We start from the raw sequence: 521,168 nt of genomic DNA on the forward strand, positions 1-521,168 counted from the left end.
CTTTCTTGGTTTTGTTTGGTTTTCCCCCTGAAAATTTCATTTAACTTAAAACGAAAAATAGCCCTGATGATAAAATTAGTGACATCTGAATTTTAAACTCAAAACTCTGGATTGTACTGTCAATTCCCTGTTTTTGATATTGTACTACAGTTATGCAAGCGCACATTTTGGGCAACTTCCTGTGAATCTGTAATTATTTTAAAGTAAAAAAAAAAATTCCTTAAAAAGTAATCCTTATGGTTTTCCAAAACCCAGTCAATACACCCTGTCTTTGAAAAGCCACGAGCATCCTTACGAGCTGAGAGCGCAGGATTTTGGCCAGACAGATTTCAGTTCAAACGCAGCTTGCACGCCTACAAGCTGTGTGATTTTGGGCAAGTTACTTAATCCTTCTGAGCTTGTTTCCTTATCTAGAAGATAAATCTGAGCGCTTCCCTGACGGGGTGAGGGTGGGGACTGAATGAGGTAACTCATGGAAAACACCTAATGGGGTGAGTGGTAAAACTCAATAAATGTCCCTTTTAAAACAGTAATCTGTTGAATGCAGGAGCCATGCATGTGTTTTTAGCAAGACCAGAAAGTCATGTGTGTGGTTCAAAGAATTTTTCTAGAGGCCTCAATGGGGAGTCAAGAGGGTCCACACCTGGACATGATTCAAGCACGAGTCAAATGCCTATGGAAGAATTATTTGAATTCTGTCCTAATTTTTTTTTCCCTATAATTCGTCCAGAGTTCCAAGTTTCCTAATGTGGAACTAGATGAAACAATTAACATCATAGAATAAGCACATTCCATTTCCACTGCAAATAGGGGTTGGCCACAACCTACCAGCCAGGTGCCTAAGGCTGGGTGGGGCAGGGAGCAGCGGGGGCTAGAAGGTGTTAGGCCCTGTTGGTGCCTAACTCCTGTGTGAGAGCTAATGAAGGGACACACATGTTTGTGAAATATGCCAGGTACCAGCCCTCCAGGAAAAGAAGGGCTGTCTGGTCCAGGAGAAGCCTCTTGGCCACCTATCAGTACCTCCCAGAGATTTAAGAATAGGTCCTAAAGCCAGCTCTTGGCACACCTTTTCTATTCCACCTCCCTGTCCCAAACCCTATGCTTCAGAGATCCTGGTTACCCATCATTTCTCAGATCCACTGGGGTTTCTCCAGCCTGGTGGTCTATCCACTCTGGAAGTCCCTCCCTCCACCTGCTCCTTTATTCTCCTTCACCTTGGATGGTTCCACCCACCCATTTGTCAAAGCCCCCATCAAATGCTTTATCTTCCTGGAAGCCTTCTCTGCACCACCATTCAGAGGTCCTCCCTCCTCCATGAAATAATGCTGGCCCCTTGTTTGTCTGCTTCTCACAGGCTTGACCACATTCATTCAACAAAAATCTACTGTGTTCAGCACACCAAGTCCTTTGCTGGTATCCAGAGAAGTGGCAGTGGGAAACGGAAGTGTGTGTGTGTATCCTGGGGGCTGGGGGGTGCAGGGTGGGATGGTGTTGAACACACGGTCACACAAATAAATGTATTTGCAAATTGTGTTAAGTTCTCTAGGGAATACGGGGATTATGAAAAAACTGCGATGTGTGTTTGAAGGGCAAAGGCCTTTCTGAGAAATGAACATTTAAACTGAGGCCTGATGGATCCGTTGGAGTTGTCCATGACCTCAGTGAAGAGGGCAGGTAGGAGCCTTTCATGAAGGACAGTAGATAAGTAGCCCAGCTAGAGAAGGATGAGGTGTTTGAAGAACTGAAAGGATGCCAGTGAGGAAGACGAGGGAGTGAGGGGTAGGATGTCCAATCATGGAGGATTATGAGGTCATGCATGGTAAGCATTTTGAAAAATGTTCCAAGTATTATAGAAGCTATTTTATTTTATTTTATTTTTTATTTTTTTAAAAGATTTTATTTATTTATTTGACAGATAGAGATCTCAAGAAGGCTGAGAGGCAGGCAGAGAGAGAGAGAGAGGAGGAGGAAGCAGGCCCCCTGCTGAGGAGAGAGCCCGATTTAGGGCTCGATCCCAGGACCCTGGGATCATGACCCAAGCCAAAGGCAGAGGCTTTAACCCACTGAGCCACCCAGGCACCCCAGATAGAAGCTATTTTAAAGACTTTGACACAAATAAGTCATGTGGTCCGATATGTAATTTTATTTATTTTTAAAGATTTTATTTATCTGATAGAGAGAGCACAAGCAGGGGGAGCAGTAGAGAGAGAGGGAGAAGCAGAAGCCAGAACACAAGAGTGGCTGACAAGAAGAGATTGTACCCTTTCTGTATGAATGATGGTGTTGAATGTAGGGACTGTGAACAGAGGAGAGATCCTAGATCTGTTGGGAGGTCTGGCGTTTTATTAGTTGTGGAGACTGAGGGAGAGGGGGGAGGTATTGCAGGTTACTCCCAGAACGGACATCTGAGTGGATAATGTGGCCACCCAATGAGAAGAGCCATGCTGGAAGAACAGATTTAGGTGAACATGTCTGAGGTTCAGCTTTAGACATAACATTGCCTATAGAGATATCAAGTAGACAGCTGGAGAGATTAATCTTGACTTCAGAAGACAGGTCGGGCTGGAAACATACATTTGGAAAGCCATCAACATACAGATTTAAGCCATGTGAGTGAAGGAGATTGCTTTGGACCAAGGTGTAGAAAGGAATAAGAAGAGACAGGAAGAGGAGAGGAGGGAAAGCAAGGAAGAACATATAGGATCAAGCTTCCGAGAACCGAAGGATCTACTTTGTATTAGAATCATCTGCTCCTTTGATCTTACCTCTACCTCCTTCTCACAGGGAGAACAGAGCCTTTGGCTTGTTGCAAGAGCTGATGATTAAAATGACTCTAGCCTGCCCTCAAGGAGCCTGCAGTCTAGGAGAAGAGATATGACACACCCAAATGGCCGGGTCATGAGAGTGATGAATCTATGGCCTGTTTTAGGTTTTTAAGACTGTCAGCAGGACAGCAGACAGTTGTCTCACAGACATTTTTTCCATCTCCATAATGGAGTTCCTACCTCACATTGTGTTTATATTGTACACTTGCTATTGTGAAGCCCTTCACAACACTGACTTCGATATGATTACACATCTTGTATGTTCCTCAAATCTAGTGCGCTCATTCCTGGGAGAGATATCATTGCCTTCTTATTTCGGACCTTGGGTTCCTGCCATCACCTCCTTAGAGCTTCCTGCCTCAAGTCTCTCCCCAGTTGAGCCATTCTTCACATTGTAACCAGAGGGATGCCGAACTGCAAATCTGGGGTTGATCCTGTGTTTAAAACCCTCAATAGCATACCACGACCCCCAGGATAAATCTAACTTCTAAGCCCAGTTTTCCAGATTCTCACTTTATATCTTGTACATTCCATGCTTTAGCAACATTTTCTGTCCCGGCAAGAGAGGGCTGCTTACGACGATCTCCTTCCATACACTCAGCCATTCCCCAGCTCCAGGCCCCTGTTCTGCCCTTGAAAACATGCTTTCTTCCCACCTTCGGGTGACCAACTTCTACTCACCCATCAAGATTGAACCAGGACAGAGATCACATAGGAAACCTCTTGGACCTGCACTTACCCTACTGTATGACCACTATCTCCTCAGGAGCCGGTTTCTACCAGTAGAACTGAATCTCTTGAAGGCTACCCAGGTGTCTTCTTCATTCCTGTACCTCCAGCACCTACCACGGTTTCAGGAAAATAACACTCAGTAGATACTTGTTGAAATAAAATAAATGAGTGGATAAAGTACTGGGATATAGTAAGTGCCAAATGAGTAGTTCAGAAAATAAGCATCAGAGAAAGGAGGAAGTGGTCACTTCTGGTGGAGAGAGTCCCAGAAAGCTTCACAGATAAGAATTTCTGCTGGAGCTTGCAGGATGAGATAACACATGTATTGAAGAAGGGTGAAATCAGTCTGATTTGGCTAGGTGGAAAGAAGTGGGGAGGACATTCTATGGAGGCAGGTGGTGGGGGCAAAGGTTTCTAGGTGGCAAAACACCAGGCAAGTTTAGGGAACAATCAAGCGACCAGTTTGACTGGAATAAAAGATTTGCAGCTGGGAAGACAAGTAGGTTTGAAACACAGGGGCAGGCAAGGGATAGTGCAGAGTGGTCTCATACTTTTGTCTAGAGCAGTCCACATACAAGAGCCATGACGCTGTCTCCCCTTGTCCTTCCCATCAAGAAGGTATAAATTTGAACTTGATTAAGGGGTCTTTGGACAACGCAAGCAAAACAAACATTCAGGGCTATGAGATAGGGTCAGAGTGGGTGAGGTGTGGGATTAGGTAATTATTGGTGCCTCTATAGTGTGAACAATAGGCCAACATACCTGACTGGCTTTTATTTTCCTTCATCTCTTCGGTTTTGCCTGAACCAGAGAGCAGCTGAACTGACCTAGGAAAATAGTTATTTTAAGCAGGAAATGCGGCAGGGAGGAGAATGGGAAATCCTAAAATCATGCCAGGAGAGGAAGCAGTCAATTCTGGTCAGGCTGAGAAGAAGAGGCCTGCTTGGCCCACTGGGCTCCTGGCCTGGTCTTGGGAACTGCCTGCTTGTGAGGCATTCGACAGGGCAGGACAGCGATAGCTGGGCACGTGCTGTGGGGGCCAACACCAGTGGTATGCTGTGTTTGGAGAAGAAAAGCAGAGAATGTATTTGGGCAGCACACAGGAGAGCTCTGTCCCCTCACCAACTCCACCTGCATCCTGTGTGTGAGTCAAAGGGGAGAGCACAAAAGAGTTTGGAAAGGGAGTCCCCGGCCAGCAGCTAGTCCACTTCCCTGCTATTTACTGGCTATATGGTCTTCACAAGCCCCTGAAAGTCTCTAAGATGTGTCTTCTTTCCCTTCTATCGTTCTCATGAGGGTGGTGGGTTAAGGCTTTTCTCCAGATATCAAGTTCTATGACTCTCCCGTGATTTGGCTCTAAAACACAGAACCAGTAGGATGTATCAAGAGAGAAACAGATCTGCTATAAGGTAATGGCAATAGTGAAAGCTGGCGAGTCCAATACCGCAGGGCAGGTCAACAGGCTAGAGAGGCAGGGGAGTTGATGTTGCAGTCTGAAGGCTGTCCCCTGTAGAACCAGGAAGAGATGGTGTTGTTGCCGCTGAAGTCTGAAGCAGACTGCTGGAGCCTTCTGTCTGGCTTGGGGGAGGCCGATCTTTTGTTGTATTCAGGCCTTCAACTGGTTAAACAAGATCCAACCCCACGAGGGAAGCAATTTGCTTTACTCAAGATCCACTGATTTAAATATTAATCTCATCTCAAAGCACTCTCATAGAAACACCCAGAATAGGCTTTGACCAAGTATCTGGGCATCCATGGCTCAGCTGAGTTGACACATGAAATTAAACCATTATACCAAATTATCCAGCTTTAGAGTCCTATACCAGATCTCACTCATCCTTCTGACAAGGAGAACAAAGGCAAAAGAAATGTAGGTAAAATGAAATATCCTTACAGTTTGCAGCCTTTTGACAAATACTTGAGACAGGCAGAGTATGACGTTCCTCAAGGAGCTCACAACTGTCTTCATTTTAATGTCTTGCTAGAGGCAAAAAGCAACACTAGCTTGACAATAGCCAGACCTCTAAGTCCTCTTTAACGTATGGACATCCTTTTGGAAACCCCATATATTAAAGAAGACTTAGGGGTCTTCTCTAAGACTTCTATACCCCACCCAACTTAATTGTATATAATCAAATGCTTCTCACAATCCCAGTGCAACTCTTTCCACCCATGGGTCCTGGCCCAGAGCTTCAATAAAAACACCTTTCCGAACCAAAAATGTCTCAAAAATACTTTCTTGATCCTTCGCTTGGGCCCACATCACCTCACTTTGACCCAGCCACAAAAGCGCCATCCCCCATACATGCCCTATATTTTCCATCTCTCTTCCTTGGCTCACATGTTGCCTCTCACCCCAAATATTCTTCTCCATCTATCTTAGTCCCAGTTCTTGAAATCCTACATTTCCTTCACAAGTAGCTCAATTACCACGTCCTCTTGGGAGTGCTATCCCATTCTAATACGAAACCTTGGATAATTCCACAACCTCCATGTATACCTCAGTTTCCTCTTCTGTGAAATAGGGATGATTGCTAGTGCAGTAAGGACTGCATAAGCGAATACACATCAACTAGTTAGTACGGTGCCTCACTGTCTTTCAGTGTTGACTTTACCTTACTTATTATTCTTCTACCTGTCCCTTATTTCCTGCTAAAGATGTGGAAAGAACGGTAATGTGGCTGGGAATTTAGCAGTTATCGTAAAGGTAAATTGCTTTGAAAGTGAACATTTATACATAGATGTTTCTTTTCTCCTTCCTTTTGTTTTTAACTCAGCGGTCTCGAACTTTCAATGGTTATAAGAATGACTGCCCAGGGTTGTAAACACACAACAATGTCTGCTCTATTTACAGGCTTTGAAGAATAATTGTGACCATATATGATTTCTGTTTTATGCACTGACTCTATGTCAGATTTAAATAGTGACGCTGCTTTTGTGGATTTGGATCTAACTACGAAATCCTTTCTCCATGTGTTATTGACGAAGCCCTGGGTGGGAAGTGGTCGGCAACATGGCCGCCCTTGGCAAGGCTGAGCTGCTCTTAGTTTGCTCACACTGCCTTTCCTTTCAAAGCTGGTCCTCAGCTCTGAAATGCTCCAAGTGCAAACCTCAAAGGGTAGCTTTCTGGCACAATTACTAGTTTTTTAGCAACTGTATTTCAACAGCCTGTAAGCCATTCACTATTGTGGGGAAATGTAAATGAGGGTCTCTGAGCCTACAAGAGACAAATGCCTAATCAAGTGGGTGTCACCCAGGCTGGAAAGCCAGAGATGCAAATGGCCAAGTTGAAACAAAGGAGCACCTATAGTTGTGCCTAGATGTCCCCTGTGGACCATATGGGGAAAAAAAATGGCCTGGAAGGACCCTAGATATACACAGAGTCAGAAGCGGGGGAGGGGAGGGGAGCCCCATCCTTGGAGGTTAAAATTCCCACATGCTTTTATTTGCTACATTTAGGGAGATAGTGGAGACTGTGGCCCATTGGAGAACAAAAACTTGTTAATAGTCAGTATCTGTGTTATTTCCCTATGTTTGCAACTTGTTTTCCCTCCGGCTGAGCTCCTGCTAGGCTTGTGGACCTGTCTTTAAGGGGCTCCAGGAGAGAGCACTGGGGTGTCTGCCTCTCTCCTCATCAGGCTCAGGTGGGGAAGAACAGGGCCTTATGGTACCCAGCAGGTAGAGGCAGCAACTCAAAGGCCTAGTCTGAAATCCTGTGAGCTGCTGTAAACTAACAGGGAAAGTTTAACTAGCCCGCCTGGGGCTGAAAAGGCCCCAGTTCCAAGTGGTATGAATGAAGTCCTCTGCGAGGCTCCCCAAAGCCACTGCAAGTTTAACATTGAACTTGAAATATGTGTCCTTTGGGCTCCCATATCCCCTCCTGAACTTCTTCTTCTTTTTTTTTTTTTTTTAAGATTTTATTTATTTATTTGAGACAGAGAGAGAGAGAGAGCATGAGGGGGAAGGGCAAAGGGAGAGGGAGTAGCAGACTCCCTACTGAGTGGGAAGTCTGAAGCAGGGCTGGACCCCAGGACCCTGAGATCATGATCTGAGCTGAAGGCAGATGCTTAACAGACTGAGCCACCCAGGTGCCCTTAAACTTATTTTTGTACACACGTGTTTGATGTCCCCCTTTTTCTAAGCTCATGGAGGGCAGGAAACATCCTTGGTTATGTTGTTCCTTGCAGGATCTGTCTTTCATATGGTGTTGCCCACAGAAGGCACACTTTATTGTCTACTGCTGTGTAACAAACTACCTCCAAACTTAGCAGCTTGAAACAACAGCACTTTATTCGTTCTCTTGGTTCTGCCATTAGGGCTGTGTTTGGCTGAGTAATTTGCTCCACATGGCATTAGCTCAGACACTAGTTAGGCTGCATTCAGCTGGCCACTTTGGTTCTGCTGGAAGGTCTTAGAAGGCTTTGTTCAAATGTCTGGCACTTAGGGGCTCCTCCACATGACCACATGCTCTCTCTCTCTCTCTGTTCATTTGGTAGTCAAGCTGCAGTTTCTTTACAGTCTAGTGGTGGCTTCCAAGAGCAAAGTAAAAATAGCTATATTAGATACGTATGTTTAGATACATCACATGTGTCGTTTCAACATGTTATCAGCCAAAAACGGTCAATGAGATATTTTACACTCTCTTTTAAATTTTTGTGCTAAATTTCAAAACTTTGGTGTGGCTTTTATACCTACAACACATCTCAGTTTAGACTTAGCCACATTTTGGAAGCTTAAGACAGACATGTGACTACCATACAGGACATGTGACAACTGTACGGGAGAGTGAAGAGCTAGACAATTCCTTAGCTCTAAAGCAAAGATGATAAAGTAGAACAGGCAAGCACTTGTATGAGGTATATATTTTAGTGCTACTGTGAGTATAAATGGAGCAGAATACACTAAACACTCAGCAAGTACCTTGCCTGCAATAAGAGCTTATTTAATGTTTGTCTTAGTCCCTTTGGGTTGTTATTACAAAGGACCATAGATTGGGTGGCTTATAAACAGAAGTTTATTTCGTATCATCTGGAGGCAGGAAGTCCAAGGTCAAGGTGCTGGCAGATTCAGTGTCTGATGAAGGCCCACTTTCTCGTTCACTGACAACAGTCTTTTGCTGCATATTCCCAAGGTAGAAGGGGATGAGGTTGTTTTCTAGGGCTTTTCATGTGGGCACTAGTCTCATTTACAAGTCCCCACCACCATGACCTAATCGTTTCCCAAAGGCCCCAACTCCTAATACTTTGGAGATTAGGTTCAATGTATAAACCCCAGAGAGCATGAACATCCAGGCTGATATTAGTCCCATTTCATTGTTTATGAGTATTTCATTGCCAGCCATGGAGAGTCTCTCAAGTTTGCTCAATCAAGGTTTCACGTTACTTGAGTTGGAGAGTTGGAGAGCATTTATGATTTGCTTTTTACCTGGTGCTCTTAACCAGGTTTTCCCATTCTTCTCATTTCTCAGATTTTCTCAAAATTTCTGAATCTCTCTGCTTATCTGCTCTGCTTTCTTCTCCCCACTCACTAGCATCCTTTGCCTGCTCGTGGTTCATCATAGCTTCCCTAGCCTTTCTTGCCAAGACATGACCTTTTGATCAACTATGACTGACTGATAACTGGTTTGGGTTCTCCATATTTCCCAATTCAAATTCCCAGGAGAGGTAATCTGATTGGCTTTGTTCATCTATACATGCCAATTCATGTCCCATATCACCTAAAAATTGGCTGCCTGGAGTTCAGGTGCCCATCCTTATTCTAATCAGCTGTGGCCAAGGATGCGTCTTCTTGTGGCACTTCATATGGTCACCTGGAAATCAGGCATGGTGGGCGGGGTAGTTTTCCTTAGTGGGGGTGTGGGCAGACAGGCACTGATTGATATCACGACACACTGTTTCTCTCTGTCGCTGGGATTTCCCAGTTGAACTCATCAGTCTGATGTCACCTGACAGAAGGAAGGTTTCTTCCCTTTCCTTGCTACTGACCTTGACCTTTGGGAGAGTGTCGCCTGAAAGCAATGCATATTACTGGAGTTTGTAGGATCCCTGCTTGCTGAGGAAGTCTGGTTAGGTGCAAAGCCGTTCTTACCTTCCTTCCAGTGGGAGGGTGACACATGGAGTCTTCCTTTTGTAGTTCCTAAGGAACCCATTCTTGGTCCATACACAGCATAACTGATTGCTTCTAGTGTTTACTTTGCCTACATCCCCGTAAATCAGTGTTTTTCTAGGTGGAATTTGTCATGTGACCCTCTTGCTTTAGAATCAGTTGAGAATGCTCGTCTCAACCACCGACCTATGGATGAGAAGCCTGGGGAACGTGGCTTAGGAATCTGCATGTTTATTAGCTCCGTAGGTAAGTTCAATGACCATGAGTTTGAGAAACATTGCATTGAGCCACCCTATGCACCTCATCTATCTCTAATTATCCTGCTCCATTCCCTAGATTTCAAGAAAACCCCTTAGGATGCTTGATTCGTGGAATCAAGAATTTTTCTAGAACTTTCCAGATAGTCTAAGGCCCATCCAAGTATCCTCAGAAGCGGATATGATCAAACATGAAGGTCCTGGCCACCATCCATTCTGACCCAAACCCCCAGATCCAATCAGACAGCATGTAAACTTTGCCCCTGACTTGACATTTCCCATGGGACAGCAAAGGGATTTACCTGGGAGCTCTTGTGTAATAAATCAGCAGAAATCTCGAGACACCACCCTGGATAGAGGCCCTCCTGGCTGGCTGCCGGAGTCATAGCTCCATGGGATAAGCCCAAAGAAGCCCCAGGCGGGTAGAAAGCAGTGCGTGTGGGGCTGCCTCTCTGCAGAATCACAATGAAGCCAGTGTTTGCATTAGAGCCAGACAATGACTCTGATTCAAAGGACAGGATGCCAAGGCTGAAGGGCGCTCTGGGTAAGGGGGGGGGGACCTGGGCCCCTTTCTTGGCTCTGTCTCTGCCTGGAAATGATTCCACTTTTGTTTTTAATCCTATGTCTTTTTTTGTTTGTTTGTTTCCCATATCTTTAGGAGCTCAAATAAATGGCCATCCATTTCTTCCGGGGTGATCGTGTATTTTTCATATTTGACCCAAGCATTTAGACACTGTGTACCCCAGCCAGTCATTGCTGTATAGAAGCAAGAGATATGCGTTCTCCAGATTCTGGAGAAAGTGAAATAATCTCCTTAACAATGGCTCGGAATTGACTTTCAGCTTCTCTCTGCAGCCAAAGCTGAGCTCTTTTGCAATCAATGTACCACTGCAGGCAGGGTATCGTATTCCAGCTCTGGCCACTCCAGATAGTTTAATTTCTACTCTAGGACAGAAATCACCATTTGATTCATGGGCATTTAATGGATTCTGTGCTTCAGAGAGAGCTTGTCCCCTAAGCATCCAATTTAACGGTGTCCAGAAAGTCTTCAAAGTAGGTCAAATGCACAGATATGGTTTCCTGCATGGTGCCTTGCTTATTCATTGAACAGAAAAACTACTATCCTCTCCCTTTCCAGCCTGGAAGTGGGTGAGTTATATTTAAGTCTCCAGCCTCATCCTGAATATATCTCACTCTAAAGGTTAACCAAAGAGGGAAAAATTAACACAGACCAATGAAAATCAATTTAACTGAAGAGGAGAAAAATGGCCCGATATTCTGGAGTAAAATATAGAATTTTCTCCTTCTGATGTTGATTTTTTTGGTAGGGAAAAAAATATTTTTAGAAACTACTTACCTTGTGTTTTCAGTAACTGTTGCTGAAATTCTCCTACTAAATAGGAACAAGACTTATTGAGAATACAGTGGGCCAAATTAGAAATGACTCCATGGAATTGAAAATGTAGTACAGACCAGCATCCATTTTGGGTGCTGAAAAGTAATAAATATGGTGCTGCAAAAAAAAGTGTATTAATGAGAGGAGACACTGAAAAACTTATACTGGAAGACAGAAGAAATGTAAATACAAAAAATCGAAATGGATAATTATATTTTAAATTGTTTAGTTAAAATTACTGGAAATGGGGAAACATGGATCAAGGAACACTTGATTTCTCATTCCATATAAAGAGGAGTCAACTGTGAATGTTCACTTTTTAGTAAAACAATAAAAATTCTCTTCTGGTGTCTGTTATCAACTTGCTCTCATTCTGCAAGGCTGCAAAGAAGCCGGAAATGACAGTTCCTAGCACCACCTCTCCATACGGCTTAGGGCTAGATTTGGTCCAGGAGAGACACTCTCCTGAAGACTGGTTCATTGTTCTCCTGAGATGGCTGTGACAACAAACTAAAGATTTCACAGTAGCTTCAGACCTTCTAGCTCAGATCAGTTTGGGGGATTCTCTGACCAATATAGTCCTGTCCTTCCAAAGTTTTGTGGGCCCCTGGAGTAAACTTCCATTCCTGGAATACCTAGACATTTGTTTTTCCTGCCCGAGGCCTGCCTATACATTTGAATTTAAGAATTACTTCCTAATTTAGCCACCCCTCATAGAATTTAAAGCAGGACATCTAACTTCCAAATTATTGCAGAAGATAAAAGCAAACAAAATACTACCCATTTAGTAAAGGACAAAATAGAGAGGAGACATAATGTAAGGCATGAGGCAAGAGGACAGGAGTAATACCCTGAAGAACCATTGTGTCAACAAATGTCAACACTTTTAAACCCCTTTAAAAATAGGCAAAGGCTTAGGTTAGAGTAAGGCAACAAAGCAATCCAGTAACTGCTCACCAAAGAGGTCTAAAATGACACTGAAAGGTTGAAAAGGATGGGGTGGGGCTTTGTCAGGCCAATGCAAACAAAAAGAAAACAAGAAAGGATTTAAGGTAGTCAAGATTAAACAGAATAATTTGAATTTTAAAAACATTTACACAACTCATTCACAAATACATTCTCATAAAAAGTTCAAACAATACAGAAGTCAGCAGAGATAAAGGGAAGCACACAGAACATTTGGTGCTTATCCTTATAGTCTTCTATCACCTCTCTATTGATCATCTATTATCTACGCATCTGTCTGTGCATAGTAGTAACGTCTTTGTTTTATTTTTTTAAAGATTTTATTTTTTTAATTTTAATTTTTTAAAATTTTTTATTTTTTTTAAATTTTTTAAAATTAACATATAATGTATTATTTGTTTCAGGGGTATAGGTCTGTGATTCATCAGTCTTACACAATTCACAGTGCTCACCATAGCACATATTCTCCCAATGTCCATCACCCAGCCACCCTATCCCTCCCAACCCTCTCCACTCCAGCAACCCTCAGTTTGTTTCCTGAGACCAAGAGTCTTTTAAGGTCTGTCTCCCTCTCTGGTTTCATCTTGTTTCATTTTTCCCTTCCTTCCCCTATGATCCCCTGTCTTGTTTCTCAAATTTCTCAAATCAGTGAGATCATATGATAATCGTGCCTCTCTGACTGACTTATTTTGCTCAACATAATACCCTCTAGTTCCATCCACATTGTTGCAAATGGCAAGATTTCAGGGTTTTTTGATGGCTGCATAATATTCCATTGTATGTATGTATGTATGTGTATATATATATATATATATATATATATATACACACACACACACATACCACATCTTCTTTATCCATTCATCTGTTGATGGACATCTAGGCTCTTTCCATAGTTTGGCTATTGTGGACATTGCTGCTATAAACATTTGGGTGCACGTGCCCCTTCGGATCACTACCTTCATATCTTCAGTGTAAATAACCAGGAGTGCGATTGCTGAGTTGTAGGGAAGCTCTATTTACAACTTTCTGAGGAACCTCCATACTGTTTTCTAGAGTGGCTGCACCAGCTTGCATTCCCACCAATGGTGTAGGAGGGTTCCCCTTTCTCTGCATCCTCGCCAACATCTGTCATTTCCTGACTTGTTAATTTCAGCCATTCTGACTGGTGTGAGGTGGTATCCTACTGTGATTTTGATTTGTATTTCCCTGATGTTGAGTGATGTTGACCACTTTTTCATCTCTGTTGGCCATTTGGATATCTAAAAATATTATATTTAAGTAATCTCTACACCCAATGTGGGGCTCAAACTCACAACTCTGAGATCAAGAGTTGAATGCTCCACCCATGGAACCAGCCAGGTGCCCCAGATGCATCTATTTTTTGGAAGTACCATTTTTGGGGCACCTGAAAGGCTTAGTTGGTTAAGTGTCTGACTCTTGATTTCAGCTCAGGTCAGATCTCAGGGTTGTGAGATTGGCCTGTATCAGGTTCTGTGCTGGGCATGGAGCCTGCTTAAGACTCTCTCTCCTTCCCTCTCCCTCTGTCCCTCCCCATCCCAAAAATAAATAAATAAATAATAAAAGTAACCATCATTTTCTGTATATCAAAGGAAAAAAAAGTCCTTTAAATTATGACATGCTAGAAGTTGTGAGATGCATTCTAATTTCACATAGTAAAAAATATCTAATTCTTACAATAGATTTATTCTAATATATTCATTTTTTATAAGAATGGACTTATTTTACATAATTTCTCTCTCTGCATGTATATATAACTTCTGTGATTTTTAAAAAGATTTTATTTATTTATTTGACAGGGAGATCACAAGTAGGCAGAGAGGCAGGCAGAGAGAGAGGGGGAAGCAGGATCCCCACTGAGCAGAGAGCTTGATGTGGGGCTCAATCTCAGGACCCTGAGATCATGACCTGAGCCAAAGGCAGAGGCTTAACACACTGAGCCACCCAGGTGCCCCAACTTCTGTGATTTTTTCTTCTTCTCCTAATGATATAGCTTGGGAGATTTTTCTACTTCAGATCACAATTACCCAATTAAAAATGCCACAGAATATTTCACAATTGCAATGTACCATCATTTATTAACTTTTCTTCTAAATGTTAATATTAATATTTAGCTTATTTCCCCTTTTTTCCCAATGACAATTCTACAATGACCACCTTCATACACTCCTGTGGAGCCTTTGTGTGCACATTTTTCTAGAATAGGTAAGTTGCACTCTTCTGAGCACAAGCACCTTTAAAACTTTGGTAGATGTTAGCAGATTGTCCTCAACAAGACCTATACCAATTTACATTACCATCAATACTTGCTTCCTCATCAAAATGGACATTATTGTCATCATTTAAAGTTTTGTCAGCTCGGTAAGCTGTTTTCCTGTTGACTCTCTTGATTACCAGAGAGGTCAGCCACCTTATCATGTGTATCATCTCTCACATTCCTTCTTCCGTGAAGCAACTTTTTAGTATCGTTTGCTCATTTTTCTATAGGAGTTTTTCCTTAACTTTTCCTATGATTTGTGGATCTTCTTAGGGCTATGGATAACGGTCCATTGATCTGTTATGAATCTTGCAAATATTTTCTCCCCTTCTGCTGCTTCTATTTTCATTTTGTTATGATGAAGTTAGGTGGATTTTTAATCAATTACGTTGATCTTTCTTTCACAGATTTTAGGGTTTGTGTTCTGATGAAAAATTACTTCTTAATTCTAAGTTACTTAAATTGTTCTCCTATGTGCTCTCTCAATAAGGAACTGTATTATTTCACTTAAGATGTCCAGAAGGAAGGTGGATTTTAGCATGGTATGAACAGTGATCCATGAGGTTTTCCTGAGCTTGACTTCATTGCATCCCATCTTTGGTTCTGTCTTTATCTTTGGCTGCTAGCAAGATGGTGAGAGCAGGCACAGATTTCATACAGAAAGTTCACAGAAAATCCAGAGGAACGAAAGGGGCTGTATTTTCCTGTTTCTCTTCCTTAGAAACATGAAAAAATTTTCCCAAAGCTCCAACATACTTCCCTTCGTGTCTTGGCTCCATTACTGCCCAAGGAAATGTGATTACCATGATTGCCTTAAACCAATCCTTTGGGGTAAATAGATTGGAAGGCGGGGGTTCAAATATGACCATCGCCACAACTACTTTATTAAAATATTAATGCCAAACCTTTACCTGAAATTAATTTGCATATGGTGCTAGGTAAGGACCTAACCTAATCTTAGCTGCTTAATTAAGATTTAATTCTTTTAGTACCATTTATTGATAATGCCATTGTTTTGTTGTTGATTTAAAATACCACTTTTAATACACATGGACACACAGGCACATATAAACATGGGCACAGAGGTATGGGGATCTCTGGAGTCTCTTCTCTTCTGGGTCATTATATGTCTATTTCTACACCAAAGTCACCAAATCCATTGTGTTTTGCTATGTGGGAAAATAGCCTCACTCACATTCTTGTGTTTGTTTTTCAAAAAAATTGTCTTTTTCACATCATTTCTCGAGGCATTATTAAATCAGCTTCAGGGTAAAAGAATAATCTTCTGTAATTTTAAATAAGATTCCATAAAGTATCTATCATTTTGGGAGAGGATCACTACCTTCACAACATGGAGCCTCTCAATCCAAGGATACGTGGGTCATTTTTTAATATCTCAGAACAATTGTCTCTTTATATTAGGTTATAACAGTTGGTTCCAGGGGTATTAGTCTGTGTAGGCTGCCATAACAAAATACTATAGACTAGGTGGCTTAAATGAAAAAAATGTATTTCTCATAGTTCTGGAGGCTACTAAAGTCTGTAATCAAGGTGCCAACCCATTCAGTTCCTGGTAAGGACTGTCTTCCTGGTTTGCCGTTGGCTGCCTTTCCACTGTGTCCTCATTTGGCAGAGAGAGAGAGAGATATCTTTCTCTTTTTATAATGCCACAGTCTCACTGGATTAGGGCCACACCCTTATGACGCATTTAACCTTAATTACCTCCCAAAGAACCTATGTCAGATACAGTCACAGTGGGATTTAGAGCTTCCACGTATGAATTGGGGGGAGGGGTGACTAGGGGGAGACACAATTTAGTCCATAGCGTCTGAAGCTATTGTGAACAGAGTAGATACTGGCAGAGTAGATTTAAGAGGAGGCATGGCAGAGAATAAAGCTGATCTCTGCCCCTACCCTATTACTCAATAAAGATTTCAAAGTTTTACATTTTAATGTAGCCAGATTTATCAGTCTTTTCCTCATGGTAAGTCTTGTCAAGAAATTCTTCCCCACCCCAAGGACATGAAGGGATTCTCACATGTTTTAATGTGTTTTACCTTGGGTCTTTAGTCCTTCTAGAAATTACTTTGGTAGTCTAATTTCTTTTTTTACATTTAGAAATCCAGTGGCCCCGACCCCATTGACTACTCTGCTACATCCCCTCCGTTGTGTTACGCTAGACTCTTCCCACTTGTAGTTTAGTGTCCAGGCTCTATACTCTTCCTCCAATCGGTTGGTCTCTTCCTGGATCTAGAGGCAACTTGCCCCTTAACAAGGAAGGTTGTCTGCTTATGCGTATGTTTGACAGAGAACGGTGGGGCTCCATCCTGAGAAAGAGTTTCAGGTCTGAAAGGTTTACTTGGCTAACAAAAGGCTAACCTTTTTCAAGTTCATAAGGGCCACAAGTGCCAAGAACTGTCACTCCAATGCCATAAAAACCTTGGTTTAACAACATCCTGATCTCTTGCAAGGGAATGATGTGAGCAAACAAATCAAACTCATTCTTTTGGGGCTTTGTATCCAGAAGTATAATCACAGTTGTCTTGCAATCGTCCAAGCGAGGTGAGTTTGAGGGCAACGGAGAGGGTCCTTTTCATTCCAAGGCACATGTTTACGGGTGGTCAGACTGTGTCTGATTTCCCTTCACCTTTCAGCTTTTCTGTATTTTCTAAATTCTATGTAGTGTGCATGGGATATTTTTACTTGTGTACCTGTAAGAAGTGCATTCAGCTACAAGAAGGGAAAACCTGACTAACAGTGGCTTGAGCAAGTCAGGAAGTCATTGGGTAGAGAGCCTGGGGCTGGGCCAGGGCCCCATGCTGCCAGAGACTCACCCCTGCTGTCTTAGACATCGGCCTTCATCTTCACCTGTGTATCCTCACTGTCACTGGGCGGCCACTGCTCCTCCACGCTTCTTGCTCCTGTTGATAGGAAGAAAAAAGGAAAGGGAAAGTAGGACAACTTTCTTAGGAAAACAGAAGCTTTTTCAGAAATCTATTGTGGTAGTCTGCTAATGTCTCATTGGCCACGACTGCCCCTAAATTCAAGGGAGTCTGGGAAGGTGAAAACTTTTATAAGGACACATTGTTGCATGAAATATTCTAAAGCAGGGGCTGGCAAAGGATGGCCATTGGGCCAAATCTGGCCTGATGTGGTTTTTTTCTGTAAATAAAACTCCCCTTTTTTTTTTTTTTTTGGTAAATAAAATCTTATTAGAACACAGCCACACCCATTCATTTATATAATGTCTGTGGCTGGTTTTGCTACAACAGCAGAATTGAACAGGGGCAACAGATCATATGGCCAAAAAGTGGGAAGTGTTTGCCAACTGGCCCTCTCCGGAGGAAGTTTGTGGACCCCTAATCTGAGAGAGAAGGGAAAGCAGGCAGATGTTGGAAGGCAGCTGGTAAGTAAGAAAAAAAGAATCCAACATGTTGTTGGCAGCCAGTAACCCATGAAGAGTGACTCATGCCCTGAGGAGGGCAAGTTGTTTTAATGAACACATACCACCAAGGAAAGGACGGATGTTCAAAAACCAAAAACCAAAGTTAGAAAAGAACTTACTGGAACAAATACATTTCTGTACAGTGTCAAGGCCCTCCCCAGCACCAGCCCTGATGTCTGAGGGCAATGGTTTCGTCTCCAACCCTGCTATTTTTTCATCATTTTTTTCTCATTAGGACAGAAGAGAAATCTCCTCAGGTTTCAGAAGTCCCTCCTTGGGTTCATGTGGAGGAAAGCAGTAAGGTGAGAAGGCTGTGTGAGGTGATCTCCCCTTCTCTGTCCTCACCCTGCAATGAGAGGGAAGCGTGACTGCCCTGGGAGTCACACTGAGAGGAAATAGCTCTCATCATATCTGAAAGAGCGTGGTGCCGAAGAGGAGATCACAGGAGCCTGAAGAATGGGCGCCCTGAGGTTCACACAAGCTGCCGTGGCCACTGGTGTCTTTGTTGAGGTTTCCTTATAACTGTTGCACAAACCAACAGATGGCGTGACACTCTAGACTTGCCTGACTGGGAAGGGTCAGCCTGAGTCATCCGGCAAATGAATGCTGCTGATCTTCCTTGATCCCAAATGAGAAAAGTAAGTCCATCTTGAGATAACGAGGACACAAAATTCTCATGACAGCCCCCAGGTAAGCTTGACTTGGTGATGAGAATGGAGTAGCCCATTTCCAGGCCACAGTGGCTTGGTTCTTTCCGTAGTGACCATGCATCTGCAGTGACTATCAGGGCAGCTCTTCACAGTTCACAATCCCAATTTCTGATGTAGTGTTTTAAGACCGCAGCCAACCACAGGCCCATGGCTTATGAGGAATCCTCCTTCCTCATGGTTGTCAGAGGAATCCACTCCCAAATGCCAATCTGAGGAGGCCTCACAGACAAGGTGCTGTTCCAGCTGAGGTGTTGTTGTTGTTGTTGTTGTTGTCTTTAAATATTTCACTTATTTATTTGAGACAGAGAAAGAAAGAGAGAGAGAGAGATCACAGAGGGAGAGGGAGAAGCAGACTCCCTGCTGAGCATAGAGCTTGATGTGGGCTCGATCCCAGGACCCCAAGATCATGACCCGAGCCAAAGGCCTATGCTTAACCTCCTGAACCTCTCAGGCGGCCCTCCAGCTGAGTTTTTGAAGGGCCAGGAATGCACAGAGAGAGGAAATGAGTTTACACTGAAAGAAGTGACACTTGAACCCCCCCCCCACACCCCCAGGCATGAAACAGCAAGGAGCTCCATCAGGGAGGAGCAGAAAGGGCTGGAGAGGCTGGTCTGGGCCACATCAAGCAGAGTCCTGTGAGTTTCCCCAAGACTCCAAACCTTGTCTTAAAGCTGAAGAGAACCACTGAAAGTTTGTGAGCAGTGCAGCCATATGGGACTATTGGAATTTAAGAACGGTCCTGCTGGTTGCAGAAGAGACAGCGGCAGGTTGGAGGGGATACTGGAGGCCAAAACCTTTAATGACAATAATCCGGAGGAGAAATCTGAGTGAGGGATGGTGAGGAGCGTCTGACTGGAGAGATTTGGAGGAGGTAGAAGCTACAGGAATTGCTGTCTTTTTTGGATCGTAGAGTTGAGGAAGGTGCTCCGAAGGAGTCTGGCTTGGGTCACTAGGTAGACAGTGTTGCCCTTCATCAGGACAGGCCTTGGGGAAAGCAGCAGGTGTGGGCAGAAAGATGGAGGGTTGGTTTTTGGTATCCTTTTGCCATCAACCTTCTCAAGCTGTTGGAATGGGGTGGGACTTGTTCTATCCCCTGCTTTTTACCAAATGCCAAATTCTTTATCTTCTAGTATCCATCGTTGCTTTGAGAAGTTTTACGCTCCTCTCATTTTTATCCCTTTGTCTAGGACTGTTTAATTTCTTCAGAAGTTTTTCACAATGTCTTAGGTGTGGGGTTCTGGTTTTCATCTTGTTCGGAACTCACAGTTCTAAGACTCAGGACTACCTTTAACTGTAGGAAATATTCTTGTACTGTTTCTGTGAATTAATATTTATTCTCTGGAGTTTTGAAGACTTAGAATATTTAAAAAAAGAATTTAAAATTTCCCCTTGGGAATTTGTTATATTGACTACATGTTTGAGATGGTAATATTTTAGGTATGTCAGATGAAATAACATATATTATTAAAATTAGTTTGACCTGATTTCTTTTTTGATGTAGCTATCAGAAAAGGTAAAATTAATATGTGACTTACAGTATATACCTATTGCACAACATTCTTCTTGATAAAAATTACAAGATGGGGAAAAGTCTGTTTTCTTTTTTTTAAGATTTTATTTATTTATTTGACAGAGAGAGATCACAAGTAGGCAGAGAGGCAGGCAGAGAGAGAGGAAGGGAAGCAGGCTCCCTGCTGAGCAGAGAGCCCGATGCGGGACTCGATCCCAGGACCCCGAGATCACGACCTGAGCCGAAGGCAGTGGCTTAACCCACTGAGCCACCCAGGCGCCCCGAAAAGTCTGTTTTCTAACAGTATTAGGAAATGGGATATGTTTATGGTTTAATATTACTTGCAGGTCAGCATGCAAACTTGAAAGGGGCAAACCAGCCTCATGAGCTTCCTGATGAGATACATGATGTCTCCCAGGAAGTACTGGTGCCCAACATAATGTGGCCAGACTCTGATCAGGGGGAAAATCAGATAACACTAAACTGAGGGACAGTCTAGCCTGTACTTCCAAATATATTGATGCCATAAAAGACAAAGAAAGGTTGAGAAATCAGAAAGTATACACACATTGAAGTATTTAGAGACTGAGAATCACAGGGTCTGTAACTTACTCTCAACTAGCTCAGCACGAGTTTTTGTAGCTATGGAGAGAAAGAACAAGGGGGAATTCACTGAATTCTTTTAACATCTTTTCCATAAATTTGAGAAATTTTGGAGTAGAATATTAAATTATTTTTTTAAAAGATTGTATTTATTTATTTGAGAGAGAGAGGGGGAGAGCATGAGTGGAGGGGAGGGGCAGAGGGAAAGGGAGAAGTAATCTCCCCGATGAGCAAGGAAACTGGCATGCAACTGGATCCCAGGACCCTGGGATCATGACCTGAGCTGAAGGCAGACGGTTAACTGACTGAGCCACCCAGGAGCCCCAATATTAAATGATTTGTAATGATAAAATTTTTTTAAAAGCTTATGAGAGGCAGCACTGTGGAAAGTGCCAGAAAGTTCTTGTTCTTACAGAGGGCCCCATCCTACCCTCTTCTGGCTGTACCCCTCTCCACAGGGCTGGGAAACTACGGGGCCAGTGGGATGCATCTGCCCAGAGCCCACCAAGCCCATTCTAGAGCCTCCAAGAACCCAGACCCTTGCAATTCCCTGCCATGTGACCCCGAACCACTTGTGGACTCGTGTCACTATTGCCTGGACCCATTTTCCTGAGAGTGGACCACACGGAAGGAGCGCACAACCCAAGCCTCGAGGGATAAATGTTCTCAGGGAGTGTCGTGTGAAGCTTGGACAAGTAGGCCAGGGTGTCTACACCCACTCAAGGGAAGCTCCTGGCTGTTCAGGATGCGGTGGGGGGGCGGGGGAGGGCTAGGGGTAGGGTGGGAGGTGGAGTTGGGGAGAGAAGGCAGTCATCTGCAACTGCTGTTCAGTGTAGAACTCCAAGGGGTCTGAAAAGTCTAAATTCAGGCCTGGCCTTGTAAGTCATTGTGAAGGTCTGCTTGTTTAAGTCAGATAAGAAACCCATTTTTGTATAGTTGGCCAGCTCGATGTGATGTATCACTTTAAAGCATTTAACCGTATGGTATATGGGGCTGCGTTCGTGCTCTTGCCCCAGGCCCTGCCATGCTGGGGACGTGACCGGCGCCGAGAAGCCTAGAGAAGCCTATGGCACAGGCTCACCATTGCTGCCACCTCTTGGTTTTCATTAAAGGGGGTGGGGGTGGAGAGACATCTCCTGACCCGATGGGAAGACCAGACCCTACACCAATATGGGAAGATGGGCAGGAACCTGGAGTGAACACATGGGGAGACTGAGAGAACTCAAGAAGACCCTTGAGCGATAGCACCTGAGGGAAAACACACACACTGTGTACGAAAATCTCTCACAGGTATGGGCGGGTCACACTGAGAAGGAAGCACTGTTTACTGTGGCAAGGATCAGATGGCCAGGCCCCACAGGGTATGGATTATCTGGAAAACTCTTGAGGGGGACCTCCAGTCCTTTAAGTCTCATATCCCAAAGGGGGTTGTAGGTGGGATTAGTATCCTTGATCCCAGGAGTGGGACCAGGAACCCCAGCCTGGGCTCTACCAAGCAGTCTCCTTGGACACTTAGCAGTGCTGGCCGCCAGGAAGGCCTCAATGGGCAACCCTGGGGTGCTGGAAAGGCTCCAGCCTGGAGGTTCTGACCAGGTTAACACCCTCAGGAAGGCCCACACATCCAAGAGCTGACATTTCTCACTCCTCACTTGGCCGGCTGCTTCTCATTACGTGGGTCTGAGCTCCAATGACATCCTCTCAGAGGCTGCCCCGACCACCCCGTTACGCACCCCTCCCCCCGGGGATGTTTTCATTCATCCTCTTCCATGATCTTCATGGTACTTCAGACTCCCAGGGGCGTCTTGTGTATTTCTTTGTTCTCTTGCTTCTTATCAGGCTTCCTCTGAAACTAGAACTTTTTGGGAACAAGGAGTTTTACCTGTTTCACTTATCACTGTAGCTTAGTCTAATTCTTGAGAAAGTGCAGACATTCACAATAAACATTTGTTTTAAAACGCAAAAAAAAGAAAAAAAGAAAAAGTTTCTCTAAAGTTTCTCTAAGTAGAAAGTATAAATAGCAAACGTCATAGGGTCATAGAACATAATAGCTCAAAGAGAGGACAGCAAGCCAGAAATTAATATGCATATTTTTATGCTAAAAAGTCAATGTATTCACTTTCTACTGCTGTATAACAAATTACCAGAAACTTGATGGCTTCAAGCAACCCAAATTTATTACCTCAGTTTCCATGGAGTCTGGCGTGTTTTGGCTAAGTCCCCTGCCCAGAGTCTCATAATGGAATGAATCAGCCTTATCTGGAAGCTTGACTGGGGAAAGATGTATTTTCACGCTCTCCTTGGTTGTTGATAGAGTTCAGTTCCTTGTGATTGTAGGACTGAGGTCCCTGGTGTCTCACTAATTGTGAAACAGCAGTGCTGTTAGCCGCTAGAAGCTACTCTCAGCTTCTGGTCACGTGCCCCCCTCCACCACAGCTATGGAGAACACACACACAATCCTTTCCATGCTTTGAATCTCTCACATTTCCCTCTGCTACCAGCCAGAGCAAATGCTTTATTTTCAAGGGACTCAGCTGGTGACATCAGGCCCACCTGGATAATCTCCTTATCTTAAGGTTAATTAAGTAACAAGCTAAACCCAGGAATAAAATCTATCACCTTCACATTCCTGGGAATTATTTAGAACACATGCACTAGGGCCAGGAAACCTCTGGGGACATCCCAGAAATCTATCATGGGCAAGTTCATTTTCCTGTCTACTTTATTGCATATTAATTTGTTTTGATAAATGTTTATGTATATTTGTATTTAAGTACAAATATATATGTTATATGTTTATATATTTTATTTATAAATTATATATAATATCAAATTATAGTTAATATGTTATATCAAAAATTATATATTACAATATATTATAAATATATTTACATATGCAACTATTACATATACAAATACATAAATATGTATATATCAGAAAAATAAATATCCAAATACATATTTACATATCATTTGTATAAAATAATATTTAACTAGAATTTACTGTGCTGGGAAAATGTAGGATGGCTCCTGTGGTGTGACCTACTGTCTGTCCCCCACTGCATAGCCACTCTGAAAAGTTTAGATAGAATGGGTCCATCACAGGGGTACTTTGAGCATCCCATGAGACAAAGAGTGAGAGATAAAGGAGAGCAGCCTGTAGCAGGTGTTCTATCTATTTTTACTGAAGCTGAATCAATAGACTTAGCCTCCATCACTGCAGAGTGCCCTAGACTGGGGCGGCTGGTGGCAGGATGCTGGGCCACGGCACAGGCTGAAGGAGGGAGTTTCTGCCACTATATAGGGTAGGGAAAGCCATCTGAACTTCTGACCTGGAGTCAGACAGACATGAACTTTAATCCCATCTCTCCCACTTGTCAGCTCTGCAACCTTGGGTAATTCATTTAATTTGAGTTTTGGCTTCCCCATCCTAAAACGGGAACAATTAGACTTACCTGTTAAGTTTGCTATATCAAATAAAATAATGACTGAGGAAGTTTTCAGGGCTCAGATTAAAGTTGGTTCTCTGTAAATGCTTGTGGATTCCAAATCTGGCATTTTCCCCACTGAGCTTAGCTTCTGGGTTAGGCCATTACGCCTCCATGGGACTTCTGTTACAAGGCCAGTATGTTCCCAGAAGGGTAAGACCTTACTTTGGCTCTGTGTTTGGCACCTGCTGGACAAAGAGAAACTCTTTTGTCCTGAGCAGTCAGCCCTAGTGAGAGGAAGGAGGTACTGGCAGAGAGCTGGTAGCAGAGGAGATGGCCCCCAGGGCAGAGAAGGCTCAGGGGTGAGGAGCAGGGACATGCAAGGAAATCTCGATCAAGCGTGGCCATTCTTGGGACTCAGGTCTTAGTAAGCAAATTCAGCAGTCCCTGGGAGCCCTGGAGGCTGTGGGAATCTCTACACACACCCTTCCTAAGAGAGTGTGGGGTCAATGCCCCGTAGGCCAGAAGCACATTCTGGCATCCCAAATGTCCAGTCATTCCACTCAGCAGTCCCCCTTCCCTCGCCCTAATTCCCTCCCCATCCACTCACTGTCTGCCATCCTAGCAGATTCACTATGACCTACAAATCCAGCTGCCTGCCTTTGGGGAGCTCTCACAATACTTATAAATAATTGTAAACTAAAGTGACCCATTTTTCCAGAGGTACCTGTGCAAAGTGCTCACCCCCAGCCTGGGGTGGGGGTGAATTTGGGAGGGGACTTCCAGGGCCTCTTGAAGGCTGAGGGGTTTGGATAGCTATGGAGTTGGGGGAGTACTTCTAGAGGGAGTATGGGTTGTCTACAAACATCCTGGCCCTCCTTCTGGGCCCATGGTCCAATTGCATCTCCCCGCTATTGCTACAGAACCAGGGCGAGAAAGATGGGACAAAGAGATAGGAGGGAAGAGGATATGTGAGAAGAAGGAAATATCTAGAAGCTTCTTCTCAGTCTTCTTATATAGACTATGCTGTGAAGGATGAAAATGTCTGTGAGTATCGTGCTGGTGATGTGCGGAGGTAGCCTGGTGTCATTGTGTGTGCACGCATGCGTGCGTGTGCACACACTAGAGAGGGGGAAAGGATGAGAGAAATTGGTTAGAGAGTCATCAAAAGTGGGTCAAGCAAGAACCAGGCTGACTAGCAGGCAGGCAACCAGGAATTTCTTCGTGCTGAGATAAGTCAAGACATCTGTCCTGTTCAGGCCACTGTGGGTGCCAGTACAAGGTCTGGGTCTAGGTGTTTTTGCTCAAGCTTTTATGTTTTTTAACCACCTCCTGCCTGATGAAAGTCCAAACTCCAACTAGGGAAGATTGACAAGGTGCCTACACTCCCCTACAGAGGCATTTTTGCTAGAATCAGGGCTGGTTGAGTTATGGAGCCAAAGGGGTTTAAGACTCCCCAGACTGGTAGGTTGTAATAGACTTTCTTCTAAGTACCTTTGATTCCACCAATGCGACCAAACACCTCTCTTGTTGGTAACAGACTCTCAGAAAGAAGAAGAGACAACCCTCACCCCGTTACACAAGACTCACAGAGAATTAGTAGCCTGATAGGAATCCTCAGGGACCAACCCTAAGGTTGTTTGGAATAGGAAACAGGTCCCACGTAGAGCAATTGTCCCAACACCTTGCTCACCTGCATGTGTTCTGACCTGAATAGCACAGTCTATAATTAACCATGCTGAATGTATTGGCATTAGCAAATCAGCTAATCAAGTCATAGGGTGATTAGTTATAAAACAAAAAAAATCCCAGGCTTGCAAATTCTTTAGCTTCTTATTGTAGCTTTCACTCCTACAGTTGCCCGATCTAGGTGTTTTAACTTGCCCTCCAACCGACCTAGAGAGGAGACTTGTGTGGGTGATCCAACAAGGAGGAGGAAGGGGAAAGGAAAGTGGAAGAGAGGGTAGGAGGAAAAGGTATGACCAGAGGTTAGTTGTGTTTATGAGCAATCAGGATGTTGCATAAGTTGTGAGGAATTGTGGGATGGGAAACCTAGTCTCCAATCAGCATAAAAGAGTGAAGGAGGGGAAGGAAAGAGGATCCCAAAGGATCTGGCACTGGGACACCTGAAAGGTCTTGTGTTTTCCTCTAATTCTTACCATCCTGCTCTGAATTTGAAGCTTTCTTGTGACCTTGACAATAAGGAGAAGAGGGGGGGCGCCTGGGTGGTTCAGTGGGTTAAGCCGCTGCCTTCGGCTCAGGTCATGATCTCAGGGTCCTGGGATCGAGCCCCGCATCGGGCTCTCTGCTCGGCAAGGAGCCTGCTTCCTCCTCTCTCTCTGCCTGCCTCTCTGCCTGCTTGTGATCTCTGTCTGTCAAATAAATAAATTAAAAAAAAATTATAAAAAAAAAAAATAAGGAGAAGAGGGGAGGGAAGGAGCCCAGACTGGGCAAAGAATGTAAAGAGAACAACCTGGAAAGTGACCTGCCCTCTGAAGCAGCCCAGAAGAAAGCAGCTGAGCAATGCAGGTGTGCCCCCCACCCCCCCGCCCGGCATCCTGGATGGAAGCTTATTAAAAAGGGAAGAACTGGGCTGCCAGCCCTGGGCATGGAGGAGCTATTTGGAGCCCCAGAGGAAGTGTTAGGGTCTATGTTTTATATGATGAAGGAAGATATCTTCAACTCCAGCTCTAAGAAGGAAGTGACCCTTCACAATTAAAGAGGGGCAAACCAGCACATCTGGGTGGCTCAGTCAGTTAAGTGTCCACCTCTTGGTTTCAGCTCAGTTCATGATCTCAGGGTCATGAGATTGAGCTCTGTGTCAGGCTCCATGCTCAGTATGGAGCCTGCTTGAGTTTCTTTCCCCTCCTCTCTCCCTCCCCCTCAACTCCCCCTACCTCACGCTTTCCCTAAAATAAAGAAAGTTAATCTTAAAAAAGAGAGTAAACCTCCTACTCATTGCCATTTTGTATCCCACAACACAGTGCACAGAGAAAATGGGAGACTCAAAGCCAGCATAGAGCTAGCAAGAGGCAGCAACACACAGCCGTCTTGAGCATAACAAGCAATCATCAAGAGTACTCTTCCAGTCAGACTAAGTTTCTGAAGCATCAACTGATCATGCACATGCTTCAGACTAAGTGGGTCAAGAGAGGTGGAAGGCATATAGGAGAGGGTGAACGCCTCCTTCTCCCATGGAGCCTCAGGATACTCCAGCAATGGGCAGCTGGGTCCTCTCATCTCCCTCTTGCAGGTCCAGACCATGTAGTAATCCTAACCCAGACAAGACAAGACAGAGGTCATTGTCCTTGGCCCCCTTATCCATGATCTTGTGACTTGGTGACAGTTGGACCCCATCTACAGTACCACTCTTCTCCTCCTGACATCATACATTCCTGCCTTCAGGCAATTCCATACCTTTGGGCTGCCATGTTGAAGCAGTCCACAAGACTGACTTCATCTTCTTCCCTCCCAAAGTCCTGGATCAATTACACTGCCTGCTACTCCATTTCCTACCCTGAACCCCAGACTCTGCATATGCTCTCCCATCTCCTTCTCAGGGCTGGGTTCTGATTTTTTTGCCTCCCTAGGGTTCAACCACTACCTGGGTCCCCACTGTTCTTCATCTCCTCTGCTCTGGGTGCTCACCATTCCTCAATGCTATGTCTGTGAAAGAGAAGAGCACCCTCAGACCCAAGTTTGTCCAGGGGATTTTTTCCCTCATTTAACCATTCTGGAACCAAAAACTTGCTTCTTAAATTCAGGTAAGGAATCCATTTTGGCACTCACATTTAACAATATAGAATGTTGGAAACAAGACTTGAAATGTCAGGAAGAGAACACTGACATTTCTGAGAATGACTGCATTCCTGGTCTCTAAGGAGAATCACAGCTAAGAATATAAAGGACACAGAGTAGCCTGGGTTTCTCATTTCATTGGCAGTTGATAGACTTTTGGCCTTTGGCCTTATATTGGGACGTCCTCCCAGTGAATTCTGATGTGATGAAGGTGCCCTACCTGGTTTTCATTTTAACTCCATCCCCTTCTGGACCTGCCTGGGCCTTGGGGTTTGGATAATATATTTTGAGGATACATTCAACCATGTATTCATTGATCCATTCACTCAATATATAATCCCAACCACCTGAGATGTATGAGAGCCCAGCCTGGGGCTTGTCTCAATGGCAGCAGTACATGGTGGCCACAGTGCAAGCTTATGCTTGGGTTCAAATTCTGAAATTTGTACTCATGAGTTGTGTAATATTGAACCATTAACTTTCTGAGCCTCAGTTTCCTCATGAGTAAAAAGGACACATGACAATAGTACTTGATTCAGTGGGTTTTGTTAGGCTTGGTGTATAGTGATGGCTCAGTATTTTTTGGTTATTATTTTGTTTTATGCTGATTCCACTTGGGTTACCAGCCACTCCCCATCACAAAGCAGTCCTGTAAGTCTCAGGCAACAAGGCAAGAAGAATGAAAAGTCTGGCTTCTCTGTGTCAACTGAAACAGCCTGGGCTGTGTTCTATCAGAAACAGAGGGACATGGGTGCCTAGGTGGCTCAGTGGGTTGGGCAGCTGCCTTTGGCTCAGGTCATGATCCCAGGGGCCTGGGATCGAGTCCTGCTTTGGGCTCCCTGCTCAGCGGGAAGCCTGCTTCTCCCTCTCCAGCTTCCCTCTGCTTGTGTTCCCTCTCTTGCTGTCTCTCTCTGCCAAATAATAAATAAGATCTTTTAAAAATTAAAAAAAAAAAAAAAGAAGCAGAGAGACTTCATCATTTAGGTAGGGATGAAGTAGGATTTCAGAGGAACTTCCTTTGGAAAGCAGACAAAAGCCTGCTCATTATCTAATATCCTTCTCCCCAGCTTCTCAAGTTGGGCATCCCCATGCTCCCTTAGTTCAGGAACTCATTCAAAATGAATCAGGACATCTACCAGTGGCATCTAGCCCTATGACTTGCAGGGCTTGAGGATGTAGTTTTTTTTTGTTTGTTTGTTTTGTTTTGTTTTGAAGTAGGCCACGCCCAGTGTGGAGCCCAAGTTGGGGCCTAAACTCAAGACCCCAAGATCAAGATTGAGCTGAGATCAAGAATCAGACACTTAACCAACTTAACCAGGTGCCCCAGGATGTATTTGTTAACTCAGCTTTGTAGAAGGATCTCTCATGTCCCCTGCTCCAGGTATCCTTTAGTGCCAATAGACCCAACAACCACTGGATTGGAGATTGTACTGGGCATCTGCGTATCCTCCCTACCCTATCACATCACAGCCACCCATTCGTCTTCCTGTGTTGGCCCATTCCAAAGACAGGGCCTTTGCCTGTTTCTTCTCCTTCATGCAGGGCCATACCTCCTTCCTGGGCCAGCTCCCTGCTCCACATCTCAGCCAGTGGCCAACTCTGTAGTTCCTGACCTAGATTTGGAGTCTTCCTTCTCAAGGCTGTAGTCTCTTTCCCACCCTTCCCACTGCTTCATTTGCATATCCTCGGCTCCTCTGGTTAGATCTGCCCCTGCTCCCAGGCTGAATTTGGAAATTGTCTCTTTACCACCTTATTCCTTCCATTACTCTTAGGGCTAATTAAACCTCTTGGGTTTAGATTCCTGTGTCTCTCTATCAGGCCAGTTCCTCTAACCCTTAGGCCACCCTGTCCAGACAACAGGGGCTTTGGAGAATTCAGAACCGGCTAGTGGTGTGACCTTGGGAAATTTCAAATGTCTATGCTCCAGTTTTCTCAAGTGTAAAGTGGGAAAAGGAGATGTCCCTCATGGGTCTATTGGGAGGTAATACAAGTAGAACTCAGTACAATGCCTCCAACAGGCTAAGCCAACCACAAAAGACACCACGAAAGTATTTGAAGCAATGGGATGAAAAGGCATCTGTCCATTTCAGAAGATGTAGTTTTGCCCTCACATATTCCTCGTTGCTCCCTTCTCTATGCAGTGCACACAGTCCGCGACTAGTATTCCGGACCCAAGGGGGAGTCTGTAGGGCTCCATGGTGAGCAGAACAGAATCTGTTGTGCTTTCAGGTACTGGGCAGGGTGGTCTGGTGGTCCAGCCACCTCTTGGTCCCCGAAGATGCAGAGGCTGCTCAGGACTCCAGCAAAGGTGCTGGGCATGAGCACAACCCAGGGAAGAGGACAAGAGAAGGACAGAGGATGGAAGGGGAAAGAGGACTCAAGAAACGAGAATGGGGACACACAGGGACGGGCCTCCTTGCAAATAGGGCAGAGACAAACCTCAAGGCTCTTTTGTGTTAGGCTAAGGGGACGTGGCAGCACAGAAACACCAAGCTGCTTCTCCATCCATTCTGTTGTACAGGTTCAAGCCCTGTGGGTGGGACAGGGCTGGGCAGATGGCCCTATTACTGCTACCCGCTCAGCACTTGGCCAAGCTCTCATCAGCCCCTCCAGGCTTCACAAGGCTCTCATTACTTCCCACCAGAAACACATTTCACAGATGGGGATCGTGATAAGAGCAATTAGCTTTGGCCTGTGTTAAAACTGCCTCTGTCCCAGCCTCTCAAATCACAATGCTCCCCCTCGTTCTGAGGAAGATGAGCAGAAGGGATCTGTCTGGTCACGAAGGTCAGGACAAAAAGGGGCACAAAAGAGGTGCCCAATATGTCTTTTCTCTTGTCTTGAGGTAGCCTAAGCATGGCCATAAAGACAGGCAGGAGAGGGCCCAGCCCTGTTTCGGCTAGAAACTGGAAGATTCCAGTTCATGGGCTGGCTCTGCCTCTAGTTCCTCATGTGAGACATTAAACTCAAGGAGACATGAACACACCCATCATCACCATCAGCAACACCATGCAACAGCATTGGGATTGTCCCCACATCTCACCTGCCACTCTGAGCCTTTGGGCCTGCGTCAGCCTGGACACGAGATGACCAGCAGCCTCATGTGGGGTAGCTGCGCAAGGGTGCCGGCAGCTGTGAATGTGGAAGCCTTGGACACACGCTCGCCCGCCTCGCCCACCGGAGGGCCGGAGCAGCTTCTGTGGGCCTCACCTGTGTTTCCCCAGGAACACCCCCTCTCCAGGAACATAAGCTCCCCCAGGGTGCAGAGTTTTGTTTTGTTCCCTGCTTTTGCACAGTATGGGCCATAGAGGCGACCATCAATGAATGAGTATCTGATGAATGAATGAATTCACCTATTTCACGTGGCCAGGCCCCGTAAGTGTCAGCCTGGAGCCATGCTCTTCACAGAACTTGGCCTCCCGTCTACTCCAACTGGACATACTCAGTGTCTGCTTAATATCCTCCTCAATCTTCAAGATTAATTAAGTAAACAGAGAAGTCACCATAAGAGTTTCTTAAAAAAAAAAAAAAAATTGTGCCCAGATCCCACTTCCAGAAATTTGGTTGAGTGTAAGACCTTAGCATGGGTCCATTTTTGAAATAACAATGAAACATCGGTGATTCTAATATACGTGTGAGGCTAAAAACCACTGCTCTAGACAGAGGGGAAAGATCATTCCCCAAGGGCAAGAGGAGAATGGGGTAGGGACACTGGACAAGGCAGGGTTGGGGAAGCGGGGCGAGGGCGAGCTTAACTGGATTCCCGCAGAGTGGTAGTTCTTTAAGTTAATCAAAAGTCAAAGTCAAAATAGGGGCTTTTTCTTCCCAAGCAGGAACCTGAGCCACCTAAACCTGCTGCACGAGGGCCCATTGCCTTTCCTCCCGAAGATACCAAAAAGACACCAACGTTCTCAGACCCTACTTAGTTGTTCACTCAGGACTGCTTGTAATCCACCCTGCCCACCTGTGGCCCCCAAACAGGGACCATAAAACTGATTGAGTTCATCTGGCTGAGGTCCTCCTCGTTAGCAACACCTAGAGGGATTCTTTACCAAGGACCATGAATGAGAGACAACAAAATTATCTGTTGCTAAGGAAAAAACCCACACTGTGGTATAAGCTATGTATGCTCTATACAGTGTTTATAAACACTGGACACCTCCAGACACACCCCCCCTCCAACGATAAGATATAACTATGGTGTGGATCTGGTGTTCACGCCTGTAAACCAGTTCATTGAATGGGCTGAATTCCATGATTGTATTAACAGGAAAGAGTATTGTTTTTTTGTTTTTCTCTTACCACTGTCTTCAGCCGCACTGCCTCCCTTCAGGGCTTTCTGGTCACTTCTGCGAATGTAAAGGATCTACTCCGATTTCAAACATAAAACAATCATACACCGACTTCAAGGCAACTCCCTTCTACTTTTCTGTCTCTAAAATGTGGGCTTGGGATGCCTGGGGGGCTCAGTCAGTTAAACTTCAGACTGTTGGTTTCAGCAGGGTCGTGAGATCTTGGGTCCTGCGATCGAGCCTTGCATTGGGCTCTGTGCTGAGTTCAGAGTCTGCTGGAGATTGTTTCCTTCTCCCTCTCCATCTGGCCCTCCCCCTGCTTGAACATGCATGTGCTTGCACTCAAGTATATAAATAAAATCTTTAAAAAATAAAATATGACCTGGGCTCGGGGATGAGCAGTTGGGGAGGAGAGATGCTGTGTTTTTTTTCACTCTCTCTACTTCCTTCCCACTTCCTGCTGCACATTCCTCTGGGGTTGGGCAGGGGAAGACAGTGTCTTTATGCTTACCTGTCCTGCAGGTGCTTCCTCTCTCTTGAGTGTCCGCACCCTCTGGGAGCTGTAGGCACTCGGGGCTGGTCCCACTGCAGGTTCTCCTGTGGGGGATGCACTCCTTCTGCAGCATCTTGCAACCTCCTTAGCAACATTCTGCGACAACCTGCTCTGCAGCCTTTTCCTATCACCTGTACGCTGGCAGGTGACCCTCTTCTGGGACAGTCCCAACCCCATGTTTCCAGCCTAATCTTTCCCAGTGTCTGTTTATCCCAAAGGAAAATCATACTTCCTTTTCACACCCTTAGCTGGTGTTTTTCTGCTCACTCTCTTTACCCTGTCTCAGTGCGTGACTTCAGCCCCCCCTTACCTTCCAGATCTAGCTGGGGGCAAGGCTGAGAGGAGGCACCCATCTCTATGATCAAATATACCTCTAGACTCCAAGGAAACAAACATGACTTTCATGTCTTTCTCACGATAGGACCGCACTTTCTGCAGCTCATCAGGACCGTGAATTATGAGCCTTCTTTTTTCTTTTCTTTTTTTTTTTTTTTTTTCCAATCTGTTTCATCAGTGCCCTGTCACTTGGTTTGGGGTAATGGGAACAAGAAGAGAAACAGGATAGCATTCCCACCTCAACTGGCAACTCCTTACCTCGGTGACTTTCCTCAAGAGCCCCCCTCAAATTTCTTGCTTTCCTATAAACCCAGCTAGGTTAATAGCCGCTAAAGCTTTCTGTTCACCCTTGAGAAGTCCCGCATGGGTATGTCCAGCACGTCTCTCCAGAGAACGCGGTACTTCTCACCTCTGTCAACACGTTAGGATTTCCTTGCCAACATTGTGGGTCAATAGGAAGAGTTCCATTTAATATCATTTTATGTAACCAAATCCAGCTCCCTGAGGCCCTAACAGGGGAAAGCTGGCGGTGGTATCAGCGCTGCCCCACCCAGGCCTTCCTCCATGATTATACGCTGCTTGTGCTGCGTCTGAGGACACGCATCAGAAACCCAGCGATCTGCGTCCCTGACAGCCACTGCTGGTCTCCTCCACGCTGGGCACCATGCTGACCTGAGAGCTGCTTTCCAGACTTCTCAACCACATAGAGTGGTGTGATTCTATTGCTCTTGTTCAAACATTGCTTGTCTGATTGCTTATTGGCCCTTCATAGATATGTTAGATTTGCAGCTTTCTCTTTATAATAGGCCTTAATAGATCCTCTTGGATTTAGCCAAAAGAAAAAAAAGAGAGAGAGAGAGAAAGAAAAGAAAGAGAGATGTCTTGAACTGAATGCTGCCTAGAATCCTTTCGCCAACTACTCCGAAACCTGTGTCTCTGTCACCTACCCAAGCGTCGACCAGCCGCAGCACCTATGTGGCCCACTTCCTGTCTCATTGGAGTTCTGATGATTGTATTTCATGCTTCCTTTTGGGCGGGTTACATACGTTTTGTTTTTCTGTCTCTTTTTGTCCTCCCCATACTCTTCAAGGGTGACTATCTCTGTTTTTCCTTCCTTTTTCCCATCTAGGCTGGTGTCCTTTGCAACCAAAGATGTTTCTGAGCCTTGGCTATAAGCTCAAAGTGGTTACAGCAGTAGGTCCCAATTCCTCTATGGTTTGGCTCCCTCTGGCTGGATTGGGTGCCCTCTGCCCAGCTTTGGGCCACTCATTTGCTGTAATCACTTTGGCAAAGGTTGCTGATGTCCTCTACTCTCCTCTACATGTCTCCTCTACCCTTCCCATCCCTACGGGTGCCAGCCAAATTCCATCTGCAGTACCTGGCCCTTGCACCTGGAGGCTTGCTCCAGTGGCTGAGCATACCTGGAGCAGGTCAGGTGCTGGGGATGAACACCCTCCCTCTCCCCCGGGACCGGCTCTCGCCTGTCACGGATGGGAACCCATTTCCCTTGCTCCCTTCTATAGCTGACGCCCAGATGCCTAGTCTACACTAGATCTCAAGAGTTGCTCAGCGGGAGGAAGCTTCAGCTGCCCTACCTTGACTGGCTGCCATCCCTTCCCTGTCCAACTTTTCTTACCACCTCCCTCCACCCCCGCCCCCCGACCAGCTCTCACAGTAGTATCTCAGGAGGGGATTCCTGGGCAATCCAGACTAAGAAAGTGTCCGAGCCAAGAGTGAAAATATGGTGAGCAGATTGAAGGACCACCAGACTCTGACAAGACCAAGGAGACCTTAAGGTGTAGGTCAAGTCTGGACCGCATCAATCAGTAGAAGACTGTGTGTCAACGGGACATCTTTAACAGAGCAAACCTAGAAGCAGGCACCCAGGAAAGGGTCCTCTTCCTCCTCTTCCTTTGTTCACTCTCTCACCTCCTGCCCTTCTTTGTCTACCTGCCTTCAGAGCACGACCCCAGACTCTGTAACTCAGCCCATTCCCCTTCCCTTCACAGCTCCCACCGCCAGCTGTCCTGGAAGCAGGTGTCTGTCTCCTTTCTCTGCCCTGCAGACGGCCCTCAGGAGCAGCCGACGTGCCATCGTCAGAGAGCATGCCCCAAAGTGCCAGCCATTGTCTCAGGTCTGCTGGAAGGAAGTCAGGTAAATGATTCACTGATGAAAGAATCTGGTCTTAGGAAATAAATCCAAAATCAAACTTGGCATTTTTTTTTCTTTTAGATGATGGGAAATCTCTTATCTCTCCATCAGCTGTGTCGAGAAAGTGGCTAGCTCATTACTTAAAATTGGCAAAAGTGAGTTAAGGGCTTTAGCTGGAAGCCAGCAAAAGTGCATCCTACAGCAGAGATGGGGCGGGAGAAGGGACGCGGTCCTCCCTCCAAGCCTGTCGGCATCCCATGGGCTACTCTTTACCTCACTGTATGAGTTTGTGCAGAAACCTTAGGCATTCTAAGAGGCCCTCTGATAGGGGTAGAGGTGGCCTGATCAAATCACAGCCATTGAGAGCCACTACTACTGACTGCGTGACATTGCAGCCCTTGGGGGATGGGACGAAGGAAAGGTGGAAGTCTTCCTGTGACACCTCAGCCACAGATAGCTCCCCATGGAGCAGCTGGTGTGGGACATCCACCCACTGTGTGTTGCTTTCCGGGAAGGGGGGCTGAACTGTGGCTTCCACTTCTGCTCCCAGAATGAGCCTGGGGTTTGGGGGCTGTCATGAGGGGGTCCCTGCCCAGCATGCCTCCGGGCCCCATCCTCATGGGGTGGGTCTGTCCTCCGAGCCCAGGAGCTGGAGGGATGCATTGCCTGCGTGTTTTGTTGACACACTCAAATCTCCGCTGGGCAGAATGATTTATATGTACATCTTCATTGAGGGTAATTATTTTTTAGCACCTTGCTGAGCATGCTGGGTGATCTCATCATGAGGAAGAGCCCAGGAGTGCCTGTCTCACTTGGAACAAAAGTGTGAAAGAGCCTCCCTTCTCCCATCTCATTCAGAAATTGTCTTTCTCTGGCACCTTCATGCAGAGATGAGGAGCCTGTTTTCCGTTCTCCTGAGAGACACTGGTTTGCCCAAAAAAGTGATCAAGGATGATATTTAAAAAGTACCTCCCCGGGGTACCTGCGTGGCTCAGTCGGTTGAGGGTCTGACTCTTGGTTTAGGCTCAGGTCATGGTTTCAGGGTCTTGGGATTGAGCCCTGTGTGGGGCTCTGTGCTCAGCGTGGAGTCTGTTTCTCTCCTTCTCCTTCTCCTTCTGCCCCTCCCCCACCAAGATAAATAAATAAATAGATCTTTAAAAAAAAGAGACCTCTTTTTTGGAAACGGGTTCTCTTTTTTAAAGAAAAAGGGAAAAAAAATTCAGCTCTCCTGTTTTTAAAATCAAAGCAAGTAGCATAAAACTTTATTCAGTACGTAAGCCTAATGGTAGATATGTTTTAGATTTCCAGAGATATAGTTGAGTTGGGGAGGAGGAAAAAGGAAAAATGGAGACATAAGAACAGAATAGGTCCTGACAACGAAGAATCCACGAGAAAAGGGAAACAGAGAGACAGAGGGAAGGAGAAGAAAGAGGCAGCAGGCAGGGAAATGGTGATGGGCAGATGGAAAGTAAGTGCCGGTGGGGGGCGGGGAGAGGGCACCTCCCCCTCCCAAAGCTCCCTGGCTCTCCTTTCCCCAACATCAGTTTCTCCAACTAGGGCCTCTTCTGGCTCCTTCCACCTCCTTGACAGCACCCATCATTCCTCACTCAACCCATACCTCAGTTTGGATCCCCTCCCCCTGAGCCTGCTCCTTCCACGGGCCACAGGGGCTTCCTCCTTGAATCCAGGCTGGATCTGCCAGGCTGGCCCCCTTCCAAGTCCTGACTCCGAGACTTTGTGCCATGCAGACTTCGTGCTGTGCAGCCTGCTGATGGGATACAGACGTCCAGCCGGGGCTGGGTGCGCTGGTGGCTCCATGGCCGGCGGACCCCTCTCCCTCTTGCAGTTTCCAAGTCTAGAAACTGGCAGTAATAATCCTACCTAGCCTGCTCCCAGCCCTAGATATGGAGTTTTGGGGGATGTGTATAGGTCTGCACGCACACGTCTATGTGTGATAAGAGATCAGGAACGCGAAGGCTCACAGTGAACTCGAAAATGATACCCAAATCAGAGTTCTTGCTTTCTTGTGGTCCTCCTGTCACTTCTCTCGATCCCCACTGCTCCCCCTTCTTTATCCCTCCCCTAGGAACAGACCTTGCCCAAAGCTTATTGTTGCTCTTTCCAATTCCTACCTTCTCCTCACTTCCTGGTCTCCCATGGACTCAAGCGCTGCCCCCTGGACAGCTGCCAGGATGCCCTCTGTCTGCGCGGAGCTGCAGGCCCAGCATGCCCACCAAGGCCGGCAGAGCCCCTTCTCCTGGGGGAGCGGGAGAGGTGCTGTCCCTGTGGCTAGACAGACTTGGGTACGTTCCTCGCAGAGCTGTGCCCTGTGGCCCTACAGGAATCTTCCTTCATGTTGCTCCACCATGAAATCGGAATCAAAAAACCCAGCAGAGAAATAGGATGAGGCACCCGGGGATGAAATATTAAATGACTGAACCGTGAGGTGAGGCCGCGAGGGCTCGTTGGGGCTACAGATTCTGCACTCTCTCAAGCACTGGTGACTGTGGAGCAGCAGGAGGACGAGGCTGCCAGGGGCAGGGAACCAGCAGGCAAAAGGTCATAGAGCCCAAGAGCGCAGACCCAAGAGCCAAGTCGTGGCCTTACCGCTTACTCGCTGTGCTGCTTTGGGAAAGTTACTTAATTTCTCTGTGCCAAAGGTTTTTTGGGCTTTTGTGGCTTTTTTTGTTTTGTTTTGTTTTGTTTTGTGTTTTGTCTGTAACATGAGATATCGTGAGGCTAAATCATCAGATAAATCAGATAAATTCATGCAGGCTGCTCACAGCAGTGTCTGGCCTGAAGAAAGCACCAGGTCAGTTTATTTTATTTAACAAGCGCTATGTCAGCGAAGAGTGTCATGGTCCATCCAAGTCTGCATGTTCATTTCTTACTCCGGAGGCTCTGGGGACTCTGCGGCAGCTCAAAAACAAGGGGCCTGAGGATAGTCCCTGCTGTGCCTCGTGCCAAGTCTTGCTTCACCTTTCTCCACGCTGGAATCATCTCTCTGAAGTGAAACCAGGTGTCTGGTACTCTTCACCCCACCCCCTGCCTTGGAGCCCTGGTGGGAGCCGCCCAGGCTGGTGACATCACCAGGAGGGACAGACATGCTGGTACGGGCAAGGCAATGATGTCAACGGAGGGATGAAATGTGCCTTCAGGTCCTTGTTTCCCCTGCCAGGTAATTTGGGCACGTGGCGTTGCAGGTCACTCCTGGCCAGGCAGGAGCGGGGAGGGGAAGTGGGACTGGGGAAATATAGGTGGTGTTGTGGGGGCTAAGGCCCGGTGTAGGCGCAGACTTTATCCTCAGGGCAGGGAGGAGAGAGACAAGCTGAGTTCTATTGAAGAGAAATCTCTCTGGTTCTTGGCTGGAAATGGGGCTTAAGGCAGGGCAAGAAGGGAAGTGAGGAGAGCAGGTCCACAGTTGTCATGGACAGAAGGGACAGAGAACTGAGTCTAGACGGTGGCCGTGGGGAAGGAGCGGAAGGAGCAGGGAAGTCCAACAGTAAAGGAAGAAGTGGTCGGACTAGGTGACCACTTAGGGTGCCATCAGTGGGGAGGAGCAGAGAATCCTGGGTGGCAGGTGGTCTCCAGATAATAGATGAGGAAAGCTTTATTGACTGTGACAAGCTCTGCGCCATCAAAGGTGTCATTTCACATAGGAAGGCCCCATGAAGAAAAGGGAAAAATTGTAGTGTTTGTTGCTTCCTTTAAACATAGACTGTACCCCACACTGGGAGCTGGCAGATCCAGAGAGCAGGGAAATAGGGCTCTGATTTGGAGGTGCTCACATTCGAGCTGGGGAGACAGGCTCTCTGGGCATGCTTCTTGCCTCAGCCAGGCTGGGTCACAAACCAGGAAGGACCCTGAGCTGCCCCCAGGGCAGGAACCTCCAGGCCAGCCTCAGTCACCACCTGCTGTATATCCCCCCCCACTTCCCCAGAGCATCGGGGTGACACGTAGCTTCAAATCTCAGTTACTGACTTATCAAGACATTCGTTAGCTGGTTGCTTCATCTGTCAAATGGAGATGATGATAAGAGGAGGAATCAGTTAAGAAATACATGTACATTTCCAAGAACAATGTTGGCACATAGTAAGTGTTCAATTAAATGAGGCACTCTATCATTATAACTGCTTATTATGATCCTTATCACATCCCCATCTGGTCTTTTCTCCCCTTGCCTTCAATACCTCCAACATTTCCCCATCCCTCACCTCCCCCAAAGAGTCATCTAAGAGAGTTAATCCTCTTCCACAAACACCTGAGGACTCAGAGGAGGTCTGAACAAACCGCCCAGGTTCAAGGTGAATCTACTTCCTTCTTTGAGTGGATCTGTCAAGAAAGGAGGCAGAATCAGGCAGGAGAGAGAAGCTCCCGGGTACTGGGGCCTCTACTCGACACAAGAACATCACCCCACCAGCTGGTGGAGTCCTCACAGCCCCAGGAGGAGGTATTGTTGCCACATTTTATAGAAAATGTGAAATGAGGTAGAAAGGGGTCAAGTGGTATGACTGAAGGTCACAGAAACAACCACGGAAATTAGGATCAAATAGGGGGCTGATCCAAAAATCTGGGTCCTTACTTCTAACCCCACGACCTCATAAAACCTCCCATCCCTGGCTGATAGGAGCTGCCATCCCTTTGATTAATAGCTCAGAGAAGAGAAGTAAGTCATTCAGTTCCATATGGCCTTCCAGATGGAGTCACCGAGGAACAAAGTGTGTTTTAGATCTAGAGAACCCAGACTGGCTGGGTGCATACCCCATTCCTTCTGGGTAGGGCCTGGACACAACGACGCAAGGCTGCGAAAGGAGTCAGGCTGGGGGTGTGGGTGAGCAGCCACTTGTTGGGCTGGATCTCCAGTACATCTGGGGCTTCAGCCCAGGCCAGGCCATAGGCAGGCCATGAAGCAGAGGCCATTGCAAGCCATAAGCCGTCATAAGGGCACAGAGAGCACACACACTGTCCTGACTGGTGGGAGACATGACCTCATCTCCTCCTGCAATCCTTCTTAGTTCCCAGCCGTGGGGGGAGGCCTCCCCCATTACCAGAGCCTGCACTCCTGCCTGCAGCTTTGACATCCTGTCCTGTCTATGATCTCATTCAACCACAGGTGGAGGAGGAGCCAAGGGTCCTGGGTTCAAATCCAAGCTCTGCCACCTATTAGCTGTGGGCAGTGAGTCATTTACTCCTCCCACTACAGCCTTGTAAGATTTTCGCCAAGTAGGTGAGGAAACTGGGCTCACAGAGGGCACCAGGGTAGATGCCGGCAAAGGTTGAACATCCAGGTTTGTGTGATTGCACGTCCAAGGCTCTTTCTAGAAGAAAGAACCTCTGCTCCATGGAGAAATGGAACTCAATAAGCAGAGCATCTTGGCTTCTTCTCCTACAACCTGGAACAAAACCAAGCAACTGAACTCAACCACCAGACCCTTTAACTTGTTCGGCAGAAGGACAAATTCCTGTCTATCCCATTCAGGTGCCATCAGAGAAGACTCCTCTGCCTGTATGAGATTGTACCTCCAGTGTGAGACCCCATGCCAGCCTCTGGACAGCACAGATTAGCTATGGGAAGGCCTCAGCTTTGGGACATGCAGCCTCTTTCTGGGGTGCCAGTGCTGATCAGGAATTCAAGATGGCGGCACGTGAACAGTGGGACTGAGGCAATCCATGTGCCACTGAGGATGATCCCAGTAGGGCACTTCATGGCTGAGGACCACATGCAAGGCCCATAGAAATGGGAAGGCTTCACCTCTGAGAAATTCCTGCCTTGTTTTCTGTACTCATAAAAGAATCAAGTCAGGGTGACTTCTGGAGACCAGGCTACTGACCAGTACTTTGTGAAGTTGTGTTCCTAGGATGGACCCTCTGGCTTATCTTTTTAGGTCTTCTTTTTCTAGGAGGGGATGGAGCCATATTTTGTATTACCTGGTCACAGAGCCCAAAGAGAAGTAGCTTCTTATTCATTCATTCGTTCATTCATTCATTCATTCCCCCTGCCAGGGACTGGGGATACTATGTAACAGGACAGAACATGGCCTCTGTCCTTCCAGGCTTCGTGAAGTGACTGAGATTTGGGTCAGGTGGACCAGGACTCTGCTCCCAGCCCCAGCATTTACTCCCTGGATGATTTTACCTGTCCTTAAACCCTCTGAACCTCAGTTCCCTTAGGTGTCAAATCAATGTAAGGATGCCTCCCTCCTGTGATTCAAGTGAGTGAAAGGATTTAATCAAGCAAATGCAAAAACCATATAGATCATATCAATTTTGGTTATGACTGTGAATAGTGTCACTCTTATTATTATAGCTGCACTTTTCCATTCAGGGGGTTTTCTCTGCCTGACCTGTTGATTATGCCAGGATCTGGGTAAAATTTACTCTGACAGCAGGCTCTGACGATATTGATTGATCTACTCCAGATCACTAGCTGGCTTTTTTTTTTTTAAGTATTAAAATTCATGTACTATAAAATTTGCCCACTGAGAGTATACACTTCAATGGTTTTTAGTCTATTCACAGGGCTGTAGAACCATCACCAAAATCTAATTTTAGAACGTTTTCATTCCTCCTAAAAGAAACCTCACAAAAGCCATTAGCAGTCACTTCCATTCCCTCCCATCAACCCACCATAAGCAATCAGGAATCTTCCTGTCTCCATAGATTTGTCTATTCTGGACAAATATATATGGAATTGCCATGTAAATGGAATCATATAAATGGAATTGTCTTTCGTGGCTGGCTTCTTTTACTTAGGAAGTAAAGACGAGGAAGCTTTTCAAGATGGCTGACAGAACACCAGGGCCTTTGAACATTCTCTTCCCTCTGCCTGGAAGTTTCCTTGCCCCCAGTCCCTCCCCCAGTCAACTCCTATACCTTTTTTCACTCCTATTTTATTTGTTGGTTCCTCAGGAAAACCTTCCCTTACCCCATCCACCCTTCCCCCTCTAAGATCAGGTGCCCCCTGAATACATTTCATAGCTACTCATACTTCTCCTTTGTGATACCTTTCATGATTTTTAATTATGTATTCATTCTAAATACATATTTCATCACCTGTCTCTTTAATAGGCTGCAAACTCCATTAGCACTGGGCTAGTATTTGTTTTGCTCACATTTATAAGCTTATCACAAAGTGTAACACCTAGTAGATTCTTATTAAATATTTGTAGAATGAATGAATGAATGAATGATTATAGAAACTGGAACTCCCTCCCAAATGGCCCATTTTTTTCCAATGGGGTTGTTTTCAGGGTAATCTCAGAAGGTCAGTCCCCTCTTGTAGACAGGGCAGGAAAAAAGCCTCCTTTCTGTCTGGGAGGTGGTTTCAGTAGTACAGGACCCACTCCACTGCGAGACTGACAGGATCCTCGGGATGGGCAGGGAGAACATGGAAGCATGGCCGATCTCTCCTTGTCTTCACTCTGCTGCCCCTCGTGCTGGTTTCACTCTCCAGGTGGTCATCTCCCTCAGGTGGTCCCCCAGCGACAGGTTAGCAGGTGGAAGGAGGACTTCTTCCTAACAGAGCCAATCAGAGTCCCAGAACTGGGTCTCACCAGACCACCACGAGTGTAGGCCCATCTCTAAATCAATCCCTTGGAATAAAAGAATGAACGACGCAGGTTGGCCCGGCCTGAGTCCTAGGCCTGTTTGGGAACCAGGAGGAAGACCGTGCACTGACAGTGGGAGCAGGGGGCACTGCCCCAGAGGAAAAGAGAGGTATTATAATCAACTGCAGGGGGAGTGAAGGTGGGAGACACAGCGGGTGGTTGTTCCCTGCAGTGATTACCTGAAGCACACACCTGCCCAGGCCCTCACATGTGGCTGCCGCACACATCTCTAAAATGATTCCCTGCCATCCTCACGCCCGCACAGTTCCTGCCTTCCACCCTCCATGGGGAGCAAAGGGGCGTCCCTCCATCTTCCGTGAGGGGCAATGCAGAACTCCCTCCTGTGTGGGGGCTGCAGGCTGGCATTCCTCCCGGTCCTCACAGAGCTGGGCACCCCTTCCTCCAGGCTCCCTGTTCCCCCTGAGAACACTGAGAGCCGTCTCCTGCACCTGTGCCCTTACCCCTTCCTGGTCCTGACCCCGCAGAAGACCTCCTGGCATGTACCAGTTGCTTGGGGAATGCTGGTTGGATTAATTAACTTGCCAGGCAAAGGGAGGCATTGAAGAATGTCCTGAGGCCGGGCTCCTCTGGCTATAATTTTAGTGCAGACTGGCTTAATCCAGGGCATTGTCATTGGGTTGGGGGGGAGAAAACAGGCTCTACTTGTTTTCCTCTGATTCACTGAAGAGAAAAGCGATTTCATTTTTCTTTTCAGTTACTGTGTACTCTCCCCTCTCACTCCAAGATCCTATATGTTCCCCCGAGAGACCCCCACATCTGTCAGCAGGCAGTTCCCAGGCCCAGCTGGCTCACCACTCCAGGGGCTTGCTCCCGGCCTCAGGCACCAGCGCAGGGCTTAAAGCCCATGCTGTGGGCCCGCTGGGGAGCTGGAGATGCTGTCCCCTGCTTCCAGGGCGGCCCGGATGTCTGTCTGCCACATTTCTGTTCACCCAGCATCTGTCAGTCTGTCTGTCAGTCTGTCTCCAGGTCTGAAGCTGCCTGCTGCCAGGAGCGGCCCCTATACCTACCCCCTCCCCCCACCCGTCCTGACCCTTCCCACCAGGTATTACAGAGGGAGGTGAGAACACTTGTAGCTCTCACCCAGGCCGCATGGAAGTAGCTATTACTATTTTACCAGAGATGGAAACGGAGTCTCAAGATGGCAAAACAACTTGCCTGGTGTTGCTTTTGTCTACATAGCTAGACATTACACTTCACATTACCTAACCGCACATTAACTAGACTTTGGAGAAATGGTGGGTGGGGGTAGCCGTGTCTGGTGGGCTCGTGGATCTCTGCCTGAGACAGCACAGACCACCCACCACCAGCAGCAATAATGACACCCCACTCCTCTGACTTCTCTGCCTCATCCTCATTGTTCATTCTCGAATATTTATTTTCTAGGCACTGTTCTAAGCTCCAGGATACAGCCATCAACAAGGCAGGCATCAGACCTTACCTTCCAGGAGGTATGACAGACGATAAATACAGAAATAAGTACATAATATAGTTTTAGATACTTGACAAGTGCTAGGGAAAAAATAATCAGGGTTTGTGACGATTCCAGATCTTAAATTGGTTGGTGGGTTCATAAGTGTTTATTATGTTATGCTTCATAACTTACCTGTTCTTTCCATATATTCTTTGCACCTTCTTTGCATTTGAAATGATATCATTTAAAAGTTCTGCTTATAAAAAGATTGGGGTTAAGGGCACAGAGAGTGATCGTGATGGGGGGTGGAGGGGTTTCATATGAAGTCACTGGGGAAGGCCTCTCTTCTGACATTTATTTCAGCTGAAATCAGGAGGAGAGGGAGCCTGAAGAGCGAAGGTCCCAGGGAGGAACCCTGAGGCATCAGGTGCGGAGGGCGAAGCCCCTACCAGAATGACCAGGGGAGTTCTAGAAACACAGAGGCTGGTGAGCCTGGAGCCCAGGAACTGAGAGCTCTGGACAAAAGGAAGAAAGGAGGTGAGCTATGTAGAAAGGACGGACCGTGGGCATAGGGCATATGGACGTTATTCTGAATGTAATGGGAAGCGGGTTTCATTTTTAAAAGATTAGTCTCTCCGGAGCACCAAGGGAAATCACAGAGGCTCCCCTTAACCCTCCGCTCTTCCCCTCTCTCCTCAAGAGGTCGGGACTTACGTGGCAATGCCAGAGTCCAGCCCTGCCCCTCTTTCCAGACTCATCAACTCCCAGAGTGTGAGCTCTGTTTTTATAGTGCAAGGAAGCAGAACAAGGAAAGGTTTAACTTTATGCTGCATTTACAGGTGACAATTAAATCCATGTTGCTAATAAGTTCCAAGTTCAAGTATGTCTGTGAAATGAGGCTCTAGTCATTTGAGTTATATTGACTGTCAGTGTCTTTGCCAAACCATTTTGCCCCGTTGGTTAGGCTAATAACCTCACTCCTGCCATCTTTGACCCAGCAATTCTTCAGACATGTCTGCTTGGCCCCAGCATTTGGGGAAGAGAAGAGAATGGTGGGTAGTGAATAGAGTCTGGGTATATAATCTGGAGAACTGGCTTTAGCATATACTGTGCCTCTTATTAGCTGAGTGACTTTGGACAAGCCACTTAGTCTACTCTGAACTCATTCTCTCATCTATAAAACCAGAATAAATCCTTTCTCATGGAAATAAAGCATGGGGAAAACGCTTAGCACAGTGACTGGGATGAAAGAGGAGATCTGTAAAAATGAGTTGAGTTCAATTTTCATTACATTCATAAATTAAATATTTTAAATCTATTAAATAAATGTGACCCACATTAATGTTGCCTCATTGATCACTCAGTATTCTGCTTTGCTTTGTTTTTTTCAATGACTGCACATACTCATTACAGAGTATTTGTAAAATACTAAAGATCATAAAGAAGGAAATTCAAACCATAATTCTACCACTCAGAGCTAATTACACTAAAAATACCCATGTGTTTTCTTCTAGGCATTTTTCTCTATACATATTTTCATATTTGGATAGTACTGTTTATTCTATTTTATATCTGGCTCTTTTCATCAAGTACTTCATTTTATCCATTTCCTAAGTCACTAAAATATTCTTTGAAAACCTGAGAAGTAGGCAAACAGAAAGATCTCTGCTCTGTGGGAATGAATGGCAGGGGTTAAGGGCGGCCCTATCAGCAGCAGATCTCAGCCACTTGGGGGAGGCACAGGGGTAGCTCCCCCCAGCGGGACTGGGTGGAGACAGTGGAGAAGATTCTGATTCAGAGTGGTTTTGGAGATGGATCTGATATGAGCGGTCAGAGAGACATTACAGGTAATTCTTAGTGTTTGGACTAAGCCCTTGGGTGAAGAGTGAGGCCGTTTCCTGAGATGGGGAACAGCAGGAGCCATAGATCTGGGAGAATGTCCTCTGCTGTTTGGGACCGCCCAGCTTTTTGGGTCTTCCAGAAGACTTGGATGGTGGGAGCACTTCTGGCTAAGTGCTCAGAAGCATCTGACACATGATCCTTGAGATGTTGTAAGATGTTAGACCAAAAAGCACCTGTGGACAATTCAAAGACAGCTCCACTGACTGCCAGGTTATATTCAGAAACTCAGGTCCACCTTTTCTGAAGAAGCAACACACAGACACATTTCTCAGCAGTTAAAGGCTGACACAGCGTGTGCTCCTCATTCCTCAAATAATCGTCAACTGCTTCCTAAGTGCCCGACGCTGTTCTGAACACTGGGCACACAGCAGTGATCAGTTAGAATTCCCTGCCCTTATGGAGCTTATAGTCTAGCAGGCAAATCAATAAGTAATACATAATATGTTCAACTGTGGGAAGCGCTATGGGAAAGATTAAAATAGAGAAAGGGGCTCGGGTGTGGAGGGGGTGAGATCGCAATTTTAATTAGCATGGTGAAGAAGGACAATAAAGTGATGTCTGAGCCACATGGGGATGAGAGTCAAAGGCATGATCAATTACCAGGGCTCCTTGGACCTTCTGCAGTGACTGATATAGAAGATAAGTTCTGATGGTCTCAAGGCAGACTATGGAGGTAAAGCTGCAATGTTGGAACCAGGCAAGCTGTATGAACCAGGGTTTTTCAAGAGAAACAGAACCAATAGGCTATAGCCTATTTTATATTTTTATCTGTCTCTCCATACAGACACGTGTACACACACACATGAAGAGATTTATTATAAGGTATCGACTCATTTGATTATGGAAGCCGAGAAGGCCCATAATCTGCTGTCTGCAGACTGGAGACTCAAGAAAGCCAGAAAGCCAATGGTAGAGCTCCCAGTCTAAGTCGGCAGGCCTGAAAACCAGGAGTGTTGAAGGCAGATCTCTGGTACAGCTCAAGCAGTGAGGCAGAGAGCAATGTCAACTTTTCTCCACCTTTTTTTTCTATTCGAGATTCTCAAGGTATTGGATAAAGCCAAGACACGGTGGGGAGGGCTATCTGCTCTACTCAGTCTACAAAAGCAAATGCTAATTTCTTCCAAAAACACCCTCACAGATACGCCCAGAAGTAATGTTTGACAAGCTGTCTGGGCATCTCGTGATCTCGTCAAGTTGACATATAAAATTAATTATCACACCAGAGTAGGGAAGAGGGGGTGTTGGGAGCACGCAGATCTCCTGACTGCTCTCTGGACTCCTGAGGATGGTGGTACAGAGTGCTGAAGGAAGGCCTCTGAGAACAAGTGTTCCTATAGGGTGCTCTCTTGATTTCTGCTGATGGCAGCCTCAGAGGCTGGGGGAGAGCATCTTTCTTGTGCAGAGGTCTGCAGAGAGAACTCAGGGTGGGAATCTGAGTGAGAATGCTATTGTATTGGATGTTGTGAATTTTATCGTGTTGGGTGCAGAATATTTTTATATTCCTGTGAATATTTTTGAGCTTTGTTTTAGGATTCAGTTAAGTTACTTGGAAACAGGTTGATCCTTTCAGGTCTTGCTTTTTTGATTCATTAGAGGGGTTCAGAGCAATATCCAGTCTAGGGATAATCTCCATAACAGAGGCAAGACCTTCTGGAATATTCTACTCAATGCCCCATGAATTTCGAGTTTTCCCTGTGTGGCTTATGGAAGCAGGACAATTTCTGTCCCTAGATGTATACTAGGAACTATTCTTTTAATCTTTTTGAATGCTTCTCTGACCTTTGATGTTTCTCTCACACATATGTGCTCATCATACCCTGCTAAAAACTCGAGAGACTCTCTATGTGGATCCCCAAGGTCTTTCTCTCTATGCAGCATTCTCCTGTTTGGTACTTTCCTTGATGCCTATCCTACCTATCTTCATCTCCCAACTCAGGGAGTCAGCTTAGCTGGGCTTAGCTTGGGATCCCCCTGCTTGAGCTATGGCCTAGAAACTCTCAAGTAAACATGGGCAACTGTAGGGCTCACCGTTTGTTCCTTGTATCTCTGGGACCACTGTCTTTCTTTGTCTGCTATCCATATCTCGACAATTTTTGTTTTCTGTATTTCATCTTTTCTTAGGTGTTTCAGGCTGGAGGGTATATCCAGTCCCCATTATTAGCCATTTGGGTCTAAAGTGGAGTCTCTCTCCATTTTATTTCCCTTTCTCTACAATGAGATTTGTGTTGGAAGATTCCTTAGAAATTACCCATATGGTATCAAAAGGCTCATGTCATTCTCCATTGACACAGATCGCTTTAATAATATGGCAGCATTTGATTTAAGAAACAAAATAAACAAATGAAAAAACTCTCTTGACTCTTCTGGGAGCCTGAGGAATTTTTAAAAAGGTCCAACACTTGGCTATGGACCTCCAGAAACGCACACTCTCACGGAGCCATGGGTATACTAATAAATGGCCCTAGCAAGACTAACTACTCAGTCATCAAAGTGTTGGGAAGTTAATGTAGCACCTCTCCCTGCAGCCTGTGGGCTGAGAGAAGGGTAGGGTGGGGACAGAAAGGGGCACACAACCCAGCATATTCTTCCCGAAATTGGAGATTTCGAAAGACTGATAAATGGAGAAGCATAAATTTATCTGTAATGCTTATCTTCAAAGATTTAGAGCTGTGGCTTGAAAGACACTAATATAGATGTAATCTTAGTTTCAAATGGTCCAAGGTGGCAGCCGGGTTTGGAGAACATGAGATTAAAGTCTTCCCGGGGCCCATGACAGTGCCATCAACATTCTTGCCTACGGGCAGCTAGAGAGCTAGTGGTTAGGGTGGTTCATGGAGTGGCAGGTGGCAACTTGGAACATGTGTGGGCGTTTGGCTTTTAGGGAAGGCAGCCTTGGGGTGAAATCCCAACATTGCCATTTACTGTTTCTGTGAGCAGGGGCCCATCAGTAGTTCTCAAGCTCAGTTCCCCCAGGCTGTAGTTCTCTATGACGGCTGAAATCACTACATCTCAAGTAATACAGGTACATCAGTAATCTCTCCCTTTTAGAAATCCCAATCAAACCATCTACCTTCTGTTAGCAGCCCTGTCCCATACTGTAGTATAGCATTGTTTAGCTTTCAGTGTTCTTATTTGAAAAAAAAAAAAAAAAATTCATGGGCTTGGCAGGCTCAGGCATCTTAGATAAATTTGTGTGTTCTGCAATCTCTGCAAACTTTTCTTTGCAGACTTGGTTTGGGTTATTTCTTGTGATGGTGACTCTCATGTGAGCCATTTCCATCTTCCTAATTACACTTTGGGAGATGCCTGTTTCCAAAGGGCAGGTCTTCATTAGAGTGCTGTGTCACATTGCTTTGGGAATTATTTGCTATTTTTAGTGAGTGCTCCAGTAGAAGACAAAACCCTTAAAAGCTAGGACTAAATAGTATCCACCTTGATACTACCAACACCTGCTATATCGAAGAAAGGGTAGTAAGACCCCTTTGAATGAATGGACTAATGGAAGAGCAAATGGACGTATCTGGTAAGGATATACCTGAAATGGATCAGAGGTTGAAGACTAGCTAACTAAGAACCCTACTGAGAAGAATAATTTAAAGTGAGGCTAGTCAGAACCCAAAGGACACATAAGGCATCCTTTCTGGAAAGCAGCTCTGAAAGAAACAGATGGTAGCACGAAAGGAGCATAGATTTCACTATCAGATTGACTTCGGTTCAAATCCTAGCTCATATGTGGTTAAATGTGGGACCCTGGACATGTTGTTAAACCATCTGAGCTTTCTTTGTATTTAAAAACTAAAAAGGGAGAAAAAAATAACAATAGTAATAGTAAAAATAACATAGTAATTATCAATGCTCTTCACCATATATTTTTGGTTCACAGTACATGGTTCTCTTCACCATATATTTTGGTACTGGGTGAGGCGACATTTCCCTTCTCCCTTGATTTCAGGCATGGTCATACAGCTGACTTGGGCCAATGAAATATGGAATCTTTTAAGCTAGTATAAGATTTGCCACTGTTTCTTCCTCTTACCCTAAAGACTGGGAACTTTTCGGAGGTGACCTCTTCATTACCTAGGTCTCTGAGTGGATATGAAGTGTAACAGATCCCTCCACTGACCTAAAAAAAAAAACCTTTTGTTGTTTTGAGCAACTACGATTGGGGGGTTGTTTGCTACTACAGCTTAACCAAACTCAGTCTTACTGATAGAACTATTCATAGGTTGTTGAGATAAGTGAGAGATCTCTAAAATGTCCATGTCAGGGGTGCCTGGGTGTCTCAGTTAAGCATTTGCCTTCAGCTCAGGTCATGATCCCAGAATCCTGGGATCAAACCCCAAGTCCGTCTTCCTGCTCAGCAGGGAGTCTGCTTCTCTCTCTCCCTCTACTCCTCCTCCTGCTTGTGCTCGCTCTCTCAAACAAATAAACAAAATCTTTAAAAAAAAATACAATGTGTCCATTTTTAAGTCTTTGTGGGCTTGACCTGGCTGAGTTAAAAAATGTAAAAAAGTCACAAATTATTTAGTTTGGATATGGGAATCGTTTTTGCTGAGGCAATAGCACCGTGAACCCTATCGATAAGAGAACTCCCAATCTAAACAATTCTCAATTAACTGAGCTGCTTACAGCCTTATTGGCAAGAACACACACACGCGCGCGCACACACACACACACACACACACACACACGTATATATTAAGTAAAGTGCAAGCCAGTATGTATCAAAGAGTAGATACCTAGTGCCAGCAATCAGCTTCCAGCAAGATCTAATTAAGTGTGAACTGTGTGGCCAAGGGACCTAGTGCAGCGAGAGGCCAGTTGTAGCTGGAGGAAATGGGAAGGGAGGTGGAGCAAAGTTTTGAAGGCAGGTAGGCTACAAACAGATGGAGGATAGAAAAGACTCTGAGTTTCTAAAAACCATAAGACGTAAGACACGTTTTAGATGTAAGACATGTCTAAAACATCAAAGCCTTCCTCTTCTCACTGCAATCTTTTGATTAGAAGTTGTATCTGCATAGGAAAGCTGCATTTTTACTATTCTTTCCAGGGAATATGATATCACCAAAACAGTTCCTAGCACATATCAGAGACTCAACAAATATTTGTTCGTTAAATGTATGAATTACTGGGCTTTACAGAAAGACCAGACCTGGGTTCAGATCTCAGCAGTCTTTCTTACTCTATGAACTTGTAAAGGCTGTGTGTCATCACTGTGGTTTACTTTCCATACCAGAGCATACGTTTATGTTTGAATATATCACGGCTTTCATGGTGGGGGCTCAGTAAGGAGACCCGGGGCAAGCATCTTCTGTTGCAACACAGCTCTCTTGACGATCACAGTTGACACCTTTCATAAAGTGAATGTGCGTTCTTGGCACAAAGGGAGTTTTGATATATAACTATCATAAAATATGCTGATAACATCATCATGCCTACAGCATCTTCCTTTTATTGGACATTTTCTTTAGGATCAGTTTCAAAATCTGGACTCACTGAGTCAAAGATAATGAACATATCCACGGAAAACTCAGCATCTCAGAGGGGTGGTCTGGGAGGCAATCTCAGCCAGCGGCAGGACAGAGCGTAATTAGAAGAGCCCAACTCAGCTGACGAACTTTGATGGGACGGAAAGTTCTGCTGGGGCTTGTTCGCCGATTCTGCTTTGCAAAGTGGTTTTCTGGTAAAAACTCTTTCCCAGTCCTAAATTAATCTCCATTCTTTCATCCCGCCGCTTTCTCTCACCTCCCAAACCTACCCCCATCACCTCTGGAGCTGCTTCAGTCCCGGATTAGTGAGCGATACCATCTGAGGTTGGTACGGCTGGCTGGGGTGTTGACTAATTATTTCCTGGGCGGTGTGTGGGCCCGTCCTCACTCCTCAGAGGCCTGAGTTCCTTTTGATATCGTTCTGCTCTAAAACTTTCCAGTGTGCTTATCAGGTAAATTATGGATACTGACTCAAGTTCCAGCAAAAAAGGGTAAAATCCATAGTGCTGCACCAAGGGATGGCATTTCCAAGAGTTAGACATAAGCGCACAGGACTCTTCTTGAAACCAAATCACGTGTGCATGCGTGTGTGTACATGTGTATTTCTCTCAGGGTTTTTACTTCCCAGAGTATTCAGGTCATTTACCAGTATTTCACGTCCAAAAGCATGATCTTCTCCTCCCTCATATTTGATCTCTCCCAGAGCTCCCTCATTGGTGAGCGGTACCAACCATCCCTCTACTTGGGCAGAGGTAGACAGCTGGGAGCTGTTCTTCATGCCTCCCTCCCCCTCAACGCTTCCATCCTCTCCTCATTCGATCTCTCAAATCCGTAGCATTTCATCTACTAACCCATCCCTGAACCAGGCCATGTTCTCTCTCTCCATTGCCGCCACACAGGTTCAAGCCACCATCACCTCTCCCCTGGAACCTGTGATCACTGGGGTCCCTGTAATGTCTTGTGATAGAAGAGAAGACGCACAGCTCAGATCCCCTTCAAGGGAAGACTTACTGACCAGCTGTGGGGCGTGTAGAGAGCAGGCGGCTCCTCACGGTTCCTGCAAAGTCTGCCTCAGCTGCAGACAGCCACCTTGCCTGGGGCCATCCTGTCCCAGAGCATCCCATACAGGTGACTGGCCACGGTGGGAAGTATGAATGCCTGGCCCTTTCAGCCAGTGGTGGCACAGCTGTTGTTAACAACACTGCAGAGCCCTCCAGTAGTTTGGCTGAGCCCTAGTCAGCCGAGGGTCTGTCACGCTGTCTCCTCCTGGAGAACTCAGCCTGTCTCTAATCTTTTACACGGCAGCCACGGGGATGTGTGGGCGGTGTGAGTTGAATGACAGCAGGTAACCTCCTCAGTACTGCCCCATTGCCTTAAGGCTAAAGCTCTGAATCCTGAACATGGGTATGGGACCCTTCCTACTCTCTCTCATCTCACATTCCTCCCTTGCTCACTTAACAGCTCAGCCACACGGGCTCTGAAAGTTCCCTGGGGCTGTTGTAACCGTGTACCACAGAGCTGGGGCCTTACCCAACAGAACCTCATTGTCTCACAGTCCTGGGGGCTGGACGTCCACAAACATGGCCAGCCTTCTCTCCCAGCCTGTGAGAGAACCCTTCCTTGCCCTCTGCCGAGCTTTTGGTGGTTTGCTGGCAGCTTGGCCCTCCTTGGCTTCCAGAGGCTTCCATCAGCACGTGGTGCTCTTGCTGGGTCTCTGTCTTCGCACGACCACCTTCTTCTAAAGCCAGAAGTCCCCTTGCATTCAGGGCTTTCCTGTACTTCAGGATAATCGCTTCTTAACTAACTCTCTCTGCAACAATGCTATTTCTAAATAAGGTCATATTCTGAGGTACCTGGCATTAGAACCTCAACATAGCTTTATTTTTTTTCCAATATACCTTTTTTGAGGGGACACGGTTTAGTCCATAACAGTGGTGTTCATTCGGTCCCTGAAAGAAGCCACACTGATCCTGTTTCAGGCCTTTTGTATGTCCTGTCCACAGCTACTGGTCTGCTACCCAAGCCTGTCGTCCTCCTTTTATTATTATTATTATTATTATTATTATTACTGCGTTATGTTAGTCACCATACAATACATCATTAGTTTCTGATGTAGTGTTCCATGATTCATTTTTTATGTATAACAGTGCTCCATGCAGTACGTGCCCTCCTAAATACCCACCACCAGGCTCACCCATTCCCCCATCCCCTTCCTCTCTAAAACCTCAGTTTGTTTCTCAGAGTCCACAGACTCTCATGGTTTGTCTCCCCCTCTGATTTCCCCCAATTCACTTTTCCCTTTCTTCTCCTAATGTCCTCCATGCTATTCCTTATGCTCCACAAGTAAGTGAAACCACATGATAATTGACTTTCTCTGCTTGACTTATTTCACTCAGCATAATCTCCTCCAGTCCTGTCCATTTTGATACAAAAGTTGGGTATTCATCCTTTCTGACGGAGGCATAATACTCCATAGTATATATGGACCACATCTTCCTTATCTTTTTGTCTGTTGATGGGCATCTTGGCTCTTCCCACAGTTTGGCTATTGTGGACATTTCTGCTATGAACATTGGGGTGCATATGGCCCTTCTTTTCACTACCCAGTAGTGCAATTGCAGGGTCATAGGGTAGCTCTATTTTTAATTTCTTAAGGAATCTCCACACTGTTTTCCAAAGTGGCCACACCAACTTGCATTCCCGCCAACAGTGTAAGAGGGTCCCCTTTCTCCACATCCTCTCCAATACTTGTTGTTTCCTGCCTTGTTAATTTTTGCCATCCTAACTGGCATCCTCTTGATCCCAGCTGAAAACTTACTCTCCTTAGGCAGACTTTTGTATTTCACCTCCCCCTGCAAGCTAGGTCAGCTCTTTCCACTTAAAGCACTTTGTATTTTTTTTTCCACAGTGTTTATGACATCACACATTTGTTTGAGTAAATATCTTGACAATGGCTGTCTGCTCCACTCAGCCCATGAGAAGGGAGACTGTGTTTGTCTTGCCCATTATGTATTTCCAATGCTGAGCATTGTGTCTACACATAGTAGACACACCACACACATGTATGAACTCAGTGATTAGATTTTCTCTTTCCTTATAGTTTTAAGTCTCAAGTGTCCTTATTTCCTGGAGATATGGTACTGCATGCATCCAGTCAAGACAACATCTTGCGAGGAAATGGGGAAGATGAAGAGAGTAAGTCCCAGCTAATGGTGCTTAAAGTTGACCCCTACAGATACTGCCATGAATGAGAACATAGTCCTAGCAGACAAAGCCCTCTTCCAGGGGCCCGTTGCAAATCTGCTACCCAACATGGAAAATGGGCAAGAACTACACGACCCTGCTGAGCTGTGAACTTTCCTGAAACCAGGACCCTGCAGAAACCCAGGCTCCTGCCAGGAAGCTTAATGAGTGACAAGGGACAATATACTGTTCCCTAAGTTTTCCACCTAGGGGAGAGAGGGTGCCTCATTCGTGCAGGTGACATTTGGAAAGTTAGAGCAGTGGAAATGGTCCAAGTACATGAAAATGACTATTTAGAGAAGGTCAAGGTTGGGGGAGGTGGAGAAGAGAGTTCCAGGTAAGATGTTATTAAAATATATCTATTAAATAAAGGATGATGGCTGGTCAGCTGGTTATTTATTGAGTAGAGGAGCAAGTAATTCTTACTTGATGGACCATTTTAGCTCTTTTGTGCTATGCCTTCTGCAGCTTCTTTTTTTTCCCCTTGAAGATCCCTTTTGGGTGAAGTACCATTCCCTCTTGTCTTTTCACTCAGTGGTTCTTATCTCCTTTTGTGGTCAGCTACAACTGCTGTCATCCCATCCTTTGTGGGCACCAAATTTCTCAGGCTGACTGGGACAAAGACATTTTCTAGTTGGAGATATTCCCATCAGACAGTCTGCAGGGTGCCCTAGTGGAAGGACCTTTCCAGAGAAGCAGGTCTAAGAAGAGTTAATCATATTTTGAATTCTTTAAAATTGTTCTTTCTTACCTTCCCAAGTACGTGACCTTTATCATAAAATGCTTCCAGAAGACTAGATACCGAAACAGAGAGAATGTAAAAAGAATTACCAAGGTAGTAATCAGTTCCAGCAATCACAATTTAGGTAGCAGGATAATAGCTTTACAACTAAGGCTACTGTCTTATTTGGTTTTCCAAATTGTTTTGTCTCTCTCCCTAGATATCAGCATCTCAGAGAGATGGAGAAGAGATGGAAGCCGGCTGCACTCCATGCTGGAAGAAATGGAGCAGAAGCAAAAGACAAGCCCTCCACTTTCTAGTCCAGGAAATAGCAGGAGAGAGAAGGAGCATATGGAGGTAGCAGAACCAAATCTGTTTGTCTAGCCTGTTACCTCCTGGGGGACTTAGGAGAGCCATGTATTAGCTAAGTCTAAGAGAGCCGAAAAGACTAGAAGCTCTGTTCTGCAACCCACTGAAGAATGGAAGGAAGAGGCTAATTCCCAGGCTGTCCACACTGAGCCAGGGGACCGACCTCTCACCCCGATGGCCCAGCACAGTCAGGGAGAGGCAGACCCTATGGTTCAATTTGCCCAAGTCATTGCTGTCCCCATTGTGGTATTCAGGTTTCAGAAATACCTGAAAGTCCAGTGGAGGATTTTTCCAGAAGGATCACCATGGCAAGGATGAGGGATCCCGGTACTCAGGCTACCAAGGGAAACACTCAAGCCAAAGCCAAATGGGAATCTCATCAGAGGACTTTGCAATGCTCGTGAGAGCCAAGGCAAGGAGGAGTCAGCCAGAGGGTGCTAGAAGGCCCTGACTAAGCTGAGCCCAAGGGAGGTGAGGGGGATGTGACCCTGAATCTTCCCTATGGCCATGAGGTTGCATAAACCATCACTACCTCTCACAGATACAACTGGACACATCTTTGGGTACAAAAGACACAGAGGAAGAATTTCATCTGAGGATAAAATTTCATCAATTTTATCCCAAAGAGGTTAATCTAAATAAACTTTAATTTTAAGTTTAATATTGAGTTATGCTTAAATTTGAACACTTACATTTTCTTATTGCTCCCCAGTTGGCTGTGGGCTTGAAGCAGGAAAGTCCATTGTAGATATAAGAAAAATAAAGGATATTTTTTCTGTGCATCCAAATTAGAGTGCAGAGTTAACATTCTGCCTCTAACACACAGGAATAAAAGAGCCATGAAATCACTTGTCAAAAATTTCAGTAATGTTTAAAAAACCAAGCAACCAGTTGCTGCAGGGTTGGATGGGTCACATTCCGAAAGCCCCCACAAATAGGGTTGACTGTAGTTTTCACAACAGCAGAGAATATAGGAGAAAATTCAAGGAGTGACCTAGATGGTAGGTTCCTCCAACAATTGTTCCATTCTCCACTTTAGAGAGAGGAACCCATACTCCACCTTCAGTCAGAAACACCGTCTAAGCTATAGCTCAACTGTCCACCTACAATAGGAACCAGGTCACTTCCATGGACATAGGACCTGCTCATTCACTCCCCCTCCTTGGCAATATCTGTAGGGGTTATGCCAGCAAAATAGTTTGTTTAAAATGACTGAGCCCACTTTGTGTGATAAACTATACACACATTACATTACAAAACTGTTAACTTAAGCATATATTTATAGTAGGAAAACATAGTATACAATTAACTCAACCACATGGGTCACTGTGTTTGCTACCTCTTCCCCACCCCCACATAAGGACAAGCCATGGTGACTTTGGCAGTCTTCCCTGTTTCTGTTCTATATACCTTTCTTGGAATCCTTGTGATTCCTCCATGGATTTCTTGCATGTTATGCTGGGCCGCGTTCCACCATGATCTTGTCTGGGTCCCGAAGACCTGGCCTTTCATCGTATGAACACCAAGACAATCATAATCAGTGAACTCTGTGTCCTTCCACCTGCAAAGTCTTCAACTTCCATAACTCTGGCCACCCCTGGTTTTATTTCTATTTGTACAACACACTGATGTGTAAGCTGTGGTACTTACCTGGTCAGGTGCCTATTGCTAAAGGTCAGTGAAGGTCCTCTTGTCATCGGTGCTGAATACAACCTTCTTTCAAACTCCTGAAAGAGGGGTGCCTGGGTGGCTCAGTGGGTTAAAGCCTCTGCCTTTGGCCCAGGTCATGATCCCAGGGTCCTGGGATTGAGCCCCGCATCGGGCTCTCTGCTCAGCGGGGAGCCTGCTTCCTCCTCTCTCTGCCTGCCTCTCCGCCTACTTGTGATTTCTGTCTGTCAAATAAATAAATAAAATCTTTAAAACAAAACAAAACAAAACAAAAAACAAACTCCTGAAAGAAAGAGGAGAACTCCCAGGTGAGATGCCTCCACTCCCCCATCCCATTACTCCGAAATTTTTACTCTGAAGAGTGTCTCTGTCCCACCAATAAGTGTCCTGCTAGATACAGCACGGGGACTTAAAGTTGCCCACTTGCTCCTTCAGTGTGTTTTCCTGCTTAGTCTGTAATTCTCCCTGCATATGTAGACGAAGCCCCCATTCTTACACTTGCATACTTACCCCATGCTTATTATTTGCATTGTTGAGTGCCTGATAGACTCATTAGAAAGCTCTACAAGAGTACAACCCAACTAGAGGGAAAATTCCTCGGGGACAGGAATGTTGCTTTATACTTTCTTCAGTTCCCTCAGCGCCAAGCAAAAAAGTCATTACTTTGATCTAAGATCACTTCACATTCAGCTAATATTTGATAGCTAACCAGTGTTTACCAAATGTTCCAACAGGCCTGAGTCTTTCTAACATGTTATCTTATTTAGCCTTCACCATAACCTTGTGAATTATGGACTTATCGCATATCCCAAAACACTGATTGAGAGACATCAAGCAATGTGCCCAATGACTCAGCTAGAAATCCCAGAATTGGAACACACTCTCCTCCCGCTTCCGACTAGGGTGCTCTTTCCTATACTGCACCTGTTTCTCCAACGTTAGTTCTTGCCTTAAAGAAGAGATACTCCAAGTTCAGCAGACTTGCCCATTCAAGAGAAAGCCCTTGATGAGGAGAAGTAAGAACTTGGTTTCATGGAGCAGGGCCCAAAGGTGTGGGCTCATGAGAGGCACGATCCCAGCAGGTTCCAAGGTGTTACAGAATTAGCCACAGAGTAATGTCTGATGCATGTGTAAGAGCCATCTGGTCTCATCTCACTGCTCCTGCCAGAGGTGGGATGGAGAGAGATGGGAACTAGTCTGGTGGGGTCCTCTTACCCACAGGCAGAGGCCAAGGCTTTGGCATTAGCCCTTTCCATTAAGAGAATGATATGGAATTCAGTCTCCTACCATAAGGAGGGAGGTTGTAGTGGGGGTGAACAAGCAACACTTCTGCATCCTACCTGTCCCTGACCATGATCATGCAGAACCCTACCATCCCTTGAGCAATCAATGGGGCCAACCAGGCTGAGCAGGAGTTGACAGGGCCAAAGATTGCTAGGACCCAAGTAGGTCTATCCTCTCCCACTAGCCTATGAGCTCCACAAGAGGTAGGACTTTGAATGTATTGTTCACTGGTATACCTGAGTGCCTTGAACTATGCCTGGCATATAGTAGGCAGCCAATAGATATTATTAAATGCATGACTGGATGGTTGAGCATAGCACACCAAGAGACATGGTGTGTCTTGTGTTTACAGAATCCTGTCTGCATGGGAAACCTACACACAGGCCTTCTTTTTAAAAAGGCTTCCCCTTATGCCTTGCCAGTCCCAATTCCTTCTTTAACACATACCGTTTCCTGAAAAAACATCTCTGAATGATTGCTACGCATTGGCCTTATGCTGGCACGTTCTTTCCCAAAGGCAAGAAAAACTGGTCTATCGAGTTTCTTAGCGTGAATAGAAGCAACTGTCGATAGCCTCAGAACCACGGCTCTCTCCCCAGCTCTGAGGCCTTTCTGCCTCGCCCCCCCCCCCCCGACCCCCCTCCCCCTGTCCCCACCCCTGCACTGGAGCTGGAGACACAGAAGCCACACCAAGGTCAGGCATCCCAGACTCAAGCTGCCTGAGGCAAGTCCCTCCATGGGGCTGGGCCTGGCCCCCAAGCACATCTAAGAGAAGTCACAACCTGCTCTGGATTCTGCCACTCTCATATATGCTCCTTTCTTCATGGTTCTTTATCTGAGGGAGTCTGTGGTAGGTGGCCAAGGGTCTCCCTGGATATTTGAGCACAGAAAAGTCTCTTTACTTGGCTAAGCCTGTTTTCTTATTTATAAAATTGTAATAACAATAGTATTTGCCTTAGAGGATCTTAGGAGAACTAAATAAGAGAATACACATAAAGTGTTTAGTACAGTGAGTGCTTGGCACATAGTAAGAGCTCAATAAATGATAGCCATTATTATTCCTGTTTGTAATGGTTTGTCTCAGTGCTTTCATTGTAACAAATAAACAAGCACAATTCACGATCTGAGATAAAAGGAAAAAGCTCACTCATCCTTACTAAAGCACACAACAAAACTGTGTCAGGCTCTAGATGGGTCTAGATGGGACAGGGAAGGAAGATGGGACTCAGGACACCTGAGCTAAGTCTTTAAGTCTCTGGTCTTCACTTATGTTGATTCCTGGAATGAACCACACATACTTTTGGTTTGCCTGTCTCACTTTTTGTCTCTAAAACTCCGACAAATGTAACCTCCAGGATGCTTTTCCTGTCTGCATGCATCCAAGGCTAGATTCCTCAGGAGACAAATTTTGAGATTAGCCTGTAGGAAATTCATAATGCAGTGCTCTTGGGATTGACACCAGTGGAAGCAAGGAGTAGAAAGCAAATTGGGTAGAGGGACAGGTTGGGCAGCAATGCAGTTCCAGCAGAAGCCTCAGCAACCCCACAGAGCTGTTCCAAATTGCAGTGAGGGGGCCAAGACTTTGTGTTCCCAAGTTGGATTAGCCATTGGGTGCAGGCTGCCTCTGGAAGGTGAAACCCTGGGCAAGATAGTTTCCTTCAGCCAAGATAATTCCCAAAGAGGGCTGTCAGCTAAAGGTGATCTTCTAGAAGACGGTGCAACTGGGGGAATGCATCCTTCCACCTGAAAGGGGTTTTTGATTGTTCAACATAGCATCCACCAACATCCTCTAACCTAGATCTATCAGTAATAAAGAGATACCAGTTTCCAGCTGTTTGACTCCTATCTCTCAACTAGTATATGACGTAGGTGAGAAAAGAGGAAATGAATTTTTAGGCTCCTGAACTGTCAACCCCATTACAATCTGTACTATCCAGAATGGGAGGGTCTCCTCTTCTAGTACACAGCTCTGAGTCCTTTCTTAATTGCTAAGCATTTCTGCCATCAAGGCTAGAAGTCAACAAATGTAGAGGGATTTATGATAAATGAAGTGAGTCAAAAAAGGCAAACTAGTAATTATGGAACAATGGAGGAGGGAGGAGGCAGGGATTGAGTTTATCTCCAGATTGGCCTGGGTCTAGTTTAAGACAATTTTTGATGTTTCTGTGGCTTTTTTGAAGAGAGAAGGGTGTAGGCAGATTTCAGCTTCACCTGAAAGAGCAGGGAGTTGTTTCTTGGGGCAGTCAAGGGTATCCACCTCCGTGATCAGTTGGCACCATCTCTCTGAACAAAATGTAGCTGGTGGTTCTGCTGTCTGTTGGCGTGCTCCAACAAAGCCAAACCTGAGACATATTGAGCATAAATGCCTATTTGAATGAGTTCTGGTATCACATGGAGGATTTGCAAACATGTCTTCAATTAAAGGCTACTCTCAGAAAATTACATTCGCCTTTCCACCCTAGAAAGAAAATTCCCCCAGATCCAACTCAAAGCCGAGAACTGAACTTGTACTTCAGGCTTATAAGAGATTTTGATCAAAGGTTTCAGAGTCTCCAGGATATTTTTCAGATTTCTCCTTATGCCCATTAAAAACTTCTATGAATTTTAAGAATTATAAATAAATCCTAAACGTTTTCATAGGTTTGTTTATTGTAATGGCACAGGTGAAGTAATTCTGCTGCTATTGTATATGCATCATAAAGTTGAGAAGTGAGGGAACAGATTGGTGTTTTCACTACAGAAGAAAGAACATACAAATATGGATGGATACACATGTGAGGTGATAGATGCCGGAAATCCTTTCCTGATGTGTATACATATGTCAAATCAGCAGGTTGTACATTTTAAATATCTTAAAATTTAGTCAATTAAGCCTTGATAAAGCCAAGAAAGAGAGAAGGCTTGGGGTGTATCATAAGGACACAAGAGCCAGAGTAGAGAAACTCCCACTCCTGCTAAATAAGTGAAGTACAGGAAGGAATAACAAAGCATTGGAAAACACAGGATTTCATATGTTCTGACCTTTAGTGGACAGATACATAAATAAATGGAGAAGGCAGAGCTCTTACTGGAGAACCAGGTGGTAAATATGGAGGGAGGGCTGTAGTTGGAAAATGCTCACTTTGCAACTGCCCATGATAAAGAAAGGATTAGGCAAGAGCCATCAATGGGAGCAAAATCTTGGGGAAATTTTGACCAATAGCAGAATATCTGTGCTATCTGAAAGCATTTTCCCCAGAGATGTTCCTTAGTTGCAAAGAAGAAAAAAATAGTAATTGTAGAGTGGAGACTTGAACAACACTTCCACCAGATGATCAAAGTTAATATCACCAAGAGGGACAGATGGACATCATGAGAAGGACATGGTACCATCTAGGCAGTGTCTTGTCCAACCATGGGCAACTGCAGTCTCGTCATGAGGAAACATCAGATAAAGCTAACGTGAGGGCTGTCCGATTAATACCAAGGGGAGAAGCTTTTCTTCAAAAATTCCAATATCATTAACGACGAAGAAAAGCTATGGATAAAGACCAAAGACCAAAGACAGACGATAACAAACATGAGGGACAATGCGCAGACAATGGAACTCTCCTTCATGGTAGGTAAAATATAAAATGGAGCAGTTGCTTCGGAAAACAGACTGGCAGTCCCTCAGATTGTAAATGTTGATTTACCATGTCACAAAGTTCCCCTTCTACACGTATAACCGAAAGTAATGAAAACATGTGTCCATATAAAAACTTGCACATGAACATCAATAGCAGCATTATTCATAATAGCCAAAAAGTGAATAACGGGCAAACGACCGTGAACTAGTGAGCAGATACACAAAAAGGGGTATATCCATACGATGAGAGAGAACAAAGACACATGGGGTGCCTTGGATGACCTCTGAGAACATTATGCCAAGGGAAAGAAACAGGTCATAAAAGTCCACGTACTATATGATTCCCTTTACACGACAACTCCAGAACAGGCAAATCTCTAGGGACAGAAGGTACGTTGGTGATTGCCTAGGACTAGGGGAGAAGTGGGGGTGATGGCTAACAGGTGAAGGGTTTATCTGGGGGGGAATAAAAATGTCTTAACTTAGGTGGTGGTGATGGTTGCCCAATTCTGGGAATATACTAAAAACAACTGAACTGTATGCTTTAAGTCGATGAATTTTATAGTATGTGGATTGTACCTCAATAAAAATGGTTTTTTAAAAGTTTGGTGGGTTTTTTTTTTTTAAGGTAAAATTACCTGGGTAGCAACAAACTTTAGCAGGATGATTTAGCTCTATAAAGAGCAATTTTTTAAAATAAAGAAATAACACACACATAAGAATGGATTGGGAAGCATGGAGGCCATTTGTGAACTTGGGAGGGGCAGTTCTGGCAGAGAAACAGAGGCAGAAAGCAGAAGGGACTGGGTCAGGAGAACGGGAAGTGAGGAAGCAGGCAGAGTACACTGTGGTGCAGATAATTCTTTCAAGAAGCTTCCATGTGGAGGGAAGTTGAGGGATGGCATGAGAGCTACAAAGGCTTGTGGGGCTGGAGTGTTAAGTGCTGATGGGAAGGGTCTGGTGGAAAAGCCCCAGTGGGAGTAGCAGGAACTGAGAGAAGATGATCCATACAGCATACACACAGATCCAAGAGAAGTTATAGGACCCAGAATCCACATGATACCGAGAAGTGCACTTTCTCCATTGAAGAGGAAAAAGAACAGGCTAGAAGCTGGTGTAAACAGGGCCATGGCTTGGCCATGGTAAGATGAGGAAGTTCCCAATGGCTGGCTTCTAACTGTGGAGAAGGAGGGAAGATGAGAGGTCTGAGAAGATTTCATATCCAAGTCAGTTCCATAGGAGCTGTGTGATCTTGGCAAATGTAGTGAGCGTCTCTGAGACACCTTCCTCCTTTGTAAAGTGACTAACACCTTAGAGTGTCCGTGTAAGGATAAAAATGAGATAACTGATAAAACATAGAACCAAGTGACTTTCACACACTGTATCCTTGGTTACAGCTATGCCTGGGATACTGAGTAGATGCTCAGTAAATATTTGCTTTCTACCTTCAGATCGAATTCCTCTCTACCGAGGAGCTATCAGGCTAGGGATTTTCACCAGTGTCCCTTCCCTATTCCTCGAAGCCACAATGGAAGGGGGTGGAAAATTTCTTGAAGCTGGAAGAGGTCAAGTCATCCAGCTGCCAGTGAAAAATGTGAACCTCCAAGCCAACCCTTCATTCCAATGTCAGTGTCTTTCCACTACCTCCCAGCCACCTTGTTTGGCTTTTGTCTTTTGTGTGGTTCCCCCACTCCACAGGCTGGTTTCTAAGCCAGTTCTGAGATCCTGCCGAAGGACCGGGGCGGGGGTGGGTAAGCATGAAGCTTGGTGGTCTGTTTGCCCCTCCTAATTGCTCCCCCAACCAGCATTGCTCTCCTTCTTCCCCCCTGCCCACTCCCTTACTGATGAAAGCATCTAGTATTCTGAGAAAAAGGTTTCAAGGCTTCGTGCTAGTTATTTTCAGACCCCAATGTATAAAGAGAATAAATGATCAACTAAAGGCTAGTAAAGGATCACTGAGCAAGCCAAGTTCACCATCCAGTTTTGGCGTGATTGAAAAGCCCCAGAGGGCTGAGTTGCCCAAATTGACAAAGAAGTAGCCAGAGAAGGAAGAGTAGCAAGATCAAGGGAAAAACTGAATCTTCTGCTTTATAAGTTCTGCCTTTTTTAATTTCTTAACATTTTAATGAAAAATTTGGAACATACAATTACAGTGGTATAATTGTGTAATGACCTAGTAGAAAAACCAGTATAATGAACCCGTGTACCCAGCAATTAGCAAGATTTTGCTGCATTGGCTACATCTATCTTTTTTTAAAGCAATTCTTGACTTCCTGTTATTTCACTCCCCACCCCAGTATGCATTTTTTAAATGGGTTTTTTGTTTCATTTTGTTTTGTTTTTACCTAAACACAGGACCATTTTTACACCAGCAAGCTTGACAGCAATCTCTTGATATTACCTAACACCAAATCTATATTCAAATTTCTCTGTCTTGGTTTTTTTCCTTCTTGGTATTGTTTTTTTTTTTTTTAAACAATCAGTATGTTTGAATTACAATTCCAAACCCACACTGTACATTTGGTTATTAGAGCTCTTAAACGTTTTCAAGCTGGGGAGTTTCTCTTTCCCAAGGGTCTCCTTGATTTTTGATGTCCACACTTTGAGAGAACTGGAGCCACTGCCCACTAGGTCCATCTAGAGCCACGGCTGACATAGAGCTTTAAAACGTGATAAGAGCACTCTTTATTGCAAAAACTCCCACTGTTTGCATCTCTAGCAATGGTTCCTAGCCAGCTCTGGAGCTGGAATAAATTCTTTCCCTCACCTGCCCCTCCTTCTCCATTTCTCCTCCATTCTCCTCCTGAGAACGTCCCCCTATTCTTAATTAGTCTATTTGTTTCCTTGTGGTGAAAATTAACTTGCTCGTTCCCGGCACCTAACCTGCTCACCCCACCCCCTACATGAACTAGAAGTTGGCTTTCAACATTTGACTCCTAGGGTTTTGAGCGATGATTCTTTGAGTTGGTGCTGTGTGTGTCACAAAGGACCGTATCAGGGGCAACAGTGCTGACGGTCCCACTCTTGCCCACGCTGAAGTTGATCAGCGTGGTTGGGCTAGGTGGTTGGCCTTGTCCTTTCTTGGAGAATAGCAACCATGAAACTTATTACCTAAAGTCTAATCAGGAGTATCCTTTAGGAGTGGTGCCGTGGGTTGGGCATCTGATTCTTGGTTTCTGCTCAGGTCATGATCTCAGGGTTGTGGGATTGAGCCCCACCTTCAGTTCTGCACTCAGCATGGAATCTGCTTGAGATTCTCTCTCCTCCTCTCCTTCTGCCCCTCCTGCTGGTTCTCTCTCTCTCTCTCTCAAAATAAATAAATAAATCATAAGGGGGAAAAAAAGAGTATTCTTTGATTCATTTAGGAACCATTACCTGAGTCCCAACTGTGTACCAAGCCACTCCATTGAGGAGATACAGAAATAAATTAGAAAATACTCCCCCTCCCCACCACTCACCCCCCACCAAGAAAACTCACTGGGATGAGGGAGGAAAACGCCAATTGCTTTGGCCTCACCCCATGAGTGGCTTCCTCTTCTTAAACCTATAAATACTTGCAAAACACAGCCCAGGGGGCCAGCAAGCACTAACATTATCTTCCAAGACATCACCTTGCTTGGAGCCTGCCCGCTTCCCAGACTCCTGGTCATGATGAACTTCCCCCTATGGGAACTGGGAGATTTCTCTAAGAGCCACAAGGTGCCCAAGCCACCCTAGCTGAATGCTGAAAAGTTTGACTTCATATCTCAATAGGCGATTGGGGTTTTGGCTTTGTATGTCATGTTTTTAAAAGCGAAACATCTCACCTCCCATGGTGTGAAAAGGTCTTGAATGAAGTTGCTTTAAAATGTCTATGTCTTAAGTGCCACAAAGCTGCTCGGGAATAGGGAGACTTAAGTCTGTACTTGGCAAAAGGAGAATTCTAGAATTGGGTCAACTCAGCTTTTATGTGCTGTCCAAATGCCTCGCTTTTCCACGGCTCTCACTCTGCTCAAAGCCTTCCACAAGACTTCCCTGCTGGATTCAAGAGTAGTTCGTATTCGGCTCTTGTGTGGGGGAAAAAACGAAAACTGGGAGTCTAACTCACTGCTAGGGCCCAGAGCTCAGAGAAGGTCTGTCAAGGGTATTCTGGGGCTCTGCATCTGTGAAAAGAGGCTCCGCTGAGTCACCTGGGGCCTGGTACACTTCCTGAGTGAAAGGAGTAGGAGCAGCTGAAAGCTTCCTTGTTTCCACAGCATCATGAACACTCTACTCGGGGTCACTTTTTTCTCTGAGTATTTTTATTGTGGACACATAGAGCTTTAAAACGTGATGAGAGCACTCTTTATTGCAAAACCCCCCTCTGTTTGCATTTCTAGCAACGGTTCCTAGCCAGCTCTGGAGCTGGAACAAATTCTTTCCCTCACCTGCCCCTCCTTCTCTATTTCTCCTCCTGAATGCCGTGCCAGCCCTGGAGACTGAAGCAACATATGACACATCCTCCCCACATGTTGACAGAGGAGGCTGCAGTCTCTCTCTCTCTGGCGGCCCCACCCACCGCCTTGGGGACCTTCTCCAAGGAGAGTTCACCTGGACCTTGCCAGGGGTCAGAGCCTCCCCTACAGGTCAGCCTGATCAGCGTTCCCTTGAACAAGTTCCCTTGACAACTGCCCTGGAGCCTGAAGAAAACAAAGGTGGGGATTTGCCTTCCTCACCTACGCTGGAGCCCAACCAGCCACCAAAGGCCGGTGGCTCCCATATTGGTTGCGTCACCCTGTCACCTCGTTTCACACAGTCTCTTTCTTCTGTTTTGTTGGCTTACATAACTTTGGCTCATGTACCACATAACTCACTGGGAGGACTCTGAACTTGTGTGTTTGGGGATTTATGAGAAGATTCTGAAGAACATCCAAAGGAAGGGAAAGGAAAAGTCCCAATTGTTGGGGGCACAGGGTTAAGGTGAGAGCCCGATGGTTTAGCATATGCGTGGGTATCTGCCTTACGCTGTAGAAGCAAATGGCATGTATCCCTCCAAATTCACTGAAGGAATGGACAGTTGAAGGGGGGAAATCATCAGAGTCATGGAAAGTCTTGTCCACCTGCTGATCTCTTTTTTAGTATCTCTTATAATAAGACATTTTGAGTTATTTGCAGGTTCTTACAACAAGGCCATAAACTAATACTTTATTTAAACAAATTTTTAAACTCTTACAAGTCAAACATTCTCCCACTGAATCATATGTATATCTTTGCATTAGGAACAAGAAGCAAAAGAGGGAAAGGACCTATAAATCTAAGGCATTACTGAGGACCTTCTGTGTAGTCAATCCTTTTCTAGAGAGGCAAGATGGTCTAGCTCTCTCTACTGAACCTGGATTCAGATCCTAAGCCAGACACATGTCCATCCTCTACAGGTGAGCCTTGGAGATGCCATCTCCTCATGCATAAATTAAGGAAGATGACAGAACTCATAAAGATATGAAGAGACTTTGAAAAGAGAGCATGGGGGCACCTGGGTGGCTCAGTTGGTTAAGTGTCTGACTCTTGATTTCAGCTGGTGTCACGATCTCAGGGTCATGGGTTTGAGACCCACCTCAGTCTTGCTTGAGATTCTCTTCCACTCCCTCTATCCATACCCCCTCCCTACCCCACTCCCACTCATGAGGTAGAGAGAGAACATGGGTGTAATATTAGCCCATAGTGGGTGCTCATTATACATTAGTCTTCTTTTCTATCTCACTGAAAATTTGGAAGCTTTTTTAGAACTCATTACATCAGTACAACTTGAGAACATGAGCTTTGAAGTCCACTCCGTGAGCTTTGGTCTTGCTTCCCTCTCTTCTAAGCCCTGTGACCTTGAACATGTTAATGAACATGTTCCCAGTTCCCCATCTGGAAAGCAGGGACAGTGGCAATACCTATTTCACAGGGCTGTTGTGAAGCTTGAGACTGCAGTCCATGGTACATAGTAAGTGTCCCATAAATATTAGCTGAGACTTTGCAGAGGCAGAGAAGTGGGAGTTGGAGCAAAATTACACTTTCTATTTGACTTTTTCATTAGGAAAAAACTTTCTCAACTGGGAAAAAGAAAAGTGGTGTCGCTTTGCCCTAAGAGGACAAAAGTCACCCATGAAGGAGCTACTTGAGTTGAAATGTGCTATCAGGAAGCCTTACTTTTGATGGAGTGTGGAAAGTTCTGTACAGCAGGCAACCTGTGAAATGAAATAGGTTATGTTTCTGTGAACTCTTCTACTCCAAGCAGGTTAGTGCCACTGGGGGTTCTCCAGGGACAATGCATGCTTTTGTTGGGGACTGACATTTAAAAGTGTTTGATTATTCAGTACATGTTGTTTGAAGAGTTGCTTTACTAAAATTTAATGGCAAATTCCACACTGGATTTCCTGCCAAGAAATCTATCAAGCTTTGTTTGAGACTGAAAGCACTCAGAAGTTGTTGTTTTTTTTTTTTTTTTTTCCTTAAAGCTGGGAGGTGCTGGGTGTACATTAAAAAGGAAAAGAAGAAAAAAAGGAGGAGGAGGAGAGAAGTCCTGTGAATGCAGGATGAGTGTTTGATGTAAGAGCTGGCTGGTCGGCTCCAGAGTCAAGCAATTAAGAAAGGTTTAAAAGGGCCAAGATGAAGAGGGCCAAGGCGAGCAAACAGCTCCATCAACGCCCAACCCAGAAAACAGCCCCGGCTGTGCTCTGAGCTTCTCATTCAACAGCTTTGTTCCTGTTCTGAGCTGACGTGATGAGACAGCAGCATCGCGTGCATTCTTACTAGAACATAACATTGCATAACTCCTGCTCCACATGGCCAGCTGTGGGCATTGCGGGTTAATATCCAAGACTGGCATTCCAGAGTTAGGCTTGGGAAGTAAACGTCTAGTGGTTCTCATACCAGTGCTCACAGATGGCCCCTGATCAAAGAGCTTCAGGCTTAACGTCCCTCAGGTTGTAGAAATCACCCTATATTCATGTTGGAATAATGCAGGTTAAAAATAAAATTGTCCGCTAATAGAGGACTTTTTAAAGATGGTAAGTATCATACATATAATATGAAGTGACAGTGGCAAAAGGGCATATGTAACTCCAGGAAGCAGTTTAGGTGAATTTTTAAATAAGACTGTATTACATATTATTTACCGAAGCAAACATGTGTCAGCAAGTCCAAAAATGTGCTCGGAAATGCGGGCATACCAACCTCAAGACAGTTCATTAGCTCTGGAGAAGGATGAAGGGATGAAGTAGGGGGGGCAGAGGGTCTTAGTTGTATCTGAACTAGTTTCTTTTCTTCAAGTCCAAAATAAAGGGATCTGAGTCTAATATGTCAAAATATGAATGTCTATTAAACCTAGATGATGGGTGCATGGATATCTGTTATATATTTTGTACTTTTCCATTTTCCATAATTAAAAAGTTTAAGTTAGAAAACAGTGGTCTATCCCTATGGGTATACCCATGGAGAAATATCATGTAGCCATTAAAAAGAATTTACAAATTGTATAGGTTGTCAGAGAAATATGTGCAGGTGGTGTTTTAGATCAAAATAACAGGTTGTTGTACATTATGACTGCCTAATCTACTTTTGCTTAATAAAATCTACATACACACAGTCAAGTTTAAACCTTTTCCCTGGGCTATACTCATACTCAGCGCCTGCAGTCTCCATTTGGATGTCACTCAAGCAATCAAAAAAATGAGTGGGTCTATAACCAACCTCTTGATCTTTCCCTCCAGACATTGTCATCTCCTTCTCTTCCCCATCTCAGTACGTGACACCATCAGCCATTGGTTGCTCTGGTGGAAATCCCAGGAGTCAACGACAAGTTCTCACTGGCCCTCAAGTCCTATGGGTCCCACCTGCCCACTCTCTAATTCTCAGCTCTCCCCTACACCCCCAGTCCCTTGTCCCTCGGTCCCTGGTGGGAGCCCACGGGGCTCTCCCAATCAGCTCTCCAGGCCTCGATGGCCACTCTCTATAATCCATTCTCCATCTAACAGCCAGTGGTCCCATAAATCACCCCCTATCTAAAACCCAGGGGTGCTTCCATTGCTCTCAACTCCTTCATTACATGCTGGGATCTCCCACCTTCTCCTGCCTCATTGGGTTCCATCTCCCCTCCACCCCTGCAGTCCAGCTGTTTGGGAGTACGTCCATGCTCCCTTAATTCCTTCTCCTTTTGTAATCAGAAACAACCCACTAATGAAATTAAAATGTCCACATTGAAAGAAGATCAGATCAACTTAGTTAACTTATTTGTTTTATCTGTTTAATATGCTATTTATTTCCTTCATTCAACAAGCACTTATTGAATACCAACTGTGTTCCTGGACCTGCAGTCGATGTTATATTGTCTTTGTTCAATTTCCACATCTCGAGCCAATTGCCTTCAAGTTTTATGTAAGAACTTTCATTTTGATTATGATGTTCCTTGGTATAGGAACACCTGTACGGAGCCTAGCTCTGCTCTGCGATGCTCTGCGATGATCAGGCAAATAAATGCAAACACACAACTGAGAAACCCAATTACAATAAGTTACCCCCTTGGGGGGACAAGAGTTAAGTGGTTCCCATTGCCATCCTTTTCTTCTCACTAGAGACAAGTGCAAGTCAAGAACACAAGTGATTTTCACTATGTTCCCACTGACCACTGTTTCTGAGATTTCTGCATCAACCCTGATGCAAACTCTGCCCTGCTGCTAACTTCTTTTGTCTGGAGGGTTTGCTGGGCGCCTCACTGAGGAGCTTTGGGTTTGGAGCCCAGCGTGAGAAACACAGTTTCTGGGACACACAGATAGTGCCCAGCGCAATGTGCACCTTGCCTGTGAGAGCTTTCTTGTCTCCTTGTGCACAGTTCAGATAAATGACTCATTCCAAAATCCTCAGGGCAGAATCTGCAAGGAAAACATGTGTTTATAAGACCTGAATTCTCTAGGTTGGTTACTGATAATGAACTCAAGCCAGTTTCCATTTTGTTACCCAAAAAGACCTGAGTGTACAAGAAAAATACTCAGTGGACATCTAATTATGACATGAGTGGAGGTAGCTAGTCTAGCACAGTGTTTAAAGCATGGGTGTAGAGTCAGAGAATGCTTGCTCAATATGCTCTTTCCTTCATGCCCTGCCCTTGGTTTCCAGACAAACTCCTACTCATCCATCAACACCCACCTTAAAGATCACTTCTGGAAAATCTCCCCACTGCAATCCATCTGAGTAGGCAGTTCTTTTTTTCTAGGTTCCCAGAGCGTGTCTATCATGTCTAGGTTACATGTTGCCTTACAATTATTTGTTTGCTTATATATGTCTCTCCCATTGAATAACAAGGTCCTCCAAGGCCAGAATTTAAACCTTACTTGGTTTAGCATTGAGGTCTGTCCTTCATAAGAGTGGTCAAATACAAGTACTCTGTAGTCACTCAGACCCAGGTTCAAATCCTGGTCCACTTCTTACTAGCTATGTGAAGTTACATAATGTCCATACATCTCAGTTTCCTCATCGAAAAGACATTTACCCATACGTTGTTGAGAACGTTAGATTAGGCACTGCTCATCAATGTTTGACAGGATAACTGAGCCTGCTGAACAATTTTTAACCCTCATATTTATGATTAACTGCACCATGTTTGCCAGCCAAACTAAGAAATGAACGACCCAAACTTCTGATCATGGCCCCTTTATGCCAACCAAAGGAGGCATCATGGAGGAAGCGTGGGAAGAGATGTCCTTGACATAGTGTTCACTTTTCCATAAAAATAGAACTAAAAACACATGGGTATTTCACATGGTCACTTGTGAAGGATGCCTGCTGGGAAGAAAATGGTCTAACCTTTCCAAAAATGGCTCCTTGAGTTATGGTAAAAAATGAAACTCAATTTAAATGCTGAAGGTCTTATAATGTGCATTTCATAGTCTACCTGTTTGGGCAAGCGATTTGCTCTGGGAGCCTGCAAGAGACAGCTTAATTAGCGGTCATTAGAATAGATGCAGCTGATTACACATCACTTGAAAGCATTTCAGGTCTTTTTTTTTTTTTTTTCACTTTGTAATCTACTCTTATCCTTCCCTAGCAACTTTTCCTCTTACTTCTGATTGAAGTTTAAGAGATAGACACGTTTTCATAAAAATTTATAGCCTGTTATTCTGCCTCAGGCCCTTCATCTTTTCCTAATTATGATACTAGCAGCATCGATGCCTGGAGGACCTACTGTATGCTGCCCACAGTAGGTCTGAGTGTCAGACATAATCTTACCTCTCGTTTCCTAGCAGCTTATCACTGTCTAACAGCAGATAACTTGTACCTTCTCTATGTCACTATTGATCATCTATCTCTCCTCCCTTCCCACCCCTCACCTCCTAGGACAGTAAAAGGCCAAGGTCAGGGAGCTTTGTTTTGTTTCCTGACATAACTTAAGAAATTAGAACAATGCCTGGCATATAGCAGCTGCTCAATAAACATTAGGTGAATGAACACATCTTCCCACAACCCTGAGGTGCCTAGTATCACCTTCATTTGGAGGCTAGGAAATCAGAGGCCCAAAAACCGAAAATGAAGAGCCCAGCATTACACAGCTCATAAGTAGCAGCTTATATGTGAGCCCGAGATTCCAGTATGTCTGACTCTAAATTCTATACTTTGTCCAGTAGGGAATGTTTTGTTGGAATGGGCTGTCTTCTGGAACACAGGCATCCCCTGGGTCTGGGCTGGCTTGAGACGGGATTTAAGACCAGGAGGGCAAGCGATGGTGTTGTCAGGTCTAGGCAGGGAGACAGGGTCAGAGTGCTGGCCACAAGGAGGGGGCTTGGAGCCAGGGTGGCAGACCACAACACCGAGAGAACTTTCTAGTCTTCCCAGAAGCCCATTGTTACTGGGTGTCAAAAGTTCATACAATCTCCTCTGCCCCTTACAGACCTCCTAAACTTTCTCTGAAGGTTCATGACGTGTGAGCAGAGATTCTGGTTCTTTGGAGAAAGGTGCTCTTAAATGCCAGTGTTATTAAGTATTATTATAATGATCATTTACTGCTGTTCATTCCCTTTGAGATTCTGCACAAGGCCCCTTGGTTCTTGGACCTCTCTAGTCAAAAACAAAACCTATTTCACCCCCAGTTCCTTTCCTTTTGTATATGGAGAGTTAAGAAAATATTGGGCAAGTTCCATATTGCCATTCTGGATGTGGATTTTGATAAACGAGCCAAATAAGAGACCAGGACCTATTATGGGAGGTTTGATACCCTCTCCTCTTCACATGTTGCGTGCTTGTTGGGCAAGACCTCTTAATTCCATAGCTTCAGCTGCTGGTCACATGTAGATGGCTGGCCAATCAGTATCATCCTCCCCCTGTTCGCCTTCCAAACTCCAAACCAGTTTTTGCACCTGCCTTCCACACACCTCCACCGGGATGCCTGAAAAACATCTCATACCCAGCATGTCCAAAGAGCAACTCATCATCTCAGCCCCAGTCTATACACACCTCTCCACACTTTGTCCATATGAATGGTATCTGTCATCTTTTACTCCTGTTCGATTCTCTTATCCTCACTGTCTACTTCCAGGCATCCAACTCTGGATTTCTGATCTGGAAATGCCCCACATCTGTTTCCTCTTCTTCGTGTCTACAAATACTGTGCTAGTTCTGACCCCAAGCCATCGCTTACCTCCTCCCTGGTCTTTCTGTGCATGGTTTCCTCCCTTCACATGGGGCCACCACAGCTGACTTTTGACATGACAAATCTGATGATGGTAAACGTTCCAATTCTAGGATCTTCAGAGCTGGCCCCAGGTTCATGCTAATATCATGTGCTCCGTCATGTCTTATGGTGCTCTCCCCACCAACTTCATGCTTACCCTACACTGCACACTGTGGTGGGCTTATTTCTCCATGCCTTCGTACTCTCTCTTCTCCCTGTCTAAAATGCCTTTCCCCCTCTTTGCCGCCCATCCTATTCATATACAGCTTTTAGGTGTCTGCTCCTCTGCTTTTCCAAATCCCTCTGCTAACATTCTTCTCTTCTGTAGCCCTCTGTAAATGCCCTCCTAAATTAGTAAGTGTTATCCAGAAAAATAGAACCAATGGGAGATCTATCTGGGAAGAGATTTATTAGAAGGAATTGGCTCACATTATATGGAGGCTGAGAGATCCCACAGTCTGCTGTCTGCTTGCTGAGGATTTAAAAACCCAACTAGTGTGACTCACTCTGAGTCTGAAAGCCTGAGAATAAGGAACAACGAGGACAGAATGAGAGAGATGTCCCAGGTTAAGCAATCACGCAGGAAGGGATAAATTCTTTCTTCCTCCAACTTGTTGTTTTATTCAGGCACTCAAAAGACTGAATGATGCCCACCCACACTGGGAAGGGCAGTCTGCTTTACTGAGTGCACCAACTGAATGCTAATTTCATCTGGAAATATCCTCCTCACAGACACACCCAGAAATAACATTTAGCCAAATACCTGGGCAGCTTGCGTTCCAGTCAAGTTGACACATAAAATTAACCATCACACCTCTCAAAAACAATTCTAGTAATAGCAGTCCTATAGCACAAGCTTTACAACAGGCACTTTTCTGGCCTCTTTATATACTCATCTAATCTTTGCAACAACCAGAGGGCAATTATTATCTTAATCCTCATTTTATAGATCAAGAGCCTGAGATCAGAGTTAAGTCACTCATCCAAGGTCAGCCAGCTAGGGAACAGAATTGCCCATTCTGATAGTCTGTGCAGAAGGGAGTGGACCACTCCCCTTTCTGTCCCCCACTGAGAGGTTTATGTCCCTGTCTAGACTATAAGTTTCTTGGTCTCCCTAACACAAAACCTGGATAATTATCATTAACACCTATTCCTCAGGTTTTGGGGAAGCAGTACCAAGCTTAGAAAGTGGATATAGATGTAGATGACAAAATGTTAATTGAACAGGAAGCTATTAGGATTATCACCCTCAACCACTACAGCAAGTCTCCTGACCATCATTGATCCTTCCAACCCATCCTCCTCTTTGCCATGAGGTTAGTCTTCTAGAACAGAGCATTTATTTATTTATTTATTTATTTATTTATTTGAGAGAGAGAACACAAGCGGCGGGGGTGAGGGGTGGGGGGGAAAGGGCGGGGGGGGGGGAGAGGGATGGGGAAAGAATCTCTAGCAGACTCTCCACTGAGCAAGGAGCTGGACATGGGGCTCGATCTCAGGACCTTGGGATCATGATGTGAACGGAAATCAAGAGTCCATCACTTAACCAACTCAGCCACCCAGGTGTCCCATTCAAGCTCTTTATCTAGAAATATCGGCCTTTCCTTACCTGGCCCTGCAGTATTTTCTCTACTATTCCCCTGCAGGCAACTTACACTCTGCATTTAAAATCAGTAGTCATTTTCTGAACACACCCATGACCCAGTTCCTCCCATGTTTTTGCCCACTCTGTTCCTATAGCCTGAAACTCCCTCTCTCTTTACCTACTGAACGAACAGCTACTCATCCTGTAAGACTCTACTCTATGGTACCACTCTGTGAAGCCATCCCTGACATCCTCGGACAGGATTAGGCCCATTTCCTTTATGCTGCCACAGCCCCTGGGACACAGTGTGTCACCTATCACCCCACCAAAAAGGAAGTATCACAATTCAATGCCATTCAACTAATTTCTACAGCCAGGTGTCAGCTGGGTCTCCCTCTTTCACAGATCCACAAGTCCCTGAGGGCTGCCATAACAAAGCTGGACCAAAGGCGTGGCTTAAAACAACAAAAACGACACCATGATTTCAGACGTCTGGCCTCCAGAACTTTGAGATGGTAGTGTTTGTTGGATTAGTTGTTGAAAATATTGAAGGCATGCAGTTATGGGGACCAGGCACTGGAACTGACATAGTTTAAACACAGGAGAGGAGATAGGGAGAAACAGCAGGAAGTAAGCCACAAGGGTCACAGAGCTGGAAGAGGAAGGAAGGACCCTCCCCTAGACCTATCAGAGGGATACCAGTTCTGGTGTCCACTGGCACTCCCTGATGTTCTGTGGCTTGTGGATGCATTGCTCTGATCACATGGCCAGCCTCCATGGTCCTGACAGCAGCTCCCTTCTGCGTACGCCTGTCTCCATCCAACTTTCTCCTTCTTATAGGAACACCTTTTTATAGGGTGGGTTAGTGCCCAGCCTAATGATATCATTTTAACTTCATTACATCTGCAAAGACTGTATTTTCAAATAAGGTTACATTCTGAGGTACTAGGGGTTGGGACTTCAACCTATATTTTTTGAGGGGACATAATTCACCTCATAATAATGGGAAATTGTGCTCCATCCAGAAACTTGGATTTTCGACCCTCAGGCAGTCTGAAGTCTTCCACCGAAGCTCTGTGATCCTTGTGGCTTACTTCCTGCTGTTTCTCCCTATCTCCTCTCCTGTGTTTAAACTATGTCAGTTCCAGTGCATGGCCCCCATAAATGCATGCCTTCAATATTTTCAACAACTAATGCAACAAGATCAGGAATTCCAAGCATTTAGCAACTTCCCTTCAGATGAGGAGCTGGGTACAAGGAAAGATCTCATCAAGCACCTGTCATGTTTTCCACTCCAGCTCTTTCCAGAACCTTGGCCAACTGCCAACCCAGGATCTTTCCAAGAGACCTTCTTCATTGCCTCCAGCTCTCTGGGAGACACTGTCCAGTTCTCGCTCCCACTCCTGTGTGGACTGCTTCGCTCACTGGAACCAGCCCTGGCAAACCAGCCTGGCTTCCCCGATTACCCCACTCCAGGATTCTAGCAAAGGAAAATTGTCTCCACTTGTTGCATTTTTATTGATCACTGATATGCTGGCATTAAGTTAGATGCTGGCAGTACAACAGACCGCAAATAGATGTATCTTCCGTCTACATGGGGGTAGAGTCTGGTGGAGAAGACAGATATTAAGAGAATGGTTACAAATGCAATGAGTATGAAGACAGAAGGGCATGTAGAACAACAATAACAGTGCTACAGCTTTCTAATGAGGATACACTGTGTGCCTGGCACTGTTCTAGACCCTGAGACATTCTCATGGAGCTTACATTCTAATGGGAGACACAGATAAGAATGTCAGGTAGTAGTAAATGCTAACATGGAAAATAAATCAGGATAAGGGGATAAAGCAGTCTAGGGTTGTGTTGGTTAGGATGAGGTTCAACTGCACAGAACAGGCAAAATAAATAAGGATGACTTAATACGAGGTTGGTTGGTTTCTCTGAAATGAAGAAATACAGAGGTAGGCAGTCCAGCGCTTTTAGGATAGTTGCCAGCCTCCCTTGTTCTTTTTTGTCATTTTTAACTGTCTTCTATCTTCAGGATTCACTCTTCAGTCAAAATGGCCACGTGAGCTCCATCCATCACATCTGAGGCCCAGAAATGAAGCTGGTGAGCAAGAGGGAGGGCAAATAGAAGGGCTAACCCTAACTATCAGCTAAGTCACCTCTTTTAAGGCAATTTGCCAGAAACCTCACCCAACCTGTTCCTCTTACATTTTAATAGCCACCCCTAAATGTAAGGGAGCCTGCAAATGCAACCCATCAGCTGTGTACGATGCTTTCCGGAATACAACGAGAGTTGATTCATAAGGAAGAAGGAGAAATGGTTTTGGATAGACAACTCACCATATCTACTGGGGTCTATCAAAGACTTTCCAGAAAAAGGAAGTAAAAGCCAAAAATGAGTAAGAGTGCCCAGGCCAGGAGGACATCAAGGGGAAGAACACTGCTGCAGGGAGAGGAACAGCAGCCCTGATGCTTGGGCTGGGTCCAAGTTTATCTTTGTTCTGCAGTGTCCAGCTCAGAACTGGGCACAGTGCTCATGTCAAGAAATATTTTTTGACTAAGTACTGCCCTCTGATTGAGTGCTTATGTCCCCCAATATGTAATTTCTGCTACAAGGGGAATGCCCCACCCAAGAGACCCTCAATTATTTCCATTTTGCCTCCAGCAAAGCAGATGACCTTGGTCTAGCTACTGACAGGGCTGTGCACACAAGTACCCAGAAATCAAAATAGGAAGCACGTATTGCAGTAAAACCTGACCATAACTTCCTAATGAACCAGGAACAGTGCTTCACAGACCAACGCACCTCACATATTAAGTACCCTTTGTTGTTTATAGCTATAGAATCTGCTGAGGTTGGGTTTAAGGTAAGGGAATAAGAAGAAACCTGCCCAGCCCTTCCTGTTGATGAAATTCCAATGGAGCCTGGTTCTCAGGTTCAGTGATTCTTGAGCCAAGTCTGGAAACACTAACACTGGGCCGATCTCTATTTTGCTGGCAGACCTGGAAAGCTTGGATGAAGCAGCACAGAGGGCAGACCTAATGAATATGCCTTGCTCAGAGCCTGGCACGTGGTAGATCTTCAATAAATATCAGCTCCCTGAATGGCTATGGCATTTGAGAAAAGGTGTGTAGAAGTATGACATTTGATTAAGTCAAAAAGGGTAAACAGAGGTTCTTGCAAGGGTAGGAAGAAGGGATAGACATGTGGGATGAAAGGAACAGTGTCTGCAAAGGGAGACAGATGTGAACAGCAAAACTCAAGCAGTTCGATGAGTCCCAGGGAGGGAGGAAGTAAGAGAGGAGGCTAGTAAGGTGCCTTGTGTAGGGCAGGGCTAAGATGTTTGCACTTTCTCCAGTGGGTAAAAGAGAACTTTGGGAAGAATTCTGAGCAGGGAAGGGACATGATCAGAGTCACAAGGTCACTCACCCCTCTCTTCCCCAATCACTGCTCCAATGCAAGCCTTCTCTATAATCACAATATTGCTTCCATTGATTTACCTTTCTCTGTTCCTTCACCCCAAGACATTTCCTCTCACTAACCCAACTCCTGACCCTGTAATGGATATATCAACATCCACACAGGCATATCTCCCAACACTTTTGGCCTCCCAGCTTTGATGACCTTGGCCTTGGGCCATTCTCTTTAGCTATCTACTCCCAGATCCACATCATGGACCTTCTCCACCTTGAGAAGATCAAAGGCCAGTTTTTCCCTTCCTTGACATCCTTTGAGCAGCTAGAGGAATCTAATCACACCATTCTCCTGCTTAATACTCCCAAGGCATTGCTTCCCAAGGCATTGATTCCCAAGGCATTGCTAATAAGAATCCAAACTCCTTCCTGTGGCTTTCTGGACTCCGCATGTTCCAGCCCCTGCCTACTTCCCCAATCACATCTTGGGCCACTCTCCTCCTCACCTTCCATTCTTCCTTCCTTAGACTACACTCACACCTCTACCCTCATCATACCTGACTTCTCAAATGAATTCTCATCCCTTACTGTCCCCACTTTCCATTTCCCACTCATACCTCAAGCCACAAAATGTGGCTTCATCTCCCATCAATCCACTGCTGCTCCTCTCCCCAAGGTTATATTTATAAAATGCCAAATCACATGGGTTCATGTGGCCACACTTGTCTTGAAACTCACTTTTGCCAAACATGGTCTCCACAAGGTTACTTTCTTTTCTCAATTCTGTGTTATTTCTTAATCTTTGTGAATTTCTCTTCCTCTGTCTACTATTTCAATATTGGTCTTGTCCAGAGCTCTGTCTTCAGTCCCCTTATATTCCCACTCTGCACTCTTCCTTAAGCATCTAATCCCTGTCTATGGCTTCCGTTTCCCCCCATCAGATGAACCCACAGTCACCTCAACTCAACTGAGTGCAAACTGAGTTCACTACTTCCCATTCCCACCTCTTGTCAAGATCCATTTCACACCATTCAAGGAAATCACCCACCCTTATCCTTCCATTTGCCCAAGCTGGAAACCTGGGAGTCATTTTAGGTTACTCTTACTCCCTCATCCTCTACCAGTGAAATCATCACATGTGAATGAGTTGAGCTTCTTCTTTTTTTCTTTTTTTCCCAAATTTTATTTAAATTCAATTAATTAACATAGCATATTATTAGTTTTAGAGGTAGAGTTCAGTTATGTGTCAGTTCCATAAAACACCCAGTGCTCATCACATCACATGCTCTCCTTAATACCCATCACCCAGTTACCCCGTCCCCCCAACACATCTCCCCTCCAGCAACCCTCAGTTTGTTTTCTATAGTTAAGAGTATCTTATGGTTTGTCTTCCTCTCTGATTTTGTCTTATTTTATTTTTTCCTCCCTTCCCCTAGTGAGTCTAGTTTCTAAATGTGTCAGATCTCTGCTTTTTCCCCCATCACTAATTCAGTTTCTCCTCATTTTTCTTTCAAACTGTTAACCTGCCTGATTGCTGTGTTCCCTGCTTTTGTTTTAAATTTCTCATCTTCACTGGACTGTGAGGGACCATATCTTAATAAATTTCTTATCCTCTGGGTCTGCCATAGTGCTGGCACATAGTATGTACTTGTAGGAGTTGTTTCTGACTGTATGAATGGAGTGCATGAATGTGTGACTACAAAAGGAACAAATGGGACGAGGCACTTGACACTGTCCAGCTCAAAATAGTATGTTTACAATATTAAAATTCACAGGTCACTGGGGTGCATGGGTGGCTCAGTTGGTTGAGCAGCCAATTCTTGATTTGGCTCAGGTCCTGATCTCAGGGTTATGAGATAGAGCCCATGTCAGGCTCCATGCTCAGCAGGGAGTCAGCCTGAGACTCTCTCTCCCTCTGCCCTTCCCCCAAAATCTTTAAAATTCACAGATCACTTGAACAACAACCCTGTGAAGTGCTTATTATTATTCCTTAACCTCTCTGGTTAAATGATTTGACCAAAACCATAGAATTAGTGAGTCACAAACTTAGAGGAAAAGTCTAGATTTGAACCTGTGGGTCCAAATCTTAAACTTTCCACCAAATTATAGAGCTTTGCTCAGTGATTGCATTCTTTTTAGGTCCTTCCCTAAAGCTGATATTAGCCAAATTGATTATCTACTCAACTTGGCAGCACTGTTTCTAAATGACATGTTTTTGCCCTCAGAAAATGAAATGTGCTCATTTTTTCAAAGCACAACAGTTTGTCTTCATTGTTGCTGTTCCCGAGAATGTGTGATCATGTATAATTTCCGGCAGAGATGTTAGGCTTGGTATATATACTCAAAATTGAGTACCACTCACCAAAGGCAGGAAGATTTACACATTCTCCTGTGGCTTGAGACCTTCACTTCCTTGGTGGTCCTGGCATCACGTAGAAAAGCTGAAATAGATAAAACATGACCCAAATAGAGTTAATATCCTGCACCATGTTTCCCCAAGCCTCCCTGTCCTCCCATATTCACTATCTCAGTGAATAGCCATCCATTTCTCAGGCCAGAAACCTGGTCAACATCTGAGTCCTCCTAAGTCCTCCCTTTGTGCATTTAACCAAGCACCAAACCAATCCATTCCACCTCCTTGGTGTCCTGTGAGTCTGTTATGTCTCCATCCCAATAATGACAGCCCTCACTTGGGCATCTACCTGGATGTTACCTGCATGAGGAATTAGTCCCCTGACACCTCTGCCCACTTCCAGTTTTGCACACACCAAGCCACCATCCGCACACTAGCCCAACTCATGATTCAGGCAGGCAAATCTGGATGGTCAGGTTTCTGCCTTTAAACTTCCAGTGTCTTCCCATTTGCCTCCAGATTAAATCTGAAGTCTTCATCATGGCACACAAGGCCCACATGACTGCCACCAATCTCCCCACTTTCTACCTCTCAATTCTGAGCTTGTTTTCTCTTCCTCTGCATGTTGCACTTACTGGTCCTTCCCTCCCCCACTTCAACTTGGCCACCTCCAACCAGCCCTTCAAATCACAGCTTAGGCTTCAACTTCTCCCAGTATCAGTGGCTCCCACAATCTGGGTTAGATACCTTCTTCTCCCACGGAAGCCATAACACCTTCCCACACACTATTGTGGTATCTATTTGCTTGTCTAACCTTCAACACCACACTTCTTACTCGGTGAGCTCTGTGACAGCCTGGGGTGTATCTTGTTCATCTCTCTGCCTCTAGTTCCTAAGCCAGTGGAGGCCCATAAGCGTGTTGAATAAATGAGTTTCTGTCCTCACCTCTCCCAACTCCTCCTTTCCTAGCACAACAATGGAGGAGACACAAGTAAAATACCCAATATGGTCAGTGTTATAAGAACCACGACAAGTTGTGTAATAAAGTACCCTGGGAGCAAGGAGAAGGGAGCCACAGCAGCTTCGGATGTCTCAGTGGAAGGCATGGCAGACAAAGGTCTGAAATGTTAACTTTCTGAAAAGCAGCAAATGGAAAGAATATCCAAACTTCCAGCCCTGAAGATCAGTTCAAGAATAATTCATAACTCCAGACCAGTGGTCCCTATTCTTTTTCCATATAAGAATCCCTTCTAATATTAAAAAGCTTAGATGTAACAACATGTAACAGCAGTTGATGTAAAAAATCCTAAAACTCCTCTAAGTTTGGTAAGGATTTAAGACTCTGACTGCATGCATTACAATGGCATTTACAAAAATTCCCAAACTAGCAGTACCTTCATGTGAAAGGTACCCACAGACTGTGCCTACCATGCGAATTTGTGGACGTCCTGTAAAAACTTCACAGCCTCCCAGGAGCCCACAATTTCAACCCAAATGATGCTAATGCCAGCCCTTTTTGCCCCCAGCTACCACTTCCCCCTGGATTTGGACCGACTCAAGAAACTCACTGACATGGAAGTTTCTTGAGTGGTTCGAAAATGGAGACTTAACTGACAACACCTTTATAACTAAGTATTTCTATTCAGGCATTAACAGGCTAATTCAAACTATAAGAATTTGTATTTTAACCCAGAATGAGCAGATTAAATACTTTCCTTTAAGCAACTAATCATGGGGTCATGCAACTGGAAAGCCTGCTTTGCTGCCACACGATGAGATGAGAAGACCATCTTTTCCAGAGACTGTGGATCACCTTGCTAAGCCCTCAAGGCATGGGCCTTTGGTTGGCTGGGGCTCACACTGAGCTAACTTCACTTACTCAAATCCACCCTTTGCTCGCACATTTCTAGGTCCGGTTTTCAGCAGCCATGTTCAACCAGGACACAGTAAATAATCCCCCCACAGTGCTTTGCTCACACCTTAATTATGACATCTTATTCATTGTTTTTTTTTTTTAAAGGATTTTATTTTATTCATTTATTGTTAGAGAGAGAGAGAGAGACAGTGTGAGCAATGTGAGTGGCAGAAGGAGAGGGAGAGAAGCGTCTCCCCACTGAGTGTGTAGCCTGCCATGGGGCTCAAACTCACAAGCCTGATATCATGACCTGAGCTGAAACCAAGAATCTGACGCTTCACGGACTGACCCATGCACGTGCCCCTCATTCCTTTTTTTTTTTTTAGAGTAACTTAAGTTATATTTCCTTATTTAAAATTCAAATGATCCACAAGTTTATATTTAAAAAAAAAAATAGTTTCCCCCATCACTGCTTGTTTTCTTTCCCCAAATACAACCACAGATAATAGTATAACACTGTCTTTTGTTCTGTTTGCTTTATTAAAAAGAAAAATACATAAACCATACCATACATATTGCTCTATAACCCGATTTTTCCCTTTTTTACTTAAAAAAAAAAAAGAAAAGATTTTATTTATTTATTTTGAGAGAGAATGAGAACATAAGCTGGGGAGGAGCAGAAGGAGAGAGAGACTCTCAAGCAAGCTCCCCACTGAGTACAGAGCCCAACTTGGGGCTTGATCTCATGACCATGAGATCATGACCCAAGCCTAAATCAAGAGTCTGATGCTCAAACTGACTGAGCCACCCTGGTGCCCCTTTTGGTACTTTTTATTATGGAAATCTTCAAATCAATACATAAATACAGAGAGCAGCATAATGAACTCCATGTACCTATCACCAAGCTTCAACAAACATCCACAATTTGTTAATTTTGTGTTATTTAACTCTTCTCCACATCAAAAGGTTTTTTTTGTTTGTTTGTTTTCTGGAATATCTTAGCAATTCCCAGACATCATATTACTTCACCATAGTATTCTGTTATGTATTTCTAACACATAAATTCTTTTAAAAACATAACCATTATGCCATTATCTCAAAACAATAATCTCTTATAATTGCCTTTTATATTTTCCTTGATTGTCATTAAATTTTTTTTAACCTTTGGTTTATTTGAATTAACATCCAAATAAAGTCCATAACTAGTTGATAGGTCTCAGTTCCCTTTAATTCATAAAAGTTACAATAATTATATCTCCACTCCCTCTTTTAGGCTATTTAAACATGGGCTTTTGTCCTGTAGAATTTCCCACAATCTGGATTTGGCTGATTACACACTCAGAATATCATTCCACGTTTTGTTCTCCCTGTTTCCTGTAACCTCCTCAATAGAACTAAACTCTGGTTAGATTCAGATGCCATGATTTGGAATACTTGATAGGTGGGGCTGAGTGCTTCCTATTTTATCAGATGGGGAAGCATATTGTAACTGAATGTTCCATAGATGTGAGTATCACCAGCTCATCATCCAATACAACTTCCCATTAACCTGACACCTGCTCATTTTAGTATCTATCAGTGACCACTATCTAGATACATTCATTCTTTAGGGCTTGGGTACATACAGGCAATCATTCCTTCGCATCTGTCAGTTAAAATTCTTCTGTAAAGAACAAGTTCCCCTCCTCGATCGACTCGATGACTTAGAAACATGGTGTGTGCAAACAAGAATAAATTTTCTCTCTATTCCCAGTTTCCAGAATGACGACTTGGCATCATAGCAATTTCCAAAGGCGATTAAGGGGTTAATTTCTTTTTTTGCAGTATCATGGTGAACCCCTAGATTTCTATATTCTTCAATCCATTGCAGTTGTTATTCTCATTGAAACTCATTTTTCTCATCTTTAGTCATTGGAGCCCCTCCAGATTGCCCCTGAATTTAAGATAAAACAACTAAGTCTTTACAGTTCCTTACTTTCCGCTGCACAAGAGGTGGCAAGCCCATCTTACCTATTTCTTCCTGTGGATTTAGACTCAGTGACTACTTCAAGGAGCCCTTATCTTCTTAATAGAAAATTGTATTTAGACACCATGATATAGGTGCTAGTAGGTATTCAGTGCTACCAGGCGGTAATTGATTCGAGAACTTTTCAGTGGACAAAGCTAGGAAATGTGTAATTTTTACAGTAATAAAAATAAGTAAGGAGCTTATACTATTTCCACTGATTTGCTTCTTTAACAATATATTAGATATCTTATCATGTCAGTGATGCAGATCCACATTATTTTAGTTACTGTTTATTATCAATAATATGATTATAATGTAGTATAATCAGTTTCCTATTTAGGACGGTTTCTAATTTTTCACTATTACAAATGTTGCTGTAATTAACATCATGAACTTGCATCCTTGCCCACTTGTGCAAATATTCTGTAGATACCTAAAAGTGGAATGACTGTCTGGAAAGTATGAATCCAAAGGGCTTCATCAATTTAAAATCCCAATATTAGCATCATAGAGAGTATTTTTAGTGACTTAACACTACTTGCTTTACCGATCCCTGCTTTTGAAGGCCTAAATCCTAGGCCTGGTACATAGTAGGTACTTAATAGTTAGGTACTGACCCAGACTGAGAGAGTCAAGACCCACAGAAGAATATGTAAAACAGAAAAAGTCTAGGCTAATGCCTCTGTAACAACTCCAAGGGACACCTGGGAAAGTTCTATGCCTCTTGTCCAAGAAGAATGACATGAAGCAGGCATAAGCCCAACCCACAGACTGGAGCCAAGTTTGGCTGAGTCTAGCCTGGATCAACTAACCCCCATCTGACTCACAGAAGCATGAGAAAGAATAAATTATTATCTTAAGCCACATGAACTTAGGGGTGATTTGCTGTACTTTATTACTACCTTATTCTTGGGTAGAATGACTCAACATCATAAAGATGTCAATTCTACTAAAAAAAAGTATGCCCATTTAATACAATCCCAACAAAATATATTGAGAACGGTTATTGTTAGCTAAATGAGATTTTGTATAATTGAAATTGTAGATGACACCAAAATGAAAAGGGAGAGAGACCAGAGAAGTGAGAGTAGTGTGTTAAAGCTCTTGTCTTGCTCAGGAAAAAGAAGCATAAGTATGGCTCCTAGTAAGTTTGGAGAAACAGAAAAACTAAATTAAATGTACAATTCTCAAACCAGCCAGAGAAAATTCTATCCATTCAATAAAAGAAGGGGGGGGAAATCCTGATAAGTGACATAGTGGGAACTGCGGGGTAAGGACCAATGACCTCCAAAAAGTCACTCATCAATAAAAACAAGAATAATACTGGCAAAAAATTGTCAAACAGTTAAATATAAGAGTTCAAACTCTAAAACTCTTCAAAGAAAACACAGATGAAAAGCTTCATGACCTTGGATTTGTAAGGATTTTTCAGATATAACACTAAAAGTACAGGCAACTAAAGAAAAAAAATAGATAGGCTGGGAGTTCAGGAACAAAAAACTTTTGTGCATCATAGACACTATGAACAAAGGCAACCAGTGGAATGAAAAAAAAGTATTTGCAAATCATGTATCTGATAAGGGATTAATAGTCAGAATACATAAAGAACTCTAACAACTCAACAACAAGAACAAGAACAACAAAAAATTTAATCCAATTGGGCAAAGGGCTTGAAAAGACATTTTTCTCCAAAGAAGATAACAGAAGTTGCCACGAGCTTGAGGGAGGAGAGAATAGGGAGTTATTCTTGAATAGATACAGAGTTTCTGTTTGGGATGATCAAAAAGTTCTGGAAACGGATAGCAGTGATGTCTGTACAACACTGTGAATGTAATTCATGCCAATGAATTGTATACTTAACAAGTGTTAAATGATAAATTTCATGTTGTCTATATTTTACCATAGTAAAAAAAATTAAAAGGAACAAAATGTATTATTTACTCTTCTACTTCTACTAGAAAAGCTTAAAAGCAATCACCAACCCAGTGGCAACGAACATCCTTAGTACCCAGACTGTGGTTTCTAAATATCGCTTGCCATTGAAAAAAATCAAGACTCTGCGTAGTGATGGCTGATTTCAGGTCTGGGACGGTAAAGGTATAGTACGAGCCTGGAACATCTTGACACATGAGAGCAAAGGAAGCTCTCAAAGACTATGAAAAATATCTAGGAAAAGGATCCAAAAGCCAACCTGAAGAAGTTCCCCCTGGCCAAAGATGGGACAATATTTACAGTGGTTTGAGACACATAAAATATTTTAAATTTCATTATGATCCCCCAAAAGATGAACAAAGAAGAATAAAACCCACTAGTCACCTTGGAGAGTGCTAGTGATCAACTACATTATTTTGAACACTAGTTAAGAATGTTGCTTTTATTCTATATTCAGGATTATCAGGATTTAAACTGCCCTTTGGAGTGACACTTGATAAAGGGAAGAGTATATAGAAGTACTCCAGTTAATCGATGATGAAGAAATGAGAGAAGGAGGAGGAAGGGAGGGGAGGAAAAAGTAAGAGAGAAAGAAAGAAAGAAAATTTATGAGGTTAATCGAAGAAAATATAGAAGCCTATCTTTGTGACTTTATTTCTTAAATAAGAACTGTAAACCAGGGACGCCTGGGTGGCTCAGTCAGTTAAGCGGCTGACTTCGCCTCTGGTCATGATCTCAGGGTCCTGGGATTGAGCCCCACATTGGGCTCCTTGCTCAGTGGGAAGCCTGGTTCTCCCTCTCCCTCTGCCTGCTACTCCCACTGCTTGTGCTCTCTCTCTGTCAAATAAATACATAAAATCTTTTTAAAAACTTAAAAACTAATTCTCTTAGAAAAAAAAAAAAGTACCTTAAACCACAAACCATAGGGGGATGTGGGAGTACTACATTTAACTATATTATAATTAGACATTTTCATCAATTGTTACCATAGACACAGTCAAGATAGAGTCAAATTAGAATAAGATATTTATAGCTGCTTTATAGTTAACAAGATATTAATATTCAGAACATGTAGGAATTTCTGCAAATTCCTCCCAGAAAAGGTAGACCCTAAGGAAAAATGGTAGATAACAACAGGCAATAAACAGAAGGAGAACCCAAAGGATAATAAGCATATGAAAGTTAATTTCACTAGAATTCAAAGAAATGCAAATTAAAGCAAATTTTTAAAAAGTAAAAAGCTGGCCAATATCAAGTACTGGAGAGGCTGTGGGGGAAATGTGGAATCTTCACAGCCAGGAAGAGCCTAACTTGGCACAGCCATTGGGAGAGCTCAAAATTCTGGGTTTTAAACCTCAAAGTCTCACACAGGGCCCCTGAGGTCTGCTTGTGTTCATTGTAACACTGTTTGAGAAAGTAAGGATTTGGTAACAACCTAGGTTTCCTTTGCAAAGAAATGTAGACATTAGCTATGGAATACCATGCAGATCAGAAAATAATGAACCAGATTTATGAAACAGATTTATGAACCAGAGTGCAGCGTGCTCCCACAGACATCGTGTTGTGGAAAAAAAAAAAAAGAAATATAGTGAGCTTTATGGTCCAATAAAGGTCATGTATATTAGATATAAGCACACAATCATTTCATTGTACTTTTCTTTAAAAGATTTTGTTTGAGAGATAGTGTACATGCATGAGTAGGGTGGGGGCAGCACAGAGGGAGAAGCAGACTTCCCACTGAGCAGGGAGCCCGATGCAGGGCTTGATTCCAGGACGCTGGGATCATGACCTGAGCCAAAGGCAGATGCTTAACCAACTGAGCCACCCAGGAGCCCTTCATTCTACTTTCGAAGTTACATATACACACATGAGCAAAGGTATTGTGCTAGCACACTGCTCAACTTCAGGGTTACCATTTACACAGTTTCCCATGGGGATGGTGCCCTCTGGAGCATGATTGCAGACCACAACATGAATAGCGCCCCCTGGAGGTGTGCAACAGGACAGCCCTGAATATGTAAGGTGGTTCGGAAGGTCATGGATTAAATACACTAGAATAACAGTTGCTGGTGGGAGGAAGAAGCGAAATCGGGGTGGAACTGGGGGACGAAGGGAATCATGAAGTTGAAGAGGAAAAGGGCTTTGCACAACCAGAGGGTGGCGGTGTGACCTGAAGGAAGAGATGGGATCCGTTTGCTTCAGTGGTTTGACGGCAGGGGAGGGTCTTGAGCTAGATAAGCAACAACCTGATAAATTCCGCTAAGAAAGGTGGATTTCATCCTGAAAGCTATGGGGAATCCTGGAGGGGTCTGAGACAGAAAAAAATTGTTAAGGGAATGGGGGAGAGGGGCAGAGGCTGGGGCAGTGGTCCTTCAAAGCCATCCACATGTTCAGGGGGAGTGAGTGTGGCCACAGAGGCCCCAAATCAAGTGTGCGTGCCTATGTCCACAGGACGGGAGTCCTCAGAATGCCCAACATTCTCTCCCTTGACACCCCCTCCCTAGTCCTCAGGTGTCCAGAGGTTCAACCAGAAATGAGGTATGGTTAAAAATGCCCGGGGGGACTGAGTGGGGGGGAACTGGGTGGGGAGGAGAGTTTCAGCACAGCCATGGTACCACCTTCCAGATGTGATTGTGAACAGCACACTGCCCCGATGGCTGAGGAGTCCCCATTTCTGACTAGTCACCTGTGCCCTTACGGCATTCAGTAGAAAATTCCATGCCAATACATAGGGTGTTCATTTGGGGGGAGAATTTTTTTTCCACTGGCAAGGACTTCACCTCTGACAGAAATATGCCCAGATATTTACACAGGAATTTCTCCTCCTTTATCTTTTCCTAAATCCCCACCTAGTAGATGTTTACTGGTTCCATGATTTTGAGAAAGTCACTCCACTATCCTGGTGGAAATACTTGGACAAGACTTGGTCAACTCTGAGGTCCTTCTGGGGCCAACACTCTAGCACGTGTGAGGAATCTCTTCTCCTGACATGCTGAACCCTTCATGGGTATGACCTGCCCGGTGTACAGAGCAAAATTGGCACAGGTCTTCTAGTCAGGCTAGGGGGCTTTAAAGCAGGCTTTAAGTCCTGCTTCTGCTACTTACCAGCTAGATGGTCTTAGTGTCTTTGTAAAAACTGGAGGTTAGAGAATTCTCTCTCACAAGACAAATGCAGAGGAAATTCATGGGACGATACTCAGCACAAGGATCTGGCATTTGGAAAGTACTCAGCAAAAAGAGTTTTTCCTCGTCCTCCTTTCTTTCTGTGTAGGACAATCCATTTCCCAAACATTTCCACATGGGAAATTTTACAAATTTTCATGGCCAAATTTTCCCTTTCCAAGAATTTAAAGATAAGCTCAGGTGTCATGTCATAGGTAGAAAGAAATTCCCAGAAAAAAGCAAAACTGTTCTTTAGAGGCTGTTAATAGTGGGCTGATGTATTTATTTTATTTTGGTATAATTTTTAATAGGAGTGGGTAGGGAGAAGCACAAAATCAAATACATGTTAAAACATCACCTTCTAAGAATAACCTTTTCTCATGGACTCAAGATGAAAAAAAAGTTAATGAATATTTGCTTTCTGTAAATCTGTTTCTCTTACATGTTAATTCTCCTACTCTTGCTCGTGGGGAGTTTTTGGCCCTCCTGTCCAGACCGATTGTTGGCCAGCTCTGATATGAGACAAGATCGCTGTTACAAAGCAGGTGCTCAGGGAAGACAAGGAAAACAGGAAGGAGAGAAAGCATCATATCCTCTTCCCACTTCTGGTCAGACGATGCACATTTCTGTTGTAAGGGTATTTTAAGCCAGCAGTTGCCAGCCCTGCATTCCTGGAACCCCAAAGTACTAATTAATTAATTCTAGTTAAAATGTTTTCTTAACAAAATGTACCATCTAATGAAAGCCAAGGTGTGGGGAAATAGGTCCCATCACCCACAGCAGGTTGTTATTAGAACAAATCTTTCCAAAAGCAATTTGGCGATTAAGTATCAAGTCCTTAAATGTTTGTGCTCTTTGACCTGGAAAGTCTCTTTCTGTTTTAACCAGTGAAAAGGGACACATGCCCAAAGCAGCCTGTCACAATGTTGTGCTATAATAGTAATATATATATATATATATATATATATTTTTTTTTTTTTTTTTTTTTTCAGGAACAACCTACTGACATGAGAACAGTTATATGCACAATGGAACACCCAACAGAAGGATGGAGCCTTTACATGGTCAGAACCTGAGCCTAAAAGCATCCATACAACCTCATTTCAATTATTTTCTTAAAATAAGAAGTGAAATACGAAATCTTCATAATTCAAAAGGTCAGGAAGGAAAATATGCCAAATTTTGACAGTGATAGTAAGCTTTTGGTGATGGGATTTTGAGGGACTTTTCTTTCTTTTCTTTTTTACTTCTGCTATTCTCAGGTTCGTCCCAAGGACCACAGTATGTAACTTCTCTAATCAGCCAATCATCGTCCTCACGTTTTATAAGCGAACACAAAGATACCAGATGAAACCGCTCTGGTTTGGGAGATGACTGAGAAGGGGCTACTCAAGATCAAAGCCAAGATACAGGCTATCAGTTCCCAGCATGATGGGGCCTCGTCCCGTCCTCCACGAGTTGGCTGGTTCTTCCCCAGGATCTCTGTTCTACTCAGACACCAGAACAGGGGGCACTTCTCCCAGGGGCTCTGACATCCTTAGTGCTGACGCTTTCACCTCAATGTGGTCATTCTCATTCTTAGTGCCAGGATGATTATGTTTTAAGGGAAATAACTTTTTTTCAGCAAAATAACTTTTTTTCAGCATCTAGCACCTATGAGGCACTTTCTAGGCACAGGCGCTGTGTCGGTCCTTTTTATGTCCATACTCCACCTCTCTCAGACTTGCGAAAGCTCTTAGTAAAAGGAGCTATTGTCTCTTTTCTATTTTGGCACCCCCCCTCCTTTCTCCTACCCACACAGAGAGTGCCTTCTGGGGACATAATTGATTTGGATGAAAGGTGAAATGGGCCGACTGGGCTGCCCTCTGCTACAAACAGAGCCTCCACACTGCCTGAAGAGTTGACTGGAGAAGTATCTTCAGGTGGACAGGACAGGAAGGTTCTAGAAGGAGGGCACTAGAGAATCCCACAGGCCTTCTCCCTGTGATGTGGCTTAATTTGCTTTACAGGCTTCAGGCGTATTTGCTGATGTCAGCGGCCTGTCAGAGTTTAAAATAATAATAGTGAATAAGAAAACAGCCCTTTTCTGCCAGGCAGTCCTGTTCTGCCAACTTCTGTGTTCCCTTTTGAGTTAATAAACATCTAAGAACCACCTCCCTACCACTCTAGGGGACTGGGGGGAAAAAGGGCACAATAATTTTAAAAACCACCAGGTCAGCCCATTGCCAGCATAAACCATTCAGACAAGTAGCGTTTGTCACACTCTAATGAGGATTTTACCTCTGCCTCAAAAGGGAAGCTATCATTAGGTTTTGTGTTTACCAAATCAAATGATCGTCTAGGGACAGTGGCTTTCTTTTGGTCCCCTTCTCATTTTAATCATGCTCAAGACCAAACGCATAGACATTTTCTGCATCCGACGAGACTAAAAAACCATAATTATGCCAGCTAATGTCTTTTGAAAACATCAATTAAGAAAACGGCCATTTCATTCTCATTTTACTTGAAAATCTGAAATATCCACGTGTGTTGCAATAGTGCGGGGATGGGAGGGCTGTGTCCAAAAAGGAGACGGTTTAATTGGTTTAAGGGGGTGAGGTGGGCAGGTCCCCGCTGGCAACAAGTAGACAGAGAAGCTCTCCAAGGAAAAGAAACTTCTCGATAAAGCAAGACCTTTTAAGTTATCTTCACTTGTGTTGAAACTGGAGCCTGCCTCTCCATCGTTAGGTGGATACTGGGCTTCTGGAGCAGGCTGGCCCCACACACACACCCCATTGTTAGGACCTCCTCAGGAGAGATTAGATCCCACATTCCTCAGAAGTACAGAGCTCCAGAGGGAACGCTGCCAACAGGCTCCTTCCACCGGGCAACAGCCAGCTACAACTTATCACTTCTGTTGAAATAACTGGAACAATTACACTGCGTCCCCACAGGGGCTCGGTCACCAGCTAGCAAGAGAGAGGTGTCACACTTGTATCTCTGGGCGTGTTCAAAGGCATGAACCAGGCAAGAGTAATTCAAGTCGTCCCTAAGCCCACTTTCCTATGTATTTATCTACGGCTGCGTGCCCCGGTTAATCAAATTACTCACCCAAGGTGTACTATTAGACTGTTCTATTTTATGTTTTCTTTCGGGAGCCTTATCTGGTAAACCTTGATGTTTGCACTTTCCACTTAGGCTTGGACAAGTAACTACTGAATCTTTGACCAAAGCTACTAAAGTTGGACTTGGGTTGGAGTAAAATACCTTGAGGTCATGGTTGGTTTTAATCATATAGCTTGGTTCAGAAGCCTAACACTAACAAAGATCTTTGCTTTCAAGTCTCAGTTTCAACCAGAGTGCTCATTAAATAGTAACTTCAGTCGCACTTCGCTTTAATTCTGCAAACCTCCCCCCTCCCTTTTTTTTCTTCTTGGCGTAACAGTGATTTCGTACATGAAGGGACAGCAGAGGTGTTAAGAAAGGACAGAGCAGGTCCCTTTGCAGCAGCAAATCCCAAGGAGGCTTGATTAAACTGTAACCAGGGATTGTGTCTGCCAGGCTTCTCTTTCTCAAAAGCGTTATGTTTGGCTTTTGTAATAATAAGAGGTTATTTTAGGGAAGGGATTCTATCTGAACTCACACTGTACTTGCAGAGAGGAAATGCAGCATTAGGCGGCCACACAGCTCAGCCTCTGAAAGAAAGTAAGACAAGCAGTTTAGCAGATGGGCAATTCCCCAATCTGCAGAAATGTAAAGAGCCAGGATTTGGGTGCCTGTGGGTTTTATCAGAGATGTAAGTAAGGCTGAGACCAACACCAGTGCTCCTCTTTGGCTAGTTTTAACATGTTCACAGTCACAATTAACATTCAAGGAATTTCCTTTTCATCCAAGAGTTTCTTTTAAAAGCACTTTGCACCACAAACTGAAGTTCTAGCTGCCATCAGTCCTTCCCATACAGAAGATTGCTGAAATCTTCATAATACTTTTTTTTTCTTTTTTCTTTTTTTGAAAATGGGTTCGGACCACATCAGTTTCCCTGGGGCTTTTGTTTTCCAGTACGGGAGGTTCTCACCACCTTCCTCCCTCCTTCCCCTGAAAGAGCTTGGAACGGAGACCTGGCCTCCCTTTTCCCGCACCCCTCACTACTGGGAGCGCAGGACAGGCGTCCCCAGCCCTCCCCCTGCTCCCACCTCCCTGGGCCAGTGGGAGCGCTGCTCCCCGGCAGGGGTCCCCGGCCCACCCCCAACCTAGTTTCAAGTCCCTGAGCGGGCCATGCCAGTGCTTTCTGCGAGGAAGTGGAGAGGGTCGTCCCCCTCTCCCACCCTGCTCCCCTTACACAAGAGATTCGCACACTGGCACCGAGTCCGAGTCCTGGCTGTGCATAGAGCTCAGCCCGGTATCCGAGTCCTCGTCGTTGCCGGGACAGCTCTTGGCCAGCCCGCGGGCCTGATCCACCCACACCTCGGCGCGGCCCTGAGGCCTGGATTCCCGGGAGGGATCGCCAGAGCCGAGAGTCCCGTCGGGCTCTACCGTCAGCTCCAACGTGTGCAAAGTCTGGAGAAGGCCCTGCAGCTCGCGCTCCTTGGTGTCCCACTGCTGCTGGCTGTAATCCAAATCCGACTTGACAGCCTCCAGGTCCGTGTTGAGCCGGAGCCCGATGTAGAGGCTGGTGCTGAGCTGCGTCCTGACCCGCTCCTGCTCCAGCAGCAGCTCACCGTCGTGGCTGCCGTCAAACTCCAGGGGTTCCTCCCGCGCCGCGAGCTCCTCCTGGCGCCTCCGCATCCACCTCTGGTTCAGCTCCTCTTGAATCTCGGCCGAGAGGCGCTCGAGCAACTCCTCCTGCTGGGCTCGCTGCTCCTGCAGGCGCAGCAGGTCGTCGCACCGCCGGGCCAGCTCCTCCAGCGCGGCCGCCTGCGCCTCGCCGTCCAGGGGAGCCGCGGCCGCCTCCGGCTTCTCTCCCAGGCTGGGCCCGTCCACCTCGATGCCTGCGCCCACCAAGTAAGTGTCCTGCACGTAGTTGACTCCATGTCGCCGCATGCGGTCCAGGTGCACCTTGGCCTCATAGCGATCGATCTCGCGATCCAGTTCCCGGAGCCGCTGCACCTGCTGGCGGATGGTGTGGTCCTGGGAGAGCACCAAATGCACCAGCGTCTCCATGCGCTCCACGGATGTGCTCTCGGCGGCCCGCGGCGAAGACGAACAGGATGAGGCGGTGGACGACGACGTGGACGAACAGGGTGACGACGGCTGCTGCTGGCGCCGCCGGTTGAGCTTGGCCAGCTTGCGGAAGGCCTTTCGCACCACCCGCCGCTGTTTCTCCTGGGTCATGGCCAGGCTGGGCCGCGCCGGGACCCCCCGGGCCGAGCAGGGGCGCTCCCTACTGAGCACGACGCGCGCCTCGGCGCTGCGGGGGCCCGCGTTGGGTAGTGACGCCTCGCTGCGCACCAGCACGAAGCGCACGTTCTCTTGCTCGTCGCCCCAGGCGGCCCAGAGACGCAAGATGCGCGTCTTGTTGGGCAGGATACGCTCAAAGCCCCTCCACTTCTCCACGATGCAATAGCACTGCGGGGGTCCGCACAGCATGCCTTGCGGCAGCGCCTCATCGTCATCCTCGTCGTCCTCGTCCAGGAGTTCCCGCAGCTCCTCCCGGCCTGGCGAGTCGCTGGCCGCCCCCCGCCGCCGGCCCCGCCGCTGCTTCCGCGGCCGCCGGCAAACGTCCTCCAACAGCACCCGCACCACGTCCGAGCAGGTGGTGCGGCGAGAGAGACCAGACACCAGCTTCTCCTCCTGGCAGATCCACACCGATATCTTCTTCTCCGAAGGATCCATGGCGCAACCGGGACGCAGGTGGCGGGTCGGTCTGGGCCCCGGCGGGGCGGCAGAGGGGGAAGGTGGGGGACGGGCAGCCAAGCAGCTCTGCGACGGTTTAGGAGCCTAGGAGCCTCGAACCGTCGGCACAGGCCCTTCTCGCCGATTGCGCACGGACTCCGTGGCGGCGCTCGGCCCGGACGGCTGGCTTTTCTCCCTGGGCTGGGCGCCCGGGATCCGGCTCTTGCGGCTCTGGCTCTGCCCAAGATTCCCGGGGCCTCCAGGTTTTGCTCCTCCCCACGTGGCTCCTCCCCTGCCCGCCCCCAGCGCCCAGAACCCAGGCCGGAGCGCGGGAGGGGCAGCCCCCAGACCCGCCCCTCGCAGCCTCGCCGCGCCTTGAGCGCTCAGTGCAACCCCTTTCTCCCGCTGCCGGAGGCGGGGATCTCGGCCCCTTCAGGGGACGCGCCGCCCTGTTTCGCGTCCGCACGACGGCGGACTCGTAGACCCTTCTGCTCAAGAGTTGGAGCCCGTGCCTGAGGGCGGGGGAAATCAGCGCTGCGTCTCCCTCTGCCCACTGGCTTCCCTCCTTTGCGTGTAGAGCTAGCTGTACGCACCTTGACTTTCTCGCCTTTCCCGGCCCTCGGTCCTTCAAAGCCTGTCCGGCAGGCTGTCCGCGCTGTCCGGCAAGTGCCTTTTGCGCGGACCAGAAAACCAAGATGCACAGCGTCTCTGAGCCTCTCCCACCGCAGCGCGTGACCTCCAGCTGGGAGCTGTAAGCGCCGCGTCTAACGCGAAAGGCCTCCAGCCCTCCTCATCAGGAAGCAATATTTACATATTTAAGGAGAAGTAGATAGCCCTGTGTTCCATGAGCTAGTGTAGAGGTGGAGAGGTCTACGCGTTGAGTGGGATCTTCAGAGGCCGCTCCACGTTCCCTGCAGGGTCAATGTCGGTAGCTCCCTATATAGCGGTGGCTTCGCACACCCTTCTTGGCCAGAGGCACCTAATTCTAGCAGGATTTCGGGGCCTAAACCCCAGTAACAAGCTCTTTTCCGCCTTCCACCTTCATAGGAGAACACTGCTAGTCAGGACTGTGACAGTTTCTGCCATATCCAGTATTCATATGTGGTCCAGAAAAGAAACAAGTTTCACAGCCCCAGAAATCCAAGACCACGGCATAAATGAACTTTTTTTCATCCTCACGTGTTGGTAAGGATCTTCTTTTGTGTGCAAGACTTGCCCTCTGCCCATGTAAGCACAGGTCTGATAAGGTCACTCCCTTACTTTAAGACCTTGGATGGCTGCCATTGCCCCCGGAATAAAGCACTTTTCTTCATTCACTCATTCACTCAGTAAATACTCACTGAGTAAGAACCAGCTCCAGATACAATGCTAGGCATTTGGAGCTGAACCTATCATCGTCTTGGCCAGCAAGGAGCTCACAATCTACTGAAGACCCCAGCCGAGTCAACGTGTCCAACACAGGGTCTTCTGTGCTGTGATAAGGGAGGTATGAGTTGCTGGGAGAATGCTGGAGTAGTATCCACTGAGCCTGGGAAAGGCAAGGAAGACTTCCCAGGGGAGGTGGCATCTTACCCAAGGCCAAAAGCCCCATTTGGGTCAGCCAAAGGAAAAACAGAAGGAAGAGGCAGGCAGCATTCCAGGCAGAAGGAGCTGTAGTGTGCAAAGTCAAGAAATCGAGAGCATTACAGTTACTCAAGCTACAGGGAGCTGAAGTGAGAGGAGTGTGGAAGAATGAGGTCAGATGAGTGAGCAGGAGCCGGGTCTGGAAGGGTCTTTAATACCTCGCTTGGGTATTTGAACCTACTCTAAGGGCAGTGAGAAGTGACAGAGTGTGGATTCTGAGTTCAGACTGTCTGAACTCTGCCCCCTGAAAATCTGCCCCCTGTCACTTACTAGCTTGGTAACCTTAGGAAAAGTATTTTTGCCTTTCTGAGCCTCAGTTTCTTCACCTGTGAAATGGTGATAATAAAAGACCCATCTAATAGGACTCTTACAAGGATCAAATGCTGAGACCTGGCAAGTCTGCCAAGGAAGTTTTGTTGGACGGTTAGAAACAAGGGGGTGTGTTGGTTTTCTAGGGCTGTGGAACAAATCACCATAAATTCAGTGGCCTGAACTAACACGTGCTTATGAGTTCGTAGTTCTGGAAGTCCGGAGGTCCACTGTGGCATGGCTGGCTTCTCTGCTCAGGGTGTCCCAAGGCTATAGGCAGGCTGTTGGCTGGGTTGTGTTCTCTTGTGGGGGATTTGGGAGGGAACCCACTTGCAAGTTCACTTAGGTTGTTGGTAGAATGCAGTTCCTTGCAGTTGGAGGAGGGAGGTCCCTGTTTCCTTGCTGGCTGGCTGCTGGAGCTCACTGTCCACTCCCAGAAGCTTTTCTTAGGTCCTTTCCACATGACCCACTTCATTTCCAAGCTGGCAACAGCATGTTGAATCCTTCGAAACCTCCCAGGCTTTGAGTATCTGTGACTTGCCCTTTACTCGCTGGAGAAACTCCCTGCTTTTAAAGGGCTCACTTCATTAGGTGGATTCACTGGGCTTATTTCTGTTTTAAGGTCAACTGATTAGTTAGCCTTAACTCTATCCGCAGAATTCCTTGTCCTATGTAACATAACGTAATCCCCGGAGTAACATCAGAGGGGTGGAGATCATAGGGCCATCTTAGACTTCTGCCTACCGCAGAATGTAACACCATCATCTCATTTTGAAAACTCACTCTGTTTGCATTGGAGGTGATAGTGGGGGTAGGGGAGATGAGAGGCAAGTAGGCCCTTTAGAGAACCTGTCCCCTCCCTTCCAGGAGGGGATGGTAGCCTGCACTGAGTGAAGGGTCAGTGAGAGGACTGGACAAAATTGAGCACTGTCAGGGAGGCGGGGCTTGGTAACAGATCAAGGTAGATTTCCCTCTTCCTCGCATGGTCTCGAAGGTCTCTGATAGTCTGGCCCAGCCCACTCCCCCATTCCTCCCTCACAGGTTTGGATATCCCCTCCTCCTTACCCCTTCCCATGTGATGGTTAGAGCTTTGTTACCAGCTGTGATCCTGATTGGATTTGAAGCTCTACAAAGGTAGGGATCATATCTGTTTCGCTCATTTTTGAATCCTCTGCAATTAGTACAATGCATGGCACATTCTAGGTTTACCCAGTAGCTGTCAAATAAATACATGCATGAGCAAATGAGTAGATCCTACATTCTAACAAGTCAGCACCTTCCAGATCACCTGACTCCAAATATGTCCATGCAGCTGCTTGCCACACAGCTCTACTGAAGTGTCCCCCAAACACCCCAAACATTTGTCAAAAAAGATAAGCTGAACCCGAACCTTTCTTCCCAAACCTGCTCTGCCTCCTGAACCTCCGTCTCAGAGAATGAATAGCCCCACCATTCAGCACAGTGAGATCTGAAACTGAGGAACACCCTCCATCACCCACCATTTACCTCCTATCCTACAAGATATTGAAGTTCTATGAGGGCACGGATTTTGTCTGCTTTGTTTTCTGCACGCAGTAGGCACTTGGCAAATGTTTGTGGAATGGATGGATGAATGAATGATTGCCTTAGATCAGACCCTCTGTACTTCTTCTCTGGAACCTGCATTTTCTTCACTAGTTTCCTTGTCTCTAGTCTTGCCTTTCTCCCATACCCCCTACTGACGAATGTTGGATGGCCCCCACTAACCCCAGCAGAGCCTTGGGATCTGATGTCTGCTCTACCCCCAGCCCATCCATTCTGCACAACCCCTTGTTCAGGCCGTCCTCTCTGACCCCGCTGGCTAATTCCTTCCTACCCTCCAAGTTTCAGCTGAATGATCACCTCCTCCCAAAAGTCAACAACATCCTCTCCAAGAAATAATCCAAGCAAAACTGTGCTTTGGGATGATTAATTCACATCAGTAGGTGGGAATAATTGAAGTTATGATACACTTTTGTAGGAAGAAGCCTGGGCTGCAAAGGAGGGTGAAGAGTGGACTTAACACTCAGACTGTGGTCCCCTAAACACCTTCATAATCACAGAGAAGATGCCTCCCCGCATATCTTGGACCTTCTGTCTTAATCCTCAGGGTTGAACTTTCCAGCACGGAAGCCGCCAGACGTAGGTGGCTGCCCAGCCCTTAGAATGTGGTTATCTGAACCGAGATGGACTGTGAGTGTAAAATACACACTAGATGTCAAAGACTCAGTCCAAAAAAGTGTTAATATCTCATTAAAAATATGCTATATTGACTACCTGTTAAAATGACACTGTCTCAGAAACGTTAGGTTAAATCCTTAAGATTAGTTTCCTTGTTTCTTTTTACTGACTCTTCAGTGTAGCTTCCAGAAATTTAAAAGTGCCCAGGTAGCTCACGTTGTGTTTCCATTGGGCAAAGGCCCCGAAACTTGGAGCAGAATGCGTGAGCCTCTCCAGGTGGCGTTACCCTAAGTGTCCTAAACAAATGAGTATATGTCGTGGGTTATGGCCATCTCCAGAGAAGGCCATTGCATACCTTCTCTGGATTGGTAGTTGGAATATTTTTTTTTTTTTGCTTTATGATGGCCCCTAGGAAAGCTTCTTGCTGCCGCAGAAGCCAGTCCCCTTAGGCAGCCAAAGAAGCCCATTCTTGAGTCTGCCCTGCAGCTGGACCCCATTGAAAGCACACACTGTTGCTTTCTGGACAGCTGCTCAGCATCCCGGCTCATCGACCAGCCCTAACGGAAGATGTGGCGATTCAGGCAGTGCTCTGAGCCAGAAAAGACATAGGCTTCATAACAGAAGAAAACGTACAAAAAGATATTTATGACCTGGGGGAGGCATTCCTAAAAAGGATACTAAAAAAGCAAAATTCATAAAAGAAGGGGTCTATAAATATGACCACATCCAAATCTGAAACTTCTGCCTGAAAAAAATACACGAGGACATCATAAAGAACCGAGTAAGTGGCCAAAGAAACATGAAATAATGGCCAAGCAGACCAGAAATCGGAAAGATGCAAATTTCAGTAAAATGAGATGCCCTTTCTTTGTTGGCAGATCAGCAAAATTTTTTAAATTGGCAATAACACTATTGGCAAAGACAAGAGGTACATTCTCTCATACACCACTGGTGTATATCAGTACACCTATTTTTGAGACAATGTGGTCATATCGATTAAAAAGAAAAAATAGGCATACCCTGTGTCCCAGCGATTCCGCTTTATATTATCTAAGAGAAACGTATGTACATTCAGGAGGCAGGCACGGGGGTGGGCACTATACCATTTTTGTTTCAGCAAAACCATGAAGACAATTCAAGTGTCCACCAATAACGGATTGGCTGAAGGGACTGGGAGACACCCATAGTTCGGAAGGCTTGGCAACAGCTAGCACCAGTAAAATAGAAATTTATGCACAGACAATAACAGATCTCCAGGATGCATTGTTCTGTGCAAAAGGGAAGTTTCAGAGTGATGTATGTGCTGGATCCCATTTCTATTTGAAGACCATGCACACGAAGCACATAGACACATACATAAAACCACCCTGTATGTTTCCCAAGGGTGCAGGTATCTGTACGTGCAGCGTAGAGCTAGGTGTCAAAGGGTACTTACTCACCACCTGCAAGTGGTGGTTCTGTCCTGGAAGAATCAGATATTTGCAGAGGAAGAGGATCAAAGAGGGATTTAGCTTCATCCGTAATGATTCTACAAGAATAATTCAGTCACACATCACCTAATTATGTGATTACAGTGTATGAATTTTAAAAAGTGAAAGGCTCAGGTTGGATCAGGGAGTTCTGGTTCCCTCTGTAGACCTTTTCTTCACCTGCCAGTGTCTCCTTGCTGTGGATGCAGCCCCGGAAAAGGGGGCTTCTCTGTTCCCTGTAATCTGAAGGAAGTTATATAACCCACTCCTTTATCTCAAGAGTTGTGAAGATCAAATGTACTTCTGGGGGCGCCTGGGTGGCTCAGTCAGTTAAGTGTCTGCCTGATTCAGCTCAGGTCACCATCCCAGGGTGATGGGATTGAGCCCCGTGTCCTTGGGCTCCCTGCTCAGTGGGGAGTTGCTTCTCCCTCTCCCCCTATTCAGGCACCCTCTCTCTGTTTCAAATAAATAAATAAAATCTTAAAAAAAAAAAAAAGATTAAGTGTACTGTTGGCTGAGGAGGAGTCCAGGCGAGCACCTGGTTTAAAAAATGTGCTTCACCCTTGGTCTTTTTTTTGTCTTCTATGCAAGCTGCTGCTGCTGCTTCTTCTTCTTCTTGAAGATTTTATTTATTTGACAGAGAAAGAGAGAGAGACAGCCTAGAGAGGGAACACAAGCAGGGGGAATGGGAGAGGGAGAAGCAGGCTCCCTGCCCAACGTGAGGCTCGATCCCAGGATCCAGGATCCCAGGACCCCAGGACCACATCCTGAGCTGAAGTTAGATGCTTAATAACTGAGCCACCCATGGGCCCTTCTAGGCAAGCTTCTAAGAAGGCAACACAGTAGAACTTCTTGCAGTTCTCGCAGTGGTGGCAGAGGCCTTTGCTAAGTGTCCTCATGTTGGATCTCAGGGGTGGCGTGTCATTTGACTCTGGTTTTTAATCATTTATCTTCCTTACACCTAAGAGAGGTGAGACATGGCTCACTCGCCCATGAGAAACTGAGACCAAGGGGGCAGGGACTGGCCAGTTCCCCAGCTCACAAAGCTTTGTAGGAGCTGGAATTTCGTCTGGAATTTCTACCTGCCCAATCTGTCAGTCACGGTTCATGGCAGCCAGGGAGCACCCCAAACAGGAACTTCCGCCCGTAATTACACTGAGCCGTGCAGAAGCGCAACCGGACCTTACCGCCTGAATCAGTTCCTCTTAATGATTAACCACAGAAAAGAATCTGGCAGATTGTGTTTACAGAAATGTGTGGTCACTCTCAAATGCATTGAGGGGAGTCTGGGAACTGCTACGCTCCACCAAGGGAACCCATTCCTCACCAGACTGAGCTGGAGCAGAGAAGTCGGGTGTCATCCTCAGGGACATGAGGTCAACCAGCCACCTGCTCAGAATTGCCTATGGTGTTTACTAAAATGCAGATTCCTGGGCCTCCCTCTACGCCTATTGAATTGGCCTCTCTGGAGGTAGGCCCGGGAATTTGCATTTAAAGCTATTCCTCCAGGGCATCTGGGTAGCACAATGGTTAAGCATCTGCCTTCAGCTCAGGTCATGGGATCAAGCCCCAGGTCATGGGATCAAGCCCCCTGCTTCTTCCTCTGCCTGCCAGTCCCCCTGCTTGTGGTCTCTCTTGCTCTTTCTCTCATAAATAAGTAAGATCTTAAAAACAACAACAACAAAACTATCCTCCCTGGGGATTCTTTTTTTTTTTTTTTTTTGAGATTTTACTTATTTATTTGACAGAGAGAAGACACAGCGAGAGAGGAGGGAACATAAGCACGGGGAGCGGGAGAGGAAGAAGCAGACTTCCTGCTGAGCAGGGAACCGATGTGGGGCTTGATCCCAGGACCCTGGGATCAAGACCCAAACTGAAGGCAGGCACTTAACGACTGAGCCACCCAGGTGCGCCATCCCTGCGGATTCTTATACACACTAAAAGTTGACCTCGACTGCACTAGGAGGAAAAACACAGAGACAAGAATGTGCTTAGCAAGAATGCTCTTTAGCCATCTTGGCTCCATAGATAGTAACGATATATAAAGGACATACATACACAATAGCATGTTGGCAACATATGACAGGTGAGAAAGAGATGCCCCTGGGAAGAGGGAGAAAGGAAGAAACAGGACAGGGTGGGGGAGGAACCACTCATTCCCCGTACCCTGCAGTCTTGTATCTTTGGTGAAAGCCATGTTATCTGCAGTTGGAAGCCTAGGTTACAAGGTGATAACATAGAAATGTTTAGGTTAGAGAGTCTAAAGTAGCAATGACTTCAGTCATCTGAAAGACATTCTGGTAGATATTTAGCAGTCTCAGTTTTTGTTCCAACAAAACCCACCTAGTTCCTAATTCACAAATCATCCTGGAAATATATGACTTACAGTCAGAATAGAAGTCTCTGGAACAAAACAAGCATGGTTCGCTCAATGGTCTATGACATCACCTTTGAAGACTATGTCAAAAGGGGTTTTGTTTGATTACTTTTCATTATCTGTTGTTACCCAATTAATGAAAGATGATACTATTAATGAGTGTGTGAATGAGACAGTGTCTTCGTTGCCACATCGGAAACATTCCCCAGCCTTTTCATGGTAGAATCGCCCTGACCCAAAGTGTGGCCTTTCTTCATTGTAGAGAGAGACACACTCTTTCTCTCCAACCATCCCTACACCAATTATTATGTGTCAGCCGCTCACCACCCAGGACACAATATGAAGCCTGTGCTTGAGTTACTGCCATTTTATGTGAGCAAAATGCTGGCTTTCTTTTTTCAGTGAAGTCGATTGAGTTGGGAGAAGTTTCAATACCACAGTTCTTGGTTTGAAAGCATGATTGTTTTAGTAGCTGACATCAATGGCGAGGAACTCGCCAGCTCCCTTTAAGAAATAATGTTTAGAAGAAGTTACAATTTGATTAAATGGACACTTGGATACAAATAACTTTCAGACAATGAAACTGTCTTCACAAGGAGATGTTCTTTTCCCCACTGTGGAAGAAATAGAGACATGTTTCCATTGTCACTGTGGCCCTGCCGGGATTGAAAAGGAAGGCTGAGGGACAGATAAGCAAAAATAGGTTACATCTCAGTAACCCAGCAGTCTCTCCCTGCTGGCTGAAGAAGTTCCTCTTTGTCTCACTCCTGAAGCACAGCGTTGTTTTCTCGGATCTGTGCTCCGGGTTAAACCTGGATTAAACTATGGATCCCTTACCCTTGATTCTGTGATTGCAAGACCTACACAGATGCAGACCTAGAACACAATTGAACTGTTAATAGCTTAAATCTCTGTGAACAGGACAGAAGCCACTTGATCTTCCGAAAGATTGCCTGGTTGCTTTCTCTTTTCTATCTTTTGTTAAGCTATAAAATGAAATCCCTGAATCCCCAGTGAGTATTTACTACCTTCGAGGATACACTAAAGAATTTCACAAAACTGTGTCATGAAAAGTATTTTATCCATATGATTCAGAAATTTCATTTCTCAGAATGTGTAGATCCAAAAGGATTGAAGACAGGTCTTGAAAAGATCTATATACACCCATGTTCATAGCAGCTTTATTTACAATAACCAAAACGTGGAAGTAACCCAAATGTCCACTGGCAGATAACAGATAAACCAAATGTAATATATACCTACAGTTCAGCCTTTTTAAGGAAATGCTGACATGCTACAGCATGGATGGATTTTGTGAATACTAAGTGAAATAAGCCAGCCATAAAAAAGAAATACTGTAAATGATTCCACTTATACAAGGAACCTAGAGTAGTCAGATTCATAGAAAGTAGAAGGGTGCTTACCAAGGGGCTGTGTGGGGGGTATGGGGATGGAGTTTCATTTTGCAAGATGTAAAGAGTTCTGGAGATGAACAGTGGTGAGAATTGCCACACAGTGTAAATGCATCCCATACCACTGGGATGTACTCTTAAAAATAGTGAAAATAATGAGGAGTGCCTGTCTGTTGAGCATCTGACTCTTGATTTTGGCTCAGGTCATGGTCAGTGTGGTGAGATCAAGCCCCTCGTCAGGCTCCAGTCTCGGTGTGGAGTCTGCTTGAGATTCTTTCTCTCTCTCTCCCTGTGCCTCGACCCCTCCCCTGCTCTCAATCTCTCTCTCTCTCTCTCTAGAAATAAATAAAATCTTTTAAAAATTAGCTAAGAATGTAAATTTTATGTTAGGTACATGTTACCAGAACTTAAAAGAATCATTTTCCTAATCAATTTCAGATTTTTATGTCAAAGCTCTTAAGAGAAACTTCCACTTTTTCAAAATATAAAATGCTTTCCACACGACTTTCAAAATAAATGCAATATTTTGTTAATTCCCTAGGTGTTTCAGGAAACGAAATTTCTCATCACCCTTTATTTGAAAAAAAGCCTTTATCTTCCTATTGCTGTCATGCCCTTTCCCCTGGCTTGTATAGTCAGATTTTTTAGCCATTTGTGGTCATCTGTGGCTTCATTGGTCTGGTCTTTATCAGAAACTGGGGTAATGGTTGTAAGCTCTGGAGAGCTTGAAAAATAACAGCTGGGTGCCGATCAATCCTTATGCTGAGAAGCCTGTAACAGTAAAGCATATTCTTAATAAAAATTAATGTTCTATCTAGTGCACAGAGCTGTGCACAAAATAAATAGCACAAGGCCTGCAGAAGTGCCTGGAAATGGTTGACATGTTATCCTGTAGATATCTGCTTATTAAGCAGTAGCAAGAAACAGAGCTGGATGGATGGACCCAGAGCCATTATTTTTATCCCTGCTTCCTGAAGCACTAGGTTGCTAAGCAGGTGTCTTAGAGCAACAGAAGACAAGGCTCTAAACTCCCACTCCTAGGTCACCGAGTGAAGCTCCATTTGTGTATATGTTGTGTATACATTGTATACACAAATGTTTGAAATCCACCGACCATGAAAGTGTGTTTCTTGACTGTGCACTTTCCTCTCCTTCCTGCTTCCCCACCGTTCCGGTTCCACGTGGGAACGCACGCAGTTGTCTACAGGCTGAATCCACCCTCAGCCGTGGGAATGGACCTGGTACCACATGATCTAGGCTTGCCCAATCAGCACATTCCATCGCCTGTGGCAGTGATTGGTTCAGGGTAGGGCATGTGACCTCAGGAGGCGTGGTTAGAGGACATCTCGGGACCTCTGCTCATAATGCTCATTAGCACAAAGAGCTTCTCTTTGCGCTGTCCCTGAGTGAGGGCTTGTAGCCCCGGGGAACAGCTGGAAACCGTTTTACCACCAGCGAGATTGCCGAGGGGCTCACCAAGAAAGGAGAGCCAAGAAATGGCGGCTGGGGTTGGGGGGAGGGGGGATATTAGTAGTCCATTAAGGTGTTTGAGCTAGACCCGAAGCTCTTCAGATCTTTTGGGGCTTTTTCAATGACATGAGCCAGTAATTTCCCTTTATAATTTAAGCCAGTATGAGGCACCTCTTCTGCTACTTAGAACCCAAAATATCCCGATACGTCATCCACCCATGTGAGCTGGCCCCTTCATTTTGCAGAGCGGGAAATGAAGTCCTTCCGATGCTACGTGGTTAGTTAGGAGGCATGACCGTCCCAGTCCCAGGCCTTTTCCTTTCTGCTCCTCTAATCCTTGAGAGCAGGTTTGTGATGAGTTTGGCAGCAGTGAATACAATGTTAGTTTTCCTTACTAATAAGCACTATTTGGATGTGCTCCGAAGTGCTGAAACGGATTTTCCTCACCTTGGACTTTTGGCAATCAGGCTCATTGCTTTATGGCCACCCCGTGTCTTTGGGTCCTGATGATTCATTAGAAAGAAGAAAGGATCAAACAGTTGGAGCAAGGTGTGGGAACCTCACTGAAGAATTTTATTCAATTTATAGCTAGTTTACCAGCAACTTAGGCTATGCTGCTTTGCCATTTTCTTCTGAACTTGTTATGTACTTTCTTTCACTTCTTGCTCATCATCCCTATTAGGATTTCTTAGCTTTCAAACACACAACCTCACTGCCCTGTCTTCTCACCTTTTAGACCTCTATAGCTACAAATTCCAGAATTTCCAGGCTGTTCCTCTGAAAACTCTCAAAATTGTGTCATTTTAATCCATACATAGCCATCCCTCTCACCCAAACATTGATCTTATTTTTCCTTGGGACTGTGTTATTTGTCTCTAACCCTAAAATTACTTAAGAAAATGCTCATTAACTCTTCAAAGAGATGTCCTGCAGTGAGGAGAAAAGAGAGAGGAATCCACATTTATTGTGCTAGGAGAGGTCCTTGATGCCAATGGGAATGCCAATTGCCAATTCCCACCCAATGGAAAGTAGGGGGTAGTGTCTCAGTTTGAAATGAAGAAAATAAGGGGTGAGTTGAAGGGTTAAGATTCAAACCTAGGTGGGGTTGTTCCAAAGATATTTCCTTCCACTGCTATATTGGGCTGTAAGCTTTGCCCTCTTTTTTGCCAGCTCCAAATGACAATAGCCACTAGGATCTAGTGTTGAGAAGACTGAGGCCTTACCCAGGTCTAGAGGGAAAGACAAGAGAGATGTCTGTCAAGCTTGTTGAAGGGGAGAGTGACTGCCCACACACCATGTATTTCACATCTCTGCATGTCTACATCACAGACAGTTCTAGAAGTTTCCCTAGAAGGACAAGTGCACCAGGGAACCAAGCTATAAAGTTTGTAAACTATAATGCATTAGAGGGAAGTTAATTAGGGAAAATTATAGGGAAAATGATTTTACATAAAGATAAGTTTGCACTTGAAGTCTGTATCTGAGAAAACGAGAAGTCAGGGAGTTCATCATTGTTGCCTGGAGGTGTATCATGAGTCTGAGCAGAGGAGAAATTCGGGCCCTGGAATGACCGGTGCACTTCCGTATGGGACGTACTGAGGCAGCACACGAGCCTCCTCTTACAGACCAACACTGACACACTGAACTATGTAAATGTCACCCTCTGGAATGACTCATTTAGGAAGAACCGGTTCACATACCACTGCACAGGTTGATTCAAGGGTCCTTCTGTCAGAGCATACAGTGTGGCACAGAAACGGCAGTGACAAATGGTCAACTTCTCTTTCTGAGGAGATAGGGATACCAGGAAAGAAGAGAAGTTCTCAAACTGCAGAAACAGAAGCCACGTTCTAGCGGCTGCTTTGAAGACACGCTCATTGTGCATATACCTTAGCGGTGTGGTAGCCAAAGCCCCCAGAAGTGATGTGCCAGATGATGGCCAAGATGGTGGCCCTCATGTGGGGTTATTCAAGATATTCAAAAGGCAAGAGGCTGAATCTGGTGACAAATCATTCCATGGGAAAACAAAGGAAAATGAGGAAGTGATGTAGTGGAAATTAGTGCAAATTAGGGATTTAGAAGAGCTGAGCCATATTTGTCTCATTTCCTTATCTGAGGAATATCTATGATTTTCAGTTGTCTAGGAATGAATCTTTGTTTATAAAAGGCAAGGAGGCAGATTTAGGGTTCAGTGAGAGGTGGGGGTATTTGGGGGCTGAAGAAAGCCAGTGTACGAATGACAGGATTCACCAGAGGAGACAAGAGGCATTGTCCGAGGAACGGCACTGTGGGTGACCTGGGAGGCTGAGACGTTAGAACTTCTCCATTGGAGCAGACTGTGGGTTTATCTGAACATGAGGGAAGGGGGCCATATTCAAGAATGCACACCAGTGGGTTTGAAGACACACTTTAGACAAATTAAAGACCAGATATTTGCAGAGAGTTTAGTATGATCTCTGGATCCCGGAGCTCTGATTCCCAGCCCTGGTTGCATCCAGAAGCACCTGGGAGTTTTCAGACCTAACAATGCACAGACCCCTCTCCTAAAGGTTTGGTTCAATTGTCAATTCAGGTGTCAGTATTTTCAAAAAGACCTCCCAGTGGCTCTAAGGTGTCACCAACATTAAAAATCTGACTCTATGGGGGTGCCTGGGTGGCTCAGTGGTTTAGCCTCTGCCTTCAGCTCAGGTCATGATCCCAGGGTCCTGGGATCAAACCCCACATCGGGCTCTCTGCTCAGCAGGGAGCCTGCTTCCCCCTGCCGCTCTACTTGTGATCTCCGTCTGTCAAATAAATAAATAAAATCTTTAAAAAAAAAAATCTGACTCTATGAATAAGTCAACATAGATAAATCTTCAGGTTCCCATGGTTGAACTATGATATTTTGAAGGAACTCAAGAGAGGTATTTGGAGATTATTCACGCATACCATGTGCGTCTCGGATTTCTGACCCAGCCCTAGTCTCAGGGCCTGGCAGATTGCCGGGGTGACTTCCATCCATGAATGGGTCCCTCGAGGGGCTGGGAAGTGTATCCAGGAAGCTGTACTGGGTCAGCCCTGAATAAGGATGAAATCTCGGCACCTGAGTGGCCTGATACTGTGGGGCAGGAGAAACCACACAGGGGGCGGGGGGGCTGGGGCCGTGTGAAGAGCAAAGGTTAGTTGTCCAAGTCCTGCCTTTCACTCTTCACTCTGAGACTCCCCCAGCCTGTAATCCTGGACAGTGGCTTCACCTCTCTGGGTCAGAGCTCTGTCACCTGCCTACTTTAGTCTTAAAGTTGCCGCTACACTCTCTGATTCTAACTCCATTTCTGAGGCCCCTGCCAATTTGAGGTCTCGGGGGTCACTTGAGTTTCTGGCTTTGGGGGCAAAAGGGTGAGGGAAGAGGAAAGTGTAATATGGAAGAAGGCAGAAAAGGGGACAAAGGTTATTTGAGCTTTTAAGAGACTTCAACAAAGTTCTATACCCATGGTATTAAAACGATTCTAAATTGTATTTGGTTCTGGATAGAGAATGGAATTAAACTGAAGGAGAAAGAGTGAAACTGAATGAGCACTTCTCTGGTTTAAAAAAAAAAACAATGTAATAATGATAATAGTAATAATGGATATTTATTTAGCACGTGGCAGTTTACAAAGTACTTTCACATATTAATAACTAATATGTAGTACTTTACAGTAAAAGATACTTTTCAGGGTTTTTAACCCATTGTTGTAGGAGCTGGTACTGGCCTGAAGGGTAAACAGTAATACAGTTTTATGCATCTGCCTAACAAAATGCAACTATCCTTTGTACAAAGACGCACTTACCTCTCCCAGAGGATAAAGACACAAAACTCTAAAAGTAAAGGTGCCCACCCCTGGATGACAGGCACAGTATGTATCCTGGGTGACGTGAATATCAGTCCCATCCGAATGTTCTGCAGCCAAAGACTAAACTTTAAAGTTCACTACTGCCACCAATACATAGTAAGGATTTTGTTTATTTTATTTGAGAGAGAGTGAGAGAGTGAGAGAGCGCGCGCATAAGCAGGGAGAGGGGCCGAGGGAGAGGGAGAGAATCCTAAGCAGAGTCCACGCCCAGCTCAGGGCCTGATGCAGGGCTCGATCTCATGAACCCCAAATCATGACCTGAGTGAAACCAGGAGTCAAACGCTCAAAGAATTGAGCCACCCAGTGCCCCCTACATTATAAATATAAGGGAAGGAAGAGAGAGAGAGAGAGAGAGGAAAGAAATAAGGGTGTGTATGTATAGATGTGTACCTAGCATGTAAGGAAGAAATCGTGCATAGTGGTGACAGTCCTTGTTTCTGTAGCTGGTAACTAGGCAGAATTGATATTTATAACTTCCTTCCTTTGCTGTGCATTCCATGTTTCCTTCCTGTGCCCCCAGGCGGGATATTAGCTGGTGTGGGTTCTTTACGTGGTAGAGTGGTCTCAACTTTCATTTCTACAGGGTCTGAATCTTCAGTGGTTCTGCCTGTTTTTCCACCAAGTATTGCTTTTGGACGTGGAGGTACTAAGAGGTGCCCCAAGAATCCCAGGGTTTCAGACATGGTTCTCTCTGCCTCCCTGTTATAACAGCCAACCAACTTCTCCTTAGTTCCTAGAACCCACCACCCCAGCAGGGAGAGTTACTCCTTTCTTTGCCTTTCAGTTTAGTGACCCGATGAGCCCATGATGGTTGACTTCAATGGAACCTGTTGTATCTCTTGGTGGAAGCATTCTTTCCTGGGGTACTCAGACCTCCAAAACAGCAGAATAAAGTTCTGTAAGTGCTCCTACCCCTGGATACTTGGACCTGTGTATTTTATCTGTGGGGAGAACAAAAAGATATATTGGTTGCTGATTCAGTGTATGTCACACCCTGTAAAATGGAACCCTAAACTTTCAGGATGGTGTCTCCCATTTGTTGCCAGAGATAGGTTTTCAGTAAGCTGTTCCACCATCTAACTGGCCTGCTGCTCCTTATGAGGTAAGAACAATAGACCCCATGAGCACAGGTCACTTCTTTTGCTGTGAAATGTGTTCCTTGATCAGAAGGAATGCTGTGGGGAAAACCATGACAGTGAATAATGTATTCTGCAAGTCTATGGAGTCAAGATTTATAGCTTAGTATTGGCTATAATTTTTAACAGCTGGAAGGCATTACCACCACTGGACCTGAAAGGGCAAGGGGAAGAAACAGTGTTTCTGGGTGTGGTGAGAGCTAGAGACAGGGAGGAGACAAGCCCCACCTACCCCAGTAGGAGCTGTGGCCTTGGAGGGACCCAGCTATTGCCAGAGGTACAGCACCTAAACAGAGAGGAAGCAGGAAAAAAAAATACTCCAACCTCATCTTCTCCTGCCCCTTGATCTCTAGCCAGTGCTTCCCTTTGTCTAAACCCAAAGGAAACCAGAAAGCAAAGGGCTGCAGTGATGCCTTCCAAAGGAGTTAGGCATCCAGGGCCCAGAGCAGAGCAAAGAAAGGCAGATAGTGGACTTTGAGTGATGGGAGTAGGGGTGTGTGTAACCAACACATAGAAAGAATTATTCAGGCAAAAGAAATCTGGAAGGGATCTCTTGCAGTGTTGAAGTCCTACATAGAAAATGGAAGGCTTTAGGATCCTAGTTAGTATGCTCATTTCTTCTTTTGGTGGTAATAAATTATCAGAGAGATGGCATGGTATAGAGTCTGGCATGAAAATAGAGCTCAATCATTGGTCATTAATGATAAGACTGTAATTTAAGTAAGGAAGAGGAAACATGCATATCCAAAAAATAGGATAATAATGATATGAAATGACACTGCGGTTCTAAGGGGGCAGGTTCTCCCTGTCTTCTCAATATGAGTGTCCTATGCACCCAAGATAGTTTATCTTGAGCAGTGGGCAATCACTCAAGGCTGATACATGAATAATAAAAGTGGCATGAAAACAATTCTAAAGTGAGAGGGAAGAGGTCTGGAGCAGCTGACCACTCATGGGCTGGAGTTAACAAACATGCCAAACCTGGAATTTCAATCTAAGGAGGCACATATCATGTCCCTCACATCCTTGGGATGTGGGGGAATGGAATTACAGCTTAATATTATTAGAGAAGTCTGAGCCTGTTCAAGGTGAAAGAGTGAAGGAAGGGGACAGACAGAGAGCCCCTGCAAGTGAAAATCTGAACACACCTGTTTCTGAGAGTGAGTACCCAGATGGAGGAGCCAGGTAAGAGCATGGGAAGGCTATGTGGGGGTACCTTGGGACCACCGGCTTGAGGAGGCTGTGAAATGAGATTGCCTTAATGATAGCTAATATCTATTAAATGTTTACTATAAACCAGCTGGTTTCTGCAAACCATCTTTTTTAGATCCAACCTCAACCTCATAAGACTAATACTATCATGCATATTTTAGAGATGTGGAAATCAGGGCTTAGAGAGGTTGAGTAACTTACTTGTGACAACACAGCTAATATATGGTGGAAGCAGGATTTGAACCTGGCTCTTTTTAAGTCTATGCTCTTAATTACTTCTTGCGATAACCAGAGTGCAAGATGTTCCCCAATGATCCTGGCCTCCTGGTACTCATACTCTGTGTTTTTCCCCTCACCACTGTTTGTGTGACCAAGAGAACACAATAAAAGTAGAGGCATCTGGCTGACTCGGTTGGTGGAGCATGTGACTCCTGATCTTGGGATTGTGAGTTCAAGCCCCATGTTGGGCATAAAGATTACATTAAAAAATTTTTTTAAAAATTATATGATAAAAGTAATGGTATGGCACCTCCAAGTCTAGATCATAAAATGCATTGCAGTTTCTGCCTCTTTCCCTTGAATCACTCACTCTGGGGAAGGCAGCTGCCATGTTGTGACAAAAGGCCCAGCTGATGAGGAACTGAGACTTCCAACCAACACTGAGCAAGGAGGTAAGGCTTTGTGCTAAGCCACACGGGTGAGCTTGGAAGTCGATCTTCCAGCCCCAGTCAAGCCTTCAGATGATGGTATCTGTGATGTCATGCAACCTTATGAAATACTGTAAGCCAGAGCCACCCAGCCAAATCACTCCCAAATTTCTGCCCCATAGAAACTGTGAGCTAATAAATGCTTGTTGTTTTAAGCCACTACATTTTTAGGCAATTCATTACACAGAAATAGGTGATTCATATAAGATTACAGTAGCAACACTAGCTCAGAAGCCACCTATCTTTCTCAAAATTCTGAAGTTTCTCATCTGGGCCTTGAGAGACAAATAGGAATTCATCTGGAAAGAAGGGCCTCCAACACAGTGTGTGCAAAAATTAGAGAGGACAATGCAGCACCTGAGAACTTGTGAATAGTGTGGCTCCACCCATGAAAAGAATATGTCTAGAGTCAGAAAGCCATGGGTGGGTAGGCTGTCAGGGGCTAGATTATAAGGGTGTTGTTTATGTCATCATAAGATGTCTGGACTCTATCCTATAGGTAACAAGGAGCTGCTGACCAATAACATTAATGGGCAAGGCATTGAGAAGGATAGATTTTTTTTTTTTAATGATGTAAGGAAAATATATGACCCAATTTTTAAAAGAGCAAAAGATCTAAAGTTATTTCACTAAAGAATACACAGGGATGACAGGCAAATAGGCATATGAAAAAAATAAGCTGCATTAGCCACTAGGGAAATGCAAATTAAAATCACAGTTAGGTGCCAATACACACCTATTAGATGACCGAAGTTTTTAGAAAGTGTTTTAAAGTCTGAAATGCAAGTGCTGGCAATGATGTGGAGAAATTGGCAGTCTCCTACAGCAACTGCACTCACAGGTATTTACCCAAGGTAAATGAGAAGTTATGCTCATGCAAAACCCTGCACATAATGTATATAATGGCTTTATTCATAATCACCAAAAACAGGAAGCAGCCCCAGTGTCCTTCATCTGACACACAGATAAAGCAACAGCAGCAGTTCTGTGCACACAGAGACAAAGAAGAGGAATGTACGGATTCCCACAACAATAGGGTCAAGAACCAAATGAAGTCCAACTAATATGGTTTATAGATCTGAAGTTGCCAAATGATCCTGTCTTTTTTGAAAAATACGTATTTAACTCCTTAATAGACATGATGACTATGTATTTATTTTCGCACGGTTGTCCTACGACTGGTAGACACAATCCATGTTTGATGAGTGTGGCACAAGTTCTAGAGCTGCTCTTCCCCATTTCTGACATACAGCATAAAATGCAATACAAATGCTTAGGATTTTCTGTCATTCCAGTATGTATCTATATAATCAATATGCGGTTTGCCGGGTGTGTACATGTGAGTGTGCACTGAAATGATTTCTGGAAGCATTCCTTTATCACTGTAGGTGAACAACCACAAATGCAAAGGATTTGTATTCAATCAGACCTAATGGCTTATGTGTTTTCCTTAGTTTTTGAATATTGACTACTCTCAGTTGTTAAAATTTCTTTATCATATATCCCAAGTTCTGCTCATGATGCTACACATAAGAAAAACCAGAAGTCATTTGAAATCTAATATTTAGTCCACAATTCCCTCCCTCTCCGTCCCCCTTACAAAATGATAGGAGACCAGAGGGATACTTATTAGGAGGCTTACTACACTCTCTTGGTGGGAGATGGGGGCAGCCTGGGCTGGGCAGGGATGTGGGGGGTGGGGAGAGGAGGTACCAATACGGAATGAAATCTGCAGAAAAACTGGGGGGTCTACGGAAGGCTTGTGTGGAACAGAGATAGAGGGTAGTCCTGGCACCACAGACACCAATTCATTGATCCTTTTATTCTCGAGATAGAAGAAAAGACCTGGAATGAATACACCAGAAGAATCTATAAAGAAAATCCATAAAGAAAATAGATTTTTTTTTCCTTTTCTGCACAGGGGGGATGTTCAAGCTCTCCTCACTATGGGTTTTCAAGTATGAAAGACTTCTTGCACGCTGTCGAGGTCAGTGGATGGCAGAGACCAGGATAAGAGGGAAGGGGCTCAGGCTACAACAAGAGCTCGGGCTTCACCTGAGGTTTCTGTACCCTGAGGGCTGCCAGGCACCTGGAGAGGAGAAGGAGTTTCTGGAAAGCTACAGCAACACAGACACAATGGCCTCTTGGGGAGAACAACTGTCCGAAGGAGGCTCCCTTTGGGTCCCTCCACCACTCTGGTGTCTGGGGTCTGTGGGTAGACAGAGCTCTCCCCAATCTTGGACTTGGACTTGGAGGGGAGCGATCCTCTGGCCACCGCCAGCAGAAGGCTGTTCCCACACCAGGGCTGCCTCCTGTGATTCCCAGCGCTCTTTTGCCTTCTCAAGTTCCTTTGTCAACAGTCTCCAGGAAGCGTTCCAGGCTGCTGCGGGGCGGAGATGAATGCAAGCTCCCTCTTTATTTGTGCCTGCTTAACCATTGCCTTGATCACCACTCCAGCGCTGTCTTTGTTTTGAAAGGTTACCTGTGGGAAAATTGCCCTTTCTGTGTTGAAATTCACAGCGAGGCAGAGGGAGTCCATTGATAAGCGGAACCTTAAAACTCACATTGAGCAAGAACTTTGCCCCAGCCTGTGTGAGTGAGCCATGGGGGAGTCAGATGGAGTGATAGCAGCTATCATCACAGGGTAAGACATTTCTAAAAACATTCTGACACCTCTGTATGCTCACTCCCCTCCCCCTGGGCCTGTAAGACAGACTCCGCTGCCAAAATAGGCAGCTCAAAAGAAACTGAAGCTTAAAAAGAAAAGAAAACCTTTTGGATTCAGCAGAGGTGGTGCGGCAGGGGTAAAACACAGGGGAAAGGTAGGATGGGCCCCCTCGCCTCTCCCTCTAGATCTTTTTCCATAGCGTTGATCACTTGACATTTATTGTATCTATGTATGTGTCTCTATCGTTGTCTGTCTCCTCTCCTAAAATGAGAACTCCTTGGGAGCAGAGCTACATTCAGTCCTGTTCATCACTGCATCTCTGGAGCCTTGACCAGAAGCAAGCATTCAGTAACTATCCGTTGACTGCATGGGCGAATGAATGAAGGTGACCCCAAAGGTGGACTTGGGAAAGTGAGCCTGGACAGAGGTTTTCTGCCTCGGCTCCATCCGGCCCATGTCGCTGGGATGCATTCACCTCACTTTGTCATCGCAGGTGAAGACGCATCTGGGAAACAAACATCCCTGAGAATCGTAGCCATCTGGAGCCGCTGGCTGGGGGTTAACAGCTGTTCCTATCTGACCCAGATACCAGCCCTAGGGCTTCCCAAGGACAGGGCACTATGATCCCCAGCACTGAAGACAAGGGCATTCAAAGCAAGGGGATATTTGAAAGTAGGATGGCCTTGATGAGTCCACGCGGGCCTAGGCTGAGGACCAGAGGGGAAAGCGCCAGCCGTCAGAGCAGGCTGGTGGAGGAGTGCCCAGTGGGAACTGTACCTACTTATTCATGAGTGCTTCCGACCATTGGGCTCGAGCCTGGGAAAGAAAATACAATTTGTTTCTCCTTCTCCGTCTTCTACATCAAGGGATGTAGAAGTCCCAGGCTCTGCAGTCCTGGAACTTGGGTCAGATGGAGCTTCTTCATTCATTTCCTTACGAACTCATTTAGCCAATGGTTACTGAGCACAAATGAGTGCTGGAAAATGTGACTTTGTGTCCTCAAGAGGTTTAACTTGTGAATTCCAAAAGCTTTTGTGATCTACTGGGTAAAACATGGCCTTCTAAGAAGATGACATTCTGACAGTTGAATCTCTCATTCAAGTTCCTGTGTGGAACACTTGCCATCGTAAGACTGGGATTTGCCTGCCTTACCTTACACTGTTAACAACTCCTTTCCCAGGCTGGTTGCATGCTCCTTGTGGAGAGGCTGCAGGCTAAGCACCCCAGGACACATCCTCACCACTTGGGGGTCTCATTTTGCTGCCTTTGTAGTTGCTTTGTTTGTTCGTCTCTGCCATTTCCTGTGTGATTGTTTCCTTGGCTGTTCTAGCATTTTGACTGTGGGCTGACATTGAGGGAAGTTTATGGGATTTCCATGTAGCCTGGGTTGTAAGTGTGTCTTCAGAGTGGCTTTTGCACTTGCACTTGCTTTTGGCATCCTTATACCAGCTCAGGATGCTCCTTGTGTTGGATTACTAGGGACTCTCTGGCACTCAGGTGATATAAATTTGAGCCTCAAACCCTGGTGCGTATAACCCTTTAGTACAATTGGCTCCGGTTACAATTTCTCAGAAGGCTTTTTTTTTTTTTTTCTCCTTACCCAAAGCCCATTACAGGGAGGCTGAATTTTCCAGAATGTGCCCTTAAAAGATATTGGATCTCTGTGGGATCCTCATCCAGAGCCTTGTCTTGGTCCCTGAATGGGCAGTGGAACCCAAACTTGACAACTCTACCTCCAAGGATTGCTAAAGTATCAGATACCACTTGAAACTCCTTTTTTTAATTTTTTGGCTTTCACTCCATTTCTGGTCCTTCGTTTTTCCTTTGCAAAAGTATATTGCAGAAATGGGTATCTATATCCACCCCATGACAGTGCTCTAATCATTCATAATTCTCAATAGACGTACTGTTTCAAAACTCAATCAACAGATTCTCAAAATGTACCATGTATAAGGGTTCCTATGGGACACAGAGAGGGAAAAGATACTGAGCCACACACTCTCAGGAAATTGCATGTAGGTTGTCTTATCTGATTGTCACAGCAATCTTATGAGATCATTGTTATCCCCATTTCACAGATGAGGAAACAGAGGCAGATCCAGTGCCTTGCTCAGAGTCACATACCTAGTCAATAGGAGAATCAGCATTAAACTCATATCTGTCTGACTGCAAAGTCTATGCTCTCCCATTATGTCAGGCTGAGGGCTCATAAGAGAGAAAATAGGCCCAGAAAATGGCTAAATATGATATAAAACTAGAAAAATAAAACACTAAAAACCACATTGCAAGAGTTGTTCCAAGGAGGTTAGGACATAATTGCTGGTGGTATGGGGGTGGAGGGCTATGCCTTCAGAGAGGCCCTAGCAGGCTGGCAGGGGAAGATACTGTCTCAATGGAGAAATGGAAAAGCATGTTCCTGACAAAGGGGAGAGCAAAGAAGAGGCCCGGAGGTGAAAAAGCACATGCCTGTTGTGGTCTCCCTGAGCAGACAGTGCATAGTTGTGCAGAAGGATGGCTGGGTTGTAAGACAGCAGACATTTGAGGCCAAGTATGGAGGGTCTTGATTGCTAACAGATTTGGACCATATTGGGTAGGTAATAAAGAGCCTTTGAAGGCTTTTAGCTGGAGAAGAGGTAGCCAAGGCAGTGGTTGAGGACCATGTAAGGGGAAGTCATGTACAAGACTGGCTGGGAAGGAATGGAGAAAGGAGAGAAACTAGTGGGTCTGGATTAATAGGGAACAGTGAAAAGCAAATGGAAAGGATGGATAAATGGGCATTTCTCCCACTAAGGGTGCCAAGGCCAGTTGTTCTCAATTAAGCACCAATTCAATGGGAATTTGAGCTATTATCAGGGTATATAGCACTGCCACGTTCTGTGGGTTCAGCCCCAGCCAGACCACTGCAGCGGAGTCCCTGGGGTCAGAGCTGGTCCAGTGAGCAATTAGCTAAAGTTACCGGGAGAAATGTCAGTGTAGGCTACATCCTGGGAATCACACACTGAATGTCAATGCTGGGAACTTCTGAATTCGACCTCTAAGTTTATGGGTGAGTATGACCCAGGGATAGAAGGCAAAGAAAAAAAGTACAAAAAGAGGTACTGACATAAACAAATCGGTCTAGAAGCCATAAGTGGAAACTGAGGCTTGTTTTAATTGGTCTTAGGTTGCCTAGGACATTGGGTGTCTGTTTAGTTGAAAGATATAAGGCCAGAGTGAGCCGCTCTAACACATGAACTAGACGGGAATATAGAGAACGCATCCCCTTCTCTAAACTTCCATGTCTCTGTCATGGCCGTTGCTGCAACACATTGTGGTTGCCCAGCTCCATATCTGCCTTCCTCACTAGACTATGTGCTCTCTGCGGCAGGGCCTGGGTCTTATTTATCTATATTCCTGGCACCTGGCACAAAGGCTAGCACAGAGTAGATGCCCAAGTAAAAGTTAACGATGGTTTGGACCAGGATAAGAGCAGAGGTTCTGGGGAGGACTGGTCAGTTTTTAAATACATTTTGAAGGTAAAACCAAATGCAGTTTCCTCGTTGTGTAGATGTGGAATATGCAAGCAAGAGTGGAGTAAAGAATGAAACACGGTTTTTGGCTTAGGAAACAGGAAGGATAAAGTTAGAATCATCTAAGATGGAGAAAGCCACAAGTAGAACAGGTTTGGGTGAAAAAATCAGGGGGCAAGTTTGCGCATGCTGATTTCGCGTGTCCATCAGACATCCAAGTAGAGATGTCAAGTGATGGCTGGTTATTCTAGTTTGAAGTCTGAGAGAGGTTTGGACCAAAATATAAATTTGGGAGTCATCTGCATCAAGATGATATGAAAAACCTTGAACATGGGCATTATCACCAGAGGAGTGTGGACAGAGAAAGAAGAGGTCCAAGGTCTGAGCTCTGGAATATAGCCACACTGAAAATCCAGGGAGAAGAGAACACACTAGCAAGTAAGACTGATACAGAGCAACCCAGGAGATTGAGGAACATAAGACAATCCCATTAAACAAACTAACAACAACAACAACAATGAAAACCAATGAGAGGAAGGGGAGTCCTGAGTCTAGTTGAGAAAGCACATCAAGGAGAAGGGAGACATCAAGTGTGTCAAATGCTGCTACTGAGTCAAGTAAGATGAAGAGTGAGAGCTGGCCGTTGAGTTTGTTTTGTTTTTGTTTGTTTTTTTTTAAAAAGATCTTACCTATTAGAGAGAGAGAGAACAAGAGAGCGAGAGTGAGAGAGTATAAGCAGAGAGTGGCAGAGGGAGAGGGAGAAGCATACTCCATGCTGAGCAGGGCTCAACGCCAGGACCCTGGGATCATGACCCAAGCCAAAGGCAGACACTTAACCAACTGAATCACCCAGGTACCCCTGCCCACTGGGTTTGGCCCATGGAGGAACACGTGGTCTTGTGTGGAAGAGAGATGTGGAACAAAGCCCCTGTCACGTGGAGAATGCTTGTCACCATGAGGAGACTCAGGTGGTTTGGGGGGGCCCAGCACCTGGGTGGGGAGAGTGAGAGAGAACAGGAGGAGTGGCGTTAGAGGACAAGTATGGACATCTCATTACAGTAGCGCTGGAAGGAGAAGCAAAAAGATGGGGCCGTAGCTGGTGGGGGAAATGGGGTCAAGAGGTGGCATCTGTTTGTTCATTTGTTCATCTGTTTGTTAAGAGGAAAAAAATCCCATGCTGTTTTCATACCGATCCAGTACAACTGAAAAAGGCTATGATCTTAGACCTGAGGTCAGATCTCCAGTCCCCCTTTTTCTAGTAATGACTCTGTTATGAACTGAATATTGTGTACCTCCCAGACTGGCATGTAGAAACTCTGTCCCCACTGTGATGGAACTAGGAGGTGGGGCCTTTGGGAAGTGATTCGCATTAGATGAGGTCCTGAGGGTAGAGTCCCCCATGATCGGGATCTGTGTTCTTACAAGAGTCCTTAGAGAGCTTGCTTACTCTCTCTGCTCTCTGGAAGGGAAGACATGGTGAGAAGTCAGAAGTCCGCAACCCAGTTGAGGGCTCTCACTGGAACCAGTTCACAGAGACCCCCAGCCTCCCAAACCGCGAGGAAGAAGTTTCTGTTGTTTCAGGCACCCAGTCTGTGGCATTTTGTTACAGCAGCACGAACAGACTAAGACGGACTCTCCTGAGACTTTTCCACTTTCCGAGCTCCTGGAGGGTGAAGACTAAACGTCTTTCCCCAGTTCCTGACAACAGATAAATAGTAGACACGCCTCACTGTTTATCGAGTAAATGCCTGTGCCTAAAATACTCTAACTTTCTTAGGCCACAGGTCCATCTGTTAAATGAAGGTAATAGCACCAGCATCAGAGGGCTGAATAAAAGAAGGCATATGCCTCGCACAGAAATGGACCTGGTACTTAGTAGATGCTTAGTGAATGTGACTTATATTATTAGTTCAGTGCCTTCATTTCACAGAGCAGGCATCTGAGGCCCAGAAAATAGTTGGCTCAAGATGGCACAGCGAGTGGCAGAGCTAACAGTCTTCAGATTCACAGTCCTTAACTCTTCCCGCATTAACCAGAGGAATCCCCCACAATGCCCAAAGAAATGGATGTGACTGTGTTCGGGTTGGACCGATGAGAAACCCAGATCCTAGGACTTTGTGGCAGCTCTGCAATCCCCCTATGCCTGCATGAACCAACAAAGGCCTCCCTGCCTAATTTTTCAGCATTTTCAGCCAAGGCTAGCCTCACACAATGCTCTGTATTTTTCTCATAGCTTTTTCTTGTTTTATCAGAATTCTGGTTTAAACGTGTTGGGTGGCAATTCTTGTTCTTCTCTTCAGGCCCAAGTCAAGGGACAAAGCTATGCTACATACCTGCTTTGCTCATTAGTAGTCATGATGTAATTATCAACCCAGATAGCTGTTACCATTCGTTACCAGAAAATAATATAGATGTAGACCCAAAATATGTTTCTAGGCAATATTAATATAAAATTTAATGACCTTGGAAACAGCCTCTCTCACCATACTTGCAAGAGATGAATAGCATGTCCTTGCCAGGATGAATGAAGAATGTTTACTTTCGTCAACCTTTATTAGCGGAGTACTATATGTTGCTACGCCTTTAACAAGACAGTAAATCTCCAGCCCAGTTTATAGTCTGTCTTTCATCCAAAGACCTCAAAGTAACTTTGCTAACACTGTGTCATTATTATTCATCCAACTTGCCCGGAGAGGCAAGAGGTAGTTGTTTCAGAGGGAGAAACTGAGGATTCGAGAAGGTTCTATGATTTGACTACTTAGGGTCATGAGCAGGGTCAGAGGAAAGAGCTGGGCACAGAGCCCAGATTCCTTTCTCTCAGACCGAGGACACAGCCTTCCCCCAGAGCTCTCTAAAGTTTTTTTTTTTTTTTTTAAATAGAAAATACAATTTTCTACCTTGATCTATTAAGCAGAAATGAACTGTAAACTCTTCTTCAATCACTTCGGGGGAGGGGAAACAAAGCTTATTTTTGAAGTTACTTCAAGTCATAAAATGCTTGATTCACTATGCTAAATAATCACATTGAAATAAGTAAATAGCTTTGTAATCATAATGATAGCTTGGCTTTAAATGGTGCCTGCACTCTGCAAAGCACCACAGTCCACAGGCTTCTGAAACCCTTCAGTCGCTGGGGCAGCCCCTCTTAGGGACTTCAGGCATCCCACCCACCTCTCCTCCCCTTCCCTGCTTCCTCCGCTCACACTCCCTTCCCTCAAACTCTTTCTTCCTAGGCACCCAGAGCTCTCAAGGTAAGAGGAGCTCCTTGCTTTTGCTGGATATGAAAAAGAGACTTCCAGGCCCTCAGGAATAGGCTTGGAATTCTGGAATAGAATGGGATTCTCCAAGAGTTTCTTAGTAGGAGTGAGTCTAGAGCCGGTCTTGCTTGGAGGTAAAGGATCAACGTTACAAAGACTGACAGGAGTTAGCAGTCCTCTAAAGATCCCTTCACCTGCCCCCCCACCTTATATTTACACTGGGATTTTATAACTTGTCTGGCCAAGAGAAGGAAAGGCGGTTGAGAACTCTATTCTTCCTCCACCTCTCTCTTAACGTGCTGAGGGACTTTGAAGGTCATACATTCCAGGTTGCCATGACAGAAATCTAAGTGTGTGGCACTGGCTTAGCAGCCAGTCTGGCAATCCATGACACACAGTGGCAGAAACTGAGGGAAGCTGGGCCTGCAGACTTGAAAAACAGACCACAAGCCAGCCGAATTTAGAAGTGGGAGGCAGGGGCTGGCCAACTTTTGATAAAGACCCAGCTGATGAATATGTTCAACTTTACAGGCCTTGTGGTTTCTTTTGTAACTACTCAGCTCTACCAGTGTAGCATGAAACCAGTCATAGAGAATATGTAAACAAGTGAGCACAGCTATGTTCCAATAAACTTTATTTACAAAAACAGAAAGTGTGTTAAATACGGCCTATTTGCCAACTCCTGGTCTAAGGAAAAAGTATGGATAAGAGAATGTTAAGTTTGCATTGTCTTTGTAACTGAAGTTATAGAAAGAGGTCAAAATTTGGGAACTCAACTTGCCATAACATTTAAGTGGGCTAGGAATGCTGTCTGGCCCCCAAAGCCCATCAGGAGGAGGAAGATAAATGATCAGGGAGGAAGCTTCTGGAGAGCAGGGCAGGGGCAGGGATGAGAGAGTTAACAACTGAATAAAACCCTGAAAAGAATGAAGCACAAGCTAGGTGGATCCATGCAGGAGGAACAGAACAGGCAGGAGTGTGCCTCAGACCTTCAAGAAACCACACAGATGTCAGTGCAGCTGAAGCAGAGGAAATGAGGGGTACAGGGGTGGTAAGAGATGCCATCAGAGAGGGAGAGCAGATGGGCATGGGGATCCTAGAGGATAAATCACAGAGGAACTTGCAGGTAATTTTGAAGATGGTGACTCTTCTCAATGAGTTAGGAAGCCATAGAGGGTGTTGAGAGTGTGAATAGGAACTCTCTGACTTATGTTTTTAAGTGGATTGTTCTGGTTGCTGGGTTATAAAAAAAAAAAAAAAAGTGTGCGGGGGGTGGGGGGCAGGAATGGGACGGGTGTAAACAAGAAAACAGCCAGGAGTCTACTACAGTTCTCCCAGCAAGGGATCATTCACTCGTTCCCTCCCTCATTCCTTCCTTCATTCATGGGACAAGCATTTCTTGGCGACCTCTTGAGAAGACATCACTACAGATAATGTTTCCTGTGTCACACAGATATGGTGGGAGATTTCCCTTAAACAACAATATTGTATTCACGCTATGAGGAAAAAAGGTTAAAAGTGATAATATGCTGTGAGTTCTTTGAGATGTAAAGGTTTGAAAGATTATGAGAAAGTTTTTCATTCTTAACCTTTGAGGAAATTTGTTTTAAAGATTTACTTATTTAGGGGCGCCTGGGTGGCTCAGTGGGTAAAGCCTCTGCCTTTGGCTCAGGTCATGATCTCAGGGTCCTGGGATCAAGCCCCGCATTGGGCTCTCTGCTCGGTGGGGGGCCTGCTTCCCCCTCTCTCTCTGCCTGCCTCTCTGCCTACTTGTGATCTCTCTCTCTGTCAAATAAATAAATAGAATTTTTTTTTAAATTTACTTATTTATTTTAGAGGGAGAGAGAGTAGGGGGAGGGGTAGAGGGAGAGGGAGAAAGAGAATCCCAAGCAGATTCCACACCGAATGTGGAGCCTGCTGCAGGGTTCAATCCCATGACCCCAAACCAAGAGTTGGACACTTAACTGACCTTGCCACTCAGGTGCCCCACTTTTGAGGAGACTTTTAATAAAACTTTTAGTTTATGAATTTGGGGGATGAAAAATAATTTGTGTAAGATCAGATGACATCTTTCTTATGTTACTTGTTATATTATACAGTAAGAAATTTTTTTTAAAGATCTTATTTATTTATTTGTCAGAGAGAAAGCAAGCGCACAAGCAGGCAGAGCAGCAGGCAGAGGCAGAGAGAGAAGCAGGCTCCCTGCTGAGAAGGGAGCCAGATTCGGGACTCAATCCCAGGACCCTGGGATCATGACCTGAGCCGAAGGCATCAGCTTAACCAACTGAGCCACCCAGGTGTCCCTACAGTAAGAAATTTTTAATGTAAATCTCTCTCTCCCCTACCAGGAAGTCAAAGCTGTAAACAAATGTAATGTGTGATTTTAGATTGGACCCTGAATGGGAAAAAAAAAATCTATAAAAGCCATTATTAAAACAACTGACAATATTGCAACATGGATTATATATTATAGTAATGTAGTGATATCACATTTCCTGATTTTTATCATTATGCCGTGTTTATATAAGATAATAATATCCATGTTCTTGGGAAAGATACACTGCAGTATTAAGTCTAAAGGTGCACAGTGCGTAGAGAAGGGGTATAATGTATGCAACTAATTCTCAAATGGTTCAGAAAAAATATGTACAATGTACATATTTGTGTGTATGCACATAGGGATTGTATATGTGTGCGTGTGTATATGTAGGGATGTGTATTATGTACGTATATACATATATATGTGTGTGTGTATATATATATATATATATATATATGAATGAATATAACAAAATATTAACAATTAATGCTTCTAGATAAAAGCATACAAGGGCTGGGGTGCCTGGGTGGCATAGTCGGTTAAGCATCTGTCTCTTGGTTTTGGCTCAGGTCGTGATCTCAGGGTTGTGAAATTGAGCCCCACGTCAGGTTCGGCTCCCAGCATGGAGTCTGCCTCAGACTCTCTCTCTCTCTCCCTCTGCACCCCCCTCCACCTCTCTCTTTCTCTCTCTCTCTAATAAATAAATCTTTAAAAACAAGTATACAACAAGGGCTTTATATATTATTCTTGAAATTCCTATGCAAAATGTGAAAATATCCCCCAATTTTTAAAAACATGTTATAATCACTACAAAGTCAAGTTTATCCCCCAAAAGTTAAGCTAGTTAAGCTGTAGAGTCCCCCTTCCAAAGGAAGAAGTAGAAATATTTCTACCCCCACAGGACATCACAATGTTCATACGAAAGGAAGGATTATGAGTCTTTTCTGCTTGAATGATTCTTTTTCCAACTGATAAAACTTTTTCTCTCCCCACTGGGTCCCAGCATCTCCTAATCATCTCATCTCAGCCACATGACATCGCTCAAATTTGGCTGCACCTTAGAATCACCTGAAAAGCTTGAAAAATGATTGTTGCTGGGGGTCCTACCTCCAGAGAGTCTGAATCATTGAGTACTGGGTGTAGGTGGCCTGGGCATCAGGATTTAAAAACAAAACAAAACAAAAAAAACACCCCCCCGACCCCCCCCAAAAACCTAACTCCTTCATGTGATTATTTTCATGCAGCCAGTTTGGAGAACCCACTAAGCTATACCATGTTACTGCCTGCTCTGAGCTGAGCTCGAAGCCTGGTGGGATCCCAGATGTGCTATCATCTCCCTGGTCTCTGGCTCAGTTCTATGGCTGCGGTGAGTACCTTTCTTTGACTATGGCTTTGCAGTCCCATCTGGGACACAGGACTGCAAGGGGCTTGGAGGTGTCCATCCTGGAGGGCCTCCGGCACCACCAAGATGCTCATCTTTTCCAGGGTTTCTTTTGCCTTTTTTAAAAAATGTTTTATTTATTTATTAAATAAAAGGAGAGAGCACACCCGCTGGGGGAGGGGTAGAAGCAGAGGCAGAGGGAGGAGCAGACTCCAACCCTGAGTGGGGAGCTGGACATGGGCTCAATCCCAGGACCCTGAGATCACAACCTGAGCCAAAGTCAGACGCTTTAAGCAACTGAGCCACCCAGGAGCCCCTGTTTCAGGGTTTCTACAGTCACGCTGAGCACTTGGGGAGTAGGTGATGGTTTGGGGGCGTTACTATGGGAAGGTGATGGGTGGCAAGAGCCACCAGGGGAGGGGGAGTCCGGAGGATGCTTTCAAGACCTTTTCTTTCTGTTGGCATCTCTATTCCATCCTGAAAGCCTAGGTCTGTTTCTCTAACAGACACTCGCCAACCACGGAGGATCACAGGACAGGTCCCTGACCAACACACCAAGTGGGCAAGTGAGTGATTCCCAAAGAGGAGGTATGTTCTTTGTTCCCTCTACCCAGTAAGCCACCCTCGTTCTGCATCCTAGTAAAGAAAGTTCTCTTTGTGCTCAGAACAGCCTCTGGTATCACCCTGCACAGGTACTTTTCATCTCTAATCGCCCCTGCTCCCCTATTAAAATATACATTTTCAAAGCCATGGGAGCCAGTTACTCATTCAAATGCTGTTCACAAATAACAGGACTCGCGTGTGTAATAGAGAGTTACTCAGCTTGGAAAATTTGCCTGGAAGAGTTAAAATTTCTGCTTCATTGGAAAGGGGGGTGGGGAATGTCCTGGCGGGAGGAATTTTCAGCCCCCAGAATTTTACGTCTGATCTCCCTCCCCTGCATCTGAGCTGGAAGGCGAGATGCAGCGTGAGATTGCAGGAGAGGGCGGGCTGGGGACAGTTTGGGGGCCTGCAGGTGTGCGGCGGCTGCACTAGGGCTGGTCCCCCACCCAAGCGGGTAGACACCGGCCAGGACTTGCCGGAGCCCCTGGCAGGGGAGTCGCCTTGTAAATTATTCTCTGGAGGATCCTTCCGTGTTGGATGGGATCACCAAGGGCAGAGCGAGGAGCTGCTGCAGCCACGGTTTCAGGTGGGAGGCTTCTTGGAGAAAGTCCATCGAGGAAAGGCTGAGCCTGGGCAGTGATGACTGGCCATGACCTCCCAGCAAACTGGGAGGGTCTACACCTACACTTTCTCACTGTTCGAATTGTCTCCAAAGCAGCCAAGAGCCAGGACACTGCACCCCTCCCCACCTCTATTTTAATGATTGCTTTTCTTTTAATAAAGATTTCCTGGAGTTCTATAGTATGAGGACACGACACTGAAGCCAATGACCGACCAAGGCGGGGGGGGGTCTCCTGAGTCCAGAGACAGAGAGCTGGGAAGGCAGACCTGTGCGGGAGTGCTGCTCAGACCTCAGTGGGAGCCTCAAAGAGGGTTGTGGGTAATGTAAGGGGGAAGGGAAAGCAGCCTAATGAGAAAGAGCAGGAAGAGAAGAGTCAAGGGTCAAGCTCTCAAATTCTTCTTTAGTAAGGGTGAAAACAGCAGGATCTCCTCCCAGGAAATTCAGTCCCCCTTAATGTCCCATCATGGATTTGACCTCATCAGCATCCCCCCACCACAAGCCCTCCGGGGCCACCCATCAACAGAGACTCACAGATGATAGCTTGAGAGCTAATGCATTCAAGACCCAGCCCGGTCCTTTACATATCTCACCTCCCCATCTAGACTATCTACACCCTCACTCCCTCTGGTCCCAACAACCCGCCTTGCTCTGCATAAATCCCCTGTCAATGTTTTTGTCTTGGATCCAGTTGATGCTGATCTACATTTTCGTGATAATATTTTAATAACATTTGTATTTGCCTGTTGATTTGCATACCGAGCGTCACCCTGACATGGGCTGGAGGCAGCTTCTAAAGTTTCAATGTGGTAATGACTTTTAACAAATCTGGCTTTCCTCCCTGCTTCAGAACAGCTATGCTAGGATCCACGAAACGTAGATTTTTTTTTTTTTTTTTTAGTTTAATTGTGAAAACGCATACATAGTGCCTTTGAAATCTGGCTCCCAGTTTTAAAATACGCACATTTACTTACCATCCCAAGATGCATCAGATGGTATGGGCATGCTGGCCATCTACCCGTCAGAGCTCTGAGACATCCCGGGCTCTCCCCAAGTATGCCCTGGAGTTTGGATCTGGAGTTTGGGATGTCCAGAGGTGTGACCTCCTTGATTTTCTTCCTTTGGTTGAATGAAGAGGAAAGAAGAGGTGCAAAGATAGTATTGGAGAGAGAGGTTTGGTTCAACTCGGTGGGGTACCTGAGCAGGAGGGATCTTCCTGGTATCCTGCCAGCCCAGAACCTTCCTCAGCCGCACATGCCCATGAGGGACCTGCAGTCCTTTGCTGAAAGGCCTCTTGGCCACAGCCCAGCTCAACAGGTGAGGGTCCAACTTTGCCCTTGGAGGGTAGGCTGTGTAGGGTACCCCCCTTCTATGCCCTTGTGCTGTGGGGACCTGGAAGGCCCCCCTTTCCACATCACACAGGTGGCTTTTGGGCTTACAACAGCTCTGGCTTCTCTGGTGTTGCCTCAGGGGCCACTTCATCCTGGGGGTGGGGGTGGGGAGCCAAGAGTGGGACTTCTCTTTCTGTGGGGGACTCAGGGCCAGAGCGGCTCCCTCCTCACTCAAAGGGCCACAGAGAGTGCAATGGGCACCAAAAGAGGTGTTTTCTTATTTTATTGTTGTTGTTTGTAAATTTAAAATGTATACCTTTCTTCTGGAAACTTCTGAGAGGCCTTACAGAAAGCAGAACTCAGGACAAAGTACGTAAACGTCATAGGAAGAGGCTTCCTCGGTTGGAGCAGAGAATTTGCTATGGGCACAGAGGGCCAGAAGGACATAGGAGCTCTCATTTGTGGGTCCCACCAACACTGGGGATCTGTTGCCCTCGTTCCTTTTCACTGCACTGTAACGGTCAATGTCATCACCTCTGTCTCACAGAGACCATACGGTTCAGAGAAATGCAAGGAATTGTCCAAAGACCCATAGCTAGTCAGGGGTAAAAGCAGGTTCGGAATCCAGACGCCGCAGGTCTAGAGAAGGCTGCAGAGTCCTCAGAGGAAGCTACTCACGGCGATCCAGTTCTACGGAGCTGCTAGAAATTGTTCGAGAATGTGGAAGAGCGCCCAGGCTTTTCTTAGGCCTGAATCAGGGCCGGGCGCCTCCTTGGACCAACAGGGCTCCACCAGAGGGCAGGGAGGGCTGGCGGCTTACTGTGCAAAAAAAAGGGTGGGTGGGGGAGAGGTTTAAAAAGTCCTTTCTTGGCTTGGTGGGAGACAGTCCAGGTCACAGTCCTCAGGCGGATGTGAGTTTTCCTGTTTGCTGGCCTCCAAGCGGGAGCGAGCACTGGGGCTCAGCAGCAGGGAACTTCTTTCCACCTGACAAAGCAAAAGCCAAAAGAAAGGTTCTTTCCTTTTTTTTTTTTTTTTTTTTTCTTTTCTTCTTTTGTAGAGGCAGAAAGAACTTGGAAAAGAGTTTGCCTTTTTGAAACCAGGTAGATGAGGGTTCACACCTACATCTCCCCACTTCCCAGCTGTGTCCCTGAGGACAGGTGACCTCAGGTTAACATTTTCGAACTGTTTCCCATAGGCGACCGCTGATGAAAGGTCAGCCCTTGCTGGCGCGCTCTGAGGATTCGAGGCAGCCCGGGGGAGAGCCCTGGGCTGACCCCACAGCGTGGCTGTGAGCAGGAGCCCCATGGTGGGGGGCTTGGACTCCCCAGGAAAAGGAGCGGCTCTGATTCACATGCCCCACACCGCCTTGCCGGGGGTGGAGCTCGGGAGCATAGAGTTTCTGGTTTTCAATGAAAAAAAAAAACGAAATAAAACAAAACAAAACAGATAACCAACCAACAGCACCCCGCACCCCTGTCGCGTCGCCTGCCCACCTGCCCCACGAACCTCCGGAGGCGTGGACTTCAATCCCCGTCCTTCCGGGCACGAAGGCCTGGAAGCGGCACTTTACTGCCCTCTGCTGTCCATCTGGAAAACTCCCAGCGTGCGACCCGCCGCTTGGCGCGCGGGAAAAATCCCCAAGGAGCTTGGCCCCCAGCACTCGCCTCACCCTTCTGAAAGGTGCACCCCAAAATGAGGGTAGCACCAGGACCAGCTCTATCATCTGAGGGGGCCAGTGGAAATGCAGGGCGCCATGTTAGAAAGTGTATTAGGGATTTCAAGACGGCGACAACAGAGCATTACACCAAATGACCTTAACGTTTGAGGGCGGTGCCCTGTCCCACGGCACCGGTCCCCTGCCCCAGGAGGTGGCTTCCCCTCATTACTCCCTGCTCCCTGCTCCTGACATTGAACTTCTGGCCCTATGGCATAGTGTCAATAGGTCTCTGAGGACCGGAAACTTAGTAGAACATGTCCGGGGGAAAGAGGTGGGAAGAGCCTCCCCCGCCCCACTCCGCCGCAAGCCAGACTGGTGTTTCTCTTGGCTCTCAGGAAGCCACACATCTCTTCTCTCCCCTGCGCGCTGCTGGAGTGTGAGGAAGCCAGGAAACTAGAGCACACCTTGTCCTGACCTTGGGGAGCCATTAAGATTCAGGAACTGGACAGATGGAGAGTCACGTATCAACTCATTATAGAACAGGCTATACTGTAGGACAGAGCTTACCTGTAACTGAAGTGTGTGTCCAAATCCACCCTCAAACTCCACCAGCAGAGACCCACCCAAATGAGACCAAGAAGCTATTGCTGTCACCCATTCACCAGGGAATTCACTATACCTCCATGGGCACAAGTAAGGAGTAGAGCAAGGTGCCACGAGTGATTAGAAAAAGCCCTCTCTATGGAAACCAGAGCAGTGGAGGGGAAGTGTGTCTCCCGTATTAGTTAGGGAATGGCTAGGAAAATAGAAACCACTTCGAGTATTTACAACGAAGGGAATTGGAGGCCGGGAACTGATTTCACGGGTGGTAGAGGTGCTGAGAAGTTAAAGCACAAGATCAACAGGAAGAGGAAGTGACTCCCCCTTTTCGGATGGAGGGATGAAGGGATAAGCTGGTGTTGGCTGGTGGGAGGGGACAGAACATTGGGTCCCTTAGAGCTGGAGCCATGGAGGAACTATGGCCGAGGCTCTTCCTGAAATGGAAAAGTGGGGAGTGATGGCCTGGCTTCCCCTCTGTCTAGAACCTTCCATTGGCCACATTGGGGTGAGAGGCATCCTGCGTCAGGTGCCTGATGCAGGAGCCTGGAGAAGAGGGCCCACAGGGATCCATTCCCCTGCATTTCCCCTGCCATTCTAGAGCACAGGCAGGCCCTGGACAGAATGCTGTCTTGACAGTCATAAATTGAAATGAGTACCCATTACCTGTTGGATAAGAGGTAAATTCTGCCCCATGCCACAAAAGGTCTCTCACAGGTCAGACCACTTTACAAACCACATGTCCTCCTGCCCCCTTTTCCTTGTTCTGTCAGCTTACTTCATAATTCTAGGCTCTTAGTCTTGCTCCTCTCCTGGTATGTCCTTTGCCCACACCATTCCCTTCTCTCTACTCCTCCTTCCCCCTACTCCGCCCACAGCCCTGCCTTCTCCTCCCTCCATGCTTCTCCTACTTTCCCTTCCCCTTTTCCCTGTTTCCATCCTTTCCTTTTGCATACTTTCCCCTTCCTTCTGTCTTTCTTTCCTGCCTATTAATGAGCAGATTGAAGTCAAGGTCTTTGCATTTATTAGTTATTGTTTTCTAATAGATAGTTCTTAAACATCAAATATTAAAGCATACTGTAACCATTAACCTCCACCCCCCACCACTGCCACTCCTAGGAGACCCCAAATCCAGAGGCAGCGGATGGAAACCGGGGCAGACATTGTTTACCAAGCCACAGGATGGCATCTTGATTTTTCAGCAGGACTGGGAAACCCATGCAAAAGCTCAAAACCTACTCACCAAAAAAAAAAAAAAAGCCTCTTGATATTTGCCCTTAGGACATCAGTCAGCCTTCTGTTTGCAGTAATGATTTCCCCAAATCTTACTGGATGGACATCACACAAAATGGAAGTCCTGAAAGCACTGGAGAGTGAAGGGAAGCAGGTAGATTTTGGTGGGAAGTCCATGGCTGGAGAGAGAAGTTAGAGGAAATGAGCTCACTGTTTCTTCCGGTTCTAGCCAGGGCCGGGTGCAGGTTGTGTCCTGCAGGCCAGTGTGTGGAAAAGCAACTATCTTTTTGGCCTATGAGAATAGAAGCAGCTACAGCTGCCAAAGGGAGGAGAGGGAGTCCTGGAGGGGAAAGAGCGGGAGAGGGGATCCCCCCTTTCTATCTGGTTCCATGTCTGGCCCACCCCTGGACCACACTTACAGAGCATCTCAGCTAAAGGCAAAAGAGGGGCTGGGGGTTGCTGTCTAAGATGAAGCTTTAAGTTAGAGTCCAATCAAGGAAAGCACTTATTAAAACAAAATGAAATGGTGCCTGTTAGAAAAAAAAAAAAAAAACAGAACTTAGAGCTTCCACGATTTACATTAATAATATATACAATCCAAGTTACCCAATATAGGAAATGCCAGAACAATGGGATATACTCTCGAGTGAAAAGATATTATGTGAAAGGAATCAGACATGAAGAACTATATGCAGGATGATTCTTTAAATTTTAGAAAAGGCAATGGTACAGGGAGAGAAAGCAAATCTGTGTCGGTCAGAGGCTGAGTCAGGGAGGGTATTGGTTGCAGAGGGATATGGGAAACTTTTGGGGAGTGAGGGATATGTTCTATATCTTGATTGGGATGATGGTTATACAACTATATATTGTTGTCCTAATGCGCCACATTCTACACCTAAAATGAGTCGATTTTACTGTATTGTAAGTTGTATCTCAATAAAATTGGGGAAAAAGTAAACAAACAAATCACAGCCAGTGGGCTCTATATCCGGGCTGTAAGATATTGGTCCATATCTTCAAGTGTCCTTTCTATTCATATCATGGTCCATTGTATCAATGAACCATAATTCATTTTTAATTCTACCGTTGCTGGGTATTTGCATATTTCTTCCTCTTCCTCCTCCTCCCTCCTTCTTCACTTTTCTGATTGTACTCATGGGGCTACATGCAACACTTTTGAAAGTATTTGTTATAAACCAAGGTATCAGTTTTGTTGGGTTGTAGATGATACATGCTAACCTTTCTTAAGTAATGCTGGGTTGTTTTCTAAAATGTTTGTACCAATTTATACTTTTATGAGCATGTCTGAAAGCTTCATTGCTCTATATTTTGCCCACACTTGGTATTATCAGATTTGAAAATTTTAAATCTGCTGGGTAAATCTTATTTTAACTTGCATTTTCTTATTAGTAATGGAGTTGAATATCTTTCCAGATGTTTATTAGCCACGCAGATTTCTTTGGGGAGGAAGAGACCAAGTCTTTCCCCATTTTTGACTGGGTTATTTTACATACTGATTCATGATGTCCTTTGTATACTATTTGTATGTTAGTATCCCTTGTTGTCATACATATTACAAATATCTTATAGTTTATGACAGCTATTTTCATTATATAATTAACAGAGTTTATGAATTATAGTCTATCAATTTTTCCCCTTTAGGTCTTTTTAAAAAATCTCTTTTAAAAAGTTCTTGCCTAATCAAAAGTTTTGAAAATATTCTATGTGTGCTTCTAAAAACTTTATAGTTTTGCCTTTCTCATGTACATCTTTAACTTACCTTTAATTGATTTCAGGGCATGCAGTGAAGTCATGATACATTTTCACTTTTCCCGATGGTTAAGTAATTTTTCTATCAGCATTTATTGAATAGTCTCTTCTTAACCCCACTGATCCGTAGTGCCATTTCTGTCACATATCTAGGCTTTATAGATGCTCAGATCTTTTTCTGATCTCCCAATTCTATTGCATTAGTGAGTGTATCTAATCCTGCATTATTAGCACACAGTTTTATTTAGGGCTTTATGATGTATGCCAATGTCCTGGTAGGGTTAGTTTCCTACATCAGTCGCAGAATCAGGACACAGAAATCACAGCAGCTAGTTTAACAGGGGAAAATGTAATATAAAGAACTGTTAACTAGGAGAAAGTGCTTAACCCCTACAAGGGGTAAAGGAAAACTCAAAGTTTTCGAGTCAGATGTAGCAGGCAGCTACTACCTCCATGATGAGGAAGAGGGAAAAAAGAAGGAACTAGACCTTTGGAGAACCACACGCCTTTCCAACCAAAGGCTGGGGTGTATGCAGCCTGCTTGTTGCAAAGAAACTTGACCAGGTGTATGGCCCAGAGTGATATGTAGAAATGGTTCACCGTTGCCCTTGGGTATGGAGCTAGTCTGTAGAAACTGCCTACTTAGCAGATACAGTTGCCAGAGGGCACAGTCAGAGCCATTGTAGACATGGCCTCTTGGAGCCCCACAGAAGTGCCCGCAGTGGGGGAAAGGGTGGACCAAGGGCCCAGCTGGGTCTGTTTCACCAGGGCTGCTAGGGTTCTGTGCTGAATAATAATGGTGGAGGACTGAGCGCAGAAAGGGACCGCCTTCCTGCCGCTGCTGCGTAACTCCAGCGCCCTCTATTGGCAAAGCAAAACACTGCTATCTGGCAAGGATGAAGTGTTAGCGTCCAGTGGCACACTCACAAAGGCTGAGAAGGTCGATTTGGAGATAAGAGAAAATTAATTGATTAGTGGCACAGTCTTCTAACTCGTTCTTATCTTCGAAAGTTTCCTAACGATTTTTTGCCCCTTGCATTGCCATTCGCCTAAGTGGGGGAGTGGAGGGAGTTGAATTTTTACTTGGACTTCAATCTATAGATTTACTTGTTGGAACCGACAGCTTTACACAATTGATTCTTCCAGTTCGTGAACATTTGGATCTCTTCATTTATTTAGGTCTTCCTTAAAGCTTTCCAATAGCATTTTTATCATTTTCTCTATAAAGAGCTCCTACGGCTTCTGTTAGGTTCATACTTTAGTACTTCATGTTTTTAAAGCAATTGGTATATTTAAATTTTTCTATTTCTTACTATTATACAAAAAAACGCAATTTATTTTTGGTATGTTGTTTTGTACCCTGCAACATGTTAAACTTATTCCTAAATTCTAGTCATATATCTATATATTCTCTTGGATTTTCTGCATGTACAAGTTTATTTACTAAGAATAATGGCAGAGTAGATTCCCTTTCTTATGTATTTCTTATTCTTGCCTTATTATACTGTCTAGAACCTCATATGTCGAGTGAAAGTGGTAGATACAGGCATCTTTGCCTCATTCCCAACATCAAAAAAAATGCTAGTGCCGTTAGCTCATTACCTTATAGGTCCCTTTCATCAGTTCAGAAAGGTTTCTTCTAGTCCTAATTTGCTAAAATACTTTTAAAAAATTATGAATGGACACTGAACTCTACCAGACACATCTATCTTCATCTATTGAGATGATCTGTTGATGTGAATCACATGGGTTATTTTCTAAGGTAAACCAACCTTGCATTCCTGGGATGAATGAATCCCATCTTGTCATCATGCATTATGCTTTAGGTACATTGTTAAACTCAAAATTGGTAATAGTTTGTCAAATTTATGCTCCCAAGTGAGATTAACCTAAAATTTTCCTTCTTCATATTGTTCTTGTTGGTATTCTAGGCTTATAACATCAGTTGGGGAGTATATGTAGAATCAAGCTTTATATACCTTCTCAGATATACCCTTGACTGCCTCCTTTCCCTGTCTTGACTGGCATCCCACACATGCCAGTTTTCCCCTCTACTTTTGGACTTTAATGAAACATGACCATGAGATATGGGATCTGAATTCCTGAATAGCTCCTAAGAGGTAGATGATGCCACCCACAGGGCCATGCAATTATATCCCTGATGACCAGTGAGAATTGGGAGATGGAAGTTACCTGATAGCCAAATTACTTCCTTTTCCCTCTCTCACTGACTAGTTCAAGATATTGCTTTTTCCAGAAACCTTTCCAGTAAAATTCACACAATAGTCTCACATGTTGAATGATCTAGTATGTCTGTTTCAACTCATTGTGAAGTGACAGTAATACATTAATGCATCACATTGCACTTATAAGATTTCCCTTGCTTTATCTCCTCTCATCTACTCTGCTGAGATTGCATTTCCCAAATAAAGTTTTAGTATCTTAATCCTTGCCTCAGGCTCTGCTTTCTAGAAGACCTAAGCTAAGACCAGAGAGTATCCTTTGTTCTATGCACTGGAATATTTTGTATAAGACTGCAGGATTTTGTTTCTTTGAAGTTTGATAATGCTCCTAAACTATTTAGGTGTGGGTTTTCTGTTGGGAACCAGTATTTCATTTTAACGGTTGTAAGACTACTCTCTTCAGAATTTCTTCTTCTTGTGAGGCACTTTGCATAAGTTCTAGTTTTCTAAGAACTCATCATTTTCATCTATCCTTACACATTTATTGGCATAGACTTTATATTTTTATCTATTTCATTGCACTTTTATTGGTATCTATAAGATCTGTAGTGATGTTCCTATTTTCATGGTTGTTACTGTTTTTTGTTAGGTTGGTTCTCTCTCCCTCTCCTTTCCTTATTGACCATGCTAAGGGCTTAGAGACTTTATTAGTATTTTTTTAAAGATTTTATTTATTTATTTGACAGAGAGAGGTCACAAGTAGGCAGAGAGGCAGGCAGAGAGAGGGAACCAGGCTCCCTGCTGAGCAGAGACCCCCCCACCCCCACCATGAGGGGCTTGATCCCAAGACCCTGAGATCATGACCTGAGCCGATGGCAGAGGCTTAACCCACTGAGCACCCAGGCGCCCCTTTATTAGTATTTTTGAAGAACCAACTTTTGATGTTGTTGATCTCTATCATGTTTGTTTTCTAATTTGTTTGCCCTTAAATTTATTAGTTCCTTCCATTTTTTTAACTTCATGAATGCCTAGCTCATTAGTTTTTAGTCTTTCTTCTTTTTAAAAATATTTTATTTATTTATTTGACAGAGAGAGAGCATAAGCAGGGGGAGTGGCAGGCAGAGAGAGAGGGACGGAGCAGTCTCCCCACTAAGCAGAGCCTGACATGGGACTTCATCTCAGGACCCTGGGATCACAACCTGAGCCAAAGGCAAACGCTTAACCAACTGAGCCACCCAGGCGCCCCATCTTCCTTCTTCTCTAATATGCATGTTCCTAAGCATGTGGGTCACATGCCCCCCATATACTGCTCTGCTTTCTACATTATTTAGGTGGTACTTTATTACATAGTTTCAAGTATTTCTTAATTTCCATGACTTAAATTTTCTCATGTGTTAATTAGAAATGTTTAATAATTCCCAAATATGTGGGGCTTTTCCAAAGATCCTTTTTATATTGATTTCTAACTTAATTGCCTGTGGCCAGAGAATATTGTATACTGCAGAAACCCTTTGAAATGTATTGACACTTGCTTCACTTGCCAAGAACATGGTTTTACATACCGTTCTCTATGTGACTGAAAAATTATGAATGACAGTGTTGTGATGATGGAGTGTATATGCACACCCACGTAATCAAGACTTCAATTTCCCACCTGTTCCCTGATATTTGTCTTCTTGTTCCATCAATTACCGAAAGATGACTCTGGATATTTTTTTCCTTTGTGGTTCTCTCGTTTTATTTTAAGACTGTTTCATGCAGCACATACCAAAGTACAATATTTCATCTTCATAGCGAACATAACATTGTATCTTATTTAGTGAAATCTTTAAGATTTAATCTTAATGTCTACCAAGGCTCCTAAATAAACTGCACTTAAGAATTTTTTCAAGATCCACTTGTGGGGCAACCTAAATGAAGACATTTGGTCCCCTGGAATTTCGCAGCTCCACAATAACTATGACTGCACCTCTGATAAACTGGCACTGGACCTACAAGGAAGGGGAAGCACTAACTCATGCAAGCCCTGGCATGGGAGGGTGGTATTAACTTGTAATTGTGGAATAGGCTGATTGCTGCTAAGTGCCATCAGCGCACAGAAAGAAGAAAATGTCGCGCTCAACTCAGGGCATCATGTAAAAGCTCTTCCTGGCAGCGTTTGAAAAAATCCTTAGCTCATGCAGCTGGACGACAGACTGCCGGAAACCAAGCCAGAAATTACAAATAAAGCTGAATTCACAGCCTTCACTAGTCTGTGTTACAGTCAAGCCCTCAAAGTAAGTAGCAGCACCCTGAAACATGGGGTGGGGACATCAGGTTGGAAACAATGAGAGCTTTGAACCCAATTCCTCCGAACCTCTGGGCTACTAAGTCCCTCGCTCTTGCTGGGACAGCAATCTACCCTGCGTGGAGACCATGTTAAGGGCTCAACTGAAATGGATGCCTCAAAAGATAAAGTATTTGCCGTCTCAAGATCTGCCCCACCTCATCAATCACTAGAGTAAAGCTTCAGCATGTTCAGTGGGGGAAGTTTGGTCTGTAATGTGGGAGGAAATGGCTTACCACCAAGAGCGCAGGATTTGGCTAGTCTGTGCTTTTCCTCCCTGCAGAAACTGGCAGAACATGCCTGGAAATGAATCTTGAGGACATGAGACTGGGCTAGGTTAAGGGGTTTATTGGTAGAGGCCACACTCTTCTACCATTCAGAATTTAATATCCTGGCAAGAACATCTAGAGATGATCCTGGTTCAGCTGGGCGGTTCCTTGAAGGTTGGAGGGAACAATGGTGTAGAGAAAATGCAGAGGTGCTAGAACTGCCTTGGTACTGAGGCAGAGCTCAGAAAGTTAAAAGAGGCAACAACTGGGAGTGGGGGACACGGGATGGTAGTTATAATTTAAGATCAGAATATCTGCCACTTGTCTATGTGCCCCAGAAGGCCAAGAAAACAGTCCTTTCACTGAAATAGTAAATGCTCTAGAGAATAGGGCATAAGCATTGCTAAGAAACTCAGTGGCAGCCTGCAGGCCAAGGCTGATAGCAGGAGATACTGACAAAGAATTGGCTTCCCTTGTTTGAATGGAGAGATGATTCTGGGACAGCAGAGACCAAGTGGTAGTGATTAGCTGTCAGAAGCAAAGCAGTAGTTACTATAATAGGCAGCAACGGATGGAAACCAAGAAGCCTGGTCCCAAAGGGGATCTGTGAAGATGGCTAGTGGACCATGGCAAGATAGGGACAAGACAGGTGGGCAGCCATCAAAGTGTTGCTTGACTGTATTGCTCATAAGATAGCAAGATTAGGTGAGATGTCAGGTGCTGCAATGAAAAATCACTATCCATATCCTTTCCAGATCTAAGCCTGTTCTTAGACCCATTGATAAAGGGAAGGCTGGGATATTTGAGGAAGAATGCTATGATGCCACAAAGGAGCATCCCATAAAGGGCATCAAAGGAATAGACAGCCATTTGCCAGAAAACCTACACACTGGGGAATAGGAAACAAAGACATCTTTTTAGGACCTTGGTTTTTTGGCTTAGAATGGGAGTTGGCAAAACATTTTTACTATGAAGAGCCAGGCAGCCATTATTTCAGGCTTTGTGAGCTTTGTCAGGGTGTTACAACTAATCAACTACGTCACTGCAGCATGAAAGCAGCTATGACACCAAGTAAACAGCAGGGGCTAGAAGTGGTTTTAATAAAACTTTATATGCAAAAAGAAACAGCAGGCCAGATTTGGCCCACAGACTATAATTTCAAAACCCCTGGCCTTGAATGCAGTTTTCATAAAAATTCAATGCGTGCTTGGAAATAATGTATAGGCTCCCGATTGCTGTGTTCATTACTCTGTAGTTTATAAACTAGAACAGCACATTAAATTATGCTGTTCAAATCCCCTATGTCTGACCTGTTTGTGTGTGTGTGTGTTTGGTCTGCTTTATCTATAAATAACCCAATGAGTTTAGTTGTTCAAAAACTTCCTACTATGGAATTTCAAATTTCACTTTATAAGTTTGAACCTATGTTATTAGGTGCATACAAGTTTAGAGTCTCTATTTTTCCTGGGTGATTAAAACTTGTATCACCTTGAAATAATCCCCATGAACTCTAGTAATAATTTTCTCCTCAAGCTATACTGGTGTGAAAAGAATATAGCTACATCAGCTTTTGTTTTACAGTATATTTTTCATCCTTTATTTTCAACCTTTCTATGCCTTTACATTCTAGTTGGTTCCTTATCAGCACAGAACACAACTTAAAAGTCTGAGCATCTTGGGAGCCAAAGCAAATAGGAGAATGTTTACTTTAAATTAAAAAGGGGGGGGGCAGTCAGGTTGCGGGCAGCCAATTTGCTAGTTAAAACAACCTAGCTACCTCTGACATATAGGATATTAAACAGAACAAAAGTGTCTTTAAAGGTAGTTTCAATACCCCTAAGGCTTCACAGGCTTACACATTGTTTTGTTTTGTTTTGTTTTAATTGGAATTTTATCAGTTGCTCACTGATGACTTAACAACACAGCTAATTTGGCTTTCCATAAGTAGTAGCTATGTTGATTAGTCTACTGCCAACAGCAAGGCAAACAGAAATGATCAGGGGTTCACAGCAAAGTTGCCTGACCCCTCAACTTACTAGAGGCTTTTATTTATCCTGCCCGTTGCTCTTTAAATCCCTTTACTCAGTGGTATTTACCAAATGTGTCTCCATCTTTGCTGAACTTAAGTTAACTGGAACCACAAGGCGCGAACAAAAGATGTTTTTAATGTATCAGAGCACCTTGTTTTGGAGGAGGAGGGGCAGGGCAAGAGGTGGCACAGAGCCCGTGGTCGAGCTAGAACCGCAGGGCAGGAGGCGTTTCTAGTTCTGGATTCCTGTCACTAGCTTTCATGACTTTAACAAGGGCTCAGCTTCTCGGGCCTCAATTTCTTTATTGAAAAACAGGAAATGACTCCTTAATTCAAGAGAACGTGGTTTGGGGAAAATAGTGACTCTAACAGTGCTTGGCACACATTAGGGCCTCAACAGGGTGTTCCATAGTTCCCTTCCCTCTACTCTGAGCAGCTCAGTGGATAACAGCATTCCTCTTGACTTGCAGTATGCTGAAAATGGCTCTTTTCAAAGGAGATGGGATACTATTTCTTCTCTGTTCCCACTCCCACCAGTGAGGGACTCTTGGGATTTGAAGCATGCTTTACCTCAGATTTCAAATAAACCCATGGGGCAGGGGAGCACTTACGTGGGTGGTGGTGGTGGTATGCAAGGCCGGGGAGGGAGGTTAGGGGGGGAGGGGTGAGTCCAGGCCTGAGCATCAGGGTGACCTATTTAAGGCTCCACCACTCACCAGTCATGACTGCGGATGGATCCATCTTTTCTGAGCCTGGGGTGGGGATAATAACCTCACTGACTTTGGAACTAAGGCAAGAATGGAAGGAAACAATATATCCACATTGTATCAACACACCTGCCCAGTGCCCACCACACGGTACACACCTAATGTATCAAAGGCTTTCTTACAGAGGGCTGTGCCGCACCCACCCAAATCATGAACCCCACAGTTCCCCCACAACGCACAATCACGTCATTTTCAACAACAGACACTTCTGCAGATAAAAAAGGTAACCCACACTTTCATTTTCTTTATTTTTCATTGATACCGTATGAATACAAAGTTTCTAGAAAGCTACAAAATGTCTACCACTTTATCAAGAAGGCATCAAAATGTGTCACTTTGCAAAGACATGAAAACACCTGCAGGAACTGACACAAAAATAGCATTTTTAGAGTGATGAAATAATTGCACTTAACTGTCATGGATATTAAAGTTATCACACATATGTACCGCGAAAGCTAGAATACATTTTTTTTTTTTTACAAAGCACTTTATAAAAAAATTCTCTGCACACAAACCCTATAATTTTCATATAACTATCATACTAAAGATAAATTCACTTTAAAGCCAACACTTAGAACATTTTTAAACAAAATGGTACCAGTACCTAAACACAGACATTAATACAAGAATACTGTACTGCCAAGAGGTTTAACCAAATGCCTTTTTGAAAGTTTCTGCAAATAGTTTAAGAAAACATGTGTGAGAATTTGCCCCCCACCCCCATCTCTCCAATCTATCGAGAGGAACCTTATCACCCAGGGGCACATTCCAGAGCCCCCTCCCAGCTGCAGTACAATATCAAAGCGACCACTGACCAGATGAAGCGCTTACGTCACAAGCCCATAGTATACACGGGACACAAAGACACCGACTGTGAGAATCCCATTAAAGTCATTTAGAACGTGAACAAACACATGTGGCAAAACCAATTTACATAAAATTTAAGCATATTAAAGAATTAAAGGCTATTCGGGTTTCTTTTTTTAAACGTTACAAAATTGTTTTTGTTGTTTTTCAGGCACGTACTGTTTTTGTTTTCTTTCTTTCTTTTCTTTTCTTTTTTTTTTTCCTTATCTGCAGGCTAGAGCCTATAGACAAAGGCCTACAGAAGTGAATCTTTCAAGGAGGTAACAGGGAGATGTATTTTTTTTTTTTTTAAAGAAGTGCAGTTAATATCTAATTTACATAGTCAAACTAATCACAGAAAATGACTGATCCAAAATAATAATAATAATAGTAGTAGTAATAAAATAAGAGACTGGTTTCCAATTGATTTACACCTAGATTTTGTCAGCCTCTCTGAGAGACAGGGGAAGGGAAAACCATCTCATAATGGAAGGCAGACAAAAGAGCCTACCTGAGAGAGGTTGGCATCGCCTGGAATCTGACCCCATTTAATGAGGAACAGAGGGAACGTAACTGCCATTTCAAACAAACTAAAATGATGTAGTGTGGTGTATGACCGACTCACTGCAAATTCACAAAGAATAAAACAAGCTACAGCCTTAGGAAGTAGGACAATAAATACCGATATTTCATCTTAGTTAATGGTGCATGACTTCAGCGAAACTATCCTTGCAAATGCAGTAAATTTTAAACACAAGACTTTCACTCTTCACAACAGAAGCAATGAGTTTATGAGAGAAAACTATCGCCAAACCAACAAAGCGCAGTAACAGTTGAAAAGAGAAGCAGGAAAACAAGCATTTGATGAGTTCCTTTCCAGGGGTGACACAAGTACGGACAGGGAGGGCCGAACTCAAGCAGCTGACTAGCGCTCATGTTAGCTCATTTTACTTTTCATCATTTGACGGGTTTTGTTTTGTTTTGTTTTGTTTTTCTTGTAGAAATTTCTATAAATACTCACAACATGGTGTGGATAGAAATCACTCCTGAAATTTCAGAGCCCAGACAGGGTAATCTTAAAGACACCAGGGAGAGACAAAAGAACATACGCATTAAGAGTTCAGAGGCTAACTTTCAAAGATGTCTGGTGTCATTTGGAAGTCTATATGGGTAAAGACCATTTTTTTTTTTTCTCCTCCTGGCTTTTGTTTGGCTGGTGTTTTTGCCTTCTGGTCCTTTCCACGCCTCTTCCTTACCTCTATCAGTTTTCCCGATCTATACAAGGTTTTGATAAAAGCCGACACGGACTCTAAAGGGTTGCCCTTTGAGGGCTGGAACATTCTTTGAAAATGCCAAATTGTGAATGGTGCTCTTTGGAAGTTTCTCATCGCACATTCGTACACAACACTCAGAGTCAACATTTTCGCCATAAGAAGAACACTTCAATTGTAATGACCCTAACTCATTTTTGTTCTGCACTCGCATCTCGGTTCGAGGCTTCCAACTTCCAGAGTGGTGTCACTGCGTAGACCAGAGAAGTGCGCGCTGTCATCGGAATGGAAAAGAAAGCCTCCACAGAGACTGCACACGCACACGAGGGGAAGGACAGATCTGTCCACCGGCCGCAAGTCTGTCGTCTGTGTGGCAGTCCCCTGGCGCGGACACAGGGCCGGGTGATGGGCGGAGAGGACGCCCGGGGTCGCGGACACACACACACACACACACAACAGTTCCTGGGGTCCCTCCTGCTGCTGCTACTGTGGGACGATGGTGGCGGCAGGCAGGGTCCGCGTCGCGCCCTTGTGGACAGAGGCCTGTGGTTGGTTACTCATCCTGGTAAACCAAAGGCATTACGGTGATCTCAGAATATTTTTGGTCTCTCTACAAATTATCGTTATATGGCAGCACTTTTCTAAGCTGGAATCTCAAACCAAAGGCACTTCCATGCTAGAGCGCAGAAGATTCATAAATAGCTAAGTATTTGGTCGTGAATTTAAAAGGCAACTTTAAAAGTACAATTTGCTTCTCAGAGTAAACTACGAAGTTGGAAAACCTTCCGTTTTGGTATATACATTTGAGAATGAGGTCGAAGAACCGCCTCGTGTTCAGTTTCCGATTTTAGACCGAGTGGTCAGTGTCCTCTAGAACTGGAGAAAAAAATGGGCTTACGAAAGAGAAATGCGAACAATTTTTGCCTGTGTGGTTTCAAATATGGGGCCAATTTGTGAATGGATGCGGAGGGCCGGGGACGACTAGGTATCACTAAGGCACTGCTTACTGGAACGCTTTGGCAGCTTTGAATTTAAAACTCCCTAAAAAAAGGAACAGTAGTAAGAGAAATGCTTCCAGCTTACAAAAGGGCTCACAGTTCCGAGGCAGCCTTCGGCACTGCACACCCTACACACAATGTCTCAAAGATTTAAGGCTTTTCAGAAATGACACGTGCAGGGCTTTGCCACAGAAACGTCAACAGAAAGAAAGAAGCGATGCAGACATATGCTCTCGCTGTCACGGGTGTGAACGCCAACGCACGGGATCGGTTCTACCCTTCGTGAGGACAGGTGTAGTGTACCAGACAGAGCATACATGAACTTAGATCCTATGTACCTGGTTTGTAAGACTGACTGTCATCTCAGCCGGTTTAAATAATTTAAGGTTGTACAAAAAACAGACTGCTAAAGCCACTACAGTATCGAGACCTAGAGAAGACTTGGGTTAAATTCACTTGCGGACTTTTAACACCAAGTGCTGGGAACAGGGGCTGCTTTTTGGCTGGTCTGAGCGTGGGACATGGCGGCTGGGTTGCGTAGCAGGTAAAAAATGGACTCGAGATTCTGTGGCAGGTGAATTGTCCTCAGGGTAAGTGAAAAGGCTCATCAGCTTTTGTATCTGCTTGTGGCTGCCTCGTGTAGCTCCAATCAGACCAGAGGCTCCATGGGGGAAGCGGCGTCAGCATCGGGTCGATGCCATGCTCTGGCTGAGGGGGAGGTTCTTAGTCCCCCCCGTCCTCCGCACTGAGCCTGTGCACATCTTTGTAGGGATCACTGAGGCATGAGCACCGAAGAGGAACCACCTTCACTGTAAGAGGCCAAGGATTAAGTGGCAAGGTCCCAGAGCCGCACCCTGATTCCGTCACTAACCAGCTGGGTGACTCTGGGCAAGTCACCTCCCCTCTGGATCTCAACTTTCTCATCTGCTAAATGAAGGAGAGAGTAGGTTGTGCTCTCTTTTAGCTCAGTAAGGAAAAAAATCTATCACCCCCTGCTTCCAGAACTGGTCCCTCTCTCCTCCAACCTTAAAGATGCAGTGTTCCAAAGGCTTCCATAAATTCTAAAAACAGCACTGAGTGTAGGGCAGAAAGCAGAAGACCAGAGGAAGCTTACCGAAATGAGGAACGCTTCAATCGTGAGACCCAGATGCTTACGAGAATAATGAACACAGCTGGGATGTCTTTTAAAGCTGGTAAACTGAGGAATGAAGATCAGATCACAGATGCACCTTACAGAGGTTCGAGATGATCATGGGGATGGGGGTGACCTGCTATTCCCAACATCCCCAGTGATGAATGAAGGAAGCCTCTGTAGCAAGACAGACTCTGCTGTGGGAGATGCCCTGAAGGGGAAGAGACCTGGACGTAATGTCATTTGAGGAACCTTCCTACCTGCCTCTTCATGACCTGAAACAAAGCTCCTGGGACAGCAGCAGCTTTCTCGGGGTGAGATTGGAAGGGAAAAAGAAGATCTCCAATATGGTATTTGTGACCTGTAGGATCTAGGGCAGGGGTTCTCCACTGGGGGTCATATTGGGCTCCACAGAACATGTGGCAATGTCTGGAGATACTCTGGGTCGTGGCGATAGCAGGGAGAGCATGGGGAAGGCCCGGGACATGGTGCAGGACAAAGAACTGCTCTCAACTTGCCAACAGTATCAAGGCTGAGAGCCCCTGACTGAAGAGTAACACAGACCTTCTGGGATTCTGGAACCTGTTCTGGAGAAGTCCTGACAGTCATTTTAAGGCTCTTGCTAAGATGGAAACGAATGCCCACAGACCAGAGTCCAGTTTTTCAGCTCCCTCCTGGGTTGGCTGTGAGAGATGGGCCTCCATGCTCCCCAGGAAAGTATGAGATGCCCCTGACTCAAGGCTGGTGATGCAGGGTCGCCAGGAGACCTGGTACCCAAAAGCTGTAAGGACAGGGGCCTGGAAAGGCTTTTTTATAGTTGGGGAAGCTTGCCAGCTCAAGGGAGAAGACTACGACAAAGGATGAAAGACTACAGACAGACTTGCATTAGGCACCGCCACAGAAACCCCACCCCAGCACCTAACTTGGCAGAGACAGAGATGGCCAAGGGTTTGGGTAACTGGATCCGTGGTTAAGATAGGGAAAATATCTGCCCTAGAGAAAGTTTTAGGAGAACAAGATGAGAAGAAAAATTTTAAGGCTCCTAGAAATGTTTTTAAGAGCAAAAAGCTATCCTCCAGCGTGTTCATGCAAATGCCCCAAACTCAGCTCCAAAGGCATCTGGGGGAGGAGGGCACAGCCTGCCTCCATGAGCTCAGCAGGCCGGGGTGTGCCCTTCCCTCAGCCAGCAGAACCACCCTCCAGCTGCTCTTCTGGGGTCTATTTGTGCTTTGAAAAGTAAATCCCAAGAGGCCTCCTGGCAGACAGAAGAGCCCCATTCCTGTGTGGGAATGGGAATCAGATACTCCTCTCGCTGAAGTTCTGGGCTGGCTCTGGACATAGAAGATCCTTTACCTCCCCCTTCATAGGGTCCTGGCCCTGGAAGAGTGGGGTTTCCACTGAGGAAAGATGTGGGAGACAGAAGCAAAAGGAACATTCCTAGGAGGGCTGCCCAAGAGAAGTCATTAAGTATGATGACTACGGCAGAAGATTCGGTGCCTGCATGGAAGGCCAGATGAAAGGGCAGACCACTAGGGCAATCCTTCAAACCCTTTAGAATCAGAGAATAAATGGTAGTTTTTTCACGGAGGGAAGACAGACATCAGCCTACTGGTTTATATGAGAGGTGTGCGTTCCAAATGGGAGAAGTTTTGCACTTTTTTCACTGGTCTTCCCAGGAACCGGTGGCATGAGTCTTAGAGAGGTCAGGCTTGGTCCGGTGGCTTGTTGGCCACAAGCCAGCCACACCAGACCCTCTAACCAATATCCAAGCAGGATCAGAGCAGGTGGTGGGACAGGGAAACGGATAAGTTACTAGGATGTGAAAGAACAAGGTATTTCTTTTCTGGCTTGATAAAAAAGCCACGACAGGTTTCACAACTTAAAAAACTTACTTCACGTTCTATTGTGTGAAATCTATTCCTGGCGATTGTAAGAATGTCATTTTCCTCTGGGAAGCTGGGGAGTGTAACCCTGTCTCCTTCCCAGTGAAGCACTTACAGAAATAACCCAAGACACACGGCCACTTCGAACCAACTCTGCCTGGGCAATGCTTTGGAATATCTGGGTTGGAAAGTTGAATTTCTCCTGGGAGGAGAACCTCCCAGATGAGTCTGTTGGAAAAAAAAAAAAAAGTCAGAGAGAACGCTGGGCCTCTCCAAACTCAGTCAAACAAGCACTGTGACTATCGAGAGATGCTGAGGAAACAGATGTCCTTTGAGAAGGTATCTAGATCTAGGGACACAGACTGAAATATACGTGTACACGTACGTATCAGCACCTAGCAAACTGGTGACATTAAAGAGATGTTCATTAAATATGTCTGATAACTGTATGTGTATATGTGTGGATGTGTACACAAACACACATGGACACACACATTATGGCAGGTTACTATGCACACTGGTTCACCAGAAAGAATTTATCCACAGGCTGGAAAGGATGCTTGCAATTTTCTGGGGAGCAGAGATGCTAAAACTGATGAGCCTTTTTCTTGTTTGGTTGGTGAAATTTCTCCCAGCCACAGGATTTTTCTCTACTTTGCAGCTCACAGTGCAGTATTCATGCCAATTTTCAATTTTTGTTATTAAATTTCAGTGATTCAAACATTTACTCATCTTGGTAAAAAATTTGGTTGTCCATATAAAATATAACTGCACACACAAGACTATAAACATTTGTACGTTTAGGTTTTCAGTATTTATCTACTTATTGCAAAAAGAGCCATCCTTTTTTTTTTCTTCATTAAATAATCATCACATTAGTACAATACAATTTTATATTTTTTAAATATACTATATATGTTAAGGATAAGGGGTGAAGTTTTCTTCCTTTGTAATACCTGTTCAAGAGTTTAATGGATTAAGAGATTAGTTTTCACCTTGAGAAAAAAAAAAAAAGTACAAATTTGTCTCATTAGAATATTTCTACCAAGCATTTAAGGCTATATTTTAACATTTGGCTTCAAAAAGAAAGAAAAGTTTCATTTAAAAAATAATTTAGTGAATTACATTCTTTCAAAACTTCCACCCTAATTAGTTACAAAGATAAGTCTAAAGATTCTTAGTTTTGTGTACTAATTTACATTTATATTTAAAGATTAATTTTACTTGTATCTTAAAACAAGAATTTTATGTTGGAAAAAAAACAAAATAAAACCAGAACTAAATACATTTGTATAAAGGCTATAAAAGCCCCATGGCAAATGTTCTGTCTCAATTTTTTTTTCCCTACCACAATTAGAGACAGGTCTCTGCAGACAGAGACCCGGGTTCTTAAGGTTCACCTTTCCCGAGGAATTGTGGGCTGCGGATGTGAAGAACACATAGAAACCACTCAGATTTCTCTTTTTACAACTGTACCAGAACTTCACAGCTACAATGATAGTATGAACACATGAAAAAAAAAAATAATGACTTCACTCAAACAGGATTTAGAAAAGTCAGGGTGACCTCAGGGCCAGGGCACCCCCCTGTGTGGTGAGGTTTACAGTCAGTCATTCAATAATGGAGTGTGTGTGTGTGTGTGCACATATGTGTGTGTGTGTATATACAGATATCTATATATATAAATAACCATGTTCAGTCCTTTACAAGCCTGTAAATATGATGTTGTGCTCCATGTTCACTATTTGAAACTTCAAATACACAGGCCATGCACAGGAGAGTTTCTTGTGTATCCCTGTTTGTTACCACCTGTTAAAAAAAAGAAAAAGTATATACTTATATATACACAGACACATAGAGGGAGAGAAAAACCCCCACATAGCAAACATGGTCCATCTGTGCCATGGCAACTAGGGTTTGCTTGGAGAGGGACGGTCTCAAGTTCAGCAGGGAGACTACTGCACACGTCCCAGCCTCACGCTGCCCCCTCCAGTATCAACTCAGGATAATTAGGGATCTGACTTGAATCCTAGCTGAATCCTAGCTGAACTTAGTTACCATGTATTTACCATGTATAAGACATACCTTACGGACAAGGTCTCACCCCTAATTTGAGCCCACAAGAATTAGTTCGGGTTTTTTAGGAGGGTTGATTTCTTTACAACAAAGACCATTTTCTAGAATCCTGTCCCACAAGACAGTCGTTTACCTTAGGAATTGCTTCCTATCTTATTCTTAAACTTTTACTAGATTTGTTTCACAACAGCTCACGAGAGACGCGAGCTCCACGAATACTAGCTCAGCACTTTAACCGGCTGTGCTGGGACTCAGTACCCTAGACGCTGAGTGAGTAAGGCACAGTGGTAGAATCACATTAAATGATCCCTCTTTCCATGCACACAGGCTTTACCTTTCAAAACGTACTCTGAAACATTCATCTGCTTCCCCTCTTGGTTCAAGTCACTGGACTCCAGCTCTCTCCTCCTCGCGCCCGTGGCCTTAGCCTGCGTTCTTCCCTTGAGTGACCAGATCTGACCCAGGTCCCTGTGGCCCCTCCCCACTGGACCCTGCCTGCTTCCCAGAGCCGTTCTCAGAAGTAACTTTCCAAAAAAAGCAAATCTAGCTCACTTCCCCACAGTTTCAGTGATGCTGTTGTGTGTGTGTTTTGCCTGAAGACAGCTTAGTGTCTTCAAACACTGTGAATCTGAGGGCCTAGGCCAGCATGTCACTCCCCCCCGCCCCAGCACTGTGGGCCGCTTCACCCATTCCAATTCCCTTACTCTCAAGGCATCCGAGTGTATGGCCCTTGACTGAAGAATACAAACTCACACACTTTTAACTGTCCCATCAGGGCACATAGTACAGTCTGTAAGTACACACAGATTTGTGGTTTTTTTTTTTTTTTTTTAAACATCCATGTCATTCAGTGGGCTCTAAGTTCCTGAAGAACGGGGGCCGTGTTTCCTAGTAACTAGCTTGGCACAAAACAGTTGTTTAATAAAAATGTGTGTGGAGCGGGGAGCCTGGGTGGCTCAGTGGGTTAAAGCCTCTGCCTTTGGCTCAGGTCATGATCCCAGGGTCCTGCTCAGCAGGGGGCCTGCTTCTTCGTCTCTCTCTGCCTGCCTCTCTGCCTACCTGTGATCTCTGTCAAATAAATTAAAAAAAAAAAAAAAAATCTTAAAAAAAACCGTGTGGAAGGAATGAAGAGCGACATAATAGTCAACATACATTAACTACGTAGCGTACACCCGCTCGGTACGAACTGCTTCACACACACTGTCTGGTATAATAGCACAACTTCATGAATGGGTGCCCGGTCACCTCCCTCTGACAGCAAGTGAGGCCAGGGAGTGGACCAAAGGGTACACAACTGTCACCGAAGAAACGTATCTCTGACTTCGAAGACCTTTTTCCCTAACCATGAAGCCATGCTGCTCTAGACAAGGAATGGATAAAGTAATAGATTATTGACCTTTTTTTTTCCCTGGGTAGTAAAGATTTGACTAAATACTGGTTCCCACTTCCTTCCTTCCTAGTCTTACTTCCTGCCCCTTCCCTCACAAATAGAAGACTCTAAGCATGCAGGCCTTCTGTCCTGGAAATCTCTCTGTCCCTATATGCAAAGAAATGCCATGCCCTGGGGTGCCTGGGTGGCTCAGTCAGTTAAGCGTCTGCCTTCAGCTCAGGTCATGATCCCGGGGTCCTGGGATCGAGTCCTGCATCGGGTTCCCTGCTTAGCAGAAAGCCTGCTTCTCCCTCTCCCACTCCCCCTGCTTGTGTTTTCTCTCTCGCTGTGTCCCTAACAAATAAATAAATAAAATCCTTAAAAAGATAAAATAAAAAAGAAATGCCACATCCTGCTATTCTTACCTCCGGAACAGTCCTTGATCCCATGCCTTCTACCACTGCCATGGCCCAGGGTACCAGCAAAGCACCTGGCCTCCCCCACCGGAGCCACCCTGCCCCTTCCTACTCCCAGTACACAGCAGCCACAATGACCCTGTGAACAATACAACTCTGACAAGAATGCCCTCTTGCTTAACAACCCCCATGGCCTGTATTCAACTTCCAAACTCTCCAGCCAGTAAGGCCCAGGAGCTCCAGCCTCATCTGGCTGTTCCTACCCAGCCAGCTACCTGCTCCTTGCTTTCCTCTATCTTTTTCCACACCAGCCACACCAGCCTATTTCTAGTCCTCCCACCTGCCCGCCCACCTGTGGTACTTTTCTCTACCCTCTTACCCAGTCATCTGGCAGGGATGCCTCCTCTATCTCTGCCTGAGGGAAGCCTTCTCTGACCTCCCTCCTCAGGTCAAATACTCCTGGCATCCGCTCTCTGGGCACCATGTACCGCCCTCTGTCAGCCACCAGCCTCCGTGTGGTTTACATCCATTTTGCGATTGCTTGAGGAGCACCTGCCTCCCTCAGGGGCTTCCAAGATGGCTGCCCCCCACCCCCATCTAGTTTACATCTCAGCCCCTGACATGTAAGTACACACCCATGAGACAGCGCTTTTCTTGGTAAATCTGAAACATGTCTGTTTACCCATCAAGGTAACTTAAGCACCAGCTGTTTACATGCCTTGAGGATGCCCCATTCAATACTCTGTACGCCCAGGTGTCTGTTTCCCAAGAATACCACAGGCAAGCATTGTATGAATGTACTGTAACCACTTCTTCACCTGCCTCTTTCCCTGGAGCAGGCCAAGATTTGCTCTGGAATAGGCACTGTTTTGCCTGCACTGCACCCTGACAGCGATTATAATCTCTCCACAGTTTAGCTGAATGAAAGCAAATATTCTCAACAACCTCTGAGGTGGGGCATCTAGAGAGCATTTTGTTTATAAGTGGAGGAGGGAACTGAGTTTAGAGACGTTCAGCGACTTATCCAAACCAATGTCATTAAGTAGAGCTGCATCTTAAACCCCAGTCTTCTGACTGCGTGATCATGAAATAGCCGCAAAGTAGCTTTCCTATCCTTCTAAGTCTTCGTTTATATCTGTCACCAGCTCTGTGACCTCAGGGAGGCCTAACACTCCTTACCCATAAAATGGGAATAAATACGACCTCATAGTCTGCAGTGAGAATTTCATAATATCACATTTACAAAGGATTTAGCACCGTGCCTGGAGCCTCCATGATCTGCCTTACTGTCTTGCAAACTCTCTAGGAAAGACTATGTTCTATTTATCTTTTTCTTTTTTAGCCTCCAGGCCCAGCACGGGGCTTGAACTCGTAACCCTGAGACCAAGAGTTCCCTGCTCTACCGACTGAGTCAGCCAGGTGCCCTGAATATGTCCTAGACTTCATGATTAAGATTCAAAAAAAGTAAAGAAAAAAATGTTTCTAGCAACCTGTATGTATGTATGTCTGAATGCAATTCCAAAGACAACGGGAACACTTGGCCTGTAATTCAGTGACAGTCTTCCTCAGTCTGTCTGGATATTGTCACTCAGGCCCTGCATTTACAGGTTCACCTCAATTTCTGTATCATCCTGTTGAAATCAAAGACTTTAGCTCACTGGCCAGCAGGGTCTGGAACTGGTCTTGCTGACACAGGCTTTGTAATCCAATACCTAGTAAAATGCCTGCAACTACGTCCAGCAGCTGCCATCCTGGCTGTGTTCCTACATCTCCCCCTGCCGCCCCCAAGGAAGAGCTGAAAAGTACTCTCTTTCCTTTCTCAACGAGTTGATTTCATTCCATAATCCAGGAGTTCTGGTATAATTTCAGCTTTTCTAAATGCTAAATTTCTAGCAAATATTTACTGAGAGCTACTAATTCATCACAGCAAAGGAATTTTTCTAGTTGCTTAATGATAAATTCTGGAATTAAAGTAATGCTCTCTCTGGATAGCCAGGCTGCTTGAAGTCACATGTTCAAGGAGAACTACTGATTTGGTCTCATGGATTTTGTGGCTAAATAGATGCTTTGAGTTTCTTCCCGGCCTTCTTTTCCTCAGCTGTGCTCTGTGAGGCAGGGGTAGGGATGGAGGGCATAGTCCTTAAAATGCTGACACAGACTCAGAACTGGTTTGTAAGGACAGCTAAGACTGCTTCCAAGAGAGATGGGCTGGCCATTCACTCAGAGAGTTTGGGTGAATTCCTAAGGCTATTAACTGTCCACACCAAGGTACGACACACTCACCTTCTGCCCATCTGAGCACAAAGTCCCCTGTTCCTAACTAGCAACAGAAACCAGCCGTAGGTCAGGGACCCGCCAGCACCCCAAACCAGGATCTGCTCCGTTTTCACTAACAACCATTACAGAACAGGATACTAATCAATAATATTCTCGGTAAACAATACTAATTAAACAATAACCTGTTCTTGGTAAAGAACAGGTTTTCCAAAGTTTCCCCCAGATTGCTAGTCTCCTATGGACATGCCAGAGAATCCACTGGGATTCTCTCTCAGGAATAAATGAAAATTACACGCACAATTATCTGTCAGCCAACTGTATGCCCATCACGTGTCTGTGGACTTGAGACTCCCCGCAGCTCACTGCCATCCCCCTGAGCTGCAGGTCTCAACTACCCGGGGAGCCATTAAAATAAAACAAGAATGGCGATGCTGGGTGGGCCCTGTGGGCCCTACCCCCCCCCCCCCCCGAATTTTTAAAAGCTTCCTGTGTGGGGATGCCTGGGTGGCTCAGTCGGTTCAGCCACTGCCTTCGGCTCAGGTCATGATCCCAGGGTCCTGGGATCGAGTCCCACATCAGGCTCTCTGCTCAGTGGGGAACCTGCTTCTCTCTCTGCCTCTGCCTGCCACTTTGCCTGCTTGTGCTCTCTCTGACAAATAAATAAAATATTAAAAAAAAAATTCCTGTGTGAATCTGATATGCATTAGGATTTTAATTTTTTTAAGTTTTGTTTATTCAGTTTTTATACTGTTGTGAGGAAACTGGGTCCCTCTGGCTCTGGCAAGTTAAATACGAAGGAATTTTATGAGCCGGACAGCCCACTGGTACCTTGAAATTGACCATGGAGGATATATTTATACCATGGAAATGGGGAAATGCTAATAAATCAGGGTTTGGGGGGGAGGGTGGGGATAGTTGGGGGTTTTTTTGCTTGTTTTTTTTTTAAAGTAGCACACCACAGATGGTGAACTCTAGTCGCCATGAGTCCAAAACCTCTGGGTCAAGAACTTCTGCTCTAAGTATTCTAGTTCTCAATCCTAGTAACAGCGTAACAAAGCAGGGCTTCAGAGGGCTGAGTATGTGACCGTGATACTGTCTTGTGCCCTTTGAGCAATCCTGTTTCTAAGTTTTGTTTTGGCATTTTTCCTTCGCTTAAGTCAAGGAATATTAAATTTTTTTTTCAAAAATGAGCCTAATAAAACCCCTTGCTACGTATTTTGTAGGCAGATTTTTGAGGACATTGCTGTTCTTATAACCTTCTTCCCAAGTATCCAAACGGAGCCCCGATGAGAAATTTGTTTTAAAGTTAAACATGAGGGGATCCGCCCCTACTCTCCAACACTGACCAGGGGCACAGGAAACTTCTCCCATCATGGACTCTGGGCACCAACCACTGCTTTTACTTTCCCTTTAGCTGTCCAAGCTTTGACCATACTCTTCAGCCTATGGGGACTATTTTCAGGTCATGACATTCTAATTTCCATTTCTTGTGGTGCCGAGGGTTTGTATTTTGCGATCTTAGTGCGCATGACTTCTTATAGGGCCTTGCAATCCTTCGTGAAATGAGTCAAGGTGTATTTGAAGTACGAACCCACTGACTCAGTTTTTGTCTCATCTGCTATCTGCCTACTCGGTGGCTGGGACTCACGCGGGGCTGACACTGGAATGACCTAGAGAACGATAAGTATTCACGCCTGGCTTCTCTCCTCAAAGGTCCTGATTTCGTCGATCTAGGATGCCGCCTTGGTGTCAGGCTTTTAAAAGTTTTAAAGTATTTTAAGAAGTTCCTCACGCCTTTCTAACGTGCAGCTGAACTGACCCACCTGAATTCCAGTTTTCCTGAGCTTCAAAGAGCTAATGAGCCTCACCAGATGAGACCCTGTCTCTTCTAGAGACTTGAGCCCAAGCAGAGCCCTAGCTTTTGCCCTGGGTGCTGTGGATTCAAATGGTGATCTTCCCACAGCCTGCTCAGCACCCCTACACCCCGTCACCTTCCTGCCCCCTTCCCCTCCAGCGTCGGACTGTGTCAGCCACAAGAAGAAAGAGGCAAAACAGTTACCAATAAGATTGTGAAGTTTTCCAAAACACTGTTCATCATGTATTTCTCCGGTAAGTGTTTGAGCTTGTGGATGAAGTTTATCATATATTCACACATTGGGGAGCGGTTTATTCGGTACACAAATCGGCCGTTCTCAAACCTTGCATACTCCGTCTGTGAGGGGAGAAAGGAGTTGAGCACGTTTACACTTTGGACTTCAAGATACATGAAAACGCTGTTACTGCCTTCAAAAGCATTTTTCTTTTCCTTTTTCAACAGAAGTCATCTGCTAGATGCTGTTGTACTAGTTACACAGTGTACTTATTTTAAAAGAAATCCTATCTCCAAACTTAATGCCATACTCAGAAATCCATTACTTTTCTGGGAACTTTAAAAAAAAACAAAAAACAGTGGAAACAAGAGAGCTTTAGAGAAGGGTTGTCTAGGTCAGAAAGAAAAGAAAGCAAAGGTCAGAAAGAAATATAATCACCTACTTAGTGATTTTCTGCCTGGAGATGTGGGGGAGCAAGGCCCAGCCAATTACAACTCTTCAAAGAGTCCAGAGAAAATCCTCCCCCACTGTTATAAGGCCTCACAGACCAACGACTTTGGCAGCTAATTTCTCTACCTCAGGAAAAACTACTTCACACTGATCACGAACTCCTGACTGTGAGTGATTTATGTCTTTAATAAACATGGAAAAGAAAGAAAATACGGGTATGGAAGATCCCACGGAAAGACTGAGAAATAAGAGACACATCCCTAGACAGTCTTGGATCAAAGAAGAATTAAAAAGGAAATTACAAACTATCTCAAAAGTAATGAAAAGGGAAACACTTGACATCAAAACTTAGGGGACCTGATGAAGCTCTACTTGGAGGAAACTTAACAAAGCAGCTTCATGAGTTCACAATTAAAGGTAAAAAATTATAGAACTAAACCATGTCTGAAATTAAAAAAAAAAATGAAACAACAACAAAAAACCCACAAAATAAACCCAAGCCACAAAGAAACCAAAGGAAACCAGGAATAGGAAATTAATAAAGATAAAAGCTCAAATAGATGTTAACAGAGATAAAAAATGTGGGCAGAATAAATTAAAAAACTGGTTTCTTTAAAAAGTCAAAAGAAAATCAAGCCTTCACAAGCTTAACAGAGAAAAGAGACAAAACCACAATTACGGGAGAGATCGGAAGATCTGTAAAAGGTTACCTCGTGTAACTGTAAGGCAAAAAAGCCTAGAGGAGAGGATGACTTCCCAGCAAAGTATGAATTACTAATATTGAACCACAAAGGAGAAAACTCCAGTAGGTCCCTTACGGTGGAGGTGACCAAAAAATTGTTCAGAGACTCACCACGGAGAAAGGTACAAAGACCAAATTGTTTCACTGCTGAGTTTTATGCAAATCTAAAAGAATAATTACTCTTATTGTTATGCAAACAATGCCAGGCCACAGAAATAGGCAGGTGTCCCAATTCTTTTTGTGAAACTAATGGACATAAAGAGATTAGAAAGAGGAGTGTCCTAGTATCACTTAGGAGATGCTAAAATCTTATGTAGAACAGCCAAGAGAAGAGTCACTGTGTCCAAAGCAGGACTTTCTTCAGGAATGTTGTGGTGGCTCCTACATGGGATGGGTACAAACTCGTGATGCCCACAACTTGGAGAAAAGTCATATAAGAGATGCTGAAAAGGCATTTGATAAAATATTGCAGCTGTTACTAATAAGAACCCTCGTACAACGGGAAGAGAAAGAAAGCACCTAAATACAAAATAAAGACCGCTTATACAATCCAACAGTGAACGTATATAACCCGAAATGGTAAAACACCAAAAACTCTATGGGCAGCAGTCACCACTCACCGGTCTACTTCTTTTTATGACAATGTTGGAGGTTTTAGCAAATGGAAAGAAGGTGAGAAAATAACCAAAACAGAAAAGGTGGCAAAAACATTGGAAAAGAGGAGATGAAATAAAGCCTTCTGTTTTTGCTGCTGCTATGAACATACACATAGAAAATCCAAGAATCTAGGGGGAGAAAAAACTACTGGAGATAAAGAAGAGAATATGGCAAGATGGCCAGGTAAAACATAGATAAGCAAAAACCAAGAGCTTTCCTCTCTTCTTGTAATTAAAACCCAGAAATAAGAAATTGTATTAACAAATTATATACTATTTAGGAATACATTTAACAAAAAAGGGATAAACCTATACGTGAAAACTATAAAATCTTATTAAGATAAATGAGATAGAAATGCAAATAGGTTCTCAACTGGAAACATTTAGTATTGGTATCAATTTATCCCAAAATAATGTCTAAATCTAGTACAATTACAATTAGATTGATCAAGCGAGGATTTTGGTTTTCTTTACTGGGTTTTTTTTTTTTTTAAGTGATCTCATTTTTTTGAAGAATAAATGCTGTTTACTAGCCTAGAAAATATATGGAAAACAACAGCCAGATTGACTTGTGCCTGCAGAGGAATGTGCTATAAAGCCACTGTAATCAAATCAACATGGCACTGGGACGCTGTTGAGATAAACAGAGGGGGAATCAGGGAGACTTCAGGAATGGCTCCAGGGATATGCGGTGACTTAAAGGACACAGATCTCAGATCTACTCAGTGGGAAAAGAATGAATCACTTAATAAATGGTTTTGACACAAACGCTTGTGTACTTGGAAGAAAACGGTAGCAGATGCCCATCTCACACCAAACGGGGAAGTACATTCTAAGTGAATTAAAAGCTAAACTCCACCTGCCACACTCATACCACCTTCTCCATGAAAATTCCTGGGCCTTCATCAGCCAAAGGCAATCTTTTCCTGCTCCCTGAACTACAGAAGACTTTGGGTCTGTTACTGGAGGACACGACGCGGGGGAGAAAAAAAAAAGAGTTTAGAATCTGGGACACTGAGTAACTTGTCCGGTTTGTCTTGTCCAGGCAGGAGGTCCAGCTCAGGTGAGGCCTGACAATGGGGCTACCCGGCAGCCATGCCGACCTGGAAAATTCTACATTCCCAACCACTGAGTGGTAACTGTGCTCCCTCCTCCTCCAAGGATCTGGGAGGTCATCTGGGCTGCAGGCCTACCGAGCCTGTCAATGATTACATGGCCACCTTCTTGCCTACCCTCTCCTTGGGCTTCCCAGACATGCACTGAGCTGGCTCCCCTCCTCTCACATCCATTTTTGTCCTCTGCCGCTATCTCCCTTTTTGCTCACTCCAGGGCCGGCTACTGCTCCCCAAATTTAAACCCTTATTCTCTGCTGCTATTCGCTCTCTGCACCTAGTTCTCCATTTCCAAAGTCTCAGTGATCCTGAATGCTCAGGATTTCCCATCAGTATTTTCAGGCTTCACCTGTCTTCCAAATTCTCATCTTGCATCTGGAATCATCCCGACTGTGTGCTCCTGAGCACCCTCCTTTTTTATCTCTGTTGGTGGCAGCACTGTCCTTGCAAACACAAAACGTGGGACCTCTGACTCTTCCTCCTTGTGGATCTTTAATATCCACTGAGTTTCTAAGTTCTATTCAGAATATCTTACTGGATTCCCCCTGCTACCATTTCAGTGGAAGCCCAGGATGCCTCGGGTACCGTCAACCATCTAGTCAACTCTCTTCTACCCTCTCTGGCTCACTGTCACCCCCTCAACACCATTCTAGGGAGGCCCAGTCTGTGCTCAGGAAGCTACAAGGGCCACGACATCCCAGGTCCTCACTGTTCTGCCCCAAGTCTTAATGCCCTCATGCTTGCTCCCGCTCTCCTGCCCATCGCCTCTGCTCTCTCCCATGCCCTGGCATGAAGTCTGCCGCACTGAGCCTAGAATCTGGGACCTGCGAGCTCCAGGACCACCGTGAACCAAAGCTGCTTGCTGCACATGGATTGACTAGAGGATGGGCAGAAGACACTGAAAAATTCAACTTTACGTGGAATGTCAACTGTAAGACATCAGTCACACAAAGCAACCCGCCCTGGTTAAAAAAAAAAAAACCACACTTTTTTGACAGGGAGGGAGGCCATGAAATATAAAAAGCTGTAAACAGGTATTTGACCCCAGTATGTGCTGTCATCTGTTTAAAAGGATTAAAGAAGTGGAAAGGGCAAAAGCACCACCACCATGTGAGATGTCTGAGCTTTACAGCAGGCAGGTGGCTGATCAGCTGAATTCCACCCCGGTTGTAACATACAATATCTAGAAGTGCCCTTGGACCTGGGGGTGGGAAGGACACCATCCGATGGATGGCAGGGACTGTCTGCCCCCACTTCCACACTGCTCCCACACCCCACGACACCTCGGGCGGGACCGAATGCTGCTGGCCACACACGGCGGGCAACCGCGGTCAGGGAGGGCTGGCGTGGACCTTCCTCTCCCTATCTTCTTCCAGGTGCTTTCAGATCGTTCTGTCTTTTTAGAGGTAACAGGGGAAAGAGGTGGGAGAAAGGGAGAGGAGCAGATGCCAGAGGAAGTAAAACTCTCCGCCCCAATGTCAAGCCGACAGGAAGGCAACAGTCTGCCCTTGAGTGAAGATTCCGCTGGACAGATGCCTACTTACCTCTACTTTTTCTACTACTTGCTTCCCAAAGGAGCACACTTTGGTGGAACAGGTGACTGTCATATTTTCAGAACTCTCATACTGACTGGTTACACCGTAAAAAGCCCCGGCATCGTCCTGAATACTGCAGTTTAGGTCGGCCTGTTGGGAAGGAAACGGAGGTTATCCTCTCACAGCCAGAGGCATGGCGATAAGCAGGACCAGGGACTGGAAGGCTGGGAGACCTCCAACCACGCGGGCTGAGTGGAGGGCGGGTGTGGCTCGAGGAGGTAGGGAGGTGACGCTCATCCAGAAACAAGTTCCGTGGCCCGCTGGGTCAGTGTTTGAAGAGCTTGCTAACTCCAGCAGTCACCCTGGCACAAAGGCCAAGCGACACACATCTATTTCAATTTGCTTTCTTGTGTTCAGTGTAGACTAGTACTGTACCCTTGTTATAAAGATCCGTGAGGCCTCTGAGATGTGTGCAGAAAGGAGTGCAGAATGGACTTCGCAGTCACTAATCTGCAGATATACTTAAAGATTTTGCTTATTTATTGATTTATTTATTTGAGAGGGTGGGGGAGAAGAGTGGAGGGACGGGGAGAGAATCTCAAGCAGACTCCAAGATGAGCACAGAGCCTGACACTAGGCTCAATCCCAGGACCCTGAGATCACGACCTGAGCAGAAATCAAGAGTCGGACGCTTACCTGACTGGGCCCCCCAGGCACCCTAATCTGTACATATATTTAAAAGAACAGATCTATAGCTGACTGGCCACTTATTAATAGATGCGAAAACAAACTTTATTACAAATTATAGCATCCAGAAGGGAAATGGCTCCTAGAAAAAAACTGGTTTATAAAGATGCTAAATAATTACTATTTCCCACTCATTTAAGGTATTTGATGATTACCTACTATGTGAGGTTCATGCTAGACACTATACAGAACTACAGACGGGAGCTGTGCACATAAAACAGCTGTAAGAGACAGAAACAGTACCGCGTCAAAGTTGCTCAGAGTCCAGACAATGGAAGGCATGACTTTTAGCCAGGGGTATCGCTTATGGAATGGTTATGATGTGCAGAGATGGGTTGAGGAGACACTGGGGGCAGAAGGGACCTCGGGTGCCTCCTTCTGCAAGGACTAAGGCCACTGGGAAAAGTGAGTTTGGAAATGCAGCCAGGACTCGAGTTATGAAGGGCTGAAAAAGGGGTGTGGATCGCATGCTGCAGGAAGTAGGGACCCTTAGAAAGTTCTGGCACAAGGAGGTGATGTGATCGGAGCTGTGTTTCAGGGGCAGACGTCTCAATGTGGTGTAGTGTCCACTGCAGAGGGAGGCTGGGAGGCCTCCTTTTTTTTTTTTTTTTTTTTAATTTTGAAGTTTTTTAATGCATGAAAAGAACATCTTAGAAACAGAACAGGTATTGACTTATTAACGATGAAGCACTATATAAAGAAGCCCCCTCCCCACTTAGTAAATAGGAATATAGTGTAAATAGACGTGAAAGGAGGTGAACACTTTAGGATTAAATGCAAACCCTAAAGTTGTATACAACATTCATATATGGCTTATTATTTCATGGCAATAATATTCTCATAACGATGTATATGACATTTATACGTACTGGTAGGATGCTTTTGACTCAAAAGTTTAAACAAAAATACTGGAGAGGTAGTTTTGCCAATGCAAGGTGATTAAAAATAAAGGCTTTACCTTGCTTTTTTTCCTTAAACATCTGTAACCATTTCCCTTTGTTCTAATTTTCTTCTGGATTAGCCAGGAAGATAATGATGCTTTTAGAAGAAGCCAATTCAAAACCCTCTAAGAATGGATTCCCACAACTACAGTGGCCAGACCACTGATGGATGGTTCCCTCCTCTCCAATACCCCCTGACCTGCTCTTCCCCACGAGGCACTGGTGTGGGGCCGGGGGTCCCAGACTGAGCAAGACCTGGGCCGGTCCTTACTGCCGAGGGCTTGCAATTGAGTGGGGAAGACATCACCATTTGGACGAGCACTCCTGAAAGAGGCACAGAGGGCCACGAGAACCAACCTCAGGGTTCAGGTAGTTTCCAAGGATGAGGCAGCTCAGATCCAAATGAAGAAGCACCGAGCGGGGCAGGTGGACGTGCCCTGAGTGTGCACAAAGGGCACATAACTAGAAACCAGGCCAAGAAAAGGCTGGGATCGAGGGAGCAGGGGAGAGAGGGTGGTAGGAGGGTTTGGGTCTTAGATCCTGAAACCAAGGAGCTTTAAGTGCACAGGAGGGGCCCAGTGACAGGTTATGGCTGGATCTGCGTTCCTAAGAGGAACCGTGGGCACGGCACGGAGACGACCTGAAAGAGTGAAACCACAGGCAAGGGACAGATCAGAAGGTTGACGGCGCAGTCTGGACAAGGGCTGTGGGGACTGGGGAGGGACGGGGGACCCGCCGCACGACTGACTGGAACATTCGACCAGCTGATCTTAAAACCTTGCCGTGCACTAGCCACTAGGTAGGTCTGAGTCATCCTAGATGTATCTGTAATAAGGGTCTACATCTGAATTTCCTTCTTGAATTGAGTATCAAGAAAATGTCCCTTTTCCAAGGCAAAACTTCCTATTTTCTGGCTTCAAATAAAAAGAACCATAGGCTTTATATTCCCCCTTTTTCCCTTCATGCCAAGAAATTCAAAGCTAAATTCAGTGCCCAACTACAGTAATTACCCATCCCAAGGTATTTCTAATAGCGACTAACAACCAGTGTAGGGCTCCTTTTACTGGATTACGATCTGCTTTTACTTGTCCTTGTCCACTTTTCTATTGCCCGTCAAGGTAGTAACACTCCCTGACATTCTGCCTTTGGGAATTATATGGAGCACAAATTCTAAATGAATAAAAATACCCAGGTGGACATGTTTCTCACATTCCAGGGTTTGAGGTCGGCTCCGTGAAGAGCAGAGTAGCAAGCAGTGGTGAGTCCGAGCCTGACTGCGGTCTGCACCTGTGCTCCCTGGGGTCTGCTGAGCCCCAGCCACCTGGGGAGAAAGTCACCATGGGTCCTCAGCGCCCAGGAGCTCTGACCCGGCATCACACCCAACGTTCCAGGGCAGCCGCCACCGGGCGTGTACTAGGGGTGGACCTTCAATGGGCGTCCAGGTGGTGGAGTCAGCGAAGCGTCTGACTCTTGGTTTCAGCTCAGCTGGCGAGCTCAGGGTCATGGCCCTGCGCCCTGTGTTAGGCTCTGTGCTCAGCGCTGAGTCTGCTTAAGAGTCTCTCTCTTGTCTCTCTCTGAGCTCCGCCCCACCCTCAGCTCCTCTCTAAGAAATAAATCTTAGAAAAAAAAAGAAGAAGAACCACTGTTTTGGGGGCGCCTGGGTGGCTCAGTGGGTTAAGCCTCTGCCTTCGGCTCAGGTCATGATCTTCAGGGTCCTGGGATCGAGCCCCGCATCGGGCTCTCTGCTCAGGGGGGAAGTCTGCTTCCCTCTCTCTGCCTGCCTCTCTGCCAACTTGTGATCTCTGTCTGCCCAATAAATAAATAAAATCTTTAAAAAAAGAACCACTTTTTCTGCTTCATTCCACCACCAGCTGGCAACACAGGCTCTGAGAAACAGCTCAGGTACTTTTCAGGAGTGAGATTTACGCTCTTATAATTCCGGTATAGCTTGTGCCAATAAGTTTTTTTTTTTTTTTTTTTTTTTTTTTTTAAAAAAAAAAGAAAAAAAAAAAAAAAAAAAAAAAAAAAAAAAAAAAAAAAAAAAAAAGGCAAACTGGAAAAAGAGTGTACATTTTATTTCTACTCCCAAACTTGCTAACCTCCCTACTGGTGGGTGACCAGTGTTAACTGTCTCCCAAGTGCCCTTTTGGAGTTTGTTAGCATTTATACATATAAGCATAACAGATCCCCTCTTTTTTTGCACAAAAAGCACTCTTTGAAACCTTGCTTTAAAATATCATATATAAATATATAAATATAAATAAATCTCTCTCTCTCTCTCTATATATATATAGCTACATCCTAGAACTCATACAGAACTGATATGGAATATCAATTTTAAAAAGAAAAGCCATTTAAAAATGTAGGCAGCCCCACATTTTAGTGGCTAGATATCCTCCCATGACACAGATGCATCCTCAAATAATTCCTACATGTTCTACTGATGAACATTTTGGTGCTTCTCAACACGGATGCAATAGTGAGTTTAGGTGCAGCAGGAAAGGTACACTAGGAATTCCTTTCCCTTCCTTTCAAACTTAAAAAGTTGCCAGCATTGAAAGGGCTTTAGAAGGCCATAAACAAACAGTGACTATTTAAACAAACTCATTATTTATTTTTATTTTTTTAATTTTATTTACTTATTCAAAGATTTTATTTATTTATTTGACAGAGAGAGTGAGAGAGCCTAAGTAGGCAGAGAGGCAGATGGAGGCAGAAGCAGGCTCCCTGCTGAGCAGAGAGCCCGATTTGGGGCTTGATCCCAGGACCCTGAGATCATGACCCGAGCCGAAGTCAGAGGCTTAACCCACTGAGCCACCCGGGTGCCTCTCATTTTTTTTTTTTTAAGATTTTTATTCATTCATTTGTCAGAGAGAGCGCACGCACACAAGTGGGGGAATGGCAGGCAGAGGGAGAAGCAGGCTCCCCGCTGAGCAAGAAGCCTGATGCAGGACTCGATCCCAAGACCCCAGGATCATGACCTGAGCCAAAGGCAGATGCTTAGCTGACTGAGCCACCCAGGTGTCCCTAACAAACTTACTATTTTTGACACAACCAAGTTGTTTTGCAAGCCTGGTGACCAGTCAAAAGCAGTCTGGTGTTTTTGGTGTGAGGGGGGCGGGAAGGAGCACGGGGTGAGGGGTCAGCAGGGGAGGCCACAGAACAGGTTATTTCTTTTCAACTAATCCAGCCCCACTTGCATCAGTAATAGAACCATGAGGGAGGTTTCTTCAGAACGGAGCCTCAGGTCCCTAGGCACAGCGCTTTCTTTTCCACCCTTTGTTCAAATGCTCCATTTTTTACTTTCTTCACTTCGGTGTTACGACTAACGATAACTAACTCAGACACTTAAAATCTGAACCAAGCATGGAAGTAAACAGACAAAATCATCCAATCCTCTACACAACTGGAAAACGTGAATGAAGTTTAGGAATGGCATTTGCCGTAAAGTGATGTTAGCGCAATTGCTGGAAATGTCCAGCCTCCACGCTCCCATCCCTCTGGGTTTCCAGGCCTCAGTGATGCGGCCAAAGCAGCTGTCCCATGGCAGTGGCACAGTGCGTAGACACCATGAGACTGGATTGATTTTTAAGACCCTCTTTTCTCTATTCGACAAAATTATCTACAGTAATAACCAGCGCTCTATTTCATGGTTTTGAACTTTAAACACAAAAACTCCCAAAGTAGTAATAGAATGACAGGACTGCAGTAACCTGAGCTCTGTTTTCCCATCTTCCTAATGACAGGGCCTCCACGGCGCATCCCCCCATGTACTGTTTAACCGTGGGAAGTTCAGGGGCTGCAGCTCCCGGGACTCCAGGAACAGACCCAAGGCCAAGCCCACGTGTGTTCTTGAAGAGTAACACACATAGTGGCTAAGGAACGGAAGTGTGCTAATCTGAAGCAGATATATGTGCATATATGAAATAAAAATGTTAACTTCACCAACTGTTCAGGACTCGGGTCAACAAGATCTTTTCTTTTCAGGAGGATTTTGTCAATGGCATTGTCTAGAACTGTGGGCCTATGGGGATAATAAAAATGAGAACGATTTTTAGATGGCTTTGCCGTCTAAACTTCTCTAAGAACCATGGTCGTCCTTACTGCCTGCACCGGGCAGACCATCGCCACCGTCTTACCTTCAGTTCACCACTGTCCCTTAGAATTCCCCAAATCATTTTCATTAGTCTTAAATGGGAATGGATGACCTGTGGTTTTAATGACAGGAAGTATCAAAAATGAAGCGATGAGGGGTGCCTGGGTGGCTCAGTGGGTTAAGCCTCTGCTTTCAGCTCAGGTCATGGTCTCAGGTCCTGGGACTGAGCCACGCACCAGGCTCTCTGCTCAGCAGGGAGCCTGCTCCCCCCCACCCCCGCCCTCCTGCCTACTTGTGATCTCTGTCAAATAAATAAATAAATCTTTAAAAAAAAATGAAGCAATTAAAATGTACACATTATGAGCACCTGCTCAGAAATTAGCGCAACAAATGATGAGTTCTGAAGTTATGGAAGTTAATTTTCTTTTATGTTAAATTATATGACATGCATTCAGAGAAATGCACAGCCCACAAGTTTGCAATTCGATTAATATTCATAAAGTGAACACACCCATGTAACCAGCGCCCAGATGACGAAACAGAACAGAAGCCCTCCCACCTAGGCTCTCTTCCGGTTTGGTCACCCGCATACCTCCCTGGGGTGATCCTGAGGCCAAACACTGTACGTTAGTTCTGTCCAGTGTTTTGAACGTAAAATCAATGGAATCACGGAGTACGGACTCCTTCGTCTTTGGTTTCACATGCTCAGCGTTGCAGCGTGAAGATTTGCCTACGCTGCTGTGAGTAGGTCCTTCACCCCTGTTACGGAAGAGTGTTCCACTGACTGAAAAATACCAGGATCTATGCATTCTACTACTGATGGGCACTAGTGATGTATCCAAATCAGACCAATCATGAAGAATGCTACTCTGTAGGGGCTCCTGAGTGGCTCAGTCGGTTGAGCGTCTGACTCTTGGTTTGGCTCAGGTCATGATCTCAAGGTCGTGAGATCAAGCCCTGTATTAGGCTCCACGCTGGGGGCAGAGGTTGCTTCCGATTTCCCCCCTCCCTTTGCCCCCACCCCCAAAAGAGTGCCACTCCGTATATCCTTGCGTTGACTTCTGATAAACATGTGTATGCATTTCTGCTGGGTGTTCCCCGGAGTGGAAGGGCTGGCTCATGAAGACCATGCACATTTTAGCTCCCATTTCGATAAGACGAACAGATAGTTTTTGCATTATCTTACTTTTCTTAATAGTTGAGAAACTTTTATTAGTAGTATAAATTTAACAGGTTAGTTTTTAAAAAGGCTTCTCAACGGACAGTAAATAACCAATTTGCTACTACAACTGCTCGGCAATTACTCTTGAACAGGGAAAAAAATCATGTGGCCATCCAACCATATCACAGCTGTTCTCCGGGAATTTTCTAGGAGGAGGTATTGATGGGAAAGATAATCATCTGTCAGCTGAGGATGTTACGATCATCCCAGAAAGAAATGCATTCTCTGAGCTCCCATGGAGCAAAGGTAATATGAAAGGAAGAATTGCCAGCGCTGACTCAACAACAAAGGAGGCAAACTCTGTGATGAGCCTGAGATTTGCACCGAGTTCATTACCCCCACTCTGGACTCATTTCCCCCCACTGAAAACTCAGGACAAACCTATTTCATACAGTTCTGAAGGCAAGAAAGTAAGAAGGAATGCACTGGTATCAGAGATACAAACTATTTTTTCCTCATCAGCTTTTATCTGACCACAGGCTAGTTTCTAAAAGTAAATTAATATAAAAATCCAAGAGACAGCGAAACCCAGCAAACTTATCTTCCCAACAAATCCCAAATTCAAACCGTATCCTATCCTTTCCTTTGGGGACCAGATAGCCTAAAATGGTAATGGGCCAGGCTCTGAAGTGTTACACACACACACACACACACACACACACACACACGCAAACGTGGCTGGGGACGGGGAGTCCAAACAGTCCCCTCAGAGCAGTCTTGGCCCATTCTGCCTTAGAACAAAGACCCTATATATGGACTGGGTTTAGAAGCCAGCTCGTTCTACTACCTACTACCAGATGCAGGAATCCTTTCTATACAGCATACTGACTTGTGCTGCCTTCGGGCTAAGTATCTTCAGATACAGGAAAACCACGGCTTTAAGAAACTACTATGTGCCGGGCAGACTTGTTAAGCTCCTTCTCCTGTCGCATTAGTTTTCTACTGGCTGCTTTAATGAAGGACCACAAATTAAGGTTAAATTAAAAACAACACAAACCGATGATCTTACACCTGGTGCGGGAGAGGCTTTGACACTGGTCTGCCCAGGTTGAGGTCAGGGTCCTGGGAGTGCTGTGAGACCCTCTGGAAGCTTGGTGGGGTGGGGGGTCTGGAGGTCACACACATTCCTTCTCTCTGGGCCCCTTCCCCCATTTTCAAAGCCTGTAACAAAAGTCTGGGTCCTTCTCTGGCTGTCCATTGTCTTCTCTCCCGGGCCCCTATGCAACGTGGCATAGTCAGAGATCTGGCGGCCAAGGTCGTGGTTGGGACTCTGTCGCCACACCCCTCAAGTTGCAACTGGCTTCCCCTGTAATTTGCACCTAGAGCTCTGCCTTCTGGAATCACACAGACCCCAGTATACCTCTGTTGGACAATTTGCAATTTTCATTCATTTCCCCCTTACTCTTACCTGTCCTCTTCCCTTTCTCACCAACAAGGATTCAAGTTCTACATTTCTCTTGATTAAACCCCATCCTGATTTCAGACCTCCCTTCTAGCTAGGCCGGGTATTTGTGTATTCTGACTTTTCGTCCATCCTTATTGTCTCCCAGTCCTCTGACCGACCACACGGACAGGAGTGAGTTCCTAGAATCTCTCTTTCTCTTTATGTACAGATGAGACCTGTTTCGAGAAGCCACCAGGATGATGGGAAGAGATCACACACAGGAGACACAGTGCTAGCTGGGAACAATGCTGACGGCTGCTCCTAGTAACGGGGTGATTTAAAACGCACCCCAGGATACGAAAAGAGCCCCGAGTCACATGGACAGAGGTGTGACCCCATAAGATTGGTGGTTCATAATCAACAAAAACAGTGTCTGCAGAGCCCATCCGAGCCTCAGTCCACAAGGATCAAGGTGTGCAAACAGCTACAACAATGGCTTATTCCAAAGAACAAAATCAGCACTTTTCCTGATCTGTGAGTTTATTATGATCAGTCTTAAGTTTTGTGTATAACTGCTCAAACAAGCAAAAATTACCATCTTTCCCACAAAGAGATGATTAGAGAGGTTACAGAATTCTTTCTGGAAATTAAAAAAAGGCAATCATTAATACATGTGTGTTGAATCAATTAAAGGCATCAGGGTCTACTTGTGGGCAAGTCCTGGAAAGCAATACAAGGTCAAAGTAGAAGCTGTCCCAGTGCCAGGCAGAGAAAGAGGACTGCATCAGACAGCGAAGAACCAAGAACAACAACAAGAAAAAGAAACATCAGTTCTTCCCAAAACTTTCCCTCAATCTTCCTTGTCTCACACTCATTAAACGCAGCGAAAACATGTAAGTGACCAGGAAACACTCTGGATCCATTTTTCCTCTATTACCTCTCATTCCATTGGCCCATTTATTCCTGTGTCTGTTCCACTGCTTAATTTTGCGTTTCTGGAATTTGAAATAAAAAAGCAATATACTTTAAGGAAATGATCCTTCCCATTTCATGGGTGAGGAAAAATGAGGCCGAGCCCTGTTAAGCAGGATGCAGAGTCCTCAGAGGGGAGGACTGGGCCAGGGGGGTCGTTCCTGCAGAGGCCCAGAGCTCTGGAAACCGGGCTCCAGGAGGCTGAAGGACCCCACCGGGAGCGCTCCAGCTGCCAAGCCAAGAACTCAAGTGCGCGGCTCACGCAGAATCAGTGCTGGGCTGTTGACAGACACTCTGCCACAGGCTTCAGAGGGAGAAAGCCTGCTGGCCTGGAGAGTCAGCAGATAACCCCACAGGGAGAGGAGAAGGCAGGCAGGGGCACCGAGTAGGGGAAAGAGGAGGCAGCTGGACACTCCCTTCCCACTCAGGCCTCCCTCCACCCTGAGGGCTTGGAGGAGCTGGGTGGGAATGGCTTGGTTGCAGAAATGAAAACATCAAGAGGACTGTCCCTGACAAAAGACAGTCTAATAGGCACTGATGGATGCAAGGAGACGCTGGCATTTTCAAACCACCACTTTGAACCTCTCCTCTTCATCCTCTCTGAGCTATGATCAAAGGACCAAGATTTCAAATTGTGAAGCAATTTTTTCCAATGGCAGCATCTGGCTCCTTGGCAGGCGGCACTGGGAGCTGGGCCCTATTGTGGGCGGCCGTCCAGGCCTGCCACATGGCTAGGCTCGGCCAGGCAGGGCACCACGTGGGCCTGCAGCTGCTCCCGCAGGCGCCAAAGGACAATCGCTCCGCACTGGGCAGTAAGCTGGCGGGCAGACGTAGCCCGGGAGGCAGTGCTTGGGGGTGGGGGTGGGGGGCTGGAGGACTCTGGCTGTCCCCCACCCCCCCCCCCCCCCCCCCTTGCCTTCCTCCCCCCCCCCCCCCCCCCCCCCCCCCCGGGCCCAGACACCTGAAGCCAGCCCCCCTGGCATCAGACGACTGGGGTGAGGGGTTTCGCTGGATGACCATGGGACAACTCAACAAGGCAATCTGCACTGGGGGAGAGTGAGGAAGCAAGTCCTTGAATGCGTTCACTTCGGACCATTGTGCCCTTGCCCAGCACAACGGGACAGCAGCTGGAGGGCTCTTGCCACAGCTGTTTTAAATAAGAATAATGGGAATAAACTCAGCCTCGCTCTTCAAGTTACTTTCCACTAATTATGGCATATATTTACATCTGCAAAACAGAAGATTAAAAAAAAAAAAAACCAAGAGCCCCTTTATTGTGCAGATTGGCACCCCTATTTATTTGAATTTCATAAACATTTAGTACTTCAAAGAATCTTAAAAGCTTGCTTTAATTACAATATGCACTGCCTGAAAGGCGGGCTGTTTGCATTGCAAATTCCTATGAATACCGGCATTCGTTTAAAAAAAAAATTCAATTAATATCACCCACACAACTTCAGGTAACTGCCACTGGTGACGTCACATGGTAGCTGGGAAGAAAGAGCCAAGGTCTCAGCCCCCAAGTACAAAGCAGCTGCTGCACAGGGCAGTTCTTGCCAATGGAGGCAGTTAATGAGCCCTGGGCTCCCAGCTGAGCTGGCCCTGCACACATCACGTTCATCAGGTGTTCCCACCCCGGCCAGACCCCACCCTTTCCGAATCGGAAACAGGACCTTTCTCTGGTCTGGAGTTTTTGTGCAAGAAAAGTCCTATGTAGAATGACAACAGATCAGTTAACAGGTGTAGAGTTACCAGATAAAATTCCGGCCACCCAGCGACATTTGATTTTTAGATAAACAACAAACTTTTTTTTATTATCTGTGTATCCCAAAGACAGCATGGGACATGTGTGCACTAAAAAAGTGTATGTTGTTTACCTGAAATTCAAATGGAACTGGGTGGCCTGTATTTTCATTTGCTAAATCTGGCACCTCTACCAACAAATCATGTTTACTAAAAAGAGTAACAAAACTTGGGACCTACTCTCAAATCTCTATAAGAGATTTGTGCAAAAACTTGAAGAAGACATTTTCTGTGCGGGATAGTTGAAGAAAAAATGAAGTTGCCAAATAATACCCAGAGCATGGTGCGCAGAACAAAGGCAAAAGAAAAAAAATCAAATTTCCCTATAACTTACAGCCCATTGACAAGTCCTTGAGACAAGGAGAGTGATCTTCCTCTAGAAACTTAACTGCCTCAATGTTAATACTTTGCTAAGAGCAAAAGGCATCATAACTTTCTCCCGACCTCCAGGATCCTGTAAATCTACTTCATAACATGTAAAAATTCCTTTGGGAACTTCCCCCTCCCCCCACCCCAAGATACATGTTAGCAATCATCCTCCAAGCATTATGGCCCACGGATATACATCTGGAGGGTCTGGTGACTAAGGTTTTATTAGACAGTAAGAAATGACCTTTTCCTAACAACAGCTAGCCCCTCTAGGACCTGGAAACCTTCTAAAATTCCTTAGAGACTTTCCCTATCCCTAACCCCTCCCAAGTTGAAAGTATTTAATAGGCCACCCCTCATAACCCCAATGCAACCTTTTGTGATCATGGGTCCTGTCCCCATGCTTTAACAAAACCACCCTACTTGGGGCTCCTGGGTGGCTCAGCTGATGTCCGACTCTTTGATTTTAGGTCAGGTCAGGATTGCAGGGCTGTGGGATCAAGCCCCGCATCAGCTTTATGCTCAGCAAGGGGTCTGTTTGAGATTCTCTCTCCCTCTGCCTGTGCACCTGCGCACCCAGACACGTGCTCTCTCAAATAAATAAATAAAATATTTTTTAAAAACCCACTCTGTTTGCACCCAAGACGTCTCAAGAATTCTTTCTTGGCTATTCCCTCCAAACCCCAACATTTTCACATCAGAGCTTAACTCTTTTTAGTGAAATCAAATGATGTACCATGTTTGCAGATGCATGTAAGACGTCCAGAAGGATACGTGGCTGTAGGAAAATCTCCCTTTTTCTCCTATGGTCTTTTGATCTCCTTGGACTATTTGTAATAAACTTACATTGCTTTTGTAATGTAAAAAGAAAATTAAAATGGGGTGGGTGGGGAGGATGTACTTTTGGCTCTCCACCTGCAAAGGGAGGAGGGATTTCATATATCACCAAGGGCCTAGGTCTACTTTTAGACAATTGACCAAGACCCCCGAGAGGTTTATGACTATGTCCAGATAATCCACTTACTCCCTGCAAAACTGGGTCTGGACATAAGAACCACCCAAATAGTGCTACCTTGGTTCTTTCCTTCTACGGCTTTCTTGAGGTATGGTTACAGAGGAGCTAATCATGCCGCCATCAAAGGGCAAATACTGGGGAGTACAAATGTCTCATCATGTGTTTACTTGCCCCTGGACCTCTGGTTAGCAAGGACAGTGGATTAGCATCTCAGCCTGTAACCACGGCAGGGAGCAAAGTTAAACAGCTCCAGGCGGGAAAAGACAGACCCCTGACCTGGGCTTTGTTAGCAACCACTGAGCCAAATGACCCAGGACAGAAAGCATTAGAGGAACAGCTGTCAGATGGAGTCTCCCAAGAGGTTCAGGGAACTTCCAATTTACATTCCGCCTAGATATATGTAAGCGTTCAAGTTAAAAAAACTCCCACTTACTAGGCTGTCCTGTTCTGCCTTTTGTCTTCAGGTGGATTCAGAAAGTCTTTTAAATAAACTGATGGCCATGGAGATCAATGTTTCTACCTCAACCGGTATCATTCTCCAAGTTCTGTAAGGCCCAGTGTCCACGGGGACCTTCCAATGCCTCCCAGTATCATTCCTTGTCTCTGGACAAACGTCTACTTCCCTTGAACTCCTTCCTGCTCCCCTTCCACTGACCAAATTCTTTCAAGAGTCTGCTCAAATGCAGGTCTTTGTAAGGCCTTCTGGAATGTTCTCAAGCCAAAAGGGTTCCTTCTACTTCTGGGATCCCCACCTTTCCGTCAGCGCTCCTATTCCATGGTGCTGTCACTTACCTGACTGTGCGTCTGCCATCCCATACCAGACCCTAAGGTGTGCCTTTTACTTGGGTCTATTTTCCCAGCTCTGGCTCTCTAGGATCAAAGCAGAGTTCACTGAATGTTGACTGAATGACTCACTAACGACGTGTATGCTTCTCACCAACTCAAATGACGAACTATTTCTATAAGAACCTAATGAACTCCAGAGATAGCCCGGAAAAGCTTGGGTGTGAATCAAGGGGTCCCCTGGCTTCAGTACATCCCTTCAGAAGCATCACTCAATCAGCTACCAGACGCTTCCTCTATCAGCATGCACTGTCCAAGCCGGCTCCCTGGCAGGTATGTCCCGGCACCTGACGTACAGCAATTTCTCCAGGTGAACTGAATAAAACAAAATGACTTTTCAGCCAACAGACTTTTTTGAAAAGACCTGTGAAAAAAATCTGCTATGTACGCCGCACTGCCGGATACACAAAAGCTACAGACGGGATCCCTGCTCCCTGGGGGAGGCCGACAAAGAAGTTTAGGAGGCAGGGCTGGGAAAACAGGAAGGAAGCAATAATAGCAGTCAAAGCAGAAAATGCTAACAAGCTTCAGATTATTTTTCTTATGAATCAAACCAAAATGGATGCATGTGCAGGTTTACTGACTCTCCCCACCCATAACCCCCCCCCCCACCCAATGTATCAGAACCTGCCTGTAAGCGATGGTTTTTAAAAAGCAGACCCTGGGTGAAGATGCTCATACAACCACAGTCTACCCAGAATACTTACTATGTATTAGCCTCAGAAATACCTCTGAGCACAGTGGTTTGACTGGCTAATTTTCCTTCCACCTGTCTCATGCCACCGCTCATTACCGGTCTTGGAATTTCAGGACTTAACGCTATTTTGAGATGAGACCAAAATACAGAGACAAGGAAGGTTTGTTGAACTGAAAGGCCCTTTCCCTGCTGATAGCAGTTGAAGACATGCGGAGCCAATCGTTCCATTTTGCTGACTTCCTTTTCCATGAATAGCAATAGGTGGGTTTAGTTCCAAATGACAGACTCAAGTCTACAAGTCCAATTAAAATCATGCAAATCCAATTAGACACAGGATGCCACTCTGGAGGGGGCCATTCCGGCGGCTTCCATGTGCACCTGGTGTCTCCTTACATAATGCCCAGTTGTTTTATTTATAGTGCCTGTCATTTTGTCCAACAAATGTGATTTTATCAAGATAAAACCATCTTCTAAAGGCTGCCTTGTGTCCAGATAACTCCCCTTCCCTCTCTCTGTTTTATTATTTCTTCTCATACCTACTGTGGTTAGTAAAACTAACCTTTCTTTTTCTTCCCCCAGCAAAACAGATTAAGAAAGTTGAACAATATAAATATATTTACCATTAATTATTTAGGCTGAATGATCATTAATTCAAAGAATTTTAAACTATTTTTTTAAAGATTTTATTTATTTATTTGACAGAGAGATCACAAGTAGGCAGAGAAGCAGGCAGAGAGAGAGGAAGGGAAGCAGGCTCCCCGCTGAGCAGAGAGCCTGATGCGGGACTCGATCCCAGGACCCTGGGACCATGACCTGAGCCGAAGGCAGAGGCTTTAACCCACTGAGCCACCCAGGCACCCCTAATTCGAAGAAACTGTATGAATGACCACAGGGTAACATCAAAAACCCTGTTTTCTAAAAATATCACTACTGTAATAACTTGAGAAAAAAAAGGAAACATTATATAAATGTGTTTAAAACTTTTCTTTAACCACAGGAGCCATATCCATGCAATTTCATTTTCATATTACTTACTATTCCAATCAAGGTTTAAGACTAAATCTTCATCCTACTAATTATTCTTCTAAATCGCTTTTGGCTATGAGGTTATAAGTAACACGTGGCTTCCTTTGAAGCAGCATCCCCAAGCTCGACACTTTTGAACACCCTGGTAGGACAGAGAGTAGAATTTTGAGGCCCCTTCAAAAATATTAGCTTCACTGTGTTTCTTATTTGGTTAAACCCATAATTCTGTTCATTTCCTCCAGTAAACCATACGTAGCTGGAAATGAGCTTCTTTTAAAGGCAGCTGCAGTGGGACTTGGGTTTCTGTGCTTCAGGATTCATGAAGGAATCACACTCACACCTGTCTAGCTTTGGGAATTCTGTGGCCAATTTCAAGACAGTTGGCATTTTATCTTAAATTAGCTGCTTCGTCCACCATACCACTAGCAACCCATCTGCAGGAGTCTCAGTGCTGAAATGGAGCACGAGTCTGCCCATGTGCAGGTGGACCTCTTCTGTTCCTAAGGCCTCCAGAGCACCTGACTGATCACTGTTTCATAAGGGAAGAAAGGAAGTCTGGTTTTCTGCCAGTGCAAGGGTCTGCCTCATTTATCACAAATCTGGTTCCACACTCCTCCTCGATCATAACTTCAATGCTAGGGGCCAGGTGGCTCAGTCGGTTAAGCATCTGTCTGCCTTCATCTCAAGTCAGGATCTCAGGGTCCTGGGATCCAGACCCATATCAGGCTGACTGCTCAGTGGGGAGTCTGCTTCTCCCTCTGCCATTCCCCCTGCTTGTGCTCTCTCTGTTAAATAAATAAATAAAATTTTAAATAAAAATAACTTCAATGCTAGCATCAAACCATGATTTTTCTGAGATGTTTTAGGTAGGGATTCAAATTTAAACTAAAACGCGCACTTGTCCTCTATAGTACTAGGAGTGTACTATAGAGGATGAGTGTGCGTTTTAGCTTAAATAAATTTTAGCTTAAATTAAATAAAATGACTCAACTACGGCGATGGGGGTGCTGGTGAAGATGCCTTCAATGCTGGCTCAGGTCCCCAAGGGCAGGAGATGAAAACCCCATCTCTGGAGGGGCAGGTAAGGCACTTAGGGTGTCATCTCTAAGAAGCATCCTCATTTTAGAACTGATGAGATGGGAACCCATATAGGTCTTAGAATTGAGGGAGAACAGCACGTTCATTCTTGTTAATAGTTTCTGTAAAGAATGAGGAAGGATTAAAGCCTCTGAGTAGAAAGACAGACAAAGAGGCAAAGTGACAAGAGGAAGTTGTTTTATTTTAAACTGTGCCAGGCCAGCAGAGCAGGCATCCGCGTCAGGCTGGCCTGGCACAGTTTAAAATGGTCTCAGGATCCCACCTGAGTTTGCTGGAAAGAGCCGTCTCTTCACCACAGCCCCCACACAAATGCGCACCAGAGCATCCCAAGAGGACCGGACTTCAGCAAGAAACTGGTCTGCTTCCCCTTGGTTACCATCACTGGTTTCCAGCCAGATCAGGTCAGGGGAGGGGGCTGTGCTCCCTGCAGAGGCCACAAGCACATTTCATGGAGAGGGCATGGATTCCCAAGTCCGCCCCGCACTGACGGGCTGTGTGACTTTGTGGAAGTCACTCTTCCCCTCTGTGAGGCTGTTTCTTCCTGCACAAAGTGGGAATAATCACACGTGCCTCACAAGGATTCAGTAATATCAAGGACGTGCTTATGTCTGGCTCAGAAAAGACTCATTAAGCCACGTTCAACTACTTTTCAAGAGAGAAGCGCCTTCCCTCCCATTCCCTCAAAATCTTTTCCTCTCTTTGTAATTAAATATGGTATAGGATTAAAATGCACAAGAGTGAATGAAAAGTAGGCAGGAAGGAGGATGGTCATGAAAAGGAAAAGAAAAAGAATAAAAATAGAGAAGGCAAAATGCAAATGAAGTCATGGTACAGTAAGAAGAATCCAGATCCTCCCTTAAAACCACTGACTGCTGCCTACTGCTGACACGACCAAACCCGGATCCTTTGGCTTTCCTAATTTTCCCACCCATACACGTGAAGACCCTGCAAGGTGCTGCAAATCACCTCAAGGTCTTGAAGGCTCCCAAACTCCCCCGAATGGGCCTCACCTGCCCCCTGTGTCTCGGTGCTCGCGCTGGCCAGCCCCTTATCTACCATGCTCGCTCCTATCTCTCCCTACCCGAACACTGGCAGCCATATGGCCAAAGAAGGTGATTGGTAAGTGACCGTTAACATCTCACTGGTGGCAAGGTAAAATGGTAGAAACCGCTTAAGGAAACAGCTTGGCAGTTTCTTAAGTTAAATGGGGAATTACCACGTGACCCAGCAATTCTACTCATGTGGGACAAATGCCAAGAAAAATGCTGCAAACGAAACCATAGGTCCACACACAGACTTGTACACAGACTTCAGAGCAGCATTACTCGATCAAAGCCTCAAGTGGAGAAACTAGTATCAACTACTAGTTACTCGATCAAAGCCTCAAGTGTATCAACTAGTGAATGGATGAGCAAAACTGTGGTATGTCCGTATGACGGGCTGGTCCTAGGCGACAGTGAAGAGCTAACCAGTGACACGCTGTGACATAAATGCCCCTCAAAAGGAATGCAAGGGAAGAAGCCAGGTACAAATAACTACACCCTAAAGAAGTCTACTCACATGAAATATCCAGAAAAGGCCAATCTGTACAGACAGAAAGTAGATTAGTAGTTGTCTGGGGCTGGGAGTGGGAACAGGGATTGCTTGCAAACAGGCACAACGGATCTTTTTTGGAATGACACAAATATTCTAAATTTGATTACAGTGATGGTTATACAACTCTATAAATTTTTCTAGAAAAAAAAATCACTGAATTTTTTTTTTTTTTTAAGATTTTATTTATCTATTTGACAGAGAGACAGCAAGAGAAGGAACACAAGCAAGGGGAATGGGAAAGGGAGAAGCAGGCTTCCTGACACGGGGCTCAATCCTAGGACCCCAGGATCATGGCTGGGCTACCCAGGTGCCCCTAAAATTACTGAATTTTAAGGTGCAAATTTTAATGGTTTGCAAATTATACCTCAGTAAGGCTCTTACTAAAAAAAAAAAAAAGTATCTCACCAGATACATAGCCATCCACAGGGGCCTTTGTGTGTCCCCCATCATTAAGGTATGAGAGACGACAAGGCTAACAGGGTAGGGGGCACCAACTGGCATCCTTGCCTCTGCATGTCATTTCCGTCTTGGGGCCTGAGTCCCTGGAGGCCAGCTGGGATCCCCCACCCTGAGAACAGCGGAGTGACTGCTACCTGGTGCCGGCATGCCGTTTACCTCGAGGTACAGACACTCACTCGGGGTTGCACTTAGTACTTCCTCCACAGCAAACTCCTGACTTGTCTACCCCGACTGAGCCCAGGCTGCACGTGGCTGCTGTTCTGAAAACAGTTTTTGGGAGCAATCCTATGGGCAAAGCAAGAGTCAGCCCGATTTTGACAACCTAGAGACTCCAGGCACTTTGAGACAGAGGGCAAAAGGGGGGAGGATAAAGATCGGGTGTAGGATCTCTGTTGAAATTTACTGAATTCACACAAAACCAAGAAAATCTGCTAAGCAAATTGCTGATACACAAAATATTTCAAAGGAAGTGTTGGACCTGCTTAAGAAACATCCGTTCCTGATATCCAAGGATAGATATTCTAAGTATAATTTATTCTCACTGAGGCATTAGAGGAAGCCAATGAGACTTCAAATTGCCGCAAATTATAAACCTAATTCAAATGGCCTTTCCTGGGGCGCCTGGGTGGCTCAGTGGGTTAAGCCGCTGCCTTCGGCTCAGGTCATGATCTCAGGGTCCTGGGATTGAGCCCCGCCATCGGGCTCTCTGCTCAGCAGGGAGCCTGCTTCCTCCTCTCTCTCTACCTGCCTCTCTGCCTGCTTGTGATCTCTCTCTGTCAAATAAATAAATAAAATCTTTAAAAAACAACAACAACAAAAAAAAAACAAATGGCCTTTCCTCATCTAACATTATTGAGACTGAATGTCTTTATAAGGTTAAGTACTGCTTATAATTATACAGAAGGTGTGAAGTCTTCCAACATAATTCATAGAAGTGCTCAATTTTAATCCTGCAAATGTTAATTTAATAAATTTATATCTAATCTCAGAGCAACTGTTTCCAAATGTGGCCCTTTCACACCAGGCACCACACTCTACACATCCTCAATCTAGACTTCATTACTTGGGGACCCATGACCAAAGCCCCCATCCCTGAAAACATTTATTAAAATCATCCCAAGCCAAATGGGAAATTTTGGCAGCAAAAACAAGACCAACTTGCTAAAGACTTTCCATTCCACTTTATATCCAAATAACATGCCCATTATAAGAAATCTTATTATTAAAAACAATACCGTTTCATTTGAAAATACTGAAAATAGTTTCTTTTCATCATATCCAACCATTTCTGATTAATTACAATTAACCTGAGTAGAACGGCTTCTTTTTCTATCCTTCACAACAGTGGCTTTCAAACTTTTTCATCTCAGGACCCCTTTCTGCTCTTAAAAATCCACTGAGCACCTCAAAGAGCTTTTGTTTCTGCAGGTTATATCTATCTAGACTTTCTGTATTGGAAATTTAAACGGAGAGCATTTTAAACATATTTATTTCCTACTTAAAAAAATAAACTACATCTTTTCTTAAAATTAGACATACCTAGGCTGTCAAAAAACAAAAGAAAAATTGGAAGAGTAGTACTGTTCTACCCTTGGGAGATATATTTAATGTGTGCCTTTCAGGAAAACACTTGGATTCTCACACATGCTTCTGTCATGATGCACTGTTTTGGTTGAAGTACACGAAGAAAATTCAGCCTGACATAAATCAGGAGCTAGAAAAGGCAAGAGTATTTTCATAGCCTCTTTAGATAACTGTGGTCATTTTTCTTTGATACTACACTAAAACAAATCGGCTGAGTGTTGGGGCACCTGCATAGCTCAGTCCGTCAAGCATCTGCCTTCGGCTCAGGTCATGATCCTGGGGTCCTGGGATGGAGTCCCCCATCGGGCTCCCTGCTCAGTGGGCGTCTGCTTCTCTCTCTTCTCTCTCTCTTCTCTCTCGCCCTCTGCCTTTCCCCTTGCTCCTGCTCTCTCTCAAATAAATAAATAAAAATCTTTCTAAAAAGTTAGCTGCAGTGTGGAATCTGAAACTGTATCAATGAACTTTACAAATGCTATTACATGAAAAACCACAGGTTTATCTTACATAATACCAAAATAATAATAATAATAATAATAATAATAATAATAATAACTTTTGTTAATATGGCTGTGGATGCCACTAGAAAAGGCTGTTAAGTATTGAGAAGCTGTCAAGTTCATGGAGGTGGACAGGAGCTTTCCAAAAATTCTTATTTTTACTAGAAAGCTGGAATCTTCTCTTTGGCCATAAATAGAGTCAGTTCCTTTTCGAGAAGGGGCAGGCCGGCAGGCTCAAGGCATTCATTTGCAATGTGGCCTCTAGGTCCAAGACAAAGGATGTTCTTGGTGTAACTAGTTCTCTCTCTCTCTTTCTTTAAATCGTGTGTGTGCACCCACTGATTAAGCCAAAGTCTCAGGGGTTTCACCCTCAAGCATGCGTATCGGCAGTTGGCACGGGCCAAATAATGTCTCAGTGTCGTAGTGAAAATCGCTCCGGCCTTCTCAGCCCCTTGCAAGGCTACTGGTGAACTTCCTAGGGGTCCCCAGGCCATACTTTGAAAACTGCCGTGTTACCACATAATAACTGACCTCCAACCACCGTTCAAATCATGAGGGTCAGCACCCAATTTAGAAAGGTATTACTGCTTGTTCAGGTTATCCACATGTATGATGCATCCCAAGAACCTTAATGTAAGTAGAAGGCTAGTTCCACAACCCAAATTCAATACAGAACCATGAAAAATGGAATCTAGTTACCACATAAGGATACAAGACACTAAACATACTAGATTTCCTAGGGAAGTTCTCCAAGAAATTTAAAACATGTATTTTTCCTTAATTTATCCACTTGTTTCCCCATTTGTTGGGTTTTCTTATACAAGGCGTTGGCTCATTATTGGAGAAGTGAAGTTTCTTCTGTGGACAGATCCTCCCCACCCTTCCCAGTAGCTGGGGTTCACAGGGTGTAAAGCAGCCAGGAAAGACAGCAGAGGCACTACCACCAAACCTAATCTAATTACAAGGCCCAGGGCCCATTTCGGAGTCTCTGTTTTCTTAGCTGGACCTGAGGTCAATTCCACTTACCACTGTGAGGACCGGAGAAGTGCGTGGAAGTGGAAAGCCTGAGCACGGCCCCCAACCCCCAGCAGGCATTCAGTAAGTGGGAGCCACTCTTAGGAGTAGGGTACCCTGGAGGCAGGATGGGTCCAGAGGAGAGCGGGAAACACATCCAAGTGATCGTGACCCAGCATGGGAACTGATTAATTATAAAATACACTGGGAGTAAGATGAAAATTGATGGTCTGTGTAAGGGGGGGAAGGTGCCATGATATGGGAGCCACCATCCCAAAGGAGGGAGGAGCTGGCCCCAAGGGAGAGAAAAAACAGTAAGAGGTCCATCAGACACACAGAGCAGCTGGGCACAGGGCAGCTGGTGAGGAAAACACCCTGCCACCTGCTCGCTTGGGGTCCTGAATGCCATGCTCAGGCGCATAAACATTGGAAGAGCTTTTCATTTTTCTAGAGACTGAAGCCTTATGAAGGGTCGTTGCTAAAAGGTCCTCTGGTGTCTGGCTGCCTTGGTGTCTTCACCTCCCATACACACAAATCACACTCACGCCTGTGACCTGTTGGCTCTCCCCTGGTCTGACGGTGACTAGTGGAGAAAGAGAAAAGCTCCTCTCAGAGGCCGTGGGACAGCAGCAAGCCCCCGCAGCTGGGGAAATCCGCCCTTGCTGTTTTAAAGCCCAAATAAAGCACATACTGGGTGAAGCCATTTTGTATTCTCTCTACCACTTACAAAATCTGGAAGCGTGAAACCTTATTTCCATCGCAGCCCCAGTCCACCTCAGGTCCTGGGCTCCAGTGGAATTTCTAGGTGGCTTTGCTTAATGGAGTGAGAACAGAAGGAGGGTCTGCCCTGTTTTCCATCACAACCGCAGCCATCTGTGAAGTCTCCAGCCATTGCCTGAGTGAGCCCAGAAGCCCAGAGAGGCCTCTCGTCTCTCCTGCTCTCGGGCAGGGACACCACATTCTGCCTGGGTGTGTCTGGACCCAAGAGGGGACCACAAGGCCAGCCTGGGGACAGCCCCCCAGGTGCAGTCAGCAAACACCCCACAACCAGCCGCGCTGCTCCGCACTCATCTATGGGAGGCGCCCATCTGGACGAAACCCACCGCCACCACAGCAATGTCTTACTCACCCAGAATTTTACGAGGAAGAAGGCATTTTGGGGGCCTTTTCCAAACAGTTCCTTTAAGCCACCCTTCTTTTCAGGAAATTTGTCATAGATCTGACGAATGTCCACTGATTCGAGCAATGGGTCACTGTAAGAGTGGTTGGCATGCCCAATGTGCACGAAGAGGTGTTTGTTGTACTGTAAGAAACCAACAGAAACATTCCCATTACAAACCCTCTGGTCAACCTGGGGCACATCCGTCTTGAGGTGGAGGCGGGGCAGCGATCTCGAAATCCCGGACTTACACCTTAAATGCCTACAATCTGTGCCTTTGAAAAGATGAAGATGTTAAGAAAAACCATTATAGAGTTAAAAGCATCATTGTCTTTTATTGACAGGGGTATCTACTTTGGCTCAAAAAGGATTTTCATAGAGTAGTAAATACAACTGAAGTTACCTGACTACCAAACCAAGAAACTCTTCTATTCACCCAGTTTCGCCTGACTCAACTGAAAATGACAGCAAAAACCTTTGGAGCCCAATATTCACAGCTCAGCCCAACGAGGAGTATGTGTGTGGTCAGTCAACGAACATCGTCATCCAGAATGTACTTCTTGCTCCGGCTCGCCCAGCAACAGCACGGACGCAGTGCTCTGGGCAATGGTAGCCACCTACTTCCTTCAACAGGAGTCAGAGTGCTGATCCTCTCTCTCACCAGTCCCCTTAGTAACCAGTGTAGAGCTCCTGCATAGGGGCTGGTCAGTACGTGGCTGTCAGTGCCAAGGTAGGGTCAGGAGAAGAGATCATGGAGAGGATTCAAGGTCACATGGGGCTGTTAATCAGAGAACACAGGTCACTCATTCGCAAACCAACCAACCAACCAACCAACCAACCAGCCAATCAACCAAAACCCGGTTAAGTCATATAACTTATGAAAGAGACCCTTTTTTCTCCTTGCTTTGGTATAAAACATGGTTAACTAGACCACAAAGCAGTTATCCAAACCAATGGTTCTCAAGGAACATTTAAAAAGTCACGAATCCCTGGGGCCATCCAGACTACAGGGGAATCCTAGAAAATGAGGCCAGGCATCAGTAATTTTTAATGGGCATAAAAGGAATTCTAGTATGCAGCCAAGTTTGAGAACTGCTGGCCTAAACTTTCTACTCCAGACCCTCCATGCCTGCCTGTCAGGCTAAGAAGATTATAACACCAACCTAATGAGACACAAGGACATCTGAGAGTTGTGGGAAGCTCAGAACCCAATAGGGCTCATGTGAGACATTCCATGTCCCTACTTACCTGGCAGTCCCTATTTGCTTTTCAAGTTTAAGTGGCTATTTCTGCAACTAGAGTCCTTCAGAGTACTAATGTCATTAGAAATGAGAAGTCCCAAGTAAAAGGCGGCTTGCTCAAAGCCGCCTACCAGGAGCGTACTGTGTCCTGGGTAAGAGTTTGGGGTTTGGACACAGCCTGTTCGAGCACAAAACTTTGTACCCACTGAAAATTAGCTAAGACACTGGGCAAGTGCCACCGCCGCCCCCTACCCCCACCGTCTGTAAAATGGGGAACGTGCTGGCCTCTGCCTCCTAGGGATGGTACGGGGTTTACATGAATAACTTCATATAAAGAGCTAACGAGAGTTCACAGGTTCAACGAACAGCAAATCATAAACGTTGGCTATTATTATTGCTTTGTAAAACCCCCCTTCTTTCAGCATAGTTAAAAAACATTTCTTGGGCTCCTGGGTGCCTCAGTCAGTTGTTAAGTGTCTGCCTTCAGCTCAGGTCATGATCCCAGGGTCCTCGGACTGAGCCCCGCATCAGGCTCCCTGCTCAGTGGGGAACCTGTTTCTGCTGCTCTCCTGCTCCTGCTCTTTCTCTCTCTCTGGCAAATAAATAAATGAAATCTCTTTTTAAAAAAAGTTCTTAACTTGGTATAACCTGAAGTTTCCACTCGTTGTGGTCACAAAAGCCTCTAGATGTATCCTGAAGAAATGCTGGTTTAAATCTATGACTTGCTACATAGACACGAGATCTCTGGCCACAGGGCCAATGGGCAGGAGGCTCAAAATCCCATCCAATGTCAGTTGTCCATGGTACCGGACACCCGGGGATGGTGGCCAGAGCCTGGCATCTTCTGGGAGAGGGCTGAACCCCTCTCCTGCTCAACCATCAGAGTGGTATTTCTATCAGAGCTTCAAAATCTCTAAGAGGTATCAGGTGAAATGGAAAAGGGGAACCTGTGAAGCTCTGGCACGGATCCAGCCCCTGCCCAGCTAGCTGCTAGCTTCCAGGGGAGATGAAGGGCTGGGAACCACTCTGCAGGGACAGAGTCTGCCTGTAAGGGAAGATAATTTTTAAAATAAAGTCAAAGCCATTGCCAGGTTGGGGAGCTAAGATTATGGGGTACAATGGAAGGCCCCTGATCTTTTTATAAATGTTTCCAAATGTTGCTGTCACATCATCTTTTCAATTACAAGCCAACGAAAGCCCACAGAAATGCACGAGGCACTCCTGCTAACGAGCTTCCATTCTCATTAGTGGGTAGGAGAAAAAACAACACCGGCCAAGTTAGGGACACAGACGCTGGTGTAAAGGCAGCCAGAGAGGCAAAGATGAACGAGTAGTGTGTGTCCGTGTCTAGCTCCCTTGCCCCTTCTCCGCTTCCCCACCATTCTGGGAACTGCGGGCAGAGGGCGTTGTTCTTTCATCATCCAGATGACGGGCCTTCTGCATGTCCATCCACCCAACACTTATTACCAACCTCTGCCGGCAGCAAGCTCCCAGCACCACCCAACCCCGTCTGGGAGGTTCCATTTCCGTCCTGTGCCACCTGCAGGCAGGGAGTTTATGGCCTGGGAGTCAACATGAGCAGAGCTATGGGGCCACCTGTGGCCCGTCTGTCTGTTGACTATCATGCTCTCAGCTCCTCCTCCTTGGCAGCTGCCGACAGGCAGGCAGAGCTGGGGATGGAGGGGAGAAGCCGAGCCTTGTGGTCTTTTTTGCTCCCGACATCCAAAGGCCCCTGCAGTGTCCTGCTGGAATGCAGGACCTCTATGTGTCAAGAGGACAGAAAGGCAAAGGGCGGGCAGTATTTACCCCACCTTACCTGGGGCCTGAAGATATGGCTGAAAACCAAAGTGCCGAGTGCCAGGCACAAATGCGCTGGAGCCCGAGGGGAACTTGCAATCTCAGTTTTGCTCATATGAGCAATGGGGACACAGAATGTACAATTCACAACAGGACTTGGGGGGGAGGGAATAAGGCGTGGAGGGTGCTCGGCGGAGGGCCTGGCATCTAAGAAGTGTTGGATGAATCGTAGCTGCTAAGGTTACTACTGTCGTGGTTTATTATTACGTGAGATTACTAGATCCTGGGGGAGAAGAGAAGAACTTCCTGCGTTAGCTACCCCTCCCGCCTAGCAAAGAAAACACAAACACAAGTAAGCCAGGAGCTAGAAGCAAGTTGTGAAGCCACGTGACTGTTCAAAGCCTTGGTCCTGACCCTCTCCTAACAAGCTTCTCGGGCTGTGGGCCTCTCCTGGGCCCAAAGGAAGGAGAAGAGCCGTGCCCACTCACGGCTCTGTGTAATGTGCTTTCTATCTACGTGACCTCGGGTAATCCTGGCCTCGCAATGACACCGTAGGGACATTTTACTGAAGTCATTACACATGGGGAAATGGAAGTTCAGAAATGTACAGAGTTGCCTGAGGTCACACTTCCGGGAATAGTCCTGGAGTTAAGAATAAAACTTGGACCTGTCAGCAACCCAGCCTGTGCATCTGCCGCAAATGTCAACCACACTGTCTCTGGCAGAAAGTGCCTTGACCCTTCTCACTCAGATCCACGTTTTCTGAAAGCTGATTTGAGAAAAAAAAAGGGGGGGAGGGAGGAATTAACTAGCATTTCCAAAATTCTAAGAAGTTAGATTAGAATTCAGGATAAACATAAGGATTCAGAGATGCAGCCGACAGGAGTCTTCAAAGGTTTCTATTTTGAGGACGTTACCTTTGTGCCCGAGTGGCTGAAATGAACTGAGAAGGGCAGGCTGTCTTTGCCAAAGGAAACCGGGCACTGCCTCCCCGAGGCTGGTGACGTGAAACCAAACCCTGACTGCTGGCATCTGGGTGCCTTTATTCCTGCCAAGAGGTGACTTTGTTTCTAAGAATACAAAGGACTAAAAAAGGTATCCTGGAGACCACAGCAGTGAGACAAACAGCCCTCCCTCTCCCCTTAATTCAACCTGGGTAGGTCAGGAATCCCTCTGTCCCCAAATCCAGAAGACCGAGAAGAAGAAATTCACCCGATATGTTTGGGTTTAAGTTTTGGTAAAATCAAAACTCGGAAGAAACCATCTGGTAAGGCTTTAACTACTTTCCATCCTGTCAGTCCTCCTTATAAGGGAAGAAGGCTAGGGTACGTACCTTATTTCCCTCTCTCCTTCCCAAATACATCCCATTTTCTTTTCAGCAATGCTGATTTCCCCAAAACTAAAGGTGAAGCACAAAACCAAAGAAGGGTAATTCTATTTTACAGGGCAGGAAACAAATGTTTGCAAAACAACACCAACAGCAACAACTAAAATCCCAAGTGTTGGGGGCAATATATAGGCAGAAACAGAGTGAATGTCAAGAAGTCCTGCATACGAAAGCCCAAGACTACATTTCTTGTTTTGATTTCCAAAACAGAGCTTAACATTGGTTTGCTCAATTACAAAAAGAAGTCTCTTTAGGCACTAAGGAGATATCATATATCATATGATATCATATCAATGATATGATATCATATGATATATATGATATATATGATAACATATCAATGACAACAACAAAAAAGGTACTCACTGTGCTTGTTTCTTTTATGGATTTCAGTAGAACAAACCAGCATTCCTGACACATTCTATGCTAGGAACAGGGACTCCATGACCTAATAGTACAAAATCCCTCTCTTCAAAGAACCTACAGAGTTGAATGTATGGAGCTAGCTTACTGCCTCTACAGTCAGAATCACATATTTGCCCATGTAAATATAATGTTCTAAATGATTCCCACAAAGAAGATTGGGAATAAGGACAGTCAACAGCCCTTCTCCTACACATCACGTGACTTAAGGCAGCATTCGCCTGCTCTTTTCATAAGAATGGCTGTATTCTCCACACTAAACATACAGTGGTACCCGTGAGCAAGGAGCACCCGTGTGGAACCCATCTGAAAATGTCCCTCAAGTTTCACAAGTCTAAGGTGGAAATCATGATGAGAACCAAGTTCCCCACTGCATCTGAGAGCAGAACACAGACTTCTAAGTTTCAGAAAATTTTCCTTCTTGCAACTCTTAAAAGCTAGGCACAGCAGGGTGTTTTCACAAAATGAGGGACTATGTGGCAAGAGGGAGATGGGGCCCTAATCCAGAAGAGGGAGTGAAGAATGCACCAGCCCAGTAGCTGGGTGGCTGACCTGGGCCGCAGCCAGTCCAGGGTGCACGAGAAGCTGGGGGCTGCTGGAGGGGTGTCACCAAAGGGACAATAACCTGAAAGATTCTGAGTTGTCCGACCATCTGGAGAAGGGTATGAGAACTCTGTTAGAAACGTTGGAGATGAATTTGTATAGGTACGTAAAAACCAGACAAAAAAAGAGGCAATAACCAACCCTAGGAAAAAAAGTTTTACAATCCAGGAAATGGTTCTAATACATCACACATGAACCATGCTGTATGTGACATTTACAGGCTTGTAATACAAACACTGAGTGTTAATTAAACAAAAAATTGTGATATAACCAGACTGGGGAATAGGAAGGGAAGAGAACAAGTTCTCAATTTATTTAGAGAGCTAAGTCCTGGTCTTCCACAGTAAGAAGTCAACAGAAGCTGTCTGAAATTAATGGGCTGAAATACACAGCATGAACATGTTTTTTTGGAAATATGGAGATAATATAGGAAGAAATGGCTGAAAAAACTGTTAAGTAGCTGTCCCTAAGGAGTAGGATCGGGACGTGAGGAGACATGGGGCAGAGGACTGCTGCTTTTCTTTACCGGCCATGAGTCTGGTTCAATTTGGTTTATATACTAAAGCACATGTATGACTTTATTAAATTAAATAAACAGCCAACTGAAAACGACGCTGGAACATCACGGAGTTTTCTGAGGAAGAGAAACAACTATAAAGGGAAACAAAAATATTGAGAGTTGTGCTTCAGGATGTTTATTCTAGCTGGTCACAAGTTCCCTTGGCTGGAGAGGAACTTGGTCAGATCACAGCGTCTTGCTATGGCTCAAATACTCAGGACGGCTGAGCAGAAGCCGGGGTTCTTGTCTGTCTGCAGGGTTCACCAAAACACCAACACCCCCCAGCGAAACCCCACCGGGATGAAGACTGTCCCGCAGCTCAATCTTAATACTCAGATTTCTCTGCTGACTTGGGAAAATGCTCATTTGCTTTTTTCATGGTTATAATCCCTGCAGTCATTCCTCACAGCAGTTGTAAACAGCGACAAAGGTGAATGTAATCCTTAAAACTCAAAAAGTTACTCGTGCTGGGCTATTTAGCTACCCTGGGGGTTTAAGGAAGGACTTTTCCTCCTTTTCCAAATCTGTTCTAAGGTCACTTTCTTTCCTGTTCCCACCTCTCCTCCCCCCGCTGCTGCTTGCGGAGGCTGCAGAGAGGGTGAGCACCCCTGGAACTCTGGAGTCAGCTGGGGTCCAAGTCTGAGTCCTGAGGCAGGGGCCACTTCCTAGTGGAGTCATCTAACATGGGCAAGTTCAGGGGCGCCTGGGTGGCTCAGTTGGTTGAGTGTCTGCCTTCGGCTCGGGTCATGATCCCAAGGTCCTAGAACTGAGCCCTGCTATGGGCTGCCTGCTCAGAGGGAAGCCTGCTTCTCCACTCCCACACCCCTGCATGTGTTCCCTCTCTCGCTCTCTGTCAGATAAATAAATAAAATCTTAAAAGATAAAACAAAATAAATAAAGTAAATAAAATGGGCAAGTTCAGTGCCTGGGGCAGCTTCCACGTCCATAATGCAGGGGTAATCCTAGTACCTATCTTGAAGGAGTGGTACAAACATAAAGTGAGATAACGTGTAGAAAATACAGAACGCTGTGCTTGCACATAATTTGTTACTATTATTGCCAAGTAATCATGATTACTTCTTTACTTCAGATGAAGATCATGTGAAATTAAGATTATCCTGCTGATAGCCACGAAATGGAAAATACCAAAACTTAAAGCAGAGATTAAAAGGAACACGTGAGACACACAGGGTGATTCCTACTCGTTTGCTACTGTAACATGAGGCGGGGGTGAGGCGGGGGTGATGTACACCCAGAGCCTGGAGTGATCTGGCTCCCGAATTTCCCTCAGACACGTCAATGCCCGCTCCCTGAAGCACAGAGAGCCTGCCCTTGAAAGTGCCCGTCACCACCGAGGAGACACACTGGAACAGCCCAACTCCCAAAAGCGGCCACTGGGTTTTCTTTTCTTTCTTTCCTCTTTTTCGAAAGCATGGCTAATAGGTTCTATTCCAGAGACCCCTGGTGAGGCAGCTCGCTGTCTGTGAAAAAGGACAGAGAAACCCAGACAAATCTTCCGGTCCTTGGCACTGGCGCCACTTCCTCCGACTGGAGCTGCACTACCCCATCCGACATGAAGGTGGCAGTCTTCTCCCAAACTTGTTTCAAAAATTCCAAGTATCTGAAGAACGCAGTAAAACCTTGAAAAATGACTGCTGTCAAATAATACCAAGAGGAAAAATTATAATCCACTTAGGAATTTTAAGAAACCAAGACAAATAACTCATGTCAGGTGGGGGCTAATGTACAAGTCGGAACAGAATGGGGATGGACAGATCACCTACATTTGTGTCCTGTCCCTCTCCTGCCTGGGCTCTGTCCACACCCCCCCCCAGGACACAGCCCAGGCAGCCTGTGATAACCCCTGGGGCCATGCAGGGACAGGGAGTGGCTGTGGGGCCAAGCCAAGGAGAGGGACCTGCACATTCAGTGCTGGGGCCAGGGTGGGGTGGGGGGGGGGGGGGGTAGCTGGGCGAGTGGTGGGGTGTGGCTGGGCTGGGCTCCAACTCCAGCAGGGCCTCTCCTCATCTAACTGCTCCAAGGCACCGGCCCTCTTCTGGCTACGTGGCACCCGGGCACTGCTTCATCCCCTCCCCTGTGCTCCTCTCAAAAATAAACAGCATCGAGAGCAAAGAATACGGAGCAAAAATCAGTCCTTCCTGCCAGGATCTCATACCAGGAGGCCCCACCTCAGCCCTGCCTCCCACTTCCACCATCACCTTCGCAGAGGGGCTGTCTTCCCCCACCAGGGTGCGGCTGGAAGAGCCCACGGGCCACGTGCATGGACAGCAAGTGGGAAGGCAGGCGTGTGGGGGTGCCAACCTGCCAAGGAGAACAGATGGAGCCTGGCCGGGCCCCTGTGAAACGTCCATAAAACCCAAATTTCCAGATACTTTCAATTGCCTCATCCCCCTGATGGCAAGGAAAACGCAGGGTGAGTGCCCAGAGCGGCTCAGACACGAGAGTAAACCACGCACCGATGGGAGAGAAGCAGCAGCAAGGATGGCTTGGCCGCTGCACAGGGCAGAGCGGAGAAAACCACATCACACCACAGTGCACCAGCCCCCTAGCCCCCAAATGCTGCACAGTTTGTGTCCTACCCGAAAACTCGGCGGGTGGGGGCGGGAGGGGGCACATAAACGCTGGGCATGGCCCACCATCAGACCTCCGCTGCAGGCTTCCTCGGAGACCTGGGAAGGCTGGAGGTGCTTTCTGACCATTCATTCTAAGCATGGGCGTGTCCATTACTGACACAGGGAGCGGAAGCCAGGTTTGCTGCTGTTTCTGGGGTGTGCAGCTCGCGGCAAGCTGCTTAACCTTCCTGGGTCCTGGCTTCCTCATCTGAACATGGGGCTGTCACCTGGCCTCCACGGGTCCACAGGAAGTTCCGATGACTGAGCAAACACGACAGTCCTGTGTGAGCCCCAGCGTGCTGCACAGGTGCTGGTACACAGGTGTACTATTAATGAGATCCACCCACAAGCCATAAATGGGGAGTGGTGGTGGTGGTGGTGGTGAAGGGGCCTCTTTCCGAAGGACCAGAAACCAGATCTGCCCAGACAGCCATCTCCCCAGGAATGCATGAATGCTCCGCCGCCAGTGGCCACAGCAGGTTTTGGAGGCTTCTCCAAACCCTGTCCTTCTCCGCCCGGTCACAACACTGGCAAGGGCTCCCCTGGCCCTCTGGAGTTTCCACCTTGCTGCTGACTGTACTCCTGTATTTCTCCAATCTAGCCCCCACTCAAACCACCTGCCCTTCATTCTGCCACAGGCCTCATGGATTTCAGACCTCCTGAGAGCTGCGCTGGTCACATTTTCCCAACCAAAACCAGGTTCTGTGATCTAACAAAGGAATTTCGGTTGATCTGTGACTTTAGGCCTTGGAAAGGAGCTATAAAAATACGAAAATTAAATCATTCATGGGGTCACACTGACCAACCACCTTTCTGTTAAAGAAAAAGGGGATCTGCAGGACGTGTCTGCGGAACTGCAGGGTGTTCTCCCTCAGAGGCCTGCCCTCGCCTTCCCCAGAGGGGAGGTGCTGGGGAAACGTCCTTCTTCTTGGATGATCCTTCCATGCCTGGTCCCCTCCATGTCACCCTGTGAGAGAATCCACGATAAAGCACTTGCTTAGTAAGGGAGACCTCCCGAAACGCTGGTTAATTGCTGCCACCTCCCCTCCAGCTCCTCAAACCACGGGCACTGGATTCAGACAAACTTCCAATTTCCAGCTCTGCCGTCGATGAGCTGATTCCCGGGCTCAGTTACTTAAACTCTCTGAGCCCGTTTCTAATACCCACTTCAGCAGGTTTATTTCGACGATGAGAGGCAAGAGCATGATCACAAGGCAATCCTGCTTACTCTCTGCTCCACGGCTCCTCAAATGACAGCACTGTCCCTGGTCCCCAAAATAGTCATCTCCACTATGCTCTTCCTCCCACAGCTAATCAGACCAAGGCCTTTGATGCCTCTCCCCTCGGACACTCCCTATTTTCTGTACCCCTTGGGCCTGGCCAGGCCGCTGCCCTGGTTTGGTCCTTGCCACCCAACACCTGGACAAGAAGGTCACTGCCCTACCCTAGCCACTCTCTGACCTGCCGCCACTGTCAGCTTCCTAAAACAGAATCAGACCACAGCTTCTCTTTCAAAAGGGGAGTGAGATTCATGTTTTGCTACATATGTATTAAAACCTCTGGAAAGATTCATAAGAGGGGTGTCTGCATGGTTCAGTCCATTAAGCAGCTGCCTTCAGCTGGGGCCACGATCCCACGGTCCTAGGATCGAGTCCCGTATCGGGTTCCCTGCTTGGTGAGGAGTCTGCTTCTCCCTCTGCCTCTGCTGCTCTCCCTGCTTGTGCTCTTTCTCACTCAAAAAAAAAAAAAAAAAAAAAAAAAAAAAGCCAAAACCAAAAACAAAACAAAAAAAAAACCCCCACAAGAATCTAGCAACAGTGGTTAGAAGGAAGGGAAGTCTCTCTCCATTCTTTTATGCTTATCAACTTTGGATTGTGTGAATTTACTACATACTCAAATCATCATTAATTTAAAAAAAATTATTCTGGTTTCCACCTGAATTTCAATACGGTCCAAATCACCCAGTGAGCATATCCTCTCGAGCCTGGTTCCTTCCATGTCTCTGGCCCAATTTTTAGCTACCTTACTACAAGATGTTCAGGCCACAAATACACTTGTGGAGTCCTCAACATGGTCCAGGGATGCCACTCTAATGGTCAGTGCCACACACGGAGACCATTAGAGCCCTCATACAGACCAGAGTCAGGCTGAGCACCTCTGTCCCAAATCTCACACTGCTATTAGGGGATCAGCCTTCTGGAACCACTGGAACGAATATGCTGCCACTACAACACGATGGGGGGACGTGTTCTAAAGTCCAGGTGGAAACCCTCCTCGCTTCTTTGCCCTAAGCCCCGAGAAGAATCACAGCCCCAGACGTTGGAAAAGGAGCTCAGGGAAAATCCAGCCCGACCCTCTACCCAAGGTGAAAGGCACTGTGACAGCCAGCCCGGGCTTAGAGAGCTCATATGTTGGAAGGCAGCTGTCTTTCTGTTTGAAGAATTTCTTTATTCCTTCAAAAGTACAGGGAGGTGGTTAAGAACAGAGTGGAGCCAAACCTTGGCATGGCCACTTCCTGGCGATGGCTCTTGGTAACGCACCCTCGTGTTTCTGAGCCTCTGTTCCACTACTGACAGACTGCAGAGCAGCACAGTATCCACGTCATCGTGCTTGGCATAGCGTGCTTGTCACACAGCTCAGGAAGTGCTGGCGGCTGTCATTACTGCTACAATATATAAAGGTATTTCCTCGAGTGAGTGCTGCTGTGCCTTCCCTGTTCAGGTCTGTTCCTGCACCCACCACAGCATGCACCTCCCTTTTCTGCAAGACCCTGCTGCTTCAAAATCTAGAGAGAAGCACCTCCATGTCCCTCCCTCTCCGTTCCAGTTTTCCCTTCTCCGGCTGTAGGAACTCCAACCTAAGGCAAGGCAAACATACTCTTCTTGCTCACAGTGCTGCTCATGCTGGCATCCAGAACACCACAGGCACGAAAGGAGCAACCCTGTGCCTGGGAAGCCTGAGCCAGGGTGGGGGGGTGGGGGTGCCACCGCTGTGGAGTGGGTCGGGGCTGGGCTGCGGGAGGGCTGGACGCACCTGCCACACACCCCCGGGGTAGGGGCGGAGGAATCCTGCTAGGCTTCATTAGGAAAACCACTCCCCGTGCACACGCAGAGAGCCCAGATTTTCACTGGCCTAAAGGAGCCGCTGCCTCACTTGGCCAGATTTCAGGCAAGGTGCTTTTAAATGGCCCACCCTGGGTGGGGGATCGTCCACTCAACACTTGAAGTCCTTGGATATTTAACACTGAAATCGTGTAGAAAAGTGTATTTTCAAGCATTACTAACCACTTCCAAAATAGTCTCTGTTGTTTAGAGTCTTCCTTCCTTTCTTCACCCTCTGCTGTTTTTCCTCTTAGCTTCAAGTGGAGCCAGAGGTAACAGAGGGACCGATTTGCTGGTTTTCCACCAATATAAACAACCACTGATTTGGGGAAAACGCTGCCGCCCGGTTGATACACGATGCGAAACCAGCAGGGGGCGCTCATCCCCCAGACGACTCTTCTCCACGCCTTGCAGACTCCCAACCAAGCTCCTCAGATAGGAGCGGATCCTGCAGCCTTCTGGTCATCCTGTCAGGCTGCGCAGTCAGCAGACCTGGGCCGCCATCCCGCTTTCAGTGGCTGCTGACTGGCAACCCCGGGGGCAGGCTGTGTCCCGGGATGAAATAAAATGATGCACGCTGCCGGCTGTCGCCACTGCTATCGGGCGGGTCTACTGGCGTTAGCGCCGGCAGGGACAGCGGAGTCGGGGCCGAGTCTTCTGTGGTGGCAGTGGGCACACACGTCGTAAACTAAAGAGGGATTTTCCAGAACGGCTGGTACCAAGAAGGCCACCCTAGCCTAGGGACTAGGAGAACCAGGTCCTACACAAGTGTGTGTTCGAGCCCGGGCCCTGGAACTAGCTTACAGCTTAGACAAGCCATTGCTCCAGACCTCTTCCATAAGAAGAAAATCACCACAAAAAGAAAAAATCACCTACCTCACCGAAGTGTGATAAAGATAAAAGAGATCGTTAATGAAAACTGGCACAGCACCCAGCCCGTTAATATGTTTGTTCGGAGTTTGTCACCATGACCCATGACCTCACTGACTCTGAGGAGTCCAAGCCCTTAGAAAGAGGTAGGGGGAAATGTGTGTGTGTCTGTATGTACACAAAGATTTGTGTACAAGCACAACACAAAGTTAAAATTGTTTGGGGACCTTTAATTATTTGTCACTTTGCTGGCTTCCTTATCGAATTAACAAGCTTAAGGTCCGATGCTGTATTTTCAATACTGTACATCCAACTTTGTTAAAAGGTATCAGTGGAATGTACTTCAGATGGCTTTAAATTCTCCTGTTGCATTAAAGTCTGAGAAGCCATACAAAGTCTGACAGCCTAAAGAATCTATCTACAAGCTCCAAGTTTTTCAGTGTGACCTTGGTCCTGAGGCGTCATTAAACACTCACTCTTACGGCAACCTGTGTTTGCAAAACAAAGCGCCCATTGTGGGATCAGAGAAGCTAGTGCTTGGAACCCTGTCATTGTGCTTTAAATAATTTTGTGAATTATTAATTTCGATGAATCCCCTTTCGAGTAATCACCTTTTATTCCCAAGGTTCTCCCCATTTCCTCCTTCCACAAGAGCCATCCTTTAGGCCCTTACATTTCTACTGAAATAAATTCCTATGCCATTATTCACAATCCCCCGTGTATTCATTTGCACACATTAAATTCATTTGTGTAATTCTGCCAAATAAGTGTTTATAACACAGGAATGTGAGAAGCCACATAAAAAATGACATGCATATTATAATGTAACAATATAATGTCACAACAGTGACAGACCTCTGGTTGGCATGGTCTAATAGACCTAACTGGGTGGCTCATCAGTTAAGTGTCTGCCTTCAGCTCAGGTCATGATCCCAGGGTCCTGGGATCGAGCCCCCACATTGGGCTCCTTGCTCAGTGGGGAGCCTGCTTCTTCCACTCCCCCTCCTCTCTGCTTGTGCTCTGTTTCTCAATCTCAAATAAATAAATAAATAAATTTTTTAAAAAATCAAATCAAATCATGAGACCTAAGTCATGATCCCAGGATCCTGGGATCGAGTCCCACATCTGGCTCCCTGCTTCTCCCTCTCCCCCTTCTCTCTGCTTGGGCTCTATCTCAAATAAATAAAATTTTTTAAAAATGAAATGAAATCATGATACAAGCCAAAAACCATCAACATATATATTAGAAGGTATTATTACTTTCTGAGATTATATATTTTTAATCTAAAGAGCAAGTGATTTTCAAACGGTGAAGAAGGGCCATTACTCCACAGAAGCACTTAACGTCACCTTACGTAATGCGTGTGCCCCTCTCACGTCCTCTGGAACACAGGCTCAGGGAGAATGAGGCTTAGCTCCCTAACACCTGGAAGAGTGGCTGCCCTGTAGGAAATGTTTAAAATTATTTGTTTAGATGAATTCCAATTTCTTTCAGTCCCCAACTCCTGCCCCTGCTGAAGTATAATTACGTTCTCAAGAGGCCCAAAGGTGTTGATTCACAGCAGGTCTTGCATTTACTTCCGGGCCTCTGAAGGCTGGTACTCAAGTTCAATCTTGAGAGCCAAACCTTTCCATTAATCAGTAGAAGGCCACATCCAGCCAAATCAGTCTGATCATCATGCGGACTCCTAAACATGGCTGAAGCATGAAGGATCTCAGGCCTCTGTTCCAAGAGGGTTGGGGGGGCCCTGTTCTTACGAAACTATTCACCAACTTTCTTACTGCTTTCTACACTAAGTCATCACCTCCGGAATGTTCTTCTCCCTTATTCTTCCCCCACCTTCCAGGGGAAGGGCGACTTCCTCAAAGAAGCCCACCCTGTCCTGTTAATCACTCACAGTGCTCAGTGCACTCCCTTTGCAGACGTCCCCATGCTTCACAGTGACTTCGTGTGTGTCTTCCCGGTAGACATTACACCGCACATGGGCAGACACAGTGCCCTCAGTGCCGTGCTGGGCTCCCCCCGGAACAGTGCCATACACGCAGGTGCATGTGTTCCTAAGCATTTACGGATTGGGCTGAATGAACCCAGTCGTTCTCAATGTGAAGCCCAAAAAATTAAACCCTCATTCTCCTGGAGCCCATGTTCCAGAGGAGAAGATGTGAAAAGTGCACACATGCAACAGCAGAAAAAGGAACTGGGCATTCCTGGCCCTAACAGGTCCATAACTGGAGAGGACAGCACAAGAGGGGGCTGCCACAGGCTTTTTAATCAATCAATCAATCAATCAATTTTTTTTTTTGGTGATAAAATATTCTATCATCTTTTAGCCAGAGAAACAACTACCATCTTGGGACTTTTCCTTTCCAGTGCCTTGGAGCTCTGTTCTTTAAAAAACGGTCAAAAGCAAAGAGAGAGACTGGGTCACACAGGAGATACCTAGACTGGAGAGAGAGAGAATTTCAAAACTGGCGGTGGTTTGTAGTAGTGAAAAGAGTATAATGAAATAGATTTGGGCTCCTGATCCCTCTGCTTATTCACTAAACATCCTAAACTGTTTAATGCATCTGGGCCTCAGTTTCTTTATCAGTGTAATAGGAGAAAGTGAATCTACTCATGGAGCACTAGAAAGACAGAATGAAATAGTTAACCAGCGTGTACTCTGTAAGCATCGAGGTGTCCTACCAACACGAGTTATGCAATGTGAAAACCATCGTGGGGCTGAAATCCAGTCTTCGGCCAAAGTATCCCCTATGCTTTCCAGAAAGAACAAGAAACAAAGAATTAGGAGGGTAATCTTTTTTGTTTTTATCTCAGCACCTCTCAAGAAGGATTTGATGCCATCACCATCACCCTTCTTAAAAAACCACTCGGCCACAGGAGAAGAGAGATCCAGCTGGCCTTTCCCTCCCTTACCCCAATAATCTGCCTCAGTGGGCCTAATGACCTACTTTCCATCTCTTTCTTCATTTTTTTTCTCCGAATTTCAGAACAGGCTCTATTTTTCTACCAACTCCCAGACGTTCACAATTCATCAACAGAAACGTCAGAAATGTCCATGGAGTCTCCACTCTGGTGATGGCTTGTGGCATCCCCCGAGTCAGAGGCCATCCGCGGAGCTATATAGTACAAAGACCCCAGAGAGGTCACCTCCGCCTGTTCAGTATGTGGGTATTTTACAACAGACAGTGAACTCATCCGTGACGCCTTCTTCTGACGACAGCATGACCACAGGGCAGGGAACACACAGAGAGCCTGGGACCTCTGTGCGTCGAGAGCCCCTGAGATCAGGCTGGTGGGGTGAGAAGGAGCGCGTGGAAAGGAGTTGGGGAGGATCCGGAAGACAAACTTCTGATTCCTGCCTTTTTGCCTCGGGCTCACCCACACACAGACGCGACAGTCAGACGCACAGACGCCAAGGAGTGGGAGTGAAGAAAGGGTCTGGCGATTGTCGGGTGGGAAGTAATGGGCCAGACCGAGAGACAGTGGTGTGATGGGCACTAGACGGGGCAGGGAAGACGGCAAAGAAGAAAAATGACAGAGTCCAGGTGCCAACGTGACTGGTGCTTAGCATCGTGACGCACTGCTTTCTGTATCGTACTAGAACACCAGCTTGTTACTTCTCCGTAAGAAGAGAACCATTCGCTGTCTTGAGAAAGGACAGACTTACAAACGCAGTACCGAGTAACAGCTAACTGCTTAGGCTTGAGTTTTAAAGACGTGAATTTGAATCGCCAATCTACTAGATAGTAACTGTGTGACTTCAGAGAAATTCTTTAACCTCTCTGTTTCCTCATCTGTCCCACAGTACCAAACCTTACAGAGTTTTGGGGGGAGTAAAACGTGGCCATTTACAGAAATAGCTTGGCATGGTGCCAGCCACATGTCAGGGTTCAAGAGCTGTCACCTGCTGTTCCATTTTCCTAAACAAAAGAAGAGCCTATTCAAGTCTTTCCCTTCAAGCTCCAGCATTCCCTGGAGTCTGGGGTCCAAAGCGCTCATAAATATTCGGCTCCACAATTCTACCTACTTGTCCACAGAAATACCTTTTTATGTATGTGAAAGTCTGGCTCTTCTGACCCAGGCTGTTTAGGCATAGGGGAGAGGGAAAGGAGAAGGAAGGCACAAGGGTGTGAAGGGGAACAAGAATGGGATTCAAGGCACACCTCGCAGCACACTCACCGAGTCCGGGTCTCGCTGCTGTTCGAGGAAGGCTGAGAATTCCACCAGGCGAAGTTTGGTTGTGCCAATGGAGCGGCCCTGCCAGGCAGGGACCGAGGGAGCTGCGGCTGATGCAGGCTCGAACCCTGGAAGACCAATCAGTACCTTTAAGGCAGGCCCCGTGTGCCTTCCCTCGGGCCCGAGGCCAGGGCTGGGGCCAGGTCCTGCAAAACAGCTCTCCCCCACCCCCCCACCCCACACCAGAGTCTAGGGGCAGAAGGAAGTCAGGCGGTTGGGGGGATTCTGGCCAAGGACCCCAGAGGCACAACGCTAGGTGGCGCCTCACGTCAACGTGGGTCCAGGTTAAGGGCTGGAGCACACCCCACCCCGGACAAGGGGACCGGCTGCGCACGGGCTGAAGAGCCTAGAGCGAATCCTGCAAGGATCCCAAGAAACTTCTGGGGACTGCCCACCTCCTTCCTTCAGACTGCGGTAACCAGCACTACAGAATTACTCCCTCAGGATGCCCCGTGGCACTGAGACAGAGTGCAACACGTGAACCCACGTCCCATCGGGGGACTCGGTAACAGGCAGCAGCTGAACGGACTGACCCCACGTGCACACAGGTGCCTTGGGAGCAGGTGGGCCGGCCAGATTCCGGTTGCTAGTTGAGGCTTCTCTGGAAGCTCTTCCTTAAAGAAAGGGAACAGGGAACTGAAACCTACTCATAGACTAATCCCCTCTCTGCCCTCGAGATCTGAATTCTCCAATTCAGCCTGTTCATGATGAGGAAGGAACCACAGCAACTTCCCCTTCCAAGGGTGACCCAGGGTCCTCAGTGAAAGTGATCGGGCTTCCCTTTTCTTCCTTTCCTTTTTTTAAAATTGAGATATAATTGAGATATCCACATCTTTTTTTTCCTCCTTTTTAAGTAAACCTATTTTTCCTTTTTAAGTAAACTCTACGCCCAGTATGGGACTTGAACTCACGACCCCAAGATCCAGAGTGGCCTGCGCTACAGACTGAGCCAGGTGGGCGCCGCTGGCTTCTGTTTTCTTTAAAAACCCATCTGAATAAAATCCTGGGAAGTGACTGTGGGCACTGAACATGTCTGTGACCATTCCGAGTCCCAGGCATAAGGAGGGTAGGGGCGAGGAGAGGGTGCCCAAGGCACTGCTGGAACCAGGGACAGGCCTCTGTGGAGTGAAGTGATGGGCCCAGCTGCCAGCTTCCCAGGACAGTCCTCTGAGGCGGAGTCCCTTGGAGACTCACCTGGAATGGGGGCTGTGACTGCTGGCTGGATGGGGTAGGCCTGTTGCACGAAGGGCTTGACGCTGGGGGTGGAGGGTGGAGAGTCAGAAGTCGAGAGACTATAGCAGTGGCTTCTCCCCAGGTTTGGCCTTGGCCAAGGCTAGGGAACCAACCTGCACCCCGTATCCACCCCCCCCCACATCAGCCTGATTCCCATATGCTGTGACATCTAATTGAACCTCTCATCTCATCCCTGCAGCGACCAAGATCAGGGCTCACCATGCCCAGGCAAGGTTTGGGCCATGCTCAGGCTCCCAGCTGAAATTCTTTCGAGAACAGATAGGCAGGACTTCCTTTCTGCTTTTATCTCTAGATGACCTTCAGCCTCCAGTTTATGAGGCCTGTTTCCCTTGCCCTCAAGGCAGCAGCAGGTTGTCTGTTAGCTGCCCTCATCCCCCGGAAGGCCAGATGGGCTGGGTCCCAGGAGTGCCTGCACTGTCTACTCTCAGACAGGCACTTTTCAGGAAGCCCCAGGTTCTGCCCTCCAAAGCCACAAAGGCCCAGGGCCCCCATCCCTGTTTCCAGAGGGACGGGCACTAATGCTTAGGGCACCAGCGAGCCACTTATGCCTCTCCTAGAGCAACCCAAGTCTCTCTCCTGCTCCTGGCCTCAGCGGATAATGGGAGAGGACTGTGGGGTTCTCAGATTTAATGTCTTTTCTCCTGTAAGCCCCCAGGTGGTCTGGCCCTGGGGAAATGCACCCCCAGGCTGCGCTGTGACCAAACGCTTGTTGTCCCTGCCAGCCCCTCCCTGGACTTACTCTTGTGAGGATCCTGGCTGCCCTGTTTGGATCATTCCTGGCCAGAACTGGAAGGCAAAGGCAAGAGGCATCAGGATTATGAGTTCCCAGGAAAGCACTGCTTGGGGCGTCTACAGATCGCACCCCCTGCTAACGACAGCGGGCTCAGATCGTCTGTCCGCCGCAGAGTGACCCTCTCTAGACTCAGATGTGGTCATCGACGTGCACAGGAGAGTACCCTGCATCCGTGGCCTAGCAGTCCTGGCTGCCCTGGCGCTCCTCCTCCAGACTAGTTGCCCTGAGGGCAGGGACCAGACAGCAGCTCTCCCCTGTTCGCCTGACAGCTAGCAGAGATCTGGGCCCATGACAGGGGCTCACAACTATTTCATCCGACTGCTTTCTACACATGCACCCACCCACCCATCCTTCTCTTCTTCCCTCCATTTGCAAATGCTCCTTGTGTGACAATTCTGCCTCCACAGCTCACACCAAGGGCCTGGCCGGCAGAGGACAAGCTCTGAACCAGAGGCCAAGAGCTCCGAGAAGCAATGCGGACACCGCCTTCACTGTGCGCCTCCTGGAGGCTTCGGGTGCCTGCTGCCCCCTGCTGGACCAGCAGCCTGTGTACAAGGAGTTGCAAAGGGAGTCACAGGCGCCCCCCACCCCTTTGAGTCTTGATGGCACCAGCCAAGATCACATCACCTAACTCGCTTTGTTACTCACTAATCTCATTATCTGCAAGACGGCAAGAACAATGAGAGGCGTTTAAGATTATTGCGAAGATGAATGAGATCATAACATTAACTTCTCAGCCCTTGCTAGGTGCAAACTGAAAACCGCAATACAGTACTTTGCCCCTTTAGGGGTTAGTTCCCTTAAAGGGACCCTGAGGACACAGGAAAAGACAGTAAGGGCCATTAAAAAAAAAAAAAAAAAAAAAAAAAAGGCAGAGCAGGTGACAACCCAGAAGGGCACCAACAAAGTGATACCCAATTCCATGTCTGCGGGGACCCAGGATCCCCACCTCCAGCTTGACCTCCCCACCCCCTCCCTCCCCCTTTCTCTCTCCAGCTCCCTCCCTTCCTCTCCCCACAGTGCAAGGGGCAGCATCAGCTGACCACAGGTGGTCCTCCCCTCCCTCACACCAGGCCCAAGAATAAGCGCCAGGAGGATGGCTTCCCGCCCAGCGCTCACCCCCACTAACCGCGCCTCCCGGCTGGGTGGGTAAGATTGTGACTTACCCCCGGTGCCCCCGGGAAGGCAGGGCGTGGAATCCCAGGCAGCCCCAGCTTATTGTGAATGGCGGTGGCCGAGACGATCTGTGCCGAGGACATGGCGGCCATGTGCTGCAGGGCCTTATCCTTGGCCGTCTGATCCTTGAAGGTGACAGTGACACACAGACTTAATACGTAACACGTGGCTACTGGGCAGCTTCAACAGGCACAGCCACGAGCACATGGACTAAATACAGAGCCACAGAAGAGGCCGGAGAAGCAAACATGCACGGATAAATAAACACAGCCAGAAGGCTAAAACACACTCAACCTACCGGAACTCTGAACCTGTAAGGAGACTACCCAGCGGCAAGGTTTTTTTTTAAAAAAATGTTTTAGTCCATTTTTTCAACAGAATGGGAAGCCTCTGAGAAGAGTGGTCAACGTATTTATTTTTCCAGCTTCCAAAGGGAGATTTCTCCAATTACTTAACACACTCAAGGGAAGGGGGGGTTGGGGGGGGGCTCTGCATTGAAGCATACAGAGGGGAAGAGGGAGACGGGGGGGGGTGGTGATGGATCTGGGGTAGGACCGTCCACAGGGGGGGGGCAGGCCCCACCTTGAACGCTGTCATGGGGCCACACTCCCAGGAGCTGCTGGAGGCATGCGAGGCCTGGGAGCCCTGGTAGACACCTGGTGGGGAGGCTCAGAAGCGGCAGGTCGGGTGGGGGGCCGTGACAGGACCAAGCAGCATGCTGGCGGGGGGGGGGGGATGCATGCTTTCTCAGGTACCCCCACCCACCATGGGTCTAAGGCTACACGGGTTCTCTCCAGAGCCGAGGACACAGGGCACGCTACCGGGAGACTGGCTTCTCCCTTCCTGAATGGGTCTTTTCCAGAAAAGCCAAGGCTGGTAACACAAAGCTAGCCAAAAAGTCTGCCAAGCACAGCTAAAATACAGAATACTCGATGTGGTGAAAATACTTACCATGCTTGTTACCTGGATACAACAATAAACAGTTTGTTAAAAGAATTGCGGACAAAGGCAGGGGTATTTTTCTTTTTCACTTAAAAAATACACATATTTACACAAACACACAATATGGGGTACAACAGAATGCACAGGACTATGGGTATTCTTCACGTTTTAGCAGGAATGTATGACCCAGATAACCATCTAGAAAGGCAATTACCAACCAGTCCACCCATTCCGAGAACTACTCCCACCCGCTTCAAGCTGGCTCTGCGGCTTCCTTAATGTAGAGGGAGAAACGGTCAGCCCCCCGGAGTGTGACCAATCCCAATGGTGCAGGGAGAGTTTCGTGCTTGGGAAACATGTCAAGGAGCCTGGCTGCTCCTGGAAGGGTCGATACAATCTCTACCAGGCCCAGACTCCATTGGAACAGGAACAAAATGGTGGCACCAATGTAAAGACAGCAGCCGCCAGAGCTGCTACTCAGAGTCAGCCAGCGCGTGAAGGTCAAGGGAAAGTTCAGGCTAAGACACAGTCGAGAGCTGGCTTCAGTGTGTACAGATTCACCCAAAGGTGACTCAAAAGCATGCAGAGCTACCAGAGGCTGGGCCAAATGGAGAAATGGGGGGGAAAGTCCCAGTCTACAAAATAACTACTAGGGGCTTCTAAAAAAGATCAAATTAGGTGCTCCCAAAGTAGAGATACCACTTGGTCCTGTAACTGCCAGGAACACCGTGCAGGTTTTCAAAAAGCTTATATCGCCCCTTGGAAAAGAGCCTAGCACTTGCACAGAATTGTACATTTTATTCATTTCTCTGGCTCTCAACCGAGAAACCAATGGGCCTCATGGAACAGCTTTTGGGGGTTGTCCAAGGTCACTGGGATCGTCCTGAAGGGCATGTGCTGCAGCAGAACGACAGGGTGAGGGCCCAGACTGCAGGATCCCCTGTCCCCAACAGAGTGGCTCCGGGCAACGGTGTGGGGCTTTGCTGCCTCGAGTCAGACAGCATTCCCTGAGCAGACCCCCGGCTTGCTCATCTGAAAACTCTACCTACAGCTATCTTCCTCGGTTAAAGTTTCGGGGTTTTGCTTCTTTTTTTAAAGAGCTGAATCATTTCAGATACTGAGATGCCTCCGAAAGACAAATCTCGATGTCAGTAGAATAAAACGGAGCAGGTGTGCAAATGTCCTGAAGCCCGCAGAGCCTGACACACACAGCGATCTCAGTGCCAGTCAGTCTAGTCCTTGCTGGTCCCGTGGCCGCACCTGTCACCTGCCCCATCATCTCTGCAGAGGGGGATCCAGGCCCTGATGTACAGAAAACCCGGCTCCAGTCACACAGCACCCTGCTCTGTCAGGAGTGCCCGGACATCAATACAAATGCCCTGAGGGGTTCTTTTGGGATCCCTCACCTTGTACTCCAGCCCCCAACCCACCTAACCCCGAATGAGAGGTTATAAATGCCCTCACAATGACTTCTGAGCTAACGTGCTGTCCCAGGTCTAACCATAGGCGCGGTCTACCACAAGGAACATGCCGTATCGCTTCAGGATAGGCTAGGGGAGCGGGGACAGTGGGAGCCCAGACCTCTTGCTGGTCTGGCAGATGCAAGTTGAGGAATAACTAGGAAGAGAGCTGCGGGCTTGGCTCTATTCCGGAAGTCTGTCATGGGTCCCCGTGTTTGTGAAACGCTGATGGCGGGGGTGACTCGGCGCCCCCAAACACAGTGTGTGGCTCAGCACCCTTGCGGGGGAGGGACTCGAGAACAGGAAGTCAGGGTCCAAATGGAAATGAGTCCCTCACATCTCCATAGCCTGCTTTTATTCTATCAGGTGCTGGCGATGATCCCCCTAGGCTGGGCTGATGGAAAAGTTCTCGAAGATGCTCACGAAAGTTTGACCCCCTCCCCTTTTTTTTTTTAAACAAGAAATCAGTCAATGAGGAAAGGATAAATGTCCCCAGCTTTTGCTCTTTAGCTTACACAGCTTCAGGACAAGGCCATTTCCTTTTGCTAAATAAAGTAAGGTTGGACTCTTAAGCCCTAGCATTCCAGGAGGTACCTGAATGAAACAAATGCTCCAAAGCAGGAGAGCAAATCAACTGTTCCCGCCTCCCCGACTTGCTCCACTCCTGTCAAGGGGAGTCCGGAGACGCGGCTGCACACCTGCCTCGGCCTGACGTTATGGGTTGTCTTACCTTGGGCTAGTCACTGAACCATCTAATCTTCTTCATCTATGAAATGAAGAGTTGCCCTTTTTATTGCCCTAAAGCTCTTCTGGCTCTGAATGTAAAAGCTGTTATGAAGTGTATGTTCCATTTATAAGCAAATACAGCTTAAAACACATAGCCAGGAAGCACTGGTGAAAAGACAGCAAGATGTTAAAATTTGGGCAGCTCTTGGCTGTCTACCCTAACAGAGAGAAAGCCAAGTGGGGAGAGGAAATTTTATCTCAAGTAGACGTTCTTTCTGCACTTGACCTAGCTATCTGAGAATAGGCAATTTTCTGCAAATGGACTAAAATGTCTACACCCATGATTTCCTACCTTTTGAAGTGGAATCTCTCTACCATCTCCCTTAATAACATCTCCCCCTTTATCCAAAATACATATTTGAAAATTAAAAGGATTAAATTTTTTTTTGTTTGTTTGAAATCTAAAGCAACGCTGCAGATAGTAAGGCCTGCCACTGATACCTGCAGGTCGGAAACGGCCGTAGACCCACTTAATCTGAAATGGGAGAACGGAAAGATGCCGAGCTGAGAGACTTCAATGGAAGGGCCTCTAAATTGTCATTTTCAGCCAGAGATACATGCCTGGCTTTGAAGAAATTGTAACTCTAAGTGTCAGACCTGAGAAAATTGCTTCTCTGCGTCACCTGGTCTAAGACTTTGAGACATGCCACACCATCCTCACCACTCACCCCAGAATCAACGGGGGGAAGGGAAGGGGTTGTTAATCTACCCAAATAACTGATGCTACTATGGTAAATTAAAAAATCTAGGCTACATTTGTACACCAGGATAATTTTATCCTACAAGGTCTTTAAACCAACATTCCTGAAATGCAGATGAGTTTACAAAGGCTGAGTACACCGTCTTATCTTGGAAAACTGTTCTGAAGTCAATACTGAGTTACTCTTAGATATACTCTTAGAAATACTCTCAGGGTGTGTGCGTCTCTACACAAGCACACACCCACAAAAACGCTGCGTCCCAGCAAAAAGCCTGGACAACTCACACAGAGTCCTTGTTACTGATCTGAAGTCCCTCCATCCCTAAGATGACAAAGAATGAGGCCACAAAAAGCTGAATGTTTGGTGAGTGGGGAAAGAAAAGGCAAATCTCCTTTTTCCTAAGGAACCCTAAGTCAAGCCCATGACCTGAAGTGTGGAAAGTATTTACGGAACAGGAAACATGGGGGGTTGCTGAGAACAAATGGCCTGTCTGAGCGGAGAATGAGAGCAGATAAAGCACCATACCGGGGACACAGGTCTCAGGGCCCGCTCGCCTTTCTTCCCTGTCCAATTTCTGGCATGCCATGCCGTCAATGGCCTCACCACCTCGGCCACACGGGGTTCAGCAAGCTGTGTCATGCATAAACTCCTCAGCCTGAAGCCTTTCAAACGGTTATAGTCTCTTAGTAAACAGCCTTTCACATGTCACGAAGCAGAGCATGGCGGCTGCTCTGCTTCTGGGCTCCGCAGACTGCCTCCTTGTTACAGTTTCAATGTGCCTCATGTTTGGGACGTGTCTACATGACATGTGACAGGAAGGCAGCCGCATCAGAAATGCACATGGCTAGAGCAGTGTGCAGCTCCAACTCCAGGACGTTTCACGAATCAGCCTCCAGACGGGACGGGAGTCTTACTCCCAGGTCCCTCTGCCTCCTCAGTGTTCAATTATCTCTAGGAACCAACTATCTTGTCATCTTCCGGCACTAATCATCAACCAATTTTAAAGACGCTATGAAAAGGGTTACGAGCTTGCGCGTGCCATATGATAGCTGTTACACAGTTAATAAACAGCTTACAAAATCAACCTACTGCGAAGACCTTGCTCAGGAAGCATCACTTTAAAGTGTAAGGACTCCAGCCCACTTCATTCACAAGCCCACCAACACATGAGAGGAATCCGTAACATTGTAAAAAGACCAGGGATTCAAAAACTCTGCATAGCCCTTACATGCTTTTCCCCAAATATACTTTTCCCAGCACTGCAAATATATAACACAAGAGAGGAAAGATAGCAATTTGCTTGCAAAATCACTTTTTCAAGAAAAGACAGAACAAAGAACACTCTTCTAGAAAGTCATCTCGCAGATGCTGTTTCTTGTCTTGCGCTATGGGGGTTCACATGACCTCTGCAATTATTAGTGCTGGTCCCTGAGCAGACAGACATCACAAAACTCTGTGATGGTTTGGGAGAAAAGATGGAGGGCACTTGAATTTTTCTAGCCATGATCTCTCATTTGCTTATTATTAGAGAAAGCAGGAGTAAATACAAAAGGGGGCTATTCCGGTCAGGCAACGGCTAATGCCAAGAAGGGAAGGCACATTCACACTTCTCCTGACTTCCCATGTAATGAGTAGCAATTAATTCATCTTATTGTATTTCCAAATGCCAAAGACTCCATTCACATCAAAGAAAAATTTTTCAAGGCTTTTACCATTGTTCATTTTTAAATGTACTAAGCTATATTTAGTATTATAATTGTCAACAGTGTTTCCTTTAATTCCGATGTGGGGCTCAGCATTGTTAAAGATTATAGATGAGGACCCAGGTGATTTGTAGGTGTGCCTGAGGACTCTCCCAGGAAGCCTGGCACTCAGGTCAGCTACTAGGTCTGGGTGCTAGGGGTCGGGAGCGGGGAGCTCCCTTCTGATCACAGCCCTCTTCCCCTGGGAGGCAACAGCAAGGGGCAAGAAGTCAATCTCCTGAGAAGCCAGAGGAACCCATGCCTACAGCAGGCTCAAGTTTGCCTCCAGACTGAGTATCAGCTCCCACTGCTCATTTGCCCTGTTTAATGCTAACATGCATGAAGAGGGGGCTCCGCTGAGGGAGACAACACGGAAGCACCCTAAGTCAGGGAAATGAGCCCCCATCCTTGACCAGCATTCTTTGGGGAGACAGCATGCCACTATGCTGAGAGTTCGGGCTTTGGTGCCAGCTGGCCGTGGGATCAAATTCAGACTTGTGACCTTGGATGAGTCACCTGGCCGTTCTAAGCATTGGTCTCCACATTTCTAAAATGAGGACAAGAACACCCACCTTCAGGCCTGCTTTAAGCACTGTGTTAAGTTAAGTGTGCCCTGTGTTAAGCACTCCACAGGGTGCCCGCAGCCTTGCCATTCAGGGAACTTGGGAGTCTAACGGAGCCCAAGTCACCAGAAAGCCTTAGGAGCCCCAGTCCCCATTCCATAAACTTTCAGCACCACGTTCCTCTCAGGTACTGTCTACACTGGAGGCCTGCTAACAATGGGATGTCTCTAGGAAGGAACACAAGGAGAGAATGAGGCTGTTTCTGTTGCCCTGAAAAAGCAAACCCAGTTCTGGCTCAGTTCATACAGAAAGGGACACGCATTCCGTCCCCCAGTTTACACCGGGAGCCCTGCATCACCACACCCCTGGTGAACGGTTCTAATTCCATCACACCCAAGCATGAGAAATTACCGGTCTCTAGTCTCAGCTTTAACTCACTTAAATTAGAAACAAGGTAGGGAAAATATCGCTGGGGAGAGAGGGTGCATGCCACGAATGCAAAAGAACCCCGTGAAGGTCGGCAGACGCCAGGAGAGGCAGCACGTCATTTCCCGAATGCCACAGCCAGGCCCAGCGTCTGGTGCTGGTGCGGAGCCCAAGGAGGGGGTCGTCTCAGGCTTCTTGGGCCCAGTGACCATGGATAGCCAATGCCTGAGGGAACAGAGGGGCTCAGGGGGCCGTGGGGAGCACCCATGGATGAAGCAAAGCATGTCTCCCATGTGGACGGGCCCATTCCTGGCTGGAACCAGTGGTGATACCACTGGGAAGGGGCAGTGTGGATGGTGGCAATGCCCCAGCAAAGTTCCTGAACTCTTTGGGAGAATTAAATCAGCAGTCTGAACTTTAAGCTCTCTGCTTATTGGAAGGAATGGCAGACTGGAAAGAATGGCTTGTTCAGAAATCAAATCACAAAAGGCCAGCAGGGCGAGAATGAAGAAAACAGCCCCGGAGAGCACATGTAGCTCGTAAATTAGTCACCAACGACTGGACACAAGCGGACCATCTCAGTCCTTTCCTGGCATGATGCAGTGTCAGCAAGTGCGGGCTTTTCCTCAGCGCGAGCCGAGAGCTTGACACAAACACGTCTGCTGCCCGAGATGTATTCCCGCTGAGATTAGGGCAGAATGAAGACCTCCTTTCCTCGGGGTCCCATCTGGACCTGTATACTCCCCAAAATGCACTACACACAAGTGGTCTAGTCCAACCTCTCAGGAGGATGGCGGTCCACAGCGTGGCGGTGGCCTGCAGGGCACCCTTCTGCCGCTGTGAGGAAAGGGAGGCCTCTGGGCAGGGACGGAACCACCTCACAAGGCAACCGAACACAAAGAGATAGACACTCAGAGCGGGAACTCAACGTAGGAGCTCTGACTAGCACAGAAAGACTGCTTCCTGTGTGGACAACACATCTGCATTCGTTCTAGGGGCTGGGATATTAAATCCCCAGAGCTTAAAAAAAATAGATAAGAAGAGCTAATGGCCTCTTCGTCCATTAACGGTGAGTGAAATCATTCAAAGGCAGGAATAATTTCTAGAGTTGCAGCCCAGTGTTCAGACCATACCACACACTGTCTTCTTGGACTGCTGGGCCAGAGATGGCAGCGAGGGGAGAGACAAGAGGAAGCGAAACTGCTACGGGGGACACCACTGCAGACAGAGCTGGTGACACAGGGGCCAAAGCAGGGAAGTATGCATCCCTGGAATTCCTAAACGCCCGTTGCACAGACCCAGAGGTGACCGGCACCCTGTAGCCGCACAGCTGCATCTTCTACCTTAGAACCAGAACCGGGCCTAGTTACGCCCGAGTCACCGAAGACCGACCTCGTGCCTGGAGAGCAGTGGGCCACTAGGATTCTGTCGGAGTAGGGGCCACAACATGGCACGCCCAACATCAAGACAGGATGCCCTCAAAGCTAAGCTTTATTTCCGACCAGCAGTTAGCACCCTCATGTGTCTCTTAAGGCACTTTGGTCAAGAAGATTAAAGCAAAAAACCTATAAAATTTATGTTTAATGTCCAAATTTCCAGCCTGCTGGCCACAAATGCCTTGCATTTCCTTATCCCATCTTAGAAGGCTCTTGAATCTCAACTGCACTCTGGGGACCCCTTCACCCCTTCTCCCTATGCTACTGTCCCAGTTTCTCTGCTCCTGGTTCTTCATCTCTTTGCACCAGGCCTCGACCACTTCACCGTTCCCTCCATATGCTTGCCTCTGGCATCCCTCCCTTATGGTTACAGTTTGTGTCCAAGGTCAGCCCAAGTTGTTGGTCAAGTCTATCTTGGCTTAGGCTGCTATACATCGTAGAGAAAGTCTCATGTTGGTAGCAATGGCTTTAGCACAAACTCAGAATAAATGATGAATTAAAAACCTAGATTCATTTCAGGACAGGGCAAAAGGAGAAAACAGTTTTCACTGGATTTATTTTCTTAGGGAAATAAGTGGCAAGGAAAGGTACTGTTGGTGGGGAGTGGGGAGAAGAGAGAGATTGAGACTAGCTGGGGAAGGGAGTTGGGGAGAGGAAATTAGGAAAAGAATAATGGTTTGCCATTTGATTCATTCCACTGAAAAAAAATTATTAAAGGAAAAATGTCCTAATGAACATGATCATTTCTGCTTGGTATGGACATAAATATAGCACTTCTCTGCACTTTTTAACTTCGTTGTATTTAAAATGTAGCAACCCAAATTCAGAGTTCATTTTGATGTAATTTTGATAGTGAATGGCTATGACTTTAAGAGAACCCGACCTTCGAAAACCTAGTTGCATGCTGCTACTGAAAAGTTTTGGTGTACACTTTTCAGACTCAGTACACGTTTCAGACTCAGTAAGGACAGGAGTTTGAAACATAAATAATCTATTCTTCAAAAACACTGAGGAAGGAAGAGTTCACGGCAGCCCCAGCACACTGGCGTGGGAACCAGCCGTGGAGCGGGGAAGCACTAATGTGAGCCACTGAGCTGGGCCCCGGGAATGGGGGGGGGGGGCGCGTGTGGCTGCCCTGTCTAGGCCCTCACCGCTCTCTCAGACGACAGCACCCCCTGATTTAGGCTCCCTGCCTCCAGCTCTGCCTCCCTCTTGGCCATCCCTCTGAAAAGAGTGGGAGAGAGCTTTCCAAAGCTTAAGTGTGAGTGCTTCCCACACGCTCCCCAAGGCCGGGAGTTGACCCTCACCCTCCCATAGATGACCCAGGACCTTCCTGTTAAGTTCCTCCAGTCTCGTTCCCATCCCATGCCTCAAAGTGATGGTGTTCTTGGTGATTCCCCAAACACCCCCATATCTCGGGGGAACTGTCTGTCTTCCTGAATGCCCAGTTCTGATGGCACCCCCTCCAATGAGGCTTTCCTTACTTATCCCACACTCAGAACCACCCACTCTTTTCCACTGCAGTCCCCCAGCTGTGGGACAACCTACTGGAAGCCTCATATTTCTCCCAAATGTGGCCAAAAGCAACAGAAAAGCTTAGTGTCCTCAAGAACAGACACTCTGCATATTTGACTCTCTAAGCCCAATATCTGCTCAAGGGTCTAGAACACACTGGATTCTCGATGAGAAGTTTACTGGAGTGAATTAATCATTTTTGTGCTTTATAAAGCTTGAATCTTTGTGGAAATCTTAAACTTCCCCCCAAAACAAATTTTGTTATAAAAATTAAGATTAGGGGTGCCTGGGTGGTACAGTCAGTTAAGCATATGCCTTCAGCTCAGTTATGATCCCACGGTCCTGGGATGGAGTCCCACGTCGGGCTCTCTGCTCAATAGGGAGTCTGTTTCTCCCTCTCCCTCTGTGCTCTATCTCAAATAAATAAATAAAATCTTTTAAAAAAAAAAGTTAAAATTAAAGCCCACACATTTGGGGGCAAATCTAGCTCACGAACAAGCACTCTGAGAACCGCTTCTGCAATTAGCAAAAGCCTAAAGCTGACCTTTGCAACTTATTTTAAATAGATTTTCAAGGGCTGGACTGTGACCCAGGAATGACCACTCTCTCCGTGAGTGTGTTTTCTTCAGAGGAATAGGGTAGAGCTTGCTGCAGGGCACACGCTGTCCTGTAGAGGCTGCAGGAACAGCTGAGAGGAAGTCACCTCCTTGTCCCTTTGCCTCAAGCAGGGTGGTTTTCAAACCTTATTCAGTGGAATAGCCAAAGAGGCCATTGCTAAAGATAAAAGAGCATGAGCTTCAATCAAAACAGCATTTACTCATTTGGAGGTGCCTGGGTGGCACAGTCTGTTAGGTGTCTGACTCTTGATTTCGGCTCAGGTCCTGATCTCAGGGTTGTGAGATCAAGCCCTGTGCCAGGCTCCAAATTCTACTTGGAGTTCACTTCTGATTCCCTCTCTCTCTCTCCCTCGGGCCCTCCTGCTCCTGCTCTATCAAATAAATAAATCTTAAAAAAGAAAAAGAAAAAGAAAAAGAATAGTGTTTACTCATTTATATATTAAATGTTTTGACTAAGATTTCAGTCTGAAGTATGAGTTTGTGGCTTAAAAAAGGCTGGAAAGTGACTAGCCTCAAGGACTCTAGCACACCCTTCTCCGGGAATGGGGGGGGGGGGCGGTCCTAGGCATTTGGGCTCACGTGGAGGCCACACTTGGCAGTGGTCCTAGGTCTGAGCAAACCACCTTTTTCCAACTCCAAAGTAGGACCAAGAGATGAAGCTTGGCTTCATTTTTCAAAGGAGGGCTACCGGCCTCCGTCCACCACCAGAGAATAGAAATCCTTGATTTGGAAGCGTACGGTCAAGTGACCAGTGGCAGGCTGAGGCTGGCAGGCCGGGGCAGGTCCTGAAGTGGCCAGTCAGCGGCCACCTTCCCTCCAGGAGGCCTTGCCACATCTTCTCAGGCAAACCACATCTCTGTTAAATCTCGATACTTCCTGACCCCCACCACCCACCCAGAAGCTACTCTCATCACCTGCTGGGATGACTTCCACCTTCTGTGGCAACTTTATCTCGTTAGTTCGTGTGGGAGGCCAAGATGACATGGCTATCAGCCTGACCCCACAACAAACTCAACCGGGAGACTCAGCCCTGCCTCCCACAGATGCGCTGTTAGACCCCAGAGCTGAATGAGGGAGCACAGAGAAACGGGCGCCATCAACCTCTCCTATAAGACCACCTCCCGGGTACAGCTGGTTAGGAAGGTTAGGGAAGGTGTCTCTAACATCAAACACCCATGGGCAGTGAAGGCGCACCCTCTCTGCAGGCAGGCGACAGCTGGTCCCATGCTCCTAGACTGTCTTAACGTCCTCTGAGTGGTGACACAGCAGCTCTGTGGCTAGGACCTCACTGCCCTGAGTTACGGGTGACTACCACAGGGTCAGGCACACACGAAGCCCACACCTGGACCAAGGGCTCTAAGTTAAAAATTCACCTTGCTTCTAAAAGGCGAGCACCGAGGAAAAGGTCAGTAGCAAGAGCTACATGCCCAGCTCCAAGGGACGCGAGGGGTGACACAGGGCTGTGCTGGCACAAGGCCTTCTGCTTAAAAACCGTCTCCCACCTCCACTGGACACAGCCCTGCCTGAGAGAGCAGTGGCTTATGATTCAGAAAGATCTCAGTTCAAATCCTGACAGTGACGTGTGCTATGCTTGGGGAGCTCCGGGCACATCAATTAAACTCCTGGAGCCCTGGTTTCCTCAGTGTTACTCCTTAAACTCTCAATAATGGAACTGCCTTGGCAGCGAGCTCAGTGGAGAGACCGTCCAAGAGACCCTCAGCACACTTGACTCCTGTCTTTGCATTCCCACCACCACGCGGCACATCCCTAGGATTCCCTCCATGTTTGTTCTTGGCTCTGTCTGCTAACACTTACCATCCCACAGTGCCCTGTACTTCCAATTCCCATTTCCACGGCCAGCTCTGTGAATTGGGGGTTGGCTGTTCAATGCCCACCATGATGAACGCCATGCCCGGAACGCTCAACTGCTATTAGCTGACAGGAAGAACAAAGGCCTCCCTTCTTCCAAGAATAATGTGGCAGGGAGGAAGGCAAGTAAATGTAAGAAGATGCAGGTGGCGCTCAGAGCTGAAAGGCTGAGCTGGTTGCTACCCGACCACCCCTGTTTCTGCCTCCTCCTTGGGTCTGCCCTCAAGCAGACTGGGCCAGGGCTGAAAGGAGGGGGAGAGTCACCTTCTCTTATTTTGGAAGAACAAACATAGATATCGCCGTGTGTTTGGGGGTACACGTATGTATAAAGTAACGGTAAACTGTTTCCGCCGAGGAAGACTCTTCAGGTTCCCAAATGAGAAAAAGAGCCCTTCCCGCATCCCATGGGGATTCCCTTCTGGACAGGAGAGCTTAGTTTGTCACGTACAGGGCTTCTGGTCCAGGGCAGTGGGCTCGGGGTGGGGGGGTAGGGGGAGGGGCAGCAGGAACCACACGGATGGTAGAGAAATAGAGCAATTCATAACATCGCAGATGGGAACACAAAATCGATGTCTGTCAACTTCTTTTGTACATCATTAATTCGTTAGCGCAGAGAAACCAGAAACAGAGTCAGAACTTGAGCAAACACTGGGGTAGTTGCATCCACATAGAGAGGACGGCACCCTTGGTTAAAAAGCAGGATCTATGAGGTTATCTTAGTCTTCCAACTAACTGCTCAGCCAGTGCAGCTAAAAGCCAGCCACCATCAGCCACACGTGCGAGCGAGCGAGCATGCTGCCCACTGCAGAGGGCCACCAAATGCTCCTTCCTGGTCACTAGTGCTGTTCCACAGCCAGCCTTGTTTGCATAAAAGAAAAAAAAAATTTAGGAGGACTTTGGGAAGGATCCCAGTGTCGACCGTTCGGTGCTGTGAAATCACACTTTGTTCTTTAGGTTTAGTACAAAAACAAATTTAATTAATGTATGGGGAAAATCAGAACAGAACAACCACGAGAAAGTTAAGTGGGAAAGGAAATGATATGGGCTACAAACTCATTTTTATTAGAAAGTAAAGCACTTCTGTGCAAACTATAATCCCTCCGTATTTCTAAAATAGGGCATTATGGAAAAAAAAAGTCATTTATGTTTTACTATAAATCTTGGAAGGGGAGAAAATAAGGAGAACTTGCATTTAAAAACTCTCAATGCCTCTGTTTATTCCGGCAAAATATATTTTCAGAGACTGGAAAATCAGACACACGTAAAGAACAATTAAATTCACGTATAAATGGAACTGCAAACATGGATTTCATTAAGAGCTTTCCCATCTCTAAGATCTTTTTTTTAAGGCCTCACCTCAATTTATTTATTTTTTTTTTAAGTAACAGAGCCATACACTTAAAAAACAGTATTGAGCAATATGGAAGAAATCTGGCAGAAAATCCTCTCTGTGTTGAAAGAACACATGAAAAAGACGTGTCTTTCATAAGTATTCTTTAAAATACATTAAGAGCGTAAAACAACTTCTAACTATTCTTTTAAAGTAATTTCATGGTAACTACTCTGGAAGTTGATTCTTATTTTATTTATTTGCTATTTCTACAATAACTTGGTGTCTCTGGACTTTCCCCCCCCCCTCTTGTAGCCCAGGGCTATTTGGTGGACATTTGAAGGTTAAAAAAAAATCATGTTTCTGTGCTGAAAAGTTATCAAGACCAGCTCTCTGCTGCATTTGCATTGTTATTAGGGACACACACACACACACACACACACACACACACACACACACTGAGCTTAATGTGAGGCTAGTACAGAAAGAGAGATTAGACACAAAGAAATGTAAACAGCTCTCACATGCGAGGAAACTAGGTTACGAGAATCCCAGCACCAGGCATTCACCAGTCACCATGGAAAACAGGAAGTGAGATGCATAGCAACCACAAGCCAAAAAGCAGGAAAGCGCATACCTTTAGCTTGGAATGAAAATCACGAGATTTCCTTCTGGCAAGAACCTGAATGTGACTAGACACCTGCAGGGTAGGGGAAGGGAGGAAAACAAAGGAAAAGCCTGTAACCATGGAGATGAAAAGCCCCCTACAACTGGGCAAGCCAGACGTACCTTAATGGCGGCTTGAATTTCTCGAACTTTCTTTCTTGCTAAGACCTGTATATGACTAGACACCTACATTGTTCGGGTTTATGAGGGGAAACAAAACAAAACAAAACAAAACAAAAAAAAGGAAATCAAATATAAAATCGCTACTCCTTGGGAGGGTTCTGGGGTGGGGGGTTGGGGGGGAGGTTATTTGCATCTCAACAAAGCTCTGCAGTTAGGAATACACAGTCCCAGCCAGACACCAAGCCCCCAGCGCTGTTCTAAGCTTTTCAGACTGGGTCATCACTGCAGTGACTTGATTCAGGATGAAAGTTAGGCTGCTCTTAGTTTTCTCACCAGGGAGAAATCATGGGCACAGGATGAGAGGGGGAGAGTGGAGTTGTTTCCTTTATGAAATTTAAAAGGTGGGGCTAGAGGTAAATGAAAATATTTATAGCTTCTCAGTATCAGGAGGGAAAATCCCTTCTTCTCAATTTAGAAGAGACTATCCATAAATTAGCACATTCTGCAGAATCAAAAAAGCTGAAGCTGTCAGTTATATTCTGAGCTCATTAAGAGCTCTGGATTCTGTAGCAAATGTTAAAATAATACTGACATGTAAATTAGATCTCAAAGAGAAATGGAAAGACCCAGTTAGCAGAGCAATTTTTTTTTTTTGCCCTTATAAATATCTTTAATCCTTCCACTCTTCTGGATATTGACTGGGCGCCAAGTGGATTTGCATATTATTACAAAGCGAAAAGTGTGAATACAGCCAGCCAGCCATCCTGTTAAAAATCTGGGTTGAAAACCACACGATTTGCTGAACAACAAATTCACATTGGAGAGGTATCACCAACGGCTGCCTAAAAACATCCCCAGGACGCCCGGGTGTGGAAAGCCAGCCAAGCCCAGCTTCTGAAACACGACGATTCCACTGGGTAAACAAATTTGCATCTCTTTCAGTGGGACTTGGTTAAATTTAGAAGAGTCCCCCAGTGAAGGGCTTGGGCACATGACTAGAGCTCCTAGACCAGCAGACAGCTCAGGTCCAAGGCTTTCAGCATGTTGGGAATTAGATCTGTTTCAGAAATTCAGAAACTTCCATTTAAAAGTTCAGCGACTCAGACTGAGAAAGGTGGTTATTTTATTTCAAATACTCTGCTGACTCTAAAAACAGGATTTAGGGTAATAAAAGATCCTTTTATCTTCCAGTTTCAATGATTTTTTTTTTCCAATTTGTTTTTTTGTTTGTTTTTTTAAGTACAGAAAAGCAGGAACTCCCCCATCCTCTTCACCCCTCCATCGGCTCCCGCTTTCACTTGTTCTCATCCGAGTTCTGTTCTCACGTGATTCTCTGACTTGCTGAGGGCCTCTGTCCACTGCTGGGGCGGGGGGGGGGGGGGGGGGGGGGGGCGGTACACATCCACTGAACAGACAATGCCCCTGCCTCTGTGCACTGGCAGGAGGCCACAGCCCTCTGTGCTGACTCAGCAGCCAGGCTCCTGGCGGGGGCACATGGAAGCATTCCTGGGGAAAAGCTCTCCCCGCTGTAAACACTCGTGAAAACAACTCATCATGGAGCAGAGAACTAGAATCTGCTGCTCACACTTAGCGAGACCACAGCTGAGCTCGCCTTTTGATACGATGATCTTTTTTTAAAAAATCCATGCCAGACAGATTCGCATAGGTCAACGTCCAAAAATAATTTTGTTCTGTTAACAACTCACCCGTGAGGCTGGTCTGATTCCACCCACCCCAGCCCCTCTTCCTTCCTTTCTTTTTCTGTTTTTCATTAAACCCGAATTTCTCGTCCATTTCAGTTCTGAACTGGGTCGGGGGGTCTGGGCTGCTTTCCATCAGAAGGAACAAGGAGAGCCAGAACCCTGACAAAGGGCAGAGCAAAATTCCTGACACTGCTCTGCCCAAAGGTTTTTTAAGTTGTAACTTTATTTCCATCACAGCGCTACTGACCAAAGGCCATAAGCATAAGAAGCAACCGGTCCCTGGGCGCGCACCGTTCAGTATTATGTTCAGGCCAAGACTCACGGCTGCTGGGGTTACTGTCCCATCGAAATGATGACTCACGGGTAATGGTTCCAGGATTTTACAATGCGCAAAATCTCCAAGTTTCACGACCTCCGAGCATACAGTCGCGCCCGCAGCTGTCGCGGTGTTTACAGATGCGCAGTTCGGGAAAGAACTGGAGGTATTAAAATATAGTAAAGGAGCAGTGTCTACACTGTCCTTGGAGGAGACGCTTTCCCAGGTATGTGAGACCACACAGTGAGGGGTCACTGAAATGATGAACAGTGAAAACTGAGCCAATGGAAAACACCTACAACACTGACGTCCTTACAGGGGACTCCAACTGGGGGCTCCTAGGAGCCAAAGCACAGACAGCCACTGCAGCCAAAATGCCTCGTTGGGGCCATTCGCTGACATGCACAGTGTCCAGGCCCGTTAGTTTACCTGTTTCCTGGTCCTCGTTTTGCCTGTCCTGAGTTTGATGTATCTGGCTATCAATTCATTCCTACCTGAAAGAAAGAAGAATTTACAATAAGATGGGTTACCTTAAAAACAACAACAGCAACAACAACAACAACAAAAACCAAAACCACAAAAACGAAAACAAAAAACAGCCTCTGAAAGCAAAAAAAGAATTTAGAATCAGGACTCCTTAAGTGGGAGCTGCACACCTATTAATGCTAGAAAAAGAAAACAGTACAATTGTTTGCAACAATATTTACCAGGGGAAATTTAGCACGAAGGGCATTTAATGATGAACTAGGATTAACAACTGAGGATAGAAATGTGTCTCTTGGTTTCTTTACAGGCTCGTACCTAAAGGGGTGCTCAACTTGTACGAGCAACTGGTGGGGGGCCACAAACCCGTTTCCATCCTAAATTTTCATGCCCGCTCCTCCTCACCCAGCCTTCTAGTTATCTCCCGTTAGAGCCAGTAGAACCACTGGGGAATGAACTGCTCCTACCATGAAAGGAGACACTCCCCACAGGTTGTCACTGTGCTAGTAACTAACTATACCCAAGGTCATGTTCATGAAAGAGAAAACGAAAAAAAATGACTTAACCTCCTCAAAACTTCATAACCTGTAGGGGAAACAATATGACCCTACCCGGCCAGGAGACGGGGAGGACAAACAAATCACCTGACTTTGAAGAACTATACAATGTGATGGGAAAAAGACAGCCCCGGAGCTAAGTGGGGATGGGTACGACTGATACTACATGAGCTTTGGGGCTCGCTGTAGGGTTTGTCTGTGCTCTCCTACGTCCCAGACAAAGCTGACACCTGAAGATGGCAAGAGCTTTGTTTCTGCCCCGAAGCCTCCCCAGCACCCAGCACACCGCTGGGCACTCAGAAAGAGCAAATGAGGAAATAACACAGCCTCTGGTCAAAGGGAAGGACCACACCCCCCACCCCCAGATCGCCCCTGGTAGAACTAGTGGCATTATTGATGACCGACCCAAGAGTATGGAAATCTCACCTGATGATTCTAAAGACTCCCTCAGCACTGCCTAGTTGGTTCCCGTCATCAAGACTCTGCCGGCCTGCCCGTGGTAGGACCACGAAGGACAGGATCACAACGGGAAGGCAGAAGAATCATGGAATCCTGGGGCTGGGAAGTGCCTCCAGGTCATCCACTCCCACTAGTAGAAGCCTCAATTCTTAGAAGCCTAACCAAGCACTTCTAGAATTATGGAAGCAGTTCATTTTACCTTAAAACATTTTTTTTTAAAAGATTTTATTTATTTATTTGACAAAGATCACAAGCAGGCAGAGAGAGGGGGAGGGGAAGCAGGCTCCCCGCTGAGCAGAGAACCCGATGCGGGGCTCGATCCCAGGACACTGGGATCATGACGCGAGCCGAAAGCAGAGGCTTTAACCCACTGAGCCACCCAGGCGCCCACCTTAAAACATTTTTAAGGGGAAAAAAAAAGGACGCTTCTTATTTGGGGCTTCTTCTTATAACTTTCATCCCCAGATTCTTTCTTTTTTTAAAGATTTTATTTAATTATTAGAGAGAGAGCGAGGGTGGGAACACAAGCAGGGGGAGTGGGAGAGGGAAAAGCAGGCTTCTTGCTGAATGGGGAGCCCGATGCAGGGCTCTATCCCAGGAGCCTGGGATCATGACCTGAGCTGAAGGCAGATGCTAAACCGACTGAGCAAGCCAGGTGCCCCTCTCCTTGTTCCTCTTAACAAGAACAAGGCTCTGCACATGACTGACTTTCAGATATTAATGACAGCTTTCAGGTCTTCCTGGAGTTATACTCAGGCCAAACCTCCTCTGTTCCTGTTACCTGTGACAGCTTTGGAACACTACCATATCCATCCAGGGGACCATCCTTTGTCTAGCTTCTTCTCATAGCCTCTCAGAGCCCAGAACTACAGTAGTGTTCCTCCTATGACAAGTCCATAGCAGAAGTCTATCACCTCCCTCATCCTAAATACTCTACCTCTGTTAATGTGACCTAATGCTGCATTTGATTTTGGGGAACCACAATCAACTGTCAAATCTGTATCATTTGAACTCCTAGATGTCTTTTTCATATAGACTACTCCTCTGATAGATCCCTACCTCTGTGCCCAGTATTTTCATGCATAGCTGGGGTTTTTCTGATCCAAATACAGAACCTTACACTTATTTCCACTGCACTTCATCCCGTTAGATTAAGCCTATCATTGCAGCCTGTCAGGATCCTCTCGGATCCTGATGCTTGTCTGAACTTACCCTTTCACCACAGGAAAAGGACCTCTAAATTCAGGTTAAAGAACTGCTTCTCCAAGCATTCTCTCTCAAACTTCTGAGAACTACCAATATCCCCTCTAGTGTCATTGGGGTCTACTTCTCCATCTCCCAGATGGTTGTACAGATTTTGCAATTTGTCTCAAAGGCTCGCCGACAGCCGAGCCCAGCCAGGAGTACCTAATTACCAGAAGCCAGACCTGAACGACAACGTCTGCAGACTAGCCAAGCACCCTCCAGCTCAGGGCCTCCCTGTGCGTCCTGTTCAGGGCTGTCTGAGTGGCCAGCACGAAATAAATCCGGGGTTCTGCATTACGCGCAATTTCATTTGAACCTTATCCAGATGGCAAAAATGTCCCCTGCCCCCCTACTCTTTCTCCGTGATAAGAAGACAAGGTTGTGTGATGTGTGTGACACATAACTGTAACTGATTGCTTAGAGCCCCTGAATGAATGGTGAGATCAACACCCAGGACAGCCACATGGGACTGCGTACACCCTGGGGTCTATGCATATGACACCCCTTGGGGTTAGTGTCAAGGCAAACTCTAATTAAAGCACTTCCGAAAATTACTATGACTACAGCATGCCCTCACCCGGCACCTGTCACGTGCTGAGCACGAGATCACAGCCACCATTTCACTGAAACTTGTCATGACTCTCCTTCCCCATTCTTAACCTTTCAAGACCCTGTTCCTTCTTCCATACCACATCTGAAACCACAAAGGGTAATTAACTTGGGGTTTCCGTGTTTCTCACCTCAGTACGGAAATCCGCTGATGCGCATTTTAAATTCAAACTCAACTAACTCTCAGCATCTACCTGATTGAACAAGTGTTTGTTCATCACTTTAGTTCACATGAATTTTCTAATCACCGTGAGGGCGGCTTCATGTACAGAAATGCTATTTGGGCTTACCAGGTTTTTAAAAATGTGTATTTTATTCATTTACTTAAAAAACAAGTTTAAACACCCTAGCTCATCCTTAGGTTTTAAGCATGACTTCTATAACTTTTATAATCACTTTCTTTTTTGTTTTTTCCCCTAAGATTTATTTATTTATTTATTTGAGAGAGAGAGAGAGAAAGAGAATGTGTGTGTGAGCATTACCGGGGCGGGGGCGGGGGCACATAGGGAGAGAGTGAATCTCAAGCAGACTCCACGCTGAGCGGGGAGTCAGATATGGGGCTCGATTTCAGGACCCTGAGCGGAAATCAAGAGTCAGATCGAGCCACCCAGGTGCCTCTATAATCCTATCAAAGAGCCATTCAAATAATGTTTGGTCCATCTTACAAAGCCATTAAACTCCTTTAAACATTTAAAATTACATATTTAATTTAGAATACATTTAATTCTTTCAATTACTAGAATTGTTTGACCTAACTTCTAAAACCTTTCCTTAAACAACTCTTAGGAACCTAATAAATTATCTTAAACACTCTAATACTGCTTATGAATCTAGTAAGACTTCAACCTTCCCAAAAATCAAGTTCTAAATCAGCTACTTGATTTCCCATTTTAATTTGGAAAAACAGGCTAACCTGTTGCATGGGCCAAATTATTTTAAATAATTACTTGAAACATCAAATATGTCTAGATCCTCTAAGTCAAATATTAACACTATGACTTTGCTTCTATTAAAAACTTCTATTTTCAATTCTAAATCTTCCCAGAATTAAAATATGCCTACCCATTATGGAAACAAGTATGGCATTCCAAATGATTTAGGACTATCTTCTTGGCATTTGGGGTTGTACATATTTTGGGGAAATCAACTAGGTTCTGAATGGATTTTTGTCAGTGACCTTGATAGAACATTCTGAGTCCAATTTCTGTGCATTTCTATAGCACGGCTTCCCATATGGGGTGAATCCACATGGTCTAGAGCCCTGGAACTGAACTGTGGTCCTATGGTGCAGAAGTCCTTTACCAAGGACTGGGAGCTCAGGGCACCAGTTATCACTGACGTAACTCAACTGGCAGCCTTGGCTCCGCACAGCATTGTCTTTTCTTATAGTCATGACTAGAGTGCTGGGTATTAGAAGTATTAACCCTAATTCCTGTACTCTCCCTTCTAAAACACACACACAGAGGTGCCAGGGTGGCTCAGTCGTTCTGCATCCGACTCTTGGTTTCAGCTCAGGTTGTGATCTCAGGATCCTGAGAACTGAGCCCTGCATCTGGCTTTTGTGCTCAGCATGGAGTCAGCTTGGGACTCACTCTCGCTCTTCCTCTGCCCCTCCCCTGTTCATGCTCTCATGCTCTCTAAAATAAATAAGTAAAATCTTTACAAAATAAAACACGCACATAGAGCGTGGGGCTTGATCCAGTCAACTTTACATTACAAACGTGACTTTCAGCAAAGGTAACTGCAAAGTTAGGTATGACATTCCAAACTAATTCTACTGTCAAGTGGGGACCATGTCCTTTATCCCTTACGAGATGCCTGCCTGGCGCATCAGGGATATAAAGAGAAGATACCTGCTTGTCCACAGGGAGGTCACTGCCCGAGACAGAGCTGAAAGAGCAAACCAGCTCTCCAGGTCCCACCACGACGAATGCCATGAAAGAGGACCTGATAACACGCACACGTTACTGGCCACAAGTAACTGAGCAAGTCTAGAAAGTCTTCTTCCCCAAAGTCCTGAACATAACCTAGGCCCTGAAGGACTGATGGCATTTTCTCCAACATTTTATTATGAAAAATTTCAGACATAACGTAAGTTTCTTTACAGAAAGAATTCCACAGTGCACACTACAGACCCACCTCCTGGATCCTACCATTCACTTTGTCTATATTCACTAGGACACGTCCTTCCATTCCTCTACCCGTCTGCCAAGCTGTCTCATTTTACTGTTGCTGTTGCGTTCCATGTCGCTGTGGTGGTCACAGGCATGGGGACACTCAGACTTCAGTATGCATATCACTAACTAAAGCGATCAGGCGGATTTTGACAGGCAGCACAGAGGGGTGTGGGTGGAAGGCCATTCTAGATGGAAGAGCAGCCCTTCCTTACACATATGAGCAGGAATCTAGCACCGGCTGACCTGCAGGCTCCCGTGACTGCTGCACACTTCCTTTCTGAGCCCACGAGTTTCTAGATTCTATGGTTGGCATGCACATGTGCATTCCTTCTTACTTCTCTATACATATTTGGAATAGCCTATAGAGGTGAGTGGCAATGCCACGGTCCACCACCAAGTGTCAGTACACTACGGCTTCCCTGCGGCATCAAATGGCCTTTGGAAACACACATCCTGATGCTTCTTTCTGTCTTAGGCTCTGCAGCTGTGGACACTCTGGCTGTTCCCATAGGCAGGAGGCAGAAGCAAAGACAGACAGAGCCCCCACTTGCCGCTTTTACACTGGAATCCGTACCCTGGCACTGCAAGGCACTGCAACCCGGCCTTCATTTCATCTCTTCTTTTAAAGAACTTAGCACTGTTGAAAATGAACCATCGCGGCTCCTCCTGCATCCCGGATTGCCATGAAACCTCCCGCTAAAGGGATGGAGGAGAGGGAGACCCCGACAAGGGAAAGGCGTGGAGTGTGCACTGGGCTTGCCTTGCCTACAGGGAAGACTGGTTAGCGCTGTTGTGGCCTGGGTGTGTGATGGGATGTGGCCTCAAGGTCATGTTTGAGGCACAGCAAATGCAGGGTCTGTGGCTAGAAATTGTAGCCCAGAGACTCGGGGCTTTCAGAGCTTAAGAGCCACTTTGTAATTGAATGGAGGCAGGGAGCCACAAAGGAAGAAGTAACAACTGGAACCTCCTCTTCCTGGCCATAGCCCAGTGCAGAGGCAAAGTCAGGCCAGGGAAGGGCTGAACAGCCCTGGGGGCAGGGGGAGCTTTCACTGATGCACACTGGGCCTCCCTTGGCTGTGAGGGATACCTGACGGTGCCTCCCATCTTTTAACCATGTAAAGAATGAGAATCAGAAAGAAAGCTCAAACGTCTCTTGATTGCTAGAACAAAACTGCATCAAACAGGGGCTGATGCCCTGGTTGTAACCTTCCGGTCTTCCACATACCCTCCTGAACCCCGACTCAGCCCAAGGGCCCTGCCAGACTACCAGAAGCTTCCCTGGTAACCCCCTGAGCTTTCTGAGCTTCGTACCTGCCCGCACAACTGCTTTCACGTCCCACACCGCTCCAGGCCATTTCTGCACACCTTCCAAATGTCTTGTCCTTCAGGAGCCTTTGAGAAGGAAGGGGTCTCCCCTTTCCGTAAACGTCCCCAGCCTCTGACTTGGGCTGCCGGCTTACATCCTTCCCACCTTATACTATCGTTTAAGTACATGTCATGTACTTAAACGATACATGCTATCGTTTCGGTACATGTCACAGCTCCAACCAGACGATGGAATCGCAGAGAATAAGGACCAATGACATTCATGTTTCCTGTTTCTCCCTTCCAGGCAGCTCAATGTTTGTGGCATGAGTCACTGGCAGGGGCAGAAGGAGGGCTCCTCCTTCCCTATAACCCAGTTTGACACTGGATCATCGACATAAAGTGAGAACAGAAAAGGAAAAGATGACCCAGTGAAAAGAAGCAAAGAAGATGCCTTCCTCCAGGTGACAACACCGCTGGGACACGGCTCTGTCCTCCAACACAGCAGCAGCACCCAACAGAAAGAATGGTTATGGAGTACTTTCTCAGCACGGTTCTCTAGGTGATGGTCAAATACTTTCTAGCCACCAACGCCTTTTTTTTTTTAAATCAGCTGAGCTTCATTTAAAGGAAAAAATATCTTGAATGATGAAAGCCAACAGCGAAAAGCACAGGTGTAGGGGACAATGTGTGAGCGAAGCGTCATTGGCCACAGAGGAGTCTACAGAGCAGGGATGTTTAATGACCCTGTCCTGCCCCATATATAGGGAGTTTGTATCACTGGAGCCCACCAGAGGGGGCAGCAGAGAGTACGAACTCACCAGGAAGGAGCTGGTAATTCCCCTTTTCTCCGACCCTGCTGCCACTGTAGACGCAAGAATGGGGGCGGGGAGGAGGAGAGGAGGAAGTCTACCAAAGCTCATCTGTCACCCTCTAGTCAGACAAGGGACAACACCTACAAGATCACAAGCAACATGCCAGAAGCAGGAGGGCATAAAGATGCCATTTCGCCTTCAAGGAACCTACACCGGGGAAAGACTGACCTGTAAGAATGGGGTCCAGTCACTGTGTCCTTCCCCAGGCCTGCATTCCAGGGGCCACATCCCATTTCTTTGACTGCTCACATGATAAATGCCTGCCGCTCCCACTTCCAGACAGCAAGTCCCACAGGAGCATGGAGCACACAATGGGTTTTGTTCATCACTGTACACCCCCCGGGGTCAAGAACACAGCAGGCCCTCGGGAAATACAAGCTGATGGAATGCATTACCGAATGACAGGGATGGAGACCAGAGTGGGTGGGACGGGGGTACAAAAGCTAAGAGTGGGGACAAAGGGGGATTCACCCCCCACCCAACAGCCAAAAAGAAAAGAAAAGCACCTGAACCAACCCCAGAGCCCTGCCTATGAGGAAGTTTAGACACCAGTGTCTCAGTTAATCCCCGATATAAATCACTGACCAGGGACACCTGGGTGGCTTAGTGGGTTAAGCCTCTGCCTTTGGCTCAGGTCATGATCCAAGGGTCCTGGGATGGAGTCCCACATCAGGCTCTCCGCTCGGCAGGGAGCCTGCTTCTCCCTCCCCCTCTGCCTGCCTCTCTACCTACTTGTGATCTCTCTCTCTCTCACAAATAAATAAATTTAAAATCTTAAAAAAAAAAAAAATCACTGCCCAAAAAATCGGCACCCATATGGAAAATCACCAGAAAGGGGCCAGACAACCTGTTCTGGGTCATCAGGGGCTGGTACTTCATGTTCCCAATCTAAAGGTTTACAGAATGAACTGATGGCCTTCAGGAGGTGAACACCAGCAGGTCCCCTAAAAGAACCTGCGTCTGTGTTCACCCAGGAGCTCAAAGGACTAGCTTTATAAGAAAGAATATGCAGAGGAAGGCTGTGTTAATTCTGGTTTGTTGGAACTTATCCCTCACATCCCTTCAGGATGCATGGTCATAATGAAAACCCTGCTTCAGGGTATTCCCATCGGCCAACGGCAGCTGATAACGTGATAGGGCATGGGCCCCATAAAACACCATGCGTTCCTTCATCTCAGTGGGACGGCTTACAAACTCCACGTCCACCCTAGACTACCAGGGTCAAAAAGAGACAAGCAAGTAAACCTGTCCAATGCTTCATATGAGATACAATCCTGCTATGCTGGAGAGAAATTCTTTTTGTTGTCATTGCTTCTAGGAGGAAAATAAATATGAATGAAGTCAGTTTTTCGAATGGTTTGTTCTCTAGGAAGCGGTAAGAGATGCTAGAGCATCACTTTTTGACTTCTCTAATGGGTAACTTCACAGGCCTTGATGATTTTATGCCTCTGGCTGTTGTTCTTTGCAGTCCCTCCTATACACAGCTACCGACAGAGTATAGCCTGGCTTAGCCACTCTACTGCCCCCTGATCTTCAACGGCCCACTGCCCACGGTCTAAAGGTCAACCTGCTTTAGCATGGTGTTCAGTGCTGTCCCAACACCTGGCCCGAAAGCTCTGTTTTCATGCCATACATCATCCATCGTTACCTGAATCCATCTTACCGCCTTCAAAATGCATGTGGGGCTTTCAGTCCCCCGGAACTATCCTGCCATCCTGAGGTTTTGCTCAGAGTTGCAATACCTCTTATGACAATCAGGCGAAATCCTTCTAGACCCAGGAAAAAGGGTATCTCCGCCACGAACCCCGCTCCCCCCACTTAAACATGTACTAGACAGGGAGCGTGTGAAGAAGAATGACAGCCTGGGAGCCTGGAGCCCGGAGCCCACCTCACAGACCAGTGGTTGGCAGAGACCACAACATGACAAAGCAAACTGACCGTAGAAGCCTGGGCGAGTTACAAACGAATCGCTTAGCATGGCTTGGCTCTGAAAGGAGCAGAGACTCACCCTCCTGCCCTGCTCTGCCTGCACTGTGGCTCTGGTGAGACTTCCTTGTGTAACCGACTGTGAGCTCCTTAAAGGTAGGGTGTCTGTCTTCAGCGTCTTTGTATTCTGTACACACAAGGTGTGTATGGGATTTAATGGAACCTATGCTTCTTGCTCCCTAAACAACACCCTCCACCCAGGCTGCCAGGGAAGTTTTCATTCACCTTTTGGGCATTTGCCTTTTCTTTTACACCCACATCTGATTATGTTGCTTTCTTGCATCATTAGATCCCTGGTCACTGTAAGAAAAACACACACTCCTTCGTCCAGTACCCAGACCTAACAGTCCATTCCTGTAGAGGGCTCCTCTATTCTGGTACGGGAAGCTTCACAGAGTTCCCCAAGTCCTTGTCATGCTTTTCCATACCCCCATGCCTCTGTACACACCATATATCCTTAAATGTCCTTTACCTTCTCCTTTGCGTACAAACTCCCCTCATCCCTGTAAGCCCCAACTCAAATATTTCCTCCCGTAAGTCTTCTGGGAGCCAACCAAACAGAGTTAGTCATCTTCTCCTTTGTACCCTTGTGTACCCAGCATATACCCTGTGGGGGGGGGGGGGTCATTCATCCTCCACTGAGAACTGTGCCTGCTCCATGGAAATAAACATCTAGTTCTAACTGTACACCAGGCATCTGTTAAGGGGTACTCAATAAATGCTTTCAACAATGAACTGATGAGTGAGCTCTCCCATACACAGGAAAAATGATCTAGAAAAAGATCGTACACAGTGGTCAGCACCGGCAGTATCACCTGAAAACTGTAAGCCCTTCTACAGTTAAGGCCAATTTCAGGGACAGGCAGCACAATTATCCAGACTTTCGTTCCGCTCTCGTAACTTGGCACCAGGGAGACCAACCCTCTTCACCCGCTTCTACCCGCGCCGACCTCCACATGCCACAGGCCTATGGACCTGGTCCAAAAAAAAGCTAATCTCAACATCAATTCAGGAGAGTCTTGTTAATGAAAAACTTTGCTAAAAACATTCTGTTTATTTATTAATTATCTGGCCTTTAAAGAAGTGTGAAATCCACACATTCAAAGTGCCAGAAACTGTGGGTCTTTGCTGGAGAACGTTGAACGGTGGCGATGCTGCAGACTGGTTTCTGTTTTGGATTCAGAAGTAGGGCTGCCTACACCTTCGTCTTCCTGGTGAAGATGTACTTATCAGCTGTGGGAATGCGGGCAACTTGCTTAACATCTCTAGACCTTTTAGTTCCTCGCCTGTGAAATGGGAATAAAGAACCTACCCTGGGGGACTGCCATATCCACCAGCAATAAATAATACAGGAAGCTTCTGGCACCTCGAAGTGATTTTAAATGTTCCTGGGGCTATTACATAATATCACTGCCCTTGGTTTATATACTCTCATTGCTTGATCTGGTAATATATATAAGGTTTCTGTCCAGAACACCACACCACATGGCATCTTATATAAACCCCCCATGCTTCTACTCTCAGGGTTACTGAAACTGAACAGCTTTTCCATGCTGCACTGAAAACGTTCTCAGAATCTTTACAACACCCTCAACTTTCAAAATGGTATGGCCACAGAAATGGTTTCCAAGTAAAAGGAGCCCTTTCCTGTGATATCTTCACATTAAAAGGGCATCATACAAGCTACTTACTTGCTACAATAACCTTCTAATTCAGAATAGATTCTTCATTGAATGAGATAGCAGGAATTAGGTTTTGGCCAAGGGCTAAGTGTGGCGAAAATTCTCATAATTTGTGGCAGATTGTAAAATTATCTTTATGAATAGGCCAGCCACGCGTCCCCCACTGGATTTCCAGAATTCAGTTCTTACTATAAAAACAACTCTCGCTAGAAGAAGAAAGCCAGACCTTCCGTGGCTCCGGCAGCAGCCGCTGGACAAAGTTGAGTTACCCACGTGTTCCGTCAACATGACACACGGGGATGAGCCACTGCTGAGGAAACAGGCTAAAAAAAAAACCCCAGAGGATTCTAAGTGCCCGGGCACTTGGTCATTCTTTTAATATGGAAACCACGATCATCAAGGATATTCTTTAAAGTGTGTGCCAACTAAACAGATTAAAACTTGAGGGTTAAGTGCAATGAGAACCCCACTGTGTGGGAGGCAGATGCGCAGCAAGACAGGAGGGAGGTGGACAACGGCGTGTGCTGAAGTTCCCCTTGTGTGAGCACCAGGGAAAGCCCTGTGCTTGGACCCGCAGACACTTAGCCTTGCTTCACCCCTCCCCCTGCCACAACTCCCAGTTTATGAATGCAGCCTGGGCCTCAACCCGCGAAGACACCCACCCAAGTTACCAAACGGGTAAGTGGTATATAGTTGGGATCTCCACCCAGCTTTGACTTGCAAGCCCATCATGCCTTAACTCCAGACCAACTGCACCGAAGACAGTCTCGACTGAACACAAGTTCTCTCAAGGTCATTACCAAGTGCTTCCTAAGAACAGAATCTCACGAGGAGGGGGCACAACCCAACCACGAAGTGGACTGAACTGTATAGAGACTTTCCGTTCTCCATTCACCACCTACAGCCTGTCCACTCTGCATTCAAGGCCTTCATAATCCGGCTCCAGTATGTCCCCCCGTTCAGCACCATCCACTGAATATTTTCTTTTTAAAGATTTTATTTATTTATTTGACAGACAGAGTAGGCAGAGAGGTGGGGGTGTGGGGGTAGGGCGGAGGGGGAACAGGCTCCCCGCTGAGCAGAAAGCCGATGTGGGGCTCAATCCCAGGATCCCGAGATCATGACCTGAGCCAAAGGCAGAGGCTTAACCCACTGAGCAACCCCGACACTCCTGAATATTTTCTATATATAAAAATCATCGCATGAAGCACTGCAGGAGATACACACTGAAATAATACGTATTATCCACCCTCGAGGTGCTTAGAGTATGGGAGGGAAACTGAGGCAAGAACCCCCATGACAGTAATGAAGGCAGAGTACTACGAGGATGAGAGAAACAACTGAAGAACAGTCCGAGCAAATGAGTAAATAAATAAAAATCCAGAGATGTTTCCTCCCGTGGTTGCCATGCTCTCTGTCATTCACCCAACTACCCTGGCCACATCTGACAGGTCCCCAAACCACGAGCAGCCAAGGGCAACAACACACAGGCCAGTCATTAAGAGGAGAACAGTGGAGAACACTGGGCTCTCTGAGATCCGGATGGAGCAAACCACACGACCCCTCTCAGCTGAGTTTCAGATTAGGAGAGCTAACTCCTTTTTATTCTCCTTTTAAAACTGCACATTACTCGGGGGATAGATATGTAATATATTCGCTCTGTAAAAATTAAAATGTTATACACACAAACCCACTTTGCCAGGGCCGGAGGTGGGGGGATTGTTCCCTGTCACTCTCTGCACATATTGTCCCATCATGTTGGCTTCTATCCCCTCTGTGGGAACAACCCACCACTCCCATCCCTGCCCTCTGGGTCCTGCCCAAATCTGCTGAACACTTGCTTCAGAGTTGCCAAAGCCCCGGTCAAATGGCACTTTCCAGTTTCCCGCCAGCGAGCCCCCCCCTGCCCCCTCCGCTCATCAGACTTCCTGCGTGCGGACAGCACAGGGTTTGCCATACTGCCCTCCTGCTGTGGGTGCCTTCCTTCACCTTCTTGGACAAATTATGAGCTTCTTGAAGGCGGGGGACACATCCTGCCCCCCGGGGCCCCGAACCCCCAGCAACCTGGGCAGGACTGAGAATGTGCTACTTAATGATAACATCGCTGCTGATTTTAGCCACCTCCTGAAAGGGAAAATATTTGAAGAACTGACATCATGGCACACAGGAGGTGGTGGATGGATGTTTTCTTTGAAGAGGCAGGAAGAGAGGGAGGAAGACAGAACTGGCAGGACAGAAATTTAAAAAAAAAAAAAAAAAAAAAAATCATCACTGTGCTCTCATACCCGGGATATAAAGAAGAACACGATGGGGCTTGGGCCTTCTAGGAACCCACGAACCTTTCCTCTTCCTAAGCCTCAAGAAATGTATGAAGTACCCATCATCACAACGGAGATACGGGGTGGGGGAAGGGGAAGGGGAATCATTATTTTATTCCCTAACAGAAAGAACCTGGAAAACGCAGAGCCCTTCCTTCTTCACAATGACCATGTTTGCAATTCTTGTGATCTTCACCCATTTCAGATTTACCATCCTGCCTCAATCCACCACCTGCACAGAGGGTAACACTCAGCATCGGACAGAGGAAAAAAAAAACACATATTCTAAGAGACATCTCAACTCTTCCATAGGTAGAACAGGTAAGAAGGAACTGGGTAAAATGCAGATGAACCAGCGGAGCATATTCTGGGTAACCACAGTGTTTTTAAAAGACAAGGAACACACACACAGTCAACATGGATTCACCTGCAAGCTCATGTAACACACATGTTTGGGGTTTTTTTGGGGGGGGGGTTTTTGTTTGTTTTTGTTTTTGTTTTTTTAAAGAAAAGGCAAAGCCCAAACTACTTATCCTTGCATGACTCTAGCCCTGAAGGCTGCTTTGCAAAGATATCTCCGAGTGAAATTATCCAGCAAACCCTTGTGTGGATAGAAGGTTCCACAAGTCAACAACCGCTTAAGCAGTTTAAACCAACAAGCAAGATGCCCTCTGTTTAAATGCTATGAGCGAATCTATTTTAAGCCTTGAAAAATCCTCTGGGCAGGTGTTTAAGCTGTGTACAGACTGAGCCGTGGAGACTCCGGGGGTGGGGGAGGGTGGGCTCCACTCTCCATGCAGGCAACATTTTGTTCAGACAGTCTTCCTGCAGCAGGTCATGTGACAAAGGCCAAATAAACAGCATCTGGGGATTTTCAATTACAGACCTTCGCCCAGCATGCCTGCACTGTAATCTCTACCAGATGAGGCTCAGGCCTCCCTATTTTCAATAATTCACACACTGTGTACACATAACATGACAATAAGGGCATTCATGGAGCGGCCTGATTCGCAGATCAAAGCTAGCAAAGGGCCAGCTGTAAGCATGCTCTGCTGTGGGATGATTCGTGCTTTTCACAGGCTTGGAAAGACGCGCCGCAGGACCTGGCAAGCCGGCCTCTTTCCGGTGCAGTGCGCTGAGCAAACTCCGGGCGGGAACCGGGCACAGTCTCCTTGGGACGGCCAAACAGGCGACCAGTTCCGTGCGCATTTGCAAGGACTGGGCAGCTTCAAACTCCAGTCTACTGGACAAGCCGCCCCTCGCTGGGGCTCGCCGGGGCCAGTGCAAGCGCCGGGTGGAAGCTCCACGGCTCCCGGGAGAGGGCAGCAGCTCTGGAAACAAACCCATCCTAAAAAGACAGTAAGGTTCCTGCACTTAATAAGCCCTCGGCCAGGTGCCCAAGTTTCCAAACCACTTAGTGTCCCACACAGACGAACGAGGAGGGCACAAACGACATGGAGGTGTATTTTTCATGGCTGTCGGGAGAGCTCCAGGCCTGGGAAATGAAAGCGGACACTCTGCTGTTATTCCCGAAATCCCTACATGTTAACTCAATTAACTCAGGTGTGTGCAGACGACCGCGTGTAGGCACTGTGGGCGTGCGAGCATGCGTGTGAGTGCTTGAAAAGCATTCGGAATTCTCAAGTCCACAACATTCGGAATGCCTAGCGCCCTGCACAGGAGAGCTGCGACTGGAGGAAATGAGGATGCTGCTTCCTCACAGAAAGATTTCATACCCATCAATCAGGGCAGGAACCCAGAGAAAGCTGTAATGGTGACTTCCTCAGCGGCAAACACACGCTGCTCACCAGCTGTGGGCTGTGCATCCTTACCCCCTTCTCGCTCTCATTCAGAATGGTTTCCTCTTAATCACAATAATCCCAAAAGTGCTAAAACATATCAATCGTTGGGTAAGCCCTGCCTACAAAGGGCCAGCCGGCTGGCTTTTATGGCCTTGTCCAACAGCAGCTGATACTTCATTCAGTGACAAATCCAATTTAGCAGTGACAAGAGGTTTAGCATCCCTGAAAAAATATTGGGGTTGATCTGGCACTCTGAAGTCAGCAAATGCTGCACTGCCATATTGTTGCAGAGATCATTCTGCTGTCATATTTGGATGTCTACAACCGACTGTCTCGCACCTTCTCTACACTTGCCCTCCACGATCTAATGATAGTGGTGGTTGGTGGTGGCGGGGGCAACAATTTAATTCCTGGATAAAAAATACAGGCTACAATCACATTTGGAAACTGACTCCATGTGATTTTACCATCCCCACCACAACACACACACACACACACACACACACACACGGGAATAATTGGCTCTACTCTTCAAATGGGAATTTCTAGCATGCTGAAGGAAAAAATCTGTAGGGTGAAATTGATTTTACTCCAACCTTTGGGATCTAAGTCAGCTTGGAAGGGCAGAAGGAGATAAACAACATGTAAACACTTTATCTTTGGATTGAAGTCCATCATATTAAAAAGTACTGCAGGACTAATGTAAGGACCTTGTAATTAAATTCTTCACATTCATTTTTAAACATCAGAACGTTAAACCAAGAAAAGCTTTGAGCCATGATGGAGGGAAGCACATAAGATGACAGAAAGAAAAATTAGCTTCTGAATATTTAACACACTCAAAAAAATATATAAATAGATTTACAGATAATTATACAAATTCAAGTTAAAAGAATTTCCAAAGAAAATAACGTGGATTATTTAGCTTTTAAAAGGACAGACAACCAACAAAATGCCATTTTTAAGCAACACCACAAGGTAATTTGCAAAATAAAATAAAAGGGAAATGATCTAATAGGAACATGGGCTGGTTATTCCTTTAATATTAGGCTTTGTAGTCAACAGTTGGTTATTCATTCCAGCTTTAACGATACCAAAAAGTGACCACAGAAACATCTGGTTAAAAAAAATAAAAAAGTTTTCAGTGCCATGAGACATTCGCAATTGTGGCTGGCAAGATATCGGCGATGGAATATTCCATACATGGAGTTCTTATTTCATGTGGTTTTAAAACTTTATTCTTTTCTCTGGGATTTTTTTTTTTTTTTAAGCATAAACTGAAAATTAAAACAAAAACAAACACCCCAAGCCTACAGACTAGAGAAGATGTTTAGCTTTTGTGAATAACTATCCATTAGATTAATATTTTGTCAATGTCGCTTGTCACAACAAAAGCAGCGGCATTTATAATTCATTCTAAGACTAGTTTAATTAAAATTTAAAAAAACCACGACAAAGCTATATTGAATTTCATTTGCCACACTGTAATTACTTACTTTGTAGCTGACTATAAACAATATTTTATTACATCCACAAAAATGCACTTAAAAACTAACAGCAGAGACAATGGAAGAACTGAGGGAGCAAGTCCCGTCACTTCTACTTTGAACATGGAGTGACTTCCTAACCTCAATGGGACAGAAGAAAATGGGGACCCATTTTTCCCAACTGGAGGGGACCTATGGGTCTGCCTCCATTACCTTCCTTTAGAGCAGGGCTCAGGCTCCCCAAGAACACAGACTTGGCAGACCCAGATCCATGCACCTCTCCCCCAAGACCAAGAAAGAGTCTCTCTTGGCTCAGACTCAACAACGAGACAATAGAGGCTGTCAGGCATGATGAATGACTTAAAGGCTTAAAAACCACCATTTGCATCCTCCCAGATAAACAATTAGCTTTTAAAAAAAAAAAAAATTGGAAGCAACTTCCAATACTGTTAACATATATGCTTGGTAGGGGAGAGCTAGTTTAGTGAAATTAGACTTACTTTAAGAACATTTGCCTGAGACATTTTCTGAAAGTGTTTTACTGAAGCGGGAAGAAAGAAACCTTTCATTTTGGATGAAAGACAAAGTTTAGAATTGTAAAAGTTAGGAAAGGCTTAGAAACATCTAACTCTCCTAAAACCGCTATCAAGGTTTTCAGTGTATTTGATTACTGATTTTTTCCATTCCCTCTTTCCTTATTTTAAATCCACATAATTCTTAAAGGAGGCATAATAAAAAAAAATTCACTTATTGAACAAGTCAGGCAGGCATAAACACGATCTAAGCATGAAAGGAAAAGGGAACGGCCTTCACACACGCTTGCCAGATAAAAATCAGTGTTCTAAAACTGCATACAGGCAATTTTCTGAAGCTTGTGAGGCTCCAGGAATGAATGCCTGAGAAATGACAGAGAAATATTCTAAAAGTCAACCTGCATTTTTCTAGAATGAATTTACAGGACAGGGCAAGAGTACCTCCGGGAGTTCACCAAGCCTCCATTAATAAATGAGGGACCAGTGCAGTTTCCATGACAACTGGGACTCCAACTCTCCAGCCAGCTTAGCGCATAACCACCAAAGGTTTTTTCCTCAAATCTCAACTTCCCGTTTCGAGGTGCTGACAAAACCAAATACACTTTTAAGCCTGGGGACATGGTGCAGGGGGTTTTAAAAAGGGTTCTCGTAACGCTGGCTTGGTCAGGGGTGGTGTGGCCAGCATCAGAGAACTCTGCAGCTCTATCTTGCTACAGAGACGCTTGGAACACAATGTTAAAGGGAGTTAAGGGCCCCTGAGAATGTTCTGTGAGTTAAATGTATTTGCTGTAATATTATAATGTGTTATGACAAGTTATATATCATTATAATAGGCTCCCATGATTAACATTAGTCTCACTGGTTCTTCTTTGCTCTGTAAAAAAGATTCGAGGAATTCAGAATCAGCTTGCTCACCAGAATTCGGTACCCGGGGAAAACCGGCTACATTTCTTTAACATATGTAACCTGGAGGCTTATGCTTCATGAGGTCATGACACATTTTCAAATGAGAGCTTTCCAGATCCCTCCACAGAAATAGGAGAGTGTGGAAAAGTACAGCTTCTAAAACTCTGCCACTGACAAGTCACTGATTTTAGGCAAAGTTATTAACCTTTTTGAGCCTCAGTTTCCCCAAAGGTCTAGTACCCTGTAATGCTTTGGTACCACAATGATGAAATCTAGCTACTCTTACATTCCTTCTGAACACAAGCAGTTAGAGAACATCAGAAAGCACTGCTGTCCTCAAGAAAGCACTGCTGTCCTCCAGTCCTCCACTTTCTGCTTCCCTCTGAATACTGAAAGAGGGGCGTCTCCAACGTCCAAACCAAGGGAAGATGGCATACTTCCCAGTAAATTCACGTAAACACAAGAAGGACAGCTCCTATGAGAGCAGAACAGGTCAGGGGTGGTTGGGGGTGGGGTGCTGGGATTAGAGGGATTCTTGGAAAAGCCCAAAAGAATTATAAACCAGCCCTTCCAAAAACAACGCAAAGCTCGCATTCCCCATAGAGTGAGTTTCCCCTGGGGAAAAATGACGGAAAGAGTTCAGTACAGTCTGTATGTTAAGGTAGGGAACACACTTCTTAAGCAGCACCCATCCCCTTCTCAAGAGCTGTGCTAAGAGCAGAGAGATACTCTCTAAAGCCAATGGCTTCTGAGCACCCATTACAGGCATGACTTGGAGGTAGACAGCTAAGAGGGCCAAAGGTAGCCCTTCTCATCTCTCTACGTAATGGTGGATAAGAGATGCAGTCCGGGTTGGGGCATGGGGGAGGGGCCACCCGTGGTGGTGATATACATGTTTAAGCGTTTCCTTCTTAATTCTGTCCCCTGCTTTTTTCCTTCCACATATGAAGAGTCTAGAAGATTGAAATCCCTCTCTGGCATCTTCCCATACCTGGCCTGGCCTTTAGCATGTTCTCATGCTAAAAGGTGTTAGCAGACAGTAACAAATTCCTGACAGCCACCACTGCTAACTTGAGAAGAGAGAAAGTATTCCAGCGTTCCATTTCAATTTGCAGACAAGTCTGGCTCAGCAACAAAGCAGCTGAAGGACAGGGAGGGCAAATTTCCAGGACAACCCTCCCCTCCCCCGAAGCCATGAAGTTGCTACGGGGGGGGGGGGGGGGGGAGGAGGGGGGGAGGCAATCAACGGTCCACCCCACGCATAATCTAATTCCGTTCCTCTCACGAGGTCACACCCAGGCAGCCACCTATGACCTCCCTTAACATGAGGTCTCCAATGGGAACGGGGCCCCTCTCTGCTTGAGAGGCGACATGGAGGGAGCTGGGCATGCCTGTGGACACGACACTCCCAAACGACGTGAAGAGCACACTGAGGGGAGTCCCAAGACATCATCTCAGCCTAGACCCAGGCATCAGGACCCAGGAGATGGTCGTCATTCTGCTATGAAAATTAAAGTAAGTAAAAGTTGAGAAAGACTGTTACTCAGAAACCATCATCCCCATTATATGAATTTTGACTGACCGTCCTCTGCAATTTAATTACAGTCCTTTCAGTGTGAGTGAGCAACTGGGAGTATTTATTTAGCTTGGTTTATGAAGGGAGTAGCTAGAAGAACAGCAGAAGCCGAGCCAAGCTGGCCGCCCTGATTGCACCCTGTGGACAAAGGCCATTACTTGTGCTCAAGGCGAGCAAGCACTTTAAACATCCTACCTGCGCTCTGGAAGGGAAATGTAGCTCCGGAATGAAGATGAGACGGAGGGGGCTAATTGGAGGCAGGAAGGGAGGCAAGGGGAACAGAATTTGTGGAGAAGGATCTTGCTGAAGAAGCAAGAGAAGGGACTGGACCAAGGGCTGCGGCTACCAGTCTTCTTGACCGTACCCGGTACAGATGGAAGGACAGACTTTGACAGCAGTGGACCGTCTGGGCTTCAAGACGGTACTGCCTCTTGGAAACAAAGAATACAGGAAAAACAGGGCACTGGAGCAGGGGAGCACCCAGTTTCACTGGGGCATTTGAATTTGAGGTCACAAAAGGACGTCTATGTGGAGGTATCCGACAAGTGGCCAGCCAGATATGCAAGGGTGGGGATTAAGAGATTCAGGCGGAGGTCCAACGGGCAGCCTGTGGCTGATAACTAACCTGGAGAGCTACCAATCACACCCAGACAGAGTGCAGAAGGAAAATGGAGCTGGGGAGAGCAGAGGCTTGAGCAGAGGAAAGGGAGCAGCAGAGGAGGCTGAGAAATAGAAAAAAGAAATAGACGTGGTCAAGTCATATCACAGACATGGTCAAGTATAACACAGGTCAGATAAAGTTTCAAAAAGAGCTTCAAAAGTCCCCCACTTAAAATGCTGGAAGAAAGCCCAGGTAGGATGAGAGCTACAAAAGTGTATCATGGGACACATTAAAGTACATCTCTTAAATGCTACAATGAACAGGCCCACGGACAGAACTAGTTGTGGTTGCACGGGCTGCCCACTGTCAGTCTGATAGAGGCTGAGTCTTGTTTGAGACAAGGCTTCACCAGTGGGGTTCCGAGGATCAGAGGCCCCTTTGGAAGTCCCGTGACTCATACGGTTGCACATGCTGGACTCTGGTTACTGACCCAAGACGTGGAGGGAACGAATGGAAACGAAATCCAGGAGCAGTTACCGAATGGTGTGTGGTCTGGGAAGGAGTGTGGACAAAGCAGGCCTATGTCCAGCAGCCCTCTGGGAGCGTAACTAAGGGAGGTGAGGCAGCCAGGCCTACATCCCCAGACCTGAACGGAGACTGAGCGTGACGCCACTCTCTGCCGCCACCGGTCTGGCGAAGATCACAAGAGATGATGGTGAAGACGTTCTGTGAGTGTCAGCTGGCTACTTGGGATTTACCCCAAAAAGCACTGCATATTTTATTAGTATTTGTAGAGCGTGTGCTACACGTGCCTTAAATTAGTGGAAACTTTCATCAACACGTGTGTGTGGGTGTGTGTGCATGAGGGAGTTTGTGTGTGCATGTGCATGTGTGTCTGGAACTGTCAGCATATGACTGGCTAACCACCCTCAAGTCTAGTCACGGCTTCCACAGGTTCCACCGAAAGGGATAGCAGGTTCCAAGTCAGCGAATTCGTACCAGTGAGTTTCCCGGGGGTGATGCAACCAACTCCCACAAGTCAGAAACCCCCAGTCACGCCTGGCTTCCTCTTCTGCCTCTCCATCCTTACACGATCCATACACAAACATTGCAACGGCGCACACATCTGTCCCCTCACACCCATCCACACCTCCAGCCTTCGCCCTGCCTTTTCCGAGGCCTCTCTATTTCCTTAGGAAGGAGCCTCCCAGGGGCTTCCTGATCTTCCATTTCCCCCACTCTCACCCTTCCTTTGAGGCTACCACCGGAGTGATCTTCCTCTAATCAAACTACGAAGTCTCCTCCGGCTGCCTTCAGTGCCTCCTTCCCATCCCTGGGCCTTGTATCCACGCAGTTCCCTGCACCTAGAACACCAGCTCATAACCGCCCTCGACATCCACCATTTGTTTCCAAACCTTCTGTAGCACTGTCCAGGGTACAGGGCGTCAGGGGCTTTTTCCCATCTCTCCTCCATCCCCAGCTCCCAGGGTATCACTCAGCACAGGCAAGATGCTCAATTAACATTGCCTGAATGAATGAACCAGCGATACACACAGTGGGCATCATACTTCTTTCTGAAGCTTAGGACTTGAAAAAGGTTTTTTTTTTTTTTTGGTCGTTGTTTTAATAAATAAGTTGGAAGGAAAACATTATTTTAAAAAAAGAATATATTATTTGGAATTTTCCAAATCTGTGAGAAAGACTTGCTCGGAGGTCTTTCATGATTTCTTTGTGTGGTAACATGTTTTCTGTCAAGAGGAATTCATGAGCCTGTTTCTCCACTTGAAGCCACACAGTTTCTGCTGAGAAACCCTTTCATGCCATGTGTGTGGTTTCTCGTCTACTCAAGTCTCTTAATTATGAAATATTATCACTAAAACCAACAACAACAAAAAAAAACAATGAAAATATTTGTCACCCTATTGCCTGGACTCTCTTAGAAGAACGGTCTTAAAGACTTGAAAAAATCAGAGATGTTTGGCTCCAGAAGACACTTGAGGAATAACTTCACCTAAGAATTTCAACCTTTTTTTGCAGGTGAGAAAATTAAAGCAAGGAGATGGACATGCCCATGGCCACACCACTCCTTGAGTTTGCAGCAGGGAAGAACTGAGGCCTTCCGACTCTGAGGCAATATTCAATTGAGATCCCCTCGACAGCAAACATTTGTTTCTGTATTGACTTTTTACTTGAAGGTTAAATTTTCTCTTTCAAGGGCATCTCATCACTAGCCTTTAGGAAATGCATCACGCAGGCCCTAAACGTTGCTTCCGGCAGGATTTAAATCCAAAATTCTTCTTTATTAGAAAGAAAAACCTAATCCGAATATTTGTGGAATTACGTCCCAGAGTCTATTCTGATCAGTTACATAATCATAAAGTCAAGGCTGTTCTCCCCTGAAAGCATCAGAGCCCTTGAACACCATGTGGCATCGTCCACATTTGACAGTATCCAAAGACAATCCATTGTTCCAAGTAGCCCTCCACCGTGGCATGCTGCCTCGCATTCCTCTCAAACGTACCCCGTTTCACTAAAGGAGGCCCCTCATCAACATGGAACACTTCTATTATTTGGATTTGTAGAGACATGCTGTATGTCAGGAGGCAAGAGTATTGCTTTCAAAATCCCACAGGTTCTGAAATTCCTCTGAAGTGAAAGAATGAAATATTTTCTCAACCAGATGGATGATACAGCAGAGGTATAAAGGAGGTGAAATGACTCATGTTGAGCAAATCCACAATATGTTCTCAAACATCAAGGATGAGGAGGTGAAGCTGGCCGGTGAGTCCCTGCTTTACCCCGGGAGGAGTCATCTACCGCCGGGGTGTCCTTGGGCCCATCCCCCCCCCCCCCCCCCCCCCACCCCGCCCCCCCCGCATGGGTACCTCCGATGTTCTTCTCTGCTGAGGGAGGCATTCTGGTCCTCCATCCATCATTTCAGCCTTCAGAAGCTGGAGTCTTCTCTCCAACTACGTTGCTTCTCTGAATCACTCATTCTCTGAACCATTTTCTATGAATCATTCCTTCATCCACAAAATGTCCACATCACTTCAATTTCGGCTACTGAGATAGGCAGAGTACCAAGATCTGAAATGTATCATGCAACCCTCTGCCCTAAAAATCTTCCCGTGTAACTTCTAATGGCATCTACATTTACCCTTGATGATTTTAAGCTTCCTTTACGTCTCCCTTCCAACTTTCTTCTTTCCAGGCAGAAGGGCAAATGTCTTCAGTCTGTCCTTACCCAAGGGCAATCCCAGGATCACTGTCATTGCCAAGAACTGTGCTTGTCTCTTCATGACCTCCTACAAGAGCAGCTTAACACTGGGCCTGGCATTCCGGGGGCCAACAGAAAATGGCAGGATTAAATACTCATATAAAAACACCGGCACCGGATCTTATATAAAAAGGCAGACTGTTTAGAAAAAGGAGCCCCAGCCTAGGTGTAGGGACACCTCATTCAAATTTCAGTTTGAACTCATGTGAACTTCAGTTTTCTTCCAAGTAAAGAGGGTCTAAAACTCCCTGATAGGACTACCGTGAGGATCACTAAAGAACATTCTATGAGATCAGTGGGCACAGTATCTGACAGATCGCAGGCACAATGTACCCATTGGCTGAATCCAAAATTAGGTCTAAATAAATTCATTTCTCATTGCCATTATGATTTCTCATTCACATCATTTTCAGTGCAGTCTGAATGCAATTACTACCCTCAGTCAAACAGAAACAAACCCAGGTGCTTCCAGCATTCATTGTCGCCAGTTAGACCAGGGAAGGGCGAGCTTGCCTTCCCCCATATAGCACACCCACCCCAACAGAGAGATGGTCACAGGACTTGGAAGGCTAGCTCGCTGAAGAAACAGAAATGATCTGATAAAATGAGAAAAGGTTCTCCTCAGGGGTAGTCAAGTCAACGCAATGAGAAATACCCGTAACCCTCCCAGATCCCAAGAGAACATGTGGCTGTTGGGGGAATGCACGGATATTCTGATCCAACCCTTCTGGCCAACAGTTTGATAATATGTATGAAAAAAAGCCTTAAAATGACCTTTGCTCCTAAGGTAACTTAAGGACATAATCTGGAATCCCAGGGGAAGACATTTGCTAAGAGGTGTCTGTCACAGTTATCTTAGTGGGGGGAAATAAGAGAAACAAACTCAAGGAATTGTTAAATTCTCTCCAGACAGAACATTAAATAGGCATAATAGGGAAGGTTTATGCCTTACCTGAAGAAAGCACAATAAAACACACACGGAGGATGACTGCAACTTTGTAAACCAGAAATAAACTCATATGAAGGAAATACACAGAATGAGAACAGTGGTAAGCTCTGGGTGCTAGGTGTCATGGGTGGGTTTCTTCCCCTTCTTTATTTTCCTACTTTGTTTTTGGGGAATTCATCTCACCCCACCGTGTCCACCTGCTGAACACAATGCCTGCATGGGACAGCACCTGCTAGTGGTGGGGTGGTGGGGGCTGGGAGGGCAGACCGGAAACCCAACGAGAGCAGCACAGACTACGCGTAGGGAGAAGGTTACTTGGTCAATCCCACTGCGTAACCCGGACTCTCCATGGATAAAATCCCACTTTCACAATGCGCACAGCTCACAAGTCCAAGGACAAGGTACACTGAGTTCTATAGAGCTGATACAATTCAAGACTATAATTCGTGTGTACGTGCATTCAAAATTAAGACTGAAAAAAAGGTAAGTTATTTCTAAATCCAGTCACACTGAATTATCTGCCGCATTCTCTCTCCTGTCCTCTGGGCTTTCAAACAGGTAGCCTGAGACACTTCTCCCCTCCTTCTCTGCCTGGCCAACTGCCACTTCTACGTCAATTCCCATCTTAGACAGCCCTTGACAATAAACATGGTTTATAGACTAAACTGTGGGCCCCACCCACCCCCAAATTTGTAAACTGAAGCCCTAACCCCCACCAAGACTGGGTTTGGAGACAGGACCTCTAAAGAGATAATCACAGTTAAATGAGGTCAGAAGGATAAGGCCCTGATCCAATATGATGTCCTTCTAAGAAGAGGAAGGGACCAAAGAGATGTGTGCACAGAGGTAAGGCCAAAGAAGGACAATGAGAAGAGAGACCACAGGAGAAACCAAATGCGCTGACACTGTGATCTTAGACTTTCAGCCTCCAAAACTGTGAGAAAAATCAACTTATGAGAAAAGTCCATTTTTGCTTTTGAGCCACCCAGTCTGTGGCCTTTTGTTACAGAGGCCTTAGCAAATGAATATAATGCCTATGTGGCCAAAGACACTCTCAACTTAATGAGGGCAGCAGCCACATCTGTCCTATCCACTATTGAGGGCTCAAGTCCTGACATGAGGGAAGGGCCCAATGAGAAACCAATACATCTGCAAAAATGACATAACAAATATGAAATGTGCGATGCCTGGGTGGCTCAGTGGGTTAAGTGTCTGCCTTCGGCTCAGGTCATGATCCCAAGGTCCCTGGATCGAGTCCCACATTGGGCTCCCTGCTCAGCGGACAGTCTGCTTCTCCCTCTCCCTTTGCCCCCAATCCTGCTTTTGCTCTCTCTCTCAAATAAATAAATAAAATATTTTTAAAAATACACGTGGAATGTTTACAGAAATTAAGATTAACGTCAAACACACAGCCTTAGAGTGTGATGGAAGGGAGTGGCTTCTTTTCACAGTAAGGGCGACGCAAGCAAAGGGAGGGATGAGAAGGTAACCAACCACGTCGGTCCCTTTTTGTTCTAAGCAGATTTTAAAATATGCTTGCAGTGTCAACTTGTGGACATTATAAATAGTTAATTTCCAGATAATTATTGAGGGAGAGTAAGTTAATTAAGTTGTTTGCCTTTATGCACTAGGGTATATGTGAGTGTGCCTGGTTTGAGAGAGAGTCACTATGGGATGCGTGGCACTAATTAACTTGGGCTTAGTTGCTGAACATAAAAAAAGCAAGCATTACAGCTGAGTTAGTTGTATTTAAGGAAACTGCATTTCATAATACAACACTTTTTAAAAAATATTTTATTTATTTGAGAGAGACAGAATGAGAGAGCATGAGTGGGAAGGAGCGGGGGGGGGCAGACCCCCCACTGAGCAGGGAGCCCAAAGTGGGACTCGATCCCAGGACCCTAGGATCATGACCTGAGTGAGCCAAAGGTAGATGCTTAACCCACTGAGCCACCCAGGTGTGCAATATACTTTTCAAAGGTCATCTTTGCCAGAGGAAAAATAGACCTGCTTTTTCTTCTTGTGACAAATGTGCCTTTACTCTCCACCATTCCCCTCACACTGTCTGCAAGATGGTGAAGATTTCTCAGAATGACCTTTTAGGCAGAGAAAAGAGTAAGGGAATTACCCGCCTAAGAATGGGTAGTTTTCCATGGCTTGAAATCAGAAACTGAAAGTTAGGATTAACTGCCCCTGAAAAGCCAGTGTGCAGAGTTGTTACATTTCCAGCTGGTCCACAAAATCTTGTTGAGCTCATAAGCCCAAGACGAGTCTACAAAAATCTATCCAACCCATAAGCGTGAGACTACAAACAGTGACCACCTGGTCCTTCCTTTCCAAGGCACTAAAAGGAAAAGGGGGCTTCATCCACTGTTCCTCTACCTAGGAGGAAGCAACGGGTTTTTTTTTTCTTCTAGTTCTCCTCCCTAACCCCCCACTTTTATTTCTTTGCCATATCCTATTACCTCTTCCTCCCAGTGCCAAGCACTGTAGCCCTCAAGCCAGTAGGTTCAAAAATTAGGAAGTCACCTCTCTGCTCCAACATAAAATAGCATTCCTGCAATGCCGGGATGCCAGCTAGGGGTCAGGAGGAATCAATCTCATGGGCCTCATTTACACTATACTCAGCGCCCTTTCTTTGTCCTTGCAGGTACAGTGACATTTTAAAAGATTATTATGACTCTCAAATAAAACTCCAGCTGTGCATTAAGGCATTCAGCCATCTATCCATCCATCCAACAACTAAAAACCTACTCTGTGCCCATGCTTTCATTTGGAAAGGTGTGGTGTTAGTCAAGTCCACACATAAGTACCAGTCTTACTTTCCCAAAGACAAGGTCTCTGAGTTTGCCTCTTTGTAGAGGAAGTCTCATTGCTAAACCTGCAGGTAAGCAAGACACAGAAGCCAAGGTTTGTTTGTATAAATTTTACCATCTAAAATCTCACTGCCAAGCACGTCTGTTCTCCTATGAAGAAGAAAATGTTTTGTTAAGTATGAAATGCTAGAGCTAGATTGGGAGCCCAACCCCAATTCAGTGGAGATCAAATTCTCTCTATATGCTGCTTTCTAGTATAAGAAAACAAACAAACAAGATTAGCTATTACATATATTCACTGCTGGCACATCCCCTCCTCCCTCCCTCTGCTACGCTCTGAGCTACATGACATGATGCTCTGAGTCCTACAGAAGTGACCTGTGATCTCACAGAGACAATGACCATCTGATGCAACTAGAGGCAAGGTTTAAAAAAAAAAAAAAAAAATCACAAAAACTCTATAGACACACCTCTATTTAACTCACCATCCTCTGAACTCTCAGAAGGAAAAATCAAAACATTTTTAATCAGTCACGGGTATAGTGTATTGAGTGCCTACTGTGTACCAGCCACTAGGCAACGCACTTTTCCACAGTATCACAGAGGTTCTGTAGGACAGCTGCTCTCATCACTCCCAGTTCACAGACGAGGACGCAGAGCCTCGCACCAGCTAGAGAGCTCCCTCAGAGCATACCGCGAATCAACAGCAGAGCTGGGGTTTGAGCCCAGGTCTGTCGGAGTGTGCTGCCCTTAAAAGGAGGTTGCATTGTACGTGCGCAAGTCCAAAGCTTCCATGGATATCTGTTCCAGCCACTGTCCAGCCTAAGTCACAGATGACCTAGATAGAATGAATCATCTAAGTAAATCAAATGCTAGAAAATTCTGCCTGTGAATTCCGCCTACCTCCTATCTCACCCTCTCCTCTCCGAATGGGAACACAGTGATTTCTTTCACACCTCCAAGGGTCTGTTTGACACCCAACCAATTGCCCCCAACGCTGGCTGCCAGTCACTTGTTGACACTGGCTATAAGACATATTGGTTGACGTCCAATTTTATCCACATCTTCTTTCCTCCGTTCGAACTTCAAACTCTCATTCCTCAAGATGTAATACTGCAACTCAACTCGACACATGGTAAGTCTCTACATAATTATATGTGTCAAGTACACAGATAATGGCCCCAGCTCAAGGGTCAGCTGCAACTCCGGCTGGGGAAACATGGCACCAAATGTGTAAGCCAAAGGAGGAAGGAGGAAGGACTCCTCTGGTGGGAGAAATTCTAAAATGCCTAAATCATCAGAGACCTCGGAAACGTGGAGTGATTCTGTGTAGCTCCAAGAACGAGGGAATCAACAGTGGTGACAGGCTGTGGCTGTTTTTATTTTGACCATGAAACACTCTACTCTGCAGGAAAAATAGAACCAAAACTTTCTGGCAGCACAGCGACAGGAGCATTTTAAGTTTCAGAAAGATGAGACAACGTATGCTAACATTCTGGGGGCTCAACTGGCTCTCTATCCAAGAGGCACGACAAAGTCCCCCATCTTCAGATTTCATGTGCCCGGTCTGTTAGGCTATGAATGATGAATGTCAAAAAGCACTGTTTATCTTTCTCCTTTCTCATTCTCTTAATTCAGATACAGCGCTTTCTTGCCCTGCCATCTATTAGATACAAGCTGTACCCTGTATTCAAACATTTTAACCCCAGAAGGCAAGGGGAGAGGCAGACCTGCATTTCAGCAAACCTTTACGGGTCGAAATGCAATGTTCATAATGAAGATGATCTGAATTCCCCCCCAAAACTCCCCCCCACCAATTCATTGATAAAGTCTTGATTAAAAATACAGACATTTTGTCATCCTTACTACATTTACCTCATCTCAACACTCTCCTGACTGGGTGAAAGCTAATGCTGCTTCTTCTGTCTGGTCAATTATTGCATGGACACAAGGGACCAATTAATGCCATCCATAAAAGCCTGAATCATTCTGTCAATTAACGAGAACTAACTATGTCATCAGATATATTACTGGTGAGCAAGTCTATTTGGTTGCAATATGTCTTGAAGGAGAGCAGTATCAAATGAATCACAATTGACTTGGACAACTGCTAGCATAATTTCGGAAGATGAAAAGACAGATGTGGTAGTTATTAGTGGTCCCCTGAGGAATTACAGCCAAGCAATTGTAATGTGCTAAGACCGCACTAGCAGGTGCCTGCGGTACAAATCAGACAGAGGGTTAAATCAATATTTTCAATTTCTTAGGATCAATCTGGTGTTTGAACGAGATGGAAACTTGTTAGCGATTGGCAGAATGTGTAAATGAAAAGTCAAACTTCTTATTATTTGTTAAAGAGGAATGAGTGTACTGAAATCATGCCCTTGGCACAAGGTAATGCTTTCATGATCCAGTAGCTGGGGCATTCACTGAGAATCAAGCGGTTTTTAAATTTTAATAGAGTGCAAAAGGTTAGCTTTATAAAGGTTGGACATTCAAGATCTTTAAAAATGATTGAAGTGTCAATAGGAAAGTTTTGAGCTGTGACAACAGTATAGTTATTAATGATTAGTGCAAGGGACCAAAAGGAAACCCTAAACTCAATGTAAAGAGGGAGAAGATAAGGTCTTACTAAGAGTGTACAGATTAAACAGAGCCTTGGGAACATGACTGCTTTTCTCTTCTTTTACTACGAAGCAGTCTCCCCGGGAAGACCATTTACCAAAAATTTGGAGTAGTTTCCCCCCGTCGTTCATCTATATGGAATTTATAACACTCGCTGTATCTCTGACACTGCTCCATCCTGGTTTCTGTTACTTGGCTCACTGTTGATTCAGGGATAGACAATCCTTCATATGCCCTCAAATTATGAAGCTTCAACACAGACAGAGAGAGCTCAGAACTGCAAACAAGTAAAACTTGTCCTAATGCATTCTGTGTGTACATAGTAACCAGCTTAATCATTACTAGGGGGCAGTGTGGTTCACAGGAAAGAGTCAGAGAGATGTGGGTGGGAATCTGGCACCTGGGGCTTCCTCGCTGTGTGCCTCTGGGCGAGTCACATGACTATTCTAGAATCACTTATCCCATATGCCATAAAGGGGGGCAGAGGAGGCCTCCTTCCTCCTCTACCTGCTGGAAGCAGTAAATCCCCAGCCTGGCATATCCATCAGAAATACAAATGTTTCTTTCCTATTTAAAATAAAGTGGCATACTTCAATAAGAAGTACCAAGTACAATTTGAAGGTTAAATACATAAAGCCAATTTAAGTAGTTACACACAAACTTTCCAGAATCAATTAAAAAAACTAATCCAAACACGTATTTCTTGACTCTATAAAAGCAAAATTTTTTGAGACACAAAGATAATGAGGCAGAGCATCCGCCCTCAAGGAGTTCGAGGGGAATATGCACCCAATTAATGGTGAACAAAGCAGATCTAAGATCCGCTCGGGTCACTGGGGGAATTCGAGGTGGCAGAGGGCCGGGAAAGGGCCTGCAGGGAAGTCCACGGAAGGAGCCGTGTGTGAGACAGCCCCTAAAGAGAGCCCGAATGCAGACGGGACCAGCAAGGGAGTTGGGGGGAGAGAGGACGGAGAGAGACGGAGGGGAGGGGGAGAGACAGACGAGGCAGACCTCTTGGAGTGGGGGCTGTGGAAGTCCTGTGACTGAAGCATAGCTGAGGGGAGGGATTTCAGGCAGAGAGGGCTTCATGTGCCGAGAGACTTCCTCTGTAGAACTGAATGGCAGGAGCTGGCCTTCACAACGGGGAGGAGGCGGGAGAGGAGAGGCGGCCACCTTCCTACCATCAGCTCAGGGGTGGGGGGCCCCGGGTCAGATGACAGGGCCACAGCATAAGGCTCAGACAGAGAAACAGTGGAGGCAAGAAGACCATCGGTGGGTGTGGAAGGTGGCTTGCCCCCTCTCCCTCTGGCTCTGGCTTTTTTCACTTTTACAATGGTCACCTAGAGGAACTAAAATGTGTGTATGTGTGATGTAATTATAATTAGTATTTAATATATATACTATTCATTTATAATTAATGTTCAAAAATGTGTGTGTCTATATGTGTGTGTATATTACACACAGGCTACCGATTTTTTTTTTTTTTAAAAGAATGGACACATTCTAGGTCTTGTTTGTTAAACACACACCAGCGGCAGACACCGAAGAGCATGTGGGGCTGGGCTGTATTGCACAGAAGGCAGCTCTCCCACGTCAAACGAGGCTCTGCGACCTTGGGCACCACGGCCTGCCCACCTCTGAGAATGAGGCTCTCCAGGCCAGGCGGTAACTGGGTGAAGCCTTCCCTTCGGTGACTTGTGAAGAGGACAGACAGATCAATACTCGGGCTGCCCAAATGGGGTACCAGGTTTGGGCTGAGTCCTCTTTAGGGCCCAGAACTCGGGGCTGTGGTGCCCTGGAGAGTCGCAGCCAACTGCCCAGGCAGCCCAACAAATGGGGCAAGCCGACCAAGGGGAAGCTGCCCACTTCCTGCCAAGACAATATAGGCAGACACAATACAAGCAGAGAAATAAGAGGATGAGCAGTGCTGATTTCACCAAAGGACTCAGAAATTAAAATTATAATAGAAAAAATTCACGTCTTAGAATTCAGTTTACATTTCTTTTTATTAGAGGCGTGCTCAAGAACTCACTGGGAAAAACCACGCATCTTGGAATCTGCAGACACGAAAGAATAATTTGACTCCCTGAAACACAACAGGGTCTTCCCACCTCTGTATCCCTTGCTCACCCCCACTTTGTCCATCAGAACACTCCCACACCCCCAGCAGCCTTTGTGAATCCCCGCAGGGCACACTGTCCTCTGGCCTTCCCGACCCAAATGAGGTGAGGCAGGGAGGCCCAGCTCGGTCTCCAGCATGTTCTTTTCTCCTTATGTGGTCCCTGTCACTCTCAACCACCTCATCTTTTTTTCAGTTCCCTCCTTCAATGGCAGCAAGGCCAAGCCCCTCCACTTCCTAACAACACAGGGGTCTCTCCCACCCCCCAAGGTCCTTCCTTGGATGCTTCCCTGTCCTCCAAGTCTTGAACCTCTTTTCTCTCAATCTCTCTCCACTCCCAAGGTACAACTCATCAAACTTCTCTGACCTTGCCCTCTTTGACAGACAGCTACAAACGCTCCCCCTGACCAACCTTTTCATTAAAAAGCCCTTCAGTGTCTTGTGCTGAGTGTCACAGAGGGAAAAAAAGCTGGCCTCAACAGTCTCATGATGGCAACACGTGTACGTCCCGTCCTGCCTTCCCTATCCCCTAAGTGATCACGGATAAGGCACCCAGCACTGTCTTCACGGTGTGGCACGTGCTCAATATACTCTAAGTCTTGTAGCTTTTGTGATCAGTGTCCCCCAGACACCCAAGTTCATGCCTCATCTGTACAACTCTGGTAAGGGGCCAGCAGAACACCACAGTGGTGGATCCTCCATCTCCCACACTGAGGCAGAGAAAGGCTCCCATGCAGAAGATGCTCAATAAATAGGCAGATAAAGGAAGAAAACCACTCGTCTCGAGGATCAGTACAAGCACGCGCAGTCACTGTTCCAAGCCGGCAAGAATAAGGAAGAAATCAAGATCCTTTCCTTGAGTTCAGTTTTTCTTCTAAAGACAAATATGAGAGTCAGCAATGTTGTGTGCCTGAATCACAGCTGGCGCCAACTGTGGCGGTGGACCCAGCTGCTCCCCAGGGCACACCCCCCGGGGCCCCTGGTGACCTCAGGCACAGCAACAGGCACTGCCAACGGGCTGGGGGGGGGAGGGCAGGGGCGTTAAGGATGCTTACACAAGGGAGGGAAAAGTCGAGTGGGCTCATCTGCTCATTCTTTTTTCTCATATATTTTCTGAAACTCTTGTCTTGGGCCAGGCACCACGAAAGGCTCTTAGGATTCAAGGGGACCCATAGGTCGGTCTCTGCCATGCAGAACTGTATGGTCGATTGGGGCAAAGTGCACTGGGTCACCCTGCCTGCTGCACTTGGGGTCTAGGGGGAGCCCCTCCGATGTGGGGGCCTCCACACCCACCATCCCTGCATGCATTCAGCAGGTCGGAGAGCTAAAACCACAGAAAAGCAGCTGGAAAGGAGGAGCAGAAAAGAAATTTTTTTTCTTTTTCTTTTCTGGGGTCAATTTTCTTTCCAAATCCTTACCAGCTGAAAACAGGGAATCTATGCTTCATAAACATCATCATTTGCAGAAATAGTTTGTGGGATGGATATAACAGAATTTAATTTACGTGCACGCAGACTCGTTCCCAGAAAGGGTTTGAAGCAGGCTCCGAACAAAATTCTCAGCGAACACAACTATGAGACAGAGTAAAACTAAGACGGAGAAAGATTACCCAGAAAAACGCAAAGCAAGTTCTCTCCTGGAAAGTCTGTGCTGAGGGACACCGGGGGAAAGAGCTGTGAGTGGAGAAACTATTCACTCAGATTTTTTGTTAGCCTGTACTAAAAAAAAAAAAAGAAAGAAAGAAAGAAAGGAAGGAAGGAAGGAAGGAAGGAAGGAAGAAAGAAAGAAAGAAAGAAAAGGAAAATATCATTCGGCTAAAAAAAAAAAAAAATCACAGTGTCGTGGGGTGGGCTATGTGTATTTTCTTGGCTTCGGTTTGGTGAAAAGAAAAGCTATACCTTTAAGAAATCCAACTCACAAATGCCAGCTTTTGAAACCAAGGTTCGGCAAAGAAGAGCCAATAAAAAGGCTGTAACTTGACACCGGCCCACACAGCACAAGAAGAAAGGAGAGAGGTCGGCCTGGGCGCCCTCGGACACGCCCTTCTAACTCGGTTCTAGAACAGCAGCGCCCAGTCTGCAAGACAAGAAGCTAATTGACTCCGATGTCTGCTGCATAAGCTATACAGTATGGACAGAAAGAACAATATGAACATACAGCGCCCTCAGTTACATAAAAAGGCCTGCTGTCGGACGCCACACCGCACCCCGAACAAGCAGGACGACTGTTCCCGCGGCCAGCGCCGGGCAAGAAGGAATAATTAGCGTGAATTAAATGTCTACCAGCAAGGGAGCTCCGTCCCGCAGCAACGGCCCAGCAGCGACCTTGGCCCTCGAGACTCAAGCTGGGAGCTTTTTAAGATCTTTATTGACAGTCGTGATGCAAGCAAATACGTTCTTCAGCCACCGCGGAACCCACCGCTCACTCTACTGTGACCGTTTCTTATTCACGGAAACACACACGCGCCACACTGCTCTTCTAAAGTTTCACCAACTGCTACTTTCCATTACCAGGAAATGTCATTCTATTTTTTCATTGGCTAGGATATGACTCCTGCCAAAAAAGGAGGAATGGTGACCAAAGCATCCATCTGAGCTGTTCTGGCACAAAGAGGGCAAAACACAATGTCAAGTCTACATGCGGCTGTCCAGAGAGTTGGGGGGAGAGGGGGGGCCTGTGGGGAGGGGGCCAGAAGTAAAAATACCTTTGGTCCTAGGATTTTTTTAATTCACCAACATAATGAATGCAAAAAACTTTTTTCTTCCCCCAGCAAAACTGGAACGAAGCAAACAGGCTGTGTGGTCTGTCACTAGGACAAAACCTATTGATCTGGCCCTTATCTGATGCAGGAGACAGTCTGCACCAAGTACTAGAAAGCTTATGGCCTAGAGTCAGTGGATCTGAGTGCAAATCTCTGTTCTCCCTTAAGAGCTACTGTCGTTTTTAGCAAGGCACTAACTTTTCTGGGCCTTAATTTTTCTATTTGTAAAATGCAGACAATAAACATCGTCATCTCAGAGCCTTCCCCCACCAAGCACTGTTGCGAGAATGAAATGAGAGGTCTCTGAACACCATCTGACACTAGTAAGATTCCAGAACTTTGTCTGTTTGGAAACTCAGAAAACACCAGGCACAATCTCGGCATCTCACGATGGCTTACTGCTTGCTGAGCACGGAGGCAGGTGTCTAGAGATGCAGAGAAGTAAAAGGTACAGCTCGCAGGCTAGTGAGAGGCAGGTTTCTAAGTTTAGGGCTAACATGAGACTAGGCATGGTTCACTGGAGATAATAAATTCTAAATGCTTCTCCCTCACCTCACTTAATTCTTCTGCATTCAAGAAAATCCACTGGGTTCTATCCAGAAAGCATACATCCCTAAGAACAAAAGTAACAGAATTGACGAGTGGCATTTCTCCAGCACCCAGAGGTATTCTCAGAGACAGAAAGTTGAGACAAATTCCCTCTTGCTCTTTAGTTAGTTACTCTATGAATTCAGACCACAGGGAGCACAGCAGCCCCAAAGGAAATCACGTCTGGAATGACAAAAAGACTGTGCTCCCAACCTTTCGAATGAGAAGTATTTTAGGAAGCAGCCTCTGCGTGCACTGCCTGGGAAAACCTTGTTCGGGAAGCTTCAAGAGTCCGACTTCCAAGCCCAGGGACCTAAAATCTGATCTGTAACAACACTAATTAATAATGGGTTCCTATATGCTAGGTACAAGGATAAACCCTTACACACATTACATCATTTGATGTTCAAAGCAACACTAAGGGAAAAGTAATTTTCCTGTCTGTCTTACAGATAAAATTAAGGTCTTGAGGAAGCTAAAGTAACTGGCCCAAAGTTTGCACAGCTGGTAAAAATAAAAAGACCATGACCTGACACCAAGCAGGTTGGATCCTGTGCAAGTTCTTATCACACCATAGAATATATTAGTCTGGTCTGCGTGCATTTCCTACTCCAATGTTCTTCTCTTGAAAACTGTTCACTCACACTATTTTCTCTGCAGAAGGACAACATCCACCATGGATTTCCTCCTCTGCAGGCCCCATTGGACCCACAGTTGATACAGAAAAGTGTAATCCAAAGTACAAAGCCCCACAACAACCTGATGTTCTTCTCCAAGGAAATATTTCTCCTGAAAAGTTTGGAAAGTTAGGGGAAGACAGGACAAAGATCTAGAATAGCCCAGAGAGTTTTAATTCCGGGTGGTTGGCTAATAATTTTTAAAAATTCAACCTTACTCTGAACAAGAAAATATAGTTACCTAATGTGTTCACTTTTCAACCACTGAATAAAGAAAGAATTTTAAAACAACAATCTTTAATGCTAACAAAGGTATTACTGAGATGGTCCCATATGCCCTGCCATCCAACCTTCTAGAAAGCAGTCTGGCAAGCTATGCTTCTGGTTTCATATCTGAGAATTCTTTGCCTAACCCAAGGTCATAAAGATTGTTTACTATGGGGCGCCTGGGTGGCTCAGTGGGTTAAACCGCTGCCTTCGGCTCAGGTCATGATCTCAGAGTCCTGGGATCGAGCCCCACATCGGGCTCTCTGCTCAGCGGGGAGCCTGCTTCCTCCTCTCTCTCTGCCTGCCTCTCTGCCTGCTTGTGATGTGTCAAATAAATAAATAAAATCTTAAAAAAAAAAAAAAGATTGTTTAGTATGCTTTTTTTTCTGGAAGATTTAGCTTCAGCTTTTATATTTAGGTCTAGGTCCCATTTTGAGGTAATTTCTGTGCACAATGTGACGTAAGGGCTTAAATTTATCATTTTGTGCATGTGGACATCCAATTGTCCTAGTACTATTTGTTGAAAATTCTATCTTTTCTTTATTAAATTGCTTTGGGTTTCTTAAAAAAAAAATGCTTTGGGATCTTTGTAGGAAAAAAATAACAATTGACAATAGATGTAATGGTTAATTTCTAGACTCTCAACTCAGTACCATTAAATTCATCCTTACATCAATAACAACACACAGTCTTGACTCCTCTAGCTTTGTAGTAAATTTTGAGACCAAAAAGTGTAAGTCCCCTACCATCTTCAAAACTGTGTTTTTTATTCTGGGCACTCTCCATTTCTGTGTAAAAAGTTTGGAATAGGCTGTCAATTTCTAACTCCCCCCCCCCCCCCCCGCAAAAAGGCATGCTGGGATTTTTACAGGGATTATCCTGAATCTCTACACCAACGTGGGAAGAATTAATAACATTGCATCTTCCAATCCATGAACACGGACTACCACCCCATTTATTTAGATCTTCTTTCATTTTTCTCAGCAATATTTTATAGTTTCCAGTGTACAAGTCTTATAATCCTCTTGATTTCTAAGAATTTTATTTTTTGATGCTATTTTGAATGGGACTGTGTTATTACTCTTTGCTAGTATATACAACTGATTTTTGTGTATTGGCGGGTACCCTGAAAACTGGCCGAACTTAATGGTTCTGGTAGGTTCACCATAACACGCGGTACGGAATAGTGTGTGTGTGTGTGTGTGTGTGTGTGTGTGTGTTCCTTAAGACTTTCTACATACAGGCTTAATTTGTCTGCAAATAAAGACAGCTTCTTCACTTCTTTATGTATAATCTCAATGTGTCTAATGCCTTAGCGTGCAGTACAGTTTTGAACAGAAACAGTAGGAGCAGACGACCCTGCTCTTAGGAGGAAGAGTCGGCATCATTTACACAAAGTAGTCTACTCCAGCTTTCCTGAGGATCTTACAAAAGAGAGCTGGATAAATATTTTCTTATGCTGATGACCCGCGATCACATGCAAATGAAAAACATACTTACAACTTAAAAAAAAAAAAAAATCAACGTGTGTTTTAAATTAAGAACAGAGAACCAAAAATGTCACCTAATAGATAAATCATAAAAAGTTACTAAAAGTTAAAGTGGTGTCACGCACTGATGGCGTACAGTGGGGAGAAGGCGACCCAGGAAAGGGCAAACAGAGAGCCACTGCCAGCCCCCCAAGGCAGCATGGATCTCAAGGCCAGGGACCTGCCCCACCAACTGCTTCCACCCTGCACACACTTTGGTGCCCAGGCCTGGGGGCAGGGGTGGGGGGGTAAGGGGACTCAGCTGTCTGGCCGCAGCCCTCCCCTCCATCTTAAAGCCAGCTGGTAGTGATCTCTGCAGGGCTCTGGCAGAGGAGGAAGCCTCCAGTGGGCTCCCCTGCACCAATTTTCACACATAAGATCTCTTATCTTAACAAAGCAGGCAGACTTCTTTACAACCCAAAACCAAAAAACAAAACTTGCTTCCAGGACAGAAATCCTGTGCAGGATTGTTTGCAAGGATGCACTGGCCCCAGAGACCTTGTTTTCTCTGAAAGGTAGAAGTGCAGATACCCCACCAGGAGGCACAGATGGGTGCTCAGAACCCCACTGCTGGAGGAAACGGGCTCTGACACACTCATGCACTGCCGTGGGCATGACTGCCGGCCTTGCCCACCGCACCAGCCTGCACGCTCAGACCGGTCAGGCCTGCAGACAATGGCTGAATGCCGACTGCATGCAGAACCCTGGACCCACAGTGTGCCCTTGGTTATTTGCAACTTGCCTGTTTCATCACACAGTGCAATCAATCTGACAGGTGCGTCAACAAGCTAGACGTTCGTTACAGGTAGGGATCTCGCAGGAAATCAATTTCAAAATAAATGCTTACTCAAAGGACTTAAAATCTTGCCGGAATGAGAGAGGAAAAAACAAAACGTGTGGGCAGAACTAAAGCTCATTTCCCTAATTGTATAGAAGTTCTCCTTTTCCAGTATCTCAGACAGGTGGAAAGCCATCATCACTTAGTCTCCCCAAGAATCAGAAGAAATATGCGTTCGGGGTGGGGGGCAGGTAGGCCTCTGTCTGCTGAAGGGAAAACTGTCCATACTTCGGGGCTCCTCTGGGGCCCCTGGCTCACTACACGTTATCACACTTTCCACTGTAACCCTGCAGTTCCCATCCCCCGTTCTCACACTCTGCACCCCAACTGCACCTGGCCCTCTCCGCCGCATCACCCCTGTGCTGGTACCTCGGAAGTGCCAAGCGAACGTTTCCCTTTCCTTCTCTCTGCTAACAGTACTTTGGACAATAAAACCGACCCTGGAAGAATCCCATCACAGCTTGTGCTTTTGTCACGTAACACTAGTGTGTGACAATGAGAAGTGTGCGTGCCACAGCCTTGCACCCCTCCCCATGCAGAGCATGATCGGCTATCAGAGTGAACCGGAGGGAGAATTGATTATCTGTGTCCAGAAAGCGTCTGCCCCCCTTCCCTTCCTGCTCCTCCAGATACAGAAAGCATCTCCGGATGGAAAGACAAAGAGCCCAGGGTCTCCTAGATGGGGTCCAGCAGCCCACTGAGCGGCAGCCTGGGCAGTCTCAACACCTGCCCTGGAAAAGAACCTTCAGATGTCTGCTCTGGGCAGGTGCTTCTCATAGAATGACTTCCTTTAAGCCTTAGCACAACCTTGGGAGGCAGGCCCCACAGATAAAATGGAAGCATTTTATAGGCAAGGATATTGGAGCTCAGAAGTCAAAAAAACTGCCCAGGAGCACGCAGGAGCCAAGTGCCTACAGTCTGGCTTTTCATTTAGAAATGACCCCGAGGCTTCACACACACGTCCCGCAAGGTCTTATTATACAGTCATTAAACATTTCCTAAAGAGCTCAGACAGCAAGTGAGGGAGAACCAGGCCAGCGACACTCTCTTCCTCACTGCTACTATCAAAGATGAGAAGTGCTAGGGGAATGGAAATGACAAAACAAGTGAAAATTTGACACATGCAAAACAAAAGGGGGGGGGGGCTGGACAATTACCTATTAAGAATGCTGTCTTGAAAGGTAAAAACTACAAATTAAACAGGAGCTAGGTTTAAATTGCTTTTTTAGTTCGCTTGTTATGTAGTCCGTACAACATGTAATCAGGACATGTTCTGAAGATTACCCCAATAAGCTTCTGAAAAGAGCACAGTCATTAAATAAAATCATGAGGTAATTGCATGGTTCTTACAGCTGGGCGTTACTAATATGGATGCTAATTTTATCTGTGCAACAACACTGATATAAGAATGAGAGCGCTCCTAAAAAGCAGGTTCCCTTTAGCAGAGCTCCACTGTGCACCCCTCTGCAAGGCAGCGTGTTTGGGGAAAACTTGCTGGCCCCTGCTTAGCTGCAAACCAAGTGCCCGTGCACACAATCATCGTCCCAGCCTGGGTCCTGAGAAGAAGCACTGCCTCCCCCAGCCACACGCCTTCCACTTCCTAGTTCTGGGACTCGATGCCCATATCTCTCGGTTTCCCCCAATCCATGAAACCAGAACATGGCAGTACCCACCTCATCAGGTAGCTGTGAGGATTAAAACAAGCCCACCTAGATAAAGAGTTGTAAAAATGTTATTATGACAGAAATTATGTACATTGTTTTCTCAGTGTACATACTGGAACTAAATGTGTCGCCCACCCGCCCCCAATCCGTGTTGAACCCTGATCCTCAACGTCATGGTATTTGGAGGTGGGGCCTTTGGAGAGCGATCAGATTGCTAGGGCAGACCCCTCCTCGTACATGCGATCAGTGCTGTCCTAAGGGGCTGAAGAGATCAGAGGGCTCCCGTTCTGCCGTGGAGGACATAAGGCAAGAAGACAGTCCCCTCACCACAGGACACCAAATCTGCCAGTGCGCTGGTCTTAGTGACCTCTAGCCTCCAGAACTGTGATAGGTTAAGTTCCTGTTGTATAAAAGTCACCAGGTCTGTGGGGTTTCATCACAACGGCACAAACAGACCAAGGCAGCACACACAAAAAACATTCAATTCTTATGTCCAAGAGAATTCCCTCGATTACAGAAGGAACTGCTACCATTTCACTTGTCTCTTCTGAGCTCCTACTTCTGTCATCACACGTCACTGAATGAACCACTTGAACAGCAAAGCGGGAAACGACCGGGGTGGGGGCCGTCACCCGAGCAGAGAGCAGCGGATCTGTGAAGCGAGGGCTCCCTGGCCTCGGCCGTCCCCTGGCCCTGTGCTACCTCCAGGCGCAAGGGAAACCGGGATTTCCAGTTCTGTGAGTCAGGCCCGACAAGACGCGAGGGATCGGTGCTCCCCCACTCCCTGCCAGGATGCCCACGCCGTTCATTCGCTGTGATGACATGGTCTGACACACCACACAAAAGCAAGGCACAACTCGCAACTGCGTTTCCAGCCCACATGGCCAAGTGGAATCCAAAGAGATAAGCTATGAATGAAATGAGACTCGGCCTGCGGTCCTTTCAGAGGCAGCCCCCTCGTAGGAAGCAGAGGCCTGTTCTAAACCCAGCACCATCCCCGGACCGTGAGTTCCTCACAAGACAGGAGGCAAGCTGCTTCAGCCCCAAGATGTTCTAACCACCCCAGGGCCACGGAGATGAGGTTCTGAATCTCCACGGGCATGCTGTGGGCGTTGCTGGGGAAGGCCTCAGTCATGGTCCCATTTTACTGAGGAAACTGAGCTCTGCAAGAAATGAACTTTCCTCTCTGTCCCATGACAATATGATGCAATTATAAATAAAAGTTCTCTCTCACAGGCGGATACAGCTTTGACAACGTCCCAACGCTTTCATCAGCATCACTTCACTGGACCCAATCATGCCTTTTTGTGAAGTATGAAGACTCAGGGAGGTTTCAGGACTAGGCCAAGGTCATGGGGCAAGAAAGTAAGTTGGGGGCTGGGGCCAGAGCTCCAAACTCTGTGTGTTCACAGTAAGGAATGGTGAATCACTGGTCTGCCAGCGCCACGTGCGACTCAAGTGCCGCGTGTTAAAGCGCACACCTCCCCTTGACGGCTCATCACGCCTGGGCCCTGAAGACAGTCATCCCACCAGGACCCTGGCTTTGCATGGCCACAGGGAAGTGGACAGACTGCAGAACGAGGGGCTCTGCTTCTAGAAGTCCCAAAAGCAGCAGGAGTTCAGTTCCCCACATTTGAGAGCAGACAGGGTAGGGGAGAGACCAAAGCACACGAAGAGGTACAGTGTCCCCTAACGGCTGCAAACACTTCCCCTGGTGCCCAGCCCTTTCTGCCTTCAACCTCAGACAGACGGGGGCACAGCATACCTTTCTGGGTTCTTCGTTAGATTTTCACACTCACATGAGCCTGCCGTCTTACAGTAACCATTCACATCTGACTTCTTTAAAGCAATGCACATCACTGGCCCACCAAAATCAGTGTAACAATGAATTTATTTTAATTTGGGAAACCTGCACTTACAGTCCCATGGCCCCTTCAAGCCAAGGGATTTCATTTCTCCAGGTTCCCTTCTGGTTTAGTCCTTGTCCCCTGTAACCGGAGCCACAATCCCAAACTAGGCAACTGTGTACCCCACTTTTTTCCTGTCATCCTATTTCCTGTCTCACGCCAAGCACGCCTGATGACCCTGGCGAGCTCCTGCTCCAAAGGCCTCTTGTAGGGTGTTCCGATTTCATCACCCATGCAGACAATTGATCTCAAAGAAGCTCCGAGACACGTCTGACTTGTAGCTCCGAAGGTCTGAGATCATGGTTTGGGTGAGAAGGAGCACACTCTGGGGGCGGGAGGAGAGGAAGAAAGGAAACACAACTGTGCCTTTCTTCTCCGGAGACAAAGTGCTATTAGACAGGAAGGCTCTGGATGCCCCCGAGGAGGGGTGGGGGCAGGGGGCGCCTGTGGCTCTCCAGCAGCATGGCCCTGGCTTGCCCCAGGATGAGGCCGCTCTCCAGGCCCCACAACAGCAGCGCCCTGTGGGTTACAGGAAATTACTCTCGGGCACGGGCCCAGAGCAGATTTCGTTCAAACTGGATCACGTCAGACTCCAAACACACTTCCCCAACTTAAAATCTTTGCCATCCAGCTCTGCACTGACGGAGAAGTTTATATGCCACAACCTGGCACACAGAGTCCCTCCAAAGCCCTGACACTCTGTCCCCTTGGCCTTTAACCTCCTCCCCTCACTACACAGGCCCCACACTCCAACCACCATAGTCTTGGCCACCTGGCTACGATGCTCGCTCAGTTCCCCCACCTTGATCCTAGGATGATGGAGAAACTGCCCCCCCATCCTCAAGAAGTTCACAATCAGGGTGAGAAAGCCAAGGTTCTGAGCATTACGCCATTTAGTTGTCTGTAAAACACAGTGACTTGGTTTTCATTCATCATCTCCAATGGTTTAAACTGCACCCATGTATTACAAAATAGGACTGCTTCTCAAACCTCTTCCACTGTGAAACGGAACATACACACATAAAAGTAAAACCTAAGTGGGCTGCTGAAATGAAGGATCGTAAAGTGAAGTGAAGACTCGTAGTGGTGACTTGTTTTTTTTTTTTTTTTTTTAAATTACCGACAACAGAAACTCCCCTCCACACTGGCCGACTGGGGTTTCCTGCTGGTAAGGACACTGCGACCATGCAGCCAGCGCCCACTGCGAGAGCACGGGGATGACCCTGGAGCACAATCCATTCTCACAACTGGACGGTTGGCCATCTGCCTCATCTCAGCACCCCACTGTCTGGACTGCGGTCAATATATATATACATTCCAGGTTTCCCAGGGCAGCCCCAATTCCAAAATTCTGGTTCTCGGTCTCCATAAACAATCAAAAGTGCCCCAACTTCATTCCTACAGATCCCCAGACTTCCTGTCAAGCCAGAAACAACATGGAAAGGCAAAACAATCTTGAGCATACCAGAAGCCCTGATCTGGGGTTCCAACTGTAGCGGCCATTCCTCCAGCCTACTTTCTGGAGTTCTCTCACAAACCTCAGAGGACTCGGTCACCTCTCTATGGGTCCCCGGCCAGTCCTAAGCTGACTCACATAGATTTTCTCATTTCCACCACTGAGCGTGATAAAGGTTACAAGTATTTCCGGTACGAGTATAAATTGCTTCTGTAAACCCCAGCTTGGGAGTGCCTTGGGACAATTTCACACTACTCTGGTTCAATGTCTCCCTGTTGCCCTCTAAGCTTGAGAAATCCATTGATATTGTATCTCCTTTGACAGCGAAGGCAATTATGAGAGTTCCGTGTGAGGGAAGAGGGGAGAGCCAAGGAGGGCACGGACAGAGAGGGCAGTTGTGAGGACCGGACTTGCCTGACCCTCCGGACTCAAAGGGCTTTCATCTTCCTGAGGAGACGGGAGCCCCAACGCTGGGTCATCAGCACCATCACCAAATCTCCAAACCAGACGTGTCCCCAGAGGGGCCCCAAAGCACTACTTCCTCAACTTTCCGTTTCTGACTTTAAGAAAAAAACAAATCCTGTGTCCTTTGAAAGAGCTTAATGACATGTGGCCGTGTGAGAGAATGGCTCAAAACACATCCTCTCTTTATACAAATGGGAACGGTGGCGCCACGGCCCATGCATTAATAGAGGCGGGACAAGTGCCGCACGGCATCGTGGGGACAAAGAGTTAGCACTTGGTTTCATGCTCTCGGGAATTCAGAACAAAGGTTAAAAAATAAAAGGTGTTTAATGGTTATTAGGTGCAACCACCCTCATATGTGAAAAGTAATGAGAGCCTGTCTTCCAATTTCCTATAGGTTGTCTGCCAAATTCCTGCCTCCTTCACAAGAAGACAGAATCGGCAGTGTTTTCTTTGCCATACAGATAGACCCCATGTCACTATAAACAAACGCGGCTTTCTTTGCAGCTAATAACCACAATGTGTGGGTAAGAAACCTCTCCAGTATAAACCCGTGGGGACAAGGCTGCATTGTGGGCATTAAATAATTATAACAATCTGACATGAGTCAGAGGATTGTTTTTCAATGGCCCTGTGCACTTCAAACTTTCAAGTCAACCCCAAACTCTCTTTCCTGGCACTCTGTCCCTGTGCTGGCCTATTGTGAAACAACCCTCATTCTTTACAGTTTGGTCCCACTGCAAGGAGCTGGCAACGTGGGCACTCATGAAATATTAACACGTTACATTGATTTTTTTTTTATAAGTGTGGCCAACAGTGGATCAATTATATTACTATGAAAAGCTTTTCATAATTCACTTGGGGGGCATCAGGATCTCATTTCGAGATAGTACATGGATGATGAAGTCGACAGTTTTGAAGAGGACGGTGCTCACATGCACAGAATGCATTAAATGTGATGGATGGAGTAATAATTCACTGTCCACAAAAAAAAGGAAAATGTTTCAATCTGGTAAAATGATAAAAATAGGGTACACTGTATCAACAAGTTGGGAATTAAATCCACGGCCGTCTCTCTGTCGACAAGAATAGAGAAATCCCAAAAGCCGGCAGGATATATACCCCCCCTTCTGGCTGACCACCAAGTGTTTATCCCCACCTCTCTCAAAAGTAAAATTTGTGAACTTCTAGATAACAGAAGAATGATCTCAACCTGTCCTTGTTCTGAAGCACCTTTTATTCCAAGAACATTAGCAGCTGGCCAGAGAGAACAAGTGTCTCCTGGCTTGTGTGTGCCCATGGAGCACATGACTCAAGATTCTCGTTGATCTGACAGCTGGTGACCAGGACAGACGTCTCTGTAGCTGTGCAGGGTACATAAACTTCACATAGGATGCCCCACCGAAGGAGGTCATTTCAAAGAGCATCTGGATGGGGGGGGGCTCCCCAGCAATTCTCAGATCTTGAATTCCACACTGAAATGCTGCAGAGTGAGCTGTGCCCAACTTTGTTCCCTCCACTAAACCATGAGAACATATCAAGAGCAAGAACCAAGGCTTCGTCATCTTGTTACCCCCTTTTCTGGCACTGAAGATGTGCACAAAAGATGTGGTAAATGAGAGGCGCCTGAGTGGCTCAGTCAGGTGAGCATCTGACTCTTGATTTCCGGTCATGATCTCAGGGTCCTGGGACTCAGCCCCATGTTGGTCTTGGTGCTTGGCGTGGTGTCTGCTTGAGATGCTCTCTCCCTCTCTCTCTCTCTACCATTCCCTGCACGCTCTCCAAATCCATCAATCAATCCATCAATGCTGAATGAATAGCCACAGGGTCTGGTTTCTCCCTCCCACTCTGGGAGTCCTGCATCTGACTTGTGCATAGAGGCTCAATTTATCCTCTTTCTTGCACGGACCCACTGCATAGCCAGGAGAGAAAAGTCACCCAAAGGGCCACCTTCCAGATCTCCCAGATTATGGGTCCAATGTAGAAATGCCCCCTAATAAGCTGACAAATGCTTTCTGTTACTTTGGGCTTCTACGCATTAGGAATACCAAAAAGGGCTTGCATGCGTTACATGGTAGAGCCAACCCTGAAATCCCCTGGAAAATAAATTTGGAGAAGAAAAGAGGCTCTCAGGGGCAAACGATTGACAACCTTGACTCCAGTGTCCTAAAAACTGAACCAGGGCTGGAATGCCTTTCCAAAACCCTACAGGGGCTTTCCAGAGGGCTGGGTGGGAAAGAGGTCACACAGGCACTAGAATGACAGAGGGTGACAGCAAGGTGGGCAGTCTGAGTTCTATCCAGCCCCAGGTGCAACATGGTTGCAAGGGTATTAACACTGGTTTAAAAAAAAAAAAAAAATAGAAACAAAAAAACCACCCAAGAGCAGGCCTGGTGTGACTGTGGAAGGCTGCCGAAGACACTTGGCCTCAGCCTGATAGCGGCTCCTGACAAAGACAGGACAGGACGGTCACCGGCTTGCCCAGCCTCAACAGAGGCCCCACCGGGGCTCCTAAGAACCCTCCATCTTCTGAAAAGCGAGAAGGACTTCGGTCAGGGCCAAATCAAAACTGAAGTGCTATAAAAAGCAATTTAAAAAAGATTAGGTTTATGTCATATTTATGATCCCAACTTGCTGCCTGCCTTCCCCTGAGCCAGCGAAGTAACAGCGAAGAATCCTTCAACCTTTAAGTCAGGCGACAAGGCTTAATGCGTTGGTGTGGCCGGCACCTGCTCTCTCCTGTGCCACCGTGCTGAATGGAGCCGTCCCTCCGTGGGCTCTGTCTCTGCACCGAAGAGCATGGAGGCCACACATACACATGCACATGCACCTGACACACGTGCACTTAGCACGCACACGTGCACACACACATATGCACACACACGCCCGAAAACTGCCCAATCCCTGTGCTTCCACCCAGATTAAAGCTTAGTCCAATCATCACCCAGTCCTTAAAACTACTTACCACCTGGTTACGTTCAGCTCAATTTTTCACCTAGAACACCTGTTACCAGGGACAGGGCCTCACATCCCCACTAAGTTTCAATTAAGGAAGAAAGTCAGTACACACGCAGCCACACACGTGTGTTTCACATTTTTGCAGCACGGGCTCATGACATTTCTGGAGCTTCTTTTCTTCTCCAGACTCCCGTGTTTAATATCCATATTTTCTGAATTCTTTTAAACGTTGTACTAAGTAGGAATGAAACATTTTGAAGAACACACACCACATGGAAATTGTTGCGGGGGTGGGGGGGGCACAGAACGCTGTTTCTTCCAGAGGCAGCTGCGAGAGGGAGGGAGGAAAGGAGGGAGGAGGGAAGGAAGAAGGCTTCCGGCCCCAGCAGGCCTGTCTTCCAGCTCACTGGGATGGACACGGGTTCCATTTGAAAACTCAGTCTTCCTGAGATTTGGGGACAGGGGCTCTGCAGCCCAGAGAATGAAACCTACTCTTATCTCTAACACAAAACCGGCTTTGATGTTGGCCAGCTTGTTTGCCTCTTTCCCTTTTCAACTGTGGTTTATCAGCAGCAATATCTCCATTAAGCACTTAGTCAGCAGCCATTAGGGGGCCCAGTCCTGCACTGGGTGCCCGTTCCTGAGTAATAAAAGGAAAAAGCGTGTGCCTTGTGTGCGCACGGCGGGAGCATTCCGTGGTGGGTGGGTGGGCGGGCACACACACAGACAGTGCTCTGGGTCCGTCAGAGGGCGGTGGGAGCAGAGAGAATTCCAGGCTCCCTCCCTCCGTGCCCTTCCCCCTGCAGGCACACGCGTTCTCCAGCGCTGTTGCTTTATTCACAGGCTTGACTTCTCCAACACTTCTGGTCAGGACCTCCCCTCCGCTGCACTGGGGAGCCTTGACAAGGGCAGGCCCCTCAGGTTCCCTGAAGCTGGAAGTACCCTCCTTGGCCCAGCCCCAAAAGCCCCCTCCTCTACACCAGCTCTCCAGCCAGGCCAGCAGGGGCTCAAGGGTGGGAGTGGCGGGGCAGGGGGGCAAGCACACCAACTCCACCTCTTCAGGGCTGGCCAGAGCCCTCACACAAGCTCACATTCGTCCCCTTCTAAGGTGCCTGCTGGCTGCATACATTATCCTGCTTCCAAGCGGAACAAACTCTCCGAGAGCGGAACTAGCACTCAACACAGGGACAGTGGCCCAGGATACTGCCTCTGAAGACAGAGCTCCTATGCACTCCCAGGGCATCCAGGGCACCCTGCGGCCTCAGGACGGGCCCCAAAAGCCAGAGCGTGGTCTCCAACCTCTGCCAGGCAGCCTCCTTCCACCGAGAGCAAACAACGACACGCACTGCCAGCTCGACTGCCCTCCGCCCCTCCCCATACGTCAGTCCCGGTGACCAGCAAGGGTGGCGGGCAGCAAAAGCAGCAGGCACAGGGGCATGAGAAACAGCTTCTAGAACAGTTTGTTTGTGTCCAACTGTTGAGAACTGGGAGGCACTGCCAATGGGGAAAGAATCACCTTCCTTGTAACACTTCAAGCCTTCAGACGCGTGGTTAGCACCTTTCAGCCTTGTCCAAGAGAGCCGGACCCAGGCCGAACCCCACCCTGTCTCCCCCACCATGGCCATGGGCCCTGACTCAAGGCTCTGCCTGCAGGACGAGGGGACACCGGCACCCCCGCTAAAGCCAAACACAACATGGACATCCCAGATGAACCTGTGGTTGGGCCTCATCTCCTCAAAGCCTTACACAAGCTTGCGAAGGAGGTACACACTGAGGCTCAGAGAAGTTAAGTGGTTCACGCAAAGTCACACAGCTCTTCTCTTGTCAGAGGACTCCAAGGTCCTCATGTCTCACTTCCAGAAATGGAAAGCATAGCTCTTGGCTTTAAAATTACACTGTTTATTAAAAGGATTGCTCTATCGAGTGGAAAACACACACACATGCACACACACGCACGCTATGGGAATTAGCACAATTCTCCCAGGCCAGACTTGGGACGCACAGTCCACACGGGCAGCCCAAGGGCAAAAGTGCCCCTTGGTGCTCACCTCACCTCAGCGGCTTCTCCCTTCCTCCTCTCTTCCTCCTCCCCTCTAGAAGCTCTCTTAAGGGACGCTCCTTCAACAGTAGATTGAAAGATAGCGTTTCTACTATTTTACAGGGGGAAAAACACACAGCCAACAAGCTTCCCTGGCCTCATTCCACCTCTCAAGCATCTAAGGTGGTGCCAGACACCCGGGGAGCCCCCACCTGCCCCCACCGCCTCTGCAGCTCCGACGCCCTCAGATCAGGGAACATCTTCACCAGGACAGAACTCCCAGCCCCGGGCCGGCTCTAGCTGTCTGGCTTAGGGGCTCCTCCACGGCCATGTCTGTCCAGCAGAGCCCCCGACACAGGTTCGGTGGGATCATTCAGACACTAGGTCTTCTGCCCCGCTCAGACGGACCTCAGGCCCTACCTCTTGGTTCAGAAGATCATGGAAACCAGCCCTTTCCTTTGTACCAGCTGCCACACTGGCCCTTTCCTTCCAGCCTGGCTGCGCGCCTTCCGAAGTACCCTTCTATCACTTTATGGCCATGTTCACAATCTCACCAGGCAGAAAGACGACCTGCTCTAAAGCCTGTTAGGGCTGATTCTCCGGCTTGGTGTTCCTTAACCCAGAAAAGCACTCAGCCACCACCTCCCCAAAGAGACCGAATTCAGTGACGACACACAGCTGATCCTCTCTGGTCCTGAATCTAAAGGCTTCATGCTTACCAAGAGGAATCCAGAAAAACTGTAGGCCTCCGGTATCTCCAAGATTAAGCCCCCCCCCCCCCCGATTAATTTCACTAGTTTCATACTAGACAGCATATTTGAAAGACTGGCTAACAGTAGTAATTCAGAATTCTCCTTAAAATTTTTCATGAAGAACTTGTGCCAATGTGAATCTGTCCCTCTGTTATCACTGACCACATTCAGGACACCTCTGTTGTCCGTAAGAGGCAATAAATACCTCTATCAGTCCATCTCCCCAAGGACCAACAGATAGGAAGTATTCTTTTAACTGCCACCCTTTTAGGATTCCAATTTTGAAAGGATACCAAATAGGGATTATTCTTGCGTGAGGATGTACCCTTCCACCCTTCTCCCCAGTCATCTCTCTGTAAACCCCTGAAATCCTGCCTGTCACTCACATCCATTCCCACGTGCCCACACCGGGAAGCCATCGCTGAGTAAGTGGTGGCAAGAGGGCCATTCCCCTACCTTCTCTGTAAACCCAGGAAGCAATTTTCTCAGTCCACAACCACAAGCCCAAAGCCGCAAGCTCAAAAGCCCACGTGCATTGTAAGATAGTGTTTCTGAGCACGGCCCCGGCCCTGCGGTTAGCTCTGGCCGGCGTCTAACTGCTGAGGGATAGACGGTCTCTCCAATCATACGTGTCGGTCAGTATCACACCCCATGGGGAGCTTTGAGGGGCTCTTCTCAGTAGAGGCAAGAGCTTCACAAAGAAAAAGAAAAAAAAGTAGAGATCTCTTTGTTTTTGTTACAAATGTACAAATACATTTGTAATAAACCAGACTCCCCAAAGAGGATAGAAATTGGACCTCCCCACCTCCCACCCCCACCCACACACAGTCCATGACAACTGAGTACCTACACCTCTGTCCTAGGAATTTTATTTTAAAAACAGACTTTAGGGAAGTTTTAGGTTCACAGCAATACTGAGCAGAAAGTACAGAGGTGACCACCCATGGACTCTGTGTCCCTACATATGCCGAACTCCCGCACTGTCAACATCCCGCAACAGAGCAGCACGTCTGCTAGAAAACTGATGCATCTACATTGACACATGATTATTATCCAAAGTCCAGCGTTCTCATGAGGGTTCACTCTTGCTACTGGACATATTATGGATTTGGGCAAATTATGACACATACCTATCCTGGGATCTTTGGTAAACACCACTGTGAGCAAGGCCACTCCCTACTACCAGTCCAAGATTTCCCACTGCTCTCTTCCAACCCACTCTTCCTCTCCAGTTCCCTGGGCTTCTGGATCCCATCTCAGGCTGCCTTTCTCCAGAATCACAGACACTCATCTCTGGCCTTGGCCTCCCTGGCACAAGGTAGAAGCCACGCTCTAAATACACCTGCAGTGGCTAAAGGGACGGAGGGTCCCTTGCCCATGAGTGCAGACTCTGGGCCACAATGTGGACTTGGATAGATCTTACTGGAAAGTCTTGAACAAATTCTCAATAGGAAGAGCCCTCATTTCAGGTTACTAGATTCCAAGAAACAATTAAAACTGGCTTTTAAGCAAAGAACCGGGGAAGGGGGATTAGTGGCTCTTTCAAATAAGAAGTCTTGTTCTAGCAGCTTCAGATGACATCATCACGAATCTGTTCCCTCCTGGGTTAGCTACTGGTTCCCACAGTACGAGTCCAGGCCTCGTGTAGGTTCCTTAGAAGAAAAATGCTACCATAGTTACAGACTTCGAGGCCTCACACACCACCCAGAGAATGTGAAACACTCAACCAAAATCTTCAGGGAAAGAAACGTTTACTTTTCCAGAAGCCCAGAAAAAGACAAAACAAAACAAAAGCACCTCATCTACTTTATCAACTCTGACTGGACAACCAGTCACCATGTACTGAAGTTGTTTATTTGGCTTATGTCAATCATGGCCGACCTCCATAGCTGTGAGTGGGGTCAATCCCTCCCAAATCATATAAAGGATGAGGAAGAAAGCTAGCCTGTGTGTTTTGGGTAGGAAGAGCAGAATGGATGCTAGGAGGCTTCCACAAAGTGTCTCTACAGCCTTTTAAGGAGTGCTTAAGTAACCCTGGGCCACCTCTGTCCAAAGGACTCCCAGCCTCACAGCTGGAGATGAAAGCGGAAACCATCTCACCAGAGCAAGGAAAGAAGTTCTTAAACTTCTTTAAAGAATTGCAGGCAGCCACTAGATAAGGAAGAATCAGTAGCCCAAAGAAATGCCTCTCAGGGCCAGGGTAAAAGAGGCAGTTTCTTTAGGGGCACAGACCTATCTGAGACCACTGTGACCAAAAGCTCTGGGAGGAAGATCATGAGAAACCTCCACGGTGTATAAATGGGTTCCTGAACCCAAATCCCCATGTGGACAAGGAGTTCCCACACCATCAACAAGCAACTCGACACCAGAGATGCATCTCAGAATTCCACTCAGTCCTGACGCCGGTCTACTCAGAGACAGCATCAGGTTCCCCAGGACAGTGGTCCAGTCCCACAAAATGGACCCCCAGTTCAGACACCAATCACACGCCCAGATGTGTTACCTGTGCTTCTGACTGACTGACCCCTCCTCAGGTGTGATGAATTTGCTAGAGCAGTTCACAGAACCCAGAACCACACCCGATGTACTAGCTTATTTATTTTTACTACAAAGGACAGAACTCAGGAACCAGTGGATGGAAGAGATGCATAGGGCAAGGTATGGAGAAAGGGCATGAAGCTCCCACACTTTTGCAGAATGCACCATTTTCCCCAATCTCTACATGTTCACCAGTCTGGAAACTCTTGGAACTCTGTCCTTTTGAGCCTTCATGGAGGCATCTCATTACACAGCCATGATTATTATTTTTTTTTTTAATTTAAATTCAATTTATGTGCCTGCTTCAGCAGCACATATATTTAAATTCAATTTAGCTAACGTATAGTGTATTATTAGTTTCAGGGGTAGAATTTAGTGATTCACCAGTCACATATAACACCTAGTGCTCATTACAAGTGCCCTCCTTAATTCCCATCACCCAGTTACCCCATCCCCCCAACCCACCTCCCTACACAGTCATGACTGATTAAATCATTGGCCAATTAAAAACTGATTCAACCTCTAGGCCCTCGTCCCTCCCAGAGGTGGTGGGGGACAGGATGGGAATGAACGTTCCAAACCTCTAATCACCTGGTTGGTTCTCCTGGCAACCATCCCCCACCCATCCTTAGGTGGGTCCCAAATGTCTCTTCATTAACATAGCTAGAGACACCTTTGTCAACTCTCAAGAGGAAACTCCAAGGGTTTGAGGAGCTGTGAGTCAGGAACTGTGGATGGAGACCAAATACACACAAGAAACACATTTTGGTCATCTGAGTGAGCAAATATATATCTTCCTTATAAATCACAATAGTGCAGTGATGTCTTCTACTGTACTCATCAGCGTGAAAGACAGAGCACTGGGCATCAGCCCACTGCTGGTGACACTAACAGACCCAGGGAGGTACAGCACTGCTCCTGGGCATACCAGTAAGCACCAGAAATCCTGGGTCTACAAAGAAGTTGAGAAGACTCAGAGGAACATGGAGAGGGAGGAAAAGTGCCTCAGCAGAGAGGTCAAGACAAAAGCTTCCCTCAGCTCTCCTGTGGGCAACAAGCCCAGAGTTCTCCCAGCACACCCCTAGTTTGAGAAAATAGGAAAATGTCTCTAAATTCAATCTGGCCATGTTCCTAGGCTTAAACCCCAACGGGAAAAATGTTCCAGCTTCCATACATTTGTCTCTAAATTCCCAAGCGCCTTCACTTCTAAAAGCCTTCACCTGGTAGCAGTTACTTAGGATTACCAGAAGAGTTCTTTCTTTTCTTTCTTCCTTTTATCACTGGTCTAATGAAGACTCCTTCACGCCTCAGGGGCACTTCCGTAACAACATGGCTGACTTACCAGGCACAGGGCTGGGAGCTCACAAGGCAAAGCCCAGCTCCTCATGGCTGAAGCTGAAGCAGAAGCTGAAGCGGAGGGTTTTCTTCAACCTCTCCTGCATACAGAAGTTAGCAGCTGCCCACAGGTGCCCAGTGGTAAAGCACAGGAAGTCGGATTTCGGCAGTCTTGAGGCTTAAGTGCAGTCCTGCCACTTTATACCTGCTGCAAAGAAGAACACTATCCCTGGAAGTGAAGAAAGGCTGTGCCCAATGTCCCAGCTGTGTCTAAAGCTGCCAGTGGAGGGGGGGGGGGTTCCTGTGGCCAGATTGAGAAATATGGTCTTTGAAGATCTGGGGGATGTGAGAGGAACGGGAGGGCCAGGCAAGCTAGGCACTTGTCTCCCTTCTTACAAAGGGCAAAACTGAGGCTTACATAAGACCAAGGCACAGGAGAGGCGCATTCACAGGAGCTGCCAGAAGTAAGTAAAGTAGCAACTGCTTCAGAAAAGAGGCTGGATTCCTGCAACCCCCACCGGACAAGGCTCCAAGGCAGAGCTGAAGACCCAGGAATGGTAGAAGTCTGTCACCCTGTTCCATGCGCAATCCCAGAGTCCCTCTAGGCACTACTGTATGAGCCTGCTATGCCCTGTAACTTCCTGGACGATGTCTGAGACCAGTATTTGATTATTCCTGAGAGAGACTATTTAATAAGCATAAATCACTAAGAAGAATGATAGCTACAAGTTACTTGGGAAGTGGGATGAATTGGGCATTTAGAAACAAAAACAATTCTCCTTCTCATCCTTTCCCCATATTTACTGAGGCTGTGCATTGTATTCACTTAGAGAAAGAAACTTCTAGTTTTCTCTCCATCCTCTTCCGTTTTCTACTCAAAGAGGAAAAATCGTATCCTTCAAAACCACAGTATGGATAAGCACTAAATTACATGTAGGGCTCCGGCTACTTAGGACTCTTTGCGGACAGAAGAGGACTACAGTCTGCTCTCGAGGACAGTGGGGAGGGACGGAGCATCCAAACGCACCACTGAGCCCTCGGCAGTTGTCCTGGACACTTCAGAGTATTACCTATTTCACCTAAACAGGTAAAATTCCCCAAAAAGGCAGATTACCCACAACGGGCTTCTCCTTGCAGCCCTGTGGAGTTTTCACAGGTTCTCATGGAAAAAGGTTCTTTTACCATCAATTGTTGCCTTTCTGGAAACCCTCAAACCTTCTTCACACGAGTGAGTCAGTGATGATTAGTTTCCATTTATTAATCTGTGAATGAGCTATTATTCACAGTTTCCTACAGGCTAAGCTCTAGAGCTGCATTTTCTAATCCACAGCCACCTTATGATAGAGGCACTATTATTCAACCCACTCTACAGATGAGAAAACTAAAACTTGGAGAGAGGTTAACTACCTTGCTCAAGGTCACACAGGTAGCCATGAAAGGGCAGAGCCGAGAATAGGAACCCATCCAACCACAACATGATACTACACGGTCTTCAACGATGTGTTTTGGACAAAGACATTTTAAGGCAACCTATGAAGACATAGTCTTCATAAACCATGTTTTGAGCTGACAAAAACTTAACTATACCCCTGTATACACTAAAGGCTGATCAGCTGCGCTTTGCTTGAAAAAAATGACTAAGACCAAAAATTCTCTTATTCTGACCAACTGAATGTGCATACCAACATTAGCGCTTCCAAACACCTTTATTTAAAAAAGAGAGAGGAAAAAAAAGAGAGAGAGAAAGAGAGAGTTTTCACATTTGGGGATTTTATTGTGAAAACTGGCATAACATTTCTTTCTGTTCTGTTATGCTCAGTATTTTCACATCATTCTTTAAAACAACCTGCAGTGCAATTTGCTTCCCCCAGAAAAATGTTATTATATTTGATTCTTACTGCAACTCACTTATTACTAGCTACATTTTTTAACCCCCAGCCCCCCCCCACCCCCGCAAACAGCTTCAGGACTTTGCCTACAGGAGCCAACCCACCAATTGGTTTGATTGTTCGGCACGACCTGCAAGTCTTACAGGCAATTTCACAGTTGCAAGGATTTCACAGTACACATCCGCACATCCACAAACTAAAAAATATAAGAGAATTCAGATCTGACCTGACGATCTCACCTATTTTTTTAACTCAACTCTCAGACTACGATCTTGAGATCATTTATAAGGTTAAATGGCAAAAGTTACTTAGGCCAACCTGACTACTCAGTTGTAATCCGTCAGTAAGAAGCTGGTCATGTTGTCACCCACGTTCAGTACTGTCCTTACACCAAGGCCAGAGGGCCCGGCTGGAGCTGTAGGCTGAGAAGGCTCTGCTCTGGTCCTCCAAGTCAGCCATACTCTTCCTCTCCGGGGACAATCTGTAAAGGTCATGGAGACAACCTACTCAGGCTTACCTTTTGGACCATGGAGCAAGGACCTGTGGCTTCACCATTCCCAGACCAAGATCCCCATTCCAAATCCTGGGCCTTCACAGACCACTTCCTTGAATCTGGTCTCAAAAAGGCACCTGGGTCACTAGCGTGTGTACCCTTGGAAGGGGATGACCAGGGTGCGGCTGTTGGGGGAGCAGGGAGTGGAGGAGGGTTTGCCTGTGCTGTCTGGGGTATCCACACAGCCAGGGGTAGGACACGAAGGGGGCAGGCCCCAAATTTTGTGGTTCCCAGTTACTATCAAGGTATACTTATCAAAGTAGGAGATTAGAAAATAGAAAATAATTCAAGTTTTATTTCCTTGATTTCTAACTTTTAAATATTTAGCCATAGGGAATAGGAGCTTCCTATGAAGCTTCCTACTTCTACTCTTGCTTCAGGTTCCAAAAATTTAGGGGCAGGTCTGGTCACATTCAAACATGAGAGTGCTACCACTGTAAAGAGACTAATGAGAGGCTCACATACACCCTTGAAATTCTTAAGTTTGTCGATTCAGGCATTAAAATGCAGTCAGCAGAACTCCTAGTGGAAAAATGTAAAGAAACTCCATAAACTAATCAACCTAAGGAAACACCAAACAGAGCTGTGAAGCTAACTTAATCTGAATAGATCAATTATTCGGACAGTGCAGGTGAATCAATGATTCAACAAGTTTCTGCAACTAATCTTTATCTCATCACTCAACGTAGGCGTTAGTCTGCAATAGTCTGACTATGTTAATCAGACATAGTCTCAATTGCTAAGACTCCCTGGGTTTCTGAAAATGATGATAAATAACTATCAAAAGCAAAAAGATCACCATTCCATCTACCATGCATAGAAATCTGCACCATCTTTAGGACTGAGCGTTTTGAAAATAAACAGGACAAACTCACTATGGAGAGACCCAAGACTCCACCTTGAATGGTTCTACATGAAAGGTTGTTTTATATAATCCCTGCAATGCTTTTAAAATGGCCTGGATAAAAAAAATAATAAAATAAAATAAAATAAAATGGCCAGGATATGTGTTATGAGATCTTCCCTCCTAGGCTCAAAAAGGAAAGAAGACCCCCCTCCGTGGCATATAATTATGACATAACGACTGTCAGGAACTGGCCCTGTGCTATGGTTCTGAGGGAAAGGATCCTCCTGCAATAAACAGTGCCCGTCACGGAAACTGTAGTTACAAATGTCCAGTGTCTCTCGGGGCCAGTTGGTTAAGTGTCTGCCTTTGGCTCCGGTCATCATCTCAGGATCCTGGGGTCAAGCCCCATGTTGGGCTCACTGTTCAACAGGGAATCTGTTTCTCCTTCTCCCTCTGTCCTTCTGTCCTGCTCATGCCCCCTCTCTTTTTCAAATAAATAAAATCTTTTTAAAAAATCCCCAATGTCTCTCATTGGATCATATTCAGCTGCCTCCCAAAAGAGATAAATAAGCAATTAAAAAAAAAAAAAAAGAAAGAAAAAGAGTCGTCTTGTTAATGATGATAGCCATCTTCCTTCACCACTAGCGTCTGTCTCCTGGGCAGATAAGAGACCTGCTCTAGGACAACATTTTTACGACTAGAAATTTTAAAGGAGACTCACTTTATCATTTGATCTGCACAGCAAACCACCAAGGAGTCATCTGACCCCTCTCCGAACCTTCTCATCAAATTCTAAAACAGAAGCCTAAGTCTACCTTTGCAGGACAATTAGAAAATGGTTTTTAAGGGGGCGGGGGGTTAGAGGGGGAGGAAGAGAGAGGATCTTAAGCAGGCTTCATGCCCAGCAGGAGCAGGGCTCCAACTCACCACCCCAAGATCATGACCTGAGCTGAAATCGAGTTAGATGCTTCACCAACTGAACCACCCAGGCACCCCTAGAAAATAGTATTTTTAGAATTAAGCCAAAATTTGACCACTTCCATTATACTTAGAGCCTATAGGACAAAACTGCTTCCTCTTGATGCATGAGCGTCTTTCACGTATTTGAAAACAACTCTCCTGTCTTTAAGAGACTTTTTCTAAGCTAGGCCAAATACCCCCACCATCCCTTCAATGATTCTGGGCTGTATGTGGTTTCTTCTTCTCTTTACCGTCCTCTGAACAAGGTCTGCCATGTCTACACTTCTCTGAAGGCAGCGTGCTTTTATCCCCAACCCTTGGAAAGGGGCCTGGCACTGAGTCCACAGGAAGGAGGGGCCGAGGGGGGGAAGGGAGGAAGATAGGAAGAAAGCAGAACACCCCACTCCAAGCATCATCTCATAGGATGACCATCCTCTTCTCTTCTCACAAGAAAGCCTGAGACAACATTCACTTCTGTAAAGGTCATGTTTATGAACTTACTGTCTTCTCACAGTCAACAAAACTCACAAAGTACTGCCAAGTCACATGACTACCCTCCACGCTGGGACCTCTGGGCACTTTTACCCCCTCTAAAATATCCTCTTGCTTACATGGACTCACTTGCCAGCATGGGCAGAGTTTCTGGACTCTGAATCAGGCCCACACCAAGCATGCTCACCCTCTCCAAGCTTCACGCCACCCCCACCAAGACACCATACATATGTTGGCCAGGACTCAACATCCGGCAGACACCCGCTCATCACCGAGGCTTTAAACCAATTGCACTTCAGAAGCGGAGTCCCTGCATTTAGCACACGGGATACATCTCTATTTTTGACAAAGTAGATACGATTAAAAAACAATCCAAAATGCTTCATTTATCCTCCACATCAACTGCAGTTTGCCACTCTGTGGGCCAAGCTTTTCAGAGAAAGACACTCCCTGGGATGAGCTGTTCTTAGTGAACCCATGCTAGGTCCACGTGATCACCATGAGGGAAAAGCCGTGCTACTCTTGAGCCCACAGTTACAGGAGTTCAGTGGCCCACACAATACTCCGCTGAGCTGAATTCAAAACCATACGACACCATATACTTCCTCCCACCGAGCTCCCCTAAAAAGGTCTGAAGGACGGAAATGTCATAAGGCGCAGTCTTTCCAGATTCACTATGTGAAGAGAATGACATTTCCTTAGGTACCTAAGCTCTGGTACATATGCCCTAAAAATCAAATTCCGCTGGGCTTCATGATCTTTCTAGACGTCACTCAGGCACGATTCCACGCACACACCACCATATTCTAGCCATCCCCCCTGGGCAGTAGTCTCCCAGAAAACTGCAATGTGTGATACACATACCTATTCACTGGGCCCTTTACCAAGGATGGGCAAATCCTGAGTCAGAAGGCCCTGTTTCTACAAGGCTGCTTGACTTCAAGGCAAAAGCTTGTGCCACGTAAACAAAAAGACCTGGGCTGCCATTCCACAATCCTGGGCCAGCAACAGCTCCTCAAAAAACACTGATTTCTCCTGTCCTCAACATACTCACAGTAGAACGCAGCTTGCAGTATTACTGTGAGGGGTACAGGAGACCCCACTCTGAAAGACTTGGCTCCATGACAGGGGCAGGGCAGCACTCAGGAAGGGGGCTCTTCCTCCCCACCCACTCCCCAGCTTCCCGTCGTGGGTGTGCGCTGAAGCTCCTCAACATCCCAACACGATGGCCCACACGGTGGCACTCAGTCAACAAAAGGCATGAATATTATTATCTTTGCCCCGCAGCTGATGAAAAGCCAGAGTTCCCCTTCCTTTTCACCAACAAGCCACTGGACGCTGACTTCACCTCAGCCACAGGTAAGGAGGAGAAACCTTTCCTCAGGAGGACTACAAACAAAGCTGCCTTGACTAACTTACGGGCCGCCTCCTAATCCTTCATCCAAGGACCTTCAGAAATGCCAAGACCCTCAGGGAAGTGAGATTTCCTCGAACATACTGAGAGCACCCAGGGTTTCGAGATGACTAATAACAGACACGTACTGTAAACAGGGAATATTAAAGAGCTCAGGAAGCCTCTCAGGGAAATGGTGGGGGGTAGGGGGAAGTCCTCCTCATTCAGGGCCTGATGGAGAGAGTGGCAGGTTTCTGGCAAACCGAAAAAGCACAGGTGAAAATGCTAGGCCCTCGCAACTCCTGTTTTCACAGACTCCGGCCCGTATCTGTCGTGTTAGGGAGAAGGCTCCCGGCTTCTGGCTACCATGGTGTTTTTTCTATCTTGACAATTCACTTCTCTGACAGGCACGCCGCCAACTCAAATGAGACTCGGAGCAGTGAAAAGCCCTTCAGGTAAACAGTGTGATAAGCTAAACTGAAAAACTAGACAATGTTTTTGGACTATGAGGTAGTTGCTATGGAGACAGTTGCTAATTAACTGCTTTCAACCAGGAGAACAAAGGGCTCGGGGCAGGCAGGCCTCTGTATCTCGGAGTGAGCAATGCTCCCAGCCTTGCGCAATCGGCACATCGCTCATATCTGGAATACCTGCGACCCGGCGGGGGCCGTCACAGGCCTGAGGAAATGACAAAAGTGCATTCTCTTCACCTTGACCAGGGGGAACAGCACCTGGCCACCAGTCCCTCCTGGGGAGGCAGGCTGCGGGGCGAAATGGAGAGTCACAGGCACCGCCGTGACCCCCGCCATGTGCTGGGCCCTTCCATGACAACTATCTCCCTCCCTCCGCGTCCAGAGACAGAACTCCACTGTGTGGAGGAAGCGTCGACGGAGGAAGTGGAGGGGAACACATGAATGTTTTCAAGGATACACTGTATTTCATACACCATGATAAAGAAAACAAAACTCATTAATTCAAAGGGGAAACAGATCAATCTACCCCTTCTTTAAGATGATCTCCTGCCTGTGGGGGTGGGGGGGAAGTGACTGGTTATTTCTCAAGAAGAAACAACAAAACCCATAATCGTTTCCTATTTCTGAGACCCACCACACATTGTGGACACTCAACAAATAATAACAAAAACAAAACAAAACAAACAAAAAACACTTAATTGTAATTTGCTCATCATGGATGGAATTTCTCTACCATCCAGTGGGCTGCCTCACACATGGTTTCATCCCTGGAGGTTAACATGGGTGCCGAGACTGAAATGATCCGTTCTGAAGGGCTGACCTTTGAGCGACATCCAGTTAAAGCCAAAGATGTATGTTCCCTTCACGAATATTTAAAGTCAAGCACGCAACACGAGGAGGGCCGAGTGTCACTGCCCCTACTTACTCCACAGCAACCCCGGAGGGCCCACTTCAGCCCTCTGCCTAATTTCAGCTCACACTAAATGTATCTACATTAAGTAAATGTCAACTCTAACCAAGCTACTGTGGGACCCGTTCTGCCTCCCCAGAACAGAAATCAAATGGTTTTTTGTTTTTTTTTTCCTCTAGTCAGAAGCACAGATTAATAGAGCCTGTGAGCCACCCACCTTCATTATCTGAGGCCAAATGTGAATTAAGGCACATTGTGATTCTGAATGAAATACAATAGTATGATTCTCAGGGTGGCTCTGTGGGGAGAAGGCACAGAAATGCCTCAGGGAAGTCCAGTGATGTGGACCCCCCCCCAGAATCCACTGAAGAGCGTGAGCTCTGGAAGCAAAGAGGCCTAGATCCAAACCATGGTGACTTGACTAGCTGTTCAACAGGGACCACGTCTGAGCTTCCGTCTGTATATCCTGCAAAGGAAGGACCCTAAAACCTACCTCAGAAAGTTACTCAGAGATTTCAGAGAACTAGGTGTTGACTACTGTCCCTAGCCTCTGGCAGACATTCAAGACACAGCAGCTGTTAATTAAAGCTTCCATGAAGTCACTCCTTTCCTTAAAGATGGGGTAAAACTATGGGAGGCTCTAGTTTCTATCCCTTCAGCCCAATTCATGAAAAGAGAAAAGGAGAGGTCTTCCAGGCTGAGTGTAGACCTCCCTCTCCCGCGGAACACAGGTCTCTCCCCAGTGGCCCTTTCACACCAGACACCAACTAGAACTTAAAAGTTTCACTAAAGGTCAAATTGCAGGTATTAGACCTAATGGTCAAATCAGACATCTCTGGGACAAACTCAGTCTTTTCTTGTGAAACCAAGGAGTTAAGTTCTTGCTTGGCAGATGGCAGCCTTTGAATAAGGTTCTAGCCCACACTCCTCCCTGCCTGGGTTAAATTCCATCAGCCACTGCCCAAGGGCACCTCACCTCTTCTTAATTCATCAGCCCCCTCCCTTTGCCCCTTCCAGTAAGACTTCCAGCAAGCTCCATCAATCCATCCATCTATTCACTCAACAGAATTTATCAGCCACCAGCTCTGTGCCAGGCACCAGGCTGACACTGAAAAACAGGGCTGTAACTCACTCCAGAACAAGGGTTCTTAGGCCAGTGTGGGACACAGCCATCTGCACAGGGTCCTTATCAACCTATACAGTTAGCCCTGTGCTGGAAGAAGTGCACAGTCCGGTGGGGCACTGACTGGGGAAACGGGGGATAGATGCCCACGGTGTTTCCAGAGGAGAAGACCATGGCTCCCGGGGCTCTTCTTCCTTTTTGGACTTCTGTTCACTTTCATCACATTCCCTACCATCCCCATCTACAAGCTGAACATGGGGGTCAAGGAGGAATACCACAGGGCAATGAAGGAGGTGGGGTTGAGGGTCAGGGAGAGGAAAGCTGACTTTATGCAACACATTCAGGAACATTCGCTCATGGATGCCCAGCTCCACAGCATGGCTTACTGCCTCCCACCACATCCTTAGGCCCTGGGCCTATCTGCAGCAAGGCAGGGACATCGCGCTGTTTCCTGGCAGTCAGTCTCCTGCTCTGGTCTGGGAGCTCTCCGAGAGAGAGACCCTATCTGATTTATATTTCCACCTGGAGCTCCTACCATAGTACATGGCCATTGCTGCTCCACGGGACTGAGGTCTTGAGCATGTGGGTGACCCACGCAAGATTACAAAGCTAGGCAGCGGTGGAACTGGACAGGAACCCAGAACTCGGACTCATTCATTCAGGACGGGGTTGACAGCAGCGTTTTTGGAGAGGACATTATTTAGCTCTGGAAGTATAGGAGGTAATCATCTTCAGACGTGGGCATTTACATACAACTGAGTTGTCCAGCTTCCAATATCTCCTTAAAAGTCTATCACCCAAATTTTGCAGGGTTTTTCTTGCTATCTCTGGACTCAGGCTCCCCAGGGGAATATACGCCTAAGGCTAATAATTAAATACACTTTCTAATAAGGGAGTGCTCTCAGTTTAACTGCACAGGCCTGCAAAATTTTCAGTCTTTAGTCACCAAAGAAAAATAGGGAATAAATAAATAGATAGATAGATAAAAAAAAATGCCTCGTGGCCTCTGATAATCTCCCCTCTTTCAGAAAGACTGTATTCTCAAATCCCTACTTTCACCATCTACCATGCAGGCTTGGGATATGGGTAAAAAGACGTTTTTGGTCCAGGTTAAAAGAGTAAAGCACACTGAGAAAAACTGAGATAACAGGACCTCCCAAGTTACAAGCCGCAGTTGGTGTGGGGAGAGTGACGGATTAGGAGGACCCGGGTTCAAATCCCAGCGTCCTAATCCTGTTCAAGTCACAGCCCCGTGTCTTGGTCTCTCTAATCCACTTACTTCACTCGTTAAATAGAAATGAATAATAACTCTACTCGCCAGGGCTTTTGGATGAAGGGAGAGATCACGTGCATAAAGCCCTTATAAACTGTAAAGCACCGTCAGGGATTTTTTTTCAGTAGGTGTTGAACTACAGACACACCGCTGCCAACTTCAAGAGAGAAACAGAGTGTGGTCATGACCATAAAAAGGAACCAGAATGACTGACAGGGATAAAAGGGGCAGAACTGGGCCTCTGACTGGGGTAAACGGACATTTAGTCACCTTGACAGTTACTGGAAAAATAGTCACTATTAAGAGTCTTTTTAAAAATCATGGCCCTGAACTTGAGTGTGTATCACTGTTCACCAGCCCCTCAAACAGCTCCGTGCCCAGATTCCTTATCCGTGAAATGAGGATAATGAGAGTATCCATGTCATGGGGCTGTTGTGACAGTTAAATGAGTTAATAGCCATTAACACACGCAGACCAATGCCTGGTGTATTTTTCTTTCTGTCTTTAAAGATTTTAAAATCATCTCTGTACCCAGCATGGGGCTTGAACCTACAACCCTGAGATCCAGAGCTGTATGCTCCATGACAGCGCCAGACGTCTCTAATCTGATAGCCAAGGTGGGCAGGTAGACGAACCAAACACACACCAGAAAAATCTGGATTCTTCACTCTTCTGCCACATCTATTCAGTCAGATTTCAACCCCCCTCACAGACGACAGAGGCCTGGTGTGACACCTCAGACTTCACCTGAGGGAGTGAACAGATACCAAATATTCAAATCTCTCTACTTTAATACTGGACCAGTGAGCAGAATGCCAGATTTTTTTATTTTTTCTTTTTCAGGTGGAAAGGTAAGGGAGAAAGGGGCAACCCAACCCACAGACGGAGCCTAGATCAGCACTACTCCTGCTTCCCTCATCGGTGGGAGAGCACCGCCTCGAGACGTCCACCATAAATCACCACCTCCACAGAAGCTCGTGTTCCTTTTACGGAAACAGAGCATTCACGGTTTTGTAACATTCGTACCAAAGAAGGAGAAACAAGCACTGGTCCAATGCCAAACTCAACTGTAAATACAAAGTGTTTTTTTAATTGGTAATTACAGATGAGGACTTTACACTTTTGGCATACAGATCGTAGTCATGCTTGGTTTACATATTTAAATAAATATACCCACCACAGGCTCCAATTTCCTCCCTGCACTTACTTGACCGTGAGGCACCAAGTTCCCACTCTGCGCAGAGGAGGGCCCTGCCGTGTGTGTTGCAGGGGGCGAGGGAGGTACGCGGGCAGACACCCGATCCCAGACATCCCTCGAAGAACACAATAGAACACACCACTCGGGCCCTGCCCATAGGGGGCTTTCAGTCTAAATGGGGAAACAGTATCGGGCTCTCTGCTCAGTGGGGAGCCTGCTTCCCTTCCTCTCTCTCTGCCTGCCTCTCTGCCTACTTGTGATCTCTGTCTGTCAAATAAATAAATAAAAATCTTTAAAAAAAAAAATAAATAAATGGGGAAACAGAACACTAGTCCTATTACAAGTGAAATCACATGAAAAGGTGCTCAAGAAGATGAGTACTCCTCAGGTCTAAAGGGAAGAGAGAGAAATCAAGGGAGGATGGAGTGGTCAGGAAAGACCTGGAGGATATGAAACTGGAACCAGGGGTCTTGAAAGACTGGAAAAGCATGGCTAGGCAGGGGGAGACAGACTGTCTAGAGGACGGGTACACATCGTCTCCAATGAGCAGTCGGCAGACTTCCACAGGGCTTCTCGTGTGCCAATCGCAGAGTGTGGGTGCGGAAGGCAAGTGGGGGGAAAAGGAAGAGTGTGGTGAGTGAGAGCTGACGCCACCAAGATGACAGTGGAAGATAAAAGTGGGAACAGAGGTAGAGTTTACATTTTACGCAACAAAAAAGGTCATTTACATACATACATACACACACACACACACACATACATATAGAGGAGTAAGAAGGAGAAGGAAGAGATGATGGAGAAGGAGGAAGAGGACAAGAGTTGCAATTTCTATGGTAGTCACAGAAAGCATGGTTATTTGAGGCTCATCAGGTACGAGGCAATTGGGAATGGGTGGCAGGAATGCTAAGGAAGACAGGCAAGGGAAAGATGTCCCTGAGGGGCATGGAGCAGTCACCCACAGAGTAATCAAATGGTAGGGCTAACTAGGAGCTTTCGAAGAAAAGGGGTGTGGAAAAATGGGAGACTGCACACCATGACACAAAAAAGACAGTTGGAAAACAAGTTAAGAAAAGTTGGCGGTTCCATTTTGAGTGTATGGAGCGCTCCGCAGACCAAAGGACATCCACCTGGCAAGGAAACAGCAGTCCTTTGCATAAAGACAGTAATAAAGTTGGATGAGTGGAGGAAACTCCTGGAAAGAGGAGAATAAAACCCTGAAGATAACCAGTTAGTGGAGTTAAGAGAAAGAAAAGCCAGTAAAAGAAGACCGAGAAAGCACTGGAGACATAAGGACGACACAGTGGAATCTGAGAAAGGAGAGGCGGTAAGGATGAGCAGGCAGGCATCACAGACGCAGAATGTGGCACAAAAGTCAACAAGTCCAGGGAATGACCAAAGGATGCCAACACTGCCCATGAAGAGGTTCCCACCATCTCTGAGAGCCCTGCTCAGAGGACTGAAAGCATGCTAAAGCAAAACCCCAAATTGAATTGGGCTCTCTCCCCACACTCTGGAACTTTCCAAAGACCAGTCAGGGGTAGAAGGCATGATGAGACCTAGTTTGAGGAGAAAACAGGAGCAAAGTGCTCTGAACATGGTCACCTTCCTTCTCCAGGCCTACTATGGTGAAGGATTAAAGCCTAAGGGGTCACCCTCAGAACACCAAATTCTCCCCTCATCCTGAAAGCAATACCTACCTCAGAAAGAAACGTCTAGGTAGTGAGAATTATTCACACTTTAGTCTCAAAACTTCCAATAACTCACTCATGTTTCCTGACGTATGGAGACTTAATAAACATCTGAAGTGTTTAGGGCAGCCCTCCGCCTCTGCAACTTTCCCTTGTACCCCCAAAGCAATACAGGGACTTCTCTGTAAATGACAAAACTCAGTCAGACAAACTATGCTGGTTTTGTACGTCTTTTTGTGATTTAATTCAACAAATGCTGACTGCCTGCTATGTGGTGAGCTCATTACCATCTCCCTGCTCCCCACGAGCTCCCAGTCCCAGTAAGTAGGTTGCTACCTTTCACTTAGTGTGTCTAAGAGGTAAAGTCAGAAAAGAAAAACAGTGTGATTTGCTTTGCGCCTATATTTTGCCTTCCCTGAGTGAGATACATCCCCTTCCCACCCAGTTTCTGTCTTGTTATGAAAATCAGACAACCCCACACAGAACTCTCCATTCGAGTACTGAGGGTTCTTCACAGTCTTCCAGAAATGAGCACCTCCAGCCCCCAGTGGTGATTCAAACAGCCTGGGGTGAGGCTGTTGTCATTGTTTGTGTTTGCGTGCTTGTTTGAAAGCTTCGCAAATAATTCTAACATGCGGTCAGCGCGGAAAAGCAACATACCCCTCCCCCTGCAAGCTGGTGCTTCATGGATCTGTGTGTGGACACAAGCGCCTGGGGACGTTCACCACTCGCTCTGACTCAGCAGGTCTGGGGCACGGCCTAAGAATCCACATTTCCAACCCGCTTCCAAGAGGGCGTGATGCCGCTGGTCCATGGACCGCAGCTGGAGAAGCAACAGTGGAGAGTCAAGGCCTCTGTGCTTCTCATTAGCTCTCCAAGGGACTGTGATGTAGCCAAGGTTAGTGGAAAGGGAATTAATTTGCTTCAGGGTCAAACTGACCTGGTTACACTCCTGACCCCAACACCTCCCAAGTGTGACTGTGACCAAATTACTGATACTCTTCAGACGGAGGTCCTTGTATACAACGAGAGCACTGTGGATTGACTTGTGTCCCCACGAAAGGTTATGCTGAAGTCCTAACCCTCAGCACCAGAATCTGACCTCACTTGGAAAGAGGATGGGTGCTGAGGTCATTAGCCGAGGTCACACCAGAGTAGAGTAAGCCCTTAACGAAAGGTGGCTGGTGTCCCTGTAAGTAGAGCAGACACTTGGAGCAAAGACCGTGTGACAAGGGAGGCAGAGACCAAATGATGCAAGCTTCGAGACTAGGGAGGCCAAGGTCTGCTGGGGACCCCAGAAACTGGGGGAAGGCACAGGACCCATTCTGCCCTAGAGCCTCAAGGGAGCTTGGCCATACCGACCCCTGACTTTACACATCTAGCCTCCAAACAGACGGACAATCAATTCCTGTGGTTGGAAGCCACCCTGCTTGTCGTCCTCTGTCACCGCAGGCCTGGCAAACTGATACAAAGCAGCACTGCCACCCCCCTCCCGGGGCCACTGGAAGACAGAATCTGGTTTTCAGGGAAGGTGCCTGCACGGCCCAGTAGCACAGGCCAGAACTTTCCTAGTCAGAAGTTGGAGCAGAGAGCACCAAGATGAGCATTCTCCTTTCAAGGTAAAGTAACTGGCCAGAGACGAGTTCCAGAACCTAGCCTCTTGGCCAGCTTTCCCAGGCTGGAACCTTGGTGGCGGGGCCTCCGTAGGTATCAGCCGCTCCCTGTGGGCTGCAGAAGCGGCTCTGGCTCTGTCACGAGTGGGAACAGTTACAGGCCTGGCTGGGTCCTGGAGGCCCACCCTGGCCCAGGAGGTCCTGCCAGCGAGCAGGTGGGCCACATAGCAGGGAGGCTCAAGGTCAGAGGGCTCTCCTGGGAAGGAACAATCAGCTCCGTGGCAGTATCAGCCCTGACCCGAGCCCAGAGAGGACCTGTCCCACGTCCCCGAGGGAGGATTCTGAGCCCCAAATTAGGCAGGAGACTCCCAACTTGGCAAACCTTGATTAACTCAAAGAGGTGTTTTTCATGGTTTTACATTGGTTACAGAAAAGTAATATACAGAGAATGTTTAAAAGTCAATTCTGACTCTTCAAGGAGCCCCTGATCCTGTATAAATGGCCATGCCCCACCCCACCCCCACCCTGGTCCCATTCAGCTACTCAGATAGAATCACAAAGGGGCCACTATACACATGAGTGTACAGAGATGCATGTGGCACAGCTCGTGGTCTGGTACAAGGAAAAAAAACCGTCGACAAGCAATTACTGGATGCTTAGGACATGCCAAGTGGATCACTTACTATCACTCATTTTACCAACACAGCAAACCCAGGAAACGGAGACTAAGCAATGTCACATAATCTGCAGGGTCACACAGCTGGTAAATTGAAGAGGTGGGATTTGAACTACTGGTTCCATGCCCTTACCACCATCCCACAGCTGTTTCCCATCAGATTTGGCAAACGCAAACAAAATTAAGATGAGCTGGGGTAGACCAAAGGACGCGGCCATTTTCCTCCAGAGCCCTAAGAATGAAAGCTGGGCTTCTTCCCCCATCCTATACAGCCATCCCAAACCAATTCTTCAAAGCAATGCCCGCGTATACCTGGGATATCCTTAAGGGCTATCCTGTGTCCTGATTTTGCCAGTGAGCAAGGCTTCTGCACAGTACAGTGAAATCACAATGAGAAATGAAGCTGCAGATGTTGGGCAGTCAGCAAGACTCCCATCTCCCCCCCGCAGCACAGACAGCCCCTGGGCTTGAAGAAAGGAGTCAGCCAGGGCAGTTTTCTTTGCATTCATACACCACATCCTGCACGCCTTTTTCCTAACAAAGTCTTACCTTGGCGTATCAGTGGGCACCTAAAAATGCTTTAAAAAGAGCAGAGCGTGGGCCGGGGGGGTGGGAGTAAAATGTCAAATTCAAATTTATCTGCAACATGCATGAAAAGGGTCAACGTCCTACAAACTAATAAGGAAACAACACTGTAACAGAAAAATTGGGGAAAATACTAAATAGATAATTCATGAAAAATATGAACATACTGTAAACATACACAATTATTTAAGCTCATCTGTAACAAAAGTACAACTTGAATGAATAAGGTATTTTCTAGCTATCAAAATGGCAAAGCTGGGGCACCTGGGTGGCTCAGTGGATTAAGCCTCTGCCTTCAGCTAGAGCATGATCTCAGGGTCCTGGGATCGAGCCCCCAAGTCGGGCTCTCTGCTCAGCAAGGAGCCTGCTTCCCTCTCTCTCTCTTGCCTGCCTCTCTGCCTACCTGTGATCTCACTCTCTGTCAAATAAATAAATCTTTTAAAAAAAAAAAAATAGCAAAGCCATTTGAAAAATTAAACACCCAGCACCAATCATGGACTGAAGAAGTGAGCATTCCATTACTTTTTTAGTGAGGTGGACACAGGTGATTTGGGAATATTACCCCATAGCTCTTAAAGAAAACAATCTACCCTTTAACCATGCCATTCCACTTCTTGGAATTGGTCCTAAAGAAATAATCACATATATTACTCCAGAGCGTTTACTTTGGTTACTTGTAGAAGGACAAAACTACTTTAACTGCTACTTAAAAAAAAAAAAAAAGGCAAATGGTTGAATAGTGTACTTGCACAGATACACACACATATTCTAGGTAATTTTTTTAAATAACTTTACAGATTTTTTTCAATGATATGCAAAAATCTAAATTAGGATCTCAATTACATAAAATAAAATGTATACAGGCACAGAAAAAAGCTGACCAAATATAGAGCAAAATGTTAAATCCATTAATTTCCAGATGATAGGAATGTGATTTTTGGTTTTCATGTTTTTCGGTTATTTCTAATGCTAAAGCCAGAAGAAAAGCAGTAAATGAGTTCATACCTTAAATCTAGACATCCCAATTATAACTTCTACCACACAAGATAACTAACTACGTATGAGATAAATGGAACTAATACTTAAGCATTGACCATGTTCCTGGCATGACAGCAGACCCTGTGCTGAACAGCTAATTTAATCCTCACAGCTACCATATGTGTTCAGTGTAACTGCCCCTGTTTTAAAGATAAAGAGAGACTGGGGAGCTTGCCCAGAGTGGCTCAGCTAACAGCTGGCTGTGCATATCCAGGCCTGATGCTCTAAAACCAGGACACCGTTTAACAGAACGACGCACTGCGGGTTCCCGAGAACAACTCCGTGTCTGTTTCAGTGCCCCACCACAAGGACATGAATACACACAGGCTTATAGAAAAGAGGGCAAATTAAAGAAAATATCAGCAAGTTTTCCCATTTGCCTGTACTTTTGTGTCTGGGCCAAAACTTTCTCCATAGTACTATACAGTACACTTTAAAGTTTTCCCCCTTCCTTTCCTGGTTACTTTTGTAATACCCTCAGAACTACCCTCTCTCCCCAAAGATGTCGAATCAATGACAGCTGTCTAGAGAAAAAAGGCCCAGGGCAGAGAAATACTATTTACCACCAAACAAAGCCTGATAGAAATCTCCCTTAAAAATATTCGCTCACTTCTGTCCAATTTCTGTACTCGCCAAACAACTTTCTAATCAGGGAGGTGATCTCAAAATGTCCCCATGCACCTGGAGGACTGCCCTGAGCACCTGCTCCACACCCATCACCCTGCAGCCCAATCTCCCAGCAGGGGCACCTCTAAACGCCCCTCCCACCACCTATCCGGATCCTGAGTTTCCAGGAACAGCAGAGACCATGTCTAGCTTGTTTGCTCCTTTGGAATTCCTGTTATTCCTTTAGCTTTCGGTTTCTCTAATTACATGCTGTGGTTCATGCAGAAATTGCAGTTTGACTTGCTCTGTGTAGAATACACATTTCACGTATGTCCTCCAAATAAATAGGGCTGCTTGCCTTGTGCTTGCTATTCTCTGCCTACAGTTATCTCGCTTTATTCTGCCTGTTATTAAGGAAACATTTTCCCCTACTCCATTATAGTTTTATTACAGGAGGAGCCTGCCTCTTTAATGCAAGGAAGTAACTGCTTACAGAAGTGGTTAAATTGGTCTCAAATTTCAGTCGAGAAGCCCTTTCCTTGAGGATGATAATCACGGACTCCTAAACTTCATAGATGCATCGAAGATGTGTGTCCACCCCCATCACGCCCACTCACCTATAACCCATCACTGGTCAGGGCCAGGGAAAAAGCCTGCTGACCAGGTATCCTAGTCACCAGAAACCTCTACAAGAAGGGCCTGCCCACTCCTGAAACTGACAAGCCTTATCAGTACCTTCCAGAGATATCCCATCACTGCCAGAACCTTCCATCAGACCAGGAACCCATCTTCAAAAGCCTGATGTGTTGAGAGCAACTCACATCACAACAAGAAGGGTTGCTGATTACAAGGAAAGCAGGAGACCGAAGTCTGACAGACACCAGATACCTTCAGTTGATAAGGGTTTCCACAGAAGCTCTACCAGAGACTCCTTGAATTTGTGTTCTTAAAACACAGACCAAACTTAAGCTGTTCTCAGAGAGTTACAGAGAGGGAGGCCTAAGCCATGCCCACAGAACAGACCCAACAGGACAGGAGCCATCCTCAGATGCTACAGCATGTCCCAACACCCAGTCCATTTCAGAAACCAAGGCATTCACACACGGCCTATAAGAATAATCTGTTATACAGCAGTGTCCACAATAGCCAAACTGTGGGAAGAGCCCAGATGTCCATCAACAGATGAATGGATAAAGTGGGAATATTACACAGCCATTAAAAAAATGAAATCTTGAGATTTGCAACAATGTGGAGGGAACTATAGGGTATTATGCTAATCGAAATAAGTCAGAGAAAGACAATTATCATATGATCATACTCATATGTGAAATTTAAGAAACAAAACAGAGGATCATAGGAGCAGAGGAAAAAAAACAAAACAAGACAAAATCAGAGAGGAAGACAAACCATGAGACTCTTAATCATAAGAAACAAACTGAAGGTTGCTAGAGGGGAGGGGGGCTGGGGAGACGGGGTCACTGGGTGATGGACAGTAAGGAGGGCAGGGGTTGAAATGAGCACTGGGTGTTAGATAAGACTGATGAATCACTGACCTGTACCTCTGAAACAAATAATACATTATATGCTAATTAACTGAATTTAAATTTAAAAAAATAAAAGCAAAAAAATAATAATAATGCTGTTATAGATGTGTGCATACAAATCTCTGTGTGGACGTTTGTCTTCATTTCTCTTGGACAGATACCTAGAAGTGGAATTACCCCGCGTTCAATGCTCTGAGGAACCATCAGACTGTTTTCCAAAGAGGCGGCGCCATGTTACATCCCCACGGGCGAAGGGATGAGGGCTCCAGCTGTTCCGCTCCTTGCCAACACTTGCGTCTGTCTTCTTGACTGCAGTCATCCTAGCAGAGATGAGGCGCTATCTTGTTGTGGCTTTAATTTGCCTTTCCCTAATGGCTAGTGACGTGGAGCTTCTTTTCATGTGTTTTTTACTATTTATATACCTTCCTTGAAGAGCTGTCTGTTCAGGTCCGCAGGCAAAATGAGCAAGTTTGAATTAATGAGTTAACGAAGTTAGAGTTAATGAAGATAGACAAAGGAGTTTCTTTTTAGGTCCTGAGTTGCCTGAGACACTTTTTTAACTATGGGGACATGAAAGGAGCAGAACCTAAGGGAAAACCAGAGTGTCCTCACCTTGTTCCCATTTGCCAGTTTAATCAAAGCCCGTGAACTGCCTCTCCTCAGCACAACCCACAAGTGTGGGCAATGCCAGCCTCATCTTAACATTTAAATTATGTTTACTGAGCATGGACTCTGTCCAGGGGACACGGAGATGAACATGACCCACGAGGAGCCCCCCCCAAAATTCCCCGGAAACGCATCCCGAGAGGTAAGCTGACTTGCACAAAGCTCCCTTAACCCAGGCGGCAGAGTCCACATCCTCTTGGTGCCTAAGCCCTAGCGTCACAGTACCTTCAGCCCGGGGGAAAACAGAATCCCGGGTTCTGCTTTGAAGAGAGGTCCACCAAGGCAGGGGGGCACAGCAGGGGTAGAAGGGCGCCACACTGGGCCCCGGGGCAGGAGCCCTGAGGAGGTAACGATCTGAGACCTGTGGGTGCACACACACTCGGCCTCCACCCGCAATGGAAACAGTTGCCAGCAGTGATGGATTTAAATAGCAGAGCAAGAGCTTCAACAGCCTTGGTCTGATGGAGGCTGAAAAGCAGCTGGAGGCCGCCCCCCCCCCCCCCCCCCCGGGGGTGCATCTGCTCCTGCGAGTCCACTGGGTGGGGGCCGTGTCTGCACACCAGCTGAGACCCAAGCAGGCCCAACTACGAGGGTAGTGCCTGCCCCGGGCCCAGCTGAGGCCTGCGGCACTCCCCAAGCCGGCCTGGGGCCTCCTGAAGCCACGTGCTCCTCGCAGCACAGGGCCTCACCGCAGAAAAGCAGCCCAGGAGACCCTCGGCGCCCGGCTGTTGGAGCTAATTATCAACCTGGCTGAACGGCCATCTGGAGGGCCATGTCAAGTGTAATGGCACATTCGGCAGGAGTCTGAGTGCCCAGCTCCCTCCTACTGTGAGCCAAACACCCCCGTCTGCTCCTTCTCTCTCAAGGCATTCAGAGATGCTAGCTGCCCGCCCAAAACATGAACTTGGGTGGCCTTGGAAATCATTAAATAACATGAATGGTATGGTCTCTGTCAGCAATGCCAGTAAGAATGACACAGGCTGCCACTCACCGAGAGCTTACTAGGTGCTTGTCCTGACCACAGACCCCACACAAGTCGCCTCGCTGAAGTGGCACGGAAGGCCACAGGAAGGAGGTAGGTTTCAAGCCCCCACTTTACAGAGAGAAAAATAAGGCTTGAGATACCAAGGTCCTACAGCTAGAGAGGACAATGCTATATCCTTCTAGCCCCACAGTGAATGTACTTCTATACTGTAATTCCAAGTTGGGGTGGCAAAAATCTCAAGTTATCCTGCTTGGGGGGCTCAATTATAAACAACGTGGTTTACATTGGATTCTAGCCACTGCTTAAGGAAACAGCTAAAATTGCTACAATAGGCTTGATCTAAAAACGCCCCTCTTTTTAACCACACAATTTACACACCTGTGTTTTACCACTCATTACACTTTATCTGATGTTTTTTAGAGTGGTCAGCTCTGAGATTCTCCATTTTTAGTGCCCATCGCATGACCCAGCCCACGACGGCCCCTCAAAAAAGTCTGCATAGCTCTTACTTTAAATATCAACTTGGTCTTGATATATTCTTCTCAACTGGCAAAGTAGTCCATTTTCACATTTGCGATATCTGTCTATACTACACATTTTCAAAAAGTGTTTCTTTTTGCATCTTCTCAAATAAATTTTAGGGATATATGTAAAAATTTAAATACTTATTAATATTATTCACCACAGTTAGTTCAGTCACCAAAGTTAATTTGCCAGTATGCTGTCTCTGAGTCAACAGACTTGTTAAAGGTATTAAGACAACACTGGCTACCCCTTTTAGAATTATAACTCCCGTCACCAAAATTGGCTGATGTTTAAAATGATCTTATTTACTTAAAACTCAAGCTTTCACAGCCTCAGTATTTCTCTCCAAAGAACATAAATATTTTACAAAAATAAATTGCATAATGCCTTAATTTTTAAGTGCTTTCATAGTATGTGTGAAATGTGTCTGGGTTGTTTGGGTTTTTTTTTCCATTTTAAAATCAGACTTCAGCCAGGTAAAGCAGAAGAAAGCTGCATATTAATTATGGCCAGCTCACTCTTCTCTTTCCTTTTCATAGACTGGAAACAAAAGACATGCTTTCGAGTTCTTGAAGATCTCAAAAAATTTCAACTTAATTAGTCCAGGGAGAAAGGACTTCCTTTAACACCAACAAAAAACTGAGGTATTTTAGGCTGTGGAATTTCAGATGTGTAAACTGTGTCCAGCAAAGGCCTTATTAAAGCTTAGTAAGTAACATTACAGGACTATCCTTCAAGCCAGGTTCATCACACAGCAGTTGGCAAAAATGTATCACTATTTACAACACATCCTTCCCCTTGTTTAGGAGGAAGATTTCATTCAAATGGAGAAGAAAGAAAGGAGAAAAGAAAGCCAAGATCCTATAAAGCACACCTGCATCCCCACTGCAATGTCGTTTTATTCCAAATGGCATACAGGTTTCCAATCCCACCGCCCACCTCTGTAGGCAGGGTGACGGAACAGGACCCCAGGCCAGCTTCTGGTCTGTTCTCCACCAACCGCGAGCAACCCTACTAAAGCCTCATTGGATCCATCAAACACCATGCATTAACTGTACTGGAATCACAACAAACCCCTCATGGGATTACACCTCCCTCCTGCTCAATACCATCCAAAGGCCTCCAGGTCAGAGGGAAACCAAAATCCCTACAGAGGCCTCCAGGACCCAGATGGCTCCGCTCCTACTCTCCCCGCCCTTGCTGACTCGGCTCTGGCCACATCGGTCCTCATGGCCCCGCAGGTGCACTAGGCACACCAGCACTTGATGTGGACACTGCCCTAGGCCTGGGGTGCTCTTCCCCAGACATCTGCTTGGCCTTGTCACTCAACCCCTTCCCTTCTTCCCATGCAAAGCCCCGCCCCACAACCCCGCCTGTCCCCCTTTCTCGCCTGTTTCCCTCTCTACCACTTTGACCATCTAACGTAATTATTTATCGTCCTTAGTGTCTATCACACCCATGAGATGCAAGCTCCCTGAGGCCACAAACTCTTGTTGGCTTTTGCTCACTAAATATCCTATATATTATCCTATATCCTATATCCAATATATTATAATATCTACTATAGCGGCATCTGATACACAAGTTGGGACTCGATAAACTCATTATCTGGTGAATGAAGGCAGCACTGTGAACAATTACACGATGTTCCAGAAGAAAGCAAACTCTGGCCAGGCACGACTAACTAGGGTTGTCATATCAAATACAATCATGGCATGGGATATACTGATACTAAAACATTACTCCTTACCTACAATTCAAATTGAATAGGGTACTCTTGAGTTTCTATTTGCTAAATCTGGCAACCTTACTTCTCCCTCTAAAAACAGTCAAATCCAGGCCATCCGGGTCACCTGGGGAAGGCAGAGTTCAAGGGCACAGTCAGAAGACCAAGTAAAAAGCTATTTCCTCTCCCCAGACCTTCTCCTGAGGCCCCATGGTATGTGGGTGCTGCCAGCTTTGGGCAGAGAAGCGGGCCCGTGCAGGCTAAGAAGGCCACCAGACAAAAAGCTCTCATCACCTCCACGACTTTCAAAAGGGAACACCTTCTTGTCCTAAATCCCCATATGGCCTGGTCTCAGAGAGGCCCAGATGCTCGAGTTCCCTCCCACCCTCCTCCTGTAACTGTGGAAACCATACAGACACGGCATAAACAAGTCACTTATTCCCCTGCTCCCCTCACACTCCCGTCAGGAGCCCAGAAGGCAGTGACTGGGTCTCACGCTCTACAGAGGGCCAGGGACTCTTGGAGTGGCAGGTTTCTTTCGTTACATGGGTGTCACCATCAGGACCCCTCATGCTGCACGTGAAAGAAGACTAAATGTATGTGAAAAACAACTTCATGCTTACAATAAACCCAAGTAAGTGAATGAGGACATACCCACACTATCTACTGGAAATCTACTAAAAAATGAAAAAGTTCCTGGATTGAGGTTCTTGATAGTCACGGATTTTCCGGTATATGTTCCTCTCTTTTCTTCCAGTCTTCCCTTGTGCTGGGCCTTCCCAAGTGGGAGATCCCTGAGGCTTCCATGATGTAGACCAAATCTCCAAGGACCAAGATCTAGAAGTCCCTGGCATGCAAAGTCACCATAGGTCATGGGATCAAGGGACTTGGTGGGGGGTTGTTAGAGGGACACGTAAGAACTGAGCCAACAGTGAAAGCACAGGGAGGAAGATCATATACCCTGGTTTGCCTGGGAAGGTCCCAGTGGATTTGTTTTCCTGGTGTAATTCTTAATTCTGCCCCACTTGATTCTCTGAAGTGTTTTCTTTTGGACATTAAAATACATGGTTATCCTAGGCACAAGCCAAACAGAATGACCTCTGTGTCCTGGAACCCAGGATCTGTGGGACAGGAGGGGATAGCCTGTAGGAGCAGCTGTGACCAAGCCATTGGGCCAGCTCGCCCCCAGAAATGAAACTGGGAAAAGGGCATCTACGGGCAACAGCCTCCAGTATAAAAACCAAGGAGACCAGAACCTTCCAGCTCCGGGTTCTAAAAGAGCAGCTGGAAAAGGCACTTGCCATTCCCCAGCCCGCACGGAGCGCATGCAGGTCCACACGTCCCCCACACGTCCCCCACCATCCGTAGGCACAGGCCACCAGAAGCCGAGTTCTGGCTCAGGAACATACTCACATTAGGGTGTTAAATGACTGAGACATCCCTCTTTGATCTGACACAGAGAGAGGGCAGGCCCTGCTCCTGATGACAGATCCCACCTCCTGTCCCTGGGTTTTCCAGGCTGGATCCAAGACAGCAAGCTAATCCCCCCAGGCTCACCCTCAACCCCAACGTGCCTGCCTGGGACTGCAGGCAGCTTCTCCCTTCTACCCCTGGCCCATTGCAGGAGCTTCAGCTAACTGGGGGAGGGGAGGGGGGTATGGAGGGGAGGGACAGGAAGGGCTGTTGCCTTACAACTCAAACTCCCAAAGGGGGCCCAAGCAACACCCTCTGGGAGCCTGGGAGGAAGGAAATCACACATCAGACCCAGACCAGATCTGGTTTAAGAAAAAGGAAGGAGCTAAACTAGGATCGGGATCTCACCCATTAATTCACCCTAGGGAGCCAGAGTAGAACACGTCTACAGACCCGGCACCCCAGTAACCTACAGGAAAAGTACCCATGCTTCCATCAACACACCAAGGGGGCAAACTTAAGTATTTCAGCATTCCACGCACAATAAACGTGCAGGCAATCGGGCTCCTGGGCTCCAGCATCTGTAAGGTTTCATGTGACACATGGGATGCTTACTAAGAAGATGAGCACACAAGTGGGGGCTTGAGATAATGACTCTGGCTGCTTCGAATGGCTCTCACACCTAAACCTTCCTTTCTTTTTTCCTTTTTTTTTTTCCTGTCTCCCAGACAAGCTCATTCACTTTGAAGGCTTTAACACCAAACCTTGAGATGTTATCTCCCAAACTGTTCTCAACCCAGGATGCTGAGTTTCTAAGTACCTGTTGATCCTCTCCCCATGGAGAGCCCCAAAGCCCTGCCCGTTCCACACAGCTCCAACTCATGATTCAAATTCTACCCCATGGAATCTGTTCTTAGGTGTCTGGAAACACACTGCTGTCCACACATGTGAAACACCTCCAATCCTTCTCTTGCCAGCAAGCCCTCGCAAGCCCTCTGATCTCTCCCATATGGAAGGGAAATGCCTGATCACAGGCATTTACATAATACATATATGTATTATATAGTACATAAATACACACATATACACATATATATAAATAAACAAATATAATACATAATACAGTAACCTCACCCACCTTCCCATCCCAGCCTGTCCCTGCCACTCCCACAGCCCCTGAAAAGGTGAATGAAGCCTTCCTCCTTTCCTGTGGGAGTCCTGCAGTGACCTCGACCTTCCTGTGGGTCAGTCATCAGGCTTCCAGAATAATTCTCCTTAACACTAGCCGAATACCCTAAAAATGATGGCTCCCACCCCTCTTCCAGGAATGTGCTACTCACACACAGCAGAGCTGATCTTCAGGGTTCAAATGCAATCACCTGGCACATCCCCCAAACTCATCCTCCCTCTCCCAACAGTAGCCCCCCCATCCACCCTTCTCGGCACCCCACACTCCAGCCCTACCAGACTTTTTAGTGTTCCTGAAGACACGTGTTTTCACACCTCTCCCTCCCTCTATGCTGTCCATCCCTGGCAGGCAGTCTGCCTAGTGGTTAAGACGAAGGGCAAACTATGGCAGCGGTCAGGTGGACAAGGGGCACTCTGAGCCCTGGCTCTCCCGCTCAGTGCCATGGGAGCCGGGATGCCAGTGTGTGAGGCTGAACATCTGAAAAGCAGCTCACTTGGTTTTGCCCAACATGGAAATAGGAAATTCTCTCCACAGGTAAACCCTTGGAAAACCCCCTGGAAACAATTCTATGAGCCATGTTAGGAAACAAACGCATCTTAGCAGAGAGCCTTCCTGCCTAGTTGGCTCACATCTTCCAAGTCCTAGGTAAGCAGCATGGGGCATCTACGGGCGCTGACTGCAAAGCTTTCGCAGGAACTGGCTTCCAGGGTATGAGGACTGAGTTCTGCCTGTCTCTTTTGGAGGGCTTCCAACACTGAGGCCCAAAGGCATCCTGCCAAGCACAGAGCTGTTCACCACTGGCTGACCAGAAGACAGAGGTTCTCCAGACAACGCCTAGAAAAATATATAGCACAGGGCTGCCTGGGTGCTCAGTTGGTGAAGCGTCTGCCTCCAGCTCAGGTCACGATCCTGGGTTGTGAGATCAAACCCTGCATCAGGCTCCCTGCTCAGTGGGGAGTCTGCTTCTCTCTCTCTCCCTCAGCCCCTCCCTTCTGCTCGAGCTCTTGCTCTCTCTCTCTCTCTCTCAAACTAAAACCCTGGTCTCTGTCACACATACTATAATTTAAAGAGAAAACACACCCATCTGGCTTAGTGACTCCTGGACACAGGACACCCAGGCCTTTACCACACAAATGGTGACTGTTCTCTTGTGAAGAACATGTGGGTTTAGTGACATCTGGATCCTGAGGCCTAAGTTCTATCACGTTTTCAGGTAACTCAATTCGGATTTACCTCACACTTTTGGGGCACCTGTTACAGGCCAGGCATTTGCACCATATAATTTCCCTGAACCTTCAGATTCGCTCTCCTCAATCAGCATTCAGCTCCTAGCCTCGAGCTGCCAGAGTCCTCCACCCTCTCTCTCACCCAGTGTCTGAATTAACTGGTATGTTCACCTACTTTCTCACCATTGTCCTCTCCTTCTATCTCTACTACTATAAAAATGAAGGAAGAGATTGTTATTACAATGGTAGCTAACATTTACTGACCATTTTCAAACCACTTTCAACGAGCCAAGTAGGATGCTAACTATATATACATTGACGAACCAGCTTTACTGAGGTGTAATTCATAGGCCATACAATTCGCCAATCCAGTGATTGTACAATTCAATGATTTTTAGTATATTGATAGTATGTGTACGTGTATGTATACACACACACATATATGATAGATAGTCATCATTCCAGAAAGAAACCCCATACTCATTTGAAATTATTCCCCAATATCTCTCAAATCCTCCAGTCCTGGGTAACCACTCCTCTATTTCCTGTCTTTATAGACTGGCCTATTCTGGGTATCTCACAGAAATGTATACAGTCTTGTGACTGTGCTCTGTCACAGAGGATAAGATTTTCAAGAGTTGTTTGTGTCACCATATGCATTAACAGCTCATTCCCTCTTATCACCAAGTGATAATCCACTGATCGGATATAATTCTATGTTGAACCTTGTGAATAACTTTTAAGACTGCTCTCCAGAATGGCTGTGTCATTTTCTATTCCCACCAAGAGTACATAAGGATTCCCACTTCTCCACATCCATAGCAATGCTTATCGTGAGTCTTTCTGACCACAGCCATCCTAGTGGATATGAAGTGGTATCTCACTGTGGTTTTAATCTGCATTTCCAAGATGCCAAATGATGTTGAGCATCCTGACAATGTGCAACTGGTCCCCAGTATATCTTCTTAGAAGAAATATTTATACAGATTATTTGCCTACCTTTTAATTGGGTTACTTACCTTTTTATCAGAGTTGTCTGAGTTCTTTAAATATTCTAGATATAAGTCCTACATCAGATTTATGACTTGAAAATATTTTTCTCCTCCTTCCCAGGTTGTCATTTTATTTTCATCATGGTATCCTTTGAAGCACAAAAGTTTGTAATATTGATGAAGTATTAATTTATCTATTTTTACTTTTATTACTTATGCTTCAGGTGTCATATCCAAGAAGGCTTTACCTGAGTCCAGAAAAGCTTATTCCTATATTTTCTCCCGGAGTTTTATAGCTTTAGCTCCCTCCTAAGTTTATGTCTAATTCGTCATGATGCAGGATGTGAGTCCAACCTCACTCTTTACAAGCAGATATATCCAATAATCTCAGCATTATTTGTTGAAAAAACTATTGCTTCCCCTTTTGAATTGTCTTGGCACATCTCTTAAAAATCAATAGGCCTTAAATGTGATGGTTTGTTTCTGGACTCTTGCTTCTATCCCACAGAGACATGTCTACCTTGATAAAGTACCACACTGTCTTGATTCAGACTGTATCTTTGTACTAAGTTGTGAAATCAGGAAGCGTTGAGTCCTCCAACTTCTTCTTCTTCAAGTACATCCTGGCTATTTTGAGTCCCCTTAATTTCTATGAATTTTAGGATCAGATCGTCAATTTTCAGCTATTAAGAATTCAGCTGGGGTTTTGATAGGGATTACCCTGGATCTGTAGATCAATTTGGGGATGACTATCCTCATGATGGTATTAAGTCTTCCAATCTGTAGGGGCACCTGGTGGCTCAGTGGGTTAAATCCTCTGCCTTTGGCTCAGGTCATGATCCCAGAGTCCTGGGATCAAGCCCCGCATCGGGCTCTCTGCTCAGTGGGGAGCCTGCTTCCTCCTCTCTCTCTCTGTCTGCCTCTCTGCCTACTTGTGATCTCTGTCTGTCAAATTAAAAAAAAAAAAAAAAAAAAAAAAAAAAGTCTTCCAATCTGTGAACATAGACTGTCTTTTGATTCATTTTAGGTCTTTCAAAAAAAAATTTTTTTTAAGATTTTATTATTTATTTGACACAGAGAGACAGAGAGGCACACAGAGAGAGAGGGAGAAGCAGGCTCCCCTGCGAGCAGACAGCCCGATGCAGGGCTTGATCCCAGGACCCTGAGATCATGACCTGAACCAAAGGCAGAGTCTTAACCCACTGAGCCACCCAGGTGCCCCTAAAATTTCCTTTAACAATGTTTTATAGTTCAGGGAGTGAAAGTTTTACACTTGTCTAGTTTCACTTATTCTTGAGATATGTTGTTCTTTTCATGCTGTTATAAATGGAACTCCTTTCTTAATTCCATCTTTAGACTGTTCATTATAAATAAAGAGAAATATAATTAACCTGGTGTATTGATCTTATTACTTGCAACCTTACCAAAATCCTTTATCGGCTCTAATAGTTTTTTTTTATATATACATATAGATGATCAAAAGGAGATGATCTTACTTCTTCCTTTTAATTTAGATGCCCTTTGCTTCATTTTCTTGACTAACTGCTCTGGCTAGAACCTCTAACAAAATGTTGAATAGAAGAAGTGAAAACAGACATCCTTGTCTTGTTCCTGATCTTAGGAAGAACGCATTCAGTATTTTACTATTAAGTTGGCTGCAGATTTTCATAAATGCCTTTTACCAGGTGAGGAAGTCCTCTTCAGTGCCTAGCTTGTTAGGTATAGAAATTCATTTCTTTCTATCAAAGGACTGGATTTTTTCAAATGCTTTTTCTTCATCTGTTGAGATAATAATGTGATTTTTATTCTTTATTGATAAAGTGTATTATACTAATTACTTTCAGTATACAAACCAACCTTGCATTCCTGGAATAAATCTACTTGGTCATCACATGTAATCCTTTTTATATGTTGCAGGATTCAGTCTACCAATATTTTTTGAGAACTTCCGCATCTATATTCCTAACAGGTTCTGGTCAGTGGTTTTCTTGTTATGACTTTGCCTGATTTTGCTGTCAAGGTAATACTTCCTTTCCCCAAAGAATGAGCTGGCAATGTGAAGCATCTGAACACATTATCTCAGTGAATCCTCACATCAGCCTTGCAGTATGGGCACTGATATTAGCCCCACTTATCAAGATGTGGAAACAGAGGTTCAAGTATTAACCTGCCTGTGGTTTCCTATCCAGTGAAGAGGCAGAGCCAGGACTGAAACCCAGACATCCCTCACTCCTGACTCCATGCCCTTAATAATCATGATAAACTTACTCCTATGGGCTGACTGACAAACTCCCACATAAATCAGAGGCTAACAAGATCCGCGGTAGGTTCAATCTACCCTAACCAGATTTTGTGACCCGGTCACAAAGGTCTGGTACCTTGCCTTAACTTAACATCCTTCTAAACGCCACAGTGATAGTTTACTTATAGTTTTCATTGTTCCACTTAAGTGAATCATTCAGGATCACCAATGGCATCTTAGAATAATCTGTGGAAGTAACATTCAGACAGCTAAAACCAAATCCGGAGTCAACCTGAAAAAAAAAAAAAGTAGTGCACACACATGTGCACACACACAGACCATTTAGGGACATCGCCGATAAGCTTACAAATATTCTGTATTGGGTATATACCGGGGGGGGCGGGGGGGTGTACTGTCAAACACTAACTTTCTAGGATTGCATTTTACTACATTAGAAAAATCAAATCAGGATGGGAGGAGGGTAGGTTCGATTACTGCAATAACCAAATCAGTCTCAGCAATCCCTTCTAGCTTCTGAATGCCCCCCACTTGGGCAGAATCACTTTGATATGGATATAAACCTGTAAACTAAGAAAAAGTATTCTCATTCCCACCTCGGGCACAGGGTCAATATGGGCGGAATAGAAAAACACAGACATGGGGATGGGGTGCTATGGGTCCCACCCTAAGTTCTGCTTTGCCAGGAGGCGCCTCAAAATTGGATGTCCTCATGAAAAGCCTCCTGGGCTCTGTGCCTCAGTTCTCAGTTTCTTATCTATGAAATCTAGTGGCTGCCCTCATCTTTTCATTACAAGGTTTACAGTGACAAGAACGCATCTTCTGGAGATGGAAGGTGGAATTACTATTGCCATCAATTTTCACCAACTGGAATATTGTCTGAGGGCTTCATGTGTGCCAGGCATGGCGCTAAGGGCTGGAGAGGCAGGCGCGCCAGTGACACCACACCTGCCCCCCAAGGAGAAGGAGATGCAGACACACGTGTAAACAGAGCCTGGAAAGGCTTTGACACAGGGTTAAATAACTTACTAAACACACAGAAGCCCCACACCAAAGAAAGAGCAGCCAGCTGTGCCTATGGAGATCAAGCAAGGGTTCAGAAAAGAGGGGGGTCTTTTTAACAGGGTCTTAGAAGAACCTATAGGAGTTTACCAGGCAGAAAATAGGCTGAAGAGTAACTCAGACACCAGGAAAGCACACAGTCCCCTTCCCGTTGTGTGCCTGCAACCAGCCCCCTCTCCCACAGGAGGCAGGCTGCAGAGAGGGAAAGCGCAGGCAGAGACCCACAGGCTACCATTCTGTCCCAACTCGGAGACCACAGAAGAGCACAGGTTAAGAGTCAGGCAACCGGAGCCACACTGACAGGGGTTCAGACCCGAGATCCAGAAGTGACTACCTGTGTCACCCCAGGCCATTCATTCCCCTTCTGGGGCCGTGGTTTCCTCATCTGTGATAGGGCAATAATCACAGGACCTATTCATGGGACTTGAAAGGAATGAGGCTTGCATGAGTCGATGTGCAGGGTCTGGGGCAGTCCCTGGCACACGGCTAGCACTGGATAAATGTTCGGTACCGTTACGGTGACTTCCCGTCATCCTGTGTGCCCGGGGTCAGCCCACGCCTCGCTCTAAGACCCATCCATCTCAAAAGTCCCCTAACCCAGTGCAGGCGGTCATCCCGCCTGGCAATTTCCTTCACCTGACAACTGTTTGTGGCTGCTGTGTCAGGACACACAGGCACTGAGAGAATGCTTCCTAAGACACGTGGCTTACGATCCCGGTAACCCAAATAGCATTTTCCATAATCGGGATCGTATGGCCACTGCGTTCCGTGCGTTGCCGTGAGACAGCGAATACAAAGGCACATGGAAGTGCAGGGACGGCAGGAACAGTTGAACAAACATGCAATCCAATACCTCACATCTGGCATATCCTCAGCCCCGGTACCTACTCACCATCAAATATGTTTAAGGCTGTGGCTACTTTATAGGTACAAATGTCTTTATCAGGGCATTAATGTGCACCGAACCTCTCTCAATAAAAGCGGTCGTAAACAACAGTGTCTTCTAAGCTGTCACGGAAGCTACTGTGTTTGTAATAGAACCATTCATCTCAGAGACAGTTGCCAAAGACCGTCTCAACACAATAGCAAGCCAGTCACACAGCCAGATCCAGGGAAGAGGACAGACACAGAGTAATTGGGACCTTTCTAAAAGGCTGGGGAAAAAAACTCAGCTTATTAACATATGTTAAATATTACTCCGGACGCTGGAAAGCCTTGGGGTGATCAATTACATTTCACTCATACCATTCTCTCATAAGGTAGCTGGAAAGTTCCTCTGGCCTTTGCAGAAGGAACGATGTCTATGGAAATTTTCGGCTAATGACCAATTCCACTGCCTGTGAAGAAAAGCTGTAAGGCTATAAAAAAATTTTTTTTAATAAACTGGATGTCCTCAGCAGCAGGTTTCACTGTCACACCTTTCAGACTGTGCTCTAAAAACACTAAGGGAAAGGGGAGTACACTGATACAGAAAGAGGCTTTAAAGAAATAATATCTCTATAGGCTTTGAAGTATGAATTTGATTTTATTATTTACCTAGATTTGAAGCATTTGAGAGAAGAGAAGGTGGGCAGACAGAATGCACCAAAGGTAAATATCAAGCCAATGAAACCTACCTGTTATTAATTCAAATGAGAATTTATAGCACAACACAGTCACAGGAGTATTTTCAGAGTCTAAAAGCCACCCACCTCTGCCCAGAGGCAATGCAAGAATGAGACTATATGCTAGAAATCTGTTACAAAAAATAACATGATCACCAAAAACAATTTTTTTAAAGGGAGCCCTCCCCCCAACTCCCTCCACCCCCCAGCATAAAGTGTCCACTACTCTTGCCAAGTACAAGTTAAATGATGAACACCGGCTCAGTAGGGAATGAGGTGTGTTCAGTCCTGTGAATACTGGTGAGCCCCTTTGCTGTGAGCATGGAAACATTACAAGAATGGGTGACACTTTCCTCTCTCTCTCTCTCTCTCTCTCTCTCTCCCATCGCCATTTTACCATCATCCGTGACTGTCAGAATAATGCCCCTGTAAGTCTGGACAGCTGACTGACAGATCCAACTGGCCAGGGCACCTGTTGAACTCCCAGACCCATGTCCTCGAGTCTATAGTAAGAACACCCTGTCCTGCTTCCTGGCCCCAGCACTGCCACTCTCTGACCACCTGTCCCCCAAGCCTGTTGCCCCGGACACCCATCTGTGTTAGGAAGAGCTCAGGGGCACCAGCTTGCCTCCCAGCACCGCCCTCCAGCCCACCAAGACCCTGCAATGCCCCGCCCCCATCCCCAACTGAACCCCCACCAAACAACACACCAAAGGGGACCTAGGCAATAGGGTTTGCTTCTAACTCCTGGTATTCCACATCTTCCTTTAATGAGTATTCCCTATTCAGAAGCAGAGGAAAAAACTTAACTAGATATAATTATTTTTCCCTCCAATTCCAAAACCAACATAGGTTCACTATTAAACTCCATTAATACAGACATATATAATAGCAAAGGAGTGAGTCTCCAATAATCCAACCCCCTGTGGCGACAACTGTGCCTATGTTGTAAATTCCTGCATTTTTTCCTATGATCCTGACCGCACAATACATTCATATATTTAAATTTAGAGTTGGAACATTCTTTATGACAGCGCCTTTACTAAAGAGATCAGCCAAACACAGGCATAATAATCATAATTAAAATGACGCCTGGGTGGCTCAGTGGGTTAAGCCTCTGCCTTCGGCTCAGGTCATGATCCCAGGGTCCTGGGATAGAGCCCTACAACGGGCTCTGTGCTCAGCAGGGAGCCTGCTTCCTCCTCTCTCTCTGCCTGCTTCTCTGCCTACTTGTAATCTCTGTCTGTCAAATAAATAAATACAATCTTAAAAAAAAATAAATGACCACCTTAAGCACTATCAGTGGAGTGGGATACAAATTAGTAACAGTAAGAACTTGGAGACAAGCTCTGGAGTGAAAGGCAAGGCGAGAGCCACAGGAGTGAGGAAGTGGAAGTCTGTGGGGGAAGATGAGAATACCAAAGGCCATCCAAGCCAGCATCCCCTTATAGGCTGGGGAGCAGGGGCTGCCCAGCCTCTGCAATGAGACAGGCTCTCACTGGTCACCCCCATTGCATGTGACTCTGATCCAGATAAGTCTGCCCCACTCTCTTTTCCAGCCCCTTCTTGGGCAGAAACCCTGAAGGGGGAAGGGGAGGGAGAGAGAGGGCTCGTGAAGCTGGTTCAATCCCTCCCTTAACCAAAATCAAAACACCCCTCTACCTAGGCCAGGGAAACTTAATCCCGCATGACAGCTCCAAAATATTCTTTCCTACCTTTCCAACAGGCCCTAAGAGGACATAACCTCACAAAAGTATTATTTTTAGAACTCAGTTCAAAACACTTTCTCATACATAACTGCATTTCTCTCAGCATTGCTGAGAGGTAAGGAGAAAGATGTTGATTTCTTCATCCCATTCTACAGATGATGGCAACAAAGCACAAAGAGCCTGTATGACTGTGTACAAAGATACACCACAAATTGGTAGAGCCTGGGAACAGCCAAAGAAATTGGGAGGACAAGGTAGGAAACATTAGCATTTTCTTGTGATCCCAAAGGTTCCTTCTATCCTACCTGCTCTGCTACCTGCTTTTTCCTCGGCCCACACCATTCCATTCACATCCATGGGGTCATGTCCTCAAAGAAATTCTCCCAATATCTGGCTACTCTGATACACTTATTCACAAATTCACACTTCACGACTGTGCACGTCCACACCAAATGATTAATGAACCCAATACTGACAACGCTCACCGTGTTTTACTTCCTCTTCTCCAATGGCCATCACCCATGCTTGTATCAGTTGACCCCATTTGTGGCCACACCTTGAAACTCATCACTTGAAATTTCTGCACGTCTCATCTCAGATACTGCCTCTCCCATGCATGACCACAACCTCCTGTCCTGCCTCCTCTCCTAACTCAGCAGAGCCTCTGAGCAGCACAGTTCATGATTTCGCTCCCCCCAGCTCCATGTTGTCCCCTTCCCAACCTAGACTGGTACAACCAGGCTATAACTAGTACCTTGGTGTCTCAGGTCCCAAGCTTTGACAACTGTCAAAATATGAACAAATAGTCCCGGTGAAAAAAAATGTACATATCACAGAATCGTGCCAATGGGCTTCTCAAGAAGAAACACTCTCCACCCATACAAAAATTAATTCAAAATGGATTATAGACGTAAATGTAAAACATAAAACTATACACTGTTTTGAACAAAACATAGGAGAAAATCTTCAGGATCAAGAGCTAGGCAATGAGCTCTTAGGACATCAAAAGTACAACTACAAAAGGGAAAATTAATAAACTGGATCATCAAAATTAAAAACTTTTACTCTGTGGGATCCCATGTGAAGAAAACGAAAAGAAAAGCTACAGACCAGGAGCAAATATTTGCAAACCACATATCCAGCAAAGGACTTGTATCTAGAATAAAGAACTCCCAAAACTCAACAGTAAAAATATAAATAAGCCAATTAGACAATGGACAGAGGACAGGAACAAACAGTTCACCAACCAGAATATACAGATGGCCAATGAGCACATGAAAAGATGTTCAACATCATTACTCATCAGGGAAATGCAAATCAAAACCACACAAGGTATCACCACACACCTATCAGAATGGCTAAAGTCAACAACAGTGACACAACCAAATGCTGGTGAGAATGCAGACAACCCAGATCACAGGTGAAAACATGAAATGGTACAGCTGTTCTAGAAAACAGGTAAACTAGCTTTAAAAAAATGCAGAAAGGCACAACTACAACCACTGGCCATTTTATCCCACAGAAATGAAAACTCACATTCACAAAAAACCTGTATATAAACAGTCATAGCAGCTTTAGCTGTGATAACCAAAAACTAGAACCAGTCCAGATGGTCTTAGACAGACATACCACAGAACACACTCAACAATAAAAAGGAACAAGATACTGATACATACTAACAACCGGATGAATCTCCAGGGAATTCTGCTGAATGGAAAAAGCCAATCTGAAAAGGTTATATCCAGTATGACTCCATTATGTACCATGTTTGACATGGCAACATTTTAGAAATTTAAGACTGATTAATGGTTGTCAGGAATTAAAGTGGGGAGGCAGAGTTAGGTGTGGTCATAAAAGAGCAACCCCGGATGGGGCACATGGTTCATTCAGTCAGTTGAGCATCCAACTCGATTTCAGCTCAGGTCATGATCTTAGGGTCGTGAGATCAGGCCCCACTTCAGGCTCCATGCTCTGCATGGAGATTGCTTGGGATTTTTCTCCTTCCATCTCCTCCCCACTCCCTTTGAAAAGAAAGAAAGAAAGAGAGAGAAGGGAAGGAAGGAACGAACGAACGAAGGAAAGAAAAGAAAAAGGGCAGCCCCAGGGATCCTTGTGGTATTGGGACTGTCCAGTTTCCTCACTATGGTAGTGGATACACTAACCTACACACATGGTAACACTGTACAGCTTAATACACACACATAAACACCACACATACACAAGTACAACGGGGAATGGGGAAATCTGAATGAGATCAGTGGATTGTATAATGAATTACACATCAACGTTAATATCCTCGCTCTGATAAAATGTAATAGTTTTTCAAAATCTAACCATGGAGGGAAGTGTACAAAGTGTACAAAGGAAAGCTGTATTATGTCTTACAATGGCATGTGAATTTACAATATCCCAATACAAATTTCAATTAAAAAAAGAAAATAAGAAAAAAAAAAAAAGAAGAAGAAGAAAAGGAAACTCTCCAGGTTCTCTCAGGGCCTCAATTTTACTCAGCACCAGCCACCCCAATCTCTACTAAGCCTGCTCTACCTTTCAAGAGGCCACAACCCGCCCCAGCCCCAATCAGGTCCTGCAAGGCACCTCTGGGAAAAGAAAGCTCTACCCCCTTCAAAGTCGAGTCTGGGTTTTCTGTCAACAGACAGGTCCTCACCTCATCATTTTTCTTCCCTGCTCACCAACGGCCTCTCCCCTGCCCAAGGGGAAGTTTTCCTTTAACTGTTCGTGTCCTTCAAGATACCATCTCACGGCGCGGGGCCAAACCTCTCCAAACACTGGGCCATGGTCATGTTCCATCTTGGTACAGGGGAGACACCAACTGAATAAAGTAGTTTACCGCCTGGACCCAACGCTCTGTAAAGGACTGTTTCAAAGGTGACATCTCATTCTCGGCTCATTTCTTTCTTTCACCCACTCTAAAAATGTGCTCCTGGCCTCCTGGCCCCGGGCTGCAGCCCCCTAGCCCTGTGGTCCTCAAGCTGGTCGATCATCCGGCTACCCAGGGAGCTTCAGAATACACAGATTCCCAGCCCCTACTCCCAGAGGTTCTGATTCACACGGTATGAGTCAGTTTTTGTTTTCTTTTCTTTTTAAGCTTCTCAAGTGCTTCAGCTGCTGCTGGTCAGGCTAGGGAACCACCGAGGGGTCTCCCTTTTCCTTACAAAGGTGATCTCTTCATTGCCCCACTGCTAGAGGCAGTTCATTCAAAATCCATGGCCGCTTCACCGTGACCCACAGTGAGCCTGCGCCCCATGGGCTGTCCCCGCCCCCGCTCTCACAGCTCCAGGGACTGCTTCTCTGATGGTGAGCCCCCACACAGCCTTAGTGGCCACCCAGTACCCTGAAGCACATGACAAAACTCAACCCTTCATTCCTCCCCTCTCTAAAAACCTGCTTCTCCCGTCTGAACGCCCCACACTTCAGCCTCTGGGCCACCCCCGCCACCACCCGAAGCAGAACCCTAACATCATTCAACTCCTCGTTGTCTTTCACAAATCCCATTGGGTTAGCCAGTCCTGTTGGTTCCACATCTGAAACTTGCCTGCCCACATGCCGGTACCGGGTCCAGGCCTCCTCTTCTCCCCCCTGGGCTCCTTCAACAGTCATCTAACCTGCCCACACGCCTGCAGAGCCGGCTTCAGAAACACAGGCTGAGCCACATCATCTCCCTGGGGAAAATGTCATGGCTTCCCTTTGTCCTCAGAATGAGCATCAGACACCACAGTGTCCTCCATGACGCATTCAAGGTCCTCCATGACACAGAGGTGGGCCATGTTTCCAGGTTGGCCCACCATCGTCCTCCTGGATACATTCTCGTTTCTCAGAGCACCAGAGCTGTGCCCTTTGTGTGCTGGAATCCTGGAACCACACCACACACAAACACGCCTCTTCCTGCCAAGAAGAGCCTGGACTTTCCATGGGTTCTCGAAGGGGTCTCTAATCCAAAGTAGGTGAAAAACAAACATGAAGTGGCCTTTCCCCATTCCAGGTTAGCTCAGAGAAGTTGGCCTCTCCCGTGTGTTCCCCAGTCAGGAATAACCACTCTCCGTGGCCCTACCATTAAGCTCTGGCTATTTCTAGTGAAGAACAGATTTCCTTCCGTACCAGTATGTACAGCTGACCCTTAAACAGCACAGAGGTTGGGGCGCCGACTCCCTGCAGAGTCAAAAATCCGTGTGTAACTTCTGACTTCCCTCAAACTTAACTACTAATAAGAGCCTAATGTTGACCGGAAGCCTTACCAATAATAAGCAGTCGATGAACACATATTTTGTATGTTATATGTACTGTATACTGCAATCTTCCAATAAAGTAAACTAAAGTACAGAAAATTATTTATTTTTCAAATCACAAGAAAATACATTTACCATACTGCACTGTGCATACACCTGCATAGAAGTGGATCTGCAAAGTTCAAACCCATGTTGTTCAAGGATCAACTGCAGTTAATTGTATAAACTAGCTTGGTTTCAGACTGTCAGCTCCACCACTTCTTGACTATGTGACTTTGAGCAATTAACTTGACCTTGGGCCTTAGTTTCCTCAGCTATAAAATGGGGATATTTGCAGGACCTACACCCTTGGGTTGCAATGAGGAACAAATAAGACAACACATTCTAAAGCAAAAAAAGGCCACAGTAAGTGGTCACATGGGTCAGCTGTGTTAAAGATTTTACATCTGCAAAGATTCACAATGCACGGTGCAGGCCGGCAGTAAAGGACTTCTGAATCCACGTCTTCCGGAATCCCAGGGCTCATCCAGTGCGGTGGGAAAGCTGTTAGAAAGCATAACTTGGTAATACTTCAATGTTCTTTTCCCTTGTTTTCCCTTATGACCAATTCTGGAGCCATCCTACATTTTACCCAGACTGTACAAGGGCTCATACCTTGTGCATTAAACCTTTGCACGTTCCCCCACCCCACCCCACCCCCATTAACCTTCCCAGTCAAAACGCTGATGATGCTGGCTTTGCTTTCTCACAGGAACCAAACTATTTCAAACCCCCCATTCCTCATTTGTTCTGAGGAGTCCAGAATTAACCCTCCTTCTACTACTGCGCCTACCGGGCAGAGATCCTTGCTACCTCCTGAACGAACATCTGTCAACACAGGTAAAAAACCTAGATTTCTTCCTTCTCAATCTAGGAAGACCATTAAATATACAAAATCTTTCTCCTGTTTTTTCCCAACTTTCTCCCTTTTTTTCTAGCCAGTGCCTCCAACAGTAGAGGCCTTTTCTTTGTTTTGAGCATTATTCTGATATGCACATATTCAACAAACATTACTGATACCTTTTGTGTCTGACCAGACAGACAGGGTGGGGTCCTTGCCTTATGGGGCTTCTGGTCTGTTTGAAGGGCACAAGTTCTTTGGGCTTCACATTTGCAGCCAACTTGCTTGAAATAATACCCTGAATCACAGGTCAGACAGAAGGAGGAAATCAAAGATGCCACTTGATGGCCAGATGCAGAAAAACAAGCTCACCTCAGGCCCCATGCTTCACTTTTCCAAGTGGCCTGGAGATCGCATAGGGCTTGGATTTTATACCCATGTCCACCTCAGGGCTTCTGGGGCCTCCAGACATAGGCCACCTTCTTGGTCTTGAAAAGGGATGCTCCTCATTTCCCCAAGCGATTCTCTAAGCCAGGAGGAGCCTGGGGACCAGAGATTTCAGTCTCTGCCCAACTGACCAAAGCTCACTTGTGCCTGCTTGTGTGCACCCATGCTGATGTCCACAGCCACCACCTCACTACAATGGCCCCCTTCCCTCTTTCGTCAGTGCTTCTAAGAAGTAGGCAGAGGGGCCATTCTAACTCCAGTGCTCTCCCAGCGGGCAGGGCTGAGGTTGGCAACTGGAGAGGACCGGCCCAGAGACCTCTTCTTTCTCACCCCCCACCCAAACTTATCCAGTCATCGTAGCCCTTCTCTCCAGGGCTAAACAGTAGGCCTAGCATCCAGGCAAGAAAGGGGCCATCCTTGGAGCTGTCCCCAGGCAAGGACCTTGAAGACATTTGCTCATAAAAGGAGAAAACCACTGCTCAGCAACTGCTCTGACCAGGCGGCCTGTAGGATCCCGGGGCACCAGAATCTTCCAGACAGCTTTCTGGCCACCATCAGGGCCAGCCTTGTGATCTAGGATCCTCCCTGCTGCGTTATTTGAGAAGCTTTCTTCCTGCCAGCATTGGGCCAGGTGCCCTGGACACTGGTGGCCAAGAACAGGCTTCAAAAGGCTAAGTGGAAGGTGACCATCTTCAAAGGGCCCTCAGACTTCCCAGAAAGCTCTGGCACACAGCCCTGACCTGAGGTCAGAGCTTCCTGCAAATGAACTTGCGATGGCTCCATGAGGGCAGGGACTGTGTCTGTCTGGTTCACGGGTGTATCCCCTACAGCCCCTAGCAATGGGCTGGAATACAGGCGGTGCTCAATACTGATTCACCATCAACATAGAATGACCTCCACCAGGGAAGGAAGGGAGGAAGGCCTGTGGAAAGAGCCCAGGTTAGAGGGCCAGACTGACCCGATTCTGAACCCTTCCAGCTCCTCCATTTATACTCTGAGCTCACGGGCATCCTCATCTACACGGCGGGGGTGAGAATACCCGCCTCAAAATGTTGTTGGGGGAAAAAAAGAAAGTTGTTGGGAGAAGTGGACGGAAATCCTAGGTAAAGCCTGTAGCCCAGGTCACGGCCAAGAGCACTTTCTGCTTCCAGTTCAGAAACACTTTTCACAGCTCACACCCGAAGCCCGACACTGTCCAAACGTGGTAGGGGGAATCCCAGAGCACAGTGAGTTTATTTAACTCTTACAACAATCCCAAGAAGTAGGATCTACTTAAATCCCTCTTGCAGTGGTGGGAAACAGAGGCACGAGGACAAAAAGCAACTTGCCCCAAGTCTGGAATCTAGAAGTGGCAGGGCCACGCCTCCTAACAATTCCAAAGCCCAAAATTTTAAGTGCTACATTTTTCTGTCTCTAAAGTCATCGGGCAGGGAATGTTTGCTCTTGTCCCTGCCCTGGTGTGATTGTGGGCGATACCTGACCACACTGCCGGACCAGAATTTTCAGCTGCAAGAGAAAAGTGCATCTGGGTATCCCCGTGGTTCATGGCTTTTGTTTTAAACTAATGGCCTCTTCCTATGAAATTCAATCTCCAGCAAGTTTGCTGATCAAAAACTTTTCTCCCCTCCTGTCCTCCTGCTATCTCGTCTCCAACTACCTATCAGAAAAAGACACACAGCTATGTAAAAATAGGAAAAAGGAAAGGAAAGCACAGAGAGAGAGAGAGAGAGAGCGCGTGAGCTTGCACGCCCTCAGGAACAGAGAAGTCTCACTCACTCTCCTAACTATCCCTCAGGACAGCTGCCCACAGAGAAGGGCCCCGGGCAGAAGCAGTCTGTCCACACAGAGGCCAACCACGTCAAGGCTCAGTGTCCCCATGCACCCAAGGAGCAGAGAGAGAGTTAAGCCTCTCTTCCAATGGCCCAGACCTCCTCATAAAGACAGCTTCCCATTTCTTCCTCTCTATAGGACTGCATCTGCCCTACCGCCAAGCATGGAGAAAACGTCATTACCAAAATAAATCAGCGGGGCACCTGACCTTGCTTCTCAACTGGCTCAGGATTCGTGACATCACGACGCACTCTACAAATGCTCAGAAATATCGGAAACCCTGAACTACTACCCCCCCTTCAGCCAAAAATGCTTGGGATTTCACTAAAAGGCCTTAAATTATTTTGATTTTACCCTACGGAATCTAAAATGCGTTCCGTGTTTTCACTTTCAAAATGCTGAGAAGAAAAAGTATGCTTGTTGGACCTCAGGAAACCAGCTCCTGGTCTGGTTTGCGTCCTGGTTCGTGGATGGCAAGCTGGGGAGCCGGCCAGAAGCCAGGGAACAGAAGCTCTCACTCCACACCGCTCACTGACTCAGGCCCCAAGAAGCGGGGGCTTCCCCATGGGGGCGCCCAAGGCAAACTTCTCCCCCCAACCACGGTCACAGACAGGTCATCAGCAGCTCCCGGCATCTGGGCAGTCCTCCCAAGGGCCTAGTCTTCAGCTCCCGAATCCCTGCAAAACACCATGTCTCCCTTCCGAATCAGCAGAAGCAGCACAACTCCTCCATGGGAGTCAGTGAGACAGGACTCCATGGGGGCCAATGCTGAGGGCAGCATTCCTCCCCAAGGCAGCTGCTTGGAGATGGCACGGCCTCAAGGGCCCTACAGCAAATCCATTTACTGCACACCCACACCCCCAATCTGGACCCATGACCCTGCAGCTGTAACTCCTAACACTGCTTGCTCTGAAGACCACCCCATTTACAATCAGGTTGGTCATTAACACCCTAAGTCAATGGAATGCTGATTTAAGGGAGAAAAAGAATTCATCTATTAAGAACAAGTGCTCTCAGGAAGCACTCAGAACCGGACTGCCAGGGGCATTCAAGACATGGTCCCACAGCCAGCACTGCGTCAGTCAACACACTCATCACTCTTGTTGAGGTACAAGTCACAAAATCCCAGCATCCCAAAACGCACGGGTCCCGAGGACCCATGGACGTTAACTACCTGACTCTTTCTTCAGGGGAGAAAAGGAGATGCAGGCCAAGGGTAAGACGGTCCACCGTGGGTAAAGGGCTCAAATCCCGAGCTTCTCAGTGATCTTCCCATATTTAGCCTAGTGTCCCTGACACCCAATGACCAACAAGAGCCCTTACACACTTATTTCCACAAAAAAAGCTACTTCTGGGATGATGTTACAGGCAGACGGGCTAAGCCCACCACGGCTGTGGAAATCAACAGAGAAGAAAACCAAGCAGGAGTCGACAAAAATTAACTTTTGCTCTGAATCCCGTTCTCAGCGCGAAAACTCCTTCCTCCAGTTAAAGTGCCTTTCCAGGATTCCTGACGTGAGAAACGAGGGGCAGGAGTTACCCCTGACGGGGGGTGTCCGACACAGGCTGGTATTTTATTTTATTATTTTTTTTAATTTAAAGTTTTCTTTTTTTTTAATATTTATTTATTTACTTATTTGACAGAGATCACAAGTAGGCAGAGAAGCAGGCAGAGAGAGAGGAGGAAGCAGGCTCCCTGCTGAGCAGAGAGCCCGATGTGGGGCTCGATCCCAGGACCCTGGGATCATGACCTGAGCTGAAGGCAGAGGCTTTAACCCACTGAGCCACAAAGGCGCCCCCAGGCTGGTATTTTAGACCACAACTGCTGGGCAAACAAATGGGAGCTATACCAGGTAGAGCGGTCTTAAGCCAGCTTCGCAAGCAGGAGTGAAGTCGGCCCCAAAGAAGGCTCAGAAATTAGAGTACTTTCCTCTGCCCTTAAAATGGGGGGGGGGGGGGCACCTGTGGCGGCAGCGAGGGCACGGGTGCCTCTTTAGATACAAAGGTTAAGACCTCACAGGCTAATAACCAGGCTGGGGAAGGGCAGCCCAACAAAGACACACACACACACACGACCAGAGGCCCTGTAACTTTCTGCCCATAGGAGCAGACATGGTCACCCTGAGTCCATGTCACCCACAGACACGAAGAAGCTTCTCTGGCTCCAGAGGATCACACGGGAGCCTAAAACAAACGAAGGCCAGGGCTCTCTCCCCCGCAAGTGTGTGACACTCACAGGCCGCAGACTCAATGCCATGGAAAGCAGCATTTCCCTTGTTTCCATTACGTCATCCATGCTGGAAAAGGGGGGGAGGGGGAGGGGGACACAGCTGGGAGCAGCTGTACCACCATCTGCTCACTCCTCGCTCCTGGGCTGTGTGTGCTAGCCTGAGCAGCAGCCCCGCTCCTGCCCCAGAGAGAGGAGGTGCGGTGTTAAAGGTACAATACCCAATTACGGAAAAGCTTTCCAAATCATTTAGAGATAAATCACTTTCAGGATAAGTTAACAACCTCGGGAAGGTTGCTGAGCCTGTCCTCTTTGAGTTTTGGTTATTTGTTTGCATCTCTTTAGACTCAGCTACGGGGCAAACTCTGTCGGCTCAACGTGCCCCATTAGACAAGCAGAACGTACAAGCAACCACCTGCCATCTGCTCCCCAAAGGAGGCATCCAGAACAGTACAGGTCTGCAGCTGGAAGCGTTCAGGGGAGGAGCGGGGAACATTCAAACCCAGGACACAGGCGCCAGGCCAGTGACTGCTACTTGCTTATGGGCACCCTGAGCCATTCAGCTGACCAATCCTATCTTCTGGGGCACTCCCGAAGTTCCCTCTAGAGCACTCTGCCAGGCATGCCCTCATAGAAGGGGAGGCTGGTGAGAGCACCTGGGGGTGAACCACTTGGCTGGCCCCTCGACTACAGACAGGCAACGAGGCAGTAAAATGGGAGTCTGGAGGTCTGATCAAGCTATGCACGCGTCTCATCTGGCCGACATAGGGCTGTATTTAAAAAGCAAAAGTGCTGGCTTTTAAAAATGAGTGATTTCATATATAAATATCTGTATTGCTAGCTCTTCCTGGGAGCGAGGAGAAAATGAAGAGATTTGTCAACACAGGCCCCATTTCCACATGGCACCAGTGACCAGGAGCTACTGAGATGGGGCATGTGCTCTGAAGAATGGGTCCGCATATGCCACTGCAACTAAATCCCTACCTGGACCCTGAGAGCTTTGCTGTCATGCTGCTGAGTGTGTAGAAGAAAAAGAAAACCTCAGAGAATGATTTCCCGATGGTCCTTTGTTGACTCTTCCGGTTGGTTGAGATTCAGTCCCTTGGATGGCCAACTGAAATTCTACAAAGATCATTCCACCCAATACAATGAATGGATCTCAGTAGAAGGCTAGCTGCCACCATTTCTTACCACAAAAGCACATCATAGGATCGCAAAGGAACATTACGGACCGCTTACCATACATCTTGCCTTCGTCCGATAAGATGATTTTCCTCCTCCCGCAGGGTGGGTAGATAGCCAAGGCTTCCTGAAAGCTCTGCTCGATGTCGGGGCTCCAGACCCCTTCTGCGTCGTTGTCGATTGGCTTATCCGCAGAGTCGCTCATTCTTTCCATGTTTTCGGCAGGGCTCTCACTGCCGCTCCAGCTGCTGGGCTCAATTTTGGCGGTTGGATTTTCCAAGCCGAAGCCTGGAGCCTTTTCAAGAAAATAAACCTAAAGACAGAAATGAAAAGACAGGGTAAGGAGGAGGTAATGACCAACAACACCGCTCTTCCTCGTTCCAGTACCTACTCTTCCGGCTCCAGCTTTGCTTGGACAAGAGCTCCTAGAGGAGAATACAGGGTTTGGGGAGCCAAGTGGCTTTTGTTCTTCACGTACCGCATCAACCACGCATACAGAAATGCAACAGCAGGCAGAAACTGGATCATCTCCACAGGCGTGAGAATGGGGCCCCCCTGGAGTTGCAAGTTCACCGTGAATCCCGCAGAAACGCTGACCAGATGCCTACAAGCTACCAGGAGCACTTTGTGCAAGGATAATCCCACATTAATCCCATGTCCACGACAAAACCGTTGTTTCAAAGAAAAGGAAGCAAAACAAAAGATATCTGCCTCGCCGTGGCAATGGGCACAGTAACTTGAAAATGTCAAATGGTCCAATATTTGTCGATGAGATCACCGAAATGCAAGATGGCGGCAGGCTGCAGGAAGGACGGGATTATTCTGTTGTCACAAATACTCGTTCCACTGAAACAGCGACACCAGGTCCCCTGTACCTGCTACCGGACAGCATTCTGCAACAGGGGTCCTCTTCTACACGCTCACTTCACTTGGCCACTCTCCACTTCTAGACTGTAACCTTGAAGCTGGGACCCAGTTGCCCCCATTTCTGCCTTCCAGGCAACCGACAACAAGTGGCCGGCGCACTGGCAGAAATGTTCTAGGCCTACACGGGGCACTCCGTCCAGGAGCCTAACTTGGAATTTCTGATCACATGAAAAACGTAGGGAGTCTTTCATTTCTTCTTCTGTAGCCCTGAAGATTACAGAACCGAGAGAAATTTTTCTCAAAGATTTATTCCTCTTAAATTATGCATGTAACCTATGGCCATAATGGGATAAGCTTTCCCAACAAATGTCAAACCGGCACAAACACCAGCACAAACACCAACGTGAAACTGATCTAATCCAGTACCCCCTGCAGTCTGCACACTAACATATCAATATTCCTTTGTTGAAAAAGCATCAGGTCACTAATTCAAAGGCTTCCCCAAAAAGGGAGAAGAAATGCTCCTGGGGATGGATCGAAGACGGGGAGGCTCCGGGCTTGAGTAGGAGAGTGTAGTGTAACCACCATCCTAGCCTGCTTCCCCGCCTCAAGTCCACACAACATTACAACAGAGGTGGGTAGGAGAGAGGAAGGCAGACGCCAGAGGCCCCGCCGGGCACCAGGGACTTCTCTCGGCTCCAGAACAGTCACCGGAGAGCAAGCAACCCGTCTTCTCTCCTTCTGTGTCCCAACTGCCTCCCTCCCACCTGCACTCCCCCAGCTGCGTCTATCAACGGATCCCAGCTGCGGAAACTCGGGGGCCGAGAACATTACACAATTAATGGTGTAACTAGTGGGTGCTTTTGGCTTCGTACCCTGACAGCTTTTTGGATCTAGCAGCACCTGGATAAAAGGAACCTTCGGGTTGTCTGCCTTTTAAATGTTGCCACGGATCCATCATTCAAAGAACTTGTCAGCAAAATATTTACTACTCCTTACCAACACATGTACATTAACACAGGACTCTACAAACTGCCAAACGTTGAGAGGTATCAATTATGCCACAAAAAAGGGTTTTGTGATTGACCTGCCCATGAACTCCACCAAGCCTCCAGTGTGGGTCTTTTCAGTTCTCAAATTATTACTGGGGGGGTGGGGGGGCGGATTTAGGGGCCTCCTAAAAATTCAAGCTGAACTGTACCATTCTACCCTACAGTCTGTTCCGCCTCCAAAGCAGTTTCTTGGAGAAAATGAGAGGATGAGCAAATGCTTTGAGGCAGTGGGTAATCCACCTTCTGCCTCTCCACCTGACCCAAATACAGAACAAAACAAAACAAATGGCCCCCACGGAAGCCCACGCCTGTCCCTGAGCTCTGGGAGGCTCTCAGCAGTATGAACTCACTGCGGAGAGCCACACTGTAGGATGAACAGTGATGTGCCCAGCATGCAACCACGACAGCAGAGGGACACAGTCCTGGGCAGTGAAGGCCAGCTGAGGAACGGTGGGATCTCTATTTGCATAAGAACACTCCCATGGAAGGAAGATCCTCAGTCCCCAGGCCAAAACACACCAGCAACCCCTGACCCTATGCTTGACATGCCTTCTTCCTCTCCCATCAGTTGGTCATACGGTCTACGCTGGAACATGACCAGTGGCAAGGAACCCACTACCTCCCCAGCACCATTTCCCTTGTACCGGCATGCTTTAATCCTTCTGTCTAGGAGGCTAACACCCACGACCCGGTTATTTCCAACTATCCATCCCTTGAAAGTCTATCTATCCCTTGTGGGAGCAAATCCAACCCCCACACATCCATTCAGGTATGACAGGAACAGCCCCGGACTGTGATCCAGACTAGACAGAATTCACATCGTTTCTCTGCCCAGAGCTCATAAATGCATCCCAGTTTTGTCCACAACCCTCCATAAAGGACACTCAGAGAGGGACCCAGGATCCATAAAACCTCCAAGCTCCTAAGTGTTGTTCCTGAAATTCCTCTCTTGTGCAACTGTCTTAGGAGCTAAAAACACGAGTTTATATTTATTCCCATTAAATTCCATTACTTTTACCCTTAGGCCTTGACTCCAAGCTAGTAAGATCTTTCTGAATCATTAATTGCCAAGCTTAGTGTCCCCAGACATTGAACAACCACTGAGAGTTGTCACGGGGGAGGGTGTAAACCCATTCTAGAGAAGTTCCAGAAAAGATTCTGACTCAGCATATGGAAAAATGTCCAGCTAGCTGAACTTCCACAAGGGGTGCAATGCCTTAAAGACAGACAGAGTCCTGCGAACAACCCTTTCGAGCTACTGTACAGCTAAAAATCACTAGTCCTTGGGTAGGGAATGCAGTACTAGTGAGCACTAACTGATTCATCCTTTTTATTTTTTTAAAGATTTTATTTATTTGAGAGAGGGTGAGTGTGTGTATGTGTGTGTGTGTGAGAGAGAAAGAGAGAGCACAAGCAGGGTGAGGGGCAGAGGGAGAAGCAGATCTCTGCTAAGCTGGGAGGCCGATGCAAGGCTTGATCCCGAGACTCTGAAATCATGACCTGATCTGAAGGCAGACGCCCAACCGACTGAGCCACCCAGGCGCCGCTGGATCCATCCATCTCAGTTAAGTATAGGCACTGTTCTAAACATGCTCATGTTTTTATTCATTTCCTGCAAAGGGGAGAACTCTGCGTCCAGGCTCTTGCAGGCTGGTCAGCTGGAGCCCAGCAGGATGAAATTACCAACTCTGGACAAGGGCCAGCACAGAGCCCCAGACGCTGCCACACACATAATCCTCAGAGTCACACAGGCCCTCAGTTTTACAACCCAATTGTAAGATGAGGCCCTGTATGGGCAGAGAGTTTCCAATCACAAGACTGGGGCTGGCTGAGAAATGTTCCCCATACTGGATACCAGAATAACTGTTCTGGTTCATTCTATCCCTCTGGTCCCTTTCAGCCCAGTTCAAAATCCACCTCATCCTGGAAACACGTACCCAGTGACTCTCAGAGTATCGGCCACACATTAGCAATATCCTAAACACATGTATAATGGGTAAACTACCAACCAATCTACCAGGCTTCAGAATGTAGAGAGCAACAAGCACCTGTTTGTTTCCAATAATAAGGGCTAACTGAATGAGGCGGGCACAGAACATCTGTGCCTGCAGAGCTAAGGTCCGTACCTCCTCATACATCCTTTGAGCAAGGGAGTCAACTTACACTTGATGCAGTGGATGAAGAAGAAACAGAGTATTGGGGAGTGGACATAGCATGTGGTGTCAAGACTCAACTTGACTTGGCTTCCAAACCCAGCTCACTCGCTAGCCTTGACACCCAGGCTAAATTAGGGAATCTTGCAGAAGCTCAGGTTTTAACTTACAGAGGGAGATAAATTCAATTCGATTCCAACACAGGAAAGTCACTAAGGGGTAGAGGGACTCTCCCCTCACAGGACTGCCGCAGAGATTAAGCGAGATATACTATGTACCATTAGTCCCTGGGTGCCTCCGTTTCCATCATTAACACTTTTCCAAAGGCTCATTTTTTTCCCTAAAATCCTCCTTTGCTACACTATAATAAATTCCAGAATGAAATGTTACCAGTGACCCAAGCATTCCTAACTGCCCTAACAGCTAGACTCCCTAAATGGATCACTCTTGCACAATTACCCACTGACACCTGAAGAGAGGTGACATGATTACAGTGAAATGACATATGTGTATTTGTCCAATACGCACTTGGATATAAAAGTCTGGGGGAAGAAGGGGCCAAGACAGTCCAACGTAGGTGCTTCTGACACCAACTCCATGCAAGGGACATACTCACAAGGGGTGTGACACAGGGCACAGGAATCTGCTTCTCCCTTCAACTTAATTCCTGTGGGTCTCTCATAATGTAAGCATCTCACCCACTTATAGGTGATTTAAGAGCTCTTAAATAAAAGGGTGAGCTTTAACTAACCTCATGATTAATGAAACGCCACTGAACATGAGGGTCACAAAAAATCCATACAGATTCTTTTAGCCAATGTCTCAACAGTCTATGAGACATTCAGAAAAGGGCTGGATTAGGCATTATGACTCTGTCTCTACCTGAGTAGCCCAGGACCACACAGCACTTATAGACCCCCACGTGCCTCAGTTTCCATCATTAACACTGAAGGAGGCCAACTAAGTCATTCATTGTCACCTTGTTTTCCCATACACTCTACCTACAATAAAGCTTAGTAAGGTGATTTGTTACTGCACCCCATCTGTACCCCAATCTCATTGAGGGCAAGGACCACAGCATCCCCAGTGCTGGCAGAGTCCCTGGAACCATATTCGGTGAAAGAAAGAACAAACCAACAACCAGATGACATGAACGTTCTCTGACATCAGTGCACGCGAACTTACCACCCAAGCTTCCCATGAGAAGGGCAAGAGTTTCAGCCCCTTTCCCATCCCTCACCCTGACTCTGGTCAAGGTTCTAATGAGAAGATCCCCAAAGAAGATTACCAAATTAGGAAGACATAAGCGGACAGACTTAAGCCTGGCAGAGTTTGGATAACCAAGAGTTGGCTATCTAATCCAATTTTTTAATTTAGTAATCACAATTACAACCAACAGTCTTTCTGTGTTAAAGACACAATTATGGGGGCGCCTGGTTGGCTCAGTCAGCTAATCAAGTTGACTCTTGCTTTCAGTTCGGGTCATGATCTGGGGGTCACGGCATTGAGCCCTGTGTCAGGTTCCTCACTCGGCCAGGAGTCTGCTGGAGATTCCCTCTCCTCTCTCTCCCTCCCCCTCTGCTCTTCCCCGCCCCATGCATCACGCACACATGCTCACGCGCTCTCTCTCAAATAAATCTTTAAAAGAAAAAGACATAAACATGGTTTGGGCACTCTAGGAGCTAAGTTTCTGCTTCGACAAACATACGTTATTTTGAGTGGAATGGTAATTTTTGAGACACAATATTTTACCTTCTCTCTTTCTTTTTTCTTGTGGCCCCTAGAGAAAACAGAATCAGAAGATGACAGCTATAAGAAAAGCTATACGCAGGCTATAAGGGAACCAAAGTGGTGAGGGTGTGAAGGCCAGAAACCAAAGTGGTGGCCAAGGAAGAAATGTGAAGAGGGGAAAAATGGTAACAAAGCAAATCTGAGGGAGCAGGTGAATGAATAAGGCAACATAGGTCATGACACTAAACGGAAAGCTAAGAAAGGTTTCTGCAAGCTCAGAAGAATGTGGACATAGCAACAGTACGAGCCATTTAAAGAAACAATCACATGGTTGAAATGATATTTGTAGTAAACGACTCAATCACACATTTGATGTTAGCTCTAAGGTCACTCTGATTTTAGTGAAAGCCAAACTTTTCTTATAAGAAAAAAGCTGCCCTCCAATAAAAAGACTAGGGAAACGATGCTTTACTTCCAAAGTGAACTAGTACATCAAATCCAGATTCAACCTTCTCCAAATAAACCATGTTTCCAGCATAAAGCCGGAAGCTCTCACGGAAAGCATCTTTAATCATCGCACAACTCCCACTGGGTATTTTTTCTACCTTATGAGGTAAAGACCTAAATAAGTTGCCAAAGTCAGATACTAACCAAAATTTGAATCCAGGAGTCATCTGTCAGCTAGAATGCACCATCCATGGATCAGCAGACTCAAATACACTCTCACTAGACAGTGAGCTGGAGGCTGGATTTCAAAGGGAGAGAATGTAGGCAGCGCTGAACGTTCAGCTCAGTCTACAACTGACACCTTCAAGCACAGTCTAATTAATTCCTAATGAATAGTGATGATACTGACTCACCTCCCTGGGTAGTTGGGAGGAATGTCAGGCACTAATGATGGTTCATCGCTTTTGCATATGTAAAGTGGAACAAGTTACTAGTTCCCTATCATTTCAGACACTAGCCAAACCCGCCTACGACCGGCCTGAGAAATACAGGACCGACCGCCTGGATTTGAGAGGCAGCCTCCAGAGAAATGGGACTGCAGAATGTAAAGCACTGTCAGCGCAGAATGTTCAGGGAATGCCAACACTGAGAACTGAGGCCACGTCTGCCATCAAGCTGGTAGCAGTCAGTGAGCCTTGGTGTCATAAATTCCAACTGCCAACAGGTTCTAATTTCAGCAGGAAGGAGTGGATAATTACTCCTTCTCATTTTCCAAAATCACTTCCATATCAACAGGATCCATCAACAAGCCAACACCTCGTCACCAAGACCCGGATGCTGAGCACCCCGTGAGAGGACTTTGGCATTACCTCCTGAGATTCCCTGATGAATACTCCTGCTTCATCAACGCTAAGTACTTGCCCAGGTGACAGTTCAAGAAAGGCTCTGACTGATTTCATGCTACGCAGCTCTGTATTACCAGCCTTGAGGGGAATCACCTTCCCGACCCCCTTAAGGAATCTGTTAGCCACTCAGAACAGAAATTTCTGCCTCTTCTTTCTGCCACCATCACCACAAGTCAAAGTAATCACTGCTCTCTTTCATCGGAAGACACTTGCAAAAGACCTAGGCCACAGACTCAGGTCCAGGCAGGCTATCCAATCTGACCATTCCCAAGTGAAGACTGATAGATGTCCAGCTGTCAGGCGGCTCAAATGGAAAACCTGCAGGATCTTTCCTAGGATAACAGTCAAAGAAAAGCCCAAAACACCCCCCTCAATTCTAGCAGGTCTGTAGAGTGAACATATTTTTAAGGTAGACTCCCCAATCATAATGCTTGTTCAAAACAAAGAAAACAAACACCATGAAAAGAATACTCCTTAATCACTAAGTCATGGATAACGTTACTTTCTTAGTCAGTGAGGTTCACCGTCAGATTATCGTGATGCCTTCTCATTTTAGCTGACAATGAGTACAAATTTAAAAACCAAGAGTAGAGAGTTTGTATTTTCAAAGATACCAACACAACAGATAAATACAAACACTACACTTGGCCAAACCCTACAACAAACATTTCAAAAGGGTCTGCCTCAACCCCCTGCCAAGGAAAAGTGCCTACAGAGGAGCCTCATACAGTCAGAGTGCTGTATGGGTGGCAAGTCTGCAGGTCATGACTGGGGTGTCATCCTTCTTACAAAAGGCCATGGGGACTCACTCTGTTACAAAGCTTGTTGCCAGCTAACTTAATGATATGTTAGTTCAGGGCTGACACCGAGTCCCAACAGGGGAGCTGCCCAGATGCAGTTCCTCTGGCTGATCTGGAGGTCGGATTCTATGGCATCAGGAACAGCCCTCCCTAGTCCACACACAGAAATGGTCCCAAGCCACCTTCTCTAGCTCCTATGACTTGGGGTGCTTCCCTCACACTGGCCATGCCTGCGTCTACGCTGGCCTATTGACACAGCATGCAGGGGACAGAAGCAATAGGTAAACCTACAGCTCACTTCAGACTGGGTCATCGGTCAATCAACAAGGGCAACCGAAGCAAGCTAGCATTTGAAAGTGCTGCGCTGGGAAGTCCAAGCTCTGCTCCAGGTCTCTGACTGGGAACACTGGCATGCAGATGCTGTCTTTAGACCCAACAGACCCACATGAATGTCGTCGGCACTGGCATTAGAAGATCCACAATCAGGGGACCTGAGTGGCTCAGACGGTTCGGCACCTGACTCCTGATTTCAGCTCAGGTCATGAGCTCGGGGTCATGAGGGGAGGGAGCCTGCCTGAGATTCCCTCTCCATCTCCCTCTGCCTCCCCCCACTCCTCTAGCACTCCCTCTCTCTCCCCCGAAGTAAATAAATAAAATCTTTAAAAAAAAAAAAGTAGAGGAAAAGAAAAGAAAATAAATAAAATCTTAAAAAAAAAAAAAAAGGGGAGGAAAAAAAAAACCCCCACCAAAATTAGGCCCCCGTGTGTCCAGAAGAAAAAAAAAACTACTCTTTCCTGTCACCTTGGGGTAACCAAGGACATAATTTATCACACTGCATTTTGTTCCTTTCCAGCCTCTCAACCACCAAACATCAGGATAGCACTTTCTTGGGTCTGGCCATTTTTTTTTTTTTTAAAGATTTTATTTATTTATTTGTCAGAGAGAAAGAGGGAGAGAGAACGAGCACAGGCAGACAGAGTGGCAGGCAGAGGCAGAGGGAGAAGCAGGCTCCCTGATGAGCAAGGAGCCCGATGCGGGACTCGATCCCAGGACGCTGGGATCATGACCTGAGCCGAAGGCAGCGGCCCAACCAACTGAGCCACCCAGGCGTCCCGGGTCTGGCCATTTTTAAGGCATCCAAGCAGCATACAGATCCTCATCGGAAATCACACATGAGTATCTCCACCCCCAAAACATGATTTTAAACCTCCCTGGAAGCAGAAATGGAGCCCCTGAGCCCTCTAAGACCTGGGACAGTGGCAGGTGGTATCAGGAGACTGGATGAAAGTGAGCATCACAGAACAGCGGCTACAACTAACCCTTCTGATTCCACAGTAACCTTAGAGAAAAAGTTTATTCCAGGGCCCTCAATAATTCACTTTTTCTGAATTATGCTTTTAAACGATGCCATCGGCAGACAAGGAAACATCCCATGAATTAGTCACCGGATTAACTCCAGGACATTGAAAATGGCCTTTGTCATATTTCAGAGTGCTCTTTACAAAGATCCCAAAGAAAGTTCGATTACAAGACACCGTATGTGTTTTCGTTTTTTGTTTTTTTTTTTAATCTGTGGTCAACTGACTAGGCCCTGGCTTTACTCACTGGCCACCAAGTGCTCTGAGCCACACTGTCAGGCCCCGCAGAGAAAGCAAGGAGGTTATTTTCAGCAAGTTTGGCTTTATTCCCAAATCCACGTTAGATCCCTACCTCCACCTCCATCCCCTTCTTCTCTCCTGAGGTTTCCTACTTTTAATTTATGCTATTTTACAGCCTTGCAAGCTGCCTTAAATTTATTCTGAAACAAAAGAGGGAAACCTGGATGGCTCAGTGGGTGAAATCTCTGCCTTCTGCTCAGGTCATGATCTTAGGGTCCTGGGATGGAGCCCCACATCAGGCTCTCTGCTCTGCAGGGAGCCTGCTTCCTCCACTCTCTCTGCCTGTGCCTCTGCCTACTTGTGATCTCTCTCGCTTCCTCCTCTCTCTCTGCCTGTCTCTCTGCCTACTTGTGATCTCTCTCTCTGTCAAATAAATAAATAAAATCTTAAAAAAAAAAAAAAAAAGAGGGAAACCATTTCTGTTTTCTAATCATCCACTCCCATGTCCGCCACCATGTGCTAGGCACTAGAGAAATGGAGAGAAATAAGTATGTCGTCCTCCCTGCCCTCAAGGAGCAGCATTCCGGCGGGGAGACAGATCACACGGGCCATGCCACCCCACGCCACGACAATAGCCCGGGGCATGTTTCACACCGTGGCCGATACGCACACACCAGCAATGCACGGAGCATGCCCGCAGCTCCTGAAGGTGTGTGTGCAACTATCTGGGGGCAGGAAGGATGAAGGACAGATAATTTTATAAATCTGAAATCAGAATGTTTTCATCAGAAGCTCTTTCAGCATGGTCCAAGGCCAGAGCAGTCCTCTAGATAAAGTCACGCATGACAACAGGACAGGACCCTAAGCATTCCAACTTCAGAGGCAGGTTTTAGAGACGGTGTAGATGGGCTGCTTTCTTACACAGGCCAAAGCCACCGGACGAACTCCACTCAGCGCTGTCGCTCAGCTCCTCAATTACTGTTCATTGACCTTTGACCTCAAGCACCCACCCTTATTCCCCTGGTCCCCAAAGATGGCTGCATGCTGATCGCACAGTCAGCCCCAACCCAGCATGGGGACTGGACCCCTGTGCTCTCACGGAGACACAGAAGTCTATGAACTGCCCACAAGCGAACCCGGGCCGACAGCGACACGTCCAAGCGTGTAAGCTGACCCAAAACAGACCCTGCTTGTTCCCGAATATCCACTGGTTTCCAGTGTTATGGCTGTCATGGAGTTCCGACTCTTCAAATGAGAAACGCAACTTGCCATTTAATGAAGACACAGCCACAGAGCAGTTGCAAAACAGGTCCTCCATTGGGAGCAATGCAAATTCAGAGACCAATGAGAGCCTCTCACCCTAGCCCCCAGCCCGCTCCTCCAAATTTATACCCAGTTCAACTTTGGGGAGAGCATGCATCTCGGCACTTTGGCTAGGAACTGGCCAGGGTAAGAGAGTATTGTTTCCCCCTTTAGACAATAAGCCATTCCTGCCCATATAAATAAACAAACAAACACATGAGCACCTACTATGTGCACAGCACCAGCTCTAAGCAGGCCACAAACACTTGGGAGGCACACAGTGGGGCAAGACCCCTAGGCAAAGAGAAGAACTTTCAGGAAGGCTGAGGCACCCACTTCAGGAATTAGGCCTCCCTGTGCCTTCACTTTGGCAGGCCCCAGAGTGCTCCGGAGGAGGGCAGACCACCAGACTGCTCCCTCGCCCTCCCACTGCACCAGCAAAGAGTCCCAGTATCAAGAAAGAAAGGCAAAAGGCCACAACTTGATTCCATCGACATTTCCGCAGCTCCCCAACACACACAGACACACACACACACACACACACACACACACACACACACACACGGGAAGCCTCTTCAGAGGGGTCTCCAACACAATCTGCTAACCCCAGGATAAGAACAAGGAAGGCCAAAACTTCAATCCATCTCTCACTCATCCAACTGGAATCCATGCCGATTCCCCCTGTGGAATCGCACCAATGTGCTCGCTCTTGCCTGGGCTCTCCCTTTGTGGATTTTCCTGGTGTTGATTCCCCATTAGTCCTACTGACTTGACTCTATGTGTAGGATTCAACTTGAGGGCCAAACAGGCCCAAAAGGAACCAAACAACCCCAAAACCACACACTAGACACACTTGGCAGTGACATCTTCAAAGCCGCTTCTCTGCACTGAGGATCCTTCCCTGAAAGCATTCATGGAAAACCAAAAAGGATTTCCGAGGTCCTGGGTGTGGAGACCCAATTCACATAGTGCCCTCGGAGAGATTCTGCTACTCAGGGAACCTGGCTGGAGTAGCACCCAGGCTCCACCCAGCCCTTCCGATGCAACTCAATCCGGAGAATGTCCACTTGACCCCCCCATCCCTCAGCCACATGCCCTCCCACGCCTCTCCATGCCCCTGACTCTACTCCTGACTCCCAAGTGGGACCTTCTACCCTTCTCAGAGCTGGGCAATTGCCGGTGTCCCCATACCACCACCACACCCCACAACCAAGTCCTGCCCAATTCCCAGCTCCGGATGGAGGCTGGGTGACATGGGTGGCCTCTTGAAAGTATCCCAGCTCTGATGCTAAAAGTGTGAATCAGAGTCCCCAGGAGAGGTATTTTTGGCAAGTCTCTCTTGTGCTCTTCTTTGGCCAGAAGAGTTTTCCTAAAATGCAATTATGACTTTTATCATCTGCTCCTTAAAATCTTCCAGCAGATCCCCACCCACTACAGGACCCAACTGCCTGCCAGGGGCACCCATGGCCTTGACCACCTAACTGCAACCTGTTCTCAGACGCCTGTCCAGTCCCCTCCATTCCAACCATGTGACCACTCCATGGCGCCCAGACACAGCAGGGTGCCTGCTTCACCCTTCAGCCACCTGGGTCCATCTGTTCAGATGTTCCCCTCGTCAGCCACTCTACCCAACGAATACCTATCTGTCCTTTCAAGACCAACACCATCAACCTCTCTCTGGGAAGCCCGAGCAGCTTCCTCCACCCAGAGATGTCACTTCTGTGTCCCCGAAGCACCTCAAACAAACTTCCAACACCACACATGCACGCCTCACCATTGAGTCCTCATAAGAAACGGTCTCCCAGCTCGTCAGTAAGTTCCCTAGCCGTCCTAGAACATCCCTCAACACCAGACAAGTTGCTGGAACTTCAAAAACTGTTTGCTAGCTGTTCTCCTTCGCGGGTATCCCTACAGTTTCAGGGACTATGCCCTAAATCTGCAGAGCCTATATGGCAAAGCCATGAAATGTGTGTGTGTGTGTGTGTGTGTGTGTGTGTGTGTGTGTGTGTGTATGCATGCTATCTAGGGTTCTGGAATACCAAAGAGTTTGAATTTTTAGTTCCCCACTTATTAGCTATGTCTCAGTGTACCCCTCCCACCTTGGTGCAAATGAGAATTAATATTAGCTACTTGTTATAAAGACTATGAGATGGGGCGCCTGGGTGGCTCAGTGAGTTAAGCCTCTGCTTTCAGCTCAGGTCATGATCCCAGGGTCCTGGGATCGAGCCCCGCATCAGGCTCTCTGCTCAGCGGGGAGCCTGCTTCCTCCTCTCTCTCTGCCTGCCTCTCTGCCTACTTGTGATCTGTCTGTCAAATAAATTTAAAAAAAAAAAACAAACTTTATAAAAATAAAAATAAAAATAAAAAAATAAGACTACGAGATGATCCATGTAAAGTACAGGTGTCTCAATTATTAGCAGTAATTACGTGCATTTTTTACCATTATCTGTACGCTTATAGATGAGTGGGTATGAGTGCACACACATCTTAGAACTGTTCCTGACACATTATAGGTCCTCAAAATAATTGCTGAACAAATGTGTACAGCTATAATTACTAATTACTGCTTATGTATCTGCCTTTCCTGCTACATTGCAAGTTTTTCAGAAGGCAGGGACTCTATCCCATTCATTTCTGTACCTTTTCCCCACCTCAGCTCCATAAATAATTGTCTGATTTAGTTTAACATAAAATATTAATACAAGTTTATGACAATATATTAAGATATTCATCCTTGTCGAAGGAATCACAAAGACGGCCTCAGGCACACTCTAGACCAAACCCACAGAACAAAATTAAAAAGTCACTGGCTTGAAAACCTTCCTCTAATCTCCAAACACCCTTACTAGCTGGACTCTAGGCTCAACATCAACTCTATGAGCCCCCCTTCAAGATCCGGCCTGTTATCTAATGAGCCACCACCCGAGGTCTTAAGTGATGACATACACACTCCCTGGTCTGTGGCATCCCCACCCTGGTCCCCAGCCACAGCACCCCCCACCACCACCACCCGGAGACATGGGCCCCAGCCTCCTCAGCTCACAGCCAGTCCTCCCCCCGGGGCCTGGGGGCAGCAGGAGGCTGGCCGACGTGTCAGGTTACCACAAAATCACAGCGGGCCTGCACAGTGAACCAGCCAAGTGCAGAAAGAGAAGCCCAGGAGAAAAAACTAGACACTCGAGCCTGAGTCAAAGAGGAACTGGGGTTTAAGAAATATACTTTAAATTCACAACTACGCTCTTAACGTCACCACTACAGCCTCTACAATAACTCATTCATTTAGTGCCCCGCCCCCCAGAGTAGCTTATATTTATATTATACTTAACTGCTTTGAACGTGCTTTTAAAAACATCATTTTTAAGGCCAGAGCGGAAGATGGGGGTCTTTTGTTTTGGTTTGGTTTGGCTTTTTTTTGTAGCTTGCTTATTTAGTTTGCTTATTTCATAAAAGTCAGATTTGGGTCAATGAAGGTTTTAACAAGTATTCCCATTCAACAAGTCCCTGATATTACTCAGCTTTAATTTTCTCCAAACTAAATCCAAACATGACAGAGCTCATTAGCTCGGCTGAAGAAGAGGCAGACCTTCAAGAAAGAAAAGGCTAATAAAAAGCACTCACACATTTTTTTTTCTTTTTCCTAAAATGAAATCAAAGGTCACTCCCGTGCTACCCTCGTGCGGAACCCCAGTGGCTTGATGTGGGCTGACCCAGCCCGCGGACTTCAAACAAAGTTAACTTCAATCACTGCAGCCAGTTAACAGGTTATTGATTCTCCAGCCACTGTTCTTTCATCTGGGTTCACTCCGCAGACCAGGCCTCTTTAATGGGCTCCTAGCAACTGTTTTAATAAGAGGGTAGGTAGAGACCCAGCTCCAAGAAATGCCCTTCTCTGGCTGGGCAAGTAAACCCCGAGACTGGATTCGGTTTCCCATTCGGTTTCCCACTGATAACCCGGCAGGTTAGATTCCCTGGAGGTGTTGAAAGGGAGGCAGATTTAGAAAGAAAGAAAGAAAAAGGAAGGAAGGAAGGGAAAGGAAAGGAAGGAAGGAAGAAGAAAAAAAGAAAGAGAGAGAGAGAGAGAGAGAAGGGAGGAAGGAAAGGAAAGGAAGGAAGAAGAAGAAAAAAAGAAAGAGAGAGAGAGAAAGAAGGAAGGAAGGAAGAAGAAAAAAAGAAAGAAAGAAAGAAATCCCAAATGGGGGGGAGAAAAAAAAAAGATTCTCTGCAATCTTCTTTAAAAAAAAGTTCTTAAAAAAAAAAAGACTCTACTGCAACTTCCTAAAGGGGAAGGCGGCAAGGGACTTTCAAATGATGATCTTAGTGACAACCAGACCAGCTGGTAAACATGCAGACAGGCAGATTCTGCGTTTCATTTCTTTTAACTTTTAAGAAATAATCCTCTCCTGATCCCATCAATAAAAATTTCAGAGAAGGAAACTATTACCTACCAGCAGACTCTGAGTTCTGCAAGTGGAGAAGCACACACATCAACAGTTAAATTACCAGCAGTTTCATCCTGTCTTTAAAAATGGTCTAATTCCTGGAAGATAGGATCCCATGTGCGCGCTCCTCCTTGGGCTGTCAGAATTCACACAGTTCATACAGGACACATCACACCGTGCAATTATCAATTGGCATTGCCAATGCTAAAAGATCTTTAATCCTGATTTTTTTCTTAAAAAAAAAAAAAAAAAAGGAAGATAGGACCCCATAAAAGCTCTCCTTATTAGCCCAGCTCTCTCTGCCTGTTCAGTGTGCCTGGTCACTTACAGGAGAAGGAGAAAACCCCGGAGGCGCGGCTCATCTTTCCACAGCTATGTCTCCCAGGGAGCTGTTCCTGTGTCTCCGCAGTGCGATGCCACACCACCATGCTGGCGGACAGGGTTTAAAATTAGCCGAGCCACGGGTAACCTTCGGACAAGGTTAGCCAGCAGAGCAGCGCGTGGCTCAGGGAGGGACATTAATGAGAAGCCAAGGAGAGCTCTTCCCTGAGTCCATGAGGGCCCCTCAGAACCCTCACCCTCTAGAATCCTGGAGGAGCCAGGGACGCCTCCTGGGCCTGAGGAGGCTGACCTTGGCTCTTATTTTTAACCCACCAAGTCAGAAGCTTCCTTCGCAGGCTATCGACACAAGCTCTGCGTGTGTTTCTCCAAGTCTGAATTCAGCATAACTCAGCCGCTGGTTATACGTTCATTTTTAAAACCCTTAAACTGGATTTTAAGAACGTCGTGCCTACGGAACACTTCTAAATGTAAAGTTCATAGCCACAGAGGACCACAAGATTGGAACCTACAGAAACATACGCAGGAGGACAGGCACTGTACTCACGGTCCTCCACCAAACCACAGGCAGTGCTGACCATGCTTTCTGATTACTTTCTAGCACTAATACCATTATTCTTACTGATACTATTTATTATTGTTAATCCCTATAGTTTTGGGGTTCTGTTCTAACATCTCACATTCAGCATTACCCAGAGTCCCAAAACAGTCTTTGCATTTGTGGTTTTTAAGAGGTATCGTATTTCACGTCATGGATACCTGCTATTTTGACTATTTCCCCACGTGTGCACATGTACATCCTGCCCAACCGTTCAGTGACAGCAAACATCCTTGTAATCATCTCCTAAGGACAGACTCCTGGAGTCCACAAGGGCCAGAAAAAAACTGAAGCCACTGGTGCAGACTGGGGACCCTTGAAGACAGGGACTGCCTGTCACACTGTAGTGTTTTCTAAAGAAAGGAAGGTGTTTTGGCGTTTTCCAAACAGACCAGCCTAAGTTCTAATGTGGCGCTTTCCAAGCACATCCCGGGGATGATCATCAGGCCAGCACAACGGAAGTCCCCTGGGCAGTGGGACAGAGAATGCCACAAGCAAAGGACGCATCTCACATCTCTGAACACGGGTCAAAGACAATTCAGATGCTACTGGCACCATCCACACTGCCCCCACCAGCTCCCCGCTGGTGCGGCCACACCGGTTGTTCAACATACTGAAATTCGCTCACACGAGTTGAAGAAGTCAGTGGCACAAGCCCACTAAATGCCCCTGTCCCCTTGACTCCCACCCCCCCTCCCGGAGTCCCAGCCTCCTCCCTATCAGAGTAAAGGTCAGTGCCTGGCACACCGGGGGCCTCCAGGGGTTTCCCCTGGGTTGATGTCTGTATGGTTCAGTAAACGTCAGAAATGTCCCTCCTGTTCATGGACAACCTACAACTCAAGATTTGCTTTTAAAACTTTGTTCATCTTCTCTTCCAACCAGCTCCTCAGAGACTACTGGTTAAAAAACTGAATCATCACCACTTCAGCACTGTTTCTTAAATTCATTAAGTTCCCTAATATTTTAAACTGAAATGGATAATTAATTAGAAGCACTTACCAAGATGCCTAGCAGGGAGCTGTTCCCACTAAGTTATTCTCTCCCAGGCCCAGGGAGTTGGGTTAGACTAAGATGGACATTATAAGCATAAGATCCATACGCTGGGCATCACACCCATGATAGTGGGTCCCCAAGGAGCAAAGCTATCTGCTTAAATCACATGAGACTTTAAGGAACTCTCAGGTCATCAACTATAATTCGCAGGACACTAAAGCAAAAATATAAAAATGCTAAAATGAAGAGGGAAGTAAAAGAGTCAAGTACAGTCTAACCTGTTCGCCCGTTGCCCTGGCATCAGCTTACCAGTAAATGCAACCTTCTGGAGCTGGGAGCATTGCTATGCTGCTGGGAGCACCATCTCTACCTCATCTCTCTTTGCTAAGCTGAATTATTTTCTGTGTAAGGGAATAGATAACTAGCAAGTGGACAGAATTTCATTTCCTCTGAACGTTTTTGTCTCTCTTCTACTGTGGATGCCAGGGCAGGAACACCAGCCAGGAAAGGGAAGAACACCACACCAGAAGCCTGTAAATCAAACTTTGAAAACCAAAAAGGAGCTAACCTGGATGGATGCATTACAGCCCCGCCCAGCCCAGCCCAGCTCGGGTGTTTCTCCAAGCTGCTGGGATGGTGACCCACACTGGAATCAGCTCAAAGACAATGTCCATCCAGGTCTCCACTGCAGAAGACTATATGCCAAATTTCAGGTCACTGTGGGAGCTATTTTTGACTCCCAATACCAAATACAGCAGGAGAAGTATAAGGAAATACCTTGTAGTAGTAAGTAACTGAAGATAATAATCACAGCTAAGATTTACTTAACACTACAGTGTGTGAGGTACAAGGATCAAGACTTTGCTTTTACCATTTCTCCTCATCCTCATCACAACTATCCTAAGTAGAGATGTAATATTACTATCCCTGTTATTCACATAATGAAGAAAACGAAGTTTACAAACATTAAGTCATTTATTCACTTGTCAAACAGAGATATTCAAACCCAGACCCATCTCACCTTGAGCCCAAAGTCTGTTTCTGTGACACAGTGAACCTCCCCTCATTGGAGGCAAGCAAGGAGCAGCTGAGAGATCTCGTAACAGGGTCTCGGGAACTGGAGTGGGAAGAGGATGTCAGGGAAGATGCAGTCCGACCTCTGATGCATGACAGATGAAAACAGACTGCCTGCTGTATTCCGGCTCTGTCCTGGGTGCTTAGAACACAGGAGGTGTAGGAGACCCCCAGGAATGAAGCTAGCACACTGTTAGAGTGGCTCAATTTTTCTCACAACAAAGGCAACTAAAAAGCAAGGCCGTCGGAGAGTCCAGACACCCGTCCCAGGGAGCCCGGCAGAGCTGGTACATGGCGAGCACGTATCCTTCTCCCTCCCAGAACACACCTGCGAGGCTGCAGACCTCCTACCTTCTGCAGCGCAGGGAAAGGGTTCTGGCCCTTCTCTTTCTAAATTCCCTGCACCTCAGCTTTTCGCCAACACAAAGATGATACTTAGAGTAAATAAACAATTCAAATTTGTATTAGAATGTATTAAGAACAAAACCAGAAAAGGGGATGAATGAACAAGTCACACGGGAGAGTAATATGGGACTTTGCCCCTTGCAAGAGGGAAAGGACAAAAATCAAGCAAGCTGAATCCGTGATTTTAGGGCTCTTCATCAGTAAACGTGTAAAGACGGTGGGCACATCTGCAGTGAACAGGACACAAGGAATATGCCAGCGCTGCTATGGGTGAAGGTCCAAATGGCTATACTTAACAACAGCCTCAAAGGCTTACATCCTTGGACTTAGTAATCCTTACCCTAGAAATCTACTGAGAAGAGAATTCCACGAAGAAAAACATTCGAATCACAAAGATACACATTCCAGAATCATCCCTAATACCACGAACAGCAGAATAACTAAGAAATTCACAATATGTGAATGCAAAGGAAATCTGTCTCCATTTATAAGAAAAAATGAAAAAGAACAGACTGAAACATTAGGGAAAGCTTCTCAAAGAATCCAGATTTTAAAAAGCAAAATACAAAATTATATATTTATATATATTTTAAAATATACATTTGTATGTATATGTGTAAGTATATATGAAACTGTATGCATAGATGTATTCAGACATATTATTAAAAATATATTTATATGTATTACGTAGACATGAAACTGTGTGTGTGTCTATCTGTAATTTAGTTTTATGCCCGTATCTACAGAAATAAAGCAACTGAAATTTTTTTAAAAGAGTTATTCTCTTAGGAGGGTGACATTACAGGTTTTTGTCTTATACCTTTTTTCATGTTCTATTGTTTCTGTAATTTTTAAGAAAGGACTCCAATTTCTTTTAAGAAAATTTAAATAATCAGCTACAACTTGAGACATCCAAGCACATGAATGCAAAAGGAAAGCTTTAGAGGTCGGACGTGTGGGGATACTTGAATCCTCTCTACCATCAGGACCCACCAGGGAGGAGCCCATCTCCACTCTCTATGTCTAGTCACAAGCTTCAAACACAGACACACAGATGATCGTGTGTTTCAGGGAAACCCGAGGACTTAATGTCCCCCTTACCTTTATGGCAGCAATCACAGTAGAACGCTTAAGGAGTGTGGATTCTGGACCTGGCCCCACTAGATGCACTTTATATGGCCATTCATCTACTCCTTGTAACAATCCTATAGGGAAAGTACTATCATGACTCCCATTTTGAAATGAGGAAACCCGACCTCACTCAGACTGGCAGCAAAGCCAAGATCTGAACACAAACTAACCCTGGAGTCTACAGCGATAAGAACCAACCGGGACTGTGGAGACAAGTCGCCCACTAGGTAGGTGCTCTGCCGGTACGTCTTATCCAAAACGTCTTTCCTCCCTTCAGCCACCTACAAGGCACCCACACACACTTCAGAGGCCAATTCAACCGCCACCTCTTCAGCGAGGCCTTCCACGGAGCTCCCTCGCAGCGTAACAGGCACGGGGTTTCAGCTGCCCATGAAAACAGTTACGGAGAAGAGGAACAATGATGGCAGCAGAACCAAGTGAATGTCCTTAAGGTCCCGAGCTGCACACTTAAAAATGGTGAGTACAGTAAATTTTTGCTATGTGCATTTTACCACAATTACAATTATAGGCAAATAGGTAGGTACACAGAGAGGTAGGCAGACAGATAAAATGGGACTTCTAAGCAAAGTAATCAGGTCACAAGAACATGCCTACAGGGGAACCCGAACACGACTTTGGACGCTGGAACATTCACACCCCAGACGCTACACACATCACGCAGACGTCACATGAGTCTTTCCAAGACTCTTCCCCTTTCAGCAGGATTACCCCTCCCTCCAGGAGCCTTCCTGGATCCCCAAGTGCAGTCTGGGGGAGGCTGCTCACATGCGCCCACAGTATCATACCCTCGTCCCAGAGAACCCTTAGAAGTGCGCATCAACAGATCTGTGCCCCCATGTAAAGCTCCTGCTGAAGGCAGCATCCTTATCTTATTTGAGTGTGTCCCCAGGACCTGGCTCAACACTTATCACCTTTAATAAACACTGAATCAGTTAATTAACTGCTGGAAAAAGGAGGGGTTGGAATACTACTCTGATTTTCCAAGCTCACATACAGGGTTGTCGTGAAGCATGATTAAGAAGACAAGTCAAGGCTCGCAGAAAACCCAAAGATTCTAGTCTAAAACTAAAAGGAAGAGGGCCCACTAGCAGAGATTCCCAGAGGCCCCCCACCACCTCTATCAGATACGGGGGATTTATGTGCAAACAGGTGATTTTCAGCACCTGCAGCTCCCGTGGGTTAAAGTCCATGCCCATCTCCCAACGCCCTGGGCTGAGACTCAGGTGCCAGGTGCAGGACAAAGGCTTAGGTAACCTCTTCAAACTCTCTTGAGGTCAAGTTTAAATGGCAGCTCGATTAATTTGTCCGGCACCTATTCTTTGGGCTAAAATCAGAAAACATTCTTTAAGGCTGCTAAATCTTTATTGATCCTGAGGGGTCAGCTCAGAAGGCCAGGGGCGGTAATTGCTTGTTCTTTACATAGTGCATTTCCCATCCTTCAAGGCAGCTGGTAAGACCACAGTACTTTTTTTTGCATGTTCTAGCGCCGTTTTGCTCGTCACACCTCCAAGTCTACTCACAGCCCGTGTGCCACAGAGGAGAACAAATTCTTGAATTTGCTTCTGAGCAAAGTACATTTCCTTTTTTTCCTCCCTCTCCAACCACTGAGCAAACTGCAGGAGTGAAAAGCACAAGGCAGGCTCATCCGTGCCGGAGTCCTGCAAGCCAGCCGGCCTCCGGAGGACACAGAACCCCCACTGAAGAGCGCAGACAACGTCCAACGTGACTGGAGTTCAGCTTTAGGGAAACCCGGCGCGGGACATTCTTACATTCGGGTGACTCCAAACAGGTCATGCTGAAATGTCAAGGAAAGTAAACGCAAAACCTAAGAAACACAGCTGCTTGTGCCTCGTGTGGAAACCCTTGGCCAGCAGGCAAAATCCATGCCCGAACCTTAGAAAGAAATAACCATAGGTAAAGGACATTTGGGGATCCGAGACAGAGAGGGAGAGACGAGGGGCATTTTTAAAAGGAGATAATGGTTATCCCTTTTATTTAATTTTTTTGTTTAGTCTTCCATTTATTTAGTCAAACCGTCCTCATTAGAGAAGTTCAGTGAATTACGGAGATACAGATGTGTCAACATACAGCCTGACTCTGGGGAGTGGAACCTGTGTGGGGTGAGAAAGGACATGGCTCTAATAAGTCCCCGAGCAAATCCTTTTCCTTCCCACCCTGGGCCTCAGTTTCCTCATCTGTCAACAAGGGAGCTGAACCAGGACTTTTACTGGGAGTTCTCATGTGTAATATTCTTTCTACTCCATTCAGCTATCCACCAGAACAAGCAGACTTCTGGCCCATGCATGACGGACTGTCCAAAACAGGAATCTTTTTAAAGTACCGTAAATAGGGGAGCCTGGGTGGCTCAGTCCTTGAGCATCTGCTTTCAGCAAAGGTCATGGTCCCAAGGTCCCGGGATCATGCCCCTCATCGGGCTCCCTGCTCAGGCGGAAACCTGCTTCCCCCACTCCCTCCCCCTCCCCACTTGTGTTCTCTCTCTCTCTCTCTCTTTGTGTCAAATAAATAAATAAATAAGTCTTTTAAAAAATTGAAAATAAAAAGAAGTGCCATAAATATTAAAGACCATATTTTATATATATATATATATATATATATATACTGGCCATATTATATATGTACATATACATATAGAGAGAGAGAGAGAGAGAGAAACCGTATTATATATGTTCCAACACCATTCTTTGAAGACGCAGACTATTTCTGTATAACAGAATAATAAAAGATAGTGATTAGAGGGGCGCCTCAGTGGTTCGGTTAGGTGTCTGACTTGATTTAGGTTCAGATCATGATCTCAGGGTGGTGAGACTGAGCCCCATGCAGGGCTCTGCACCGAGGCTGGAGCCTGCTTAAGATTCTCTGTCCTTCTCCTTCTGCCCCTCCCCCTCACACTGTGGGAGTACTCCACTCTCCCTCTGTCTGTCTCTGTCAGGGAAGGGGGGTGGAGATGGTCATTATAATTTTTAATGGCACTTTTGAGATGCTTGGGTGGCTCAGGTCATGATCCCAGGGTTCTGGAACTGAGATGGGCATTGGGGGTCCCTGCTCCAGGGAGTCTGCTTCTCGATCCCTCTGCCCCTCCCCCACAACTCATGCCTCCCTGCGCAAATGCTCTCATAAATAAATAAACAAACAAACAGGCACATTTTACAAGTGGATCTTTTGGGGCGCCTGGATGGTTCAGATGGTTATGCATCTGCCTTCAACTCAGGTCAAGATCTCCAGGTCCTGGGATCCAGCCCCATGTCAGGCTCCCTCTGCCCCTCTCCTTTTCCTCCTTGTCCTTGCACACACACTCTTTCAAATGAATAAATAAAATCTTTAAAAGAAAAAAAAAGAGAGAGAAGGAAGCTTCATTTGGCTATCTCAAAGAAATGTTCCTTCCTTTTTTTTTTTTCCTCCTTCGTGTTTGCCTATGGTATTTCTTTACAAATGTTATCAAAATCAAGGTTCCAGCTGAAATCCATCATATTGCATAGGACCATCAAATCTGACAAAAATTCTATATTTAATTAATACTTCAAGCATCATCCAATGAGCTTTGAAGATTACACCTACATCTGAAACAGAATACAGTAAACATTCATAGGCACAGACTAATTTTAGATTTAAGAATCACTGATAAACTCTATGTTCAAAGGAAGAATCACCTCTCACTTTACAATAACTAGTAGAATTCAACACGATCTCTAAAATCCTAAATATTTCCAATTTTCATATTCCTTCTTTAAACTGAATTCATTTTTATTTTAACTTAACACCGCTACCATGCAAACCTGTCTTTCCTGAATAGTTTGTTCTAGGTGGGGCAGTGAAAAAAAAGGGGGCTAGAAAACAAACAAGCCCTTTCGTCTAATAGACTATAAACATGTTCATGTATTCTGGTTTTGACTGGAAATATTAAAGGAGAGGAAGAAAAAAAGGATGCACGTGGGATTTCAGGACACTGTGTGGTGATTCACAGAGAGACATCTGAGAGGCAAACTATTCGCCAGAGTAAACCAATATCACAATCATATGAACACTTTAAAGGAGATTTCTGTTCACAATTCACACACACTGAGGGAGTACCTGAAGGACAGCCTCACTGACTTCTCTACATGCTGAGATAAAGCATGGCAAACTTCTGTCGGGCTGATTGAGCCCCACAAGTGTGAGGTACGAACTGCTCTTAATTTCGTTGGGTGTCCCAAAACACATGCAAGCACTTATTCAATCAGCCTTCAACACGCGCGTAGCAACTCAGGCCAGGTTCTGTGCTGGAGAGACGAAGATGTTACGCACCATGCTCCTGCCTCAAAGACCTCACAGTCCAGTGAGAGGCAGATATGCCAGCTGCAACCCCAGAATCCAGAACACTGCGTGGCACACAACAGGTGCCCAAAAGATAGAAAGATATAAAAGATATAAAGTAAGTTAGGAGACAGGGAGGGCAGACAGAGGCCTGCCCAGAGAGCTGTAGCGCAGCAGGGAGCCTGGCTTCAAATGCACACCTACAGCTCTGCAGCCATCACCAGGCCACATGCTCAATGCCGCCACGCCTCATCATCCCGGTGTGTCCCTCCTTCAGTGGTGATGAGATACCACACATAGAAATGCCTGGAATGGCAAAGATGAGGAAGGACAGAACTTGGTCTGGGACAAGGACCAGGCAGGACAGAACTCCCACAGTATGGTAAGATCTTTTTCCTACTTCTTCCACTCCCTTTTGTAATCTTTCCTATAGAAAGCCCTTTCCCCAGTATGGACCCAGACAAGACTCAGAGTAAAGGAACCAAAACCAATGCAGGGCAGGGGCTGCAGAAGGAAGAGGCTACCATCCTTTGGAATGAAAACCCTCATCGGTTCTACAGTGGAAAAGGGGGAAAGGACTCCCAAGGCAGACACCCAAAGCACTTCGATTTCTGCTCTTTCGTTGGTTAGCCTCCTTCTCCACACAACTCTTGACAATTAGCAGGGGTTATTCCCCTCCCCCATCTCATCTGAATGTCCTTAACTAAATTAAAGTGCCTGTAGCATGTTAACAATCGATCAACATAGAAGAGAGGCTAAACCAAGCTTAAATATCTTAGCTCTTTTCCTGTTTTAAAATAATGTAGGTGTGTGTTTGCGTATTTCTGCATATCCAGTTGTGAATGCATGTTTGGCTGTGTATATATGTACATTCACACATATGCACGTATTATTTAAGTAGGTATGCATCTCTGTATAAATATAAACGGCTTCTCAGAGTTGAGGGAAATGTGAGATACCACTTGTATGGCGAGGGAGGCAGGCCAGGTAAATTGTGTGTCCACCTCAAACACCTGCTAGCTCACCTTGCACAAATAAATAAGGTTGCAACCAATGAAGAAGCCCTTAAGTTTCCAAGAAAACCAGAGGGGGAATGCTGGAAGGGCTCAAACTCCCTATGACCAGACCCAGCCCCTAAAGAACCCCTCTTCTCTCTTTTCCTGGAGAAAAGCTTCCCTTTTAGTAAACAAGAACCTTTGTCCTAACCCAGATCCCCAAACTTCCTGAGGGGTGGGAAGCAGGGGCCTCAGAGCTGCCTTCGTGACTGGAAAAGACCACAGCCCCAACAGGGGAGCTGGAATGGTCAGACTCCTGCCACTTACCTCTCTTGAGGTTAAGAGATGCTGCAAAGTTGACGGTCATCCAATTTCACGGGCCTTTAGCTAGAAGCAGCTGTGTCCCAAGCCCAGTGCTCAGAGATTACTTCTCATACTTCATTGTGTTTCACGACAACCCAAAAAGCCAAGTGGAGTGGTATTACCCCCTCTCCCAGGAGTGGGGTCTGCAACTCAGACATACTGATGGGCCCAAGGCAGGCCCCAAAGTAGGTAAATGCAGGAGCCATCACACTGTCTCACACTGCGTATCGGGCTTCAAGAGTACTGGCTGTAGGAGATGCATCTCAGCTCCTGGGTTCTGGTTTCAGTTCAGTCTCTGATCTAAGGGTAATCAATCCTGAGTAGGTCTTGACTTTAGGAGCCTTAAACTCTGACAGGATAAAAAAGAGAGGACACCTTTGGTTCTACACCTCACAGAACAGAGTCCGATAACCCTCTACACAATCAGTAGTCAATACAATTCTCAAAGGCTAGGTCAGGTGGTTTCCTGCCCTCAGCTCTCCCACCAAACACCATCTCCCCTGCCATCCCTCAGGTCCCAACTCAAGTTTTCACTGCCTCAGGCATTCACATCCACGGTGCAAGACATCAAGATCCATCTCAACAATTCACTCAAGCCCAAAGAGCCAACCCCCCAGGCAACCTCAGCAAAGGTCTGAACTTATCTTCATTACACCTGTTTCTTGGGTTTTGTCTCTTCAACCTCGCCCGGGGACCCAGCCTGGACTTCTCTGTGCTCATGACTGTGATACCACAACCATGCCCCATCCTTCCCCGGAGTTAAATCAAAACACGTATTTACAAGGCAACATTTTCTGGGTATCCACTAGGTCACATATAATATGGAAGTAGAAACTGGGTTTTTCCAGAGAAATAACAGGATAATGGTCTCGGCCCCAAGGAACTCACTATCTAGTAAGGAAGACGGAGATGTAAAGGATTGCTGGGATTTGCTGAATCATTTGACACCGGAATTTGCCAGTGCCTGGGAGCTGGAAGGGACAGTGACTATGAAGAATGACAAGAGTCTGCTCCTGATACTATCCTCAAGGATATAATGACCGGCTGACTTTAACGAGGTGGAAATTTAATAAGGATAAATGTCAAGTCATGCACTTAGGTCCAAAAAAAAAAAAAAAAAACCCCAACTCACAAGTATAGGGTAGAGAAAATCACATGAGAAAGTCTTAAGGGATTGGGTTGCCCACAAGCTCAATGACTCAGTGTGATGAGGGCTGCCATAAAACCTAATGCAGTATCAGCCTGCCCTGATTAGAAATGCTGCATTCAGATTAAGAAAAGTGAGATCTCAAATCTGGACCCCAGAGACTGCAGAGGGATGAATGGTCACAAGTGAGCACACTTCCGAGAGCGGTCAGGAGTGTGGAGCCACATCCCCAGTGGGATGAAGACAAGGAGGCTCGGGAATGGATAACTTAGGGGGCCACAAGAGGCACCTTCAAACCAGTCTTGGGCTTGACCATCCCATTTCCAGAGACACAGTTTACCTAAAATAGAAAGGCACTGAGGTTAACCTAGAAGAATCTTTATTACAGCACGGCTTGTAACTGCCCCAAACCGAGAGGGCATGGGAAAACTGTCTGGCAAGAGGGAACAAATTACATCTCTCATTATGACATGTTCCCAACTGCAATGTCAAATGTTTATTGGTACGAAAGACGGTAATAAAATTCTATTTACAAGACAAAGAAAATTATAAATTATTATGCTCAAAATATTATTCGTTCTGTAGAAACAACAACACATACACACATAACGCAGTGGCGTTAGCACCTGTCTGGAGGGCTATGTGGTGTGATGCCAACAACACAAAGAGTGTGAGATTATCCACAGGTTTATTTTTTTTTTTAAGATTTTATTTATTTGGCAGAGAGAGATCACAAGTAGGCAGAGAGGCAGGGAGAGGGAGAGAGAGAGAAGCAGGCTCCCTGCTGAGCAGAGAGCCCAAGGCGGGGCTCAATCCCAGGACCTTGAGATCATGACCTGAGCCAAAGGCAGAAAGGCAGATGCTCAACCAACTGAGCCACTCAGGCACCCCTACCGACAGGTTTAAATTCTCCCTTAGCTTCTCTGTATTTTCCATCTCCATGCTTTCGGTTCCATAATAAACATATATTGGAAATCTGATACAAAAAAAGAAAATCTAAATGGGTTAGCATACGAAAAGAGCAACGAGGTTCATGCTGTCTGGCTCCAGCATGAAAGGGGTTAGGATTAGTGGGTAAGGACTGAGGAGACCCCATCTGAACTCAATGTTGGAGAATGGCCTGTTAGTGAAATGAATGGCCTTTGGTTGTAGAGTGAGCTCCCCATCAAAAGAAATACGCCTCCAGGAGGCATTAAGGCTCTTTGGGAAGGCGCTGTAGGAGAAGCCTCCAGGAGCGCACGCAGGGTTCGTTCCTCCTAAATGACCTCAAGTTTCCCTCTAATCTGTATGCTCCCACGTCTTTGACAGATGCTTGAGCCATCCACGCTCCAGAATGCACAATGCCTCTGTTTCTCTCCTGTAAGCTCAAATTGCCCACCAAGCTTCTAGGATCTACCTCTCTGCTCTCTCACCAAACCAGGGCCAAGCGGAGTCCAGTTAAAAGGACATTCAACAGGGGCGCCTGGGTGGCTCAGTGGTTAAAGCCTCTGCCTTCGGCTCAGGTCATGATCTCAGGGTCCTGGGATCGAGTCCCGCGTCGGGCTCTCTGCTCAGCAGGGAGCCTGCCTCCTCCTCCTGTCTCTCTCTCTGCCTGCCTCTCTGCCTGCCTCTCTGCCTACTTGTGATCTGTCTGTCAAATAAAAAAAAAAAAAAATTAAAGAACATACTCTGATATAATTTAAAAAAAAAAAAAAAAAGGACATTCAACAGGGAACCAAACTGCTCGTATCCCAGTGGTACCAATGGAAAGAAGAATACGGCCTTGAACGAGTCACTTAAACTCTAGAAGCCTCAGTTTCCGCACCTGCCAAATGGCAGTAAAATGCGTAGATCACAAGAGGTTCTGCCGACACTGCAAGACAAAGCCTGTGGGATGGCTCTGTAAACAATAAAGTGCTATCTGTACAAGGGAGAGATGATGTGTTCTGTCCTGAGAGCACTTAAAGCTCAAGCTGGACGGCCAACTGACAGGGCGAGCTACAGGCATCCCCCTCCCCCAGAAGCAGACACCACTCTAACGCCGAGACCCTGTGACCCTGCCGCCCTGTGGTTCGAGCAGCCCTCCGCACGGCGAGGCCCTCCAGTCCTTCCGCTTCCCCTGACGACATCTCATCCCACAGAGCATCATAATGAACTATTTTTTCCTCAGCTTCTGGGGATGAGTCTTGATTATTCACTATGACTACACCTTTCTTGTAAGAGGAGGATTGAGGCCTCTCTGCCTTCACCCACGATCCCTAGTGCTGCTGGGAACTCAGGAAAGACTTAGTGATGACCCGACCGAACCCTCAGTGAACCCTGCTACTTAGAGTGTAGCCTGTGGCTCAGCACCACGGGCAATGTCTCAGAACGTGTTAGTTATGCAGGTTCCCAGGGCCCTGTCCCACAGCCACTCCATCCAAATCTGCATTTTGAACAAGATCCCCAGGTGATTCACATGCTAACAAGGGGAATGCCTCTGCTGCTGGTCCACACACAGTGAGGGGAAGACCCGGGCACGCTCATCCTACAAGAGCTCCAGGGCCCAGAAAAGGGGCTCATTCATTCATTTACTCGTGTATGCAGTCATTCGTCTGTTCAACACCTATAGATGAAATTCCTCCATCATGGCAGACACTTGTCTAGGCACCAAGTTCTATTCTGACCAGCTCTAACAGAATGGTAAGGCTCCTCCCGATACCAGAGAGAACTTCCCATTACAGCTGTCTGCGCACAAAACAGCAGCTTCAGGGGCGCCTGGGTGGCTCAGTTGGTTAAACCTCTGCCTTCAGATCAGATCATGATCTCAGGGTCCTGGGATCATGTCCTGTATCCGAGCCCTGCATCTGGCTCTCTGCTCAGCAGGGAGCCTGCTTCCCCCTCTCTCTCTGCCTGCCTCTCTGCCTACTTGTGATCTCTGTCAAATAAATGAATTAAAAAAAAAAAAAAAAAAAAAGGCAGCTTCAGTCCCTCTGAGTGCCAGCTCCTCCAACCCTGGCCCAGCTCTTCAAATGCTCCTCAGGGATCAGGACTGGTATCTCTTCACAAACCACCGAGAAGCCACCCACACCATGGCCACAGCCCAGGGGCCTGGGCAGAGCCCCTTTTTATTTCTACAGGTGCTACATTCCAAACATATTTCTTCTTATGAAGCATGGCAGGAATTCTACACTTAGGGAAGAGAAGAGGTTAAAGGAGGACCTCCTTTTTCCCAGAGGAGAGAGGAGACTCACAGAGAGGTTTACATTTTTTAAATGTATTTATTTTATCAGCCACATGCTTGCAAGTCAAACATCCCCTCAAAGACATTTTGCAGACAAGACATTCTGGGAACACACTGGAGGCAGCTTATTTCTGAGTGGCTATTACAAGACTAGCCCAAAGGGATGCGTATCAGATGCTATCTCCCGCTAAAATGTCTGCCTGCCTGCCTGCCACCCGTATGCCGGGTCAGAGCCACTTCGTGCCCCTCAAATACCCCCTGCTTGGTCCCGCCAAACTGCCCCTGCCCCACTGGTCCTCAGAGAGCCTGGCAAATTAGCCCGGGTCGCTCCTGATGGAAGAAGGCTGTTTGCTCCACGTGTACTACACAGTTTTGGGGTGGAGTGGGGAGGGGGCAGCTGGTGCGGTCTGTAAATGGACAATGAAAAGCGTCATTAATGTATACACGGGTGCAACCTTCACCTGGAATACTGTCACAGTTCTGGAAACTGCAGAGGCTGGTAGGATCCCAGGCAAACCCAGCCCCTTGTTTTCCCTGCCCAAGGGGGGCATTGTAAGAAAATGTGCTGTCTCTTACATCTGCCTCTGAGCTCCCTCCTTCGCTATCTCTCATCAAGTCATCCTCTGACTCACAGGACTGAGCAGTTAGGAATGCTTACGGTGTCTCCCACAGTTCCCTCCCCTGGGCCAGGTAGCTGTCTCCTTACCAACCATGAGCATTTTGAAGGCAGGGGCCGTGCCCCGCCCAGCACAGCCTCTCTGGAGCCCAGCAGATACCCCACACATCCAGGTTTCCGTAAATAGTGATAGAAGGTCAATGCATTCAACAAGCATTTAATGAGTGCTGAGTTTTAAGATTACAATCCAGGCATCCCCTACCTTCCGAAAGTTTGAGTTATGCCACTTCGCTCTCAGGAAAAGATCTACTGAGTACAGTAACGGTTTTTCTCATGAAAGTGAAAATCCTCTTTGGATTTCTTTCCATTGGTTGGAGAAAACAGATGTTGATGTAGGTCTTTCCTAAAAGCAAAGCAGCAAAACATGAACTTCTGGAAACCGGGGAATACTCTGCTTTATGCCACTTCTGCTTACAGAAAAAATTCACAGAAACATTCTACTTTTAGATGGTGAGAGGGGGTAAAATCTGAAGATAACAAAAAAGAAAGAAATGGGAGAGCCCTTAATGGCCTTTTGAGACAAAATAAAACAAGAAACAAGGACTATGAAAGCCAGGATGGAAACTCCAGGGTGAGGAGGGAGGGAATTCCTGGGGCCAAGCAAGCCAAGGACAACAGACATAGATTTTCTTATACGTGACATCTCATACAGATCCAGCCCCAGTCTGTAATTCCTTGTGTACGGAATGCATTTCCTACACACTAGCCTCTTACTCTGCAATCAGCCAAATTTTTTTAATCTTTTAAACTATCAGTATAGTGTATGGTATCCATCATCTCCATCCTAACCTGTTTCCTTACAAGGAGACCACAGCTCGTAACGAGATGTGCTTTTCATGGGCATTCTGACTTCATTCTCTCCCCAGGTGTCAGGGCCACATGAGAAAGAAGGGCAGGGAGGTGCAGAGAGATTAAGGACTACCCCCCCCTTGCCCATGATGCCCTGGGACCTGAAGTCTCAACACTGCCCCTCCCAAGCCTCTCTTGGCAGCCAGCATCGCCGTCCAACAGAAAGGTCACACCATAGAGCGCCTGGGTGGCTCAGTGGATTAAAGCCTCTGCCTTCGGCTCAGGTCATGATCTCAAGATCCTGGGATCAAGCCCCGCGTTGCGCTCTCTGCTCAACAGGGAGCCTGCTTCCTCCACTCTCTCTGCCTGCTTGTGATCTCTGTCAAATAAATTAAAAAAAAAAAAAAATCTTAAAAAAAAAAAATGTCACACCAGCCACATGTCACGGTACATTTCCAAATCACCTCATTAAAAAAGATAAAAATTAATTTCAATAACTTCTTTTATGAACCCAACACATCTAAATAGGATTTCAACCTGTAACCAATTATTTAAAAAACCACTGAGATTTTACATTCTCCTTCCACACTAAGTCTTCGAAGGCCAGTGGTCACCATATACACTTCAGGGCCATCTCAATTCAGAGGCCACCTGCCGAGTGCTGAACAGCACAGGGGGCAGGCGGTGACCATGCTGCCCCGAGAGGGCCTCAAATGGGCATTTCCTCTACACGCCTGCTGTCTCCAAACACACAGAGCCCCGTTCCTGGCACTGACTGCCATTGGATCAGAGAATGGGGAGCCCCAGTGTGCGGCATTCAAGGACAGTCAGTTCTACCCTTTAAGTCTCACCAGAAGCACTGCTCTGTCAAGGAAGCCTTCCCTATGCCCTCAACAGTCTGCGTGCCTCCTCTGTGCCCTGGGCACGCTGGCTTCACACACTGTGGCCCTAGCGCCCACACTGGAGGGCCTGCTTGGCCATGTCCTCCACCATTGTCTGTTCCCTGAAGACAGGACTCTGTCGGCCTCGTTCACAGCCCCATGCCTTATCTCCCAGCCCAGCACAGACTCCATAAACATTTGCCAGATGCATGGACGGATGGCCGGATAAATGAATGGAATTCCTCCCAACAGAGCCTCTCTCTCTCCAGGCCAGCTCTTCCTTGTCTGTAGAAGCCCCGAGCTTCCTTCCAGCTCTGCAAGTCAACCATGATTCATGTGGCCCTCGCCATTCTGTATGGCCCTCCACCACACAACCAGCTCAGCCAGCCATCTGTCACCGGAGGGAACACTTCTTAGGGACACTGTCGTTTCTTGCTCTGCGAAATGGGGCAACATAAATTGCTTTCAGGTCTTCTGAAAGTATCCTGAGAGCCTCCTGTTATTCCACAGAAGTAAAGACATACACAGAGTCTCTCATATAATTCTTACATACCCTCCCCTGGCCAATCGGTTATGTATTTCTTACACAGAATATTTTCAATTTTGTCCTTAATGAATCAATGTCATATCACAAGGTCAGGTTTTCATCTCTAAAGTCCTGTTTTGTTTTGTTTTTAAAGATTTTATTTATTTGCCAGAGAGAGAGAGAGAGAGAGAGAGAGCACAAGAGGGTGAGCACAAGCAGGGAGAACAGCAGACAGAGGCAGAAGCAAGCTCCCTGCTGAGCAAGGAGCCAGACGTGGGACTTGATCCCAGGACCCCAGGATCATGACGTGAGCCGGAGATAGACGCTTAACGGACTGAGCCACCCAGGCATCCCTAAAGTCCTGGTTTTCATTTTCACCACTACCTTTCTGCCAGCAGCTGCTTGATCATCGAGTTATTTAACCTGTACGCACCTGGATCTCCACATCCATAAAATGGGGATAACGATATAACCAACCCGGAACTGTTGTTAACACCAGAAAGCCTTATACACTCTACAGGGCCAAACAGATATTAACTACTAGGTAAACCATTTCTTTTGAAGGATGCCAGAGTCAAGCAACAGAGTCAGCCACAACTAACACAGCCACAGCCAGGACCCCGGCCTGGGGACTCAGGCAAACACCAGAGGGATCTCGAGGGCCACCAGCAAACAGGCCCGGAACCCACGGCCTCCCAGAGCCCAGCATCCAAGGTGCTGCCTGGGGAGGTCGGGCAGGAAGCAGCCCAGAAGGGCCTGCTTCCCCGAGGAGCACGAAGCAGAAACTTTCTGTCTTAAAAGGGCAAGGTCCCCACTGAGCAAGTCAGGCCTCAGTCAGGCCGTGCCAGGGAGCTGGAGGAATGGCTTCATCCACCCCGTCTCTCATTCTGCAGCGTTTCGGAGAACCTGAACTTTCCCGAACCGGTGATGCCTATTTCAAACAGGAACGAGGTGTGCATGTACGTGCGAGCACACATATGTGAGTGTGTATGTCTGTGTGTGTCTGTGTGTCTGTGTGTCTGTGTGTGTGTGTGTACACGCATTTTATTATTTCACCAGAAAGCACTCTGCAGTCCGAGAATGAGTCATCAGTAATCCTTGTCGATTTGCCAGCAGCCTGCCCCTCTTCATTACCGACAGCAAGATAAAAGCCTTCACACTACATTAGCGGGCATACGCCTCCACAGACAGTACAAATAAATTAATTGTGCCTCATCTCAAACAGCCCAAGAGGTGTGCGGGAGGGGAAAATGCACTCCGTCTTGTTTCATTAACAAATAAAACTGAAACAGAGCCGCCACCGTTCTCTTCCGTCTGTCCATACACTTGGGTTCTGCCCCAACATCTCGCAGCTGCCCATCTGGGGCAGCATCACCCCAGGAGAGGGCCCGGACCCTGACAAACCGTGTCTCCAGCCCAAGAGAGCAATAGTCGAGCCCCTGAGTCCTACCACGGTCCTGCAGGGGTGGGGTGGGGTTGGGCTGGGGGGGCAATCTCGGGGGCCCCTGTAAGGTGGGTACCTGGGGACAAGACTCGGCTGGCCAAACCCCAGGTGCTGTTGCAAAGGGGAAGGGGGGGCAGTACAGTCATTCACCCCAGGCCAGTAAACAAACCAGTTCAGCGGCAGTTGGTATGTGCTGCGCAGTGAAGGAGTCTGTCATCAAGCAAACTTTATCCTGCTAAGGGTGGTGAGCATTCCAGAAAGAACAAAGTTATTCGAGACCAACCTGAAAAACAAGTTGGACTCCCCTTCGCCACAAGCTACGATTACACCCTCAAACACACCTTTCTTCGATCCTGAGACATTTGCCTCTGCAGAGCAGTTAAAGGCAATTTGTTACAATGCTGTGATTTTCTTTATGCTGGGTCGGTACTACGTAATTTAGGCAAGCTACATTTTATGTACTGAAGGGGGCACGGCCGAAAAGCTGATCCTTTCATGTTTTATCTCCAAAGAGACAAAACCAGTGCTTCCAGGGGAGGAGGGGGACAGGAAGTGGGGGGGGGGGCGCTGGATGGAAAGAACAAAGCACACTCTGAGAAGAGGAAAAGCCCCTCTACTCTCCAAATATCACCCCATTAACTGGTGACCTGCAAGGAAGTTAGATCACAAACAGCTAATCCAACTGTAAAATATGCCTGGGTTTGGTTTGCTTTAGTATGGTTTTGTTTTTTTGGTTTATTTTTTCCAAACTGAAAAATTCAAGAAATCTGAAAAATTCTTAGCAGAAAATCCAACCTCAAACAGCTAAGCCTTGCCTCTAACAAAACAAATTACACAAAATCTTAAAAAATAGTAATAAAGCCATACGCTACTATAACTGAAGAAATGCCAAAGGAACAATGAAGCACCACTGAGCCAGACCTTTGTGAAATTGCCAGTACCCACTGCAGGCCAAGCTGCTGAAAAACTGGTACCTTGTTGCACTGCTTGTGGCTCTGGGAACTGGTTCTGCCCACCTGGACAGCAATGGAGCAACAGCTATTGAGAGCCAAAAACATGTTTGTGCCCTTTAACCCAGAAACCCTGCTCTCGGGAATTCACCCGAAGAAAATCATCTACAATAAGGATGAAGCTGTATTTCCAAGTATTATGTATAATAGCACAAAACCATAGGGGAAAAAAATATCTAAATGTCCAGTAATAGATGAATGCTTAAATAAATTCAGTCTGTGAGATGATAGATTATAAGACCATTAAAAATCATCTTGAAGACTGTAACCATTTGGAAAACATGTGCTTAAGGTTTACTGAAGAGAGCAGAATACAAAATTGGGTCCACATATGATTACAGCTCTACAGAAATATGCCTGCATTCAGACAAGGGCTAAAAGAAAAATGAAAACAGTTGTGTTAGGATGGCAAGCTTGTGGGTGAACTTTTTTCTTTTGTTTCATTTCCTTTATTGTGGTTACAGCATTCTATTTTGTGAAATAAAGAGAAATCATGGGGTATATATGCAGCTCGACTCAGACTCTCAAGGATGAATGAGGAATCTGGGAAACCAATAAGCTCGTTTTTGGCCTGGGATAATACAGAGTCTCCATCCCATGCTCCGCCTGGGGCCCTCCAATCACATCACTTAGCCCGCAAGGCAGGCTGTCCAGGAAAGGTACGCGCAGAGAAGCCACGTGTCCTATCCAAGGCTGTCTGATGCTACCAGATGTCAGACAGAAGATGAAACTCCAGACTGCTCTGCTCAAAAGCCTTTGCCCATCTTGTCTACCGTGGCCTCTAATTCCAAGGTCCCTCCCTTCTCTGGGAAGCAATCTCTTCTTCAATAAAACAAAGAGACGAACGCTTACTTTCAGTACCATGTGACTGACCACCTACATCCGTTCACAGACCCCTACATCCAGCTCACCTGCAAAGCAGGTTAGAGCCCCAACCCAAACCTAGCGAATCAGAGGGTCTGGGACTGAAGTACCTGAATGTGAATTTCACCAGCCACCTAGGCAATTCTGTAGGCCTGGGGATAACAGAGAACCACTAGTCTAAGAATCGTGCAAACACCTGCCACGTCCAAACACCCAAACTCAAATGTCCATCTCTCCCCAACACAAAAAAAAAAAAAAAAAAAAAAAACCAAAAAAAAAAAACTGCCGGCTGTGGGGGAAAAAACACATCGAAGCATATATGTGCTCAAATGAGCATTTAACCTCAGATTTCAAGTGTTAGATAAAACACAAGAGAGTGACTTGTGTTTCTCAGACACATTTTTTTCTGGCAAAACAATTCCTGAGCAACCAGACAGGATCTGATTTCACATGCCCTGTGTTTTGCATCGTGCTGGAAACATAGTAAATGTTCGACATGCTTGCTGAAAACATGAGTGAATGAACACAGAAGCAGGTAGTACGTCGTGTCGGTGTCCCACTGTATTTAGTATCTGTCCACGCTGTGTAAGCTTCACCACATGGTGATGGGCATAGATTCCTCCCTCGTGCTCTGCACAGTGCCACCATGGCCCCAGCCACTCGAATCGGGTCTGCGGTCCTATGCCCTTGTAGACAGCAGCTGAGGAAATGAACAGCAGGCACCAGCAAGAGGCAGACAAAAAAAAAAAAAGGTGAATGCTCCTGGATCCAGTCATCTCCATCCTAAATGGATGCTGTTCCAACAGGAGAAGGGAACGAGGAGCAAGAAACAGGAAGCTACTTACCCGAGCGCACCCAACACCTAGGGCCGGGTGCCTCCACACTCACGCATCCTCAAGGACAGCTCATAACTCCATCGAGTAGACTAGTAATGAGCAGCTAGGACTGAACGGTTGGCCCCAAGACACGGGCGATAAGGAAGAGACCCCAAGACACGGGCAATAAGGGATTCAAAACCATATTCTTTACAGTCTACGGAGAGGAGAGTCAAACACAGAAAACAAGAGAATAAAAGCAAAGTCCACAGTAATGTCCCGTGGAGGAGCCACAGTCCCAAGGAAAGCCAAAGATTCCAGATGCTTCCAGAGGAGACAACAGGCTGGCCTCAGCCAGGGTGTGCGCAGGGGGTGGCCCCTGTCATCAACTGCCTCTTTAAGCCTGCGGACACAGAGACTGAGCCCCAGGTGGCCTTCGTGGGGCCCATCTCTCTCCCCTTAAGCAGTAATGGCAGCACCCACACCGCCCCAAGACACTTCAGAATCCACCAGACGGATGTCACCCTCCAACCCCTGCAGCACTCTGTCAGACAGCATCGCTGAGCACCCCCGGGGACTCAAAGGCGGACTCTGAAATCAAGATGGCCTGGATCCAAATCCTGCCTTTACCGTTTGCTGACCTCAAGACCTTCATTTCTTGAGCCTCAGCATCCTCAGCCGGAAAGGGGGTAACGGAAAGTTTCCCTCACTGAGTCGTTCTGAGGATTAACTAAGAGGACCCCTTAATGGACCTCTCGCAGGGTGGGTACACAGTAAAGGTCCAGAAAGGGCTTCCTGCAAGCATTGGAAAATCCGATCTGAACACGACAGGCTTCCCCGGTTCACAAGCACACAGACCACCTGGAGGGTCTGCCTTCTCTACTAGCGCTTTCCCATTCCACATAAAAAGCTTCACGTATTAACACAGGGTATACACTTGTCATTTTTAATAGGCACGGAGTTAGTACCTAGTCCTCTCCCCAGGGATCTAACTTTTTAATGATTTCCACATTAGATTTAACATTAAATGCAAATTGATCCATAAAGTCATCTAATTAGAAATTAAGCAGGCCATAGACATTGCCTAGGATTTAATTAGGAGAGCAACATGATCTGATGAGAACGGCCCCTCACCAGGAAGAGAAGCTGGGGTCGGAGCTCCACCTCAGCCAATTACTGCCTGAGATGAAGGCTGCTTAGCCTGTCTGGGCCCCTGCAAAATGAGGAAGCGAGATTTCAAAGATCCTTTCCAGTCAAAGAAAAGAAATCTATAATTCAGATTGCTTCAGTAACCACTTACGGAGCAACCGGCTCAGGAAATGCAAAGACTCGGTCATGCCTTTAGGAGTTTTCAGATTATAGAAACCACAGCCTGTACCGTCTACCAGGACACCCTGGCTTGCGAAGTGGAAGGGTTCAAATTTCCATCGTAGGCCGTGCTACCTGGCACGCAGTCCTCCCTCCCAGCGTGCCCTCACCTCTCTGGGGAGCCTCTATCCTCTGTTTATTTCCCAAGGCATAATTTTCAAGTCGCAGAGTCTCAGAGCTCTCAGCTCAAGACTGGGAGAGCTAGTCGAGCTCTGTGCAATCCAAACCAACACCCCGCCCCACCTCCAACCCAGAGCTTCTCCCAGATCAAATTCTGAAAAGGCTGCTAAGATTTATCTCAGCACTACTTGTCCTTTTCAGCGCAAAAGAATCCTTGTGCCTCGTCTCTGAGCTGAAAAAGGGGGAAGCAGGAGAGGAGACGAGATGGGCTGAGGAGCCATTTGGAATGAGCAGTGTCGCACAGGGTCCCAGAGCGCGAGGGGTACATGCAGTGTGGCTGGAGGCTACCACCGCCTGGGCTCAGCAAGGCCTGAGGCAGCCTTGGCAGCGGAGGGAGGTAGTGGGACGAAGTCTTACCTTTGTTCATGTGAGCGGTGTCTGCTGACACTCTCTTCACATGCCACTGTGGGACAGGGGCATCTCCAGAACAAGCCACGCAGTCCCTCATCCTCCTCTTCCTCTGGGCAGAGTGGGAGACCCCCAGGGACCTACGTCACTCCCCAGACTGCTCTCATTTTACCCTGTTCAGAGTCAGCAAACACGGGGGGCTGCCCTCGGAGAGAACTGAGGAGAGAGCTAGGCGTGATCCAGGCCAGGATGCAGCTGTCCCCAGCCCTCCAAGTCTCAGAAAGCAACCACACCACTCAGAAGTGGCTGTTCAGACGACGCTCAGACCCCCCCCCCCAAGAACATCTTCGGACTCCCAAGAACACCCCAGAGCAAAGCTTTCAAACTCTTGAAAGTTAAGAGAGCTGCCCTTAATTGAACATAATGATGCGTGTAAGGCGTATGGAAGTAAAATTCATACTCCTCAACCCAAATTCAGGTAGAGGAAGATACTTAAATAAGGTAACATTAGTGCAGAGGATAATGGGATTTGATGAAATGTTTCCCTTCTTAAAAAGCTTGCATGGCTATAAAACAAATGTAAAAAAACATCTGACTGTAGACTGGCCTTGGACTGTACTTGAGAAACCTACGGGGATAAGATAAGAGTGTAATTTAGAGAAGACAAAAAAAGAAAGAAACGGGATTCAAAAAATACCCCTACACAAAATCAAAATATTATTCTTACACAACTCTACACGTGAATTATGTTGATAATTCTACCTGAAAAGCAAGTGGGAGAACATCAAAATCTTTACAGAAGAACCACATGGCTCTATAAACCTGACCCCAAAGCCCCTGACCCACAACAGTAGCGGGGGGGGGGGGGCCACTGCTGCACAAGGACCACAAGGAAGAGGATGGTAACAGCACTGGTGCCTTCCCTCCCTCTGGAGAGGAACTGTATATACAGCGTGATCACTTCCAATTTCTTCTTTGATGCGGGGGGGGGGGGGGTGGGGGGCAAGAGACGACTGCTTATCTCTGTTTCATACTCTGAGAGGTGACAAGTAACAGGTGCAGCATCTCAGCCCTAGGTCATGCTGGGGCCAAGCATCACAAAAAACCCACAGGATTTCTCTTTCCCAAGGATGTTCCTGCAGCTCCGCATGCGATGCTGAGAGGGGACCATAGTAGTGAGCTTATCTTGAACTAGGACTATGAGAGCCGAGCTTACCCCACATCACACAGCATGCAGCTAGGGGAAAAGAAAGCCACTTCTTCCTCCTTTTTATCAGTAAAGATAAAAGATGCATACGAGCCAGGCACGGTTCTAAACACTTGATATACATTAACTCATTTCACTCTTGCAACAGCCCTATGAGGCAGGTACTCCTATTACTATCCCCACGGCACAATTCTGGAAACAGCAAGGTTAAGTAACTTGCCCAAAAACAAAGAGCTGGAAGTCAGCAGTAGACCAGGAGCCAGACAATGGGAGCCCAGATGCTGTTCATCGCCTCGAAAGATGTCCCCATTTGAGTAGATTCAAGCCTGTCATGGACTTGGGGAGAGGAGTGAGGTACAGAACCCTCCCAGTGGACTGATAATATCACACAAAGCCTCTTCGACTTACAGATGCTTCCAACTTCCAGAAACATGCAGGTCACCTCCCCCCATCCACCTCCCCTTATTGGGTTACTGCTGGAGGATCGTGTATTAAGGCAAACACCACTGTGACATAACCTAATAACCACCCCATCTCCCAGCATTCGGCAAGGAGGAGTGCTACAGGGCACACGTGCAAACTTGATTCTCGGGCTAGGAGTGATTTCTGCGGGAAGTGTAATTCCATTGTCCACCTCACCCAGCACATCTTACATCCATAAAACACGAAACCTCCATCAGTCAGGACATTTAGGGATGAAAGGCCCTGCCTCCTGACCCATGTGGCAGGTGCAGCTAGACCCCAACTGGTGACAGAAAGTCAAACCTAATCTGATCCATTTGGAAACGTAGTACCAAAGGCACACACATAGCTGTATACAGGAGGGAGCGTGATCACAGAGACCTGTGACTGTCCCACATCCGGTTCTGCTGCTTACTGATTAGCTCAAAGTTCCTCCCGATATTGGAGCCGGAGATCACTATAAACTGCGTTCATGAGAATATTGACCATACACATGGGTAGACTTGACTGGCAATGGCCCATCTAAAGATTCACAGACTCACTCAGAAACCATTCTGTATAGCCCACTATGGGATGTGGGTCTGCACATCCACTGCAGAAAAGCTGAAAGACAAACCCCCTGCTTCAGATCCCAGCCTGGCTGGTCACCTTGGAGCAACAGAAGGTGTGATTCAGGGCAAGAAGACATTTGGCTCCCAAGTAGGGAGCTGAGGGCTCTGCTGCTGACTTGGAACAGAGTTGGCCAATGAGAACGGACAGACCCATTTTGACCTACCAGTTCTTTTTGTATGGCCCAAGAGTTAAGAACAGCCTTTATATCTTGAAATGGTTAACCAAAAAAAAAAAAAAAGAAAAGAAAAGAAAAAGAAAAAAGAAAAGAATAATAAACTACGGGGCACCTGGGTGGCTCAGTCGCTAAAGCATCTGACTCTTGAGCTCAGCTCAGGTCTTGCTCTCACAGTGGCGAGTTCAAGCCCCACACTGGGCTCCACACTGGGCATGGAGCCTACTCAAAAAATAATAATAATAACAACCACCACCAATGACATAGCACTCACATTTTAGTGTCCATAAAAAAAATTTTACTGGAACATGTCCACTGGTTTGCATAGTGTCTGCTGTCTACGGCTATGGTCACGCTACCGCTGCAGAGCTGAGTTGTGGTGGTGCGGAGATCATGGGGCTGTGAGGTCAAAAATATTATCAGGGCTCTTACAGAAAAATGTCTGCTGACCTGCGACTTAAAAGCACTGCTGGGGGCGCCTGGGTGGATCAGTGGGTTAAAAGCCTCTGCCTTCGGCTCAGGTCATGATTCCAGGGTCCTGGGATCGAGCCCTGCATCGGGCTCTCTGCTCTGCAGGGAGCCTGCTTCCCTTCCTCTGTCTGCCTCTCTGCCTACTTGTGATTGCTCTCTCTGTCAAATAAATAAAATCTTTAAAAAAAAAAAAAAAAAGCACTGCTAGGAACAAGACCTTGAGAAAACATAAAAGGAGCTCAGGAGGGAAACACAAATGTCACTTCCCAACCACCATCTGACATCCAGGGATTCGGGAGTAGCGAAAACAGACCATCTGCACCACAGGGGAAGAGACGTCAGGAGGAGATGGGTAGTCCAAGGGCTATGAAAAAACCCTGTGCTTTTCTAGCCCCCCTCTCCACTTCAGAGTTACCCACTTTGTCTAAAAGAGAAAATGAGGCTAGATGGGGGTCCAGGGGTTCAGTGTGGCCTACTGCTCCAACATGACGGAGAAGGGAGGCAGACGGAAAGAATCAGCTGAAGTTCTCAGCAGAGCTGAGCCCACCCTCTCTCTTTCCAGCCCTCAGCAGGAAGCTGACAGCCAGAAGATGAGGATCGGGTCGGTCCTCAGTCCTCAGTCGCTAGGCTATGACTTCTTTGGGACGTTTCTATGTGCAAAGGAGGCAAACGACAGTCTCGGTTTTAAAGGGAGGGTCCGTAGGGTGAACTAGGAATTGAGCTCAATATTCCTTTGTCAACATTTTAAAACAACAAATGACAGAGGATGATCCTTATCTTCCTGTCCCCATACACCTCACCAGCTCTGTTTATCTGGGAACTCCTAGAGCGGGGGTTGCCAGATTTAGCAAATAAAAATTCAGGATCCCCAGTTAAATGTGAATTTCAGATAAATGACAAATTTTTTTATTGTAACTGTCCTACACGTTGTTGCCTTTGGACAAATAATGAGAAAGACTTACACTTAAAAAGGTACTGATCATTTTACTGATACTCAAATTTTACTGATACTAATTTTACTGATACTCAAATTTAACAGGGCATCCCATATTTTAGCTGACAACTAAAATCCAAATCATGGACAGGAGATGACTTGTCGCCTCCAGCCTCTGCCAGTGAAGATCCTGCAGGGCAGGTCCTGTCTCAGAGAGCCCTGCTTGCTCTCACAGGGTGGTGGCTCCCCAGGGTGGTGGTGGCCTGCTTCCAGAAACAGGCTTCTCAGGAGCACAGCACTGGTGTCCTGAACCTGATGGAAAGCAACAATCCCTGAGCCATTTTCCCAGCCACCATCTGAGCCCTAGACACATGTCCTCCCACCCTCCTCAGCCCCTGGGCTCTACTGTATTCTGTGATCCCTTAAATAGCCCTTCCCAACTGGAAAAGGTGTCTTCTCTCCCTCACGCCTATTGTGCTGGTTGCACTATGCACTAGCCCGCGAAGTGTTTCTTCCAACCCTGGGCTTTGTCTCTGACGAAGGAATGACTCCAGAATGTGCATTTAAAGGAATCTAGGAGAGGAAAGTGTTGAAATCATACTGTGTTAGATGGTCCAGAAACATTAACTAAGGACAACCAAGGCCCAACCCAGAGGTAAGCTCTATATGGGCAAGGATTTTTGTCTGTTTTACTCCCATCCATGCCCCTCGTACCTAGGATGGTACCTGGCACCTTCTGGCACTCAAGGGATAACTGGGGTTGTTATCAGCTCAACAGTGTCCCCCAAAATTCACATCCTGAGCCCCTAACCACAAGCACTTCAGAACGTGATGGGTGTTTCCAGACAGGGTCTTTAAAGAGAAAACTCAGGTAAAATGAACTGGGAAGTCGGGCCTTAACCCAGCATGACTGGAGGCCTTCTAAGAGAAGATGTGCACACACAGAGCAGACAGAACCCATGAGGACACAGTGAGAAGGCGGCCATCGGCCAGCCAAGGAGAGAGGCCTCAGAAGAAACCAAACTTGCCGACAGTGTCACCTTGGACGTGCAGCCTCAAAAACTAGGGGAACATAAATTTCTGTTGGTTAAGCCACCCAGTCCAGGGAATTTTGTGATAACTGCCCTGGAAAAGTACTACTGGGATGAATGAATAAATGAATGAATGAAAGTGGGAGAAGTCCACACGGTCTGGGTTCTCCATTCTCCCTTGGGTACCTAGGCCAGCACATGATGTGCTCTTGTTTATGACAATAAAGCAGCCAGCCTCTCCCCAAAGCACCACTGGAGGCTAACCAGGCCAAAGCTGCTGAGGACACAGATATGGGCCCAGTTTCTAGCATTCCACTCCCCAGACCTTCCCACTTCCAGGACCGGCTGCTCAGGAGGCTTCTGTTCCCTTCACCAAGGAACGGCAGGTGAACAGCCCTTAGAGGTGATTACTTCAGAGTTTTCACCTGGCTACCGCACCGTGAGTTCCATCCTTACAGACAGAAGAGTGTCTAGGAACAAACACTTCCAGACAGTAGTGTAATGATGTGATGCCTGGAGCAGCTGCAGCCATTTGCTGACCATGAGCTAGGGACCTAACATGCAGAGGATGGTATGGTGAAAAAAATGGAAAGAACCAGGTTCTCGACTAGGTCACCGAGTGGCTGAGCTAATCAACCCCAGGATAACCTGCACTCTGGACTTGTAATCTTGGGGGACAGAAGATCTCCTTATTGTAAAGCCTTAAGGGTTTTTCTGTCACTTGCAACTAAAAGCCTCCAGCTATAAATGCATGAGCTGGAATGCTGCCAGTACTGCCTTTCCGGTTTTACCAGGTAAAACCTGTAGCTCCTGACTTTTTCAAGTTTGGAAACCCTTTTTAACATCAAAACATTCTACAGATGACCCATCTGGTAGCAGTAGTAACTTTAGTTCCCAATACCTAAAGGCCAACAGATGACCACAACTCCCAGTAAATTTTTTTTTTTTTTAGATTTTATTTATTTATTTGACAGAGAGAGAGCATAGTGGCAGGCAGAGGGAGAGGAAGAAGCAGGCTCCCCGCTGAGCGGAGATGGATGTGGGGGCTCGATCTCGGGACCCTGAGATCATGACCTGAGGTGAAGGCAGATGCTTAACCAACTGGGCCACCCCGGAGGGCGCCCCTTCAGTAATGTTTAAGTGAATCTGCATTTTAGACAGCAAACTCTAACACATCTAAAAACCCTGGGGCATGTTAGACAACGCACACCACATTAAATGAGGCTATAGACGATCCCCAGTGTGCATATGGGTTTGGGGGCCCTCAACATTAAGCACACCCTTCCCCCCAACCCCTAAGAAATATCTGGCCTCCAGCTGAAAATTCTCTTGACTACACAAAGGCCAAAGACCTTTCCAATTCAGTCTGTGTCAAAGCTGGTGCTTCTCATCAATTCGGGTTCAAGTTCTATGTAAGACTCACCCCCTCCCGTGAAAGATTCCCAGTTGGCACCCCTCAACAGCTGTCAGTTCAGAACTGCCCTCTGACGCTTGCGTCATCGACCCCACGCCCACTGGATCTGACCGATTCTCACCCAGAGAAAAACTTGGACTCTCATTTTACTTTTCCCCTAGTATTCCCACATGACGGACGCAGTTCCCAAGGGCAGAAAAGACAGCAGGGGTCATGGTAATACTAACAGCGCCGAGGTGGTGGCAGTGGCAGGATTTTGGCAAGTAATGAATTCTAGCCAGTGCGCCAAGTACTTGACCTGCATTATTTCAGTTCATCTTTCAAAGCAACCTTGGACACAAGTATGTTATTATTCCCATTTTACCAAATGAGGATGGTGACTTGGAGTTCCGTAGCCTGCCTAGGGCCACACAGCAAGTTAGGCGGCAGGGCTCAGGTGTCAGCCACACGCGAGCATTACCTGAAGCTGTGTGCGTGCAGAGAAGTGAACGGGACCCAGAGCAGGAGGCAGCGGCAGCCAGGTTCCAGACGCGCGATGGTCAGACTGGTGGGAGGAGACCTGAGAGCCCCCTGGCTTTTTTACAGCTAAGAAGAGGGGTCTGCTCCAACAAGGAGCTCAAATTATTAGATAGGGGGAAGGAGGGAGGAATGGTGGATGGATAGACAGATGGAAGGACGGGTGGGTGGGTGGGAGATTTTTAAGGAGGAACAGTGTGATTCCATGAAGAAATAAGAAGACTGCTCTTATCGGGTTACTATACAGAATGTCCCTCAAAAGACACACACTGCCCAAGCGGCTCTGGAAACAGACACTCCACCTTTAGCCCAGAGTACGGTAATTACGCCTTCAGGCCTAGCACTGGGCTGAGGGCCCTTGGTGGGGAAAAAGGTAGGGAGGACCTCAGAAGAGAGGACGGTTTGGCGCGCTCAACCCTGGGGACAGAAGATTAGCAAGTCTGGTGCTGCCTAACCAGGAGTCAGGGACCAAGGCTCAGAACGATGACTGTAGGAGTAGAACCTTCCCACGGGCCCCATGCTTGCTTCATTGTTACCGTGGTTAACTGGTTACCTTGCTGTCTTTGTTACTTTACCTTTACTACTTTGTTACCCTTGCTTCTTACCAGTTTCCTAGTAGTGATGCTCAGGAAAACCTGAGAGAGTAAAGGACCTATCTGCAGTCTTCAGGGACAAGGAGGAAGGGACATGGGAAGCTGCATCTTGTGCCCTCCCTCAGAAAGCAGTAAGCAGACACAAAAGGACTCAAGTGTGTATTGCAGAGGACTGGTCAAGCTGTCAGACCTCAGCTCTGCCAGCCAGGCCCTCTGCGCAAAGGGTCCATCTGGTTCCTGGGGAGGGTCGTGATACGTAATACTCCAGAGGACAGGGAGAAGCTAAGCTGGGCAAAACCCCAGCTGTGGCCTTAAGTGGCATGGGACAAACATGGACTCCAGTGAACAAATATTATTTCATAACTGCTTCACTCTCTCCCAGCTCCTGCTCTAGACATGATCTCTGTTGCTTACAATTCTTAGTCCTGTTCATTCTACTACCTCTTTCTCCCTCCCCTCCTCTGACGTGGCCTGACCATCTCCTCCCGAGATCACACCCTAAGACTCCCGCCAGCTGGAACCTCTGCCTGGAACGCCACAGCCTTCCCTGCTGCTCCCACCCACCCTCTCCCCTGCACAGCCTCACTGCACCTCCCCGTCCTTACTCATGTGCAACAAATGCTTGCAGGCACGGTCTCAACTCTTCATCACGGCACTGATCGTGACCTTCGAGACATGTCTGCTTCGCTCTCCTGCTGCACAGAAGATCCCCGAGAGCAGGATCTCATCTGCCTTGTCCACCACTCTGGCCCCTGGTGCCTAGAACAGCGCTTGGCCCGACCAGGCTCTTACTCCTCCCTGACAGGGTGCACGACCAGAATCACTGCATTCTCGCGGTAGGCACTGGGCTGCCCTCGTGAGTTAGCAGCCGTCATCCAGTTTACGCTCACTTCCCCTGGGACCACCGCACTCCTCACTTGGCAGTGCGCTCTCCCAAGAACAAGGAACCGAGTCCCATTCAGCTTTGTGACCCAAAGAGCTGGCACGTGGTGGAGACCCAGCAATGGTTGCCACATTATCTCCATGAAGCATCCACACAAAACACCATCTTGTTTTTAAATTAATTACTACCACTTTATTATTTCTCTGCTTATTACTGTTGCCTAAGTTTAACCAGGGGTGGGAGACAGACATGTTACAGTGCCGAAGTTTTAAAAGTTATAAAAGCTCCCTTTTGAAAAGGAAAAAAGGGGGCCAAGCTGGTTGTAAAATTTAAATATCTCATTTTTCTGGTTCGTCATTTATGAACAAACAATACAGAAATGTATTAGGCAGAAAATGAGAGTCCTCCCGTGATCCTAAATAAACGATCACTATTAGCGCCTGACACAGATTCTTTCCCCACATTAATGCTATAAAAACATGATATAAGGTGTACTCATTTTATACACACACACACACACACACACACACACACACACACACTGAAGATAGGATCACGGGACCTACAGATCTGCAACCCTCACATATTCCCTCTGCCATCTCTTCATCACAGAACGTTAAGTCCACCTCCTCACTTTTGATGGCTTCCTAATATTCAGAATATGGTTTTACTGAAGTTCACATAACTATTCCTTTATCAGGGAATTTTTTAAAGTCCCAGTTTGTCCCTACACCAAACAGTATGGTGAGGGCCACTCCTGTACACACAGCACAACTTCTTCCCGAAAGTCACTTCTGTTAAAGTAGAACTGCCGATCCCAGAGTACATAAATGTGACACTTAAATCCCTATTGTCAAAACGGCCTCCTGAAAAGCTACACTATTTAGACTCCGGTCCACAGTACATAAAATTTTCTTCCAGCCTCACCGCAGTCAAGGATGTTTGGAACACCAGAGTCATAAACCTTCAGCAGGACAGTCTCTGACCCACGAAACCGTCCGCGGAGCTAATCCACACTCACCTCACTCACTCTGCACCTTCAAGAAAAGCAGGCACGTTTCTACTCTTGCGCAGGGTTCAAAAGCCTTACTGGGTCAACCGTGGGCTCCAACAGTGCCACACGGAACTGCACAGACGCCAAGGGAACAACTACTCCACGGGGAGGTCCTCTGCTCTGGGCTCCAACCGCAGAGCAAAACGATACCAGGTAGGAACCCCCCCCCCCCAATCAACCCCGCGAGCCCCAGCTCCCGCAGACAGACTCCGGAAGGAGCGGCTGCTGGAGCCGAGGTGTACATCCCTGCTCACCGTTCCTGTCCTCTAAGGGACACTGGGAACAGTGAGAGCAGAGCCAGGACCAAGGGCACAGACTGGAACAAAAGGAAGTTATTTTTGTTTTGTTTTGTTTTTAAAGATTTTATTTATTTGACAGACAGATCACAAGTAGGCAGAGTGGCAGGCAGAGAGGCAGGCAGAGAGAGGGGGGAAGCAGGATCCCCACTGAGTGAAGAGCCCAATGCTGGGCTCGATTCCAGGACCCTGGGATCATGACCTGAGATGAAGGCAAAGGCTTCAACCCACTGAGCCACCCAGGCGCCCCCAAAAGGAAGTTTTTTTAAAAACTAAAACCCAATGCCACCAACCAGTGCAGCCTACGACTTCATGTTGCCGCTATCCTTGGGTAAATCTGTTCTTCGTTAATACAGTTTCAGTATGAAGACGGATCAGCACTCTGGAGCAGTGAAACTTGTCAGTCTTCTCAAGAGTATTTCTACAACTCTTCCCTGTCTTCTTCAACAGAGGCGGATGCCTGGGAAGGATCTCAGCCACATCTCGACCACGAGTGTGTGCCCCCACCGTGCAGGCTAGGGTGCTGACCCCTCGAAGCAACGGGGCAGCGAGGGCTCAAGAATCCCAGCTCGACAAGCTTTGTCAGTGTGCCCACTGCCGTGCTTCCCTCTCCCACACTCTTCAGCTCTCACCTGCTCTCTCTCTAGCAGGTGCTCCTGACTACCTCAGAGCCATAAATGGCCCCCTCCAGCCATTTTTGCTGTAAGGAGAAATTAAACAGATTAGGAATGCAAATACATTAAGAGTAAACAAGCAGGGGGGAAAAGAAAGAACAAACAAGTAGAGGGACCCTGGGTGGCTCAGCCCATTAAGCGGCTGCCTCATTCAGGCTCAGGTCATGATCCCAGAGTCCTGGGATCCAGCCCCACAATGGGCTCCCTGCTCAGCGGGGAGTCTGCTTCTCCCTCTGCCTCTTCCCCTCCCCCTGTTTGTGCGCCCTTTCTCTCCCTAATAAATAAGACCTTAAAAAAAAAAAAAGGGGAACAAACAAGTAGAGCACAGAGAAAATCACCTATGAGTGATGTAGTTAAGCTGAGAAGGTCACCTGTGAGTGAAGTCCTTAAGTTCCGGTGTATACTTTATGAAAACTTACTCAAATGTCACCATTATATCTGAATACGTGCCTTAAAACGGCTTGCAGATAGCTCCACCATGTCCTTGGGTAGAGGGATTTTGTTTTTGACAGAGGCAGGCAGCTGGCTGGCCACCAAAGCAAAAGCATAAGGAGGAGTGAAAGGGGTGATGCTGGGTCTCAGTCCAGTATTTTCAAAAGAACAAACACATCAACTGCTTTCCTCCACAAACCATAAGACAAACATCCAGTCACACAAGCACAGCAGCACGAGTAAACAAGTCTTCTGCTGGCATTACGCTTCTGCTAAGGAAAAAGGGCCACAAACATTATTTCTTTCCCAGACTTAAACTTTCTGGAAAATCTCCAACTAGTCAATGATTTGGAGACAGTTTCATAAATCAAAACCCTCCTCCTAGACACAGCAACTGAGATCCACAAGTGCAACAACTCGTATGGTGAAAAGATTCCTGGGGTCAAGGTCAAGAGAGGACCTTGGGCCAGTCACATGCCCTTTCTTAGGGCATGTTTCTTAGTGCATATATCTTAGAGCAAACCATTTCTTGGTTTTCCCATCAGAGTAACATGGCGATGAAGGGGATGGTCACAGAGAAGGTGAGGAGATACAAGGGTGACCACTGCTCCTCTGACCGGTGTGAGCCAGGCTGACCCTCCAGCTCGAGCCTGGAGTGTTCAGCAACTGCAGGCCATGTGCATCAAAAGCATCACCTCTGCTCTGGCTACCCCAGAGCACCTGCAGAGTCCCAGAAGCAGCCAGGAAAGGGGCTCCATGACAAGCTTCCAAGTCAACACACACACTGCAGCCCAGAAGCTCCGCTGGCTCGTTGAGAAACAGCCACCATGATGGTCTGAACAGCAGAACCATCCAATCAGAGGAAACCTCACATGTAATAAACCAGATATGCAATAAAACAGATAAAAGGTGGGATTCGAATTTCTTAAGTTACAGTGCTTACTTACTATAAACACAAGGAAACTGTTCTCATGAATACAGGTTTAAATCACAAATGAAGCTCCTAGAAGGTTTCTCTTTTATTTTGCCTACAATACACCAAAAACCTTGATTCATAAATAGTTGCAAATGTTGTCTATTTTTACCTTTCACTCGCAGCCTCGGAAACCCATTCAATTAAACTAACCCAGAAACCTGAAGGTTAAGGCAACAGGAAATTTTTATTCTAAAGTTGGGTAACAGTTCTTATCAGAAAATGTTCAATTCGGAGGGAGCTGAAGTACTTTCACTGGCCAGTTTAAGCTTTTATTTCAGAAGGAAAACACTTAAAATGTATCTCCTATGATATAATTCAATGTTCAGTGAGGTCAGCTCTAAAAATCCCTCGATACTTGGTACCAGGCTCTGACAGATATTTATGTAATACTTCAAAAGAGTCAAATTTATTTTGTTTCGCACACTGAGTTCAAACTAAGTTTCGATTTCATCACTGACACTCCACCAGCCTTTGTAAATAAGCATGGTGAGAACACAAGCCCGTATTGCCTAATGGAGCTCATTCGATTTATTTTAAAAGTTTCAGCAAGATACACAAGGGGCAGAAGTGAGATTCTATTTGAGAGATTCAGGCAATGGGGTTCATCAGCCAATGTAAAAAAATGATTTATCACCTCATTTGATATATTTTAGCTAAAATGTCCCTTGAGTAGTCCAAAACTGCAGTATAAAAAAGTACACCCCTAAGAATTATTATTACTCTAAATAACTCGTAAAAGACACCCTAGTATAACGTACACATCGTATATTACACATACAGCACCATTCTAAAAGGCCATCTACTTGATGAGCAGAATTTACCTACAGGACACGCAACTTCCGGTAGCAGCTGGTCTAGAACCCAGCATCTCAGCAATTTGTGCTGCCTTGTTCTCACAATCTAAGGCAAGATTTTTCTTCATTTCTGTACATGTCAAGTGTTTCAAAGAATTGGTCCTTCTCATCGTTTGCCTGGAGAGACACATACAGATGTAAGCAAAATGCTGACAACCGCCATCCTCCACTCTTCTTCCATCAAGGGGGATCGCATGGGCAGGCAAATCCAGCCCTGGGACTTTGGTTAACCTGGGGGAGCATGCAGGTTCTTCCCTGTGCTTCCTCATGTTCCAATGACACGAACTATTTCCACAGATGCTTGTGAGGGGAGGATTTTGAAGCTAAGGGTACACTGTCCATGTCTGATTGAAACTGGGCAGTGTAACTCTAGGATTCCAAAGAACAGGGGAGGAAATACAGGTTCTGGGAAAGTGTGAGAAGATACAGAAAACCTGCTGGTCTCAAGAACAGAAATGACTCCATGGAAGAAATGTGGATGCCCAGAGAGCTTCGTCCACTCGGTTCCTGCCTCAGCCCTTGAGCCGAACACCAAGTTCAGCTTCAAAAGCAGTACAGAAGTTTAGTCCTTTCCGCCTCTCCTTCCCCGAAGATGGAGGCTCTTTCCATTCAGTCAGTCAGTCAGTCCATCACTCCACAGTTACCCACCGGATATCTACTCTGCAAGGCAAACGGCTGGGCGTACACACGGTGTATGTGTTGGTTAGCACAAGTATTCTATTTCATCTTGGACAGCTCTGCAGTGTCCTCAAAGAGAACCTGCAGAAAATGGAAATGAGTGACCACCACCAGAACCAGGTCGCCTGCTCATAAAACAGTTCCAGTGCTTGGCAAATGTTAGCTATTACTATCACACCCAAACATTTTGACTTGTGAAAGCATGTGTGTACCAGGCGGGATACCAAGTTCCTGTCCTCGAGAGGGTTCAGAGGGAGGAGAGAAGGGGGTCAATCCAAGAGAGGTCAGTGTGATCGGTGGGTAACAAAGGAAGAGGAGGGAAGGCTCAGATATAGCACCCTGTAGGAGCCGGGAAGGTTTCTGCGAAATGATGTACGTTTTTCTCTTTAGAAACCAGAGCGGGACACGGGCAAGAGCATACCACAGGCAGAGGCAGGTGGGAGAGGAGGCAGGGAGGCAGCAGGGAGTACCAGGACGTTCTCATCCACACGATGCAGGCCACCTCGTTTCAGACACCTCCGTCACCCGTAACTTCCCAGAGTGGCTCCTCTGGCAAATTCCACATACCAAACTGAAGGCTGATACACTGCCATCTGCCTGTGCTTGGTAGGAGGCCTGTCCAGTCCACACATGACCTTCCTCTGGTCTCGGTACGTGGAGGGGGAATCCCAAAACAAACCGACCACAAAGCCGACGCAGCCATAACAGAGGATAAACATAATGCGTGTCTGACTCGCCAGTAGCCAGGCTCCTCTAACATATCTCTTCGCATGCTCTAAAAGCCATGCAGGGTTTTAAAAACACATCCACAATCAAAACCACAATGGGCTATCACCTCATGCCAGTGAGAATGGCCAACATCAAGCAGACAAGAAACAGCAAGTGTTGGCGAGGATGTGGAGAAATGGGAGTCCGTGTGCTGTGTCGCTGGGAATGCAGGCTGGTGCAGCCACTGTGGAAGACAGGATAGAGGTTCCTGGAAGAGCTGAAAATAGAGCTGCCCTACAATCCAGTAATTCCACTCCTGGATACTTACGGAAGAAAATGAAAACTCTAATTCTTAAAGCCACCCACACCCCTGTGTCTATTGCCACTTTATTTACAACAGCCAAGATGTGGACGCAAGCTGAACGCCCACTGACAGGTAACAGATGGATGCTGTGGTGAGGGGATACAACGGAATCTTACCCGGCCATAAAAAAAGAACGGAATCTTGCCATTTGGGACAACACGGAAGGACCTAGAGAATATTATGCTAAGTGAACTAAGAGACAAAGGTAAACACTGCGTGATTTCATTTATATCTCAAACGTAAAAGAAAAAAAAAAAACAAAACAAAAAGGCAAACAGAAACTCATCAATACAGAGAACAAACTGGTTGGCACCAGACACAGTGGGGGGCGGAGGAATGAAACAGGTGAAGGGTTAATTAAGAAATACAAACTTCCACTTATAAAATAAGTAAATCATGCGAATGAAAACTGCAGCATGGGAACCCCAGCCAATGGTATTGCAGTAACATCGCATGATGATGACAGATGGTGACGGTACACATCATGGGGAGCATTTCATAACATACATGATTACTGAATTACCACGCTGAATACCTGAAGCTAATACAATATTGTATTTCAATTGTACTTCAAAATAAAATGTTTTAAAAAATAATTAAAATGGTCCTCACCAAATAACAATCCTTAAAATACAATAAAAGAAAACAAAATATGGTAAGGTAAAAGAAAAGCACATTGAGGGCCACTCTGCTTTCAGAGATTTGGAGGTTTAGCTAATTTGTTTAGAAGATGGCTATGCAAATTTGCACTATCCCATACGCCTCAGTCTGAAAACGAGAGGAAGCCTCTCCAGCTGCACCTGGGAAGAAGCTTAACAGAAAGAGCCCCCAGAGCCCATGCAGCAGTCGGCTACTCCTGCAGCTCACACTGTCCAAGGGACGCAGTGACTGGGTTCCAGTGGCCCCACATTCGCCCACTCCACAGATATACTCTGAATGCCAGCCGTACGCAGAGCACTGTGCAGATACGAGTGCAGATACGAAGGTGTGCGAGCCACAGTCCGCACCGAGAGAGCTTACAGCTCAGGAGGCAGGACGGACATCAACAAAGAATGGTAAAGCCTGCTGGACGGTAAGGATGCCATTAAGAAGACACTGATGGGCCACAGGAAGTCAAGATCCTCTTCTGATAAAGTTAGAAGGGGCTGGGAGAAGACTTCCTGAAGGAGGTGGCTACAGAGAAAACAAGGACTTGACAGACAAACAACAAAGACGATCCTCTTCTCTGAGCATGCGCGATGCACCACTTCCATCTTACAACACCGGCAGATGAGGCGACGGTTTCTCCGCGGACTGGGCAGGGAAACCCTGGCTCAGCCAGCAGGAGTGACTTGCACGGCCCATACACAACCTCAGCGGCACAGCCAAGCACCAAAGTCCTCATTCTCTCAGGGAAGCCTTCCGGGTACAGGGAATGGTATGGGGATGGCACATGTGGGAAATGACAATATCCCATCTGTAGGACGCCAGGCTGGAAGGACACCCGGAGACCGCACTCCTGGGCCCTCAAGGGGACATGTCCACTGGCTGGGTGATGAAGCAGATAGGGAAGACAAGCCTCTTGAGAAATCAGTCTGGGATCAGGTGTAGTGGCTAAAAGCCACAGAAGCCAGACAGTCTGGGTTTGAATCCCAGCTCTGAAACCTACTAGCTGCACTTTCTGGACAAGGTTTGTCATGTCTCTGTGCCTCTGCTTCTATTAAATAAGGGAAGGGTGTGATAATACTCCCTGCACCTACTTCACAGAAATACTATGAAAATTAAATCAATTGCAAAGCACTAAGTATAATGCTGGTCATAAGAACTACAACAGACAAATGACTGAGTAATAATGATGATGGTGTAGCAACTCTATTAACCACAGCAGACTCCTGGGTTGGAAGACTCCTGAGTTGGAAGAGAAATCCAGACAAGAGAAGATGGTCGTACCTTCAGAGGGAATGGAAAGGAAGTTACCAATACGCAAGATCGTTCTCAGAAGGGGAAGAGAGACATTTCATCGAGGCTTGCAGCCTGGGAGAAAGACGGCGCTGGCTGAAGGTTGCCACTCAGCCATATGAGCACCTGACAAAGACGCAGGATTCCTCCTGGACTCTGCCCCTTACACATCCAGGGCACTTCTCTGAGCTTCAAATCTTCCTTCTCTAAAATGAAGCTTACTAGTCTTACACTTTCTACACTCAGCATTGTTCCAAGGATCAAAGAGGACATTAAGGCACAAAGCGTTGTTCAGACGGACAGCATGAAGCAGAAGAGGGAGCTGTGACTGGGGACCTGTCTGGGGAATGGCCAGAAGGAGAGGGAAACTACTTAACCTGTCTGTGATGTTCCCAGAGTTTAAGACTGAGGGTCAGCTCCAACACTGGCGCCCTACACAGCTGCAAGCTGGTACCAACCATGGCACACACAGTTAAGTAGAAAACACAAAGGGTCTGGTTCAAGGGGCAGACCAGAAGGCAGCCTTCCAATGCTGGCAGCAGAAGCCACCATTCCAGGGCATACCAGGGAGAAAGGAGAAAGAAGTCCAGAGTGTGGCTCCACCTCCAGGTCTCCAGATAGAGAGCCGGGGAGCAGATCAAAAGAAGGGTTCTGGGGCCAGCCAGAGAGAGATGGGGGTGAGGACACCAGCCCTCAAGAGCTCCTATGGGCAACCCTGCGACAGGTCACATTTCCTGCATTATACAGTCAGACACTGGAATTTCATCTTGTTTATATTCAGTGTTGTCTACATGATCCAGGGGACCAAAAGGACAAGCAGCTCACATTCCCTATGTAAGCTGTCTTTATTTCAACTTTGGTGGTACCAAACTCAGGACCCGCACCCCCAAGTCTCTTCTCTGGCAGACCCTCCCCCTCTCCAACACATCCCTTATAACAGGAGACTGGAATCATCTCCTTAACACAGCTCTCTCTCTCCCACTACCCTGGCTCCTTGATGATCCTTGAATTAACCTGGCGATCTCATTCTCTGACTCCTCAGCACCCCACACAGATGCTGGCATACAATGAATTCAAAGTTCACACCATCTTTTGGAACTCAAAAAAACAAGCAGGACTCCCAGGCACCACTCACTCCAATTATTCAAATTTCCCCTTTAGCCTAAAACAACTTTCAACATGGCGGCACCTCATTTATTCAAACCTCCCTGCTTGGTCTTTCCATACATCCAATTTCCCAGATCAAAAGCAAATTTAGGTTTGGGATCTTCGTTGTACTTTGTCTGATACAGGTTCTAGGCGAGTAAAAGCCCTTACCACTCCAAAATAGAGTTACTAAATTAAAACACTCCAAAATAGTGCCTTCTCCTTTCAACCAACTTTTTCTGCCGACGTTCAACAGTTTTAGAGTTGATAAATCAGAGGAAGCTTTTATTTAAAGAAGCGGGGGGGGAATCTAAGTAAACTGTTCCCAATGTTCTCTAAGAATGTGGACTCGAAGAACACAATCTGTCCCACACAAAGATAAATGCAGTTTTATTAAAGAAAACATGATGGGCTTACATACACTCTTCAAATAGTGTACAGGGTACACACGAAGAAGCAAACACAAATTCAAAAGGGGTGGGACAACAGGGGCCCAGGTGGAGACTGCTATGGTTTTGCTCCAAAGCTGAAGAGGAAGGCGGGCCTGGCCAGAGACCCATTCCTCGCTCAGTCCTTCCCAGGGTAACCTCTCCCACAGACCCTCAAACAGAGCTCAAAAAGGTGACTGAAGAGGAGGGCAGTGCAGCTACAATGACCACTTTTGAATATTTTTATTGAAGAAACAATCGGCTGAACTACTTATAATCTGCAAGACCAACTCCCTCGACACCAAATTTGTTGAAGACTTCAAATGCTACAGGAGTTTCGATTTATCCCAAACATAGACCTGAAATCACAGACTAAGAAGCAAAAGCAGCAGTGTTTTAAGTGACTGACCAACCCCATCCAAGTATCCCACCCTTCTCACCTCAGGGTGACGGGAAATGATGACAGTAGAGAAACAGTTTCTAGAAATTCTCCCATCACAGAAGGGAAAGTTTTTTATGACCAGTGTGACTTTTAAGAATGCTAGCAGAAACTAAAATATACGCAGAACTTTCTTTCCACTGCACTCCACGGATAAAACATCACTTTTTTAGTCATGTAAAAACATATTGGAGGCTAACAGTTTGGTGCCCCTCGCTACTTGAGCGTTCTTCCAAGCACCTGGATGTTAACGTTATTAAAAAGAGTGAGTGAAGATTCTGTCCCTGTCTGTAAGGAGCTCACAAGTCAGGTAACCGTGCCTAAAATGAAAGGCTCTACTAACTGGGTGATACTCTTTTCTCTAAGGGACTTGCAGAAACAGAAAAAAGACCCAAAGTTCTGTGCAGTAATCTACTCTTTTCCCTAGTTTGAAAAAGGATTTAACATAAACAGAGAATTCTAAAAGGGAGATGCTGCTACATTCGAAGTGGAAGAATCTGAGTCAGAGCATGATTCACCAAGAAAATGACCTGCTCGGTGACAAGGCCTGTGCAAGACACGGGTGGTCACCAACCCCCACTCTCCATAATGAATTCACACCACCTTGTCAGCTCTCCTATGTGAAAACACTCCCGGGCCTGTCCTCCTTTCAGTGACAGATAACTAATGCTTCCCCCAAGACCACACATTCACTTTATATATGACATACATAATTTCTCAAATGGTCGCCTGAACTCAAACTGGGATTCAAATCCACACAATTCTACACAAAGCTAATCTTCAACTAACGGGCCAGAAGCTCTCGGTACTGGGATTTCTTTCATTCCAACTCACTTAACAAGTATTTACAAAGCACCAACTGCCAGAAATTTCCTAAACACTGAGCAATTACGCTGGCCAAAAACGGACATGGAACCTTCCCTTGTGGGGCTTACAATCTAAGGGGTAAGTCATATAATCAACGAACTAATTTTATTGAGAGAAATGAACAGGACGTAGTGATTCAGATTAAGAAGGAGCTGGGCTGAGGAGAAAAGAGAACAGACACCTACTGAGTAGGACAATGAGGTTAGGAGAGTCTCTCTAAAGATAACCCCATGGGGTGCCTGGGTGGCTCAGTGGGTTAAAGCCTCTGCCTTTGGCTCAGGTCATGATCCCAGGGTCCTGGGATAGAGCCCTACAACGGGCTCTCTGCTCAGCAGGGAGCCTGCTTCCTCCTCTCTCTCTTCCTCCCTCTCTGTCTGTCAAATAAATAAATAAAATCTTTTAAAAAAAAAAAAGATAACCCCATAGAAGATAGATTCTGAAAACTTTCAGGGGAGCCTGGGTGGCTCAGTAGCTCAGTTGGTTAAGCCACTGCCTTCAGCTCAGGTCATGGTCCTGGAGTCCGGGAATGAGACCCACATCATGCTTCCAGCTCCATGGGGAGTCTGCTTCTCCCTCTGACCTGCTCTCTCACTCTGTCACTCTCTCTCTCTCTCTCTTTCAAATAAATAAATAAAATCTTTAAAAAAAAAAAAAAACTTTCAGAATACCTGTTACAAAGGCTAGCATGATAATTACTGGAAAATGTTCTGAGTGTCTACTATATATAATTTAGAAAAGACAAAAATATGTTCGAAAATAAATGAGGCTAAACTCATCTATAAGCATAATAGAACCCAATAAAAATAGATTCTGAAAATTTTTTGGAATTAGACAAAGTGTTTCTAAAACTAAATAGATCTAAATAACCAAACTGGTAAGAACAGGCAGGGTGAAAAAAAATCTTAAAATGTAAAGAGAAATGAGTAGCTGTACTAGATATTAAAAAACCCATTACAGAGCTATAGTAATTAAGGCTCCAGGTAGATAATAAAACATGTACGAATTCAGTGTATGGATTCGTGGAGAAAAATTCAATGAACAGTGTTGGAAAAAGCCAAGTATTAGGTATGAAAGTCTGGATTCCCTACCTCACTTTTTTTACACCAAAAAAATTCTAGACACAGTCAACTCTGTAAAGTACATTATGACCTCCCTTTTTTTTAAAGTATAAGATTCTCTTATAGTCCACATGCAAATGAAAAAACTAGAAAACATAAAGGAAGAGTTGATAAATCAGATTTAAAATCAATTTCTGAGGGACGCCTGGGTGGCTCAGTTGGTTAAGCAGCTGCCTTCGGCTCAGGTCATGATCCCGGCGTCCTGGGATCAAGTCCCACATCGGGCTCCTTGCTCATCAGGGAGCCTGCTTCTCCCTCTGCCTCTGCCTGCCATTCTGTCTGCCTGTGCTTGCTCTCTCTCCCTCTCTCTCTCTCTCTGACAAATAAATAAATAAAATCTTTAAAAAAAAAAAAATCAATTTCTGAATGGAAAGGTTATATGACAAGGAAACTCAAAAGACACGTGACAACCCTAGGAAGTGTAATTACCCCATCCCACAGTCCCCTGAAATTTCCATATTAGCTGTGCTTCTCTTAATGGTACTGTGCTTACTTTCACCTGGAATCTTGTTAAAATGAAGATTCTAATTCAGCAGGCCTGGAAATGAGGGGGGAGGGGTATCTCAGATTCAGCAAGTCTAACAAGCTCCCTGGAGATGTTAAGTAGCTATATTTTATGGAACTTTCCTAGTTAAAGAAACCTGGAGCCAGAATTAAGAGGGACTCAGATACCTTAACAAGAATCTCCTGGGAAGGTTTCAGACACCACCACCCCCCCAAGCATCACCATTGGCCAGTCTGACTTAGAAGATCCAGCTGAATAGCAACAATCAGTATTTTAGGAAAAAACAAAACAAAACAAAACAACAAAAAAAAAAGAACAACAAGAACAATTAAAAAAACCCTCCATGCCTGACAAAGACACTCAGCCTGGTCTGCAATCCAGTGGGCAGGTATCTGAGTCCATTCCTGCTTTTTCTTAGCTCTGAACACTGCAGAGACCTGTCTAAACTGGTAGCTTCAAACTATTCCTTTCCTGTCCCCAGACCCCACCTGCCTGCCCTCCCCGACCCCCAGGTCACCCTTCCATAGCCCTGTCCTAACACATCCTTCCCCCCACCCCCTCACCCCCACCCAGAGCCAGCAGGAGGCTTCCTGCACGATTCAACAGTATCCCGGGGACAGTTTCCTGGGGACAGTTTCCGTGCTGGCGCTCTCCGCCCTTTCCCGCCACCCCCCACCCCTGCCCATGCTCACTAGCTGTGTGATCCTAGGCAAGCCTCCTCATCTCCAAGACCCCATTTCCTCATCTGTGAAAGGCAAATTGTCATGAGGGCTAAGAGAGTTAGCCTGCTGAAAGAAGCGTGTGACCTGTAAAGCATCAGATGAACATTCTTTTTTATTAGACCCTTGGGAACGCAATTCCATAAATCCACGCTCCTCACAGCCACGTCCCGACAACGTTCGACCAAGTTTCCCCTCCCCATGGCCTTTCAATTTACAGGAGAAAGAAAACCCTCCAGGCTTTCCACTTTCTATTTCCACTTTCTAACTATACAGACAAAACTTTACCAACTAAATGAGTAGAACATAACATGTCATATCAAGCCTAAACTAAAAACGGCTTCAACTTTGTAAAACGAGCCAGCAAACACTCCATGTACGTCTGCTACAATGTGCCTGACAAGGACTTTCCAAAACAAACTCTACCTTCTTTAACAGCTTCTACGTTGTTATTTCCGAATGTTAAGTCTCATCCAAATCTTCGTCCCTCCTCATTGCCGCTGCCTGCCCACCACACCCGCCCCCACCCCCAAATCTGGGGAACAGTGGAGGAAGCAGGGTTCGGTTTCTGCCACCACCCCCGAGGGCACACATCTTACTGGTCTCCTCAAGAAGGCAGCTGCCATTTAATCCATTTGCTAATCCAATGAGTTTGGAAGATTCCCTGGGAGGAAGCTTGAAGCACGTGCACAATATACACACAGGATTTCTCATCAGGAAGCATTCGCCAAAGGCCACGGAGAGCATGCTTTCCATATTGATCAGAGATGGGACACGAGGAAGCGAGGGGTGGTGCCACCAGGCAGGACACTCAGGTCCAATGACACACCTGGTTTGCCTCCTTCCAGGTGCTCAGCCAACCAAATCATCCCAGCGCCCTGGGGCATGACGGGGGGGGGGGGGGGGGGGGGGGGGGGGGGAGATTCCTCACCAGCTGAGTCTGAAGGAAGCACAATACAAACCTAAAGCCTCAAGGCCAATCCGGTGGCAGCAGAGCCTAGGTGAGGCCTTGAAATCGTCTAGTCAGACACACACATCAGGCAGGTCACCCGGACTGTTCCTACCTCACTGGCTGAATACCCAGAGAACCAGGTAAGGCTTCCTGCGACCGAATCCACCCTGGGACACGGGGTCCAGAACAGCAGCCCTGCATGACTGGGGCTCCTCCAAACACCACACAGGGCCTATTTCCCAGCAAACTAGTTGGCCAGACACCATTTGGTTTCATTTAACAGTTACACACACCGCGAACCTAAGGGGTGGGAAAGGGACAGGGGAGCCTGGGTTCATTATAAGGCCAAGGGGTCTATCAGAAGACCCCGAGTCAAGAACTGCAGCCAACCCTTATGGGAAATGGAAACCAAGAAATGGAAAACCATCCACAAATGAGACTTTTCCCAAGGTGTCTCATCTCCTGCTCTGCACAGCTGCTTTGTTCTTTTCTCTCTGCCAAGTAGTCTTGTTCCATGGTTCTCTCTACCCATGAGTCAACAATCTCCCCGGTGAGATTTTCCCTGAACATAATGTGAGCATCAGGGACGAGTGAGGATTGCCGTTCCCATTCCAAAATATTCAGGAGATAGTTCAACTCCTGAACTATGAGATGTCCGTTCCCGCCCCCCAACACCCCCACCTCCCTCCCCAACCCCTCGCTGCCCTTTATCAGAACATCACAGAGGAGGTGGGCAAACTGGTCTAACTGTAGAGGATATCTACCTGCCCGGCACTGTTCCAAAAAATAATGATACCAATGATAGCTGAGTCAACTCTGACCTTTGTTAAAGCCACAAGGTTTTCCAAAGGTACCATCTTGTCTTCTTAATCCTCACTCTAAGGGAGCACAGCTGTACAGCCAGATCCTCAAATAACAGATAAATGTCTTTTCTGTAGCTCGCTTGTTGGTTGCTTGGGTCAAGGGAAAAAAGCATTTTGTTGTTATCAAATGGGAATTCATTTCTGGTTCTTCCTTCTCGGCAGGAATCTTGCCTGGAAACAGGCAAAAGCTGGCCAATACATGAAAACGTCCTTGAGATCATGAATGCAAAAGGCGGGAGAGAGATGCAGCCATCACCGGGAGACACGGAACACACGCAATACAGAGCGGAAGCTTTCTGGGGCAAATGTACTAAGAGTAATTTTCCATAGGAAGAGAGGGTTCGGTGTAAAGGTTAAAGCAAGGCTCCCTCCTTCCACACAAAAGCCACTGGGTTTCTCATAAAGTAGCCCCAAAGAGTCCATCAGTCGGGGTCTCTTTCACCTAGGGCAACAAACACATTCCTCACCGATCACAGGCTGCTCTGTGTGGTTGCTAATAAGATAATCTGTTACAGGAGGCTTACAAATCCATTTACATTGATTTTAATTAATGAATCAATCCCTGGCGCCTTGAACAACTTGGTCCAGGGAAGGTAAGCAATCCAGCTTCAGCCGGTACTCCCAGCCTGAAATCTACATTAAAAAGAAGTTAACTCTCAGATCAATGAAGGACAAATAAAAGTAAAGGTTTGTATCTCTGAGGGCATAAGGAAAAAAGTCTCCTCCAAGTTTAGACAGAAACTCTTCACATTTCAGTAAGAGGAATGTATTTTCAGTGATTTCCTAACAAACTCACCTAGGACTAAGGGTCTTGTTTTGTTCTGTTTACAAGCCTTAAATCTGGAGAACCCAAGTCTGATATCATGACTCTCAAACCTCTAAAATCGAAATGAGACTAACTTTCTCAACAGCTCATCCGAACCTCTCAGTCTAGACGGAGGGTGAACAGAGAAATTACCTAGACACAAAACACAAATGATTACAAGTAAGAACAAAGTGGCGCTCACCAGCCTATCTGTGCTCTGAATCAGCCTGGCTTCATTAACAAGGCAGGCAAACTTTTGCATTTGCTTTTATTTTATCCTTTACAAAGGCTGAAACAGAATTGGACCTGAGTCATTGCCAGCTATGAATTAGAAGCAAGCTCAACTTAAGAGACAGCGTCCTGACATGACTGCCCATCACTTCACTTTTCCTCCTCCTTTTTCCTTATCTCTTTCACAGGGTTTGCCTTCCCACTCTATTTTTAGACTTCTATCAGAACTTCCAGTGATTCCATATATACCCAGTGGGGAAAAAAAAGTCCAAGTTCAGTCCCATTTTCTCACAGCCAGCTAACACCAATTAGCGTAGGAAAAGAACAGAGGAGTGGATAAATGAAAACGCATCACACTCGATTTTAATTTTTTTTTTCAAAATCGAAAAAGTCCATGAAGCCACAAGCAAAGCCTAAAGCGACAGTGAGCAGGGGCCCCACAGGGAGAGACACCAACCTCTGTCGGCTCTGACAGAGGAACACAGACAAGTCGAAGGCTGCTCATTAAAGAGGAGACACTTGAGGTTCAGTGGACCCACTACACTGGGAGATCAGCACTTCATGCTTCTCCCTTACTTTTTCAAGTATTAAATAAAATAGTTACCAAGCTGATTTTGAAGTCAGTAAGACTGGCCTGAAATGCTGCAAAAGGAATTAAAAGAACAGAACAGAACAGAAAAGAAAAGAAAAAAAAAAAAAGGCCCTGCTTATAAGGAAGTAAATTTGCAAGGAAACAGTAAGAGACAAGCCAGAGCTCAGCGGGCTGGCATGGGTGTGTTCTCTCCTCTCCTCTCTTTCTCTCTCTCTCTTTCTCTCCCCTCCCTCTCTCTTAACCAAGAGAACAAAAGAAGTTGATACTTCTTCAGCTGTGCATATGGGCTCCAGAGCTTTCTGCCTCCTGCTTGTGTCCGTGCCCACACGCTGGGGGATTCACTGGAACGTCAAAGCTCCCTGCCACATTCACCTTGCATTTGCTGGGGCCGTTCGAGGGACCCAGCCCACCGCCTTCCCGGGAGTAGTGTGCAGAGTTGCACGGCTGAGCAGGGTATGCCAGTGCAACCTCACATTCAGATCAAGACCACAAATTATAAACAGTTTCAGTAAATTGACTCGAGTGCCTTTGTTCCTCAGACATACATCTTCCTACTACTTACAAAGGCAGGCAGCAGAACCTAACCACCAATGTGACTCCAGCCAGGACCGGGAAAGGAAGTTATTGAAGCCTGGATTTCCTGCTTTTGCTTGTAGCCAAGAACTATGAGGCTTGTAGTGGTTTCAGGAACTGACTCATCTAATGATTCATGGATAAGATACTGCTTTTAATATGTTTCTGACCCTAAGACTCAGAGGGACTTCAAACCCAACCTGAACTTAGGCTTCACTCTTACTTGCAAATGAATATTCACAGCAAAATAAAAAACAGGATGGCAACGGTTAATAAAATCAAACAGCATGCCAACGGCAGGAAAAGGGATATATGGACACCCCATTTGAAGCCATGATCAAAAGCCTGGTCTGTGGGCTGTGACTTGACCACATTCAAACTTCCCAAAAGTGGGTAACAGGTGGGATAAGGTTTATTTTTAGATGTCATTCCCCTCGATGTAAAAATAGATTTAGCACAGCAATATTTTAATTCAGGCGCATCTGGGGTTGTGCTTCTAAATACCCAAGATGTGAAGAAGCATGTGGCTCTAGATTTAACTGTTAGAGTTGCAAACCAGGGAGAGTTCAGAGTTAGCCGACCAATGAGTAGTGAGCACTGAAAAACTCCCAGTGGAACTCATTCTCTTAAATCACCCTCTCCAGAACACTGCACTTCAGGACTTCCACTGTCCTCCACCTCGAACATTACTCGCTCCATCCCACCAGACACATGCACACATGCTCGCACAAGCGGACGAATGGGGATGGGCACGCAGGCACACACGCGCCCAGTACTGAAGAGCAAAGCTCTCTAAATGCACTCTAAAAAAGAGTCAGGAGCTGGAGCCTCTGGCTACCTCCCACGAGGTCCCCACAGATCTGCCCATCATCAAGGAGCCCTTCTCAAGCCTCCCCTGCCCACCCATCCTTGGGCTTCCCCTTCCCCTCAGCGGAGGACATCAAACACAGGACCAGCTCCAGGGATGGCTTTCCAAGTGTTTATGGGTTTCAACACCCGCCCAGAGCACAGAGGAAAAGGAAAACAACAATGGAGGCTGGTTGGGGGGTGGGGGGTGGAGGAAACAGTGAGAACAGTGGACCAGGCGAGGCCAAAGTGCAGGGGCTGGCTGGCAGGCACTGCTCGGTGGGGCTCCTCCAGCAGATTTACTGACATGACGTCAGTGGCCCCGGTCCAGCTTTTTCTTTGGTAGCTTTTACCACTTGCCTCCTGAAGCCTCCACTGTGTCAGGGAGCCACAGGACCACAATGAAAATTCCCTTTGTGAAACTGAGTTTACCTCGGGGCACAGAGGCCCGGCCTGCCTGTGAATTACAGGGCTCCTTGCCCTCTCTCTGTGCCCATGGAGGAAAGGGGAGGGGATGAACCCCTACAATGCATGCTTTGCTTTAATACAGAGGAACCATTAAACGAAGCACACTGCCTTTAAAAAGAAAGAGAGAGAGAGAGAGAGAAAGAAAAAATAAAATGCAGGGAGGGCAGGCCGTTAGTTACTAAGTGAGTATCCAAAATTTCACAGGCCAGGATGCTTGTCAATTTCTCAGGGATGTCATGAATGATGATAATCTCAGGGCTCCTCACTCATTCTGTTGTGAGGCCGTTTTGGCTGGGTTGTGAACGCACATGGCTTTGTTTCATCAACAAAACAAAAAAAGTATTACTGAAGCCGAAACTCCAGGCCTGAATGGACCCTCTTAGGAGAGCCATATAGCTTCTTCCTTAAAATGAGCTTTTAATTTTTTTTTTTTTAGTCATTACTTGTTCCCTAAGTGCATATTCTGCAATGAACCACCATGGGTATCAAAACAATTTCCAAGAAACAAAGATAGGAATTACTAAAAATACCTCTAACAGCAGACCTGTTAAAGAGAAAAGAACTTATTTTAGGCTTAGAGGCTTACTATGGTGTTCCCACAACAGCACCACACTTGCTGTGCTCTAAGGACTCCACAGCACAAATCTACCTAAAACCACAAAGCTTTAATGTTGGTTTTTTTGCTTATAAAAATAATGTATTAGTGATAAATTCTTTAAATGATTGAGAGATTAAATATATTCTATCTTAAACACTTCAAGAGAGGAAGGTACAGAACTTAATTCAAGAAGTATTTATTCAAACAGATATGTGTAAATGACCCCAACCATCTCCTCAAAACATAGCCTGCCATAGGAATGGCTCAGAGAGGCAATAAGACCAGGAATTTCTCACCTTCTGGTTATTTAAACAAGAAGCAGAACAAACTACTAGGTAGACATGACCGATGGCACTGACTGAAGTCTTCTGTGAAACCTAAATTAATGTGAGCTTTGGCCTTCACCATGAGTGTCAAACCACGAACTGTCCCTGTGGAATTCTTTGGCTTGGCCTTTTTTCTTAGGGGAGAAAAGGACAAGATGACAAGCAAGGGCACGGAAGTGGCGAATGACAGCCAAGGAAGCCAACACGGCACCAGAGCACAAGAAAAGGATTTACCGTGGGTCAACAAGTTGACCTGGAAGGTAGGATCCATTTCTGAACAAGGTGGAGGGGTGTGGGAGATGGGGGTTAGGCAGAGAGCCTAGTGCTCACACTTAGCCTTGAGATACCATTTTCCACTAAAAGGAACCAAAAACCCAGCAGAAATGGTTCATTCTAAGTCAAGAATACACAGGAAGAGACTGGGTAGCAGGAAGCTATCAAAAACTATCCAGGTCACATCAAAAGGACAAAGGAGCCCACTGAAGAAACTCCTCGTGGCCAAAGATGGTACAATTTGAGTATCAATAAGAGGAACTATAATGTATTCAAAACATCCAATAATTTAAAATCTACGATTGCATGATACTCAAAACAAAAAAACAAAACCAAAACCAGCCTCTCCTGTACAAACTATACACCAAGTTAACCAAATAACCAATGAGCACATTTCTCTCTCTGTAAGATTCTACCAGCTAATAAATGAAATAAGATCAAGAGGACTGGAATATTACCAGTGTACAGAGCCCGTAAGAAATAACACATTAAGGGCCGAGAGCATAAACCAATGGCTGTTAATATCACAAAGAGAGAGACAACGGTGCATTATGATTACATGCCTCTTGTGGAAATACTAGTTATGAAATATTCCTCTCAAACAAAAACAAAAACAAAAACACCAACCCACCAACAAAAACATTAAACCTGCACCAGGTCGAGCTTGTAGATATAAATTCCCATTTGTGGGAATTACAGAGGACAGTGGAACACGATCCGTGGCACCCTGAGGATGCAAAATCCAGAAAAGAAGGGAACTCAAGAGAGACACAGTGAGGCTTTTATAACAAACCAACTGCAAAGGGAAAGTAAAAGAGGGAAGAGAGGTCTCTAAAGAGTTTTGAGAGACACAGTCACCAAACAGAACCTGTGGATCTTGTCCGGACCCGGATTCCAACAAACCCAACTGTGGGAAAACAATGACGAGACAATCAAGGAAATCTGAATGGTTACTTCTACAGATATTTTATATTAAGGAATTATTATTAAAATGTTATGATGCTGATATTACAGTTAGTATTTTTTTAAAGAGTCATAGTTTTTAAGCACTTACTGGAAGCTTTACAGATGAAATGGTATGACATCTGGGATTGCTTCAGAACAAAAATCCAGTGGGAGACAAGCCAGGGGTTTAGAAGAAACAAAAATGGCCAGGAGTTGATGACCGTTGCTGAGGGATGACGGGACATGGGAAGTCCACTGCCCTCTATTGTACTGAATTTTTTCATAATAAAAATGTTGAAGAGCTCAAATAAAATCTAAGATACTTTTCTTGTCCCCCTCCCTCACACAGTGAGATAGATGCTACAGGAAGAGGTCCTTGGCATTCTAATTTTAGCTACTGGGTGACAGCGATCACTCAGAGGTGGTGACTACCTAGTGATGGTGACTTATGGGACACTACCTTCTCTGCCAGCACTGTGCTAACCCTTGCTATAATCCAGGAGGAAGGCACGACCAGGTCCATTTTATAGGTAAGGAAACTGAGGTTCAAAAGGTTAAAGAGGTTGCCCAAGGTCAAAGAGATAAGTAGAAGAAATGTGTGTAATTCTACAAGTTTGTAAACATGAGAATGAGAATTCATTATGTCTTTTCAAAAGAGTAACAACTCTTGAGAGTGCTCTTAAGTCCAGAAGCCTTAAGATGCTCTCCAGTGTTAAAGGCCGCAGAATCAAAAAGTGGTGCTTTTCTGATGACCATTTTTGGTGAAACTCAGAAAACTGTAGGGCAGTCTCTCTCTAAGATCTCACAGGGATAAAAGCAAAGAATAAAAGGGGGAAGAGTCCGGCCACACACATGTGTGCATATGTGTGTCTTGTGTGTAAAAATGTGAAAGCAAAAGGGAAATTGTCTGAAGAGAGAAAAACAACAGAGCAGGAAATCCAGCAAGAGTGGAAGCTGGAAAAAAGCTTAAAACTAAACCCAATAGAGGAAGATGGAAAAGCAAATAAATGAGCTCCCGTCAGATGGGGCCATTCTGCCTGGGATAAAGCCCTCAGAAACAAGAAGGGGTGGCATGAGCTGGAGGCAGAAAAAAAACAGGGAATACAGAACCAGCTGGGGGAGACAACATGGCAAAGCTCACTGTGGGCCATTCACCATTATTTCATCATTTTCACTTTATCATATTACTATTGTATTTTTCAGATGAGGAAACAAAATAATTTACTTGAGATCACATGCCCAGTAAAAGCAAGACTGGAGCTATGGAACCAGGGTCTGATGTCAAAGCCAGGCTTTTAGGCTACTTTGCTAAATATACCAAACACTACAGAGAACTGTACAAAAGTCAGGGCAAGCAAGGCCAAAATGGCCAAGAGCAGAAGTACCCAAAAGGCACCGGGAAAAGTATGAAGAAGGAAGCAAACCAGTAGACTGGGAAGGAGGGAAAGACAAGAGCACATGTCCCAGAAACTGGCCAATCAGTGGCTCCAACTTACCCTTTTGGACCAGAGTCACCAGAACCAGGGGAACAGGAGGAAGAGTATCAACCAGCCCACTCTCATTAAAAACCAGCCAAGATGCCTAAGATGGGTAGCAACCCCATTAGCACTCCCATTTTGAAAACCCTAATGTCTTTTTCAGAGGCCTGATTATTAAGGGCTCTGAGCAAGCCCATTAGGCCTTTCTTCCCCTCAGCCCCCTCCACTGCGCACCTGTATGACAGCCTTAGGTGTATTTTCCACCAGGTTACCTGGGCGGTCACCTGGGCAGGGGAGGGAGGGAATTAATCCCATCTTCCCAGGTTCCCAAGCTCGTACTATCTAGGAGTGAAGTCAAGGTCATCTGCTTAAAGCCTACCCCAGCATGAGGCCATTTCCATATCTAGGCCTTCATGGGGGGGGGGGGCCTAGCTTATTCTGACAGTCTGCCAACAGAGCACATTCCAGAGAAAAACCAGAGAAACTGGCAGGTCCAGTCCCAGGCTTTCAAAAAGCATCACCCTCCCTACACATACATATATACACACCACACACACACACACACACACACCCCACACCCCTAAATGGATCATCCACCCAGGCTTCCAACCATACCAGCTTCATCTCCACATACACCATACACATGCATAAAGGAGGTGGCATCAATCCAGCCCCCAGGAGCCTTACCCTCTCATTTTCAATGGCCAGTATACCCAGTCTGAGGGGGCAAAGTACTGGGTCCCCCCAGTCTTTAGACGGCTGAAAACAAGGGGGCAGAGATGCCTCTTGCCCCTTCTCAAGAAGACAAAATGAAAGTGAGACAATCCCCTGATTGAAAGCTTGACCGAGTCACACCCAAGTTTTTAGGACCTTAGCCACAGGCTTGTTTCAAGTCAGAGTAAAAGAGATCACCAAGAACACAAAACAAAGTTACTGTGTACCGTTTCTACACAAATATACCAAGTAAGGGGAAGCTGACCTTGGCTTCAATGTTGTAATCTATCTCAACTCCATTCAAATGCCATAATAATAAAACCTGATAGGTGACTTAATTCACCATCTTCTTGGCCTGGCAGCTGTGGAGCCACCGGAACTGGCTTCAAATGCTGATCCTGGGATGCGTTACACTGGCGGTGTGACCTCTCCGAGCTTCACTTCCTTCAACCACAAATGGAGCTCTTAGGTTTAGATGAAATAATGCTGAAGAATGGACTTAAGACAGAACCTGGGCAGTCTCCCTTACTTACCAAATTCTGCGGAGTGGCCCGGGGATGGGTGCGGCCAGAAGTGAGTGATGGAGGGGACTCCGCAGTACTGCTCCTCCTCCCTAAACCCTGTCTGTGGGAGGGGAGTATGGGGCAGGGGAAGGAAGGACTCCAACAAAGATGGAGTTCTCCAGACGTTTCTGCCTTGGCTCTCACATTTTACCTCTTTAATCTAAAGGTCAGCTCAAAAGCGGACTGGGGGACAGGGGGCCCAGCATCACCTTCCCTGAGGGAAAGGAAAGCTTTTCAAGTGACTTGCCTGCCCAAGGGCATGGGGAAAACCAAACACCAATGCCAGGGGCTGTCCAGCCAAGCCTTCTCTTCTACACAGCTGCCAGGTGCAGGGACCTGGAACCTGGCCTCTGGAGGACCCTCCAGAGGGGCCTTCTCCCTGTGAACTGCCCCAAAGAGGAAACAGTCCTCAGAGCTCAACAACAATGGCCAGACCTGGAAGACACTGCAGGGCACTGAACACCTGCCCGAGGTCACTGCATGAAGCACGGGATACAGTAACTAAATAAATAATGGTGTCGAAACCACCACCTGGAACTGAACAGGGTTGTTACAATTACTTTCAGTTCTAAGCAAAGCACTAAAATTCCTTGAATTCCACGCTACTTTCTCTGCCTAACAGATTTAGGTTCGTCATAGGACATGATCCCACAGTGTCCCGAAGAACAAGGAGAGCCAAACCTGAAACCGAAGACTGTCAAGAGCACTGAGACCACAAGTCCTAAAATATAATCTGAAATCCCCGAATTTCACACAATAGAAACCTTTCAGAATTCCACTGGGAAAAACTTCTCAATTAAACTTTGCTAGTCTAAAACGGAAATGAACCAATGCTGAATCATTCCGATGAATGGACGCTTTAAAAAAAAAAAAAATACATTATGAATTGATCTGCCAGAAGAGCAGAGGGCTTGAAGCAATTTGGTTATAAGTAGCACAGGTTTAGAGGAAAAGCTCCTCCGCGGAGGCTCTGCTCTCAAAAAACAGCCTGAGGACACACCTTCCAGAATCAGGAGCTCAAGCCCCAGCCACAAAGACCGCCTGCCCAAAGATTTTCCCTCCATTCTGCTTAAGTAAAGGAGGTCATCCAGTTTCCTCAATAGTTTCCTAATAGTACAATGACTGTATAGTTTATTGTCCAAGCCGGGGCACTGGAGAGGAAAGGGGGTGCTATTAGCTGCTGTTCAGATACAAGGAGCAGGACGGGAAAGGTAAGCACACACACAGTCACAAGGAACCGAAGAGGATGACCCTTTACAAAATACCAGTGGATAAAAGCTGCCACAAACAGTTATTATGAGGAAGACAGGGAGCATCTGGGAGGACACAGGAGCAAGACCAAGCTACAATTAAGCTACGATTAAGAAAAAACTGGCCAGAGCAGAAGCTGAAACCTGGGGTATACATTAGCCTGACTTGGGGTTCTTTTCTTTCCCCTCTTAAGTCAATTTACAAAGCAGATTCGATACTGGACTTGGGGCCACAGGTGCCTTCCGGGTCTCTTCACCGCCTCATCTCCCAGTTTTTCCTTGTTGGTATTTATTGAAGTCTAGGATGGCTTAAGTGTAAGCCATATGGGCAGTTAACATAGTCAGCATTCATCACTGAGGGGCAAGTCATTCTGCATTACTGAAGTCCCTCTTTATTTCTTTCTTTTTTTTTTTTTTTAAGATTTTATTTATTTGACAGACAGAGATCACAAGTAGGCAGAGAGGCAGGCAGAGAGGGAGGAAGCAGGCTCCCTGCCCAGGACCCTGAGACCATGACCTGAGCTGAAGGCAGAGGCTTTAACCCACTGAGTCACCCAGGATCCCCTGAAGTCCCTCTTTCTAAAAGTAAAAGCAATCTTCTGCCTTAGACACTTCTAATGGGTACCTCACTAAAATCAGGAAACAAGCAGAAATGTAAACCTGTATTAGGACATCACTCTGCATATCAACCTTAATCATCTGACCAGCAAAACAAATGTTGGGGGTGGGGGGTGGCACGGGGTGTACGTTGTTCAGTGTGATTCACTGGATTCGGTGCTACACTGATTCTATGAGATACAAGTCACATACCATAAAATCTACCCTTTAAAATTATATAATTCAGTGGCTTTTAGTAGAGGCACAGGTTGTGAGTGGTTTTAAACTGTGCCTCTCTCCACTCCTCAAGGCTCAGCCTGCCTACCTCCAAAAGTCCCCATCCCTCCCGCCATGTCCACTCATCTCTCTTAACAACTTTCATCTTCATTCTTAATTTAAAGGCTAGGAATCTGGTTTCCTCACACATAGTTCTGTGGAACCTGGTTAAGAGACCAGCAGAGAGGGCCATAAAATGCAGGTGGTCCCCAGCCCTGGCTCACACAAAGCAGCCCTGCCTGCTCAGACCTGTCCCTGGGAGTGGCCCCAGTCGAAAAATGTGGGGACATGGACACACCCTGTTCAAGTGTAGCTGACCAGCTTTGGGCAGACGACTCTGAAAACACAGGTTACAACCCACCAGCCTCCAGAAGAGACCCAGCTCATCTATCCTGGGTCTACCTGGGTGCTAACCCAAAAAGACGCTCATCTTGGATTAACCAACATCCTCTTCACTATGCAAACACACTAGCAAAAGAATGGATGGGCTGCCATTCACACAAGTGTGAATCATTTGAAATATATTTAAGATCCACAGAAAGGAGTCTAATACAAGGACCAAAGATTTCATCTCAGAGCTTGGAGCACTGAGATGACCAGGATGGCCTGGGGGGGTCTAGCAGCTGTCACACCTGTAGCTTACTGAGCTAGCTCTTACCTAAACTTTCCCACAACCCTTCAGAGTAGGTAGCATCGGCTCCATTTTCCAGATGTGGAAACATCTGGAAAGAGAAGTTAAGCAGCCTGCACCCAAACAGGTATTAAAAAGTGCACCAGGGGTGCGGGGGGGGGGGGGGGGGGGGGGTGGCTAGCTGACTCAGTAGGTAGAGCATGCACTCTTGACTTCAGGGTCCTAAGTTCAAGCCCCAGTGGGACCTACTCTAAAAAAATAAATTAAATAAAATACTAAAGAAAGTTTAAAAAAATAAAATAATACCAAAGAAAGTAAAAAAGTAAAATAAAATAAAAGTGCAAAAGCAAGTGGGTGGCTCAGTTAGGTGTCCGCCTCTCGATCTCAGCTCAGGTCTTGATCTCAGGGTTTTGAGTTCAAACCCTGCATTGGGCTCCATGCTGGGGACAGACCCTACTTTAAAAAATTAACTTAAAAAACAAAAGTGCAATGGGGGCAGCAAAAGTAGGGGGAGAGATAACTCTCTTATTTCCTCACACCAGAAGCTTGATCCAACCTCAAACTCTCGGGATGGTTCCTTAATGTTTCCCCAGCAGCTCGAGGGCCCCAAGGATAGTTTCTCTGTGAAAAGATGAGTTGCATACTACCATCTTAGAGAACTTTTAGAACCCAATCCCAAACTTAGGAGTGTGGCTTCCAAGCAAGAATCTAAGGAAGAAGGGTGCCTGGGTGGCTCAATCGGTTACACAGTGCTTTCAGATCGGGTCATGATCTCAGGGTCCTGGGATCAAGCCAAGTCAGACTCCCTGCTCATGGGGAGTCTGCTTCTCCCTCTGCCTCTGCCTCTCCCCTGTTTTCCTTGCTCTCTCAAATAGATAAAATCTTTAAAAAAAAAAAAAAAAAAAGGCAGCAATCAAAAAAAAAAAAAAAAAGAATTTAAGGGAAGAGGTTTCCTTTCTGGTGGAAAAGGTGCACCATGCTACCCACCTTTGGAAGCATTTCCATTTAATTCATACAATCACTCGGCAGAGAATGACCTCACATATTATATAGTTACTGATAGGTTTCCTCCATCACTTATGAATAGAGGAATTATGGTACAAAGTGATTAATGGTCCCGGACTTCATGGGACACCTCAGCCACTCACGGATTTGAATCCCATCTATCTGAAGACCTGAAGCCCAGCTCTTCTAAGTAACTCTCCCTCAGCCTTGGGTGTCCCTCAAGAGTCACTTTCCAGGCTGACCTGGCAGGAAATCTGTGAAGACCTGGCATTCAAGGTAACATCTGAAATTCTACTTACTGGGGCACCTGGGTGGCTCAGTCGGTTAAGCGTCCGCCTTCAGCTCAAGTCCTGATCTCACAGTCCTGGGATCGAGTCCACATCAGGCTCCCTGTTCAGCAGGGAACTGCTTCTCCTTCTCCCTCTGCCCTTTCCCCCTGCCTGTTTGTTCTATCTCACATACACACAAATAAATAACATTTTTAAAAGAAAGAAAAGAAAAGAAATTGCTATTTCCTGAGCGTGTATTGTATGTCAGGCATACAGGAGGCATTCTACTGAACTTCAGAGATGAGGACACCAAGGCTCAGAGGGCAATTTGTCCAAGGCCACAAAACCAGAAAGTGACTGAGCCATGAGTCCAACTAAGGAGTATCCTACTCCAAACCTGGGTCTTTAAAACTACAGTATTATCCTGCCTTTTTCCAAACCAGAATCAGAAAACCACCCCCCTCCACCTTATCAACCAGTTCCTTCTGCTTCTTTCAATTAATTGCTCACATCCAAGTTTCAGATCTACAGGTTCTGATCTACAGGAGCTCATGACCAGCAATAAAACCTTTTCCATAGCTGTTTTGAGGATTGAGGTCACTGCTCTAGAGTGTTTCTGGGGTGGGGGTGGGGGGTCATTTGTTTTGTTTTTAATTTTTATTTTTTTAATTTCTTTTCAGTGTTCCAGAATTCATTGTTTATGTACCACACCCAGTGCCCTCCATTATTAATAGCCACCACCAGGCGGTCATTTGTTTTTTAATGACTTAGTTCCCCACTACTCCCAAAATGGCATCTGGCAAAAAATAAATAAATAAATAAACCCTTTCCCTACGACTAAACTCCAACACCAGTTTCTCTGCAAAGTTTTCCTTAATCCCTATCCCTGAGCAACACAGCTGTTTGGCTATTACCAAGAGCACTTAGACAACAGTCTTATTTTCCCTTTATTCTGATGCTACACAAGGAAATTCATGCTCCTAAAAACAACACATGCTTAAAAAAATAAAAGTCCCTTCCCAAACCACTCCCTCAAAACAACCCCTGTCAATAAAGTAAAATCGCACAAATTTTTTTGGATAGAGATGCAAACATGGTTCTCCAACGTTCCATCAACTCTGAACACACCAATGGTTGTAAAATGCAACATGATTTTTGTTTCTAAAAACTATTGCTGTGAAACAAACCATGCCAGGATGCTGCTCCATCACTCAAAAAATCTAATTTCATACACAAGGTACTTTTTTTTTTTTTAAGCAAACGTTAATCTTGCACCTAAAAAGGAAAACAATAAGCAAAATAAATTGGGTAAGGTATACCCAAAACAACTTCTCAGAGCCAGATCAACACTGTGCTTTTCTATATACTCTCACCCTGGTTCCAAGAGCCCTGGCAGCATCAAGAGAATCCTCAGGAACGCCCCAGATCAGGCCCAGGGATTCTCTTCCTCTCCTGCACCTGTTCCAGACTGTGACCACAGCCCAGCCAGCCACGATGGCAGGACATGTCCCAACTTCAAATATACAAAAAGTTGCATCTCAGAATGCACGGAAGTACAGAACATACAGCCTCCCCACTGGACGTTGATGACCTCTTCACAGGCCGATTTCCCTCGTCGAACTACGAACTTCGCAGGGGTGTTCACTGATCACCATTCTATGACCACCTTTGGTCGATCACCAAATCCCTAGCACCAGGTAGCACCTGTACATGTTTGAACAACCAGAGGCAAGCAGCAATTCTACAAAAAACCGGGAGCATCTGGATTTCAAAGTGCCCGTGGTGCAAGGAAGAGGGAGGAAAGGAATGAAAAGCAGCAGGCTCTTCTCCCAGACGCCATCAGGATCACCCCTCCCATCCCCCCACCCTGCTACATCAAGGGGTACCACCTGCAGGGCTCTGTGAGCAGCCTCACTACCCGGGAAGTGAAACCACCTCTGCAAGCAGCCAGACAAGAATTAGTCTTGCCGGCAAGCCTGACACACACCTCACCTCTATAATCTACATCTGGAATCAACGGCTATGCTCCCAAAATGTGACAGATGATTGCCAAACAGGGGGAAGATGGCTCTGTTCATTTTATTGCTTTTCCTGCAATAGAAAGGTACAACCTTCTCTGTGTATGGCTGTATTTTTAAAACCAACCAAGTCCATCTTAAGTGAATTCCATAAAGATGTGGTATTTGTTCACAAATACAGGTGGAGAAAAATCCCATTCGGAGTTAGGAGGGATGGCCAAATTTAGACTGACTGGCTCTGAAGAGGTAGAGTATCTAGAGCAAGGGTTCCCAACCACAGGCGGACACCACCACGGACCTCTTAAAATATGGAAACTCTGCACGTGGCCCAGCCCTCCTGAATCTCCAGGGGTAACGTCCAGGCTGTTGAAAGATCTGTGGAGGCTGCAGTGCAGGTGCTCAGGTGGGAACACGGGTGCAGCAGAGGCTCCCCCGGGCAGGCGTGGAAAGTAGCTGACCCGGATTTGAGTCAGAATCATCCTGAATTAGCCACACAAAAGGATCTGTGTACAGTGCATTACAAACCCGTAAGTCAAAATGTGGGGAAAGTGAGGTGCCTGGAAAGGTGAGCGAGAACACCCAGGCACGGTGGGCTGGGAAAGGGACAGCCGGTCTGACCCTGGCTTCTTCCCCCAGGGCCTGGCAGGAACTGGGAACACGTGGATTTGCTGAAGGAGATTCACACATCTGATAAGCCCGTCATCAAATTCCACCAGGAGCCACCTACTGTGTGCAGACTCCCTGAGCTGGCTCTGGCCATTCGGGAAAGAGTCCCTCCGTTGGTTCCCACCAGAATGGTTTTCCTTCAGCTTCACCAGACACCTGAGTAGAAGTGTTCTAGAAGCATGTCCCTCTTTAACAATCCAAGTCATAAAGGAAGATGCTTCCTGCCTCCACATCACAGAGGACTCTTCCCCTGGTTTCCAGTTATACAGACATCAATCAATTTTATATTTTATGATTAAGGTAAAACACAAAGGTGAAAGGAAATTAGGGAGGTATTTTGAAAGCACAACAAAACTAGAAACCTTTTATCAAAATAAGAATGAACAATAGCAGCCTTATCTTATCTCTCCAGTGTTTAAAACAAAGGCAGATTTTGAATTACGGGAATTTCTCAGCTCTGCCTATATATATTAAAAAAAAAAAATGCTATCAGGTAGCTTGTTTTCTGTTTTTGTTCTCTATGAAAATACTTGCTGAGGTCTTTGCTGAGCATTCCAGATTTCAGGACAGGGCTGCCCGTCCCCTCAGCTGATGGGGCTCTTTCTAACTCTACCCACCACGGTCTCCCAAAGGCTTTGAGTTGAAAAGGCAGCCCAGGAGAATGGGTTGAAAGAGATTCCACCAAAGGAAGCATGGCTCACAATGGTTTCAATGGTTTGCAATCAGTTAGCCCCCAGGACATCCCCAGCCGCAGTGATGGGTGATCTGAAAATGAAGCATATCAAAATGCTATTGATAAGCTAAATTACCAGACAGCTTATCTGAGGCCCACATCCGCCATATGGTGCCCCAACTTCTGCCGCCTGTTGCGGCCACAACAATAGGCACGCCTACCCAGAGCACCAGCCGACAGAAACCCAGCAGCAGCGGCATGTGGGGCGGCTGCTGTGTTTACATTTTATTTTGTGCTATTAGCCTTGTGGCTCCCCCCCGCCCCCGATCCCGGGAGGGACTTGAAACACAACACACCTTCCACGCGCTAACTACAGGACACATGCATGCCTGTGATATGAGTGTGTGTGTGTGTGCGTGTGCGCGCGCGCGCGCGCGAGGGCAGGTATGCATCAGGTGAAAAAAAAAAACCAGATGTCAGCTCAGGCAAGGGAGCTGCCTGGTGGGGGAGGGCGGGTCCGGCCGGCTCCCGGCGAGAGCGGCCAGCAGACAATGCGCTTTTCTCCAAACACTTGGGCGGGCGGGCCTCGGGGAGTGGCTATTTAAAACACTTGGCTCCTTTTATTTCACCATGGTGGAAGTGAATTCGGCTCTTGAGTGCCAGAGCAAATGAAGTCATTTGGTTTCTGCGGGCTCTCTTTGCATTTCAGCAGAAGTCAGACCGGACGAAAGTCGGAAGGTCCAGCTGAAGTTGTTCTTTCTTCCAATTAAAACTGATTCCACAGAGGATTTGGCTCCTGGGCTTCATTAACTTTTTTTTTTCTTGGAAAAGGCACGAAGGTCGGAGAAAATTTAAAGGACAGAAGGCAGTGGCATGAATGCTGTCAAAGACGACTCCTGTCACAGAGTGCCATCAAGTCAAGATGTAAAGACAAACAAATGAGGAGATCACCTTCTAAAGGCTTGGTTGGTATCCCAAGATTAATGGTGGGTTGTCCTGAATGAATTCATAAGGTTTCTGCATTTATTGCTTTCTATTCTACCCTCTAAAGAGGATCCTGTCTTTACGGAGATTGTATCATTAATGGTAATAAAATATTCATTTATTTAGTTTACTATTAGGGAAAAGATTCTGGTTTTCAAAGAGAACTCAGCAATACAGCATCTGGTTGTGCAAAAATGTACAAGATGCAGGTTTGGATACAGTGCAAAGCAAAAAAGTCAATCTAACATTCAGATCTAGTTAACTATTATAAAAAGGCATTCATTTCACCCCCCTCATTACCAACACCTTAGCAGACAATATTCTTGGATGAACTTTTCAAATTTTCTTAAACATTCTCAGTTAAAAAAAAAAAAAAACCTCCTTTCAAGTTAAATTGAGATTGCACTTGAACTCCATCCAAGAGCGGAGCTGAACTGAATTATGATAATTAGAAAGCTGTGCCTATAAAAAAGCAGCGCGGTTCATGCATTTTTTTTCAAAGTTCATGCCAGAGAATATAAGTTCAATATGTTCTCACATAATTAACATTTCCCACCATTAGCAGCAGTTTTTCAGTTTATATATCAGTAAAAACAACAGCACTCGTCATTGTTGTATATTCCCAGTCAATAGTGTTTCAGTCACTGTACACATCTAAATCTGTCAGATGCCTAAAAGCAACCAGAATTCCCCACTGGAGACGATGGTGGTGCTTAACTTGTTCATTAGTAAGCCACTTTTTTTCTTTTAAACCCATTTTCCAATGCTGGGCCCTGTTCTTCAAACTAAAACTGCTAATGAAATCCTAGGGCAGAGCCTTAAAAACTAACATGAAAAAGAGCAGAAAGCATTACATCAGGATAGTAAATATTGATGGGGATGGTAAATATGGGGGGGGGCGGGGGGCAGAATACAGCCAGGCTGAAGACTTCCCTTGGCTTGCCACAAGAGTAGGAAAGACAGCCTCTAAGATTCCCTTCCCCCTTCCAATCAGAAGAGAGGCCAGTGGTTTCACAGTCAGCTAGGACTCCCAGGCTATGGAAACTATTTTCTGAGAATCCTCCCAACCATGCAAAAAGCCAGTGGACAGAACTTAAGAGGGAGTGGGACCCACCCTGTAAGAAATACCATCCTCGAAACCCACCCTTCAGGGCATCCCATTTGCTTTCACTAAAGTGAAAATATATATTCCAAAATTCTCTTAGTCGGCACCAGGAGAGGAGAATGGAATCTCTCTGAGGAGGTGGCTGAATTTCAACTCTTATTTCAACTCTCAAGTTCCGACATGGGACAGGGTCAAAGAAGCTGATGATGAGAACTTTTACAGGCTGGGGACTCTCAGTACCTCACAGCTTTGAGACAAAATACAAACACACACACAAACACTCAGATATTTAGATCCAAATATTCCAGCATTCCACAAATTATCCCAGCAGAGGGAAGGCCCAAACTTCCCACGTCTCGGAAGTATGCAGTCATTGCAATGCAAGGGGGACTAAGCTTCTATTTGTCAAAACGCCCAACCCTGAAACATTAAGGGCTTAGCACGGACCTGAATTACTTGATTTTATCACCTTTGTGAAGGTGAAAGAATAAAATATATCACTGATACTGTTCAAACATGATTTGGGATCTCATTTAAATACCACAGCGTCATCTGCGGCTTCTACAGATAAAATAAGAAAAAATAAGAAAAAGCACCAGGCAGCCAACAGTCAGTCCCCAACAGCCCAGCAGCAGAGCCCAAGTTTGTCAAAGGGCAAGAAGCTTAGAGTACTTTTTTTTTTCTTTTTGCTGAGGTCAGAAGGACACTAGCCCTTGCTGCCACTGCAGTCCCTGACCACTAAGGAGGAAGTGCAGTACGCACCTTTATGGACAGAAAGGTGGGCTCTGATTTCCCTGCACCACCGCCGAGAGTGCCAGACACCTGCTCTGGCCCGTTGTCCTCAGTCTTTGGAAAAAACAGACCTACAAAGTTTTACCACTAAACGGATCCAACCCCTAGGCCCAGCTTTCACTCAGCAGCGTTTTTACTCTTTCGCAATCTCTTTATTGGGAATAAGACAACGTGCCTAAAATACAAGCTTAAAAATGCTATCTACCTACTGTCTGCACGTGAACACAGTCATTTTTACACACACTGGCTCCTACACGCAGTCATTTGCACCAACCTTTGGAGCGATAAAGCACCACGATTTTCATTTGCAGGCAGTATAATTATGCTCACAATTAACACATAATAGTACATGAGATTAGAGGAAAAAAAAGTAATCCCACAGATGCAGAGGCTCTGGTGTGACCACCCCACACGAGAGATCAACCCGTTCTAAAACAAGGAACCTTAAAAATATTGTTCATGGCACAGCTCATTTCTTCAAAGGCCTAGCTAACATCTGAGCTCTGCATTTTCCAAATGCTCCTGGTACATACTTTTCCACTGAAGATAAAACAGATATGATCTGGAAACGGACAATCCACGGCAAGTATATTCTTCTCAGATTTTCCCACTGAGAAATGCCCTCCAATACCGCTAAGCTGCAGTGTCAGAACTCAAAACTGTTACTGAAGGACTTTACCACAAGCAGCAAAAAAACCGAACACCCTTTTCATTATGACTTGCTTGTCCTTGTTCTTAATACGAGGAGATACTAGTCCTCCAAAGTGAGAGTCTGAATACGTAATTCCTGCTGTAAGAGAGGTAGAGGGAAAAGGGAAGAAGCTGAAAGAAGCTGACGTCCCCCACAGTGTCGCTCTCCCCCTTCTCCCCCTTTTCCCCCCCCCCCCCCCCGCCCTCCACCCCGCCCAAAACCTGCCCTGACATATAATTAGTTTGCTGCTGGGGCCTAGGCACACATTGTACCACAATGCAAGGAAGCACCTCTCCGCCTCTCCGTGAGAAATTTGCTTCAATCTGGCTCAAACTAAACTAGGTTGCCCTCCCTCTTTAAATTAAATCTCATTAAGTACATGTCGTGGTGAGTCCTGGTTTATGTTTTGGGAAAAGGAAAAAGAAAAACACACACACAAAAAAAAAAACCCCAAAAACTCCATCAATCTCTCAAGCATGGTCTCTGGATGGAGTTCTATTTGTTACTTCATGAAAGATCACTTGAGAGGAGGAATCTATACAAAGATTCTTTCCTCTGTTTTTTCAAATCTTACTGTCAAGGCAAAGTGTCACATTGGTTTTGTCTCAAAATTGTAAAAAAAAAAAAAAAAAAAAAAAAGATTATTCTAATATTCCCCTAAAACTGCAGGCCAAATAATAATGATAAATAAAAATAAAATGGTCTACATTGGCACTTTTATACCATCAGCAAGAATTCAGTAATGAAAACAGCTTATCGGCTCATTTTTTATGCTAACAACAAATAAAAGAATTACAAACTCTGTTTAAAATCTGAAACCTAAGAGCTCAATACCAAGTTGTACATACAAAGAAATACTAAACAAAAATATCTGTGACCATTTATGGAAATAGTGAGATTAGAAAAGTAAGCCTCCCCCCCCCGCAAAAAATAATCAACGATTCAAAACCTCGCTGTTGACAAAGGTTCAACTAAATCCATTTGTCTTTCCTGAGTCACTTTGTAATTAGTTCTACTATTTCCTTCTGAAGAAGAAAGATTCTTAAGCAAAGTTGGATCTGAGCCTGGCCCCAAAGATCCTGATATTTACAAAAGGGCACAGACCCGATAGTGAAAGGACGAAGCACAGGCACAGCCTAAGATATGTTCCCTAAGCACTGCCTTAGAGTACCCTGGCAGAGAAGCCCCAGGCAGGACACACCAGTAAAGGCCACTGCAGACTGCAGAGAAAGGAGCCCACTCACTGCCTGCTCTGACAATGCAGGCAGATCCCAGGCTCCTAAAAGGGATCTGTCTACTCAGGTAACCACCTGCAGGAACCCAGCACACCACAAGCGATCAGACCACCAAAACTTCCAGAAACAATCAAGGAGGGTGGGGAGGAAGAAACAAGCGGTTGCCCTGAAATGTTTAAGTGATCTGCTCCTTTGCAGTATCTGTAGCATTTAAAATTTTAACCATTTTGAAATCTGATAGGTTTTGCAGACCTTTCTGTCCCAGGACCTGGGCTCCCTCCAAGGCACTGTTTTTAAAACAGGCCTTTTTACATTACCCGCTCCTGGAACATCATCTGTCTCTAAGTTTCCAGTGCTTACTGAGGTCAATTTTCATTTCTGCAAATCACAGGCAGCCACTTGCTTCTGAGAAGTTAACAAGCCTCCTGAGAAATGCTGGTGGCTGCTATTTCATTGTTTCATAAATATTTTTATACAGTGACACCATTCAACTTCAAATAAATCTTTAAAAAGAAAGACAATTAAAAAGCAAAGAAAATTATGATCTGGATTTTATTTATTTTCGTGGGAGAAGAATAAGGGAAGTGTGAGCCCTCCATTGTTTTCAACTCATTTAAAATGTTGCTTCAGTTTAAAAAAAAAAAAGAAATGCACATACACACACACACACACACACACACACACACACACACACACACACACAAATGCATTTTAGAAAAAAGAAACTCCTGGAAGTTGAACTTTCTTGAAAGCGGGCCTCTGGACTTTTGAAAACAGTGTTGCTGCTACGAACAAAGACTAGAAGTACACCCTGATTTTCTCCTCTCCTGGGGATCATTTCTCTTCCAATAAACAAACAAATCCCCCAGTATTTCCTACCGAAGGGAAGTTTTCCAGGGAGAGTCTCCTCCAGGGTTTGGTGGTAACTGCGACTCAGTCTTTTTTGGACACAATGTTTCTGCTGACTCCTGAAAATTTTCCACTTGAATGTGCAATGAAGTGGCGGCGGCGGCAGCAGCAACAGTCCTGGAGAAGCGGCAAAGGCGACCGTGCCTTCTTTCATCTTTGAGAAGGAGCGAACCCCCGCCAGCAGCACGAGTCGGCGCGGACCCCGGGCAGGCCTCGGGGGGCCCGGGCGCCCGGGGGCCCCATGGGGGCGGCGGCGGGGGGGGGCCGGCTCCGGGTTCCGAGGCGGCGCCGGCGGCTCTCCCCGCCCGCGCCCGCTCCGAACTTCTGACTTCCCCGAGCAAATCGTGATAACCGGCTGAGCTTGTGAGGGTGTGCGCGTGTGTGCGCGTGCGGGCGAGCGGGCAGGCGCGGGGGACGCGGGGGACGCGGGGGACGCGGGGGACGCGGGGGGCGCGGGGGGCGCGGCCGGCAGGGCGCCTCCAGGGCCGCCACCGGGGGCCGCCTGTTGCCGCGCGGGCTCCGCAGCGCGCGGCCCAACTTGGCGTCCCAGCAACTCGCGCGGCGGCGCCCGGCCGCTCACCTTGAAGGGGGCGCGGGGGCCCGGCCCCGGCCCTCCGCGTAACCGCCCGCCGCACACAAAGCGGAGCCCGCAGAGAAAGAGCGGCCCGAGACGGACGCGCCGCCGGCCCCCCGCCCCCGGGCGCCCGGTGCGCCGCCCGCACCCAGCATCACCCCGCGCGCCAACTTACCTCGGCGAAGGGAGCCGCCGCAGCGCCCGGTGAGTCCGAGGCAAACTTCGGCGCCGCTTCCCCCGCCCGCAGCTCGGTGCCCGGCTCCCTCCCCGGCTCCCGGTCCCCGGGCCGGGCCACCCCACCCCTGCCTAGCACCGCTCCTGCCCCGGGGCCGGCTGGGCGCACTGGGCTGCTGCCCGCGGCTCCGGGCAAAGGCGGACGGGGTGGGGGGGCTTCACTGCATGGCCTGTCCCCGGACGCGGCCGCCCCGGGCCCGGGCCCCGCCGCGCGGACTGGCCCGCAGGGTGGAAGCGAGTCTGCAAAGTGCTTGGTGGGCGCCCGCGGCGGGCGGCGGGGCCGCGGCGGCGGCTGCAGAGGCTCGGCTCGGCTCGGGCGGCGCGGCGCGGCGCGAGCGATGCTAAGAATGTTCGGAATGAGGACAGGAATGAAATGAACGCCAGGACCGAACTCGCTCCGGAGGGGTGGGGCCTCGGTGACGTCATGCGGCCTGCCGCCCGGGGCCGGGGGCGGGGCCTGCCGCCGCCGGTGACGTCATGGGGATTCGGGGCGGGCCCGGCTGGGCCGACTTTGCCGTTGGGGCACGGGCTCCCCCCGCAGGGACGGCGGGGCGGAGTCTCGCGCCCACGGGGGAGCGGGGCGCGCGCGGGAGCCGCCCTGCCCACCCCCCCGCCCTGTCTCCCGGCGCGGGCCCGGGCTTTGTCCGGAGCAGGGTGGGGCGGCGGGCGGCTTCGAGGTGCTTGCGTCCGCGCGGAGAACTCTGGAAGCCTGGGTTTCCTCCTCCGGGCGGGCGCCGACCCCGGAGCTGCGCGCGCCGCGCCCTCCCTGCCTCAGTTTCCCTCTTACGGGACGCGGAAGCTCGGTCGACCCCTTAGAGCTCTCCAGGACTCGCGGAAGTCTGCAAGTTCGGGGAAGAGAAGTTTCTTTTCTGATAATTCAGGTGGTGGTTCTCCGGCGCGCTGGAAGCCTTCCCGGGGCCGGATTCCCAGCCTGCCATTTTTTTCCCCCTCTCGCACTTCATAAAAGTTCGCGGCGCCGCTCATTCAAGTGGAAGTCGGCCCTTTTGTTGGGAAGGGAAACCAATCTGCCCTCCTAGCACGGTGTTCTCCAGCTTGCTCAAGAAGTTGAGTTCACTCATCCCTGAGGGTTGTACTTTTCGAAAGTAATGGGTTAGGTAAAAACTCCCCGAATTTTAAAATGCTACATCAGGCAACTTCAGGCCGCTCCTTTTGTGTGTGTGGATAAATTTCTCTTCCATTCTAAAAAAAAAAAAAAAAAAAAGTTTTATCGCCACCTTTGGAAGCGGAGAAGTGACACATTAGACCCAGTGGGTAAATCAGAAAATAGCTGGGTAAAGTCAGCCCTCTATGGCAGAACTTGTCTAACGTTTTCGGTGACTGTCTTGTGCCAGTTTCACTAAGATCGAAGTAGCAAAAGCAATTTCTGTGCTGTTGACCTCTTTCCTAGGCACTTTGCTCTCCTTTCCAGTTGGGGCCCCAAGATAAATAATGGCGCCTATTTTATTTGTCCTTAAATCTCTTAAATATGGATAATTGAGGGAAGCAGAATGTGACTTGATACGACACATTTTGTAAAAACGTAACTTGTACTGTTTTTTAATTGAAATTTTTCTTGTGATCATTGAAGATTCACATGTTGTAAAAAATAATAGTACAAAGAAATATTTTGTTCACTTTGCCCAGTTCTTCCCAATGGTAATGTCCTCCAAAACTGTAATATAGCACAGTCGGGATATTGACATCGATTCAGTCCACCCATCTTATTGACGTTTCCACCTTAATTGTGCTCATTTGTGTGTGCCTGCATTTCTATACAAATTTCTCACGTGTGTATGTATCCATTACCACAGGTAGGTACTAATGTTTGTTTTTTTTTTAAATAAAGGGTACTAATGCATTTTATCTCTAGTTTGCATGCAATAATAAGGTGATACAATGAGGTTTACAGTAATGACCCCAGCCACCATTGCATTGGTTTTTGGAAACGTATTAGAAAAACATAATTAATTTGGCATTAAAACTGCTAGGCATATCCCTGTCCAAATATCATCTTCTAAAAGTATGAGAGTCCAATGGCAGTGCAAGCCAGACAGTAGGGTTGCTAAATCACAGTTTGTTGGCCCAGTGTACCTGAACATTTTTCAGACTCCAGCTCCCATCTCACAGCCACCCAGCAATACAAAATATCCTATTTCTTACTGAATTGAGGAAAAATACCTTGGCCTGCGATTCAGAGCTCTTCATGACCAGTATTTTCTGCAGCTTTTCCCACTTGGTAGGATGTTTCTTGAGACTTATCTTAAAAACCTCTTCTAGAAAGACTACTCAACTAGATATTTCCTCCTTAGGACCCTCAAAAGTCCTTGCTCCAGACTCCCTATTGTATTTTGTAGTTACCGGTGTGCTGGGATAACCCCTACATCTGAGTCCAAGTGGACTGGGTTTCATTTAGCTAAGTGTACACCTCCCAAGACATACACGTAAATGGGAATAACTTTTGTGGTCTCTCCGCACATTTTCACACTCCTCAGCTACCCATCAGATGGTACAGAGGACCTATGGATGTCAGGGCCCAGCAGCTGTTCACCTCCAGCATCTGAGGGCAGGAACAGTAGCTGCCACCTGCTAAAATGACAGCAACTAGCATGTACTACACCCAAACTCAGTCCTTGGCACTTTGCATTTACCGTTTCAATACTCACAGCACCTGTACAAGATAATGATTCGTAGCTCAGTTTATACAGGTGAGGAACTAAGGTATGGGAATATTAACAATTTACCCAATGACCCACAGTCCAGAGAGAGCAGAGTATACAGGGTTGACCGGAATTCCTTCTGACTTCAGCCCATGTTCATAATCACTGACCTCTACTTCCCCCAAAACTATAACGGATCTTTAATAAAGCAATTGGATGCCAGGCACTTGTTTAAGTACTTTCCACTAATTACCTCATTTAATCACCCACCGTCACCCTATGAGGTGAGGTTTCTACCTTCAAGATGAGCAAACTGAGGACAGATAGAAAGTACAGAGTGAGGATTCAAACCCAGGCAGTCCAGCTCCATATTTCATGCTCTTAACCTTCCACTTAGCTGCCCAAATAGCTGCAGTACTATACTGATGGCAAAAGATCAACCATGTGCAGGGGTGATATACCCTGAGATGTAACAATGATATGTATCACCTCTGATGTAAGAGAGTTTGTTACTTCCAAGTCTTAACCAAGGAAGAACCTAACTTGTAACACACAAAAGAAACAATGATCCAGTTAATGGTAACACTTCCTGATGAGATGGAACTCAGTCAGCCTGAAGCTAGGAAGGAGAGTGGGCAGGTTAGAACTTACTCTAAGGAAGCACCTGGCTCAGGAAGATACTGCTTTAGAAAATAAGTAAAGATGAGTATTAACACTAATGATACAGTTTGTCTCATTTCTAATGAAGTGGAGTAACTTAGAGCAGTGTGAATGGGTATAACCTCTGGGAAAGTTTGGTATTAACGAATGAAGTCAAAGATATGCATGCTCTATGATCCAGAAGTTCTTTTTAGGAATATAGCCAAGAGAATTTCAGGTACATCAGGGACACACATGCAAGAATGTTGGGGGGGGGGCATTTTTTTTAATAACCCGAAACAGGAGGGACACCTGGATGGTTCAGTTGGTAAAGCATTTGACTCTTGATCTCGGGATTATGAGTTCCAGCCCCGTGTTAGGCGTAGGGAATACTTAAAAGCAATAAAAATACATAGAAATATTTTTTTTAAATAGAGGATCACAAAACTTAAAAAAAAAAAAAAAACACACACACAACCGAACAAGAAATGACCCATATGTCCACTAATAGCAGAAAAAGTACATGGATTGTGATATAATCATACAATGGAATAGTATACAGGGTTGACAACAAATGAGGTCCATACAATAACGTAGATGAATGATAAAAATATAACATTAAGTGAAAGAAGCATGAAATAAAAGAATCCACATAGTGCAATTATATTTATATGAAGTTCAAAAACAAGCAAAATTTAACAGCATTATTTGAGGTATACTTAGGTATATACTGAGGTGGTAAAATGGGAAAGAAAAAAAAAATAGGAAAATATCAATTACCAATAAATCTGGGATAGTGCTTACCAGTAGGAATTGGGAATTGGGACAAGGAAGAGAAACATGTGGGGTGTTTGAAATGCAGACAGTGTTATATTTTTGTCTGCTTATATGGATATTTACTATAATGACCCATTAAACTTTGCATAGATGTCTCCCTTTATCTGAGGTGATGCATTCTAAGACTCCAGTCTTATAATATATACATTATAACCTATATACATTATATATATACATTATATTTGTTCCTATGCGTACTTACCTATGATCAAGTTTGGTTTATAAATTAGGCAAAATAAGGGATTCACAATAGTAATAAAATAGAACAATTATATACACTGTAATAAAAGTTATATGAATGTGGTCTCTCTCGCTCTCTCAATATCTAGTGTGGCACTCACCCCCCTTCCTGTGATGATAGAGGGTAAAATACAATGTGATGAGATGAAGCAAGGTGAATGGCACAGGCATCGGGACATAGTACTAGGCTACTATTGACCTGATGATGATGGGATGGTCTACTTCAGGACCACAGATGAACTTGAGTAACTGAACCAGACAGAGAAACCATGGATGGGGGCTGGGTGAGTGGGGGGGTGGGGGGAGATACTGTATTTGTTTTAGATACTCTTTTCTATACATCTATTGTATTTCACAATTTTTTTAAGTTAAAAATAAATATTAAAGAGATCCACTATTATTCTGATGCCTCCCATGTGCCCAGGGCTTGAGCTGGTTCTGAATCCTATCACTCCCCCCCCTTTTCATAATCTTTTCATTGTACACCATTTCCTCTCAGCCAGATCATGACCTTCACTCTCTATGGGATCCTTTCCATCAGGATGTAAACAGACAGAGGTCTCCGTCCCATCTTAAAAACAACAAACCCCAACTCATCTGAAGCTTTTGCCTTCTCTTCCCTTTCTCAACTGAACTTCAGAAAAGAGTTGTTGGACCTCATTTCCTCCATTTCTTTATCTCCCACTATTCCTCGACCCTCTCCATTCAGGCTTTTGTCTTCATCACTTCTTCCCTCAAAACAGATGTTTTTCTAGCCCTCCATTTAGTTAGTTCAGTGGGCCTTTCATTGACCCCATCTTGGATTATCTGACATGGTTGATTATCACCTCTCTAAAACAGTCTCTCTCTCTGGTCCAATTTCCTAGTTTCCCCTACTCCTCTGCTAGATCTCATTGTCCTTCGCTGACCCATTCTCCTCCAGCTAGCTGTTAAATTGTGTGATTCCAAACGCTATGCTTTCTTCTATTCTTACTTTATATCCTATCTCCAGCTGATTCTAATTTACTCCAGTGGTTTCAATCACTATGTGTTTGCTCTTGTCTTTCAAACATGCACATGTAATCCATATCTCTCCTTGAAACTCTAGATGTATATAACTAATGTCCTATTGGACAACACCATCCGGGCATCTCAGAAGCATGTCAAACAATCTGTCCAAAACCATGGTCTTCCGCTATGAGTATGATCCTCATCAGGTGTTTTCCATCTCTAGGAAAAGCACCAGAAACCAAGTTATCAGGCTTGATGCAACTCTATCTGCTAAAAAACTCTTCAAGAGTATCCTACCACATTTAGAAAAAGTCATTCCTATGGCTCTGCATGATCTAACCCCTCCCTGCCTTTTCAGCCATCTTGTCTCTCTCCCATCCAACTGTGTGCTCCTAGCACCATGGGTAACATTTAGTCCTCAAACTGATCATTTGCCCAAAGGGCCCTTGTTTATGTTAGGACAGCTCCTTGGAATATCTTCCCCTTCCCCTACGGTCTGTTAATTGTTTCTCCTGTTTTGCTTGATACCCCAGATTTAATCACATTTTTCAAATTGTATTAGTTATCTAATGCTGGGTAACAAATATCTCCAAAACTTAATGTCTTAAGCCAGTAAGAATCATTTATTGTCTCTCATCATTTTTGTGGGTCAGGCATTTGGGAATGGCTGGGCTAGGTGGGTCTGGCTTGTGGTCTTTCATGAGACTGTAGTCATGTCAGCTGAGAACTGAGTTACCTGAAGGTTTGATTGGGACTGGAGTTTCCCTTCCAAGACTGTTCACTCATATGGCTGGCAAGTTGGTGTTGACTGTTAGTAAGAGGACTCAGTTTCTCTATACATATGTCTCTCCATATTGCTTGGTTCTCCACACAACATGGTGACTTGAATTCAAAGCTAAACATTAAGAAAGTGGGAAGAAATGGAGGGGAAGTAGGGGGAAGGAAAGAGAGACAAAGAAGCTGTTTCTTTTTTATGAACTAGCTTCAAAAACAAAACAGCATCCCTTCTACCATATTCTATTCATTAGAAGTGAGTCACTAAGATTGGCCCACATCCAATGGGAGAAGAATTAGATACTACCTTTTAGAGGGAGAGTGTCAAAAAGTCTGAAACGTATTTTAAGAAATCACATCACCTGTATTATTCCTTCCTGGACTTATCACAGTCTGTAATTTGGTATAACATAATTATATTATAAAGACATAGTGTATACTTCCACAATTATTTGATTAATGACTATCTTCACACACGAGAACATAAGGCAGTGAAATAACACAGTGGAACAAGAATCATACCTGCTTTGCCTACCATTTTATTCCTAGTACCTAGCACATTAGCTGGCAATCAATGTAGAATAAATATGGGGGCACCTGGACAGCTCAGTCAGTTAAGCCCCAACTCTTGGTTTCTGCTCAGATCATGATCTCAGGGCCATGAGATCAAGCCCCACATCAAGGTCTATGCTCAACACAGAGTCTGCTTAAAAGACTCTCTCCCTCTGCCCCTCCCCTCACCCTACATGCTTGATCACTTTCAAATAAATAAATCCTTTTTTAAAAAGAATAAATATGAATGTTATTAATTACATGTAACCCTTGCAACAGCCCTTTCAGGTAGGTAGCATTCTTTCCATTTTATAGATGCAGAATTAAAATGGTTAGGTAACATGTTTAAGGACCAGATTTTGAATCTAGGTTTCTGTTGCTAAGCTGGAACTCTTTCTTAGGACTTCTAGACATCCTCCTAGGACCACAGAAGCTACTTTGGCCTGAGTGGAATGATCCCCTCAGTTTCCACATTTCCTCATCCAGAAGCCTTGGGATAGCTCATTCCACTTCCCAGGTGTATGGATTCAAGGGCAGACCTATCCTTAAAGACCTGTCCTGCCCAGAATCTGGTCATGAAAAAGAAATTTTCCAAAATAACTGATCCTTATGAGTTTATCAGGAGCAAAAAGAAGGGAATGTGAAGTTTCTGAAACTGCAAACCAACTCTTGGGGAAGGTCAACCAGAGTAGATCCTGAAAAAAACTAGTGCTTCTCAATAGCAAAATCTCCTATCTGACCCCTCTCCTCCACTTCTGTCTTATCTCCTTCACTAAGAAGGAAGGGACAGTTCAGTAGCTGCTCTCACTGGTGAGGTCATTTGTGGCTTTTTAAATTAGCTAAAATGAAATAAAAATTTTAAATTCAGTCCCTAATCACACTAGCCACATTTCATGTGCTCAAAGCCACCAGGTGGCTGGTGGCTATCATAATAGGAAGTGCAAATATAGAACATTTGTATGATTATAGAAAATTCTACCGAACAGTGCTGCCAGAGAAACTGGGGAATCCTAGCCCTGGTGAATTCCAAGGCCATAGGAGAAGACAAAACCATGGCTGGAGGAATTTATCCACCCCAAAGAGAGCCCCAACTCATGAGTGAGAAACGTTCCCTAATCATGGGTCTCTGGGCATGGATATGACTCTGCAGGTCTAGACTCTATGATCAGGCTTTCTGCCTCTTCCCTGTCCATCCTCTGAGCTACCCTTCTCATTTTATTTATTTATTTTTAAAGATCCTATTTACTTACTTGTCAGAGAGAGAGAGAGAGAAAGGGCACAAGCTGGGGGAGTGGTAGGCAAAGGGAGAAGCAGGCTCCCAGCTGAGCAAGGAGCACAATGTGGAACTCAATGTCATGATCTCAGGATCATGACCTGAGCCGAAGGCAGACGCTTAACCAACTGAGCCACCCAGGCATCCCTACCAATCTCATTTTAAATAACCACCATCACTCTCCAAAACAGACCACTTCTTGCCTACTGCCCTGAACCCACCAAGCCAAGGCCTAACCCAGGACAACACATCTTTAACATTTTTCTCTGCTCCAAACCACTCCATCTCCATACTTAGGCAGTCTCCAACCCTCCTTTCTCAGAGTATGTGATTCCCCTCCTTCTCAAAGATAAGCCCTCCCCCAACTTCTCCATCAACATGTGCGCTCTGGATTCAGGTCCCCTTCACCTCACTGAAGAACTCACTTTGCTAATTATTCTTTCTCCTTTCATTGTCTTCCATCTTTCCCTCAACCAGCACTGCCTTTCTAGCCTTCAAGTAGGCATGGCTTCCCCAGTGTTATCAATAATTTTGATTGGCCCTTTAGGATCATCCCATCTTCCCCTTCCTTTGCCTACCCCTTTCCTTTTCTAGGGAGTTTTCTGCAAAAAAAGACTCTACTTTCTCATTTCCCACCTAGGGCCTGGCTCTCATCCAATGAAGTTGCTTCCCAATTAATAAAATTTGTTCTGGATGTGGTATTGAAGAGTTTTGACAATCAGTCCCTGGCCTATTTTTTTTTTAACCAATCTTTATTTTATTTTATTTATTTCCTATGAAATAAGCTCTATGCCCAATGTGAGACTTGAACTCAAAACCCTGAGGATCAAGAGTCCCATGTTCTACCAGTTGAGCCAGTCAGGTGCCCCCCCACCGCCTAACTTCTTACCCATTTTTTCCTGTCACCTTCTAATCATACTCACCTCTTCAGACATGTCTAAAACATTCCTGCCATTGTATCTTTATTATTATATTTCTCTTGCCAGAAATACTTGCTCCATATACACTCCTCCACCAATGGGGGCTGAGGTCAAGTTCCTCCTTCCTGATGACGTCTTTCTGACAATAAAGGCCCATCATGCTTGTCTGCTGTCACTGAGCACAGGCTGCCTGATGCTACTGTGTATTGTTGTACAGACATTTCTCTTCTCTCCGCAGTTGTATTTCAGAATACTTCCTGGCAAGGAGTTAGCACTCACATCTTTGCACTCCCGAGTTTTTAGAAAAATGCAGAATTGTGTGCACAGTGAATATTCAAATGATTGACTCATTCCTAGACATATCCCATCATCAATTCAAAAGGAGCCAGTGGCAAACCATGCAGCACTAGTTCAAATAACCTCTTGAAAAGACTATCACAAAACAGGGACTGTGACAGTAATTAGCTATGTAAATGCCCTGAGGATGAAGTTGATGCATTAAAAAATAATATACCTCTTTGGACAAGCCTGGGAAGACAGGTGTGAATGGATGCTGGGAATCCTAGCACTACACAGCTGGCAAGCATCAGTGTGATTATTGATACATTTTGGTGGGTGAGAAAAAAAATCTGTGCTGTTTTGTTTTGTTTTGTTTTGTTTTGTTTTTTTCCTGTCTGGGGGTGGGTGTAGGGCAGGGAGGCAGTGCTGGGTTGGGAGGGGAAGGGCAAGGAGGCAGGCACGGGGAGGGGATAAGGAGGAAAAGTACAAGCTGTGGAGGCAGGCAAAATTTGTCTTGAATCTCAGCCTCATGGCTGACTTGATGTATAAAAGTGGGTAAGTGATCTCTTTTTATGTTGTGGCAGAATATTATTGGTCTGAGGATAGGTTTGTGATAAAGATATGAACAGCATGATATCGTGTTTATAATTTTTTAATGTATATGTGAATGTATACAATATATGCACAAAAAAAGACCAAAAAGCTACATGCCAAAATATTACAGACTAGATTTTCTTTTTTTTTATTTAGTCTATTCTCTGTTTCTTAAGTTTAAAGCACTGTGACTTTTATGAAGAAGCTCTGTTTTAAAAATTATCTGAGTTAAAGAACTGCAATATAATATTTTAGGTAGTTGGAATTATTTCTCTGGGTTGAATAGAATGTATGTTTTTTTTTTCAATAATCTCAAATATTCAGAAACGATGAGAGGAAGTTGCTGACATGACACCCCTTCACCCCCAAATTCTTTAGTGTCTTTCCTCCAAACAAGAATGTGTGACCACCTAAATTGGGAAATTGACACTTCTAAGCTTCAAACTGAATTCAATTATCTAATACGGAGCTAAGGACCCCACCCCAAATCATGTGTTGCATGTGGTTGTCCTGTGTCTTTCATCTCCTTTAATATGAGTCCTTTCTTCAGCATTTTCTTAACTTCCATGATTTTAATCATTTTGAAGACTGCAGGTTATTTTGTCCCTTCCTTTGGGTGTGTGGTTGCCAGACTCCCAAATGGCTCGCAATGCTTCTTGCCCTCCGGTATTCATGTTAAGTCCCCTCCACGTTGACTCAGGAATGACCAGTGTGACCAGTGGAATGCTACAAAAGTGTTGTGTACCTAGTGGCTATGTCATGAGAGACACTGTGGTTTCTGCCTTGCCGTCCTGGATTGCTTGCTTCCTGGGAAGCCAGCCATTGCATCATGGGAATGTTCAAACAGCCCTGCAGAGAAACCTACATAGAGATGAACTAAAGCATTCTGTCGGTGGCCACATGAACTTGCCAGCCATATGAATACGCCACCATGGAAGTGAGATCTCTGGCAGCCTCACAGGACAGCAGAAGCCAGAGCTCCCTAGCCAAGTTTCTCCTAAATTCCTGACCTATAAAACTGAAAGATAATAAATATTGTTTTAATCCACAAAGTTTAGGGGTAATTTTGTACAGAGCAGTACCCAACTAATAAAGATTTGTCTGTTTACTCGTGATTAGATACAAGCTTCCCATTTGGGACAGACATATGACAGTAGTCATGCTGTGTTCTCATTGCATCCTCTTATGTCCTGCCTGATCACAATTTGTCACGTTATGGGTGTTGTTAACTTTGATCACTGTTAAACCACCTCTGTTTGTTAATAAGTAATTTATGGGGAGATACTTTGATACTATGTAACTATACTGTGTCTCACCAAACTTTCACTTTGTTCATTATTACTTTTTAAAATCTGTAGAGATGCTTAGACTCCTATTTTATTCAACTGGGTACAATCCATTACTGTTTTTTATTTTTGATGATCATATCATGCCATATTTGGCCAGTCAGAGCCCCTTCAACTGGCTTCCATGTCCTTTTGACATATCCCATCATTTTTTGAGCACATGGCAACTTTCTGGTTCAGTGCTATTGGGGTGTTACTTTTCTCAGTATATTTTAATGGACAGAATTAGGTAGTATATGTATGTATTCACACATATACTTACATCCATATTTCTCTATCTCTTACTTACAATCATGAGTTTATATTGGTACCTCCAACTCTCCAGTCAGATACCCTTAGATTTGTTCTAGTTTTCTCTTTTTTCACATTCCCTTCTCCACCCGTGAGAAAACTGGCTCCTGTTATTCTTTATATATATATATATTATTTTTTTTAATAAACATATAATGTATTATTAGCCCCAGGGGTACAGGTCTGTGAATCACCAGGTTTAGACACGTCACAGCACTCACCATAGCACATAGCCTCCCCAGTGTCCATAACTCCACCCCCCTTCACCCAACCCCCCTCCCCCCATCAACCCTCAGTTTGTTTTGTGAGATTAAGAGTCTCTTATGGTATGTCTCCCTCCCGATCCCATCTTGTTTTATTTATTATTTTCCTATCCCCCAAACATCCCACGTTGCATCTCTACTTCCTCATATCAGGGAGATCATATGATAGTTGTCTTTCTCCAATTGACTTTTTTCACTAAGCATAATACCCTCTAGTTTCATCCACGTCATCGCAAATGGCAAGATTTCATTTCTTTTGATGGCTGCATAGTATTCCATTATATATATATATATATATATATATATATATATATATCACCTCTTCTTTATCCATTCATCTGTTGATGGACATCTAGGTTCTTTCCATAGTTTGGCTGTTGTGGACATTGGTGCTATAAACATTCGGGTGCACATGCCCCTTCGGATCACTACGTTTGTATCTTTAGGGTAAATACCCAGTAGTGCAATTGCTGGGTTGTAAGGTACCTCTATTTTCAACTTTTTGAGAACCCTCCATGCTGTTTTCCAGAGTGCTGCACCAGCTTGCATTCTCACCAACAGTGTGGGAGAGTTCCCCTTTCTCCTCATCCTCGCCAGCATCTGTCATTTCCTGACTTGTTAATTTTAGTCATTCTGACTGGTGTTTGATTTGTATTTCCCTGAGGTGTTTGGTTTGTATTTCCCTGATGCCGAGTGATGTGGAGCTCTTTTTCATGTGTCTGTTGGCCATCTGGATGTCTTCTTTGCAGAAATGTCTGTTCATGTCCTCTGCCCATTTCTTGATTGGATTATTTGTCCTTTGGGTATTGACTTTGCTAAGCCCTTTATAGATTTTGGATACTAGCCCTTTATCTGATACGTCATTTGCAAATATCTTCTCCCATTCTGTCAGTTGTCTTTTGGTTTTGTTAACTGTTTCCTTTGCTGTGCAAAAGCTTTTGATCTTGATGAAGTCCCAATACTTCATTTTTGCCCTTGCTTCCCTTGCCTTTGGCAATGTTCCTAGGAAGAATTTGCTGCGGCTGAGGTCGAAGAGGTTGCTGCCTATGCTCTCCTCCAGGATTTTGATGGATTCCTTTCTCACATTGAGGTCCTTCATCCATTTTGAGTCTATTTTCGTGTGTGGTGTAAGGAAATGGTCCGATTTCATTTTTCTGCATGTGGCTGTCCAATTTTCCCAACACCATTTGTTGAAGAGACTGTCTTTTTTCCATTGGACATTCTTTCCTGCTTTGTCAAAGATTAGTGACCATAGAGTTGAAGGTCTATTTCTGGGCTCTCTAGTCTGTTCCATAGATCTATGTGTCTGTTTTTGTGCCAGTACCATACTGTCTTGATGATGACAGCTTTGTAATAGTGGCTCCCGTTATTCTTAATATATGATTTGATCAATCCCTTTATTGTAACCAATTTCTCTTCACCACTTCCTGCTTCCCTCCCCCCACCAACACAGTTGCCCTCTTCACCCCTCTAAGGTTCCTGTACTCCACACTGGCAACATACTTCTCCAGCAATACAGTGGACTAAATGTCCCCCCCTTTTCTAAAAATTATGTTCAGTTAACCACTGTATAGTACATCATTGATGGATTAGATATCCTAAATGACCCTTTGCATCAGTTTTCTAGTGGATGTAAAGCAAACCACTCCAAAATTTAGGGGCTTAAAACAAAAATAATTTATTATTTACTAAATTCTATGGATAGGCTGGAAGGTTCTGCCTGGATAGGCTGAGAGGTTCACCCGAGTTCACGCATATGACTATGTTCAATGAGTGAGCTGGGTGGAGAATGGCCATTCTCAGATGTCCTCACTCGACATGTCCGAGGTCCCTGCTGAGATGACTGAGATGGCTTGGCTTCTTTCCTCATGTGCTCTTTCATCTAGGACTTCAAGTGATACTGGAAGTATTCCAGGAAAGCAAAAGCAAAAAGGCCTCTTAAGCCATACAACATCACTTACACCAGATTCTATTAGTCAAAGCAAGTCACAGGACAGTCCAGATCCAGACTTCACTTCTTGGTGCAGGAACTGGACCAGCAGAGTTAACAGTACAAAGTAGCACTGACACAAGGACGCATAATTAATTGGAGCCATTACTATGAGTATTTGCCACATTTGCCTAATTAAATGAGAAAAATGTCAGTGTCGTGTGTATATTTTTAAAATATTATTTTAAATGTTTCTCTGAACTGGAAAGAACTAGACCTCTTAATAGGGGGTACATGGGAAACAGAAGGCAAAGCTGGGGACTACAAGAAGTAGTAAATTAAATGTGAGACCCTTACATAAAGCTGGGACCTACCCTCATTGTAAGGGGAATGAGAAAAATACTGTTACTGAAAAAAAGGAGACAGCAGGAAAATCTTGCCTGCATGACTTGTCCTGGGTGCTGGATGTCAGGGAAAAGAATCACCTGAAAATTTGTAACCACAAATTGACCATCAGATGGTTTCACACAGTTTCCTGGAGGTGGGGTAGGGCCATTGAGGGGAGGGGTGGAGGTTGGGAGAGGGAAAGCAAGCTGATCGTGTTATTTAAAGCTATCCCCTATTGTTAGGCCCCTAGCTGACTGAGAGGTGCAAACTATAAATCTTCCCTGGAAAAATTCAAACTCAATCCAGGCCTCCAAATACTCTTACAGATGAAGTTCCAACAAAAATGAGAAACTCTAATAAAAAAAAATATATATTCATTAAAAAAATATTCAAATCCCCCACAAAGATAAAATGAGAAACTCATCATAAATAAAATCATAAAACATACTAAGAAGCAAAGCATCATCTGTAAGAACCAGCAGAAAAAAACACGAGGCAGAAATAGAGCCTTTCTGTATTCAGACACTAGACTATAACACTTTGAAGTAACTAAGTTCAATATGTGTTATGGACTGAGTTGTGTCTCCCTAGGATTTTATGTTAAAACCCTAAGCCCCAATGTGACAATATAAGGTAAGGAAATAATTAAGTGAAATGAAGTCATAAGGGTGGGACCCTGTTAGGATTAGTGTCTTAGGAAGAAAAGACCCCAGAAAGCTGGCTCTGTCTCCACCATCTGAGCCCTTGGTGAGAAGGTGCTCTCACTAGGAACCCTACAATGCTGGCATCCTGGTTTTAGACTTCCAGCCTCCAGGCTATAAGAAAATAAATGTCTATTGTTTAAATCTATGGTGTTTTGTTATAGAAGCCTGATACAATATGTTTAAGTATATATATGATAAGCTTCAAATAGGCGCATGGAATAGCTTGGTGGAACTGAGAGAAGTCCACATAGAAAATCTCAAAATTAAAATTTTAATAGTTGAAAGTAAAAAACAAAACAAAACAGAAAAACCCATTTGAAAGATGGGTTCCACCACTGGAGATAGAATTAGAGAGCTGGATGACAGAGTAAATGGATTTACATGGAATATAAAGAGAGTGGAAAAATGAGAGGTTATGAGTTATTTTGGATATGGTGAGAATGCCTAGTATACATCTAGTCATATTTCTGAAAAGGATAATGGGGATAGAAAATTGGAGCCATCACACACTGGGATATTGGGGATGGAAAATGGTGCAGCCACTTTGGAAAACAGTCTGATAGTTCCTCAAAAAATCCTAAACATAGAATTAACATGGGACCTGGAAATTCCATTGCTAAGTATTTACCCAAGAGAAATGAAAACATACATCCACACAAAAATTTATATATAAGGGCCCATGGCAGCATATTCACAATAGCTAAAAGGTAGAATAGAAATAACCCAAATGACAAATGAATAAACAAAATGTGGTATATCCATATAATAGGATATTATTTGGCAATAAAAGGGAATGAAGTACAGATATATACTACAACATGAATGAATCTTGAAAACATTATACTAAATGAAATTAACAACTAACAAATTACCACATATTGTAGGATTCTATTTATATGTAATTTCCAGAATAGGCCAATCTATGAAATGTCCAAAATGGCAGATCTATTGGAAAAGAAAGTAGATTAGTGGTTTCCTTGGGCAAGGCAGGAATGGATGGGGTGGGGATGCATAGTGATTACTGACAGGTACAAAGATTCTTTTGGAGGTAAAGTGTTCTCAAATTAAATTATGATCATGGTGTACAACTCTAAATAGTCTCCAAATCATAGAACAACACACTTTTTTTTGTTTCTTTGTTAAGTTTTTATTTTAGTTCCAGTATTATTAACATACAGTATTATTAACAAACTGTATTAGTTTCAGGTATACAATATAGTGATTCAACAATTCGATACATTAGTCAGTGCTCATCATGATAAGTGTACTCTTAATCCTCTGCCCGTAGTTCATCCATCCCCCCACCACACACCTTCCCTCTGGTGACCATCAGTTTGTTCTCTATAGCTAAGAGTCTGTTTCTTGGTTTATTTCTTTTTTTCCCTTTGTTCTGTTTCTTAAATTCTACATATGGGTGAAATCATATGGTATTTGTCTTTGACTGACTTATTTCACTTAGTATTACACTGTCTAGCTTTATCCATGTTGTTGCAAATGGCAAGATTTCATTCTTTTTTGTGGCTGAATAATAGTCCACTCTGTGTGTGTGTGTGTGTGTGTGTGTGTGTGTGTCTACACACCCATACTATGTCTTCTTTATTCATTTGTCTATTGATGGATACTTGGGCTGCTTCCATAACTGGCTGTTGTAAATAATGCTGCAATAAACGTAGGGGCGCAGATATCCTTTTAATTACTGCTTTTGTATTTTTTTTTTTTTTTTGATAAATGCTCAGTAGTGCAATTACTGAATCATAGGGTAGTTCAATTTTTAGTTCTTTAGGAGGTGGAACCTCCATACTGTTTTTCACAGTGGCTACGCCCGTTTGCATTCCCCCAATAGTGCAGGAGGGCTATTTTTTTCTACACCCTCGCCAACACTTGTTATGTCTCATGTTTTTCATTTTAGCTATTCCAACAGGTGTAAGGAGATATTTCATTGTGGTTTTGATTTGCATTTCCCTGATGATGGGTGATGTTCAGCGTCTTTTCATGTGTCTTTTGGCCACCTGGATATTTCTTTGGAGAAATGTTGGTTCATGTCTTCTGGCCATGTTTTTATTGGTGTTGAGTTACATAAGTTCTTTATATATTTTGGATACTATTTTTATCAGTTATGTCATTTGTAAATATCTTCTCCCTTTCAGTAGGTTGACTTTTAGGGGCTTTAGTTTGTTTGTTTTTTTGTTATTTCCTTTGCTGTGCTGAAGCTTTTTTTTTTTTTTTTTCTTTTTTTTCCCTTGCCTGAGGAGACCTATCTAGAAAAATGTTGCTATAGCCCATGTCAGAGAAATTACTGCCTGTTCTCTCTTCTAGGATTTTTATGGCTTCGGGTCTCATGCTAGGTCTTTAATCCATTTTGAGATTATTTTTGTGTATGGTGTAAGAAAGTGGTCCAGTTTCATTCTTTTACACCATTTGTTGTAGAGACTGTCTTTTTCCCATTGCATATTCTTTCCTCTTTTGTCAAAGATTAACTGACCGTATAATTGTGAATTAGCTTCTGGGCTTTCTTTTCTGTTCCATTGTCTTTGTGTCTATTTTTGTTCCAGTACCATACTGTTTTGATTACTACAGCTTTGTAGTATAACTTGAAATCTGGAATTGTGATACCTCCAGCGTTGTTTTCCAAGGTTGTTTTGGCAGTTTGGATCTTTTTGACTCCATATCAATTTCAGAATTATTTGTTCTAGTTCTGTGAAAAATGTTGTTGGTATTTGGATAGGGATTGCATTAAGTCTGTAGATTGTTTGGGGTTGAATGGACATTTTAACAATATTTGTCCTTCTAAGAACGATGCACTTTAAACATGAGAACTTTGTGGTATATAAAATATACATATTTTATATATATAAACAGTAAGGCTATTTAAAAAGAAATAAAGAAAATAAGGAGACAATATTCAAATTAATAATAATTGAGAATTTTCTAGAAGTATTGAAAACATATCTTTAAATTCAGGAATTCCAATGAATCTCAAGCAGGATGAATAAAAACAAAACCCATTTCTAGACCCAGCATCAGATAACTGAAAAACACCAAAGGAAAAAAAAAGGTTTTACTCTTTTTTTTACATTTTTTTTAAAGATTTTATTTTTTTGAGAGAGAGCATGAATTGGGGGAGGGGCAGAGGGAGGAACAAACTCCCCTCCCAGCAAAGAGCCCACCACAGGACTCCATCCCAGGACTCTGGGATCATGACCTGAACTGAATGCAGACACAACCAACTGAGCCACCCACATGCCCCAGAAAAAGAGATTTTAAAAGCATTTAGAGACAAATGACACATCACCTGTAAAGGAGCAACACTGATTATTGTCTGACTTCTCAACAGATCTGATGGCAGTAGATAAGCAAAGCATCTTCGTTATGCTGAGAGAAAATAAACTATACTTCTGAATGAATTAACTACATATATGACATATATGCACATAATATATTTCAAGAATAGGTTAGAAGTAAGAAAAGAAACTTTAGACTGATACAAATGTATGAGAGATTATACCCCCCACAGATCTTCACAAAGGGAAATGTTGAGGGATTTACCTCCGCCAAAGGGAAAAGGAACCCACACAGAGATGTGAGGAGTGTGAACTAATGACGAACGTATGTATAAATATGCTATAACTCTAAGCAAGTATTGTATAAAATTTAAAAAATAATGTCCAGTTGTGGAGGAATACCGGCTGGAATTAAAACATGGGGCAATCATATCCTTTAAGGCAGGGTTGTGGTCACGCGCCCTAAGATCCTGGAGCGCTGGTTCCCCAATTCACCACTCTCACTGTCCATCCTATTAGATTGTGTTTGTTTTCCTGTAAGTCCACTGACTTGACCAGTTCCGTCCTAACTTTCTCCCTTTAACTGCTGCTTTCCAACCCCCTGTCCTACTTGCTACTGACACACGTCGGGGAGGGACTGACTAGGCCTGTTGGAGCAGTTTTTCCTTTAAATATTAAAAAGCTGAAACAGGCCCATACAAGGATCAGGTTCTTAAAACTGCCTTCATTCCAAACTGTTTGCTTACATTTTAGAATGCTTTTTTTCGTGTTGATTCAAAAAACAACACAGGTTAATTATATTCAAATTGAGAAAATCATAAAGAAGAAAATAAGTTATCATCCATTGTACTGTATTATAAAACTAACCGCTGAGCGTTTAACATATTTTAACTGATCAAAAAAATGCAACAGATAGCTTAATGTAAAATAGCTCTGTTTCCACCACTCAGAACTGCAAATTACTAACATTTTGTCATGTTTACTTTTAGACAGTTCCTTACATTTTGATAGTCTAGGATAGATTACAAATAGAAGCCCACATGTTTTATGTCTAAATATTTAAGATCTAAATCAAGCTGATAAACTATTCTGCCGTATTTCAACCTCCTACACTGATAGATGCATTTTTATAACAAAAAATTATAAAACTATAATTTTTTTGGTGCAAAAAGTAGTTTTATTAAAGCACAGAGACAGGACCCATGGGCAGAAAGAGCTGCCTAAAGCCATACTTTTTTAAGACTAAAAACTTAGCAAATAACAGAGATTTAATTTTAATTATTAGTATTCATGTGTAGGCGTTTGCTGAGAAGCTTGTGATATTTAGAAAATAAACTAAAAAAAATCTAATGTATAAATAATTGTGTATTTTCCACTAAATTTATTTTTCTTGCCTTCATTTCAGCAAAATCGCTAACAGTGTTGTCAAGTTAAGAGTTTCACAGGGCCACCTGCCTTGGTGGCTCAGTCAGTTGAGTGATCAGCTTTTGGCTTCTGCTCAGGTCAGGATCTCAGGGTCTGGGATTGAGCCCCATGTGGGTCTCTGTTCAATGTGGAGTCTGCTTGTCTCTCTCCCTCTCCCTCTGCTCCTCCCCATCCCCCTCACAGGCTGCTGTCTCTCTCACATAAATAAATAAAATTGTAAAAAGAAAAGTTTCACATACTTTGTCTTCTATTCATCATAAAGCCAAATGAAACTTTTCTTCAGTCTTTGGGGTTTCTAGATCACTTCTTTGGTTAATTTCAGTTCAGGCAACTTCCGACAGCGTCCACTGGAATTATCAGTAAAATTCTTATTTCAGAAATTTCAGAAACAAAAAAAAAAATTTCAGAAACAAAAACCCCATGAATTTTACATATGTTCATGGGATAAGATTGTTATATGAGAAATAATCATTACCATAAAATATAAGGTATTTTAAGATCTTCATATTATCACCTATATGATGATTCTCAGTCTCATAACATATTTTCATGTAGTTTTGTAAAGACTTGATGCCATTCTTTATCCTTGTTGCATCTTATAGCACTGAGCCCAAATGCCAGTGAAAGACTCGTGTGCATGTTTTAAAAATATATTGCTATTTTTGTGTATTTGTGATTATGTGAGAAAATTGAAAGCGTAAGACCAAGGAGAGCCAAATGTTCCCTGGGTGTGAGTGTGGTACTGTTTGTTCTGTTTTCTAAATGAAGGAAACAAAAGATTACTGACCAATTCCAAACTTCTTAAATCTCTCCTTCCACTTTCATTCTCCATCATGTACTTGGTGTGTATGGGGTTTTTCATATATATATTCATGGATAATATTTGTATTGCCTCCAGCATGTGTTTTAAAATTCTTAAATATGACATTAGACTATGTATCATATTCTGTGACTTGTATTTTGAAATTAAATTTCAGAGATCTAGACATGTTGATACATAGGGGTCTTTGATATCTTTCCATTGTGGATTATATCATATTTTCTTTTTTTTTTTAAGATTATTTATTTATTTGACAGAGAGATAGAAGAAGTAGGCAGAGCAGCAGGCAGAGGAAGAGGGAGAGAAGCAGGCTCTCCGCTGAGCAGAGAGCCCGATGTGGGACTCGATCCCAGGACCCTGGGATCATGACCTGTGCTGAAGGCAGGCACTTAAAGGACTGAGCCACCCAGGTGCCCCTATATCATATTTTCATATCTTGTTTATCCAGTTTTTTTTTATCTTATAAATATTTTATTTGAATAAAACCATTTAATGGCCATTAAAATGATCAGAAATAAAATGATCATTCTAAAAGGAAGTTATAGCATCATTGTGTTTAGAGAAGAGGAAGCCACAAAAGGGGAAAGTTTAGAGTTAAACTTTAGTATAACATGTAAATTTTGACCTGCTAGGGAAGTTTAAGTTAGCAAAAAGCCTTACAGTTTGTATAAAATGATTATGTGCCCCAATCTCACCCATCACTAGATCAAGACACTGAAACTGAGGATTCCTTCTTCATGTTATAGCTTTTCTCTTGACATCCCTCTAAAAAGAGACCAAAACGATTGTGGAGCTGACTCACACCTTGAGTAAGTAATTATATAATACCACGGTCATTAACAACAAAAGGCAAAAGAAATATCCTACAATTGTTTAACTTTCAACTGCTGATGTTAACATACAATACATTACAAGTAAACATAGTTGTGCATTCATGAGTTGATTATACTAATTTCTGTACAAATTTCAGAAAGAACACACCTGAGTATATAGATACTCCCGTATCTTAAAAGTAAAGCAAGCATTTTCTACTTTAAAATTTTTATTTCTGTGTGAAACAAAAGACTGAACTCCTGGAGATCAAACAAGGAAAAGATACACCAAGTTCAAAGCACTATTAAGTCATGAAACAAAAAAGAATCTGAGGTAGAAGTCAAGCAGTATAATCCACAACCTTTCTGGGTAGTATTTATTCTTGGCAAACGTCACATCTCTAGTAAGATCTGTTTCCTTTTTTAAGTCACAAGTTCCAAAAAGTTAATAATCCACTCTCTGAAATCAGATGTAAAACTATGACCAACAAAAAATACACACAATCTTTTGTCATGTTAACAGTTAACAGAATAAATGGTTTTAGTAAAGGCTGCTGACTTTTTTTTTTTTTTAAAGATTATATTCATTTGTCAGAGAGAGAGAGAGAGAGAGCACAAACAAGGGGAGCTGCAGTCAGAGGGAAATGCAGGGAGCCCACCACAGGGCTCAATCCCAGGACCCTGGGATCATGACCCGAGCTAAAGTCAGATGCTTAACCCACTGAGCCATTGAGGCATCCCAAGGCAACTGGCATTTCTAACACTAGTAACTGTTAGACCTTCATATGGGAGGCTGTTGGTGGTAACCATAGTGTCTTGGTGAAGGTAATAAGGTTCTTGTTATGCTGTGGGTAATTGTTTTTTGTTTTGTTTTGTTTTTAAGATTTTATTTATTTAATTGACAGAGAGACAGCTAGAGAGGGAACACAAGCAGGGGGAGTGGGAGAGAAAGAAGAAGGCCTCCCGCTGGGGAGCCTGATGCAGGGCTGCATCCCAGGACCCTGGGATCATACCCTGAGTTGAAGGTAAGAGGCTTAATGACTGAGCCACCCAGGCGCCCCAGCTGTGGCTAATTGTTACTCCATGGCACTGACTGGATTGATTGTCACTTGACCATCCTTGTCTGCTACCCCTCCTATAAACTGTGTGTTATCTTGCAACTGATTGCCTTGTTTATCCGATTTTGTATTGATGAACTTTCTACAACTCAGTTTATAAAAAATATGACTGTACCTTGAAGTCTGTTTCACACCCATACAGAAAACTCTTCACGGTCTCTTTTATATGGTGTCTATTTCATTGTATGGAGGTAGCTTATTCAATGGCCATTTAGATTCTTTCCGGTCCTTCGGATTTCAAACAATACTACAATAAATGACCTTGAACATTATTAGGTATGTATGTGTGGATGTGTCCAAGATATATAATCAAAAATGGGGTTACTGGACCAGAAGATATACACATTTTTAGTTTTGAAATATATTGTCAAATCACTTTTGACAGAGGTTGTAACTATTTGTATGTCTATAAACAGTATGAAAATTCCTGTTTTCCTATCCTCAAAAATTAAACTTTTTATCTTAGCTAATCTAATGGGTTAAAAAAATGCTGTCTCCTTGAACCTTTCTTATTATGAGTAAGTTTAAGTAATATATTCATATGATTTATAGCTGACTGTATTTTTTTTTAACTGTATTTCTTTTTAGGAAAATTGTTCAGACCCTTTACCCATTGTTCTCTGGAGTTGTTGGATTTGTACTCTAGTTAATTTGAGGAGCCTATTATATATTGGAGGAATTAACCCTTTTTAACAGGAATTGCAAATACATTTTCCCCAAATTTTTGTTTGTCTTTTGATTTTGTTTCTGAAGTTTTTGTGATGGATAATATTTTAATGAACCAGATATATCAATCTTTTGTGACATTCGTATTTTATATCATATTTAGGAAGGCTTTCTCTACTATATAGATAGTTTTAATTTTTCAACTCAAACACTTGATTTATCCAAAACTCATTTGGTGTGCAAAGCAAACACTCAAGTTAATTTTTTCCCAGATGGCTACTTTGTTGTCCCAAAACCCATGGTTGAATAGTTCTTGTTTCACCTACTGATATGTAAATAAATACTGCTTTATAATATGAATTCCCATATTTGTGAATCTTAGTTCTTTATCATAGGACACTGGTCCATTTGCATATTCCTGCACAAATGCTATATTGTTTGAATTACCTTAGATTCATGTAGATTTATGTGTGAGGATTTTTTTCCCTCCAGAATGGTAATTCACGTACCATAAAATACACAAATCTTGATTTTACAGCTAAACTGAAGGCTTACCCATATATAAACCTGTCTAACCACAACTTGGATCAGGATAGAGAATGTTTTCGGTATTCTAGGAGAGTATCTTATACTCCTTCCCTGTCAATAACCTTAATATGTACTGATGTCAATCATTATTAACTATTTTTGCTTCTTCTTGAGTTCCATATGTACAGAACCATATAGAATTTCTTCTTTTGTGTTTCTGCTTGTTTAACATTGTCTCAAAGATTTACCCATTTCATTGCACTTAGCAATTAATAGCAATTTCATTACTATGTCGAACTCCATTGTATGATCTATTCTATTTTTATCTATTTATTGATCTATTCTACTATTGATACACATAGCTCTGCTGTTATTTATTTATTGATCTATTCTATTGTTGATATACATTGACTTGTTTTGATCTACTTATTGATCTATTCTATTGATATCCGCTGGCGTGCTTTCCAGTTTGGGGATATTGTGAATAATGTCGCTGTGAATATTCTTGGATATGTGTTTGATGGATATAAGCATTTATTTCTGTTGGGTATATACTCAGGGATTGAATTGCTAAGTCATACAGTATTAATTTAGTCAGATTTAGTAGATACTTCCAAACAATTTTTCACAGTGGTTATTCAAATTTAAACTTCCTCAGTAATGTATGAGCAATCTAGTCGCTCCCATTAGCACCAACACTTGTCTCTAACTTTTTGGAGGGTGGGTGTAGTAGTATCTGATTATTGTTTTAATTTGCACTGATGATGGCCAGAACATATTCTTTTTTTTTTTTTAAAGATTTTATTTATTATTTATTTGACAGGCAGATATCACAAGTAGGCAGAGTAGCAGGCAGAGGGAGAGGATTGGAAGCAGGCTCTCTGCTGAGCAGAGAGCCCGATGCGGGGCTCGATCCCAGGACCCTGGGATCATGACCTGAGCCCAAGGCAGAGGCTTAACCCACTGAGCCACCCAGGAGCCCCCAGAACATATTCTATATTCTGCATGGGATTCTTTTGATGGATACGTACGCTGCAAATATCTCTGCCGTACCAGTGGCATGCATTTTCACTCACTTGATGTTGTATTTTGAAAGGAAATACTTAATTTTAATGAACTTCCATTTATTATATTTTCCTTTAGAGTGATTATAATTGATACTGTGTTTTTAAAAAAGATTTCATTTATTTGACAGAGAGAGAGAGAGAGAGAGAGAGATCGCAAGTAGGCAGAGAGGCAGGTAGAGAGAGGGGGGAAGCAGGCTCCCCGCTGGGCAGAGAGCCCAATGTGGGGCTCCATCCCAGGACCCTGAGATCATGACCTGACCTGAAGGCAGAGGCTTAACCCTCTGAGCCACTCAGGTGCCCCTGATACTATATTTTTAACTTCAATTTCCACATGTTCATTTCTAGTATATAGAAATACAATAGACTTTTGTGTGTTCTTCTATATAAATGGCCTTCCTGAATTTGCTTATTAATTTTAAGAGGATGATTTTTTTTTATTCCTTGGAATTTTCTATGTATAGAATTGTGTCATCTGCAAATAAGGAGAGTTTTATTTTTCCCTTTCCAATTTGTGTGATTTATTCCTCTTATTGCCTTATTGTGCTGGTTAGGCCTTTTAGTGTTTTTTTGAACAAGAGTAGTAAGAGCAAGTATTCTTGTCTTCTTATTGAATTTAGGTGGAAGGCACTCAGTCTTTCACCAATAAGTATGCTATGAGTCGTCCAGTTTTTTTTTTTTTTTTAAGATTTCATTTATTTATTTGACAGAGAGAGATCACAAGAAGGCAGAGAGGCAGGTAGAGAGAGGGGGAAGGAAGCAGGCTCCCTGCTGAGCAGAGAGCATGATGCGGGGCTCCATCCCAGGACCCCGGGCTCATGACCCAAGCTAAAGGCTTTAACCCACTGAGCCACCCAGGTGCCCCGAGTTGTCCAGTTTTTATTTTTTTTGGTCCAGTTTTTAATAGACTCTCTTTATTGAGATGAGGAAGGTCTCCTTTAGTCCTAGTTTGCTCAAATGATTTTTTTTTTAAATCAAATGGGAAATGAATTTTGTCAGATGTTTGTTTTTGCATTAGCTGATATGATCGCAGTTACTCTTCTTTAATTCGGTAGATTGTACTGATTGAATTTTTTAATATTCAATTCATCTGTATATGTTTTAAATTTCTCTCAGCAGTATTTTATAATTGTCAATTTAAAGATCTTAAACATCTTTCATCAGATTTATTCTTATGTATTTGATCTCTTTGTTTGTAAATGATATTACTTCTTTAATTTCAGTTTCTAAATGTTTGTTAGTGGTACACGCAAATAAAGTTTTTTTTTTTTTTACATATTGACTCTGCATTCAGCAACTTAATAAATTTACTTGATAATTCCAACAGTTTTTCGGTAGATTCTTTTTTATTTTCTACATATTCAATCATGTTTCTGTAATTAAGGACAATTTTAATTCTTCTTTCCTACTCTTTATTTTTGCTTTTCTTGCCTATGGCACTGGTTAGGATCTCCAGTACAAAACTGAATAAAAGTGATGATGGTGAGCACCCTTATCTTATTTCTGAAATCAGTAGGAAAACATCCAATATTTAATCTTTGAGTAGGATCACAACTACAAATTTTTATTTTTATTTTTATTTTTTATAAACATATATTTTTATCCCCAGGGGTACAGGTCTGTGAATCGCCAGGTTTACACACTTCACAGCACTTGCCCCAGCACATACCCTCCCCAATGTCCATAACCCCACTCCCCTCTCCCAAACCCTCTCCCCATAGCAACCCTCAGTTTGTTTTGTGAGACTACGAGTCACTTATGGTTTGTCTCCCTCCCAATCCCATCTTGTTTCATTTATTCTTCTCCTACCCCCTTAACACCCCATGTTGCATCTCCACTCCCTCATATCAGAGAGATCATATGATAGTTGTCTTTCTCCGACTGACTTACTTCACTAAGCATGATACCCTCTAGTTCCATCCACGTCGTCGCAAATGGCAAGATTTCATTTCTTTTGATGGCTGCATAGTATTCCATTGTACAACTACAGATTTTTGTATTTTTCTTCATGTGTAAAATTCAGGACCAGTTTTACAATATATCCTTTAGCTTCATGTAAGTTAGTAAGCCCTATTGCTGTAAACTCCAAGGTTTAAAAAAATAGCTAAAAACAACCAATGAAAAATAAAAAATTTACATTTGATTATGACTGAGAATATAGCAAAATTTTTAAAAGATTTTATTTATTTATTTGACAGAGATTGAGTACAAGCAAGGGAAGGTATAGGAGAGGGAAAAGCAGACTCCCCACTTAGCCCAGAGCCTGATGTGGGGTTTGATCCCAGGACCCTGAGATCATGACCTGAGACAAATCAGGTTCTTACCTGACTGGCCAACCCAGACAACCTGAATGTAGCAAATGTTTAAATAAATTAAGTCTTTAAAGTATTTTATTATTTATTTATTTATTTGACAGAGATCACAAGTAGACAGAAAGGCAAGCAGAGGGTGGGGGAGGAAGCAGGCTCCCCGCTAAACAAGGAGCCCTATGCGGGATTCAATCCCAGGACCCTGGGATCATGACCTGAGCTGAAGGCAGAGGCTTTAACTCACTGAGCCACCCAGGCGCCCCTAAAGTATTTTAAATCACAATAAAATGTACAGAGAAAAATGTATAGATCTTATATATATAATTAAATAAATTTTATGCTCACATATCTGGTACCCTAATTAAGATTTTAAGGTATTTTTATGTCTCCCCAAAACTTTATTTCTCCTGCTTTCAATCACTACACATGGTGCATAGGCAACCATTTTTCTAATTTCTGTCATGGTTTTAGTTTTATAATTTCATACACATGGAATTGTAAAGCATGTATTCTTTTATGCTGGGCTTATTTGCTCAGCAGAATATTTTCACTATGCCACAAATACTATAAATTTTTATTTATTCTCCTATTTGATGAGCATTTAAGCTGTTTCTAGTTTGGGCGTATTATAAATAAAGCTGTTATCAGCGTTTCCACACAAGTTCTTTTGTGAAATTAGTTTTAGTTTCTGTTGAGATAATACCTAGTACAGAACTGTTGTAAGTCTATGTTTAAATTTATAAGAAACTTCAAAACAGTTTATCATAGTGGTGGTGCTGTTTTCCATTACCACTAGCAATATATGATTTCCAAATGTTTCATATCCTCAACAACATTTGGTGTCCATCTTTTTAAATTTAGCTTTCTTTTTTTTTTCTTTTTCTCTTTCTCCCTTTCTCTCTTTTCCTTCCTTCCTTTCTTCTTCTTCTTCTTTCTTGTAATAACCTCTTCATCTGATTATGGAGGTTCTCTTCTATTTTTGTAAAATTGTATCATTTATAGGTATTAATTTTTTTAAAACACTTTTTAAAAAATTGGGTATAGTTGACACATAGTGTTGGATTACTTTCAGGGTACAACACAGTGATTCAACAAGTCTACATTATGCTATGCTCACTACAAGCGTATCTACTGTCTGTCCCATACAGCACCTTTAAAATACTACTGACTACATTCCCTATTCTGTTGTAAATGTTAAATTACTGATTTTGTCTATCTGAGAAAGAGAAGGAGGGAGAGAGTGGGGGAGGGGTAGAGGAGGACGGAGAGGGACAAGCAGACTTCGCTCAGAGAGCAGAGCTCTACTCAGGCTGATCTCAGGACCCTGAGATACGACCTGAGCAAAAACCAAAAATCCGATGCTCAACCCACTTTGCTACCATAGGTGTTAAATTCTATCAAATACTTTTGCTGCATCTATTGAAAAACAGATAATTTTTCTCATTTTTTTCGTTAATGTGGCGAATTACATTGCTTGTGTGTTAACAAATTTATTGAAGCCCAATTTACATACCTAAATTCATCAGTTTTGGGGGCGCCTGGGGGGCTCAATGGGTTAAGCATCTGCCTTCCACACAGGTCGTGATCCCAGGGTCCTGGGATCGAGTCCTAGTCGGCTCCCCGCTCAGCCAGGAGCCTGCTTCTCCTTCTCCCTCTGCTGCTCCTGTGCTTGTGCTTGCTCTCTGTCAAATAAATAAATAAATAAATATCTTTTTAAAAATTCATCAATTTTAAAAATTCAGTTTGAGTTCTAAAAAATGTACACCCTTGTGCAACCACTATCACAAACTGTTGCCCAGAAAGTTTCCTTGTTCCCCTTTGCAGTTCATTCTGTTCTGATTCTGGACTCTAGGTAACCTTTGACATACTTTCTGTGTGTACAATTTTGTTATTTCTAGAAATCCTATATAAATGAAATCATAAAACAGCGGCCTTCTGTGTCCTTTCTCACATGGCAAAGAACTGAGGCCTCCTGCCAACAACCGTGTAAGTAAATCATATTCAAAACAGATTATCTGGTCTCTGTCCCTTCCAGGTGACTATACCTCAGCTGACATCTTGATTACAACCTCACGAGAGATTCCACAAGAGCCAAATCTATGCATTTGAGCAACTCTCAAACTCCTAATCCAGAGTAAGTATGAAATAATAACTATTTTTGTTTCAACCATTAAGTATTGAGGTAATTTGTGGTACAGATAGAACACATTCATTCCTAGAACACGCTCATTATTCTTTTTACATATCCCTGTCCTCAATTTGTTATTATTTTATATAGAATCATTGTGTTTAGTTTCCTGAGAGAGCGTGAACTACAATTTTCCTTTCTTGTAATGTCCTTTTTAGGTTTTGAGATCAAGATTATGCAGACTCAAAATTAGTTGGGAAGTGTGCTCACATTTTCATGATCTCAGAGTTTTTTTTTTACAAAATTGGTAATATTTATGTATATGGAAGGATTTGAGAGTAAAAACACTTAAACCTAGAGTTTCCTCTGGAGAAAGTTTTAAAACTAAAAATAGGATTAAAAAAATTGATATGGAACTATTCAAAATTTCTATTTCTTATTTCAGTTTTGCTATTTTTTCTACAAGAATTTATCCAATTTATTATAACTGTCAAATTAATTTCTGGTATCCTCTTATCTTTGTGTCATAGGATCTGAAGAATTCTTGGAATTCATAATTTGTAGTCCCTTTTGTCTATCAGCTTTTCTGTAGATTTATTGATTTTAATAATCTTTCCAAAGAAACCTAGAACTTGTTATGTCTCTCTGTTATGTGCTTACTTCCCGTTTTATTGATTTCTGCTTTTATCTTTATGATTGCCTTCTTTCTACTTTATTTGGGTTGAACTCCTGTTCTTTTCCTAACCTCAAACGTTGGAAGCTTTCATAATTTATTTTCAACCTTTCTTTTTTTTGGGTAAATCACACATTTAACATTTTAAATTTCTCTCTAAGCACTGTTTCATTGTTTCCTAAAAGTTCTTTTATGTAGTATTTTGTCGTTATTATTCTGTTTATTTATTTTTTCTCTCTTTTTTTCCTCATTTTTTAATTAACATATAATGTATTATTTGCCCCAAGGGTACAGGTCTGTGAATCATCAGGCTTACCCATTTCATAGCACTCACCATAGCACATACCATCCCCAATGTCCATAACCCAGTCACCTATCCCTACCCCCCCTACCCCGCAGCAACCCTTAATTTGTTTCATGAGATTATGGTTTGTCTCCCTCCAGATGCCATCTTCTTTCATTTTTTCCCTCCCAACCCCCTACAACTCCCCCCACCGCCTCTCAAATTCCTCATATCATAGAGATCATATGATAATTGTCTTTATCTGATTGACTTATTTCACTTAGCATAATACCCTCTAGTTCCATCCATGTCATTGCAAATGGCAAGATTTCTTTTCTTGATGGCTGCATAGTGTGTGTGTGTATATATACACACACACACACACACACACACACACCCCACATCTTCTTTATCCATTCATCTCTTGATGGACATCTAGGCTCTTTCCATAGTTTGGCTATTGTGGACATTGCTGCCGTAAACATTGGGGTGCACGTGGGCCTTTGGATCACTACATTTGTATCTTGGGGTAAATATCCAGTAGTGCAATTGCTGGGTCATAGGGAAGCTCCATTTTCAACTTTTTGAGGAACCTCCATACTGTTTTCCAGAGTGGCTGCACCAGCTTGCAATCCCACCAACACTGTAGGAGGGTTCCCCTTTCTCCGCATCCTCGCCAGCATCTGTCATTTCCTGACTTGTTAATTTTAGCCATTTTGTCTGGCGTGAGGTGGTATCTCACTGTGGTTTTGATTTGTATTTCTGTGATGCTGAGCGATGTTGAGCACTTTTTCACGTGTCTGTCGACCATTTAGACGTCTTCTTTGCAGAAATGTCTATTCATGTCCTCTACCCATTTCTTGATTGGATTTTTTGTCCTTTGGGTGTTGAGTTTGATAAGTTCTTTATAGGTTTCAGATACTAGCCCTTTATCTGATATGTCATTTGCAAATATCTTCTCCCATTCTGTCAGTTGTCTTTTGGTTTTGTTGACTATTTCCTTTGCTGTGCAAAAGCTTTTTATCTTGACGAAGTCCCAATAGTTCATTTTTGCCCTTGCTTCCCTTGCTTTTGGTGATGTTTCTAGGAAGAAGTTGCTGCGGCTGAGGTTGAAGAAGTGGCTACCTGTGTTCTCCTCAAGGATTTTGGTGGATTCCTGTCTCACATTGAGGTCTTTCATCCATTTTGAGTCTATTTTTCTGTGTGGTGTAAGGAAATGTAAGGAATTTTGTGTGTGGTGTAAGGAAATGGTCCAGTTTCATTCTTCTGCATGTGGCTGTCCAGTTTTCCCAACACCATTTGTTGAAGAGACTGTCTTTTTTCCATTGGACATTCTTTCCTGCTTTGTCAAAGATTAGTTGACCATAGAGTTGAGGGTCTATTTCTGGGCTCTCTATTCTCTTCTATTGATCTATGTGTCTGTTTTTGTGCCAGTACCATACTGTCTTGATGATGACAGCTTTGAAATAGCGCTTGGAGTCTGGAATTGTGATGCCACCAACTTTGGTTTCCTTTTCAACATTCCTCTGGCTATTTGGTGTCTTTTCTGATTCCATATAAATTTTAGGATTTTTTGTTTCATTTCTTTGAAAAAAATTGATGGTATTTTGATAGGGATTGCATTAAATGTGTAGATTGCTTTAGGTAGTATAGACATTTTCACAATATTTGTTCTTCCAATACATGAGCATGGAACATTTTTTCATTTCTTTGAGTCTTCCTCATTTCTTTCATGAGTACCTTATAGTTTTCTAAGTACAGATTCTTTGCCTCTTTGGTTAGGTTTATTTCTAGATATCTCATGGTTTTGGGTGCAATTGTAAGTGAGATCAACTCCTTAATTTCTCTTTCTTCTGTCTTGCTGTTGGTGTATAGAAACCCAGCTGATTTCTGTGCATTGATTTTATATACTGACACTTTACTGAATTCTGTATGAGTTCTAGCAGTTTTGGAGTGGAGTCTTTTGGGTTTTCCACATAAAGTATCATATCAAATGTGCAAAGAGTAAGAGTTTTACTTCTTCTTTGCTGATCCGGATGCCTTTTATTTCTTTTTGTTCTCTGATTGCTGAAGCTAAGACTTCTAGTACTATGTTGAATAGCAGTGGTAATAGTGGACATCCCTGCCATGTTCCTGACCTTAGGGGAAAAGCTCTCAGTTTTTCCCCATTAAGAATGATATTCACTGTGGGTTTTTCATAGATGGCTTTGATGATATTGAGGTATGTACCTTATCCCTACACTGTGAAGAGTTTTGATCAAGAAAGGATGCTGTACTTTGTCAAATGTTTTTTCAGCATCTATTGAAAGTATCATATGGTTCTTGTTCTTTCTTTTATTAATGTATTGTATCACATTGATTGATTTGAGGATGTTGAACCAAACTTGCAGCCCAGGAATTAATCCCACTTGGTCATGGTGAATAATCCTTTTAATGTACTGTTGGATTCTATTGGCAAGTATTTTGGTGAGAATTTTTGCATCTGTGTTCATCAAGGATATTGGTCTGTAATTCTCCTTAAGAAATTAAAAATAGAGTTTCCTTATGACCCTGCAATTGCACTACTGGGTATTTACCCCAAAGATACAGATGTAGTGAAAAGAAGGGTCATCTGTACCCGAATGTTTATAGCAGCAATGGCCACGGTCGCCAAACTGTGGAAAGAACCAAGATGCCCTTCAACGGATGAATGGATAAGGAAGATGTGGTCCATATACATTATGGAGTATTATGCCTCCATCAGAAAGGATGAATACCCAACTTTTGTATCAACATGGATGGGACTGGAAGAGATCATGCTGAGTGAAATAAGTCAAGCAGAGAGAGTAAATTATCATATGGTTTCACTTATTTGTGGAGCATAACAAATAACATGGAGGACATGTGGAGATGGAGAGGAGAAGGGAGTTGAGGGAAATTGGAAGGGGAGATGAACCATGAGAGACTATGGGCTCTGAAAAACAATCTGAGGGTTTTGAAGGGGCGGGGGGTGGGAGGTTGGGGGAGCCAGGTGGTGGGTATTACGGAGGGTACGTATTTCATGGAGCACTGGGTGTGGTATAAACAATGAATTCTGTTACGCTGAAAAGATATAAAAATAAAATAAAATAAAATAAAATGGAGTCTTTGTCTGGTTTTGGGATCAAGGTAATGCTGGCCTCATAAAATGAGTTTGGAAATTTTCTTTACATTTCTATTTTTTTGGAACAGTTTCAGGAGAATAGGTATTAATTCTTCTTTAAATGTTTGGTAGAATTCCTCTGGGAAACCATCTGGCCCTGGGCTCTTGTTTGTTGGGACATTTTTGATGACTGCTTTAATCTCCTTACTGGTTATGGGTCTGTTTAGGTTTTCTGTTCCTTCCTGGTTCAGTTTTGGTGGTTTATATGTCTCTAGGAATGCATCCATTTCTTCCAGATTGTCAAATTTGCTGGTGTAGAGTTGCTCATAATATGTTCTTATAATTGTTTGCATTTCTTTGGTGTTGATTGTGATCTCTCCTCTTTCATTCATGATTTTATTAATTTGGGTCCTTTCTCTTTTCTTTTTGTTAAGTCTGGCCGGGGGTTTATCAATCTTATTAATTGATATTAATATAAATTGATAAATTATTAAGAACCAGCTCCTAGTTTTATTGATTTGTTCTACTGTTCTTTTGGTTTCTATATCATTGATTTCTGCTCAGATCTTTATTATTTCTCTTCTCCTGCTGGGTTTAGGCATTCATTCATTCATTCATTCATTTATTTATTTATTTATTTTGCTGTTCTTTCTCCCTCTCCTTTAGGTGTAGGGTTAGGTTGTGTACTTGAGAGCTTTCTTTTTTTCTTGAGAAAGGCTTGTATTGCTATATACTTTCCTCTCAGGACTGCCTTTGCTGTTTCCCAAAGATTTTGAACAGTTGTGTTTTCATTTTCATTTCTTTCCATGAATTTTTAAAATTCTTCTTTAATTTCCTGGGTGACTCATTCATTCTTTAGTAGGATACTCTTTAGCCTCGATGTATTTGAGTTCTTTCCAACACTCCTTTTGTGATTGAGTTCTAGTTTCAAAGCATTGTGGTCTGAGAATAAGCAAGGAATGATCCCAATCTTTTGGTACCAGGTGAGACCTGATTTGTGACCCAGGATGTGATCTATTCTGGAGAATGTCCCATATGCACTAGAGAAGCATGTGTATTCTGTTGCTTTGAGATGGAATGTTCTGAATATATCTGTGAAGTCCATCTGGTCCAGTGTGTCATTTAAAGCCTTTATTTCCTTGTTAATCTTTTGCTTAGATGATCTGTTCATTTCAGTGAGGGGGATGTTAAAGTCCCCTACTATTATTATATTATTGTTGATGTGTTTCTTTGATTTTGTTATTAATTGGTTTAATAATTGGCCACTCCCATGTTAGGGGCATAGATATTTAAAACTGTTAGATCTTCTTGTTGGACAGACTCTTTAAATATGATATAGTGTCCTTCCCCATCTCTTATTATAGTCTTTGGCTTAAAATCTAATTTACTTGATATAAGGATTGCCACCCAGCTTTCTTTTTGTGTGCATTAGCATGGTAAATTGCTTTCTACCCCCTCACTTTAAATCAGGAGGTGTCTTTGGGTCTAAGATGAGTTTCTTGTAGACAGCATGTCGATGGGTCTTGTTTTTTTTTATTCTTGTTTTTATTTTATTCATTCTGATACCCTATGTCTTTTGATTGGGGCAGTTAGCCCATTTACATTCAGAGTACCTATTGAAAGATATGAATTTAGTGCCATTGTATTGCTTGTAAGGTGACTGTTACTGTATATTGTCTCTGTTGCTTTCTGGTCTGTTACTTCTAGGCTCTCTCTTTGCTTAGAGGACCCCTTTCAATATTTCCTGTAGGGTTGGTTTGGTGTTTTGCAAATTCTTTTAGGTTTTGTTTGTCCTGGAAGCTTTTCATTTCTCCTTCTATTTTCAATGACAGCCTAGCTGGATATAGTATTCTTGGCTGCATATTTTTCTTGTTTAGTGCTCTGAATATATCATATATATCATGCCAGTCCTTTCACGCCTTCCAGGTCTCTGTGAATAGGTCTGCTGCCAATCTAATACTTCTACTGTTTTATGTTATAGACCTCTTGTCCTGAGATGCTTTAAGGATTTCCTCTTTGTTACTGAGACTTTTAAGTTTTACTATTAAATGATGGGGTGTGGACCTATTTTTTATTGATTTTGAGGGGGGTTCTCTGTGCCTCCTGGATTTGATGCTTGTTCTCTTCACCAAATTAGGGAAATTCTCTGCTATAATTTGCTCCAATATACCTTCTACCCCCCTCTCTCTTTCTTCTTTTTCTGGGATCCCGATTATTCTAATATTGTTTCTTCTTATGGTATTACCTATCTCTCGAATTCTCCCCTCATGGTCCAGTAGTTGTTTGTCTCTCTTTTGCTCAACTTCTTTATTCTCCATTATTTAGTCTTCTATCTCACTAATTCCCTCCTCTGCTTCATTTATCCTAGCAGTAAGAGCCTCCATTTTTAAAAAAGATTTTATTTATTTATTTGACAGAGAAAGATCACAAGTAGGCAGAGAGGCAGGCAGAGAGAGAGGGGGAAGCAGGCTCCCCACTGAGCAGAGAGCCCGATGCGGGGCTCGATCCCAGGATGCTAGGATCATGACCTGAGCTGAAGGCAGAGGCCCAACCCAGTGAGCCACCCAGGTGCCCCAAGAGCCTCTGTTTTTTATTGTTCCTAATTAATAGCTTTTAAAATTTCATCTTCATTAGATTTTCGTTCTTTTATTTCTCCATAAATGGATTCTCTAGTATTATCCATGCTTTTTTTTTTTTTTTTTGGTGCCCAGCTAGCACCCTAATAATCATCATTCTGAACTCTAGTTCTGACATATTACTAATGTCTGTAGTGATTAGGTCCCTAGCCATCAGTATGGCCACTTGTTCTTTTTTTATGGTGAGTTTTTCTGCCTTGTCATTTTATCCAGATAAGAATAGATGAATGAGAGAACAAAATACTAAAAGGGTGGAAACGAGCCCAGAAAAATATACACTAACCAAATCAGAAGAGACCTGAAATGGGGGGAGAAGAAAGGGCTAAAAAAGAAAAAATAGAAAAAAATATATATTTGACTGGTGGATACAACAGAGCCACACACTTTATTTTGGGTGCATCTTGATCTGTTAGAAGAAACTAACTCCCAAAATTTTAAAGAAAGGAAAACTTACATATATATATACAAAATTAAGAGTAAGCACAATGAAGGGATGGAATATGATTGTAAAGATGAAAATTTAAAAAGATTCTAAAAAAGGAACTGATAGGATAAGAAGTTGGTTGAAAAAAGAAAAAAAAGGAGGAAAGAATGTGATCAGGCTGAAGAGTAGAACAAAGCCATGTACTAGATTTAGGGTGTATTTTGATCTATTAGAAGAAACTGTATCCCAAAATTTTAAAGGAGAAAAAAAAAGAAACCCTACATGTATGCAAAATATAAGTTTAAATACAATGAAGGGATAAAATATGACTATAACAATGAAAATTAAAGAAGATTTTTAAAAAAGGTATTGATAAGACAAAATAGTTAAAAATCATTAAAATAAGAAAGAGGAAAAATTAAAAAATAGAATAAGAAAACAATAAAATTTTAAAAATTCAACTTTGAAAGACTAAAGAATCATGGGGAAAAGCCATGAATTCTATGTGTTGCTTTCCCCTCACTCCAGAGTTCCGCAGTCCTCATTGATTCGTGAACTTGGTCTTGCCTGGATGTTCTTGCTACTTTTTTGGGGAAACAGCCTATTGCAGTGATTCTCAAATGTCTTTTCCCAAGGTGGGATTGCACTGCGCTTGCCAGGGGCCAGGCTGAGCAATCTGGGCGGTTTTGTTCTCGGGAGCTTTTGTTCCCTGAACACTTTCCGTAGAGCTTTGGAGGACGAGAATGAAAATGGCAGCCTCCCATTCTCTGGCCTGGAGGAGCTGAGAGCTTGAGGCCCCACTCCTCAGTGCACCCTCAGAGAAAAGCAGTCAATCTCTCCCATCTCCCTAGTCTCTGGCCATGCTCCAAGCTCACCAGCCTGTGACCCAGCGTTTCTATCTGTGGTGCATGGCCCCGTTTGGAGTCCCCAAACCCAGAAGATTCCTGTAGAGCACTCCCACACTGCTACTCCTGGTGGAGAAAGGTGAGTCTCCCCAGATCTGCCTCTTGTGGGGTCCCTGGCCAAAGAGCAGCAGCCCGATTCTGCCTTGGATCATGATTTAAGGTAACCCCTAGTTGAGAGCACACTCTCCAGCTTTATCTCTGCAGTCGACTTCCCCTCCTGATACCTGGGAGCTCTGCCGCACTCAGACACCCTGGGTCTTTCTGTGATCCCTCAGGTACTGAGACCACACTGTCCCCACCAGGGTTCCACCCCCCACTTAGCCTCTGGAGCGATGTCCCTCAGTGCAGCAGACTTCTAAGTGTTCTGATTTGTTCTCTGCTGTTCTCTTACTTTTACTTGCCAGGAACTGGCCCCTCCACTGTGGTCTCTCTTCCCATAGCCTCAGATTCACTTCTCCGCTTATCCTATCTTGTGGGAAGTGGTTGATTTTTTGTTCCTAGAATTGCTACTCTTCTCTTCTCTCTCCTGTTGAGTTTGTAGCTTTTCAGACTGGTTTGATAGATATCTAGCTGAACTCCTGGGACCTGGTGATATTTAGGTCTCCTACTCCTCTGCCATCTTGCTCCTCCCCTATTATTCTGCTTAAAATATTTTCTTATATGCATTATGATCTTTTTTTCTCATCCATGAGCTATTCAAAAGCAAGTGCTTAAATTGAAATCTCTAGGAATTGTCTAATAATCTTCTACAAAATTGATTTACAGTTTAAATTAACTGTGATCAGATTTTATAGTCTATATTCTTACTAGTGAAAGTTTGATTTATAAGCCTAATAACACTGGTATCATTTGGGAGCTTATTGGAAATCCAAAATCTATATTTGGTCAAAATCGTAACTGATATCTATGCTGATATCTAAAGTTTGTGAAGCACTACTCCATATTACCTCAATTCTTTGAAATGTGTTGAAATATATTTGATGATATAGTCTTTTTTGGTGTATATTATGCTTGTGATTGAAAATGTACATTGTACAGTTCAGTTTGCTGTTCCATAAATGTCTTTTAAGTCAGGGTGATTAATCATGCATATCAAATCTCTTATATCCTTACCATGTTTTTGTCTGCTTGTTTTATCAATTCTTGAATGAAGCTTGTTAAAATTTCCAACTGTAATTGTAGATTTGTGTAGTTCTGCTTTTAGTTTTATTAGCTTTTGCTTTATAGATTTTGAAACTATGCTATTTGATGCACACCTGTTTAGAGTTTTCAATCATTCTGTTTTTCTTTTTATCATATGAAATTTCCTTTTTAAACTTTACTAGTATTTTCCCTTAGAGTCCTATTATATATGTGTGTGTGTGTGCGTGCGCACGTGTGTGTGTGTGTGTGTGTATAGGAAAAAAATCTATATCTATATCTATCTATCTATCTATCTTAGCTTTTTGGGGTTAGTGTTGGTACTTGCATCTTGTGTCTTTTTTCTTCATTTTCTCTCACTCTGTCTTAACTTTATATTTAAAAGTATTTTGTGTAAATAGCTTGTGATGGGGCATCTGGGTGGCTAAGTCCATTAAACATCTGCCTTTGGTTCAGGTCATGATCCCAGGATCCTGGGATCAAGTCCCACATGGGTTTCCCTGCTCAACAGGAAGTCTGCTTCTCCCTCTGCCTTCTGCCCTTCCCCCTCCTTGTGTTCTCTCTCTCAAATAAATAAATAAATAACATATTTTTAAAAATAGCTTATGAGGGATGCCTGGGTGGCTCAGTCGGTTAAGCCACTACCTTTGGCTCAGGTCATGATCCCAGGGTCCTGGGATCGAGTCCCACATTGGGCTCCTTGTCCAGCAGGGAGCCTGCTTCTCTCTCTGCCTCTGCCTGCCACTCTGCCTGCTTGTGCTCTCTCTCTCTCTCTGACAGATAAATAAATAAAATCTTTAAAAAAATAAAAATAAAAATAGCTTATGATTAGCCTTTTAAATGTCTTTAGTATTTATATTTTAATTGCAGTTTTTTTATCCACTTATAGTTAATGTATATATTTAGTAATATAATTGAGTTTAATACTGATGCCCTTTTATTTTCCATTTGTTCACTCTGCTTATTTGTTTCCTCATTACATTTGGATTAACAAGATATTATCTTGTTCATTATATTTTTGATTAACAAGATATTTTTATTTTTACTTTTCTTCCTCTATTAGCATTTGAGTCATAATTCTGTATTCATTTAGTGTTTACCAGCTCAACGACAATATGTCCCTTGATTTATTAGTCTACCTTAACTTAATACTCTTACCACTTCCTGAATAATGAAGCAATTTGCAACAGTTTAATTCCATTTACCTCCTTCTTATCTTTTATGTTGTTATAATATATTTTATAACCACCTATGTTTAAATCCCCACATGACATTATTATTTCTCTAAGCATCAACATGCATTTATATTATCTACATTTTATTCTTTCCAATGGTATTTATTTATTTATTTATTTTTTTCAGTTCCATGCATCAACTTGGGGTCATTTTTTATTCAGGCTGAAGAACTCTTTTCAGTCTTTCTTGTAGTACAAGTTCCATGCCCTTCTGAGTAAGCCAGCTAGGCACCCCTTTTTATCTTCTTTTAAAGGATTATATAAAAGAAGATTATGTCTCTTTTTTAAAGTTTTCATAAACTTTACTCCCAACATATACTGCTTTCTGTGGGAGAGATATTTGGCCATTAATTCAATTCCTATTGGTCTGTCAGTTTTTTCAGGTTGGCTTTCTTAGGTTTTCTATTTCTTTTGGAGTCAATCTTGGTAGATTGCTAGATTGTTCATTTTTTTGGATTCTATTAGCATAAAACATTTTATTAGCATATTCTTGTTCACTGTATTCTCGTATGATTAAAAGAAATATCTACTGAAACAAGCACTCTTCTGGTTATTATAAGTATCCAATCAGGTTCTAGAGTTCCACAATAATTTATTCAAGCAGCTCTTTTCAGTTCATATATTGCTTTGGTGAAAAAGACCAATTCTTAGAACTTCCTGTTCCACCCTTTTGCATGTCACTCTGATCTGGGCTGGCCTCGCCTTTAAGAAAAGCTGAAGCTGGGGCGCCTGGGTGGCTCAGTGGGTTAAGGCCTTTGGCTCAGGTCATGATCCCAGGGTCCTGGGATCGAGCCCTGCATTGGGCTCTCTGCTCAGCGGGGAGCCTGCTTCCTCCTCTCTCTCTGCCTGCTTCTCTGCCTACTTGTAATCTCTATCTGTCAAATGAATAAATAAAATCTTTTAAAAAATGCAATCTTTAAAAAAAAAAAGAAAGAAAAGAAAAGCTGAAGCCAGGAGCAAAACTGATGGTCAGTTTTCTTTTATTTTACTTTCTCATTAATACTTCTTGTAAGGCATATCTACTAATGATGAATATTCTTAACTTTTTTTGTATGAGAATGTTCACCTCACCTTCATTTTTGAAAAACAGTGTTTTTGTTATATTTCATTAACAAGTGCTTTTCTTTAGAAAAAGTTTTTTAGGACTCTGAATATGTCATTTCATTGTGTTGTGGCCTTTATTGTTTCTGATAGAAAGTCAACAGTTAATCTTATTGGTGTTGCCTAGTACAGTTGACCCTTGAATAACTAGGGGGTTGGGCTGCTGTCCCTCCCCTCCACAGTCCAAAATCCATGTATCTATATCTTCTTTTATTGAAGTATAATTGACATACAATGTTCTATTAGTTTCAGGTGTACAACATATTGATCCAATAATTTGATACATTATTAATGCTCACCATGATAAGTGTAATCACCATGTGTTACCATATGATGTTATGACAATATTATTCACTATATTGCTTATACCATACTTTTCATCCCTGTGATTAATTTTATAACTGGGAGTTTGTATCTCTTAATCTCTTTCTTCCATTTTGCCTGTCTCCCCCCTACTGCATTGCCCCTGCCAACCACTCTGTATTTAAGAGTCTATTTGAAAGACAGAAAGACAGAAACGGAATTGTGAAAAATATATAAAGCTGTTATTGTGATAACCATAGTTAATGGTGAATATAATGAATAATATTATATTGTATATTTAAAATTGGCTGAGATGATAGATCTTAAAAGTTCTTTTCACAAGACAAAAACACATACCTGTGTGATGATGGATGATAACTACATTTAGTGTGGTGATCATTTCACAATATATACACATACCACTGTGTTGTACACCTAATACTGATAGAATGTTATAGGTCAATTATATCTCAATTTTTTAAAAAAATAATTTATTTATTTATTTATTTGAAGGATACAGACAGAGATAGCTAGAGAGAGCACTAGTGGAGAGGAGAGGGAGAAGCAGCACCCCACTGAGCAGGGAGCCCAGCACAGGGCTCAATCCCAGCACCCAGGGCTTATGACCTGAGCTGAAGGTGAACACTTAACCAATTGAGCCACCCAGCTGCTCCAATTATATCTTAATTAAGTAATTAATTAATTGTTAAAGATTTTATTTATTTGACAGAGGGAGAGAGCACAGCAGTGGGAGTGGTAGAGGGAGAGGGAAAAGCAGGCTCCCTGCTGAGCAGGGAGCAGGATGCTGGACTGAATACAGGGCTCTATCCCTGGCCTCTATCCCAAGACCCTGGGATCATGACCCAAGCGAAAGGCAGATGCTTACCCAACTGAGCCACCCAGATGCCCCCTATTTCTCAATTTTTAAAAATAAATGAATAAGCAGAACAAAATACCTGATCTTAAGTTTGTTGTTTGTTTTTTAGATTCTACATATAAGTGAAATGGTATTTGTCTTTCTCTGTTTGACTTATTTCACTTAGGATAATATCCTCTAGGTCCACCCATGTTGTCACAAATGTTAAGGTTTCATTCTTTTTAATAACAGAGTAATAATTCATTTCAATACACATATATACATACATATATCACCTCTTTATCTAGTCATCTGTCAGTGGACACTTGGGTTGTTTCCATATATTTGTTACTATAACTAATGCTTCAATAAATGTAGAGGGCATATATATATTTTTGAAATAGTGGTTTTGGCTTTTTTGGTAAATACCCAGTAGTAGAGTTACTGATCATGTGTTATTTCTATTTTTAATTTTTTAAGGAGTCTTCATACTGTTTTTCACAATGGCTGCATGAATTTATATCCCCACAAGTAGTGCACAAGGATTTCTTTTCTTCCACATCCACTCCAAAGCTTGTTATCTCTTACCTTTTTTTATTTTAGTCATTCTAACAGGTGTGAGGTGATATCTCATTGTGGTTTTGATTTGCATTTCCCCAGTGATGAGTGATGTTATCATTTTTCATCTGATTATTCATTTTTTTGATGTTGAGCTGTGTAAGTTCTTCATATATTTTGGATATTAACCCTTTTTTTTTTTTTTTTTAGATTTTATTCATTTATTTGTCAGGGAGAGAGGGAGAGAGAGCGAGCACAGGCAGACAGAATGGCAGGCAGACGCAGAGGGAGAAGCAGGCTCCCTGCCAAGCAAGGAGCCCGATGTGGGACTCGATCCCAGGACGCCGGGATCATGACCTGAGCCGAAGGCAGCTGCTTAACCAACTGAGCCACCCAGGCATCCCATTAACCCCTTTTTTGATATATCATTTGTAAATATCTTCTCCCATTCACTGGGTTGTTTGTTTTGTTTTGTTAATGGTTTTCTTTGTTGTACAAAAGCTTTTCATTTGATGTAGTCCCAATAGTTTGTGTTTTTTTGCCTTGTTTGAGAAGACATTATCTGTATATGTGGATGAGGCCAATATCTAAGAGATGGCTGCTTATGTTTTCTTTTGGCAGTTTTATAGTTTCAGGGTTCATGTTTAGGCCTTTAATCCATTTTGAGTTTATTTTTGTGTATGGTGTAGAAAATGATTCCATTTTATTTTTTTGCAAGCAACTGTTCCGTTTTCCCAACACCATTTATTGAAGAAGCTGTCTTTTCCCCCACTGTATATTCTTGTCTCCTTTTTTTGTAGATTAATTGACTATATAGGGGTAGATTAATTTCTGGGCCTTATATTGTTCTATTGATCTATGTGTCTGTTTTTGTGCCAATACCATACTGTTTTGATTACTATAAGTTTGTAGTATATCTTGAAGTCTGGGGTTATAATACCTCCAGATTTGTTCTTTGAAAGATTGCTTTGGTTATTTGAGGTCTTTTATGGTTCTATATTAATTTTAGTATTATTTGCCATAGTTTTATGAAAAATCCTGTTGGTATTTTGATAGGGATTGTATTAAATCTATAGATTGCTTTAGTTAGGATGGACATTTTAATAACACTAATTTTTCCAATCTACGAGCATGGTATATCTTCTATGTGTGTGTGTGTGCGTGTGTGTGAGATCTTCAGTTTTTTTCATCAGTGTCTTATAGTTTTCTGGGTATAGATCTTCCACCTCCTTAATTAAATTTATTCCTAAGTATTTTACTCTGTTTAGTGTAACTGTAAATGAGATTGTTTTCTTAATTTCTCTTTCTGGTAGTTCATTATTAGTGCATAAAAATGTAATGCCTTTTTAAAAAAAATTTTTAAGATTTATTCATTTGAGAGAGAGAAAGAGAGATGAGTGGGAGAGGGGCAGAAGGAGCAGGAGAAGCAGACTCCCCTCTGACCAGGCACCCAATGTGGGGCTCAGTTCCAGCACCCCAGGATCACGACCTGAGCCAAAGGCAGATACTTAAAGAACTGAGCCCCAAGGTTCCCCAAAATGCAATGACTTTTTGAATATTGATTTTGTATCCTGCAACTTTACTGAATTCATTAATTAGTTCAAATAGGTTTTGGTGGAGTCTTTAGGGTTTTCTATATAAAGTACCATGTCATCTGCAAATAGTGACCATTTTACTTCTTCCTTACCAATTTTGCTGCTTTTTACTTATTTTTCTTGTCTGATAGCTGTGGCTGACTTCTAGCACTACGTTGAACAAAAATGGTGAGAGTAGACATCCTTGTCTTATTCCTGATTTTGAGCTTCTCACCATTGAGTATAATTTTAGCTGTGGGTTTAGTACATAGGCCTTTATTATATTGACATATGCTCTCTTTCTACCAACTTTGTTGAGAGATTTTACCACAAATAGATGTTGAATTTTTCAAATGTATTTTCTGCATCTATTGAGATGATCATATGATTTTTATCCTTCCCCTTCTTAATGGAATGTATCGTAGAGTTTGATTTTCAAATACTGAACTGCATGTGTGTAACTAGAATAAATCCTTCTTGATTGCGGTGAATGATCTTTCTAATACATTGTTGAATTCAGTTTGCTAATATTTTGTTGAGGATTTTTGCATCTCTGTGCATCAAAGATATTGACCTATAGTTTTCTTTTTTTTGTAGTATATTTGTCTCGTTTTGATATCAGAATAATTCTGGCTTTAGAGAATAAGTTTGGAAGCTTTCCTGTTCTGGAATAGTTTGAGAAGGACAGGTATTAACTCTTGTTGGAGTTTTTTGATTACTGACTCAATTTTGTTACTAGTAATTGGTCTGTTCAGATTTTCTATTTCTTCCAGATATAGTTTTGGAAGATTATATGTTTCTATGAACTTATCCATTCCTTCTAGGTTGTCTAATTTGTCAGCATATATAATCTTACAATTCTTTTATTTCTGTGTTGTTGATTGTTATTTCTCCTCCTTAATTTTTGATTTTATTTATTTGGGTCCTCTCTCTTTTTTTCTTGGCAAATCTGGCTAAAAGTTATCATCTTTAACTTTTCAAAGAATCAGCTCTTCACTTCATTGATCTTTTCTATTTTTTTTTCTTAGTCTCTCATTTATTTCCACTCTTATCTTTATTATTTCCTTCTTTCTACTAACTTTGGGTTTTGTTTGTTTTTCTCTGTCTAGCTCCTCCTAGATACAAGTTTAGATTGTCCTTTTGAGATTTTTCTTGTTTCTTGAGATGGGCCCACAGCATCATAAGCACCATAAATTTCCTTCTTAGAACTGCTTTGGCTGCATCCCAAAGATTTGAGACTATTATATTTTCATTTTTGTTTGTCTCCAGGTATTTTTTTTAATTTCGTCTTTGATTTCTCTATTGACCCTTTGGTTATTTAGCCACATGTAACTTTTGAGTCCCACAAAACTTAACAATGAATAGTCCACTGTTGACTGCAAGACTTACTAATAACACAAATAACACATATGCTTATGTTATATGTATTATGTATTGTATTCTTACAATAAAGTAAGCTGGAGAAAAGAAAATGTTATTAAGAAAATCCTAAGGCAGGGACTCCTGGGTGGTTCAGTTGGTTAAGTGGCTGCCTTCGGTTCAGGTCATGATCCTAGTGTCCTGGGATCGAGTCCCACATTGGGCTCCTTGCTCAGCAGGGAGCCTGCTTCTCCCTCTGCCTTTACTGCAACTCTGCCTGCCTGTGCTCTCTCTCTCTCTCTCTGACAAATAAATAAATAAAATCTTAAAAAAAAATCCTAATACAGAGAAAATACATTTATAGTATGGTACTATATTTACTGAGAAAAAATCCGTGATTATGTAGGCCCATGCAGTTCCAGTTCATGTTGTTTAAGGGTCAACTGTACATGCCCAGTATATTTTCTCTTCCTGATTTCAGGATTTTCTCTTTGTCTTAACCTTTGACTATGATGTTCCTGAATGAGTATCTCTTTGTGTTTATCTTACTGGAGTTTGCTGAGCTTCTTGGATGTGTGGGTTAATTTTTGTCAGCAAAGTTTGGAAAATTTTTGCCATTAATTTTCTGAATAATTTTTTGGTCCCTTTCTTTCCCTCCTCTCTGATAGTTTTATTACATATATGATAGTGCACTTAATGATGTCCCATATTTCTCTGAGACTGTTAATTTTCTTCCCTTTTCTTGTTCTTCAGATTATATAATTTCTTTTTCTATTATTATTATTTTAAAGAGGGAGAAGGGGCAGAGGGAGAAGAAGAGAAAGAATCTCAGAGGGACTCCCTGTCGAGTATGAAGCCTGATGCAGGGCTAGATCTCATGACCCTAAGATCATGACCTGAGCCAGAATCAAGAGTCAGATGCTCAACTGACTGAGCCACCCAGGTTCCCCCAGATTTTATCATTTCTATTAATGTATCTGCCCATTGGTCAATTTTTTCTTCTACCAGTTCAAATCTACTATTGGGGTACTCTAGTGAATTCTTCACTTTTGTTATTGTTACTTAAAGTGTTACTTTTCAACTCCAGAATTCCATTGATTCTTTTTTTAAAGATTTTATTTACTTATTTGACACACACAGAGAGAGACAGAGAGATCACAAGTAGGCAGAGAGGCAGGCAGAGAGAGAGAGGGGGGAAGCAGGCTCCCCGCTGAGCAGAGAGCCCAATGTGGGCCTTAATCCCAGGACCCTGGGATCATGACCTGAGCCCAAAGCAGAGGCTTAACCCACTGTGCCACCCAGGCACCCTCCATTGATTCGTTTGAATAATTTCTTTATTGATATTCTTTTTTTGATGAGACATTGTCATCATACTTTCCTTTAATTCTTTAATTGTGGTTTCCTTTAGTTCTTGGAACATGTTTGTAATAACTGCTTTGAAGTTTTCTGTGCTAATTCTACCATCTGTTTCTCTTTGAATGACAGATTTTATTGCCAGCACTTTTTCCTATATATGGGGTGACATTTTCCTGTTTCTTTTCACATGTTATAGTTTTTCATTGAAAACTAGACATTTTAGGTATTGTATTATAGCAATTTGGGGACTTATTTTCCCCTTCCCAGGGAGTTGTTGTTTATTTTTCTTTGCTTGTTGGTTTATTTCTTTAGTAAGTTGGCTGAACTAATTGTGCAAAATTTATATTTCCCTGTACGGTGCAGCCTCTAATTTACTTACTCAGGTTCCCCCACACCCCCACCCCTGTTTTTATCTTTTAGCCTGGATTTCTTAGGATCACTTCTTGGCCACCATAAGTCACTTACTGGTCAAAGGTTGTGCTTTATTTCTTAGCCACTTAGATTTTTTTAAAAAAGATTTTATTCATTTATTTGACAGAAAAAGATCACAAGTAGGCAAAGAGGCAGGCAGAGAGAGGGGGAAGCAGGCTCCCTGTTGAGCAGAGAGCCCAATGTGGGGTTCAATGCCAGGACTTTGAGATCATGACCTGAGCCAAAGGCAGAGGCTTAACCAACTGAGCCACCCAGGTGCCCCTAGATTTTTCTTTTTTTTAATCTTTTTACTAATAGACATGTGTGGTTTGTTATCTGCTATCACAATTTGGGAAGTTTACCTTTTTCCACCACATTCATCCAGGGCCAGGGAACTTTGAAATTCCTTCTCTGATCACTCCTGGTGTGGTGTTATGTGCACCACACATTATTCCAGATTGCCAGGAGTGATTGTCATTTTATTTTTAAGCTTGGCTTCTTAGGAGTTGTCTCTGGGGTAGAGCAGTTTATTGTTCATTCAGTGCTTGGTCAAATGTTTTATTCACTCCCCTTGTTCCATGGAAGCTTCACCTTGTGTCGATGGGTCTAAGTGTGGCTTGGGGAATGCTTTCAGGTCTGCCACATGTCTACTTTTGATTGCTCCTGCGCGTGTGATGGTGCCCATGCATACAGCCTTCCCAACACCAGAGTCAATTATGATTCCAGAGGCCTCTTTGTGGCTATCTCTCTTCCTGGCCCTCCCTTTTAAACCTCTGTCTCCTCTGCTTTTTGGCTTGTATAATAGAGCTACCAGCTTCCTCTTCATTTTTCTCCACCTGATCTTCATGATTTTCAACAACCTTCTTAGACATGGCATCCTCCACTCAGTTCCCTTAAGCAGACCTGCGGAGTTCTTCATCTCGTAGCCTACCTCTTCCTCTGGGCATAACCCCTGTGCCACTGAGCTGGAATTGGGGATAGAGATGAACATTTATTTTGGTGACACCCTGTTGTACAGGCGATACAGGGGCCGAGGGTGGGGAAGTCTCATTCCCTTGTCTTCATATCTTGACCCTCCAGACATGGAAATTCTGCTTATTGAGTACATGTAGTTGGGTGAATGTGAGAAGTGAATGGAGCCCCAGCATTCTCAGCCTTTCATGCTTGGGGTAGAATTTCTATTCTGTGATTGGGTGCTGGTTAGAAAAAGAGAGTCTGGTCCTCTTGGCTATGCCTGCCTGGAATAGAGCTTCTGCAATACAGGGTTGGTGGTAGGCAAGGATAGTGTTGGTGGAGGAGAAACCCCAGCAGCATGCCCTTACTAGGTTGAATAAATCCCAGACTGGGAAGTGCAGGGAGAGGGATTCCTCACTTTCCTGACTGCTTCTTGACAGGTGTTTCTGTATGAGTTTGAAAACCAGGAGAAGAGCTTATATATCATGGTGCTGGGAGTGAATAAAAGAGTGAATGGTGACTCACTATTTTTACCAAGATTTAATAGACTTTCTTAAATGAATGTTTCTCCATTTGTGGCATGTATTTAGGACAATTTCCAGAGACTTTAAATTGTTGTTTTCTTAAAATAATTTTCTCCAGTTAAATTGTTGTTTTGCGGGCACCTGGGTGGCTCAGTGGGTTAAAGCCTCTGCCTTCGGCTCAGGTCATGGTCCCAGGGTCCTGGGATTGAGCCCCACGTCGGGCTCTCTGCTAGGCGTGGAGCCTGCTTCCCTTCCTCTCTCTCTGCCTCTCTCTCTGCCTACTTGTGATCTCTCTCTCTCTCTCTCTCTGTCAAGTAAATAAACAAAATCTTTAAAAAAAAAAAAATTGTTGTTTTGCTGGGGAGAGGGTCCACTGAGCTACTTGTCATTCTGGAAGTTCCACCCCCAAAATGATCTTTTCAAAGTGGAAACCTGTCAATGATTTTCCTGCTCTAAAACTACTCCTTCTCTCTAACTTAAAGCAGTTTAATGAGTTTATTGATTTTTTTCATTGCTTTTAGAAAAAAATCTAAAACTCTTAATTTGACCAACCTATGTGATCTAGCCTATCTTTCTAACCTAGTTTGAGCCAATTCTGTCCCACTGGTCACAAGGTCTCTCCCAGTTCCTCAAATGTGTCAGGTCTCTTCTGCCCTAAGACCTACCCATATACCTTTCATGTGCTTGGAAATCTGTGTCTGTCTGTCTTCCTTCCTCCCTCCCTCCCTTCCTTCCTCCCTCCCTTCTTCCTCCCATACCCCTTCCTCCCTCTCTCCTTTCTTTCTTTTTTCCTTCCTTCTTTCCTCCATCTCCCTTCCTTCCTTCCTTCCTTCCTCCTTTCCTTCTTTTTCCTTCTTTCCTCCCTCTCCCTCCCTCCCTCCTTCCTTCCCTTCCTTCCTTCATTAAAATTTTAATTCCAGTATAGTTAACATACAGTTTTATTTATCTTTATTTTTCTATTATGTTATGCTAGTCAACATACAGTACATCATTAGTTTTTGATGGAGTGTTCCATGATTCATTGTTTGTTTATAACCAGTGCTCCATGCAATCTGTGCCTTCCTTAATACCTATCACTGGAATAACCCATTCCCCCACCCACCTCCCCTCTAAAACCTTCAGTTTGTTTCTTGGAGTCCATAGTCTCTCATGGTTCATCTCCCCCCTCTGATTACTCGCCTTCAGTTTTCTCTTCCTTCTCCTAATGTCCTCCGTGCTATTCTGTATGTTCCACAAATAAGCAAAACCATATGATAATTGACTCTCTGCTTGACTTATTTCATTCACCATAATTCCCTCCAGTCTCATCCATAACATGCAGTTTTAAAAAGTAGTTTCAGGGGGTGCCTGGGTGGCTCAGTTGGCTAAGGATCCAACTCTTGATTTTGGTTCAGGTTGTGACCTTAGGGTTGTGAGATCAAGGCCTATTCAGGGGTTCTCACTTATCATGGAGTCTACTTGAGATTCTCTCTCTCCCTCTCCCTCTGCCTTACCCCCCAAAATAAATAAATAAAATCCTAAAAAGAAAGTAAAGTAGTTTCAGGTGTACAATATAGTGATTCAACAATTCTATCTATATATTACTCAGTGCTCATCAAGGTAAGTGTACTCTTAATCCCCTTAATTTATTTTACCAATCCCCCCACCATTTCCTCTCTGGTAGCCATCAGTTTGTTCTCAAATATATATTTAAGAGTTTTTTCTTTGTCTCTCTTTTTTTCCTTTGTTCATTTTTTTTGTTTCTTAAATTCCACGTATGAGTGAAATCATATAGTATTTGTCTTTCTCTGACTTATTTCACATAGCGTTATGCTCTCTAGCTCCATCCATGTTGTTGCAAATAGCAGGATTTCACTTTTTATGATTAAATAACATTCCACTATCTCTGTATATAGCATCTTTATCTATTCATCTATCAATGGACATGTAGGCTATTTCCATAATTTGACTATTATAAATAAAGCTGCAATAAACATAGGGATGCATATATCCTTTCAAATTAGTGAGGGTTTTGCGGGGGAGGGGATAAATGCCCAGTAGTGTGACAACTGGATTGAGGGTAGATGTATTTCTTAATTTTTTTGTAGAACCTCCATACTCTTTTTCACAGTGGGTAGACCAGTTTGCATTCCCACCAACAATGTACAAAGTTTGTTTTTCTCCACATCCTTGTCAACACTTGTGTTTTTGATTTTAGCTATTCTGAGAAGTGTGAGGTGGTATTTCATTGTGGTTTTGACTTGTATTTCTCTGATAATAAGTGGTGTTGAGCATCTCTTCATATGTCTGTTGGTCACCTGGAGGTGGTGATTCTTTGGAGGAATTCTTCTTTGAAGGAATATCTTCTTTGGAGGAATATCTGTTCAGGTCTTCTGCCTATTTTTATTTTATTTTTTAAAAAGATTTCATTTTTTTATTTACTGGAGGTGGGGGGAGGGGGAAGAGGAAAAAACTCCACTGAGTTCAGAGCCTGATCTCGTGACCCTGAGATCAGGACCTGAACTGAAATCAAGAGTCAGGCACTTCAACAAGCCACCCATGCACCCTGCTTCTGCCCATTTGTTAATTGGATTATTGTTTTGGGGGTGTTGAGTTGTATAAGTTTTTTTTTTTTTTTTAAGATTTTATTTATTTGTTTGACAGAGAGAGAGCGCAAGCGAGTGCACAAGCAGGGAGAGCAGCAGACAGAGGGAGAGGGAGAAGCAGGCTTCTTGCTGAGTGGGGAGCCTGATGCAGGGTTCAATCCCAGGACCCTGGGACCATGACCCTAGCCAAACACAGATGTTTAAGTGAGCCACCTGAGCCACCCAGGACGCCCCATTGAGTTGTATAAGTTCTCTATATATTTTGGATACTAACTTTTTATTGGAAATGTTGTCTTCTTCCATTTAGTAGATTGTTTTTTAGATCTTTTGGTTTCCTTCACTGTGAAAAAGTTTTTTATTTTAATGTAGTCCCAATAGTTTATTTTTGCTTTTGTTTCCCTTTTCTCAAGAGACATCTAGAAAATTGTTGTTATAGCTGATGTCAGAGAAATTACTGTCTGTGCCCTCTTCTAGAATTTTTATGGTTTCAGAGCTTTTATTTTGGTCTTTAAAACATTTTGAGTTTATTTTTGTGTACAGTGTAAGAAAGTGAGTCTGTTTCATTTTTTTGCATGTAGCTGTCTAGTTTTCCGAACACCATTTTCTCAAGAGACAATCTTTTTCCCATTAGATATTGTTTCTTGCTTTGTTGTAGACTAATTCACTATAATAAACCCAATCATGGGTTTATTTCTGGGCTTTCCATTTTGTTCTTTTGCTCTATGTGCCTATTCTTGTGCCAGTACCATACTGTTTTGATTACTACAGCTTTGTACTATAACTGAAATCTGGGATTGTGATACCTCCACCACATTGCTTTTCTTTTCCGAGATTGCTTTGGCTTTTTTGTGTGTGTTTTTTTTGCTGTGTGTGTGTGTGTGTGTGTGGTTCCATACACACTTTGGTATTACTTATTCCAGTTCTGTGAAAAATGCTATTGATATTTTTTTTTTAAAGATTTTATTTATTTATTAGAGAGGGAGAGAGAGAGAGCATGAGCACAGGCAGACAGAGTGGTAGGCAGAGGCAGAGGGAGAAGCAAGCTCCCCGCTGAGCAAGGAGCCCGATGTGGGACTCGATCCCAGGACGCTGGGATCATGACCTGAGCCGAAGGCAGCCGCCCAACCAACTGAGCCACCCAGGCGTCCCTGCTATTGTTATTTGAATAGAAATTGCATTAAGTCTATAATTGTTTGGGGTCATATGGACATTTTATTTTTTTTTAAAGATTTGTATTTATTTATTTATTTGACAGGGATCACAAGTAGGCAGAGAGGCAGGCAGAGAGAGAGGAAGGGAAGCAGGTTCCCCGCCGAGCAGAGAGCCCGACGTGGGGCTCGATCCCAGGACCCCGGGATCATGACCTGAGCTGAAGGCAGAGGCTTTAACCCACTGAGCCACCCAGGTGCCCCATATGGACATTTTAACAATATTTGTTCTTCCAATCCATGAGCATGGAATACCTTTCCATTTGCTTGTGTTGTCTTCAATTTCTTTTATCAGTGTTTTATACTTTTCAGAATACAGGTCTTTCACCTCCTTAGTTAAGTTTATTCCCAAATATTGCATTATTTTTGGTGAGATGCCATTGGGATTCTTTTCTTAGTTTCTCTTTCTGTTGCTTCATTATTAGTATATGGAAATGCAATGGATTTCTGTACATTTATTTTGTATCCTGCAACTTTACTGAATTGATCACTTCTAGTAGTTTTTTGGTGGAATCCCCAGGGTTTTCTATATACAGTATCATGTCATCTACAGTTAGTGGAAGTTTCACTACTTTACCAATTTGGATGCCTTTTATTCCTTTTTTCTTGACTGATTGCTGTGGCAGGGTGTATCACCCTTTCTTTACTCAGCTACTTTCTATTCATTGTGGAGAACCCAGCCAAAGCCACCACACTTCAGCAAAGGATTCTCTTTGTGTCCTGACATGAATAAATCTAATGCTCCACCTGAACCTAGAACTTCCCTTCCCGTACCTGTAATATTTTAATTTGTTGTTATGAGTTGTTTATTATTCAATAACTTTTCCTTCTCTATTTGATTGTTTGTAAACAATTTGAAGAATTGTTTTCTCTTGTGCATTCCCAAAAACCTCAAAAAAGACTTGACTGATAAACTGAGCAATGTACCACAGGGCCTTTTAACATAGAGAACAACGCTAGAGTATCCTGTAGTATGAAGTGGGTGAAGAATACAATGGTTACTAATATTTATTTTTTACTTTTCATCTCTTCACTATTTATGCAGTTATTCTAGGGTAATTATATTTTGGTCAGGGCACATAGATTCTTTTGGAGTTTGGGTGCCCAGTTCAGGCACCCTTAAGTCAATGAGGCAGCAATAGGATGCTGCTTCTAGTAACTCCAAGACAAACAGGGAACTTTCCACTTCCCTTTTTCCTCTGGTCTCTGTCTGAAATCAAAGACATCCTGGATGAGAGAAGCTTGTGGAGGCCAACACAGGGAATATGCTGACTCATGTCTCTTCCCCTCCCCATCTTCCTTTTGTCTCATGTAGAATTATGAAAACATGTCTGTCTTGTTTATTGGCACAAGTAGATACTTAATAAATCTTTTTATTTCTTTTTCAGTACATGGATGATTGTTTTAGTCAGTTACATAGCTGTGGGCAATTAGAGTTCCTCCCATTGTTTTCTAGCTCTTTCCCAGTAATGCCTGGAAAATTCCTCAATAATAATCTTGGTTCTGTTTGACTCACAGCTCCCAAATGGCCATGCCCATGCCAGTCAGTGCCAAATATCATTGGTAGTGTACCTGTATCAAGGAAAAGAGAAACAGTGCATTCAGAAGTGAAATTACTCACAACTAAAAGTAGAATAACTCTCTGAGTGCCCTGACAGTGCCCAGAAGTCCCTTTCAGACTCTCTGTAAACATTGGCAACATGTTTTCTTTAATCCTTTTCTAAATAAACCCCAATAAATGATGGTTGAATGAATGAATGAATGAATGAATAAACAACACCTGCATTTCCTCAGTGGCTTGCAAAATAAGCAAGGAGAAATTTCTTCTTGAATTTTGTTGCTTTAGTTTTGTTCAACCATCATGTGTGGCCACTTAACAGTTTTTTGGTAGGAAATGTACAGCATGTTAGTTTCAGTATGTGTTTCTCCCTTCACTAGATTTCCAGGGGTCAGGGGGGTATAACCTCTTTGTGCCATCATTTCTGCCTATGGGAGACAAGATCTGCATTCTAAACAACTGACTTATGAGTAAACTTTTGGAATGCAGCTGGCTCTGAATTTCAGAACTCCTTGTGTAATGCTAAGATACCAAAACAGAGTAATTTCTATAGGCTTTTTTACTTGACCTTTTTGTTCTATTTCCATTTAAAATGATTATTTAATAAAATACAGAAGCTGAGTTGGTTAAGCATCTGACTTGGTTTCGGCTCAGGTCAGGATCTAAGGGTCGTGATCTCAAGAGTTGTGAGATTGAGCCCTGCATCAGGCTCTGTGCTTAGCAGGAAGTCTGCTTGGATTTCTCCCTCCCTATCTCTCTAGCTCTACTCCCCGCCCAGCATGAGTAAGTAAATCTTGAAAAATATATAGAAATCAATGCCACAATAACAATTCTTTTTTGTCTGTCCCTCCATGGTCCATGCTGTAGCTCAGTTGATTGTCACAGTCCTTGGCTCCGAGTAGGCAACTAGCAGATGAATGGAGGGATGGTTGGATTAATGGATGAATGGAAAAACAAATGAATATCACACGGAGTGTAGTTGATGGAGTTGGAAACTTTAGATTGGAGAACATTTAGATAAAATGTGATAGTTTCTTCACATATGTGAAGGTCTGAGTTTTGTTTGTTTTTGAAATTCTACAGGTTTATGAGGCAGAACCAAGACCAATGCACACAGGTTTGTTTCAATCCAACAAGCAATTTCAGTGTTTGACACACTGCAAATAGAATCACTAAATAGTACAATTGTGCTTTGCTGCTTTGGGGTGAGTAGGGACCTGGGGTAGTGATGAAGTTTCTAGAGAAGACGCAATAATCATAGGAAGGGGGGACTGGGATATGTCTAGAAACTGAGTTTGCACCATTAGTTCAATTTTTTTTTTAAGATTTTATTTATTTATTTGACACAGAGAGACATCACAAGCAGGCAGAGAGGCAGGCAGAGACAGAGAGGGAAACAGGCTCCCTGTGGAGCAGAGAGCCTGATTTGGGGCTTGATCCCAGGATCCTGAGATCATGACCTGAGCTGAAGGCAGAGGCTTAACCCACTGAGACATCCAGGAGCCCCCCATTAGTTCAATTTTGACTTAAGTTGTGTTCCTATTTGGAGTGCCCGGGGAAAAGCTGATGATGATGATGATGTGTGTGTGTGTGTGTGTGTGTGTGCGCACGCTCACACATACGTGTTGGGGGGGTGGAGTAGAGCCACTTGATGGCACCATCACTTAAGTTAATATTTAGTGCTCTATGAATCTGTCCCTTCAAAACCTTTATTTCCCTTTTTTTAAGATTTTATTTTTAAGTCATCTCTACACCCAATGTGGTGCTTAAACTCACAACCCTGATATAAAGAGTCACGTGCTCCATCAACTGAGTTAGATACCCCCAAAACCTTTCCTCTTAAGGCTGCATGGATGATTTTGCTTACTAGGAAAAGGTCAGGAAGTTTCTGGAAAGGAAGATAAAAATGAGTATTTTAAGGGGCACCTGGGAGGCTCAGTCAATTAGAGCACCCCTCTCTTGGTTTCAGCTCAGGTCATTATCTCAGGGTCCTGAGATCATACCCCACATTGGGCTCTGAGCTTGGTAGGGAGTCTGTTGGAGGTTCCTTGCCCTCCCTTTACCTACCTCTCCCCTTGCATATGTGTGTGTATGCATGTGTGCTCTAAGATGAATAAATAAATCTTAAAAAAAAAATCAGAGAACTGATTTTTTGAGAACTTTTTTCCTATCCACATAAAGCAACTTGCAAAATAATTTCTTACCTTTAATAGAATTTCTGAAATAGTACAATCAGAAATAACCCACCTTAAAAAAAAAAAGAAAAGGAAAAGAAATAACCCTACTCTGTTAGGTGTCCTGACTGATTTTGTGTGGACAGTGTGGTCCCTACATGTATGGGTTTGGAAAGGGCTGGCTTAAGAGCCACTGTCTCAGGAAAGCTGAAACTTTGCTAAGGGGCCTCTGGTATGCCTTGACCCAAAGTAACCGAATTAATCTGAGGAGTGGGAAGCAGGCTGTTTTCCTACTTCTATTAATAGCCCAAGGTCCTGGGGAAGGCCCGTAATCCACCAGTTCCAAGTGAGAAATGCAAGCAGGGGAACTGGAGGCTGTCACGCCAGCAAGCAACGGGCCGGCTGTGAGCCGGTGAGAATGTCCAGGACAGCCCTGAAGGGAAACATCAGATAAGAGGACAGGATTGTGGGTGTTCAGCAGTACGAGACAGGCCCTGGTGTCACATGAACTCTCTCCTGGTATGAGCCTTTCTCCAAGTACCTCCTGAGCCCTTGAGAATTCCAAACCTCCATGAAGGGGAAGCTTACAGCTTTCTCGACCTGGGATTTCCCTTCAGGAGCCACTTGTCCCTCAGCCAGCAGATAAAGCCAAGGGTTCTGTCACCCTTCCATGCAGAGGAACGTCTTGCTTGTGCCCCGTGGCCTGCCTTGCTGTTCCCGGTTTAGGGAGTGGAGGCCAAGGAAAGGCATGTGTAAGAAGATTTGTGTCCACAATTTCCTCACCCCACCTGGGGGCCCAAGGTCTGACAAGCAAGCGTGTGCCTGTGGGATTATGACTGGAACGTGTGTGATCAGGGCTGCCCTAGAAACCTGGCATCCATTGTGGCCAGGGCTTGTGGCAGTGAGATCCCAGCTGCGAGGGTCCTCACCGCCCTCCTGGCTGCCTTTGCTGATGCTGTCATCCACGTCGGTTCATTCCAGGTGACAGTGGGAATCTGTGACGATGTCAGAGGCCCTGAGGGGGCCCACCAAATATCATAGGGTTTTCAGTGAGGATGTTTTCTAAATGAGCGTTGGCAGTGGGAGGCCATGTTTGGTCTTTTAGATTAGCTATATATATATTTATTTTTATTTTTATTTTTATTTTCATTTTCCCCTCCCTAAGTAGGCTCTGCGCTAGGCATGGAGCCTACCATGGGCCTTGAACTCCCAACCCTGACTGAGATCAAAACCTGAGCTGAGATCAAGGGTCACATGCTCAACCGACTGAGCCACAGTCTGGCACTCCAGTAACATAGTTTTTAAATATTTGCCCTTGTGGAAGGTAAGGTTAAGATGGGCATTGCAGGTAGGAGTGTATATTCTTGAAACTTTTATGAAAAGGAGCTTGCCAGTTTGTATACAAGGAAGGAGCCTTAAAAAAAACAGGGCAGATTTCAAGACAGCTCTGTCATACATATTTCATTTCGTGTCACACTTGGACCCAGTAACCTCCTCTACAACAAGCTCTTCTCAGGAAATGATCAGCTGTAGGGACAAAGATCTGTGATGTTTTTGTCAGTACTGTGATTGCCAAAATATGGAAACTTACTTCAGTGTCTAATTGTAAAGGCATGGTTCAATCAGTCACATTAAACATTAAATTAGTCACATAAACTCACATATGAGGTCTTCACAACAAAACTACTTATCTAGAGAAAATACATAGCTCACAGAGAAAAAAAGTGCTGTTCCTCTTAAAAACACGAAAAGCTTCAATTCGGTGGGGGGGGAGGGAACACTTGGGAACATGAGCATCTGATGAGGAGGATCAAGGCCATCTAGGAGGCCCATGGACTCTGCAAGCAAGAGGGAAAGTTCCGCAGCCTTCTTGCAAGATGACTGGCAATTTCAACCGAATTTTAAATGTGTCAGCTTTTAGACTCAGCAATTCTACTTTTAGGATTTTATCTGCAGATACCTTTGGATTTGTATCTAAGGGTTTGTGTTTATATGACAAGAGCTGGGGGGAACCCAAGCATGTACCAGTAGAGTGTTGGGTAGATAAAGTGTGTCCACTTAGGGTGCACCTTTTAATGAAGATGAGGGAGTTCATTTAGTTCACGATTGCTGTGGAGCTATATTCTAAATATATTCGATGAAAAAAGTATGGCACGTGTGTGTGTGTGTGTGTGTGTGTGTGTGTGTGTTTAAATTTATAGACTATCTCAAGAATGACATAAAAATTTATTAACGGCTTCTTTGGGGAACAGGAAGGAAAGGAAAACTTATCATTTGTGTTAGGTTCTTTGATATTTTTCAAATTGTGTGCCATGTAGACATAGAAGCCATTTAGAAACGAATAAAAAGTAAAATAAACTTTAAAAGCAAAAAGAAACAGAAATACCTTTAAAAATTACTGGTAGAATGCTCATAGAACTAAAAAAAAAAAAAGCTCATCACATGTAAGGTATAATTTCATTTGTTTTTTTTTGTTTTGTTTTGTTTTGGTTTTCTTTGGGGTGGGGAGGGGCAGAGGGAGAGAGAGAGAGAGAATCCTAAGTGGGCTACGCAGGCGGGGGCTTGATTTCTCAACCCTGAGATCTTGACTTGAGCCAAATCAAGAGTCAGATGCTTAACTGACTGAGCCAATCAGGCACCCCTTGTTTTTAAAATAATGAACATAGAAAAAAAGACTGAAAGGAACACACCAAAATGAGGCAGAATGATACATAAAGTTTTTTCCTTAATATTTTTGTTTCTTTTCCAGATTTTATGCAATGACTGCATGTATTATTTCTGTAATCAGAACAAAAAAAGTTTATTGCTGGTTAATGAGATTAAGGAAAACTTATTTTCCTTATCATTCCTTTTGCTGTTTTTTCATAATGGTGTTGTACTATTTTAAATAGGAAAAAAAAAGATGTAAAAACTCTGATTTGGAAGCCTGTTTTCAAAAATCATGTTTGGAGCTTCTGAGCAAGCGCCCTGTAAAGCGAGAGGCATCCACCCCCCCCCTGCGCCCCCCCCCTTCTACCCACCCCCCCACAGTCTCTGGCTAGACTGGGCCTGGCTCCCTGGGGACTACCCACTAGTCTTAGCAGGGGAGAGAGCTCTCCCTTTCTCAGTGCTGGGTACCACTGTTTCCCAAGCAAGGACCTCAAGCAAGCAGCCACATATGCTGCTGCAAAGGGACCCTGGGAGTGAGGAGAAGCGGCATGGAGGGAGGTGGGAGGAGCCAGAAAGGCAGGGGCCAAGGAAGAAAGCCAGGCATAGAGTGGGTTTCAAGTTGCGAACATCTGGGGTGTAGCATTCTAGGCTGCTTGGAACTCATTCTAACTCATGCTCTTTTGCTTTCCCAAGTTGTTTGAGGTTTCTTGAGTATCTCCCATTCTGGAATTCTTTACCTTCTCCATCTTCCCAGGGTTCTTCTACAGACTATGAGAGTCTACGGATGTGAAATTTCTGGCACAGAAACTTGGCCTGTTGGAATAGCTGTTTTCCTATCAAGTAGCAGCCATTTAAATGTCATGTGCTAAATTCGACAGTGTGAAAACAAAGGGCAGAGGAAAGATAATTCCTGGGTATTGATCTGAGGTGGCTGCCATGAACTGTTGTCTAGATTGTAGACTGCCACGTCTTCCATTAATAAAGTAGACATAATTTACATATTTAGTACAGCCATTTTTTTGGCTATAAATTGCTTAACAAAGTCAGTATATTATGACCAATTTCAGGGGTATAGAAGAAAAGTGTCTTGAGAAGGGGCACATCTTTCTAGTTGGCTATTTCGGTCAGTAGCTGCCTTGTTAGCAGAGGCAGAATTTTAATTCAGGGGCCACCTCTCACCCTTGTCCACAAACCAGCTCAATCTGCTGTGAAACTCCAGGAGGTGAGGGTGGGTGACTGGATATGAGTAAAAAAGATAGTTTCAGCTGCATATTTACAAATGCCGAGAAGGAGGCAGAACCGTGGGTCTTTTTTTGCATCTTTGAATGTTCATAGGAGAGGCTGTCCGTTCTGCCCTCACACTTGGATTTCTGGCTTCCTCGGTCATGAGAACTGCGTGCTGATGTGTGGATTTCAAAGCACTTATTGAGACCTAAGGGCTCTATGAAACAGAAATTACCGCCTGACTCAACAAAGCTTCAGTAACTGGGCCGCTGTGGTGTTTAATCCTGACTCACGGACCCACGCGCTCCCTCCCAGACTGCAGAACACAGATTCTGCAATTGGCCACATCTGACTGCTCACATCCTTTGCACCGTGTGTGAGTATGTGTGTTTGTACAAGCATGCGTGCAAGCTCACTCGTGTATATAATGAATGCCCATTGGCTTCCCTCTAAAATTTTCATCAAAACACTGACACAAATTACTTTTGGTTACATTTGGTTTCGAGGTGGGAAGAGCCAGTTTGCTCTGCTGAGATAAATACAGCTGAAACGTGTCATCAACCTTGGGTTGCCACGTTTGGGAAGGAGTTTTAGTAATGAGGGCTCTAGGTCTGGCCTAGAATGGCCCTACAGTCTGCTACACAAGGCCTCTTTCTCTCTCTTACTTTTATCTTTGCTTTCCACCTCCACAGTAAGCTCTTAGCCGAAGGAGCAGGGAGTCACCGAGATACCTGGTTCCCCTAGTGTCCTTCTATCTCCTTTAAGGAGAGACCTGAAGCTCCTTCTCTCCCAAACTCTTCCAGGGCTCCCACCCTGATGTTCTACCTGAGCGATCCAAAGCCCGCTTGCTGAATTCTATAGCCCCGTGTATTTTGCTGGTTGCCAAATATCTAAGAGGCAAAGAGGTATCAATTTAGTATTCTCCCAAACTGATCATATTAGCCACCTTCCTCATTTACCTCTGCCTCCTCCTCCTCCTCCCATATTTGCTCTCTTGGTGCAGTGGCTGTGAGAGTGTGCCTAGCAGAACTCCAATCACAGGGGCTGTCATGGACCAAAGTTCCAGCCTCTGCACTCCGAAATCCCCTGCCATGTGTGCGCAGTCCCTGTGCTCCCCACGGGCGGCTCCCAGGAATAACTGAGCGCAGCCAAGATATTAGGGCACAACCATTCCTGGTTGCAGAGGGACATCTCTAAGAACTGACCTGGGCTTATGGGCTCCCCAATGGCCTTGCAGAGTCTGCCATGGACTGTGGCAGTTGAGTGCTTTTGTCCAAATTTCACTCCCTCACTCCTGCACATGGGAGGAGCCTCTTGCGTTTCTGATCTGTTGGCTCTCCCAGGTTTTCACAGTTCCCTGTTTCCTTAAATGAAAATCTTTGCAGATTTCATTCCGTCTTGGTATCTCTTTCTCAAGGACCCAGACTAACAAAGGTAGCATTATCAGTGGGGTCATAGCACTATGGGCCCCTTTTGTCTTGGGAGGACAGGCTTCTCATCCACACAGGGGTAGATGCTTATTCTGCATGTGGATTTGCCTTCCGAGCCTTTGGATGGTGTGGTGAATGAGATGATGCGGGGCCTGCTCTCGCCAGAGGACACAGCAAGGGTCCTAGGAAGTATAGGACATTAATACTCAAGACCCTCTTTCATCAAAAGGCACCATCAAGAAATTGAAAAAATGAAATCCACACAATGGGGAAAGATATTTATACTACATGCATCCGTATGTATGTGACTTGTGTACAAAATACATGTATGCTTACAAGGCAATAAGAGAAACAGGGATAGCTCATAGGAAAATTGGCACAGGATCTGAATAGGCACCGCACACAAGAATATCAGTGCAGTCAGAAAACATTTGAAATGATGTTAAACTCCACTAGTCATTTGGAAAATGGAAATTAAAGCCTTGGTGTGATGCCATTAGAAATGGCTAAAATGAAAACACCAGAAAATACCAAATGTGCACAAGTCACTGGACTTGAGAAACCAGAACCCTCACTCTGCTGGTGGAAGAGTGTACTGGAGTAACTATTTTGGAAAACTGCTTGACAGTAGCTACTATATTATATATACACATTCCCCATGACCAACAATTCTGTGTGTACATAAGTTCACTAAAAGAGAGTAAGAACATTCTTGGCGGCATTATTCATAATGCCGAAAGTAGTCATGATGCAAATGTATGCTGATAGAAAAATGGATTGATAAACTGCGTTCGTGCAATAGGATACAGCATTGAGGACTGATGAACGATACTGACATGCAACAGGGACCACGTTGAATAAAAGAAAGACACAAAGCGTAAGGGGTGATTCCATTTGTAAAGTGCTTACAATCCAACAAAACTTGTCCAGACTGTTGGAAATCAGGAGCCTGGTTATCCTTGGTGGATGAACAGTGACTGGACTGGCTAAGGGGGTGGCTTCTGGGGTGGTGGCAAGTTACGTTTCATGATCAGAGTGTTAATTACACAGGTGTGTTCACTTTCCCAAAAGTCATCAAGCTGTACTAGGATTGTCAACTTTTTGGTGGAATGTTTTGGTAAATATTTTGGTAAAATCTACCCAAATTTTTACTTTTCTTCTCAATAACTTCATTACTGACAATTCAGAAGAGACAGACTACAAAAAGACCATCCACTTTGAACATTTTAATGATGATCTTGACCTTTTCTGTAGATGCTCAGATGTTCTTTCCAGAGCCTCCTTTGGATAAAAACAGGACCACGTTCTAGATACTAGGGATTTTTTTGTTTTTGTTTTTGTTTTTGTTTTTAAGATTTTATTTATTTATTTGACAGAGATCACAAGTAGGCAGAGATACAGGCAGAGAGAGAGAGAGGGAAGCAGACATCCCGCTGAGCAGAGAGCCCGATGCGGGACTTGATCCCAGGACCCTGAGATCATGACCTGAGCCGAAGGCAGCGGCTTAACCCACTGAGCCACCCAGGTGCCCTAGATACTGTTTTGAAACTGCTTTTTGCAACATCAATTATATGGTCAACTATATACATTGTAGCCAGCGTTCCATGTCATTGACATTCTTCCAAAGCATTTAAAGAGCTGCTAGATGCTCATCGAGTTGGATTGCATTATCTGCATAAGAATTCATTTTTCAAGTTTAAGGTTTTCCAATCAGTATCACAAACAATAACTTGATGGTCATTCCCGTAGCTACATCTTTGCCCCTCCACGATTATGTCTTTAGACTCAAGTCTAGGAGTTGTGTGTCTGGATACAAAGGGTGAATACACTCTTGAGGTTGAGACATCCCATGGTTAATTTTTTTTTTTTTTAACAACCAAGTAATAGTTTGCACAGAGAGCATGTTTTGAAATAGGTCCCTGTCCTTGTGGGGTGGCTCTTGGCAACCTTAGGGCAACAACAGTGAATATAGCAACACTGTTAATAACGACCATGGTACCACCTACATCATTTATTTCCCACCCAAAGCCTGGCAAGGCAGGTGTGAACAGCGGGCTTGTACAGATGAGAAGACAGGTTCAAGTGAAGGACCTGCCTCAGGTTCTCAGAAGATCTCTGGGTTCAAAGCCAGGTCTGTCCAACACCGAAGCCCTCTCTCTCTCTCAGTGCTGTTTCCCAGGCAATGGTGAGTCCCTTGGCTGAGTTGTACCAGGGAGCCTGACTGGACCCGTGATTACTGTCAGCCATAATATCAATACTTAATAATGATCGGAGTGACAGCTAATGCTCAATGTATGTTACAAGACTGAGCAGGAAAGAAGGCTTGACACTGAAAAAGAGAATGACTCTGGAAGGGTGGGTGCACGTGCGGAGGAATTCGGAGGTTGAGGGAGGTTACCAGAAGATAAAAAGTTGAAATCCTGTGTCAACCCACTTGATGACATGTCACAAGCTTGTACACGCCGCCGCAGCTACCAGAGCACCAGGCTGTTTGGTCTCATTCCCCTGGAGTAAGATTGATAAGCACATTCCACCGAGACCAGATGTAGCTGGGAGAGGCCAGAAGCCAGTTTACGAGAAGACACAGGGAGTGGAGAGGTTTGGGCAAGCTTTTTGATTGTGTCCCACAGGTTTTATGAAAGGTCAAGCTAGTAGAAACCTTGAGGGTGTTCCAGTGAAATGTTAGATTAAGCTACATCCATTTTTCCCTGACGGTGTTAGGGCCGGCTACTCAGAAATAGCAAGAAAGCTGGTGTGTGTGTGTGTGTGTGTGTGTGTGTGTGTGTGTGTGTGTGTGCGCGCGCGCATCCATGAAGGATTTACTGTGATTGACACGTTTGGGGGAAATGGGATGTGTACACCTATCGATAGTTCATTCTTCATCCTTCTGCCCGCTGACCTAGGCAAGTTCAGGGAAGAGGCAACACGGAGAAGGAGGAGAGGAGCTGGAATGCCATGTATCTCACTTCTAATCCAAATTTAGCCCCGGCGTAGCTTCACATAAAACTAACAATAGCTAACACGTATTTCGGGATCTGTGCTAAGTGTGTCTTCTGTATCTCATTTAAATTTCCAAACCACTCCACGACAAAGGTCCTCCTGTTATCCCTGTTGTGCAGATGAGGATACTGAGGCTCGAAGGCTTAGGAAACACCCACGGGCGATCTCATAAGATTTACTAAGAAGCAGGTTTGAGCTGAGACCCATCTACATCCCACATCCCTGATCTCCTGAATGGCATGACTTGGAGAGAATATTGTGAGCCAGCCTCAACTTCCTCTCCTCTAAGGTGGAAATAAAAGCACCAAGCCCAGGGCATTGTCTGAGCCCTAAATTAAGTCTGGAATTTTAAAAAATATCTATTTATTTATTTGACAGAGAGAGACACTGTGAGAAAGGGAACACAAGCAGGCGGGGGTGGGAGAGGGAGAAGCAGGCTTCTTGCTGAGCAGGGATTCTGATGTGGGGTTCGATCCCAGGACCCTGGGATCATGACCTGAGCCGAAGGCAGCAGCTTCACAACTGCGCCACCCAGGTGCCCCTTAAGTCTGGAATTTGACCAGACTCTGGCACATGATAGGTCCTCATTGACTCTTAGTTTTTCTCCCTGCTCAGGACTTTGAAAGAGGGGAGAGAGTATATAAAAACCATACCAAACCAAAGCAGCTGAAAGCTTCTAATGGGTCGGAAGAGGATATGTTGGCTGGGGAGGAATGTTATAAACAAGAAGAAAGGTTCAGATTCAACTAGGAGTAGGAACAGGAGATCACCGGGCTCAGCTCTGCACATCTAGTGACCTCACCACAATTTGTGGGGATGACGGGACTAATTGTCAAATGGGGGAATGATGTCTGGAAAAACCAAGGATCTCGCCCTAAGTCACGTGTCTGGGATTCCCTCCAAGGAAGGAGCGTGACTTCTAGGTTTTTATTACAATTTTTTATTGAGGAAAAATTCATGTACCATGAATTTCACCTTTTGAAGTGTACAATTCAGTGGGTTATAGTATATTCAAAAAGAGGTGCAATCATCCCCACTATATAACCATCGGATTCCCGAAGTGAGTAATTGACATATAAAATTATGTCAGTTTCAGATGTACAACATAATGATTCATTATCTGTATATATTTAGAAATTATCACCATAGTAAGTCTAGTCAGCATCATTACCATACATAATTACAACTTTTTTCTTGTGATGAGAACTTTTAAGATCTACTCTTAGAAACTTCCTAATATATGATACTATGAACTGTAGTCACCATACTGTGCATGACATCCCCATGACGGGTTTATTTTATAACTGGAAGTTTGTACCTTTTTTCCCATCTTCACCCATTTCTCCCTCGTCCTTGCTGTATCCCCTGACTCACAGTCACCAATCTGTTTTCTGTATCTATGAGCTTGGCTTTTTTTACATTCCACAGATAAGTGAGATCATATGGTATTTGTCTTTCTCTGACTTATTTCACTTATCTAATGCCCTCAAGGTTCATTCATGTTGTCACGAATGACAAGATTTCATTTGTTTTTTATGGCTGTGTGTAACTGTATATATATATATATATATATATATATGTATATATATATATATATATATAATATTTTCTTTATCCATTTATCGATAGAAATTTTGAATATTTCCGTATCTTGGCTGTTGTAACAATGCTGCAGTGATGATGGGGGGGTACATATATCTTATCGAGTTTGTGTTTTCACTTTCCTCAGATAAATAGCCAGGAGTGAAATTGCCAGACCACAAGATAGTTCTATTTTTAATTTTTTGAGGAACCTCCATACTGTCTTCCATAGTGGCTGCACCAATTTACCTTCCCACCAAAAGTCCATGTGGGTTCCTTTTTCTCCACACCCTCACCAGTACCTGTTGTTTCTTGTCTCTTTGATAACAGTCATTCTAAGAGGCATAAGGTGATATCTCATTGTGGTTTTAATTTGCATTTCTCTGATGATTAGTGATATTAAGCACCGTTTCATGTATCTATTGGCCATCTGTATGTCTTTGGAAAAATGTCTCTTCAGATCTTATGCTCATTTTTAAATCAGATTTTTTTTTTTTTTTTTTGCTATTGAGTTGTACATTTTTTGTTTTGTTTTGTTTTTTAAGAGAGGGAGAGAGAGGGAGAATGGGAAGAGCAGAAGGAGTGAGAGAATCCTAAGCAGGCTCCAAGGCCAGCACAGAACCTCACATGGGGCTCAATCTCACAACCCTGAGATCATGACCTGAGCCAAGATCAAGAGCCAGACACTTAACCAACTGAACCATCCAGGCACCATGTGTGCATTATTTATATATTTTGGATATTAACTCCTTATCAGGTATATGATTTGCAAATATCTTCTCCCGTTCATTTTGCTGTTGGTTTCCTTTGTTGTCCAGAGCCTTTTAGTTTGATGTAGTCCCCACTTAACTTACTTTTTCTTTTGTTGCTTTTGCTTTTGATGTTACATTAAACATCAGGAAGGGAATGTGCTATGGGGAGTGCTGTGAATTGTGTAAGACTGATGAATCACAGCTCTGTACCCCTGAAACAAATAATACATAATATGTTCATTTACATTATATGTTCATGTACATTGACAATAAAACCATTGTCAAGACCAATGTCAGGGAGCTTACTGCCTATTTTTTTTCTTCAAGGAGTTTTATGCTTCAGGCCTTATATTCAAGTCTTTAATCCATCTAAGTTAATTTTTGTGTGCGGTGTAAGACAGTGGTTCAGTTTCATTCTTTTGCATCTGGCAATGCAGCTTTCCCAGCACCATTTATTGATGAGACTATCCTTTGCTCATTGTATATTCTCAACTCCTTTGTTGTAATTTACCATATATGCGTGGGTTTATTTCTGGGCTCCCTATTCTGTTCCACTATGACGACTTTTCTGGCTTTCTCTTGCCTTGTGCCTTTATAAGCAACTCTATGACAATGCTGACTGAGTAGGAGAGGTGAGACAGACGTCCTGGTCTTGTTTCTGAACTTAGAGGCAAAGTAGTCAGTCTTTGTGCATTCGCTATCATGTTAACCATGAGTTTTTTATAGATGTCTTTAATCAGGTTGAGGAAGTTCCCTCTATTTCTGCTTTGTTCTTATCATGAGATGGTGTTGGATTTTGCTACTGCTTTCCCTGCATCTGTTGAAATGATAATGTGGTTTTGACTAACATCAATATGATGTATTACATTGATTAATTTTCATAGGTTGAACCAACCTTGAATTCCTGGCATTCATTCTGTCATAATGTATGCTGCTGAATTTGGTTTGCTCGTATCTTGTTTGGGATTTTTGCATCTATATTCATGGAGGATATAGTTTTCTTTCTTGTGATTGGTTTGGATTTGCTATCAGGATAATGCTAGGCTCAAAGAATGAGTTAGGAAGTGCTCCTTCTTCTATTATTGTTGAATTATCTATTTTGACATTCAAATCTGTCAGTTTTTATTTCATGTATTTTGGGGATCCAGTAATTGATTAAAAATAGAACTTAATTTTAGGCATGACGGGGCAATACATGGAATTTAACTGGCACCCAAGTGTTTATACTTGTAGATCAGGAATCCCAAGTGCCAAAGAAGATGCCATCATAACGTAGAGTAGGCAAACTGAGTACAGAGCTAAGCCCATATAGACAATGTATGTTTAGCCTGGCTTAGACGGAAAACCCATCTTGTCACCATTACTTATAAAGGAATCCCCAAGTATAATTTCTTCCTATCTGCAGACTGCATTTGAAACTTCCAACTGGAACTATATCTCGTTTCTTGGTTGATCCTGGTGGATTCTCTTGGCTAAGGATCACCGAGCTTGTTTTTCTATTTCTCCCCCTTTGAGTCAACACATATCTTTCTTCTTTGTGATTGTTTCTAGTCTGATTGTCTCTCTTCAACCAAAGCATATGGAAATGGCTCAAGGAACTCACCTTCTAGTTATTTCTTGCCCCACAGATGTCCTCTTTCAGGAAGCTTTTCAGGGAAGTCCACATCTACAATGTCTGTGGAGAGTGCAGATAATTTGATGGGCATTACATAAGAGGAAAGTGAGTTGTGCTGAATCACACTGTGTGATTTCATGGACCAGGCACAGTATTGAGTTGAGCCTTGCAGTATAAGGAAGACTCTCCTGCAGAGGAAAGGAGGGGGTCATTCCAGCTTCAGGAAACAGGGTAAGAGGTTCCCAGACCTAAGTTTAGATATATATTGCATATGTATAGCATTGAAGAGGTACCCCGAGTGAAGGTGTGTATGGAAAATTTAGGGAACCATGCAGAGCATCTTTAGAACTTGGAATGGGTTTAGGATTCTGTTCCACCATTCCCTGAACTACTTTTCTTGTACACTTGTATCCCACAATGTCTCCCAATTTAAAAAAAATTAAGAACTATCGTCAAATCCACATAATGAATACTGTTCACCAAGTCTTTATGGCGGGATTATCTTGAAGTCTTCATTAAGCAAATACGCATTATAAATCTCTGAAGGGAGATGCAGTATCCAATATTTCTCTACCTTATTTGACCACAGAGTCCTGTTTTCAAGAAGATTCAAGCAACATAGTCAAGATAGAAGGTTCCATAAAGTACAGATGGTAAAATGTTGATCTAATCCAACTTTCTTCCTTTTCAAATGTGGCCTGAGGGAAAGAAGTACATCCTTGGAGCACCTGGCTGGCTCAGCTGGTTAAGCATCTGCCTTAGGCTCAGGTCATGATACTGGGCCTTGGGTTCGAGCCCCACATGGGGCTCCTTGAGCCATGGGGAGTCTGCTTCTCCTTCACCCTCTGCTCCTCCCCTGCTTGTGCTCTCTCTCAAATAAAAAGTAAAATCTTCTTAAAAAAAAAAAAAAAAAAAAAGTGCATCCTTAAGATCCTAGATTAAGTCAGAGTCTGTGCTGGTACTAGAATCCAGGTCTCCAGACTCTGGATGAAGATAAATTGTGGTGGGTCTTGTTTACCATATATATTAGTTGGGGAAAACTTTAGGTACTACAACAAACAACACTGAAATTTCAGTGTGTTAGCTCAACAGAAGTACAGCATGGGAATTTGTGGTCATGGCATAGTTTGCTTCCCTGTGGCTAATCAGGAACTCAGGATCCAAAAAGAAATGGTATGGCTCTATTATCCCCTGGGGTCACAGACTACACAGAGAAGTCCCACCTGCTTTTTAAAGGCCTAGCCCAAGAGGAAAGATAATGTAGTAGTTAAGAGTATGGACTCTGGAATTAATTTCCAAGGCTGGAATCCCATCTCTGACTTACTGGTAGTTTCCCTTGGTATTATTCGGCTATTCAGACCCTCAGTTTCTTCATCTGTAAAATGGAAACAATAAAAGAACTTACCTTATAGGGTTGTTATGTGCAGTAATGAGTTAGTGTTTGTCAAACATATATATCTTGCACATGGTATGTGATTATAAGTGTTTTCTTTTCCTTTTCTAAAAGTAATCTATTTATTTATTTATTTAGAAAGAGAGAGAGAGAGAGAGAGAGAGAGAGAATGAGAATGAGTTGCGCGGGACAGAGGGGAAGAATCTTTCAAGCAGTCTCCCCCCTGAGTGAGAATCCGGATGTAGGGCTCTATCCCGCAACCCTTGAGATCATGACCTAGGCCAAAACCCAGAGTCAGACACTTAACTGACTGAGCCACCCAGGTGCCCCTGCTTATAAGTGTTTTCTAAATAATATAAACAATACCAACAATCATAATATTAAAAAAAAAAAAAAACTCCTGTTCTATACTTGGCTATGAAGAGAGCTAGGCAGATATTTCCTATTGGCGACTCTACACTCCTAAAGGGAAAAGAGGATTTTTAAAATATTTGATAGAGAGCTAGTCACCTTTGCCAATCCAAAGATTAGAATTTATTTATTTATTTATTTTTAAAGATTTTATTTATTTATTTGACAGACATAGATCACAAGTAGGCAGAGAGAGAAGGGGAAGCAGGCTCCCCGCTGAGCAGAGAGCCCGATTCGGGGCTCCATCCCAAGACCCTGGGATCATGACCTGAGCCGAAGGCAGAGGCTTTAACCCACTGAGCCACCCAGGTGCCCCCAAAGATTAGAATTTAAATCTGAACAGACAGGTGATGGAAATTTTAAAGGTTTTGAGTAGACAGGTGAAATAATAAATCACTCCAGATATTTCCTTCCTATCTCAAATATCTATCTTATTTAGTAAAATTTGAGTTGATAAAGATAAAATTATATATATTATTCTAGACTATAAATATGTCTGTTTGAGAATATGTGAATCTTCAACTCTTACAAGGAGTTAAAAATAAAACAAGGGGCACCTGGGTGACTCAGTCACTTAAGAGACTAGCTCTTGGTTTCAGCTTAGGTCAAGATCTAGGGATTTGGGATAAAGCCCCCCACCCCCATGCTCAGTGGGGAGTCTGCTTCCTTCTCCCTCTCCCTTTGCCCCTCCCTCACCAGCTCACAGTCTTTCTATCTCTAAAATAAATAAATAAATCTTAAAAAATAGAAAAAATAAAATTGGACAGCTGGCTGGAATGACAAATAGCAAAAAAACACAAAAAACCAAAAAAACAAAAAACCTTTGCACATGCATTTTATTGGTGTAATTTATATACTGTATATTTCATATACACTATGTATATATAAATTGTATATTGTATATTTCACATACGATATATATACTAAGCAAAATGAATATACAGCTGGCACTGAAACCATTGAAGAGAGAAATTTTAAATTTTCCAGAGAGAAAGCCATGATAATAAGGAATTCATTGTACAGAATCTTTATTGCTAATTTAATATGTATTTAAAAGCTAATGCTATTTGGTGCACTGAAATAATTGTAAGTTTAAAATATTTACGAGATATTTCAGTGGTCTTATTCTACTTTTCCTGTAAGGTTGTATACTTCTTTTATTTAAATTCTCCATGTAGGGGGCCCCTGGGTGGCTCAGTGGGTTAAGCCTCTGCCTTCGGCTCAGGTCATGATCTCAGGGTCCTGGGATCGAGCCCCGCATCGGGCTCTCCGTTCAGCGGGGAGCCTGCTTCCCCCGTCTCTCTGCCTGCCTCTCTGCCTATGTAATTCTCTCTCTCTCTGTTAAAAAAAAAAAAAAAAATTCTCCATGTAGAAACAGCAATTATTTGTTCTGTTCACAGTATTCTATCTCTCTCCACAGGCACATGGTAGGATAGCATTTCTCTGCCTCCTTTTGAAGTTAGCCCTGGCTGTGTGACTTGCCTTGGCCAAAGCAACATGAGTGACCATGATGTATGTCACTCCCAGGAAGATTCAAATGTAATTTACCAAATTCCCTTCCTTCCTTCATCTGTGGGGATCATGACCCATTACAGCCTTCCTCCATCTGAGCCCAAGTGTCTACAAAGAATACATCCCCGCTCCCAACCAGCAGTGCACATGCCACATAAGCAAGGAATATACTTTTTGTTACATGAAGCCACTAAGACCCACAGGTGTTCCCTGCTGTATAATAACCTAACCAGTCCTAATGGATACAAGGAATATCAAGTTAGCAAAGGATGGCTCTAGGCATTTTTAGATGATTTGATTGTGGCGTGCAGCATAGATGGGTAGAGGCACAGCCTGGAGATAGGAACATGTTTCTATAGACTGAGTATCTGTGTCCCACCCCTCTAATTTACATGTTGAAACCTACAGCCTAATGTGATGGTATTGGGAGGTGGGGCCTTTGGGAGGTATTTAGGTCATGAGGGTGCTATACTAAGACACATATGTTAAATGGCAAGGACCTGAACTGCACTTACTACAGTGGGAACAAAGGACAGTCAAAAGTAAAAACATTACCTACACTGTGTTCTTAAACATCAAGCTCTCTTTCACACCTCAGTCAGCCTTAGAAACAGAGGTGACTTACAGCTCTGCTTGGCAATCATAACATCTTCCCAGGGGAAGACTTGACTTTGCCTCTGAATATTTTTTAAAAATCTAAAGCTAATTATGTTTAATGTACTGGGACAATTCAGTTATGGGTTTGTTGGATATTATCTAATTGATAGGATTTCTTCCGATTTTGTAGACTGAAATCTCTTTAACATGATAATTACTACTGGACAATACAGTATTCAATTTATTCTGCAGGTAATCATGCTGTAATATTAGGCATTGCTTTTTGCAATCAATGGAGACTATTTTTTTTCATTATAACAGAAAGATACTAATTTTAGGAGCCACAATAGAAAGATAATGTCCAATGGAGCCATTATTGGTTTAGGCAGCTGATTTCACATCTCTAGCTAGTACTGTTTGCCGGGTCACAACAGAGAGAGGTGCCAAGGCCATTTGTGTATATAAAGGTACTGATGTAAAATACACACGTAACTTGGAGGAATTACTGAATGAGCCATGTGCTTTCCATATATCAGCTGAAATACAGAATTGGTCCTGCTGTCTTCTTGGTCTATAGAAAACTGGATTGGGAAAAAGTCTTCATAGACTCATCTGATTCCAATATGCAGTATCTAAGTTTACTATACGATCACTTATCATGTCCCCAGATCACTAGTGGACACATATGGGAAGGTGTTAGTCCTTTTTTTGATATGATATTTATTATTTTAACAATTGCAAAGAGAACTGGGTTATGAGAGTCAATTCAGCGAATATTTTCTGAACAGCTACTTTTTCTGCTTATTTTTTTAATTTTTAAAAATTTATTTTTTTATTTTAAAATTGTTTTAATATTTGAAAATCCAATTTTATTATTTATTATTTTTTTATTTTTTATATCCAAATGAAAGAAGTATATTTTTTACTGTGTTTACCAAATTCTGATTTTTCTGCTTATTAATAGCAAAAGTCCTCACTACAATGGATGGGCTTCCCCTGGAAAGTGAGGGGCAGTGAGTGAGAAAGATAGGTATGCCTATCAGGACCGTCCACACGCATTAAAGTTTTAAAAATGCTTCTTTACAATTCAGTTGCATTATGAATGTATTTATATCTTTAGCTTTTAATTGACATCTAGTTGTCTAATTCCTCCAACATTGTTCTTTTTTTTTCAAGTTTATCTTGGCTCTTCTCAGTTTTTGCTTTTTTCTATACATCTTAGAAATGGCCTCTGTCAGTTCCCCCTAATAAAAACTTGCTGACATCTTGATCAGGATTAGATGCAATTTACAGATCAATTTGGAGAATACCGATGTCATTAAAATGTTATGTTCTCCCTTCATGAAAATGATACAACCTTCCATTTATTTAGATTTATTTTCATCTCTCCCCAAAACATTTTTGTGGTCTTTGGTATAGAGGTCTTACAGACCTTTTATTATATTTATTACTAGATACTTGATGTACTTTGGTAGGTTGAAAACTAGTCTCCCAGGGATGTGAGGTCTTAACCCCCAAAACCTATAGATATGACCTTATTTGGAAAAAAGTCTTCATAGATGTGATTAGGTTAAGGATCTTGAGGTAAGGAGATTGTTCTGGATAGACCAGAAATGCCATCACAGGTATCATTATATGAGAGGGAGAGGGAGGTTTGATGAGGCACACAGAAAGAGAGGTCATAGGAAGATGGGACTGAGAAAGATCTTAAGATGTGGGCCTTAAACTTGGAAGTCATGTCAACATGCCAAAAATGGCAACGGCCTCCATCAGCTGGAAGGGGGAGGACAGATTCTCTTCTAGAGCCTCTGGAAGGAATGCAGCCCTGCTGACATCTTGATTTTGTCCTAGTGAAATGGAATTTGGACTTCTGGCCCCAGAACTGTGAGAGAATGAACCTTTGTTGTTTTAAGACATTTCTTCTGGAGTTGGTGTCTGTAGGTTAAAGAGGCCCCAAGTTCCTTGTTACCTCTGTGTTTCTGTCCTCTCCTCCATCTTGGTCCAGCAGTTCTCGGTTTTTCACAATCTAAGTAGGTTTAAAATTTTTACAAATCCAGGGGCACCTGGATGGCTCAGTCAGTTAAGTGTCTGAGTCTTGATTTCAGCTAGAGGCTATTATGATCTGAGCGTTGCGAGATCAAGCCCCTCATCAGGCTCCATGCTGGCATGGAACCTGTTCAAAGATGTTCTCTCTTCTTCTCCCTCTGCCCCCTCCCCAATTTTTTTTTGTTTGCAAATCCAGCTTTTATAGATGTTCTCAGCAGAAGTGTGGTTTTATTATCTAGTCCCACACTGCTTAATTTAACCTCACCTGCCATTTTCTTGTGTGTTTTACAAATTTTAAGAATTTATTCATTTCTTGAATTGTTTCTAACTTCTCTGCATTACTCTCTTTCTCTTCCTTTGTTCTTCCTCCTGTTTCTCTGTTTTATCACAGGCTGTTATGTTAAAACATAAACTTCCTCCAAATATCTGGTGGGCTTTGTTTTTTAAAAAATATGTATTTTTAAAACAAGGCCCTAAATGCAGTGGAGATGTGCATGTGAGTGAGAGAGAGAGAGAGAGAGAGATTGTTAGTAGACTTTACCACCAATCAGGGGTAACCTGGCCATTTCCTTGCGGGGACATCAGTCAGTCTATGTAGTTCCTTCCCCTTGAGCAGGGGTACACTCTGGCTTCCAATGTCCTGGGAAGTCTCACCATTCAGTTTAATGAATTTTCACTTATTTATTCCATATTCAGTCCAGTGCTTCCCCACTTTCTTGAGTTGTTCCTGAGTTTAGATCATCTGAACCAGGGGGTAGAGTCTGACCAGCTCAATTTTAGGTGTCCATTTCTGGTTCAATCAGCTGTGATGGGGGACCAGGTCACAGAGCGTCTAGGGCTGCCACTTTGCACTGAGCCTGCTATACATAAGGCACATTTTTACATCTTGGCTTGCTTTCCTTGGAACCATTTTCGAAAGTTCTGAAATCTTTTGTTTCCAGAGAAACCACTCCTCTTTTTAAAAATTTTTTATTTTCTATTGTATTTATTTTTATTTATTTATTTATTTGGTGTCTAAACTCTTTTTAAAAAATTAACATATAATGTATTATTTGCCCCAGGGGTACAGGTCTGTGAATCATCAGGCTTACACATTTCACAGCACTCACCATAGCACCCACCCTCCCCAACGTCCATAACCCAGCCACCCCATCCCTTCCCCACCAGCACCCAGCAACCCTCAGTTTGTGTCGTGAGATTAAGAGTCTCTTATGGTTTGTCTCCCTCCATATCCTATCTTATTTCATTTTTTCCTCCCTACCTGCCACAACCCCCCACCCTGCCTCTCAAATTCCTCATATCAGAGAGATCATATGATAACTGTCTTTCTCTGATTGACTTATTTTGCTCAGCATAATAGCCTCTAGTTCCATCCACCTGATTGACTTATTTTGCTCAGCATAATAGCCTCTAGTTCCATCCACATTGTTGCAAATGGCAAGAATTCCCTTTTTGATGGCTGTATAGTATTCCATTGTATATAAATACCACATCTTCTTTATCCATTCATCTGTTGATGGACATCTAGGCTCTTTCCATAGTTTGTCTATTGTGGACATTGCTGCTATAAAACTTTGCATGCACGTGCCCCTTTGGATCACTACATTTGTATCTTTAGAGTAAATACCCAGTAGTGCAATTGCTGGTTTGTAGGATAGCTCTGTTTTCAACTTTTTGAGGAACCTCCATGCTGTTTTCCAGAGTGGCTGCACCAGCTTGCAGTCCCATCAACAGTGTAGAAGGGTTCCCCTTTCTCCACATCCTCACCAGCATCTGTTGTTTCCTAACGTGTTAATTGTAGCCATTCTGACTGGTGTGAGGTGGTGTCTCACTGTGGTTTTTTTTTTTAAAAGATTTTTTTTTTTTTTAATTTATTTGACAGATCACAAGTAGGCAGAGAGGCAGGCAGAGAGAGAGAGGAGGAGGATGCAGGCTCCCTGCTGAGCAGAGAGCCTGATGCGGGACTCGATCCCAGGACCTTGAGATCATGACCTGAGCCGAAGGCAGAGGATTTAACCACTGAGCCACCCAGGCGCCCGTCACTGTGGTTTTGATTTGTATTTCCCTGGTGCCAAGTGATGCTGAGCACTGAGAAACCACTCCTCTTCACTTGGGAGAGTGAGGAAATAAGCTTTTTTGCATCATCCACTTCTTTTCTTCACAGACTTAAAAGTTTTCATAAGGCCAACCCTGGACACGTTCCAGGTGAGGGGATGTCCATCTGCTCACGGTGGTTGGTACCTGGGCTCTCTCAAAGCAACATCATATGTGGGGTCGGCAGGGGCAATAAGATTAGGGTAGAAACTTCCTTCATTCTTTGGGTGAATTCTGTTCCAGGTTTCCGGGAGGAGACTTGGGGATAAGCAGGTTCCTGCTCTCTGTGCATACTCCTTGGTAGCAACTTGGTGGAGTTGAATAAGAAGGAATATACTTTGATCCAAGAAACTTCGGTTTGAAATGGAGCCACTCACTGGCTGTTTGACCTTGGAGTTTCAGTTTCTCCCTTTCTTTAAAAGCGGGAATAATAAAGAAGCTTCGTTCTGCTCATCTGCTGTGAAGACCGTAGCAGGGTCAAGCACCTGTTATTCCTTACGCTTTCCTCTCACAGAATTCCAGTGACTTGAAGGCATCTTGCACTTTTCACCCTAGCGGGAGACCCGGCTTGGTTCTGCATCCCGTTCTGCCCAGGACATTGCTAAGGGACCCTTGGGCCCTGAAACCTGGGTCAGTGTTGAAGTATCATTCATAAAAGAGCTGAAATGGATGGTCACAGAGGAGGACTAGAGAGATAGCATCTTACAGGAAAAGCGAATTAAAAGCTAGGCAGCTGATCTGTTAACTCAAAGGAGCTGAGTCAAAGGTAGGAAACTGGGCTGTGTACAAACTCGACTAAAACTTGAAAAATCAACCATGAGTGAAACTTTGAAGTGGCCTGGGGAGGCAGAGTCTGGAGTAATTCCCAGAACTAGGAGATCTGGGTCCTCTGCTCCAAACAGGGAGCAGTTTAAGGACTGGAAGCCCAGGCCCCGAAAGAAGGCAGCCTTGTGATTTTTATTTTTACTATTTATTTTAGTGAAAAATCTAACATCTACATAAGCCTAGGGAGTGAAAGGTAAAAGCCCAGATCTCTTTTCCCCCTTTTGAATCCTATTTCTATGCATTTACATATCTATACAAAATATTTTTTTACACGGATGAGATCAACCTCTACATAGCATTATTTTTGTATTGAATAATATTCAAGAATTCAACAAATATTAATTGTGCAGTATTATAGGTGACAGAGATGTAGACTATAACAGAAATCCATTTTTCCATATTGATACGTGTCCTTTAACATTAGCAAAATTATTCTACTGTTTTGCCTTTTCATTTCAAATAGTGTCTTTCAAACAACACCTTTTAACTTTGATTAAGCTCAAGCTGTGATATTTTTCCTTTTACGATTACTGCTTTTTTTGGTGTTTTAAGGAAACCCTTCCCTATTCCAAGGCTGTAAAGATTTTATCATGTTATCTTTTAGAATTGTAATGGTCTAGGCTTTATGTTATATCTTTCTCTGTTTAAGACTTGCCCTAGTCTGAGTCACAGAGATTGGTCCAGAAATGGGCAGCCACAGCTCAAACTATTGCACAAGAGACTCCTTACCTTCTGGGCGAGCTGCTGTTGGCTGTCTTTGCTGCCTGAGAAGGAAGCCTATGTGGAAGAAAGTAGCGACAAGACATGGGAAGAGGCAGGTCCCTGATAACATTGTTTGACTACCTGGATCCCACTGTTCCTGAAGCTATATATCCTTGCATCAGCTACTGGATAAACCTGTATCTTGACCTCAGGCAGATTTGAGTTGTATTTATTTCAACTACATTTGAATTTTCGGAGACTAGTCTAACAAAGTAAGGATAACTAATCTAATCAGTCCTTTATGGATGGACATTTAGGCTGCTCCACATTTTAGCTTTTCTAAGCCTCTCATGTTCTGGGGCCAAGGGGAGAAGGAGAATGGATGAAGAATTTACATAAATGGAAGACCTTTGTTTTGAGGGAGATGTGGTGAATTTCAAAAGAAGAACAAAGTCAGCAATGGGCTACTTTGAGCCTGCAGAGCTGAGTCAAGGAGAGGGAACTGTTTCATTAGACTCTCCATTACAGGACTTCAGTCCTCTGCCTGGGGTAGAGGAATGGCCTGGAAGAGAAGGGTCCTCCTGCCTCAGCACCAGTGCCAGGGGAAGGGAGAAGGCAGGGGCAAATGGCTGCTGTCATTATGAGCGCTCCTGTGCTAGGCTATGATCCAGCCAACGCCGTACTCGTGATCATAGTCCTGGTTCCCGCCCTCTCCACAGATTAATTACTATCACACACTGCCCTCTCTGGAGGGGACCCTTAGGCCCTGAAACCTGGGGTCTTTCTGTGACCTTAATACAATCTTAATTTTTCTTTTTTTAAGATTCTATTTTTTAAAGCAATCTCTGCACCCAACATGGGGCTTGAACCCACAACCCTGAGATCAATAGTTGCATGCTCTACTGACTGAGCCAGCACGGCGCCCCTCCCTCGATATAATCTTGAATATAAATAATCATTTGAATTACTTTCAAATTTGCAAGGCAAAATACGTGTCAAAGGCATCATCATCATTACCAAGGCTTATTTGAAAAGTGAGAATACATCAGAGATAGGAAAATATTCCAGCATAAACTTTGGGGTCAGAATGACCTCAATGACTCTCCTGGATGAAAACCTCGGGCAAGTTGCTTTCTATGCTTCAGTTTCCTAATCTATAAAATGGGGATAGTAAATCATTCCTTCATATACTGTAAGGATTTAATGAGATAATTTTTGGCAGCGTGACACATGGAACAGAGCCAGTGGATGGTAACAGTCATTATTGATAAACAAAGGCTCAGAAAAGTAGAGACATGCCTGAGTTCTCCTATGTAGGGAGAGTCCTGAACAGTCCGGAATCCATGACCTCTACCTCTTGCCTTTCCACTGCACTACACAGCTTCTGAAATGACTCTTTAAAAAAACAAAAACAAAAACAAAAACAAAAAAAAAACACGGGGAAGACACAGTATAGTCTCTCAGCCAGTGAGGGGAGATTGTGGAGATAACAGGATGTTCCCTAATTCTTTTTACTTCAGCATCGGACAATTTTCCTTTCTCAAACCGCCGGCCACCTCAAGTTTCCCATTGGAAGATGTCTCCGGAGTGGTCCAGCTTCCCGGAGCTCCCGGCCCGGGCTCCCCCTAGCGGCCGCTGCGGGACGGGCCCAGTCCCCATTGGGCCAGGAGGCCTTGGGGCCCATGGAGAAGAGGGGTGTTCTCTAAGCTCAACACCCTTCACAGAACATATCCAGCTGTGGTGCAGTGCTTCCCCAGGGGAAGGATACACTCACCTTCTGCTCTGGGATTTCAAGGCTAAGGGGATGAACAGTGATAGGGGACTGAGCTGAGGTCTTCCTGGAGACACACCGCTGAGGACCGGGGTGAAGGAGGGCAAAGCCTTCATGACCCTTCCAAATCTTACATAGCTCACTCATGTTGTCAGGGTCTCTGTGTCTCACCAATTGGCTTAAGGGATGTTCTCATCCAATCTGGACCTGCTCCAGAGCCCTGTGCTATGCCTGTGGTCAGCGTTCAAGCAAACTCCTGTCTTTGAGAACCACGTCTCTAATCGATTTGGGGGGAATGTTGTGCTATTTAATCCCTGAGGACACCTCTGTGAGCTTGATTCTTCCATTATCCTTGTCTTCGAGGTGAGGAGACTGTGATTCAGAAGCCCTCCTTCTCCTGCCAAGGATCATATACCTGGGGAATGGAAAAGCTGGCATTTGAGCCCAGCGCTGAGAACTTCAAAGGCTGTTTTCTTTCCACCAGGCTACCCTGCACTGAACACAGTAATTATTTGTACCTACAGTAATTATTTGTTACCTACAGACACTATCAATCTTAGAACTGAATAAAAAACTTGGAATCGCAGTAGAGGGGAAAAGCCTTATTAGCCACAGTTCTACTTGTATCTCCTTTCCGTCTCCTACCCATCGTCCTCCCTCTCTCTGGTTTGTTCTTTTTGTCTAAGAACTGCTGCCAAGCCACAATTTCCTGTGTTTTGTCTTGTTATCCAGGGAGGAAAGTAGTGTCTGCTGGCCTGATCTGTGACTTGGGGCCATAATTACTTCTAGACTGTTTGGGTCCAAGGGGCTTGCTAAACATCTCAAAGAAATACCACAACCTTCCAGTTCTTTCATCTCTACGGTGGAAGTTAAATAGAAGAGGATTAACATTATTGGAACACTGTTAAGTATCCTATTTTGAGGGAAAAAAATATATATATATTTATTTCTCATCACAGCTATCAGTACTTCTGCTGGTACAGACAAGAAAACTGAGGATCTTAGAGGTAAAATGGTCTGTCCAAGGTCACATTTCTGGGATATCAAGAGCTGAGATTTGAATCCAATCTGTCTGACTACATCTGTCTATAATCTATCTCTTAGAACCACACCTCCTTCTTGTTAAAATATATTTTTTTTCTTTTTAAGTCAGTTCCAGTTAAATGTAATTAACTTAGGATAAAATGCCCTCATTTTAAGGTATACTTAAGCATACCTTAAAATACCTTATACAGTTTGATGAGTTTTGACAAATGGATACAACTTGTAACTGCTACCATAATCAAATAACCATAATCATTTTGGCAAATCAATACACCTTGTAACTGCTACCATGATCAAAATATATAATATTCCCATTATCCCAAAACATTCCCTTGTGCCCCACTGTGGTCACTTCCACCCCAACACAGGTGACCAATAGCCTGCTTTCTGTCACCACAGATGAGATTTGTCTTTTCTAGAACTTCATATAAGTGGAATCATATAACATGTACACTTCAACACATGAATTTCAGGAGGGCATAGACTGTTCATAGCAGTGTTTGGTTATCAATTAATTTTTTAAAAAATAGGATATAGGTTTATTCAAAATTTCTATTTCTTCTTGGGTCAGTTTTGGTAAGTTGCTTTCTTTTAGGGAATTTGTCCACTTTATTTAAGTGGTCAAATTTGTTGATATTATGTTGTTCATAATCTTTCCTTATTATCTTTTTGATATTTGCACTATCTGTAGTGATGTTCCCTTCTTTCATTTCTGAATTGGCACTTTGTGTCCACTCTCTTTTACTCTTGGGAACTCTAGCTAGAGTATTTTCAATTCTATTGATCATTTCAGAGAACCGGTTATTATTTTCATTGGTTTTGTTTGTTGTTTATCTGTTCTACATTTTACTATTTTCTGATCTTGGTTTTACAGTTTCTTTCCTTATGCATATTTTGGGCTTAATTTACTCTTCTTTTTCTAGCTTCTTAAGGTGGAGGCTTAGATCATTGATCCCATTCTCTGCCTATTGATTCTGAGTTTACATTCGGTCTGCTTGATCTTTCATCTCCAGTACTGTGTAAATATTTTCCCCACTATTGCTCATTCTTCTATTCTTTTGGAACATGTCTGGTTTTGTCTACTCTAATACCTGTTTTGATGGATTTAATAGATGGAGCCATACTTTCTTCTTTGCATCCTGCACAAATATTAATGTAATGTTCTGTATGTAGTAGGTACTTAATAAATATTTATCGAAATAAATAATATTTCAGTGTGTTTCCAAGGACCAGATTTTTTAAAAATGGGTGGAGAACAAGGTGTGTAAGAGGATTTGGGCTTAATATTCCTGTTTGGTCATCAAAAGTCAGCTCAGACATCTCTTCTTGGAAGGAGACTCTATTGGTAGAGAGTATCACTCTCTCATTCAGTTTTCTTTATCTTGCATATACTCCTATCATCGCACTTATGTTGTATCATAATATTTAAAAAGTTAGTTTATAGGTCTGTCTCCTATTCTAGTCTTACTTTTTGACAGCAGGGCCCTGTCTTGTTCCTCAGGGCCTAGCACAATGCCTGAATATAGAAATAATTCAATAAGTGTTTATTGGGTAAATGAGAGAACAAAAGGCCTTCCTCTGCCTCCAGAGTCTGGTGAAACATTCAGAACATATGTAAAAATCTGTGCATTCTGCTGTGCTCTATTTCAGAGGATAAGCATGCAGGCTTATTGTATTTTTAAAATGAATTTTATTTATGGTTTTTAAAGATTTTATTTATTTATTTGACAGACAGAGATCACAAGTAGGCAGAGAGGCAGGCAGAGAGAAAGGGAAGCAGGCTCCCTGCTGAGCAGAGAGCCCGATGTGGGGCTTGAATCCAGGACCCTGAGATCATGACCTGAGCCGAAGGCAGAGGCTTTAACCCACTGAGCCACCCAGGTGCCCTGAAATGCATTTTAAATGGAGAAACATTCAGCATGTGTTGTAAGTTGCTGCTCTCACTCAGAGCAGGGTCCAGAATCAGTCAATGCTGGGGACCCAACAGCAAGTGGACACCACCACCACCCCCCTTTCGTTTGTCTGGAAAGAAAGTAACTGGCTTAAACCAAATGAAGCTCTCTGAGAACTGTTTCATGAAGACAGGAGGGTCTGCATCTTCATTATCTCAGAAGTATTGAATGCAGAGCGATTGCGTAATAGGAGACGCCCCTCAACTCCAGCCAGATCAATGTGCTCCCCTCCTAGGGCAGCTGTCACAGTGCCCTTGCTGAAGCTCTCCACTTCATAATCTCACACATGCTTAGTTCTTGTTTTCCAAGCTCCTTCCTACCCGTTGCCTTCTCCAACCATCACAACAGCTGCTCTATGTTCTGGAGGGCACTGAATAAAGGAAAAAGATCCAGCTGGAGCCAGACAGTGCTGATTGAGCTTCAGCTCCTCCACTTGCTGGTGGGTGGTGGTGGGTAAATATCTTTATCTCATCAAGCCTCGATTTTCTCACTTGTTAAATGGGGGTGATAACACTTACCTCACAGCCTTCTTGTGGTGCTTGGAGCTAATTTGTACAACCCATATGTTTGGTGCCTGTTAGGTGCTTGGTGGATGGTATTTATTATTTTCCTGTTTGTAAATGTTGTAATTATTTTGGCTTTTTGTGGCAATTCAGGGTGAGATGACACTAAGTGCAGTAAAGCAATGCAAATGGACATCGTATTGTGGCCAGTTTACTGCCTCCCAGAACAACTTCTATGGGCAAGCATAGAAGGAACTTAAACAAACAAAAACAAAAACCTTCCTCCAAATTACATGGAATGGAGGGAGGCCCTGTAACTTAAATAATGCTGGAGGGTAGCTCAGTCCATCCTGGAATCCGTGTAGACCTTGTATTTAAAGTGATCAGTTTGGATAACTTGGTATTAATCTGTTTCTATGATTATTATTTTTAAAAAAATATATTATTTATTTATTTGAGAGAGAGCAGAAGCAGTGGAAGCACCAGAGGGAGCAACAGAAAGAGAGGGAGAAGCAGGGAGCCTGATGTGGGTTGATACCAGGACCCTGGGATCATGACCTGAGCTGAAGGTGGACTGACTGGGCCACCCAGGTGCCCCTCTGTGAGTATCATTTAACAAAAATTGAACTGGCACCTCCTCTGTGTTAGATGCTAGGGTTAGAGGGATAAATGAATGAATAAATCAGTAACTGAATGAACCTTCACTCTCCAACAGAAGGCCGTCCAAAGAGCACAGAGGATGGACTCACTAATTTTGTCCAGGAGAATTGGGGAAGGGTCTACAGAAGAGTTTTGAAGGACAGGTGGGTTTTCTTCAGATGATGCTACCACTGAGTCTTAATGGCCTGATGAGATTTAACAAAGGTCAGCTATGGGGAACAATGAAGTCGCAGAGATTAGCTTGGCATGATAGTGACACGTTTGCCCTGGATTAAACAGAACTGAGTGAGAATGCATGCTCTGTCATGGATGAGCTGGGAAACCTTGGACAAGTTGGCTCAGTGCTTATGTTTACTCAGCTTAAACCAGAGATACTAGTAATATCTACTTTGGGGGATTTTAAGAGATTAATAATTTCCCATCTTTCCCATATATGGTTGAACTCACTCAAAGGGCAGATATTAGATAGACAAATATCAAATACTGCTTTATACCGATAAAACCGTATTCAAAAACTTGGATGTTTAGAAATGAAGGGCTTCCAAATACTGTGCCCCAACATTAAACATATTCACTAGGCATAGGCAGAAAAAGAAACACCAGCCCCTCTCCTGTGACATATCGGCTCCGCTAAGCTTACTCGGAAGCTTCCCAAGCAGACCCAAATCCATCCTTTCTTTCGGCAGGCAGATCAAAGTGTGGTCTTGAATGTGGCCGAGCCACGTGTGTCTAGTTCCTTTTTCCCCAACATGCCAACAGGATGAGTGACTCTCCCTAGGGAGAGGAGGGAGTGAGCAAGAGGCCATGAGTTTTATTCTAGTGGAGATCCTTCCACATGAAAATATGAAGCCACAAAAGGGGAGGCTGCCTCCAACACCTGTGGTAAAGAGTTATTGTGAGGATGAACATGACATAATATATACAAAATACTAAGCACGACACCTGACACACAGTAAGCACTCAACAAATATTAGCCTTTATGATTGTTGTGATAGTAGCCGATTAGCAGGGTCAAATATATTTTCTAATAACCTTCCACTAAAATACCCATGGAGATATGCAAAATACAAACATTAGAAACTAAAGAGAAGACCATATGCCAATATTTGAGGGGGAATTTTTTACAGTTGTACTGTTCATAAAGTTACACATCCTGGACTTGACTCTCCTTGAGAAATCATGGAACCCTCTTTTGGGAAGGAGTCTAAGCTATCCCCAAATATCAACAAACCTACGCACCTACATCCATTCTGCATTTGGGGATTATCTTCTGAACTTGATAGACATGGTCCTATTCTCTCATTTCCATAAATTCCACTCCACATATATCTCAAAGCTACAATTCTCAGGATGTGCAATATATTTCTTCCTAGAATGAGTAGTTATCCAAGAAAAAACATTCTGGTAGAAATGGTAGATTTTTGGGAACAGTGCTGTAGGTAGGGATGGGGTAGTAGTGGAGGAAAAGGATATGGTCTTTTATGCTCTGACAAAAGAACTAAACATCAGGGAGAGAGGAGAGCTCACCTCAGTCTTGCTCAGTCAATGAGATGCTCACCTCCCCAGCCCTGGACTGGGAGCTGTGTACATCCATTCCTGTTCTAAGTTTGGATCATGAAGGGGAATACTTTAGCACTCAAGTGTATAGGGAGAGAAACCACGGAGATTCTGTGGTTCCCACCTGTTGGCAAACTTTAGATATGGTTTAAGGATAAGGCAACAGTAAAAAAGGAATGCTATACAAATTATTATAGCATAAAAGAAATGGAAAATTATTCTCTAGGCACAGACAAAAATCATAACTCTAAAATTACTTACTATGGGAATTAGAAGAGGTTTTGAAAGACATCTCCTTATCATTTTTCAATAAGATCCAAAAAATCATGGTCTCTCTGAAAAGGGATAGTGAGGTTTATCAGCAATGGTTTGAGGTAAAAAGAGAGCTTGCAAGCCAACTCCAAAATGTAAGACTAAGAATAATATCAGTGTTCGGGGCGCCTGGATGGCTCAGTCGTTAAGTGTCTGCCGGCTCAGTCATGATCCCTGTGTCCTGGGACTGAGCCTGGTATCGGGTTCCCCAATCAGCAGGAGGCCTGCTTCTCCTTTTCCCATTCCCCGTGCTTTTGTTCCCTCTCTCGCTGTATCTCTCTCTGGCAAATAAATAGATAAAATCTTTAAAAGAAAAAAAAAAAGAACAATATCAGTGTTGGACATAATTATAAAATTGAATTGTTTCTGAAGATGAGAACAAATGAAACAAAAATAAGAATCTAACTTTTAATAAAAGAAGCTCTTCTTCAGTGGGAAAAAAGGCATGTGATTGGAGATCGATATGGTTTGGTATGTTCCAAGTGACATTAGTATACATTCCTGGTGATATGTTTTGAATTTTAAGGGAAACAAACAAACAAAAAATCCATAAGAATGCAGGCAAAATAAACAAATAAAACAAAACCCCAGATTATCTACAAAGAAACCAAAATCAGATTTCTCTTTGGTGGCACTGATTAACTTAAGAAAATTGTGCAATGTCTGCATAGTTTTAAAGAGAAAAATGTTAACCACGTTTTTGTCAGAGAAACCAAGTGAGAGACGAATACAAAATAATCCAAGAGTGTTAAATTGTTGTACAGTAGGATAGGTGGTAAGCATTAAAAACAAACTTGAACATAAAACACTGAACATACAAACTTGACTGTGTCAGTTAGGGTCCTGTCAAGAAGTAGTAACCATCTAGGCATTTCAAACAGAGGGAATTTAATACAGGTGATTTGTTTCTTAGGGGATGGTCTTCTTGAAGGCACAAATCGGCCATTACTTCTCAAACTTTAATGTGTATTCAAATCACCGGGGTCTTTTCCAATGTAAATTCAAATTCAGTAGGTTTGGAGTAGAGCCTGAGATGCCACATTTTTAAGAAGTTCCCAAACAAAGCCAATACTGGTGATCCATACCATGTTTTGACTAGCAGGGAAACAGAGGAACTTAAGGCAACCAGAGATTAGGACAAGCAGGAAGATGTTATTTTCCTTAGAACTGAAAGAATAAAAGAAGGAGACATTGCTTCCAAAGCCTAGAACTTGGTACCATCAAGGGGTAGCTAGCAACATGGTCAGGCTTTCCTGATGGGAGCTGGGACCAAGGTGGAGGGACTGTCTGGCAGCGTCTGAAGTTACAGTAGAAATGCTGTTGTTGCCAAGACCCAGCTGGAGGCAGAGAGATAGGGAGTAAATACCCTGTGTTCTGCCTTCCTTCTAGCCTCTGATCTTCTGCAAGCTTTTTCTACTAGCTAGAAATACCTTCCCCAATACAGCATGCAGCCTCACTGGCTCTCAGCTTCTCCCTCTGGGTCACTCTTCAATTTCCTATTCCTTTAATGTGATGAACAATTAAGTTTGATTTCAACTTGGTTCCAAATTCTACCTCTAAACCGTTACAAGTCAAACAAAGCACAAAGGATTCTTTAAGGCATAGAATCTACTGTCTTAGAAAGAACTGGAGAGGTGGTGTAGGAAATGAGTGTGGGGGTAATAGCAAATACAGTTGTTATTAATAACAAATGTCATTTTTCTTTTATGCTTCTTTTTTAATTATTATTTTTTAAAAAATATTTTTTTAAAGATTTTATTTATTTATTTGACAGAGAGAGATCACAAGTAGGCAGAGCAGCAGGCAAAGGGAGAGGGGGAAGCAGGCTCCCCACCAAGCAGAAAGCCTGATGCAGGGCTTGATCCCAGGACCCTGAGATCATGACCCAAGCCGAAGGCAGAGGCTCAACCTACTGAGCCACCCAGGCACCCCTCTTTTGTGCTTCTTATACTATGTGGCTCCTATCCTTTAGGGCCTTGAAAACACCAAACTCTCTCCCACTTCAAGGTTTATTGTAAAGGCTGATCCCTTACCATGGAATGCTTTTCTCCATCTGTGGCTGGTTAACTCTTGCTCACCATTAGATCTTAGCTCAAAAGTCTCTTATTAACAGAAAGCTCCCTAACACTCCAGACTAGGTAAGATATTCCTAAAGTAATTCCTCATAACATCTTTTCCTTGCTCTTCAATTTCAGCACGATATTCTAAATTTATGTGATTATAATCTGTGTCCCTGTCCCACTAGGCCATAAGTTTCACATGGGCAAAACTTGTCAACATTGTTAAATGCTGTATTTTCCATGCCTGGAAAACTAGACTAGATAAATGGATGTACCTTTTCATTGCATTTCTATGAAAAAGCAAGTTTGGTGTTCTGGTGGCTGAAGAGCATATTCTTGCTTTTAATATTTCACATGAATATTGAAATGATGTTAAAAAAAAAGAAACAATGATTTTTGGAAGGCATTTTGCCTTGGTAATGAGCTAGTTAATCAGGAGTTGATATTCTAAACTTTCATGTGTTGCATCATAAGTGTACATACCTAAAGCTGGTGGATAATAGCAGTGGATAATTGTGATTTGGATAATGGAGAAAATGGATAATAGCAACTTACCATTGGAACACGTACACAAAACCACACACTGTGCTGTTTTGTAGACATTATCTCAATTAATCTTCACAGCCTCCTGTGATGTTGTAACTACTCCCATTTCACTAATGAGGATACCGAAACTCAGGAGGTTGAATGATATCCCATAACCTTTAAGTAGCAGAATAAGGATTAAGACCCATGTCTTTTTGTATTAATCAACCAATATAATTAACTTTTACAACTTCTATATAACTAGTTTTAGGCTTAATTTACTAGGCACATTTCTCCCTTTTTCTAACTCAGGGGAAAAAAAGGGAAATGACCTAAGTTGTGAATATAATATAGTCTTCAGGGAATGTTATTGCTTGAATGAGAAAGGTAAGTGATGCAGGCACCTGTTTGGGTGAGTGTGGCAGCCCCCAAGGAATTCAGCGTGGAGCATATAGTTTTCCCACCTGCAAAAAGTCAAGAGAAATCTTGGGAGGTTAAGTTCAAATTGAAACCATGAAAAAGCTTGGCAGATTGAATTTAATGGTGTGCCAGCATAAGAACTGACTTTTAAATTTTCAGGAATTTTGTGACCTGATTATTAGCTGTAGCCATTATTAGAAATTAAATTTTATAAAGTTATAATTTGAAATTATATTATCAATGAAGAGAATATAAACTTGAAACTCATCACTTCCCAATTGTTTTACTACAGTTTTCTATTATGTATGCTTTTGAGTTATTTATATCTATTGAAACTGAACAGTAAAAATACACGTAGTGGTGTGCCCCTCTGCATCTCTTCCTAACTCTGTGTTCGGTGATACTATGCAGGTATCTCGAAGTGGTCCATTGTGGAGTATTTACACTATGGAAGTCAGCAAATGGGACAAAGCTTCTGCACTCCTGGAATCTGGTTGTTAAACATTTATCCGGACACTATTGGTTTAATCCCTGGGAAAAGGGCAAGGTTCAAAGCCAATGTCAAAAGTAAAAGAACAGTAATGATTAAAACTGCAGTTGCCTGGAAAAAGAAATCAAGAAAGCAATCCCATTTATAATTGCACCAAAAATAACGAAGTACTTAGGAATATACTAAACCAAGAAGGTAAAAGACCTGCTCTGAAAACTATCAAACACTGATGAAAGAAAATGAAGAAGACACAAACAAGTGGAAAGGTAATCTATGCTCATGGATTGGGAGAAAAAAATGTTGTTAAAATGCCCATATTACCATAAATAGTCTACAGATTTAATGCAATTTCTTGTCAAGTTCAATAGCCTTTTTCACAGAACTAGAACAAATAATCCTAAAATTTATATGGAACCACAAAAGGCCCCAAAGAGTCAAAACAAACCTGCGAGTATCAAAATTACAGATTTCAAGATATACTACAAAGCTGTAGTAATCAAAACAGTATGGTACTGGTAGATACGCAGATCAAAGGAACAGAATGGAAAGCCCAGAAATAAACCCACAATTATATGGTCAAATAATCTTTGACAAAGGAGGCAAGACTATCCAATGGGAAAAAGGCAGTCTTTTCAACAAATGGTTTTTGGAAAACTGGACAGCTACATGCCAAACAATGAAACTGGACCACTTTCTAACACCATTCACACAAATAAGCTCAAAATGGATTAAAGACCTACATGTGAGACCTGAAACCATACACATCCTACAAGAGAGCACAGACAGTAATTTCTCTGACATCGGTCATAGCAAAACTTTTCTAGATATGTCTTCTAAGGCAAGGGAAACAGAAACAAAGATAAACTGTTAGGGCCACATAAAAATAAGATCTTTCACAGCAAAGAAAACCACTAACAAAACAAAAAGGCAGCCTACTGAATGGGCGAGGATATTTGCAAATGATATGTTGGTTAAAGGGTTAATACACAAAATACATAAACATGTATGCAACACAACACCAAAAAAACAAATAATCCAATTAAAAATGGACAAAAGACGCAAACAGGCATTTCTCCAAAGGAGACGTCCAGATGGCCAACAGTCACATGAAAAGATGCTCAACACCACTCACCGGCAGGGAAATGCAAGGCAAAAGGACTACGAGCTATCCCCTCACACCTGTCAGAAAGGCTAAAGTAAAAGATAAGCAACAAGTGTCAGCAAAGATGTGCAGAAAAAGGAACCGCCATGCACTCTTGGTCAGTCACTGTGGAAAACAGTTAAAAAATTAAATATAGTATTAAAATGTGATCCAGTAATTCCACTACTGGGTATTTACTCAAATAACACAAAAACACTAATTCAAAAGGATATATGCACCTCTATGTTTATTGCAGCACTGTTTGCAATAGCAAATTATGGAAACAGCCCAAGTGTCCATCAACAGATGAACAGACAAAGAAAGTGCTGTACACACACACACATACACATGCACACACACATACACACACGCGCACACACAGTGGAATATGACTCAGCCATAAAAAAAATATGAAAGCTTGCCATTTTCAACAACATGGATGGATCTAGAGGGTATAATGCTAAGTGAGATAGGTCAGTTAAAGACAAATGTATGATTTCATTCATATGTGGAATTTAAGAAATAAAACAAGTGAACAAAGAAAAAAAGAAACAAAAATCCAGATTCTTAACTATAGACAACGGACTGGCGTTTACCAGAGGGAAGATGGCGGGCAGTGGATGGGTGAAACAGGTGAAGGGGTTTAAGAGCACACTTAATCGCTGAATCGCTGTACTCTAGTTACAACTCATATGGCACCGTAGGTTCATTATATGGAGTTAAAAAAGAAACAAACAAAACTGCAGTTGCCTGTGGTTGTTCTGTCTGTTATTTGGAATAACTAACCCTCAGGAGGCTGAGGAATGGGTTTTTAGTATTTTACCAACAGAAATGTTTGGTATAGGTGTCCTGATGAGAATGTAGTTATGAAGTAGAAATTACACACTATTAATATAAACTCAATTGGTAAAAAAAAAATTTTAGGGGCTAGAGAAATCTCATATTAAGTACTTACAGATGGGATGATGGGGTTTTTTTTTTAATGAGACCTGATTCAACTTGGAGGTAACGTGCGATGTTTAATCGGTGTTTACAAATTCTACCCTTGTCACGTCCTGCCACTATCCTGCTACTGTCCTGTCGTCCATGACTGCAAAAGCTCTCAGATGCTTGCGTTTATCCTCCCGCATCTTGTCTTTTACTAGTCAACGTTGACCCCACTGGGAGTTCACTTTCCCTCACTCCTGGGTTGTATTATCAGGCTTTTTGGCTACTGTGGGTAGTCAGATCCCATACCCTGTGGAGCAGCATTTCATCTGAGTCTGCAGGTTGTGGGAAGAGCCATAGACTTCAGGGAAGTGGCTGGCCAGCCTCAAGCCTCAGAACCACAAGGTCTGCATGAAGTTCTTTGGCTGGGGTCGTGAGTGAAGCAGAGCAAATGTCTGGTAGCCCAGGAGATAGGTGAGACTGAGATACCATAAAGATGTACAAAAAATAGGTCAGCTTATAGGCTATTACTAGTATCTACATCATTACTAGTTGTAAAATGCTTAGCAAAGTGCCTGGTATGAAGTGAGGTCTCAGATACTATTCGCTGAAATGCGATCTAATTTATCATCTTTCTCTCCATAGACACTGATCTTTGTGAAATGCTCAGAGAAGTCCTCTCCACTCAGCTATGATAAAAATAGCATCCATCTGGATTTTATTTTGGCACATGAAGTGAGGTCAGAATCATGCTTTATGTTTTTCCAAATGACTTGACACCAGTCCAAACACCATGCGTTGAATATTCTGTATTTCTCCCTTTGCTTTGAAATTTGATTTATAATATATTAAACTTGTATATGTATTTGTTAATTTCCTAACTTTTTCAATTTTGTCCTATTGATGCATCTATACATTCTGTTGTACTATTTTAAGGATTGTAGCTTTATGATAATGTATTGTAGGATGTGATCTCATTTCTGCTCTTCTTTTTTTAAAAAGGATTTTCCCAGCTATTTTCACATGTTTATAATTTTAGATGAAGTTAAGAATCGTGTTTTCAAATTCCTTCTTCCAAAAAAATCCTGCTGGGATTTTGATTGTGAATACATTGCATTTATGGTTTAAGTTAGGAAAAATTTATGATGATAAAATTTACTTTAAAGAAACCAAAATATTGCTCTCTGTGTATCCCAGACATAATGTTTCTTGGTAGAATCTTGTGGTTTCTTATAAATCCCAAATGTTTTTTATTACATTATTCCTGGATAATTTATAATTTTCTGTAGTTGTGAATAGAATGTTTTCTTCTATCATATATTTAACTTGATTAGTGTTTGCATATCAGAAATCTGTTAGCTTTTAGATATTGGTTTTTAAGCAGACTTGCCAAGCTACATTCTATTATGTTGTTGAATTCACCTATTTCAAGTGTGCATTTCATTGCTAAGTGATGTTACTGTCACCATGAATTATATACTTTCCTTTCTCCAATAAGATCTCACCTGCCAATTCACAGTTAATCCCAGCTCCCATCCTTAGTCCCAGGTGAATAGTAATCGACTTTGTGGCTTTATAAGTTTTCTGGATAATTCATGTAAATGGAAATATGTAGTTTCTTGTGTCTGGCTTTCTTTCATTTAGCATAATTTTTTTCAAGTTTCCTTTATGATATTGCCTGTGTTAGTCTTTTTTTTTTTAACTGCTAAATAGTATTCCATTTTATATTTACATCACATTTTCTCTATCCACCATCAACAATGGATATTTAGGTTGTTTTCAGTTTTGTGCTATTATGAATAATGCTACTATGAACATTTCCATGAAGTCTTTGTCTGGCCATATGTTTTTATTTACTTTAGGTGGATATGTAGGAGTGGAATTGTTGGGTTGTATGGTAATTTCATGTTTAACTTTTTGAAAAATTGCCAAACCGTTTTCCAAAGTGACTACACTATTTTATATTCTCACTAACAATGTATGAACATTTTCTATTGACTTTAAAATATTTATCTTGTATGTGACTACCTTATTGAATAATCTTTTACTTCCTATTAGTTTTTTCCTTGGTATTTGTATTAATATATACTCTCAATTGCAAGTGACAGCATTCCAACTCAAACTAGCTTAAGGGAAAAAAATGTATTGGTTTATGTAAATAAGGACAAATGAAGTGATCATACACAATTAGAATTCAGAGACTTAAAAGATAATCAAAAGATCTCTCTCTCCCCTCTAAGCTTTTTAATATTTATCAGTCTTGAATATCTTGATGGATGCTGAATGACAATGCAGTTTTCCTCCTTTGATTTCTTTCTAATGGATTATGTTAATTAAGCTCTTGCTAACATACTGTCCTTGATTCTCCAGAAGCAACCCCAACTGATCAGATTGTATTATTTTATATATTGCTTCATTTTATTTGCTGATACTTTGTTTAGAATTTTTCTTTTTAAATAAATGGACAATCTTGATCTTCTTTGTTTTCTACTCTCTTTAACTAATTTGGTTATTACAATGCTTCCTAATAAGATGAGTTGGAGAGTTCTCTATATATTTATGTGGCTTGAAATAATTTGAATTAAAACAATTAATAATTTGAATAGAATTGTTGTAACTTGTGCTACAGCTTATATGAAGCTTGGTTCTAAACCCACTTGGACTTAGTGCCATTTTCAATTGGTAGATTTCTTGTCATTTTTCAACTGCTTTTAAAATTTATCATTTGAAACTGAATTTACAGTCTGAATCTCACCAGATTTACTGCCAAAATCAATCTTCTACAGGGGATTTTAATAGTACCCAGAGTTTCACAGTACTATATTAAATTACCCAGGATTTAATCCTAAATTACTCAACGTACAAAGTACCAGATAAATGTGGTCAATTCTCAAGAGAAAAGGCAACAACAGATGCTAATTCCAACATGTTTAAGCAGCTATTATAACTATGCTACATTTGGCAAAAGTAAACATTTTTGAATAGAAAGGTAAATCGAATATTCATTCTTTTTTTAAAAAAACATTTTATTTATTTATTGACAGGGAGAGCACAAGCAGAGGGAGCAGCAGTGGGAGAAGCAGGCTCGCCACTGAGCAGGGAGCCTGACATGGGGCAGATCTCAGGACCCTGTGATCATGACCTGAACCGAAGGCAGACGCTCAACGGACTGAGCCACCGAGGGGCCTTTTGCATATTCATTCTTGAAATGAACAGAAAGGTAAAAGTCTCAGAAAAAGAAGGACCAGTTGGGAGGTTTAAAACTGAAAAGTATAATATCTAAAATAAAAAATCCACTGGATGAGAAAATGAAAGAGAGAAGAGTGTGAATATGAAGATGGAGCAATAGAAATGATCCAATTTAAAAAACAGGGGAAAAAAAGATTGACAAAAAGCAAAATAGAACTTTAGGCACCTGTGGGATGATATCAAAAGGTCTAATATTTATGTCATTGGAGTTGCAGAGAGGAGAAACAGTGGGTTCAGAAAAAGTGTTTGCAGAGATAATGATGAAAAACTATGTAGGCTTTGTTTTTATATTTCAAGAAGATCATCAAGGGGTGCCTGTGTGGCTCAGTCAGTTAAGCATCTGCCTTTGGCTCAGGTCAAGAGTCCAGGGCCCTGGGATCGAGCCCCTTGTTGGGTTCCCTGCTCAGCCTAGGGTCAGGCACCACTCCCAGCTATAAGTGAGCACTGGCTACTGTCATTTCTAAATCTTTTAAGAAGTTCTTTCCCCAGCCGTGGCTAGTTTTGTCACAAAGGTGTGCTTATCCTCAGCTGAAACCTTGAGGGAACCCTCGGTGGATCCTGCGGTTCTCTTTCTGTGATGCCCCATTTTCTCTTTACTCCGTCCCACAAATGCAAGTCACCTTCATTTCTCCAGGCTCTCAGCCAAATCTTCTTAACACAAGGATTCTTTCTTTCTTTCTTTTTTTTTTTAAAGATTTTATTTATTTACTTGACAGAGAGAGATCACAAGTAGACGGAGAGGCAGGCAGAGAGAGAGAGAGAGAGGGAAGCAGGCTCCCTGCTGAGCAGAGAGCCCGATGCGGGACTCGATCCCAGGGACCTGAGATCATGACCTGAGCCGAAGGCAGCGGCTTAACCCACTGAGCCACCCAGGCGCCCACAAGGATTATTTCTTTTTGATGAACTGACACTTTTAGTCCCCCTTTATCCATGGCAATAGCCTTTGTTCTCAATCTTGATATCATACTGATATATCGTCAATGCCTTTGAGTTGTGAGGGTTTTCATGCTGACTGGCAGGAAAATGAACTATTCCTGGCTTTCTGTGAGCTTTGGGGATTGATCTCTCTGCTCTTTTTGGTTGATTCTTTCCCCAATTTTTGGGTAGGTTCCTCACAAGCACGAATGTACTCAGCTGAAGACCCAAGAGGCTCTGATGATCTCTGGAGCTCACTCTTGGTGTATCTTTCTCTTCTCTGGTTCCTTGTTTTGTATGCTCTAGCCACTCAGCCCTCCCTTTCTCCCAGCTCTTTTTCAGCTAAAAGAGTCTGCAAACCTCCACCTCAATTCTGCCTTCCTCTGTTGTGGCCTGGAAATTCCCTCCAAGCAGCAATCTCTGGCAACCGTTGGGATCATTTTCTGTGTTCCCCTTCTCTCACGTGTCACTGCCCAGAGCTAATGTCCAATGTCTGAAAACTATTGTTAAATATATTTTGTCCTTTTTTTGTTGTTGTTGTTTCAAATGTAAGGGCAAATCCAATTTTTTTGTTACTCCATATTGTTTCTAAGTGGAAATTTTTAACTTTAATAACTTTAGAAGTATCTGTTTTATGGATACACTGTATCTAAGGTTTTTGTATTCTAGGTGGTGCATACTGTTGTTCAGTCATGATTTATGTTTTTGAGTGTTTAATATTGTTATTTTTTTATTATTATGAGCTTCATCTTCAGTTGTGTTTCTTCTTTTTCTTTTTTTTCTTTCTTTTTTCTTTTTTTTTTGTCAGAATCTTGAGCAGCCTGCATGGAGAGCATCTCCCTCCAGGTAGTTTTGTGTTTCCTTCTACCAGATTATGTTACCAGATTATGTTAATTTCTCAGCTGCACAGAGTTCCCACAGATGAAAACCCCTTAAAGATGGACTCACAAAATATGTAAAATAATCATTTTTAGACATTGGACATCACTGGTGTCCTCAGGTCACATGGAGAATGTAAAGTCGAAGTCCAAAGCCATGTACGGTGTGAGCCCACATTTTTGCATTGCCAAGAGAGACTTTTTCTTTTTTCCAATCTAGAGCCTAAGAAAACACAGACAACTTCCTTATGATCTTTGTATGCTGATTTTTTTTTTTTTTTTTGCCAGAATGTGGTATTTCATTTTTAACTCCTAGCATTAATGGGGCTTTTCTGTCCTCAGAGAGTGTTAAAAAACCAAATCCCTAGATTACTAAAAATAGCATCTCTTTCCTTCCTTTAAAACCTTTGCATAGTTAGTTCTCATATTTATTATTCCGATTTTCAGTTTCCTAGGCTGTCAAAATTGCTCTTTATTTCTTGTAGTGTTAGTTATTTTAAAAATATACATTTTAAAGTATTTGATGGTGTTAACCCCCCCCCCCACCACACACACTTTCTAGATAACTATATATTTTCTTTTTGACTGCTAGGTAGTGGCAAAACTTATTGAGGCATCCAGCCTTCAATAATTTGAAGTTAAAAAATAACTATCTAAATACAGGTAAGAGAAAGGATATTAATAAAGATATTGTCAGTAATTAAGGGAAATGATGGTTGGGTATGGTACCAGGGAATGAAAAAAGCACAAAGAGAAGAATGGGGTCAGGCAGATGAGAATAGGTGTAGTAAACCTAATAATCACCATTTTTTGGGTGCTGACTACATGCATGGTACTGTACATGTGGTATCTCACTGGCCCTTCTTTTAGGGAAGGTAATAGTAACCCCAGGGTCCAGAGAAGGGAGTTGGAGCCCAGGGAACCAGAATGTAAGAGAGGTGATTTTAATTGTATCTATCTGCTTTTTCTATTAAACTATGCTTCCTCTCAGGTGTGTAGAGCACCTTGGATTCTTGTGAGAAAGAAGAATAAAGCTAAGATTATTATATTCTCTTTGAATGAATATTTTGTTCCTAATCTTACCATTATTTTGTAATAAGAGTATGCTACTATACATAATACACATACATACAGTTGACCCTTGAACAGCACAAGTTTAAACTGCGTGGGTCCACTTATATGCAGATTTTTTTCGGTAAATACGGTACCATAAATGTATTTTTTCTTCCTTAAGATCTTCTTTTTTTTTTTTTTTTAAAGATTTTATTTATTTATTTGACAGAGAGATCACAAGTAGGCAGAGAGGCAGGCAGAGAGAGAGGTGGAGGCAGGCTCCCTGCTGAGCAGAGAGCCCGATGTGGGGCTCCATCCCAGGACCCTGGGATCATGACCTGAGCTGAAGGCAGAAGATTAACCCACTGAGCCACCCAGGCACCCGTCCTTAAGATCTTCTTAATAACAGTTTCCTTTTCCTAGCTTACTTCAAGAATACAGTATATAATCCATATACAAAATATGTGTCAACTGATAGTTTATGTTCTTGGTAAGGCTTCAGTCGACAGTAGGCTGTTAATAGTTAAGTTTGGGGGTGTTAAAAGTGACACGCAGATTTTTGACTGTGTGGGGGTCAGCACCCCTAACCCTGGCATTATTCAAGAGTCAACTCTAAATATATATATGTATATACATATTCACATACATATATACTTACAATTTATACAATAATAATGATAATTTTATCTGTATCTATATTTATATATCTCCAAAGCAGGATTTTTTATGGTGATCCGGACAATATTGTGCTAACACGTCTGTCTGATTTTGTTAGTGGGAATCAGCTGGATGCCAAGCCTGAGCACTCTTGATTAGGGCTCAGCAGAATTTTTAAAGCGCTAGACAGTAAATATTTTTTGATTTGTGCACCATGTGTTCTTTTGTCACAGCTACTCAATTCCGTGGTAGCATGGAAGTAGCTACAAACAATAGCTAGATGAATGGGTGTGGTCATCTTCCAATTATATTTTATTTACAAATCAGGCCATGGGCCAGATTTGGGTCTATGGACTCTAGTTTGCTTGACCCTTGCTCTCAAGTTTATTCCATGATGAGATGTCATAATCACAGAAATGCATTAATAGATCAAGGCTTATGTTGTACATATGAAACTCTCAGAGGCTGAGTCAGGTAGAGAGAATCTGGATGGCAACTCTTGGAACTCCAGGAGAGTTGAGAGAAATGAGATAGAACTCTGGCACACCAGAGTCGTCGTCTTATCACAGCCTGACTGTAGAAAGAAGGTGAACAAGGTTGGTGTTAGCCAGGGAGCTTTTCATAAAGATAATGATATTATTCCATAAACTTTTGAAATCATCCTTGTCAACCCAGAGCCAGGTGGGGCTAGTAGAACGACAAAGTGAGATTATAGTTAATATTTATCATATGTTAGAAAAGTGTGTACATTTTAAAGAAAGTCTTTTTTAATAGTTAGACTTAGTTTTAATTTTAATAGTTACCTTAGTAATTTTGTAAAAAGACAGGATGGCTGGGCCAAGTAATGATTTTTTAGTTATGATAAATTCACTCTTGAATGTCACTGATCTTAGTTTCATCAAGGGTGTAACAGGCTGGGCTGAATTCAAATTAGGACCTACTGTCCTGACTTGGTTGCTCAAGAATCTAGGACTCTGAGAAGAGATGGGTCCAGAATCATCTTATTCTAAGCAACAACATTAAATGGAGTCACTGTGCATACAGTATACCATTTAAAGAGAGCAGTGTGAATTTTAGTTTGCTCCCAGTTTGGACCTGGGCTTTGAACCCACAAATAAAAGATCAGGAATTCTAAAACAATCCTCTTCCCACTTCGTTCTCGTGTTTGCTCAGTTCCCACAATAGGTAGCTACTTTTATTAGTTTCTTAATAATCCTTTCATTGAATTTTTCTTTGTATGTAAGTTGGAGCACCTAATCATTTTTTTTTCCTTTTTCTCTTTTTTACACAAGGGACAACATAAATTTTCCTATATCTTATTCTTCACTTAATAGTATATCTTGGCGATCCTTTTGTGTTAATCCATAAAGAGCTTTATCATGTGTTTTTACAGCTGTACAGTTTTCCCATTGTATAAATAATCACAATATATTTAATTCTCATTTTATGACATTTTAATCTTTGGCTAATGCTGACAATGTTGCAGTGAATAACCCTATTTGTTAGTCATTTTACATGTGCCTAAGCATATGATAAATTCCTAAGAGTGAGTTTCTGGATCAAAGGTTATATCCATTTGAATTAAGTGAGAAATAGTATCTAAGTATAGGTTTAGTATACATTCCTTTTATTACGAATCAAATTGAGCATCTTGTGTTTTGTGAACTGCTTATGTATTTTTTTCTGTGAATTTTTATGTCTCTTAAATTTTTTTTTTTATTAGAGTTTAGCCTCTTTCTTGTCTATGTCTGGACATTTTATATTCTAGGGAGATTAGCCTTCTGCTCTCATGAATTGCAAATATTTTCCTGATTTGTCATTTATCTTTTTTTGATTAAAATTTGATTAGCCAACATACAGTACATCATTAGTTTCAAATGTAGTGTTCAATAACTTATCAGTTGTGTATAACACCCAGTGCTCATCACATCATGTGTCCTCTTTGATACCCATCATCTAGTTGCCCCATTCCCCCACCCACGTCCCCTTCCACAGCTCTGTTTTTTTCCCAGAGTCTCTCATGATTTGTCTCCCTCTCTGATTTCTTCCCATTCAATTTTCCCTCCCTTACCCTATGATCCTGTGCATTATTTCTTATATTCCACATATGAGTGAAACCGTCTGATAATTGTCTTTCTCTGGTAGACTTATTTCACTAAGCATAATACCCTCCAGTTCCATCCATGTTGATGTGAATGGTAGGCATTCATCCTTTCTGACAGCTGAGTAATATTTCATTGTATATATAAATTACATCTTCTTCATCCATTCATCTGTTCAAAGACATTTCAGCTCCTTCCACAGTTTGGCTTATTGTGGACATTGCTGCTATTAGGGTGCAGGTGGCCCTTTGTTTCACTACATCTGTATCTTCGGGGTAAATACCCCATAGTGCAATTGCTGGTTCACAGGATAGCTCTATTTTTAACTTCTTGAGGATCCTCCATACTATTTTCCAGAGTGGCTGTACCAGCTTGCATTCCCACCAACAGTGTAAGAGGGTTCCCCTTCTCCACATCCTCGCCAATATTTGTTGTTTCTTAACTTGTTAATTTTAGTCATTCTAACTAGTGTAAGGTGATAATCTCATTGTGGTTTTGATTTGTATATCCCTGATGACAAGTCATGCTGAGCACTTTTTCATGTGTCTGAGGTCATTTGTATGTCTTCTTTGGAGAAACGTCTGTTCATCTCTCCTGCCCATTTCTTGACTGGATTGTTTTTTTATGTATTGAATTTGATAAGTTCTTTAAAGATTTTGGATACCAGCCCTTTATCTGATATGTCATTTGAAAATATCTTCTCACATACTGTAGGTTGCTTTTTAGTTTTGTTGACTGTTTCCTTTGCTGTGCAGAAGCTTTTATCTTGATGAAGTCCCAATAGTTCATTTTTGCTTTTGTTTCCTTCGCCTTTAGAGACATGTCTTGCAAGAAGTTGCTGTGGCCAATGGGTTCCTGTCTCACATTTAGATCTTTCATCCATTTTGAGTTTATCTTTGTGTTTGGTGTAAGAGAATGGTCCAGTTTCATTCTTCAGCATGTGGCTGTCCAATTTTCCCAGCACCCCGTTTATTGAAGAGACTATCTTTTTTCCACTGGATATTCTTTGCTGCTTTGTTGAAGATTAGTTGACCTTAGAGTTGAGGGTCCATTTCTGGATTCTCTATTCTGTTCCTTTGATCTATGTGTCTGTTTTTGTGCCAGTACTATGATGTCTTGATGATCATAGCTTTGTAATATAGCTTGAAGTCAGGGATTGTGATGCCCCCAGTTGTGGTTTTCTTTTTCAACATTCCTCTAGCTATTCAGGGTCTTTTCTGGTTCGATATAAATTTTATTTGTTCCAGCTCTGTGAAAAATGTCAATGGTATTCTGGTAGGGATTGCATTGAGTGTGTAGATTCCTCCGGGTAGCACAGACATTTTAACAGTATTTATTCTTCCAATCCATGAGCATGGAATGTTTTTCCATCCCTTTGTGTCTTCCTCAATTTCTTTCATAAGTGATCTGTAATTTTTAGAGTACAGATCCTTTACCTCTTTGGTTAAGTTTATTCCTAGGTATCTTCTGGTTTTTGGTACAATTGTAAGTGTGATTGATTCCTTAATTTCTCTTTCTTCCATCACATTGTTAGTGTATAAAAATGCAACTGATTTTTGTGCATTGATTTTATATCCTGCCATGTTGCTGAATTACTGTATGAGTTCTAGCAATTTTGGGGTGGAATCTTTTGGGTTTTCCACATAAAATATCATGTCATCTACAAAGAGTGAGAGTTTGAGTTCTTCTTTGCTAATTTGAATGCCTTTTATTTTTCTTTGTTGTTTGATTGCTGAGGCTAGGACTTCTAGTACTCTGTTGAACAACAGTCTGCCCACAGAGTGGGCATCTCTGTCATGTTCCTGACCTTTGAATAAAAGCTCTTAGGTTTTCCCCATTGAGACTGATACTTGCTGTGGGATTTTCATAGAAGGTTTTTATGATACTGAGGTATGTATCCTCTATCCCTACCTATGAAGAGTTTTAATTGAGAAAGGGTGCTGTATTTTGTCAATGCTTTTTCTGCATTAATTGAGAAGATCATATAGTTCTTGTCTTTTCTCTTATTAATGTGATATGTCACATGGATTAATTTGTAAATGTTGAACAACCCTTGCATCCCAGGAATAAATCCCACTTTGTTGTGGTGAATAATCTTTTTAATGTACGGTTGGATCCTGTTGGCTAGGATCTTGGTGAGTATTTTGGCATCCATGTTCATCAGGGTTATTGGTCTGTAATTTTCCTTTTTGATGGAGTCTCTGTCTGGTTTTGGGATCAAGGTAATGGCCTCATAGAACGAGTTTGGAAGTTTCCCTTCCATTTCAATTTTTAAAAACAGCCTCATCAAAATAGGCATTATTTCTTTTTAAATCTTTGTTAGAATTCCCCTGGAAAGCTATCTGGCCCTGGACTCTTGGTTTTTTGGGAGGTTTTTGATTACTACTTCAATTTCCTTGCTGGTTACTGGTCTGTTCAGATTTTCTATTTCTTCCTGTTTCAGTTTTGGTAGTTTCTATGTTTCCAGGAATGCATCCATTTCTTCTAGACTGCCTAATTTGTTGACATATAATTGCTCATAATATGTTAAAATTGTGTGTTATTTCCTTGGTGTTGGTCATGATCTCTCCCTTTTCATTCATGATTTTATTAATTTGGGTCCTTTCTCTTTTCTTTTTTGATAAGTCTGGCTAGAGTCAAAGAACCAGTTTCTAGTTTTTGTTGGATCTGTTCTACTGTTCTTCTGGTTTCTATTTCATTTATTTCTGCTCTCATTTTTACTATTTCTCTTCTCCTCCTTGGTTTTGGCTTTATTTGCTGTTCTTTCTCCAGCTCCTTTAGGTGTAAGATTAGCTTGTGTATTTGAGATTTCTCTAATTTTTTGCAATGTACTTCCCTCTTAGGACTGCCTTTGCTTTATCCCAAAGGTTTTGAACAGATGTGCTTTCATTCTCATTAGTTTCCATGAATTTTAGAAATTCTTTCTTAATTTCCTGGTTGACCCACTCATTCTTTAGTAGGATGCTCTTTAACCTCCAAGTGTTTGAGTTCCTTCCAAATTTCTTCTTTCGATGAGTTTAAGTTTCAAAGAATTGTGGTCTAAAAATATGCAAGGAATAGTGGCACTCTTTTGATATTGGTTGAGACATGATTTGTGACCCAGTATGTCATCTACTCTGGAGAAACTTCTATGTGCTCTCAAGAATAATGAGTATTCTGTTGTTTTAGGATGGGATGTTCTGTATATATCTGTGAAGTCCATCTGGTCCAGTGTGTCATTCAAGCCCCTTATTTCTTTGTTGATCTTCTGCTTAGATGATTTGTCCTTTGCTGTGAGTGGGGTGTTGAAGTCCCCTACTGTTAATGTATTATTATCAATGTGTTTCTTGGGTTATTAATTGGTTTGTATAATTGCCTACTCTCATTGGGGGCATAAATATTTAAAATTGTTAGATCTTCTTGTTGGATAGACCCTTTAAGTATGATATAGTGTCCCTCTTCTTTTCTTATTACAGTCTTTGGTTTAAAATCTAATTTATCTGTTATGAGGATTGCTAACCCAGCTTTCTTTTGAGGTCTATTAGCATGGTAAATTGTTCTCCACTCCCTCACTTTCAGTGTGGAGGTGACTAAACGTCTAAATGTCTAAACGTCTGAAACGAGTCTCTTGTAGACAGCATATGGGTGAGTCTTGCTTTTTTACCCAATCTGATATCCTGTGTCTTTTGATTGGAGCCTTTAGCCCATTTACATTCAGAGTAACTATTGAAAGATAGGAATTCAGTGCCATTGTACTGCCTGTAAACTCTCTGTTTCTGTAGCTTGTACCTGTTTCTTTCTGGTCTATGTTACTCTTGGGCTCTCTCTTCACTTACAAGATTCCCCCTAATATTTCTTGCAGGGCTGACTTGGCGGGGGGGGGGGGGTGTGTCACAAATTCTTTCAGTTTTTTGTCTGTCCTGGAAGCTCTTTACTTCTCCTTCCATTCTTAATGACAGCCTTGTTGGATAAAGTATTTTTGGCCTCATGTTCTTCTCATTTAGTACCCTGAATATATCATGCCAGACTTTTCTAGCCTGCCAGTTTTCTGTGGATAGGTCTGATGTTAGTCTGAAGTTCCTCCATCTGTAGGTTAGATGCCACTTGTCTTGAGCTGCTTTCAGGATTTTCTCTTTGTCTCTGAAATTTGCAAGCTTCACTACTATATGTCAGGATGTTGATCTATTTTTATTGATTTTGGCAGGGGTCCTCTCTACCTTTGGATTTGAATGCTTGTTTCCTTCTTAGATTAGGGATGTTCTCAGCTATGATTTGCTCAAGTACACCTTCCCACCCTCTCTCTCTTCACCTTCAGGCACCCCAATAATTCTGATGTTGGTATGTTTCATGGCATCACTGATTTCTTGAAGCCTCTCTTCATGGGCTATTAGTTGTTTTTCTCTCTTTTCTTCAGCTTCCTTCCTTTCCATCAACCTCACTCTCTTTTGCCTCATTCACCCTAGCTGTTGGAGCATCCAATTTAGACTGCATCTCAGTTATAGCATTTTAAATTTTGGCCTGATTAGATCTCATTTCTGCACTAAGAGATTCTCTAGTACCTTTTATGCTTTTTTTTCAAGCCCAGCTACTATCTTTATAATTGCTATCATGAATTCCATCTCTGACATTTTACTTATGCCCATATTGATTAGATCTGTAGCAGAGAACAGTACCTCTGGTTCTTTCTTTTCTTGCAAATTCCTCCTTCTAGTCATTTTGCACAGAGAAGGATGAATGAGTGAGTGAACAGAATAAAAAATATCAGCCACAACCCAAACAAAATACACAGTAGACAAATCCAAAGAAGTCAGAAAACGAAACAGAAAAGCAAACGAAAACAAAACAAAACAAAAATGTGTGTGTGTTAGGGGGAGAGAATATAATCTCAGATCATGGACAAAATAGGGTGATCCTCTTGTTCCTGAGTGAATTTTGGTCTCTGTGTTAGAAGATGCTAAATCCCAAAACTGCAAAGAAAGGAAAATTTATATATATATATATATATATATATATATATATATATATATATTTGAATAGAGTGAAAGGAGGCCAAAAATGAAGCATGTATCTGTAAAACGGCAGATGTAAAAAATAAAAGTTAAAAGCAACTTAAAAATAAATAGTTGATAAAATAAGAAACTAGTTGAAAAGGGAAAAAAAGAAATGGAAAATTTTAGACTGAAATATAAACAAATCATGAGAAAAAACCTTGAATTCTATATATTACTTTTCCCTAGCCCTGGAGCTTTACAGTTTTGTGGGATCCATAAACTTGTACATGTGTTCTAGTTGGTTTTCTGGGGGAGGGGCCTGCTGTGCTGCTTCTCAAGTGTCTTTGCCTGGGCGGAGTTGCAACACCCCTTGCCAGGGGGCTGGGCTCTGTGTAAATGGTCCTCTCGGTGGCTTTTGTTCCCTGAAGTCTTTCCACACCTCTTTAGAGGATCAAAATAAAAATGGCTGGCCATGTCCTGATCTCCAGCCCCTGAGCTAAAAAATTGCAGTCCCTTATCTTCAGGAAACCCTCTAGGACAAACGGTCTTCACTTTTGTGTGTGCCAAACTCTTTAGACTTCTGTGGTGCATGCCCACAGTGACCCTCCTGAGAAGAGTCCAAGAATCCTGCATTACTACCCTTTCTAGAGCCTTGGCATTGAGAGCAGTTGCGGGGTGGTGTGCATATCTGCTCTGCCACTCCCAGGGGATGGGAGACGTTCCTCCCATTCCAGTTTGCTGCTAGATGTTCAGGCAGAGAATGGTCACAAAGATCTGGCCAGGCTCATGGTTTATGGCAACCCAACCTGAGAGCTTCTTGCTGGTATAACCAGTTTCTTCACTCTACTGCTTGGGCACTCTACCAGCTCAGACACCCCTGTTATTTTTATGACTCCTGGGCCCTGAGACCACACTGACCCACCATTTGTCTGTTCATTTCATTCCCTTTCAGACAGGGATGTCTCTCACTGGAGCAGATTTCTAAGGGTTCTGATTTTACCCTTCAGGGCTATATCACTTTCCAGTGGCCAGCTTATGGAGGCTCCCTCCCCCCTCCATTTATCTTCTGATATCTCCCCTCAGATTCACTCCTCTGCACATCCTACCTTGCAAAAAACAATTGCTTTTCTACCTGTAGAGGTCTAGATTTTTTTTTTTTTTTACATCTCAGGCTGAATTCAGAGGTGTTCAGAATGGTTTGATAGTTATCTAGCTACATTTAAGAGACTAAGTGAAATAAGGTCTCCTACTCTTCTGCCATCTTGTCCTTGTCATTTATCTTTTGCTATTTTGATTATTTAGTCAGTTAAATTTGACTTTGGTTATAGTAATTCTTTTTTGCTTTAAAGTAGTTTATTGTTGTTGTTTGTTAGTTTTTACTGGAGTCAAATTTAACAATCTTTATTTGTGGCTTTTAGATTTTATGCTTTAGAGAGGCTTTCCCCATTCCAAGATTCTAAAAAAAAGTCACAATTCTTTCCCACTACTTTATGATTATTTTATTAACTGATCTTTTGGATTTTACTCTAGAATACAGTGTGAGATATGGATCTAAGTATAGTCTATTCTTATTATTCACAGATACAGTATACACAATCACTTCCTTGCTAGAATTCATTTGTAACCCCAAATTAATACTTGCAGTGCCTTTGCTGCCATTTGCTGACACACAAAGATTGTAAACAATCTGAGTTTCCTGACACATACATTTTCCCAGCTGCGACTGAACAAGTTGACACTCTGCCTTCATGTTTCAGCTCTTGAACTATGAACAAGTGTCCTTTTTGTGATCTGTTTAGTGCCACAGAGCTTTGTTCAGGCAAGAGCTACTGTGCTGTTGGCCATAAGGTCATGAGTAGACACTGTGTATTAACAAAGCGTCTTTGAACAGAGACACCTAAAACAAGGTGTGTATTGATCAGCTGATGAACATGTTGTGACCAGAGGCTTGCAGAAACCCAACCTTTTATTTCTCCCAGTGAACATGTTTCAGTATTCACTAATTTAGTGTCTACAGTGTCTTTACGGAATATCACTATTGCTAATGAGAATTAACCATATGTGGATTTTCCAGATGACTACTAACTGCCCCAACACCTCCACTGGACAGTTCACTTTTCCTCACTGGTTTGATATGTCACCTTTATTGTATATCAGAGGTTCATTTCTTGCTCTGTTCTATTGGTCAGCCTGTGAGTTCATTTCCAAGACCACATTAGGCTTTGTTAAAAAGCTAGCATCGTTCCCTCATTTCTTTTCCAGGATATGTTTGTTTCTGTCTTTCACATAAACTTTTAAGGTCTCTTTATCTGATTCTCAAAATCATATTGGAAGTTTTGTTGGGTTAATTTACAAGTTAACTCAGGGGTGATTGACATCTTTATGATATTGAGTCTTGCCATCCACACGGGCAAATCTTATATTTCCTTCAGGAGATTTGAAAAGCTTTCTTCAGGGGCGCCTGGGTGGCTCAGTGGGTTAAGCCGCTGCCTTCGGCTCAGGTCGTGATCTCAGAGTCCTGGTATCGAGCCCCGCATCGGGCTCTCTGCTCTCTAGGAGAGCCTGCTTCCTCCTCTCTCTCTGCCTGCTTCCTCCTCTCTCTCTGCCTGCTTGTGATCTCTCTGTCAAATAAATAAATAAAATCTTAAAAAAAAAAAAGAAAAGAAAAGCTTTCTTCATACAGGCATTACACATCTCATTATTATTACTTTTATTTTTACTACTGTTTTTTCCCTGAGGTTGTCAATCTCAGAGACCTATGGAAGATGGGAAAAAATATGTTCTGAGCGTGGTTGCTATATTTAAATATTTTTACATAATAATTTAAAGAGAGAGAAATGTAAATAACAAATCAATTTTGGAATGATGTGGGAAGATTAATGAAAATGTAGGAAAGGCTTTCTGGATTATTTTACTTATTTTAGCAAATACTTCTATATTAGCATTCTTCTATATTATATATTAGCAAATACAGGCTTTACTATATGCATCAGGTGCTGTTTCTGAGTACTTTAGGATTACTAATTCATGGAGTCTCACAACAACTCCATAGAATAGGTATATTGTCATTATCACCCTCATTTTCAAATGAGGAAACTAAGGTAGACAGAAGCTTGAGGTTGAGCTGGTTGAGAGGGGCAGCTGGGTTCAGGCACAGCCAACTGACCTGCAGGACCATGCTCTTCAGCAGATGCTTTACTACATTATATGGAGGAACAGCTGGAATGGGGTCTGGATTATTATGGCCCCAAATATTGAAATACCAAAGTATAGAGGTAACTTACAGAACAAATTTGATATAATTTTTCAGAACTTGAGAAGGACCTCATGGTATCATTGACATTTTGGAGATTAGAATATGGTGGGAGAAGAGTCACCTTGATTTCAAGAGATAGCCCTATGAGAAGGGGCTGGGATGGAATGTGGGTCACCTGAGTGAGAATCAGTGAACCTGGGGGCTGGTGAGGATACCTGTGGGAATCTGTGGCAGGCCACATGGCCATGGGGAGACATTGAATGACGCCATTTGACCCAACCAACAGAAGGGACACAAGTGGCACATGTAGCCTAGATAGCGAGGGAATCACTTTTTTGCATCCTGTCCCAGAACCTCACATTCAGCTGCCAGCAGGATAACTGACAAGAAGATTTGTGAATGATTTCATCTCCAAGAACTCTAAGAAGAAATTCAACTGTTTCTTCTTCTCATCAGTGAGTAGAGATTGGTTGGCTTAATGGGACTGGGAGGAAGTTATGTTATATATAGCTATAAGGCTATAAAAATGATTTGGTCAAACGACCACATTATCTCCCTTCATCAGAGATTAGGGTAGTCACATGTGTACCCTAAAATTCAGGGTCAAAGATTCTAAATAGGTAAAAAGCAACATAGGCATGAATGTATAAATTGCAACTGTGAAAAAGAAAAAAATTGTGGGGAAGTTAAGAAGAGATGAAGAAGATAGTTGATGTTAATTATGTGCCAACTGTGCCTGTCTGCTTTATACACATGTTGTGGCTTGGGAATAGACCATTAAGACAATGAAGCATAATAGAAAGTCTAGAAACAGATTCTTGTATTTATGGAAATTTAATTTATGACAAACATAGCACATCAGAGAATAGTGATAGGAACACTGGGTCTCCACTTAAAAAGTTAGAGCCCAAGTTACATCCTAAAATAGGTTCCAGATGGACTATAGAGTTAAACATAAAAATAAAATGTTAGGAGAAAAGAATAAGAATATTTTATCATTGTGAGTAGGAAAGAACACAAAATTCAGAAGCCATATGTAGAAAGAAACGGATGGATTTGATTATATCAAATTTTAAAAACTTTTGAGTAACAAAATATATCCTACCAAAAAAATAGCCTACATGAAACTTTTTGTCACATTTCTAATAATATTTAGTGTTCTAAAAATCAATAACTAAAAGAGAACACAACACAAAACACTGGGCAGAGAAATGGAGCAGGTGATTCATAGAAAAATGCAAATGGCCAGTAATCAATGGATAGAAGTGCAATGTCTCAGTAGACCAGGAAGTATGAATTAAATGAATGATGAAATATTAATTGTTTAAATGACTTATATGTTTAAATGACTTAAAAACTCTTGGGGAGCAGGTACTTTCAAATGATGATAGAGTGAATTAAATTGATACAAAATTTTTGGGGTGAGATGTTCTTTCTCTCAGACATAACAATTCAACCTTAGAATATTCATCCAAGGGGCGCCTGGGTGGCTCAGTGGGTTAAAGCCTCTGCCTTCAGCTCAGGTCATGGTCCCGGAGTCCTGGGATCGAGCCCCGCATCGGGCTATCTGCTCAGCAGGGAGCCTGCTTCCCTTCCTCTCTCTCTGCCTGCCTCTCTGCCTACTTGTGATCTCTCTCTCCATCAAATAAAAAAAAAAAAAAAAAAAAGAATATTCATCCAAACAGAGAAGCTCAGTGATATGAGTCTGGCTTTGCCTTTGGGAGCAAGATTGCCTGGGGGTTAAATCATTGCCTGTTTGCTAATTCTCTGCTGAGTTTTTTGGCAAGTCACTCAATGTCTTTCTCAGTTTTGTTGTCTGAAAAATGGGAATGATAACAAGAGCACCAACCTCAAATGGCTGTGGTGGATATGACCTCAGTTAATGCATATAAAGTGCTTCTATTAGCATAGTGTGGCCCTAATTGTGGGTAACTATTGCTCTTACATAAATGCAATGGAGCCACAATGTTCACAGCACTATTATTCGTAAAGGTTAAAAAAGTTGGAAGTAACCAAAATGGTTGCTTCAACAAGGCAGAATAAATACTAGTGAAGGCTTGTAGGCAATAGAAGAACAAGGGAAGCTGGTTATTCAGTAGCTGAATTTTTATTGAGTTCTTACTTATGTGACAGGTACCGCTCCAGCATTGGAGATCCAGTAGTGGATGGAACAGAGTCTTTGGCTGGAAAGGAAAATGCTCTGGGAAGGATTGTTCAGAAGGCAGCTGCAGAACCGTGTGCTTAGAATGGATCTATTCATGATCAAAACTAATAACCATACAAACACTGACAGATATGTGGAATACTCAGAAAATATTTGGAAAGACGCTCAACACACTGCCGTATCTGATTCCATCTTCTCGCATCTCCAAAATGGGGCTGTGTCTTAAAATTGACAGCATTTCAGCGAGCATAAAACACAGCATGAGCAAGGGTTATCCTGGAGGTAGGACCCAAGGCTGGGGGGTTATGACGAGAGACTTCTGTACTTATTCTATATCCTTTTATATTGTTTGACACCTTCCTGAGAGAGAGTGATTGTGACTTCCTTGCATCAGAAAGCAGCAAGAACAAACCAGTTGGGGTTTGAGGAGGGCTGTCCAGACCAGGTGAAGTGGGACAGTCCCATCCTGACGCTCAGGTAAACAGCCTTACTTTGCAAATCTTAACCTGAGCTCCTTCTCTTCCTACCTTGGCCTGGGGAACTTCTTGCGCTTCTGCTCTAGGCAATGTTCTTCTGGTTATAAGTAATACAAACTCACGCATATTAGCTGAACCAAAGAAAACAGGGGAAGGGATTATTAGAAGAATAGGTGGAGAATCCAATCCTTGATGAATTCAAGGATGTGACTTGGCTTGAACAAAGATGGCTTCAGGAGCCAAGCTCAGGGTCTTTCGGGGTTCTCTCTCTCTCTCTTTCCGTTCACCTGGTCAGCTCATCCCCCTCCTTCTCTCTTCAGGCTTTTCCATCTGCAGGATAAAAGATGACTTCCCCACTGTGGCCAAATTATATCTCTCTTTTTTTTTTTTTTTTTTAAAGATTTTATTTATTTATTTGACAGAGAGAGATCACAAGTAGGCAGAGAAGCAGGCAGAGAGAGAGAGAAGCAGGCTCTCTGCCGAGTAGAGAGCCCGATGCGGGACTCGATCCCAGGACCCTGAGATCATGACCTGAGCCGAAGGCAGCGGCTTAACCCACTGAGCCACCCAGGCGCCCCAAATTATATCTCTTTGATTCAAGTGATGAACTGCTACATCTAGCATCTCCGGGCCCCAGATCTAAACTTCTATGAGAGAGAATCTGATGATTCCCTCTGGGTCAGGTGTCCATTTATGATTAGTTATCTCAGGGGTAAGGGGCAAGGCCTATGTTCAGATAATGCTATGGCCAAGGGCTACTTAGTGGCTGAAGGCATGCAGCTTCTCTGGAAGGCAGATTGTGGGCAGAGCAGGACTTCTTCATTCTAGCTCATTGATGTCATTGCCATGCCATGTTATTTTCTTGATTCTTTCTGTTCTGGTCCTAAAAGGCTTGTAAGGTTTTGGTGCCCTGTGGTATCAACAAAGTCAGGATGCACTTTCCCTCCCTAGATACTACTGTTTCTCCCCCAAATGGTCCCTTCCTTGTAAGCTTCTTAGTCTGGCTCCCTGGCTTTGGGAGAGACTGCTAGTTTGCTTTCAGCGGGCTTCATCAGGTAAGACTTCACCAACCAAGCCAGTGCCCTATTGGTTTATCTCTTAGCCTTTGGATATGGAATGGTCATTTTGCAAACAGCTTCCAATGTGTCCATTCCTTCCATATGTCCATTCCTTCCCAGCCTAATGGTGCTGGGATAACAAAAAGTCTTTTCTCAACAGCCCGAGTCACTACACAAAAAGGCTGTTCAAGTGTACCAATGCCACCGAGGAGTGGGGGTAGGGGGTGGAAATCGGGACATAGGGCTCCTTCCTCAGAGTTAGAGAATTTCTCCAGATGACTGGTACCAGAGAGATATTTTGGTGTACACATAGAAGTCTCTAGGCTTGAGCTTCCTTTTTAATGTGGTGTTAAGAAATTTTCTAGTGACCTGCTCTTTGAGGATGACTGAGAACATTCTAGGTTTCTAATTTTAAATGGATAGTTCAGCTTCCATCATCATCATCATCATTGATCAGATGTAGCCTTTCTAAAAGCCTGAGTGAGTTGTAATGTGGAATTTTAGTGACTCGCCTGGTGTCTGGAGTGTGTGTTAAAAGATACCAGGAAGTCCTTGAGGAAAATGAAAATGCATTGGGTTTGAGTCCTTAGGGACAGCTGCAGGGTGGGGCAGGGGAAAGGAGGAGTGGGGGGGGGCGGGATGGAGTTGGGCCAATTCCCCTCAAGTCATTTTCTTTGGAAAATAGGAAGTAGAACCGAATCTAAAGATCAGCTGAAGAAGTGAGACTCCTTGATGAGATTCTTTTAATGAACTCATATCCGCAGCAGGGCTGGAAGGGGCCTGTGCCATTCAAGGCCTGGGCAGCTGTAGGAAAGAACTGGACAGGCCAGTTCCTGTCTCTATTTTCAATTGGAGCAAAGGCGGAGACTTTGCTGGTCCTCTGCAAAGCATCCTTGGACCAATGGCGCTCCATGCATTTTTCTGAGACTTTGGATCATTTGCAGTTTGCTCCACAACTCCCACACATTTGCCTCTTCGTGTCCCAAAGCTCTCACTGCTGCAACGTTCCCATAGGAATGTGGCCCCCTGCCAAGCGACCTCATGAACATTCCATTCATCTCCTTGGCTGGGAGGCAGCAAGGAAGCCAAATTGGCTGGTTGTTTAACCGTTTGGGTCCCGAACTCACCCTGAAATGAATGGTCAAGCTTGTTGGCCGTTTCCAATAACCATAAAGAAACACAGAAGATAAAACAAAAGAAACGTATTTATTTATTCATATAATCCCATCCGAAAAAAAAAAACAGCTATTTTTAAAGGTAGCCTAATGAAAACCACATTCTCTGGTTCTCCTTGTTGTGAAATCATCTTCTACCAGAAAGGCATTTTGAAGTAATGAGGCTTTGTGAGGTGTGACTAAAAACAATGTGACTAAATTTTTTTTTTTTTTTAAAGCAACACAGCAGAATAGAGCCATCTAAATAAAGGTTGTTGCCTTCCAAGTAATCTCAATGGGACGTTATCTTGCCATTCCAAGATGCTCAAACATGTATAAAATTCCTTTTAGGGAATTACTGTCTGGGTCTTGCTCTCACTGTTTGGCTTTCTGTTTATCATTTGTTCAGCATGTATTAGATACCTCCTGTGTGCCAAGCACTCTACCAGACCCTGGGCACAGAGTGATGAGATGCACTCTCTTTGAGTATTTGATAGGAGAAGGTCCTCAGGGACCAGTGGAAAAGGTTAGCCCGACCTGGGTTTGAATCCCAGGTTAGCCTGGTGCGGGTTGTGTAACCTCAAGCAACTTTCCTAAACTCATTGCATCAGTGTCCTTGTTTCTTTTCTTCTTCCTTTTTTTTTTTTTTAAAGATTTTATTTATTTATTTGACAGACAGAGATCACAAGTAGGCAGAGAGGCAGGGAGAGAGAGCGAGAGAAAGAGAGAGGAAGCAGGCTCCCTGCTGAGCAGAGAGCACAATGCGGGGCTCGATCCCAAGACCCTGAGATCATGACCTGAGCCAAAGGCAGAGGCTTTAACCCACTGAGGCACCCAGGTGCCCCTATTTTTTTTTTTTTTTAGTGTCCTTTTTTCTAAAATGAAGATGGATGATGGAATCTACTTCATAGGATTGCTCTGAAGGGAAGATCAGATGAAATGTCTAAGTAGCGATAACACGAGGCTGATACAGAGTAATTGCTCAGCAAATGAGAGCTCTTGTGATTTTAACTGTTTGAATGATAGAGCTGGTTGGACCATCTTTCTTCAGGCTAGACCCTGAATACAGTTTTTGAAAAACCAACCATTTTATCATTGTGTATCTGGGTAACACAAGGTATAAATCTCAAGAGTGTACAAAAATGACAAAAACTTCTTCCTCTTGAGCCTCTGTCCCTGGTTCTTCTCCCAGAGATGATCAATATGACCAGGATCTTGTGTATTTCCTGATTTAACTATTAACTATATTTCTTGGGGATTATTTCATAATAACATTTATTAGATTTTCTTGGTGAATCACTTAAAAAATTATTTTTATTTTTATTGTTGGGTTTTTTTTTCAATTAATTAACATGTAATGTATTATTGGTTTCAGAGGTAGAGGTCAGTGATTCATCAGTCTTATATAACACACAGTGCTCATTCCATCACATGTTCTCCTTAATGTCCATCACCCTATTACCTCATCCCTCCACCCTCTCCCCTCCAGCAACCCTCAGTTTGTTTCCTGATTAAGAGTCTCTTTTGGTTTGTCTCCCTCTCTGATTTCTTATTTTATTTTTTCTTCTCTTCCCCTATGATCCTCTGTTTTGTTTCTTAAATTCCACATATCAGTGAGATCATATGATAATTGTCTTTCTCTGATTGGCTTATTTCATTTAGCATAATACCCTCTAGTTCCAGGGGCGCCTGGGTGGCTCAGTGGGTTAAAGACTCTGCCTTCGACTCAGTTCACGATCCCAGGGTCCTGGGATTGAGCCCTGCATCAGGCTCTCTGCTCGGCAGAGAGCCTGCTTCCCTTCCTCTCTCTCTGCCTGCCTCTCTGCCTACTTGTGATCTCTGTCTGTCAAATAAATAAAATAAAGAATCTTTTTAGGGGCGCCTGGGTGGCTCAGTGGGTTAAAGCCTCTGCCTTCAGCTCAGGTCATGATCTCAGGGTCCTGGGATTGAGTCCCGCATCGGGCTCTCTGCTCAGCAGGGAGCCTGCTTCTCCCTCTCTCTCTGCCTGCCTCTTTACCTACTTGTAATCTGTGTCTGTCAAATAAATAAATAAAATCTTAAAAAAAAATACCTTCTAGTTCCATCCATGTTGTTGCAAATGGCAAGATTTCTTTTTTGATGGCTGTATAATATTCCTGTGTGTGTGTGTGTGTGTGTGTGTGTGTGTGTGTGTGTGTGTCTCCACATCTTCTTTATCCATTCCCCTGTCAATGGACATCTGGGTTATTTCCACAGTTTGGCTATTGTGGACATTGCTGCTATAAACATTGGGCTGCAGTTGCCCCTTTGCATCATCACTTTTTTTTATTTTAATGATCATATGCCATTTTATTGACTGGACATATCATAATTGATTTAGCCAGTCCCCTATCAATTTGTTTCTAATTTTTGTTTTTTTCTAATTTTTGAACATTTGTTTCTAATCTTTGGCTATGGCCACAATGCAACCAAGACCATCCATGTGCCTACCTTTGACTAAGGATGATGAACCATGCAATGGATATCTAAGGCAGTATCATCAGAATAAAGTGTCTGGTTAAAGCAGATAGTGCTGATCTGATGGGACACATTCTGGATTGTTTTCTCAAAAAAACTCACAATTTTAATTCCTAGAATATTTATACCACTCCCTAAATGCTACCTGTTTTTGAAAATGAAGAGTCTTCACAATAATATTATTAAGAATGGTGGCATTTTAGTTCAGACGGGATTGTCCTAAAGCCCCACCAAGTTACATACTACACAGACAAGGTTTTCGTTGGTTGGCACCAACGGGTCAAGGATACAGAGATTCCAGACAGCCACTCTAGGAGCAGCTGTTAGGAAGATTCACACTCTAAATTTGCTGCCACAGCTTGAGACAGTGAAATGTATTAAAATGTGCCACATCGGTTAACATGGTTTCAGTGGGATGAAGGCTGCCAATTTGGAAGAAGGGCCAATGTTCTCTGGCGGCCATCTTTGCTGATGCTCAGGCCCACACAGGCTGTGTGTAGAGTTGAATCAGAGAGAACGTATATGTGAGGTTCTGGCACAATCCATGCATAAGTAAGACTCAGGGATTAGCTTTCCTGGATGGGTGATTATTTCTGAATCATGAGAGAGGCACATGTGGAAAGGAGGCAGGGAAATGGAAGTCTTTCTAAGAAGTCTCCACCGTCAGAGGCGCAGATCCTCAAATGATCTCCATGCAAATGAAAACCGGTCCCAGTGGCATCCTGAGCCAAAGAAAATTCTTGGTTGGGGTTGAAAAAAATGTCAGATAAATAGTTTTTCCTTGCTTCTCAGCAGGCCTCAGCTATCACTGCAATCCAGATCTGGCCTCTGAGCGGTTCTGGCAGGTTTATCTTGGACCAGCTGCTGTGATGAAATCGCAGTAATTCCAGGTTTCCCTCAAATCCAGACTGAGCCAAAAGCAATCCAGGCTTCTAGCATCCGGCTTACTTCATTGCCCTCTCTCCAGTCCCTCCTCCACTTTCAAGCTTCTGAATTTTTTTTTTTTTAATTTTTAATTTCTTAAAAAATTTTTAAAGTAATCTCTACAACCAATGTGGGGCTTGAACCCACAACCCCAAGAACAAGAGTCCATGCTCTACCAGCTGTGCCAGCCAGGTGCCCTGCTTCTAATTTTTTTTTTTTAAACCAAGATAAGTGTGGTAGGGAAACCCTTCCAGGGCAGCCTGGAAATCTAGAAAATGTTTATTTCAGATTAATTCCAGAAACCACTATGGAGCACTGGTGAGTCTCCTTAGGTGGGTTATGTGGTGCGGTGCTGAGCGCTGTGGATTGTGTATCTGACAATACCCCAGGCTTCCTACGTGAAAGATCCCACTTAATCTACTGACAGCACTATGAACTAGGAGCTATTATCCCTATTTTACTAAAGAGAAAATTGGGTCTTAGAAAGGTCGAGTCTCTTCCCTCAGGACTCACAGCTGGTGAATAGAAGTGTCTGAGTTTGAATCTGCCTCTAGCCCGAATAGGCTTCTGCTGATTCTTGCTAGGTTATAGCACTGGCCATGGGCAAGAAGGCCTTATTTAGAGTCCAGGAAAAGAGACTCGGACAAGGAAAAACTAAGGTGAACAAAGGGAGGAAACCAAGACCCAGATGAGAGAAGGCCGAGGTGGATGGATACAGTATGTGGACAAAGTGACAGGCTTAGGGAGGGCTGCTTACTGAATTTCTCTTTCTTTCTTTCTTTCTTTCTTTCTTTCTTTCTTTCTTTCTTTCTTTCTTTC

General features: G+C 44.7%; 2 protein-coding genes across 7 annotated transcripts; both read right to left on the bottom strand.

Moving 5' to 3' along the window:
- Nucleotides 1-94,939: 94,939 nt before the first annotated feature.
- Nucleotides 94,940-96,495, bottom strand: LOC111159626 (Ras association domain family member 10). Its single transcript, XM_022522164.1, has one exon. The coding sequence runs from the start codon at nucleotides 96,493-96,495 to the stop codon at nucleotides 94,999-95,001; it is 1,497 nt and encodes a 498-aa protein (XP_022377872.1). The 3' UTR covers nucleotides 94,940-94,998.
- A 49,339-nt stretch (nucleotides 96,496-145,834) lies between these two features.
- On the bottom strand, nucleotides 145,835-404,004 carry LOC111159431 (TEA domain transcription factor 1). 6 transcript variants are annotated; one of them, XM_022521893.1, is made up of 14 exons: nucleotides 403,981-404,004; nucleotides 319,696-319,951; nucleotides 220,877-220,941; nucleotides 218,429-218,491; nucleotides 218,277-218,339; nucleotides 205,204-205,215; nucleotides 204,243-204,377; nucleotides 203,023-203,069; nucleotides 202,224-202,285; nucleotides 200,973-201,097; nucleotides 184,146-184,319; nucleotides 161,663-161,803; nucleotides 157,128-157,280; nucleotides 150,577-150,739 (listed from the first exon to the last, which is right to left on the bottom strand). In XM_022521893.1, the coding sequence occupies exons 2-14, from the start codon at nucleotides 319,850-319,852 to the stop codon at nucleotides 150,626-150,628; spliced, it is 1,311 nt and encodes a 436-aa protein (XP_022377601.1). In that variant the 5' UTR covers nucleotides 319,853-319,951; nucleotides 403,981-404,004; the 3' UTR covers nucleotides 150,577-150,625. The 6 variants fall into 6 exon arrangements, with proteins under 6 accessions (XP_022377599.1, XP_022377601.1, XP_022377600.1 ...); XM_022521892.1 differs by lacking the exon at nucleotides 403,981-404,004 and adding an exon at nucleotides 403,202-403,229; XM_022521894.1 differs by lacking the exons at nucleotides 218,429-218,491; nucleotides 403,981-404,004 and adding an exon at nucleotides 403,202-403,229.
- Between the last annotated feature and the right edge of the window lie 117,164 nt (nucleotides 404,005-521,168).

The sequence above is a fragment of the Enhydra lutris genome, unplaced genomic scaffold (assembly GCF_002288905.1).
Source record: "Enhydra lutris kenyoni isolate GAN:26980312 unplaced genomic scaffold, ASM228890v2 scaffoldscaffold68, whole genome shotgun sequence".
Lineage (NCBI taxonomy): Eukaryota > Metazoa > Chordata > Mammalia > Carnivora > Mustelidae > Enhydra > Enhydra lutris.

Coding starts and splice junctions, on each gene's coding strand:
- LOC111159626 (XM_022522164.1), bottom strand. CDS start 96,495: ATGGATCCTTCGGAGAAGAAGATATCGGTGTGGATCTGCCAGGAGGAG.
- LOC111159431 (XM_022521893.1), bottom strand. CDS start 319,852: ATGGAAAGAATGAGCGACTCTGCGGATAAGCCAATCGACAACGACGCA. Junction 203,070..204,242: donor CCTTCCCGGGGGCACCGGGG/GTAAGTCACAAT, acceptor TTTGCCTTCCAG/TTCTGGCCAGGAATGATCCA. Junction 157,281..161,662: donor AAGTAGTAGAAAAAGTAGAG/GTAAGTAGGCAT, acceptor CTCCCCTCACAG/ACGGAGTATGCAAGGTTTGA.